General features: G+C 40.4%; 10 protein-coding genes and 2 long non-coding RNA genes across 35 annotated transcripts; 6 read left to right on the top strand and 6 right to left on the bottom strand.

Annotated features, from left to right (window-relative positions):
• Positions 1 to 12,211: 12,211 nt before the first annotated feature.
• MCUR1 (mitochondrial calcium uniporter regulator 1) lies at positions 12,212 to 31,208 on the top strand. Of its 2 annotated transcripts, none has more exons than XM_068931725.1 (9): positions 12,212 to 12,544; positions 13,583 to 13,696; positions 15,263 to 15,366; positions 17,225 to 17,326; positions 18,489 to 18,530; positions 20,782 to 20,853; positions 24,405 to 24,458; positions 25,580 to 25,694; positions 27,064 to 31,208. In XM_068931725.1, exons 1-9 carry the CDS (start codon positions 12,310 to 12,312, stop codon positions 27,117 to 27,119), a joined length of 894 nt encoding a protein of 297 aa, XP_068787826.1. In that variant the 5' UTR covers positions 12,212 to 12,309; the 3' UTR covers positions 27,120 to 31,208. The 2 variants fall into 2 exon arrangements, with proteins under 2 accessions (XP_068787826.1, XP_009687049.1); XM_009688754.2 differs by lacking the exon at positions 12,212 to 12,544 and adding an exon at positions 13,087 to 13,210.
• Positions 31,209 to 36,709: 5,501 nt separating this feature from the next.
• Positions 36,710 to 56,011, top strand: LOC104153076 (uncharacterized). 5 transcript variants are annotated; one of them, XR_011139044.1, is made up of 7 exons: positions 36,710 to 37,093; positions 37,923 to 40,830; positions 42,354 to 42,420; positions 43,447 to 43,619; positions 50,814 to 50,900; positions 53,260 to 55,459; positions 55,664 to 56,011. It is a non-coding gene; the product is annotated as an uncharacterized lncRNA (long non-coding RNA). The 5 variants fall into 5 exon arrangements; XR_011139042.1 differs by having other exon boundaries at positions 42,354 to 42,424; XR_011139043.1 differs by having other exon boundaries at positions 37,923 to 42,424; positions 53,260 to 53,429; positions 53,964 to 55,459.
• An 8,456-nt stretch (positions 56,012 to 64,467) lies between these two features.
• Positions 64,468 to 105,285, top strand: RANBP9 (RAN binding protein 9). The gene is made up of 14 exons (XM_068931719.1): positions 64,468 to 65,050; positions 73,347 to 73,458; positions 85,360 to 85,412; positions 87,498 to 87,665; positions 90,892 to 90,914; positions 92,863 to 93,047; positions 93,854 to 93,966; positions 95,313 to 95,421; positions 96,832 to 97,022; positions 98,557 to 98,704; positions 100,495 to 100,616; positions 102,960 to 103,111; positions 103,815 to 103,926; positions 104,333 to 105,285. The coding sequence occupies exons 1-14, from the start codon at positions 64,606 to 64,608 to the stop codon at positions 104,461 to 104,463; spliced, it is 2,064 nt and encodes a 687-aa protein (XP_068787820.1). The 5' UTR covers positions 64,468 to 64,605; the 3' UTR covers positions 104,464 to 105,285.
• A 449-nt stretch (positions 105,286 to 105,734) lies between these two features.
• On the bottom strand, positions 105,735 to 110,787 carry NOL7 (nucleolar protein 7). The gene is made up of 8 exons (XM_068931724.1): positions 110,468 to 110,787; positions 110,205 to 110,265; positions 110,038 to 110,096; positions 109,763 to 109,794; positions 108,607 to 108,691; positions 107,131 to 107,252; positions 106,980 to 107,057; positions 105,735 to 106,161 (listed from the first exon to the last, which is right to left on the bottom strand). Exons 1-8 carry the CDS (start codon positions 110,644 to 110,646, stop codon positions 106,088 to 106,090), a joined length of 690 nt encoding a protein of 229 aa, XP_068787825.1. The 5' UTR covers positions 110,647 to 110,787; the 3' UTR covers positions 105,735 to 106,087.
• Positions 110,788 to 110,924: 137 nt separating this feature from the next.
• SIRT5 (sirtuin 5) lies at positions 110,925 to 120,563 on the bottom strand. 3 transcript variants are annotated; one of them, XM_068931721.1, is made up of 9 exons: positions 120,453 to 120,563; positions 119,018 to 119,156; positions 117,558 to 117,691; positions 115,754 to 115,979; positions 114,725 to 114,812; positions 113,758 to 113,811; positions 112,704 to 112,827; positions 111,760 to 111,875; positions 110,925 to 111,277 (listed from the first exon to the last, which is right to left on the bottom strand). In XM_068931721.1, the coding sequence occupies exons 2-9, from the start codon at positions 119,136 to 119,138 to the stop codon at positions 111,202 to 111,204; spliced, it is 939 nt and encodes a 312-aa protein (XP_068787822.1). In that variant the 5' UTR covers positions 119,139 to 119,156; positions 120,453 to 120,563; the 3' UTR covers positions 110,925 to 111,201. The 3 variants fall into 3 exon arrangements, with proteins under 3 accessions (XP_068787822.1, XP_068787823.1, XP_068787824.1); XM_068931722.1 differs by having other exon boundaries at positions 120,158 to 120,480; XM_068931723.1 differs by lacking the exon at positions 120,453 to 120,563 and adding an exon at positions 120,146 to 120,406.
• A 1,953-nt stretch (positions 120,564 to 122,516) lies between these two features.
• KIF13A (kinesin family member 13A) lies at positions 122,517 to 242,053 on the bottom strand. 7 transcript variants are annotated; one of them, XM_068931716.1, is made up of 40 exons: positions 241,532 to 241,862; positions 241,073 to 241,163; positions 199,472 to 199,484; positions 189,145 to 189,205; positions 178,807 to 178,899; positions 178,040 to 178,220; positions 176,903 to 176,990; positions 175,503 to 175,637; positions 174,557 to 174,669; positions 169,178 to 169,289; positions 168,605 to 168,817; positions 166,877 to 166,987; positions 165,699 to 165,833; positions 164,179 to 164,309; positions 162,369 to 162,455; positions 162,099 to 162,265; positions 156,427 to 156,637; positions 151,471 to 151,633; positions 150,636 to 150,776; positions 148,839 to 148,988; positions 148,132 to 148,296; positions 147,384 to 147,557; positions 146,670 to 146,821; positions 146,413 to 146,545; positions 146,144 to 146,290; positions 145,032 to 145,070; positions 143,616 to 143,715; positions 143,398 to 143,524; positions 142,269 to 142,324; positions 140,907 to 141,031; positions 139,709 to 139,885; positions 138,365 to 138,457; positions 137,422 to 137,574; positions 136,902 to 136,979; positions 136,292 to 136,339; positions 135,731 to 135,842; positions 134,647 to 134,798; positions 133,993 to 134,097; positions 126,379 to 127,477; positions 122,517 to 125,519 (listed from the first exon to the last, which is right to left on the bottom strand). In XM_068931716.1, the coding sequence occupies exons 1-40, from the start codon at positions 241,584 to 241,586 to the stop codon at positions 125,233 to 125,235; spliced, it is 5,973 nt and encodes a 1,990-aa protein (XP_068787817.1). In that variant the 5' UTR covers positions 241,587 to 241,862; the 3' UTR covers positions 122,517 to 125,232. The 7 variants fall into 7 exon arrangements, with proteins under 7 accessions (XP_068787817.1, XP_068787813.1, XP_068787815.1 ...); XM_068931717.1 differs by lacking the exon at positions 122,517 to 125,519 and having other exon boundaries at positions 127,056 to 127,193; positions 127,289 to 127,477; positions 241,532 to 242,053; XM_068931712.1 differs by lacking the exon at positions 145,032 to 145,070 and having other exon boundaries at positions 122,518 to 125,519; positions 241,532 to 242,053.
• A 403-nt stretch (positions 242,054 to 242,456) lies between these two features.
• Positions 242,457 to 264,106, bottom strand: NHLRC1 (NHL repeat containing E3 ubiquitin protein ligase 1). The gene is made up of 8 exons (XM_068931710.1): positions 262,333 to 264,106; positions 259,688 to 259,791; positions 258,631 to 258,795; positions 253,975 to 254,277; positions 251,742 to 251,888; positions 249,555 to 249,688; positions 246,458 to 248,114; positions 242,457 to 242,590 (listed from the first exon to the last, which is right to left on the bottom strand). Exon 1 carries the CDS (start codon positions 264,061 to 264,063, stop codon positions 262,906 to 262,908), a length of 1,158 nt encoding a protein of 385 aa, XP_068787811.1. The 5' UTR covers positions 264,064 to 264,106; the 3' UTR covers positions 242,457 to 242,590; positions 246,458 to 248,114; positions 249,555 to 249,688; positions 251,742 to 251,888; positions 253,975 to 254,277; positions 258,631 to 258,795; positions 259,688 to 259,791; positions 262,333 to 262,905.
• LOC138065971 (uncharacterized) lies at positions 242,584 to 248,443 on the top strand. Its single transcript, XR_011139039.1, has 2 exons — positions 242,584 to 242,672; positions 246,399 to 248,443. It is a non-coding gene; the product is annotated as an uncharacterized lncRNA (long non-coding RNA).
• Positions 264,107 to 265,958: 1,852 nt separating the features above from the next.
• On the bottom strand, positions 265,959 to 275,992 carry TPMT (thiopurine S-methyltransferase). The gene is made up of 9 exons (XM_068931709.1): positions 275,844 to 275,992; positions 275,337 to 275,498; positions 274,480 to 274,572; positions 273,281 to 273,413; positions 272,978 to 273,030; positions 268,842 to 268,916; positions 267,997 to 268,082; positions 266,911 to 266,955; positions 265,959 to 266,108 (listed from the first exon to the last, which is right to left on the bottom strand). Exons 2-9 carry the CDS (start codon positions 275,474 to 275,476, stop codon positions 265,993 to 265,995), a joined length of 741 nt encoding a protein of 246 aa, XP_068787810.1. The 5' UTR covers positions 275,477 to 275,498; positions 275,844 to 275,992; the 3' UTR covers positions 265,959 to 265,992.
• Positions 275,993 to 276,034: 42 nt separating this feature from the next.
• Positions 276,035 to 305,495, top strand: KDM1B (lysine demethylase 1B). Of its 2 annotated transcripts, XM_068931700.1 has the most exons (22): positions 276,035 to 276,153; positions 276,316 to 276,381; positions 279,161 to 279,263; positions 280,089 to 280,213; positions 282,044 to 282,133; positions 282,979 to 283,090; positions 283,871 to 283,987; positions 284,961 to 284,999; positions 286,074 to 286,278; positions 287,558 to 287,742; positions 288,655 to 288,831; positions 289,716 to 289,790; positions 291,059 to 291,196; positions 292,647 to 292,818; positions 293,843 to 293,970; positions 295,442 to 295,573; positions 296,253 to 296,327; positions 297,174 to 297,290; positions 298,324 to 298,449; positions 299,930 to 300,052; positions 301,970 to 302,122; positions 302,757 to 305,495. In XM_068931700.1, the coding sequence occupies exons 2-22, from the start codon at positions 276,347 to 276,349 to the stop codon at positions 302,838 to 302,840; spliced, it is 2,511 nt and encodes an 836-aa protein (XP_068787801.1). In that variant the 5' UTR covers positions 276,035 to 276,153; positions 276,316 to 276,346; the 3' UTR covers positions 302,841 to 305,495. The 2 variants fall into 2 exon arrangements, with proteins under 2 accessions (XP_068787801.1, XP_009687040.1); XM_009688745.2 differs by lacking the exons at positions 276,035 to 276,153; positions 276,316 to 276,381 and adding an exon at positions 276,531 to 277,007.
• Positions 305,496 to 311,126: 5,631 nt separating this feature from the next.
• DEK (DEK proto-oncogene) lies at positions 311,127 to 331,798 on the bottom strand. 3 transcript variants are annotated; one of them, XM_068931707.1, is made up of 13 exons: positions 331,268 to 331,576; positions 329,282 to 329,428; positions 327,516 to 327,617; positions 326,937 to 327,046; positions 324,610 to 324,697; positions 323,480 to 323,515; positions 323,082 to 323,176; positions 320,202 to 320,322; positions 318,843 to 319,025; positions 316,045 to 316,177; positions 313,687 to 313,835; positions 312,338 to 312,406; positions 311,127 to 311,398 (listed from the first exon to the last, which is right to left on the bottom strand). In XM_068931707.1, exons 4-13 carry the CDS (start codon positions 326,981 to 326,983, stop codon positions 311,387 to 311,389), a joined length of 933 nt encoding a protein of 310 aa, XP_068787808.1. In that variant the 5' UTR covers positions 326,984 to 327,046; positions 327,516 to 327,617; positions 329,282 to 329,428; positions 331,268 to 331,576; the 3' UTR covers positions 311,127 to 311,386. The 3 variants fall into 3 exon arrangements, with proteins under 3 accessions (XP_068787808.1, XP_068787809.1, XP_068787807.1); XM_068931708.1 differs by lacking the exon at positions 323,480 to 323,515; XM_068931706.1 differs by lacking the exons at positions 323,480 to 323,515; positions 324,610 to 324,697 and having other exon boundaries at positions 331,268 to 331,798.
• A 4,655-nt stretch (positions 331,799 to 336,453) lies between these two features.
• On the top strand, positions 336,454 to 435,955 carry RNF144B (ring finger protein 144B). Of its 8 annotated transcripts, none has more exons than XM_068931704.1 (11): positions 336,687 to 336,800; positions 344,350 to 345,355; positions 346,752 to 346,874; positions 347,169 to 347,281; positions 393,661 to 393,849; positions 408,546 to 408,650; positions 417,375 to 417,435; positions 424,663 to 424,867; positions 426,036 to 426,180; positions 427,925 to 428,014; positions 428,217 to 435,955. In XM_068931704.1, exons 5-11 carry the CDS (start codon positions 393,685 to 393,687, stop codon positions 428,355 to 428,357), a joined length of 912 nt encoding a protein of 303 aa, XP_068787805.1. In that variant the 5' UTR covers positions 336,687 to 336,800; positions 344,350 to 345,355; positions 346,752 to 346,874; positions 347,169 to 347,281; positions 393,661 to 393,684; the 3' UTR covers positions 428,358 to 435,955. The 8 variants fall into 8 exon arrangements, 5 of the variants coding, with proteins under 5 accessions (XP_068787802.1, XP_068787805.1, XP_068787803.1 ...); XM_068931702.1 differs by lacking the exon at positions 336,687 to 336,800 and adding an exon at positions 341,415 to 341,446; XR_011139038.1 differs by lacking the exons at positions 344,350 to 345,355; positions 346,752 to 346,874; positions 347,169 to 347,281 and having other exon boundaries at positions 336,454 to 336,800; positions 428,217 to 433,554; positions 434,139 to 434,219; positions 434,954 to 435,955.
• Positions 435,956 to 503,037: the final 67,082 nt, after the last annotated feature.

Below are 503,037 nucleotides of genomic sequence, written 5' to 3'. Positions count from 1 at the left end.
ATATTATATCCTAACAGAAAGACTAGACTTATTTTGGTTATGAAATATTTAGATCACGCTCCCATCAACTGCTCTGTTCAAAAGGGAAGATGCAGCAAAAATTTTTGCTGAGAATTCTCTCTGTGCCTGGTTTTGATCATAGGTTCTGTTCTCTGCTGAGATGGAAATGAGGTGTATCCTCTCCTGTTGCACTCCAAAGTGTTTCATTGAATTATAATAGTAAACAAAATACAAATACTTCATGGAACTAGTGCTGCTAGAGGTTTTTAAATCATCTTCTGGGTAATGTTCTTTGTGAACACAGCACTCTGGAAAGATGCAATGGCTCGGTCATTCAGGCACCATACTTATTGGTTTTGTCAAGCATTACAACTTGAGTGATCGTCCTTAGGCATGCTATCTTGCTTTGTTTTTTTTAAGTATGGAGTAACTTTTTACCTTGCTTTCTAAAAACGTGTCTACATCTCTCTCGCTTAGCGGTGTGATCTCAGCAGATTTCATGAGATGTGCTGGATTGCAGAGGAGATGCTCAGAAAGACAAGCTGGGAAGAGCTGTTACTGATCCTGGAGGCTGCATTGCATCCTCTCAAGGTCAGTACTCGACAGATGTGGACCCCAGCAGTGGCAGGGGGAGCAGGGAGCAGTTCACAGTACAGAAATTCCCACACCTGCAACCTGCTCTGGTACTGAATCAGTGCTCAGAAATGGCATGAGAGCCCATTTAAATGTTAAGTGTGAGTAAAGAATGAGCCCAAAGCTTAAGGAACTGAACTCAGGCTTGCAAGATTTCAGTGCCTGGGTTTGCCTCTTACCACCTTTCCTTTAGGTGAAAAAAATACATAAAGCAAAAAATTTCAGAACTCTTCAGCCTGACTTACATATACATTGAGTGTCCACCTATCCTACTGAACTGTAGGGACCTGTCCTCCTTGAAAAAAACATTAAAAAAACAGTTATTGACTAACTGTGTTTTAGGGGCGCAACATCTGTTATATCGGTATAGTACATAACTTTCTCACAGTAATGGCAAAAAAAGCATTCTTAAATATTTATCAGGGTGAGTACATATCTAGATAATATTTTTTACTAAAAGATATAAAATGGAAGTCTTTTGTGTATATAAACTAATGGAAAACTCTTTTCCAAAAGCCAGAGCATCTCCCTTCATCGGGTGGCCAAGTCACAACTGAATTCATTTCATCGTCTTAAATTGTGCATGTTGATTCAATTACATGCAGCAGCACTTCACAACAATTAGATACTCATGTCAGCAACTGCACCTTACCTAAATATATTTATATGACTGTACAGGCTACTTTTGTCAGTTTTTTACAGAACTGGCTGGCTTGATCCATTTGACAACAACACGGGCATTCTGCATGGTTTCTGCCAGTTCTAGAAAAGAAATTATCTGCTGACAAGCAATTAGCTTTTGCTATTATTAAAATTATTCAACGGCATTTTTGCCATCTGTTATGATGCGTACTTTTCTTAAATGCAGCAGAACTTGACACTTAAAGAAGAGTGCAGGAGATAAAGGTTCCTACATACACAGGACTCACGTGGAATGGAAAAAAAAAAAAAACCGACACCCAAAACTTTTTTTTATATTTTGTCAAACGTGTAATGCCTTTGGGAGATAATTATGTCCTCAACTGACCTTGAAGTGATCTTTTACTGGGCTGCTTTCTTCCATCAGGGAACCGACTTTATGAAATGCTATAAGCTAGGCCATTGTTCGGTAACAAAAGGAAACCTGTTTCTTCTTCCAGCCGCAGTATTCGTCAGTAATAACTTGGAACTGGTGTATGTGTGCATACTGGGGGGAGGTGGCAATTGCATTGTTTAGGAGATGTACATCTTATTTGAAAAGGAATTACAGTTTAGTGAAATCCTAAAGAAACAAAGGTTAGCTCTTACTTGCTAATTCCCGTCGTCTTTCTAAATACTTATGCTGTTATCCATTACAATTTAGAGATGCTTTTTTTCCAGGTCTTTTGGCTTCACAAATATTTATTTTTGGAAAGCTCTAAGTGAGGCTGACACGTTAATCCTTTTCCTATTAAATGGGCATTGTCTTCATGTCATTTTTGTGGTTATAAAGCTAGTCGCACCTCTCTCCTCCTGCAAGTCTCTCCAAGCACACCCAGCAGGGATCACTCTTCCTGTCAGTGGTAGAGGTGAAATTCCCGTTTTTCCGTCAGGCTGCAGTGCTCTGTAGAGCAACCCCGTCTTAGCCCATAAACTCAGTCAGTTTGTGGTACTTCTGTCACCTCCCTGGGGAGTCTACCACCGGATCTCATATTTAAATGGTGATTAGAAGAAACAAAGCATTAGATAACATCTAGGATTTTAAAAGTAGTTGGTGATCATGTCTCTCTTACCTTAACACTGCCCCTTGGAAGGACTGTCCTCTCTGAGCCCTCATGAGGTTCATGTGGCTTTTTGCAGGTAATTAAGACTTCTGAAAATATACCCTGGACTTTCATCAGAGTTTTTCAGTTTGGGGAGTTGTTGGTTATTCATAGACAAATAATGCCTTCAGGCTCAGAAGGAGTTTGATTCAGTGTCCTCAAGGCCATGGGATTGGCAGTGCCTTAGTGACTCTTTAAAGTCACTTAGCAGGCAGCTATCTCTAAGCTAAAGTTTTCTGGATCAAATATGGGGCAGTTGTACAGAAAATATCTCCATAGCCAGGTTGGTTAACCTACAGTTTTTGTGGATTATTGCACAGAAGAAAAACCCTTACCCTCCAGACTACAGAGCTTGCATTATTCCATGCAGGGAAAAAGAGTTACTTATATCAAAGAATAAGTTACATTTAATAATATCCTGGAAGATACAAATAACTGTCAGACATGGGGTCTTTGGTCCAGAGCCAGTCCCTAGTCTAGATGTATTGAAGACATCTGCAACTCTCGGAAGTTGCTAGTAGCAGTGTGGCAGGTCAGAGCTAAGTTCAGGTAAGCCATTTCCTAAAGTGCAGCTGCAAAGTCAAAGATACTGGTCGCTGCCAGTCACTTTTGGAGGAAAAAAACTACGCAGGAGCTATGGGAAAGGAAACAAGGTTGTTCATCCTCACTTGTGTACGTTTGTTATAAATAACATTATAACATGAGCTTTTCTCCTGATTCATGTTGGCAAACTTTTCTCCTTCTCACTGCAGCCTTGCAAGTCTCTGGACAATGATTAATGTTGCCAGAGAACACCAGTGTTATCTACAACGTCAGATGTCCCTACAACTCAGACACCAATGGCAGCTGTGTGGGGCTTTTGCTTCTTTGTCTGGAGATATATATGTTCTTTTCAGTTTTAAGCATCATAAGTCTTGAGGGGAGATAACAAAAAAAGGGGTTTTAACATTAATATGGCATTGAGCCAATAACATGAGATTTAAATCCAGTCAATCACATTCCAGAGATCACAAAGAAGATAATTTGAGGAGGGAGACATCTGGAAAGAAACAGCAATGAAAGAAATAAACCAATGCAATTCCAAGCCTTTTTCTTTGGCTGTTTGGCAAACAGCCAAAGTTTGGGCTATTGTTACAAAAAGATTGTGCCAGGAGGCAGACAAATGATGCTGCACAGCAGATTTACGTATTCGTTACAGTGAGCTGGCTATGGTTTTATCCTACTCCCCAAAACTGAGTTTCTGGCTGAAATTGAAATGTGAATTTTGTGCAGAATAATTAAGTAAGCACGCACTAAAAAATCTTTCTCCCTGTTTCATTAAGAAAACTCCAGTGTCTAGGCCTAGAGCTTTTATTAGGGGATAAACACCTGAGCACTGTCAGATGAGCACCTCTGACATTAAATTAGGCCTCTGCAAGTTCAGACAGAATGCGGTCATCTGCACAGCTGGAGGTCAGGAGATCCTCGCAGTCCCCGCTGGCACCAGAAGTCCCTCTGCCTTGGCTGAGGAAGGAGGACCTATTTGAATCTCTCCCTAGTGAGTGTGGCCATGGGAGGGAGGCTCTACGCACTAGCTTCCTATCAAGTTACCAAGCATCCCCTCTCAAAGCATGTCTTAATTAACTGCACTGCTTTTCCCTTAGCTGGAAGGCAAACAGAAGAAAAAAAAAAAAAAAGAAATAGGACTTAAAAGGTTTCAGGAACATTTAAGAAAATCTAGAGGCTTGATGAACCTGAGGAAAATTATATTTGTGAGTGCAATGAACAACATGAAGTGCCTGGGTGAATGCCTGAATAATACTGTATTCAGGTCTCATTATCTGTGGGGAAGGGGGGGAAGAGGAAATGTCTAGTTATGACTGGCAACTTTGCCCCAACATAGTCCTCTAAAATAAAAAAAGACAAACTGCAGACAAACGCAGCTGAAGTCGTCTCTCTTGCCTCTATATCTGTAGAGGCATCTACAGATCTGTAGGTCTGTATTTTTCCATACAGAAAAGTTTACATTCTTATGTGTATTCCATACCTGCATAATTCCCGCTTGCCAAGTTAGATCCTCATAAAGGCATTTCTAACTCCGGCAGCCCTGAACTTCAACATAAGGACCTTGTTACATTGTCTTAAGAGATTATCTGGTTAGACTGAGCGCGGTTAATACTGGTTGCATGTACTAGGTTTGGTTCTGATAAGTTGCTTTGAAATGATAACAGAAAGCCACAGATATCAGCAAAAATCAAAAGCTGAATGTTCTTTATGGCCAGAATTAGAATAGTGTTTTATACCATTTTTACCATGGCTGAACAGAAATAGGGTGGCATGGTACCCAACCATATCAACCTGCTTCTGCTCCAGAAGACCCTTCTGTCCCTTCAGCTTGCTTTTCTGTAATATTTCTGTTTCACATATTTCTATTCTAAGCATTTTAACAACATCGGCTAATATTTTAAGAAACTGCTGTGACTAGTTGCACAAATGTTGCCAAACACACATCAATACTTATTACCATATTCATGCTATTATAACATCTTAACCTCGCACTTCCTTACTAACCAAAAGCAATTCTAGTAACCCAAGCATTGTATCTTAAGAACATACCATATCAATGTTTTTCTCTCTGCCCAACAAATAAGACCATTATAACCTCATTAGATAAGACAATAATTTCTATATTTGAACATACAGTTCAACTCATTTGTGCAAAGCATATGTTGACCCAAGTTTTCTATGCTTCCATGGCAGCATCAGCCAAAGGGGAGGCTTTAGATTTTGCTGAGGTAAGATAGACTTCTTCAAAACTGCTCTTCTGAGCTGTTGTCGCAAATAGTTCTTTTAACCCATGGAGGGGAGGCTGGGGAGGGAATGGGAACAGCAGGAGTTATACTTTGCCACTGATAATCCAACCAGCGTCCAGACTTGCAACAGATAATACTTAGAAAGCATCTAGTGCAGCATTTATTCTGGGTTGGATCCGGCAGTCAAGCAAGTCTATCACAGAAATAGACGGAAGTGTTGTCTAAGTAAGAGATTTAAGACCTGAGCTGGTAACATTTGTTGTTTTCTCAAGGATGTTACAGATTCCTCTGGCCATTTTTCTTTATTTTATTTTGCAGCATGAAAAACAATGAAACAAAAACGATACAGCATATTGTGTCCACTATGTAAATTAGTATACTTCGTTGTCACTGCAGGATTGAAGACTTGGAAATTTGCTTTCCACCACCTTGTGGTCTGTATTGCATTTTTATCTGTTTAAAGTCAGACAGCTTGCTCTTGAATCTGAGCGCTTACATTTGACACCACCAGTGAGTGTCATGTCTGGAAAGTTCGTTGGTTTTTTTCCCAGTTTTATCAGCAGAGAGAGATGATAGAATGCAAGCATTTCTCTACTGATATTTGGTACCTATTCTGTAGAGGTGCAAATGGATGCAAAGCAGAGGAGAATCAAGCTTTCAGTCTCTTAGGTAGAAAACGAAGAAGTTCAACTACAAGTAACCCTGGGGCCGTGAGGAGCCCTGAGCCTCCCTGTACAGGCTAGATTGCTGCAAAGACCATCCTGGTAGACCTCCATCTTCTAGATCCCACTTGTCAGAGCCACAGAGTCATTTCTAATCTGTTTCTGGTCTCTCCTCCTGCAGAAGGAATGCACAGTGGAGAAACAAGCTTCCTCACCTCTGTTTCTGCAATAGCTTTAGTACTGCAATAAGGGCGAGTCCAGCCCAAAGGAATATGGGAGAGGATGCCACAGAGAAAGTGACTAAGAACTGGCACAGAGCTCGTCTCTTCATCAGTTTTGCATCTGTTTTTGTGATTTGTTTTGGATTTTTTTCCATGCTTGAATCTCCCTTAGATATGCCCCGATCACAAAGGAAGACTCTACATAATTAATTCACAACATAATGGTCCCACTTCATAATTAATTTATTCATTATCTTGCTATATAACTGTTTCTCTACCTAAGTGACTCACTTTGGTAATAGTTCCCTGCATAATTGATTCATATTGCTGTTGATTCTCCCCATTTTTATTTAATACCAGAAATGATTTGCTGTATAACTGCTTCACTGCTTAACTCATTATCTACACAATTGCTTGATATCATAATTGATTCACTGCTTAACTGTCTCTCACGATAATGAACTGTAAGTCATGGTCATCCACTTTTCACCTCCATTCTCTATCCTTCATTAATGCCTTCCTTTCTTTACCTGGTGCCCCATAAGCTTTCCTGACATCTTTTTACCCCCTCAGCTCATTTCAAAACACCACAGCCATTCCTCTGACCCCTTATCCTGATGCCTCCAGACCCCTATACCATCCTTCTCCTTCACTCTCACAGCTGCATCAGTCTTCAGAGCTTTGCCTCTGTATCGCTTCATAAGATGGTCTCACTCCATCTTTCATACCTTAATGCTTGTCCCTTCTGTCTTCCTTTCACACTTACATTCATGTCTGTCATCCCCATGGACAATTTTTGCCTGCTGACTCTTGTGATCTTTCTGTCACACACTTATACATGGTGACATCATCTTGTATATTGACACTGTCCTGCCTGAGATCTCTGGGAACAAATGCAATATGAATAATAAATACATTTCCAGAAAGTTAAATAGCCAATACACATCCATTCCAGCTTCTTTCCTTCCTGTAGAGCTGTCTCCGTGATTCCAATCTACTCCTCTCTTTTTCAGTTGCTTGGAAATTATATTTTGTTCCAAATCTTCCCTCAGGACAAGGCAGATATCCCACAAGCAATTGAAAAGGAGCAAGGACTGGCTAACTATTCTACTTTAAACCAGCAGCTGCAGGACTCCTTTGGGAAACAAGTAAGGCCAGGAAAATTAAACTCTTGCAACTTACATCATTCTCTGCAAGTAAACATCAAAAGAAAGTACGGAACACTTATGGAGAATCTCCTCCCTTACTTTTGCCTTCCTGCATACTGCAACTCAGAGCAGCTGCTGCTGCCCCTCTCTGCCATGAGAATGATTCCTCCTGCCTTTATCCAGTCAAAGGTGGTGAAGACATCAATATTTTTCACAGAAGGTAATTTTTAGGTTGGAGGGAGGGGGTAAGGGCCCAAACTGATCTCCCATGGTTTTGATAGTTTTAAACCCAGAATGTATTTTTCTGTTAACTTCATAGGTAAAAAATATGATTGATGAGAACTTAGCAAGATTAATATTCTAATTCAAATGCTATTTCTTATTGCTGTCAATTAAAATAAATATTATACCTTCTTCTTTCAATAGATGAGAAGTAACAGCGGGGACATCCCTGGCGACTGGAACAACTTCCACAGCATCACACTCTGCTGCTGGTTCCCACAAGGTGCATAGTGCATGATCCCGTTTTACGAACCCTGAAGTGGCTGTTGAGCAACTTACAGGATCAGAGAAACAGTTTTAAACCTTGGCGGAGTCCTAAGACTTTGAATTGAGGTGGCATTGGTTGCCAGCACTATTAGCAGTTACTGCCATCTATGGGTAGAATCATTTTAGCTTTATTTCTCTTGGGAAGTGTGACTGCTTCTTTGTTAAAAGTAATATACCTGTTCTTACATGTAAACAAACATATCAGGAGAAATGACATTGTTATCATTGATTTCTCCACTAAAGAAAATAAGACAACAAACAAAATAATAGTGCATGGACTTTACCTATGCATCCCCCTGAAAAGAGTCAAAAAAGACTTTGAACACTTAAAATGATTATCTGCCATAGACTAGGAAAAAAATGACATTTCTTTATTTTCTTTCCTCAGTGTGTTGGGGGATGTCTTCTCTCTGCAAGTGCTGGGAAAAATTTGTCCCTGACGTAACAGCACAGAAATTACTCTAAATGCATCTTGCAATTTGCATATTAATTTGAATGGTGTTATAGTCTTTTTTTTTAAAATCACTTTAAAGTAGGAAAGTATTCATATACAAGTGGTTCTCATTCTTTTCCAACCCTTTTGGAATTGAGAGTGGTTCAGGGTATTCATCACCCCAACAGCTGTTAATCCCCCTCAACTCTAAATAATCACTGTGTTAAAATATCTAAAGTAAGTTTAAGGACTATTCAATTATATTTTGGCTTGCACCTGTGGTGCTTTTGGCTCATTAGTCTTTCCCTTTCAGCGTCTAGTTCCAGATGCTTGAGGGGAAAAGTGGAAAACATCTACAGTAGGAAATTAATGAAGAGGAATAGGAACCAGTCCCTTGCTATCATAGGTAACTACATCATTAATTCTCCTTCTTAAGCCAATCACACCCATCTAAAAACTGATTTCAGTTTTTGATCCCTCCTGATCCCTGTTGGGAAGCTTTTCACAAAGACTCTTCTGTTAGGTGGAAACCCTTCAATTTTTAATCTACAATTATTCATGGCCACTTTATACCACATGTTCTTTTATCAGTAATATCCTTTTGCATAAACAGTTTTTTTTCTTTCTCTGCCAGACATTTATGCTCTTATTCTATTTACAGATAGAAGCAAGATTCCCTGTCAGCCTTTGTTTTGCTAGTATAAACTAGCCAGACTCCTTTCAATCTTCTATCATAGCAAAGACTCCTTACTCCCCTTAATTATCCTATTGAGACTCAGTTACCAGTTCCACTATGAATTCATCTTTCTTCTATTACAGTGACCAGAACTGTATATTGCATTTGAAATGAAGTTATACTCCAGGATGACTAACACTTTCCATTCTACTGAAAATACCTTACTTGATACACCCTAGGGTTACGTTTGCTTTCTTTGCAGCCGTAGCACATTGGCAGTCAAAGACATAGAGCTCATTTTACCTTCCCCTCTTAATTTTCACATGAACAGCTTAAGAAGTACAGCAGATACTGGGATTAGCCCTTACTTTGCGCTTTGTGTTACCTTGACATTTCTACTACCCCAGTTTTTAAAGTCATCCAGCTCTTCCTAACCCTTCTCTGCCTGCCAATGTCTTTGCCGTCAGCAGATTTCACTGCTGTAACTAAGGGGGTTATAACTCCACATACTAGTCAATGCTGTGTGCTTGCAAGGATCAAATTTTTGAGATACTAAACATGTCACCTTCAGCATGTGTTTCATTTATAGTCTCTGAGTAGGACCCAATGACTTCTATGGAGCAACACATAGATTAAAGCCAAGTATTAAGCAATCTAGAATCATAAGGCAGCAAAAAGCTGTTTATCCTCTCCTCTCCTGGTCTGTGACTTGTTGCTTACACCACAGTACAGAAATTAGTCCCCAATGTCCAGTTAGCGAAACATATAACTCTGAGGCTACTGCAGACTCTTGAGCAGCCTCCAGGGCTCAGTGATTCTAACTGCTAGCTATTATATACTAATCTCCAACACAGAGAAGGTTGAAAAAGGGGATCTGGAAGATTAATTGCCAATGAAAAAAATGAAGAAGTTGATCACCCCCATAACGTCATTTGCACCAGGCCATTTCTGCAGCTAGAGATAGCTGTAAGCAGCTAGACGTAAGTGCAAGCAGCAAAGCATCATCATCAACTTTCCTTAGGTAAGATGTGGTTTTCCTTAGAGAAGATGAAAATGGACACTGCTGTGATAGACAGCAGGTGCTTGTGTACTTGATCGTGAAGGGGCCGACTGTTGCAACTGCAGTCTCCATCTGTATAGCAGTTCTTGTACGCATTTTCTGCCAACATATCCAAGGGCTGAAATCAACTGCAAAATACAAACTGGCAGATGATATAAAAGGAGATACTTCAGTAGTCACAATTTTGCCTTTTAATTGCAGTAGGAAACATACAGTTTTGAAAGAGATCTTTGAAGAATAAGTATCAAAGAAACTATAACACACTAATTTCTGAATCATTGATGAGGAAAAGAAGACTGTCGGCAGATTCACAAATGTCAGGAATTACTCCATATTCATACAACATGCAAGTGGATTTAATACACATTAGCCAAGTTTCTGTTTTCACTTATAACGAAAACAAACATTGCTGTCTGGGTGAGCCCATTGATGTCCCTGAACTTGTAAAGTGCAAGTGAAGCCAGCATTTGTCTGTACTCACCCAGAAATGGCTATTCGCACAGAATTAGTGCGTTAATGTAATAGTGTCTTTCCGCAATATTAAAGTAACACTTGTAGATTATTTTGTAATAATGTCAAGGGTGATGATTTCTATTGTTCTGCTGCAGCAACACACCACCTACAGGGAACCACTGGTTAGATTCTGCTACAGGCCCTGGCTTTTCCTGCACACGCTGTTTCAGCTACGACAACAAGCTATGCAGTTGTGGCAGTGTTATGAGCGAATGTTTATTACTAACAAGTGAATTTGCAGGGAGAACTTTGTATTTTATCTTAGAAACTATATACGTGAGGAAAACATGAAGGAACACGAGGACAAACTTCTTCACTGTGAGGGTGACAGAGCATTGGAACAGGTTGCCCAGAGAGGTAGTGGAGTCTCCTTCCCTGGAGATATTTGAAACCCGCCTGGACGCGATCCTGGGAAATATGCTCTAGAGGACCCTGCTTGACCAAAGGGGCTGGACCAGATGATCTCCAGAGGTCCCTTCCAACCTCAACCCTTCTGTGATTCTATGATACATGCACATCCTTTTTCCATCAGAACAAAATATTCTGTGGTACTCATCGACAGTAAGAAAGGAAAGAGGGACAGAGGATAGCATTGCTCACAATACATCTAGTGGTTCAGCTGAGAGGCAAGTCGCTTGTCCATGAAAGCTATCTCTGTGTTTATATAGGCCCATCTTAATGACTTCACATTGATTATTAATTCTGGTAAGAAACAGGCAAGGCGCTGCATGCCTTTTTGTGAAAGCGTACCCAACAGAAAAAATAAACTTGTTATGGAATAAGTGCTAACTGGAGAAAATGAAATTTTAGAAATTTTTTCTTAAACGAATTCTCTACAAATATTAAATACAGTTATTTTAAAAATAGAAGTACACCCATATTTTCAGCAAAAGCTGAAAGCACAGCAGACTTTACCCATCATCACGTCTATAGCGACTGTATAAGGATTAAGGATCTATGGAGCTGCCTGATTCTGCAAGTGACTTGGTATCTTTGAAACCCCACATCCGTTTCAGCCTCCTCATGGATGGAAAGGCATGCCTGAAATGTGCTTTTCTTCACAAAATGCCTATCCTCATCCAGCGCGGGGCAAGAAAAATACTATTGGAAGCAGGTTTTGGGGCTTGGAAAGGACATGGCAGATTCTACCCTTTCTGAAGCGCTGGGGCAGGTCACGCTCGCCTGGTCCAGAGTTAGGCCGGGACCAACCAGGCCCCTTCGTACCACACCGTCGTGGTAATACCGGGGGGAAGGGGAAAGAGTACAAGAAAAGGAGCTCTGGGCACATTTTCTGGGATAATTAGAGCTACGGCATTCCCCTGCTTGTTTGAGACGTCACCGAAATGGAAATAAAGGGAAAAAAAGTGAGAAAAGAAAGCGTTTGTTGACGAGTTGTGAGCGTTAGCTGCCTCGGCAGCCCTGGCGGGTGAGATCAGCAACCTCAGCCGGCTGGGCCCGACTGGGCGGCAAGTCCTGCCCGGAAGGACGGGGGTTGCCTCTTCAAAAGCGACTCTTTCCCCTGAAATACGTGGTGGGTCCCCGCGGTAACCCGCCACCGCCGCTTGACGCCTCTCAGGCGGCTTCCCGCCCTCACCTCCCCCTTCCTCCCGCCCACCCGCCCGCCCGCGCGGCTCTTCTCGCCGCGGCTGCGCGCGAGCCACAGGATCAACCGCCGCCGCCGTCACGCTGGCGTCACCCGAGTGTTTTCCCACGTGCCGGGCGCGCCGGAGGCGGAAGCGAGGGTCCGCGGCGGCGCGTGCTCAGCGATGTCGTCCCCGTAACGGCGGCGGTTTCCCTTCCCCTCCCGCCTCCTCCCGTCGTCGGCCCCGGGCGGCGCGGCCATGGCCAGGGGCCAGGCCGTTGCGGCTACGGCCGTGAGCGGCGGGAGGCGGGCGCTGCTGCTGCTGCTGCAGCCGCTCGGGGCGGACGGCGCCCGTCCGGCGCCCCCCTGCCCCGCCCGCCGCTGCCTCGGCGACTGGCAGCGCGCGGCCGTTACGGCCGTTGGCGGCGGCGCGCGGTGGGGGAGGCGCGGCGGCGGGCCGGGCCGCGGGCAGTGCGGGCCGCACGGCGAGCGCGGTGAGAGGCGGCGCGGCGCGGGGACCGGGGGGGCGGGGCGGGGCGGGGCAGGGCAGGGGAGGGGAGGGGAGGGGAGGGGAGGGTGGTCAGCAGCTTGGGGAGCGCGTCTCTGAGAGCGGCGGCTGGCGGGGGAGCGCCTCTGCCCTCGGCGGCTTTTTCGGCTGGCGGCGGGGGTCGTTTTTTAGGAGAGTTCCCCTCCCCGCCCCACCAAGAAAAAAACCCCAAACCCGAAATCAGTTACGCTGTAGTGAGCTTTAGGGAGGGCAGCTAGAACACAGCTGTGTTTTGTGGTTAAGAGCTTTAGACAATAAGATGTTTGAGGACACAAACTTCTGCCTCCTGATAACTTATGTCTTGTTCTTTCTTGCATTTTTTCTGCCGACTAGGTTGTGCGCTGGTATTAAGTTTCCCTGAACGCACCGTTTGTGTAATACTGATATTTGAAGAACGTGTTAGTAGTTCTTTTAAAAACAATTTATCTTTCCAGGTGCATCCAAACCAAAAACAGCTTCCCAAGATGTCTAAGTTGGAACTGCACCGTCTTAGTTTTGCAAGCAATATTCCGTATATTTTCTGTAAAATAATGAACACTGAATTGCAAATGGCTGCTTTCTGTCTAAGGAGCAATGAACGAAGACTCACTTCTTTACTAAAGAATGGAAAGAGGTTGTGGATTAAGTCCTCAGACCTATGAAGTGCCCACCACTGATTATGCTAATACATTAAAGGAACAATTTTAAGACCCTGACATGTGGTGACACTCTTCCAGGACATGATATTCCTGGAAAGTATTTTAGAACTGCAGCAGTAGCATTTCATTATATTTTCAAGCTCTTGTCATAGCACTTGGCAATCAGAAACCTTTACAGTTTCAAGAAAGCTGTTGTGATAATCCGAATGCACGTTATGATATTTAGTGAGAAATGAAATAAATTAATTTCTTAGTTATTTGGGGTAGTAAGGAAACTCCTGGGAAACAGTTGCATTGGTTTAGTTTTCTTTCATAAAACCAGATTTATATTTTGTTTATCTTTACAGGTGTAAGCATCTCTGTACCATCATCTCTACAAAGCAAGGGGAATTTTTCCTTATTAGGAAACAGGAAGCTTTTTTTTGACACTCATGCGCTGGTGTGCCTTTTGGAAGAAAATGGTAATTTGCTAGAGATGTGTAACTGTTTCTGATGTCGTTTCATTAGTTATATTTCAGTTTATGAAGTTTGCTTAATTACTTTTCTTTGACACCTAATGTTATAACTTCAGTTTTATGAAATGTTTTCTATAAATATGAGGTGAGAACATGCAGATTTTTTTCTTTTTTGAATGGGATACTTTGAGCTTATATAACTTTGAGCGGAATTATTTATTATTCTATTGCTAATTAAAAATACTAAAGAAAAATTCAATTCTAAAATTTGAGCGTTAATAAAGATTTCAAGGTAACACTTTAAAATGTAGATTACATATTTAGTAGATAGCACCTTGAAAACGTGATAAGATATTATACTGTCTTGAATATTGATCCTTGATTGAATATACATTATTGTATTATATAAAAATACAGCTCTTGGGATAGAATGTAGAATACTGTATAAAATACTGCTCTTCTTATGCCAAAGTGTAAATAAGAGAACAGATTATTTTGGATTCATGCTAATGTTACTGAAGTCAGACTCAGAGTGAAGGTATATACAGCTGAGTTGATTTCTAACAGCTTGCCATCCTTGAAGAGGAGAGGTCCCAATCCCTTTCGCTAGCCATGTGGTTTCATCTCTTTCCTTGTGCCAATTTAGTTCTCAGGAAACCATCCAAATCTTTCTACTTGACTAGTATTCTGAGAAGGTATTTTGATGAGTTCACTGAGCGGTTCGCTGAGCTCCAGAGCCCATACAAAACAGGAGGAGTGGTGAGAAGAGAGGGAGGAGCAGTATCTCTTCCTGTTAGTGGTGGCAAGCTATTAGATCAGCTCAGTTGTTGAAAGTGATTCAGTTGCAGACCCTATCTATATGTTCTAACACTTAACTGCTAGTTAATTTGAAGCAATCATGCTTTTGCAACAGTCTTCATAATGATTAAATCTTGTTTATGACTTCTTAAAAAATTTTTTCCTGCATTTTGAAAAAAAACAAAGGTGATAATATTTCTGGGGGCTATGTTTTACCCTTGGCTACTTGAATGCTGTGATTGTTTACATGATAACATTATTAGATTAGTTCATAATGTATTGAGTCTGAGAGGACTTACAAAGTTTTGTAGGGACTCAGAGGCTTCTAGGCCTAAAACCAGAGCAGTTAGCTCTGTTTTGAATTGTTGGGGTTTGCATATTTTCTGTGGTACTATTTATAGTATACTGAAAGTAGGTTTCTACTCTGAAAGGTCAGAATTACTGCCATAGAAATAACTGCACGTGAAAGACAACATTCCATAATACTTTTAGAAAAATAATTTCCAGCACGTTGTCTTGCTAGCATTGTGATACTGCTATATGTAGAAGCAGCTATGCTATGTCACAGGAAAAATTTTGAGTGGAGGTACTTGGATGCACCGACGGGTTGTGTGGTATTTTTTTTTTTTTTTAGTGCTGCATAGAGAGGAGTATGGTTTATTGTTTTTCATAAATGATTTTTTTTAATCTAGTGATGAGTATTAGCAAGAGGTATCTCTGTAAACTGTCCAGACTTAGGTTTTTCTGACTATTACTGCGTTTTGTTTTGCCTAGGGTTCACTACCCGGCAGTCAGAGGTCATTGTATCTGCCTTAGTGAAAATTATGAACACCAACCTGGAGATGATTTACAAGGACATGGTCACCAAAGTACAACAGGTTAGCTTAAGAAGGTGGTGGATTTAAAACAAATCAAAACCTAGCATGAAAGCCTGCTAATGAAACATACCTTGCTATTTTATTTATTACCATCAGACACTATATTTCAAAAATTTGAAGATGAAGAACAAGCATCCCTGTATATCTCCTCGCTAATGAGTTTTGTCTTGAATTTATCATATACATAAGGAAGTGTTGTGGTGGACCTTGAAATATAGCTATTGTGAGTTGGTACACAAACCACAGGTAGTTTTTTTATTTTCAGTTTTGTTGTAATTTAAAATAGAATTGGTAACAAGACTTTGACAGAAGTATGAGATAGTACTCGATGCATGGACATGAATAGGTACAGCGCCTGTATATGCTCTTCTGTAGAGTGGTGATAAGGAAGTGAAGATTTACCAGTCTGTTATTTGGCCCTTTTTTATTTATTTCTTTTTGTCATCGTGACATTCATATTGTATTAGAATTGGTATGAGCGCTTTTTCTTAAAAGATGCTTCTAAGACATGCTTGAAGTTGTATACATTGGTAACTTACAGGAACATGTATATTTTGGATGCCAAGATTGAAATCTGTCTTTTTCCTTTGATGCTTATGTTGTTCCTGGTACCCTCTACACCTATCCAGTACGTACATCTTGGTGGGAGGAAGTGAATAAAAGTTGGTTGGAAAAAGACTGATAATGCTGGGCATAAACAGAGATCCCTCCTGGCTACCAGGAAACTGCATAGAACTGAACTGAATTGTTAGCTTTGATTTGTGAAGGAATGATTGTTTTAATGAAAATCAGTGTCTGGAAGCAAGGCCTCTTGTTCTAATATTGACTCTGATTTTTGGTGGACCTCTGTCAGATTATAAAAAGCTAGATCCAAATAAGGAATTGAACGTGCAATGTTGAATGTTGCCATGTTGAGCTTTTAGGCAGCTGGCTCCTGAAATGAAGCCGAACTTCAGAGTAAGACACAATTCACCTCGTGTGGAACTTGAGCATCTTCAGATGGGTTTCACGATGTCTAGTATGCTTGAATTTCTTGATACTTAAGCTAGTCAAATAAACAGTGCTGACAAGAAGCATAGCTGAAGGGCTGCTTCCTCTAGGGCTGCTCTGTGAGTCTGGGATTCACAGTCCCAGGTTACCTTCTGAACACAGGCATTTCACTCATTTCTTGGTAACGAGGCCACTCTTAAAACATGAGAAAACAGCAGCTTCTGCCTTCGTTGTGTAATAGTCTTGGCAGTAGGGCATCTCATTAGGAAGTGGAATTTTTGTATCCCCTTATATCTAAGAAAGCTTCAGCCTGTGCTTCCTAGATCTTAGACTTCAGGCAAAGCAGAAGTAGGAGTGCTTCCTTCTGTGTCAAATTTGTTGCACAGTCCATCAAAGAATATAATTTTAAAAGGGATCATTTCTCCCGTGGTTGTTTGTATTTTACAACAAGCAGGTCATTGCATCTCTGCTTCTTTCTCTGCTCAGCTTTTCTGAACAAAAGTAGCCACTTTTCCTCATTTAGCACAGGGACATCTCATCTGTCCCTAATGCCTTTGCTAGCTTAAGAATTTGAATACCTGGAATGAATTGTTTCCTATTAATTGATTAATTGCTATCAATTTAGCCATTCTGGTCTGTGTTAGTACTGCTAATTTTGTCAAGCATTACTAACTTTCGAGCTTAACTTGCTTGTTTTGTCACTTTATCTTAATTTATCTTGTCCTCTGAAACTAAGACAATCATTCTGACATTTTTAATTCAACAATTTTTAGGGTACCAAAATAGGCTCTCATATTTGTATGCACAAATGAGAAAAAGCATTGTAGTTACAATATGACCTGAGTGGTTTTTTGTCCCTCTTTTAAAGGAGATTGCTCTTCAACAAATAATGTCCCATATTGGTGGTGTAAAAAAGGATATGATTATTCTGGAAAAAAGTGAATTTTCAGCACTACGCTCAGAAAATGAGGTAAAAATCAATATTGTAGAAAGTGCTATTCTAGCACTTGTTTTATTTTTTTCTAAGGTGTTAAAAAAAAAAAAAACAACCACAGCCTTGTACCCTAGGCATGGCTACTAGGTCCAGTAGTGTTTAACCTCTTCATTAATAACAGGGACAATGGGATAGAGTGCCCCTTCAGCAAGTTTGGAAATGATACAAAACTGGCAGGAGAGGCTGACACACCAGAGGGCTGTGCTACCATTCACAGGAACCTTGGCAGGCTGGAGAAAGGGGCAGAGAGGAACCTCATGAAGTTCAACCCAGGCAAATGCCAAGCCCTGCCCTTGGGGAGGAATAACCCCCTGCACCAGGACAGGCTGAGGCCCACTGTCTGGAGAACAGCTTGGCAGAGAAGGCCCTGGGGGTCCCGGTGGACACCAAGTTGAGTAGGAGGCAGCAATGATCCCTCACAGCAAAAGCAGCCCACAGCCTCCTGGGCTGCATTAGGCAGAGCATTGCCAGCAGGTGGAGGGAGGTGATCCTTCCCCTCTGCTCAGCCCTGGCGAGACGCATCAGGAGTGTTGGGTCCAGTGCTGGGCTCCCCCGTATGGGAGAGACAGGGACCTACTGGAGTGGGTCCAGTGAAAGGCCACAGAGATGATCAAGTGCTTGGGGTCTCTCTCGTAGGAGGAGAGGCTGAGAGAGCTGGGACCGTTCAGGCTGCAGAAGAGAAGGTTCAAGGGGATCTTACCTATACATACAGAAACCTGACGGAGGGTGGGGGGTGGATAAAGAAGATGGAGCCAGATTCTTCTCAGTGGTGCCCAGTGAAAGGAAATTCCATTTAAACATAAGAAACTTTTTTACTGTAAGGGTGGTCAGATACTGGAACAGGTTGCCCAGGAAGGCTATGGATTCTGTATGCTTGGAGATTAAAGAAAAAGAAAAGTACTAAAAGGTTACCTTTTTCAATGACTATTTCATAAATTCCTACACGTAGTTAAATGAATATATACAAAAGAAGATAGGTTAAAGGGATCTTTATAGAGGATAGGTTGTTAGTTCATGCACAGTCAGATGAAAACAAGTAGATAACCCACTTATTACTAAGGGAAGACTTAGTAGCAGTATTTCTAGACAATGTATTTTTATATAGAATATTGAAGTGTATGTTTTTTCATCCTACCAGAAAATAAAACTTGAACTCCTGCAGATAAAGAAGCAAGTCATGGTAAGATACTGTGCCAGCATGGTTAAGAATTAACCTCTGTCTAGTTTACTTAAAGTAAAATCTTAGAGTAACAATTTTTTAAAAGAGTTGTGCCTGATTATTGTCATGTATAGGATGCTGGAATTGCAAGTGGTGATACACTAGTGGCTGTAGCAAAGACAATTTGATGCATACTTAACTTATGGTGCGAGAGTACTGTAAGCAGTACGAATGGTAAAGAAATTTTAACTGAAGACGTTTATCTGTCTTGCATGTCATTAATTCAGATTCAGAAAGTGGTCAGTTGCCATGTCGTAGTTAAGGCTGAGTGAAGTTCTGCATTTAGGGCTGCTTATTAATATAAAAATGCAAGGTATTTTCAAAATTACAGCACTTACTAATTGGTCATTATATTTTTTTTCTGAAGACTTAGCGGTCCAGAATTTACAAGAGCTTTTAAATGACTTCTTTAAGAGTTTTGGTCCCATTTGTTTGGAAGCAAATGACTTGAGGAAGAAAACAGAGTCTTTGGCAAAAACTTAGTGTGTTAATTGTCTACAGGTTGTTATTAGGCTTAATAACTGATGTTGTGTTTCTGGTCTTTATGGTTTGCTTCTCTGGAATAATAGTTCAAACAGACCTTTCTGCCATCAGAAACAACATTGTCTCAAAACCTACTCCTTCAATGGTGTATAGTCATAAGCAGCCTTTACACAGAAAGAAAAATTATTGCAAAAGCAGTTGATTTAAGATTGGAAACTGGGAAATATCATTACCGCTCTCTAGGAAATATAGTCCTCTTAACTTGAGAAGAGCTGTTTACCACGTCACTCTCGCTTAAAAGGATGGAACACCTTTCCTGCCTTAGGATTTTCCATGAAACTGTCCGTTAGCAGGACAAATCAGTATTTTGACAATCTGATCAAGTTCAGCCTAGCTTCCTCCTTGTCATGTCTTTATTATCCTGAATAATAAAGATGACACTGTGCTGTCGTCTCCAAAAGGAGAATGTAGATTTCTCAGGGCTGATTGTGTTTTGTGCTGTGTTATGAAGTTCTTAATGCATTTGTGCTTTCCGAATCCAGTTTTAAAAAGTTAGGAATCTGATTTTTAAATTATAACTTATTTTATTGTTTTAGTTGCATTTAATTGGAGCTAGAGGAATCTAGTTGTAGAACATCCAGAGATTTGAGTCATCTTTGTGTAAAAGCTAGATGTCTTAAAATTTTACTTTTAACCTTAAATATAAAACGAATATATTGTCCTTGTGATAATTGCATTTACTCATACTTGGTCTTTCTTCTAAAACACAGAATGGCACAATGTTGTGTAAGTTTGTTCACAAAATTTGAAATAATTTTTTTTGATTTCACTAAATTGTAACATATCTGTTGTAATGACATCTAATTATAAAAATGCTAAGAAAGTTCAAAAATGCTAAAACAGAAATTATTTGAATGTAATTATTTTTCATACTGACTTAGTGAACTAGCTAACATTGTCCTACTTGAGAGATGCTCGCTTGTTTTTAATAGTAGAATTTCCTGGAACATTATCAGTCTTTTGCTTCTCCCACACGTTCATCTGATGAGCAGTTTGCCTTATGACAAACTGTCAGCTGCCTGGAATTCCTGCCGGGAGGTTGCATTAAAATGGCAGCTGTCACTGAGAAAAGCAAGAATCACTTACAGCTGTTGATAAACTAAAACATGAATAAAAGGCTTTATGGTAGCTTAAAAATATATATTGAATTTTTAAAAATATAATAAAAATTTTCTGAGGTCTGTGATGTCTCTAGCTTTTTCTAAAAGCCCTAAATGTTTTCTTTATAAACAGATATTTTTTTTAAATTGGAAAGTTTAGAAATGCTTTTTGACATTGTTCTGAGCATCAAGATTGCTTCATAAAGTACAACTTAAACGTGTAGGTAGGCACAGATTTCCAGAAATCTGAGTGAGTCATGGGATATGTAAAGTATTCATAACAGCACATCCTTCCATAGATGCCGATTTAACTTCAGTTCTCAGTGTTCTGGCTTTAAAAGCGATTGCTAGTTTTTGATTCTGAGATCCAATTCGTCCTGTAGAACGTGAATGTTGCCCCGGGGGAAGAATAGGAATACTTCACGCTTTGGAAAAAGACGCACCTTAATTAGAGAGAAGCTTGATTCTCGAGATATGTTATGAAGGGCACAATTATTTGTCTCGTGTGTTTGCGTATGGTTGACTAGAGAGAAATTTTTGCTTGCTGCTTTATCAATTTTTTCCACTAGGATGAAATTACCAAAGTTTGTGCAGATAACAAGTTAAACCTCAACCTAGAGAAGAGTAGAGTAAAAGAACTGGTAAGTTTTGGTGACGTTCTTCTAGAAACATCTAAACATTAGGTAATCTTCAAATTTGGGTAAGAGCATCATTTACTTATTGATCTGTGGTATCATTCATCTTCAAGTTGGTGTCAGTCCAAATTACTTATCCGTATGCTGCTCTAGTATACGGTGGCGTATTTGTTCTTAGTCTGTCTGCATATTTTGATACTGTTTTAATATTGGGATTTACAAGGTACAGTTTAATATATTAAATCTTTATGTTTAAAAATGCTGACTAGTTGCCTGAGGTTTTTTATATTATTAGTATATCTTTGTTTTTCGCACTGAATTAAGTTGAAACACTTCATTGAACTGCTATTATTGAATATATTTCATTTCCCCATAGCAAGAGAATTACAGCATAGCTAGTTTGTGAGGTAATCCTATTGCGAAAATAATTGTAACTGATTTTGTAACTGGTGATGATTCAGATTGTTTTTAACTTTGAAATATCTGGTAGAACTGATTTGATGGGATCTTAAATTAGAACAATGTGGAAGAGGAATTAGAAGATAAACAGATTTTTTGCATTATATGTGGCACACTATTCCCATAGATCTTTCTTGAATAGTTTCTAGGTTCTCAAAGAAAATTGCATTATCTGAATTGAAGAGCCTTTTAATGATATTTTTTATGAATTTTATTTCCTGTTCAATCACTTTTCACAGGTGCATAATGAAGAAACAATATTTATGTCTAATCTAGGCAATGAGAACTATATTCAAGTACAATTCATGAATCTTTTGTGTGTGCCCCTTGAAGTTATTCACAATGATTAGTTTAGGAAACAGCTGTGTCGGTGGTTTAGTATAATGACTAACACTCTCTTACCTATGGGAGATGCTTGAATAAGTATATTTTGAGTAGGTAAAATTCATTTTTAAAGGTTAATATTTTGTGCAAAGATTAAAAAACAAGCAGAAAAACCCTTCACATTAAATGTATTAACTGTTTAGATCAAGCTTTGCAAACCCTGTTTAAACCCATTTTACAGGTGATAAATTTGGGGACGCTTTTACCTTTTTTTTTTTTTTTTTTTTTTGGGGGGGGGGTATATTTATGTAGAATCCAGGAATCTGGACTCAGGCCATTGCTCAGAGCACTACATTATATTGACTGCTTCCCAGGGAAAGCAAACTTTGTGCATGTCAGTTTTCTCTCTGAAGAAAGTTGACCTACTTTGTGGCGTGTCATACAATTATAGTTTCTGTCAAAACTGTCCTTGTTTTTCTTTTTTTCCCTCCTTTTTTCCTGCTTCAGTTGCCAGCTTTGCCATGCATGAACAGGAAAAGTGAAGATGAATGGGGAGCAGGTTATAGTGTGTGTTGAGTTGGAGGAAGAGACCTAACCCAATATTTTATGTAGTGGACAGAGCATTGCTACCATATTTATTTGGACATAAATGAGACTTAGACTGAATTTGTGGCTGTCTGAGAATAAAACTCAGGATAACTGAAGACTCGCTATGCATCTCTTACTAAAATGCTATTCAGAAGAGAAATGACCTGAGTATAAATTAACTTAACTTGAAGCACTAAGTGAAACGTTCTTATCCTTCAGTCCTGTTTGGAATAAGTACCAAAGGAGAATTTCTTAATTGTTCAAGACTAAAGTGGGCGATTTTAAATGTTTTAAGCTGTAAATGTTTTATCTTTTAATTAGTTCATACTTCTATACGTTTGCTGGAGAATCCTTCGTTACTTAATATGCATCTGTGCATGCAGTGATGATCTGCAGTGATACTGATGTGATTTAAAAACTAAGTACAGTACAAAATTCTATATATATATATTCATGTCTTCATGCATCGCAGTGCCTCTAAGTTTGCTATTAAAAATATCAAGATGTATCTGACAATATCGAATTTCTTCTGCACTGTGAAAAACATCTGGACTATAGGGGAGATCTTCCTGTTGAGCATAAGGCTTTTTTTCAACCTTGCCTTTCCACCTTTTTTTTGCATGTTAGTGTTATTACATATGTGTGTTGATACCTTGCAGCAGAAGAGTGTTTTTCACTGTCTTAAAGCTAAGGTTAAAATTCTTGGGTCAGACCTAGTGAATTCTAGACACAAAGCAGAAGTTCAACAAATCTAAACATCAAATTGAAACTTGTGGAATGGAAATTATTCAGAAACTTTATATTTGGCTAACAGCATCTATTTAAAGTAACAGGTAAACTACTTCATGACATTGTTTTAAATGGGTTGCTTATTCTGGTAGTGTTGATCAGTTTATTAATATGTTAAGCGAGGTCCCGTTCTGATGTAAAACTTCATCTCAAACGTAAGAGAATCTAATTTAAAAATTATAAATATTCTACCATCTTATCACCTTCAAAATGTATGTTTTTGTGAAAAGGCTAAATTTCTTCTTTGTCCCTTCCTTCGGTTTGGAGAATTTAGGTACTGGTGTTTCGTTAATTGTGGATATGCTGTTACTTGTCTTTACGATACAAGATTTTCCACGTTTGTAGCCTTCTGCTACCTGTTAACTTGATCTTTAGATCAGTCGGAAGTCCAAATAGAGCTTTAGATCTTTAAGGACGGTTTTTCAATGCTGAGGCATTTATGTTGATTGATCTGAGTTTAATATTAAAGTGGAATAAGCTTCCAGACTGGAGAAAAATAAAGTGACTTTCCAAGCGGGATTGTCAACAGATAAGGTTATTGCTGTTTAACTGAGGATTCTGAGATGGGTGCCCGATGACCTTAATACTCTGCGCTGTAGACTGGCGGTTTAGCAGCTGTCTTATGGGTAATTGAATTGCTCCAGTAGTGGGATAGGAGCCATTACAGATGTCAAGGTAAATCATGCCTGCTCATGAGTCAGAAACGTAACCTGCCTTAAAGGTATGCCTCCTCTTTCATTTAGATTTTACTTGCCTTGACCCCAAATAACCATAACTTACAAATAAGCCACAGCTTCTGTTGTTCCGCAAATGAATGGCTTAACATGAGATGCAAACTTACTGTATTTGATTGATACTTTCTAATGATGTTGCCATGTATTGTTCCGACCGTCATTTCAAATGGTGAACAGATAGGCTGGCTAAATGATTTTTGGTAGCTAAATTTGATACGGTATTTTAAAACCATACTCTCCTTGCTGAAGATGGGATAGTGTGATCTTGGCTTCTTTAAATTGTGTTTGTGTGCTCGATAGATTAGTTAACTGTTTCACAGTTACTGTTTAGAATTATAGCTCTTTGTTTTTCAGAAATGCCGATCTGCCAGCTTTTCCTCCAGCTGCATATAAATGCATGCAATTGTAGTAGATGTCTCTGATGGATTTGTTCCACTTTAAAGCTCAGACGTGTGGTTAAACACCTGTCTGTAAATTCTCCTTTTCCCAAAGGATACCAGTCAGTCTACAGAACTGTCTCTAAGCGTTGTCAGGAAACCACTCTTGTTGGCCAGATTCAGCGTTCTACAGAATTTGGAACCAAAGAATTACACTTTAAAGTATATGGAAAAAGTTAAAAGACAGTATCATGTTTTTATTTTTATCTTTTCCCCCCCCCACCAGTATTCACTTAATGAAAGAAAACTACTCGAAATGAGGACCGAAATAGTGGAATTGGTAAGAACTTGGGAGCTGATTATTAAGTCATGTAACAAGCCTTTTTGTACTTGCATTATAGGTCTGCTACTTTTTTAAAAATTGCTCATATCTTTAGGCACTTAAATGTATTAAATGTAGTCTATTATTTCCATGTGCATTTCCATATCGGTAACCAAAGTGTGATACAAAATAAAAAGAGGTTTTTATATACTTTTAGATCCCTGCATGTATGCATAAACTGTTCAGGGGTCATTTGGTTTTGGAATTTTGTGCATATAATATTTTCTCCCGATTGAGTTCTACTTTTACATTAGTTCTTGAAGTTACTGATTTTTTTTTTTCCATGTTCTATGAGACTAAAACAAATTGCTAGACTGATTTAGCTTCTTTTTACAGGAATTTTTGCCAAATTCTTCTTCCTCCCGTTTCATTTCTTAGCATAGGAATTACTTGTAGGAAGGTGACTAGCAGTAAATCATTAACTGATTCAGTGTTTCAGTAGTGCTGATCTGAAAACATAAGCAACACAGCAGCTGTTGTTCTCAGTTTACGTCTTTGATCTCTGTCTTTTCTGAGTAATAATTCCATCCCGTTTTTTTCAGAAGTCCTGTCTTCTGTCATAATCAGATTCTGTATTTGTTTATCTGTAACTATTTTTGTGGTAGAATTTGTTACAAGATGAGGACGTGCTTCTTAAGTCAGAAGAGCAATTCTCAGTGTTTCTAATGCTCCATAAATCTTCATGTTCCAATATATTTCTGTCACAAGAGGCTCTTGGACTCACTAATCAGCAATAACTGGTATAGTTGAGCAGTGACTCTCATCTGTTATTTGGCCCACCAATGTTCAAGTTAATGATTATGCTGCTAGATTGAGATTAGAAGGCATCCAGTTCTGCCACTTTCTGGATGACGTGTTAGGGAGGGAGTAATCATATAAATTTGCCGAGTTCACCAAATTATCCAGTTTCTTGCATGTAATCAGCCAGGAAGGAACTAGTTAGCTTTGAATGCAAACTAAGTACTTCATTAACATATGTTTAAGGAGGAGCCAAAAATACAGTTTAAAGGGATAGGTTTAATTTCTAAATAAACTGAAAACTGTTCAAATTGTGTCATTTTTTGCTTTGTTTTTTTTAGCATGCACAGCAAGATCGAGCTCTAACTCAGACAGACAGAAAAATAGACACAGAAGTTGCAGGTCTGAAGACAATGCTAGAATCGCACAAACTTGACAATATTAAGTATTTAGCAGGTAAGTAATCTGACAATAGCTTGTGATGATGAAGCTGTTAAGCACAATTTTTGCTTGTCTAATTCTCAATAGACTGCATTTATAAAAATCCTGATTCAAAAAATACTTAAAACAATCTCAATTGACATTAGTAGCGTTATCCATGTACTTAACCCAGAGTAAGGTTCCTATAATTCACAACGTCATTTTGCATGGGCTTTGGCTGTATGCCTTTTCCCTGTTTTATATTGTAATAGTAAACTGTATGAGAACTGTAAAAGACTTACTGACTCTCAGCAAGGGTCGAAAAATTCTCCTATTCCTATCTTAAACGTAGGATAGCTGTTTAAGGACATTGAGCTGAGTTTCAAATGTATAGTTTTTATAAAAGCAGCTTGGTGCATTTCCACAATATTTATCTCCTTAATGGAGATCTATCAACAAACTGGAACATTTTAGCTTTTCTGACTGTTCAGCACCACACATTCTTAAAATCTTTAGTCCTTCAGGCATGTGCATTGGAAAATGCTCTGCATGTTAAGTATCTATATTACTGCTCTAGATAGGTTTTAATTCTTTGACATTTTTTGTGTAGCTCTGACTATTGAGTATGCAGTGCTACTGCATGTTCAGGTCTGCAGTAGAACATTATTCTTCTGATTTAGAATTTTGATTATCCTTTCACAATGGTTTCTTTCACAAGTACAGTGATGTCCATTCACAGCACTCTAGTTCAGGGGTATCCTTTACAGAGAACCATTACTAGAAAATAAAAGGTAGTGTATTAAAATAAGAGGAAGTTCCATTCTCTACCACCCCAACTCAAAAAACATATTAAAGTCTGCATGGAAATTTAAAAAAAGTTTTACATTGTTTTGAAGTGATCCTATTGAAGACAATGGCAAAAAATATTTTGTGTGGATATCTAGAAACAAAGAGTTGAGTTTGTTTCAGTAGAAATTTAAAAATTGCAAACTGATAAGCTTCAGTAAAAGACAATTTACACTTACTTATTTGTTAAATATTTTACTGTGATTTAATAATCCTGTATTCATTTCCTCACTACAACTATAACTTGCCATATTGATCTTGTTTGGAATGGTAAGCAACTGTGAGATTTTTTTTTTTCTTAGTCTTCTGATAGCTTTTCCAGACCAGTTTTCCTGTACTTTTTTCCTTTGTCCTCTTTGTCATTTTTGTGTGCCCCTTCCCCCCCCCCCCCCAATTTTGTTCTGTGAATTAAAAACCTTATTTTTTTACATGGGCAAGGGGTAGTGGTTATGCTCATAGTGTTGTAGCAAGATATATACCTAGCTTTCTGAAGAAATGTTCCAATAGCTAATGATTTATTGTCCCCATTTTCCACCCAATTTCTGTTTTTTTCTTTCAGGTTCAATATTTACATGCCTTACTGTAGCACTGGGATTTTATCGTTTATGGATGTGATGTGATACAGCATCATTTTGGACTTGTACTGTCTTGCTTTCTGAAAACCAAGGAGGTTTTATCTCTGCCCTGACTTTAACCAAGTCTTGACTGTTTTATTTATTTTTTTCTAAAGCAGACTATATTGAGAATGTAACCAAAGATGTGCCTAGAAACAAACTGTACATGTACCTTGTATATTTTGAAATTTACCTCTGATCAAAGCATGGTATATGCATTTCTGCTAATTCCTTCCCCTCTGAACTGCTGTACAGCTTGCTATTGCAAAATGTCATTTAAGTAAAGACTGGCATTCATACCAGTTGTACGGGGCTGCATGATGTAGGGAAGAATCTGCTTACGTTCCAGAGTCTATTCAGACATGGTTGCCATGCGTGTATCAGAGTGGAATCTTGATTCTGAATGTAAAAGCAAAACTACACTTTTTGTGGCTTGGAGGCACCCTTGTGTAAGCAGGATTTGTGTTAATTGAATCATGCTTACCTCCCTCTTTCTAACGCTTGTTCATATGCTTACTATGATCAAATACTTGTTTTGCTATTTTTATAACATTTCAGTCATCAGCTTGTTTTCCAGATGACCGTCCAATCAATCATGTTTCATGAAACAGTACTGTGTAATGATAGCAGTGCTTACTGCTATATTTTGTCTGTAGTATATTTGTAGAGTTCTTGGTAACTTGCCTTTGGTACATATAAGTATCTAAAATTCATTCCATATGCTAATTGTTAACTTTACCACTATAACTAGAAGAGAAGTTTGAAATGCAGTAAAATGCAATAATTGTGTTACATTTTTACATTTAAATGATACAAAGCATCTCTAGTGCTGGTTCTTTGATGGAAGGGAAATGATGCTTCTAGAAAGGAAAGAGATTTTAACTGGTGGTTATGAAGCAGTGTCTCAGACCAGGGAACAGCTATACTGATGGCCTTCTGATTTTTTTTAAAAAAAAAAAAAAAGAGAGAGAAATTCCCCTTGATTCTTCAAATGTGGTACCTCATTAGTGATTATAAAGATGAAAGCAGTAATGGAGACCTGCAAGTATGCTTAACCTGGTTCTGAACAAGGCCATGTGAACTGGTTAAAGTAGCTTACAGCAATGGAGGAAAATGTCTAGTGGGTCCAGAAATCTATCACTTTTCCACTGATGAAATGACTGCTTTGATAACAGAGCTACCATCTATGTTTCTTCAATTAAGGGAAATTGCCCCTTCTTGCCTGCTCTTAGGAGAAGAGAGCAACCTATGCACTGGAAATAAATGCTGTTAGAGCGCAATTCTAGCTTTGCTTAATCAAAGTAAAGCTGTTTGGCTTCTTTGTGACTGTACTGTAATAACGATTTAACTTTTTAATGGTTGGGAGTGCCGTCTTTGATTATGTGCAAGTCAGGAGGAAGTGGTGGATGCCTGTAAGAATTCTAGATCGGCTTGAAATAAAGAATTTTGGATGTTTCTATAAAATATACTGAGTTTTCATTATAAAATGCAACTTTTTAAAAAGCATTTTGACTTTAATCTTTTTAAAGTAAATCACTGCCAATAAGTCTTTTTTAAACTAATAATTAGCAAGGTGAACAACCACTATAGCACACTAAAAAGGAAAGAACTTTCAATAAGCTGTATAAAGAAAAATATTACTGCAAAACATATCTAACCTAACGGCCTCTCTAAAATGAATGTATCTATATTCAGAATCATCAAGGTGTGTGGGTTTTTTTGGTTTGGAAGGAGGTTAGGTTTAAAAATTTCTTTGCACTAGCTTACGGTACTTGACCCTTTTTTCAGATAGAGAAGCTTTGATTTATTGTTTCGAATGGTCTCAGTGTCATTTCCCATCTTCTTGAGACAGATAGTTCTACATATATATATGTGTAATCAGCATATCTTTGCTGTATGCCTGAGTATCTGATAAATACTTGCTAAAATAATTCTTCAGAACTAATTTTAACTATAGGGTGTATTCTGCTAAAAATAGATGTTATACAAATAGATTTATGTGTGTAAATACACATAAATCTTGGTAGAGGGAGGAAGCAGAAGACTATAGAACAGCATTGTCCAGGAAGTAGGAAAGTATCCAAAAAAACTGCACTTTTGGTGATTGCTCTGAACAAGAAATAAAAGTTAATATGTCATTCAGGGAAAGAACAATATAAATAAAAAATAGCTGTAATTTCCAAGCCCACAAAGTTTTGAAGTGTGATGTACTTGTTACTGCTATCTTACATGCATACAATGCAAAATCTTCTCTTGATTTCTTTGGATTTTAAAGGTCAGTATCGGTATTTAGTACTCTTTCCAATATGGTGCACCACATTTATTTGTACTAGCATTCCAAAAAGTAGAAAGTCCCTCTGCATTTCTAAACATCAGATTCTTTCAAAAGGGTATTTAAACCTGAAAGACTCACCCTTTGGTACAGGTGAAAAGCAAAAACAGAACATACTGCTAAATTTCTCTTGAAAAGCAACAGTTGAAAGCGTCAGATGATTACTAAATTCATAACTACAGGAGGTTTAAGTTAGCAGTTTTCCCAGTTTTTCCCCCTTTTAAGACTTTTCTGCGTTATGCTGTATATGTCTTTAGTCTGGTGTAAGCAGCAATTCTAACTGTACAGAAATAGTTTTCAGTTCTCTGACTTCGGATTTTGGCTTTGTATTTACAGAACTTTTTTAAAAGATGTAAGTGAAAAATAGATAGACTGTTTTCCCATAAAACCACTGCAGCTGTGAAAGTCTGTAGTAGCTCCCTCTTAGTTCAGAATGTACCTATTCATTTCCTGCCTGGCAGGTTGGGGGAAAGGTATTAACAAAGAAAAAATTTAATCTAGGAAGTCGGATTTTTCAGACTGTCTTTTTAAGCTAGCATGCAGAGAGTGAGGATGCAGCTAAAGCTGAGCTCCAGCTCTGATTTGCTTTCTAGAAGAGCTCATTCCTCTGCTGAGAGTACCTAAGAGTAGTTGTCTGCCTATGCTAAAACTAGTTTTTTGTGACTATTCCTCTTGAAATTCCAGATTTAGACAGATTCTCAGTGACCACAGCCTAGCAAAGACAGGAGGTTCTTTAAGGATGCCTTTTCTTTTAAGGAAGGAAATTGAGCATCACTCTTTTTGCTGCAAAACATAAGTTGATCCTAAAGCTTCTCTGTTTTGGAGAACAAATAGAGCTCTGGAGCTCTTACAAAACCATATTCCCTTGTAGCATATTAGAGGGAGTATATTGAATTTAGCTGCTTTAGTCTGTCTTGTTTTCCCTCCTGTTTTTAGTTAAAATTTGAAAGGGGGCTATCTTTTCCACTAGCCTATATTAGGTAAATTGTTTACCTGAAGTGATTCAGTATTATTGTTAAATTGCTTGCTGTTTAACTCCCTTGCTATTGGAAGTCTTAACTTCATCATTTATTGATGAAGTTAAGCATACTGTAGGAGTTGTCCTTAAAACCATGAGCTGACAAAATGGAAACATGTTTTTAACATAGATATGAAATCTGCTTCAGTCTCTCTACACACAAATGTGTTTTGCATGTTAATGACCATACTTTTATAAGCCTTATTCTGGTAATTACTATTCACTTAACTGATCTCCTTGTAAATGGTGAAATCCTAGCTCCTTGCAGTTACTAATACAGCTCCTATTGGCTTTGGAGAATACATACTTTTACCTTCTAGAAATTCAAAGTCGTAACACTTCAGTGATATCATGACAGTGTGGTTTTTTTGTTGTTTTTTTTTTCCTCCTCCATACTCTTGCTACCATCTGTAGACCTGGCACAGGAGAACTACTTTTTTAATCAGCAAAGTTAGCTGACATCCTGTGTGACTAGTTCCTTTTAACTACTGCTTGCAAGGTGTGGGCAAGACTGACTTTTGCATCTCCCACTGAGTTTTCAGGGATTGAGTGGATTATCTCTATTTTTTTAAAGGATCAAAACTCTCTCTGTAGAATAATACGATAATGAACAAAACTCCCATGGAAAGTCTCTTTTAAAGGAATAAGTACATTGTAAAATAAGTCAGTAAAAGTGGTATTTGATGTTTGAATGTATTGGTACAAGTTATATTCCAAAATAAATTATTTCTTTATTGCGATTTGACAATGGTGATTTCTTTCTAATTATCTTTTAGTTACGTATCTGTTGAATTTTTAGCGTTTTTATTGTTTAAGACTAAAGCCTTCTGTATGAGCAATGTATTTTTTTTCAGCCCATATTTAGAAAGCTCACTTGCAGTCAGCTATCTGCATAGAATGTTGGGGTTTGCTTTAATCAGACAGAAGTACGTACACTCCTGGGCACGGAGGGCCTGCCATGTCTATGTTAGGAAAGCTTCCTTTGGCTTAAAACACTTTTTTTTACCCTGTTACCAAACATTTCAAAGCAGTAATGTTAATTCTTCATTTTACATTGAATTCTCCATCAAAGTAATTTCTTCCTAACATGTAATTTTGTAAGCATAGGTAAAGATCAAGAGGATAGATATCAGTGTTTGCATAGCATTCCTCTGAATTCTGTCCACTCCAAGAAAGCAGATCTCAGTTTTCTTGGGAGGATGCCCAGCTGGTATCAAAAACAAAATACTGGAAATGAGTAACGAAGTTACTTATTTGCAGCAAATACCAGACTTGGTCCAATGTTTATTCCTGTAGTTAGGGACATTCATGTTATGTAATAATTCAAATACCCTAACTCACTTTGCTGTTCCAAGATGCAGCCTATCAAACTCTTTCAGAAGTCCATTAGGTGCCCATTGTATTCTGAATTCTATCAGCTTGATTCGAGTCATGACTAATACCAATCATGAGCAGTCTCTTCTTGCAGCCTGAGTGAAAACGTAGAGAGATCAAGGGTTTTTTTTAAGGGGTAAGTGTCACGTGTTCTGCAAGAACTTTAAATCGAGATGTATGGTACATGAACATAACGCAATGCTTATAGCAGGCAACTGAATTTGATCAAATCAAGCTTGTATACAGATCTTTGGAGTTTACTTTAGAAGCAATTGGGTGAGTAAGAATTATCTTGGCAGGGGGTGGGGAGGGAGGCAGGTGGGTTTCTAGCAGTGAAAGGTAAAACTCATAGTTTATATTTTAATCTCCAAGCATGTTTTGGGCCTTCTCCATTGTTAAGAGTTTTGTGACTGTTATGTTGGGCTGTCAGCATTGCACGTAACTCCATGAATAAGCAAGTCTATATGTTGCTTTTGATTGTGGTTTTGTCCAAAATAATTCTTGTGTCGCTACTAGTCATTCTTGTGTGTTTACCCAGGATCTATTTTCTTGTGGCAATTGTGTACTAAGTATTAATGTTCTTCTGGTGATGAAAGAAATAGATAAACAGAGGGGCCACTTCAGAAGGCCCTTTTAAAGACTGCTTAGCCCAACCAGATCTGGATAGTGGCTGAAGATCTTGATAGTCTTTCGTATAAGGTTTTCAAAAATGTCAGTTCCGATGCCTCATGAATTATAGTCAAATCTACGTGGCAGAGCTCCTTTGGGTTAGATGTTAGCTAGGCCTAGGCAAAAACCACTTTGTTGCTGAGCTACTTAACTTTTCAGTGAGCTTTTAAGACCGAATAAAGCTAGTGGCATGAGTCTATACTACAAAAAGTAATTGCTGATGATGTACCAGTGAGACTGAGCATGCCTAGTGTGGATGCTATATGTGGGTTGTATATTTTGTTTTCATGCAGTATCGTCTTTGATGTAGTTATCTTGTCCTGAGTATTATCGTGCAGAACCATGTAAAAGTTCTTGAAACAGTGGTTCTGAGAAGCTTTTAAGAAGCAGCTAAGGTTCTATGGAAGTTGGGGGGAAAACTGCGAAATAAGACTTACGCTTCCAGAAGGTCTTGGGAAAGTTCTGGCAGAGCTCATAGTATTTTTGTTTCCTCTAAAAAGGAGCCCTGTTTAAAAATTTGCCTTTTTTTTTTTTTCTCAGAAGCTTCTGAGTTTATTTTTTTTAATAGTTCTAACCATGTTTCAGCCTATACATTGCAACATGCTACTTTTTTTTTTTCTTCAATCTTTTATTTTGGGGATACCTGTGATCACAGTTCTCAAAAAATATGCTAGGCTATTACTCTCTTCTGCTATTGAGGAAAAATGCATCCAAGACTTCAGAAAAGTTTAACAGCTTGTCCACCAAGCTGTTAAGTAGTCAACTTGTCTTATTTGAAACAGGGTCTTGGTTTGCCCTAAGGTATCAGACCACACCTGACAAATAGGTTATAAATTTGATGATTCATAAAGTGCAGTTAACTGGGGGTTGGGAATGCGTAAGGAAGCTAATCCTGTTTGATACAGAAAACTGTGGTAGTCATCACCTAACAAAGCAAGAATATGTTTGCCATGAAAAGTAAATGTTTAATAGAAGCCTCACCTCCATTTTCATACATGCCAATGTATGAAAGGTATTTCTGCTGTTGCTTAATAGTAATAAATGATCTGGTTCTCTATTTATGCACTCCTAGCTTATTTTGTTTTGCAGTTCCTAACTCCAAATATTAAAAATGTGATTAAACAAATCCATTTTGGAATCTTTTATTTGCCATTTGTAATTTCAGCATTGTTTTCAAGCTTATCCCCCTCCCTCCAAGGTTACAGAGAGATTTGGAGGAGGGAAACGTTGGTTTGTTTTTTTTCTCAGTTTGTTCTTAATGAGGGATTTAATGCAACATTATTTAATGCATTAAAATATGACCAAAGGCTCCCTCTTGAAGTCAAAGACATGTTTATATGAAAGTTTCATGATCAGTCTTCTGACTGATGCTTGTTTAAGTTTTCATACAAATTGGCTTTCAAGTAGCAATTTAAATATTTCTGTACGCTCTTAGTACATCAACATCTGCATCAAAACCACAAGACCCCGAGATACTAAAATATCTCTGAATAAAACAAGCCACAGGATCATACATAAACAGATACAAATATAGGGGGAAAACTGCAAGGTGCTAAAAATCTATCAACTGTACAAATATGTAAGATCGTGAATAGATAAGACTAGCAACAGTGGAAGAAAACGTAAGCAAAGCCAGTTATTTCAGTCCATAAATAAAGGCTGAGGCATGCAGTCCCTCTTTGCTCCTAGACAAAACCCAGCAACAGAGATAGTTATTTAACAACTGCATTCGCAGTATATATAACTGCCTATTCCTTGACTGCTGGTTGTGGTGTGTTAATCCAGAAAATGGATGTTTACTTTGTGTGCTTTTCTGTTGCTCTGGAAAGAGAGATATTTTATTGCAAATATATAATGTTTTGTATAAACTACATGATGATTGTTGTGGAAATCAGAACTTTTAGGGCAATTGTATTTGGGAAGAATTGTTTCTTTCAGATCTTTTATCTCTGTCGCTCTAATGTTCTATGTTTGAGCTCTGACTACAAACAACCAGGGGATGAGATTGTTCCTTGCAAATTATGGTTACTGAAGTTACAGATGGAATAGGTAGTAGGGTGATAAGTTTAAATCGGAATGAACTGTACTGATGCTGATGAGATTGAACTACTATAGAGAGATTAGACATACAGCAAAAAGAAGGCACACACATGCACACACACACACAAAGTTGCTTCTTGAAGCACTGCAAACAAAGGGGAAATTACTTGAAATACGCACACCTATTGAAATGGAAAAGCTCCAAAAATGGTAATGTTAGGGAAGGCCTATGAGTGATAGCAGGTAGCAAGTTAGTTGCGAAGTTACGAGGCAATTTTGGACAGCAGCTATGTAGGCAAGGGTGGCTTAACGGGTCTGTGCTGAAGTTCCTGTGCTCAGAGATTATATGGAAGCATTATGTCAATGTCAAATCATCACAGACAAGAGCCCAGAGCAGGGGGACTGTGTTCCTAGGAAAGGTATCTGCACTTTGGGAGGAAGGAGCTGCCCTGCTTTCACCCCTAGACCTGGAGGAGGTGGCAAAGAGAGGAGCTGGCCTTTGTGGCTCGCTCTTTCCCATCCTCAGTTGGATGGATCCTCCAAATTCCAGTTCCTCCCAGGATAATTATTCTGGGATAGCCAGCTTTTAAGGGCAGAGGTGGCTCCTGCCCATTTTTCATAGCTCTTCCTACCAGGATTGCAAGTGCTTAAAAATTCTGCCCTCTCCAACCAGATCACAGGCTGCCCGAGGATGGGAAGCAAGGGGCCTCGCCGTAATCTGTCCTGCGCTGGGGGTCAAACGGGACTGATGAATGATAAAAAGACCCTAATCTCTTGCTGGGACACTGAGGGCTGAAGGGCTTTTCTTCCTAGAAGGGATTCTCGCCTTCCCAAAGACAAAGAACGGTGAATTCAGTAATGAGTCCCTTGCTGGCCAGTGTAATAGATTTAACTCGCTTTAAACCTTGTCCCAAGAGGCCTGTATGTGGGTTGCTTTTTATTTATCTGTGGTCTCTTTACTACCGTAGAGTTTAGATCAATGAAACTGCTCATCAAATATGTAACTAGCGTTTGTGATAGAGATTGATAAATACAGCTAAGTACAGCTAGGTATTACGTGGAGTTTGTTTTTTAAACTGCTGCAGAGGACTAGCGCATGCTATTGCCAGAAGCTTGATTTCTTTCTTTTTTGGTACGTGATCAATGTCAGTGAACCAGACTTCATAGGCCATATTTTGACCTGTGTGACAATTATGATTTTCTGACCTCTTTTCCTAGTACAGCTAATTTAATCTGCCCTGCGTTTCTTGCAATCCTATAGCAGTAGCATGACCTCCAATAATATATAAGGCTTTGAAAATAATGTAAAGGAAAGAATATTTGGAGACACCGAAGGAAAACTGGATGAGAAGCAGTCTGGTTTGACCAAGGGTAGATTGTGCTAGACTTATTTGGCACCTTTCTTCGGTAATAACAGACTTTCTAGGCAAAAGAAATGCAGTAGATCTAATGCATTTTGACTTTTGATCCCACATGACCTAACTTGAGGATATAAAGATACTTCCATAATAGAAGCAATCTTATGATCAGAAGAAAGAAGGCGGTTCTGTTCACTGGTGTTCAAGAAAGATCAATTCAAACTGGAAGTGTTGTGGAGAAAGGCTACTGTGATGTTTGGAAACTGATTTACTTAGAATAGCAAATGAAAACTGAGGTTAAGCTGACTCTGTGAGTGCTCTCAAGGGCACTACGTTAGAAGCAAACATAAGAAAAAGAAAGGAATTAAGAGGAAGGACACAGCCAGACTTCCCATATGCCATTTAGGATGGAAATTAGAGAGATGTTCCTCACTGCTCGAGAAATAAGATTCTGGAGTAGCACGCCAGCAGGAGCAGCTAGAAGAAATCTATTTGGTTGGAAGACTAGCATGAGCAGATGTGGTCAGTCTGTGTTGCGTGGTGCCTAGCTGAGACTCTATAGGAAAGCTCTGTCCATTGTAGGCATATAGAAAAACTGACGGGAATTGTTTAGCATCATAGAAGACACCGTTTGGGTTTTTTTTTTTTTTGTTAGCTATAAATTTTTACCAGAGTTGTAACTACAACATTATGTCCGTTGGTTCAAGTGTCAGGGCTATGTCAGCATTCTTTTCTTTTTTTACACAATTTCAATTGATCAAATATCACGTCATGCCCTAGTGTTCAAGGAGTTCAAAAAAGTGATTTTAAAAAGGAGTTTTGTCAGTCTTATCTTCCTCCAAAGCATCCGAGATAATTTACCGTAAAGTCAAGACAGCACTAATGGGGTACTCCTGTCAATATAGTACAAATTTGAAAAGCGAAACATCTAGATTCTGAAGTGCACTAAGCCTTATTTTCATCCTGAAATGGCATTTTAAAAAAAAAATCTTTAAAGATATTCTTAATATATGTGAACATCTAATTATAGCTAAAGATAATTTGTGCTACAATTATCCTCCCTTCCTGCTAGGTCCTCAGCAGATGAACGATCCCAGGAAAAATCTGTACCCTGAGTCCTCTGTACCTCACTACATCCAGACTGACCTTCTGCCCCGCGCCTGGAAATCTAAGGGCAAGAAAGGGTAAGTGTGTGTGTGTGAATGTATATGTATATGCACACATGCAGCAAGAGCAAGAAAGGCTCAGTCTGTCCTGTTTTCCATTCACTGTGCCCAGATGTAGTGCTTATGCACGCAGCTATGTCTGTACACGCGGCCCTAGTACAAACAAAGGAGTTTTTCACGTTGTTACGAAAGCTCTTCCTTCGAGTGCCAAAATCTTGGACCCATAAGCGATTCAGCTGTTTTACAGCCTTCTCCACCTCCTACTGTGATCTGCACCTTCCCTTCCCCCGGCAGCCCGAAACGGCAAGATCCACCTCATTTCAGCGGGGCTGGAGCACCTTGCTCCCTCTCCTCCTGTGGGTCTCCTGCAGGTCTGGGCTGCCCTCACCGGCCGGGCTCGACCCGCTGAGCGCCTCTCTGGAGGTCTGCAGTCGCATTTCAGCTGCTGGCCTCAACCCAGCTGACGCTAATAGGAGGTTGCAGCCATTTTGAGGGGAAACCAATAAAATGGAAGTCTTTCCCAGAATTTTCATGAGGCCAGTAACCCTCTTTCCATTCACCAGACCCCATTTGCTGCTCAACATCCACTTCTCGGATCTGGCAGCCCTGCATTACAAACCTCTCTTTTTTCATCCTTTGCTCTGTAGTCCCACGCTGCTGGCAACGCCACCTTTTCCTTTGGTGAAATGACCCCTCTCTTGTGTTCCTGACGTGCTGCATCCCGCTCTCCTCAGCCAGTGGGATGGTAACTGAGGTTTTTGAGGTGTGGTGGGGAGAGGAAACAAAGTGATTTGGGAGGCATATACTTTAAGTGAGCCTGTCCTCAATTATTTACTTCTCTGTTTAGGTTTCCGGAGGAGAAACGGACAAAGCCCTTTAAAGAAGGTTCCTCGTTGGCAGCTTGGTAGGGAGGCAGTGGGAGCGTGTATTTGAAGAAACTGGCATAAACAACAAAAACAAAGCATAAGGTCATGATTCAAGCAAATATGCCAGAGGGAGCACTCTGAGCAGATGATGTTTATTGCTCAATGTAGTCTAAAGTCCAAGCAGCCTGTAGATGCAGTCCAGGGGAGCTCTGCTGAAGCTGGGAACGGAGAGGGGCGTAAAGAGCAGAGCACAAAGCGGAGGCAGCGTATTTTCCTTTGGAAAGGGGCGATAACGATTGCGTAGGAGATTAGAAATATTTAGCCCCATGAAAGCTCTCGGGGTTAGGAGCAGCAATAGAAGCTTTTGCATGTCTCTTTGTTTAAAAAAAAAAATAAAATAAATAAATCATACATTAGCTTTTCAGTATGAGATAGCAGGCAAGCTCTGTTGCCGCTGAAAATGACTGAGGGAGAATTTCCCAATTAACCCTGTTTTTTAAGAAGAGAAAAGAAAAGTAGTTGAACTTCTGAATCGAGTTTCCTGTGGAAACAAAACTTACGCAATCACAGTGTTTGTCCTGCACCCAGTAATTTTTGTAAGCCTCTGGCAAATCAGATTTTGACCAAAGTTGAAAGAGAGATAAACATGATAGAGATAATTATTTTTGTAAAACATTTCATAAAATTTGGCAGCAGGTAAGAGGAGGCAGCGAGTCAAATTACTGCCTTGACTGAAGAACAGGCAAGAGGATCTTAGCCATTATATAGCGCTTGACGGTCAGCTGGCCAATCAGCGCATGAAGTGACAGCCAGGGAGTATTTTTATAGCTCCGGACAAGTCACAGAGTATGTTGTCTCTTGGCAGTGACAATGTCATAGAAGACATGAGGAGAGCTGGGATTATTGCGAGGAAGGAGAAAGAGATGTGGGACAAAGGACACAAACCCATAGGAAATTAGGCTTCGTTAGTTCTGCTGCTCAGGAACAACGTGTTTGTCTAACAATAGCTTTGTGGCTGAGCACGAACGTCAGAGCCAGATTAGATTTCTATTTGCATACCTCTTTACCTTTCCCAGGCATGCCTCTGGCATAAAACTCCTCAGTTATTCTTCCTTCCTTAAGGCATGAGGCTCTCCTGAAGAGTAACTGTAAAAATTGCATCTTTCTTCTTAATAGGTTTATCACTTCGTTTATTTAAAGTCAGTTGAGCTGGCTTTAATAACAACACTGAATGTTTGCTGCTTTTTTTTTTTTTTTAATCCTCTTGGTTCTGCAGAAACAGTGTAACAGAGAGAAAGCAAATGAGCTGGATGCAAGTCGGTGCTGTGCGTACAGGCAGAGGGCAGAACCTGCAGACAGCATTGTTGTGCAATGTAAACAAGGCGTAATTCATCCTACAGAGCCCTTGTAAACGGTGATGTGAGGGGGAAGGAATCCAATGGATTTCTGAAGCAGAGGATGAGGCTGCAGCACTGACAGGAAAAACAGGATTTTTTTGTTTTCTTGTGAACTGAACACTTTTTAGACATACTTGTTGAAATAATAGGCATGAAAAAAAAGAAACCACACAAAAAAACTTTTACAGCTGCTGTTCAAAGGACGGCTGTACTATCCAAAAGAGCTTTTAATCTGCAGGGAGAGAGAATAGGAGCTATGTTCTTCTTCCGATCTTATGTAGTCTAGGGTCTGTATTATGCTCGTTACAACGATATCGGTACTTCTAAATTAAAGTAGCAATGCCCCGATTCCGCAGGGATGTGTGTCACAGAAATGCATGCGCTAGTAATTAAAACAGAATTTTCAAATATTGCTTCAGCTTCAGACAAGAACCTTTTCATTCGGTTGTGTAATAAAAAAGGAAGCTAGAGCCAAACTGGAGGGCAGCGTTAATACATGACGCAGCCCCTGGCACCACATGAGACCTTACGCGCTATTGTTGTTGCTAGCCACGCCGAAGAAAAGAAGTGTTTTCAAACACGAGATAGCGTTTCAGAAGCTCGGCTCTAATGAAAGTCCAGCCAAGCCCCAGCTGAACGCTCCCACTGCTAACCACTTTGACAATTCACTCTAGTCACCTAGAAATAAATGAGATACAATGACAGTGGAACAGATATTACTTTATTACATCCCACCACTAGGCCACTCAGTACCCAGGCTTTAGTAGCGTGCCTTTTTCCGGGGCGCGTGTCTGACGCTCAGAGAAAAAGGCACAAAGGAAACTCCGACTGGAGCCAAATAAGCCGCGCTGCACTTCGTCGGGGTGGGGGAGAGTCCTTCCCGATCCCCCGACGGACAACGGGTTTGTGAAGAGACACACAGAGCAATTACTCCAATCGCAGTCCTAGCAAACGCGATTAACGATCAAACAGTTTTCCAACGTTTTGGGAAACCCAGTCCTAGCGTTATTTGCCTTGAATGCCTCCTACAGCAATAAACTGCGGGGGCTGACAAAACGCTGCATAATAAGGCACTACCTTTTACGTCCCCGTGGTGCTAGTACTTGATTATATCCAACCTCTTCTTTAGTAGCTGACCTAATTTCTTCTGCTGTTGTAACTGTAGAAGGAATTTTTTACAAGTTCTTCGCACACCATATGGATCACTACTCCAAGGTATCTTGGGAGGGGGAGAAAAGATAACAAATATGTTTCTGATCCTACTTCCTTCAGTTTGATACCTGGGTGTTTTAATTCAGCTGGGCGTGCCTGGTGGGGAAACAGAAAAGCCTAATTTTAAGCCTGCCTTTCTGATCTTGTTCGCCTTGCGTTTAGGTGCTCTGAGGCTAATATGAAGCTTGTGTTGCACATGTACGGTGGCTAATGAATTAGTTCCAGCCATCAGCTTACCTGCTCGGAAGACATCTTATACTGGGTCAAACCTAACGCACTGGTACGCTTACAATCCAGCAGCTCAGATCTGCTTCCAGACGAACGCCTCCAATGTGTCGTTAAAAGGCTAAAACACCCCCCGCTGACAAGCCCTGCGTCCTGATAAGGTGGCCGTGCGAGTCCGAGGCTGAGCCGAGAGGATTCGGCTAAGAGCGGCGCCTCGCCGAGCGCAGCGCGAAGGGGATGGGGTTCGCCTCCTAGCTTTTGCAGTAGCCTGCTATGGTCTGTCAACGTCTGCTCAGTCACGTCCAGTCAAACTGGTTTACGTTGTTTCCTACCTCATCATTTGTGACCTTTATTTTATTTCATTTTATATTTTGTTTTTTCTTACTAGTGCTCACAGGTACGCTAAAATTGCCATAAGAAAGTCAGAAGGTGGGGAAAAAAAAAAAAAAAAGAGTGGGCTTCAAGAGTCATCATCCGGGGCTCAGGTTTAACTGCTTGAAATCACTTGCTTTAGGTATTTGTTTGTTTAAGCGATTAATATATATCACTGAGCGTACCGCAGTACTTCAAAGCCTCCCTGGCCCTTCCCCATAGGGTTTGAGTAACGCCGCTTCCCTGTCACGGCACGTGCCTAGTGACAAATCAGCACGTGCTCTGGGGGTGAGAATCTTTGAATGGCATGAGCGGAAATATTTGGGCTCGTGCATGAGGCATAAAGGGCTGGTTCACAGGAATTTTTATCCAAGAATGCAAACTCTGGGGAGAGGAAGTCTCTTGACTAGCTGTGACAGCAGTCCTAATTTAGCGTAAAGCACTCTGGGACTGAATACATGGCTCGCTGGAGGGAGAAAGAGATCTGGAAGGAGTCTGCAGAAATTATGGATGAGTAGCCTCGGTCATTGTGTTAATGAGATTATGTTTTGCTTTGAGATTTACTCCTTTAGGAAGAGACTGAGTCACTTTGTCTTGGCCTATGGCAAAGGGAGGGGGAGACCAGGATTATTTTTAACAACCAAAATGACTGTACAGCTGCCAGGGAGTGCCCACAGCTGGCCTTGATTCCCTGGCCCTTCTCTCACAGCTGTTTGGGGAAGTTACAGAGAGATCACGTCTCGGCTGGGGTCCAGTCCCAGCAGTGGCTGGGGTCAGCAGCTCGCCCGGCTTCGCGCCCCGCCGCTCGCTTCCCTCCCCGCAGCTGGCCCAGGGGAGCCCCCTCCTCCGGGAGCGCAGCCCTCCCCTGCCCGCAGGCACTGCAACGCCATCAGCCCCTGCTGAGGCAGTGTTTCACTTCTCTGTTTGATCTTCCAGCGTCAAACGTAGCATGTCGTGGCTATAAAAATACGTGTATTGTAGATGTTGCTACGCTGATATAGTATCTGGTGGGAAGGGGTACACTGGTCTAAGTCCCTTTCATACAGATATCTGTGCCTGGAATTCACGGTGCTTTAATTATATTGATGTAGCTGCAGCAATACACAGTTCTCTGTGTAAAAGCAGGATGAGGAAAAAACCCCTAGCTAAGAGAAATGCTGCTGGCCAGTTCTAGAAAAACCTTCACCCGCGTAACTTTTGTTTCAGGTGTCCTGCTGCTCTCCATGCACGAGAGAAGCCCTTGTTTATAAGGAGCTGATTAGTCATTGGACAAGTAGGTATGCCTACTCATAAAGTAACCTACCTAACTCCATGCGTGACTAAACTGAATAACTGCATAATTATATTTCTGTAATTCAAGCCTTCTCTACTGCGCCCCTTTCCTTGCGTAGGTCTGTTTTATTCCGTCCTGTCTGTCATGTCCATCATTCAGACTCTGTGCTCCGCTGGTAGAAAGCGCGGTGCAAATCCAGGCTGTGTGCGATCACAGATATGTTCTGTATTGCTGCATTTTACAGCTCATTTGTTCTGCTCAGAATTTAGAGGTGGTATTGATTCAAAAACCTGAAGGAGAGAAAACTCATCTTCAAGCATACCCAAACCTGCATTCAGCCTTACTCATTGTTTTTAAGTATGAGGCAGAAATGTCACTACAGTTCTTGTGAGACTGGTTATTCCCCGCAAATATGAGCATTCATACGGATTTTAGTACAGGTGACAGAGCTGCATCTACAGATTATCGAGCTCTGGGGCTCCAAACTTGCAAAGTTACTTTGTTTGTATTGGCATTAACAGAGCTACATACAACAGCACAGTTCAGAGGATGAAGCCCTAAATTAGAAAGTGCTAGGCAGAAATTCAAACAGACTATGGAATTGCTGGACTGGGCAAAAAAGCTGTTTGCCTGGTAAGTCTGGCTCATCCATTTTCCTCCTTTCTAAGTGCAACCATAATTTTCTCTCCCACACACTGTCCTTAAAAATATTCTAATATATGTTTCAGACCACTCAAGGCAGTTGATAGATTCTTTCCTGTAATTGTGATTGTTTGACTGCCATTAACTTCTGTGTATTTGTTTGTTGTACTTTTTATCCCCTCAGAGGAAAAAGATATTTTTTTTCAATTTTATCAAATTGTTCTTTAAGGACTAGTGGGCATTTTTTTCCCGTCTATTAGGGTGCCAAATTAGGCGTTGACTGCAGTTTTCTAGCTACTTTGTTCAGATTTATCTGAAAGGGAGGAAAGAGAAAAAAAGTTGCACAAGTTTTATGATTTGTGGGTTTTTTTTTATGATTTCCAGGCAGAATGAAAAGAAGTAAGAAACAAGGAGTGTCAACAAATTTCACAAGGCTTGATATTTGCATCACTGATGAAGCAGAAGAAGAAAAGCATGGCATGATAAGGAGTAAAAGTGAACAGAAGAGGGTGTGACTGTGAAGAAGGAAGAAAATGAAGACTTGGACATGAATCATGGTAAAAGAGGGAGTCAGTGGAAGGATTTAAAAGGATGATAAAATGGGGCAAGAATAACTTTCTTGACTCTTGGTTTGTATCAGGAGGAGAAGGGGAAATTACTGATATCAGGGAGATCAGAAGGGAGGGGATGTAGATGAGTGCTGGCACTTTATGAGCGAAAAGGTTGCAAAACTTAGACATGGTCTGGATGCCTTGTGAAAGGGTAGGACTAGCTTTGATCGCTCTAGGCAACAGGGTAGCACGAAAGGACGGACGATGTTTCTAAACAGACTAGTAGTAGGGTTGGAGTAGCACATGAGGGGCTAACCAGAAGTTCATCAGCAGCCATGTGTAAAGCTGAACCGGCAAAGACGCTTCCCCAACAAGACACACTGGCTGAAACGTAGCATTGGATGAATTAAGAGATCAGGATAAGCGTACAGAACATTCACACAGTCTGTTGCCAGCGTAACCGGGTACAGATCCGCAGGGAGAGACAGAGAAGAGAGAAAGCCTGTTTAGATTCCCATGGTCAATGACGCTGCAAAATGAAGCCTTGGCTGTCAAAAGGGCAAAGTGAGGATGGAGCTGTGAAAGCCAAGGAGAGAAGGTGTTGAGAAGAAAGACAAAGTTGGCAGAGACAAAAATAAGAGACAGGGATCAGAGAAGGTATAAATAAATCAAAGACAACTTAATTTAAGGATGCAAAAATCATGACAGCAATTTCAGTTGTGAAAAGAGAGTATATACCAGACTGTCAGAAGTGCAAGACAGAATAGAAAAGAGGCTTGGACAATACAAGTCCATACTGCAGTTGAGTTGGGGTATTAGTTATGGAGAGAAATGAGCCATGCCACAGAAATAAGGAAGATGTTATGGGTATTGGGAATAGGAGTGTGCATTCTGGAGGAAAGTTAGTGCAGGCTCATCAGTAGAAGGGGGAAATAAGAGAAACTTAGTGACGAAATAGAGAGGAGTTAAGAGAGAGCATGTGTAAGAGGAGGAGGAGGAAGGACAGTGTGAGTCTTGCTTTCCTTAGGCATTAGCCTATATAGTCTTGCACGTAGAAAGGGAAGGTCAAAGGAGAAAAAGCTTGCCTGTATGGATAGGGAAGAAGGTTTCTGAGACTTTCCTTTCCATTATCTGAAAACCACTGAATGTACATACATCCTTAAGCATCAAAGCTCGTTCTCAGACAAGCAATCAAGATGGAAAGGAAAAATTAATCAGGAGGAGAGGGTTAAAAGAAAGGAAGCAAAGATTTCAGTAGAGGAATATGAACCATCTAATTAGCCTAACTAGCATCATTTATCATTTCCTATGGCATCACCAAATTCTTGGTCTCCACTGTACTGAATATCTGTGTGATGAAATGGAGGATTCAGGTCGCTTGACAGACAGACAGATGTACCTGCTGACCTCTGTGGCTGTCTCACTTTTGTCAAGGATGAACAGCAGGGAAAGAAAAATCAGTTTTCAAAGTTGGGGTCAGAAGAGACAAGAATACCATTTGCATTTCAGTTCATTAATGTGGGTTAGCTCAGCAGGCAAAGCCTAGCATACTGATAAATGATTTCATAAGTGGAAAAATAAGGTCAGCGACTACAAATCATTTTTCCCCCTCAAGTAAATGAGGCACATCCTATTAAGGGGAGGTTATATTTCATTTCAATCAGGAAATACAGATGTAGACTGGGTCAAAATATTCAGACTGGCTCTGAATATTTCACCAAGGAAAAACGGTGATGAAAAAGCGATGGAGCTAGGCCTTACTGCGTCACATAGGCCTGCTACCAGGCCTATAATGTTTAGCTCCTGCTGTATTAGGTCCATGCATTCTTAAATTCTGTTTAATCTGATCAGCTCACATTGCTGGCGCTATCCCTAGTTTATTGCATGGAAACCCTCCGTTACCGCTCTGTGGAAATGAGACCTTTTACAGCTTGGCTCCAGTCAGCTCTTAAAACATATATTGCCCCTCTTTTACCCCGTGTTCCCCATTAGCTCAAGTACAGACCTTTCCTATAAAGTCGGACTCCTACTGAGTTTGCAGTGCACTTCTTCAGGGATGTACAGGAGTGGAAGCGATCGGGGGCATGCATTTGAAGAATCCTAGCAATGGTCACTCACTACCTAGGCAGCTCAAGGAATACACAGATCTGTGCAACATAATCAGTATCTACATGTTTTTTCCTGCCTGAGTCTTCTGAGCTTTCTCGAGCTGGGATGAGGGGAGGGCTTAAGCCTTCTGCTCTCCTCCAAGTCATGAAAAAGTGAGTTGGTTCTCACAGTTTAAACCAACCTGCTGCAAAAGGAGGATTCTCTTTTCCCTTCTCCTGCTCAAGCTTTCTGTGCCTCCAAGTGTGCCCCCAGTCTGTCAGGCCCACAGGGAGATTAGACAGCTCAGCTAAAATGATCCAATAATTACCTGCTGCCAAAAGGGGCAATCCCACTCCACCTCCTTCCTAGCTCTGCACCCCTGAGGCTTCCCTTCCCATGGCACTGGAGCTCAACTTATGTCACAGAAAGCATTGCAGGAACCTAAACTAGCAGAAAACTAACTCTGCCAAAGGAGGCAAATAGTATTTTTCCTGGTTTAGGTGACTGAGCCATCCCACCACAAGGGTAGCCAGAGAGGAGGCAGGACTGCCCCAGTTGGTGTCAGGTAGCTGTTAGATCAGTTTGGGTGTATCACCACACTCTACTCCACAGTACTAAAGAATCTATGCTTAATATTGCTTCATGATTCCCATCTGAGGAAATTCATGTAATCCACACTCCACCCTGTCAGACAAACTCAGCTGGATTGATTCCCTCCACCCTCAGCTATCCCACTTTCCAAAGATGCCCCCATTTTGAATGGGAGCAACTGAGTTTTAACAACTCTCTGCTGTCTCTTCCCTGGAAGGCGTGCGACATAGTCCTGGCAGTTCAGCTCTGCATCCACTGCGACATGCAGTAACTCTGCAATTTCTTATCTTCAATCAGAATACAACAATCAGACATAGACGCGATCCCCAAATTATCACAGCGGGGCACGATGGAACAGCTATAAACTGACCCAAAGTGTGTTTCTTTCTCCTGATTATATTGGCTCTGGTACCAGAACCACAGGACAGAGAAAACTGGGTACTGAATTGAGATTAATTTATGCTGTTCTGTATTGAGACTGACATATGTTTCATTTTCAAGCACTGTTATTAAAATACCAATATATAAGCTATGCCATATTTTGTATTCTGACTTACTGGTGTAAATGAGGTGAGCTTTTTTACCCTTTGAACTTGCAGAAACATGATTGAGAGCAAAGTTCCCTCACAAAAACGTTGGCACTTTCCACTCTAGTTTGCAGTGAACTTGCATTGATTTTTTTTTTTTTAATGTTTCTTCCCTGTTTCGTTTCCTTTATGCTTTATCTGTTGGCATGCGGCTAAATCTGAATTTCAGCAACCTGTTCCCAGAGGCAACATACTGTCTTTAAACTGTTGTTATTTTTTCATTTTGTGGGCTCTGGCTCTGTAATCTCAGACAAGAAAAATTAAGAGCAGGTCAGCATTGCATGCGTTTTGCAATGTATTTATATCCTGCACAAACATAATCATTTTACTTAGATCCAACATGTATCTAAGCTAGAAAATGGAATGCTGAAGAAATGAAAACAGCACTCTTTTGCTTTCAGATATGGCGATTAAAAACTAATCTGTCAAAATAAGGACATTCTATTTTGTTGACTTACACCACAGTGCTGCAATACTTGTAACATACAACACAACTACTGCTACAACCCTTTGATTTGTTTCTGTCTAAACTTTAAACAGTAGAATAAAATTTTATGGGTAAATGTGCATTTAGAAATCTTGTATTGTTACATAGGTTTGTAAACATAGTATTGTACGTTCATTTTGATAGGAAAATGGGCAACTATTAATTACAGCCTTTTAGCTCTGTTTCTTTGTTTACTTATAGAGATTCATACCTCTAAAGAAATGGTGCTCTCCCTCAAGGAAGTTATGCCGTCATTGTGTTCCACAGGAATTCTTGGGCTATGGCTTTTGCAGCACAGCAGAGTGGACATATTTCAGGCTAACAGAGATATTTGTTCAGTGTCTAATTGTACATGATTACACGTTTTTCATAGGACTACAAAAATGTTTAAGTAGCGGTCAGTAGAAATTGCTGCGCACCTCACCGCCTGTGGCCAGCCTAAGTGGGTGCTACGTTGATGTAGTCAAGAAACAAAAATGAAAGGTGGCATAAAGCTACCTGCTTCCTCTCCCTTGCAGGAGAGCCTGTGCTGCAGCCGTGCAGACAGCTTTGGGCGAATCACAGAATTCTAGGAATCAGAGAGCGAACCTCATCATGTGGGCAACGGGCAGAGCAGGAGCTGCCAGAACAATGCCGTGACTAAGGAGGCTAACGTGTCCTTGGACATAGAATACCTTCAGTAGGAGTAAAGAGGGGACATTATGGCACCATTACTGGAATAGTGTGTCTTGTTCTGGTGCCCACGCATGAGAAAAAAGATGTGGACAATTTAGACTTCACAAAGGAGCAATAAGAGTTATGTGATATCTAGACAAACCTAATTTATGGTAAGAGACTTATGATCAGTCTACTTAGTTTATTACAAAAGGATCCCTCTTAGCCGTGAGGGAACCTGATGGCAGACAGGCAGTACTAGGTTGTGCAGGTTCCTGACTGCAAAGGGCTCTGTCATCCTGCAGGCAAAGACATAGCCAGATCTTATGGCAGGAAGCCAAAGCTATAAATTAGGTGGATAGCATAGCTCAGGGTAAAGATCAATTAACTTTGCCAGGGTATTGCGCTTGGATCATGCTCCAGCTTAACAGCCACAGCAGCCCTTTTAATTACTATGGCAAAGGTGTCATGAAATGCACACTATGAATTATTGAGATGAAATGCTACATAAATAGAGCCAAATGCAGCTAGCTGAGCTCAGAGAACCCAAAAGAGCTGACTGGGACATCTGCATTTGAATGGCTCTTGAGGGAGGATTGTACAAACCTGGGAGTCTTGGTGGTATGGGCAGTTCCGAGACACACCAGTTGTGGCCTTCCCAGAAGTACGGTGGTTCTGTAATCCTTCCTATGCTATCTGCTTCACGTTAGCCTGTAAAACATACATCTTTCATCTTCCAATTCTTCCTCAGAAGGAATCTTTAGGCTGGATTCAGGGTCATGTGGGTAATCAGGAAAAATTACTCCTCTGCCTCTCTCCCATTGAAATCAATGGGATTTCAGGCTGTCTAAAGATAAGCATATAGTTCAATCTTCTCTGGATGAGGCTAAGTAGCCTACTGATTGTGTCTAGGTAAAGAGCCAGTAGGGATCTTTTTTTCTCATTTGTTTGGCTTCACACCTGCTTATTTCATGTTGTCTGTTTGGGTGCTAAGTGCTTTAAAGCACAAACTACCATTTCTATGGACATAGTGCTTAGCACAGCTGAAGCCTGTCTTGCCTGGGAGTTCTAGATGCAACTCGAATGCAGATAATAATAGAAAATTATAATAAGACCTGAATTAATGCTTAGTCTCTCATGCCATATAGTTTGACATCAGCACTGCTTTATCACTACAAGTATTTGCAAAAGCTACAGTCATTCTGATAGGACCCATCACATGCTGTTGTTACAGGATTTTGTGCTTTGTCTCATAGCAAGTATTTCCAAATATTTCCAGAACTGGACTGTTTCTTTTCCATGAGGCTAGCACCACAAATTAAGACCACACACATTTTATGTGCTCAAAGAAGAGCAAAAACAATCAACATTTGCTAAGCAGAAATTAATCTGAATCAAGGTAAAGACTAAAATAATGACTTTTAAGACACACACAAAGGCAGTCACTGCATCCTTGGGTAACTGTTTTCCGTGAGTTCTCTGTACATAGCTGTAGTTGGTAGTAGATCTTGGTTGAAATTCAAATCAGTTTTAGCATTACTGTTGTCTCTTCTAATTGACTCTGTCAATACAGTCAGCTAGCGGGAGGGACGGAGGAGCAAAGCAGGCAGAAAGGACCAAATGATTTCTAACATATGCTAGGCTATTCAGTGAAACATTGTGGACCTGAGGGTCTGACACTGCACAAATGTCAGGCATTCCCCAAGCCCAGCAACAGAGTGCTCTATCAGAAAAGCAGAAGGACTATTCTTTTTTTAATGTTGAAAACATTAGCCCCAGACAGTGGTTTTAAACCACAGCTCAGCTGGCAATGAGAGAGCTGTGCAGCAGAGGAAGCTCGCGGAAAAATTCTGGCTGACTCATCCATAATTCAGCTGGCGTCCTGGGGAACGTGCACATTGGAGCGGGATCCCTGGCACTCCTTGCAGGGGTGAAGCCTGCTGCCCAGGCAAGATGTGGACAAGAATTAGCCCACTTCCACACAGGTAACCTCGCAGCTGCAGCCTTGCTGCAGGCCTGTCTCACTACCTCTGATAGGGACTGGTCTCCCTACTGCAGCACAGGGAGGGGAAACCAGGAGACTTCTCATAGTTTGTGTATCCCTGGAAGACTTCGTGACTTGCCTTAGTGACCGCGCTACCTTGAAGGAGGCTCGGGGAGGGAGCTGGGCCTCCGTCCTAGCTGCATAACGCATGTGATGATTTGAGGAATCTGTCTGAGTACAGTTCATGAGCCCCATTTAATGCTGGGATCTTTATACCTGTGTGTGTGTGTGTGTGTGTGTGTGTGTGCGCGCGCGTGCGATGGAAACTCCACTCTGACCCTGCTGTTGGCTTGTATTCTCCCAACTGCACTGAATTTCCAAGGGCTCCTGGCAAAGGCCTGACCAGGTGTTATTAAATTTTACTGATCTGTTCATACAAAATCCAAAAACTAGATGACTGCAACCCAGGACAAACTAGTTTTTAAGCCTGACCTTCAGTTTGGAGGTAGCTAATCCATGTTGAGGGATTCCAATCACCTGATGAGGTTACTTTGAAGGTATTATTGGCCTGAACAGACAAGTCTTATGGGCTTTTTGAAAGAGAAACAGAAAAAAAATAAAAGAAATAGGCCGAGTGTCAGGGACTGTCTATGATTTGCAGACGTGTGCAGTAATCTAGGTGCTGAGGGGTTCACTAGGGAATCTGATGGAAAAGACTGGTGAAAAGTAGTGAGGAAAAAGTGACATAGAGAAATAAAAGTAGATGTGAATTATTTTGTCTTCATCTGTGCATTTCTTTTACCGTCTAGGGTAGCGGAGCTGACTCCTTTGGAACTGACTGCTGCTGCCTTTTTCTGAAAGGATGAATGAAGTCCAGAGTGTTCAAAATATCACAGGTAAGAAATAAGTTTGCAGGAAATCTGTAGGTCAACCAGTTTTCCTGGTATCTAAATCAGCTGAACTGTGGGGTGGGCTGGCTTTCCACAAAAGGGTTACAGGCAGTAAGCCTGTCCCCAAGAAATGGGCCAGCAAGACAAAAGATTAGCCACGCAGCCTAGTCAGATCAAAGGAGAGCTGAAGAGCCCATATATGCTAGTGCCTAAACACAACGACCTAGGAAGTACCCATCTGGACTGCAGATGCCCCAAGACATCTGCAGAGCAAGAGGGCTATGTGCCATGTTTGCTACAGTATACAACTTCCACCTGAATGCTCTATTGATTAGAACATAGAATAATTTGAGAAAAATGAGATTCAGAACTCATTAGCTAGCAAAGAGAAGTTAAAAACAATTGGCCACATTCGCAGTCTGTAAATGTGCATTTATTCTCCTTCTGAAAGGTGTGTTTCAAGAAATAAATCAGCTTTCAGGGCTGCAAGTCATTGCTGGTATCCTAGACCATACAAAGCAGACACAAAGACGTGCTCTCACATTAGTTACTCTAGAAAACGTAGCAAGTTATAAATGCCCTGCTAAAGCAAAGTTTCTTTACTACATGATGATGTTTCATCTCTCATATACTTTCATGTATTTTCTTGACTTAAATCTAATTACTTTCCAATATTTTGGTTTGTTACATCTATTTTCATCTCACGTGCTACCACTCTTCCCAAGAATACACTCCATTGCACAATTCTGTATTATTTGGAGGCAGGCCCTGGGATAAAGAATTAGTTCTGGGATTTATCCACAGCTCTGACACTGGCTGGCTGAGTGATTTCTGGGCAAGTCACTGCACCTCTCTACCACCATTTTGCCAGCAGTAAGAGTGGGTTAATAACCTTTCCCCTTTGAAAGCACCTGGAGTTGTGCGGATGAAGTGCTCTCTAACAGTTAGGTATTGTGGGAATTCCCTGTTTATAACTAGACTTTCAACTGCCTAGTAGATTATGTACCACATTTTCTTTATTAAAGCTTAAAACCCAAAGACCAGTACTTGTCAAAGTGTTTATTGACATAGAACAGGTGAAAACAGACAGTCACTGAACGGTTCTCCTCTCCAGCCTGTTTAAAATAGTCAAAGACACAAGAGTAATAGAAGTGAGCATTTAAACTAGGTGTCTGTGACCTGTTTGGAATATGTACGATCAGTGCAGACTTTGGTCATTGGCTCTGAATTTTATTTTCTTAATGTGGCCTCTGAGGGTCCAAATGCAGCTGGACCCCATTTTCTTATGCCTGCAACTGGGTGCACCCTTGGCCCAGGCAGGCAGGGGAGCTGGCTGAGCTGCCAACAGCCCCACGACATGGTAAGAAGGAAGAGCCTGAATTTGAGAGGAAAGCCAGAACTGCAGGCCTGCCTCACTGTGACACTAGCTTTTAGGCCTTGCCTAAGAGTGCACTGAACTCTACACAAAAAGTCTGTCAAGTTATGGAGGTTTCTTGTAACCTCTGCCTCTTTCAAACATACTCAACAGCTAGATTAAATCTGTTTTGTTAGTGGCTTTCATGTCATCAGAGAGTGGAAATTCTAAACAGGTACAAATAATTGTGCTAAAGATGCATGAGTTCATTTTAAAAGATCCTGTTTCCTGTTTTGCCCTTATGTATGACTGTCTTTTAAAAAGGCATAATTAAAATTAGTATTAAATACATTTTCTTAGTGAGTATGAACTACTGGAGTGGTTCGTTCATGTCGTAACACAAAAATACAGTACACTGGTTACTGTACAAGATCACCACAGTATCGTATCTCTACAGTTCACATTAGTAGTTCAGATATATACCAAAAAATCCAAAATAAACCAGACTACAAGCCTGATGTTTTCGCTAGGTAATTCTTATCCAAATTACTACTGGGGCTTGCTTTTTCTTTATTACCTCTTGTTTATTTCCTTATTTACACACCGCATAATTCAAGCATCACATGCCCCTTAATAGCGAACATCTCCACTCCTGTTCAAATACAGGGCCACAGCCATGATAGGCGAAATGCTATGCACCCACGTAAAGTTTGTACTATCAGTGACAGTGCAAGGGAGCTTAAAATCCTATTAACACAAGTGAGATTGTATGATCAGGACCAGAACTTCTATTTTGCAGCTGCTATTCAAAGTATGATGAATATATATTTTTGCTGCATTAGAGTCAACTCTGTGTCCATCATCCAAGCCCCAGTAAACAGAAGTAAAACTTTGCAGTGCCCAGTATTTGAATGTTTGTTTTAAGGATATCATTTTGCTATGCCAAATTCAAAATTTTTTCCCATGCATTTATTGATTGTGTAAAATTAAAGCACTGTTGCACAATTGCAGGAGGAAAACGTGAGGCCTGGAACGGCACACCACACTGACGAATGCAACTGTCACTTAAGGCACAGGACATTAGATACAGGAATCAAACTAGAGCCAGCTGTCTGGAAAGCTCTTCTTCTGCCAGGCACTCAGGTTCCCCTAGCAGGATTTTAACCCGCCCTGGAAACCTGGTAAGGATATTTCTGCTAGTAGAGCTGCACCTCTGGTGGAGGCAGGGTGCAGACATTTTACCGCAGCCAAACCATATGCAGCTTGATTACACTTTGCTACATTCTTGACAGCAATGAAGGAGCATGAGGTCGTATTTTTTTTTTAGTGTATGTCTTTGTGAAAGGAACAGTACTGAATGTTCAAGATCTCTGAGGATCCAAAAGGAATATATTGTGGCAATGACCTTGAGGACATGGAAAAGCATGTTATGTCACTTCATGATAAAGAAGCAGAATGCCATTTCAGGCTCTGTTAATTTGGCAAGGTCTTTAAATTCAATACAGCTTTAGCTACCAGGCCCCTTCCTACCATGCTTTGACAGTTCTAAACTAACCGTTGAAGGCTAGATATTGTAATGCTATAGCATCTCTTGTTTTATTAGTTGAAATTTAAACAGAAAGGTCACTACTCAGAAATTATGCGGGATTTTGTTCAAATACCGAACTAATTCTAGTTGCACACAACTTTCCTTCCTCCCCTTCCCCGGCTTTTAGGATCCACAGCAAAAGGAAGAAGAGTTGTCTTTCAGGCAGCATTGATGTCCATCTTCAGTATCCTTTGAAAAGGTATTGCTGACTATTTCATCGTTAGCATTCATTTCTTCAAAGAGGTAGAGAACTCCTGGTTGCCAGAGCTAGAAGACATGAACTCTGACAAGCGTTACCTGGCACCTGTTGCTGGCCAGTTTTTAATTATTGCTTTCACATATGTTGTTACCAGCTGTTCATTAACTAGGAATGACTAGTTCCTTGTTACAGCAGAGGGTTCTAAACTTTTCCTGCGTTGTTGCCAAAATAATTACTGGTTTTGTCTTTCAGCTCAAATCAGTCCTGCTTTAGCCAATACCATATACCTGATCAATAAATATTTAAAAGATTTGTATGGCTGTGTCTATATTCTCTGTAGGTAGACCTGGTTATAATACTTCCTTGTCTTAACGTTTTTCAATGTGACTCATTATTCCTTCTAGACAGAAGACTATGCCATTTGAATTATGGAAAGTAAGACTGTTGCAAGATGTATTACAAAAAAGCAGAAGTCATAGTTCAACCTGAACCTTCCTCATTCAAGTTATAAAACATAGGAAGCAAGAGGCACGCTTGCACTTAAATTGTTAGAGAATTTGTATTAGAAGTTTGAAATAGAAGTTGCTGTCTTCTCTGCTATTAATAGTATTACTGCTTTATATAACTGCATGATTCCATACAGTGGGTAAATTATAACACACAAATAAGCATTTCTGCCCAGAAGGAACTTTTACTTCTGCATTAGAAGATATGAAAGGATATAGAGCAGGTAAGCTCAATGCAGAAAACAGACTGCAGTGTGGAGGGCAGAGAGGGAATGCCTGCAAAGAAGTAGTAGGTCTGCAGAAGATCAAAGGTAATCCTAGAAATGAGAGCAATCTACAGAATCAGAGATGACAAAAATGTCTCATGCTACATACAGCAGTTGCTAGAGGTAAAAATTGAGATGTGAGCAACTGAGGTGAAGAGACTATTTCTGCTATGAAGTGCTAAATTTACCAAGTGTATCTTACCCAACTTCTGTCTCCCCCTTCCTATAAGCCAGGGATGACATCCCATTGAGTCACATGTCAGTGCAGCTGCACTGGATCTCCAGTGGCTTTTGGTCCCACCTCTTCTACATTTCAGCGTCTTCCCAGCTCTGCCTCCTGCTCTCCTTGCTCATGGGCTAAGCTCAAGCAGGGAACTGGAATGGAGAGCCAGCCCATACTCACTGTTGCTCTTCCTGCAGGGCCACCTGCGTGCCCAGTTGGGCTGCACAGAAAAGGCTGGCTTTGTGTTCACCAGGTGTGACACAGCAGCACCCGGGCAGTCAGGAGGCTGCTTGACCTTACAGTTCCTGCGTGATCCACAGGGGCCAGGCCCTTGTTCTGAATTGCATCCAATAAAGGAATTTATGCTGCAGACAGAGGCTCCGGAGAACAAAAGCAGACTTTGAACAATATGCTGTCTCTAGGAGCCAAGTAAGTACTAAAATAAGAGATTATTAAAAGCAAACAAACAAACCACAAATTATACTATCTAAAAGGGCACAGATTTAAATTTCCCATATGGTGAGTTTAAAGTAAATATCACATGCCTGTAAAAATATTAAAAGAATATTATAAAGGTTGCAAAGTCAAGCACCCACGATAATACAAAACACATTAATTTGGGTTGTTTTGCAGGTTTAATTCTCTCCTTCTGGGAGCACATGCATCCTGGCAGTCTTTGCTTATATGACCACATATAACTTTTTCCAGAATGTAAAGGGCTCGATTAAGGAGTCTCGCTGCAGACAGAGATGGGTGGCTCCATCTACTTTTGTCAAATGTGCCGGAATGGGAAGCATCTCCTGCAGGTACCTTTCTCTCTTCATTAACTGCTAACAAAACCAAGATAAGTAGCTTAGGTGAGATTCCTAACACGCTACTGGGTGAAGTGATTGCTGCTTCTACGACAGATGCAGAATGATCTTACTGGGCGTACTAGAGTTGTTCCCAGTAAAGCTAACCACCAGCTCATCCGCTACCAGTGCAAGCCTTCTCCAAAAAAAATGACAGGGCATGCAGGCTTCTGCTACTCTTCCATGGTGTATCAGTCACTGGCTGTGTGGCCCAGTGACCTTACATTAGCAGAAATGAAATAGGTCCATTTACACTTACCCTTTCTGCAAACTGGCAACAGCTTTCAGAAATGCTTTCCCTGTTCAGGTTCCTCAGAGCCTCAGAGGACCTTTTTTTAGCATGGACCCTCATGCAAAAATCCAGGCTGGTTAACACTTTACTTGTCCTAACTCAAAACAGGAAAATCTGACTTAACTAAGCTATTTTTATGTGATTTGCATTGCACAGTAGCCTTCATTAATGAACTGATTCTCCAGTACAACTTCATGTTACAGGTTATTGCTAGAGAGAAGTGATGACCTTCTCTACAACAGACGGCTGATATCAGCTTCCTATCGACTGCACTTTTGTAAGGGTTAGTTATGAGCTGGGGATAAATGCTACCTGTCATATTAAATAATATATGGCACTTTAATAAATATGCAAGTTGCTAGAACTGCACTCTCAACAATTCGGGTTGCTAACTGAAAGATGCTATGTAAAGGAGATGTGGGAATTCACAGAGTTTAGTCAAAGTTGCTTGGTTACTTGGTCAATGACAACAGATTCACCAGAACAAATAAGGTGTCTCTGACAAGCAAATTTATCCTAGAACTTCTAACTACAGACAGTTAAATGACTTGTTTATCAAAAACATCCTTTAATTACCAAGAACTAGTCGAGTTGACAAATCCCTGACAAGACTGAACTGTTAGCTTCCTGCTGTTTTTAATTTACAATCCTTAAAAATAAATTCCTCTCTACCATGCGATTTAACAAACTAGGGCCTATGAGTCCAGACAGCATGTTTACCTACTAACAGACGTTATCAAATATTAGTTACTTTAAGAAGCAGAAAAGTGAACTGCAATTAGCAATATACAATGAGTTGCTAGTACAGCTTTTTGAGATGGAAAATAATTGCTTTCCACATTTTCCATAACCTTTCTCATAAAATACCAAGAATATTAAATATAAGGAGACCCTCATAAAATAGATAACCGTTTACTTCTCTACAAAACTTTAGATTTTTTAGATTTTAAATCTGTAGCACTTAGAAGATGTTAAAAGGCTGTCAGGTCAAATTCAAAGTTGCTGGTTTTCATGATTTCACTGCAAATACCTCAATACTTTTTTCAGCTGCCAAAGTCAGGGACTGCAGTAAGAATCACAGTTTTTTTTTAAAAAAACAAGTTTCTAAGTCTCATGGTTATGGTGAAAAGCTTGTAAATATGAAAAGAATGTCTCCTAAAAGCTCAGAAAACAAATGGCAAATAACCAACCACCTACCCACCCTCTCTAAATGTCTTATTTTTAAGAAAATAGGCTTTTAAACCAATTTCATTTGTGGGTGGGCCTGACTCATGAGTTTTGAACACTTAGGGTGGCAATGGTACGAATTTGGATTCAAATTTAAATTTTACATTTCCAAAAGCACTGCTGAAAAATTTTAAAGCAAAAAAAGTTTAGTTTTCAGAATATCCAAATTAAATATGTATTTTTTTCAAACCAATCAAGCACTGCCTCTCAGTATTACTAGTCTAAACAAAACAGAAATCTGTTTTCATATCCGTCTCAGGAGGTTTTTGAGAACAGGATAAACAAGTGCCTGTCAGGAACACTCATGGGATAGCTGGTCCAGTTGTGGAGGGAGAATAGGTTAGATCAGTCTTTCTCAGCATTTTGATTCCAAGAAAGGAGAACTGACTCCGTGTTTTATTCAGGCTGGAAAATGCAGAGCACCCCAAAAAAACCTAAGTAGCAGTTCCCTTAGTCTACTTCAACTTCAGTCTGTGAAGTTATTAGTAACAGAAATACAGAAATGTAATTTCCAACAAAAGCTCGTTTTAACCTAATAATGTCTCCTGTGAAACCAAAATCACATACCTTATTACTAAGACACAAGTGCGGAGGTACAATGTCGCTGTAACAAATCAGTGATAATACTGTGGCTTTTATATATCAAAGATATACATCACACTCCATAAAATCCCCATACAGCTAAGTTCATAAGCTACGTTAAATAAAGGGGCCAAGTAGATAGGATTCAGTCATTTTTAAGATGATTAAACAACATTGCTGATGACAGAGGTTAACATAGGTGTGGTTCGGCAAACAACAACAATTGCTGATCATAATAATAAATATGTGCTAGAACAGGAAGTTACTCTTCCTTCGATCTTCAGAACACTCAGCTAATATGTTTCAATCATGACAGCATGTATAATAGCAAGTAATCTTAAAAATAATCACCTGAAAAATCATGACCTTGTGTGAGATATTTTAATTGGTCTGTCATGCAACTCTACCCCAAGGTCACTGTGACTGAACAAAAATAGAAAAATATTTTGCATTTGGTCAGGTGATCTACTTTGTAGGTGTATGTTTTTATACCTCTAAAATAAAAAGAGGTGACTGTACATCCTAGAGGCTTCTAGTATATTTAATGTTTTCAGAACAGCAAAGCATAAAGAGCAGTCCTATGGAGTAGAATACTACTATTTAACAAGGGCAGCAGAAATATTCAGGATTTCATGCTAATCTGTTTCCTCCAGAACAGATTTGAAAGAGGCAAACTAAAGATTGGCAGTAGGACTGGGAGAAGCTACAATACCTAAAACTTAATTAAATTCAGTATTTTCACCTGCCAGTTTCAAGTTCCTAACATCCATTTAAAATCTACTTCTGCCACTAAGATTAGCATGTGGAACATTTGAATTTGTAGGTGTGTGAAATGCACAGAGAAAAAATAGTTTCTCATATGTAAACATCTATTTTACTAAAGAGCCAAGTGAGCTAAGGAAAAAAGCACGATGAAACCCCATCTGTGTGCAATTCCTGGAGCCTTACTCATCTCACTTCCTGATTCTCCTTTTTGGCCTCCTTTCCCTTAGGGCCCTCCCACCTCTACAAACACCATAACAGTAATTATCCTGCCATTGGAGACTTAAACATTCTTGACATCATAACATCTCTTCTAACAAGTACAGGACATTTCACAAAGGCCTCGCCTGGCTTTCAAGAAGTGGGTCAGCTTGACACATCCCATGTGTTTCTGAAAGCCTGCAGTCTTTGAGCTTGCTCATCTATGGTAATGGGCACCCTACCAATGAACAGACTGGAAACAAAACACTGTCTAACTTGGGACAGGAACTTTAAAATGTTTATCAAATGCAAGTAACTTATAAATTTCCATCTTAATCACCATTTAGGGGATGTCCTAGTGTGCCCTGTTACACAGAAGTTTCCAAACTTTGCAGTTTTGTGACCCACCTGCTCCTTTCTGGTCAAAAGAATACTGGAACTCATCCAGTACCTCACAGGAGTCAAACTGCTGATGCACTGGGTGAGGGTAAGAGGTTTTCTAGCAGAGGAAAAGGAGCGCAGAGTGCTTCAATGCATTAGTTTAAGCAGGCTGGGTGATTACCTCTTTTCTTATTCCTTTCAATTTTTTTTCACCTGTTCTTCAATCTCACTTCATTTGGTTATTTACCACAGAGGTACTTTGTAGTTCAGGCTGACCTGGCCAAAGAAACTCTTTTACTCTAGACATTTTGGCCAGTGTGTTTTTTTTTTTTTCAGTCAATCTTTTAACAGTTTTTCTTATATTTCAACATTTAAAACATGCCAGCTTGCTTGCACCCTCAGTAGAAAATTATGATGACTCAGAAACAGCTCTTGACCTGCTGAGAATAACTTCTCTAATAGCGTGTTACAGTTTGATATCTGTTTTCACAAAAGGAATAAACCAGTGTGTCTCATCATATTTTCTATTTTGCACCCACATAAATTTGTCTTGTGAGTAAAACATATTTTACTCAGCTTGGAGGGCATTTTATTTCTGTGCTCATGTTGACATTTTAATTAGAATACGATGCTTGTACAGTGGCCCAGACAACAAAGACTACAAAATCTTCTATTTATGATCTTTCATAATGAACAGATGTTCAGTTCTCCTCAAACTGTCTTTTGTTACTGGGCAAAAAATGCCCTATGCACCAAAAAATGATCAAAAGTACTTGTTCTTCAGTGTGAAAGTGAATATGGTAAAGAGCTACAAATAACAAAACCTTGGAAGAAAAACATAAAGTAACTATGTATCAACTTTAAACTCATCAACAAAATGCAGCTTATCAAGCTAAATTCCAAACTGAAAATGATCTGACTTTACGATAATAACTTTATGCAGCTGGCCATCAGAAAAGGACAGATAGCTTCAAGGGTAAGAAACTGGATTATAGAGATTAAATGTGGTGAGATTTTGTTCAAAGATTAGATCATACTTCCATAAAACCTGAAATCCCAGTACCTCACAGTGTTCCTCTAGATACTGGAAGGGAAAAGAACAGAATACAGAAAACAAGCCCGTTCCTGCCATGTATACATGCTATTGTTCAAGTATCAAAACTAACTAACTAAATAAAAAACCCACACATGAATCATTGGCAACCAAGAGAGATTTCCAATCACTCTTGGTCTAAGATAAGCGCAGGTGTATTTGACTCATACAGCAAAATTATTTTCATTAGCGGATTGCTCAGTTTTGTAAAAACAGAAGCGCTGTGTTATGTGCGAGCAGCAATATAGTAATGCTGTAAATTGCAACTCGATTACCATTTGATTTAACAAAGTTAATAGCTGATGATGGCCTATAATTCATACGTAACTCATTTTTGCAAGCCTTTCATTTGTCAGTTCATCGGGCCCATACTATATATGAGCAATTAAATCAGCAGGAAAAAATAGTCCAAAATAGCAAAGGGCTCAGCAAAAATCCTCCAGGTGGTTTAAAGAGATCTGTCCTTAGCACTGTCGAAATACCATAGCATACTTCTTAGTGGTTTTCTTTTCTCATTAGGACAGCAATTCAGCACAGTAGGTACAAAGATAAATATCATACCGCTGATTTCCAAGCAGCTTCTTGAAGCATGGAAAATTAATTCTGAAACAGTTACAAAGAAAGTATGCATTGCACTTAAGCAGAAGGAATACTAAACAAAGAACAGCAAACAGTTACCATCACTACAAACGATATTACATTTCAGAGAGAAAGTAGCTGCAAATTTGTCTCTGTAGCAGCTACTAGCATCCACGCTAAATTCACATGTAACTACCATGAGGATCACTCCTAAGGAGGGACAAAGGACATGCACAGAAATAGAATCGCAAGGAGGATCCTGCCTCTGTTTCCTGACGACAGCCAGAATGCTATCGGCATCACTTGCACAGATGGCTATAGCCCACTTATTCACCCTTAATGAAAACACGAAGAGTAGCTAACACAGGATCCAAGAGTTAAATTAACCTCAGCAGTGCTGAAGTCATGCAGAATGCTCTGTTTTGAGAACAGGATGTGCTTACGCAACCAGGAATGTATTATTCTTACCGATACTGTCTAGAGGGTGTCAGTCAGGGGCTGCTCTGGCCTCTGTTCGAGTTCCGGATTCCCCAAGGAGAGGACTGACTGGAGTCCCTAGGGTGAGCTGATGTTCACGCAGTACGTTTGTCAGCAGGACCAGGGTCCTGGAGTGAGAGAGGGAACTAATCACCTGCGCTGATGTTAAAACCTCTGTCGGACATATTGACACCCTGTTGATATGTCCAACGGGAGACCAAAGAAATGCCCTCAATTGCTGCAAGGCTTAGATTGTGTTTTCTTTGGTTGAACGAGTCACTAAAAGTAAATGTAAATAAAAAGCACGCAGAGAGAAGACAATCTCCACATGTAGAATTAGGCCTGATCAGGCTTTCTGCAAAGCAAAGTAATTGCTAGCTGATCTATCCACTAAAATTCTTTGAAACTGTCAACAAACTCCACCCCAAAACCAGTGAGATATTGGTGGACTAGTTCACTTTTTATAGCATTTCAAAAGGCCTTTGATTAAGTCTCTAAGCCAGAAATGACTCAAGCAGCTAAGTAATCACCGGGCAAGAGGAAAAGTACTATCACAACTCAGAAACTGGAGACAGAAGACAAAGAGCAGGATTCAACAGCTAGTTGCTGTGATGGCAGAAGGTCAATGACAGCCTGCTTCAGGGTTGTGTAGCAAGTCTCCTATTGTTGCCGTATTTGCTACTGATCTGGAAAGATGATTGTATTGTGAGACTGTAAAATTTGCAGCTGTCATAATTGTTTCAGTTAAGCAAGACAAGAGGGGAATGTGATGATGAGGAAAACCTAATAAAATGGAATGGATCGTGTAATGGTAAATTAAGTTCAATGCTGAAAATGCAAAATAATGCATGTTAGAGAGGAAAACGTGTACTGCTTCTACATCTGACAAGTTCTAATTTATTTACATCAATTCAAAAGCAGAAACTGGCCATTTATGTAAATATCTACGTGACCTCTCTAATCCAAAAGAAGCTGTAGTCAGAAAACAAATAAGCTGTTAGAACACAGACGGAATAAATAACATACTGATTAACACCAAGTATTAGAATACCTCTATAAAAGAAATTCGTTTTCTCCTCAGGAACAGTGTACAATACATCCCACCTCAGAAAAAGTGATATGGACAAGGAGATTTCCATATCTGCCTCGGGGCATATTTTGAGGAAAAGGCACTTGTAAAAAAAAAAAAAGAGTGTTTTAATGGATTGGGACTATTTACCTTAGAGACTGATAAATGACAGAGGATAAGCAAAAAGAGTAGCAAATAACGTCAAGAGTTCAGCATGGAAACACCTGCTCTCCTGTCTCATTGTACAAGAACAGGAACTCGATGGTGGCAAATTCAGAATGGGTGACTGAAATATTTTTGCGCAAACATAAGTGAGCTTATGACACTTGGCTCAGTCAGGAGCCAAGGCAAAACAGAAAAAAAACCCTGAAATTCAGAAAAGGGTTGGATGTTTACATCTACATTTATGAACATAACAAGATGTCCCAAATCAAAACAGTGAATGCTAACCAAATGCTAAATTTTCTAAATTTAATCTTAAGCTCCTAGGTTTACACTAACCTCTAGATATTACAAATCAAACTTGGACCTACTGGGAGATAGCCTACCAGTGCCAGGATAACCAGGTAGGATCCAGTATGTATTCTGGCCTCCATCCTAGATGTTTCTACTTTCGTACAGTTTGCAGCTCTCTTTGATAGGCTATTTATAGATATCAGATTTTGCCGAGCCATAGATGCTACAAGTCATCATAGAGCTGTCTCATGTGACAGGATATTTTGGTGACTACAGGCACAGAACGATGTTTCGCTTCTTACAAGGCTTTCTGAGTGTCACACTCATATTACCTCATCTGCCATTTCACACAGTGGAAGCATAATTAACCTCCTCTATTTCCTGCTTCTGGACTTGTTCTCCAACAGGCTGGCAGCCGGAAATGGGTTTGTAAAGCGCCTAACATTTCAGGTTCTAGACCCGTCTGTGACATCCCCTTCCTCTTCTGGTGTTTTCAGAGCCAGGCTTTCCTGTTTGTAGGTGTTTCTCTTTCATTGTCACCACGTGAAATCTCAGCGCAGACAACCGCTGACATTAAGTATAGGCAAAAATATTCCTCAAAGCACAAGCCAAAGGAGAAGGGGGGAAGAAGAAGAAAAAAAAAGCCCAACAACACTGCTCTGCTTTTCCCGCCCTCGTCAGTCCAGGAACCCCCAAGCTTTCGAGCGTCTGCTGGGCCATCCCGCTTGGGCCTCGGTTTACTGCCGTCATGGCGACCGCACTCCGGCACGGGGAGCAGGGGCCCGTCCGGCGAGGGTCACCCCTGAGGCGAGGCCAGCCCCTTCGCCATCTCTTTTCTGCATCCGTCTGCGCGGACGGCGGCACAACTAACCCCCGAGGGCGGCGGCGGCGGCGGCGGCGGCGGTGGGAGGGAAGGGGTGTAACCGCCGCCGCCGGCCTCGCGCCCCGGCGCGCGCCCAGCCAACCGCCCCACAACGGCCCGGCCTCGCGCCCGCCGAGGTCCGGAGGCCCCGCCCCTCGCCCCGCCGGGGGAGGGGGAGAGGGAGGGAGGAGGAGGCGGGGGGCAGGGAGCCGAACTCAGCTGACTCGGGGACGCACGGCGGCGGCGGCGTCTCGCGCCGGGGCTGGACAGAGCGCGCGCGCGCGAGGCGCGAGGGGAGGGGAGGGGAGGGGAGGGGAGGGGAGGGGAGGGGGAAGCAGAGGCAGCTCGGCCGCGGCGCCTGGCGCGCGCTCTCCGCCCGCCCTCGCTTCCGCCCGGCGCGCGGCGCCGCTCCCCCTTCCCCCCTCCCCCCCCGCCTCCCCAGCGCTCTCCTCGCGCCGGCAGCTCCCTCCGCTCCGCTCCGCTCCGCCGCGCCGGGGCCTTCCCCCCCGCTCCCATCGCGCACCCCCGGGGGCCGCAACCGTCGTCATCGCCCCTTCCCTCCCTCCCTCCCTCCCTCCCTCCCCCGGACGCTCCGGTTGGGGGTGACCAGCCGTGTAACCCTCCGGCAGCGCCCGGGCCTGCCCGTCGCTCCGCTCCGCCCCGGGCCCGTCCGGTGACAGCCGCGACCGCGGGAGGTGGTGGTGGCGGCGGAGGAGGAGGAGGAGGAGGAGGCCGGAGCCGGGATGTCCGGGCAACAGCAGCAACAACAGCCGCCGCCGCCGCCGCCGCAGCTCCCCTTGGCGGCCGCCGCTCCGCCGGCGGCACCGGCGATCGCCCCGGCCGCCAACGCCGGCCCCGCGCCGGCCGCCGCGCTGCTGCTCCACCCGCCGCCGCCGCCGGCCACCGCCGCGCCGCCGCCGCCCGCCGCCGCCAGCAGCGGGTCGGCGGCGGCGGCGGGGCTGGGCCTGTCGGCGGGCGGCGGCGGCGGGGGCACCAGCAGCGCCCCGGCGCCCTTCCCGCACGGCGACCCGGCCCTCAACGAGCAGGAGAAGGAGCTGAAACGGCGGCTGAAGAGGCTCTACCCGGCCGTGGACGAGCAGGAGACGCCGCTGCCCCGCTCCTGGAGCCCGAAGGACAAATTCAGCTACATCGGCCTCTCGCAGAACAACCTGCGGGTGCACTACAAAGGTGAGGGCCGCCGCCGCCCCCTGCCCGGGCCCGGGGCAGCTGCCCGGCCCGGCCCCGGCGGCGGGCGCAGGAGCAACAATAACAGGAAACAGCACACGCTGCCCTCTCTCTTTCTTCTCTCCATTTTCATGTTGTTTTGTTTCTGGACCCCTAAATGGTGCGCAGTACGGAGCAGGAAGCTCATGCTTTTTCTTCTTCCAGCTTTATTTTCTATCCTTTCCCTTCCCCCCTTTGCTGCCTTGGTGTTTGGGGCGGGCGGGGGGGGGGGGAGCCGAAGGCCGCCCCCGCCTGCTCCTGCTTGTGGAGGGGGCATTATGTAAACTCTCCGACTTCCTCCGAGGATTCAGGTGTCGCCAGAAGGTTTGGGAATAAGGCAGGAGGATAAAGGAGAATCGGAATGACGTGTCCTGTTTATGGTAATGAGCGAGAAAAGAAGTGTGGGGTGGTTGTTTTCTTTTCTTTTTTTTTTTCTTTCTGTCGAGAAGAGTAAGGCTTAAATGGAGTTAAGAGCAGCAAGCGTTAAGCTATTAAACACGGAAATGATGGGGAGGGGAAAGCACAGAGAAAAACAGGTTTTATTTTTAAACTGTGAAAAATGGAATTAAAGTCACTGACTGTAGGCATGCCTGGGCATTGTACAGACTGCAGAGTGATTTCAGGGAAGGAGTGACAATAGGACTTACATGAAACAGGGTGATTTTATAGATTTGTGCTTAACCTGCTTCAGAGTTAAGGTTACGGATCTCCTAAGAAAAGATAAAAATGAAAGTATGTGTTTGTATAAATCAGCAGGAGGTAAGAGTAGAGAAACTTAAGTGCTGATTGTTATGAAATGTCATAGAACCTGGAAACACACGCGTACACGCCGACCTGAAAAAAACACAGGCACATCTGGTGTTCTAGGCCCAAGTCCTAAAGTAGAAGTGTTGGGGATTGAAAACCACTTCTGAGCTGGCTGTGAAGAATTGGATCTTTTGTCAGTCTGTAGTCAAATGAACGTAATGGGAGGGGAAAAAACAACCTTGCAATTACCCTTTCTCAGAGTTTACAGTAGTGAAATTCAAGTGAAATCTCGATAAACATGTTACTGTTTAATCAGAGGAGGAAAACAGCAACACAAACACATGGTAGGATTTGGCTACCATGAAAGGATTAAATGTACTCTATAAGACTTTTTTTTAACAGAGAGGCTTTACTGTTACATGCAAAATACTCTGTTAAAAATGCTAAGTTTAACGCACCACACAAAGCTAATAAATTTGGAGGTTGATGACTAGCTATAGGGCTGGTTTCAGGGAGGCACTGAGTGATTTAAGGACATGTTATTTAGTATTCAACTCCGAATTTCCTGGCTTTTGTTCAGTGTTTTATGACCTTGTATTTTTAGAAGCATTTTGTATTTTCTGGTGCTTAGTGGCTGTGGTGTTTTTCATGGCATGAGCATAGCTCTATGGCCACCAAGTCATTCTGCTTATTTGTTTTGCTTTGACTGACTTTTATTGCTTATGAACTAGAATTTAGAGATGGAACCTCTCTGGTCGGTCAGTGTAATTGTAGAAGTATATTTTCAAGCTTTCTTGGCGCTTTTCCGCTCTTTCCTCTCTTCTGTCTTTTGCCTAAGTGTTAAGAAAATCATACTTCAAAGAAATTACAGCAGGCTGCACGTGCTTCTGAAATACTGGTAATGTTCTGGATGTTCTACCAGAAGTCACGCAGCACGGTTGGTAGGTTATGATAATTAAGCACCTTTACTTAGCTGTTAAATAATAGTGTGAGGTGAAGGCTGAAGAGTTCCTAGATTAGTCCAGAGGAGTGTGAAAAGGAAAGGTGCAAATATAATATGTATGTACTTTTCTGTCTCTTAGCTGCAAATGGGAGTGAGTGGCCCCTTTAGTGGCCCATCTTTTCTTCCTGGTAATTTAATGAAGGTGGCTATTAGAGCAGTGCTATGTATATGTTACCAGCCTGGCACCTGGAGGTGCTAACCGGGCTAAGCAATGAGTGGTATCAGGGCATTCCTACCCATGAGACCTGGGAAAGAAGCAGCACTAAACATCTGCTACCTCTCCTCCCCCCCAGAACCCTCATCCTGAAGAATAAGATAAAAGAGAAGAGAATTAAGAAGGTCAGTGAGGAGAATAGGGAAGACAGAGAGAACATTTCACATGATTTCATGCTACAAATCAATTCCAAGTAGAAGTCTTGAAAGCTTTCAAAGTATCTTCTTGTGGAATACTGGCACTTTGTGTACTTCTGAAGCTATCTAAGCACTGATGAAAGAATGGAAGATGTTTTTCTTAGAAAGGGAATTTGAATCACACATTGAGTATGAATAAAGATCTGTTGTATTCCAGACCAACATAGTCAGGGGGAAGGAGGAAAAAGACAGGTCTGTCCAAAGCTCATAATCAAAAGCAGTTTTCCTGTATTTTCTGTTACCTTAATATATAGGCACCTGTACACTTACCCAAGCTTTCTGTGTTGCCTCCGTAGCTTTCTGACTGTAAAACTCTCTTTCTGGAGTAGTTACTTCCTGTCTGTACCTCACAGGAGGCACTTTTTCTGGTAACAGGTTCTTTTCCCGCACCCCTTGATGTGTTGGGGAAAACTTGCCTCTGAAAAAATCCGGGGGCAGGGGGGCAAAGATTCAGGAAAAACACTTTCAAAGTCGTTTTCTTCCTGTCATTTAATAATTTTAATGTGCTGACTTATTGCCAGCAGTGATACTTTTGTTTCATTGGTCTGTGAACGAAAGAATGGTCCTCTCTTTGCCACTTTGCAGATTCCTTTAGTTTCCTTGCATACCAGTGAACAACTTATATGGAAATGTGAGCTGCATGAAATGTCTCCTTCTACCCGTTGCAGCTGTGATGCTTTGTGCTGCATTTCTGGACCTGAAGCTTTTTGCAGGCGTCTTAGAGAGCGGTTAAAAATTAAAATAACCACAAAAACAGATTGATCAAGAGGTCAAGGTGTAGAGAAGGGAGTGCAGTCAGTATCAGAACTGCAGCTCTTTAAATTTTATTGGGATGAAGAAAACTCAAGGATCACTGTTATATTCTGCCATATTATCTATCAAAAGCATACTGTTATTTAAAAAAGAAAAGGAAAGCATACATGCTGAGGTGGTACTTTAAGGGGAAGGTGCATAGACTGTCATGATGTCTTCCGGAACAGGCACGATTTCTTTGACTGTTACGCTTCTTCTGTTACGCTTTTACAAGTTCCTACTCTTGATTATGAAGCTTTGTCAAAGTCTGCTTGTAGAATACATATACAGTGGCATCAGTGATAACATAGTAAAGACTATACTGAATCATTTTTTTTTGTGGATGAATCTGCATTTCTGTGTTTGCTGCCAGTTACCTATGCAGGCTGAGAGAAAACACTGTTCTAATGACTATTGCTTGTGATTGCTTGTGGTATATTTATGTAAGGGAGAAATGAAAAACAGTATCAAAAAAACCAAATTTGTGTCATTTCACTTAATTGTAACATTAACCATCCTGAGCTGGAGGTAAGTGGTTTAAAAAAAAAAAAAAAAAAAAAAAAGCGTAAAAGTTCAGACCAGTGTATGTTTTATATAAAGCAGTTACCACACAGAATGTGTAACTACTAAGGTAAGACATGTTCAAAGATGTCTTTAAAGACATCTACCTTCAGTAGTTCAGACTTATTTTTTGGACATTCAGAATTAGTGCATGAATCTTGTGGAAAAATGATGAGTACATAAATGTATGTAATGTGAATCTTCCAATAGACACAAGTTACGTTTCCAGCAGGTACTAATCAATGCTATGTTGTATAAGGAAATAACACAGAGTTAACACAGGATTTAACCGTAAAAGAAATCATATGGAATTATGTAAACAGACTAAATCGCTAGTGATAACATCATGGAAAGTCCTGTCCTAGTTTCGCTTAAGTCAGTCTTGTGACAATTGTCCAAAAAAGTTGATAAAAGTTATGCAATTTGGAGTTAGTTGCCATTGCTCGAGCTTTTCTCGTGTGTCACAGGCCAGGAAATCTTGGCCACTCAGAGTACGTTTGTCTTTGAACGGTTTCTAGTGCCAAACTAAGAAACAAAAATTGTTTTGTTTTTTAAGTGTAAGCTATGCCTTCCAATTTCTGTAACAAACGAAAGAGGATTCTATAATAATAATTCTGTAATGTCAGTCAATGATAGAAGGGCAGTGTCAATTCTTCTGGCAGAAAAACACGCTCCAAACAGGTTCAGTACTCACTGTAAGGTACGGTGCAGAACATCTGTTCTGGACACCTTTGTAGCGCTGAGATGTCTTGCTTTGTTAAAATGGGGGGAAAGTTGAAGTAAAATCAGATGCACACCTTTTTTTTCTTGTGTCAGTAAAAGTTTTGCTTATGATTTCAACAGAAGATTAAGCTTTGAGTATGTTATTTCTGTCAATATTAGCAAGTAATTGAACTACTTGTTGGAAATAACTGCAGTTCAGCTTATGTACACTTCGTTTAAGGGTTTAAACTGTACAAACATGCTTACCTTTGTCTAGGTAGACACTCCCGAATTCTGTTGGACTATTCAGTGCCTATGCATAATATGCTTAGCTTTAGGTTCAAAGACTAGATTCTTGAAAGTTGAAATGGCTTCACCAAAGATTCTTTTTTTTTTTTTTTTTTCTGACGTGGCGTTTTCAAGTAGATGGAATTTAAGTTTTGATTATTTTCGATTTAATTTTGCTAAAGGACTGATTATATGTCTTTAGTAAAAACAGCGTGAATGACTAGCTGCTTCAAAACAAAAACAACTTTATTCATGAAGCATGGTAGCCTCGGTGCTGCCGCCCCTAACCTCCCCAGTGCATCTGGCATCTGTCTGCTGAGGTCTGGGTGCTGAAAACAGTTTTTAATGTTAAATAATACATAATTTAAAAATACTCATTTAGGCTTTAACTATAGCTTATGACTATAAAAGATCTCTGTTTTAGGTAACATAGGGGAGGGCAGTGTTCATATAATCTACTTCAGGCGTTTTGGATCCTCCGATTCAGAGGATCAGAGTGGAGTGTCTTGAGTTCCCTTTTAGTCAGAAGCAAAGAAGCGGGGGTTCGGATAACCAAAGAACATGGCAGTGGCATATAAGGTCAAACTAAGGGGCCACCCAGCTCCTGTTGGGGACAGTGGCCCATAAGTGAGTATGAAAGGAAAAATGTAAAAATATGGCAAGCATATATGAGATTTGTGTTTCCCTCTCAGTTTCCAGCCGTTCTAAGCTGAAAAACATCCAGAGCCAAACGCAGTTTCTTAGTTCATTTCTGGCCGAGAAACTTGTCCGTCGTCCACTTAACATCAGCAACCCTAACGTCCTTTGGTAAAAAATTTTGCGGCTCAACTACCTTCTCTGTAAAGAGCCTCTCTCTTGTTTTAAAGCTATCCGATAACTAACTTCTTTTGACGCCTTGTGTAGTCTAACGTAGCTTGGTAATACTGAAGGTCTCAACTAGTGTGTTGAGACAGTTCAGGAGTATTTGGAGTATTTGAAAGTAGCAAACTCCTTGATGCTATTGAATTTGCTGTTAGGAAAAAAAAAACCTGCATGTAGTTAAATAGAAGCTGCATACTGGAGTAGTAAAATGCAACTCATAAGAGACTACGTTACAGGGATAGCAGACTAAATTTATGATTTCTTTTGTTTTAATGGGATGAAAGTAGTTTTGGGCACTGACTTCCCCAAACATGTTGCTTCACCACATGAAATGTTTGGCAATACTGGTAAGGTATCCTGTTACCTCTGCCCCTATGTCGACCTCTTATTTGCAGTGTGACAGCTGTGTGTGGCTGTGCTGTGAACTGGATCAGGGAACTGATCTGCTGCTTAAAAAAAAATCTGGTAGGTTTCTTAAAGCCAGATCACTTAATCAATCTGGTTCATGGTATGTCCTTGCCAATAGCTGCCTGGATTTGGGGAGAGAGGGAGGGAAATGACTTCAGGGAGAGGAAGATGTGCTAAGAATACCTTAGATTGGTATTGCTGCCAGACACTTAGATTGCACTTTCACAAGACAAAGTCCTCTTGGTAATAGCTATACGTTTTCAGTAATATTTGGCTAGTTCCTAATGCCTTGGTATTCTATGTGGAAGACGTGACCAAATAAGGAAACTGACTTGAAGTGAAACTACAGATTGTCAAGTGCATAGAGTAACCAGGGGAACTTCTTTTCAGTCTATTTTAACTGTTCTTAGATTTTTACTTTAAAAATAAAAAATTTTTTTTCCTCCTCTGTTTTTAAACTAAAGTTTCACTTAATTAAAGGGATCTCTCAGAAGTTCAGTGTTCTGCCCATAAAGCTTTGGGTGCTTTATTAGCTGAAGGATTTCTGCATACTTAAGAATGGTAATCTAATTTATGGCAGCTGAATGGTGAGCAGCCAGCACTTGAAAACCTGGCAAACTCGTGGAAGCTCTACTTGGTTATTACCTTGGTTGAGTCAGTCTGAGGAAATAACTTAACAGTGATGAACAATAAAACGTGCGTTCTGTCTTGCGTACGGAGGAATAAATTGCTGGATTTTTCCTCACCTGAGTCTTTTGAAACGAGTATGCAGAAAGTAGTTAATAAGCTTACTGTAGTAAAACCTGTGAGGTGATCGAAGCATCTTTGTAGAAAATAAATGTTTATTAATAACATAGTGAAGTGAGCAGTGCATTTGTACCCAGAAAATTAAGGGTAGTTGGCTAGTTCCCTTAAGATGGTAACACATTGAGGCAAACTAGTTATGTCATAAGAAGTAGATTAAACCTAATCTCAGTGAGTGAAGGATTTATCCTGTGCTAGCAAAGATTTGGATGCAGATGTGGCTACAATGAAAAGGAGAGATTTTCTGGGGCCAGTATATGTCATTTGGTAAGAGGTGGTGGTGCTAGCTCTGCAGGTAGAGAGGCTTTTGTTGTTATTTGCACTACAGGACTCTGTGTCTAGTTATTGTGATAGAGGTATAGCAGTGTAGGTCAGCTATGCCTAATCTTTCTGGCCAACTAGGCCATCTATCCTTTTCCTGCAGTTTCTTCCTTGTCGTGTGACTGGACTTGTTGCACATGTGAGATAAATTTAATTTGTGCATGAGAAATGATTACAGCATTACCTAGAAGAAGTGTTTTTTCTTTGCATGCACAGATCAATTGCTATGCAGGTGCAGTAGACCTCCTGTCCGAATTGGAGACGACAGCTGGAGTGCTGCAACCAGAGCGATTCATTCACTGCACTCAAAACAGTCTTTTCTTCCAGGCGTGCCTCAGCTCCACGCTGAGAGTGGGCATGGGGTCTGTGTGCATTATTCTTAGGACAACAGCAGTCCGTTTGTAGTTACTGTCTTATTGAAATACCTCCTGCCGGAGTCCGATATGCCTTCTCCCTTGGTCTTTTTTCTATGTCCTGTTACCCAGTGTATGCCCTTACCACAACTGTTGAGGGGATTCTGGTATGCCCAAGAAGTACTGGGCTTGTTGAAACAGGTGGCTACTAAAACAAGTCATCTGGCCAGAAGCCTGCTTCAAAGTTGCCTTTGGGACAAAGGGCTGTGAAGAAGACAGCGCATCTGATGTGTTTGTCTTGGTGAAGTATAAGTGGCTTTTGGGTTTAGGTTGAACGTTCCTAGTGTAGACGAAGGCTGAGATTGGGCATTCTTGTAGCAGAGCTGTTATATAATAGGGCTTATAAGAAAAGGGAGTAGGAGCTGCATTAACTTTGTTGCAGGCTGTGATGTTAATACTGCCTTGAAATAGCATTCAAAACATGGAAATGTGTTACCTGTCATACATTCTATATATAGTGACTGATGTTTGTTTACATCGAAGGACATCAATATTAAAGTATCTTTAAATAATTTGGAGATTCAGAAACAGTGAGCATTAGCTAAAACTTGGTTGTATGATGCTTCAGTCTATAAAAAGGAGTAAAACCTGTGTGTTTGAGAAACCATACAGTGCTTTCAAACTCCGGTAGGCTTGTGAATTATGTGACTTATTACTGTGAAGTTTCTTTTCCAGTTTCCCTTCAAATAATAGTAGAACCTTTTAGAGTAACGTATACAGAATTTCTTCTGCCATGCTTGGGTGAATGGCAGTGCTAATGCCTAGGATAGGAACTTAACATTAGAAGAAAATATTCTAGCCTGCAAGTGAGTCTAATTAGAATATTATATATTACTTGCTCATAATGTAAAACTTTGGTTTTGAGTAGTTGGCGTATATACTGTTGAGTTACCTTCTACAGTTGTCTAAAATACATTTTCATTGTGTTTTGAATGTAATTCTCTTTCAGGTCATGGGAAAACTCCAAAAGATGCTGCTTCTGTTCGAGCTACACATCCTATACCTGCGGCCTGTGGAATATACTATTTTGAAGTTAAAATTGTCAGTAAGGGAAGAGATGGGTAAGCATTGAATGCATTATTAATTAATTTCTGCTTGACATACTCTTTCACATAATCTGTCTTTTAATCAGATGTCTTTGGTATCAAAACTTTTTTTTCCCTATCTCACTACTTTTAGTATAGCTTACTTCATTATTCACAAGATGTGGCACTCTGGTGTTTGGTAGCTTTAAATGAATTGCTTGTGGTATTAATTATCCACAAATCAATGCACACATTAAAACTACCACAACGGCGTCATTTCATTTTCTGTTTTGGGTTAGGGTTTTAATGACTATAGTTTGAGCTTGCTCATGCTTTTAAAGGTGTAGTTTTTTGACTATATGGTTTTACAGACATTCAAGTAATTTCTAAAAAGCTTTTATAGTGGGCAAAAAACCAACTTTCCTCCTCAGTCCTATCTTTTCCTGGATGCCATATTAATTTTAAAAAGGAAAATTCTAGCTACTTGCTAGTGAATGGTAATAGGAATAAGGAGGAATGTTAAATGTTCTGATAGGTGCCTGGGAATTAGTGATCCGATGGAAAGAACATGAGCTGATGAGTAAGTACAGCTGCTGCTTCCCAGAATCCATTTGAGTTATGAATCTCTTAAAGTGTAGGTGATGGTCATGTTTAACTTTACTGAGGCAAATAGCTTCCCTGGGAATATCCTGAAGTGGTAATGAAATCTTTTCTAGACCACTTTGCTTTTCATCTTCCTTTTTTTTGTTTTTTGGTAGAGGGTATGTTTTAATACTGAGACATTGATTATATTGCCTGTATAGGACTTATGTAAGCAATACGTCTTTCTAATGTGCTGTAGTATTTACTGTGGTAGTACTTAAAGATTCCGGTCAGAATTGAGTATCATTGTCCTAGGTACCGTACAGTCATGTTGTAGATGCGAATGTCCAATTGTGAAAACAAACCTTGAGAGAAGGAAACTATTCCGGAGCTCTTTGGTTAAAGTTCAGTACGTTTGTCTTTTCTTTGTCTGTCTTGCTGCTGTTTCATTCTTTCATTCTCCCTGTGTTCTGGAAGTCTTTTCTGCTTCAAAAATAATAATCAAACTTTTTGGTTATTGCGTGGTATAGGGATATTTTGAAAGGATAACCTCTCAGTACTTCTGCTGCCTCATAGGGGTACATACGATAGTTTGTTGTTGGTTCTGTTCCCAGAGTTCTCTCTGGGAGAGGTCTTTGCTGTGAAAATCTTACGCCTGTAGCTGCTTTTGTCACACTGTAAAGTTCTAATTACTTATAAGATGAGACGATAGAAGTTAGCATTTCAAGTAATGTTGCGCTATCAATTTTAGGAGTACCTTTGTGTTTTTTACTCCTTAAATCTTCAAAAATTTTTGGCCTGCTATTGCCAGTTAAATAGAGGTTCTTATTGTGATTTGCCTAGTGATGCACATGTCTCTTCCTGAAATATATTTGTCAGCTTGATTTGGAAGTTAGCTTTTTTGAAATTATTTAAAATGGTGCGCATATCTGCGTGGGGAGGAGGCCGTCATTTTACGTAAGTCATCTGACACTTTACCCTTGGAGCTTTTCCTGTTGCTTTTTAGCCATTTCTAAGTCATGGTGGGCAATCCTGCAAAAGTATTCTAATGAGGTTATAAAGTAGAAACTCTTTGAGTAAAATATTTCAAGGTTTTATACTTTAAATATTCATTTGTGAGCTCCACATAGCTAGGACTTGAGAAGATACCTGATGAGATTGTTTAAAAAATACAGGGGTACTTTTTTCATTTAATAATAATAGATACTGCCTTGTCCTTGCTTCAGTCTTGTGACCACCTTTTCAGTGTCACTTTATGGACATATCAGCTCATTATGTAGCCAACGATGTTCTGTTTTCTTCATCGTGTGAGGTAATATGGATGCTGAGGAATGCTGAACATGGAGCCGACGCCGTATCTAGCTTAGCTGGTGAGGAGTGGGAACTGACATATGGACCCTCGCCGGATGCGTGTATCTCTGGACCCTGTTTTCAGGTCCAAGAGGTCTTTGACTAGATACAGTGTGAACCTGTTACAGTTCTATGCTCTGCTGCATCCAAACTAATAAATTCTGCTGAAATAAGTAAACTGGGGAATTTAATGCAGAGACAGCTGTGTAGGTCTGCAAAAGCAAGTTTGTGTCTTGTAGGGCTTGTTCTTTCTCACTGCCTGTTGTGTTTCACTGGGCTGGCTCCATGCACAATCTTTCCGGTTTGTTTTTCTTTACTTAACATCTGGTAATAGGACCACAGTCTAGGAGGAATTAGTTTAAACTCTTTACTTACCTCCCGTAGCAAAAACATCTATTCGCAAAGCGTAAACCTCGCCATGGAAGCGGTACTGTTTAAAATAATAAATCCTATATTACCAAAAGCAACTCAGATATCTGTGTATATGGCTTCAGTACAGCTTGCAACCTTCATAAATGCCAGTGGATAGTTCAGAGCTGTTTATTTGGGGTTCCCTTTGGTAGTGGCTTTTTCTTTTTTAATAAACTTAGCTTGAAGTATTTCATCAGTGAAATATATTATATGGGCAAGTCTAGCAGCGTTTTTATAATTTGTGTGCTCTGTTCGGTGTGACTTGCCTCAAGTCATGGAAAACCTTTTACTAAAAGCCTGGTCTGGGAGACTTATTGTTTGTACTGCTATAGCACTTGGCAACCCTAGTCCTGGAATATGGTCTTGCATACCTTAGGATTGCTGAGCAATCACAAAGATGACTCTCCTTGACCAAAGGGGGTACAGCCTTTCTTGGTAGAGGGCATAAATACAGCATGGCTTCCAGTATGGGCATAAATACAGCATGGCTTCCAGTATGGCTTTTCCTAACTGTGTCTGTATGAGAACAGCATTGGTTTTGTCACACTAATAACCCAAGTCAGTAAATTCTGTATATATTGGGAGTTAAGAGAAGTGTGGAGCCGGAATTTGAATACAGGAATTTTGTGGACGTTTGTGATAAACTCCTAGGCTTTAGGGACACTTTGTAAAAAGCATGAAAACAGGCTTGCTAGAAAATAACAAATGTGTATGGAGGTTGATGTAGATCAGATGAAGACGGAAGTTTTTTTTTTTTTTTGATGCTGAATGCGAGGGCATAGGGCATAAGGCATAAGATACCATGCAACAACTACTTGTGACAAACAAGAAAGAGGGAAGTGAGAATGAAGCTGAAAAGTAGTAAGGTTCAAATATCTTTGACACGGAAACTGTCTTGGTATTTGTATGGTGTTTGGCACAGAGGGCCCTAAGGTCCTTTATGTGCTGCTGCTGCAATACAGATATGTGAAATAATTGTCTTAAGAATTTTTTAAATCTCTTAAAAGTGCTAACTAGCTGTCATGTTGCTCTGTAAATATTTTCTGTTGTGCTGTATTTCTTCAGTTTTTCTTCCTTATTTTTTTGCCTCTTTTTGCAGTCTGAGGACCTCGATCTGCTTACATTTTCCTTTTGTACTATTTTTTTAATTTTTTGTTCTGTTCTGCTTTGTTTTGTTTGGCCTTATGTGGAACATTGCGAGCAGGGATGTGCGTGATGGGAGATGGTAGCAGTAGATGAGTAATGGATGTAGGTATGGGGAAAAGTACAAACATGATGATTAAAAGGCATGATAGGAAGAACGGTAGTAACTGCAAGTTATATCCTGTTCTCTGTTGGTAGCTCCAGTTAATAAAAAAACAAACATGACTACAACAACTACTGTCAAAATACTCTGATACAGCAGGGGAAACTAAACATAGCTGTAGCTTTAAATTACACTTCTTAAAACTCCAAATGACTGGGTTGCAATTGTTTTACCAGAGAACCAGAAGTAACGTACTGACTTTTTGTTCTGTAATTTCTTCATACAGTGCTCAGGGGGATGAGATAAACATTGCATTGTCTTTTGGATACATATCTCTCTCTCTCTCTCTCTCTCTCCCCCCCCCTTTTCTTTTCTTTTCTTTTCTTTTTTTAAGTCTAAATTTCTAGGTTAGGAGCCAGTTAGCTAAGATTGCCAGTGATTAGATTAGTGATCTAGGAGTTGGAATGAATGAGTGTGTGCCAAGTTCTGTAGACATGTTCTTGATGTAAGCCTTAGTCCCTAAATGTGTTATGCTACCAAGTTATTTACTGTCCCCTCAATTTCCCCAAATGATTGTGGTGGCCATTTTCTTAGCTAGGTAGGTAAATATGAATGCGGCTCTTTTTCCAGCATCTTGCAAATTTTGCTTTCAATTTTCTGATGCTGCTTTTTACTGAGTTCAGTTCTACTAATCTTTTACATGTATAGGTCCTCTGACTTTATGGAAAGGGGTAATGCATCTTCTGCCTTACAGCCCCGCAGTGAACATTTTATTTCAGGTACAAGTTAATGTTTCCCTCTTATACAATTTAAAGATACTTGCAGGAGGCTATCATAGTTCCTGTGAAAAATACAAATCTTTAGCTTTGTGCTGCTTGTGTGTGTTAGCTTTATGCTGTTTCTGAGGGCATCCTTCTTTAGTTGTGAATAGCCTTCTATAATTTCTCCCAATTAAGGGTCTGTGAGCTTTACTGGAACCTGTGGTTGCGTTTTTTGGCAGTCTATTCTGTTCCGCTTTCAAAGGGGCTGTCTCAAGGGTATCCAGTGACTACCTGGCTTTTCAGAAGCAAAATACTGTCCCATTGTTTTAAATGATATATAACAAATGTGTGTGTAACTTATTGTGCGGTCATCCGTTTCCACACCAATTTCAGTTTTAGGCTTTTTGGCTCCTGGAACGAATCTGACAATGGCTTTTGAATGTTTACAATTTTTACTTTAAGCTGTAGTTTGAACACTGTAGTGATTTGGCCACGAGAAGTAGTGTTTGAACGTTCATTGGGTTCTTTTTCTTGTGCCAGTTTATAACTGTTGTGCCAGCTACACAGTAAATCGGTAGCTTATTCTCCAGAAGTTGACCTAAGAGTGAGTTATTTTTCAGCCAGATTACTTCTCCAATATGGCAGCTTGTGTGGCTTTGTGAGTAGCTATGGCAACATAAGAGAGAGGAACTTGTGCAAGAGTGAGCATCTGGACTCAGGTAGGGTGGAAATGATAGTTCTGGTCATGGTAGCAGCTTATACCCACTTAATGATAGTTGAAGAACAGCTTTTCTTTTTTATTTTTATTTTTTAACTTTGAGGAGAGACTCACTGCTGTCTGTTTTCTTTACTGGGAAAGTGAACTCTGGGAAAATATATTTATCCTCAATGTCTTGACTTTCTGTCCGTTCTTTACTTCGTTCACTGATTTGTAAATACAATTATTAACAGTGGGCAAATCATAGAAATGTCACTTTATTTCTGGGTGGTCTATACGGCTTTTAGAGCAGGTGAGGAAAATGTGTGGCTAAAATCCAAAGTCCTCTAAGCAGGTGTGCTTTTCTGAAGAGAAGAATGAAAACAAGCATTGTAAGCGGTGAGTTGTCTAGAAAAAAGTGGAAGTTTAGAAAGGGTTTAATCTTTTAGCAAATGGCACTTAGAATAGCTTGCATTTCTGTGAGCATGGTTGTTTAGTCTGTAGTGTGGTAGCACTGGTGCAGATCTTCATGAGCATGCTTTATATTGCATGCGTAAGTTCTACTGAATGTTCTACACTAAAATAATTGTTAGCACCTCATGCAAGTTTTCATCGTGCTTTTTTGCTAAAGCACTGTGAATAAGGCTTTAGATACCTGTTGGATGGCTGTTTGTTATCGCTGACCATACAGTCAATCGTTTGTTGCTTTGGCAGTGCACAGCAGTGTACATCATGTACGTGATGAGGTGGGTGTAGAAATAAAAAAGGACGAACTGTCTTAAAGCATCAAATCCCATGAGCACAAAGTTTAAGTTTTCATGTGACACTCTTGCCTGTGTTCTAGTCCGAGCTGTTCTAGTGTGTTGAGTGATGTTTATGCAAAACCCATGTTTACTGTCTTTTAGAGCATGTATGTGTGTAGCTTTAAACAGAGACCATACTTTCTTATTTTGAATGTTGCTTCTGTTGCAACAAGTTGACTTTTCCTTTAGCATCCAGTATGCCCGTTTTCTTGTTCCCAACAAAGCACGAACTAGTAAACAAAACACGGAACAACTTCAGCTCCTGCTTTTATTTGTTTTTTATGATACTAATCTAACCTGAAAGCTTAGTGCAGTCTTAAGACCTACTTTTATAGTTTTGATATGTCCTCCAAAAGCAGTTGTCAGTCTCTTGGCAAAACAGACTTTTGTTACAGTCCTGTTGCCAGGAAGGTCTGAAGTAGCTTTCTTGCATTAGTACCTTTTTTTTAAATTGCAGCAGGTGCAAGAGGCGATTGGATCTTGAATCGGGACGGGTATATTCTCTTACACTCTACCTATACTTAATTTTTTACCTGAGCGTATAGGACCAGACGTTTGAGAAAGTGGGAAAGAACTGCAACTAAATATGTAAGAGGATTATTTGAGAATTGTGTTTCATTGATCAGAGATGTGAGGAACTGGAACAAAAGAGTGCTATTTCTTTGATGTTTTCTAGAAATAAAGATTCCTAATTTTGAAAAGAAAGACCAAGAGACTGTATTTCACTTCTTGATTCTTGCATAACCTTGTTGTTGTTGTTATTGTTAATCCTTGCTTCTGAGGTTCATTCACACAAATATAGTACATAGATACTAATCTTACTGCAGATCTGACATAAATTACCCTCTCTATGCAGCTATATTTTTCTGGCATTATGTTACCCAAAAAAGGCTTTTGTGCTTAGAAGTGTCACTAGAGAGAAACTGTGCAACCTCAAAAAGTCAGAAAGGCTTCCGAAGGTTAGATCAGTAAAGTAGAATCTTTCTAAGAACACTATAAGAATTACAAGGAAAGCATAATAGGAATAATAGTTTGAAGCACTATAAAGGATGATTGCCTGACTTTTTTTTTTTTTTTCCTTCCCCTTCCCCTCTATGTAGAACTGGATTCATCTGAAACCTGGGCTTATCATGTTCAAAATACTGTTTCCTTGGAAACTTTCCATAAAATTAAACTTGTTTTCCGTTTGAAATGAAAGACTCAAACTGTCTATGGCATATTTTGAAACATTTAAATAGAGAAAAAATTTAACAGCTCACTTCTTATTTTGATTGTGTAGACAATAAGACTCTTGGATTAGCATATTCCCACAAAATTTTAGTGCAGACTAGCTATATTAAACATAGAATTTAGATACCTTGTTAGTGTGCTGTATTTCTGACCTAAAAATCTAGTATCAGTGAAGACAAAGTAGGAAGCTAGAGGAGGACGTTATTTGAACTTTCACATCCTTGCAAGTCCATCAATTGCAAAGCCTCTTAAAATGTAATTTAGTCTTAACGCTTTTACAGATACTGCAGGGTTTTTTTCTACTTCTACCTTTTTAGTTATTTAGCAGTCCAACAAACTGCACCTGCTGTATAACTGACATTTTTCAGAATATGTGTTTTGTTTTTCTTAGTTGTCAGCTCATTTGAAACATCAGGATGTTATCAGTTGCCTTATTTGTGGGTGTAAACGTGTCTTAGTGCTTGGACTCGGTTGCCTTATGTTCCATACAGATATTTTGGTAACTTAGGCTTTACCACTGTATGTGCTGTGTTTTTTTTTTTTTTTTTAATTTGTAGCCTGTAGGTCAAAACAAGATCAGAAACCAGCTTGATTTTTTTTTTTTTTTTTATCATCACAGAAACAACTTGGATTTCAAGGTATGATGTAGCGGTTCCCCCAGATGCACTATCTCTAATGTGACTGGTAGGCACAGTGAAAGTCAGCAGCAAATTGACTCTTTACACAATGAGCTTCCTAATGAAATTAGTAGAGAGGCTCTTGCAGTTTAGTATCGTTATTATAACTTAGGCTTGTCTTTATTTTATTGGCCTTTACAAATAGGATGGAATATTTATGGATTTGCTTAACAAGAGAAGTGATATTTAGCACTTGAATTCATCTTTAGCACTAAGTTTTCCAAGGTACCTGTGATTTGACAGAGTTCTTGTGATTTTTGTATTACTTCTTAAGGAACAAAGTGGACAGTATAGAATTACCTGAATTCTGATTATCATTGACTTCCACACTGAAAGATCTTCCATACGTCTTCCATATGGTGGTAAAAAGAAGCTGTGTAGTTTCAAGTAGAAATCAGAGTTGTTCACCTCTTATATGAACTCTGGTAATTGTTTTTTTTTTTTCCTTTTTCTTTAGCAGTCTCCAGTTCTGTGCTATCTCTTGTTACTGATTTTTCTTTGTTTGTTTCTTCTTATTTTTATAGTTCTCACACTTAGTCTGCTCAGGCATCCACACAGAAGGTTTAATCTCCAGCAAAAATGGGTGAATTCAGTTTTTTGAATGAAAAGATACTTGAAGAGAAAGTTGTTATTGTGAAGTTGCTGCTTCTCATATTTCACTGCAGGGAAGCATAGACTCTTCAGTCTATGATAGTGGAAAAAATAGGTATCATAATGCATGCACGTTTGGCATTTACTTTTTTTTTGTGGCAAAAAGTTGAATCTCAGTCTAATTTTAGACTTCTGTAGATTTGTAGTGTGCTGAAGAATTTGTATATGGCTTGCAGCTGTGAAGTGTAAACTAGAGGATATGCTGAGATTTAAAATGAAAACCTGGAACAAGAGTAAATACAATTGGAAATGGAAAATCAAGAGTACTTAAGATGCTCTTGCTTCCTTGATCCTTAATTCTAATTTGGACACACTTGAAATCAGTTTTCAGCTTTAGTCTTTTATTTAGTCTCTAATCAGTTGACTTCATGTGTCCCGTGACTAGTTTCACACACTGTTATTTATAATCTTTTGAGCTACTGTAAGACTTGAGCAGTCTAATGAGGTGATGAGTAGCAGCAGGAGAGACCAGAATGCTCAGAAAGAGGGACTTTTTAAAGCAGGATCTTAGGCCACCTCCTTCTGTTTGTCTCTATGAGCAATCCTCCTACAGAAGCAGCCAGCGGCGTTTATGCATGGAGTGCTAGGTAGAAGCACCTCAGGTAAGCAGGGAAGAGTCAAAGGAGGCAGCATCTGAAACGCATCATTACTCCGTTCTGTCAAGCCAGCCAGATCGTGCCTATCTTTCGAAGGACCTACAGGTTGGAGTGAGAATGCTGCTTCCTGGTGTTCACACCTCCATTTCCCCGGGGCCGCTGTTTCGACGCGACGTAGCCTAATCAGACCTGCTCTTCCTGTCTGTTCATGGCTGTCTCCTAGGCAGCCCCCATTTCTGTGGCAGTACATCAGGAACTGCTTGAGAGTCTGCATTGCACCTCGGCACTGGTGTGCCTGTTGTGCATTCTTCTGCATTTTTATAGTGGACAAAGGGAGGTAGACTTAAACCCAGAGCTCTGCCACTGAATTTCGCCTGGTCCTGAGACACCTGTTACGTGAACCTTAAGGAAGCATCTATGAGGACAAATTGTACAGTCCATTCAACTGAAGCCAGTCTTTCTACTGGTGATGACTCTGGACCTAAATATGAACTAAGCTTGTATAAAAAGCAAACAAAAGAGAGCTTTATGAAGCTCATAGGTGCCAGAAATATATAAAAGTTTCCCCCCCACACACCGCCCCTTAACAATTGCATGTAGTGTTTTGGCATAAGTACAGTAATTTTAGAGTATCTAAAAACATGTCACAGTACTGTTTCCCTCTTAATTTACTATGTAGTATATCTAGTTGAAAATGAGATGAGCTATTGATCAGCTCTTACTATAGCTAACTATAAATTGCCTATAGATTGTAGATGATCTTTTCTCCTTTTGATGTCTAGAGTAATTATGTTAATTATTTGAAAGGTTTTAATCCAATTTTGCTCAAGTTTCTGTTAAAACCTTATCTCCTTGATGAGATATTGTTAATATTCCAAATACCCTTAAGTGAATCACAGGCGGAAAAAAGGACACTTGAAATCTCAGTCTCTTTACTGGGATAGTGTTAACATTCTGGTCGTTGCCAATGAGTGAGGAATCCTTGTTCCCAGCTGTATTAAATTTGGGTGGGTATCTTGTACAGTGGCTCCATGTTTGCAATGGTTACTGGGTTAAAGAAGAGTCTCAGAAGATATTTACAATATCTGAGGGAAAATCCTCTGTCTTCATGTTAGTGTCAACTGGTACCGTAGTGTTACCTATGGTGATCAATTTCTTATCATTTTATTTTGGTATAACTGTAATCCTACCTCTAGAAGAATACTGAGATGAAACTTTATTAGGAACGTGGCTCACCTTGAGAGACTTCTTGCAGTTGATGGACTTGTTTTTAAGAGTTATCTAAAATTATTTTAAAAAATAAATGTCCTTAAATTTGCTTACAGTAATCAATTTACAGTCTTTACATGAGAGTCCTTCATGCATCAAACTCTAGACTACCCTAGTAACAATTCTGCCTCTATTATTAAAGATGAAATGCTGGATTTTCCACTCATTGCTTTCATTTATAATTGTTTGGTTGACTCTACTGCTGTAATGGTGCCTCAGTAATGTAATTAACAATGCAGTGAAGATTAATCCTTTTGTTTGTTGCCACTTGCTTCAGCTCTCCAGTATCTTAGTATTGCCTATATAAATTTCTGAGGTTTCATTATGTATGCTGGAGGGAGAGGGAGATGTGTGTCCTAAGTCAGAAAATATTGGAGGGGAGCTTTGTAAATACCAAATAGAGGCAGGTAAGGTAACTGCTGGAGGTGATCAATAGAAAAAGCAGAAAGCACTTTACACGATTAAGCATATGACTTCTGTGATTTCCTATTCAGTTTCGTTCCATATATACTTAGTGTGTAGTTAAAATAGCAGATTAACCTGTACTTCCTAGTAGAATAGTTCCTTAAAAATTACGTTTTACGTTGTGAGAATCTGAAGGTCATATTTGTAGTCTTAAACTGTTTTCAAATTGGCATGAGGTGGTATTTTTGTTTCATACAACTTATTTTTTATTTCGTGATAAGTTTATGTTAACTAGTTTGAACTAGTGTCGAAATGAATTGTGTGTTTATTAAATGGGGAAATGTTAGGTGATTTTTTTTGAATGTTTGCTTTAGTTACCAATTTGGATTTTTTTTTTTTAAGTGAAAGTCTAGTCCTTCGTTGTGCTAATTTTCTTTTTTTTTTTTTATCTTGGGCATGTAATGACTTTTGCTTAATAAACAGATGTAAAATAGATTTCTTCGGTAGTGTGATTTGGGGAAAAATGCATTTTGACTTCCCGGTATTTTGTTAAGTTGGTAAAAATTGTATTAAATGCTTTTTTAAAACTAGTTTTCATAAAACTGACTTTTGGACTTTAAACATGTTATTGCTAGTTGTATAGACTTAGGATTATTGGCAAGTACAGTAAAAATATTCATCCTTTTTTGTTTGCCAGTAGATTGAGAACAGCTATATAGTGGTACATTTATACCGGTAAATTTTTCCAGATAACGTTCTGCTCCATGATGCAGGCCTCTGATGGCCTTTTCTGCAAGGATACATTTTGCAGCTGAAGTAATGCAGTTTTGCATGTATTTTGTAAAATAAGAAATTTCACATCGTCTGCAAAACATGATTAAGTATATACAAGATGATGAAACTGTCATGTGTATAGCTTTACCCCTACTTTCAAAATGAGAGATGGCCTTTGGCATTCCTCAGCCCTGCTTTAAATGTTATGACTACCATCAGTATTTTCTGTAGATAACCCAAAGTGCCTGAAGGAGAAAAAAGTTGTCCTTTTCTCCTGCAGAGACAGAATCTATCTATAATAAACCATATAGACCAGAAATGACTTCTCTGTTCAGTTCCATTGCATTTGTGGCAGTTCTAAATGCTCTCTCAGCAGCTTAATTGGGATGTGGTTAATCAGCAGAGTGTTTCTGGGCAATATCCTGCACATACACATGTTTTTGTTAAGAGTCAGATAAATTCCTTTTGTTCTTTCATTTTTACAGATACATGGGAATTGGGCTTTCAGCACAGGGTGTGAACATGAATAGACTACCAGGTACGTTTTAGTATTTATTCTATTTGATAAGTAACTTATATTGCTTAATTGTGTTTCGAAATGTGTTTGACCTTGATGGGGAAAGTTCTGGTAAGCACCAGTGAGCATGGCATGGCACAGCTCTGCGTTACGTCTATTTATCTGCGTTATGTAAAGCGTCTTAGTGTTGTTTGTAATGCTGTGTAGATACTTTATAGCAAACAAATATATTTTAAAAATTTGGTCATAGTTCCTGATAAAAGTGGAGCTATAGAAGATTTCCTTACTCTTCAAACTGAATTTTTAATAATAAGGATGAGCTGCTGTGATAATTTTCTTGTCAAGATTAAAGTGAGATCTACTGTTGTTTTCAGTAGTGTTACCTTTCCAACTTTAATGGTAAGACTGTGTAGTGAACTTCAGTATAGACTGTTCAATTGACTTACGTGATTGGGGACGCTGTCATGACAAATGTCTGCAGTACCTCTATACAGTACTTACAGACGTTTTCTGTGTGTGTGCATCTTTATTTTAATAAATTTCTATATTTTAAAAGGGACTTTTTTTTAGAAAATATTATTATTAACCAAGTATAAAATCATGTCAAAGACCATATAGTATCTGTGTTCTTTCTTTTGCGTTGTTAATTTCTTGCTCGAATGCTCTGCTAGAGACCCTGATAGTAATGGCAGATTCCAGTTACGCTTGTTGGCACGTGTAAAGGTGATAAATTATTAGTGGGCAGTATTATGTTTATTTTGCGTAAGATTTAGGATGCATTGCAAATAATTTATCAAAGGTACTACTAATCAATGTAACTGCAATAATTTGTGGTATTTAATTTACTGAGAGATACTTAATATGGTGCCTAGTGAAGCAATTGTATGTAATCTGTCATGGATCATACTGATTAAGGGCCCACCTAAGTATGGAAATACTTTTCAACCTAGCTGTTTTGCAGCAGCTTGACGGGAGGGGGGGAGGGGGAGAAAAAGAAAAGAAAACACAGCCCTCTACTGTTAAAAGTATGTACATAGTTTTCAGTATAGATTCTCATAGTCAGAATGCATGTTGCCCTTTGAAATTTGGCAAGCTGTGTTAAAGAATGTGCTCTTACTCAGTCTTTAATGTTAGGATAATGTATTCGGTGAAGTCATATCCCTAAATCCAGACCCTTCAGTTGTCTCAATGGAAATAGGACTGGAAGTTCAGTTGTGGTTTCTTTATGCTACTTTGAATAGGCATTTAATAGATCTGTTGGGAAGGTTTTGTGGTGCCTGAAAGTTCACTTCTTTTCTAGGTGTTTTGGCTTAGTATTGAAGTATAGAGAGTGCAGACAGGAAATTTAAATGAACTTAGACTACAATCATTTGCTGACTAATATTCATTGAGGGAAATGTGATTGTATGAAGCTTCTTCAGTGGTTCTGCAGCTTCTTCATCTGCAAAATTAGCACTCTATTTGTATACATCTTGATTTGCCTGCTGGCTGTGACTTTCACCTGTTTTGGGGGATTTTGTTTTGGTTTTTTCCCCTTTTAGCTTTTTAGTTTTTTGGGGTAGCAAAGCTAGTGACACTATAGTCTGGAAACTGAGCTATTATGAAGAGCGCTGCTTGCTGCGGAACAGTCATGAGGGATAATCAGGAGAAGTGCGTTTCCCCAGAGATACACGTTCGGATTTTAGCCAGAAAGAATTTGATTATGACATATGGCTGCAGTAGTTTTGCTAGATGAAAGGGAGAAAAAGAGGAACCTTCACTGCTTTATTGGGACATGTCAGATCTGCAGATAGCTTTTCAAATTTGAATATTGTAGCTGATCATATTTTAAGTGTTGATAATTTTACACGTTCACTTAAAGAGAAAAATGTTTTTTTCTGACTTGTACTATCAGTTAGTTACTACAAACGGAACTACTTGTTCAGTCATTTTGATAAGAGAAGTTGTCTTTTTTTAAATAAAACAGATTTGTTAAGAAATTTTAGAAATCAGATCACTGAGCATAGTAATAAACCTTAGTAACCTAGATTGGAATATACTAACTTTGTGTAGCCTTTTCATTATTTTATATTAAAATGAATAAATTTCAAATGCTTTTTTCTCTAGGTTGGGATAAACATTCATATGGTTACCATGGAGATGATGGACATTCATTCTGTTCCTCTGGAACTGGACAGCCCTATGGCCCAACGTTTACTACGGGTGATGTCATTGGTTGTTGTGTCAACCTTATCAATAATACCTGCTTCTACACAAAGAACGGACACAGCTTGGGTATGGAGAAACGCTATAATTAATGTTAACTTATATCTGTAAATCTGATGCTTTCTGCGCCATTTAGATCGGAAAGTCTCTTCCTGTTAGGAACTAAGTATTTGAATAGTTCTTTTAATGGATTAATTACAGAATTGGGAAGAATAATTTCTTATATGCAATTTTGCACTCATGTTCCTTACAAATTTGGAAGGATTCGCGATGGCACCTCATTCCATAGGATCTGCGTTTATGAACTCAGGACTACTAAAGGGGCATATATTTGATGCTTATAATGTACAGTAAGTCTTGTCCAAAGTTGTATCACTTAAGCCCGAACCTGTTGGTTTGTTGTAATTTGTAATTACATATGCTACCGCTTTAGAGCAAGACTGCCGGTCTATCCTCCTGACCAAAGACAGTGGGGATAATTGTAAAATTTGGTGCAGCTGTGTGGGGGCGCAGAGCCTCCACTAAAACCTTTAAATCAAATGGACATTATTTTGAACATCTGTAGGGGAAGAGTCTTTTGTATTCCCAGTCTGGAACTGCACGTATTTGAGATAAAGCGATGAATTATACAAGTTTTCCTAAAATTAAGTCCCTTAAATCTCTCTGATAAATTCTAGCATTATGCAACATTGCAAGACAATTTTGAGTTTGAAGGTGGGGGGTATAGAGTTTTTGATGCACTCTATGTGATAATGCAGTAACTGCATGCAATTTAATCACCAAAGATACACGTTCTAAGGAACGAAAAATGTCTGTTTCCTGGATTAAGGAGAAGGCAAGGGTTTGGGACTTTGTGAATAGATCTTGGAAGTGCATTGAGAGGAGGAAGAAGTTTCAAAGGATAAGGCTCAGAAAGAAGAAAAAGGCTTTTGTCATGGGTAGTGACATGGGGGATGGGGGAATGTGGTAAGGAAAAGAGTCTAGCTTGAAATTAAGTAAGATGTTATTGAGATATGCAGTCTTAAAGTCAGTGTTCTATTTTCTGCCATTTTCAAATATGAGGGAAGTTTGGAAAACTGTAAGGGAATGATACGGTTTAAATTTTTCTCCTTGTCTCTCAAAACAAGACTCTGTTTGCTCTGGCCCAGAGCAAACGGATCCAACTTTGGAGTTGTGCAGTCTCCTACTTGGAGCAGGGCCTCCAGAGGTCCCTTCCAACTAAATCATTCTGTGATCCTACCATGTAGGTGTAGTGTTCTCGTGAACTGAAGGTCTGTGTTCCTGGACCTACTGTCTTAACACCTAGGGCAGTGAGACACTTTAACCACACACTGTTTTTTCTATGGGCCCTGTTTCAGGGAATATATCAAAATAGAAGATATGGGTTCATGTTGTGTTTACCCAAATCTTTAACTGATGGGTTAAAGCTAAGAATGGTAGTCTGGCTTCTTCCGTTTCTGAAGCTAATAATGTTATACTGCAGGTAAGTTGGATCAAATTGTTGATCAGCCAAAAAGACCTTGGTTTTCTCACAGTTGTTGGGGTCATAGTGACTGGAAGAGCTAAGTGGGAAGGAACAGAGCCTCCTCTCTCACTGGAAGTCTTGAAGCAGACTCGATTAGGCCAACTGTGAAGTAACACATGATTAAAATGGGTTTAAAAGGAGAGCAGAATGGCATAGGTGAGGAGAGGCCAGTAAAATTATATCTGTCATAAATATGACGGTCTGACAGACATTTCAGAATTGCAGAAGGAAACCTGACAGCTATTTTGCTTCGGTTGACTTTGCTAACCTGACTTTCTGAAATGAGCTTTGCCTCTGTATTTAGAGGAGGGGAAAAAAAAGGCCGTCTTACTGAGTTGCTGCTGCTGCTGCTACCAGTTGTCCACGATTCCCATAAAATCATGACTTGGAGGACGTTGAGGTTTCTTCTCTTGGCCATAGATGTAGCCAGAGTATTGGGTATCTCTGATTCAGCCCAGGATTTGACACTACATAATTATTTGGGCAAATGTGAAATCCTGTTTTGAGAGGGAAAAGGGGAAAAAGGAGAGAGGAAAAAAAGAAAAAAAAAAAGCCAAGAGTTGTGGCCCCAAAAACTTAGAATGTACAGTAACTGTTTATTTGAGGTGATGGAAATGGCCACTCGATCGATCATCGTTTATCTGTTTTTCCTACTGCCACAGTCATTTTGGAAAAGAGTGTGTTGGATATCAAATTGTGCCAAGCAGACAAAGGGGTGATAGCTTACAAAAAATCAGGGTGTGAATAGATAATAAGTAAAATGATAGATTTGGGATGAGATTGGAAGAAAAAAAGATTTATACCAAAAATGCTGAATACAGTAAAGGATGCGAGTAAGTAATCCTCTTGAGATTTGAGGTCTTGGTGAAGAGTGGAGATAGAAAGTCGGGGTGGAATTTAGGACAAAAGGTTAAAAGCCTTATTTTAATCTTAAATTTGAAATGGCAATGTTATAAAACAAATACAAGTTTGAAGGGGAGAGTGGATTTGAATCATCACATGCAAGTAAGAAATTGAAAAAATATATGCAATATTGAAGGAAATTATGAAATTCTGTTACTATTTGGATGTTAGAAGTAGACTTCCTCATATTTATTTGTAACTGAAATCTTTTTTCTAAATTGCTTGAAGTTCCTGAAATGTATAGAGGTCAATTTTTTTTTTTTTTTTTTACTTTAATCCTGAGACAGCAAAATCACCCTCCTGGATTATGGGTGGATGGATGCTTGTGATTATATAACGGGATATGAAGCTATCCTGTTCAAAAAAACAAAACGCTCTGGTGCGGACTGGAGTACATCAGTTACCAGACCGGTTTGGAGTGTTACAGATATGGGCTACCTGTGTAAACATAATGACTACTTAGGAAAAAAACTAATAGCAAACAGGAGAAGACACCACTGACCCTTGTCTCAGTATTGAGATATGCAAGTGAAAAAATATCTTCAGATATTTTTACTTACCCTGTAAATGTTAATTTGTAGCCAGAATTTTTAAACATTTTAGTCTGCATATCTGTATGATATTTCTAAATCTTTTGCCTATTTTGAAAATATTTGAGTGTGTTGGAATGAAAATTATTTTTTGCCAAATGTTGCCCTGTTTTACTCGAGAACCTCAGTTATGTTGAAGCATCATGGATGTCACCGTACTTAAATACTTATTCTGGAGTGTTTGGGGGAATTTTCTGGAGAGATAATGATATACATAAGAAAATCAGGCGAGAATCCGGACATATTGAAACTAATCTTAATTTTGTCTTCGTTACAGGCATCGCTTTCACAGATTTACCGGTAAGATAAGTGCATTTTCAAATAGCTGATAATAATGCGTATTATAAACAGGTGTTTCGCATTTACCTTGTGCTTCTTGGAAATACAATGATAATCCATTTAATATCAGATATGTCTCATCATCGTTTCAGTGATGATTTGTTAATAGAAGCAAAAAAAGGAGGGATTTGGTTTTATTTTGTTTTTTTTTTTACGCCAATCCTCTTGGGAGGTGGGGAAGAATATTCCTGTTCATGTTTTTATTCAGGCAATTCTAACTGAAGCTTACTGGAAAATAATATATACAATTAATTATCACAGTTGTTTGGCAGATGCAGGCCTTACGTACAAGGCTAAACCACATTAAACACCAACAATGTACATATATATAAAACTGTATATCATATGCAGAAAGGCTGACTACTTAAGTCATTGGTCAGTTTACTTCATGCTTGATGCCTAGGCTTCAAAATCTTTTTCTATTCTGTTCATTCCACAATAGGAAACATATTAAAGTAATTTTTTTTTTTTTAAGAAAGACACAGATATCTGAAGTCTTTTGTCTTTTCAGTCAATTAAATTGTACTTTCCTTAAAATCATTACAAATGTGTCCCCTATACTACTGGTACAGGCATGATACTGCACTTCTTTGCTTTTTCTCATCCACTTCACTTCGGATTTAATCAGGTTAGGGCACAGTGTGTAGCGCAGGTCCATCTGGGTAGCTACTGTTTGGGAGACAGGGACAGATACTAAGGAAACATGAAGTCTACTGCCCGTGGCACCCCTCTGCCCCGCCGCAGGGCTGGGCGCTTCCTGCTGCTCCTGCACCAGAGGGATGCTGCAAGGTCCTTGCTAGTACCAGTACAGACCAACTTTGACGTTTTAATCTGAAATTTGGAGCTGGACTCCTTCTCATTATCGTTGATTGTTTTCATCTCATTGAAAGATCTGACTCTCATGCTGCATTGCTTAGTCTAGATAACACCATGTGAAAGGAGAGAGAGACACACACATGCACAAAATAGGCTTTAACAACTGGCGTATTCTTTAGCCTCACTGGGATTCTGTGTTCCTAGTGACCTGCGTGTTTGTAACTTCTTATCGATAGCTGTCATTCAGTTAGCATATTATGTGCTAACATGTTATAGTTAAGCAGACTATATGTTAATAGTATGCTTATCTGCAGAACCACCCTTTGATTGCAGAGTAAATCTGTAGATTGGAAAAAAAAAAAAAAAAAAACCCAAAAGATTGCATTGCCATTGCTCAGGTGCTGCTCACATTTAAGGAAGTTACTTTAATCCCACCAAGCAGACTTTACTCTTCTCACATTTGGCATATTTTAAATTTGCACTGAGACCTGATCTCCAAGCAAAAAGTAAAGCTAAGACAACAATAAATGCTTTAAAGTCTTTTTTTAGATACAAGTCCAGGAATTCACGAGAACCTCAATGCACTATTACAGTTCTTTTTAGGCACTACACTTGGACTTTGAGGCTAATGAGTTCTCTATCCTGTCAATTCTTACCACTAAAATTCAGCGATGTTTTAAGTATTTCACCCCAAAAGGAAAATGGCCCACTTTGTAAGTTTCTTTTTTGTTTTCTTTTTAAAAGAAACTTTAATCCTGGTCTTTAAAAATCATTTAAAAATTGATATTTCATATTTTGTAAAATTGAAACCAACAGTTGTAAACTTTAGCACAGTTTAAAAAACGACGTTTTCTGACTAGAACGAGAATCATCATAAGGCTTTTTTTATTTCAAAGAATTTTGACCACTGGGAATAAAATATATGAGTTATTGTATTGCTGCGTTGGTATAAGCTCCTTTAACCACTGGACAGATGATCCAGAGGTATTTGTTTTTTCACAATACTAGTAGCATTGGGGTGGTTATTACAGAGTGGAAGAATATGTGGGGAATTCAGAATAAGAGGAAAAACTAACCAAAAAATTTCTTGCAGCCAAACTTGTACCCTACAGTAGGACTTCAAACGCCAGGAGAGGTTGTGGATGCTAATTTTGGACAGCATCCATTTGTATTTGATATTGAAGACTATATGCGAGAATGGAGAACCAAAATTCAAGCACAGATTGACAGATTTCCGATAGGAGATCGGGAAGGGGAGTGGCAAACAATGATTCAGAAGTAAGAGTTTGTATATTGTTCATATATGTATAAAAACAATATTTTTTATATATCTGCACGCACATATAGAAAAATTCATATTGAATGAGCTCAGAGCTTTTCAAGACATTGTATCTATAGTCTCGATTGTGCAAATAAGTAGATAGTATTAAAAACTAGTGTGAATAAGTTTGCTGGCATGACAGTTTTGGAGTTATCTACAGCATTATTTGTTTAAAAATTTGTAACGGTGAGTGTAAATCTTTCATTCTGATTTGGGCCTGTCTAATTTGGGTTGATGAGTTTAGAAAAATTGCCGTGGTCAAAACTGGCAGTTTTAATACTTTGTGCTCTGGAAATTTCTCTTCCCTTCACATTCTCAACCTTTGGCATGCTAAGTTAGGCTGTGGCACATTGCTGTTTCAGTTGGAAAAATGGTAGGTTTTGCTTTGCGTTTTTTTTATTTCTCCAGTGAAAACAAAATATTGATGTGCAGAAATTTCACTTCAGTGTATGCAATGAGCAGTAAAGAAAATTAGCAGGTAATATTGTAATTGATCCTACTTTTGGGTAATGAATAAATTTATTAAAATTCATCATAATAAAGGTTGGCTTTTTGATTTTTCTGTACTGTATTGTGGAGAAGATACTGGCTCTTGATTAACTGAACTATTTTTGTCTGACTACTTTAGAAGTTTCCTGAATTTCAAATAGAATTTGTTAATTCAGTCACTTTATTCAGAAAAGAGGTCTTGCATTTGAAAAGTCCTCAGCTTCTTACCTGCAGCTAATAAACATTTATGAGTTTTGTTTTTGTTTATTTTTAGAATGGTGTCATCTTACTTAGTTCACCATGGATACTGTGCAACAGCGGAGGCATTCGCCAGGTCCACAGACCAGACTGTACTAGAAGAATTAGCTTCCATTAAAAATAGACAAAGTAAGGCTGGAAAGCACGTTACATTCTTTTCCTTTTTCTTCTTGAACACATTTAACATAAAACTTTCTCTTAAATGTCATTGTAGAATTTCCTTTCAGCACTGTTCTATCGTACAGTTCTTTACTTTCATGTAGAAGTATACCTTTATGAACAAGTGGTTAAGACGAACTTTTGCACTAGTAATTTTGGAATTTGTCCAATATAAAGAAACGTGGGCAATTACCTGTTACCTCTTTCTCGAATGGAAAATTGTGATGTCTTGAACAAATGTGTCTAACGTCTTTAGACTGGTGTTTGCAAGAGCCAATGGTCAATCACAAATAGGAATATAAAATTTAGTCTTCACAAAAGTTTAGACTTTTATCTCAGCTATGAAAAGAGGTAGAGTTTACAGCATGTTTTATATGTTAAACCAAACTTGAATTTTTCAAGCTTACAGTTGTAAGGGGAAAAAGACAAGAGGTGAAACTGACACTAATAGTTTTTAGTTCTAACTGGCTGTGGCTGTGCTGTTTGGCAGCCTAGTTAAAACAGCGCCTTCTCCATCCTCTTAGGTCCCTGCTGTATGAACGCAAGCATTTGTGTGACCGCGTGGCGTACAGTGAAAACTGCTCTAGTTGAAAAATAACCTTTGTTGGGCTATTTTTCATTCGGATCAATTTCTCTGCTAGTGAATAGAGCCATGAGGCTGGCTGAGACTTGAGCCAGGTTACAGCAACAGAAGCATTAACTAAAGGTGGAACTGTTGACGAAAGGCTTAGTAAACTGTAACCTGACTTGAAGGATGTCTTGGAGGTGTGGCAGAGATAAAATTGGGTTTTTCTTAGTCAGATTTGAACGTCTGGGAGTGGGATGCAATATGGATGTTCTTGGGTGACCATAGTATGGTATGCGCTTATTTGTAGCGATGTGAAAACGAGAAATAAATTGCAGAATAGTGTCTCTATTCTTAATCCAGCTCTAAATCAGCTACTTGAGTCCAAAGTAGTTACACAGCAGCAATAAATAACAGTATTTAATGAGCAGTCATTTAGATATTTGTAGGTGAGGTGCAGTTTTTAAAAATTTCCCTGTTGAACATTTTAAGGAAGCATGATCTTTCTTTACGCTGATCTTTTTCTAAAAGGGAAAAAGCCTGTTGATTGATGCTTGCAGTGTCTTTTAATCATTAACTTACATGTATTAATCCTTAAGCTGTCCTTTTAAACTGATGTTGTGTTTGGTGCACAGGAATTCAGAAATTGGTTTTGGCAGGATGAATGGAGAACCCATTGAAACAACGTAACAGCTGTATCCAAGTTTACTAGAAAAAAATCCTAATCTCTTATTTGTTTTTTGGTGAACAGGAATTCAGAAATTGGTTTTAGCAGGAAGAATGGGAGAAGCCATTGAAACAACACAACAGTTGTATCCAAGTTTACTAGAAAGAAATCCTAATCTCTTATTTGCATTAAAGTGAGTCTTCAAATTATACAGATGTGTGTTTATAGATGACACAGTACCTTTGGGACTAGACAGTTTCTCATTTAAAGCTTTCACAGAAACGTAGTTAAGCAGCATTTTTAGAAAATGTATTTAGTTCACTTTTTCTTTATGCTATATTTATTTGCTACATATTTAATTAGGTTTTGTCATCAAGGTTCTGTGTTTTGCAGCATAATTCACGTCTCAATGTAGAGTTGTCCTCTAGGGCTAAGGTGTTTTTTGGTTTTTTTTGTTTTGTTTTTTGTTTTTAAATTTTTAAAATCCCTTTTAATATACATATGATACACTATCACATTCAAGAAGTGTGAGTCTTGTCACATAAGCTGATCTCTTCTTCTGAATTACTGACTTTAAAGACCAGTTTAAATATAACAGTGAGCTATTCCACTCCTTTGTACTTTATCCATAATCCCAAAGAGTTGCCGTGGCCTCCCAGGCACACAACATTCTCCTTCAGTTGATTCTGGCATTTTTACATGCCAGCTGCGCTGATGCTCCAGAATTTTGTATCATGTTGTAAAGTTAGAGGATTTAAAACAAAAACAGAAAGCTGTTATTAAACATAAGGACAAAGTAATATAACTTTTATGTTCAGTTAAGTAAGTAACGTTAACCCTATTTGATCCAGTCTGTCACACTCAAGTGCTGAACAGAATTCATATGATAGTACTGCAAGCTTATCACAGAATTCATAAGCCTCATTATGTGAACGTCTTGGTGAAAGACTTTACTCAATAATGTCAGCTGTTATTTTTTTTTCTCAATAGCCATCTGTCTTTCAAATTTTGCTCATTTTATTAAGAGTATCCAAATCTAAATGTTAAGCAGTATTTCTGAGCTTCATCAAAGTCCATGATAAAACTTCCTTATCTAAAGTAAAGTTACTTGACAAAGAGGAACAGCCTCTAAAGGGAAGGTTTGTATGTGAGCTTGCTTCTGCTCTTGAAACTTTTCTAGTGCAAATGTTTAATGTTAAACTTTATCATTGTAATGCTTACTGTTCCAGACGCTCAAACTATTTATTTGAGAGAAATGACAGACTTAGGGCTAAATAACTTCATATTCTTCTCAAGGAAGAACTTTGCCCCTGCCAGTAAAACAAAACAGTTAAAACAAGTAAATTTAGTTTACTTTTCTGAGGGATTATTGCTGAAATCTGTCCTTGAAGGATAAAATTCCTGTTCTCCTCCCTCACAAATTTTGTAATTTTATATTTTGACCAAGCACTCTTAAGCCCATTGAAGACTGGGGTACTGACATCCAGCATTTTGTTGAGATAAACTCTTTGCATACGTAACACTTAAAAACAAGTAATTGCTTTCATTGGTAAATTAAATGCGTAAGTGATTTATCAGCTGAACTTCTTTGTCTTTTGTTTAGGGTTCGCCAGTTTATAGAGATGGTGAATGGTACTGACAGTGAAGTGCGATGTTTGGGAGGCCACAGTCCAAAATCTCAAGATAGTTACCCTGTTAGCCCACGGTCATTTAATAGTCCTAGCATGAGCCCCAGCCATGGAATGAATATTCACAATTTGGCAACAGGAAAAGGGAGCAGCACACACTTTTCTGGTAAGTTGATTTGGAGAATATTTCACATATGTAAAGCTTTGTCTATAATTTTGGGTATCAGGAAGAGTTACAAATATTGAACTCGTAGACTGATGATTTGTTTTGCTTCAGAGTTGAGACTGAATTTTTTTTCACCAAAAGAATAGTTTTAATGGTTTAAAATATATTTTATTCTCGGTTGTCTGGGAAATGGAAAGTATGTAAATGGAATCAAATCTCTCTTGCATTTGCTTTTGCTTTTACCAAGTAGGTTTGCAAGGTAGGTAGGTTACTACTGGTTTTTAAGAAATGATTGCCTCTGGGAGATGGGTGGTGAGGATTCTGAAGTGGATTTCTGTTGTCCTTTTGATAATAACTTGTGGTTCAGGCAAGGTGGTGTAAATCCAGTAGGTTGTATAGACAGTCTTGCCTCTTAGAGTGTTTGTAGAGAGTGGATGGAACAAGTCTCTAAAGGTCTCTTCTGACCTCAACCGTTCTGTGAACTGCTGAGGTAGAATATTGTACAGAAAATACCAGGAGCTTGGTAGTAGATGAAATGAAAGAAAAGAGCTTTTTCTTGGCAGCCAAATTTCAGTCTGCGCAGTTAAAACTGTTGTGAGAGGATCTAGGTGATCTTAAAGCTTCATTGGAAATCCATGAAATGTTCAAAGCTGCCCTATGCCAACGGAGAAGGTCCCAGTGCCTTCCAAAACACCGCAGCAGAGAAGAGGTTGGGCATGTTAAAGTGGTACTTTAATGTGTCATCTTCGAACTCGAGGCTCTTTTGGTAGCAATTAGTGGACATCAGTTTCCAGTTTTGTTTCACGCTAAAATGCAAACTGATGCTGATATGGGTTTCCCTCTGTACCAGCTGCTGCTGGAAAGGCAGCAGCTTCACTTTTCTCCCTGTTTCTTGCCTGTGTTCTCGTGCGTTTAACTGTTGTCCCGCTCAGATTTTCTCTGGTTTCTCTAACTTTCTAATTTTGAAAACAGAGGCACCACTTAATAACCAAGTTGATGAATGTATTATTAGAAATAAGGTTTGGGATTTCCTAGATGTCAGGAAGTGCTTCTCTAATAAGCACTTCCTGTGACTTGTCTCTATACTAGAAGATACTAGGGAGCTCCTGCTTTGGGGCTTGGTAGAACTGACAATTACATTTTTGCTTCAAATAGTAGTTTCTTGATTATATTTCAGAAGGGTCAGATGACATACTAGCCAGACATAGTAATTTAACAGCATGGTATAATTTTATTTAGCAAAGCACAGTATTAGCAATTAAAGTAAGTTAATGTAAAGCATGTTCAGCGCCGAATTTTAGTGCATATTGATCAAGAAAATTATGTAATTAAGAACTGGTAAGATGAACGTCTGCTTCCATTCTTAATGGTCACACTGGAGTGGGAAAGTTCTTCAGATCTCAGGAGCGATGTATCAATTCTAAAAAATTTGATTGTTTTATATTTTCCTGATAGCTATGTCTATTTCACTTGTACAAATCAGTAGTTACAAATCAATGTGTAGATAATTACAGTTGTAAAAACTTTCTTTCAGGTTTTGAAAGTAGTTGCAGTAATGGAGTTATATCAAATAAAGCACATCAATCTTATTGTCACAGTAAACACACGACCACCAGCTTGAATGTACCAGAACTCAACAACATAAATGTATCAAGATCACAGCAGGTTAACAGCTATTCCAGGTGAATAAGCTCTAGATGCTACTAACTTACAGTAAGGCTTATGTTGTCCACACGTTTTTGTTGCAGAGAAGAGTTTTCAGTGGGATGTGACTTTCTTTTTCAAGGAGAATTGAAACATCTAAAACAAGCAGCCTGGGGGAGATGAGAAGTACTGCTTCTCCCACAACTTTTTATATAATGCACTAGTGTTTTCATGTTTTAGCTTCTCAAGCTCAATTTGTCTCAAGTTGTTGGGTTTTTTTTTGGTTGGTTAAAGAAATACAATGAACAAAAACAAAATTACTTTGCTTATAGCAAGTTATGATCAGTTTTGAAATGCTATAGGGAAGATTAACTAGCTCTTTAGCACTTGGGATTTGAATGTAAACCACTGCCATTAATTTGAGCACCTTCAAAGCACACTTTTTTTTGGAAAGGGGTAGCAAAGAGTGCTATCCTTGGAGGAGTTACCTGTGCTGATTGAATAGGATAGGAAATGGTTTGGGTATTGAAAATTTACCCAGATGTTTTCCATTTGTGGTAATATTTGCACAGTGAACACAATTAAGATGCACACGAAATGTGGACTCTCTTCCATTTCATATGTAATGAGAATTGTTTGCTTACCTCCAATTATTGTCACTTGTGCAAACCCATTCAATTCAGAGAATGAAAATAAATATATTAATGAGGGTATAATTGTCAAGCTGTAGGTTGCACAGATGCCGCAGAACCTAATTTGATGTAAAATCTGTAAGTACTTGGCCGAGTGGTTTCCCAAATTAGCAGTTAGGATTTGGTGATATATTGGTGATAATGGAAAAGTACTTCATTTGGATAGCGATGATGGAGGGGAAGAAAGAAAAAACTTCTGCCAAGAAGCTCTGCAGTGTCCAGGCAACTTTGGGATTTCTCACAAGATGAAGGCAATTCCTTTGCTGCAGTTTTGCCCAGCCAGAGCCCTTTTGGGTTCCTTCTTGAATGGAGACAGAGTATTCTCTAGTAGTGTTAGAAGCAAGCTAGAAACTTCTAAACTGTCTTTTTGGCCTTGGGAGAGATGGTTATCATTTTTCCTGACTTGAGAGAATTGACTAGGACATACTTTAACTGTCAGCAAAGCTCAATCTCCCAAGCCGCTCTAGCATTCTCATCCAGAATGCACCCTTTCCAAAAAGTGCTTTTGTGCTCTGCTGTGAGTAAAGTATGTCGAGGAGCTTTATGCTCTGAAATTGTCTCTTGAACACCTCCTCCATGTCTAGGTGTACTCAGTATTTGCTTTGGGTTTTTTCTTCCTTTTCCCTGTCTTTCCACTGAAAGGGTTATCACGAGATGGAGGCTTTTTGAAAGAGTTATTTACCTAAAGCGTTGTTTACTTAAATATGATATTCTCAAAGTAGTCTTCAAATGTAGTTACCTGTGTGCAAAAAATGAAAGCAGGAATAGCAGATTTTTTTCAGTGCATTTTCTCCAGCTCTTTGTACGGACAGATACGTAAGCAACGTAAGAATTTCTTGGAGTATATGTAGAAAGTAGTATACTACTTATTCTTGGATACTAGTGGACATGTGTTTTATTTCAGCCTCTGAAAATGTTATTTTTCTGAATACTAATGTCGGTTGGGACATCCTTAAAATCCCTGGTGCTCTGGCATTACCAGTTGCAATGAAAAAATCGGTAATCCAACTTGATAATATTTAAAAGCAGTGTTTTGACAGCCAAGATAGGGAAGTACTGTGCTGAGGTTATGAAAAGGATAACCCTAAGTACTTAACAATGAATGAAAATGGTTTTTTGTATTACTGTCTTTTCAGCAATGATGTAGACATGGAAACAGATCACTACTCCAATGGGGTTGCTGAGACTTCGTCCAATGGCTTCCTAAATGGTAGTTCTAAACATGATCACGAAATGGAAGAATGTGACACAGAAATGGGTCTGCAGTGATATTTCTTACATTTTTATTAAGTGATGGCAACAAGGTTATGTTTTTACTTGCAATGCTTCCCAACTTGAAAATTAGGGATATTAGCTGGAATCTTAATTTTGTTTTGCTGTTATTGTGTATAAATCTTACAACGCTGATTGGACTGATGTCAGTGTGAGAACAGGGGAAAGTAGTCACTGATGCTAGTTTAAATATCCATGAGTTTCTAAGAAAATACCTTTGAGTAGAAATCGTCCTACTTGTTCTGGCACACCTAGGTTAGGGCTTTTCCCTCTTTTCCCCCCAACCTTTTATTATTCATGGTTGTCAAGGCATCTTAGCATGCAGGAATGAGAGTTGAAATTCTAAATCACTTGTATTGAAGAATACAAAACATTGTGAAGATGTTGATAGTAAATGCTCAGGAAAAGATTTGGGAATTGAGATGTAAAAAACTTTCCACCAAAGAAATATCCTCTTCTACGTAGTCCTGCTCTAAAAAGTAATTTGGTTTTACTTCACCTGTTTCATGTTTTGTCATCCTTACTGATGTGACAAACGAGTGCCAGCACACCTTAAAAGATACTGACTGCTCTGTGTCAATTACCGTGCTAACCAGCTGTCCCTGTCTGGTGATGCTGAAGGCAGGCAGATTCCTTAAGAGCGCGCAGGCTGAGATTCAGACAACGGTGGTTATTACTGGTGGTGTCTGAAAAATGGAAGAATCTGGTCCAGCCATTTCTGCACTTGCAGAACTGCCTTTTTAAATTGATTTTTAAACTGGCATCAGTTATGTAGCTTAAATGAAATGTGAAACTCAGGACAACATTACTGGTAAACTTTCAGAATACACAGCAGTATTTACAAATATCTGTGAATGTTTCATGGTTCTGAGGGCGTGCGCCCTTGCTGGTTGCGCAGCTTGGCTGGTAAATACTACATAACTGTTCAAAGGCAAGTGTAATTCTGTTACAGCCCTGAAGGGTGGACATTCACATTTCCCTGCCATTTCTCTGCATTACTCTCTGAAACTGGATATTAAAAAGGCCTCGTTTCTGTGACAGAAAAAAACAAAACACTTCTTTACTCTCTTGCAGCCTTTTCCACAGAGGCTTGTTGTGACAGACATGAAGCAGCTGCACAGGGCGCACAGTTGCGCTTTTTTTTATGTAGTTGTTTTCAGCCTTTGGAAAATGATGTCCTAGATTTTGGACTGCAGCTAGCAACAAACACCACTGCTTGAAGACTCATGAGTGCTCCACCTCTGTAAAAACAAATGTGCCTCCTCAAACTAACGTTATTTACACCCCACAGTTTGAGAATTATTTGTATTATGGTTTTGCTTGCTGAAATACTCTCTTTATTGCTGTGTTTGTAATTTGATGTAGGTAGTTTTTTCAGAGGTGATACTCTTACTTGTAAGAAAAAATTGAAAATCACTGTTTTAAGTACCTGTTAAAAATAGTGGTCAATATCTGTCAATATATAGCAAGATTAAAATGGGAAGGAACTGAAGTGTAGATCCAAATTCTGTTTCGACAATTAGTGTCATTGATTTGGGGGGGGGGGGGAAGGCAAGGAATGGATAAACCCTTTTATACAGGTTGCTTTTGTTTTTTAAAAAGGAGGACCTTTCTGAGATGCCAAGGGTTGGTTTATTGTTCATAAACTATTAATATCCTCTGGAAATCACTAATGTTGGGAAATACTGTACTATACAGCAAAGAAAGTACTTCTGATGTTCCCCTAGAGTACAAAGGAAGCCTGAAATAACCAAGTTATTAAGCTAATACATTTTGCAAGGAGTCTGATCAGTGTATTGGATCATTTAGAAAGACTTCAGATATATAAAGAATTTCTGCTGGCCGTTTTGTAGCAGTGTCTGTCTTGGCACTTGGGGAAGTTTAAGAGTTTTTAAAACTAATTTTACCTTATTTTGGCTGTTTGAGGTTTGGTGTACTTTAGAAGTACAATGCCAAACAAGTAAAAAGGAAGCTAGAACTATGTGCACTTCTTGAACTAAAAAGGTGTGTATTTCAGCCAGCCGTTCTTTAAAAACAAAACAAGAACGCTTCTTGCTTAACACTGGGTTTATAGTGTAGTTACTTTAAAATTAACCATGATAAAACCCAGCATCTTTGTTGCTAATGAAATCCCTTAAGATACTACTACTTAAGGAGCGATTCCACAGTGCGCATAATAGCGATACAATATGCCAAGATCTCTGGCCCTACACGTTTCACTTGGAGAAGCCCGCTATCTTTTGAGTGAAATCAATGCAGGTTCTTTAGTTCCACAGGCTTTTATTGCCAGCTCTTATTACTGGTGATGATGACGATATCATTCTTGCAGAAGTAGATTCAAGTCAGCTAAGACGTCAGCTATGTGGTGGCAGTCAAGCAGCTATTGAAAGAATGATCCATTTTGGAAGAGAATTGCAAGCAATGAGTGAGCAACTAAGAAGAGAATGTGGCAAAAACACAGCGAATAAGAAAATGCTAAAGGTACACTTACTCTTGAAGTTCTGTCATTAAGGGGAATAATACCTTGCCAAGCTGAAACTTTTCACAGCATACATTAAAACGTTGTTTGCTTTAATTTGTGTGGGCTCTTTCCAAGAGAGAGGAAGTATTTTAGTCAGTGGTGGAGCAGCACTCTGTCTCCCATCTTGTCTGTGTAGCACATTCATAAAGATAACTTTCATAATATAAACTATAAAAAGCAGAGACAAAGTTAGCATTTCTGGCTCGCTCACTTCTGAATATGTAGCTTGCCCTCCTGTATAAATATAAAAATGCCATTTTCAGTTCTAATGATAAATGATCCCTATGAAAAATAAGAGATTTGGTGATACAGTGCCTGAAACGTGCCGTCTTGTGTGGCGGGGCGATGTTAGATACAGAAACTAGTTTACCTTGACCAGGGGCTACACTAGAAAATAATACCAAAGACTGACTGAATGCAATTTCCAGGTTGTTCTCTCTCTCACCACTTTAACACTGCTAAACTGGACTATGTAATTTCCAGTGAGGCAAAACAGCACTTGCTTGAAATGGAGCAAGTGCTGTAATGTTTTTTTTATCCCATTGTTTCGATGAAGGATACCAACAACAACCTTTATTATTCTGAGTTAAAATGGGTGAAGAAAATTATATTAGTTTTCACTAATAAATACAGCTGAGGGATTTAATGAAATTCTTTCCATAGGATGCATTCAGTTTACTTGCGTATTCAGATCCCTGGAGCAGTCCTGTTGGGAATCAGCTTGACCCAATACAAAGAGAACCTGTGTGCTCTGTACTTAATAGTGCAATACTAGGTAAGGACTCATGGTTTTATGCTTGGTGCAAGTGCTTTTTGGGATAGGTAGCGTTGCTGATTACTATACACTATCTGCTGGGCTGAGTGATTAATGAAGTACAGCGATATATTATGGCAATGTCTGTTAGCAGAGTAAAAGAGTTTTGAGGGAGTTAACAGTGTAACTGATGTAACAGATTCATCCTTTTTTTTTTGTTGTTTTGAAACAAAAAATTGGCTTGCTCACTTCTGGTGCTATGCAGGGAATTTTAAAATGTCACTTCACTGCTCCTGCTCTGCCTTAAGCTTTACAAGTAAAAATAAGAATCCTGAAATTATTTAAGCAAGCTTAAATTTAAATTTGCACTGTATTACTATGAGAATAATCGTGTATTGTAACTCTACCACTGTTAATTCTCTTTCAGAGACTCACAATCTGCCAAAGCAACCACCACTTGCCCTAGCAATGGGCCAAGCTTCACAGTGTCTGGGATTGATGGCTCGATCGGGAATTGGATCCTGTGCATTTGCCACAGTGGAAGACTACCTACACTAGCTATGCAGTTGAAGATCTGAAATGTGTTGTGGCATATTCAATGTGGAAAGTAGACCAGCTCTGCTGACTGGAATTTGGAATTTTAATTATGTACTAAGGACAAGTCTGTCGCTTTATGTTGCTTCCTAGTTTACAGCATGATGCAAATGATTTCTAACTTAGTGTTAGGAGAATTTCCATCTTTAAACCTCTTAGGCAACTAAGAGTTGAAAATATCACTGATAATGTCAGACATCCAAATTGATAATTACAAATCCTTTAAACTATTGTCCAAAACAAACCAAAAAATCCTGCTGCTCTGTGGTGGGACAGAGGAATATAAAAAGTGGATGTATTAGCACGTGGGTGATGTAAACGTCAAGCAGGATGACTTGCCAACCTCCACCCCCATTGTTACATAGTTCAATCAGTGTAATTTGCAAAATGCATAAACACCTGATGGTTTGGATATATAGTGTTGATGGGAAGAAATGATATTTTTTAATGTGTACTGTAAAACTTGAATTACTCAGGAGCTGAGTGAATATGTTTGTTGCTACTTACAATCCCAACCTGTTGATCTTAGTAGTTTTTTGTTTTAACATGGTCTTTCAACTTTGTTTCCTTGTTTAACTACAGACAGCTTCTGTTGTGTAGACTCACCAGTTTAACTGTTGTATTATAACAGTATTACATGTCAACACAGTGTGGTTATGACCTATTTATATAAAAACCAAATATTTAGTCAATTTACAGTCTTAATTTAATCTTTGTACACCTTGCATTTTTAAAAGTGCTTAAATAGTACTATATTGCAATAAAATGTAGTGATATCATAATTAACCAGCCATTAAAAACTTACTTCTACATATATGGTAGCATGGACTTGTATGCTACATTTTCTTTGTTCTAGATTTTTTTTTATCCTAGAATAGTGGTTCTAAAGCAGAGCGGTTCACTGGTCAGACCTGAGACACTGCTTCCCTACATCAGATTACTGCAGTGGCTGAATTGTCAAAACTTAGCAGTTTAAAGAAGCAAGTTTAGCTAGCCTTGCTGAAGGCAAGGCACTGAGCTGAAGTTTCTTCAGTATTGGTAGGCCTCCCCTAAGATGGAGGAAAAAGTCATGTTCCTTGAAAGTAATCTTCAGGCTGGACAGAAATCTCTGCTATATAACTGACTTAAGGATTCTGATAGTAGAATACAGTGTTTTTTTTTTTTTAATGCTGCAAATGACTGAAAAAGCAGGAATCATTTACTGTTGTAAGACATGCACCAATCCAGGTCAGCAGTGTGTACAAAATCATTCATCTTTATTCTCTGCCAGCAGTAGAGGCCAGCTATATCAAACTGGTCTTGTGTAACACCTGCCGCTCAAAAAAATGAGTGTTAAAGCTATGCAGTCACTGCCAAAGCCCAGCTGTTTCTTGACCTATCTATCCCAGCAACTTCTGAAAGTCAAGTTGAGCACAGCTTTGTGAAGGTTAGTCTCTTCCGGTGCCTGTGTTGTCTGCAGCTGAAAGGTAAAGAGCGTTCTGGAGGCTATTATATATATATTCATTCTCTTCTTATATGCACGTGCTGAGACAATAACTTTCAGTACAAGTAAGTAAGTCCTTGATAGCACCTTCTGAAAAAGCTGTTTTCACACCAGACTCTTCATCTTTGTTGCGAGCCAGCATTTCTTAAACTTTGTTGCTTTTTGCTTTTCTTCTAGTCCTTTAAAAAAAAAAAAAAAAAAAGTTGTAGCATTTTCTTGCACCATATATCTGAGAAGCAGCAGAAGCATAGATTACTGTAGCAGTTCGGTTCAAGCCTAAGCAGGAGACATGAGTGGAAAGTTACTCAATTTCCCATTTTATTTATTTCACATACAATAAAAGGCTTCCATGGGACAGTGGTACCATCTTATCCTAACCTCCTTCAGAAGAAGGTACAGTAATGCTGTTCTTTCACTTTTGGAGCCCAATTGAAAAGCATACCCTGACTACCAGGGATTAATAATTACAACTAACTTTTCTTCTCTCAATTTTATGATCCTCACAGACTCTGCTTATGTGCTTGACTAGCAAGATGGCTGTAGTTGATGTATGGGTCTATCTATCTTCATTAATTTTTACAACTTTGCATTTTTATAGGGGGAAAAAGGCCTATTTTGTCCCTTTCCGTGCAAAAGAAGTTGGGGATCTTGGCATCCTTGCAGTACAGTTTTACACCTATTCAAAATAAATTATATCAAATAGCTCAGAGTTTATAGACTGACACAACAATTAGTATGAATGATATTTAACCAGGTAAGTAAACACAGCTCTACGCCCAGATGATGTTTCTTAATGTATGAAAAGTGAGGTAACTTTTTGGAATTGTGTCCTATACACCCTCCCACGCCGAACATTTACTACAATCAGCCTGTAGTGTCCTGCTTCCCCTCCCTTGCTATCACATACTTTCAGTTCGAAGGTAGCAAACTACAATCTAACAGAAAGCTATATAAAGGAGAGAGGGAAAAAAAAAAAAAGTAGCTCAAGTACACTTACCCCAAGATTTGTCCACAAACTGAACTGCAGCTTTTTTAACAGGGTTTTTCTTATTTTCAATGGAAAAAAACTCATTGGCTGAAACAGAGATGAATGTTGTTTACTGAGTTTAATACAGAAGATGCAGCGCTGCGTAAGGAAAACAGCTTACCATTGGTTCGGTTGGTGCCTGGTCCATAGAGATGCGCGTGTAAAAAGTCTTTGGCTGTCTGTTGGTGGAGACCTGTTAAACTCTGATCTTTTAAGTGCATAGCCATATAGTTTCCTTTTGACCTAGTTAAACAAAAAAAAACAGTTAAAGGAAATAAATTCTGGCAGCTTGTTTACAGAAGCCAGAACAATGGACACTCCAATCAATATTTTGCTACTTAAGCACAGCAGATGGTTTCTGATTCTCAGCCAAGGCTTGTACCAGTGTATTTCTGACATGGAAAGCTTAAAAAAAAGTTGGGGGGGGGGGGGGGAAGCTAAGGCCTGCCGCATATGCTGTCATTTTGCTATTACTTAAACAGAGCGAACAGGAGTGCCTGAAGAGTCTTGAACTAGTCCTGCCAAAAGCTAGTGTAACTTTCCCCTAGAGGGATGTCAGGGGAAAAAAGGAAAAAAAAAGAAAAAAGAAAAGAAAAAGAAAAAGGCGTGCTAAAACCAGAGCTAGTGGACTATGTGTAACACAACTTAAACAGCTCTGCTTATAGTTGCCCCAATCTCATCCCAGCTGTAAGAACAGAACCTTAATTTCTCTTTTCCACACCTGAAAGTGAAATCTAGTATTTCTCTGATGAATAAGGCAAGCTCATGCCCAAATACAAATTCCCTTCTTCCTCAGGCAACAGTAGTGGCATAAAAATTCTAGGCATACACGAAGAAGAAAACACAACAAAAAGTAAGTAAGTCCAAAACAAAAAGTAAGAATGAAGTCCAAAAGACATTGCTAGGAGTTCATCTTTGCTCCTGGTATTAAAGCGGTTTTTAATAAGTTTTGAACTTACTTACTTAATCATTAATTGATATTAAACTGATAATAAATAATTAAATGCATATAATATGGCTTTTCAAAAACAAAACAAAAAAAAAAATCCCAAACCCTCCCAAAAATAAACCCTAACAACCCCACCACAATCAAAATAGGGAAAAGAAAAAAAAAAAAAAGCAACCTTCCCCCCTGCTCCCAACAAAAAAACATGTACGGTATTAGCCAAAGACATGATTCATTTAAAACAATAACAAAACCCCAAAACAAAAACAAAACAAAAAAATACACACAAAAAAAGTGCACAGGCAGAGCAAAAGGTCCACCTGCTGTCCAAACCACAAGACTTGCTATGAGGCACTGGATGGGAATGTGCATTGCCATATCCAAGTTCATGTCAGGTAACAGTCTCACACTGCTGTGCAGTCTCTTGAAATACACTTTTTTTTTTTTTTTTTAAACAAACATGCTGTTTCAGAAGCACATTAAAGTGGCCTTTAATTGCACAATATGCTTTCAATTAGCAGACGAGCAGGAATAACATCAAGTGAAAAACAGTACAGAGATCCAGTAATAAAACAGTTGCTGTGATGCCCTCCCCCCAAACAGGGTGAAGCTGTCACCCAGATACCCCTGTGTCTTCTGCTTCCACCATACCTGGTACCCCTTGGCTTGTCTTTCCTGAGCTGTCCCGGACCCTTTCCTTCACTCTGCTTTACAGACCCATCTTCAGGGTGTTCATCTAAAGCAAATTTAATAGACAAAAGAAAAAATTTCCCCATGCTATGAATCAGGAGCCATGCATAAAAGACAGGAATGAAAAAAAATCAGTAAGGTGGAAAAAAAAAAAATAAGATTTTAGTCAACACCAACAGGCCTTTTCAGAAATTCTGACTTGCAAAAGCTACAACACGTTGTCCTCAGAGAAGGGCTGTTAACAGGCAGGGGAAAAGGATGAAGCAAGCCTTAGAGGACACATCTGAAGTACAGCTATCCAGCTTTCCTATTCTTATGCAGCAATGACAAAAAATGGGATTCAACACAGGATAACAAGTCAATGCAACATAACAGCTATGCAATACTCAAAAAGTGGCTTCTAGACTTGGCCTTGTTCTCCCTATTAAATACATGCTGCGGAGACTGAATGTTCAAAGTATCATCCTAAGTTCACCTCTGTTTTGCCAATATGTTTCTTTTTAATAATAAAAGAAAAAGTAAGTGTTACACTGGCCATCCATGTAATTATTGGAGGTTGGAATGAGAGAACTGGGGGGGGGCAAAAAAAACAACAAAACTTTTATTTTTTGTAACATACGTAGAAGTACAGATAAAAAGGGCTAAAGTACTGATGACTATCCAGGAGTCTGTTTTTTCTAGTCGAGGATTTAAATAGTGTTATTTAACTTTTATCGCTACCATGAAATCACAGTACTATGTATGCAGTATCAAGGTAATTATCAGATATATCTACGAATAGCATTTATGACTTAACTGAATGCTAAAGATTGTCTCTTTATAGTAATCCTAGATTTTTTACACTGTAACAGCTGCCCATTACTTCCTTAAACAGTTTGGGCTTAAGTCACTGTACAGTGTAAAAGGCTCTGGAATCAGACACTAAACATGACCACTACCACCTTTATATCGGTATTTCAGTATTTTCTCCTTGCAATAGACAGTCAGTATGATCTATTCAGGTTTCATATTTCCAAAGGAGCTCTGTAACAGATAGCTACCTTACCATAGCTATAGTACAGAAAAGAAAGCCTGACATATAAAAAGCAATGTGCTATTCAGCTAAACAGGAGCTTACCTTGGTCAGCTGCATGAGTCGCCTCATTCTGTCTATGAAGCAACGAAAAAGCAACAGATTACTTTCCAACGCACGCTCCCTTTATTTATTCAAAGCTGCTGAAGCAGTAACCATGGGGCATTTCCGAAGGAGACAGTAAGCAGCATCACGATATCCACTTCCATCACGACCTCCCCACCCAGAACCCGCACCGGGGCCGCACCGAGCTCCCCCCCCCCCCACCCCCCGCCATCAGCCGCTCCGGGCTCACCCGGGGCACCGCCACCGTCGCTTACCGGACAGGCGGCGCAGCGGCCAGCTCCTGCAGCACGGCCTCGGGGAGCAGCTTCTTTCTCTGCGGGGGAGACGGCGGTCAGGCGCGGCGCGGCACGACCCGCCCGGCGGCAGCGGCCGCGGGGGCCCGCACGGGCCGGGGGAAGAGGGGGGGGGGGGTCCACGGCACCTTCTGCTCCTTGAACAGCTCCTCGCGCCGCCGCCGCTTCTCCTTCAGCAGCTCCCGGTGCCTGAGGGGAGGCGGGAGGCGCCGTCAGCGCGGGCGGGGAGGGGGACGGTTGGGGCGCGCGCGAGCGGCCGTTGAGGAGGGACGGTGGGGCGCGCGCGGCGGCCGTTGAGGAGGGACGGTGGGGCGCGCGCGGCGGCCGTTGAGGAGGGACGGTTGGGGCGCGCGCGGCGGCCGTTGGGGGGCGGGGGGAAGGGGAAACGTACCTCCGGGCCGCCTCCCCCGCGAGCTTCCGTTCGGTCTCGGCCGCGGCCCTCGCCGCGCCGAAGGACACCTCCTCGGGGGCCTCGTCCGCCTCCTCCTCGGAGGAGGGCGGGCTGGGGAGAGCGGCGGGGAGCGCGGGCGCGGCGGGGCCGCCCCCGGCCGCCCTCCTCTGCCGAGCCATGGCCGCTCACACCGCGAGCCCGACCCGGAAGCTCTCCGCCGACTTCCGCCACCGCGCTTCCTCTCCTTCCCCCCCCCTCCACGCGCATGCGCCGCCGCCGCCGCTCACCCAGCGCCGCTCCGCACTCGCCAGTCCCAGCATGCCCCGCGCCGGGCGGGGGCGGGGTCGGCCCCCCGAACCCCGCCCCTCGCGCCGCCGTCACCGCCCAACGGTCCGCAACCGCCCAACGGTCCGCAACCGCCCGCCGCACCCCACACACGGACACACGACACCCAACCTGCCGTCTGCGCCGGCGGCGGCGAGCCCGGACTCCCCGCCACCGCCGCTGCGCGTTTATTGCTGTGCCGACCAGGAGAGGGTTAGTCCGACAGGACCGCGGCCCTTCCAGCCCCGCCCCCCCCACCACACACACACGCACACGGTGTCCCCCCCCGCCGCCGCTCGTGGGCAGCGGCAGCACAGCCGGCCTTGTTCCCGAGCGCTCCGTGCCGTGTGGGAGCTGGGCCCCGCCGGGCTGCGGCTGCCCCGGTGCTGCCGTGCCGCCTTCCGCCACGCTCAGGAGATGAGCTCTGTCTCGTGGCGGGCCAGCGCCGGCGGCAGAGTGGTCCCACAGGGGCCCGGGAAGTGAAACCTGGAAGGAAGCAGCCTGGTGAAGGAGCAAGTAATGAGCACACAAGAGTTTTTTTTTTTCCCTGAAAAGTGCCTAAGTGCATGTGACACATGGGTAGCTAGTCCTGTTTCTGGAAGAGTTTTTAGCCACTCTAGGACCTAGGGACAATTTTGTGACACATACCTACGAGGATGAAAACCCTGCTAAATAGCTGTTGGTCTTGTTGAAAACTTTTGCTGTGAAACAGTAAATTGGATTTCAACCCTCTAGACTTCAGCTTCATCTTAAAATACAGTTGTAGCTTCAGTGTAAGTTCACAACAACAAGAGAAAACTGTGATTTTTTCTTCTGTGTTAGAAGAAAATACTACTTAAGCATTGGGGAAGGAAAGATCATGTTTGTTTTTTAAAAATGTTCCAGGCGTTTTAACAATTCAATACAAGAACACATTGAAGGGGGAGGGGAAAACTAAAGCCTGTTAGTTTAAAACTGAACAATTTTACCTGAACCTATTTGTAGCGGGAGTGGCTTCCATATTAAATTCTGCAACTGGCACTCCTCTGGCAGATACCTGAGGGGCAAACATAGCGGCAGGATACACCACAGAGGAGGTTCCAACCTGCAGGAAAAGGAAAAAAAAAAAAATCATGAGTGTAGCAGGCTGGTATTGAAACAAATAAAAATCTCCCCACCCTGAGCCTTCTCAGCCCACTGGATCTGCAAAGCGACTACAGCACAGAAGATCCATACAGAAACAAAATCAAATCCATATATATTTAGTGTCACTGCGTATTTAGCTATATAATATAAGAATGAAGAACTGTTTCTCTAATACACCCAAAGAAGCCTTTTTGTAGACTATAACTGCAAATGAAGGAAAAAAAATCCCAGAAACATAAAAGGACTGACTTTGTTTTCAGTGGTGTTTCAAAACACCTTTCTGTTATTTAGGATTATGTTGTGAAGGGTACATAATATTTTGGTTGGCGGCGTAGAACCTACAGCACATGAGAACAACCTTAAAAAGCAGCAGCACGTGGCAACAGCTAGCTAACTTGTTACAATATTGTGTAACCTTTTTTTTTTTTTTTTTTTTTAGAAAACTCAAGTATTAAAATAATCCAATTTTCCAGTGTTTGAGAAATCCAACAGTAACATTTGTGTACAAAACTTCTAGTTACTGCTAAATACACGCTGCACGTGCCAGCTGATCAAGATGCACACATGCATCTTGAATACACCTTTGTGTATTGTATCTGAGCAGTAGATGTAAATTTGCAAACTTCATGATCTTTTGATGTATTACATTTGACACTAAAGCAGTCCCTTAGGGGTTTTTAGTTCCTTCAGGGGAGTACAGATGCATCTCTTTCAACCAGGAGGTGCAATTTCTTTAACTTGGCTTCCCTGCTGATTTAACAGACTAGGTAATCAAAATGTGACTTACTACCAAGCAGAGGTCACATATGTCAAGTTCTTTCTCAACCTCTGTGAGAACATCAGCATCCAGGGTTTCACCAAACCACACGACGTGGGGGCGAAGGAGGCCACTGCAGCCGTCTTCCTCACACCTGTTTAAAAATTGGAGGTACCTTATGCTTATGACATGAATATTTCAACTTGCAAAAAGGCATTTTTCATTTTTGTTTGGACATGTCTTATATTCCTTCACTCTTCCCTTTTTTCCACCGCACTCTCCACTCCCTCCTGTGTTCCCTTAACTACTTGCTAGGCAAAAGGCAGTCTACGGCATAGCTGTTTCCATGCTATGCATGTGCTGGACTGGTCACAGTCACACAGAACAGGGTGTTGAACAGTTGTTCAACTTGTTGTGTCCTCTGCCTACTCAGCTTCTGAATTTCATGAAACTCATAGGGCTTAGTATGCCACAGATCTCTGCCTCTGTCAACTAGAAACTGGCCAACAGGCTTTTAAGGAGAAAGTGAACTGAAAGAGAGAAGCATCACATGAGTCTCATTTCCATAGGAACCAGATGAAAAATACTATAGCTTCTTGCATTTACAGTTAGCTGAGGTAAAGCCTCAGCCATTCTAAAAAAAGCAGCATGGCATTTTTAAAGCCTGCAAGGGACTATTTGGTGGATATATCCAAATACACTATTGCACACTGAGTAAAAGGAGGAAAGCGCTACCTGCAAAATAAGAAACAGCTCATTGTGTAGCGCTTAGGACTTAATGCAATTGTCTTGCTACCCCACTTAAAACAAAATCCATTAGTTTAGGTATTTTTAACTTGATACTTAAGTGTACAAACATGCCATCCCTTTACCATCACGATAAACCTTCATTGCACACTCCTATTGTCTTGTGTCCCCCATAACATTAGGTTTAGATTTAGACTGAAGTATTTGGGAGAAAATCCCATGCCTTATCCTTCTGTAGAATGTGCCCTTCCAAAACTACGTGAACAGTAATATAAGCCTTTAATATACACAAAGTATGAAGAAGGTAACACCAAAACATAAAGCATTCAATACGTACCGAGGAAGGTCTTCAACTGGAATCGCGGCATCTTCTATTTCAGGATCTGGAGCCCTGAAGTTACAAAATTGAAATATATATTTAGTATACAAAGTGCTCTTTGTATGATTGATAAAAACTTAGTATTCTCTAAAGCACACTCTCCAATCAAGGAATCTTTGTAGTCAACAGAAACACCTACTACAGCCCTAAAATACCACACAGAGGGCACGTAGACAAATACCCAGAATTATCCTAGAGCTAAACAAACTGTAATAAGCTTGTAAAAGTCTGATAACGGCAAAACAAATATTTATGTATCTAGAGATCTGATGAAATGCAAAGAGGAAGAAAACTCAAAAGTCCATGGATATATGCCTGTCCCTTGGATTTTTTGAATGATAAAGAGGAGGGCTAGAAAAAGGAGATGGAATGATTCTTCTACAACATAGAAGAAAGTCTGGGAAACTGATTTTTACCTTCTTATTGTTTCACACATCTATATTCATGGAAATCTTATTGATAAGTTTAAGTATGATAGCTACGTGCTGTGCAAAAGATGCAGAAGAGGTCAATCTATGCATCAGAGTGATGACGGACCAATTTAAGGAAAAAACCATCTGATTAAAAAAAAAAAACTGGAAGGAGGAGGAGATGGGAGCAAACACACATTCTCATAAAGTAAGTTAATGTCCAATATGAGAGTTCCAGACAATCTGAAATTGTTTTAATAAAAAAATATATAATATTGTTCTTATATTATCAGTTATTCATTCACCAGGCTCCTCTCTCATGATATCATTGGCTCTAACTGAAGTTTATAAACAGTATACCCACATTTCAAAACACTCGTGTAAATTTTAAGCATTAGTACTACTACAGGAAAAAGCTCCTGTTGGCTAAAGCTCCTGTGCACTTCCAAAATGGCTCCTTTACTACAGAGTAGCAGACAGAGTGGGAAGTACAGAATTTACAAGGCAGACATTACCCTTTTCCAGCCAGTGCTGGACATATAGGACTCTTGTAATCCGCAGTCACATTTCCACAGTTGGTGCATCGAGTTTTAAATAAACTACCTGAAATGCACAAATTAAAAATGTCAGCTGTTAGGGATCAAACAACCGCTCGGAGGCATGGCTATGCAATCAGAGTTACGTTTATCTCAGGCAGTCTTTATTTGACATTGAAGACTATACTTTCTGGGTAACTTAATACATGAATGTAACAATCAAGTGTTGAAACCTGGCAGCATTATAAGTGAGACATTATTTACAGAGTGCATACACACACTTCTGTTCAGCAACCAAGACGACCAGTCTCATAGTTACGCAGAGACCAGGCAGAGCAAAAACAGCAGCACTGCTTTCAGCTGAAAAGCTGCAGTGAACAATAGCCACAGTCCCTCTAAGCAACGATTTATCATCTTGTTCATCGCATGACTTGAATAATACACAGTCTCATAACAATAATTCAGGGGAAAATTAGAATTATTTGCAATCTGATTGAGGTAGATGATTTCTGTTTATTGTTTCTCCCCTTAAAACCGGAAAATTTACTTAAAATATATGCTAGTTAACACTATTTTATTTTAATGCCAAAAACCCCAAAAAGCTCAGAAGTATACCTCTAAAGCTTTCTAGAGTTAGTAATGTGCCACAGAGATGCTTGGTACTATCAAGAGTTTGAAACTGTTTATATATTTTAAAGAATAAGGATAATCAACTATGCCCATCAGAGTAAGGGAACAAGATACTTTGCATGCTCTGTTCTTGGATCCCCAACTGCAAAATAATTCGCGCTGGTATCCTTTGTGCAGACCACACAGTAGTGATGGGAAATCCCATTTAAACCTTCACAATACTTAAGTTAAAAAGCATCATAGTATTACTAAATCTTCGAATTTCAAGGTCTTTTTTTTTCTTTTTTCTAAAGACAAATCTAATTTTTGCTGCTAGTCCTTTTCCTGCTCCCTTCTCTCCCCTCAAATTCCACAGCAGACAGGTAAACTCATTCTTACCATGAATTTCTAAGAGGTGCTTTGTGCCTGCCTTTCTGTGTAGTTCATCAATGTTCTGTGTAATGACCACAACACTCCTTCCTTGTTTGCTCAGTCGTTTTTCACACTCTGCAATGGCAATATGTGCAGGATTTGGATGTTTACTCAACATCACTTCCCGGCGGTAATGATAAAATTCCCACACTCGAGAAGGGTTTCTGGCAAAAGCCTCTGGGGTAGCCAATTCCTGAAAAAGACATAACCGTTAATTCTAATAACAAAAGTGGAAGGAAATTCCCTTTCCTCCCCCTGATCAAGCCTGATAGCGTATCACTGTTCAGACTGTTACCTGGATAGCAAGACAATCAAAAGCAGATTATTTCTAACCAGATACAATCAACAAGAACACCGATCGACAGCCCTTGCCTTATAAGGATGACAAGTCAAAGTATCTTATTAAATGAGGAAACAGCCTATATCAATGAAGTGATACCTGCTTTTACATGATACACGCAGACTTTATTCTGTGCTACCCTACCAAATTATTAGAGTTTAGTATAGCCCAAAGGAAGATGGGATATTTCAATGCACGGCATTACTGGCATTGAAAATTCTCATTTCCACAGCAGCCACAAAACTCAGCACTGGGTGGATATATCTCCTTTGCCAGCAGTTTCTTTTCTGCCTTACTTTAAATATAACAAAGGCCAAATTATGCCACTGTTGCAACCAAAGTCTAACGTCTTGTGTTTTATGTGCTAGTAAAATCTCAGCCAAACTTTTTACACTAACTTCAACTTTGCCTTTTTCAAAAAATGAGCGGTAGCTCAGTGTAATTTTTAAGTGCACAATTGTACTGACATAGAAGGGCTGAATATTAGCATTCTGGTGCAGAAGGAATATAGCATTTACACACACACATGATTTGAATTGACAGTCACTGAAAGAAAGAGGTGCACCTTTACATTCAAAATATCTAGAAAACCTCACATCTCTGACGCTTTCTAAATTCTTCAAATCTTTCATAAATGCTATTGTAAAAAAAATATAAAAAAGCAAACATGATTGCAGCATTTAGGGTACCAATTACTGATAGTAGAACAATTACTCAAAATGCCTGCAGTACCACACGGTACCAGACTCACAAGGCACCAATACTACTCTGACATTTGACATCTTGTTGCCCTCCTCTGCACCAGCCCGCCCCGTGGGGTCTGCTTCTGCCTCTCTCCTGCCCCAGTGGCTCCCAATGCCAGCAACATCGCTCCAGCAAGAGGGCCAGAGCTTGTGGGGCACGTAAAGGCTGTGAGGAACCCTCCTCCCCCAACCCCCATTAAAGGAAAAACTAAAACATTTTAAAAGAGGATTATGAAAAACAAGATTAAAAGAAAACCAGTCACTATCACTGGTATTGTCTTTTATCAAATCTGCAGAAGTTTCTTAAGAATTCAAAGTAGGAAAGGTCCTAGGAGAACAGCCACGATGCCAAAAGAAGAACAAGCCACGATGCCAAAAGAAGAACAAATAGTGAAGCCACAAAGCAGCAAGAAAACAAGGACAGTAAGAAGGCCCAGAGTTGTTTGCAAAAGCATTAGTTTGCCCAAACAGCTGATAAACCAAACAGCAAAAAGGAAGCTGCAGCTGCACAAAGCAGCCACAACAGGGCATGGGGAAGACACACAAACACGACTGTAGGGAGAGCTCTGTCACTATCAAAACACTGTTGGGAGCACTTCAACACTTTAAGGTACCTAGGTTTTCCTGACTCATTGTACTTACCTACTTGACTGATTAAAAAAAACAGACACGCGCCATGAGTACCTACCTGTGCTGGCCACTTTCTCCAGAAACCTCCAGCCCCTCTGAAGGTAGGAACTCCGCTCTCAGCGCTAACACCAGCTCCCGTAATAATGGCTATGTGCTTTGCTTTGGCAAACACTTCTCGAAAATCAGCCATATCTAAACGTTGAGGAGGGGAAAAAAAAAAAAGGCTGTTCAAACATTTGCACTTTTATTCAAGAGGTCATTTGGGTAGTACTGGCAAACGTATGCATCCAGAAATGGCTACCACATACACCTACCATAACTTTACCTTCAGAATAGTAATTTTTTTCTAAGCTTCTGTATACTGGAACGAGAAGGGCACTTCTTTGAGATGCTCAGAAATACTTACAAACAAACGCAGTGGGGCAATATGCATTGAACTGTGAATATATTCTATATTTGAAAGATAGAAGTCTTAAACTAAAACCTTATGCTAGATGGTGCAATGATGACAACAGCAGCCACCACCACCCAGGAACAGTTTGCTTCCTAACTGTAAGGTAGGATCCTGGGATGAAAGAAATCTAGTCTTCACAAACATTTAGTTACAAAATATCACCTTGAAAATTATGGTAATTTGGGGAAAAAATGTTTCCTTCCAAAACATCTTGCCCACTTCGTAGGTTCGAAATTGTATTTTCTATCTTTAATATATATTCCCTACATTTTTCCCTGTACAGTAAACCAACTTGGGAGAAAGATGGGAGATTTCTTTCCCAGTTTAGTAAGGGCCAAAGCAAGATCAAAAAGGAAAATATAGAGAGACAAAAAGCCCTCTTTCAGTCTTTCTTGGATGTTAGCTTTAAAGCAACACATTCTAGAATCATAGAATCGCTGAGGCTGGCCTCTGGAGATCGTCTAGTTAATGTGATTGCACGTAACCCCCTGCTCAGAGCAGGACCATCTAGGGCAGGTTGCTCAGGACCTTGTCCAGTCAGATTTTAAATGTCTCCAAGGACGGAGACTCCACAGCCTCCCTGGGCTACCCGCTCCACTGTTTGACCAACCCCAGAGTAAAAACAAAAAAGACTTCACGACTAGACTAGACTAAACAAAGCTTCTGGAGTTACCTAACGCCCTGCTCCTGAGTTGTTATAAACGCTTGAGGCCCTCCATAATTCTCCTCCATAAAGAAGCGAGAGAGTGAATTTCAATACCCATTAGGAACATGAAAAGGAAAGTATACACTTACGTGTATAAATTTCAGATACTAAAAACATCAACAGGCAACTACACTGACTGCAACTATGTGAGGGTTTTTGGAACCATACAAGTTTATAGGTATGGTTGACAAATTTCACCCACTAGAAAAAAAATCAACTTCACACTTTCCTAAACCTTAAAAGAACCTACGTTTTTGAATTAAACTATAGACTTTGCCTATTACATGAAACTCTCTGGAGTTTCAAGTCTAGTTTAACACCCGTTTAATATACTAAAAGAAACAAATGTATATCTTACTTGAACTAGGACGAGCCATTTCCAAGCAAAACCGCTGTTTCTTTGAAGAAAAAGGCTTAAGTCCACAGTATGCTTGGGAAACCAGCCTTCTAGTGGTAAACTGAAAGAGACTCATCAGCATCACTTCAAAGTGCTTTATCTGAAGAAAATACAATAAATGAAACACAAGTGAGCCATTTAGTGAGCATATTCCTGTAGGGTCTCTGTATCACAAATAAAGAGGGGAGTATAAACACTATTCATGCTTTTCTCCTGCACTTCATTCAGCCAAGTGAAGTTTTATGTATGAGACGTATTCATGACCACAGTATTTCTTAATTGCAAGATAAAACAAAACACTTGCTGAGATTTAACAGGTCTGCCTTTTCTTTCTTTTGGAGATAAAGGCTATCATAGCATCTTTGAATTCTCCCTCTGTGCTGCAAAACGCAGATGTCACAAACGTGAGATCCAAAATTGGAGTGACCACTTCTGCTTCGTTTTGCTTCCAGTTAGGAATGAGCGGAAGAAAATTGGGTCTGTGCAAAGACTGCTGAGCCCTTAAATACATTCACTACAGCATAAAAACACACTGCTACAATTTTCTGTGCAATATTTAACTTAACGCGATGCTTTTAAATTTGCAGACTTATGCAAGAGTAATTTCCTGGGTGGGACTGTTAATTCCTTTTTTTTTTTTTTTTTAAAGATGAAAAGCAGACAGACATCAACGCGCACATGCTAGAGAGGCTTCAGAACGGGACAAAGCTACTGCAGCTTCTGCCTTGGCTGGGGACTTTGCGGTCCAGGGCTCTTCAGGCAAAGAAAGAGGTGCCTTCGGCCTGAGCCGGCGAGGCAGGGCAAAGCAGCCGGCGTCCGGCAGCGCCGTGCCGACCCCTCGCCAATTCCTGCCTTTGAACTGTAGCAGTTCTGCTCTCAGGACAGGAGGCCGCCACCTCTTTTGCACCCGCAGCGTACAACCCCCTCCGCATCGTGCAACTCTTGCAAGCGATTCAACGTGAAGGAAATCAACGCGCATATATCATCATCTAACGTCCTCTTGGCTGCTAAACGGGGTTCGTCCTATCAGGAACGTACGTGCTCTCAGCTATACAAAAGTAAAAGGGAAGCGCAGAAAAGCGTTTTTACATTTATGCTCACCACAGGCAAAACGCATTCGTCCGGCCCCTCCCTCTCTTTTAATCCTTCCTGGGCATTTAAAAGCCACCGAAATATTCTCCAGTTCTAGAGGACGTGTGCTCGCCGAGGTTTCCGTCGGAGAGGACCTCCCCTCTCCCTTCCGAGGTCGCAGGAGGCAGGAATCCAGCACCCAGGCTCGCAGCGCCGCTTCCCCGACCGCGCGCGGCCCTCACCCCGGCGCCGCGGCGGCAGCCGCCCGCTCCCCGCCCCCGGCGCCGCAGCGAGGCCCAGGACGCCGCTGCCGCCGCGCACCCACCTCTGCGGCGAGCCCGAGCGGAGGCCGCGGCCGGGCGGGGAGGCGGCGGCGGCGGAGGCCGATCCGTGCGGAGCGGCACGTCCCGCCCGCCGGCAGCGGGGCCGCCCCGGGGGCGGCGCTGCCGCAGCTCCCGGCGCAGCGACGTGATCGCCTCTGCGTGCGCGGTGGCTCTGGAAGCGGCGCTTGGGGGAGGAATTTAAAGAAAAAAATAAATAAATAAATTAGAAATGCATGCCGGCAAAGCTAAAGGCCGAGGTTTTGCAATGACGTTGCCATGCAAGTGTATTTGAACAGCGCTATCTCTTGGTTATGTACCACAAAACGTTTAGGCGCTAAGGCCAAAGAGGCAAGCTGGGCCACAGCCTGGCGCCCAAGAGCGGGGAAAGGATAATCCTCCTTCCCCCTTTTTAAAGCCCTGCTCTCAGCAACCTAGCAGAGAGTCTGAGCCAGCGGTCGCGTTTTTCCATTTACCAGATGGCGTTTAATAATGTTACTCCCCTAATCCCGTAGTGGCTCCACCTTGGAGCGAGGGCTGCGTGGGACCGCGCATCCCGGGGCGCCCAGCCGCCAGCAAGGGGAGAGCCCCCGCAGCACAGCCGGCCGGGCAGAGAACCGCCCGCTGCAGCCCCCCGCCTTAGGTTCAGTTCCTGAAGCTTAATACACTCAAACCTTATACACGTTATGGCTAAGCATTTTTCGTACCGCTTCAGTTTGCCTAACAGCATAAATAGGAAGCACACTTTTTCCCTTTTTCTATCTACTAAAAATATTTTATCTTCTTCAAAGCCATGTCTGCGTTTCTCTAATAAGACTATATAATCACACTCTCTCCACGTTCTTAAAAATTACCTATGTAACATGCTGATTCTTGCAGGGCTGCACAAGGAAATGTAACATTCAAGTATTCTGGTAGGGTTGTGTATTCCAAATACACTTCATTAGGGCGACTGACCAGAGTCCACATTTGGTTTTAAGGCAGGGTCTGGGCAGGAGAGGATGGAGGGCAACCAACTTCCGTGGAATCACAGCTTCCCTCTGAACACTGCCATGTACTTTTCCTTTTCTACTTTAGTGGCTTGTGCAATGTCAGAATTAGCACATATTAGATTAAATTATACACAAGTGTATTTGAAAAGCTAGATGCTTCTCCAGAGTCATCAGTTTGAGGTCCAGTCTCAGGCATTAACAGTTTGCATGTTAATCAACAAGACTCCTGTACACTGCTAGACTAACACCACTTAGGCATTCACAACATTAAAAAAAAAAAAAAAAAAAGACAGCTTAATTCACAGTTTCCACAGTCTTTAGGAAGCAAGCTGTTTGTACCTTGTTTTCCTGTAGAAACAAGCCATAGCAATTGCTTTCATCCATCCTCTTTCTTTCCACCCTTCCCAAATTTTCATTCTCTTCAGCTTCTTTTCAATCAATTTGAGATATCATTTCAAAACGTTCAGCTCAACAGATGAGAAGTCCCCTAAAACGTGCACCCCATCATAAGACAGATTGAAATGCAAGTTCTGCCATTACAGCAGAAGTACTGCTCAAGCCTACACCCTGCTAATCAGCCCCCACAACCAGGCAGCAGCTCTTGCCTCTGACCCAGCCGGTACCTGCAGGACATAAAGAGTTATCAGTGGGAAGCAGGAGGGACAGGCAAAACGTCAGAAGCACTTATGCACAGTGTAGGGGAAGAGAACATACAGCTGCTGGTCCCCCTGGTTTACAGCCTACCTTTCATTCGTTACACTTTTCACGGGGCTACTCTTTACTTACGTCACAGCATTTAATATCCTGCCTTCAGTTGCAAATGTCAAGGAAGTCTTTTGCAGGGGAATATTTGAAACAATGAGAAGTACTGATTAAACATTGTGCTTTTGGTTTTTGGGGTGCATCAGCTGTTTCAGTTCTCTGAATGCTTTGGCTGAATCTTCATGAAAGCACCTAGCTTGAAAAAAAAAAATAGTAGCAAATTCAGAAAACAAGATAAAGACCAGTACGATCTGATTTAACACTGTAACCATCTTGATGATTAAAATTACATAATACTATTTGGATTAACCAACTCACTGAGATGACAGGTTTGTTCTGCCAGCTCAGACAAATGACAGGCTGGTTCTACTCTGTATTGTTCAGTATTATATTTGCAGTTGGTTTATTTTTAAACCTAGGGCTTAGCATGGATTGTATATTCTGCTTATTAGACAGTGTCTATTAGATGCTAGTTAAGATAATATTTTATAAAAACCAAAGAAAAACAATACGCAGTTGGACAGTCACCATGGCCAAAATTCACCGCATTCTTCAGTTGATTATGAAGTTCAATACACCAAACTGTTACTCTGACATTACTAATAGAAAAAGTGCTTCTCTATTTAAGCAACAAAGTTTGAGGAGCAAATCAAATAAAATGCCTGCATTTTCACATTATTGCATTGCACTCATTAAGTAAGTTCATCCTAACTTTACATTAACCTCGGGCAGGACATGTCAGCATGGAAGGTTCGCAGAAGTACAGGTCTTTCAATAGTAAGAGAAGCCATGAGAGCATAAGTTATGCCAAATGTGTATAGTACACAAATAGGTTGGCTTGTTTAGGTTTCTCTGGCATTTATAGATTGTATACCAAAAGAAGCACAATTATTCCAGTGTTTCTTGAGCAACCATGTATTCTATGTTCTCAACAGCCTAAAACAATGAACAGCCTGGTGTGTCTGATGCTAACCTGGTAGAAGTACTACATCTTTGCCCTAAGAAAATAACCCCATTAACTTTCAAAATTGTTTATGCTGTCCTAAGAGAAATATATCTGGGTGAGTGAGCGAGTATGTGAGACAGTGAGAGAGACACACACAGAGTGGGTGCATGTGTGGGAGACTATTTTTAGGAAGATTGAAGTGACATCTAAAATTAATTTCAAGATGGTGGGTTGAGTGTAGATACTTGGCAGAGTTGTAGGATCACCTGCTGTCCTTGATAAAATGCTTTTGCATACAGTGGTTCTTTTATTACGGTAATTTCCTCCAACAGCAGTATCATTAATGCAGTGAGAGCAACCCTAGGTGAATATCAGAAATATGAAAGGATCTGCAAAGATGCTTGTCCCACCAAAATCAATTCCATAAGCACATAAGAATCCTCGCTCAGAGTCGCCAAAAGCAGTGTCAAGGGCAAACACACTCAATTTCCCCCACCAGCTGCCAACTGTGTTCTGCTCAGTTGGGGCTTTGACATAGTTAGTAATGAACCTAGCTCCTAGGAACGTGTCCAGGCTCCCCTTGACCCGCGCCACCCGTTGGCAGGAGTTGCACAGCACCGCTCCCCCACCTCTGAAGGGGGGGGAAAACCAGCAGCTGAGGAACAGAGGTGTATCCCCATGAGCTATTCTCATCTTAGGCCGGTCAGTGATAAAACGGATTAATACCATCCGGTCTTCTACTCTGAGCATCTTATCCTTCAGCGTATTTACAAAGTACTTTGAATCTGAGCACCATGAACCAGTAACAGCATCAAGTTTAAACCTAATTGTATCAAATACAAGCAAAACGTTTTCTTTAAAATCCCAAGTAAACAGTCTGTATTCTAACACACAAAAGGTTTGTACCACTTAAATACAGTATGGCAGTATATAAATTACAGTTCTTTACAGCAAATAGTAAAATACTAGAGTCCGCTTACTGTACACAACAATCAAAGAACAAACAGCAGCTTTTCAGTAAGGTCCCAGATATCTCATTCATTCACTTGCTAAGAAACAAAGAACAGATACAGCAGGCCATTCACTTCACTCATTTTTACCATGTTACTTTACAAATAACCAGAACACTTGTACAGGCATCTACAGTATCTACATGTGGAACAACCTTCTTAGGAATTCATGAGCACCATACATAAATCCCTCCATTATTCCCATTATTAAAATAAACTTTACAGGTTAAGATTACTTTAGCAGGCTCTATTTCATCTTGATAATAACCAGCAAGTAACAAGTGCAAAGTTTGCAGTCATGATCCATTTACTGCTTCTTTGTCTCCCTGTTCCCTCCCCCACCAAAAAAAAACACCCAAAACCTCACAGTGTTGTCCTCTCATACCCTTGCAGTAATACTGTTTCTGCAGTCAAACTGCCCAGCTGGCTTATGTTAACTTATGAAATGCCAGACTTACAGCTTCAGGCATTGTTAGTCTTTTCAATGCAATGCCAAGTCAGCACAGTGGCAGGCCTCTAGGAAGACAAAAAAATATGAAGCAGTCAGATATTTCAGTGTGCTTAAACACAGAACATAAGGCAGCATGGTGCCCAGTGACTAAAAGAAACATGGCACCAAGCTATGAGTTAAAACACTTACAATAGAAAGATATAAACAGCAAATGTGTCAGTCTAAAACAAGTTCTTTGGTAATTAAGAACAGCAAACCGTAGTGGTTTTTTTTGTTTTTCAAATACGGATTTACATCCTTGTTTTTCCACAATAAAATATTTTCTTTGTTGTTTAAAATATATCTCCCAAGTTGTTGTGTAACAAACAGTCCAGTACCTCAGTTATCTACAGATCAGCTTTAACTGTATTTTAGTGTGCAGCCATATCTGCTCCGTGGCAGACAAACTATAGATACACATTCATATATATATAATATATATATTATTTATAAAAAATTAGGGAATTAAGTCAAGGACTCTAGAGAGTACACATTCGGTATGGACAGATTAAAATGTACAATAGCTTCAAAAATCCATAGTTTTCTACACAGCGATGTGTGTAGTAAGTGCAAAAATACTGCAGTTTAGTTAATCCAAGATTTCCTGTTTTCCTGCTTCCTAGAAAAAGCAGAAGCCGCCGCATCTCCTGAATGACAGAGGACATCTCCTCCTGTTTTAGAAGCAGATGATGACCCTTGAAGTAGAGAACTTCTCCGTTTCTCTGAAGTGGAAGATGCCTGAGATCGTGAAGTGCTACTTGATTTCTTTGAGGAAGCTGGTGCTTTACTGAGGCGTCCTGGACGAACAAACACACCGTGTCGTGGTTTGCAGCGGAAGTACTCTCTGCCTTTTACAGTTCCATCGTGCTTCCCTTCAATGAAAATAAATGCACAGAATTAATTGTCGGAAATTTCATTAGCACATATAACTGTAGTGTTGATGTGTAAATATCTTTGACTATTATTTGTCGAATAGTCAAGGCTTTAGCTCTAATGATAGAAACAGAAGGACACCACACGCTAGGGAGAGGAAACCTGAAAAGGAGGACTTGAATTGTGATCAAAAAGACAATTCCCTGCAGTATTACTTTGAAAACTAACCTTTTTAAAAGGTCAAACTTTGTTCATTTTATAAAATAAACCTGCCATCCTCAAAATCAATTACTTACAAAGCCCAGAACTCAGCTATCTGAGAAACTTTTGGCATCAGCGTTGAAATTCACTAAGCTGTTAAAAATACCATCTTCTCAAAAGATCAGAAGGCATTTGTTGTAGGAATTTCTTACTCACATGGTACAGTGATTCTTTTTTTAATCCCATCAAACTGGATTGAAGTTAAATCAAATACATTAAAATAAAAATTGTGCTCTGTTACTAAATTTTCCCTCAGTGAGAAAAAAAAAGATAGATCTCTGTGAAAGCTACAGACAGCAAACCAGTTTGACAAGTGATTTCCATTATTGGCACTGTCCATGAATTAATGTTGATTAAAAAAAAAAGTGCTATTTTCAGGCTTCACTTTTTTTTCTTATTTGTAAAAATAGATGGGTAGCAATGGGAACTGCCACTCAACACACAAAACCATTATTCTGCATAACACAAGGAGAACAGGGCTTTCAGATAGGTATTTAAAAATTAACCCTTACCAATCAAAGCATCCCTACAAGCGCAACTTTAAAATAAGTCATGCTAACTGCGTAAATAACCCAGAGCATGTTTAGTTAGTCTTACCCAGCTGAACATTTAGTTCAACTCCAATCCAGATTCCAGCTGAAAAATCCACTGTTCCAATGTATCTCACTGTGCCCATCTTATTACTTCCAACACAGACTTGTTCACCCACCGCCACCCAGCTAGGCAAGACGTGGGCCTGATCTGTAGAAGCACCTTCTTCACCGTCAGAACCATCTAAGTGGTCCTTCCCAGTAAAATAATCTGCAGAAGCTTCAGGATTAGCCTGACGGTCTGAAGTCTCTTTTGCTGATACAGAACGCACAGGACTTTCCACAGCGTCTGCATTGCTGTTGTCTGCTGCTGCAGAGCCCAGCTGCCCTACGCGAGCGCTCTGCTCCTTGTCAGCACCTTGGGGTAACGCTGAGGCACTCGCCTCGTTAGAGGACACAGGGGAACATAACTGTGGAGCTGTCGAATGGTCAAAGTCCTTTCCATCTTCGACGCCCATAAACTCTGTAAATGAATGATCTTCAAGAACATCCATTGTGTGCTCAACTGTTGCTTCACGGGTTGAAAATTCGACTGTACAACAGGTATTTTTGCCGTCCGAGGAATCTAATGCTGAAAATGATCCAGCTGTAGGTAACTGCTGAGAGCCTTTTTTAGTGGCATTGAGGGACAGTGGTGATTGTTCCATTAAGGCACTGCTTTGTTTCAGTGGTGATACACGTAACTTTTCCGTCACTAACTCCTTTTCTGACTCTCGAAACTCCTTGTTCAAAGAAGATCTTAAATCGTGTGCAAGAGATGGTCCTGAAGAGTCGTTAGAGTCCAGCTCCTTCATGTGACTGGCTAGCTGATCTGTGCTATCACTACAGGGAACAAGCATGTCAGACAGAGTAGCATTAGAGGCACTGTGGGAAAAGTAGCCACTAGTGATACTGCTAGTGGTGGGGCTGCGGGATACCTCTTTTTCAAGAACACGTGAATTCATGAAGTCCGATTTAGAAGAATACCATTCCCTGTTTTCGAGGCTAGCATTGTAAATACTGAAGTCAGCAAACTCCTCCGGCACATAAGGCCGGAAACTCTGAAAACCTTGTGGACTTAACTTCTTATTAATGGCCTCCAACTCACTGTCCTCCTCCTCAGAGTCCTGCAAAAGAAGAAAGAGTCGAATGGGATTAGCAATTTACTATTGTAAGTTTTCAAAAACATTAACCCTCCTTGACTTTTTCCCCTTCTGAGGACAGAGGCATACACACACACACACAAGTATAAAAATATTCTCTATTGGGAGGATTGAAGCCACCTCTGAAAAAAGCCACTGAGCTATGTTATCTGAGCTCTTCAATTTTTAGAAAATAAAGATGAATTCTAAATAGTTCAAAATAGGTAAAGCAATAAAGTTTGGCATAAGGAAAGCTCATAACATGAAAAGGTTAGATATGTGCATCTTTTCACTCTACTCTATTTTTGAAAGCCATGTATTATAAAACTTTTCTTTCTATGATTTAGACTAATTAAAATGGCCCTATTGGAGGTATTTTATAGAACTGCCTGACCACCCGCAAGATAAATGAAAATATGAATCGAAGAGGCCTTAAAGGGTCTAAGCTGCAACACTGATTATTAAAAACTAACTTGCACAATGGGATTTTCTCCTAATCTGATAGCAATAAGGCTAAATAGCTTTGCTTACCCCTTGCCACTGTTTAGCTATCACACCTGAACACATTCACAGTATTTGAAAATAAAGGTGGAAGAATAAAATGCTACAGAGTCTTTAAGAAGCGTTTGTGTGCGTACATGTACATGTTTGGAGGAAAACAAATGAGGATTTTGCAAGATTCTAGTTCATATCAGAGAATTTGGAGGTAGTTCCCTGATCTCCTGAATTTTGTTTTGATAAATAGCAGTGATGCAATGTGACAAGACCACAAATACGCTTCCACAGAGCACCATCTCAAGCTGAGAACAAAGGGCTGAGGACTTCAGCTTGCCAAGATGCATCTGGGAAATCTCCCAGCAACATGGTACCCCTTGCCCATACAAAAGACAGCAGGCAAGACTCCACATAAATGCTTTCAAGCATTTCATTTTTCCCCATATGTATTTTTAGAAATGCTTCATTTAAAGTAAATTCCCAATAGAAAGAAAACTATTTTAAGAAAAATAAAAACTATTCAAGAACTTTTAGTCTAGAGGAGCTCAAGTGCCTATCCCCGTATGTGCATCACGGATTTCACATATTGATCAATGCAAGTTCCAGAGGCAGATCTGTATGGTAACTAAAGTAGTTTCATGCTTTCAGAAACCTGCCATGAATCATCACTGAAAAAGGAAAAGCGTAGTATTTAACCCGTTAACAACGTATTTTGAGAACCAACAGATGAAATTTAGGATAAACGTTGTCTTGAAAAAGTTTCATATGCTTCATAATAACCAGGACTCGCATTCTTTCAGTGCATAACACTAACCTGTATAAACTACTATTCTCTTGACCTATACAACATAATGCTTACACAGCATGTACTTTTTCGTACTGCAAGTCACTTAACAGTGTAATGCTAGAGCAGATGCATATGTTGTCTCTACTTACATAAGGGTTTTTTTTGTTTTTTTTGTTTTAAACACAGACTTCAGCTCTTATCTTACACCATTTCAGTCACAGTATTTTGGTATGCCTATGAGGATCTGAGGATATAAGTAGGACAAAGTTTGCAGGTAAAGGCAACACTTCTTTATTAGACCAACTGGCTTAGCTGGAGAAATTAGAAAAGCTTTCAGACCCACAAGCAGAGACATTACCTCTAGCTAGAATTTTGTTTTGAGCATCCAATTAAAGATGAGCCAAAATTAGGTTATTATTTAGCAGATATCCTGGGGGTACTTTGTGAAGTTGTTTCAGTTTGCATTAGGACCGCAACAACTGCTTCCCATTGGCTTGCTGAACTCATCTATCCTTCACCTGAAAGTTTATCAAAGGTGAGAAACTGGACCTTGCCCCTCTGCCTCTTTAAAACGGCATTATTTACCAACTGACTTTTCTCAGTGTTCTTTGTACTTCTGAATCCAAATGCTCCACTGACTGTAATAACTGTTCTCACAGCTCCTTAAGTTAGGTAAACACTTAAAATATTTTACAGATGAAGAAAAAGATGACAGAGACTCCTAAAGTGATTTGCCTTATGACATACAGGAAGAGGATCCACTCTACAGCGCGCTCTTTCAATTAAGGTACCAGCTTCCCTTCAATTTTCACTTCCATCTTTTATGATACTTTATTTTGCAGTATGAAAACTCCAAAAAAAACCTAAATCTTCGTAAGACAACCGTATCTGGATATTTGTATAGGGCTCAGCACTGTTGAGCCTAAAGTCTAAACATTGTAGATGTAGCATATGACATCACCTCTCTTCTTTTCCAGTAGCTTTGTAAAACAAAGCTTGAGATACATACAGAGCAAACAGAAGCTTATTCGGTTTGCTTATGTCATAATCATGCTGTCATCTAAAACATCCTCATAGGGGACTATTAGGAAACACATGCTTATGTGACAAGATTTCTGTCCTAACCAGAAGCCTGTTTTTTTTTTTTTTTAAATAAGAACTGTAAAGACTTTCTAAATGATCTCATTTTGTTTTATCCTTTATTTTTGAAGCGATCACTGCTCACTATGACCTTCTGCTGCAACAAAGGTTTGTTTTCATTCCTAAATTTTTCCTTGTCTGCAGAAAGCTCATAACTAATAAAACTCAATCTCGTTACCCATACAGAACTGCCTCTTAAGCTCAATCAGTGCCGCCAGTCATGTTAAAATTTGTTTTAGCACAGCAACCAGAGTCTGAACAAGAGGCCTCTGCTTGTCCACGTATCTCTGACAAATCCAACCACATTTCAGATTATTAGTATTTGCTCATGTATAGGCTTGGCATCCTTTGCTTACTACTTCTTACAACTCTGTTTCAAGCGGAGTTATTTCTCATACACAAGTTTGGATGAAGGGTTTATTTTGAAGTGATTCATGTCTCTGGAGTGAAGTAATAGTGGTATGAGGTCTCACATAAAGACTATCAAAAATGATTTTTATTATTAACAACCTTGTTCTTTAGATCTGAAAACAATGCCAGTCTCTTTAAAAGTAAAGGGAAAAACTCATGTCCACTTTACTGGATCTATGAATATCCTCTTCTAAGGCACTAAAGCATTATCCAAAGCATCTCTGTTGTGTGCCTTCTGCTCATCTCCTAGGGACCTTTTTTTCAGTTATTCTGCTTATTGCTTCCCTTCCCCCTTTATTAATTTTCTGCATAGAACCAAAACTTTGAAATAAAGGTTATTTTTGAAATGTTACAAAGTCTACTGTTCATTTATCAAATATAATGAGTTTCTTAAGATATTTAGTGAATTCAAAATTGATAAGCATTTTGCAAAGGAAATATTTCTAGTTAAACATCCACTTGAAACTAAAGACATTTTTATAGCAAACAGTTCTTCATTCCTCCTGAGCACACTGCAAGATTCCTCATTTTACTGAAAAGTCTTAGGACACACAGGGGCTCCGTTCAGAGTTAATCTGGGTAAGAGTACCTATAACTGATAAGTTGTTCTCCAGACATGCAGGTCACTGGCAGCTTGGTTAGGACAAGTCTAACAGGTAGACACAGGGACATTTGTGTGTGGTTTTAGCACATCTATCCTCATGAATATGAAAGATGAAGTATAGAAATGCAGCCTTATGAAGAACGCACTAAATGGGAGGTAACGAGAACAAAAAAAGCTGCTACTGTGGGGACAAGCAATATTTCCTTCCAAAGGTCTTCTTGAGCTTCCTGATAGGGAAATTCCAGAAATAAAGCCATTTCAGGGTTCTTCAAAATCATATAGATAAAAAAGGCAGGGGAAAAAAGGAAGGAAGCCCTCCTGAACTGGTCAAGCCAGTGGAAGAACCAAAGAATAAAATCCTTGAAGAACTGGTAAAGAAGCTGCAGCCACTTCCCTAGAAAGTAATGGAAAGACTATAATGAAAAATAAACTTAACGGATGACAGGAAGAATGTGACAGCAAGAACCAAGGATAGAAGATTCAGCAATAACACAAGCAAAGCAAGCAAGAACTACAACACAGAGAGGCTTTTATACAGCTGCTTTGTAACAAACATGTTTTCTTTGTCGTTAACAGGGAAGTTAAAGTATCTGAATCTTCAGATCCTTAAATTATAGCTCTCAAGTAACCTCAAAGATGCTAGTTCCTGTTCTACTCACTTCAAATGAGCAGTACTTATTCAGTGGTTGCACCACAGGTGCTTCCATTTTCACAGCATTAAGCCGTGGGAATTTCTTCTTGGGAAAAAAAAAGTAGATGTGTTAATTACAGGCAGAATTCAAATACACTCCATGTGAAAACATTTACTTTAACCGTAACATATTCCACTGTACTCACGTATTGTAGAGTATGCCACGACGTCAAGCTTCTGTTTTGAAATACTTGTAATATTTAACACATATGGAAGTAATGTCTGAAATTTTAGGTTGAATGCTATATTTCAGGCCAAGCGAAGATAAACATTTTTGTTAACAGCTTCAGCTCTATTATTTTTTATCTTTCACAGACGTATTTTGAACATGTCTGTTTAGATGCAGAACATTAACCTAGTTAAGTTTACTAGCTTTCTGTATGTTTAGCCACTTTGTTATTTCTAATGGATTTTTCACATGCTGTGCAATCTAAAAAAACGCAAGCAAGCATCACCACTTGAAGCTACACCAATCATCCAAAAATTAATTTGGAGTAAGAGGCTCTGTGCCTCGGACTGATCACTTAGAGCACTGATTAACCATGTGAAAACCGCATTGTGAATCCGGCGGGGGGAGCAGACTGCTTAACGTGGAGCCATGACACTGCCCTACCTCAATCTCTGAATTCGTTCTGAGAGCATTATTCAGCCGCACGTGTGCAATACATACTCCTGCCTGGTTAAAATAGACACTTACTCCAGCTCCGAAAAATACAGAGGAGCCTGGCATGCCTGCATCTTACACAGGCTTTCTTTCCAGGCCCTAAAAACAGAAACCATCGTTTCATAAGCCCTATACCATCATAAACTGGCACTGCTACCCAAAGCAGCAGTCTCAATCTCCTCCCCAAAAGGGGCTGCTCGTTCTTGCCTGCCTCCCCTGTACCTGCCTCAAGTGTCTACGAGGTGATCAGACAAGGGAATGGATCCAAGTCAGAAATAACTTGGAAGCAGCATTTTTCAGCTGGACAGAGCAAATCAAACAAAAAACTATGCTGAGGCAAGGGAGAAGTCAGTGCAAGGACAGGAGCAAGCAGCTAAGAATAAGAAGAATGGCTCTTTTCAGAGCCATGTTGGCTACTGTCAACTTAAAGCATTCAGGGCATTAGTCTCAGTCTAACTGGGAAGGCCTGGTGCAGGATACCTGGTGCATACCTTACCCTTTTTCCAGCTCTGAAAGCTTCTGCTCATCTTTGGAAAACAGCACAGGCAAATATCTAGGTTAATTCCAGACATGCATGGGCTGGGACCCTGTTTTCACTCAAGAGAGCAAAATTGCTCTGAAGTTGCTAGGGAAATTTTTGTAACAATTCAGTTTCTACAGGATGTTTTTCAACCAACTAGAAGATTTTGCCTTCTACATCCCTTCAAGTTATCTGTATCAGTGACTCAGTTGACATGCTAAGTCACACTACGGTACGGAAAAGTAACACTATAGAGAATAAAACAGCTGCTACCCAGACAGAAGCCAAGTTTAAACGTAAACACTAGGACATTTGGGATACTTCCTTATAATCTACAAAACGGCATTAGAAAAATAACAAGAACAGTTTTTTTTGATTGTCTGGCTATAAGGCCAGGAAAAAAGCATTGAACATGAAGAATCTATCACTGGCACTCTGTGTGATAAAAGGCCTACAATACTTAAAAGAAATTATTTCAAGGTTCCAAATTTTAAGTCTAAAGCTCTGATTAAAGTAAATATTTACAGCCACATCCCACAGCCCTAAAAATGAGTTTTTCACACAGCAGAAATGATGGCAGACCTTTTTTTGAAGCAGCAGTGATAAAAGAATTTGTCAGGTGAGTAGAAAAATAAAAACCCTCCACCTAAACGCACCGCCTGAATAATGAAGACGACAGGCTGCAGGTTAATAAAAAGCTGCGATCTTATTTTAGTTGTATTACTTCCACATCAGCCAACTAGAAGCTCTTATAGTGTACCCACACCTAAATGCACGGTTACTTACACCAAATGGGATCATTCCATTTACTCTGGGGTATAGTCACAAAATCTGGGTAACATACACAGATATATATTAGAGTGACAGCAAAATGATTCACTAAATCACCCTTTACTTGATCATTTGTGCGCTGTAAAAGCTAAAGCCTCCCCTCTCCCACCCTCCCTACAAGAAAAATCTCACACGAATAATTAAAAAAAAAAAAATCAACTGAGTTATTTCAAATTACAGACTGCGTTCACAAGCCAGGTAAGCAACTGTTCATTATAACCATCAGTTACAATTACAAGTGATTAGGTGCACATAACCCCTTTTGCCTGCTACAGTAGCGTAATTACCTTACACCCACCACCAAATGGCCCTAAGCCCACCACCAGGCCTTATGACAGAAACCAGTACAAAACTTACAATCTTTTCCTCATGAATGCTATTGCTTTCTACTGGCATGCTGCTGGCATTACTTCCTGAAGGCACAACACAGCCAGCGCAATGTACCTGAGATGAAGGCATGCTCTGCAAAGTTTAAGACACACAACACATCACACAGAACACAACACTGACCACAACATTAAATGCGTGCAGGTTAGAAAGCATTAGGACATTTTGAAAGTGAAACACACATGCTAGTTATACAAAAATTCACGTTAATAGCTAGAGAAACTCATGCACTGCTCCCAATAGTGTTTTAGGTTGAGAAATAAAGGTCAGAATTGCAATCATCCTGAAACACGTTTGACAGAATTACTTTTTACCTATGAAAAAAATACACCAGCACCTTGTTGAAGAAAAATGCAAATATATTTTTACTTTAAAATAGAACACAAGTGTTCCCTGTACTGAAAAATACTTACCAAGAAGTGAAAAAAAATCTAATGTTTCAGGTAAAAAAACAAACAAAAAAAGCAAAAACTAACAAAAAAGCCCCAAACTCATATATAAAGTACATCCTGATTAATTTTACAGAATTACAAAATCTTCTTGCAGAAGATGCATGCTGCAAACAGTTTTCCAAGTATACAAAGTAACTATGTTCATAAAAATGAGGTTGTTCACAAAAATTACCTCTTGACTAAGCAGAGGTCGGCTTTCAAGTGGGGTCTTTCTTTTATGTTCCTCTTTCACTGGCATTAAAGGTTTGAAAAACTTTGGTGGCTGAGGAGAAAATGCTTTAAAGGGACTGGCCATTAAAGCATGGGAATTCTCTGATATAACACCTGGGAAGAAAACAAACACAGCCTATGTCAATTCTTCATGTCTTGACTGCAAAAGAATAATCTAAAATGATGGAAAGTCAAGCCATGCATTTGTAAAGTTGATGGCTACAGAAAGCCAGGCAGTATTGTAGTATTCAGCCACTGCCCAAGGATGAGATAGCGCAGAGCTCTACGAGGGGAAGCTATGTCCCTTTGAGGAATCTGGAAATAGAAGGGAAGCAGAGAAGAGCAACATCTGCCTCCTCCATTCTGAGGCTCCATTATTTCTCCTTTTCATCTGAGTCATAAAAACAGCAGGAAGTATCCTTGAAATCAGACCTGACAGCTCTTTTCCTCCTTTGCCCGAGCTTTCCTCTGCTGCAATTCCTGCTGCAGTCCTGCACTGGAGTCAAGCTGGGAATCATGCACAATCAGTGTGATCAAAAATGAAAAAAATAGGCAAGGAAGCAAAGAAAACCTCACTTCGTTTCTCCAGCACTTCTCTACCTATGTCGCCTGCTCAGGAAGACCTTGCTACAATTTGACCTAAACCAAATAGAGCATTTGTGGCACAATGAAAGGGAAGACCAAATATCTTAATCGTGTAAGCGACCCATAAAAAGACCCTTTGATAAAAGTATCTTAATTTTCAAATTCACAAGCTAATAGCAATTCATTTATTTTTATTTCTGCTGCTACGTTTCACACCTAGCTTATTTTTCTGTCTTCCTTTTGTTTTTTGACACCCCTAATTTCCTATCCCTTTCTTGCATTTCTCCTTTTTCATCTATTTCCAGATTAAGTTCAGCTGCTAAAGCAAGAAGCCGGGTAATGCAGTTAATAGGAAAAAAGCACTGATAATTTAATTTTCAGTTTAACGTTGCAGGAATGTACTTTTCTTCCTAACAGCCATCAAAAAAAATTGTCATTACATATGTACTTGACAGTCTCACCACTGCCATCTTTGCTCTTGCGAGGGGACTCCCTGGGTAAAGTACCATAGCATGATACATCTTGATAACTGGAAGAACAGTCAGATATATCTAGGTGACTTTCAGACCAACCCTAAGAAACAACAACAACAAAAAAAATGTATTTTATGTATTATATAATATTATATGCTCTGATACAGGCAAACACGGAGAAATTAACAGGCAAACAAGATAGCTGTCTAAAAAACAAAAAGCTAAGGAATTTCAAGTTATGGACTTCAAGACACTGTTGTCTCACATGGGTAGATTATTTAGAACCTAATATACTTCACTGAAAAAGCTTATTAGGTTTTCCTCTATCTTTAACATTTCCTCTTAATTATCAGTTTCTGCAATGCTAACATGAAGAGCAGAGAAGGACAAAAAGAGGTTTAATCCAAAATATTATATAATCAGTGCAGCATTTAGCAGGAGTATTATGCACACACATAATTTTTTCAAATCTCAAATACATCTTGTTTTAAGAGAAAAAACACTGCAAATGCGTGCTGCTTGTTTTTCTGAATATTGAAATTCACAAACCTTTTCATCTTCATCACAGGCAGAAAGATCTAATCGGCTACAGCATACCTACAAAACACCAGCAGGCAGAATGAGAAAATACCTAGCTTTTTTTCATAAAATAGAATGCCTTTAGGAGACACTAATCGTTCAGTCCTAACAACCATTATGTTCTGTTTTCACATAAGACTGTAAGGACAGCAATATTTGTGCTGTTTGAGTGGGTGATAGGAGGATGCACAAAACGCATACAAAATGAAAACTACCCTTACATTATGCAAAGAGTAAAATAGGACTTTTTAAAACTGAAACAAAAGCTTTCTGGATCAGGGCAATAAGCATCCTAAACTATTTCCAAATCTAATTACTTCCAAGAGGAGAAGAGTTTAGACCACCCTCCCATCCCCTTTGTTATCTTTTAGGATGAAGAGTTGTGGGGAGGTGTTTCTATTAAATGTTATATTAAATGTACCAGCATTTCTATACTTGTTGTATTAGTCCAAGCTCAGAATACTCAAGTGTTGTATAATAACAATTACACATTACATCAGTGCACATGTGTGCATGCACACACACGCACACACAGAAGAAAGCACACTAGCTCTACTTTAAAGAAAAAAATGGTTCTTACGTTGTGGACGTTTGGTGTGCTGACGCTCCTGCGGATGTTTCTTGCCTTGGCGGACAGTGCTTCTTTGACTGTGACTGCCTATATAAAGAAGAGATCATACTGAAAGATGTACTCATTTCAAAGCTGGACAATTTAATGTTATCCTCGTGAGAAGTCATCAAGCAGGGCTGAAGCTTTTTTCACGGTGTGGCTAATTACAGCTACCTGCAAACAGGGTTTAGGTATTTACAAAACCTAATTTACACACACAGCCAACAAATCTTACATCCTTTGGCCCTTGCCTGTTCAGGTTCTCCCTAGTACACTATCACTAGCTAGAGTTACTAGACCCACCAGTGTTGGCACTTCATAGATTTCACAGAAGTAACTTACAATTACATTTACCTGCCCAAAAAAACAAACAAACAAAATAAACTCCAAAAAGCAAACTACATTTAATATTTTTAAAACAAGGACATCAAGCATCTCTACAAATTCTAATGATCCATTTCTGAAGTTGCACTAAGTGCCTTCTCCTTGCCTGTCTTAGTCGTTCCAGGCTCAGAATGTTCTCCACTTGCAGGACGCCTCGGGTGTATTTCTCTATGTAAGTTTCACCATCAGATGTGCCCTCGTTCTCACTCCTTGCCGCCATCAGTGCCAAGGTCTCACGATCCTCAATTTCTTCTGTAGCCTAAATTGCAACTTGCACTATTCAGTTCTTTACATTAAAGCCTATTTTTAACCTTTTTAATGTGTAAATTCATTTAGTCAGACCCCCTCAATCCAGAAATTAGTTTGAATCAATAATCCGTGCACAGAGCAGAGACTTTTCAACACTGGTATAAATGATGCTGAACTAAGAAGAGTTCAAACTAGGGATAAGTTTTGTACAGTTATTGTAGTCCATCTCCTTTAAGGATAATGAGAATATAACTTGAAACCTCCTATGTTATGATTTAACTAATGACTTCCTTCCCAAATCTTAAATTTGTTTTGTGATCTCCCTAGAGTTTAAATGGTAATTATTAACATACAAAGTGACAATTACACAGTGACAAGCTTATTTATGTTTCAATTTGTCCAATTGGTTTACCTTTAAATCAGTTTTATAGTAAGTTTAAAATTTGTACAAGCCTTATATATAAAGCTATTTAGATTGCTGTCAAACTAATTTTTCCAGCTATTCTGTTTTCACCGACCTAAACACGCTTTAAAGTAGCCTCTATATTCCCCCTTTAGACACTCATACGATTTCAAAAATACTTCTACTACAGGAACTCAGTTCACATTAAAAAAGACAAAATTAATAAAATTCCCAGTTTTCCTCTATTTAAAGATAAAAACGATCTCACCGCTTATACTTTGGCAAGTTTCCTCATGTCAGCCACAGTGTATATGCACTTCCCAGGCAGTATCTCCCACTATATTAGGTCATTCTATTCCTTTTAGTGAATTTGCCAGAAAAACGTGGTAAAATTTACCTTTGGTATATTGGATACTATTTCATAGGTCACTCCACAGGCATAATATATATTTTTCAAGGATATTCTCCTTTTCAGGCTCTGAGTAAAACTCTAGAAACAAAGTAATCTTGAATTATTGTATTAACAATGATTATTTATGACATTCTAAGAAAAAGGTGACAACGCAAAATTTTACCACAAAAGCACGTTTTTCAGGATAATAATTTGCTAAGTTGCTTCTCAGCTCAAATGACCATGTATGCTTTACAGTGTTGCTACTTGTGCATTTTCATATGGTCACATTCAGTACAAAACACTACCAAGTCCAATCAGTAACATTTTACTCCTATTTTGCACTGATGCTTGTAACAGAGAAAATGCAGCTGCAGAAGTCTGAAACCCATACTTTTCATTTAGTGAGTAACATGTTAAACAGGAATAAAAATTCCTTTTACAATATCAAAGCACAACTCAGATTTCCAACTATAATTGAAACAGCAACAACAGTTTTCATGTAAACCACGAGTTTAATTTGTTTCATTGTCAGGAGAGTTAGCCCTTACATCACTAACTGTAGACTTAATTTTCATGTAATAAGATATTTTAGACAAATGAACCTAACAAAGAAAACAAACCAAATACAAAAGGGCACAGAATTCATCTGCTTAGTAAATTGCTTAATAATACAATAACTTTTTTTTTTTTTCCTCCTCTCCTGTAAAAAAACTGAAGCAATTCTGAAACATGCTCCTGGTCTTAATCATCTAGGAAAGAGAAAGCAGCATGATTTCAGAGTGCATCTCATTGCCTAAACCCATGAAACTGTAAAAGAAGAACAGAATCCACTCCTGTGGCCAAAGAAAACACTCTACTTGAAATCACTGTGTAGAAGCTAGTGGAAAGTGTATACGTATGAGTAGTGGTGAGGAACAAACTTAATTTGTAATTACTGAGAGTAGCAAAGAGAAAGGAAGAGAATATATTGCATTTACACTGAGCGTTCCAAGGCTCCAAAGATGCTCTCAGGGAGTGGCTACAGTAACCCTACATTAGACAAGCTACTGCAGACTTCTCAGAATCAAAGAACATTTCAGGTTATACAGGTCAGAAGGTAAACCAAGTCTTTGTTGCAAAAGCAGCACCTCCTACACTCTGAATCAAACTGGACTGATAAATGAACAGCTTGAAGTGATATGCCAGAAGTGCCCAGCTTCACTGCAACCTAGGCTAATCTATTTTTTTTGTTTGTCTCTCACAAGCATTGGAGAGACTAAACGTAAGCAAAATGAAGCAAGCACCTAGGAAAACACATTCATAAAATTAAGGATATCAAACAATGCAAATTTAATATAAACTTATTACCTGCTTGTTATAAATATTGGCTGCAATCCTTTTGCGTAATACCAGTTCCATTGCAGCCGGATGACTGAGCTGCACGGTGGTCTTAACTATTAAGTAAATCCTCTCATTTTGAGGAGTTATCCTATTCAGGTGCACTGAATCATGGACGGAGGAGTCCCAGGCAGCAGTGGCTGAGACCTACACAGACAAATCAGTAGACCAGAAAAAGGGAAATTAAAGACTGAACTACTCTAACAACAGGTAGAGTTTACAGTAATCTAACATGAACTAAAATCATTCTTTAATGAAAGAAAAATAAACATCGTTGAACAAAATGGAGCAAATCCGCCCACTCACAGTAAGGCATTTATTAGAAGCATGAGAGAGGTGTTAAAATATGGTGGATGGCAATGGTGAGCATAATCCCTGCAAAGTGCAAACCCTACCCCAAAAAGGAAGTCTTTGCAAGCTGGAGGCAGAGGGGAAACAGAGCAAGACTGGGGAAAGGAATACAAATCCTCTATATTAAAACTATATTAAAAGCTTATCAAATTCAACAGGAAAACTTCCAAATGTGTTGGATTAGGTTAAGACCTATGCAGAATAAATGCTTTCCCATCATGCAGAATATCTTCTTCCTTCCTCTGCCTCCCCCCCAGCCTCAGCATCCTATTTATGCTGGGAATAGTCTCTTAAGTGTTGGTTTAACTGAACTGGTACGAGATGTGGAAAAAAAATGAGAGTTAAGTAATTCCAAAATGCATTCAGAACCGTTCATTTCCAACAATTCTCAAACTTTTTAAATAAAAAGTAATTGTGAGATACAAAGGAAAAGAAATAGATTTGTTTAAACATTAAGCTTTGCCTAGTTTGGGCAGTAAAACAAGTACTTTTCTCTGCAGTATCAAGAGCCTGCAAGAAGAATGATGAACGGGTGAGGGAAGAAGAAAAAGATTTTGAGTCAGGCTGCTGAACTACTCTTTTGTCAGAAAAAGTTAAGACTTGTCATCTTTGAATTAAGGCAGAAGACCTACTAAGTCATATTCTCTCGTATCTTAAACAAATATGCCAGAAAATAAAGGCAGCACTAGATGTAGATGATGTTTCTAAGAGAAAAATAGTAATAAGGGTTAAACACGTACAAGTAGAAAAGAAAACAAAAGAAGAAAGCTTTAACGCAAGTCACAGTTGCCGAGAAGGAGGCTTGCTAACAATTTACCTCATCATCGCTGTGTTTTATGATCGGTAGATAAAAGAACGGGCTCCCATGCTCCTTTGGTAGGATTGAGTTAACTCCTGATGCATGGGGACCTGTAAGTTGTTCACTGGCACTGAGGTCATCAGCTAATGAAAGGAATGTACAAAGAAAAAGAATGAAATAGTTTACACCTAAGGATATAAATATATAGAGGTGAGTTGTAATAAAGTCCTATCCATATTTCATACTACATTTAATCCTGATTAACCTTACTACTACGCAATATTTTGAAGATGATTTCAGCATACAGAAACAAGGGAGGAAACCTAGGCTAAGATTCTCTCCAAACTCATTCTCATACGTGACCTGAACAGAATTCAAAACTATTGCTAGATATTCATGAAATTAAATCACCGAGCGAGAAAATTCCACCTGTCAACCTGACTCCCGCATCTCTTAGTTAAATCACTTCCGATGCATCAGGGAATCTTAAAACAAGAATAATATTTCTGGCTACATTAGGCTTTTAGCAGACAAAAAAAACAAACAAAAACAACCCACAGTTGTGCAATGATCCATGGATCTGTTTAAGTAACCTATTTGGTCTTCTGTCCGCAAGTCAGCAGACAGAAGTTAGTTTATTATCCTCTGATAATAAAAACAAATAAAAACATAAAACAAACAAAAACATCTCTTGTGAGCATCTATGAAGAAAAGAGTGTATATCCTTTTTGAAAAGCAGATTCTAAAGCAGCCATGCGATACCTATCTGAACATGTCTATTGGCCTATAAAAGTGCTGGATATGAGAAAGCCTGTGGATACTCTTCTGCTTCATGTCCAAGCTTATGCTGACAAACCTACAAAACATATAGTCCTAACACCAGTCTCTTGTTGCTTACTGTGCATCTGTGACCTAAGAACATAACCCAGTAGTAAAACTATGTGCCTTCAAAGGGAGAAGGCTTAGACGCTCTAACAAAATATCATACTCTTAATATATTCTTTATTAAACCAGCTGTTTAAATCTCTGCAGATACGTCAGTGGAAGAAGTGCTGTAGCACTTGGGAGATTTTCTATCTGTGCTTTAATGAAATGTGGATTTCATTAAGCTTGCTTTCTCATGCTATTTTCTGTTGTACAGTCTAATGCTCATATATTCCCCAATTCTTTACTCTAAATTTTAAAGTAGTTGAGCTTAATTATTCTAATAAATGGATTCAGAAGAAAAAAACGTTCTAAAAGCCATATCAGCCAGTGCCATTCCCAGACTTGTTTATATTTTCTTGGACACTTAAGATTCACTCTTCCATTCATCAGTTGATTGTTCCAAACAAAATTTAGTTATTTTACTAAGTTTCTTAATCTGCCATTACAACATACCATTCAAATCAAGAAAGAGGACGGGTATATGTGTTTCCATTCCTGCAGGTGGAATCCTGAAACAAATAAACTGCTATCAACAAGGAAGACAAACACATACTTCAGCAAATTTGGGCAAACAGATCTCCATGCAAGCGTCATATAAACTGTAACCAGTGATCAAAGATCTCAGCGTTTTGGCTGGCAGTTTAAATGCATATATTGCATAGACAATGTTTTATACATCCACGTATGCAGCTAAACGTACTGCTTTACTAAACTCATGTCACATGGCACAGTGCATTGCAGTTGCTATGAGGATGACTATTTTCAATGTCCCGTTCAGTTTATTATCAAATTAATTGTTTTTACATAACACAGTGAAATAAGAATATATATTTTAGTCACCTTACATGTCAAGGTTAGCAGCCTTTCAAACCAATGGATATGTAACTACTGGCAAGACAGTCTTTATACCAATATATATACTTTTAGCTATTTGGACAACAGTATTTCAGGTGGATAAGGAAACAAACTCAGAAATTTGAGAGGAAAGAGTATCACTAAACCATTTGACACACTAAAGAGGAGATATTGGATATTATCAAACACACAAGTGTACACACTATTACAGCTGTTTCTTGTCCACACTTTCCCAGATCTAATGTGTTCCATTCTTCATTTTTCATATTTAGTTCTGATGATCTTAGTTAAAACAGAAATTTAAATGAAATTAAAGACAAACGTCTTAGAAATTTAGGTGGAACAAACACATCCTTTCGAGTTAGATTTTTCTTCCCTACTCCACTTCAATGAAATTATCAAGTGTCTTAATTCATTTTTGAGTCGCACTTTCTGTTGAAAGGCCTAAAACACTACAGGATAGCTTTCTCAGAACTGTAGAAAATGGAAAATCTTAAATTTAAAGGTGAAGTTCAAACCTTGAAAGCTTATATAACACGTTAATTAAGCAAACTTTTCTTTACATTCAAATTAGCACCTGATTTTTTAGCCTTCTGCCAGCTTAGTGTAAGTTGTGGTAATACAGGAGAACGTGGAAAGCTGTAAAACGCATCCTCAGACTTTTACTGTGCAGTTTGCAATGTTCACACAAAAAAGCTAGGCACTGCAACGTTTTTCCTGAACGTACCAGTTTGCGGGGGCACCAGGAATTCCACTGCCTGGTGCAGGGACAAACACCGCATTCCTCTCTTCCGTCAGCCCTACCCACTGTTCTACTAGTCGGGCTTCTCGTTCTATGTCATCCTCTGATTTTTCTACAGTAAAAGAGATTAATAATATATGTATGATATCTTTGGTGTGAATAAAGTACTTGCAAGAGAAATTTCAAGCTTTTAAACTTCAAACCTTGTTTATTGCTGATCTTTTGAATCTGCTCATCTAAGTATTCTCTGCGCTTTATTAACGCATCAGACCATCTTTCTCGCACGCAGTTTAAATCTTCTTCCTAATGCCGAAAGAGAAAGGACGGTAAACCGTGACCACGCAGCCTAATAAAGGGTAGTGAATTCTCTGATAGTTTCATCAGAATTGCTATTGAACGGCTTGCACAATACAGGTAAGTTTTCCCCGAATAGCATGCACGCTGATTAAGTAGCTCATCACCCATGAACAGACGCTCATTTGCTTTTGAGATTCAGATTCCAACAGGAGAAAAAGAAAACGTGACTATTTCTCAGTTGCTGTACAGAATTATACACTAGACTAAGCTGATTACTCATAGAAGTGGCAATCACACTTTTTAACAGTAGGAAAAAGGGTATCATGAGTTGATCATTAGTTCTCCTGAAGATTAGACAGATCAGTATTCCCTTAAACCTGCACAAAATTCCATAGCTAGTAGCTGCTATCAGTGCAATTAAAAGATTTCTCATGCAAACAAAACCCATCATGCAGTCATGCTTTGTGGTATCACAGGAAAATCTAGTTTGTTCTTCTCTGTGATTTGTCAGGAAGCGCATCAACAGCCCGCAAGAAGTTAGTACCTAACTGACATTTCTGAGATTGCTGTAAAACCTAGTACACTATCCTGAGGGATGTTAACATTTTTGCCCAACTGGTTTGACTTCTGTAAAGCCCTGTAATTGAAATAAGACTTCCAAATAGAGGTTCTGTAATGTGTTTTCCTTTTTTAGGCATTTCTTTTCCCCTTTGTCATCTTTTAAATGATTCCTCTTTTACGCTTTTTAAATTGCGACTGCCCTATATCTACTCATCACATAAAAAGTCAGGCTCCAAGTTTGTTTTCTTTTAGATGAGCTCAAAATAGAAAAATGCCTCACAGAACTCATGTATCCCACACACTCATAACTTCCACTCTCTCTCACCACTAGCATTTCAGAGAACTGCACAACTTAAAAGGTTAAAACATTTTCTTTAGGAAAAAGAAAACAAAAAAACAAACCCCTGTACTGTGAATTTTGGTTGGCAAAGATTCATGCAGCTGCAGGATTTTTTACTGAGATATTTATTGGAAACTATTTCCATTCTAAACTGAAGTTGCTAAGCTTTCACATAGCAATTCATGTAGCCAGTTAGAAGAGCTGATCGCTGAGTAATAGAGAAAAGAGCACACGGCAAGAGTATAAAGTCACAAGGTAAACTGGAATAGCAATGTTTTATAGCCCAGGTAGCCTCTGAAATGCACAGAATATATTTCAAAGCTGCTTCTGCTTGCTCCAGTATCTTATTCACTTGAAAGTTGCTGGCTATTAGCATTAGCTGTGCCCCATGCCATAGGATTGACAGCAACAGCAGCAATACCTGGTAACTATCCATATCACCACCATCATCATCATCCTTCTGGTAGGAGAAAATAAATGTTGTAAAACACAAAAGAACATGCATTTTTCTCAACAGAAACTCACAGAAATACCCCAGAACTGGTGTACAAACATTTCTGCCACAGAACATGGTAAAATACTAAAGTTACAAAATTCAAATCCCCAGAGTTCTATTTAATAGGTAGAATCAAACTTTTCTTCGTTATAGACTATAGCATCTCAGCTGACTGGAGTGTTCATGAGTATATTTAGCAAAAAAAAAAAAAAAAAAAAAAACAAACCAAAATAAAAAAACCCAACCAACCAAAACCCAAATCAACAACACAGAATATACTGCCAGAAAAGGACTGATCCAGTATATCACCAACCCTTACATTTTACGGTTTCATCTGCATTTAGGCTAATTACTTGTGGTTCTGAATGTAACTTTTGACAAATACACCCAGTCATTTCCTCACCTCCCTGGGTGGTCTGTTTCCACTTGTTCTTTGCCCTTGCTGTTAAAAGGGTGCTTTATTTCCCGTGTGAATTTGCCCAGTATCAGCTTCAAGTCATTTATTCTTAATAAGACCTTGTTCTGCTAGCCTAAATAGCCCTTTGGCACTCAGTGATAACCGTTTCTGATACTGATCAAGTAATAGTTCAGCCCTTTTGAAAAGATAAACAGTATCCTACTATGAGACTTTTCTCCACCCATTGAACTACTTACTTTCTTGTTTTTCCTCTCCTCAACTTTCAACACCCCTTTTAACAGAGGAAAACTAACTGAGCTAGAAATCTACCATTAATTTCACCTCTACACACAAAGGTTAAAAAAAAACACTTCCCTATTCCTACTGTCTTGCGTATATCCAAATATCACACTTGGTTCTTTCTCAGTTATACAATGAGTTATAAGCAAGTTTAAAAAAAAAAAAAGCAGCAGATTCAGCACCATACGCTCACATTATACATAATATCCTCAGACACATGTAAAATCTGCAAGATAACAGTATCAAGTACCAGTGTGCTAACTAAAGTCCCTTTGGGAACTATGCTGAGTAGACTCTAGAACAGTAAAAAAAGCAACGCATGAAGAAGTAACTGTCCTACCTGATAGCTGTCCAAGCCCCTTTGCAATTTAGTTGACCTGGCAGTCACGCCACCTATAGAGACTGAAAGAATTGCTTCTACCATGAGAGGCAACGTTCCTGAATGCTGTACAGGCTTCACTGTCACCTGAACTCTGCGAGAATGACCCTGAACAGGTAATCAAGAGGAGAAAAGAAAAAGAAAAAGAAAAAAGAGAAAGAAAGAGAAAATAAGAATAAAATTATGAATTAATTTAGGCATGAGTAAGATGACAGGGAAAAGATACATACCTGCCTAAGCTGGAAAATCCCCCCTGTGTTTACATCCTTTGCCTGGTGGAGTTCAACTGCAGTATACTCCCCCATCTCATTCAGTTCTTGTATGGAAATCCACATTTCTATTCGTCGAGTTACTTCATTCCACCTAAAAAGACATCCCCACAGAAACTGATGCTTGTCTCACCACAGTATAATTTCTGCTAGCACCATAAGTACTAGAAAGCCTTTGGAAAGCTGATGGAAACATTTTTTGTGTAATTTATTCATACCTGTCTCTCAGTGTTCTAGTTTTAGCATGAAGAGAATCAACTTCCCAAATAGAGCTGCCATTGCCTGTACATCTGTGACCCCACACCTCTATAGCCAGAGCTCCTTCAGAAATGAACTCCAAAAACTCCTCTGTGACATTCACCACATAGTCCTGGAAACAAGGTAAAAAACCTCACATTCAGATGAAATAATCTGATCTCATCAATTAGTTTGACAGGCCAAACAGCAAACTACCAGCAGAGCAAAACCATACAGTTTGGACCATTAAGACTTCACTCTGGTCAGGCTGTGAAAACAAATCATATCAGCAACTCCTGCTTACGCATTTGAAGTTCTTAACAGAAATTTTCAAAGCATGAAAAGTCATAGCTCTCATGCTCTTTTTAGAGTTACCGAACTTACCAAACAAGCATTTAAAAAGACCTCATTACAAAAACTATAGCTTCCATACACATTAAAGATGACATAAACGATGACATGATGAGATGAACTCAAAAGATCACTTATTACAAGAGAATTTTTCCACTTTGCTGCACTTTGTAGAGAGGTGATGAAGTGAAATATTATTGCATCTAAAGTATAGCAAAAAGTCATTATTTATACGACTAGATTCCCTCCTTCTTCCTCCAAGGAAAATAAAGCTCAAACTCTAAATAGTTGTTCTCAAACATACCATCCTCCTGATAAGTGTACTTAATGATAAAAACAATTACCTTACAGTGAGAGAAGGTCACTGCAAAATGAGCTTCCTTGCTCTGAGGTGAAGGCACATCTGGATCTACCACTGGTGCTGCTACTGTTGACTCAAATTGATCCCAAAATGTATACTGACAGAAGACAAAGTTGGAAAGGTTAGGTGGCAGTCCAGTTGCTTCTTTTATTTTTACCTGAGGAGATAAAACAGATGTTCTCAGAAATATGATTATATTATCTTCAACTGTAAAGTGTTTAAAGACTAAATATTAAGGTGTCAATAGCCAAGAAACAACTGTTTCCTAAAGATGTTTCTATTTTGGAGATCTGTATTTTGCATATACAGAAACACAGAGGCAAGGAAAACAGTTATACACCTCTAACCTGCCCAAAAATAAACATGTTTTCTTTACGAAGACTGATAAATTCAAGGTCATGTGGACAGAAGTGGAGAGGAAAGCACCTTTTAATCACAGAAATGACGGAATCCGGACACCAACTATAGATACTACTTTAGATGAACAAATAAACCATCTAACGCAGATATGACGTAGACCTACACATTCTAGAAACTAGAGTGAATTAATTCAGTCAGTGGCAACGACTGCCAGTTAGACTGCACTGGATCCAGTTCAAATCTCTCTTTTCTCCTTAGAGATCTTTGAGCAAACAATATCCTACATAACATAGTATTTTTACATTAGAATGTAACTACATACAGTTTGCGACCTTGGAATCTATTTAACTTCATTCTGTATTCTCACTTACCCTGCAGGAGAGCTTTTTTGCTCTCTGGATAATTTCTCCATTGCTATCCATGACTTCCAGACTCCCACTCTCACTAGAGTTCTCAGATGAGTCATCTCCTTCTACTACACGTTCCGGGACAGACCCAGTGATTCGCATTACTTCAACGTGCAGCCGACCCGCAACCTAGGGTGAGACAAATACTAAATACCAAGATAAAAAGGCTTTAAAAAGGCTTTAAAGGCTTTACATTAAGACAGCAGATATCTAACTGCAGAAGGTGTGCAGAAACAGGCAAATAGCACGGACAGTTAGAACTGTCTGGCTCACAACAACCAAACGATGAAGAAAATAAAGGAAAAAAAGACTAGAATATGAAGAAATTGTTTGCATATAGACCTACTCACCTTTTAAATTCACACATAACAGAAAAAGCACTCAAGGCAACAGCCATATACCAAAACCTTAATATGCTGAATTTTACTCAGTTACTTTAATTGCTATCAGGAATTCTATTTTACACTTTTAGTAGCTGAGCAACTTTAAGCAATTACACAGAAAATATACATATCACTTATAAAACACTGGGAAACAAGACGATAAGCATCATTTTTTTACATTAAAGAGTAGCATATCTTACGTTTCCCAACAAAAAACAGCAGCAGCCACATAGATACAAATCCTTCCCGGTGCAGCATACTATGCGTTAAGGCACTATTTAGTTTTACCTCCCCCTGCTGGCTGATGATGGGCACAGCATACTGAAGCTTAACATCAGAGAAAAGGCACTCCAAAAAAACATTTGCTACTCCAATTAAGTTGTGATTCTCTTGTGCTTCATAAAAAGGATCACCTCTTCTGCCAATGATCTTCCTTATCTGTTTTAAAAAGCACAGAAGTTATTTCAAAAACTGTAAGTTCCGGGGGGGGGGGGGGCATAAATCAAATAACCCCTAAGTATAAGATCACAGTACAAAAATGAGGTCACTAGAAATGTTTTTGTTTGTTTCTGTTACAAGTAGAAAGAGACTGGGAGCATACCACAAATTCAAATCAAAAGCATTGAGATGAGACACTGCACAATCCTTTCTTCACAATGGTAAACAGTAATACCATGACCTACGTTTTGTAATAGTGTCCAGACAAATCAGATTTTACCCTGAGGAAGCACAATGGCCATTGATTTCAAGAAGTTTCACCTTGCTTTGTTTCATTTACTCATTTCAGAAGGAGAGAGCAAAGCTTTCTCAGGATGAATAACTGGTTTGGCTGCTGGGTACCACTGCAAGGGCAAAAGGGTAGGTGCAGGACGAGTCTCATCTAAGCCTACAAGCAGTCCTACAACTCCCATAGAGCCGAGATCACCTCTGCAGCTTTTTCTATGCAAGTACCCCATACACAGCCACAAATAATTCCTTTCAAGTCTTGGTACAATATGCACTCCTCAGTGGAGTGCTTGATTATAATGAGCTCCTTCCCCTCTCGTCCTCTTTCCTCTTCAAATACATGCATTTGACCTACATATTTCTGTGCAGCACACAGAACACATGCATTATGCACTACATGTGTCAAAGAAATGATCGTTCTGGCTCAGGAAGACACATTAATATAACTAAAGGATGTGCTATCATTTTTCACTAAAGCCAGCAGCAAAATCGTCATTGTCTTCCATGGGCACAAACGAGATGTTCTATCTCCCCTGCATAATGATTTTAAACATTCCCAGGCACAAGGGCTGTTCAAAGATATTTGAGAATGATTCTTGATACAAGGAATTTAGATGCTCCATATCAGGCACAACACAGCAAGATGTACTCCTTACGCATTTCTACCTGGATATTTAGAGGGATGCCTTCCAGTAGACCAAATCTCATATCTATCTCCTGCTAGTAAACAAACAAGCTTTTCACACGAGTCTTGGGCATGTTTCTAAGGGCTAACCCGTTATTTAAATTCTCAGGAAATGCCACTTAGTCTACTTCAGTTTCTCTGTTAAAACCATCTCTCTTCAGTTGTTTTCTTCACTGCTTTAACGCTGAGGGATGTACAGACGAAGTTATAGAATATTTCGCACTTTTAACACCAGGTTCTACTCTACCTATGCCTTCTGCACCTTACGTGTGTCTAAAAGGCATGAGCACTCTCCAGCCACCCACCTAGCCTTGATACCGACAGCGATACAATCACTCTATTTCTAATGTAGCTCTCTACTTCCATTCAGAGCTAGTGTGCATCTGCATGGCACCTATATCATGCCAGGTAAATTCATGTTCTTGCTGGTATTCTGAGTCACTACTAGTATCAGCACAATTATGTTTGAGGATACAAGTGGGGAGAAAACGTAGCTGTGTTTTACTCTGCGTGGGCATTCTGCACATTTAGTGCTGTGGTGAAAAAAGAATTATGAACAGTACTGTACCATTTCACATATGAAGTCTTTGCATTTCAGCTGTACAACATATTAAAAGAGATTAGACAAAAACAAAGCTAATCTGTGATATCTTTCAAAAATATGTACTTAATACCTCAGGAACTTTCTCCTTCCATTCTTGATAGAGGTCTCTCATGTCAATCAATTTGTTCTCTAGTTTCTCAATAGTCCACACCTGAGTAGCTTTGCCTTTTCTTCTCACTTGAATAGCAGGCTCACTTACTATTGCACCCCTCTAAAACAGAGGGGGGAAAAAAAGATATCACTAAAGGAAAGGCTCATAAGTAGTTTAACCCTTCACCCAGATGATATTCCTAAAAAGGAATAAAATCCATAAGATACAGCTTCCCTCTGCATGCCATCCATATTACCTTTGCTCTCAAATATAGCATACCTCATACTCTGTGAGGATCCAACAGACACTCTTGTCCTTCTCAGATTTTGTTCACACAGTAGCTTTAACAACAATCTCACTCAAATTGATTATAAGTTTACTATCCTAATTGTTTTTATATTTACAGCAACAGTACAACTAGAGAACTCTCAAGACAAAAATTGTATATATATATGTATGTATAGATATATGTATATCTATAACAAAAATTGATAATTTTTGCAAACATAAGTAGCTAAAATGGAGCATTATACTTAGGTTTTACAGCAATGTAATGCAAATGTCTTCACAAACTGCATGCACATATGGTTATCATACATTTGAAAGAACAGTAAGAGCAATACTTAATGCTACAGTCTTTTTACTCCTAACTATTCACTTTCAAAGTATTAAAACCAGGTGGCATCCAAATTTTGGGTGCTACATAATCTAAACAAAGAGAGCATATTTTACATCCTTAAATTAGATGAGTCTTAAATACTTCTAGATTAGCCGTGAGCCTATTTCATTTTCCAGCAATGATTGTTCTAATTACCTTTTTGTTGGCACTGAGGTTTTCAGCAGGAATCTGAAGTGTTACTTGATAATCAGTTAGCTTACTCATTTCTTCTGCTAAGAAGTTTGCTTCTCTCACCAGTGTATTCGCCTTTACTATCTGCTCTCGAAGTTTAGCCAGGCTCTGTCGAAACAATTCATCCCTGTGGTGCAGTAGGTAACATGAAAAATACACAGAAACCTATTTCTATTATTGGAAAGTTGCAAATAGGGGGGCTAGCAAAGACTTTTCTGAAACAAATTTAAGAAGAAATGCCTACATAGCACTATGTTAGCAAACACAAACGGTGTCAGACAATTCTATCGAAAAGCATTAATCACATTAAACAAACATGTTACTGTTGAGGGAAGTCTAGCATAGTTATGCCCAAATAAAAGGGCACAGTACTATGGGAGCTGCTACAATGATAATTTGCTAAGAGCCCTAGGGATAGTCCTAATTTTCAAGACATGAAATAATTGCAGCTGTCTTTCTCTTTAATCCGGGGTCACGTTCCACAGAAACTACCAGTCCTTACATGTGATACTTCATCTTGATAAAACTGTTTTCCTCGGATCATGATGTTGGCACCTGTGATCACTGTAGGCCACACCTTCACACTACAGCTAGGGCTCTGCGGGCCTTCACTGTGCTAGAGACCTCCAGAACTCTCTGCATATACTCAGCCATTTCAGGTGTACGCATTTTAAAAACCCTTATGTTCTGTATACCAGATGTACTTCGTAATGAATAAATAAATGAGTACAGGCTAATAACTTGCGCACTCTGTGCAGTCAGTCTCTGGACAAATTCCAAAAAGGCTTCCAAAGCTTGTCTGAGCAAATCTGTTCTCATGCAGAGCCTGGCAAACCTGCTGTGACACATACTGTATCACCACCTGTGATACAGAGACATGCTCTCACCTAGGATCCTCGTCTTTAATTTACCTTTAAAGCATCATGCCATTACCCTTTGAGCAAATGGAGAGGAAAATCCCCTTTCTGCCTTTCTTTAGAATGCCAGCTGCATTTACTGTATCTCCTGCATAAGCCTTGTGATCAAATCTCAGATTTTTCAGTGGCTACCCACTTCTGTATACAAATTTTCAGCTTTCCTATGCAAAATCCTACGGAAATACGTTGTACATATATACTTTTCATTTCTACAAAATACACTCCATTAGGCATATGGTTGGGAAGAACGATTAAACTCTAGTAGGCCTTGCTGTGAATATGGGTAAAGTCTGCCAATTTGCCTTTATTCAGATAAGCTCAGACCTTTTGCATGCCTTTATAGCACAAACCATGAAGAACTGTTATTATGCCTTTTACTCCCAGAAAGAATTCTTCTTGAGTGGCTATCTTTTTCAAGATATCCCAAAGAACAGCCTGGGTAGTCACAGTCATGCTCTGATGGTTCCCTGATACGGTATCACCCAGGAAGTGGGAAATGACTAGCAGCATTAGCTAGTAGCTCTGAACTGTACTGCCTACAGCATGCTAAAGCATGCAGCTTTGTATCTCTGCCCTGCTTGGCCTAACCCTGCAATGGCAGGTTTTGTTGGATCTTTAAATGGCTGCTACTATCAGCAGATTTTTAAGTCGGCCTCCTCCATATCTGCTCCTAGAACTATATGGAAAATTCCTTTCCCTGTCCCTCTCGCTTCTGTTATCCAGGCCATCAAGATGAAACAAGCAGTTCTTGACTATGGGAGCGACACATTGCACAGACAGCTATATTTTTTAGTTTGCCTAGAAAATGAAGGTAGAGTCAAGAATTAACTTGTGCTAACTAGTGCTTTACGCTGAGAGTGCATTACATCTGCAACCACTGTTAGTCAGCTGCCTAGCTCGAGAAACAGACAGCTTTGATCTTTAAGAGGCATGGGATTCGGCTATATCCAGTCTCTTCCGTGATCCAGCAAACCTGGGTCTAGTTAGCTTTTTGGGGATGCTTCAGCACCAATTTTTTCTTAGCCAGATTTTGAGAAAGGAATGGTTTAAGACTACCAGAGTGGTTCTGGTTGCTCAGCCAAACTATTATTATAGGCAGTAATCACTACTTGTTGTACGCTATAGTTCTGGTTTTGTGTATATAGCTGTGCCAGTGCACTTCCAGAAACTTAAGCAAGCAAAATATGTTTCAGATGGGACTTTTTAATTCTTATAACAAAATATATGCCAAGCTCCATCAGGACATCAACCAAAGCCACTGAACATGAAATCCTGAAAAAACAGGTTAGGCCAAACATCAGCAAAAACCGCAAATCTTACACGTACGAAGCGTCACTGTAAGTCTCTCAGATTCTTAGTATACGAGTAAAATGCTGAGTCCAAACGAACTAAAGCTTTGCTCTAGTACAAACTCCCTCTGACAGATTAAATTTGTTCAAAGTTACGATGGGTTAACTTTATGCTAACAGATTTTAATAACACATCAGGCAACTTCTGTTCTTCTCCTGTCAGCACAAAGCTTGAATAAACTGTGTAATACGTTCTGGCTGGTCTGACAGACACGACCACGTGCCTACATCTGATATTTAACAAATTCATTCTGCTGGCTGATCTGGAGGAGCTCAGCTCTATTAGCAGTGGCAGCAGAACCACAGCCAAACGGCATGAATCAAATTCTTAGCAATCCTGGCATTTGGCTCTTTTACACGTTTTTCACATAGACTCTTACCACCTTTTGTGCAGTTCTCATCTTCTAGGTTGGTGAACACCCTATTGGCCATGCTCTAACAGCAGAAATTACCTTAAGATTTCTTCTAGTTTCTTATTTAAGATCACTCAGAATTTTCCTCGCTTTTTTCAGAAGCCTGAGCCTCTTCTAGAACTGAAGAATGTAAACCTAAGACGACATTCTGGAGGACAGGAAGCTGATAATTAGTTCTCCCAGAAAACTGCTTACTCAATGGCAGTGCTAGAAAAACATTACCAGACTCCTTATTAACCACTACAAATGACTTTTTCTTTTTTTTAAGCAATACAGCAAGTACAGTCTTCAAATAATTCAACAGATACACAGAGTAAAGTATTTGCCCATGAGACAAAATGCTTGTTTGAAGCACAGCTCCTCCCGAAGCACTTTCTAGCAACCGCTGGGAAAACAAGGGTGGCAGGACACCTATATTTGATATCACTCTGGATTCTCATTTTTTGTGTCAGCCAGTATCTGGCTGTGGTGTTTGGTTAACTTTAAGCTCATCAACTGTAACTTTTTCTTCTTCACGGTCAAGGACAGAAAAAAAGTTTCTACCACTTTCTAGCCCCCCCCCCCCCCCATTGTGTCTTTTTATAGGTATCACTTCCCTTGCCAGTAAGCCCAATTCTCATCTCTGCTACTGCAGAGAGTTGTTAAACACTTCATGATGGCTTCACTGTGCTCAAGGCAGTTCTGAATAGCAACAATGACTCCAACCAGAGTGCATTTTATTTCACTCTGCTGCCATAGCACTAAAACAGTCTGCAAAATCACAACCATGACACTGCTATATTTTACAGTCAGTTCACAATACAAAGATTCTGTTTTTAGCTCTTACAAAGCAAACAATTATTTTAATTAAAGCTAAAACAGAGCAACACTTCTCCCTATGCTTGCCATGGAAAACATTCTAGTTATCACTGGTGAGTGGGTGAGCAGATTGGTTTTTGGTTTTTTTCCAGGCCAAACTTGGCAGAAATTATAAAACAAGACCTTGCACAAACACTAAACCAAGCAGAGTACAGGACTAGATCTGTTCTATTTCTAACATTCTGAATTTGAAAGCTGAAACACAATCTTTGCTTGCTTTGTTTAGATTTTTCTTGCACAAGGATTTCTTATAGCAGAGAATAAAGGAAAAGTAACCAAGACGGAGCATTTGAAGTCACTATGTACAGAAAAGAAGTTGAAGGAATAATTAAGCTTCTGTTTTAAAAGGCAAACATTCACAGGAAATAGAGCTAGAGGGAAACCCATGAGAAACCTACTATTACATCTGGTTATTCTTCCTCCTGAATGAACCCAATGACAAAATATTTGTTTGTTTACCAAAATATGGCAGCTGAAACCTGAATCATCTCACATTGCCGACCCTAGAACTCCTCTCCAGGAAGCTAACATCTTTGTCTCCCCACTGATACCAAGAACAAGTTTCTCTCATTTTCAGGATGCAAATGTCAGCACACCACTTGCATCTTCCAAGCCCACTTTTTAAATTCTTCCTAAAAATCATGTGACCTTCTTTCACTAAGGCTGCTTTCAGGTGCCAGGCTGTCCCTCTGCAAAGGGGCTACTGCCTTTTCATGTCACAGCAAGCTGCCCCTTTTCATTTCTTCTCAAGTAGCTCAAACATACTCTATTTGACTATTAAGCAATACTCAAGCATACAACAATCCTCTTCTGAAGCTGGGCTTACTTTTAGAAATGCATACACACAAAACTTAAGGCCTTCATTTTTCTATATTTTTGTGGTTTGGGATTGCAAAATACTCCTTTCATTGTATATTCTCAGCATAGAAAATGCTTGAGTAGACTCCTTAGCCCGAGTGGACAAGCTTGTCCCTGTGCCATCTTTTCCTTTCTTCCCAGAACTTACTTAATCTAATTGCTAAAACAAACATTTCAGAAGCATTTTTTTATTTTAAGAATTAATAAAGAATGCCGTAACACTGATCAATAAAAGCTAAATCCTTATTTCAATTTCTTATTTCAATTCAATTTCGACTTTCAATTTCAATTTCTTATTTCCTTATTAAATCAAACAAACTGGAAGAGCCTGTACACACTTCACAGGTCAGAACTTCATCCCGAATGAAACGCTTACACTCTGGAGAAGGCAGATCTTCTGCTGCTGTTTAATGCCACAAAAAAATATTGACAGTTTCTGACAGATGGTTCGACCTGCACCTTTCACTTACATCCCACCCTTTGCAGCTCTTACTCATTCATTTGTTTTAACTCCAGTATTCTCACCTCTCTTCTGTCCAGAGGTTTACTTTCTGCTGTGCAGTCTGAGCAGTGTAGGAGAGTCTATCACTACCATGCTGATGCTGCCTTTCTGGAGAGAGTTGCTGCCGTAGCTGCTCCAACTCCCGTTCATACATCAGCCGCTGCTCTTCAAGAGCACTCCGCTTCTCTTCCAAGTACTGTTTCTCCAAGATCTGGACCACATTTTGAACTGGGTCTAAAAAACATGAAAAAGTGAGAAAACACCATTCCAGCATTACAGAGCAAACGTTGTCATTATCTATATGGCAACAGCAATCAAGAAATCCCAGGCTCTTTCCAAACACAGGATGGCCACTTCCTTTAAAAACTCACAATCCAAAAGCCAAAAATAAATAAATCCAAACAAGAAAGAATAAGGCATGCAGAAAGGATAGAGCAATAGCTGACACCTACTCCAGCTGCAGTCTCCAGTATTGTGAATTCACAGTATGTTCCAAAATCCCAGTCGAAAAGAAAGAATAGATGGAAAAGGGGATAAATTAATAAGAAGAGAAAAAGGAAACAAAGCAAAACACAAGGGAAGATGATCTTAACCAGTGAAGGAAATGATTTAAGGAAGGAAAAAGTGATTTACTGTCTCCATTTTGGCAGAGAATGAAACACGATGGAGCACAGCAGAAGAAAACTGAGACAAACAAATTGTCTAAATCTGGTCGTGCCAAGGCATTGAGCCACTGCACTTCACAACACAGAAGCAAAGTACATCCTGGAGGGAACTTCTGCATTTAGTATTACAAATCACATTTCTACCTACCATGCACAGCAACTATCCACTTGGATCCTAAACCCTGAAATACAAACTGCTTGTGTCAAGCAGCTACAGTTAACCTAAATTGCTTTCAAATTAAAGAAACTTTACTTGGTATATTTCTGGTTTAGGTACAATATCAGACCGTGCCTTTGAAAGAGCAATTCCATGCCTAAACACAGCAAGGAAGAATAGGCTTGTTAAGAGCACAGACCTAGAGAGGTACTTCTGAATGACCGAATGGTGTTCTGACTGAATGACAGCACATCCCCTAATAGATTGCTGAGTACGTGCATCAGGAGGGGAAAGGAGAGGAGCCAGTCCCATAGCTGGAGAGGTAGAATATGAAAGTAACAAGGCAGCTCTGAGTCCGTTCAGGATTTTCAAATGTAAAACTTCAGATTTAAAAACGATGAAATGTCTGTGATACCTCTTCCATTTTGCAAATAGACAAAAAAAACCAAATAAACAAAAAAAAGCAGCACTGTTATGACTGTGAAGGATGCTGGTCCATCACAAGGAGGAGGGGCAGGGGAGGAAAGGAGAAACCACAATCTATATTCATTTGCATTGTCCTATTTCAGAAATGGAGGCTTGTTTCTCAAGCAAATAAGCCCCTAAAACAAGAAAATCCAGCATGGTTTAGTTATGAATCATCTTGCCTTGACTATCAAAAGCCACTCCTAGTAAGATTTTACGCGAGTTTTCCTGCTACTACAACGCTGCATGAAACAGAAGTTGGGTTACTACAGCATTAAACAGAGGATTCACATGAAAGGCTCTACAGGGTATTCATCCATGGTAGTGTATGCTGATCACCATAACATACATGCACACACACACGCACTCTCTCCCCCTAAAAAGATTCCTTGTGTCTTCACAGGCAAATGTAGCATTACGGTATTCAGTAACGGACTTAACAACTTAGTACTACTAAAACTACTCAGATCGATTTTGCTAAAGGTAATTTAATCCACTATTTGTGATTTTAACATACATAGATATTTAGGTAAGTGACTTCATAAAACAAACCCTTCCTATTACAAATGACAGAGAAGGAAATAAGGTCTTCAGGGTTCTGTTGTTACAGTGGATTTATATTTGCCTTCCAGCTTCCTTTTTTTGAAGTATTAAGATTAATGTAAAGTACATCTTTATTTTTAGCAGAAAATAAACGCTACTGCAGGATGCTAGTGTGGCCCTATCCCTGTCAGTGGAAAAAAAAAATCACTGGCTTCACAAAAAGGCACTGTAAAATACCATCATTATGGCAATTATGAAGTGCAAAGTTAAAAATTGGTCAGTATAAATAGCAACCAAATTGCAAAACACTACATGATCCAAAAAAAAAAGTCTTAAAATAACCACAAATGCTACTTTTTAGTACACGACATTCTCAGAAAGATGGTTAGCTATTTTTAGCTCCTAAACATGCAGTACAACAAAAACAATTGACTAAACTGAGTTCTAATACTCTAGTGTACAAACAAGGTATTAATGTTGATCTGTAGAATCACCATCATCCTAACTTATCCAGATAACACTGGAATTATCTGCACAGGTATATATTTTACTACATCACCCCCTACAGTTTTAATTATACATAAGAATGGTTAAGAAATCAGATAAGACGACAACAGAGAACAGACATGGAAGAAATTAAAGCTCTCTAATGTGTTTGGAAACACAGGAAATGAATCTAAGGCTGAGTCACTGAAACAAAAGTTTCCTAAACTGCTCAAAGACCAACCCCAATGGCAGGGAGCAGTTGAATGTCTTCATTAATGACCTGAGTGACGGGGCAGAGCGTACCTTCAGCAAGTTTGGAAATGATACAAAACTGGCAGGAGAGGCTGACACACCAGAGGGCTGTGCTACCATTCACAGGAACCTTGGCAGGCTGGAGAAAGGGGCAGAGAGGAACCTCATGAAGTTCAACCCAGGCAAATGCCAAGCCCTGCCCTTGGGGAGGAATAACCCCCTGCACCAGGACAGGCTGAGGCCCACTGTCTGGAGAACAGCTTGGCAGAGAAGGCCCTGGGGGTCCCGGTGGACACCACGTTGAGTAGGAGGCAGCAATGATCCCTCACAGCAAAAGCTGCCCACAGCCTCCTGGGCTGCATTAGGCAGAGCATTGCCAGCAGGTGGAGGGAGGTGATCCTTCCCCTCTGCTCAGCCCTGGAGAGACACAATGGGAGTTTCGGGTCCAGTGCTGGGTTCCCCAGTACAATGGGGATGTGGACCTCCTGGAGTGGGTCCAGCAAAGGGCCACAAGGGAGATGTGGACCTCCTGGAGTGGGTCCAGCAAAGGGCCACAGAGATGATTTAAAGACTGGAGCACCTGTGATAAAAGAAAAAGCCAAGAGAGCTGAGACTGCTCAACCTGGGGAACAGAAAGTTCAGGGGGATCTTATCAGTGTGTATAGATACCTGATGGACAGAATAAAACACAAACACACACAACAAAAATAAACAGAGCCAGACTCAGCGGTGCCCAGCGACAGGACAAGAGGCAATGGGCCTCAGATGGAGATACAGGAAATTCCACCTAAATACAAGAAACTTAAAAAAAACAAAAGCAAAACCCAAAAGTGGATGTCTTGAATGGACGGAGGGGGAAATCTGGGTGGTTTGTTAATAGATGTCCTCAAAGTTCAACATTTTCCTGGGAGCTTCTCTAGAGACAGATGTAATACATGACATCGTTATAGTGTTTACATGCTATAAATTTTAGTGTGTTTGGGTTATGGAGAAGCCAGGCTGCCTGTCTGAAGAGAGTTACTGTTCTCAACTACATCAAAGAAAAAACAAAACAAAACAACCCTTGCCTCAGGCTACGTGAAACCACTGATGCAAAAAACCTCAAAACCCACACATCACTACAAATAATTATCTATCCAATTTTAAAGATACTTTCTTTTTTTCCCTAGGGTTTCTCTGGAGAAGACAGATGATAGAACTGTCTTCAAATACTTATAGCAAGGGTTCTTGTGTATTATTTCTTCTCCCTTCCCCTCATTTATTTTTCATTTTAACGAAGTATAAATAAATGGCATTGAGACAGACCTGCTTTATTTTAAATGAAGAAGAGACTAAGTTACACTCATGTCACTTCTACAAACTGAGAGTATCTCAGAAAAACTGTATTTTAGATTAGCATTGAGAACACCACAACCTGTGTTATCTAGCTATGTAAGAAACCTTGGAATCAAAGATCATAGTTATTTGTTTTGTCAGGGTTTTATTATTGTTCATTACTCCAACTCGGTTAAACGATATCTGTGCAGGAGGGAGGGGAAGAGAGAAGCAGCAGAAACTGCGTTACAACTCCTTTGGAACGGTACACATGTATGACAGCAAACATCTGCTGTGCATTAGGGAGGAAACAGATCTAATGAAAAAAGCAAGGTCCACACACACAAATGGCCCTGGATCACAATCAAAAAAGCCTACTGAACTAAAATGTAAAGATGTTTAAAATGTTTTTTGAAGCATGACTTCCAGCAGCTAGATAATAACACATGAAAATCAAGAAACGTGCCCTCCGTTTACACAACACTGACTCATTGTAGACTACTACAGTTTGTTCAAATCTCTGGTTAGTGACAAGCAGATCAAGCATCAGTTAATGCTTTCAAACTACTCCAGCAGTCTCATGCGTGAGCCAATTAAGTTCAAAACCTTTGTCCCAGCTTTGGCACAGATACGAGATGGTTTGAGGCCTTAAGACAGGCAACAGAATCTTCATGAGAGATGACAACACTGACGACCACCAGGATGGCAGATTCATCTGAAATTCGTCTCCTAGTATGAGTGAACCATAATGAGAATATTTCTATTACCAAATAGTCATTCACGTTAACTTAAATGGACTGACCCTGCAACTCTCTCTCATACAAGTAACCTCCACTAAAATCAAAATCAGACTCTAAAAACAGCAGACTATTGCTAAAGAATCAAACATGCATAAAATCATCATGCTATACTCCACAGCAAAACAGAGAAAGTAGAAGAGTAAGAGCAGATCATGAAAACAGTAAATACCGTATTTCAACAACTAAAACACAGAAAACAATGAAAATGCTGGGGAGATGTGAAAAAAGGAGATCAGAAAGCAATGAAACGTTATCCACTGTGTTTTCTTGAACAGTGACAAAAACTAAGATATTTTCCTCTCAAATTCTGTGTGTTTAAAAAATCTGTACAAAGCATTCAGTACTCCACTAGATTTTTCATTATATCTTCACACTATATTATAACATATGAACTATGATTTGCCTTCTGGAAACCATGAAATCATATCATATTATTTTGTTGTCTAGTATAATTGTCCAAAAAAGACATCACAATAGATTTTAACATATAAAGATTAAATAAAATATTGAAAGTTATCACAAGTTAAAAATCACACTTGCTGACATTTTTGACTGTAGGCTTGCTTTGGTTACAGACCCTTTCTAACAAGGTTAAAGTGGGGTCAGTAATATTGATACAAGAGGGAGGATGAAACTAACAGTCATATCTGGAGTGTTCTTTTGTCTGCAGTAATTTGCAAAAGCAAGAGGTTAGCAGGACTTAGACAATAATTAGACATGCATATGGTTACAACCCAGCTCTGCTATAAAGGACAGTGGATGTTCAAATATGAACTTATGCATTAGTGCACAAAGTTACTATTAATTGCCTAAGTGAATTTTCTTCTTACTTCTTGGACAGCTTATTTTATATTCACACATAGTATTGTTTCTGTAACACATCTTTTTCTGAAAACACATCAGAGGGCACTGGAGTAAGTGGACCACTTGCTGTGCCTAGAAATTAAGTTCCATACAGGATTTGTAAGATGACCCAAAAGAGCCTATGAACTCTGATCTGGCAGACCCCTTACCATTACTATTCAGTGTCTTCATAATAACTTCCATTTGTGCAAACTCATAATTGTAGTCTGGTTCTGAAGAAGCTTCACTAGCTGCATCCAGATCGTGCTCCCCTAATGGAGTGTCTTTCTCAAAGTCTTTCAGCCAGTCTCTTCGTTTCCTCTTCGGTAAATTGATTCTGTTTAAGAATTAAAATTTAGTTTCTAGAAAGTTTTTGCAGAACAGTGGAAGGGAAAATGGTCTGTAAGTAAAGAGCCTGGGAAATAAATACAAACCGTTACCTAAAGAAGTGGTTGTTTCCCCATAATATTCTATCTCCATGCCACAACTGAGTGACAGAACATACTAGCGCACCATTTACACAGGATCTAAAAGAAGAAAATAGAACTTTGGTGAAATCCTGAAAATAAAAGGCTGAAAAGTAAGCATCAGATCTTATCTGCTTCCCTCATCTACACACAGTGATTTTTTCCTACCATGCACAAATCAGCTAGATTCTCATTAAAGAATAAATGGGAAAGTTACCAGTGTGATTTCTCCTGTCGTAACTAAACACAGAAAGCCTTTGCCCTCCAGCTTTGGCTATTCCAACTCTTCATTAAACAACAGACAAAGTTGCCATATTAGCTGCCTATTTTTTTTTTTCAAATGTCCATTTGACAAACTGGGCCACAGCCTGTTTCTTTTAAACAGTCTGTAAACTTGGTTGCATGCAAATCCCACTGAAAAAGATCTCCAAGATACAGGTTAATCAGCATACATTTGTAAAACATACCATTAACATATAGCGTATTTAAGCATAAGAGAAGACCCTTACATTGAAGTTTCATTCTTTCAGCAAACTCAGGCTCTATTAGCAAAGCTCTACTTTTGTCAACATCTAGGATACAGTATTAGCATCTAGGTCTCTTTGTATCTAAGTTGCATTCGTAAAATGGGAAAAATTGAGCTGTTTGACTTATGCATGTGTGAGTCATATGGCAGGACACTGTATTTTAAAGGTAAAACCACCCTTAACTAAAATTAAATTAAATTAAATTAATTTGATTAATTAAATAAATTAATATTTTTCAGTTACCATGTTCTGAATTTAGCACTCAGGTCAACATAAGCACGTAAGCATTTGATTTAAAACCAGATATTTTTGCACTGAAATTCTGATAACTGAATTTCTGTTGACCCTAATATCTTAAGAACACCTACTGAAGCACTGCAGAACAGGCACGAGTAAAACAAAATATATTTTATACATTTTTTCCATTGACTTGTGCCTTTGTTCTTGCCAGTCAAAATGACTAATCTCCAGTACTGTAACTCTGTCACCGCAAGGCTGAACCCCATCTGTTTGAAATTTTGCACTGTAGGCTGCAGAAGACAGACACAAACTCTAAGAGGTAATTTACTGAAGGCAGAGTAGAAGAGTTTTAAAAAAATTAAAAGGCATCCCTGAAAGCTTTGTTTCTCATACTTATATAGATCAGTTCACTCAAGTGGTAAGACCATTAGTTAGGACAAAAGTACTGCTTCTCACATGCCTTTGGAGATGAAATGACAAAGATATTTTAAAAACTCCACCCAAGAAGCCACAACACCCCCAAAATGAGAAGTCATTAAAATGAAGAAACAAAACAAAAAACTTGGATTCATACCTCATATTTGCTAGACACAGCAATAATTGTAGCATTTAGATCTTCAAACTGCCTCTTTTCTCACAAAGCATTGAGCTTTGCAATAGAAACTACTCAGAGGCAGAAATTATCCTCTCCCATCAAAATGCAGCTTATTATCCCACCACAGAGGTTGGGATAGCAGCAGCATCTTAATCATCCTGTTTACTACCCAAGATACACACAGTCATCCCTCACTCCTGTTGCATACCTTTTTACGATGGCTTATTCTAAGCGAAGGCATTGACAGTCCTTTATGATACAGACAGGTGTGTGCGTGTGTATGTTTAAGTCACCTATCTTGAAGCTACTAATTGATCAGAACATAAGATATTTCTGACTTTGTAAAATAAAAATGCACACAAGTTATTTGGTAATGCAAAGCAAACCCTTCACAGGATAAGTGCCTGCTGATCTTTCTTACCTTGCATTTTCTTTTGGTGTCAGTGTAACTTCTCCATCTAAAGCAATATCAATCTCACAGTGTTCTGGTTGGATTCCTATACCAAAGAGCTGTATATCCTGAGAGGTATCTGCACCAACTCTTGTGTGATCCTAGAAAAGAAGCTGTTACTAAGAGACAAGCAAACTACCTCTGTTTATATAACTAAGACAATATTAGCTGAAGCACTGAGACCACACAATCCACATGCTACGATCCTTTGCTAGGCACTTCTACACAGCAGAAACAGTGCCACAGCAGATATGAAGACTATAAAAGTCACACAGACTGTTCTTCTGCACTCTATTTCATCTCAGTATAGTTTTAGATAAAGCAAAAATAAAGGGGCTGATGCACAAATTCTGATTTTCAAATAGTCCCAAACTACGGTTGCGTGTGTACACATATACATACATTTATATATGTGTGTGTGTAAATACACACACACACACAATATATAAATATACTTACATATAAGAAATATTTAAAGGTATACATACATTATATATAATATAGATTTTATATACGCGTGTGTGTGTGCGTGCAGACAGTTATGCATGAGGTAACGCATGCAGTGAAGAAAACCAGCCATGTCTTAACAGCCATATCTGACAGAGAACAACACGGATAGTGAAACGAGGTGCATAGAGTTGGCTGCTTTTTCAGAACACAGCTATATAGAAACTCAACTGAGTTGAGCTGAGTTGATCTCCATATAATTTGAAGCCACACTGCAAGTCCTGCTGAAACGCTTTACCTTACTGTTACTACAGAAGCTGTGCTTTGTTTGCTACTGTTCAGAAGCAAAAAAACCCCTAGCTCTGTCACTAAAACAGAAAACTAACTATAAAATGCACAGGATAGTCTTTCCCGTCTTGTTGACAAGGAGCATACATTTCCAAAATATTGCCTACTCAGCCTGCTTTGTTAGGTTCGTATGTGACACTGTCACTCTGAAATGAAGACTGTGCTAAACTGAATGGTATGGAAGCTAGTGGCACTGGAAAAATTTATGTCTGCACGTTTTTAACAGTTTTTTTTTTTAAACTTACTTTTCTATCGTTACAGACTATATTTATTCTTACTGATTACTGCTAAACATATTCCCCTTAACTTAACTGATTGAATATTTAAGGCATTCCTCAGCTCACTAACAGAAAGCAGCATTCTACACAAGGCTCTTAAATTAAGAGGCAATGCTGTTTATCCCCGAAGGGAGTCCTGTTCAGTTCCTGGCTGGAAGAGCTGGAATGTATCTGAACTCTGGTACACCTTGAGCACTACTTCTCCCACGGTAATCAGGAGATCAATTAGGAAACCAGCAAAGCTTAATTGCAAGAGAGAATACAAGTTCAAACAGTAGAAGCAGGCCTATTTTATTTGGCTGCAAATAGTCTTAAAAAATCTAAATATGCTCTGAACGATGAAACTAGCCACAAACTCAAATCAACACACACAAGTGTTTTCTGGTTCTACGTCAACATCCTGTTTACAATTCTTACCTTTAAATAATAAACCAAAAGCTCATTTAGTGCAGGGTCTGCATTCAGGTTTACCAGATAACACTTGTCATCCCCAACCTTGATACCTGAAGACTCCAGCGATATTCCCATGCTCTCTAGCTGTCTTTGTCTCTCCTGCCAGCATAAAAACAGGTTAGTCTTGCTTGCTGTAATATGTAGGCACAAGCACACCAAGTAAACAAAAGCAGAGTAACTAAAGTTGAAGATTAACATGCATTTTGTACGTTGCTACCAGAAATAGCATCACACATTAGACAGAAGAAAAGAACCTAAGATAATAGTCAATGGCCAAGTGTTATAGACTTTATTTTTATACACTGAAAATAAATGTAATCCTCAAACTCCTCAAACACCTACTTACCCAAAATGGTGCTTACTTATGCAAGTAGCCCTACCTATCAATTTTATTAGGGCTATTCATAAGTAACAGAATGTGGCTTTGAACCTGCAGGCCAATTAAAAGTCGGTCCAAGTACGTGCAACGATTACAAAGATAATCATATTAATAGATAATTTTGGGAAGAGCATGCCACAGAACAGTGGGGTGGGGAGGGGGTGGCTTTGGTTTGTTTATTTGTTTGGTTTTTTTAGAGTGGTTACACAAAAGCACGTTTCTGGAACATTAGGACTAGAAAGGGAAACTAATAATACTCATTTTCCAAGCTATAGATAGTGTAAACAAAAAAATAAACTGAAATCCTAAAATCTTATTTTAAGAAGATAATATCAAGCTACCACTAGTGAATGCACGTATACATTTTGCTCCTCTGGTTAAGCGGCCACTAAAAGCAACAGAAAGTGTAAACAACTGCCCCAAATTCTGATGCTTTTAAAATTGTTGATTTTGTAGTGACTTCACGGAAAATACATTCAAGGCCACATTATGGTCTTGTAAACAAAAAAGTAGCCCAAATATATTTTGATGTTTTGTTTTAAAATTAAATATTAGTTTTCATCAATTATATTCATGACACAACCACATTTATTCTAATGAAACTCAAGACTGAAAAAACGGAAAGTATGAGGAAGAGACAAAAATTCAGCGGAATTTAAAACAGTAGGTGGAAAAGACAACACAGTCCACTGAAGCTCATGGTATTCAATTAGCTTACTTTAAATGAGCACCTGGCCTTTCCTACTTAAGATTTCTGAACTACCTGTGCAATTTCTTCTGTTTTCCGTAACTTTTCTTCCCAGGTGACTGTTAACTCTTTTATTAGTTTTTCTGATTCTTCCAATTTTTCCTTCAGTTCTGGAGCTTTCATGGCCTAAAAGACAGAATTAGTAAAACAGTTAAGATGCTCTTCATCTTCATTTTGCCACAGCTGCTTGTACAGCAATAGAATATCAAACACAGCAAATACAGATTTCAACTTTTTCTCCATGCTTTCATGGTATAAGATGAAAAAACAGGTCAATTGCAAAGGACGAGGACAAAAATCAACCTATAATTGGCCCAGATCTGAAACAGCTGAAGATCTGCACCGCTCCATTGAAGCTACTGGAACTATATAGACTAAGAAAATCTCAGGGCATGGTCACTCAAACTTCAGTGTCTGTATAAAATATCTAACAGCTCTTGAGCCTTAGCTGTCTAAAAAGTTGCTTGTCTTCTTACACTTATTTCAAACACTACTCCTCCTGATATTTAGCCTTCCATTCTACCTCAGTTTTGTAAGCGTCCTTAAAGTTTCATTAAAGCTTTCAGACTGATGATGTTGATTACATCCAAAGGCAGGCATGCATTGGAGCTAACACAGGCTTCATACTTCATTCACAATAAGAAGCAAAAGCTTAAGATTGAAGATTTCCAGTGATTAGGAACAATTCAACAGCCTGGCCTATAACTCACATAACTATTTTGACCAGAAGGGGTAAGGGATGAGAGAAGAAAAGAAAAATCTGGCAAAAATTTGGGCAACTTCCTACCTGTGTTCAGTTACAAACTGCCAACTTACCAGTTGCCAATAACTAAGGATAGTTTACAAAAATATGCTGCGATTTAAAATATGGATTAGAGTACAAATATAGATTTTTAATGAGGAAAAAAGTGCATGGGTCCTTTCTAAGGCAGATGTTCCCATTTCAGCCTTAAATAAACTGTTTATATAAGAAACACTCTTCCTTACATGAATGACAGGTTTAAGCATCACATATTTATGCTGAGATGTACTTAAAGGTTGCTTTTTCCCCCCCCCCCCCCCCTGTGTTTTCCCTGAAAATATCAAAAATATTGCTCTACAGTGCAGTGCCTAATTTCCTCAATCATCATCAAAAGTATTCCTACCCTGATATGTTACCCTCCAACTAGGGTAAACCTAAGGTTAGCAGCAATCACTGTGTTAACTGTCTAGCCAGCAAGGTAGATTGCTAATGGTTTCAGTGTTGCAGTTCTGTCCGTTCTTAACTGATTTTCACAAACATAAAACACAGAAGTGTTCCACATATTTTTAGGTCCAATACCAAACTTAGTTTTTCATACTTTTCCATTTGACATCATACAGTTATATACTCCATCAATTCAAAACAAAACAAAAAAACCACACACACCCCCAAACCCCACACTTTTGCTAATAACTCTATATTATGAGGTTGTATGACAAGTCTTATCTGTGCTGCATCATTTATTGATTGACATGAAATTCTTCAGAAACAGTCTATTCTATATACCATCTGTACAATGTTGTCCTCATTTAAAAGGTATTAAAAATGAGGAAATAGTATGTTGGATCTATTTCAGGAAACAAAGTTAATTATTTAAAATTGAATATAACACTCTTCCTTTCCTTATTTTGTAAGACTTCAATATCAAACCAATCTCCCTGTCAAAGTCTGTGACATTTCCTCAAATAACTCACTTCATACCATACTGTAAGTAAAGTTACCTCGGCTTGTGAGAGCTGTTCTTTCAGTTTTTCAACTTCTTCACGTAATTCTCTGATGACCCTAGCATTAGGATCTTCATTCACCACAGCATGATTAACTATCCTTTTGGCTCTGTCTGCATATCTTAGAGTAGAGAGCGTTTCTTCGTAATTGTCTGCTGCTGGACTAATTGTGGCTATCATAGCAGTTTGACTGTTTCCTCCTAAGTTGTCCTGTAGGGCACATTCACAGAAAGTTGAAGGATTAAAAATTGTTCTGTAACTATAAAATGTCTTTATAAAAGACATTTAAAATACAAAGCTTACTATTTAGACACTGAAATACACTGATTAATTTACATCCAAATATGATCCATAAACATTTCCAACCATCTCCATCAGCTTTGATTCCGCTATAACTTAATATAGGCCAAATAAGACTGTACACGGAATTACCACTGTTTACACTAATCTCTCCAAATTACTTGGAATAACTTGTAGATGTGAGAGCTCCTTAGTTCACTTCTTACCAAAAAATAAGTCTATATTCCACAAACTCTTAAGCTGACAGATTGTGAACAGAGTATTAATTACCTTGAGAAGCCAAGTGAGTACCGAGTCTCTGTAAGGCACAAACTTGTTTTTCCCCTTCCCCGCTGCTTGGTCAGCGAGTGATGATATAACCAACCCCAGTGTCGAAAGCGATCTATAAAGACAACACAGTAGAATAGCTTTGAATACATATTCCAAATGTGGATTTAATAAAACACAGAGGAGGGGGTTTGCTAGAATTCAATTTGTGCTCTCCAGAAATTCACATCCAGTTTTTAAAATACCATAGAACAATTTAAGTTGAAAGTGACCGCAGGAGACCAGCTAGTCCACAATCCTGCTCAAAATACGACGGGATATCTATTAAAGTTAGATATTTAGATCAAAACCAAATATCTAAAATGTTTCTTCTCATCTCATAATAAGACCAAATCCCAGGAAAACTAAGTTAAAGTATTCAGGTATTTTTAAAAGTTTGAAAAGATGACTGTTTGCACACATGACTGCTTCAGTACATGGAGAGTTACTGCCTTAGATTAGACACATACTGTTTCTCAGAGACTAAAAATCTTTCCGTCCTGGACACTCTGCCTCAGGATATTATTAAGAGTCAGTGTTGGCAGCACAACAAAAATACCTTGTCGCTATGAAAAACGTTTTAAGAGCACTAGCTTAACAACAGACTAAAACTAAACATTCATAAGGAGATGACCTCAAGACAAAACTAGCTATGGCCCAGTAGAACTAGTCTGCCTTGGTGGAGTGCTAACTAACCTGCCATCACATGATAGCGGAGGACTGCTTATCAGAAGAGCTTCATTTGGAAGTCCCCCGACAAACAGATTGACTTATAACTGAGATGGTGCCTCACTAGCTTTTTGGAAAAAAGCAAAGACCAAACAGTGCTCAAGTTACCAAAATGCTGCATGAAAACAAGCACGAGAAGAAAGTCTATAGTTGCTTAGCAGGCAGCCACATCCCAAATGACACTCTAGAAGAGCAAAGAGAATAAGAACTTGTTCATCTTATAACTTGTACCGCTTCTACCTAAAAAGAAGTTGTAAGTGTATCAGCAATCTTTGCAAAGCATCTGTGTATACAACTGTTATACAACGCTGTGTGAACTATAAAACAACAGTGAGGATCTTGAGGTGAGTATGTTTAATGAGCTGGTCCAGGATCCTGAGAACATTTGTATCAGATGCCTAAAGAGTCCTAAAAGAGACAGTGCCAGAGCCCAACAGCAATATTGGTCCCTCATACTAAGGTCCAATTATCCAGCAACTTCTCATAACTATCAAGGAAACCTTTAGCAGAGTTGTGATTAGAAAGTCAAATAAATCTTTGATGGTGGTACTTCTCCACTCCATTCTTTTGAGCTTTTCTTTCGAAGATGTAGTACTCCTTTAGCAGACAGGCAGCGTATGCACACTAACAGGGGTCTTAAAGCTGTTTGAGACTACTGGTGGTTCATGAAATAAAGTTTAATAATCTTTTGCAACACTTGTAATGAAGGAAGATAGGTTATGGCACACAACCATTACACGTCAGAAAAGATGTCCCGTATTGCATAGCAGAAGGAAACAAAGTGGCATGAAGATAGCTTAGACCTGAAAGGAGAGCTAAAAGGAAAAGAAATGTAAGGAGAGGCTAGTCAGCATGATCACTTGAGCAAGCACTCTTATTTTGTAAATTTGTCTATCAGATACATTCCCAATGTATGCCTGAAGAATTCACACAGCAAAAAGGACAGCTAGGTATCTGCAGAAACAAAAGCCTAACAGCTTCGGAAAGGCTGAGGGACAGGGCAGAGAATTAGTTGCTGACTCCAATCTCCCCTTTCCACAGACCAAAATGACAGCAGGCTAAACATGGAGGAACAAACAGGAGGGTGCTATACGCTGCTCTGTAGCAACCTCCCACCACACAGCTCATGAGCACCAACAGCATAGGCCCAGTGGAGTCCACCTTCAAGAAGCATCAGGTCGGAAGACCACCCTAACCTATTTTCCTCTTTGATTCCTCTTTCTCTCTTAAAATGAGGAGAAATGTGAAAATAGAAGCCAAAAACTGGGGGAAGGGGAAGAACAAGGACATTTTCTCACTCGGGGTGGGGGATGGAAAAAACAGGGATTAGAAAAGGTCTGTCCTTGAAAACTGTTTCACAACAGGGCGGTTAACACCGGTTCCAGCTATAGACACAGTATTTTAATAAGTGAGCAATTATCAGTTTATTAACACAGGATTAAAAGATGTGATAATATTTTTGCTTCTTATAAACATTGATTTTATTTTAAGAGTAAGTGCTAACATACACAATAAAAACGAGACTGCAGTCCTTTAGAGTACTCTGCTTGAGACTGCATAAGACAAAGCTGTTGTTTAAGGACTATAAGAAAAGCACGAAAAGAAATAGCTGCAACAAAATAATTACAGGACTCAGCGGCTGCTTTGCTTCATGCTAAATGATGCAGAGACCTGTCATTACGTTGATCCTATCCCATAACGCTTACATAATCAATCAACCAAAAGGCCTCAGCTAAGAGCACCCAACAGACTGAGGCAGTTGGGAAACCAGAGTGAGTTTACACAGTGCAGACCATGCACCCATTCCTTTCCTGTAAAATTCCCATTTTCCATGTCTCTTAAGCGCAGCCAGGCTCCCTGCTACGGTGTGGCTGGAGGCTTGCACCCTCCCAGCGCGGGCCTGAGTCAGCAGCGTTTGAGGTGAGGCAGCCATTCCTCACTACAGCGAAGGACTCCTGTCCCTAAATGACACACATTCAAGCTACTTTCATATCATCTCCATCCTCCTTCTTTAATAAACAGAACTTTTATTTTTAACACTAAATACAAAAATTTTCCCTAAAATCAGTTTGAAGCCAAGTTCTCCCCTATCTTTAAAGGCTTCTTTTCTCATTAAAATGAGAGTGACTATGATTTTACTAATCAGAATTAAAATTACAGACTGTTTACAGAAAATATCCTCCGAGCCACTAATTGACAGCTTTTATATTCTGCCTCCTCCTACTCCAGTACTCTAGAAATTCTTGGATTACACTGCAAAGAGCTGTTAAGCACCTGTGTTTCTAGGCTCAGCGCAGGAACTAGCACATCCTGGGGGAGCAATGGGCACATCCAGCTTTCTTATGAGTTATGGTAAGCCCCTTAGGAACCGCAAAAATAAAGAAGGCAGACACCCAGCACCTTCCTCATGACCCAAGGGAATCCTGCAGCAGCTCAAAGGCAAAACAGAAGTAATCTTTGTTACAACTTTAAGGAGCCATTGATACAAGTCACATAACTCAGTTGTTTCAGTAAGTAAGCAATCCATCACTTCCCATCTGCAACACCCTGTCCCAAGATAGCTGAAGCTGTGGGACTGAAAAGAAGGCTAACATACTTCTAGCCTGCTTTCATACAGAAACAAAAGGCAAAAGAAACCTGCAGAGACTGGTTGAACATCACACTATACAGCTTTGGTATGCACAGCTGAAGTGCATGTTTTCCCTTTCTTATAAATACAGAAACAGGTATGTTATTTCCACATTCTTCTTCAAGGCAATAAAACATAGCGCAAGCAGCAAATTTATTTGTCAGGTAATTTCAGCCACTCCATTTTTGATCTCATAAAACATCTAGCACGTGCTAACACAACCCAAGATGCTGCTTATTTATTAAAACAAAAAAAATCACTTGTCAGGGAGCTGACATAGCAAGGTATACAGCTTAAGCATTCTGTATTACTCCAGAAATGATTATTACCTTTTCCTCATAAGTAAGGTGCATCTTACACATTACCCAAAATAAGATTTTACTCAGTGCTATGCGAGGAGCAACTCTGACAAAAGACGTAACTGCTGGAAATACACCTTCGTTACTGACTGAAGTGCATTTTCAGAACAAAAGAGAGGGGGGAAAAGAAAAATCTCTTTCCTCGTGCAAAAACATCACTTTTCTTCCAGAAAGTAAAACAAACACCAGTTCTGAGGCGTCTAGTAAAAGCCAGCCTTCATTAAAGCTCCAAGGAATAACAAAGATGTAATGAAGGACACTAAAGCACAGCACTGTAAGAATTCTCTTTTCCTTACCAGTTCAAAGAACTATTTCAAATAGAGAATGCTTAAAAATGGTTGAAGCAATACAGACTTATACCATCTAAGAATTTAACTGAGGGGAAAAGTATAGACTGTCTACTTTTCTTTCTAAAATATGTTTACTAGAAAAATTAAGTGCTTTCAATCACAAGTCCAGCATCATTGAATGCATTGAATCAGCATGGGCAGACCAACGCTCCTAATACCGTTACTGCATTAATGCCCTAAAGTTTCAACACAGAGAAAGCACCCTATTAGAAAACGTTAAGTCTTTCTGTATCTATAGCTATACTTTGACTTTGTTAGTATCTGTTGTAAGAGTTGGTATTTGAATTCTTCCCCAAGGATCAAGAAGAAATATTTAGTTTCACCTTTGCTTATGCATAAGACAAATACAGTTCCTTGTCTAACTGATGTGAATTTAACTACTAACCTGGACGGTAAAGGTTCAATGCCCGCTATTAGCAAACCAGAATCATGTCATTTCATAGTAATATGCCAGCCTGGCTACCAGTATGACATAATAAACACTTAATAAATTAGAAGTTACGCTATAAAGAACATGTTCAAACTCCAAAATCAGGTAACTTAAAATCATTTTTAGCACGAATGCTGTTCAAACACACTTTTTGTTGTCTCATTAATTTAGAATAACAAAACCAAAAATGTTTATTTTGCAACATTTTAAAATAAAACTACTACTTTTTCAATTTAAATGTATAGTTTAACTAATTTTTCCCAGGAAAATTAGTATGCTTAAGACAGTGGTAATATTGTGCTAAATTCTTGCTTTTGGGAATAACACAGTAATCACGTTAAAAAAGCACCTTGAAACTTGCCATTGCTTGAGTGCAAATGCCCAAGGCAATGTTAAACTTACACAGCTTCATTCTAGCCTGTTTTTTTTTTTTAGCTGTGAATTATACTCTTACATATTTTAATACAGGTTGGAACAAAGCCATTCAACTCTGCAACTTCACATTCTTCCTTGGGCATACGATGAGACAAACACATGAGCCTGGGGACAGGGTGTATAAATGAATCACAAAAGGTATACGCTTAATTAAAGAGTATTGCTGCCACTTTTCCAGATAAAATTCACGTAGCCCTCATCTGAGTCAAGTATGAATCAGGGTCCCTATGCCAATGAAAAGAAAACACATGGTATTTAGCACAGAGCACTGAAAAAGATATATTTAACTGGTTTGGACTAGGTACACTGTTTGAACTGACTTGTGACAACCACACCAGGATAAGAGACCAATGAAACAACAGTCACCCTTACAAGATTAAGTTCTGCAATCCGCATACGTCGATGCCTTACTTGTTTATGTTGCTGCCTTCCTTTAGACGTTCTCCTGCAGCTCCCGTTTTGGACACTCTCTCGCTACCAGCCAAATCCACCAGGCTGACCTTACTGACCTTCTCTCCAGAATTCTGCAGAGATGAAACATGGGAGGAAAACAGCAAAGAATATGAGAACAGAGAAACACTAACAGATATGCTATTAGCACCATTAAACACTGCTGTTCATAATACTGTAGGTTAAAGTACCACATTAAACACCTAAGAGGCAGGAAATCTTTAATAGTCACACATATTTTTTATTCTACACTAATGAAACAGAATCAGCTATGTTGTAACTTTAATAACTTTACCGGAATAGCAGGCCATTAAAACATACTAGCTTCAACACAACAGTTAACACCTAAGATAGGTTTCACAGGACAATCTTAAAAAGTGATCCAACTTTTTGCTTTATCTGGTTTGCCTCCTCATTCTTCCAGTGTTCTCTCAATCTTATGTTCTTGCCAGTACCACTTTTATTGCTGGGCCCTACGGCATTAAAGTGTAGCAGCGCTGCTAAACAAAGCATGTACATATACCAAGAAAAACAGTGAGTTATGTTAAAGACTTGAGAGAAAGCAAGAACAAGTCAAAACAGCAAACATTTTCCCTTCAACTACAAATCAAATTAAAGATATTGTAATATCATATGGCAAATTATCCCTGCAAAAATACGTTCAAGGGTCTTGGAAGTTGAGGTAGCTTCAGTTTTAAAATGGTAGATGTTTGTGTCTTTAGAGCTTTATCCTAAATTAAGTGATACCACCGATACATCTACCAGAGCACCCACTGGAGTAGCAATGCTAAAGGTGCTTCTTTTAACTTATCGTTGCTCAAAACAAACTGCAAGCATTCAGTGGCCGAATGGAGGAAAAAGAAAAAATTCACTGCAACTTTATAAATGAGCCAACAGAAATACATACACCAGACTGCAGGTCATACAGCGTCTGAGTCACTATAATATTGAATACAGCATGAGAGCGGCTGCTTTCTTCATTCATGTTGGTTGCAGCAACTGTTCGAGATTTGTTTCCCTCTGACATCAGTGACTCAATATCCTAAAGCAAAAAGAGTAAAAGGTAATGCCAGGATAAGAGTAAATGTTGTGCTTGCTGAACAGAAATCCCATCTAGACGGAAGGGTGTGTACGCGTGGGAGAGAAGAAGAAGAGAAGGCAGAAGTAACAAAAGACGCCTTTGTACGTTTTGAGGTGTATAGGTACAAAAAGCATGCAGTTCCACTGAATGAGGTTAAGTTACACAATGTGTTGAATGCTGCACTTAGAAGCCCAGGAACAACATGCAATGCACGTTCTCCTGATCTGCCGCTGAAATATGCCGGCAACATCCACATTACAAATCATAGTTGTTTAATGATTGTAATCAAGCCAGCACAGATCCACTTACATAAATGGACGCAGTGAGCCTCTTCAGTGACCTGCGCTAATACTTTCTTCATTTAATTGGTTCACTTGGAAACTGTACCTTTCTACACACATAAGTGCAAAGATGATTATGCCAAGTCTGATATATGCACTTGCTGAGTTTTTCAAGACAGTTTACATAAGTCATCAGCCAGAAGCCAGGCATTAACAACATTCCCTAAATCTGAACAAATCAGACACGCTTTCAAAGCACGTAATTCACCATCAGAGGTGTGAAAGCAGTTTATGCTTTATAGTAAGCCTATAGATGTCTCAGAAAATAAAATTCCTACAAAGAAAATAATTGGTCCGCATATGATACCACATGAACCATTTAACATAGCATTTTTAGACCAACATTTCCTAAATTAGCTTCCTCAAAAAGAAAGGTCTATGCAATTCACATAACAGCACTGCTTTATTTCCAATGTAGCTATCATTGGCTTCTACAATATCAACATACATTTGAATAAATTAGCAATAAATAAATTATGAATGATACAAGCTATATTGGACATCCTCATACAATTAATATCTGTAAAAAATAGGTTGCATTAAACGGACAAAAAATAATTATCCTTGCCAGAATACTTAATATTTTTGTTTTGTTTTGAAAGCCTCAGCTTTCCTGTGCATTTTATGCTTTGTATCTAGCCTATAAATTGAAAACTCCAAAATAAAGACATGCCACTGCCATTATATTTTTAACCAATGTAAAGTAGAACCTAATGCTTTTAGATGAAATACTCCTAACCATTAAAGGAGATCTTTGTGATTGTCAGAGACTACATATACTCTTAAGAACCAAAACAGCTGCATATGGATACTAGTTTGTCACAAGATTTCCATTGCTCATGTACACAGATGTCATTTATTCACTTGTCAACAGTTTCAATTTACCTCAAAGTTTGTAACAGCCAGCTGAGACAAGCCATCTACATATGGTCCCAACACCTTGTGCTCTCGAACCTTAAGGGACTGCCGACTCCTATGGAATAAAATAGATCTTATGCACCATCCACTAGAGTGAACATTATTTATTCAAATATAAAAATAGTAATTTAAAATGACAAAAAGCATCTATAAGCTGAAACTAACCTGCTGCATCTTTTAATCGAAATAACAGGAGGAAAAAGGCTTCCAGAAAAAAATCTCAAAACTGACAATAAAGAAACAAATTAATCTAGTAGACTTCAATCAATGTACATGAATTATTTTTTTTAAATGCCTCACACTGCCACCACTCCCCAACTTGTGACTAGAACAAAATCTGAAGTGCTTCATTTGGCAAGTAGACTTATTGACAAAAACGGAAACCAAAATGCCCCCAGAAATTTGCTCAAGCTTCAATTCTTCATGTGTTTCCCACATCTTATTGAAATATATCAATGCAAGTCTAAAATCCACCTGTAAACTAACTTGCACAGTTATGCACCTGGCAAAATCAGGCTCAAGAATCAACATTTATACCACATATATCAATACTCAGACTGAAAAAAAAACTATGAAGATCTCTTATCCAGACTTCTCCAAGCCAGAAAACCAAAGCAGTATTTTTGTACAGACAAAACAGAAGGAAGAAAGTGTCGCATGTACATTCTGAGGTGTTAGCCTTCCCCATTTGGAAAGATCAACTCCTAAACCAGGAAAATCAAGTTGGAAACAAGCTTCAAACTCTTTTTAGTTTATGAATATTCTCATTTGAATGGAGTCTTGGTCATATGGCAAAAGACAAAAAAAAAAAAAGCACTTATTTGTACATAGTCTTGTTTTCTGGTGGGGAACTGCTGCACGTGGTATTTATTCACATCATGATGTGGTTATCCTAATATTTAACATGATCCACAGCAGTTACTATCTAACATGCAAGCTTTATAAGAACATTCTCTTCTTTCTGATGTTTAGAATAAGATCCTTTCTAAAGGAGCCATAGAAATAAATTCTGAAAAACCTTCTCAAAAACTTCCAAAAGTGATTTCTACTTCGTAGTTTCAACTACGAATGAGGAAGATGTTGGGAGCGGGTGAAGCTACTCACCCTTTCGGATCAAGTAGATCTCTAACCTTCTCATTGTAGATTTCCATATAGGATACTTCAACTTTAAAAGTATGAGATTCATTTTCTTCCACAGAGATTCTCTGAAATAAAGCACAACAGAGCCGTGGGATCAGACCCAGCTGCTCTGCATTGCCCATCATTGAAAAGGATTTTCCTGAACCTAAGGGAAAAAGGGAAAGAAAATGCTTGAGAATGCAGTTCGAGTTACTCATTTGTTCACGAAGTACATATTTTTAATTCTCTCTATATTTCTCCAGAAACACATATCAGAACTTGACATGCTATTCCAGACAGGTAACTTGCTCCTTGGACTTCTAAATGCAGGTAAACAAATAGATTTTTTTTCCAAGATTCCCTTCAGCAGGGTCATTATTTGGCACCCTTTTTAACACTTAAACATACAAAATGAGCCTTGGGTGTGAACTACTTTCAGACTTTGAAAGTGGCTCCAAGAGGTAACAAATATGAATATATTTACAGAGGTGCGTTAAGTGCATTACATTGTCACTGGCTTCGCTGAGCTCATTGTGTTTACGCAGGACATCAATTTCCAAAGCAGTGAAGCAAATACAAACCAGGATACAACAGAAAACAGAATCCTAATAAACAGTGAAGTTTAACTTTGTAATGTTTCTAAAAAAATAATTTTTTGATATTACCTAGTTTAGTTTTTATGTTCTATTCCCCCCACCTCATACACGTACACAAAAAACTTTCCCCTCATTTACCAGGGGAGACTCTCTCACCTGTCTGTCCATAGGCAAAAATACAAGCATTATATCCCTGAAAGGCCTTTTCAAGAATTCCTTCTCCAAGGCACTTGAACACCACTTCTTGACCTACAAAATAATAATTTTAAAAATTCATTAAAAAAAAAAAAAGGTTACATTTTACTGAAAGCAAGAAAAAGAATTCAGAAATTAATTTTGCTGTTGAGCACATAGGCAAGGAACAAGCAAATGATTTCACATGCAACTGAATGGCTAAGTTCAAATCTGGCTGCTTAAAACTAGTGTAATAACTATCCACGTGTTTAAGTATATTGCTTACTTTCTTGTGAAGCAGTGGTTTAAGTTGAATGCTTAGAAAATAACGTAGATTTTGTATTATTTAAGAGTAAGTTTTGCAATAAACGTGTTCTTTAACCACAAACTAAACTGAAGAGTTCTGTAACAATTACAGAAAAAAATATTAGTGAACTATGATATTGTATCTACAACAAATATTATACTAGAAATAGTACTAGCTTTTCTCTTAGGAACTGGACTTACGTCCAGTTACGTTTATTTTCCTTTAATTTCTCCTTTGCCATAAATGAAAAACTATTGTAGCAATGCTGTATATAATGGTCCTTGTATATCTTCCAAAAGGTTACTGTTTCTTGAACTAGCCGAGTTCAAATTAACAGTTCAGACACACTGAATACAAGAACTAAAAGCAGAGGAGAATCTGCTGTACTCTCAAACACTTCCATCTCCACCCTAGCATCTTTTTGTTCAGTTTATGATTATTCAGTCATTTTATAATATGTTGCGTGATGCATCATCCAACAATAATTATCCTGTCCAGCTCAAAACAAATCATGTTCTAGCATATCAGTAGTTAGTAGCTTGAAATAATCAACAACTTCCTTGTTACAAGCAAGAAATTTTTCACAAATTTGTCACAAGAAATGCTTTTAGTCACAAAGACAATCTTTTCCTATAATATTGCTGAAATTCATGCTTTTTTCTTTTTTTTTTGCTACCAAAATATCAACAAAACCAGACTCTTCATGGCTGTAATGCTTGCTCCTTTTTAAAGCTTATTTCGTGCTTGATATATCTTCGACAATTATGCAGTTCCCTCTACAATAAAATAAGTTGTTCTATCTTTCTCGGATACTAAGAAAATAGATATAGAAAACATTAACAAACTACCAAAGATTGAAGAAATATATCAGTGAAAAGGTTTAATAAGCGTGTACAGTGCATAAACCTGCTTTCCAACCTACTGCCAAGGGCATATTTTGAAGTTACCAAAGCAGCAGGGAGCCACTTATTGTCCTGCTGAGCAAGAATCCAAAAATCAAACAAAGATTGAAGCTGAGTATCATTATTAAGAGAGGAAAAATTAGAATTCTTCAGATTGTGAGAGGAGAATAAAATCATTTGTCAGAAGAGGAAAAAAACCTGTACTACTCATTTTTGACCAGTAACACAACAGAACCTCCTCCCTGTTTCACGAGGGCAGGGGAAGAGACCAAGAAGTTATAAAATAGTACATGGCCACGATAACAATAAAGTGACCTACAGAATCTCTTAAGAATAAATACAGGAGAACGAGCCCAGTCTAAATCTCAAAGGCCAAGCTGGATTTTTTTTATAGAAAAGATTTAATCTTCAAACAATCATCTCTAAAACTGAAAGCCATTCAGACAGTGACATAGAATTTTAAAATGATATTTTTAAAGAATTTTATGAGCAGAGCTATACAAACACAGATGAATAGGTCCTTAAAGAATAACATTTAGCCTAAACAGTTGAATTATCATGGGATAAAATAAAATGTGTTTTTAAGTGCACTCATAAAAGAACAGAAGAATTCAATTTTCAAATCACGGGTTTTTTATTCTTTTGCTAATGCAGTGCACTGTTGAAGTTAAGAGCATATAATCCAGGAAATTTGGAAATATTTTTCATGAAGAAACCTGCCTTCTTCCTCCAGGCATTTCACTAGTGGGTTTTGTAAATTGATTACGAAATTTGTAAGAATTTGTATAGAACTATATTTATGTGCACTTATGGTCAAAGGAAATAATGCAGTTCCCTTATCTATATTACTACATTTTGGTTTTGGCTAAATAATCTTACCCTACCACAGTCAATATTCTTGCTTATTTATAGGAGCTTTCTCCCACTGATACCTAGCTTTTCTTTTAAAAGAGGTGAGCAAGAAAAATTAACTCATTTCTAACTTAACTTACCAATACAGAAAAATATCTACTTTCCCCTATATCTACCTGTACTCTCTTCAAAACAGGGACTGACAATCCTCCAGCTGGGTAAGACCATATATCCTCTTGCAGACGCAACTAAAGGCTGAACATCAAAACATCTGGTTCCCTTGCCCATCTTCTGACTAAAGCATGGGCAAGTCTTAGATGACTGACACATCTGCAGTCAGGCTGGGGAAAGCACACCCAAGGCCTCCAGAAAGCCCAGAGTGAGCATGTGAGCTGCCAGCTCTCACAACCCAGCATCTCCTGTCTGCCCACCCCTTAGAGGAAAGGGGAGAAAAGTCTGGTGAATTTTTCTTTGCAGACCAAAGGCTAAATAACCCGATTTCAGGACCAAACACTTTCTCTCTCAAGGAATAAGGCTTAACCTGGAACCATTTTCAGACAATGTTGCTGTATGCTCTAGAACTCTAGTTCCTGCACACCTAACAGTTCAGCTAACAGGGCAAGGTGAGAAATCCTTCTGATAACGTGCTTTTAGCGATGCACTTGTAATGAAAACCCGATAAAACACTGGTGGATGACCACTCAATTCTGAAGACATACTAGAAATCAAAGTCAGGACAATATGGAAGCCTTTTCCACTTTTACTAGACAACTGTAACTATCTTCATACCTTTAAGCCGTTACCTGTGCCTTTTGGCAAGTACAACTACAAGCCTGTTGCCAGCTGTAGAAAAATCTAAGAAAGATCAAATAATTAACTCTCAATATGCTAGAAGGCCACTTCCAGTATGAGACCAACCCAAGAATCTTTTCATCAGCACTTTGGACTATATTTCTAACATATTTAGTTCTCTGCCATGCTATGACATTCTTCCATAAAAACAGACAAAAAATATTTCTTCTTTAGCAATAACCATACTTAAGCTATTGAAGGTTTCAGCATTCTAAATAGTTACAGTGATTTGTTATCTGAATTTTAAAGAAAACTAATCCTCTCCTCAGAACTACATCCTAATACACGGGAATTTCTGGAACTCTCAGATACCACCCTTGTGATCCCACGCATCATGGCAATGTTTCTTAGCTTCCCGGTGACGCACTACTTTTTCACATGTTCTCTAGCTACTGAAATAGCTGGGTATTTTAAAGGTAAAATTATAAGATAAAGTAAAAATAGTGACGTCAGCAGTGTACATGCTAACAATGGCTAATAAATTACTAATAAATCTAAAATAAAACTTTCACATTGTCAAACTGCAGAGCTGCACATGTAAATCTCTTAGCTGAAACGTCTAAGTCAGGACCAACTTTTAGAACATTCTATTATCTTACATATTTTCCTGCTTTAAAAGTCCTGGAAAAAATTAAGATAGAACAATACCCCTACATGCAAAAACACTACAATACACACCATTTTCAGAATGAGACGTTTAAGTATTTGATTTATCAACATATTTTGCCATATTTTGCTCTATGCTCTTTCCCCTTTGCATCCTCCAAACCGTTCCCATACAGATTCCGAAGCCCTGATTTTGCATGGAGATCCAATTTGGACACACCTCTGTTCCCCTAGGAAAATCTACACATTGCAGAGGAACCCTAGGATCTGTTCTCACAACCTGTAAGATGAAGCCAATCATATTTACACATAAATTGTATATATTCTCAGATCACTGGACCAGTGACAGGTACTAGAAGGAAAAGAGAGGAGAGAGAAGAAAAGGGATTGGAGGAATAAAGGGACACTTTCCAGCAAAATACCATTTTTAAAAAGGCAGTTGATATTTGCAACCTTTCATAAGCTATACTCATTTAGTGACAAACCCACATTTATTCAAGTTTTCAGGAACAAAAAAATAATTTTAGTGTGGTTTTCAGAGGCCTAGTGTTTCTATATCACAAGAACTTGTCAATCGGAAATAACAACAATTGTTTAAGGCCTCCCATCATATTAGTACAGATTTCCTCAGCCAGGTTATAACTACAGCATTATGACATCTCACTGCAGTTCCTGGAATTTCTCAAAATAAATGACAAAAATCGGTAGAGCCAAATGACAGCTTGTTACATACAGCACTGAAAATTCAATCTGGTCAAAGTCGCTTTATTTATGGGTAAATCTCTAGCCCAGTTGATGTTTAGGGCTAAAAATAAATAAATAAATAAAAATAAAAGAAACAAAGCAAACATTTTAGCAAATCATGGCACGGAGAATTATGCTTAGTACTGCAGCCCTAAGTATTTCCAGCCTTACTCCTGCAGTCCAACAAGAAACTTCTTCACAAAGTAGTCGCAATGCCATATATCAGAATACTTGTGGTTCTGACTGTTAATCCAGATTTGAGGTTCCCATTCATGGCCCTTGCTTCCTATCGGGATTTACTGCTCCCTCTGACCTGCTGGGATCGCTGCATAACATGGTTAGTTACTACCTGCTTCTGTTCAAAAGCTCCAGATCAGTTAGTTTCTATTGTTTTTCTAAACCAAGTAATATGTATAGAATCAGACTGGGGATCAACTACAGATGCAGTTACTCTGGCAGATCTGAGGAGAGATAAGCTTTAGCTGGAGTAAGGAAGGATAGCAACGAGTATCTGAACCAGATGATTTCTCAAGCCAAAACATCAGCCAGAACGCATCCGAGTATGGCACATAAATCTGAATGAAACAGCTATATAGTTTATGCATACTACACCATAAAATAAATTGGAGGGCTAATAGGAACCGCTATGTTGCTTCTGGGTTAGGGTTTTTTTTTTTTTTTTTTTTTTTTTACAAACACGCTAGCTCACGTTTTAATAAGCAAATGCCAACAGCAACAAATTGCAGTTAGTTCAATGAACTAATGGTTAAAGGTTAAAATAAAACTTGATCTGCTGAGATCAGAATTACTGAAAGCTCTGCTAGATAACAATTTTAAAAGAATATCTCTAAAATTGGAACAAAGATGTCTATGGTACATCTTAACAAGAACCTAAAAGCACAACAGCTAATATGTTCTAACTACTGCAGTCTAACACTACAATATTGACAGGGCACTGGAGTCTCTAACGTGTCAAAGTCTTAGATCCAATAAAGGGTCTTGAGCATTTCAAGTTGTGTGTCACAACATCTACGTTTGAAGTGCCTGACCCACACAGTGCTAAACTCATACCAGGTTAACTAAGTTTCCTATAAAATGCACAGGACAGTTAAATGCCAGCTGTGTGACACCCCGTCCCCCTCCCGCAAAAAAAAATCAAGCTCAACCTGCTATGTAGTCTTCCCTAAAAAAGTCAAGGAAACAATAACCAGTGTATAGTTTTCAAATACATTCTCCCATGTATAGGAAATACTCCCATTTATAGGACTATACATGGACAAGTCTGGACTACAAACACGTAGACTGTCCTGCCTGCTCAGAATCCACAACTTAAAATCTCTCATGAGGGTAGAAGTCTACAATTCTTTAAATAAATTGCGTGGTTAGTTTCCTTTTGAAACAGCTGATGGCAGAGCAGTAGTCAGCATATACCTTTTATATAAAATTAAAGCTTAGCCTGAAGTCAGGTGTTTGGCCTCTCAGGACAGTGCAACCCACAGAAACAGATCTGGGAGTTTTCAGGCCAAATTTGATGCAGCTTAAGGAGCTGTAAGACAAATCCAAGGATAAAGGGCTGCTGAATGAGGTCCTTAGAAGGGATTTAAACACTTCAAACCCGCCTAGCAGCTCCTGTAGTTACTTATACCATCTCTTGAATTTGACCCAAACTGAAGGGGCTTTCTTCCTTCCTTTTACAAATCCATCTCATTCCAGACTAACAGGCTCTCACTGTAGTCTGTGCCTGTAAAAGGAATTCTTTGTTCTCATCTCTGAAAATTTCTCCATGTCCTCCCCTTCACCAAAATGTCACGCTGTTATTTGTCTTTGTGAGCTTTTCAAGGCAGGCAGGTGTGTCCTTATCCACAAACCTACTGCTGACCCATTCAAGTCCATGAAGAAATAAAAGGTAGTAAGAAGCTGTTTTACTTAGTCTCAAAACCCCTTCCCTGTAGTCTATCAGCCAACACTCATCCCTTCTCCCGATCAAGTCAAGGCACAGTGAGGAACATGTGATGATCAGCACGAACCAAGACTTTTATAACAATTTCAGGCTTGGAGTGAGGCAGCCACAAACTATTCAGAAACACATATTCTCAGTATTAAGAGTAACCCTCCCTCTATTTAATAATTCGGGGGTAGGGGGGAAATCTCACTTAAATTTACATTGTAAACATTTCATTTTCAATCTTGAGGAAAAGTCAGAGGGGAGTCATAAGGCAGTATCAGTGAGAAGAGAAACTTCCAGACATGAAGTTGCAACAAGAGACAAAAAAAGAAGTTTGAGTGAAAGGTGGGCTTTTGCATCTTGCATTCTCTAAATGAGGAAATCAAGTTGTTAAGATCCTTTATTTCCTGCAATTTCTGAAAGCAAAGTACTGCCCACAAAGAAGTCTTGTAAAAGGGCTTACTCCTCTTCTGTGCTTCAGGCTCCTCACTGTCCTTATGAGCAATTCAGTCCTGCAAGGACAGATGCAAAAATGCCCTCTAAAGATGGTTTTTTTTTTCCACAAAGGTATTCTTCACTATTTACGTTAGTGATACTGCTGAATCACTTTAGAATCGCAATGTACCCACTTTCCACTTCAGTGTTAAATAAAGTAATCCTGTGTTTACTCTTCTACCAGTAGCCAGTACGGTGCTTGTCTACACATGGACTTACTGGAATATAAGCTAGGACCTAAGTACACACCATTAGGTCTTCATACCAACAATCCCCATGTCTTCAAATGCTGGATATGGAAGGTAATTTTCAATTTGAAATAAACTCCTTTGTACTTCTTGAATATGAGTCCACAAGATAAAATTATTGCAATAAAATAAGCCTTTGACTTAACAAAAAAGATGAAGATATCTCAGAATAATTTTGGCTTAAGAGAAAGAGATAACTAGTTCTATTTCAGGGTCTCCTGAGTCCATGCTCCTCCAGAGTCTGAGAATTGCTATTAAATATCCACAGGATTAAGTATTTCCAAACAGGAATCTTCCTCTTGCTCAAATAAGTGCTGGTAATATTTTAAGACCAATCAGCAATTGAAGTGAAAAATAAAAACAGTATGTAACTATGTGATAGCTTTACAGATCCCATAAGAGAGGTGCATTTCCAGGAAAGCACAAACTTTGCTTTTGTTGACAGAAAAAAAAGGACAGAAGTATCCACATATGTCAACATACACTAGAATTCAATGCATGTTGTCTGCAGTGCACAGTTTGGGGGGTTTTTGATTTCTCCCATGTCGCTCAATCAAGTCTTTAATATAATAGGATATACACAACAGTAGATTTGTTCAGTTTATGCAAGATGAGTACATTTTGGTTTTGCACAGCAAGTGATGACTAATAGGGAATTCGTACTAGTACATGAGAATCCCTTGCAGAATCTTCCACTGTTTCCGTGATGTACATCAAGTTTGTGCCTCAACCCCCGTTCGTAAAAGTAACTACTTTTATCACTCATCTTTGTCCTAGAATAATAATGACCACTGAAGTACATCAAATTTCACAGAAACACTTTTCAAATTTCAGAAACTGTAATCTCTAACAAAAGGGTTTCTGAAGTGATTAAATATGTCTTGCATACTTTTTTTTTAATTTCAAAAATTTTACTTAAACTTGAAGCTCATATATTTCGTTTACAAGCACTCTGGACTTAGCTATTTCAAGTTTTATACATGCTTCTTAAACTGTGTAGTAATCATTACTGCACAGTAATTGTAAAGTAATCATTGCTCTTGCCAGCAACAGTAAACTTGCGCATCTACATTCAGCTATTTTGGGTAGGGGATGTCTAATGCATTTGTCTAGCTTCTTGATAAGCATCTCTTCCATAACCCAGTGTCCAACCAAGAGATTACAGTTTAGGTTAAGTCAGACCTGCTGGTGACTTGCTTAGTGTCTTGAACTTCTTGTCTATGATCTCTTGACATAGACAACGTGTATATTTGTGAGGAGCCTAGAACAATGAATGGGGTTTTGTTCCATTAGAACAGGAAGAACAATTATCATAAAAAAAGAAAGAAACTGACCAAAAACAATTACTGTACTTTGTTTAGTACAGCAATTTAGGCCCAGCTGTGAAAAGAGTTAAGGCAGCTTAACACTACAGATACCTATAAACTGAAATCTTATCACTTCTGTGTTCACTTTTTTGGCTCTAAAACAAGGAGCACTCACGTACTAGAGTATCAGATCATGCAAAAGCAAGCAGACAAGCCAACTACCCAGTAACTTAGGGCTGGAACACAATTTTCCTTATTTTGTTTTGCTCTTCTGCCAAATTCATCATGTTCTAAAGCATGAAGGCTCCAAGTCACAAGGTAACTCCAAGACCATACCAAAAAAAAAAAATCAGTGAAAACATTGGGTTTTTTTTATATGCAAGTCTTGAAACCCACATTTTTACCATATTTCTGGAAAGAAAGCAGGAAAACAAGTTTCTTTTTCAGACTGGAATATTATTTGAATGGGCTAAATAAAAACATTAGGGTTTTTCAGGACAGTGAGAAAACACAAGAGATGCGACAGCATTCTAGAGTCTGATCAGACAGAAGGTCCATCTGCTTACAGATAAAAAACAGTTCTCAAGCTAAGAAGAATTCAATGACAACCTCTGAAAGAGGTTAGACAAATCTAGTTTTGACTCAAATTCAAAATGGTTAGACCTGCATCCCCACTGAATTCACCTGCAGGTAGGTTAAATTGAAACAAAAACAAGTTGAACTGGTTCAAGGTGTTTCTCTGGTCTATCTCTTTACTGAGGGATAGGTTAGCCCCATGGTGCACCCAACAGGTGCAGCACCCACCCGCACACTTGAGGCACAGCAGGGCAAGATCTGGGTGTGTACCATCACCTCTTTCCTTTAAAAGGAATTCTAGATGTGCAGACACAAAAGGAGCTGTCATGTGCTCCAGTGGGTCTGCCAGTCTGGACGATGAGCATTGTGCAGCGCACCTGTTCTTCAGTGCAAATACAGTCACTAAAAGATAGACTAAAGCAGAGCTGTTTTCCTGAAGAAACCTGACTCAGCTTAAGCAAGCAAGGAATACAGAGAAATCTATAATCAAATGTAACTTTTGAGATTTAGGATTTGATATCAGGTGCTATAGAAGAGAGATATTCTAACAACATAAGGACATAGCAATTAATTTATGAGACCAGCGATCTCAAACTTTGAGCTAATTAATACTGTCAAACTTCAGGAATTCTTACAAGCCATAAAACTTCATAATATAAGTACCTTAACTGGATACTTTTTTTCTCCTTTCCATGGACCACAGCCTTGAAATATAGTGTTTAAAGCTGTTTCTATCAAAGTAAGTTTCCTTACAGAATATTAATATGTTATAATACCTAAATGACATTATATGAGTAAAGTAACCACTAGGATGACAATCTGATCTGGAATAATCAGCTTTTGGTAAGAAGTCGTCAAAGTTGATCACTCAATCATATTATGATTAGGGATTGTTCAGATATTTTACATTTAATAACTTTATATTTAAATAAAATTTAATTTTCAATATTTTAATTTTTAATATGATCCTTTCTATGACCTTTTATATTATTTCATCATGCTTTAGTATTTACATGACCTAAATGTTCTGAAAGACCTGAAACGTTCACACTTTGAGATTTTTTTTTGCTCTTTCATTCACAGAAATGAAGGGCATTGAAAACATGCTTTTATCTCTAGTATTATTTAGAAGTAATTTCCAACAGAACACTGAAATTTCATCTTAAGGGACAGAAACGCTTCTCACAATAGGTTCTTGCATGTGACGAAAAGAGAACAGTAGCTTAAATGTAAAAGCATCCCTCTTTAACAGTGTATTGGGCACCTTAAAGCTTGCATTCAAACAGAAGAGCTACCACGCACATGACTAAAGGCCTATAAAAGTGAGAAGTCTGCTTCTGTGAAAAAGTCATTTGGAGACCACATCACAAAATGCTGAAAAAAACACAAACAAACAGAAAAAAAACAAAAAAAAAACCCCACCAATCCCAGATTCTCATCTATCTGCAAATTATTTACAGTATCAAATGTAAAGAAAATAGTTTACCTGCATATTTCGTGGTGTTTGATTCATCCATGGACCAGAAGCAGTGATCAAAGGCAAATACCTGTAGAAGCATATAAAGAGATGTATAAGGAACTCAGCTACAAGACACTTCTAAAGCAGTACAAATCCACAACTCTTCAATTGCAGATAGGCTCTATCATTTTTATAGATCCTAAATTTAAAAAGGGCTTAAATCAGCAGGCACACATTTATAAGTCTTACGAATTACACAGAGCTGCAATATTTCTTAGCTATATGCATCATCCACAATGCAAAACACTGCTTAAAAAAGCATATATTATAATAGTACCAAAGCACATGAGATGGCTAATAAGTGCACGTTTTAGTCATGTTTTAACAATTTTCCCGTCGTTCATGAACCCAGTCTGCTCCTTGGAAAAGAGGGAAGGCGGTCCCTATTAAGTCAGTGATCCTTCTCTCACTCCGGTTTTCATTGCTAAAAATCTCTTAGGACTCCACATGCACTGGGTATATGCCAGCCCTGCACGGCTCCTCTACATGGCCAGGCAGCACGCGGCCATGCCCTAAAAAAAAAAAAGTAAGCTTCTAGCACAGAGCTCTAGAGTAAAGCCAAATTCTCCAGTTGCTACTCCCAGTTGTTCTGGATGCAGAAAGAGACAAGTGGAGCAAAAAAACCAAGGTCGTTGCCAGGTGTTTTCAACAGCTAACCTGCTTGCATTCAGACAGTGTAAAGACACCATCACCTGACCTGAATGCAGAGGACAGCAAGTGAGGGAATAAAGAGAAGTAGTAGATTCCAGAACAAAACAATGAGAATTATCTGAGGCATGAGAATCATGGACAGAGGTTGGGATCAGTTGGGAAAACGTGCTGACAGACTAGGTGTGAGGGACAAACAAGAAGTATCTTATTCAATAAAGGTGGTAGCAGCAAGCTTGTGACCTGTAAACAACCCACTGCTCCTGAGTGCCTGTAGTGTGGAACTCAGCATTTAATGTCATTTGTCAGGAAAGCACGCATTACAAGCACAACGGTGAAGCCTGCCTCCATTCTGCTGCTGTGCTTGTCCATATAGAATGGATATTTAACAGGCATTTCATTAGCTGTAACAGTACAGATGAATCCAAAGAGTCAGCTAACTATAAATCATGAGTTCCTGTTTACACACATTTTGAGCTTCTCCTCCCTCTTATTTGCTGTTTTAAAAACAAAGAAAAGTATCCAAACAATCCCAGTCTAGAAATTATCTCCCTTTCAAGGAGCTTCAGGAGATGAAACATCCTTTGCTGCCAGTTGACTGACATCAAGTTCTGCTGTCAAAATAAGAATAACACGAGAAACCTATTGCAAATCACCTATGGACTACATCTCTTAAAATAGAGAAGTTCATGTTATTGAATCATGCCAACTTTGGTTCATCTTTTGTACATGCACTTGGGTACCATAAAAATTAACACCACCACCTTTTAGAAGTAAAAGGAAGCACATCCTCTCTTGCCCAGTACTGTACAGCTAACTTCAGCTCTAGCCTACTTTGAAAGAGTAAGGTTGCAAAAAATTAACCACATACCCTGATAATAACGTTAAATTCTTTAAAAAAAAAAACCCACCAACAACAAAACTCCACAACCTTTAAATTATAGATTTTATAATTCACATTATAAGAACTATGTCTAAAGATAGAACATGTTAAATTGTATCTAGCACTCTCATATCACTCAATGTTAAGTTTTATTCTGGATAATCTACTTGACTTCTGGGGAATATTACTGAAGAAAAGACATTTTCAAGCAAAAAAATCCTTTTGTGGGGGGAAAAAAAATCAAGTCAAAGTCTACAGGTTTGTAACAAGGAGATTTTCACAGCAGTAGGTTTTCACTGTTGGAAGAAGAATGCCTTACTACAGCCTTCAGAACACATCCAATAACAAATAACTATCTCCATCCTTCTCCAGATACCAAGGCTGAAAAAAAAGTTTCTGCCAACGGTAATGAAATAGCACTGAAAGGATTCAGTGTACACATCTTGTTGAAATAATTATTTAGCAGATTTCTGTTCAAGAGACATGAGAGTTTTACCACGAGCTGGACTTCTGATGCTCAAAGAAAAGAGTACTTAAGAGCCTTACAGAATAAATAAATAGTATCAGATTACCTGCCTAAACTAAGAGTACAATACTAGATCTCAGTAGAGGAAGCTCAAAAACTACAAATAGAAAATGTAATTCTATTGGACAAACAAGCTGTCAGGAAGCCTGCTCTAATGAAAAGATTTAATATCACTTCAAGTCAAGGGCTGCAGCTGGCTAGGAACAGAATAAGATTCCATATGGTGCTCAGTGGATTTGTGGAGCTGTAACAGTGTCCTTCCTGTAAAGCCACTTCAAATACCAGCATGTGAACAAAGTTACTTTTTCTGTACACGTAAGCACACTACACTACAGACGACCTGACGTCGTTTTGACACACGTTAAGCTGCAGTGCATTTTCCATGTTTTACCGTGGTAAACTGACTGGATTTCTCAGGTATGACCTGGGGGAATAAATTCAATGCATTTTTCTTTTGGGATCCCAAGAGGGAAAAAAACCCCACAAAAACAAAAAAAAAAATTTGTTATTTAAAATTTGCCTAAGCCCAGATTCTGAGTTTGCCTGGTCTTCCAATAGCAGATCTCCTTAGCAAGATCAACAGTGCAGGTCTACCTAGAGTAAGAGTCACAGGCTGTACTAGCTCAAAGGCCAAATCCTCTATAAGACAAACCCTGAACTGAGGAAAACGATGATGGATCATTTTGGCTTTTGGGAGTGCAGAACTTCATGGATTCACTGCTATTGCAGAATTAGTACACACTCTTATCTACAAATATTTTGCAACTTCACTCTTTCTGAATTGTCAGTTACCACAAATATTTCAGAAGCATAAGACCAGGTAGCTCAATACTCCTGTCTCCTTCCCCCAATAAATGCAAAACACATCAAGTGCAAGGTCTGAAGGAAGACTAGCATGTAGACAATGCTTATTCCACACAAGTGAAATGAGTTCTGAAATTTCCTCAGGGAAGAGCGGGACAACAGCAATCTACCAGGGAGGTCCGAGTCACTTACTGCAGTACAGATAGAAAGAGACAACTCCATGAGTCAGGACATTCCCAGCTGTCACCGACTGAAAGACATAGCTTTGCCACTGAACTGCAAGCAAAACGCAGCAGTTGCTTCACTTTATCTTCAGACCTTCACATAAATACGATGCGTTTTTAATTGCTGTTGCACATTCGTCATCTTGCTTCAAACCTAAGCAAAAGGCATTCTCAATCACTAATAACAATGTTCTAATTTTTACAGCCCAGGAAATAGTGTTCCTGTGAGAACACCTTCTACTTCTCCTATCAGCATTTTCCTCACAGGACTTGGTAACGCTACCTAATCTGTCTATGATCAAACTGCAAGCAGATAAGATCCAAAAGAAAATCCAGTTGTAAGGGCTGGATTTAAGTTTGCATCCCAATCTCCCGGATGCCTAATCTTCCCACATTGAAACAAAATATTGTCTGCAGTGGATCAAACAACCCGGTTCAAAAACATTACCCAGCTACACATGCTCATGTGTAATGACAAAGAGTCCACACAGAAGTACTGCATGTCAATTTAATTTATTGTTCAATGCATTTTTCCCTCAGGTAAGACAGAAAATCATGACATGATTATTCAATAACTCATAAGAATTTAAACACTGATCTTTTAAAGAGACAGTACAAACTTAAATACGTGCTTGCAGTCAAACATTTATATCATAGGAAAATAACTATTTGGATTCTGAAAAGGTAAAAATAAAGTTTATTTTTAAAGTTCCAAAATGATTATGCAATAGGAAGAGGATAATTGCGCTGTCTTAAGATTTAAAAAATGTAAATACGGGATTTTAGAATGTGTTTCATATTGAACATAAAAAGCCACAACAAGGATTTGGTCTATTTATAATATCCTTTCTGGAAAATTTCCAAATCCTTCTACAGAAGAAAGTAACAAGATTACTTTCAAAAAACATCAGCTAGGTAAACAAGTGGAAACTGCTGGGACATGTACTACCTGCATAACATATACAGTAACAGCAGCAAAACTCCCTTTCCCATTAAAAAGGGCAGGCACAAATTAAAAAATTACTTCGATCAAAGATATCAAAAGAGCAACTTTGCAAAATCCCAGCAACAATACCATAAGAAAGTGCCCAACTGAAGCAATTTTCAGCACAACTCAGACCTTTTGAAGAACAGATTCCAAATGCAAAGATTGACAGAGTAAGAAATAAAGCATACAAAAGTAAGGAACTTGGTCCCAGTCAGTAAGGCTCTTCAGCGTGCACATTACCTTCAGCTGTTCTGTGGGAAATGCTTGTAGGACAGAGTACCAACTGACTAGTGACCATTTTAATCATCTTCTGTGTAGAAAGATGATGAACTAGTTCAGATTTTCCAGACCTGCAGCACAGGAAACCTCAGGACGGGCAGTCCTTAGAACAGCACACAAGTATACTCTCATCGCCACCGTGCAGAACCGATGCTATGACACAGATGAAGAAAAGCTTGTAATTCTTAGCTAACCAGAACTGAAGGTACTCCCTTCCTCCCCCCATCTTTACTGATTGCTTCTTCTTGAAAAAGAAAGCAGTAGATAGTAATTCTTCTTTTGATAGGAGTATGCAGAATAATCATTTTCCCCCCTCATTAAAATTTCCCCAAAGATATGATATGATATTCCCTCTCAATGTAAGTATCAAAGATACCAGAAGTTCCCTTAATGCTGTCTCAGACTCAAGGGCTAATACTTCAATTGGGAATTGCCTTGGAAATGTCTGGAGAATACTCAACAGCAAAGCCAAAATCTTCACCAACTTATCTCAAAGCTATTACTGAAACGTACTGGAAGAAAGAGGTGCAGATCTGTGACTCTCAAACAGAACTTTTTACACTTCAAGCACCCTCTGTGAATCCATTTCTAACTGCACTTTGAAAAATCTACTCTGTGTACATGTTTTAACATTACAAGAGGGGAAAAAGAAAAGACAAAATGGAGTTTTTGTTGGAACTGAAAATTTTTAATTATAACACTGCATCTCCACTAAAGTTTCCTTCATTTTCAGTTAGTCTTGTAAGTATTTCAGCTAAGTCTCTGTGACTATATGGACTAGTATTTTTACTTTACTATTACTCTGGTTTTGATTTCATGGCCACTGCATCAGGAAGCTTAGCATATTTTAAAAGGGGTAAATAAAACGGAAAAAATGAAAGACAGGTATACATCTACTTCAAGTTTGTGTATTGCTTGGCTTTCAACCACAAGCGCACAAGTTCACACAGGAGTTTGTCAGTTCTCACAACTGGCCTCAAAATTATTCTGGGATTTTAACGGAAATCACCAACAAACAAGCCTTAAATTATCCTATTTTTGCAAGATTCTGTAGTTGATACTTCATCTTCACATCTAAAAGGAACATCTACTCAAAAGAACACGCCAAGAACATGCCACACTAGGGTAATAATTTCCAGATCAGGAATTACGAGGGGAGTTAAGAGATTGAGAGGTACTTTTTCCAGATGTCTTATACTAGTTTTTGACATTGCACAGTATTTTCAGTCTAAATGGTGCTACAGTCGTAATAAAAAGCTCAGAAGCTGCATAGTATGCATCTAGAAATAGTCAAGTAACAGATAGAGCTACAAATAATAGTAACAGAAAATGCTCACCATGGCAGCTCTTTCACAGTTGTAAATTAGTGCCCATAGTAAAAATAAATACATAAACTTGAGTTATGCACTCACTGTATATTCATTATAAGCACTTCAGTTCACAAACATTACAGCACAAAAATATAAAAATGTGAGGTTATGAGAAAGAATTTGACCACTTCGGAATTCAGGATATTAAAAGTTACAATTCCTAAACAATCGTAATATAATATTCATGAGCGTAAGCAGTAGTTTGGAGGTAGGGGCGCACGGGCGAGGGTGTGTGCTAGTTAATGTGGAGGACTTATTTGTGCTTTACATAGCTGAAAGGCTGCTCACTTCTGCACATATAAGATTTTCTGAATACTCTCAGTATTCAGAACATGCAAGGTTAGATGGAGTTTCTTTAATATTCACTAAAATCAAGATGTCAAAGTGTCATCATTACCCATTCTGATATTTCTAGATAGATATACTAGACAGCTCCACCTCCTAGGCAGAAATGCTATTAGGAAAAATTATTAAAGCCACAGCAAATACAAACTTTTCCTTTTGTCTTGTCATTGTACGCCATACAAATCAATTTTTGCTTAAGAACTTTTAAACTGTTTCAAATAAGTAGGAATTATAACTATTGTCGAGAGACTGCTTTTGTGATAACACATTCAAGCAAAATTAAATACACTATCCAATGTACTTAAGTACTACTTAATAATACTTGACTTAATGTAGTCAAGTACGCTATCCAGTGCTTTATGATTCCAGCTCAGACTTGCTCAGTGTTTGAAGTTCCTCCCTCTTCTTGATACCCAAAGGAGTGATTGCCACCAGTAACACGCCAAATCATACTAGTCACCATCACATGCAAACCTATTCAAGTCATACATTCCCTCTAACCAGATGCAAAGCAAAGGCAAAGTGATTATGGTATTGGAGTAAGTTGTTTTTAAGATGCCACCTACAACATCAACAAAATTGATTAACAGACCCAAATATTCTCTCCAGCTATTCAGCTTCCTCTTACAAAATAGAAAGAGTCTCGCTCAAGTGTGCTAGGAGGCACAAGATTTACCTTCTCTCTCAATTTGCCCAGACCACCCAACTCCTGCACTTCACTTGACAATATTAGGCTGTAGTTTAAGGTAACAATTTTCCCCTCCCCTAGCCCTTGCAATAACTCTACAGTCAAATTACCTTTTCAGCATCTCTTAAATTGGATTGTTGTTAAGCACACCAGCCATTTCCTACTATGCAGTGAAACAACAGCCTCTCAGCAGGTGCTGCATAAAACCACCAGCGAAAGTTAATCAAGCTGAGTCCAACTGCTTAGCCAGGAAGTGTTAGGTCCTGGTACTACTGTATTTAGAGCCATCCTAGAGTGTACACATCACCCTAGGTAACAGGCATACACAGGTCATTTCTAGGTTATAAAGAGGATCAGATTGTTAATAACTGTTAAGAAATTAAGCAAAAGACTTACTCAGGTAAGCACAAAGTAAAGAAAAGGTTGAGGGCTTTGATTCATATTCCTCCAGCAAGCATCGACAGCAGTTTAAGACAACTGTTTGTTACTATTTTACTAACGAGAGGTTATGGCTTCCACAGCAAAACAATGGTGCAGGCTTGTGCATTCACCATATTGGTGAAAAATCTGTGAAGTTTTGCCTCAAGTCCACTTGCATCTGTGGCTTAAAATGAGACACTAGATTTTAAACTAGAAGAGACAGCGCAACTGACTGCTACAGAGCAATAATTTCTCATATAGAGTCAGAAAAGACAGCCAAGAAGCATTAATATTTTAAACAGCCAAAACAATATTCCACATAACTCATTTTTGTTAAAGCCCCTAATCAATGCCTTGAGGAGTTAATAATATTAAGGACTTACACATACCCACGTGAACTACTCAAAGGTAATGAGTACCATATCCAGTATGAAGTACTTGCCTGATTAAGCCCTATGACATAATTAGTTTAAAAAGGAGTCTAATTTCACATTCATAATTTGTTGTTTTGAAGCCTAATCCTCAATATAGACTAGGCAGAGTCTGGGGATTTCAGCATTTAGCAACGTCTTAACCCAGACTGAACATAATCCTTAACATAAACTGTGCGCGAAGCAATGCAATATTATAAAGGAATGGTTCACTTGTTTAATAGCTGTTTCCACCTGACCAATGAGTGGCCAATTAATCAAATTTTATTTTTACAGAAGAAAGTTGCATTGCAGAGGTGAAGATATCGTTAGCATGAATCGGAGCAAAGTCTGACACGTAGGCTTACAGGAGGTGAGACTTACAGAACTACCTGGCTGCTAAGAAGAAAAGGAAGGGAGAATTGAGGAAAGGAAGTTTTCATTCATCAGACAGCTTTTGCTACATCTCTATTACAACTGCTAAAGGAAGTAAGCGTGCATTAGGAAACAGCAAACAATCTACAATGGTAAGCCTGATGAAGATGGAAGCTCTTAAAGAAAGTGATGTAGAAAGTTTGTCACTGTTTGCCAGGTATCCACTGTATGAAAAGCACAAAGACTATGACAGACAAAAAGAGTTATGAACAGAAAATCTGAAGGTGGCCCAGGCCACAGCTCACAAATCTGAGCTCAGAACAGCTGTTTTACCTTTGCCATAAAATTAGAACAAAAGGCCAAGGTTAGTAATACACTGAATATCGACCGAAAAAATGACGCCTGTAGAAACAATAAAAAACCCTTAATATTCTTCTATAAATTTTCCTACCGCAGCTTCAGAGCCACCACTGAGCTGAACTGTGATCACAGTTCATATATGGCTGATGACCAAATTAAAGTAAAAATAAAGCAAAAAAAACTTCCAATGCTTCTGAAATTCCTTTTTTTTTTTTTTTTAAAGTCTTCATTTGAAGTAGATTACCTATGCACAGTACCTAACAGCTGCATAAATCAAGAAATATCGAAGTCTCAAATCATGTAGTGATACACTCACAGAGCATATTTCTACTGATGGTAAGAACTTTCTCCTGTCTCAAACTGATTAACATTTTACACAGTACCTTAAGTGTCTGCATTACAGCTGAAGGATATTAATGATCATCTAACTATACCTAGTAATTATGTGGCATACACGCACAAGTATGCAGCTGTTATTTTTGTGGAAGAAATGCAAGACCATAATTAAGCTTTTGAATAATATGAAGAATAACTTTATCTGCCTACAAGGAAACATGAATGGGATGGTACAGAAAGGCAAGGCTCTTGTAAAAATATTTCTGTGAAATTACAACCAAAAAAGGGGGGTGGGGGTGTTGGGTGGATTATTTTGTTGTTTGGGTGTGTGGGTTTTTTTTATTTTTGAACAATCATACTCCTTTGCATTAGATATATCAGCTGAGATTAACCAAAAAATTAACTGTTTTGAAAAAAAAAAAAAAAAAAAAAAAAGAGAAGCTAAGAACTTATTCAATCACTTTAACAGATTCAGTCATCTGGAAAAAGATATTAGTACAGCATAGTACTCTGAATTGATTTACCAGTGGTATTTATCTTCACCTGCTTAACTTCAAATTACATATTTTTTCAAATATGATTATTTCAATTTAAGTAAAAAAGTATTTTGTTCCATTCCTTTCTGCTTACTAGGAATAAGGCACATTACTTACTGAGAAGATTTTTTTCTTCTGACACTAACTGAAGCAAATTGAAATACTTTATCTTACGATTCAGACAGACGATTCACACACACGCCCACAGAAGTTTGAAATTGGGAGAGGTGTGTGCACATATGTGTGCATGTGTGTAGATATATACATATGCACACATACCCTTCCCAATTTCTGTTCCCAGAAGGCCTGCGATAAAATGCTCTGCTACACCTGCAGAAGCTACAATTCAAATAAAATAACGTAAAGTAAAAATTCATTCATGGCAAATCACAGCTCTGTGCTATAAAAAGTGACATCCAACACCAACAGAAAGGACTTGGCTACCATTAAATTGCTGAAGCAAAATACCAGTAGACTGTTCTGCATATGTTGACAGAAGTAGCTTACACAGTCGTTTTACCTCATCATTGCTACCAGCCTTGTACTGATTGTGCATTTTTCGGCATGGCTCCTTCTCTGTCCTAATAGATGTAAAATGCACATTTTCCTTCCTTTCCCCTGCATTGCACACAACACAGGGAATCTTCTCCAGGAGATTTCTGGTGCGCTTTAGCCACTTACACACGTGACTTATTAATTCTTGAAGGTCATCAATTACAAAGAACCACCGTTTGTTTTTTTACTAGATGTATGTTATCGTCTTTTTAAGATGATATTCCTTCTAAGCAGAATTAGACGCAACGTGTTTTATACACAATACTTGCTTGCTCTTTCAAAGATTTTTCTGAATGTATTAAAATCATGGCTTGTCCTGGTCTCAGCTTTAACGAGTCACATGCATTGAATCGCACGTCAGTTGGATTAAAATGTAGTCTTCTGGAATTATGAAGTCTTTAAGTTAGACATATGAGAAATAGATTTTCTTAATGTATGCTTCTTTATCAAAGCTGTATTTGTCACCCACTAATGGAACACTCCAGACATTTCTGCAGTGTTCAACATTTTTAAAGCATGTACAAGCAAAAGACGACAAAATACTTACCTTAGGTGGTTTTCTAGATGATGGAAAGATTTGGCAGTGATGATGATGAGAAGTACAAATACATCAGCCACATTAAGAGAAGGCAGCAAAGAAAAAGAAATAAAAACAAGGTCAGTGTACTTCATTACTAGACTTCTGAATCTTTTCTGTAATTTACACTGTATTTAAAAATTTAATCAAATTAGAATATATTTATATGATACACTGGAGATTTTCAGCAAATATCAGTAATTATTTCATTAGCAGTATAGCCACAATTTAAAGAGAAAGGAAAAAATGCAAGATTCCTTATAGCTATAATATGCAATGACATTGGGTTCCAGAAGGAAAACAAGCATCCATTTTCTTTACCACCCCACCTTTTGAGGCAAACTAAAACTGAGCCTGCAAACCTGGTAGACCAATGCGCCTGGGTGAAGCCTCACTGACTTCAGTAGTGCCACGCTTTCAAGACCAAGGGAAGTGTCAAACAACAATTGTTTTGTAGAGATTATGAAACTGTTAAGAAAACTAAACCCGCAGTTTTTCCCTAGCCACAGAAGGCATATGAAGCCACTCCAAAAATACTGTTACCCTTCACATGCTACTCCAACTAATACAGTCAGAAATAATAAAACAGAGGACAAAAAAAAAGTTCAAACCAAAGACACCAGTTCAGAGCGCTTCACCTTGTCCTTAAACACTTCTATGTTTATGCTGGCAGCCATATGGCTACATGGTATATCAGATTAGCTCTGGTTTCTTTTTGGTAGGATTGGTTTTCAGTCAGACTAGTGAGCCGATCTCTCTCCCTGGGCAGCCTTGTGCTTGCTAATGACAATGCAAGAGAGGAAGTGAAAACACACTGCAGAATTAGATCATAAAAACTACAGCCTTAGGCATATGTTTAAATTATGTACTCAAATAGGCCTTAAGTGATACAGAGAAAACAGTTATACTTGTTTTCCCCATCAGGAAAAGGTGTGCAAATGTGAATGAAGAGAAAAACAGCCACAAAAAAGGGCTATAGACAAAACCTTTCAAGCAGAGCACAGGGTAAGGTTTTAAAATTAAGGATATAGATGAAAGGTTTCTACCTATCTACCCAACAGAGGGCCGACACTCCACACAGTGTTCAGAGATACTTGGCTGCTACAGTTTCTGTGCAGGAGCACATGGTTTTCATCCACAAGATCACCTATACTAAATCAACAACAGTCAGAGGAAAACACACACTGTGAACAACTAGCATAGTACAGAGGCTCAGCAGAGAGAGCTAAAGAGAAGCAAAACCACAAGTACATCTTGGACACTCTTTTCAGCCCGTGCTCAGATGGTGCTTTAGATGCCACCTCTGTCTAAACCAGAATGGTATGTAGCTGGTCCATGGTACTGGCATAATGCAAAAATACTTCGCATCTAGGCAGAACCACGTATCACAGTCTTGCCCTTCCATTAAGTTTGGCTACATAGGCTCAGTTCACTGCTAGCTCATGTCCAGGTGGCTCAGAACTTGTGCAGAAGACATCCTTCCCTAGTAGGAAAATACTGTTTTCATCACTATGTGATGAAACTCCAACAATATCAGCTTACCTAGCCAATGTCTAGCCACCAACTCTAAACTTCCTAATCCTACCTGGAGGAAGAATTCCTATAGAAGGAAATTATCAAAGGTTCCTTGGAAAGTTTTTCACTTCTTTTTTTAGTGCATATACTTGTATCTTGGCAGCCAGAGGGGGGAGGCATAAAAATAACTCAAGAATTTATAAACTTTCCTAGCAAATTTCTAATAGACTGATGAATAAAGCTCTATAGGTTCACCAGAATCCCTAAATAGCTGAAAAAAGTAAATGCTAGTAGAACTGCTTCTGAGTACGTGAACATTTCTTAAGCTATTTCCCTAAGCAACGCAGGATATTGCGCTTGAAGATCTTTTCTCTCACTTTCCTCTGATGTCCATTTTAAGAAAAGCACCGCAACTGTGACTTTTTAAATTAGTGGTAGATAACATAGCTTCCCAACTGAAAGCAAGATGTTTATTGCTCTGGATTTCCTGGGTTTCAGAGCACAGCGAGCTGTCTCTTCCTCCTGCTCCAAGCTCTCCTACTACTAAGAACAAAACTAGAAACTGCCCGGGAACACCTGCTACTCCCACCAGCAGCAACATGAACAGGGGCCTCTGGAATAAGTTATCTATCTTGGCTTACAATATGTATTTTTTCTTCATAGTTATTTGGAGTTTCTGGCTAACCAACCCACTGTAACCATTATCCTGGCAATAATTCAGATGGAATCACTCCAAAATACTTTCTTCAGTCAAAGGACGCAGACTGACATAAAACTGTTTACAGTTTAACTGAAATCACATCTGGAACAGTCTAAAGATGTATTATAAAACCTGCATTAGTCTTAATCAATTTTCCCATATTAGGACTTTTTTTTTTTTAACCTTAAAAAAATAAAAATGCTTTATGGCTTCTCTTCTGCCCCAGAACTAATGTTCTTAAGTCCCATATATAATTGGATTTGACTCCGTTTTTACCAGTCACTGACCATACAAATCTTCAATGTCTCAAGTCTAGGAGGAAAAACAGCAGATTGGCAGATTGCAAGGCTACAGTAATTAGAATTTTTACTTCCTAGACTTATTCAATGATTAATAATTGTCCAGTTGCCCATGGTGACAATCACAATGTGTAGACTTACCTTTTGAATGACAATAAAATATCCTCTAAAATGAACAGTCACTTACACTTCAGGAAATACCACAAAGTTACCTAACCTTATAATGTCCAATAGTGGATTTTGGTTTAATCTGACAGCGGGCAATATATACATTGAAATAGAAGACTTATCTTTCTGGCATGCCTAGATCTGAAAACCCAAATAAATATCACTAAGAGTCTTAACAATATTTTCACAGATTAGAGGGGGGAAAAAAGCGTGAATTATGATGACTGCAAAGCCCACTGCACTCCTAAACCTCATCCTGCCTTTGTCTTTAAGCCATCATGACTTCAGCAAAATATCACTAGAATGATTTTTACAATATTCTGAAAAGTATGTCTACTGAGGCATTATTTTTCGTAACAGTATTAAGACTCTCCTGTTCTTCTTGGCTAACATATGTTAAGTTCTCAGAATGCAGAGCTGTTTTCTCAAATTTTATTTCAGGCAGAGAAAGCCAATTTGTAAAAAGCTTTATGCTAGTGTAAAATATTTTTCCTGCTGTTTCTTGATAAAAACCTCATGATGCTCCTCACTTTCGCTAAGAACAGTAATTCACAAAACGTACATCAATTCTGCTATAATGTCATACGATAGTACCTGGATGAGCAGGAGCCTTGACTACACCCCCATTTTCTCTTTAGCAGCTACCTACTGCTTGTGACAGCACATGAGATGAGTGCATTTTCCTAGTAATTTAACAGCAGCAAAGATTTCCTTTTTAAAAACAAAAGGGAACTATCTATGTTATTGCACAGTAGTTTGTCTGCCATGTAAAAGTTGATACAAGGTGGTATTACATACTCTGACTAAAGAATCTGTTCTGTGTAATAGGAAGCAATAAAAAACACACTTGCTCTGTGAGCATTCAAAAGAACGATACTGTCATCTTAAAGGCCTAATCATATTCACCACTATACTAATGAGAAAACATTTTGTCTCATAGTGAGCATTGTGTCAGTATTCCCAAATGCCACTTTTACAGGGAAAACAACTGTTTTATACACCAAAAAAAATGGAGAGAATTGGGTAATGTTTTTCTCCTCCTATATAATTGGATTTCAACTCCTCTCCACCTCAGTCTCGTCTTCAGTAGGAGTGAGATGCCTTTGAAAATGAGAGAGTATGTGTAAAACCAAGTACTCCAAATTGGAGGAGACAGTGGAGCAAGGCACCTTTGAAAAACAGGACTTGGGATTCTTCAGAATTACACCCACAGAGCTCAATTCATCTCCACTTCAACTCTGCTAAAAAGCCAAGTATGTCACAATTGTACTATAATTATTTTACATTTTAGAAAGTATTCTTCTTTCTATTTAGAACATATTCTTTTCCTTTCTCAGAATTAGTTAATGACTAAGCAATCATAACCAGCTACACTAAGTAGTCACATATAGTATATAGAGTAGATGATGAATGAAACAAATGGTTACGCTTGCTCTCCTAAGCTGACTCCACCAAAAATCATCATCTAAGATGATGAGTCTGAAATACCTTTTTGCTCTCGTCACATGTGCATCCACAGCAAACTCATGGTACTCAGTTTTCCCAAATATATAATCAAGTAGAGAGTGTTTACATGTAGTGGCTACTCATTGATGTATTTTTCAGGATCCCTCATCAAAACAATCATTACAGGCAATTGACACTATACTAGAAAAAAAAAAAAAGGAGAAAAGCCTTTTGTATTTTAATATGAGTTGGGGAAGAAAAAAAAAAAAAAACCCTTCCTTCTTTCCTTCCTAGGCATAAAGATCAGCAAGTTGAAAAGATCATCCTGACAGATAAATAGAATGATTTAATATTTTTTTTTTGTAGCATGCATTGCATTTTCTCCCCTAATACATGACTTAACTTTAAGCTGTCCATGACAGTATTTGATAGTTACAGTTTCTAAAACTTGGGTTTCTGTATTCCTCAGATGCAGTTTATTCCATTAAGAGTTTGGCAGTACTAGAAAGGGAATGGCTTCTTTCTATGAGTCTGCAGCCTGACTGTTCCCAATTATGTCAAGTTAGAACAAGTTATCAAACTGGTTATGCCTTTATGTGTATGGGAAGATGTAGCTTTGCACTCCTCCCCTCTAATTTAGGTGTGATTTCTTTTCTCATAATCTCTCCAGTATCTCTGAAATCTACAGACTAGCTATTTAAACAAATAATGGCTTGGGGGTTTTGTTTTGTTTTTTTAATCAGGCTGCCTTATAGCTCAAGCTGAGAATATTCTATCAGCTATGCATGCTTGCATCACTCAAAGGTACGGTGCAGGGCAACAAACCAGTGACAGGACCATCTGAACACCCCTCGCTTTACTCCATGAAAATAACTGCATTGCTTATCCAGGTAAACACAGGCTTTCTGAGTGGCTGCAGCAGAGAGCGGCATTCAGCACTCCTAACTACAAACAATATAAATTATGTAGAGAACAAAGGGATGAAGATGCTCCTATCCTTCATAAGGAGATCACACCAGCTCTAAGACCCTTCACTGTTTCTTGGTTTATCACTACAGGCTGCTACTTGCAGGCCTGACACCATCTTTAAATGCACGCCTATATGTTGTTAACAATCACTATATTTCTTAACAAAAGCATACATCTGCAAAAGGACCACAGTCTGCCACAGTAACAGATTCAGCTGATCATGTATTACCAACTACTAGCAGCACACAATTTTCTCCAAAAAGAATAAGGACATTTGTTTGCTAATCTTCCCTTCCGTTCCCTCAATGAAGATGATGCAGGAAAACGGTAACTGCAATGCCTTGAAAGGGAACAGTGTCCCACCTTTGTGCTTGGCTGGGGTGCCTCTAGGAGAGCTGACTAATGATGAGGTCAGCATCATAATTTGACACTAGCATTCCTAGAACAATTAAATTATTTTACATACTCTGTGAGCACACATACATATATAAAGTTACTTTATATACCTACATAAGATGGGACAGCACATGCCTTGTGTCAGTATAATTCTCCCACCAACAAGTCTGTCCTATAGACAAAATAATCCTTTGAAGAATAGCACAAGACAAACATTTTAACAAGTAAAGCAATTTGATGAACTGCCTGCATAATATAGTATCAGCTGAACATAATGAGAAACAGCAAAAAGATGTATACTATAAATATACGTTGCTCTCTCATGCTTTATGTAAACACTGTATCTAGAAGCTATCTAGAAGCTGTGCTACTCACTGCAAACCCATCACATGCCAAGAGATAAAGTCAAACACTAAAATCAGACTGACAAACATTGCAAAGTAAGTTAATCACCACAAGCGTTACAATAGCAGTGACTTCCATCGGAAAAGGAGAAACTCTCAGAAAATTACTTTTCAGTCACTTGTTTTAGCTACTGACAGCTGACTCTTAACTACCTCTTAAGTCTCCAGTGTCAATGGAAAACGTTGCATTTCTGCACCACAATTCCTTATAAATTCCTTCTCAAATGCTTTCTATGATAACCATCAAAACATGAGACTCTAGTGAAAGATAGCCCTTCTGTATGCAGCACTCACAGCTACTTGAAAAATAACTGCTGTTTATCACTATACACAGTATTTATCACAAGACAGACCACCTTCAAAGGCAAGTGAAGAAAATTTGCTAAGCAATAGTAACACGCCATAGATTAAATCCCACTTTTTTAGTAATAGCCCTTTTAAAACTCAAGCATTATAATATGCTATGAAGACATAAAGAGCAACTAGCAGCATGGCTGATGAAGACCAAGACAAGACCTCTACTTCCTGAAAAGTACTATGTACTGCGAAGAACTAGACTGTAGGCACTAACTGAGTAACTGGAACTGAACTGTGGCTGCAACACTTAATTTTCCTGAGCAAATGAAAAAAATCACTACCTTTGTTGGGAGGTAAGCATATACATCCTTAGTCAAATAGGACAAGGACATAATTGAGAAGTTTCTGAAGATATGCAGTCATGACTGTTTGTTCAGATCAGATAACAGACAAGAACCCCAGTTTGACTATTACATTCCATTACCATACCAGAGAAAAATCATCATTCAAATTTCATTAATTTATGTTACTAATGGAATTTGAAGAGAGTCCTTAACTGGGAATGACACTACAGACACATAGCTGTGCAACCATGTTAGCAAACTTAAATGTAACCGTAGTATGAAAAATAATTTTAAAAAGGGTCTTTGAGACTTGCAGCAAAATTCACAAATTACTATTTTCATTTTATACTAGCATGCTTTTTATGTGTGAATATTAAAAGAACTGATCAGAAAAAACACACTGTTCAATTACTATATGATATTTAAAATTTCCAGTTTTGATGATGGTAAACATTAGCATAACAATTTCCATCACTTCACTAGAAAGAATTTTATGGAAGAAGCAGGCTGTAACACCAGCTGTTTTTGGCTATTTTGACATAATATTTTTTGGTTTAACAGATAGCGTGAACAACTGCTACCGTTTGTCAGAAAGCCGACACTACACAGAGAAAGAATAAGAGGATTCATGGGATAAAAAGGTTTAATGTGGAAGAATACACCAAGAATGTAAACTCGAACCAACTCTACATAAATAGACAAACTGAATAAGGTCTTCTAGGGTTGTTGTAGTACCAACAGCTAACTTAATCCATGGATGTATTATAAAAGAAATAAAAGCAACAAGGAGATTTTATTCTTGTTTAGTACATGCACCAGTATATACTTTTATTTAATGTTCTCTTTAAAGCTTGGGTAGTATTTTTTCTAGCAACAAAGAATGTGATGAAATGAATCATAAAAGTTATCCAAAGGCTAGAAAAAGTCTTTGCAGTATGTGCTCCAAGTTAACAAAATAATCAGTTAACAAAAATAGAACAATTATCATGACAGCTAGTAATCTTCACAAGAGAAGAACAACAACACTATTCTTTAACTCAGCAAAGAAAGGCACAGCCTGAACTCGTCTCTAGAATATGAAAATAGATAATTTCCAGTCGAGAAAGAGTGGTAGTGGGAACGTAACCTATAGATTTTCCATCTCCTGAAGCCTTCAGACAGAGTTTAGATGCCTTTATGGTAAACATCAGATAGCCGAAAGTTACTGGGCTCAGTATGTTGTTGCAGAATGCAACCTAATATTTTATAGAACAGAAAAGGTCACACCAAAAAATTTCAAAGGTTCCCTGGTAAACTGTGAATTTGGTAAAGTTTGTATAAATGTTATGTTACTTTGAGCCACAAATAAGTTTAGTTCTAAGTAGGGGGTCACAGTCACTACTAGGGAAGTGATGGTTCTTTACAGCTCCAGTGCAAATGAAACGTTTGAAGACGACAAACTCGGAAATAAAAAACAGTAAGGACGAGAAGGCAAAAAACACATTTGTATATGCAGGTCAAAAGGATCACACAAAGGTTAAACATGGACAAAAAAAGTGATTTACTGCTGACTTTACCTAGAGACACTGCCTATAAAGTTAAGGGAGCAGAGATACGGTTTTGATGCGCCCTACTCTGGAGGGCAAGTCCACAGCTAAGTGCTCACAACTGAAGGGAGCCACTCAAACTCAACAGGGGCATAACAATTTATATTTGCTTTGCTCCAAAGGACTTCATTCTGAAAATGCACAGAAACCAGGTGGCTTCTGTCCCACAAGACTTGCAATTAATTTGAGAACAACAACGCCAACGTGTAATGTAACTTAAAAGTAACATTCCAGATAAAATATGACAAGCAATTTCCATAACTAATATAAGAAATGCTGATCTCTAAAGAGTTAACATGGACACGTGAATTGTATTATGATTACAAGCCTATATTAGAACAAAGTTTTAGTAAGTATTACAAGATAGCATACCGGAAACAGAAGTCATCCCAGATTTTTTAGACATTGAAGGTTTTCTGGAAAATCTAGAAATAGTCACAATATTATGGTTCACAAGTCATTAAAGCAATCAAAGAACTACCTTGGAAAAAAAGTTTTAAAATTTTCAGTATTTACTGAAAGGACAAAAAGAATGAGTTATGGCCATTCCTATAGCTGAAAGAGGAAATCAAGTCTGTCTACATATTAACTAAACTGGTTAAATAAAGCAATAAAACAATTTAATTGCTTAAATAAAGTAGTAATACAGTCAGGATTTCCAGATCATTCCATTTATGACTGTCACAGGTAACCGTGCCATAAAAATGTCTCAGTCAGTTGTGTTTTTCTGCTGCATGGAAGGTTATTCACTCTACCACTCTCCAGAAGCTTTTACTGATTTCTGAACATAAAGAAATTTAATCTATTTGTTCTTATGTCAACGCTGTCCTGTGATTCCACAGTTCAATTTTTTCCCTACTAACTCAGCTTTCTATATATGCTCTCATGTGTTATGCTTCCTTCTTATCTCTTTAAGTCCCCTCTTAAGTAGGTTCTTTACACATCAGATACCTACATTCTCAGAAGCAAAGATATTTCTACATATAAAGCATAACACCCCTCTTGGCCTTCATTATATTTCTATGGTGCTTTTGAGGCATCATTATCTAGGTCTTCCACGGATTGCAAAGTGAAGAATTATGACAAACTAGTTTGCATTAGATATCAGAAAGTAAGAGGAAGGCATGAATAACAGAAATCACTTAATTTTTAAAAGCCACAAACAACTAGCTAACAAGTTCCTCCCGACAATGTCTGAAAAACAGAAAGGAAAAGTTTGAAAGTAGAGATGACATCTTTAATTAGGCCACAGGTGAAATAGTTATATCTCTGCAGTGGGAGGTGGCAGAGGAAAAACAAGTAAGGTTTCGTTTCGTGTATGAGACTGAACCGGTAAGCTTCAGACTAACACTCATTGCCCTAAGAATATAGTTCTTCATTATAATTGTTCAAGAGGCAAAGCTCTGTAAGAAGTTTCCCCTTTTCTCCAGCTTCTTGTTCCTAGCTTTTGTGGCACGATTTGTCACATGCAGCTGTGCCTCTGCCAAATACAGAGGGGAGAGGGGTTTGCTTTGCCTTTTTTTTTTTTTTTAATAAAGGACCTTTACTGATTTTTTTACAGCACCACAAAACAGCTGTATCAATGCAGCAAATGTGCACAGTTAACTGCAACATCCGTCTGGGATCATGAAGCCAAGACGACAGACAGGGAAAGCTGCATATCACAGCTAAGCCACTCTGGCCTATCATTGTCACCAAAAGGGGGAGATCCTGCCTTTGACAGTCACCAGGTCATTTATCAAGCCAACTCTCTCACAGAACAGAAAATTTATCAGCAATCCAGCGTAGTTTCAGAACACAAGAATGACACACTCGCACTTCCCTAGTGCTCTCACCCGAGATCAGGAGGGGGAAATTTCAGGAAGAACTGGACTTGTGTCTTTGTGCTCAACGGTCTTTGCTTCAATTTTTTTTTCTCATGAATTTGCCTAACCATTTTTTAATTATATACACTTTTAACAATCACAAAACATCCCGAGACAAAGTCCACGGTTTAATTATGTCCATGCCCTTTTATTTCTTCAGAACCTGTCTCCTGATAATTTAAGCCAAAGTCCCACATTTAAGCCGAAGTCCACAGTCCCTGTAACATAACAGACTGTAAATCATTCTTCCTGTTGTTCATGAACGTACAAATCTAACCATATCTTTTTCCTCTCCCCAGTTGTCTTTCTAGACTGAAACGTTTGCATCTATTTATCCATTTGTCATGAAAGAGTCGTTTGCAACTTCATCACCCTTGCTGCTATCCTCTACTTTTTTCTAGTTCTGCCATGCCATTTTGAGACAGAAAGGCCAGAACAAAACACAATATTCAAGATCAGTTTGCAACTACACAGAGACAGGAAGCCTCCTCTCCTGTTCCCTACTCTTTCCCTACCTGCTTCCTGAGCAAGTAACAGCATTGCCATTCCTTGTTGACCCATTGCTGAGCGCCGAGTCGATGCTTTCATTGAACAATCATAAATCCAGGATCATTTTCCTGAGAAGTATCAGGTAGCTCAGAAAGTATCATTGAGTACCTAAGGTCAGAATAGCTTTGCATGTAAGATTGAGTTTCACCTGCCCTTTTATCACACAGCCAAAGCCCGTTGTGAGGTCCTTCCACAACTCTTTGTGGCTGGCTTGTCCTAACAACATCAGCTACAGCAGCGTAGTGTTGTTGTATATATTGTCATACCAGTATTCAGCCTTTTTCCAGTTACAGTTAATTTATAAAATGAGAAATACCAGATTCAGCTGAGATCTCTTTGGGACTCCTCCCATGCGCAGAGGTGGTGGAGAGGGTTTTTATGGAGCATATGGCTCATCTCCAATCAGTATTATTTTTAACAGCCAAGATGAATCAAAAGTCAATTTTGATTCTTACCCTCCAAAAGACCCAGAGTATAAATATGGATGTACTGTTTAAGCTGCTTGCTTAAAATAATTCACTGGAACACCACCAATACTTTTGTGAGGTACTATTTTTTAAAATAAATTAATTTTGTGGATAAATTAATTGCAGAACCCCTTGATCAGCTTCTCCAGTTATCTGAAATGATTAAGCCATTGCTAACACACCATTAACCACTGCTTCATAAGAAAGAGTTACAGATTTTAAAAAAATCTACCAACTTGAAAAAGGATGATACAAAACTCCAAGACCAAAATGACAGTATTAAGATGTGAACAGCACATATATCCTTCTATCTTAGGTATCCTTCTATCTTCAGGTCTGTAAAATTACATCTTCGGGACATGAAGAAATATTCAGTATTTTTATATGCTGTAAAGAGACTCATGACATCACCCAATTCAAAAGCTGCATCCAAGAAATAAGGAAAAAAGCAAGGCCAGAGACAGTATTTCTGCCTCATCAGCTAAAGAGCTGAAAATATTTGCTTTATTCTCAGCTCTCTTCTCAATAGGTTGCAATGGAAAATTTTACAGGCGGCTCAGCATTTCTAGCTCTCACATAAATACTGAGGATCCAAGCTACCACATGAAAGCTCCTCTCAAATACACACATAGTTTTCCATCTTCATTACAATACCATAAACTGAGTGAGTACACTGTGGGACATGCATGTTTGTGGCATGTAACAGTAATCAAGTAGAAACAGAACTGCATGTTCTCTGTACGTCATATTAAATATAATTGTACCTACTCCTCTGCAACAACTTCAGCTAATTAGTCAACAGGAAAGCAAAATAGCAATTATTTCATATTTAATGAAAATCCAAACCTCCTCCTTTTAGGTGATGAAACCTGCCCCTAATAGTTACAGCTGAAGCTCAAAAGCTCAATATAACATTTCCTTTAGTTAAGGTAAACTTGACATATGGAAGTTACGTGAAAATTTAATGTCATGCAAAGCCCAAAAAAAGCTAATAGCATATGATAATGATACATAAAAATAGTAAAACTTAAATAGAAACACTAGTTTTCACAAATTGTACTTAGACTAATTGGTATCAAGATATTTAGAGTAAGCACCTCAGGTACTATGCGAACAGTAACTCTTGACTTTTGAGCAGTTACAAATTAAGCTCATTTTTGTACAGAGCACTGCAGGAAGCATCACGAGTTTTATAAATCCTCTCTCATTCAGATACTTCTCTGGAAGATATTACTGCATACATCAATCAAATGCAACTCCAGTTTGTCAAACTGGACAGGAGGGGGGAAAAAAAAAAGTACCATTCCTCCTTTAGGGCGAGCACAATCCTCCTTTACATGCTGAAATCTCATCAAATTCTGACAGTTTAGTGGCTATCTCCCCCCCACACCCTCTTTTAAAATGAGCTCACTCATCATTTCAAGCATAGCAAATACATTCTTCAGCTGTTTTTTCTGGGAGGGAAGCAGGGAGGTGATGGAGAAGAATAGGAGAGGAAGTGGAAGACTTCCCCCCCCCCCTTAGAAGAAAATGACAGGCGTGGTTACCTATTTATAATTGCAGATTTTTGACAGGCAGCATGCAGATATCTATCCCTTCAAGATTTTACATCACAGGCTCTAATTGGAGCAGTGTGGTGCACGGGTGAACAAAGGCCTGTATCCTTTCAGCTGAAAGTAGAAAGGGCCACAGCTACATCAGCAACCCCTCAGCTGAAATCGTGCTACAGGACTCCTCAGTGGCAGGACTGTACATAAACATTCTCCATATGCACAGTTACCACTTTTACTATTATGCACGTGGGCAACTGCAGAAGATTAATAACTAATACTTTCTTTTTGTTAACAGATGAGATTTGCAAAGACCAACCAGAAAATAGTCTCTTCAAAGTCTGTATCGACAGTCTTCATCCCCAGCCTAAATTAAGCTGGTGAAATAATACTAGAGCAGAAAATTGAAGGTTAGTAAACATCCAGGACACAAAATTCAGGCATGAAGACTTTACAAGACAAACAGGGAACTCTTGCTTTAGTTAACCAAAGTCCAACATCCTAAAGTAGAAAGTAAGCAATATAAATCATTTCAGAAAGGGGGGAGAAAATGACAGGATAAGTAGGAGAGAGATAGAAAAGGAGTCAGTTAAGCTGTCCGATACCACAAAAAGAATTTGGTTTTCACCTTGTAGCCTTGACATTTTTTACTACATCTTCACATAATCAAGCTGGCAGGAGAAGAGTACCATTTATTTTCTGCTCCTCCTTTCCTGCTTTCCTCAAAGGAACTTTTTTTTTTTTTTTTTAATTGCTGTGCTGAAGAGTTGAAGGTAAACTAAGCTAATAAAACTAAACTTAAATTTCATTTTTATGGCTATGTCCTGTTCATTTTTCAATGGGTACTTCTTAGACTCTGCTTTAACTTCCATTTGTTTTAATATTTGTTGTAGCAATATGATAATGGAACATCATACAAACAATTCGTTACAATCACCTAATTCTCTCAAAAACGTGAAGACAACCTTTACTACATTTGCAGAAGAAACACGTCCTCAGTTTGCATGTCAAGCTTCATATTAGGCACTAGGTACACTGCTTGGAAATAGAACTGTATAATGGAATTGCTGAGAGACTCTTCGCCATGGCATCACTGGCACTATAAATAACTAAGGTTACAAACAATACCATCATGTGAGCGTTCCAGGCCAGCCTATAAATAGCAATTCAGAAAGAACCAGCTGCTGGCACCACGACACTACCTCACTACACCACGTATTTGCTAAAGGTACCAATTTATATATGTTCACTAAGAGCACATAAGAAAAAAGTCGGGCTGTCTGAATTTTGTAATTAAATAGCTATTTACATAACCCCTCATTTTTTAAGCTGTTGATAATTCACAAAACTGCCATGATGATTTCAGATTCAACATAACTGAACACTCTGCACATGAGCAAAGTGTTAGCATTTGCAGGAATATATATATTCGCAATACTTTCCTTGATAATGAAGCCCTACTCCACAACTTCTTCAGAAAGAGCGTACTGATATGACTAAGTGGCTGTCTTTGTATTGTGATAAGAATTTTGATTTAAAAATTAACTTAGGATTTCAGCAACAAAAGCAATGGGATAAACATGATGTTATGCAAGGATACTCTAGGGATAAGATGCTCATCTACACCTACCTATACAGATTTTAAAAACACGTTTTCACAGAAAAAAAAGATTGCTTTGAAAAAAGAACATATACTATTTTGATATTGTTAGTTATTTTTCCAGAAATAACAACTTAACAACAGAGTTTCATATTAACGGTAACATCACGTACTTATACAATGAAGGGAGTGGACACATTCCTTGGTAACAGATCAGTTGTACACAAGGCCTCAGAAACAATCAGAACTTCCTGAGAGATAACGGAAAAGATAATTCATGCTTTACTCGGGATGGGCTTATTCATTTTACTTTGCCATAAAAGGGAGACAATAGACACTGTCAGGGAAGAAAATGACAACAAATCACTTGTAAATACTTACGAGTCCAAAGTTTATCAATGGCTGTAAAGGTCAGATTTTTAACAATTAATATAGATACAGCCAAAGAAAAAACAACTACTACTGTATCTCTGCAGCATGCCTCACCCTGCTCACTTTCTCTACTCCAGCCACTTCTGCTCCGCTATCCCACAAATCAAATAGTTTATTCACTCCTTAACAGCACCACAACAAACTGGCAATCATAAAAATAAGGGGAAAAAGGATGGATTAAACATGTGTCCTAAACTCATTTGCTTTATTTGTGATGGAGCCTATCAAGCTGCTCCTGGGAATAACATGACTGAACTCAGTTCTCCTTATATATCTGTCCCTCAGCCTTGTTACTGATCTTTAAAATCTTCCTGGAAAAGCATTTGTCAAGCTTTTTCAAACTTTTACAAGCCTATTACTGATTTCATCTCTGCACAGAAGGAGGAGCAGCAAGGAGACTCCAGCTGATGACACAGATGAATTCTCATCCTCCAGTGCCCTCAGCAAGCCGTAGGCAACCCTCTTCATTGCAACACCCAGCATACGGACAAGCTACCACAACTCAGAACTAGTCTTGGAGAGATTTTCAGCAAAGCGGCAACATGCCATCAGCAGCACAAAGCACCAGTACAGAAACCAGTAACTCGCACCCCTGGCTTAAAACAAGTGAGATGGTCCGGGTTAAAAAGGTGAATATCCAGCCAGCAACGTACACACACCATCTTGCCATGGAGTGGTAGGACCCCCACAGAAACTGATTTTGCCATATTTTCCTCCCTCTTTCATCTCCAAGCAAGCATCACTGATCTGACTTCCAACCAGACAGATTTTTGGAACGTGGCCTGTAAAGATAGAGAGATTTGCTATTAGTAAACCAGAGACTGGGTAACTTTCAGCAAGCAGCTTCTAAAGAGTTATAGGAAAGAAAACAGGGGGACAATGCTAGGACACCATAACTCTGTATTTAACTTTTTAGTCATAAATAAGTTACCATACAGTGTTAAAGATTTAAACTTTTACCACACAAGCTCACTATTAAGTGTGAACAAAGAAAAACAAGTAAGTAACCATACAAGACACAGAAAACCCTTTAGATCAGTAATAATGTCTAGCTACTGCCAAATAGTTTTCCAGCATCCTGGCCTATTTTTATAACCTTCCATTTAACTGCAGTTATGAATCTGCTTCAGAGACTCAAATATTATGTAGACATTACAGATAAATGGAAAGTAATTCCTGGCGTAACTGGAAATTAAAGTATTATCTGTGTTTGAAACTAATTAGGTGTCTGTGAGGGAGGAATATATTAGCATAAATACTAACCAGTTCTTTTTTTGACAGATCCATGCATAGTTTTTAATAGAGTTCTAAAACATCTCTCCTTGTAACTATATCAGTTGACTAGAGATTCTATTTAAAATAAGTAATAGCAATTTCAAATTACAGCTTTTATTCTTAACTAGCAGGAAAGAAACTGTGCATTGTTACCTTGAAGAGCTCTGAAACATAGAAAAGGTATATGTGAGTTTCAGTTTCCAAGTTGCATGTTTAAATAGGAATGTGCTCTTTTGGTTTTGGTTGCTTTTCTCCCCTCATTTAATCATAATGAAGTCACTTGTAACATTACAGCGGTTTCCAGAGCAACAGTCAGATGCGAGGAACAGAAGATAAGGGTGTGTGCGCAAGAGCTCTGTTACCCAGCAGTGATCTTGCTAGAGAATTCAGGAGAAATCTGTCAGGTCAGTGGACCAACTGGATCTTTCTTCTTCCATCGGAGAGGACAGAGTTTCATGTAATGGGGCCAGATTTTAAAGTGAGATTAAAAAAAAAATACTAAATGAGAAATATCTTTTTTTTCCCCCCCAAATATCTGAAAAGCATTTATAGAGCACCTAAGTCTGTTGCACCGGGAAATTACGTAATGCTACGTATAAACATAAAGCAGGAAAAGCTACCGTAACACAGCACTTACAGTTACAGTAACATGAATGTTAATCCAATGGCTAGCTAGAGTCACCATCCTTCATAGTTAACTATCAGATTTCCCAAGCATTTAAAAAAAAAAATACATTTATGAATCCAGAGCAGAAAGGATAAGGCCTAGGTAATAAACCTAGAGCAAGTAAGGTGTGTATACAAACAAGAGACTGTCTGTAAATATGAGAAACACAACGGACTGTAGATTAAAAGGCAGCCACTTCAGCACAAGAAATGCAGCCATAATCCAACCAGAGTAGTCCCATATCAATAGATAAAGCACCTTTAGGGGTTTCATGGGGTATCTGCAATTTTTCAAAACAGAGAACTTGAAATGTCACGGGTTAACTGGTTCATGTGTCTGCGTTCTAGGGCATGTCAAGTATATATACTGCACATTAATGATTAAGCCACGGCACACAACGCACACTGCACAGTCAGTTTGGCTTAAATACGTGAGAGGCACAGAAGAGCTTTATAGGAAACTTTCATCTTACTACAGTTTAAGAAATACCTCATAGATAATCAAAATGTTTCCGGAAGATTTTTCTCAGAAAAACAGTGACAGAAAAACGCTGTAATGATCTCCTAAAGAAACAGCCCCAAACCAACATTTGAAAGAAAAGAGGAGGAAAAAAAACACATGAGAAAAAGAATATTTACTCTGTACTCTGACTACGCTTCAGCAATTTGCCAGTCTCAATTGTATCGTCGTGGTCGGGTCCAATTTGTCCCCCAGGAAGCCATAGGGAAAAATATACACAAGTGTTCCCTGAATAAAAGATGACTGTTCTCACACAGCTTACCTTAATACCAAGACCTGGCACAACCTGGAACATAAGATCAAAGTTAGAACTTAATCCTTTCATTTTACTCTCTGTCAGAAGGGAAGGACAACACAGCAACATCAGACAGAGCTTTAGGCCTCTCTACTGCTGCTGAGCTGTACCATATTTGTTGCAGTAGTGGCAGGCACACCTGCACCCAGCCTACTGTAGCACTTCTTTCACTGCTAACAGCAACTTTAGATAAACAGTGGGAGAATTGCTAACAATTCTCAAACACCTCAAAATTATAAATGTTCTTCCAAGATGCCATCTGAACAACTTATAGCTGATGGGAACAACTATAATTCCAGCCAATTCAAAACACATCGTTGCTCTCCATTTTACCTATAGTGCTGTATGAGGTGCTAGAGCTGCTGAACGCAGAGGACAATCCACAGTAAAGAAAGGCCTTGTGATTCTTTCATTGAGAGCAGTGAAAAAGTACATCTTGGCTCTGGAAGCCTTGCTCAGTTGTTTCCCTCGCTCACATCCTGCAGCAAAGAGCTCCACGTTTCCTCCTCCATGCAGTAACTGTGGAATATATCATCTGTTTTTTTTTAAATGAGTTACTACTGTTTCTATGCTAGCTACTTTTGCACATCTTTATCATTATCCACTTCGTTAGTCACTTTTCAAAAATAACAGAGAAAGCAATATTTTCTACACAACTGTTTCATCATCAAGTATGGAAAGGTATTTGAATTGATGGGAATATCTGTGGACCTAAAACAATGCTGAAGAACACCACCACGAAGGTGATAAACAGGACAAAGATGCAAGATGTAGAATACAAAGGAACCAGTATTTAGCAAGACCACAGAACATGTAACTGTAAAAAGACTTACTTTCTCATGTCTTAGGGGGGAAAAAAGCAATGGAATAGACTAAAAAAACAACCAAACAAAAAAAAAACAAAAAACCCACACAAGCAGATGCATTTCCTCAGAGAGTACATTTCAATTGCTCAGGCATTCAAGTAAAGACTTGCCAGACAAGTTCTTTTCATGAATACTTTTTGCAAACCAATTCCTGAAGAGCTTTCAAAAGCTGTCCGTTCTTCATTACTCTGAATTGCTTCCATAATCACACTAAATTGTAATAAGGGATTTACAACAAATTTCCCTTTCCCAATAGAGACCAATGTTTTCTGACCCAGTTCCAACTAAATCACCTCATTTCAGATTCAGTTAGGATCAGTTTCCCCCCACCCCTTCCAATGCTAAACACTGAAACACATGTCCTCTCTTCTCCAACTCTATCACAAGTTGTCTGAGGAAAAACAAAATATTTCCCAACAACTTAGTCCCCACTTTTCCCCTAGATGTGAGCTACAGATGATTCTAATATACTCTTGACGTAATAGCATATAGACACTCATCTGATCCATTTCCTCTCTTCCCTTTAGAAGACACTTCCATGTATTCTGAAAGTAAGATTACTGTATATTATAAAGGTGCCTTATTTAACATTAAGGCTGTCCATAATAAAGTTTACAGAAGCTTAACATTGCTAGCTTCAGAACTTGGTCTTACAGATACTCAAACACGTTCTTAGTAAGATGTAGCAAAACTGTTGCTTGCGATTTCTATCTAACTTTTCTTGTTATATTTACAACAGAACAGCCATCTATCTTTGACAAGTGATGGAAACTATTACTGCCATCTGTGCTGACTTCAGCTGGTATAAGACCAGCTGAAGACAAGATTCCTTCAGCTACTCTGAGCTGCTTACTCAGCTGACAATAATAAAAGTCAAACTCGTTCACAGCAGTCTTGCACAGCAAAGTCTCTGCTTATCTCAGAGATACTCAGTCACTTCTCTGAGATACTTTTTACCATTTAAGAATAAAACTATTTACTTACTATCTGCTTTTAATAACAGACTTCTCAGAAAGCTTTACAATTACTTTCTCTTAAAACATGTCTATCAACTGGGCTAAAATTATTAAAAAAGAAAAAAAGAAAAGCTGCTACATGAAGACAATATGTTGTTTCCTATATATAAACTAAATTAAATTTCTAAGGCCAGAAACATCCCTAATACTTCAGAGGTGCTCATTGTCTGACTCTCTCTAGAAGTAAGCATTCAGGAAACAGTTTTTGAACATATCAATGTTTAATTATATATTGATAATGTTACACATGTCCTTTAATTTTTTTTTTTTAACAGATATGAAACATGGACTATTTAAAAAGCATAGATAATTAAAGAATACTCATAGAATCACAAAACGGTTGAGGTTGGAAGAGACCTCTGGAGATCATCTAGTCCAACCCACTCTGCTCATGCAGGGTCATCTAGAGCACATTGCCCAGGATCACATCCAAGCAGGTTTTGAATATCTCCAGGGAAGGAGACTCTACTACCTCTCTGGGCAACCTGTTCCAATGCTCTGTCACCCTCACAGGAAAGAAGTTTTTCCTCGTGTTCAGATGGAGCTGCCTGTGTTTCGGTTTGTGTCCATTGCCTCTGGTCCTGTCACTGGGCACCACGGAGAAGAGCCTCATCCTCTTGACACCCCCCCTTCAGATACTTGCACACATTGATGAGATCACCTCTCAGTCTGCTCTTCTCCAGGCTGAACAGGCCCAGCTCTCGCAGCCTTCCTTCAGAGGAGAGATGCTCCAGTCCCCTCATCATCTTTGTAGCCCTCCGCTGGACTCTCTCCAGTAGTGCCATGCCTCTCTTGTACTGGGGAGGCCAGAACTGGACACAGTACTCCAGGGGAGGCCTCACCAGGGCTGAGGAGAGGGGCAGGATCACCTCCCTCGACCTGCTGCCAACACTCTGCCTCATGCACCCCAGGATCCCATTGGCCTTCTTGGCCACAAGGGCACACTGCTGGCTCATGCTTAACTTGTTGTCCACCAGGACTCCCAGGTCCTTCTCGGCAGAGCTACTTTCCAGCAGGTCAGCCCTCAGCACGGGGTTATTCCTCCCGAGGTGCAGGACCCTGAACTTCCCTTTGTTGAACTTGATGAGGTTCCTCTCTGCCCAGCTCTCCAGCCCGTTGAGGTCTTTCTGAATGGCAGTACAGCCCTCTGGTGTGTCAGCCACTCCTCCCAGTTTTGTATCATCAGCAAACTTGCTGAGGGTGCACTCTGTCCCTTCCTCCAGGTCACTGATGAATAAGTTGAACAAGACTGGACCCAGGACTGACCCCTGGGGGACACCACTAGCTACAGGCCTCCAACTAGACTCTGCACCACAATTTATCATCCTAGATGCATCAGGCAATTTTATGTTCCCCTACTTGCAAATTGCAGAATTCTAGGTGCACAACTGAGATACTAAAAATGGAATTTACCCACACTTCAGAGGGCTTTCATCCCCTCTTCTCCCTGAAGTTACAGCAATCATACTGTAGGTATCAGTAGATATCAAAACTAAGGAAACAATTTTAATAACTTAGTATGTGCAACTTTTTGATAATTTATTAAATATACATTTGTGATAATTTCTTGATTTCTTTAACCATTGCTTTGAACAAATATATATATACATATATTTGTATAATATATTTGGATTTAAAGTAGCTCAATATCCTGACCAGCTGACCAAACTGATAAGTTAATTTGAACCAGAATTCAGAGACTCATTATCTGGCTAAAAAATGAATGTAAAAATCTATTTTCATTCCATTTCTAAATATTAATAGTAGCATTATTATGTGCTACAAAGCTTGATTTAAATCTCTTCAACGTTCAGGCACACAAAGAAACCATACAGATTATACCTGCCTGCATGTAAGTAGTACAATGAAGTTAGAAAGGCCTTAAAAAATGAAGACTAGCCTACCACAAGAGACCTCCATCAAAAGAAGACAGATTCCTTAATAGCATCTAAAAACTGAATCAGCTTTCCATGAATCTTCACATCATGTGTCAGCATGTAATCTGCTGCCAGAGAACACCAAACACCACTTTTCATTGATTACAGAAGGCCAAGTAGCTCAATAAGAAGTGTAAAAAAAAAAAATCTTACCACCAATGTGTGAGGTTTTTTTTTTTTTTTTGAGTGGCATACAGTTAATTCATAACAATATAAATGGTTTCCATCTTGATTTACATACATTATGCAGTATACCTAGAAGATTTTTTTTTTTTTAAATAAGCTACTCTTTCAAAATGATTTTAACATACAGAATTTTATGAGAACACATTAGGCTCCTCATGCTGCAGGTCAGTCTGCCTCTTCTCAAAGGTTTAAAAAAAACGTTACTAATTAAAATTGCTCTGAACTTACAGTAGAAGTTTTTAGAAACTTTACTGCTTTCGTTCCCATTACGCTGCCTAGGGGTTTTTCCCTCTTTTATGAGCTGCCATGAACTCCAATTCTATTGTGCTCCCTCAGAAGAACAAACACTGCTCTCCCCTACACTTTTCCTAACAAATCCTCTTGAGATAGAGCATTATGGATTATGAGCTATCTGCCATCTTCCTATAGCTACCATCCAGCGTAGTACTTCTGAGTGGTCAGCCCTCTTCCATTTGTAAAATGTTTCGATTTTCTATATTTCAAAGTCATTTCTGATTCTTATCTTTCAATAAACTGCTGAGCCCAAATACACAGGGATACCAAAGAAAAAGCTAGTGTAGAAGGGGGTGGTCCTAGCTAATAGACATGCACACGAAAAAAAAGGAAAGGTTAATTAACCATCTTACACTTTACAAGGGCAACTCAGAATATTGTTTTGTATATATTTGAATTTACCACTTCAGCTCAGCAAATGAGTTGTCTTCTTGTACTGAAACTCTACCTAGTTTCACATTTAAACTAAAATGCACATCAAAATTTCAACATGCTATTGAAATTCACTAATATTCTGAGTAAGGGAGCAGCGACCTAAGGATATGAAAGGTAAAATTCTTTTTTTTAAATTTAATTTAAACTTGCTAACCAATCTGGGAATATATACAGAATAGTTTACGAGAAAAAAAGGAGGGCATCAGTATTAACATTTTCCTTCTAGTTGTTCTGGTAAATAGCCAAGTATTCAAAGAAACTCATTCACCGACCTTTAAGATCTAGGAACCCTATGGTACACTACTCTACTCCAAAGCTCAAGGAACTTTGACCTGGCAAGGAAGGGAAATGGAGAAATAAAAGTGATAATATCCCCTTTGGAGAAGTGACTGACTAGTTAAATCTGCTATTTAATCATTCACTTAAGAAGCACTATCAAATTAACTGAGATTAGAGCAGGTTCCTGAAAAAGACAAGTAAAACCTAAGAGCAAAGATAAAAACAGAAGTCAGAAAGGTTAAGATCCCCAATAAATTAAACGTTACTTTGCCCTGAAGGGACTTGCCAATTACAGCATACCTGCTCTGGAAAACAAACCAACCAACTTGTTGCCCATACAGAGAAGAGCATGTTAAGAGAACTGATTACAGAGCTCCTCCAAAGAACACCACGAATTATTGTAGAAAACAAATTCTGAACAAAATAGGAGTGAAAACTTCAAAAGCTGCCAAAAAAAGAGAAAGCCAGAAGTATGTTAAATATTCTACAAACGGTTACTGAAATGGATTATCACATACTTCTCAAACCTCTGAAATTCCATTCTTTGACTCAGATGAAACTACTTATTTTTTAACTGTTCATACTACACTTCTCCCAATTTGCTAATATCCACCCCACTAACACCCTGAGGCACAGGCTTGAGGAAAGAAAAGATAAGAGGTGTAGTTCTTAGTGCAGGCCTTGAAGACAAAAGACGTTTTCCATTTGGCACAGTTCCTCACACCAAAGGCCCAGAGGCCATCAAAGGCAACCACTGTCTCAGTTTTGTCCAAGGCAATTGATCTTGGACTCTGCCGAAGGCGAAAAAAACCTTCTGCATTGCAGAAAGGAGGCTAAGTTATCTCACCAGACAATCCAGTAAGAGGAGAAGCACGGGACAGTCAAAGGCAAAAGAAAAAGCCTATCTGGTTTCCTCAAGTCTGCAAGGCTGTTTTACTTAACACTGAAATTTACTCTCGGGACACAGTAATAAACAGCTGAAGCGTAGTAGCTTCTGAAGTCACTTCAGGTGATGTGCAAAGCAACATCTGATCACACTTTTGAGCTCAAGGTCATTCAATCTAACCCCTAAGTTTGATTTCTACAACTCAGTTCAACTTCCTGTAGATAAAGCCTGTAACCTCCATTCCTTGGTGAGTTGTGCTGTAGAAGAGAAAGCGGCAGAACTGACTACCAGTTTATGCAAAATGAAAAGGATCACAACCAGTTTAGACTATTTCTGTCTGCAAGCCCCACCTACTGCAACGAGAAATATCACCAACTACTGAGACTCAGAAAACAGATTTCTATATTGTATACCTTGAATCTAGAATGCCACCACAATTTGACTTTTTTCCCCATATACTAGTAGACCCCAGTCCAATAAACAAACAGTGTTAGTATAAGAACAGTACAGCTTCATTTTTTTGGTAATTTTTCCATGTCTGGAGAGCAGGAGTAAGGTTGGCCTGCTGGGCAGAAAAAATTCCACTCACATGGCAGGTAAGGGGCAACAGGATACTTGGAAAAAGGCAACCAGGTGTATGCTGATAGAACAATTCACCCAGTCATCCTCTGTCTGGACCTGCAGACATCCAGGGAACAGGCTGCAGAAGAACAGACTGTCCCGGTGAGCCAGCTCTTGCCCCTTCAGGCATAAGGCATAAAGCTTAGAGGACTGTTTCAAAATAAGAGATTAATGAGTTGATAAATACACTCCAGATTAATCTGATCTCACTTTTTTAACTTCAATTATCTCAAAAAATATTTACTTTTTAAGCTATTATATGGTATTGTCTGACAAATCTGCACTGAGACCAAGAACTGATTGACCTCTTACATGGGGTTCCCTTGCGTTGTCTTTTAAAAATTCATCTTTCTTTCTATTAAAAAATGCTACCAACACTAGAAACAAATGTCAATTAAAATTTGTTATGCGATAAAAAATTCTGTTTATATGCCTCACAAACAGGTGCAGTGCAGTCTGAAAAATAGTCTCTTTTGTAGGTATGGAAACTGAAGAAAAATAGCACCACTGTCAGAGGACCAATCAACTTTGTCAGCTTTCATTCATACATTTCTCAACTCTCATCTTAATGAACACATTCCCCTAAGAGAGTAATATCCAATTACCTAAGCAACTCTAAGAAAGAAGGAGAAGCTTTGATCCAACATTAACACATCAACTAAAGCAGATGTAACATCAAAATACAGGATGCAATCAGTCAATAAAAGACCAATTCTGGGATTTTAACAATTAAGAACTCTAATATAGTAAAAATGAGTATTAATTCTCCGTATTATGTTTTGGGGAGCTATGATGATCATATTAATATATGAAGCCACAGTAACTACAGGCATCCAAAACCAGCCAATAACATTTAGGGGGGCGGTGGAGGAAATTAGAGGCTCTACAAGTGAAAAGCTTTAACATTAATTTAACACTATGTAAACCTAGTGATCACTGCATAAAGTGCCTGCAAAGAATATTTCCTTTGCAGATATTATCTCTGCATAATTTATCATATGCTGTATAGTAATGGTTGTAAAAGCCATTAATTTTCTGTAGCAGTATTTTTAATAAGCTCAGACCCATAATCAATTTACCAAGAATCAAGTGAGCCACAGTAGCTGCCTGCACAAAGCAACTGCAAGGTAGTTAACTTTGCCTGGCCTACAGAGGTTTAACATAACTCGCATTACTTGCACAGAAGAAATGCCATCCTAAAGCAACAATTTCATGTAATTTGTACATTGCTATTTGCTCCTTTTTGCAGCTTTAGACTTCAAATTAACATTGATACGCAAAAACAGCTTGAAGGCCCAAGCTTCTCTTTAGTAATACGTAAATTAAAAAGCTACACCCAAATAATTAAAATTAGTTGGTATCTATTCTTAAAAAAAAAAAAAGAAGTATTAGTGTTATTTTATACTGATGACTATTAGCATGCTACAATGAGAAGAAAGTCAGAAAAAAATCTTGATACCATACGTGTGCCTACCAGACAAGTCTCCTGAAGCAACCTGTGAACTGAATATATACTTTAGAGATATAGTGTTTTACCTCCACAGGTGCTTGAAAAAGAATTAAGTAGATGGCATAGGTTCTTCCTCATACTCTTGCAATGCACTAAGAGGAGCTGCATGATGAAAGGACTGTAAATCTTTGCTGCTTTGACCAATTATTTTAAGCTCTTTGCAGTTCCATATTTTGTATTTCAAGGTTATGTGAAAGATATTCCAATATGTAAGCTATAAATGAATAAGACAATTTTGCACGTTTCTCATTGAATTCCAGCACTCATTCATACCTTGATCTTCTGAATTCTAATGCTCAGCATGAAAAGAGATGCACAATACACTTACCTTCCTCAGAAGCAGAACTTCAAGTCAGATCTACCACGTACAGAATTATTAGATTACAATACACATGATGATAACCTTAACTTTCAAAAAGAAAATCCAGCCAAACTCTAATTTGCCACAATAATTACTTGTAATTGATGGCATATAGAAAACTGGAATGCTTTGTTCAAGGATGTTGGAAACACAATGAGAAGTGTCCTACTGACAGCAAGGACATTCTCAGAACCGATCATTTTGATCTCCCTTTGAGTTTGAGAGTAGAGCGCTCAGAAACTCTGAAAAGATGTCTCCATTTCAAAAACATTATGTCAAATATTAAAAAAAAAAAGACACAGAAAAGAATGCCCATTGTTTCAATCTTTTGAAACTAAAACTTGTATACAATTGTGGCGCAACCTACAGAGACCTCTAACTTGTTACATTTACTTACTAAAATCTCTAGATTCTTTTTTTCTGCCTGTAAACTTAGCAACTCTGAAAAGAGGGATTTAAATTTTTGAAGCCTTTGATACCAAAACCAATTTAAAATGTAATCATAAAAGCATTAAAAATCTATTTTAATTTTCAGCTGAGCCTATCCCATTCCCTAGAAGATCAGTATTTCACACAAGCATGCCCAGTTCAACTACTTCCCTAAAGTCTTTCATATTTCACCTGCCACACCAAACCTCTGCTCGTCAGTTTATTCCACATACTGCTCTCCCTAAAAACATGGTAATCTACTCGAAATAGTCATTTATCAGATTAACTTAAAGATAAACTTTTCTTTGAAAAATGACCAGCTGAGATAATTGTCTTTTCACTACAAAGAACTCGCCCTACGAATCTGCAGTGACATTCTGACTTTGGCAGCAAAAAATCAGGATTCTATTCTCAGACTCAAAGCCGCTAAGGAAAGGTTGAGTCTCCTTTCCAACTCATCAGCAAGGGTTAAGCTGCACAGAACACGGTGATTGACAATACACACACGGTTAAGGACGACATTAGACAATAGGAAGTAAGGAGATTTAGAATCTAGCCTCTATATTCCACGTAACTATTATTAACAAAAATCTGGCTTTCCATCCTTTTGGATGTTATAATTGTTTATAGGCAAAGGAGAAAATAAAATTTTTATACAGATGAGCCAAGTAATTTTGATACCAAATTCTTGAGACAGCGTGGTCAAAATTAATCAGTGATCATAATCACCTTTCCAAACAGATTTCCTAGATTATGCAACTCTTCTGTTTCTTAATGACAGACAACATCACACATGAACCTTTACAAAATACATAAGCAGAGTTGTCCTGAACTCTGACTAGCAGCCTTACAGCTGTTGGTAAAGTGATTCACTTAAAAATTCTGTTTTTCTACAGACGCACTTTTACATTTAAACATAACATGCCCAATCAACATGCAGTGTTCTCAGTGGAATCTTACTAGAATAGCCCAAAGTTTATCTACAGTTCAAATATTTTTTAAAAGATATGCTAATGATTCTTTATTTCAAATTGTTCATTCTTATTCAACTCTTCCCTGGTTCTTTTTCCTTCTTGATTTGCAGCCAATGGCATTATCCCCTCAAAATGTTTTTTGAGCTGTGATGCTCAAAAATGCTCAGATTGAACAGCTATTCATTTTATGAACATTTGTTTACAGACCATGGAACACTACAGTATTATTATACTGAAACTTATAAATTGTTTGAAGTATGTTCCCACTACCATTGCCTGGGATAATTGTATCCATGCTGCAGGGTTATTGTGTAGCAGACAAAAGCAGACACAAAGTCCAGCCAGATTTATTAGCTCAGGTGCAAAACAAAGCCAAAAACTGGTGATAAAACCAGCTAATGTCTAGAAACAGAGCATGCACGGACACTTTCAAATGGTGGAGAGCACCTGGTCAGGTACCAAATGAAGGCACAGTCACAGCCTGGATACAGTGCTGCAGGATACCGTGAGCAAAGCAGCGCTCCAAGCTAAGGAAGGAAGAGTTTGAGAAAAAGGGGAGCCTGCGTCACCGTGCAGAAATCCGCTGGGGTTTTACACCAGCGAGCTAGGCTTTCTAGCTCAAACTCAGCGGTAGCATGCTGAAATGCTGAACACAGTTGCATATGGAAAAGAGAAAAAAAAAATAATTCCTTTATAGGATTTGTCTTTACATAGCAGAAAAACAAAACAAGGAACTGTAAATTAGAAAGCAGGGTCATCCTACAATTAAACTATGGGGTAAGTTACTAGTAGAACAGTGAGGCTCAGAAAGCAGACAGAGGAGCTGAGACACAAGCAACGTGCACACGTTACACTATTAACTGCAAAAGAGATTACATTTAAACAAAGCTTCCAATTTAGAATAAGTAGCAGAGCACTGCTGGGAGTTGCCAACAGCACTCAATCTCTTCATTCTAATATGCTGTCATTTCTAGAGATAACATTTTAAGTAACATCTTATAGAGCATAGAAGAATGCAGTATAAGGTCAGGGGGAAGAAAGGTAGAAGAAGAAGAAAGGATGAAATCAAACAATAACAGAGAAAGGCATAAGCTTTTATCTGTGGATCTGCTTGCACAGAAACCATGAGGTTTAGTATAAAGACTAGTTGTATATATTTAAACAGCCTGAATGTTGGTAAGTCAAGCTTGGCAACTGGGCCCAGCCATCTGCATACTAACCCAGACACTGAAGTACATTTCATAGCCCATGCTGGCATCTGCTCAGAGCCAATTGAAGTAGTGAGGTCTAGGTTTCTGTAATAGAATATGAAGCGTGTGGAAACGATCCTGTACTGCAGTAACGGAATGGAGATTCTCTCTCTCATAGATTGGAACGAACAGTGAAAAATGTATTCTTTTCTACTGAACACTTTTCCTGGTGCTGCAAATACCCAAGCTTTAAATTTAACATTCAACTCAAACAATAAGGTCAATAAGCTTATATAAGAAAAATGGGAGTCTAACCCAGTTTTGCAGTAAAGTTTCTAAGAGTTAATGAAGGAGTTTAAATTCTACTTAAAATGTTAATACATAGCTTTAGTTCCATTTAGAACCTTCTGTGATGTAATTTACAGTCAACTCTATTACTCATGATAACTGTAGGCTGAAACTCTTGATAATGGAAAACATCAGATAACATGGTGTACACTAGGGAGCGTGTTGCAGACATACCCAGTCACAGAATCAACACTACAGAGCCATCTGGGTGTCTCTGGACAGTAAGTCCCTGCACTCTGAGTTTTAGGAGTCCCATTAGCTTGGTGCCATTACTTGAACATGTGGCTCAGTCTGTACTGCATCTGAACTAGTAGAACTGAGCAGCGAAAGCCCATGCCTACCTACTTTTTGCCCCTTCCTATCCCTAGCACTGCTAGGGATCACCATCATTGCCACCTCTTCCCATTTCCAAGTTCACAGGGACAGCCACAAACAAGCACGGAGCACAAGCTAACAAAGTCTTGCTAGACGCATGCTTGTCATCCACAGCTGCCCAATATTTGCACTATGCATCCTGGTTGTAAGAGTCCAGCATTGAGACTTCTGATCTGACCCTGCATGGGAGGCAGAGAGGCCTTGCTAAAGAAACGCAATTCCTCTGTTTCAGGAGCTGTGACTCAGTTAATTATCTCTGCCATAAATAACCCACAGCCTAGAGCCTCTACCTAAAGATTTGCCTGCATACTGAATACAGTTATGCAAATACAAGCTAGAAGAGATAAAACAGAATTACATGTGGCATCTCAAAACGTTGAAAAAAATTCTTACAAGACTATAAGAAGTCATATGTTAAGGAAGAAAGGCTCAGAATAAGTAGGTCAATTGGCAACACTGTGGAAAGTCATAGCAAAGTTTCTGAACTCTGACAGGCATTATATTAATTAGTCATCTGAGAAGTAGTACTGAGGTCAGCAGGTTTTTGTTAGAAAAGTTAAACTAAGAATGTGAAGGAATAAAATAGGCTAATAGCAAAATAGCAAACAAAATTCAGATTTGGCAAATGCAGAATTAAATTCAAAATTATTTTCAAATGAAATTTATCACATGAACTTTCCAGTATAGCTTTCCTACTCCGGACATTATCACTAATAATTTTACTAAATTTACAGCAGCAGCAGTTCTCAGCAAATTTTAATACAATAAGGACTCAGCTATCTCCTTTCTGCTCAAATAGCAGTTCTACTCCAAAAAAATGGCTGAAAGTCACATTTTCTGGTTAGTAACTCCAGACCAGTTCACAATTTATTTTCAACTACTACATCTGCAAACTTAGACCTGAGAGTAAAAGAGCATGAGCAGAAAGATAAGCTACAAGGGAAGCTGCAGCTAAGGCAAGCATTCTTTATCAAATGCTCTTAGACCAACAGTACCGAAGCAAAGAAGCAACCTGCTTCACATGGAAAAGTAAAGTTAAAAAAAAAAACAAAAAACAGTAAAATGATTCTGAAAAGAATCACAAATTGCCCAATACAGATTTCTAAGAGAAAAACAAACAAAAAGCACACAGCACACACTCTTTCCATTTATAGCAAGAGTTCTTTAGGGAATCGTAAATTTACCTCATATTTTGGATGCAAAGTAGAATGATAATTGTACTTCAAATACGCAGCTTTTCCACTACTATTTGAAAAAACTAAAAGTTTCCTAGGCTAACCAAACACTCATCTTACGCTTTACCAAATTCTGACATTGCTCATTATAGCTACCAGCCAACAGATTGTCAGACTCTTAAGTTATTGATCTTAAGCAATGGCATGAATGTTTCTTAAAAATAAGAAAATGAAGTCTAATTTAGTTTGAGTTTTCTTCCTTTTCCTACATAACACAACTGCATATCATTAACATTTCTGCTATCTTTCATTTCCATCACTGCTGATGAAAAAAATCTTCTTTCAAAAGCTAATTGTGCAATATCTTTTAGGATAATAGCTCATTTCAAAGTACAAAGAGAAAGACTTTGCATTTATTTTCCTCTTTTTTAATCACAACCAAGGCAAATAGACAAGAGGTCACTTAGGTCATTAGCTTACTTGCCTATGTATTCTCTGAACTATGACAAAGATGCAGAAAAACTGAGAAAAGAGTAAGCATTTAAAATTCCACTTTCAAAACTGTGAGAACCTCCAGAAATCCCATAACACCCTTTTTAACAAAGGTTGAAAGATTAAGATGAATTGATTTGGAGTGATTTTCATAAAACACATTTACACTTTGGTCATGTGAGCGCAAGAGCATTTTCAAAGTCTACCCTAGTCAGTCTTGCAGACAAGCCATGAATTTCTTTCTTACTCAGGTAACTTAAATTCTAAAATAAAAACTGATAACATGGGTAAAAATCACACAGCAGAAGATACCTCAGAAACCCATTAAAATTGCAAAATGCTGAGAGCCTTCAGTCACTTCAACATTGGGGACCTGCATTTCTGTGTTTAAACTAGCACTAAGTTGCAAGACATCATTCTGCAACGAGCAGTCGCTGCTGAAATTTCAGCAAGGTAGACTGCGTTCCTTGAAACATATGTGAAGCTTCTGTCTGTGAATTATCTGAGGGATAGAACATCTGTTGCATTCATAAAAGCAGTAAATAAAAACATCAAGATACTGTTTGGCTGAACAAAACCTTAAGAGAGCACTTAAGTGCTATATCTTCAAAAACCTTTTCATCATCTTTTTGACTGACATACAAGCATTTCTTTTGAGTGAATTATTTCACAGACAGTTTAAAAACTGATTCCCAATCATGACAGATGTTTCATACAACAAATAGGAGATATTCAGTGTTAAAAATACATTACAACCATGCAAACAAATTTAGGAACATAACACGTGAACTTAACTGCAAGGTTAGGAACACCTCAAACAGCAAAAACACTGGGTATTTCGAAGTTCTTGACAAAGAAAGTACATGGCAAGCTATCCAGTGTTCACTGATCTGTGTACCCGAACTTATTTTCCTTTTTGTTCTCAACTTGGATCTTGACCAGGGCACATATGAAGAATGCAGTATTGCCTCAAAGACTGCCAGTTTCTCACACACAACATTTTCAACAGGACAGGAGAAAAATTTACAGGACACCTTTTTTTTCTCCCCAGCACCTGCATTGTTTGATGAGTTTCATCATAGTGTTGAGCATCCATTTCTATATCTCCCTTCCTTTCAATTCTAGTCCCTAAGTATCCTTTCCCTATATTCTACCATGTCAGCAGCAAATCCATTAACGAGCCACCTTCAGAATTTTCTTACGTGTCAGCTTCTCCATAGATGCTGAAGCAGCATTTCTCAAGGATGTTCCAATCAAGAACGCAGACAGGACAGAGACAAGGATTAGATTTACACCAGAAGGAAGAGAACTATCAAAAACTTTCCCCTTTTAAATTTAATGAGAACTATGAGAAATGTCAGATTGTTTTCTGTGTAGTTTATTCCAGAATAGCTTATCAGCTGTGGTCATGGTAAGAAGCTCCAAAATGGCAAAATCAAAAGGGTCCAAGTTCTGCGATACGCTTCTAACTACGTCTTCAGAACCATCTCTTTATCTCAATGCAATGCAATAGCAAACTGCTGGAGACTGCGAGTGGTTTCCGCTCTTACTCCATTACATAACCTCCAAGTTCTCTTTATAGAAGTATTGAAATCTATCTACTCACTGAGCGTCCCGAGGATACATAACTAATGCATTAACCTCCTCAGCTGCATACACAAAGTATAAGAACATTTATTTTATTGCACCAAATGGCTCTTTTCTGTTTCAGTCTGGTTACAAAATGACAACATGGCATGACAGGAAGGGAAAATATCAAAACATTTAGGACTTGCATCATTCAGGGAGGTGATACTACTCAGTCAACAGAAGTCCGGAGTGCTGCAAGCTTACATCACATTGCATACGTTAAAAAAAAGTTACATCAGCACATGCTGACAAAGAGACTTTCAAAAGTAAACCAGAATGCTTCTCATTTAGGGAAGTAAATCGTCTTGGTCAGCAAAAAAATTCTGCCAGCATGCTCTGCACCTCCACTGGAAAGCTCTGTTGCCTTATCTTTAGCTAAAAGTCATCTTGGCTTTTGACTCACAAAGTAAAATTGAGTTTGAAGTAAAATTCAACAAAATAAAAATTCAGATGTATTAAAACCCACATTATAACCACTGCAAGTCACTGTACAAATCCATTAATTTCACAGATAAGAAACTTTGCCTTCCATCACACTCAATCCATGAAAGGCCTTCTCAGCTACACTGCACATGACTTAATTTTAACCATGAAGGTAGAGGAAAAGCAGAACCCATGTAGGAAGAAGTGCCAGCTACTGCAGTTTCTTATTCAAGATCTGCTTTTCCTTGTCATCATACAACAAATATTAGGCAAAACAGACACCTCCGCATACTTACACATAATGCTTGGAATATTATTCTAGTAGCTCAGGAAATAGATTCAGAATTTTGAAGCCTTACAGGAGAAAAAGTTTAATCTCAACAATAACTGTACCCTCAATAAAAGGGATATCGCATATGTTCTTTCATGTTACTTGCAAATCTAAAATATCCTCTAGTACAATATATTTTAAGGAAACAAGCTTTTAAGCGTTGACATCTTCAGTAATGTGTTTTTTAAAACAAAATATCACATTATTTGGACAACATCATACGATGGCTTTCTATAAAGCTTACAATTAACAATGCATCCTGGTAGTTTTTAGTATATTAAACACTATCTTCATAAATACATGTACGGGTAAGCACGCCATTCCAGCCACAGCAGGTGACTTGACTCACATTTACAAAATGCTTTAAAATTCTCGGGATATACATATAGCGCAAAAAGAAGATGCAATAACATCATGTATCTCAAGTAAGCCAGTACAAGCATACGACCTGTGCTGTTACCAAATGCGAAGAGACAGCAGCATAGGTTTGGTGTGGGCCATCATCTAGAAAACAGACCCTAGGCATGTCTCTCCGTTGAGAGCGCACAATAAGCCTGTTTGCTATGTCTTCATTATTATTATCTATGTTAGCTACCATTCACTAACATAAGTACGCCAGCAGTGTTTCAAACACACCCTTCCACTGCTGTGCAGATATGCCCCAAAATAAGTACAGTACCATTACTGAGTACGAAAATCTATTCATAGCTTAATCTGTCAGAAGAGTAACTGAGGTATAAATCTTTGTCCTGAGCTATTCCTGTAATACTCAAGTAGCAAATAAGTAACTAGAGAATGATAATTACTTAAAAATTATTAACGACTAGGGTTTGTTACCGTATGATAGCCATATGGTGATTTACATGAGAAGAGATGGTACATTCAGATTAGCTCCTACTGAAAAAGTTTACACCTCGCAAGTCACTAACATAACACTATCTGAGGAAGATGCAGGTATATCTAGTAAGGATATTTATGCTTAGAATGTCTCTGTTCAGGCTGTACCAAAATGACAAATAAAGGGTGAGGTTGATGACGAGGGAATTTATTTGTTCAGGACATGGTTATGAATTTCATTAATTTAAAAAGCCTCAGTTATCCAAACTTCACACTTTAGATTAAAAGGTAACTATCAAAAATAAAGGTCAGAACTCCACTAATCAATTAGTGATAACTACTAATAACTAATTAACACTAACCAAGCACAACAGCTTTAGAAAGCCACTCACTCCCCTTTCCCAAAAAGGGAGAAACGAAGTAAAGGTACACGTTCCATGGCACTGAAAACAGATTATGCAACTCCTCCCGCTCTTCACCAGCACAGAGATCTTGAGCTCGTATAATTGATTTTTAACTTCTGTCAGCAACGCATTTTTCTGACTGATCCTCATATACTAAACTTTTAATCTGCTTGTTGTTAACTCATCAAGCTCCTCCCTCAATTCCCATGCAATATCCATCACACACCACAGAAAGATCATACAGACATGCACCAGGAGCTCAAGTTCCAAAAGACCTCAAGCTCTGATGACCAATTTCATATCACAGTCATATAGCAACGACTGAACACATTTAAATCCCTTCCACATCTCTCATAAGAGATAGCAAAATTACTTCCAACTAAAAGCATGGCCGTTTTTGTTAACGTGGTGCTTCAGGTCTCCAGTTAACTTGATACTGAGTTCCTGTGGTGCAAATTATTGCACAGTAGGGGTCTTCTCTTTGTCTATGCAGTTCTGAACAAGTACAACTCTCCCTGTCTCCAGCAGACACTTTCACACTTTCTTTAACAGCCTTCTAGACCTTTTGCAGCTGGTAACAGGGATCCTAACACAAAGTACAAGGAATTGAGCAATCACAGAAGCCATTCAGTTAAACAACAGAATCTGTTCAGCACTGCTGCAGCAGCTGGCATTTCGCTATAGTAGACAGTAACTGTTTCCTTTAATAGCTTCAAACTGCGTGGGCCAAATAAGCAAAGAACTAGTTTCCCACCATTAAGGACAGTCTTTCCACGCAAGGCACACTGGCAACACAGCCAGTGAGGTGACTACTACCACTGCTACTCGATTTGCACCCAACTTTAGAGGAATAAATGACTTCAAAGCTAAGAACGTCTCATAAACACAATGGCAACAAAGTACATTTGTCAGTTTAAAGATTTAGCTCTAATCTTATTACTAGAACTATCACCACAGTGACACACCGAATAACGTATGCTAGTCTGTGCATACTGCATTGCAGAACTGAGACCAAGCAGGAATTCACATTATCACCAAAAATCTACACCAAGATTTGCATCCCAATTCTATGGAATTTGTAGACCTCACTGAATGGAAGCTTGTGTGTACTGCTTCTTTTCTAAGCGTAAGTTTTGTGGAAGGAGGATTTTTTTAAGTACATGCTGAAGAATTCTGAATGTAAGCCACACCAGGGTAACTACAATATTTTACAAAATGACATTTGTAAAACTGTTAAATTATAGTGACTCTAATTAGAAATCTGAAATCTTACTACATGCACATTCAATAAACCTACTAGAGGAACAATATGGCAAAGGCAATTATTTGTTTTGAAACAAGAAAACTGTCTTTATTAATTATATCAAAGCGGCAATGGAGGTGAAAGAATAAAATTTTTCCTTTAGTCCTGATATCCCCAACCAAAAAGACAAAAATTTTGAAAGAGCTGCACATTTTTAAAATTCATATCAGTAAACAAGGTGGATTCAAGGTGGATTAAACAGTAATCCAGCTCTCAAAAAACATCTCTGGATTCCATAATAAGCAAATGCATGCATACATGCCCCTACTAAATACAGAGGCAAAGCATGTCTAATGGCCTGTTAATCTTTTCAAAAAATCTTTTCAAGTTCCATTGTGTGAGCATTTCTAACATCATACAACAGAAAAATTGGATAGGTTCAAAGCTGAAAAACTCTCATTTCACCGTGTCCTACATAGTAATATTTTAACCCAATGATCAGTAATCCAAAAGTACAGAATGGCTACAAAGCAATGACTGCCTAATCAACATAATACCAAGAACGGTTTTCCTTTGTTTCAAATACTTGATCTATTTTTGTTCTGAAATACTGCCAGCTAAGTACTCCTAGCCGGTCACTCACAACCCCAACAGCCTCCAATGGTAGTTTCCTCTAGCTATACCATTTAAAGACCAAAGCACAAGGTCCTAACAGCTGCCTGGATTTTATAAATACGATAAAAGAACGGCTGTTCTTTTTACCACGCTGCAGGCCACCTTAGAAAGAACATGCCAGAAACCTATAATCCAAAATACTGTGTTTCATTTTGTTTCAAATGACATGGAATTTAAGAACAGCAGTTTTATGGAACTACATCTAGTGTCCCACCTGAGCCACAGTGGAAGCAAAGCATTGCAGAAATAATTCTCAAATGCCGTTTTCCAACAACACATTTCATAGTTTAGGCACACCTTTTCCATAAAGGTTCAAAGCTAACAGTTCACATCCTGAACATTGACACCTAACAGGAATACTAACGGAGGAGGTCAAAGTCAGATTGCTTTTACAGTTTCCTGTAGACAAAGGTAACGGTTGCTGCCTGCTGTTATTTTATCATCTACTTCAAACAGATGATAACATGGAGAATATGCAAAGACATTATCTCTTTGAGCACTCCTTCAGATACATAAATAATTTGCAGCTGTCCTACTTCAGCTGTCTTCTTCCACAAGGTTCAGTTTAAAACAGGGACCGTTACCACAAATGCACATCCCTTCCCTACAACAGTAACCTCCTCATCTCTGATGCTGTTTAAAGCAATAAATCAAAAACAAACCGTATGAATGACTACCTACTAAAGACCATTCAGAATCATGCTTTCCCCAGTCAGAGCAGAAGGGGGGAAGGGAGGTGAGACAGAGCTGTTAGATTCTCCTTAAAGTCTTGTTTCCAGGGTTGATAAAAATCTTTGGAAGTATCATGGTCTACAAAAACTGGATAAATAACTGGGAATAAGTCAGAGGTGTTTTATTTTACTAAAGAACTCAAAAGAAAATACATATACTACACAATCTTTAGTGATTTAATGATATTAAAAAAAAAGTTCTACCTAAGTAGCATTTGGTCTTTGCACTATTCATCCACTACCTAAAAGCAGAAGGAAGAAGGCAGAGCAAAAAAGTCTTAAAATACGTTTCTAGGCAAGGAAGATGCTCTCTGAAAAAAAATGGCAATTTTATATTCAGCTCCACACTCTGCTGACTTCTTATTTTCTGACCCAAGATCTTTAATAATACCGGGTTTGCACATGACTACTGTGCCTTAATGGAATAAGTTGCCCAAGAGATGATTTTTTTTATTTCAGTCAGACTACACAGTTGAAGTAGTATTTCAGTTTTACTGTCTCCATAGTTCCTTGTTTATTTCAGTTGAGATAAATATTTTGTTTATTATAGAAAGAAAGATCATGCCATGAAGAACTGTTGTCAGGGAACCAAAACAAAACTTTTCTTTTCAGATCCTATGTTCCTAAGTGGTGAAGCTGAAAAGCAAGGATGGGGGAAAGCATATCTTAACAATCAAATGCAGAAGAGGCACCTGGCAAAATCCTTCTAGTTTTTTTAATACTAAAAAATAACATCTGTAATGCAAAGATTTTAATACTGTATCTTATTGCAGACAACCAGATACAAATATTTATAGAAAGACAGTAGGACATATACTGCTGGCTTTGAAAGGTAATACCTGTTTATAAAAGACTATTAGTTGGAATAATTACTTCAGAAATAATTCAGTACAAGAAAGGAAATTCAGATCCATAGATGAAGACAGACAAAAAAAATCACAGTGTTCCCAGAAAGACGAGATGTTGTCCATTCCTTTCTGAGGGGGAAAGGGAAACTCATACCAGTTTGGAAGAAGAAGGGGATAGAAGACAGGAGAGGGAACTAAAACAACACACAAATACACATATACATTGGCATATGTGTATTGGCATACACAAAAGGAATTACTGCTACCGATAATAGTAAAACAAGCATATGTGTATTCGCATACACACAGGGAATTACTGCTACCGATAATAGTAAAACAAGTGTTAACGTTATTAAGCCCAACAATCAACTTACAGAAACTTTGCCAGCACCAGCATAGATATACCTGATACTAGCTAATGAAGACTGTTCCTTTCTAAACTGTCCAATATTACTTCAATTGATGAAGATTTTCCAGTGCCTTTCAGATTCAGGTTGTTAGGTTTTTCTAAGTTCTGTTCCTTCTTGGTTAGTTTCGAACCCTAAAAATCGTTGGCCTACGGGAAATGACAGGGCTACTGCTTACAAAAACAAATGTATCAAATTGTAACAAATTGTATTAACTACTATTTTGTAGCTTTCTTTGTTAAGGTAAGAATGCAGCGTGATCTAGTTGTTAGAAGAGGGAGTTAGAAACCCTGCTCTAACTTCGCGTTATAATGTGCTGCTTTATCACCAGTACAGCAGATTAATTTGGACAAATGATAGCACTGTCTGGATTTTACTTTTTTTCCACCACTTGTAAAACTGTCACTACTTGCTCATGTAAAAATCATTTAGAAGCTTAAAGTTAGAACATATACAATTAGAGATTGATCAACAGCATGTATCTGAACTTAGATTCAACTAAAAAACAAATCCATACTTGTAAAATAGACAAAGCTAGTAAAACTCATTTTCCTAATCTTGGGTATTCTTCCAAAAACAGTTCTTATAACGTTATGATTATGAGTGCGCTATCTAATTTTACTTTAGAAAAATCTGTTATTACATTTAAAATTATAACTGTGAGTACAAAGCAAATAGAGAGCATGGTCCTGAAATCTTTCCCCCCCCCCCTCCTTTCTCCTTCCTGAACTACAGCTTCTTGGCTTCAGCTCAATTAAGAAAGCAGTCATGAAAACAAAACTTGCTTTAGAAAGCAACTTATTCTTATTCCAAAGTGCAGTACAAACTTGTACTTTCATTCAGCTAAAAAAAGGAAAGTCCATATAAAGGAAAGTTCCATATAAAAAGATAAAAGGTTAAAAAGGGAAAGGTAATTCTAAACAAAATATTAAACAATGCAATATGGTAGCAAAAGACCAACTAATCACCTTAACAAGTGAAATCATTTTTGCGATGACATGGTTGCTCTGAAAGAAAAATCCAGTTGAGCTATGTAAAACCAAGCTACACAAAGAAAACCAACAAACCATTTGACATCTCTAACCCTGCTGAGGCATTAATCCAAGTACAAACAGCAACTACTCAGCAATTCTGAGTCTGTTTATATAGACATTTTATTTGGGTACACATAGAAGAACAGCAGAATTCATCCTTCATCATGAGAAATTAAACTATCTTAGGTAAAAATGTAGAAATCAACAGTTTAACGGTAAATAAAATTTAAGATTCTTTACAAAGCACTAGAAAGTCCATGAGGCATCTCAGTAGACTGTACACAACCACCACATATGGCAGGTATCCAAATTGTATTTCTGCATCAGTAGGAGTTACTTCTGATCAGTATTTTTGACTGAGTATTTCCAATCCATTCATGTCAGACAGTTGTTTCCTTCAACATACAAGTTAAACGTTTAACAGGCAGCCAAATTCCAACCTCACAGTGCACTGCAAGCAGGGCAGCTATCACCTGCCAACACAGCTCTCGGCTGTGGGGTTGCACATAAGTGTCAGAACTCGCTCATGAGACTCTTGGCACAGAGCCAGAAGCCAATTCAAACTAAGAGAACGTATACACGTTATAGGTATTAAAGCCAGATAAAAGGCAGAGAATCAGTGTATAGCCTCCCTAAACATCTGCAGACCAATTTGCACAATAGGCAAAATTCACACATTACAGGCTCTTTATTTTAATAATCTATTAGCCTTTTTCTCAAAATAATAATAATTATAATATTAATTTTTAAATCTTGATTCTGTTCTTCCTTTGTAAACTCTCTATGCATTTTATGTTTTACACCTGCCAAATCCACTCACTTTAAAGAAAGTTAAAGTTACTCATATTATAGTAGTGTTGGGATGGACACCATATACACACTTCAATAAACGGAGGAATATTCAAGAAAAACAGCATTTTCCATTATACCGATGGGATGCTAAGCCACACAGAGGCAGTAAGACTTGTAGAAGACCACACAAAGATCTGTGCAAGAAGCAGGAAGCAAGTACAGATCTTTCAAGTCTCAGGCCAGTACAGTAGCCATTCAGAAGACAACGCAAGCTGGATTTAAGTTAAAGTGATTTGATTATAGATACAATCCAGCATTTGGATTAACGTGAGAAGGTCTTCATGTAAAATCTTGGACCTTTTCTGTTGGAAAACAATGAAAACATGACATATTGCCTCTGAGAAAACCCAAATCCTCACGCTGCAGTTTCTTCATAACTCTTACCAACTCAATCAAAAATACCCTTAAAAACCCTTAAACAGTTGGAACACGTTCAGATGAAGACGGCTACAACCATGCAAATAATTTCACCCTCCTTGAAAGTAAATATATTCAGCAGATCAAGCAAGTTGAATGGTCAACAGGTAACTGAAGAGATAAGCATACAATGTAACTTTTCCTCTCACACCTCCCTGTCTTTCCCCACGCTCCCTCAAAGGAAAGAAATCTTTTCCTGTTCTGATCTATTTTTTCAGTCTAGTGCATTGGTATTTTGGAATATTTCCAACAGTGTTCTTTACTGGGGCATCATAACTGAATGCCAGATTTCAAAATTATTTTAGCATATTCTCATAGGCTACTTCAGAGAATAACGCTGAGTTAATACAGGATCTAGCAATTACAGCCTTTTAAAATGCAAATATGTTAAAACCTAGTAAACAAACTTTAAAAAAAAAAAATACCATCACTAGCAGAAAATCCAAATTCTGCTTCTTATTTCCATAAATCAAAACCCAGGTTACATCAGCTCATTAGCAGTCTGCACTTAAGGAAAATTTCTGAAAACACTGTAGGCCAAACCTATTGATTACCTAATCAATAGCTTATTTTTTGATAAGTTAATCAAGAACCAGCTTTTAAACTTAAGAGGTCAATAGCGATCTTATGCCTCCACAGGTCCATTTGTTTACCTCCAGTTCCACTCAGGAAGCAAAGAAAGAACGAAAGGTCTAATTCTCATTTCCCAATAACGCAAGCCCACTGAAGCAATTCCTCCTGGTGGTCACTTTCGCTCGCCCTTGCAGCCCGAGGCCAGGACATGCTTCCCGCAGCCCATTCCCCCCATCGCAGCCTTTGAAAGGCACCGAGTAAAAACTTTACAACATTGCTGCTCCTTTAACGAAACCACACGAGCCATCTGCCGTCTAATCCAACGCTGGAGAGGGTGGGGCAGGAATTCGGGAATTCGGACCAGGGCTTTTTTTTTTTTTTTTAAATGAGAAACACGATTAACTTTGATATTTTTGTGTTTGTTTTTTTTTCTTTTTTTTTTTTTTTTACCTTTCTGCCTGCTTGGTGTTGGAAGGCGGAGGGTGAAGCACAGTCTGGTTCCCTTCCATCTCCACGATACACTTGGTATTCAGGTCCAGCTCTGCGAGGCGACACGACAGGGGGCTGCACCGGCGGCGAGAGCACCCCTGCCCTCCTCACCGCCCGCCGCGCCGCGCCGCGCCGCGCCGCCCGGGGCTCCCCCGGCTCGGGGGCCGCCGCCGCCTCCCTACGTGCGCGCCGGAGGGCCGGCGGCATCGTCCCCACGGCCCCGGGACGGAGCTGGCTGCGAAGGGGGATGCTCCGCCTGCCTCGGCCTCCCCCCCCTCCACCCCACCCCACCCCGGCTGCCGGAGGCAGGGGGGGCGCCGGGGCACAAACGTTATTCTCCCGGGCTCGTTCCCGGCCGCCGCCGCCACCCCCCCACCGCGGCATCGGGAGGGGGCCGGGGCCGCGGCGCTCGCCTGTTACCTCTCCTGTTCATGGGCCGGACCCTGACGGCAACTTTCACCTTGGTGTCCGACATCTTTCCCCCCCCCTCCCGGGAGCGGCGGGCGGCCCCGCTCAGCGGCAGCGGCGGCTGGCAGCCTCGCAGCGCCGCGCACAGCGACACGGCGGAGCACCAACGGCCATGCCGGGCCGCGGCGAGGGCGGGGGGCCGGGAAAGCGCAGGGGCGGCGAGGGAGGCACAGGAGGAGGGTCCGGCGGCGGCGGCGCAGCCCCAGTCGCCTCCCTTCTCAGCCGCGGTCCGCGCCGGCTGCCGGCAGCCTCGTTTGCATAACCGCTCCCGCCGCCGCCGCCGCCGCTGCTCCCGCCGCCGCCGCCCCGCCAATCCCCAGCGCCATCTTCCGCCGCCGGGACGGCGGGGCGCGGGCAGGGGGCGGGCAACGGCCGCGGAAACGCCCAAGCGCCTTCGGCAAGAAGGAAGGGGATGGGGTGTGTTTGGGGGGGGGGGGAAGAACAGCCCCCCCGCCCCTCCCCGCGACAGCCGCTTCGCCCGAGTGAGCACGCGCGAGGGTCTCCTTGCGGTGGCGAAGGGGGCAGCGAGGTGGCGCTGCTGCGCCGGCCCGCGCATGCGTAAAGGGGGCTGTGAAGGCGGGGGGGGGGGGTGGGATGCGCTTATGCCCGGACGTCGCCCCCCCCCCCAACCGTCACGTAACGGGGAGGGGGCAGCGGGCTGACGGGCGGGGACAGGGGGTTGAGCGTAGCGCGGCGCAAGGCGGCGCGGCCCGTTTGAGGGGCTGCGGGCACGGGGGGGGGATGTTTTCTGCCGCCTCACGTAAGGCTTGCTCCCCCCCCCCCCCCCCGCTCCGTGGGTCTGCCTCAACGGCCTCCCCCGCCGGGGCGGTTTCCGTTGGGCGCCCCCCGCCCCGGGCCTGCCTCGCCCCGCCGCACCGCGCTGCCGCCGCGATGTCCCTCCTGCTTCCCTCGGCCTTTCCTGAAGCCTAGGGCCCAGGTGCAGGGGCGAATTCGCAGCACGATTGTAAGGCGGTGAAGTTTCTCTCTGGAAATAAAGTTTGCGTGCTTGCCCTGCAAAAGATGAGATGGGTCCAAAACGTGAAAAACGGTGTGAGAAACAAGAACAAAAAAAAAAAAAAGCATTTAAAGCCAGGTAAAGTATTGGGAAGGGGCTTGGGTACTGTCCACGGGGCAGGTCGTTAGGCAGGATAGGATGGAAAGGTGGAGGATGCCAGTGAAGGAGCAGGTCGTTGTACGGAGGCATGCAGAGAAGACATGTTGTCCAAAAAGGCTGGGATAGGGGTAAGGGCATTGACAGTTCCAGATAAGTTGGCTATAAATTTATATGATTCACTTATCATTTTAAAGTTGACCAGATACACATGAAAACCTTCTGGTTTGATGTTTGGAAAGGAAGGGAGCTTGCTCCTACCAGCTCTTGACAAGTGGAGACCTCTGAGGATGCAGGAAGCTGGGAGCAGATGCCTGCCCCGTCTGGGGTCAGGCGGGGAGAAAAAGACAGCATGTACTCCACCTTCCCCCTTCCTCTCTGTTTGGACTTGTGCAAGCACCTGCCAGGCTCCAGCATCTCAAAGTAAAAATTATGGGAAGTACATGCATAATCATTTTTTCTGAGTGAGATGACGGTGTTTAGAAACCAGAAGAAGGATTTTTCAAAGTTTTAGGCTGAATGGAAATGGACTTGCTGCAGGTATCAGCTGATAAACAACAGATAAACACTAAATTGAGCATCACACACTGATTATCTAGGTGAACTGTGTATTTTGCATGTGTTTGGAAGGCTTGGATGCAGAGGCTACGGTCAGATAAAACTGCCCCATTCTCAGGCTGGAATTTTTTTGTCCTTAGAAAAGGGCTGTCTGTGAAATATTGAGAATGCTCATATGGTGCTTCTCTTCCAGACAACAACTGGCAATTGTTAAGAAGTGCCTGCCCAAATACCACAGGAAAGAGTTGAGTCCGTTCACTAGCAGTGAGTTCAGCATCAGGGAAAAACATTATAAACACTAATTATCTTAGCAACCAGGAGCTCCAAGGACAGCTGAGCATTCAATGGATAAGCCAAGAAGATTTTTACTAAAACTGCAGTAGGTTTATGATCCCAGGATAGCTGCCTTTTTGAAGTGTCTTGTTAAAACTTTGTTTTTTCCCCAAAGGTGTTTCCTTGGCTTCAGGGAAATATATTCCATAGAATCAGTTCTTACCATCTAATGCAACTAACTGGCAGGAAATCCAGACACAAACTAGTGATATCTGTAGCATTTTGCTTACTGAAAAGACAGGTTAAAACCCAACTGTGATTATTCTGTCTACTCTGAGGCTAAACTATTCTAAGGAAAATGGGCTAAATCAAAAAATGATTAAGGGGTGGCTGCACTGAGAAACAACAGACATTTCAAAAAGAGGTAAAAACAACTGACAGTACTGAGAAGGTACAGAGTCGTGTCATTTCTCCCCCAGTTTCCCCTCCCTCCTGGCCAGCCTGAAGAGTTTTGGGTAGCGAATGAGAAGAACTGAGAGCAGAGAGGAGCGTGGAACATATCTGGAGTAGGTCCAGTTGCCCCTGAATGGCCAGTGGTTGCAGGAATGCTAAAGGGAAATGTGAGATATGCACTTAGTGTGGTGAAAGAGAAACTTTACCAAGTAAAGTTGGGTATCTGGAGAATGTCACTAGCAATAAGCCTCTGGAGCTGGTACATGTTGATTTCTTGCCTCTGGAAGTAGGCATAAGGAATGAAGTTTGCTGTGAAATGCAGAAGTATACGGTTCAGCCATGAAAGAAAAGGAGAGACGTTGAAATGAGACATCCCACCTATGACTGTATGACTGTAGACTGTAAGAACCCAGATCAAAGTAAGCATGGGCTCGAGATAAGGCATGATATCTGCAGTGACCGTGCAAAAATGAGTTCTGCAAAACTTGAGTATTATTGGGAATGGTGGCCAAGATATTTTGGGAAGATCTCTATTTTCCACCTCTTAGTGGAAAAAATGTATCAATGCAAGATTATATAAAAACAATGAAATTTGAGGAAGGGAAACTAAAGGGTGTCTTAATGAGATGGTCTATGATTTTGGCTGTGGGAAAGGTCTTGAAAACAATTTCTTGCCGATGTCTGGAATAAGCCTCTGAAAGACATTCAGCCATTTGCAGATGCAGAAAGCCAGCCATGGAAAGGAGTCTGAAAAGGGAGATGCAACCTAATTTGTCCTAATATAGACTGTAGCTGTTCTCTTCTTGTGAAAACCTGATTTCTTCTGATGCAAGCTAAATGGGAAAAGGATTTTTGTTCTTTCATTCGCATCAGCATGTCCTGAAAAACAACTACCAAGAATGACATGCTTTTCTGTCCCCCAAGGAAGGGTTTTTGGCAACACCTGTATCAATACCTGACAACATCTGTTAGGCAGCATGCATGTAGCAGACTGTATTTTTGGTTTCCTCTGAACTTTTGGCACTACAGCAGAACAGCAAGGAACTTATGTTAGAGGGGTCCCATTAGATCTCTCATTGTACCTAGCCCGAAGAGCAATCTGGACTTCAGTACACCAGTATCGTCTTAATACGCTTGACAGAATCATCAGGCCTGAAAAAATTATTAGTTTCTCATGGACTTGAATATCAGAACTGGTGTATATATATATAACTTGCAGTATTGGGAAGCAGTTTTTAAGATCCCTTAAGAGGGAGAAAGAAGAAATGGACTTGATGTAAGAGCCAGAGTGTATGTGCCAGGAAAGCAAATTCTTGACTGTGTGAGTAGGGGGATATTAACTTTGGTCAAAAGATCAGTGGAAAAGAATTTACCGCTACCATCTTACAAGCAAAGAATAGCCAAGACCTGTTTCAAAACCTCACTGGGCAGAAGCTCCACAGGGTCAGAAAGTTGTTGCCACCATCCAGAAATGAAACAGAAGCCAAATAATCAAGTCTTCACTTGCATGTGTGCAACTGGTTTGACTTTCATTTACGTTTTGGTACAGAACTAACAAATTCTATTATCTGATGGTGTGACTAATGGAATCTGTGGTTTCCGTGAAAGGACTTAATCTGCTAGTGTTTCTTTAGTTTTAAGAGGATTCCAAAGGCATTTAGAGTTGATTAGTCACATACACCAAAGCCCAATTCTGCAAGATGCTCTGTGATGTGCCTACCTCTGAGGTACAGATCACTTTGTCACATCACGTTTGGAATCTTTATTTAACATTTAAATAAAAAGTGAAGGTAATATCACTTTTATTATGACTATTGTTAAGCATCAAGCTTACCAGCACAAGACTCTCAAATGTTTTCAAAGGCTTGTTTTTACACTAAGGTGCCTCAAGATAAATCCCTGTTTGCACATAGACACCATCATAGCGAAGATAGTTATCTACAGTGTAGGTGGTAAAACTGCACGACGTGCTGAGAGATAAGAGAGTTCCTAAGTGCTGAGTATGTGGAGAAGAAGGCAAGCACAGGTTGCTGGCTGCACTTGTAGCCCTAATTTCTCTCTTTGCCCAGATTGGGGGGATGCTGAAGATCAGACCTCTCCGTCTGCAATACCCTGAAAAATCAACTAATTTAATCAGGCATCAAAATCTTTATTGAGATGTGTCTTGTGTACCCCTTTGTGAAAAACAAGGTTATCAAAATTTTATAAAGTAATATACTGATCGCAAGTAAATTCCTGTTTCCTTAAGTAATGGAGGAAAATAGTGGCAAATGAAAACTAAGAAAACATTTCCAGGCTTACTTAGTGTTTTCTGAGCAATTATTGTCTTTATTTAAGGTATTGTAAAATTTAGAATCATCCAGGCTTTTCTCTCCCAATCTCGTTTTTTTAAAGCCTTTCCTTTTATTCTTTTCTTTTTAATAGCTGTCTGTGTCTGAACAACATGGAGTATCATGACTTTACAACAGCAGTGTAAAACTTACCACATAACTACAAGATCTGAATCAGGAAGACAGTCTCTTTAGATTCACAGCAGAAGGAATGGTCTTCCAGACATAGCACCTGTAAATGAAAAGATAGGGCAGGAAGAGCTAGAAGGTAGGTGGAGCTCTCAGAGCTCTGTGTCTCCACAGAGCATCATCACGGAACATAGATGCGACATGCTAAAATCCAACTATTCTAGCATTCGCTTATTAACTGTTTAAGAAAAATGCTTAAAATTGGCTCTGCGAGTCAGAGTCCATAGAGAAGTATATACATATGTGAGATTTCAGACACCTACACATATCTATGTCAGAAAAGCAAGAGTATGCCAGGTATCTATAACAACATTTTATTTGGAAAAAAGTTTCGGACACTTTGTCCTTATTTGAAACATTCTCTAATTCACTTAAAATACAAGAACGCCAAAGGACAATATCAGCTATTCTAGGGCAAAATAGTGTACTGCAAGTCTCCAAACTGAGCAGAAATTGAATAAGAAGGGGAGGCAAAAAGCAAGATGGAAAAGACGAGAAAGAAGAGGTAAAACCTCAGTGAGGCTTTTTCAATCTTTGTAAGTTTCAAAGTACAAATATTGAATTGCTTTTTATCCTTATGTTATGTCTTTGTATTTTTTTTTTCTGATAAGTAATAGTTTTTACATATTTGGAATAAGACTTCAGTGATAGTGCTTGTTCCTACATGTAACTATGTTTTTGCACTGACAAGGAAAGAGGATGCTTGGAATATGCTGGAGAATGAGAAAGAAAATGGCAGAAGGAAGTGAGTGCAATTCAGGCCACTAGGATGCTTATCTTCTGGCATTACATCAACACAGCTACCATATGGAACCCTTTATATCTCTGTCTTCACTACCAGTAGCAACTTTGGGTGAATGTCTCTCACCTGTCAACATTTGTTAGCCTGATCAATTCACGCCCCATTGCGACTGGCAAGGGATCTTCATGTGTCATTCACCCATCAGAATTAGCTGCCAGCTATCCCAGACATGCTGATGGATGGAAGATACCAGATGAGAAATGACAGCTTAGTGCTTCAGCAAGGAGTAAAGATGAGAGCCAAGGAAAGTGAATGCGGAGGGCAGGTGAGGGGAACAAGGGTGTGAACACAGGGGCAAAATCAATTGAAGCCACGCTTCCCTGATTTTCTTTTCCAGTCCCTGCTTTCCTTCACCCCCATATTTTGTTCCGGTTCCGCATCACTGCAGTCAAAGGAAATTTTGCAGCTTCAGTGAGGGCAGGATCGAGCCTTTGTCCAGCTCTTGCTTTCCATCTGTTTCATTTTTATTTCTTCCCTTTCAGCATTTCCATGGATTTGTCCATCAATCCACAGTTCAACAAGGAGGGGAAAGAAAATATCACACTCCCTACTAAATTCTGCTGGGATCCTCCATCTGCGCCTGATGTTCCCAAGGCATAACAGAGATAATGTGAATTGACATTAAGTCATGTCCATGTCTTTCCAGTGTAACAAAAAATGTATATTCTAAGCTGGAGGACCGACTGCAATACTTGTTGACATAGAAACTGGGGAGTAATACTTGGCCTCCGGAGTTAATCCCTGAAGTCCTGCTCGCAGGGCACAGTGTTCCATTGACCTCGTTTCTTCCACTCAAGGCGGGGAGAAAGGTCATTATGCCTGCCAAGAATATCCATCTTGTCAGCAATGTCCCCAGCAAATATCTTGCTGTGTCTGACTGGGGCACGCTGTCACCAGCACGTCTAACTTCATTTTGTGTCACAGGAGCCAGAGAAAAGGAGGAGGTGGCAGCAGTGAGAGGTTGGAAAGCTGAGTAATGTTTTCCTTCTTTCAATATTGAAAGTGTCAAAAGAAAACCAGTGTTTGATTTTGCAGCACCCAAAGTCTACAAGATACTTACACTGAAGCAAATTTTTAAGAGCAAATTTAACCCAAGTCACAGATGTTGTAAGATTGACCAAAATTAAAGTTTTCTTTGTGTTTCCTAATTTTTGCTGAGCATTTTTTTAAATTATGATCTACAAGAAAAACAAAACTTGTTTTCAACCCAGAACCCCTTATAGCGTTGTCCGGTCTGGGAGAAAGAGGTGAAATGAACAAATACGATATAATGACACTAACAGATGTTTTTAAGGCTAATAATCCATTGTATTATTTTTAAATTAGGAAGAAGCATAGGAAGAAATCCTAGTACAAAATAATTGATAAGTCTTCCACTGATATTGATGAAAATGGAAGGATGGATAGTTATTTATTTTTTAGGATAATATTTACCATATAGGAGGCAGACCTGGCTATTATAAAGGGGAGAAATATTTCATATTGGAGAGGTAAGATAAAATATGACCTTATATGCATAAACTAAGGTTCCAGTTTGCACACAAACTTGTCTTTTTCACTGCATAAAAATGTGAACTTTTAGAGAGGACGTAGGGAGGCAAGTGCCCTGCCCATAACTGTACACTCGGAACCAAATTTCTCTCTCATATTCATCAGTGGGCTTCGGGGATAACTCCACTGAAGAAGTACTTTGAATTTACAACACATTACATGAGAGCAGGATTTTACCCAGCGCTCTCAGTTAGATTTTCAGACTGCTTGTCCACTTCCTTTCTGCTCCAAATTCAAGCTGGATGTTAGTCAGCCTGGATGTTTGCCACCTCTGCCTTATCACAGATCCATTTTGACTGCGTCTCTGAAACTGCGCTGGAGGCAAGAAAATCATAATCTATCTCCAACATATTTATGGCAACACTCTGGGCCTAGAAAGGGGCTGTGGTGACAGATGCTGTTCTGACACCCCAGAAGAAAAGAAGTTCTAATTGTCAATGTTAGGAATAAATGCAGAATACATGCACCAAAACTTTACCCTGTCTGAGAGCTGCTGCTCACAACTATATACGGTGGTTGTCGATTGTGTATTTAGATTCCTATGTACTATATTGCTTTTAACAGGCACTACTGTTTAAAGCTATCTGAGTTCGGAACAGAGTTGGCCTATAGACTCTTTCAGTGGTGAACAGACTAAACCTGTTCTTACGGCCTAATTTACATCTATTTTGAATGATCTGTTTTGCTTTACCTAGGTGAGGTCCTTACCTGTTCCCCACCTCTGCCTCCATTCCTGACCTAGATAAGCGAGAGTAGATTGCACCCTGGAATTGAAGGTTAACAATTACACTGAACGTCTCCAAGGCAGAATGAGTCATGTCTCCAAGCTGAAATGTTCCTTCCTGTGAGGGAAAATAATATCAAATGTAATTCACCTGATCAGATCAGACATTTTGTTTCTGCCTCTGACACAATATTGCAAGAGTCTTTTAGAAACTTCAGTGCTATATGCAGCGCAGTGGAGATGGCTAACCTATTTGTGAAAGTAGCTGCTTAATTTTAGCTACATTTACCTATATTAATATTCTGCAGAGGATTATCCCTTTGCTCAACTCACTTAAGAACGGGGGGCAGGGAGCTTTATTCCCTATCTCCTATCACTTAATAGGAAGACAAAGTTTCAAGTTATTGTGGGAATTTTAATGGTCATTGCCACCTAGAGATGAAAAGTCTTATCAATAGAAATAAATTAGGTTAGACTCAGACTAGTGCAGCTATAGCCTGGAAACTGATGGGAGACAAAGAAGGAAACAAAAGTAGAAAAATTTATCTTTATAAAATAAAATTATAATACATATACTAATTCATTAGCTTTAAACTGCAGTCAGCAAAGATGCACAGATATTTTAGCTCAGATGCATTTTCCTGCACTGTGGGAGTCTGACTGGAATTTTTACTCACTCCAAAGTGAACTCTTCTGTCATTTCAAGAGGGATTTGGTTTCTGGCAGGGAACTTAACATCCCTGTAATCTTAACTTTATAACCAGGTAACCGTTCTATTCTACTGTAACAGCTATTCATGAACTATACAGCTCACCTTCCTTAGCTGTCAAGGAAAGAAATGATATACTACTGATTGGTTTCTTTACATTTGTGTTGCTACTGATGACAATTAACTGTATGACATCCCTTTTTGGCCATAGGGGACCCCACCGCCACCCCCCCAAGACTCACATAGCTTTCTTCATTAGTTTATAGCAAGGAAAATAAGTCTATGGGTATTCAAACTGGATTCACAACAAAGAGATACCATGACAAAAGCATATGTGGTTTGGGTTGTATCACTTCCCTTATTTCCTATGTGAGAGAGGAGGTATTGATGACATTGTGAAAAGCACTGGTGAAAGTTCACCTGGTACAGGTCTTATGGGAGCGTTTAGGAAAGAGGAGTTCAAACTGGAACAGACCCAGAAAAGGGTTACTGGGAGGACTGGAGAGCAACAAATCTTAAGAAACAAGAACAGACTAGAAGAGTTTGGTTTGTTTAGTCTAGCAAAATGAAGACTGAGAGGGGATACGGCTATTTATGCTTCCTTTAAGGCCAGTCAAAAAGCAGGGTGCTACTTAAGCTAATGGAAAACGTTAGCACAAGAACAAAAGGATATAAGCTATCTGGAAATACATTTGGGTTGGAAATTGGATGATTTATAGCTCCCAGAGGAATGAATTACCTCTTAATCAGAAGACTAAGCAATAAACCTAGTTAGTTTTATGAAAGAGTTTGATGCTATTAAGAAAGGTGAGGCGCCTGTGACAGCAGGGAACGTGTCCTGCTGACCCTCTTGGACATATACCAGGTACCTTCCTGGTATCACTTCAAACGTGATAGTGATGAGAATAGTTTATGATAGTGGAAAGGGAAGAGAAAAGAAAAAGAAGATTTGTACTTATAAAAAAGTAAGATCATAGGGCTCCAAAGGAAATATAGTGATATTGCCTACCTGTTATTAACATAACTAATAACTTTTAAAAAGGAACTGATGTAAGAAAATGAGTTTAAAAGACATTCATTTTAACCATATCAATTTCCTTTTTTTCCCACTTTATATATATAACATAAGTTAGACATTCATCCTAAGAAAAAAACTAACTGCCACAGCTAGTTTCTAACATTATTTACAATTTAAATCAGGAGGCAGGCCCCAGGGAATTGAAGGAAAGGACAACCCTTCCATTATTCCCCCTACCCTAGAAAGCCCTCACCCTTCTTCATCATTATTATAAGGAATGTCTGGTATGCAAGTATGAGTCAAGCAGATCCCTGCAGTTCTATTGTGACTGTGAATCCTGAATTGAGACTAAGCACACTTGTGAGCAGGAAGCCAGTTTCCGAACACTGTCCAGAGCATTACAGTAAGTATTATGCATTTGCTAAGTGCAGGTCTACATCTTACCACAGAGCAGATCACGATAGGTAGAAACATTCAATCTGCAGTCTCCAAGTCTCCTCTGTTAGCGCATGCAGTCTATCTAACCTTCAGCAACACTCGGGTTCTTTTTCCAGAGACATAATTTCTGCTCAGTGGATATAGATAGGAAAGCTGTAAACAAAGACAGTCTGATATGTGGCAGCAGTCTCTTAAAATGAAAGTGCAGAATTTTTATTAACCCATCAGCCTCAGTTACAGTCTCCTTGGGGGTTTCCTTTCTGCTCTCAGAAATAAGATAAACCGTGCTGGCCGCTCCCCCACGACACTTGGAACCTGGGCTCTGCCCCTCTTGGCTGCCCATGGGAAGAGGGTGGGCAGGGAGCAGGGACTCCACCAAGCTTGCTTACTAAGTAAGCATGCTGGCCAAGCCAGAATTTTACCTTACGCAATTACTTCTTAGTGATGCCTGCAAATATGTGCTCTAGCCAAACACGCGTATCATCCCAAAGCGCGGAGGAGAAAAGAAGCTATTGCTCGAAAGAGACTAGAAAGGAGAACGGTAAACCTTTGGAGGTCTGCATCTAAGGAAGCCGAGCGAGTTAAAGCCTTGAGAGAGGAGGTGGAATTGCCTTTGTTAAAACATAAGGAAGTTAGTTCACCACAGATCTTGGATCCCCTGTAATGTCTATTGAAGTCAACAGGAAGATTCCTATTAAGTTTAACAGGTTTCATCAGTTCCTGTATAAGGTGAAAACAAGAGCTGCAGGTGCTAATTAAAGTGCGTAACAAGACTCAAGACCTTTTATTTAAAAAACAAAGCACCCAATCATGCAGCCACACACACAGTTCTCCCTAGCCTGAAGAAAACTTTTCAAATATGATCATCTAATAATCAACAGAAGAATAATCAGCAACAGATCACACTCTCCTTTTTAGCTTGAATACTGGTCAAATACTGGAACCGCTGGGAGAACTTTATTGTCATTTCACTTCAAATCTTATCCTATTTGATTCATAGCTAATGGAACGGTAACAAGTACTCTCTCTTTACAGGAGAAAAAAATTAGAGGAAAAGACTGCCTATGGAGGCTTCCAAGCTCCTAGTATTGAGTCTATACCAGCATTTGACAGTGAAACTCAGAGGAGTCAGAGAAGTCATCTTCAAAATCCAGTACAGGAAGGCCTCTGTACTGGATCATTAGGACTAGTCTGCTACTCTTGCAGACAACTGCAAAAATGCCAGTGACTTGCTGCCTAATTTAGATTTTCCCTGCAAAATCACTACTACAAATGGAGTTGCTCAGGGTGATCTGGTGTAGAAGGGTTCCTAAAACTGTTAGTCTGCACAAGTTTCAATTCTACAGTCCTTCGCCGCATTTTGTCTTGTAATAAAACTTGCACGCCTTTCTCCAAAATGCATTTCATGAATTGTTCAAGTGCTTTCTCACCATTCATATTGTGATCTGAGGTTTCCTCCCTTTAATCTGACAGTAAAGATGAAAGGCTGTTTTAGAAAAGAAACACAGCAAAACCAAAACATGGACTGAAGCTCTGGGTGGATTGTTCCTTCTGAAATCAAAACGGTGTGAACACACACGTGTGCGTGTGTGTGCGCACACACACAGACACACACACCTCCCCCCCCGCCCCCCACAATTTGACTAAGCAATGCCTAATAAGAAACGTATTTCTGAAAACCCCTTTAAGGGACTAAACAACAAACTAGGAAGAAGGGGTGAGGTCCCTGCAAAAGTCAAAAATAGGAATAACGGAATGAGTTTAAAAAATAAAAAATGTAGGCTTATTATCAAGAAAAAGACTTGAGATTCAAGTTCCACAAAAGTGAAAGGGTGAAAGTCCATTGCTAGATATAAATGTCTGAAAAGAATGTGGTCAAATGACTCTCATTTCTCTGATGAAAGAGATTTAAGAAAGGGAATTTTTTCTTCTGCCTTCAAGGTACATTTTTTCTAAATGGGTATTTTGGGTTTTCATCTCAGAAATACTGACATAGTAGAAATATGAGAAAATAGTATCAGTTGCATTGTAATGATAATACCATCCATAAACAGCTTTATGAACATCACAAAACAACTGATCTTACATGGGATCTAAAGGTCTAATCCTGCGTCTGGGTTAACCTCAATTTTGCTTTACTGTAATAGGAAAAAGCAGTTAGGTTATCATCTGTTTTTTAAAGAAAGACCTGTGTTGCTCAATCTGAACTGAAACAAAAGGAAGTTAACTACCCCACAACCTTAGAAATCCTTGCACATAGTCTTCTTGGGGACTAGAACCTCTTTACCATGTCCTCTTTACCACGTCCTCTTTACCAGTATGAAAACTTCATTCCATAACTGTCTTAAATTGTTGGCTAAGACCAATTACGTCCTCTTCAGGATCTGCAAGAGCAGTTCATGTTTAAGTCCTCCACTGATGACGGCTTAGAGTGAGTCTCGTCCCAGATTGCTGGTTACTGAGCAACTGCACGTCTCCAAACGGAGGTGTTGTACTAATCCACTTCGGTCAGATGGACTGTTAGGAACCACACAAGTATTCACTATGTTACAGAAATAAGAAAAAATAAAGAATTACATGAAATTTGTTTGGCAAAAGATTTCTGGTGCTGAAAGAAAGTCATAATTAGTTTTAATACATTATAAACATGCATAGGACTTCTGGCATGTAAAAAAAACCAACTAGCATTCCCAGAAGTTGTCATAATGAAGTCTGCTGCAGAGACTTCTCCGAGGCAAATCTCCGTACTAGTCTGGATCTCCCTGACTTCAAGCCCAGTCCTGCAGGGTTTATTTATGTGGTCAATTCCATTTGCAGTATTCATGCCCGTACAGATAGATAAACTATTTATGAAAGACCGAGCCTTAACTCAAACAAGTCACTGTAAGGAATAATAAAAATAGAAGAAGAACATACATATTTGAAATACTTCAGGCTCCATAATATCATGCTGTAAAATAAAATTGATGTAGAAATTGAATTGGAAATTGGAAATTGATGTAGACTAATAGAAGGGCCCTACTTCCTACCTAATTAAATACTATGACAAAGGGAGACAGTCATATCCTTTTCATATGAAGACTATTTTAAATCTTTAATATTTAATCTGTCAAATATTTTTTGGTAGATCTCTTATAGAGCTATGTCTGATGAGATTGTATTTCATCTGAGGTTACCTTCTTGGACCATCTTAGTAAAGGACACACTTTTATTTCTTACTTTTAACAGAAGTCACTATTTATTAAATACTGGTTAATATTGGTTACGTTCCATAGTCCATATCATTCAGGAAATCATGCTGGATGAGCATAATAGTTTAACGTGTTTTTTCATCTTTTGACTATTTACATTTGGAACAAATGACAGTAGATGGATTACCTTTTGAGATTATGTAGATGTGACAGTTCTTTTGAGATCATCTTCTCTGTACTATAAGTTTTTAAGGCAAGTTTTAATGGATTTTTTTTTTTTACATTTTTACAGTTTCCTCAAATAAACTGTTTAATTTTCCAAGCTGTAATTTTATCTCCCTAATCCTATATCCTGTTTAAAATTGCTTACCTTTTATTAATTACAGAGCATATAGCTATATTTAGACTAGATACTTAAAATGCTTTACGGAATCTTCTGACTAGCGATATTTTCATGATTTAAAAAACTAACATATTCAATGAAAATGAGTTTCATTCTCACCTCAATACACTGTCCCATACAGTACTCACCTAAGACAAAATTTACCTACAATAACAGGGGTCTTTTGAAAAATGTTATATGTGCCTTTATTCATCTATAGGGAGTACACTTCTGTGAAATGCTTAGTTTGCTCCAAACATTTAGTTCCCACACATTTGTGGGAGTAGAGAGTTGAAAGTGACTGATAGTTCTAAGTACTACCATCTGAAAAGTGCCTAACTGTGGCTGTGAAAATCTATTTAAAAGTCGGTTATTCCCTTGCTGGAGTTCAATACTAATCAAGAGGCAAATATTGTCTTATCTTCTTGCCCATTTTCCAGACTGAAATGCTTCATGTCTTAAGAATGCGTGCCCTTTACTGGGACTGTGGATGTGCTCTGTGCTCCGATTTTGTGGGAGTTTCCCTTCTACTGAAGCCACACACACCCTTCATTATTTTCTTCTCCTTTTCAGACTCAATCTCTTGTCTTCCTTTCCATCCTCAAAATGAAATAAGAAACTCGATCACTGCAATGTGGCTTCACAGCAGTACACCTCCTCTTGGAGTGTTTCCAAACTTTGTAACTACACAGCTTTGTGGAGTACCCTGGAAGCAATCATCTAAGAATACTCTGTGAAACTCGTGATAGATTTGCATGATTTATAGGGAACACCAAAGGAATTAATAGTAACAAGATCATCAACAAAATGTCAAAACTCCTTACAAAATCAAGAAGGCAAATCATAGACTAAAGGATAATTAAACACAGACTCTCCTTTCTTTATTAAGGCACTAACCTTGTAATGGGAAGTCTGAGATCTAGTCTCAAATCTGCCAAAGGCTTCCCTGGATTTGCAGCTCTCGTGTGCAACTGCAGAGCCAAAACATTTATACTGTTTGGTTTGTTATCCACGAAGATCTCACAGAGGTTGCATTAAGGAAACACTCTGGAGAATATCTGTATGTTTATGTAACACAGTATCAAATATAAACACATTACTAGCACATTGAGTTGAACTATTGACGTGTAAAATGTAATACGGAGAGGAGGCATGGTCAATGCCCCCTTTAATGGAGAAACATAGAACTAGTACATATTCCTTCTGACTGATGTCTAACTCAAATCAGTATATTGCAGAGGGGGAGAAAAAGATGGGTTTAACATATTTCAAGCTTAAAGATTTTCAGTTGTGTAATTGTCTGTTTGGGATTTTCACATGCAATTAAGGGTAATAATTCCCTACTGCAATCATTACCATAATGGGTCTGCTGAAGAACAGTCAGGCAAAATATAAATGTTCTCAGCTCATCTCCAATGAGATCGAGATGGTTGGGGCACCACATAGCAGGCAGACTGATGCCTTATTTCAGGTCTACTGGACCTGCTCCTCTTCACAGTCAGTGGATATTTATGTGACATGGCAATTTTTGAATTCTTCTTGAAATACTGAACTCTGTACGTATCTGTACAATGGCAATCTCTGTTTTCTTTTCAGTGCCTCATTTGTGCCTTTGTGTTGGCTCTGCAGGCTTCACATACAGTTAAAACATGTAGGCAGGGTCAGGAAAAAGCTCCTCACACTGCTGGGGGCTCTGTGTTCAACCTGGAAGATCCTCTGTTCAGATGGAAGCACTTTTGGGCACAACTGGTCAAACCAAGAGAACCCCTTGGGTCAAGTGAGCTGGCAACTGAAACAACAGTTGTTGGGACTGGAAATGGACAGAGCTCACCAAGACATTGCACAATAAAAAAAGAACAAGTTACAAAAGAACCCATCTCTTATCAGTCATTTTACCCCCAGACTTTTCTAGAGTCGGGAAGTGGATACAATGTGAAGGTCTCTGGTCTACTTATAGGGGAACTGAAGGTAATGAGGGAAGAAAAGCCTATTATCAGTAAACTTAGACTGTCTTATGTGGAGGCTAGGCCTTCGGCTTCTGTCGCTTCCTGAATGATCTGTCACTTCTTCTGAGTTGCCTGAATGAAGCGTGAGTTTTAGAACTCCTTTTGCAAAATCTGTATCTTGCTGCTTCCGTTGTATCATGCTTCTGCATAGACAAGCTCTGATCCAAAGGTGAGTTGCAGGCCATACGGCTGAGCCTCTGAGAAGAGACATGCATGAGCTACTGACGTGATTTCTAGGAAGCCCACGGTAAGTAAAAGTCTAGTCATGGAGAACATGGCATTGCACATCTCTGCAGAACCTGCGGACAATCATCTTCCTGAACACCAGGAGGCAGCACCCATAATCTGATCACAATCAGAATGTCAAAAAAGTATACAGACCCCAAAATCCAGGGTCTGAATGTCCAGCCAGGATACTGGACCCAAACTGCAGCACAGAGTGTGCTCTTCCTTTCCTCTTTCAGCAACTAAAGATCATAAACCAAACTTCAGGAAGCAGAGGTCAGGGTGGACCTATACACTTCATAGCCATCCTGAAGCTACAAACTCATTGTCAGAGATCAGCAAAGACACAACAAGCTATGGAGGTAAGTTTTTGTTCTCTTCCAAAAGCAGTGCCTCTTGATGGTACTGAAAATAAAGTTGCAAAGGTTTTCGGAATTCAAGAGCAAAGCTAGCATTTTCATTTTAACTGGTATGTGGTCCCTAGAGAATTAAAGTATAAGTGGGCCTTGCCAATGACAGTGACAGAGGGACACCTGCCCCATAGGTCTCATCAGTACCAAGCAACAAGAATCCAGAGTGAAGTTTCCACTTCTAGGGTCCTGGTCCAAACTCACTGCTTTGTTGAAGCTAGTCAGACCGTGCTGAAGCAAGGACGTGCTTTTCTCCTTCGTTTCAGTCATCCAACTCCAGCCTTCCCCCCGTTCCAGGGGAGCTGGACAGCACTTTGATATAGGTAGCCACAGAGGGGTCAGACAAGGGATACCAGGACTGGGACCATCTCTTAAAAAAGAGGATTGATGCTGCACAAATCCAGCAGCCTTAGAAGCATGCAAATTCAACAGTAAAGCCTAGGTGCTGTACCAGCTACTGACCATCCACCAGAAAAACTCCATTGCATTTGAAACACGATGCACAATGCCTCTAAGAGAACACTACCCTCTGTGCCCCTTTTTATTACTGCTCTAAATCCATTTATTTAAACTATGTATTTGTTTGATATATAGAATAAGCAATGTCAGAGAGAACCTAATTCAAAAATGTATTGGGTTTTAATTTGGTAAATATCTTTGAGAAGATACTATTTTTCTTACGTAATTCTTCATCTGACATAACTCCATCTTCTTCAGTGCACTTGAAACAACCTTTCCCAGATGAAACATAGATGGTGGTGCTGTCTGTACAGCTGCCCAAAATGGGCACATCTCCATCTCCTAGAGAAAATGCCTAGCCGAGTCCGAAATGTAGCATCAGCACACCTGCAAAGAAAGAATCTCTTCATATCTTTCTCTTCAACTTTTTTTTCCTCTGTCACATAGGAGAAAGTTGCTTTATATCTCTGTCAACCCTTAAAAGATGGAAAGATTTTCTGTATTCAAGGCCATCATTTAGACGGACCCTGCTCTGTAAAATGCTTAGTAGTTTAGGGGCTGGACATTAGAGGAGGTCTCCTCTTCACCTGAAATTGGCATATGTTTAAAAATGCTATGGTGGCATTACGGCACATTTCCTGAAAATATAAACATCAAACTGGTGTGCACAGCAACAATTGCTGGCTAGAGGGAACTGGCAGCCAGTGGCCAAAATAAAGGAGATTATACCTTGTTTGGTATCTTTTCTTTACAAAATAATTTTAGATAGAGAATAACAAAAAATAGTTATGTTATAGGACACAATTTAGATTCACATTTCTGAAACTCCTCTGATCTCTTTATTGCTAGACACTGTAAAATTACCCTGGTATATTTTTATGCAGTGATAGCAACCTGAGATCAGGACTTAAAAATAAATCAAATAGGAACTTCTGTGTGTGTACAACAGACATATCAATCTATAGCGGAGGCTGAAGAAATTACATTAGGGAAACATTGTCCATGATACGTTTGTTTTTAATGCAGATTGAGAAAGCATGTAGTATACGGAGGATTACTCAAAGCTTCGTTTAGGTTCTTTGCTTTTTTAAAATAAATGCAATGGTAATTATAACGGAAGTGAGGAGACACAGTCCCACGTTATACAGTCTAGACGAAAACCTTAGCTTTCCTTTCTGAGGGTAAGGACCTATCTAGCTATCCGTGTTTTGAACATGCCCTGTAAGAACCCAAAAGCATCACTGACCTAGTGATATCTGTTCAAGTATGGGTTCCTCACCTTTTGCAATCCCTCTCAGAGCCAAAGTTTTGTTCTGTTGAAAACTGTGACTACATTCTGACTGACTTCCAGTTGGACAGGAGCAGTGTTCATCCCTTTGATGCCTTTGAAAAACAGATGGCATAACGGTATCATCCTGAAGGCAATATATAGCTATAGGGGAGATGTGCACATATGCATAAAGACAAGTAAGGAAAAAAGTCAGCTTTTTGGTTTGTTATCCACGCTCTGGCGGATCTCTGTCCCCCATTATCTCACAAATTCTCTTGTGTGACAAAAGAAAGACTTCAGGTTTACTGCTGCCTTTTCCCTTACATGCTGAACAATTCTAAATTAAAGTGCCTTATACAGTTCTTTATGGCTCTTTGACACCCAAGTCAAATGAATTAGGATAGAATTCAATGCTTTCCTTAATGCAGTGTTGTACAAGGCTACGCACTGAGCTTTATAGCAAAAGGAAAACAGCTGCATAATTCACAGAAGAAGCATACATCTGCCTGCACTAGGTAAAGCACAGATTGCTGGAGACGGCATAGGGCAGACTATGTGGAACAAAGGCACAACATTTATTTTGCTTATGAACCCAAAGGTCAAGTGATTTCTAGTCATACACCAAAGGAGACAGGAGCAGAATGGGCAACAATGAGAACTGCTGTGGACTTTAAAACAGCATGAGTCAAATATTTGAAAATCAGCATTTCAGCCACTGGAAAGTTGCCCATATGGCAGCAGGCACTAGAAGTTTGCCCATCCATGAGATCAGGAACAAAAACAAACTCCTGCTCTCCATTATCCTGGTGCACAGGAAAGTTTGAGGAGATGAACGCTCACAGCCTACAGTTCAGAGGAAGTGTTCAGGTTCCCAACTTCTATCGCCATAAACTATTAACTATGTATGAATAAAGCATCCATGGTATTACATGCATTTGGAAACAAGGCAGTTCCTCAAAGGAAGTGCTATTCAGTTGTTTTTATACATCTCAGTTAGATGTCTTCTCGGCATCTAGAAAGGAATATAACCCAGGTAGGGCTGCTTCTCTGAGTCAGTTTCCTTCCTGACTCCTCAAGAGGTATTCTACTCGGGGCAGTACAACCCCTGTTGCAGAATATCCAAGAAGTATTTCTGGTCCCACCAAAGGCCCTTCCTGCGTAGCTTGGCAGTAGACAAGGCTAAAAAGACCAAGCGTGCAGGTTCATATACTTTGCAATAGCAACAATACGATACACCCTACAATAACTTTAGGAGGATATCATCAAATTTAAAAAAAAAATCTATAGAGCAATTAAAAGGGATAAATCGGATGGTAACAGAAACCCATGATAAAAAAAATGAGTTTTCACTAAACTGTTCAGTATAGGAGTAAACAAATCTCACTTTATTGGCACGCCACCATTGAATTAACCTTTACAAACAGCTGCACTTAATGGCTAGTTTGTTTTGTTTTTACACGTGTCAACATAAGATAAATTAATACATCGTTTGAATTAGAGGGCTAAAAATGCTCCCGTTTAAAATAAGAATCTGGTTAATCGCTGGTGCAACAAGATTTGTAGTTATTATATGCCCTGGAAGGAAGACCAAAAGCCAGATTAAAAAATAACGGATAGAAAGATCACCTGTTGATTTCAGGTGGCTTTCAGAAAGCATCTCATTCATAATTTCTGTGAATAAATAAGTGACCCATTAAAGTTGAATGCAGCTTTAACCTACTTGTCTCTATCTCACACAGCATTCACATCTACATCAAACTGCCTTTTAGTGCTGAACGATCTAAGTAATTATTCTAGCAGCAGATAAATGCCTAAACATGCATCAGTGACTTCCTAGTGGGGGTGTTAACAATTTTTAAAAATAATTCAGATATACTTTAATTTCGACTGTTCAATAAGGCAACAGAACTAATGTCTACAGTGAAACTCCTTCAAAGAAAACATAAACAGATCTAAATCTGCTTGGCAAAAAATAGGTTCACATCCCTCTTTCTCTTCCACTGCTCATCAACACTCCAGTTTTCAACTGGATCCCAAAGCTGTGGACACAGAAGTAACGTATTAATGAAAAGAGAGATGCAGACTGTACTGGCAATACTGCAAGAGCACCTGCGTTAGCAAGACGGGCAACTTACTTTTGTATACGCAGAAGCGTTTCCGGTCTAAACATCTTCAAGCGTTTAGAGAAAGCTTACCAGCCTGTGCTGGTAACTACACACAAGTTTATCTCTGCAGGCAGACAAAGACTTACACATTATAGAAGAAGTGCAAGCGCTTCAGTACAACTCTAGTAAAGGTCGTAGTAAAGTAGTGCAGAAAACAAATATTCACCTATCATGGTATTTTCAAATCTTAAGACTGCGCCTTTTTAGCATGTTTTAAAATTTCACTCTTCATATTTAACGTATAGCCCGTGAGTGAAAGCTGCCACAGGGGAAAAATGTGGTTATTTTTTTCCCTTGAAGCACAGTGATGAAAACGCACCTTCCAAACATTGCGTCACTGACGCATTTCATCTTTCTGAAGGACTACCTCCAACACTGGAACAGGAGGGCAAATGACCACACTTATTCAGTAATAGCTTACTGTCTTTCATGGTATCCATAAGTGATTTCCCTACTACGGAAAAAATAGGCTTTGAGTCTATAACTCACTAATAACTCACTAAAGAGTGATAGCTGCTCTATTACAGTTGACCTCGGGTGGATTCAAATGACCTCGAACGGAAACTTCTATTTCTCCTGTCAGAGAGATCCTGGAGAAATCAAGCTAGTCTCCTTTCTCCTGCAGAAATCCTGGAAAGAGAAATCACTCTGTCACTTGCGAGCGTCTCTCTGCTTCAGAAAGAAAGCTAATGAAAACTAAATCCTTACAAAGGTAAAACAAAAGATATATCATTCTCTCTCTCAGCTGCAGGCCTTTGGTTACTCCATTCCAAAAGTTGTTACTATTTGCCAAAATGTCATAAAAACGTTTGGCTGTCAAAGTATGAAATAGTTTTAAAATGCCAAGTTATTTGTTTGGTTGATTCATTGTCGAGTACCGCCTGCAATGGTCAGGTTTTCTCACACAGACAGGCAAGCGCTTTGATGAGCGTTGGTCAAGGAGGGCAATTTCACTCAAAGGCTGGAAATTACCTCCCACCTACTTGTCTACTAGAACAGAAATTTTGCTTGCTTCCTGGCCTAAAACAGAGTGAATCTATAGCAGTCAAAATCTAAACCCATTCAGGTAGAGCTATAGATTTTCACTGAATGATCACCACCGTCTAGAACGACGAGGGAATTATTGGCCAGGTAAGTCAGTCCTACTGGATAAGAAAGCCCATGGCTGATTATAGGCTTAAAAACAGGAAACTCCTCAGGTTTCCCCAAACATAGCACAGCCTGGTTACAGACATCCGTTACTATAATATGATCTTCTTTGTCAAAGGCCACAGCCGAAGCGTATATTCTGGAGGGGAAGATGAGGTTCAGACCAAAACTATCCATCTGGCCGATGAGTTTCATGTCCGCACTGAATATCTTCACGCGGGTGCTGCTGTTGTTCGGCCCTTTGGCTTTCAGGTGCTCTACGACTGCAATAGCGCCCGAGGCCTGAGAGACGGCGACGCCTCTCGGGCTGGTTAGTTTAGACTGGATCACCTGCGACTTCTTCAGCTTCCCCTTCCCGAAGTCAGCCGTCAAGAGGTACAGGGCTCCGGCCTCCGAATCGGTCACGACCACTTCGTTCTCCCGGGTGGTGTCCAAGCCCCACGGCAGGCAGAAGCCCTCCCGGAGGGCCAGCGTCCCCCTCCCGTCAAAATCAAACGCCTTCACCGCCCGGTCTCCGCCGTCGGTGACCACCACGTGGCCGTCCAGCGTGACCGTCACGTCCAGCGGGTACTTGACGTCGCCGCCCGCGTCCCCCCGCTCCCCGAACTGCTGCACGCAGGCCCCGCTCGCCCCGAACACCTTGATCCTCTTCTTGCCGTCGTGGGCCACGGCCAGCCGGCCGGAGCGCGGGCAGGCCGCCACGCCGGTGGGGTTCACCAACGCGCCCCAGCCCCCCAAGGCCAGGCGGAGCGCCGGGCCCGCCGGGCCCCCGCCGGCCGCCCCCGCCGCGGCCGGGGGGAGGCTGGTGGCGGCGGCGCCCACGGCCTCCAGCAGCTGCAGCAGGGGCAGGCAGTCGCTGGTGTCGGCGGAGCCGCAGGTGCGGCGGCAGAAGGGGCACTCCAGCCCGCGCCGCCCCGCGCCGCCCAGCGCCGCCGCGCAGCCCAGGCACAGGACGTGGCCGCAGGGCAGGTTGCGGGGCCGCCGCTGCCCGCCGGGCCCGTACGGCTCGAAGCACACCTTGCACTCCAGCAAGCCCAGCTCCTCCGCCGCCGCCATCATCATCATCATCATCCGCCCTGCGTCGCGGCGGCGGCGGCCGCCTGGGGGCGGGCGGGGACACGGCTGGGAGCGGGCGGGGCGGGACGCGGCCGAGGCGGCGACATGGCTGCGGCGGCCGAGGCGGGGAGGACGCGGCGGGGCGAGGCGGGGCCCGGCGGGGAAATGGCGGCGGGTGGAAGGGCGCCGGGCGGGGCGAGGCGAAGGGCGCCCGGCGGCGACATGGCTGCCGCGGGGCGGCGGCGGCGGAGGGCTGCTGCCCCCCTGCGGGTTGTCGGTTCCCGCTCGGTAAAACCCGGTTTCTGTCGAAATTGCACCACCGACGAGGAAAAATAATTATATGCAACGTATTCTTATAGGCACCCAGCTACCGACTGAGCTGCTGGTGCTCGTTATATAGGGGTAAGGGCGCAGTCGCACTTTCACACGAATTTCCCCTTCCCGATGAGGGGAAAGCTTTCGAAAATGTGCCGAAAATACATAGGCTCGTCGCTAACAGCTGCTCTTCCCGGAGGGCTGCGCGTGCAATGTGCTGCGAGGCCCGCGGAGAGCCAGCCCGCTCCCTCCTACCGGTAGCTGCTCTACTGGCCAGGAGTAAAAATACTGTAAAATAGCCGTTCCCAGCTTGCGCTGGCCCGTTGGCTACAAGCGAGCAACGCGCGGTAAGCAACGCTGTCTTTTTCTCCCTCTCTCTCTCAACCTGGCCTCAAGTGGCAGCAGCTCCGGGTGCCTATGAGCAACAGTAAGAGCTGCAACGGGCCACCGGTTGGGGACTATTGTGCTAAAAGCCTCGGACCCCCTTGCAGCTCTAGGACTGCAACACCTGCAATGAAGAGCAAAGGCCAGACAAAAGAAGATCAGTCGGATAAAGCTCTGAACCGGGTATTTTTGGAGTTCAAACGTGACACTCACTCTTATTTTCATTCTAGCCTTAGTAAATGACAGTATACGTACGACCTTGTAATCATACCTTTCCATCTGTTTTGAAACGAACTGGCAAGGGGAGAAGGCTAGGGCAAGAAAGAGTTTTGAGACCCCTCATAAGGAATGTTTCTGTATTGTGGTAAATAACTGACCAGAAACTCAAAATGAGCCCCCCCAAGTTCTGCAATTTTGAAAATTGCAAAAGCATCCGTAAGGCAACAATAGAAGACCCTCAAAGAAGGGGTTTTGTTCAGGCAAACATGCAAAAGCTCTGCAGGCTTTCCTGGAAACCTGCAGGTTTTCCTTGGAACGTACAACCCCTGTGCCAGTTGCCTGCTTGCAACTGCATTCTTGCAGGGGAGAGCAGCATATTTAGAAGCAACTGCAGGACCATTTTCTCCCCATGCTCTCTGCTCTGTTGTCAGCTGCTTCACTTCTCTCACCTATTTCCCACTTGATTATAGTTCCCCCTCGGTGGCTGCTGCCAAGCTTTCTTGTCTGCTCATTGCCGGTTAGTCTCTTGGCTTATAATCATGACTAACAGGGATGGGCAGAAACAACTTGTGCCAGCTTCCCGCTTCTCTTGCCCAGCTGCCGTTACTGGCGCAAGGCCAGCATTATAGGAACGGGTATTTGAAGAGCCGCTGCTGTTATTCCCTGGCCTGCGAACGCCTGAGGTAGACCTGCATGACGCCAGACAGACAGCATCTATCGGCAACCGCAGAAAAGGGCCATTTTCTGTAGTTCTGATTATTTGAATGAATCGTTTGAAGAAAAAGATCCATTTTTAAAAAGCTTATTTATGCACGGAGTTTACGAAAAGCTACGCACAAAGACAGTCAAGGCAGTTACGTAGTAGAGTTCACTTTGAAAGCAAAATCATCAGAAGATCAGTTCCACAGACATTTTTCCATATGCGGAAGCCTGCTTTAAGAGTGCCCAAAAATGTGTCTGATTTTAAAAAGAAATGAGATAAAAAATAAAAGAAAGGTGAGAAGTAAGTTATTTTAATTAATTTCATCAGGCTACAAACTTGAGAATATACAGCACCTCCAGAAAATAATCTAGTCCCCATTCTCTGTGTCTGTCTGAAAAGTCGTTGGCTTTTTCAAGACACTTAATTTCACACAGTTTGCCTGAAAAGGAAGAAAGAATAGTGAATTACTGTATGCTAAGTCATTGAAAAAATGTAAACTATCAGAAAAAAAAAATCTTATTCATGTATCTCATCACAGTGCCTAAGTAACACAAACAAGCTGAGCAGAACTTAGCCGTCTCTCTTGCAGTGGGATGCAGCTGTCAGTGCCAACGACGCACTGTGCATGGACACTAAGGAGGTCTCGGAAAGGCAAACTTAAAAAAACAACTGAGTGCAATATCAAAGCATATTGGGAAGTGCATTTAAAATGAAATTCCTGCCAGAATTCTGACTTTCCTTACTTGGGTGGATTTCAGTTATACGCTTAATGTTTCCTTTAGCAGAGCATTTTATTCTTCCTCTTCAGCTCCAAAACTACAGCAAAAACTGTAGCGCTAATAAGCTACCCCTTGTATTAAAACTGGGGTAGATGGTGGTGAGGTGCAGAAAAAGCTAAAATCGTTAAAAAGGACTAAGACTGAAGCTGCAAGACCACTGAGTGTGGTCTGAATCCTGGGAGAATGAAAAGCTGCCACAGGCAGGGAAGAGGCCATGTCTGTCTTGTGAGTGACACATTTTCCTCATATCTTTTGAAGAGCTGAGAATTTTCCGTAACAACAACAAAATCCTTCTGGCAAAACGATATTTATTTTCCCCCATTTATTTTTCCACTACTCCGCCTCTTACATAAGAAGCAAATAGATGACTCGGTATCACTCGCCACAGGGTGAGATAGAAGCACATAAACACATTTGTGTGTTCTGGAAAAAATCATAACGGTTAGCCAAAAGATAACTTACCAAACAAGCTTTTAATTTCAGTTTCAGGAACATAAAATGGTGGGCCTGGAAAGAAAATGGGTAAAGCTAATCAGAGAGAAGGGAGAGGGAAGAGACAAGCGTGTTTATACTGCAGCTGGCGCGCTAGCCCCACCACACACAGCACCCAGCCTGCAGTCTGGCCCTGGGGATACCGCCCTCTGCAGCAACCAGAAAACAACGTCTCCATGAGCGCAAGGCAGCTTGGTGCACCACCAGACAGCTTCAGGTGTCACAGCTGGACTAGTTTCAGATTTCTGCCACTGCGGCATGTTGTCAGAAGAGAGGAAGGTCATGACCATGCTGTGGATGTGACCACTCTCAGTGCTGTGTGTGAATCGAGCCAATAATCCCTTTACACTATAATGGCTTAATTAAAGTAAAAAGCTGAATAACAGGAGGGAGAGCAATGAATTAAACTATTGTGGTTAACAACAGCAAGACCTATTCTTTGAAGGGTAATTACTCTGAGGAACCCAAAAGCAACAAGAAATTTGTTTCTTTTGAGAGTTAATAGTTAACCAAAACAATCTTGACACCCCCTCCCCTCCCCAACTTTGGCATACAATAAAAGTTATGAAATGGAAAAGTACTTTATGGCTTTACAGAACTTCGCCGTTTCCAGGCATATTCAGACCTGACCCATGGTTGGAGTTGGAAGGGAGGCACGAGATGGGCAACACATTTGGTTGCAAGTATTGAGTAAACCAAAGATCTATCATAGTTACAGAGTCTTGGAAATGCCTCAAGGGCCCTAGGATGGTCAGGACATACAGTGCGTTACTCTAAACTTATACCCTTGCAATTTAATTGCTCTTTGTGTTAATATGCCATGTCTGTCCTCCACTTGCTCTTAGCACATCTGGATGCCACATAAAAAGCAAATTTAGTCTAAAGCTTGGTCAACATCTAAAAAAACTTTCCGCTACAACAACTGTATTGGCGTGATCTGCTAACACAGCCACGCTGATAAAAGCACTGAGGAAGATACCAATATATCAATCACATCTGCAAACAAAATATATTAAGACATGCAAAATCAAAACACAAACAGTGCAAAGTTCTTACCTTTGTGTTTGTTTGGATCATATGAAACAGTAACGAGGAGATAAGAAGAGCTTTTCTCCATTAGGGAGATCATCAAACTGGCATAGCTGAAAGAAGATAGTTACATTCTATTATTTTGCAACTGTACAAACATTTACACATAGCATTCAAAATATTCAACAAAAAAGGTAATATGATGTATCCCTATGCAGAGGCAAGTTCAACTGAACTGCATGGAAAATAAGCAAAGATATATAAGCATAAAATTCATGCAACACATGAAAAACCTCAAATAAATGTTACTGTATGCTTCTCATAAACAAGCATTTTTCTTTTTTTTCCCCACGCTAATCTCACAACTAACAGACCAAACATAATTTGTTCGCCACAGTCTAGAATTACTGCACAACGCAGCACGGAGCTTTTAAAATTATTGTGAATTCAAGACTGCATATCCACTTAAAAAGTCCTGCTGGTGGGACCAAACTAAGTTTGGGTTGGCTATAGGCAAGAACGAAGTACTGAAATAAAGAGAAGTGAGGGTAAGAAGAACAAAGACAGGGAGGAGAAGCAGATGAAGTGGAAAGGAAATAATAAAATTCAGAAGAGACTTGCAGCTCTGCTTCTGCTGGGCTGCAAGAAACCACACATTTTCCCACCAAGAGGCAGGACAGCTTCCTGAAGGAAGCTCACAAATCTAGAGTACAGTGCTCTGCGACTGCAGCTGACACCTGCGGTAGGGAGGAACTTGTTTAGGTTACTCTGCAAAATGAAAGAGGAGTCATTGACAAGTAGCAGGAGGAGAAGACACATAATCACCGGATATGTTAGAAGAAAGAAAATAAAAACAAAGCCAGATTACTAACCGTTGTCTGTCGCATGGATTGACAGCTACTAGAGCTCCTCTGTCCCAAACCCCATCAAATTTGCCAACAATTGCACTACAAGGAGATGAAGAAAGGTTTAAAACATATTTAAAAGGTACGTTCATCATTATTCAGATACTTCTATAGAGTCACAAGGAATCTCCAGCTAGCTGTGCAGATACCCCAGTAGCTGATTTGTTGTTAAGGTTCAGCATCTTCACGATCCAAACCATTATGAACCGGGTCTCAAAAAGCCCACCTGGCATGTGATCCTGCTGGGAGGACACAGAGATGCTAGAACTGCTCAGCATTTCCCCATCACTAAATGGTGCCGAGACAAGGTGGGAAGGAAGAAATCCAGTCTGCACATTTCTCTTCTGGGCTACAAGTTTAGGTTTTTGGTGATTGAACCCTGCTGTGACTCTTGAGACAGCACTAACACACTGGGGACATCCTACACGCAGGATGTCCCCAGTTCTCGGCCACTTTCTAACGCCACGTGCAATCTCAAATGCAGCTTACGGAAGGCACCTTGTTGCTTTGCTATCACTGAACTCAACGCACCCAGCATCTTAAGACACATCTCTTCCCAGGTGCATGCTCAGGACACTTAGTTTCATTTCTTTAACTTAAGAAGGGCTAAGCTACGCTGCTGCTTGCCTCAGTCAAACGTAGTTATAAGCATTATTTTTGCTCCTGGACATGCTGGCAGGTGGCTTCAGTGACCACACGAAGCCTGCAAACAGCTAAGGCTATTGCGAACTGCCTTTGCTAATGGCTGGTAAGAGCAGCCAGGGTGACTCTAGATGGGGATGTTGCGGGAGGGGGGGGAGGGAAGAGTCTCGTTTCTGGTAATTATTAAAACAGGAGTTTAGAGAGAGTAGTGTAGCAATCAAGTAAATTGCATCATTTTAAAGCAAGTTAGAAAGAAGTAAGTTTCCTTAGAGAGGAAAATCTGGTGTGAAATTGCGCAATACCTTTCTGGTTATTGGGAGAGTCTGTTGGCGTCCGGTTGCATCACCTCTTCCCTTACCGCTCCTCCTTACCCGCTGCTCATCTCATTGCAACAGCGTCACTAAATTTCTGGCATCTAACCTGTACACTGATCCTGTATTTCCCACTCTAATTTGATGAGACATGATAACGCTTTAAAGTCCTGACTTCTGTTGAAGCTTGCCAAGACTGAGGATCTAATTTAAATACCCAGTCTTAACTGAAAGGAGGTTTTTTAAAGAGATGGTGAAACGTGCAGCGAGGGGGAAGCATCAAAGTCTGGCAGGGCAGGTGCAAACCTGGCCAAGGTTTGGATGCCGTTCTCCTCTCTGCGTGGCGGAGGCCAGCTGCGCAACCTTAGGGAAGCCCCTGCAGTTTTCTGCTCCTAGGTTTTCTCCCCAACTTTAATCTGGTCTAACTGGAAGGGCGGTGCTGGCTCTGCACAGGCATTTCAGGTACTTCACTCTCCTCTGCTTTCGCCAAGGGCCTGCAGACACGGCAAGCTGCGGGCAGATTTGTGCTGCAGCCTTGCCCCAGTCCCGGGCTCCTGTGCATCCTAATTTCCTTCTGACAAAAGGCAAGCTGTGAGGAAGGAAAAGGAATTGGTACACGGCTGTCTTGTATCCTGACCTGGAGGCAGGATGAGGGCAGGGTGTGGAAGGTGTGGTAGGAAGTGCTCTGGTGGGTGTACCTCTTTTTGGATCCCTACCCAATCTTTTAGCCCCCTACATTATATCCTGTTGCACATTTATATGGTGCTTAGTGCAATAGATGCCAGCCTATGTACTATAAGGATTAGTAAAAATTAACATGTATCAGCAGAAACCCCATTGGACTTAGGCAGTAAAGCTGTGAATTGCTATCTCTTCATCTGTTTAGGAGTTTCAGTTAATACAATTTTTTGTTGGTTTGGGGTTGAGGTTTTTTTTTTTTTTAAAAGACTGGCAACCATAATTGTATTAGGAGCTACAATGGTTGTGCAATGTAACTGTTTTACATACTTCCCAGAGTTCCTACAAAGAGCAGTAATTCCTGTTACTCATTAACTAACGAAAGAGTCTTTGAAACGTCTCATTCTGACAAAGGTCACGAGCACATCTGAGTTCTCCTGTCTAACGAATGCTCAGCACCGAGATCAAAAGCATTTGTTTGCAGACTAGCCTCAGCAAGAGCGAAATAAGTTTAATTTCCATAATTACTAGGTAATTAATCAAATTGTCTGTATATAGAAACTAGAAAAGTGTGTGCATTTTTGTAGTCACAGGTATCTGCCGACTGCTGAACAAGGTTCATATTTTCACCTTCAAATTCTTTATAAGAATGCCCAGTCCCAGAACCTGTATCTGCCAATTTATTTTGTGGATGACAAACTATGTACCAGGTCCAGCAATATACACTGACAACTTTTTTAATTACAGATTTTCGGTTTATTTCAAAATGTCATTCCACCGTGTTATGATGGGAGCCATGGATTTTTACCGTGTTACTTGCTACTAAATCCAGAACTGAATTTTTCAAAAGTTGCTAACAAGAAGCTCGAGCATTCCCTGGGCAACTTGTCAACTTGCAGCCAGAAGGATTTAAACGAAATCTACACAGCAAGGCCAAGGAAGGAACCAGGCAGTATCTACAAAGCTACTTTCACATACCGCCCATCTGTTCCAAAAGATCCCTTTTTGCAGGACTAGTTGTACATGCACTATTCAAGCCAGCTACACGAGCAAAAGTTTTAGCAACAATCTACTGTATAAATGAATTTGGACTCTAGTAGTGAATACTCTTCTTTTTTTCCAGTTTATCCAGACTAAAATGAGTATCATAAAGTAAGCACCATATTCTGGTTTCCTAAACTGCCTATTACACCTATATTGGTAGTAGCTCGGAAAGGGCTATCCAAGCAAAGATTAAGACTTGACCTCCTCCTTATTGAAGAACTGTGGGTTGATATTAGCAACTTGTTCCTGACTGTTGCTTTCTATGAAAAGCAAGCAAACACAGAAAACCTCACCAAACCCTTAGACTCCAGAGGAAATTGCGTCCAAGTAAGAACTGCAGGATGGGGGAACCACAGTGCAGGACTCGGCACCTTCAGCTCCGTAAGAGACATGTTGTCCCCTTACAGCACTGGGCACAGCCCTCTTGCATGCCCCCCAATCCCCAGCTGCCTCTGCGCTGGCCTAGGTCTGAGGATGTTTTAGGAGAGACTTAAACATGCCCATTGCCAACACCACAAGAAACCTCCTGGGGAACAGGAAACGGGCCAGATGCATTAATGTCTACAGCACAGTCCTCTGTGCTAGAGGCTGAAGAGAGTCGTACGCCCTGCTTTGGTCTCTGTACAACTTGATGATTTTCAAAATTCCCCAGCAGGTAAAAAATTAGGTACAAAACCAGCAAAGAATATTGGGGCTACAGAGAGCAACAGATTGAAACACTTTTCAGGAGCTGAAAGTGCTGACTGTACTAAGTATACGGCATTTTATGTTGTGCCTTTTAACTAGGTTAATAAGGACATCTGAGCACCAAGGATCCCTTAGAAGACATCACTAAGTCAGGCCATATTTGCCAAGATACTTGTGGAGTCCTTGTTTGACAATACAGTATGCATAGTGACATAATACTGCAGTGATGTAATATACTTTTAGCCAAATAAGTAAAGCAGTAATCAATGGGTACTGCCTACCTACGTGTACATTAATGAGATAGTTTAGGAATAAAAATGTATTTAGGACTTAGCTAAAGGAGCAGCTCTGCAAGAAGACACCTCTGGTTTATCCTCGTCACTTTTACTGAGCTACTCTGAGTACGGGACTGTGTTAGGATTTTGCTTGTTAGCATTCCTTCATAACATTAAACATAATATGTTTTTACTGTAAAAGCAGACAGGTTTTTCTATAACTTTCATATGACACCTTAGAACAACAAGCCCATGTAAAGATAAATAGTTGACATCTTTATCTAATGGTTAACAACAGAGTTAATTTTTGAGGAAGACTGCCTATTCACACTCATCATACAAGTCAATAGGCGTTTTCTCGAAGGGCCTTGCTCCAGACGTTTATGGCTGGTTCAACTTAACAGTATTAATATATGTTTGACATGTATTTTGATAGGAAACTGCAGAACACACTGTGTATTCCTACCTGGACAAATCATAAATACTGCAGCAGTACAGAGAAATGTTCCCGGACATGCTCTACAACAAAAAGCAAGGGAAACATTGTTTAGGGAACGACATCTCTAAATACACACCTAGGTCTAATGGGGAGAAACCGTGAGAACCATTTTTAGCTTTTCTTTTCCGCAGCACCTCTCCCAACCCCCTCCCCAGAGGTTCTGCTCCATCAAGGCATGCAGCTACCCAGTTTTGCAGTACACAGCGCTGCAGCCTTGAAATTTAGGTGCAGGCTTTCAATGCGGACCGTTCAACAACGCAAGAGACATACCTGCAACATCTTCGCGCCCGAAATCCCCGGCACGGGCTCCTCACGATAAGGCACGCCGCGTTCGGTGAAAAATTCCTTCAGCGCTTGCTCGCTGATCTCCGCACCGACGACGCGGTGCCCCATGTCCGCCAGCCTGCACACACCACAGAAAGCGCTCAGGGTCACCTGAAGCCCCGAAGTCAGGCCACCAGCCTGCCCGCATCTCCCAAACAGCACGTATGCATTAGAGAAACGCTTTCCGCTTCCTGGTTTTAGGGGGTATTGGCAAGCCTAAGCTTGACTTTCTGGAGTTTTCACATTTTATTGAAAACCTCCCTCACGTGGCACGAGTTTAAATTCGCACCGCTCAGATTGGGGCGTACAGGCTTTATTCAGACTCAACCCCATAATTCATGTATTTTTTACGGACTTGATGACAACAGAAAGCTGGTTCCTCAGAGATCTCTCCGTTCCAGTCGACGTTCGCGTGTTCGGCTCCGAACGGCGGCGCCCGAGCGAGCGCGCGCCCTCCACCCCGCTGCCTCTGCCGCCTGGCAGCGACCGCCAGCCGGGGCGCAGGCAGCGGGGTGCGGTAACCTGCTCACCGCTGCCGCGAAACGCCACAGCGGCATGCGTCAGAGCCTGCCGTCCGGCTTATCTGCAAGATAACGCGTGATAACCGCGGGTAAGCTGATTCTCTGAGGGTGCCGCTTAACCAGGTGTTTTCGGTTTGTCCCCACCTCCGAGAAGCAGCGCTGGCTTACGCAGCCCCTTGTTATAAATATGAGTCAAAAAAGTAAGAAAACAAAATTATATTTAATTCAGACCGCTTTCCCAGTGTGATACGCCCCACGGTCCCACAAGCAGTTGCTCTGGCACAACTGACCTTGGCGTGGGCAATTTAAGCTGGCATTGGCATCAAAAGAAGTGGTCATCGGGGCACAGCTTCAGCCACGCCATCGGTTGCAAACGCAGCACTCCCCAAGGTGGAGCCGGGGCAACGAGGAGGACTTTCACGTTAGTCCTTAACCGTCCCATTTATGCTACTATACAGAAAGTCGGTAAACAAAACCGAATTTCTTCCTCCCTTCGGCGCCCCGTAATGCTGCTTTGCTGCCAGCGGAGATGCAGCATGTTCCCGTTGGCCGTGACAGGGTTGGGATTTCCCCCTCTCCCTTCCTCCTCCCCCACAACAACGTGGATTTTTTTCTGCGTTTTACCATTTCATTTCTACTGCTTTACCACAAAGTGGGAAAAATATCCTCAGTCCACTCCGGCCATTTAAAAGAACATCCAGATACTTCTGTAGGAGCCTGCAGAAGACAAGATATTTGTTACTTGACATTGGGTCTGTGTGTGTTGGCCAGTTCAAAGCCAAGTGCTACGTGATACGCCAGCTAACACACAAACTCCATGACAGATTGCGCTTCTTATTTCAAGCTGCTCAATAAAACTAGGAATAAAAACAAGAAATAAAACCTGTCACCTTCCATTTACCTAGAAACAAAGTAAATTTAATTTCTGTTAGGAAAGAGGGCAGCTGACTCTTGAGGTAAACAAACAAACCAAGCCACCTCTAAAAGGGCCACATTACATTACTTAAACAGAATAATAATTAAACCTCTGCATTGACCAAATTGCCTATATATGTCTGAAAGGTAATTTTCATTGGTTGCAAGAGGGTGTAATTGGCTTTGCTCTTGCGCCCTAGCCTTCCAGTGCTTCAATGCCCTCTACATGTTGTTTTAGGCCCCCGTTTCACAACTCACGGACAGTAACGCAGAGCTTTTGCATCAGAAGATTTAAGATTTTCAGTCAAGTTCTTAAGCTCTGTAGTTTAAAATCTGATTAAAGGAGCAAAAGTTGGAAAAGCGATGCAATCCTGTCTTTTCTCTGCTTTTTGACAAATGTGGGTCACAAAAATATTTTTATTTGTTTTAGCTTCAAGCTGTGTCTGTACGAATAATTTCTCCTTCTGTACATGCTGCATTTTTACTATGAGTTTTATGAACCAGTCAAGTCATCCATCTCGTGGCATTTGTTTAAACAGCTTAGGCAGAAGACCCAAGTCACGTACGGATGCCCTTGCTCCTTGTGAAATCCAGTTTTGCCCGTTTCCCATTTTTGCAGCCATTCCTCTTCCGTCACCACTCTCTCTTTCTGCAGCCCAACGTCAGCGCTTTCCACGACTCCAGGTGCATCTGCCGACCCGTCCATTATTCCCAAGGAGCCGGAGCACCTGTGCAAAAAAGAGAGGCGCACACTCACCCAGCCCCCAGCGAGTAGCCTGGGTCAGGCTCTGGAGCCAAATAAAAACCTAGCGCAGCTGGCGCGGTCACATCGCGTGGGCCATAAAAGCCACCGAAGAGCCTGCTCGTGCTTTTGCCAGCCCCGGCTTGCCGCCCACCCGAGCGGATCCAGCCGCTTGGAAGCATCCGTCCGTCCGTCCGTCTGTCTGTCCGTCCGGGCAGCCGCCCGCCCCGGAGGGCAGCTTGGCGCCCACCACACGCCGCGGCGGGAGCCCCGCGCCGCTGCCGCAGCCGGGGAAAAGAAAATATACGCTATATATTTGTATAGCTCTTACGTGAAGCCGAAAGGCAGAAGCGGGGGGAGCAGCGGCTCGGAGCAGGGGGTCCGCGGCGTCCCAGCGCGGGCTGCCCCGGCCCGGCCCGGCGGCGGTGGGTCCCGGTGGGCGGGCGGTGGGTCCCGGCGGCGGTGGGTCCCGGTGGGCGGGCGGTGCCGCCCGGCGCTGCCCGCCCCCTCGCTACGCACCGCGGAGAGCGGAAGCGGCGGCAGGAGGAGGCGGGCTGAGGGTGCTCGGCACCGGGGGGAGGAGGAGGAGGAGGAGGAGGAGGATGGCGGCAGGAGCAGCGGCAGGAGCAGCGGGGATGGCGGTGAGTGACCCCCCCCCCCCCGCCGCTGCCCCTCTCCCCCCACCCCGGGGTTGCGGGCAGGGGCGGGCGCGGCCCCCGGGGCGCCGCCGCGCGGGGATCGGCGCGGCCGCCCTCACCCCGCGCCTTCGCCCCCTTCTCTCTCTCCCTTCTCCCCCGCTGCAGCTCTAGCAGGAGGCGTCGCGGACACGCGTGGATGTGGTCTCCGGCCCCCGACTCAGCCGGCCCGAGGTGAGCGCCCGCCGGGCGGCTCCCCCGCCGCTGCCCTCTACCCTCGGGTCACCCAGACGCCAGCCCTCCCCCCCCACCCCACCGGGACACCCCACCTGCGGGACACCCCCCACGCGAGACCCCCGGGGACATTGTCACGGGAGACCGCCCCCCGGGACACCCCACCCGCGGGACACCCCGCCCTGTGTCACCCCCACGCGTGAGACTCCCCAGGACATACCACCCCACGCGAGACCTACCCCTCCCCCGGCCGCGGTCTGTCACGGCGCGGGCGGACTGGGAATATGGGCAGGGGCACGGACCGCCGCCCCCGGCCAGGGCCTGCCTGTTTTGGGCAGGGGGCGCTGTCAGGCTGTGCTGAGTCCAGCGTTTTTTGCTCCTACTCCAGGGTGAGTTTTAAAGGTGCGGGCGGCAGCGCTTGGTGCCCCGCACCCTTGTTTGTCGAGCTTGCCTCGTTTCCTCCGTGTGCCTCTTTTTCTTTCTCTTTTCTTTTTTGTCTATTTTTTATTTTTATTTTTAAAGACAAACTTGCTGTCAGCTGTACATGTAAGCCCCGTCACGCGTTCGCACGCAGGCCGTGCGTTACAGATGGATGAAACGTTACCGAATGTGACGCACTGTGTTATGTATGTGTCTCTCTGTCGCTCTCTCTCTCTCCCCCCTCTTCGTTTAAAGGGCTTAATTTCTCAGCCAGAAAGATTATATTTATAGGACGCGGAGTCATATAAAGCTTGCTAAAGTAAGCAGTGTTTGCTTGTTGTTTAAAAAGCTGTGGCTTTTGGTTTTCTGTTTGTTTTTGGGAGGGGAAACGGGGACAAAGTTGTGTACACCTAGAAACGAGGGCCCTCCTGACAGTCGAACCTACCAACTCGCTCTCCCCTCCCAGTGCTTTCTATAGCAAAAATATGCACGTGACCCCATAAGAATGGGCTTTGCCCTTCAAAAAAGAAAGCCTGTCTAAATCTTAAATGTTTTTACTGAACTTCTCCGTGGATGTTAGCTGCCATGTCTTCTTTTCCTTAGCCGCCCTGTAGGCGATGAAGCAGCTGCGTTGCCCTTTACCTTCTCGGGTCCGCGGGCCTGCAGCGGCTGCGGGCTGTGATCAGCCGGGAGTCACCCGAGCGCCTGCTTGTTGGGACCTGGCTCCGTGCTGAGATAGTGCAGAGCCCTGGGCTCAGACCGCCAAGGCAGCGGTGTTTAGGGCCTCTTATCTAGTGGTAGAAAACAGAGCGATACGAAGAGATATAGTGTTGTGCCTCTGGTCCAGGAGGAAGGCTGCAGGGGAAAAAGTTACCGTTTCCTCCTGTGTTACGTAGTAGTTCAAGAAAATCTCCTGTAAACGAAGCTGGCCGGTTTTCCTTTCTCTTCTCTCCAAAGTCGTCCACCCCTATACAGTGGCAACCTGTGGCGGAGTGATGTTGGGCGTTTTGATCACTGTAATTCACTTCCCTTCAACCTGCAATTAGCCTATAATTGGTTTTGCATACAGAAAAGGAAGTTAATTCTTGTATTGGCTTGTCTGAACTCCTTTCTCTTCTCAGGTGTGTGGATAACATGGCGTGATTTTTCCCTTCCCCTCCCAAATCGTTTTCTTCCCTCTTGAGACAAGAGGGGAATAGTGCACCCCTTTACTTGGTTCACACCAGCTTCACATGAAACTTTGTAAAAATATCACTCTCTCTTCCTGTTACCTTTGCCTTTAGCAAAGCCACCAAGGTTGCTCCCGCTAACGCGTCAGCTCCTGTCAGCTGGGACGAGGAAGATGCAGCCTGGTAGCAAGAGAGAGACTTGAAACGTCTCTAATACAGAAATTAAGAACTGACAGCTACTACAACAAGATCACATTCATGATTCAGTGCTGTAGCATAAGCCCAGATCGGTGAACTAGTACAGGGCTGGGTTTTCTTTCCACTTCCTTTCTATGTGGGGGAGTGCTTTTAGATTTAATTCTTCTTCTAGGCTCTCTATGTTTGTATTTTATTCCCTGCAAAAAGAATGCCTTTGATAATAATATTTTAAATATGCTTTCATATTTCTGTGGCGTGCTTTCTCACACTCCACGCTTTCCAGCTCCCATGCTAAACTGCGATCTTTTGCTTGTTCCCACCCACTTAGTCAGAGAGAACGGTAGAGCTATCCTGTGGTGTAAAACCTTGCTTTTCTACTACGGTATGTTTAATAACTAAGTTTGTAATATTCTGATTACCTGTAATTGCAATGCAACTACAGTTGTTTAGAAGTTAAATTCAGATACGCTTTCATCAGAGGAGGTGCAAGTCTTGGAACTGGTTATTCACCTGGTCTTAAATCTCTCTTCAGTACATAGTTTGCAAAGGTGCTTTACACTGCAAATCTCCTGCTACCAATAAATCAGTAGTTAGGAGGAGGAGTGTTGCTAAGAGTGGTATTTAAAAGCTTCCATTATGAGCTGATGCTTATTCTCTTTGCCAATGGTAATTGTAGTCCAGGCCTTCATGTAACGCAAATCAGATTATTGAAATCCAGCGTATGCTGATCTGGGACAGTCGGTCAAGTTGTGCTCAAGGATCTAATCTTAACTCTGAATTTAGTTTAAAATAATATTATTGCTGCTCTCCCCACAGATGCCTCATTCTCATTTTTCTCTTGGATTAACAGTCAAGCTAAACAGGTTATTATCTAGGCAACTCTGACAAAAATGGTATTGTGAAAGTGGCTGTACTGTCCAGGTAATTAAATAGCTCTGCAAAGTCAGCCAATTTTTTTTTTTCTTCTTAACTACTGCTTACCTTTTTTTCAGATCTAACAATACAATGTCAACTGGAAGGGTGCGAACAAAAAAAAAGGCATGTTCTTCAGACCAGTCCCCAGACAACCTGCCTTTGAGGAGTTCTGGAAGACAGGTATTTATAATAAGTTAAAAATACATAGTTTTGTACTTTTGTAATTTTTTTGGTTAATCTTTATTTAAAAAAAAAAAGAGGGCTTCATTGTGGAGTCTTCGGATTGTAGAGCAGTTATGCAAAGAGAGGGAGAATTAGTTAATTCTTTGCATAAGTATCTTATTTATAAATGATATTTTGAAAAGACAGATCTTTAGTATAACCTGTGGATACTGGACGTGTTCCCAATAGTATCACAGATCTCTGCATAGCTAAAAAAGGCCATTTGCTCATCTAGACTGAGGCCTAAAACAATGCAATACACAGACTTTTGAGGCTCGGAAGAGTGTTTTGGTACACAACTTTGTATCTGGAGTCAACAAAGCAAAACAAAAACCAAACCAACAACTGATATTTATATTTATTTTAGGAGCAGATAACATATCTTTACCACCACCAATTAGTACCAATATGTATGCAAAGAAGAGATTTCCTTTCTCTGAAGGAGAAAGAGGATGAGTGCATGAGGCTTGACTCGTTCACACGTGATGTAGTTTAAGACATGATTTAAACTAGAAGCTTTGCTTATGATTTCTTTAGTAACATCAGCTAGACTAAGGCAAGACATTTTTAGCTTTAAATGATATTTCTAGCCTTACTTTTTTTTTTGTAAAAAAATGACCTACTTTGGCAGCTGTTTCATGCTGCAGCTATTTCACAATGGATTGAAAAAGTTTGATTTGTGTCTTTTTAACCATTTAAAGCTATGCCACCAAATACAGAACTGTTTGAAAGCCACAGTGTAGCAAATGCATTTGTGGTCAGATTTCAGCTCTTCTTTGTTAGGTAAAGAAGAAGGCAGCTGAAGCAGCAGATGATGATGATGAAGCATCAGAGAAGAAGTATAGGAAGTGTGAAAAAGCTGGATGCACTGCAACATGTCCCGTTTGCTTTGCCAGTGCAGCTGAAAGGTTTGCTTCTTTTTATTTGCACACCTATATTTGTCATGGACTTTCCCAAACCTACATTTGAGGTTTAGATTTTTAAATACATTCTGAAAAAGCTTTCATTGCGAAGTGTGCAGGGACGACTGAAAGGTACTAAATGTCTCCTTGCAGGCTTAAGATGCCAGGAAAGTGTCACAAGTTATTCCTGTTGCTGGTAATTTTTGTTCTGTGAAATTGCTAATTCTGATATAGAATTTCTTTAGAGTAAGCTTATTTAGGTTATTAATGCTGTCTTTTGGCACACACCTTGCCTCAGTGAAACTGAGAGCGCTTTTGTGAAATCAGAGGAAGCTAAACTTGCCATTAAGATGGAAAACAAAACCATCATTTACTGCAGAAATTCTTTATCACACCTTTGTTGAAATGGTTTGCAATCCTCGGTGAGATTCTGAGCTTGAAATTTTAGGTCTTGGAAGACAACGATACTTATCTGAACTCCTTGTCTCAAGTAGCTCATGGTTTTGTGTACCTTATGCAAGTACTTTTGCATTCTGAAGCTGGAGGTACTGAATGCCTTATGACAGAGACAAGATCTATCCATAATAAACAACATGTTCAACCTAATTATGCAGTGGGCAGACTGTATTTATATGGTATTGTTCCCTCCCTCATTACTCAAGACAAACTTTCCCTTTTTAATTATTTTGCAATGATATAAAGTGATCTAGTGCTTCATTTCATTGCCTTACGTGAATTGTTCTTTGGCATCAGGAGTTCAGTGCATTAATGACTGTCATAGGAAAGGCAACTGTTCTGGCAGGTGTAAGAGACTTGTGGGGGAAAATGAGCAGCTAGTTGTCAGTAATACTACTTTTTTATTTAGGAAACGATGGACATTGCATATTCATCTTTGCAAAGTCTTATTTTAACATCTTGATTATTTTTACAAAATATATACTTTCAACATGGTCTATTTGAGATGAGATCCTTTTGTAGCTAACTCTTTCTGTTAGTAGCTTAGGTCGCTGCTTTTTACCACTCATACGTTTATCTTTAGAGAAACATTTCATTGAGTTTAGCGTGAGTTTTCTCTGAATGAAGAGTGCTGGACTGATTGTGTTGTCTGATGAATATAATCATTGCTAATATATATTTCTTTCTGAGGGTAATACATGTGCAACTATTTACTCTGGATTTTGTCTCATCAGGTTAAAATTAGAGTCAACTCAGTCACGTGAAAAAATAGACAACATCTGTTTTGTGTTCATATTTGTATTTGTAGTTTTGTCAGTTATCCTGGGGAATAGGTGTTGTAATAATTTATGAATCAATTAATCAGAGTCAGGAAGAATACTTTCTTAAGTGATCTTTCTGATGGCCCTGCACTAATAATGGAAAAAAATTGAACAAATGGAGGGAACTGTAAGTTCCTATGGAGAGAGACTTTGCCTTCGTGTACATTTGGAAAATGCTTAGTGTGCCACAGCATGGATTATAAGAGCAGCACACTTCATGTTCGGGAACTGTCCACTTAAAGGGCGCTATAGACTGGCTCAGCTGGCCGTTGCGGGACTCCAGACCATCTACGCAACTGCACTTGGTGTGTGTTTTGCCTCCTGTGGACCTGGTGTTGCTCCATTTGGAAACTGGAAATCTTTGAAACAACTGAAATGATCCTCTCATTAGTTGTTATTTGTATGACTAATGCCTTGTGCGAGGCAAAGTTCACGAATATAACAGAAGGCCCTGTCCTGTCCTCGGCGTTTTTCTTTTCACGTTTTAGAAGGTGCTGTTGTCAATAGGAAGATTTTTGAAATGCATCATAATGCTATTTCTACGTCTCTTGCATTACAGATGTGCTAAAAATGGCTATACGTCTAGATGGTATCATCTTTCCTGTGGGGAGCACTTCTGCAATGAATGTTTTGACCACTATTATCGAAGGTAGGTTTGCTACTTAAGGTTACGCCTTTTCAGGGCTTATTAAAAATTTGGCAGACATCACAACCGTTGAAATGTCTCATATATATATATATGTATATATTTATTTATTTATTTACATACACACACGCGTACACACATGCACAAAGGATTGTCTTCTGGCTTGCTTTATTTGAAGTGGAGCTTAGATGCTGGTGGGAAAACTGCAGGCGTTGTATGGACAAACCATCAAGCTATACATAGTAGCATGAACAAAACTAGTTGCTTTTAAGCAGGCTGTTTTATCTGTACACTTATTCTAAAGCTTTCCTCTTTTTTTAAAGCAGTATCATAGAATTTTAATTAAGAAGAATAGTTTAAGTAAATCTATTTCCTTCATATAGCAGTTTCACTTTACAATAGGAATTCAGGAGACCTGGCATCTTTGTAAAACCATATCAGTGAGCAGATTTAACTCTTGCAGTTCAGTGGCTGTGAAGACACTGGTCAGGCTCACAGAGTGCTCTAGAAACCAAAATGCTTCCCACGTGAGTGGGAGCTGAGTCCAGCTCTGTTAAGACTTTTAGGTGCTGATGTGCGCAGCGCTACCTGTAACTCAGCCTGGACCTTAGATACTCAAATATGTGCTCATTATCAGGAAGACATAGTGGCCAGGATGCTCTTTTATCACTCTCATAAGATCCATGACTGTCTCCCTTTTTTATTAGGAAAAATATAGGACTATCTTCAGTCTCACTTCTCTGTCCTTATATAAAATGTTTAATTTTAGAATAACAGCTGTTGCTTAAAATGAGCTAGATCATTCAGTTTTCTAACTGCTTGCTGTTCTCTTTTCTCCGTCTTCTTAGCCATAAAGATGGTTATGAGAAATATACTGCCTGGAAAAGGATTTGGACAAGTAATGGTAAAAGTGAGCCCAGTCCAAAAGCCTTCATGGCTGATCAACAGCTTCCTTACTGGGTAAGACAGAGCAATTTGTGGATTAGGGTGTATTTCAATGTCATGGTAGCTTGAGAAAGTATACAGTTTTGTTTTGGTATTTAAATTACCTTATTCTGTTCCATCCTTTCCATCTTTTCCTTCTTTCTTGCTCTGAAAGAGTTTATAATATTGTAATCAGGTAGCAGGTCTGCTGAGTTTTTCCCAGGGGCTTTCTGGTGTTAGAGCACTGGGGAAAGGCTCAAGATAATAATTCTGATCAGCTTTTCTGTTGCAGGAGATCTTCTCCAAATCCCAAAGAGAAGACAACCTTCTCTTGTTTCTCAGAGAAGTAGCAGCTCAGATGTGCAGCATTCAGATAGAATAAGACATGGTAGGGAAAAGAGAGCATGCCTAATGAAAGTGTGAGTCCGTAAGATTTCAAAAACATAGATTTTATATTTCCGTGATAAAGGGACTAGAAGAAAAGAAAATGGCAGGAAGTGTTCTTTTAGTGGTGAACAATACCAGTTTGAAGTAATGCTTTCAAAACTCATTAAAGACAGTAGTAATCAGGTGTAGGATTAATTTTCGAGTTAACTTCTATGCTGAAATTTACTCTCTTATGGGAGGTAAAAGATTTATACATACCAAATGTCTTGCTTGTGACACATGGATAGTAATCAATTTAACAATTGTATTTAACATGTATTTAACGCTTTCCTCACACCTATCTTCTTTCTTATTGGTTAGCGTGCTTCATTTACCTTATCTATGATCAGATTGTAACAAGTAAAAACATGTTTGTTTTTTAACTTGTAGGTACAGTGCACAAAGCCAGAATGTGGTAAATGGCGTCAGCTGACAAAGGAAATCCAGCTGACACCACAAATAGCAAAAACGTACAGATGTGGTATGAAACTGAACAATTCTACTAAGGTAACGCAGACTTTTCTACTCATATTGAAAGTAACTGCAAATTGATTTTCTTGTTTGCAGACATTGATTTTTTTTTTTTTTCTTGTTTTGCATCTTAATATTCTTCATGTCCAAACAATTTCTGATGGGCTGGAGAATTGCATGGTTAGAGTCCTACAGGCTGTTTGGACTCTTTGTTTCTGAGGGAAAATGTCAAAACAGAAGTATCCAGAATACTGTTTATCTGCACAGTTGGTTGTAAAATCATTAATTTTGAAGCTGTTGAAAGATATCAGTATGTACAAAATAAACCTACATTAAAATGTTTTATTTTGTTCAGCATACTTTACTATTGAGGAAAACATCTGAAAGGTTCTATGAGCTTTTATTAATTTTTTTCAAGTTTGTCTTGGGGCTTAAAAAATGAAAATTTTGGGCTTTAGCATGAAGATAAGTCCTGAAATTTCAGAGAGTCCGTATATTATCATAGAATCTGTATAGTAAGAAACATGAGATGAAAATGCTGACCATTGAACAGTGGAATGGTCAACATTTCATCTTGAAATTCTGTAATAAAGATACTGTTAAAAAATTCTCATGTTTATTTTTACTCTGAGAGAATCTGTCTGGAAAATGTGGAATCTTTCCAGAATTTTACTATAAAATTCCACTCTTTTTTTTTGTTTCAGTGTTCCACTACACTTCTTGGAACAGGACGTATATTTTAATATCTAATGAGTAGATTGATCAGTAGAGACTGTTTAATGTAATTAAATGAGAAACATTTGCTGGAATGTTTTGGCTTTATTGTGTGCTGTGTTTTTAACTATGCATTTCTCCTTTTATTACTCTACATTAGTAAAAATAAATAATCATCTGTGCTACACAAAGCTAACAATAATACATTTTTTTGTTTGCATAGAAAAATTACTTTTTTAATTTTTTTTTTTTTATAGCTTAAGAATAGTACTGATATAATTCACTTTTCTTTCAGACTGAGGGCTCGGATCAGTGTTCTATGCCTGAGGACTTGGTGAGTAGTGGTTGTTCCTCCTCATTTGTCCTAGAGAATAAAAGCAACCTTAAAGCATGGCATATGTCTTTCCTTTTCTTAGTCTTTTGGCTAATTATGGCGGTATTTATGCATTTTGCTCAGGAAACCGTCAGACACTATTTGCAACAGAGCCTAGGGCTGCCTTCTACTTTCTCTTCTTTTTCCTCTCTTTGCTTCCTGTAAGAAATAGTTTTCAGGGGGTTCTTGGTGTCTTTCTGTGATTCAAATCTTACTCCTAATTCTGCTTTTTCAGCAGGCAAGACAGCATTCAATTGCCAGGTTTCAAATAAAAATCCATTCCTGAAATTTCCAGGTCTTTCAGGTGGTTTCTGTCCTAGTTAAGCTAGTCATCTCTTTTTGAAACTGCAAAAGAACATCAAAACGTGTTTTCTCTCTGTTCCCCCTCCTAACACAAAACTATACTTGGTGTACCTTGCTGTTGCAAAGCTTTTATAATAATGTAGCCCTGCATTTCAGATTTTGTATGATCAGTGTCAGTGCTGGCGAGTGTACCTCTATCCCAGGAAACATGTTCAAGTGGATTATTGTTGACTCTTGTGGAAGTTTTGTGTTTTCGTTTCCTTAAAGCATTTTTGATTTGTAAATCAAGGCTGAATCTTAGTGTTTGCTAGGGATTTAGAAAGTCTGTGATGGGGATAGTGGAATCTAAATAAAATTGATCAGTTTGGACTTTTCTAAATTCAGATTTCTGGATGCGTAAACAACTGTAAACATTTTGTTGAGGGCCTCATAAGGCATAGATTTCTCGTTATGGCATGTCTTGTCTGTTGGCTTTCCACAAGGGTGTGGAGTTTGTGAAGTTTCGGCTCCATTTCTGAGGAGCAGGTTAATGCTATAAGTTTTCTGTGTCAGGCTGAGGAAGGGGAAAGAGGGAGAGAAAATGTCTTCATGACTTGCAATTCTGATTGGTACTTACAGTGCTTTTTAATCTGAGTTTTGGAGGGAGGGGGGGAATTGGTTCATTTTCCAACGTTTTCCAAGTACTGACGTGTTCTCTTCTCCCCTCTTTCCTTCACTTCTCCGCTTGGCCAGAGAGTGGCTGAAGTTTCAGACCATTGGTGGTACTCCATGCTCATACTCCCTCCTTTGCTGAAAGACAGTGTGGCAGCTCCCTTTCTAGCTGCATATTATCCAGACTGCGTGGGCATGAGTCCATCCTGTACCAGCACTAATCGATTGCCTGGTGAATCCAACATTGTGAAGTTAGAGCACTTAAAGAGCGTGCCTAATTTGACTGGTAAGGGCCGTCTGCAGGGCTCTGTTGCTTAAATAGGTGTGATAAATTTTGTCTTGTGGCTGAGTTTATAAGGCATATAATGCTCCTGCCTCAGAAACACTGGTTCTTTTCTTGCACTAATACACACTCTCTGTGAGACTGCCTCTGTACTTCTGTGTCATAATTTAACTTGTCTGTAAACTAAAGGTAATACATTTCTCATGGCACTTCTTTTAGGTGTAAGCACAGACTGCAAAGGCTTTTTGATTACCGCCTGTCATTTGTTGATAGAAATGGGAAATGAACATGTGGGTACTTAAATGTTGCTTGCATTCTTAAGGCAATGAAGATTTATTTAAAAAAAAAAAAAAAACCCAAACCAAAAAACATGATTTTGCTAGTTTTGATATTGTGGATCTTTGGAGCTTTGGAGAAAAGAACTAGATTCCTTAAGGCACTCAAATTCTCTTAAGCTTAACTCTTTACTAATGACAGCTTTGAGATTGAGAGCCTGGGAGTGCAATCTTCTACTGAACTGCAAAACTGTGATCCTGGGCAATATGCTCTAGAGGAGCCTGCTTGAGCAGGGAGGTTGGACTAGATGATCTCCAGAGGTCCCTTCCAACCTCAACCATTCTGTGATTCTGTGAAAACAGGTCAGGTAGGAAAAATGGTAATTTGGGATTTCCATGCTTGTTGATACACCTCAATTCTAGCTCAGAGAGGGTGATATGAGGAAAGTTCAGTTTCCACATCCTAGCAGGCTTTTTTGTTCTTAGGTGCTGACAATAAATCTGCTTATCTATTCAATAGATACCTGTCTGCTTAACAGAGAGAAAACTAGCTGCATTACACAGAGCTACCAGTACTGCATATGGAGGATGATTACTTTTAGTTTCTATCAGTTCTGGGCAGTATTGGGAGTTGAAGATGACAGGGGTTCAGAGGACTGCAAGAGCCTGTACTGTGTGCAACCGCAGTGGTAGTCCTCAGATTTTGAATTTAGATCTTGTCCCTTGTTAGACTCGCCATGGTACCTGAGGACACAGACCGTTTTTCTTACAAACGGTAAGCTCTGATAGTGCCAGGACGTGTTATGTAGAAGAATAATAATCAGTATTTCACAAGCCTGGAGAGTAAAAGAGGGAGAATAACATAAATGAAATGAAATCATTCTAAAGGCGGCTGGAGATTCAAATACTTCAGTATTTGTTTATCTATGTGAGGTCAGTGGGCCACCGTAGAGAGACAAGGGAAGAAACAGTAGGGTATGACTAATTCTCATTGTGTCTTTATTCAGTTGCAGGAATGAACAAATATTTTCAGCCCTTTTACCAGCCCAATGAATGTGGTAAAGCACTTTGTGTGAGGCCAGATGTCATGGAACTGGATGAGCTCTATGAGTTCCCAGAATATTCACGAGACCCTACCATGTACTTGGCTTTGAGAAACCTCATTTTGGCTCTGTGGTACACAAACTGCAAGGTAAGAGATTTTAATATTTAATTGTTTTGTTTACAAATAATAGATACTTTTGGGGGGTGGGGAGCTTTTCTGGGGAAGGGGGCAAAGGGAGTGGACTCTCTTCTCAGACGTCCCTTTTATACAGCACAAAAATTGCTCCCATCCTTTTGAAAATCCACTCAGAATAAAAATAAAAAAAGCTTTAAATTTGTTTAATGCCAGGGAGGTGGTCTTGCAGTAAAATGCAGAATTTTTAAAGCTATTAAAACTTTATTGCATCTACCCAGCTATTAACTTTTAAAGTGATGCTTGAACATTTCTAAACAGTGCTAGTGGGCGCTTTAGGTTCCCCCCCCCCCCCCCCCCACGTGAATGTTGGATAGGCAAGTGATTGTCTTTTTGCTTCTGGTAGCTCTATGACATTGCCTTCAATGGAATTGCTTCTATTTGCACTTAATATAAATGAAAGCAAGAGCCCGCTGAAATTTCACATACGCAGGCTTGCAGATACAGATGTCTGTATTAATGTGTGGAGGTTTTGGATATTAATCTATTTTTATTTCAGTTTTGCTGAAGTGCCTGTGAGCATTGCTAGCAGTTAGATTCGTTTTGCAAGGAATTCATTTTCATTTGATGTGTTTCAATACCGTTCCTGTAGTGATAGAGCATACCATGGAGTTCGCAGGAGTATCTTGTAGACTCGTGCATTTATGCTGTGATAATCTAGCTTTTTGTTTATAGGAAAGTTGGAAGAGAGAAACTGTTGACTTGCGCTGTAAAACTGGCTGGCAAAAAACTTCCACAAATCTAACTTTTTAAATGTTCTCAGAAACCTGTATGATTCATGATTAACCCTAAACATCTGACTTACAGTTTAAATATGTTGTGCATGTATGAAAATATTGACTTTCTCTTTTTGTTTCCCTTCTTCAGGAGGCTCTTACTCCTCAAAAATGTATTCATCATATCATTGTTCGGGGGCTTGTACGTATTCGTTGTGTACAGGAAATGGAGAGGATACTTTATTTTATGACAAGGAAAGGGCTAATTAATACAGGGATTTTATCAGTCAGTCCTGACCAGTATCTCCTTCCTAAAGAATACCATAACGTAAGTAGCTGTAATAATCCCTATGCTATTTGTGCTATAAAACTAAATGGCAGATTCTATATTTTTTTGGTTGTGGATTTTTTGCTCATGATCTGTCATTCAAACCACGTCAGAATTGCATCTAAAAGCAGACATATTACATATTTTTCACACAGTTCTCATCTACCTTTAATGGCTATTGAAACTGTAGACAACAGACTCTTGCTAGCAAGGTATTTGTTCCCACTAAAATCTGTGTAAGCCAATTGCTGTGCTTCCTGTAAGCTCTTCAGACAGATGGGAACTGTGTGAAAAACATGCAGTACGTTTAGGTTCTTCTCATGGCTTAACATTGTAATACACCTGTGCTTCCATAGGGGAGGAAACTCCTATTTCATACTGGTTTGCAAGAACAGTGATTAAAGGGTACATATTTATGACTAGCATTTTGTGTAACATCTCACAGAAACTTATCAAATGAATATATTCTGTAATGGAAAATCTAGAAATAGTAAGTTGATTTATATATGGAAAGTGTATTTGTTTGTCTGTTTAATTTATAAACTGTTTTTTACTGGTCGACTAAATTTGTGATTGAAGTCATTGCAAGGTAAGTGTTATGCTCCAGATTGTGTTACTTGTTTGATAACTTCAGCAGTTTTAGATAAAATGAGTAGAGACATCTGCTTTTAAAGTGCTTAAATTGTAACTATTCTCAAAGCTATAATTGGCCTTTTCTGTATACTAAATGTACTATCACCTCTAAAGCTTGTCGCTGATTACTTTAGAGGACAAGATAGCCTAAACTTTTGAAACCCGTGGATATTTTAACTTTAGCAAGAAAAATGTGTGTAATGATCATTTCTTTTAGCTCAAACTATTATTTATTTATTTATTATTATTAGAAATCTGTCATTATCGTTGGGGCTGGGGCAGCAGGATTAGCAGCAGCCCGACAACTGCACAACTTTGGAATTAAGGTAAGAAACTTAAGAATATATAACTTAAAAAATCAGACTTCTCCTACTCTAGAGGTGTTCTTCATCACAATGAAAAAAAGACAATCCTGTTACAAATATCTATGTATAGAGTATCCTAATTCATTTGTAAATTTGGGGGTTTTATTGAGTAAATCTAAATACAACTAAACGCTGGTTTTAACGATAAAGTTTAACAAAGCAAGCAATGAATATTTTACATAGCCTTGGGTTGAGGGTCGCAGAGACATGGATATTCACATCCAAATAATGGGACTCTAGACTATCATGGCTTAATCATGATAGTGATAGTAATAGACTCTAGACTATCATGGTTTAAATAAGAGGAAATTTTACTGTATTTATTTGTTTTATGATTTGTTTTATAATCTGTTTATTCAAAACAAGTATATCTACAATTGCACATATTTCCCTTCTCCTTCCTATTTATCATTGCCAGTTTGACCTCACAATGTTTACATGTTGACATAATTTTATACACTTGGAGTATTTTGCAAATCTATGGGACTCGTTACACATGTAAATGTTTGTGGGGCTGCTCATTTAAGGAAATGCTTTTTTTGTACATCATGTCCCGTAGAAAGCTCTCCTGAAGTTAAATATGTAAAAATCAACTGGCAGAATATTTTTTATATATGAAATATGCCGTAAATTAATTATATACTTTTTAAACCATTGTTTTCTACTGTTTTGGAGAGATGGAACATTCTTCTCTAAAAATAAAAAGATAATACAAGTAAGTAAGAGTAACCTTATTAAGTGAGAGGAAAAGTCTATCCAGCCCAGTATCCCGTGTTTGACTACGACCAATAGTGGATGCTGAAGAGGCATGTAAGAATGGTGGAAATACCTGAGAACAGGGTATTCTTAGAATATCCCAGGAATAAACTTCTCCAAAAGGTTAATGGATTTCCTCAGATGGAAGATGCACCTGGATCATTGTATTTAATAAGCCTGTAGCATGTCTTAACCTCCAGTTCTGAAATGTCATAAATGATGAGTCTTTAGCTTTTTTAAAAGTAGGGTTGTTCTTTAAGTTATTTTATGTGTATATGTCTCAAAGGGTAATCTTTAAAAGACGATTTAAATTCATAAATAAAAGGGAACTACATTCACAAACCAAAAATAAAGTGTTAAGATTGTTAGCACTGCTGAATTACTTGATTTTGGTTTTTTTTTCCTTCACTCTGGAGTTGAAGAGGTATGTTTAAAATAAACATAGTAAATTGTAAAATTTGATCGTGTCCTAGGTCGTTGTCTTGGAAGCGAAAGACAGAATTGGTGGCCGAGTGTGGGATGATAAGACGTTCAAAGGAGTCACTGTTGGAAGAGGTGCACAAATTGTCAATGGATGTGTCAACAACCCAATGGCACTAATGTGTGAGCAAGTGGGTTCCCTGCAGTGGTCATGCATTGTTATTAGTGACAAAGTTGTCATTAAAAGCCAGGCTTGGGTGGGTGCGTAAGGGTGGGAGTCCTTATCTATGACATGATCAAAACCCAGTTTTAAGTAAACTTCATGTTGTTATCATAGCTTTGGTAACAGCTGAGGACACAGAAGGGCTGTAGAATGGTTTCAAGGACATTGTGTAAAGCAAAACCATGCAACTCCAACTTCAGAACAAGAAGAAACCATGTTTTTGCCCTTGTCTGGAGACAGCGATGTAACAGGTCCCTAGCAGGCTGATGACTCTAGTATAGGCAAATCTTTGGAGTTGAGAAGGGTTTTACTGTGGGTTGCTATTGTTATATTGTCTTAATACATAGTTCTGAAGCAGACTTGCCCTTTTTTGGCCTCTATTTCTAGTTCAGCTCCACACAAGTTACAATTAAGAAGTATAGCAACTACCATTGCAAAACGCAATGCATTAGACTTTTGGTCAGGAAGCTGAATTTCTCCAAATGGAACCCGAGTAAGGAGTTCGCTCAGACGAGGCATGTAGTTGTAACTGTTTAGCGTTCTATAGTGTCATGAAGAATAAAAATGTATTTTTTTTTAAATCATGTTTTAGTTATGAGGTGAGGAGCAATGACTTCTGAATACACATTGGGAGCCCATCCCTATGTGGTCATTGATGTCATCTTTCATTCAAAGTACAACTGTATCTTGAAGAGATCTGCAGTGGTGAGCAGCAGCCTAGAGATATGTGAGGATATGTGAAAAACTTTGGAGTGTGCTCTAAGTAACAAGGCACTAGGAAGAAGTTAGTGCTACATTTTTGCTATTTTCTCCAGACTGACTCTGTAGAACATTAAAACGTCTTTATTCTAACTTAGTTTTTTGTGTGTTTCACGTGAGTTGAACAAGCAGAGTAAGATACTAGCTTTAATTCAAAATCATTTCTTTCTTTGCTTGCTTGCTTAAGCAATTGGCAGTAACTGGCAATTTCTGAATTGCAGGGAACTGGGCTTCAGTCACCAGGAGGTTGTGCAAAATAACTGGTATTAATGACAACTAGAAAATAAGGGTGAGAGATAAATGAAGAACATGTTGGTTCATCACATGTGACTGCGAGACCCAACATCGACATACTAGCCCCTGGCTTGATAGGAAAGTTGGAGACAAGTTTTCAGGAAATCCCTGATATAGGAAAGGATAGAAGAGTGGGAAAAAAAGGAATTTGTGGAGAATGGAGAGATAGAAGGGAAAGGGACTTTGGTTATCCTCTTTTTAAGAGGATGAAAATCTAAGTTAATTTGACATGATTTAAAGTCCTGGATGGATGTCTTTAAGTGATGTTGCTTAAATCTGAGGGATTCATCTTTAAATAACTTTGAGCAGTCTAGACACTCCAGCTTTTCCATGCTTAAATAGCAATAAAATGTCTTTCTCTTAAGCTTGGCATTAAAATGCACAAACTAGGGGAGAGATGTGACTTGATCCAGGAAGGCGGAAGGATAACAGATCCCACTATTGATAAACGCATGGACTTTCATTTCAATGCCATCCTGGATGTTGTCTCTGAGTGGAGAAAAGATAAAACCCAACATCACGATGTCCCTCTTGGTGGTAAGCGAGATGTAATTTTAACAGTGAACATGTGTCTGAGTTCATAATCATTAGAATTAGAGTTTTATATCAACTTGCCTTTTACCTCGTATGTCTTTAGAAGTGTATGGTTTTATGTCTGGCCTTAAATCCAACAGTGAAAAGTTGGCTCTATTAATGACAAAGGGAGCTTGGTGGTCGTATACACCTGGACCAAAATGTCACTTGTAACTTTTAAAGAAGTCTAATTTGAATGTTTTTATAAAAATGTATTACTTTTGATGTAGTATCTTATTTTCATGATTTAGCTTTTTTCAGTACAACCAGTGACAATAGCAGTTCAAAAGATTTGCTTCTAAATTGTTGAAGCATGCCACAGCTAGCTATAACTCTGTTCTTTTTGACTAATCTGTCTAACAACTTGATCAAAGCCTTCTGCTGGCAAAAGTGCCATCCACCACACTTAGAGCATGCCAGTATATTCCACAAGAAAATATAAGAAATGATTACCTCCCAAATTTTTCAGCATAGGTGCAAGAAGACAAAGTTAGTAAATTCTTATGTTCTTCAGTGACCTTTGGACCTAACTTCTCAGCTCTGTCTGTTTTGTAAAAATTAAACAGAATTTATTTGCAAGGATTCTCTGTTATCCTGAGAAGGATGTTTTCCTTGAAATATCATCAAGTGTATGTTGATGGTAGGTAAATAATGATTTTTGTCTCCTGTCTCAGTTGGTATCTCAACTATGCTGTTGTCCTCTTTTTTTTTTTTTTAGAAATCATTTTTACCATTTTTTTTCCTCAAGGTACATGTTTCCTTTCTGAAGAAAAGGCTTTTACTAGGGAAACCTATGTTTAAACAAGAAAGTTGAGTTTTAACACCAGAGAAATCTTGTATTTTTTTTCTATGAGAAGAAAAAGTTCTTAGTGCTTTGATATTGGTAATAAGCTTGAAAATCTTGTGATCCACAGAACAGCATATTGTGATGTGATAGGAATTGTGATGAATCACACTACATTCTTATTTTAAACATGTTCTTTCACAGAGAAAATACAAGAGATCTATAAAGCCTTTATTCAGGAGTCTGGTATCCAGTTCAGTGAGCTGGAAGAAAAAGTACTACAGTTCCATCTCAGTAATTTGGAGTATGCCTGTGGCAGCAATCTCTCTCAGGTGAGTTTTATGACAGCTATGTTTTGAAATAGTGGAGTTTCACAGAAAATAGGGTTGGAAGTGACCTTGAAGTCTCACGATCCATCCCATGGCCCCAAGGGAGAATCAGTGATCCCTAAACTGTTCCTATTTCCCTGACCTGTTCTTCAAAAACATCCAGTGACATGGACTCCAACACCTCCTTAGGCAACCTAGTGGGATTTCTTGACATGTTTCCACTGAGATCCTCTTTTAAATTAAAAGTTGAGAGTAGCTGGTGCAGTGGAAAAGGGCGTTCTGCAGAGATTCTGGGTGATAGGATTCATAGGAGAACTGATCTTTCTCAGACATTGTGTGTGACTTCTGTGCTTCTCAGTCCTGTGTTTAAAAACTGAGGTATTTCTCTACCTTGCTAGGTATCTTGAGAATAAATGCATTTAACTTCTGAAGTGTTCCAACAGCATGACGGTGGGCCCCAGTTCACTACTCTTAGGTATTCTGTTGACTATGTGATACTTGGCTTTCCTCATGACTTCACTTTTAATTTTGATTCCAGGCAGGTTTAGGAAATATCCAAGTTTGATGTTGTTCGCAGTGTTACTTCCTCAGTCCTGTTGCTTGGGTTAAAGATGTTCAGGGACAAATATATTGCGGTAGTGGAATGACTGACTGCTCTGGGCAGATGCACAAATGTGATCTGAACTGAGAAGCATGTAACAACATAACAAGAATCTGCAAGACAGTGCTATACCAGCTCAGTCAATGTGGAATGTTTTGATCTGTTAAGCTTTCATAGCTCATGAGTACCCAAGGGGTAATAAGAAGGATGTTAAAATCTGTCTTACTTTACCTTCAGCTTAAAAATTAAAAATATGAGGTAAATGCATCTGCAATGATAGGAATTGGCATTTGAATAGCAGTCTGAGATCTGCTTCTCATTTTTTTGACTGTCAAGGTGTGATTGCTTAGAGGAAATACCTCTATTGTACCAGTTATGACTGGGGGATGAAGGTCAATGAAACGTGTCTTGGAAGAACCTACAAAGTGCCAGAAAAATTTGATGGAGACCTTTTTGTATCTCCTTTTCCCCTTAATGTTGGGAAGTAAAATATTTCAGTTTTTATTTGATATCTTAAGGCTGTAAAATCTGATTTCTTTGCTACAGATGGAAAACAGAAATAAATACACTGCAAAACCACCTGTTTTTTTTTTTCCTCTTACTTCCCTTGTTTTCTGTACCAAGCAGAATTATAAATTATCTGCTGGTGACCAACCTGTATTATGACGTTTCTTAATCCAGCAATTTACATGGCATATAGTGCCTTAGATAAATGAGCTGTTTATTTTTGTTGGTGTTGCCATATATTGTGGTAACATAATCTTTTTGCCAGTTGAGAGGGCAAATAAGGTGGCTTCTTTTAAATTGTAGGACTTTTGTAAAGTGCCAATACTGTCTTAGCAGTAGAGACAGCTTGTTATGTTTTATCCACAGGTATCTGCACGTTCATGGGACCACAATGAATTTTTTGCTCAGTTTGCTGGAGATCACACTCTTCTAACTGTGGGGTATTCTACTGTGATTGATACGTTGGCAGAAGGACTGGACATCCGGCTAAATTTTCCAGTAAGTCTGGAAAATGTTGATGCAGTGCCTGGCTTGGCTTGCATTGAAGCATCAAATCCTATTCTTTGTACTTTTTTTTTTTTTTTTTTGACGTGGCAAATCTCATCCTATGAGTGTTCTAACTTGTCTTTAGGAAAAGAGAAGACAATTTCAATATTTTTTGTTTTAAATCTCTGACTAATCATAAATTAAAGAATTGTCATTGCCATTAGCATTGAGTGATATTATTTATATTAAATCTGATACCAAAAACAGCTATGTTTCTGCACTGTAGGGGTACAGTCTAAAGTTCATGACAGATTGAATCAATTTGATGAACACTGTTCACAGGTATATACTAATGAAAAACCTATTTCTGTAATTAACTTAAATTTTAAAGAATACCATTATTTTCCTTCTTTTGTGTTGGCAGCTTATCGGTAGTAACGAACACTATACTATTCCTGGAAATCCTGTTTAAGGACTTTGAGAACCAACACATTATAATATGATGAGCTGATATGTTAGAATCATGATTTTTTTTTTTTAATCTGCTTCTATAAAGGCTTTTTTTTTCCTTAATATTTCTCTGGAAATTTGTATCCTTCAGTATCTAGTGCTAAATTAGCTATTCTTGTCTGAATTTGCATTTTACATATAGATTTTGTTTTATAATCTTTTTGCATTTATGTTTCAATAGGTACACAGTATAGACTATTCTGGTGAAGAAGTTCAGGTTACTACTGCAGAAGGAACAGTGTGGACAGCCCAAAAGGTACTCATGATGCTTCAAGTATATGGATTTTTATAGGGAACACGAACAATATTGATCATAGTACATGTCCTTTATTTTTCCCCCTCTCGGGAAACTATTTAGCTCAATTTCTTCCCTCAAAAGGTGAAAAATCATATATTCTAATGGCCCACATTTGGATGACTTAGTGACTGTTTTTCACTGAACATGTTTTGAGTTTTGAGTACTTGTTGAGTGAAAGAACTCAGTAGCTTCTCCAGGCATCCAAAAAATGGAGGGGGAGGGGAGCAGCAAATGGATTTTTATCTGGTGTCTGAAGTGACGGTTACAATTTTGGGTTACATTCCCTACTCAGCTTTACCTCGTATGACGTGTGAATCTGTAATTATTCCCTTTGGGATGTTGCATTTGACACCCCATATTTTTCAGTTTCCCTTATTTCCTGATTTTCCGCACTGCTTCGTGCTGCTTAAGTTAGCTTTAGTCCGTTTTTTTGAATGATACATAAGCTCAATTAAGATTGGATTGACAAGGACCATCTTCTGTCCTTTCAAAGACAGGTTTGTTAATTTGATAGTCATTGACTGTAATTTACAGGAGATATTAAAATCAGTAGCATGTTTAGCCACTCTGATGGAAGCAATTCAACAGACTACAACTTAGAAGCCAGTGACCTGAGACTTTATACTTTATTGTAATGAATGTGCTTTCCCTTAATGTGCAGTAAAATCAGATGCTAATCTTGAGTTGCCTGGTAAGTACTAGACTGCATCCTACAAGACTAAGCCAAGATAGTTAAGAGGAGGCTATTAGTGTTCAGCTATGTTGTGTTCAGCTTTTGCTACCGTTGTGATTATTTTTCTTCAGGTATTAGTCACTGTACCACTGGCCCTTCTTCAGAAAAACACCATTCAGTTTAATCCACCACTGTCAGAAAAAAAAATTAAAGCCATTAATAGTTTGGGAGCAGGAGTCATTGAGAAGGTATGTAATTTAAAATTATATTTCAGTTTCTGTGAAAAGAAACATTAGCTGTTTTGGCCCTGTTGCTTTTGCTGCATATTTCTCGTGATTTACGTATTTGTTTTCACTTGTATTCTCTAGCCAAAATCTTCTGTGATGTGCCTGGTATGTGCATTTTGGGAGGCTGGGGCAGAGAAGTAAGGAGTATGAGAGGAGATATCTTGCTCAGATGCTACTTTTTTTCTGTTATTTTTCTACTATTAGAGATATTCAACAGAACTGATTTTATTCATTTGTTTTTAACCTTCACAACATACATTAATAAAAAGGGTAGAAGAGCAAAATGGTATCTGGGATAACATGTTTTTCTTTTGCTTAGAATTCTCAACTTAAGCGTTGCTTTTAAAGAAAATTGTATGCAAAAAATCACTTCACAACTTTAGCTCTTTGTACCTAATTTTGAACAAGCCTTTATAATGGTCTTAAGATTTTTCCAGAATTCTCAGAATATACTTATTCCAGCTCCTTTAGACCTCATAAATTAACTATTCTCAAGAATACTGAAAGCTGTGAATTTGACTGAAGTCAAATGTATTTCCTCAGTGCAAAAAGACAGTCTCTCCTGAAAAGATCCCTAGTTATTTGGAACAAAACAGCAAGAGAAGTAATGCTAGAAACAGTACTATGTCAATGTGGAAGTTTAAGGGCAAGATCCAGTGATTTCCATATACCTCCCCCCACGCAGGGGATTTCTGAGTTCCACGCTGGGTTTGTAAAAGTTCTCTGCCAAATTTCCCGAATGTTTTTTCACAGCTAATGACTTGTAAATTTGATTCTGTCTGTGCCTTTTCAATCTGTGAGACTTCAGCAGTTTTATTTCCCTTCTTGTCCCCCTGGTGAACGGGCCCAAATAGTCTCTGTTGAGACCCTCTGGTAGAACTGGGTGTCTGTAATTGAGGGGGAAAAAGGGAAGAAGAACGTGTACCATATGCAGTTGTGAGTTGTGTGGTCTGAAAATCTTCGATCCTCTCTCTCTCTCTCTTTCTCTCTCCAGATTGCCTTGCAGTTTCCTTACAGATTTTGGGACAGCAAAATTCAAGGAGCTGATTTTTTTGGTCATGTTCCACCCAATTCCAGCCAGCGTGGGCTCTTCAGCGTTTTCTATGACATGGATCCAGAGGTATCACATGCTATGTGTACTTTTTGTTGGCCTTTCAGAAGTTCAGTCTGAAATCTAGGTGCAGTAATTACTGAACAATGAAAGACTTCTTTTTTTCTGCTAAAGAGAAGTGGAAGCAGTATTATTCATCAAGAAAAAGCTGAATGATAACTCTTTGTAATAAATGGGAATATTTTTCCAGGTTTGGACACAAAATAATACAGAAGTAAGTTAATGCCTTTTTTTTTTTTTCCAAATAAGTCAAAGCTATTCTGAAAACAAGTCTGTAATACCTGATTACAGATATACTAATATGGGAAAGAGACTACCTGTCTCTACCAGTCACTTCTGTTCAAGCCTTTTGTTGCCTGATTTAAACTAGTTAAAATTTTTGTAAAAATGAACATGCTGGCTTATTGATGGTTAATGTTTGATATTCTGTTGCCCTGGCCTGAATGACTGAGATGCAAAGTGGCAGAAGAAAAGACAAGATACTAGGTTCTGAATGAAACTGAGGTCTGTGGGGACAGTTCCAAATCCATGAATTTGGAAGGCAATTCAAACCGGCGTATTGATAGCATGTTTCTCTTCCCCTCCTGTGTCTACCAGACACATTTAAATCTTACCTTTTCATGCTTTTACAACTACTGCAACTTATTACTTGACAACAATTAAAAGGCCTGTTTATAACTTTATGGCTTATCCCCAAAAGAAACCATCCTGTGAAGACTGTGCTCTGTTATTACAGTATCTGTACTCACTTATAACTTAAAGAAGCTTCCTCTTCAGTAGTGGTGAGCTCACGTTACATGAAGTTCAGTATGCTGGTGCTTTCCAAAGACACTAGATATAATTCTTAATTTGCTGATAATTATCAAGTTTTAGTAACAGAAGTGGAATTGCTTTATAAATAAGAGAGGGAGAATTCTTTAAAGGAGATGAGAACTTCTGTGCTATTCTGTAGACACCACTTCATCTTTGAAACTCCTGAGTGGTAGTGGAGACTTCATCTCTTGGTCCAAAATCTGCTGCTAAGAACTTAGCATTGGCCTAATCCAAAACATGTTTAACTAGCTGGTAAATAGCTTCTCTTTGTTAACATCTTTTGAAATTGGAGAGGAACTGAAGCAGAGTTTTGGCACAGAACTAGAGCTTGAGAGGTCTGTCACAAAGAATAAAACTCTAAATGCCAAGTCTTTTGGTATAGCCTTTAAATAGGTAAATATGATTTTTTCAAACAATTCAGCAAGTTGTAAAAGGTCTGACTTTCACATGATAAAGATCTGTCTTGAACTAGGTATCAGAGGATATTTGTAATTTGAATATGAAAACTGCAGAATATGAACTTTCTATTGCAAGGTATCGTAACTGATTTCCTCCAAAGCACAAGTTACTTCCCAGCTGAGAAATCTTTTGGGTAATCAAAAGTGACTTTTCAAGAAATTCTTAAGCATATGCGATCACTTCAAAAAAATATTTGGTTTTTATGTCTTGTTTCTAGGGCAAACAAAGCATTTTAATGTCAGTGGTCACTGGAGATGCTGTAACAACCATTAAGAATTTAGATGATAAACAAGTACTGCAACAGTGTATGACTGTACTTCGAGAGCTGTTTAAGGAGCAGGTAAGAGAAAACTATTCCATGAAAAGGGAGGAATTAACTTGCCAACAGACTTAAATGAAGACGTATAAAAAGTTGTATGAGCTTTCTGTGATATTGCTTCGTGATGTATAGGAAAATCCTGGAAATATTAGACTTATTTTTCTTCTTATGTGTGTTTGAGGGGATCTGCTTCCTTTGAGATACAAGAAAAACGCCAAGTCTGGTTTCTTGTTGTGTGGAAGAATGTGAATTGAGAACTGTCCTTGCTCTGAGCTGAAAGAAAAGGGTATTGAATGGAAAAGGAGAAAAAAATTTTTTTGTTTTAAAGCCCTTTTAGAAAGGGCAGTTAATTTAAATCAGTACTTTAGGCAGGTAATACAAATATACCTTTTTCTTAGCTGTGACTTTTTTTTTTGGTAGCTCTGCTTCTAATCTATTATGAAGCCTTCAAGTTAGACGAATTTGATTTTTTCCTCCCATGTAAGAAGCAGCTAAAAATCCCCCCAAAACAAAACCAGAACTCGCTCCTGTAACGAGAAGCAGCCCTGCTTGAGCTGCCTGGGGGTGCAGGTATGGGCAAGATGATCTACCAAGGGCCTTACGTTCTTGATAAAATAATATTGGGAGGAAAAACCTTTCACTCTCCCTCTCCCGTCCCCCTTTTCCCACCATCAGGACAACAACTGATGTGCCAATTAGTCTTCTGCTTGCCCCAGATTTAACTATCACTTAGCAATGTTATTTGCACTCCACTTTATGGAATACCTTACAGTTAGAATTATTTATAGAAGTTAGGTCCCAAGGAATACTTAGCTGATCTCTCAGGTTTTAATGATAGGATGTTAAGGCTGATGATCTCAGAAAGGCTTTGGCGTCTGAAAGCATGAATTTTCCTAGAGAACATACTTTAGTCAATCGCTCTACAGCTACCAGAATCATGTACAAGGTAACTCCACATACCTGCTATTTTGATCTCCTGAGAATGTACAGGTAAGCAAACAGGTCTGTGGTTTTAGTCATCTGTCCACAATGCAGCAGGGTTTTCCAAGACAAGGTAGCTTTCACGGGTATAGTAGGATTTCTTTCCTGGATGTCCATGTAACTTGCCATATGTAGCTGTTTGGCTAGCTGTTGTTTTGATGCTTGAACATTAGTCTCTTAGGTGCTACCTAAATGGAAAAATCTGTCTGTTTGTCGATAGCAGATGTTGTGTAAAAGACAGGCGGGGGTGCTAGTATCTATATGTCACAAGCCTTTCAAGAGTAAGATACAGCTGTAGTTGACTAAGCCTTCATACAGTTGTTATCCAGGCTCTAACTGGTAGAATTGGGTGAGATTTATATGCTGACATGCTGTCATGGCTTCGAGTTACAGACACTGACCTCTTCTGTATTCTCCCTAAAACTAATTTTCAAACCAGCTTATTGTCTGACCTTAGACAAGTAATGTTACTTCTCCATCAGAATGTAATCATCTGCAAAATGTAGATCATATTTTGAGATTTAAAACAAGCTAGAATTTGCAACACAAGTGCATATATTACACACACGCAACCATGTTTAGTAATGTTGATCCTGGTATTTTCTTTGGGAAACTGATTCCTCTTTTATCTATTTGGAAGAATACGCATGTATTTTGAGGGGCGAGGTTTTTTTTTTTTTTCCCCTCATGTGCAGTTCTAGGTATATTACAACATCCAGATGTGCTGCACTCAACAGTGTAACTGCTGTTTCAGACATCAGGCAAGTGCAGCAAACAAAATTATTTTTGGTGGTTAGTAGCATAAGTAAAATAGGATCAAATCCCAGATTTAGATTCCAATCTGTATTGTAGTAATACTGTGTACTCTCAAAAGATTACAAGCTGCTGCTTCTAACAGAATACTATGCAAATATAAGCTGTTCTTTGTACTGCATAACTTTTATTTTGATTATGCAGGAGGTTCCTGATCCAGTGAAGTTTTTTGTTACTCGATGGAGCAAAGACCCTTGGCTCCAAATGGCATATAGTTTTGTAAAAACAGGAGGCAGTGGTGAGGCTTATGACATTATAGCTGAAGACATACAAGGCACAATTTTTTTTGCTGGTGAGGTAAGTACCTTAGTTATTGTTTATTAAGGTTACTGGGAAATTATTTCTTATGAAAGATTCTCTTTTGCAACCAACACTATTAATACAGAGGTAGCATATAAGTATTATTACACAAATATGCTAATATTTCCTGATTTTGACATAGGTAACTTAAGACACATTAGTGTTGGGCATGGAAAATCTACCAAATGTTGTCAGGTCAGGAGTGGCTTGTGCAACCACTTGGTGCAGAATAATGACAAGACCACACAATCCACTTATATTTTTGGTCAAATTAATTTCCTGCTACTTCATTTGTGGCTAGCATAGCTATAACAAATGCATTCTGCTGATGAGACGTGTGCATTCTATATTGAAACAGTACTTACAGGCCTCACTGAGGAACAGATAGAATAGTCTACTCGTTTTGCTAGCTGACTTGCTTGCAAATTTTGAAGTTGCCAAAAATCAAAAATCTTTCCTCCTAAATTCTACAGTATGTGCCTAAGTTTCTTTCTACTAAGAAACTTTCCATAGCTTTTAACAACACTTAGTGATTGGTATATGCTTTAGAAAAATATAAATGAACATATAAACTAAAACTCTATCTGTTCTGTTTCAGAAACAATTCAAAACTCTTTTTTTTTTAATACAGGCCACAAATAGACACTTTCCTCAGACTGTTACAGGAGCTTACTTGAGTGGGGTTCGAGAAGCAAGCAAAATAGCAGCATTTTAAGTATTGAAATTTTGTGTTTATAGATATATTTTTCATTGTTTTCTGTGGGCAAGACTATCTTCTAGTTTCCTATTTGCTCCTTCTTCCTAAGTGGTACTTAAACAGTACATGGTACCTGAAGATGATAATCTTCCTTTTCCTGTTTGTTTTGTTTGTTTTACCCTTTTAAGCCGTGATGATCCATATTGCTTTGTGGTCCCCTGCCCTCCCCCTCCAGCTTAAGGCATTACTAGTGAGAGTGACATTGGAGTCAAATTTACTGTATGCAAATTTACTGTATGCAGCTTTACTAATGGAACTTTTGTTGGGAGTCCTTTTCTGTATGGCTTAAGCCATACTATTATAGACCTTCATTTCAGAAGGTCAGATTAAAACGAGACTAAATTAATGTACAGCATTAAAAAAAATGCTGGCAGTTAGTAACAATGATGGGGCTTTTCCACTAACTGTGCTTCTCAGGTTGATTATGTTCATAGGAGTTCAAACTTGTTTCCAAAAGCTGGAATAACCTAGCCAAATTCTAGAATTACCGTAAGAAGCAACACAACTATCATTCTTTCCACTTGCAATCAGTAACCTCTTCTATAATATTTCTTATGCTTACCCTCCACAAGGTGGGCTTTGGAATATCATGTTTATTCCTTTAAATTAGACTGCTGGAACAGTTTACAGTGCAATCATAGAAGGGTTATTGGAGCCAATAAACATCTCAAAGGAAAAACTGAACTTTTGCATTACTGTAAGAACTTCACTGAAATACTCTCTGCTACTTATTCAGAGACTTCCTCATTACAATAATAGGGTAAGTTTAGATTTGCATAAGTGCTTCTGATCATGTAGGACAGCTTAAAAATATTGTTTCTATGACTTTATTTGAAAGTGAACTTCCAAATTAGTTTGGGCTGAGTAGATGAACTATCTACAATTATGAGGGCACAGTGAGGGATGAAGAACTAAGTTCTTAACGGCTCATTCAGCTTTCATATTTAAAAAATAAGTGAAGATGAATGAGGAAAAATATTAACACTTTTATGAAGGGCTGAAACCAGGTAGTTTGCACTTTGACTTGAAGTTTTTTTTTTTTAAAGTATTATTAAAAATGACATGAGGGAGTAATTCAATAAGGGCTAAGCATCTCTCTAGTAACTTTTCCATGGGACATGGGAAGTAAGTGTCTTTCAGTAGAAATAAGACAGGCACAATGAGAGCATCAGTTGTCATACTGTTCTGTTAAAAAGGTTATTAATAGAAAAAAATTAAAACCAACTTTTACTTCTCTTCCCCCACACCTTCTCTGTAACTAACTTTACTGCATAGCCCTCGTGTTTCCTGGAAGGACAGTAAGCACTTGCTCTTTTTCTCTTCATTGTCGCGCATAGGCTCTTTCCTTTTTTTAAATCTGTTCATGCAACAATGACACAGCAAGCTTTTTTTGAGTTACAGTGCTTATTTCCATGAAGCTGTATTTTGGGGAGAAAAACAAGCAACCTTAAGAAAGAAATCCTACTGAATAGAAGCCTTTCTTCTACTTTTTTAAAATACCTAATAATTTGGTTTTAGAGTAGCTATGATATTTGTTGAATATCTTTATTTAATCTCTAATTTACAAGGTGAAGATGTTTATATAACTAGATGTTTTTCAGATATATATCCTGTTCTGCTTCTTAAAGCTGAATTATATGGGTTAATTGGAAAAGTGTAACTTCATAATTTTTCTCTACATAAATGTTAATATGTACAGTTTTAAAACATTTTCAAGTATTAAAGTGTAATTTAAAGTTATAAGAAGCAAGACAGAATCCTCTGACAAAAGATAGATAATCAAATCCAGATTTTGCTTTTGGTAATCATTTGCACTTTGTTACTTTCACATATTACAGGTGAATTTGTAAAATAACTAGAAAAGATTATGGGAGCTGCACATGTTTGAGTTCCCTGTTTCTTTCCAAGTTTACCATGACAAAATTAACAGGAGTGCAGCTTGTGAAGGTGGTAAAAAGCTTATTATTACAAGCCCAAAAACATTAATTATAATTAATGGCTAATTCAGCTGACCTTGGTCAGAACTTAAGTCAACTTCTTAACATATAGACACATTCAACTTTAAGTAAGATCTGTCTGGAAAGTCAAGCTCAGCTTCCATTTCAGCAATTCATCAACATTTGTATGCACGTGCTTAATTTTAGGCATATGCTTTCATCCTGTTAATTTGTACTTTGGGATTTATATTTGTCTGCAACTTACCAGGTAGATAAATGCTATACTCTAAAGAATAGAGATGGACATGAACAAATATTCTGTCATATTTGGCTTTAGCTGCTGCATACTTCTTATAGCACTAAAAAAAAAAGATAATAAATGATAAATTTACCAATGATCTAGTCTATTAAATATTTGTATATTATTTTGGTGCGAAGGCACTTAAACTGTATTGTGCTGCACTTAAGTTTGGGGAGTAAATAAAACAAGTATGTTCCATTTTAATATACATTCATTTAAAATGTGTAAGAACATCAGGCTGGTTCTGAGACTTCATTCTTAATTAATATTCCGAAATTTTTTTAAGTACCTATGTCAAATTTTATTTCAAGCATGTATGTGTTTTTACTTTTGTGTATAATTTATTCCCTGAAAATAAAGAACTGGGGAATGTTTTCTTTGAGTAGATTTGTTTAAATGTTATCAAAAATACTTGAATGCAGAGCATGATCTGTTACACTTCAACTCTTTTTTGTGACTATGCTATTGCAGCAGAATAAAACTGGAAAGTATCCACAGGATCCTCATGGTATTATTATTATTATTGAAATCTAACTAATGGCTAAACCTACACCTTTGTGTAGTAGTAAGGAGCTGTAAGTATCAACTTTGCTATTACTTGGCCAATACCATAATACAGAGTCAGTCTCTTCTGTCTCAAAGGTTTACAAAGCATTTGTAAGATTGTATCAGATTGTTTTCCTTACCAATTGGAAAGGCAAGGTAAAATGATAACTCCCTAGAGGCACTGCCCATAATCTTAAAATAGCTGGATAATCACTAGAGACAGACCATTAATGCTTTTCACTGAATAACTCTAGCATGAACACTTTTTAAGGTCATGATCCTGGAAGATTCCTACTAGCTCTGATCACTGTGAGCATACAGTCAGGCTTGCACAGGTGTATGTATACCCCAAACCTCTAAAACCTCAGAGGGTTGTGGTGAATGGTGCAGAGTCAAGTTGGAGGCCTGTAGCTAGTGGTGTCCCCCAGGGGTCAGTACTAGAGCCAGTCTTATTCAGTGTATGTACATTGATGACCTGGATGAAGGCACAGTGTGCTGATACTAAACTGGGGGGAGTGGCTGACACCCCAGAAGGCTGTGCTGCCATTCAGAGGGACCTGGACAGGCTGGAGAAATGGACAGAGAGGAACCTCCTGAAGTTCAACTAAGGCAAGTGCAGGGTCCTGCACCTCGGGAGGAAGAACCCCATGCACCAGTACAGGCTGGGGGTTGACCTGCTGGAAAGCAGCTCTGCACAGAAGGACCTGGGAGTCCTGGTGGACAAGTTAAGCATGAGCCAGCAATGTGCCCTTGTTGCCAAGAAGGCCAATGGGATCCTGGGCTGCATTAGGCAGAGTGTTGCCAGCAGGTCGAGGGAGGTGATCCTGCCCCTCTCCTCAGCCCTGGTGAGGCCTCACCTGGAGTACTGTGTCCAGTTCTGGCCTCCCCAGTACAAGAGAGACATGGATCTCCCAGAGTAAGTCCAGCGGAGGGCTACAAAGATGATGAGGGGACTGGAGCATCTCTCCTCTGAAGAAAGGCTGCGAGAGCTGGGCCTGTTCAGCCTGGAGAAGAGCAGACTGAGAGAGGATCTCATCAATGCATACAAGTATCTGAAGGGAGGGTGTCAAGAGGATGGGGCCAGTCTCTTCTCTGTGGTGCCCAGTGACAGGACAAGAGGCAACGGGCAGAAACTGAAACACAGGCAGCTCCATCTAAACCTGAGGAAAAACTTCTTCACTGTGAGGGTGACAGAGCATTGGAACAGGTTGCCCAGAGAGGTAGTGGAGTCTCCTTCCCTGGAGATATTCAGAACCCGTCTGGACGTGATCCTGGGCAATATGCTCTAGAGGAGCCTGCTTGAGCAGGGGGGTTGGACTAGATGATCTCCAGAGGTTCCTTCCAACCTCAACCATTCTGTGATTCTGTAAAATACAAACAGAGCAGTTCTGATAATACTGCAGCCTACCCTGTTCTTGCCAAATGATGATTACACATTTGGTGTATACTTGACTACAGGCAACTAAAAATATCCTTTCCCTTTCCAAAATTTGTTTCAAATGAGCAACACTTGCAGCTCCAAAACAGTGAAAGCATTTCTACACAGCAGGAAGATTCACTACTTTCCCCTTGTCCTGGCACACTTCCTTAGGAATTTAAAAAGTATATATTCTAGAGACCTGTTTTTTTTTTCCTAATATTAACTCCCTAGAGGAAATGATTTTAATTACACTGACACTGGTCTTGAAAAATGGTAACATTTAATTCTAACAATGACACAGTCTTTAAGATGGAAGTGAAAGAATAACCTTAATACTGCTAATTAAAATAAGGTACGGATTAGTAGACCTCTCTGCACTACCCTAAAAAAAAAAAGTTAGTACAATGGAATTTTTTTCCTGTTAGCTCAGCTGTCTAAAACTTAGTTCAGAAAGGAACATGAAGCAGTAAGTCCAGAAATGACTGCAGTCCAGTGAGAAAATCCTACTAGAAGGGCAAGGCAAGTGTGGGAAGACTGCCATCTTAATACCTGCAAGAAGGGTAGATTTTTTTTACAAAGTTTGCTTCTTGAGATAAGGCTTTTTTTGATAAGGTGGCTCTTCATAAATTAGTCAAAGATCATTATGCTCGCTGAGACTGGTTTGGCCTAACATGAACCTCTGAATTTCACCAGGCACTACCCTTATGAGCCTATTGCTCTGACTCCACTATCCTGCAGCCATTAAAAGTTTCAAAGCAATGCATAAATTACACTTTTATTGGTAAGCTGTTGAAATAGTGAATTTATCAATATTAAATGGGAAAGTTTCTACCAATTCTTTGGGAATCAGTCTTAATTTAGGTTGGAAGGGACCTCTGTAGATCAGGTGGTCCAAGTCACTGCCCACAGAAAGGGCCAGTGGAGAGCAGGCAGCTGTCTTCTAGCCTTTCCACTGTTCTCCCTAAAAGATGAAAACTGAAACTTTTTTTTTTTTTTAAATAAAAAGTCATTCCAGGAATGCTTTCATTTAGCTCAGCATAAGGTACTTGATTACAGTCAACATTCTTATTTGGAAACAAGAAAAAAATAGACCTACCCAAACAGTCATGAGATACCCAGTCTCTAAAATGGCAACAGAGCCAGTAAGCCTTATAGGATTCACAGTGCTGACTGCCAGGGACATTATTTGACCAGAAGAGCACTGAGCCCCCCAAAGGTTTATTTTTAAGTCAAGCTTAGTGCTGGATAATCCAAACCCAACCATTCATAGGTCTCGCTTTGTCATGTGCCTTGTAACAGGATAATGCAGAAAGAAGCTGGATGCTACCAAGAGCCAGTTCAGGTCCAAGCAGGCTATTAGTATAAAACTTAAATAGTACTTACAGATGTATCTTCCAAACTTACCAAACTAACCAAGACATACCTGAGCAATATACCATGAGTTAATGTATGACTCCAGTTTTCAGCTGCTAGCTTGAAGACATCTAACTTCTCTTTACTCCAAATTTCTACTCTTCCCTTTCCCCATCTAGCCCTCCATGTTCCCAGGGCCCATATACTCAAGAGCTGAGCTCACTGATTTAAAAAAAGAAAACAAAAAACACACAAAAAAATTGTTATATATAAGTCATTCAGGTTTTTTTGCATACGTGTTTTTTGCATACGTGTTTTTGCAGGTCACTGTCCAGAATACTGAATAACAAGGTCTTAACTGAACAGAAGAACAAACATACTGAACCATAGGAATAATTCTGTAAGAGTGTTTAAGGAATCAAGATATTAGAATGATTTCTCCAGAATATTATGGTCAGAACATGAGCTTTTTTAAGGTGTACAGCTTAAGACTTCATTCAGTTACCTTTTATATAATTAGATAGTTTCCATTTCTATGAGTATCTCTGTATAGGACTTAAGAGTACTGATCAGCTGTTTTTTAAAAATCCAGTAGCATCAGGATAAACCATTTTATTTACCTTCAAGTATTGTCTTGCAACCTTCCCCCGAGTTGTAGAAAGAACTGGAATGTATCAGCTGTGGCCAGAGTGGCATACATTAGCAGAGCAACAGCTTACTTTCGATGTTTCTTCTCAGTTGAGGACTATACTTAGTTATAGTTAAGAGATTTAAACAAAGTATTTGAAAGACGCTAAGTTAATTTATATTCCATCAGGGAAATTCAAAGTTGCAAGTAATACATACATACAATGAATAGATAGATGCACATTATCCCACTGTAACAGTTCTCATAAACATTTTTTTGTAGTGAAAATTCTAATGTGTGAAAACCACTAATCTTAAAAGCAGTTCCTGACTCACATAGTTAAAACTGAATGATGTATTTACATTTAAAAAAAAAAAAAAAACAAAACACAAGGCAGTTACATTTTTTGTAGAAGATCCAACTGAAAATCCAACAAGACTTGACACAAGAAACTTGCTGCTTTTAAGCAGGACGTGGGACCTTTCAATGTTTTTAAATGCCATTTATGAAGTTATTCTCTGAACTATTTTAGTATTAAAAAAAGAGAAAAAAAGGCAGAGAAGACACAAATCATACCTTGGTGCAAGGACATGCATTTCAGCAAAAACTCAGAGGTAGAGAAGCCTGATGAATTAGACTTGAATAGCTTCCTCCAGACGAGATAAAGACACAATCCTTGTTTCTGAATAATTTTTTACTATGCATGTAAGCAAATGTTAAATCATCAAAACTGATTTACATTTTTGTGAAAGACATTTATTGAATACAAAAAAAATCTTGTTACATCCAGCCTCATTATAAATGATTATACTCAAAGAAATTAGAAAAATGTGTGAAGAATAATAGTCTGGCTGAACATTTTCAGAATTTAGATCACTTATGAACTCTGGTTTTTCAAATGTACAATAATAAGATTTAAAAAAATATGCTTTGTTTTTCTAGCAATACTACAGAGGGATTCATTGCTCATGGCATTAATGGCAGCCCACACTTTGGCATCTGTTAGCAGTTCATAATTTAAGTGTAGGATGTCCCATGCTAGCAACCAGGTGAATGGAGAACAGAAACCTAAACAAGAACAAAACTTTATACAAAGTGTTTCTTTTGATCCAAAACGCTGTGGGCCAAAGTTCAAAACTACAGGCTTAAAGTACCATTGCCCATGTTGAGGCACCATGGTTCAAAAGAGCATTCCCATACAAAGTAGAGCCTAGCCACAGCCTTCAGTGCTGCCTGATTTGGAGGCCCCAGTATGGACTTCCAAAGCTATCAAGCCTCCTAGATGTACATCTTGGACACCCTCTTCTAAGAAATTTGGCCATCAAGTCAAGACACTGAAATACAAGATTTTTTTCAAAGTAAAATTTGAAAATTTTCCTATAGCCTTTAGAGGAGTTTTATTTGCTAGGTCAAGCCATTGAAACAAATGCATCTGCAGTCTTTTGTACAAAGTTTAACACTGAAAAGTTTAAGTATAAAACTACAGTTTAGTTTCTGTACAAGGTAAGATGGGACAAACAAGTAGTAAAACCTCAACTCTTGTATAGTCTTCATGAAACTTCTGTATTCCACTTTTCACAGCCTCACTGCTGAACACTGACATTTCATGTCATAAATCCTCTAAGATAACAAGATTAAAAAACTGATTTGCACAAAAGAAATCTGAAAGAACTTTATATACACAACAGAAAGCCTTTTAAAAGTACAAAAATAACATCTATATGCCAATTAGCTACCATGCTTTGACAGTTCTCACAGGGCCTACACATGCAAGACAGTAATCTAGATTTAGAATAATTCTGCATCTGTAGAATGTATCCGAATATAAAAGACATTAACGTGTGACTAACTCCCGTTATTTCTAGAATGAATATGTATTCAAAATAGTTTTCATAACCAATACGGCAATATTCCAGTCTCTGCATGTATATGTGCAGATAAGCAGTTTTCATCCTACTTGATTTTAAAATCTCCTTCTGCAAGCTAGTAATACACACTAAAAAGCTATGATGTGTCTAGTGAATCTAGTTATACAAAGCAATTCAAAATGTACAAAAACTATAAAAAAGGGAACATTTATTGCCATGCACAAAACTTAAGTAGGTTTAACTAAAAACTGCATCAAATGCAGTTTTTATTATTATTTTTTAAAAGATACACAAAGCAATTTACATCAACACTCTTGAAGTTTTATCAGCAGAACCAGTTCTGACTAAATACCACAAGGGTAAGAAACATTCCTTTTGCTGGTGCCTATCAAATCTTCAAATCCATGGGAACATAAAATCAGGAATCTTCATTTCCCACAGTCAAATCAGGTCATGAAATCAACTGAAATGAGAATTGTATTAGTTTTCTCCTTTCTGTCAGTTCAATTACTTATTGCCTCTCTTTTAGCGTCAGACTATCAAGAACACGCATACTACTTTTTGCTATCACAAAACAACAAAAACATCCCTGTAGCAGACAGACTGTACTCTTATTCCTTTGCTGATAATGACACGTGTATGTACAGCACAAACAGACATATAACTGTTTCCAGATAACCATGCATCATTTCAATGCCTGCAAATGAAACTACAAGTAAGAAAGAAAAGTTACTTTAACTTTACTAAATCAACTTCAGTTCTTCAGTTCAATTTCTAGTCTTGGGGCAAACAAATAGTCGTACTTGAGTTTTTGCTTCTAAGTTACCAACCACAGACTGGACAATACACCCTTTGTCATGAGTACATCGGGTAAGGCTTAATCTTCAGTGCAGCAAACTCACAGGCAGCATCATAACTGTGGTATCAGGAGCGAGATGATAGAGGCTTTTCTCTGTATGTGCTCCTATCTCTAGCCTCTTAGGCGTTCTCCCACTGCTAGAGGTTGCAGCTCTGCCGAGCTTACATAAACTCCTGCATTGTTACCTACGTACGTATGCGGTCAGTGCATGGATTTCAGGGCAACTTGCAGCCAAGGCTGTCGTTAAAAAAAGCATAGCTTTCAGAAATAAAAATGTTAAATTCATCAAAATTATGATAGCTTTCTAGTTCTTCTTACTAAAGAAGCTCAGAAATAGCACTCTTGGAAAAAAAAAGAGGTCTGGACCAGTTGTTTTAGGAAGGGGAACACAAAAAAACAGAGGTAGAATTGAACTTTATCAGAAGACTAAAGTTTAGGATACAACCATGACTACAAAGCAGGCTTTTAAAACTAATGTAACAGTATGCCAATTTTCAATAGGCTGAGAAAAAATACAGAAATTATAAATGATAAAGTCTTTACCTCTTTGACTGTTTTTTTAATGAAGTCTTTCCTGTCAGATAAATCATAACTAGGATAGCTTTCATACACCTAAAAGCCAAGAATAAAAGATATAACCTCAAGTTACTTTGATTCAATACACTGCGTGAATAGAAGGAGCTTAAATGAAATTAGGGCAGAAAGTGTGGTGGTGCTTCTAGTATTACCAGTTGCATACAGCTGTTAATTATGGAAAGCGACAAACATTTCCCTCCACTTATTTTGACCACATAAGTATTAAAACACACAGATTTTTTTGTTTGTTCACATACTAAACTGGTGCTATCTGGTTTTCACATCCAAAAAAAGGAATGCCTAGTTTGCCATGTCAGCCAAATAAGAGTTTTCCAATGTTTGCTTTACATGCTTTCTAAGGAGTCAGGCACCCTCTGCATTCATGTGGGAAGCTAAACAAATATCAAGCCCCAGAGCCTATTTATTTTTTGGTAATAAGTAAAATTGTAATTCTCCAGGTCAGTAATGTAAAAGTCAACTTATTTGAGTACTATTATACAACTACTACTTGGATAACTGGGGAAAAAGAAACCAGATGCTAACACTGACAACCAATGTAAAAAATTTTATTTCAGTATACCAAATTTCAGGATTCCTAAAAGGACTGTGGACATGACAGGTAGAATTTATACAGATTATAAACATAGTTTTCTCATAAGAATAACTTTCACTGTTATTTTTGCAAGACAACTTATTGGAAATACCAGGAAAATAAACATATGAGTTAACTGACTGTAAAAAAGGTCAAGGTAACAGTATCATTGTGTTTTGATCTGGCCACACGGTTCTGATCCCTTCCTGGGCTTGTCCTGGCACTCAATGGATTCTTTGCTGAACTGATTCAACTCACTAACTTAACTGAGAACTATTCATTTTTTGCTAGTAGATGAGAGTTGAAAGGATTTGTGAAGAGGCTATATGAAGACCGACAGCAAGGCCAGCAGGAGAAATGTGCCTCAGAGAGCAGGACACACACCTCCCCTTTTGGTAGTAGCAAGCTGCTGCACTGGCTCAATGTCTCTCATATTTTCCACTTTAATACATGGCTGTTGTTTTGGAGGTAATACTGCCACTTTCCATTTAACTCATTTTTCTGATTCCCCTTCCAATGCTGAGCAGATTCAGTGTTCTATACATTAAGATTAGAGCTCTCCTTCTTACCACTGTTGGCAAGCAAATAAATCAACGCAAAACTGCTTTGGTTTCTGAAACATTGTGCAGAATGCAAGCTTTAATTTATGAAACAAGGTGACAAGAGTCAGTTCATAAGCAACCAACTGCCTAAAAAGAGATACTACAAAGTTACATTTGCTTACCTCCTTGCAGATTTGTTTCATTGTGACCTCCTCCAAGTTTGCATTGGCCAACAACTTCTTGACAGTTTCCTTAAGCTCTTCATCTGTAGGTGGTTTCTTCAACTTTTTAATTAAAGGTTCATCATCTGAACTATCCTCAGACTCGCTCTCTAAATATGATGAATAATTTGAATTGTAATAAATAAAATTTGCCTTTCTTCCTCCAGAACAGAAGCCACCAGAATTTTCCCCAAATATCTGATTCAGTATCCCTTAAAATGGGTATTTTGCCAGACCATCGATTTATAAACAAATCTAATGCTCTCAGTATAGCATTTATTTACAAAGCGATATAGTTGCTGACAATCTATCAGGTTACAAATCAACATGTACTCTAGAAAGTATGGGACAGATTCAATTCATCAGACTAAAGAAAGGCTTATTACAGCAACTCTAAATTGAAGCATTATGGCCCTAAAAAGACGCATGTTTGTGCTTTTATAAAGGAGTTTGGCTGTATTTTTTTTTTCCCCCCTAGCAGTGCTTCGCATTAAGGTCTTGTAATTTCGTAATGCCATATCACAGAACATGCCATCAGAGACACCGTGACAACAAATGAAGAGTATCATAGAAGAAGTAACGTGGAAAGGCACAGCAGTGAGGAGACACTCACTCCTACATTCTTTTTCAGCAGGAAAAAAAAAAAAACCTCACTACAGAATGACTCAAACATCCACTCAGTTCCTTCCCTCCGAACAAAAAAGAGACTCATAGCAGAAACACAGTAATTTAGATAATGAGCCTACAGAAAGATCAACTTAACATTTTGATTTTTGTACCACAAACACATATGCATTACAGAAATGCAGTAGCACTGAAAAAGAAACATCTATGCTGCGATGACAGAATAAGGCGCACACGTACAGAGTCAGCCACATTAGTACTGCCAGCAGCCGAACTGAAGATACACCGAGTTCAGCACAAGACTAGTTTATTCTGCTTAGAATAAGACTAGGAGAGAAGTTTGGCATAATCCTATGACTCAAGAGTTTAACTGTTCCTTTTGTTAATACCTTGCATTGATGTCTCTGCTATGGTACATATATGCTGGTGTTGACATTAAATCAACTACGACTGCAGTGAGGATAATGTTGCATAAATAACTCCTACCACAGTTGTGACAGCAACATTCCTGTTATCTCACACTGTCACAGCATTTAGGTTGGAAAGGACCTCTGTAGATCAGGTGGTCCAAGCCTCTACTCAGAGGTGGGCCAATGGAGAGCAGGCAGCTCTAAGTTCTGAACATCCCCAAGGCGAGGATGCCACAACCACCCTGGGCCCCTCTTCCAGTGCGATTGCCCTCATGGCGGAACTTTTTTTTGTCTAATACTGAGTTGGAATTTTCCTTGCTGCGACTTGTCTGTGTTGCCTCCCATCCTATCTATCCCTGTGCACCTCCAAGACAAGCCTGGCTCTCTCTGCCCCATGCTCTCTCACTAGGTTGCTGCAGACAGCAGTAAGAGCTTCTGTTGCCATCTCTTCCTAAGGCTGAACAAACCCAGCTCTCTCAGCCTCAGCCCCTGACCATCCTGGTGGCCCCTCAACTGGACTTGCTCCAGTGTGTCAGTGTCTGTCTTGCACTGGGGAGCACAAAGCTGGAGACAGCACTGGCCCTGCAGTCTCACCAGTGCTGATAGAGGGTGCAAACAATCACTTGCCTCAGCCTGCTGGCTACACACTTGCTAAAACAGCCCAGAGTGCTGTTGGCATTCCTTGCCACAAAGGTACACTGCTTGCTGACTTGGGTTCAACTTACTGTCCATGAGAATCCCCCTCCACCCAGGGGGAGCAAAGCTGCTTTGGAATCAGTCTGTCCCTGCCTGCACTGCCATGTTCCACAGAGGTATTAAGGGACTGAATGTCCTGCCTTCTGCATCCTCACATATGCATCCTGTTGCTCTTTTGTTTCCTCATGTAAAACCCATTTCTATGCTAACAAAAACACATCAAGCTCCTGTACATACACACACACGTTGGATTAAGATTCATAAAAATAAAGTCACTACTGAGGTACCACCATACATTTACTAACATTCTTCCAGCAGAAGGAAGTACCAAGCTGATATTGTGTGTTTGTGTACACATATATATGTATACCAAAAAAAAAGTGTACACACACACACACACTGTTTCTTTTTGGTTTTGTGTATTCTTTATGTTGTTTATCACTGTTGCAAGGAAAGAAACCACGAGTAGCAAGCCAGCAATTCAGCAGATTGTGTTTTACTTCACAGTTAAGTGCAAAAGCTTGCTTTCTAATAAGCATCCAGGTTAAGCTACAAGACAGTGCATGGTAAAAAAATTTAAAGCATTTACCTTTTCTAGAACTGTTCTGACTCTTTTTAGTAGTGCTGCTATCTGCCTTCTTAACATTAGCACCCTTCGCAGCTTTCTTGGTTTTAGAAGGCATCTTTTTAGATTTTTCTCTTTTAGATGCTTTCCTAGGGGGCTGTAAAGAAAAATGGAATATTAAAATGCTGTTTTCAACTTGAACAATCCATACACCTCTTTTCAAGAATGAAAACCATCTTTACTGTCAACACAAACTGAATCAACAAATTTAACTACAATGTTTTACTGACAATTTCAAGTTTTACACCATACGTAGAATATGACTGCCAAGATTATTTCTATATTATTTTAAATTTTGTATTGTCCTGCTATAGAGACTCTTAAGCTCCAACAGCTAATTGCTAATATCATCAAGAAGTTCTAGACTGTGCTACAACTTCCCATTCATAATTAGTTCTGAACCTCTTAAGATTACTCCAAAGAAGTTCCTCTTGGGGGAAAAAAAAAAAAAAAAAAAAGAACACAACATGTTGGGGTCGGTTACTTATCTTAATTTCTAGATGCTGTAGCTCTCAAAGACCACATACAGCTAATTCTTCTCGCACTAACTGAGAATAACTACATAGACCAAACCATAATTTAGCCAATTATTGTGGCTAATAAACCCAAAGGTCATTGCGTTAAGTTAACATCAACGGAAGGAACTGGGAACATTAATACATATGGCATATACGTATCACCATAATGCATTTTTTTTGCAAATTAAATTTACAGTTAACACACAGAGTCTGAAAACTTCCCTCAGAGAAACAGACACAAAACTTTTATATTGACCAGGAGTAAATCATACTTGGAAGAACAAACAATATGAAAGGAAACAAATTAACTATCAGTAGTTACTAAATCAATAATCTAATTTGTATTTGAAATAGCAGCGTGGTCAACTAAGCAAACAATAAGACATCTAAACATATTAAGATTAGCTCATGTTAGCCTTAACTGCTTCTCTCAGCTGCACCTGCTGCGACACATGAAATTAGAACTTAATAAACTAGAGTACATTTGCCTAAATAGCACTGCAGAGCAAGTGCAGCTAATTGAAGGATTGAGATCCTCACTGTTGAAAATCAGAGAACATATCCAAGGATCATCCCATTTTTAAATAGACATATTTAGCTATAAAGTTAGAAATTTAACCTGGCATTTCCCTTTGAGCTTTTACAAAATTATGTTCTCTCAGTACATAAAACTAAATTAGATATTTTTTGCTTCCAGATAAGCAAACAATCAAGTTTTTAAAAATTCTTTTTTAAAAAAAAAAACAAGAACTTCAATCAAGAGAGGCATATAACTCTGAGGACAATCTATTCCAGCCACTCCATACCCAAGGTTCCAATGGGCCTGGGACAACAAGGCAGATGCACTTCCTTCCACCCGCATTATGCTAAGGGTATTAGAAACCTGATTTTTTTTTTTTAATGCTGCCATTTCAGAGCTGTACAAAGGTAAAAACTTTCCCACTCACCATTTCCTGTATTTGAACTAATTTGACATATTAATGTTTTATTAATAATAAAACCTTTACTCTATGTAAGCCAGTTTCAATTTCCAAGAATTTCAGTGTATTCAGCTATTGCCTGACAGACCGATATAACTCCTACTTTTTGCAAGAAGGAAAAAAAAAGCCACATCTCACACACACACAGAACAGTTCGGTAAATGGGGATTCTCCCCCCCCCCCCTTTTTTTTTTTTTTTTTTTTTTTTTTAAACAGACAGCTTGAATTCTTGAAAAACTTTTCTAAAGATGACTCCTGCCTCTGAAAGCCAATCTCTCCTTACAGAAGAAACATTGTACCAGTGAAGGGATAAACAAAATTTAGTATTTCAGCCCTCTTTCAATTTGCCATTGGGGGAGGGGGGGGAGAGAATGTGGGAAGCAAACTGAGAATTAAGTTTGTTTCGTGGAGGCTTGGGGAATTTCCTTGCATTCACCTTTTACATTAAAATCAACACCTGTCAAAAATGACAGTGTTTCCATAAACAGTGAAGTTTACATAAATTTGCTTTCCCACAGAAATTTGTTACTACTAGCTCAGACTATTTACTTACTAGCCTGTCACACTTCCACTGCAACAGATGGAATATAACCCAAGTAAATAATGGTCAGTTTACAGTCAAAATTTCTGTAGCTTACATAAAGCACTTCCTTTGATACCAGTTCACTAATTGCTTTTTGTCACAGGGCTTCAATTAAGGCAGCCCTATCTAAATCAAAATATGGGGTAAGATGCAGCCTGTAGCTCTTTCTCATTTCTTTTTTTCAGGACTCAAGATATACAGACATACCAGTGTTGCCTGTACAGTTGTACTGGCACTCCATGTTTTGTGTACCTTCTATGAATAAGTACAGTATTGTAGAGGAATGCACAAGGAAAGGTATTTTGGATTTAAAAAACAAAGGTCATTTCATCTCTCTCTTACTATGCAAGAAATACAATGGGTTACTTTTGAAATCTTGGCTGTCAGTGACATACATTAAGTGGTTTTATAAGGTTCATATACAAATTGAAAATCAGAACCTTTGCCTCTTACCTTATTGATTCTCTAATTTCAATATACTAAGAGCCTAAGATAATCTCTCAGAAGTTGAAGATGCCCTCTCTTTTCAACATTTTTCTTTCAAATCATCCATTCAGTTAAATATCATTTATCTCCCAACTTTGTGCGTTCCAAGAACTACCAATCAATAATTATCACATAGTTACAAACTACAGACAAACGTTTTTAGCCGTATGATGAAAACAAACAAAAAATGCTTACCTCCTCTTCACTTTCCTTTTCTTCTGAAGAGTCATCCTTTTCCTTCTTTTCATCTTCCTCACTGCTAGATTCATCTGACAAGATCTCAGGACATTTGGTGCGTTTTGCTTTTCTTGTTGCTCCGGTGCTACTACGCTCTTTTTTGCCACCTTTGCTTGGTGTTTTTTTGGACTTCGGCAATGGCTGAGAGACAGGGATGTATGTTTTCAAATAAGAATACAACAGTGAATTTAGAAAACATAAAACAAATCTTGTGAAATAATAATAAAAAAGATGAATGCCTCCAAGTATCAGAATAATTGTATCTACTACTGTTAGGCCACAACATATTGTGGTAAGCAGAAATTTATAGCACAGACAAGGAAGAGACTAAACTGAAATCTAAATTCAATTCTAAGCTAAGCACCTCTCTAGCTTCCATAACCCAACAAATCTTCCAAGGCTGGGGGTTAGGGTAGGGAGGTAAGAAAGAACCAGCCAGAAAGAACTACCTATCTACCTCCATCTTCTCAACCCATGAAAGCAAGCTTTCCATCCTGGCAACAAATTAGCTGACAAGTCTTCAGAAGTTTTACAGGCAGAAATTCTGCTATTTATTATGCAAAATTGCATTCTGTTATTGCTCATTACCAGTGTCCTAAAGGCAGCATGCAGACCTTTCGTTCATATTACTTACCAAAATTTCCTGGAAATACATTTCATCTGCTGAACAGCAGTCTGACTATTTAAGTATTGCTTTTATATTGAAAAGTTGACAGTCCCAGGAGATTATTAATATAGTTATGTAATCTTTGCATCTGGACCTAGTGCACTAGCATACACTAAAGATAAAGCAAATTTTTGCAGCCTTGTAACAAATTTCATTCTGTAATGACCACATGCAATCACATACGCTTGTTAACTTATAGCATGCCCGTATATATTTGAAAGCTTTTTTCTGTACTTTCGTGTTTTATTCCCTTGCTCTGACACCTTACTTCTTTCCTGTCCACATATTATGCCTAGCCTCCTCTATTCACCCACAAAGTAGAAGATACTTACACCTCCAATCAGCTTCATGAATTGACTACATATGTTTTTGTGTACCAACAGCGTACCATGGGTGCTCTTACATGTAAACATACAGTTTCTATCAAAGTCCTCACCCTTAAGAGATATAGCAAGCTACAGCAGATTCCACCAACAATGCCTGCTGCTCTCTTTCAAGAGCTGCTCTTTTTGAAGAGGCCACTGCTAATTTGGTAGGTTATAAGAGTAATTGTATCATCACTGGTAACAAACAAAAGAGTAAGAAGGAATATAGACAGCTGCATTTCCACCAGAACAGAGATATAAAAATGAATGTAGCTTGCATCTCACCTTGCCTGAAGACTTTGGGTGCATTAAAAAGTTTAAGATTCTGGTTACCAGCTCACTGTTAACTCCTGACCTCTCCAAATCAAGAACTTCACAGATACTTTTCAACATTGCATTTCTAAACCTGGAGAAAAAAGGAAGAAAAAGTTTCAGTATCACGTCATGAACAAATCTGCCAGACATTTGAACACTGGAAGCTGCTGATGCCTGATTTGTGTTTGAATCCTGACAATAAATGCGCACATATACACTTAACTACGTTCCCAGTCATATGTATACTTAAGCACAGAAGAAGAACATGACATAAACTGAAATGAAGAAAAGAAAAAGAAAAGAAAAAGTCAAAATCCACATCGTCTAAGGTACGATACTAAAAAAAGGCCTTATTATAAAAATTTTCCCTAGAGGCACTCTCTTCAGTTATCACATTGGAAAGGATCAATCTTGGAAAATAAATCCAGGGAATACAAGACTTGAACTCGAGGGGGAAGGGAGGGAAAGGGGAAGGGGAAGGTCTCCCTTTATTTTCTCTGGCTCTTTCCCCCTTTATGCAAGTCAGCTCAAGATAGAGGGTTAAGAGAGAACCTCAAACATCCAGCCCCTCTATTCCAACCAAATCTTGAATCAGTTATCCCACTTTATCACCCATATTGAATAAAGCGGAAATAAAGAAGCAAGTGCTATAAAATTATGATATCGGAATGTAAGTTAGTGAGCTTTTCAAAAAGCTACTTAGTCTACCTTTTTCTCATTTTAAATGTCTACACCTTCTTTTTCATTTATTTTATACAATGCTGCCTGAAAGGTAGATTCCATTTTCTAACTAGGTTTGATTAGTTTCATTGCTATCTCTGGCACTCAAAGCTGAAGGGAACCTATTTTTGATTGTCTATTTGAAAATCAGTGCAACTATTTTGTGGTGGTCTACAACTTTTCTAAAGCAGGATTTAATTTCACTATCCCTTTAAAGTAATAGATCTTCTAATGAGACAGAACAACTTCTCATGTTTTAGGGCATGGAACAGGAGATTTTAAGTGGTTTGGTGCCTCTCTCCCCTTCAAAATATAGTTCACCTATCATCTTCGCAACAGAGTCAAATCCTTCACTTTTTCTAGACAAGGTGATAAAGAAAAAAAAAAAAGACGCATAACATATCAATGCTAAGAACATTCTTGCTTAGCTTCTGCAGATACAGTGAATGCTCGTAAGGTATTCCTATAGAATCCACAAAGCCACTCTCACATTTTAAGCATAACAGACTATAGACTTAATACCACTTAAAATGTTAACAGATTTAAAGATTGCATAGCATCAAAATTTGTGTTTTAGACTTGTAAGAAGTTATATATTGAATTTAGAGTTCTATGGGCCTATCTCTGCTTTTACTAGAATTCCTCATGACTTGCGTTACAGATGGCATTTGTCCATGATTGCACTTGTCCTTGTATTTTAATTCAGGTTAGAAATAATATTGGCTAAGAATCCTCTCAAACCCTTTCATATTTTTAATGCTTTGAAGACACGTCTCTGGATAACAGCAAACATAACATACAGCTAAGTATTAAAATGCAGTTAAAGTGAGGAATAAACAAGTGCTCACACAGTTTTTGGCATAAGTAACTACCATACCAAGTAGGTTTGACTTATAAAACAATAACTCCTTTAATCCATACAGCAACCTCAACATTCACTTTTTAAAAATTTGTAGACTGAACAGTAAGATTCTGCAAATGAAATTTTTTCCGTAGTTCATCTTGTTCAATTCTGTGAAAACAGGGTGACATACAGTTGTACAGTGAGCAGCTTTCAACCAGTCAGAAAACATTAATCATCCAATCAGTAGTGTTTCATATATAGCTATAAACAGCAGCAAAGCTTACAATAACACAAGCAGACAGGACTCAGTAACTTGATCAAAAACACTGCAACCAGTTTTGAGAATACAGAAGTTTTGCTGAAGATAAAAGGGTAACAAACCTAACTAGCTGTTCTTTCATACAGGTTGTATGACAAAACATGCAAAAATACTTTATTCTGTGATACTGCATGACCTGTTTTAGAAAAGACAAAAGATTATACAACCAAAAACCAATGGGAAACATTCAAAACTGCCATCCTATCACAGAGTTTGTCTTGGAGGCTCATGGATATTTGGTAAGTACTAATACTAGAAACCTGCACATTCAAGGAAGCAAGATTTACAAATTCCAGATTCTGAAAGCCTTCCCACTGTCAATCAGGTAAAGTCTATTAACTTTTTCATTTGTGACAACTAACTACACTGGCTTATGTTTTTAACCCTTCAGTCCACTCACAACCAAGTTGCAGCAATTTCTTTTTACAGTGAAGCAGCCTATTTGGTGAAACAATAAAGAAAATATGTTACAATAGTTCCTATATTCAGTATATTTACCTGAAAGCAATTTCAGAAATAAGACTATATATTTAAAATACAATAAACAAAATTGGTTTTGATTCTGAAAGAGGGAGTTTTTGAGGCACAGAAGGGTGAAGATGCTGCACTAAGAACTGACTGACGCATTCACAACACTATGCTTCCCCTGAGGGAATAAGGTTGTGTCTCACTTGGCAGAAGAATCTGCTAGTCCTCATGCAATAACTGAGACCAGACAGGAGGGCACTGGAGGCCAACAATACCTAAAATCTGTAGGACTTTTGAAGAAAATGTTCAGAATGTAACTATTTTTAATACATTTCAAATCATTTTAAAAATTAGTTTATGTGGTTAAACTGAGGTCAGGAACAGATCATAGAGCTCTAGGAAACAGCCACTTAGCCAAAAGTTTAGATTTGTCTGAAGAAAACTTTCGAAAGCATACAGTATGAGTCAAAAATTATTAAGTAGTAATAGAGGCCATTACTTTTTTAACATTTCTTCCTTTTTTTTATATTGGTCACTTCCTTTTTCAAATGGGAACCCGCTGAACTGACCCACGTTCTTCTTTAGCGAAGCAACCTGGAACAGAGCACACAAATTACTTTCCATTGCAAGTAGCTGAAAAGATGTCATTGAATTAGTTTAAAAGATTTCATCCAATTCAAACAATTATGTTCGTTCACCTTATTTGCTCATACAAGAAAATCCAATCTAACATCTAGCTTTCCGTTGACCAGAAGTTGTATCATTTAAAAAAAAAAAAAAAAAGAAAAAAGGAAAAAAAAAACCCTTACATGGGTTATGCCTCTGTCTCAGGACAGCTAGACTGTAACAATTAAGTTCTTGTGATCTTGATTATTTTAAGGAATTAAAATAACTTACCAGGTAAACTCTCCTGCCGTTTATAGCTTGTTTCACCTGCCATTTAGAGCTTGTTTAGAACATAATCACATAATTATTTATAGATTTGAACTACTGTGATCACATGAATCCTGCTGCATACTTTACATAATATAACTTGCTGTAGAATAGCATACTTTATTTTTACTAAATAATCTGTTAGAGTACATTTCCTTTATCTGCTTTTTGAAGTCTTACATAGGATCATGGTTGTACTTTTGAAACTTGTCTTTAGTGTGACCAATTTTCACATTTACACACCACCTAATTTATGAGTTCTAACATTATACCTGCAATCAGAACAGGACTTCCATTGCAACAGCCCTTACTAATGGGAAAAATGCTTCAATCAAGATCCTAAATAATTAGAATTCTTTGTTTTCTTTCTACCTCCTCTTACTAAAAAGTTAAAAACACAAAATCATTTATTCCTCGGATATTTTTTTCAAACAATTCCTTGTAATATTAAAATCACTTCCAATAGTTTCACAAATTTTGTTTCTGATGTTACTTTATAAATTTACCAAAGCTACGCTCCTTTTCCCAAGAGAACTGTTTTTGTTCAGCACCTAAAGAAAATTTACAGATGGTATTGATACATTTTACTAAAAGTGTTAATAATGTTCCAAAGCACACACAGAACGTGCATACAAGACAACAATAGACCTTCACTGCATTACAAGCATTCTGAAATATCCACAGTTCTGATTAAATATAACATAAGATCAAACCATCTTAATATATTTCCAAACAGAACATATTTTGAGTAAATAAATACACATTCTTTTTTTTTTGGATCAGAAGTATGGTTTTCAAAAAAAATAATGAAAATACATTCAACACTCAACATGTCCAATTATTAGAGGGTTTTTTTTTTTTTTAAGGACTAGGAACATTCTTATGAATATTACTAAAAGCAGAGATAAATAACTCCAAGGTTAAAAGGAGGTCTGTGAAATACTGACTCTGGTCTACCAATGACAGGGCGTATCATATTTGAGGTCAGAACACAGGTGCTACTGTAAAATGAATTTAGAAACAGAACACGATATTAAAACGAGAAACTTTCCATGATACAAAAACTGAAGAAGCTGCATAGCTGGAAAAAATACCTTTAAGTGAGAGAATTCTATCTCAGTCACTTCAAGAGATGATGCTACTTGGTATCTGAGCAAGAGGTCCTGCAGGTATACCAGGCCTCTGGAGGAAACAAGGAGATTGTCCAAAGAACATATCAAGGGCAATGATTTGTATTCAAGCACTTAAGACAGCAGGATGACGTGAAAGCCCCAAAAAAAGCATGAAAAACGTTGCTCTGATACATGAACTGTCTGTATATAGGACAGGAAAGTACTTGTAGTTCACTGGCACTAGGTACAGGAATCAATGCTAACATAGACTGATCTGTCTTAAGTAAGGTAAGCAATATGTAACCAGCACAAACCAGATAACTGAAGGGGAGTTTGGTGGACCTTCAAGGAAACAGAACCTTGCAAGGCCACCTGTACCCAGGAAACCACATCAGTAATGCCATATAAGGCAGAGATTGTCCAGGTAATGCTATCAGAAACACCAAATTTTGAACAGTAGGAGCATGGACGCCTGTGGAAGGTAGCAAAGCTGACCTGAGGATTCAAATCCACTAGGATACAGAAGTGATCCCCCTGAACAACTGGCTAGACTCTCCAACAAGTTTACTTCCAGACAACTAAGCGTAGGAGAATAAAACAGAGACATGGAATTGCACCCAAATACTATCTGATGCAGGAGGGAAGGGTGACAAGTTGCATGTTGATAGCAATTACGTGTAATTAATAAGATTTAAAAGTGATAAATAGTAGTTTCATAATTATGTGCAAAATGATATAACTGTAAATTGGTAATAGCGTGTCTATTAGTTGATTTGGTTATTGTTAGTAATTGATTTAGTAATCAATAATAACATTAATAATCGAGATATTAGTTTCTTAGCAGTGTGTTGCTTAGTCAAACATTATAGTCTCTTAAATCAGTCATGTCTCAGGTCTGCAGTCGAAAGAGGGAGAGGCAGACCCTGAGACAACAGTATCCAAGTACCTCCAACTGAAGAAGGTACCACCAAAGGAAAAAAAACCCCATCAATAAACATGGAAGAAGCCACTGAAAGAAATCACACATTCAGTATCTTACCTTTAAAATTGATACTGAAAGTATTCCCCATGAAGCATTTCAACCAAAAGTGTTACTGGTCTTAAAGGGCAAATGGAGGCAGTTTGATGTTTTCCACTATAAAGCTAGTTTAACTAGAAAGTGAAATGGTTCTGTCATTCTACCTGTCTCAACAAAAAAATTCCACTGTAGAATACCCAGAAATTTGCAAACCTCTGTACGCATTGAGTCAGAAATTCTCTAGTCTGGTTTGTTGCTACACTGACTAGACATCATAATTCACAAAAATAAGTTTTAATTGGTATATGCAGTTCTCCCTTTTTCTGACTACTTGAGACAGCAAATCTTTGCTTTGCCATTTAAACAATGATTGCATTTTTGATAGCGGTTTGAGACATTGTAACCAGCATGCATCTGTACTAGTACTCTTCAATCCCTGGTTTCTGTGCCAGCTGATTTTAAGCTTCAAAAATATACAGAGAGCTTCAAGAAGAAATCCTGCAAGTATGGTAAGTTTATTGAAAGGGTAAACTTTAATCTATCTTAGTTTCTCTATATCTACTTCACCCTTATTAGCAAGGAAAGCGGGTCATATTTATTTTGAAATCTAAGGCATGATCACTGGAATATAGAAGGTTCCAAGAAAAGTTTACTATCATATTTTCTTTAAGGTTCATCCCTGGATATAAAAGAGATCATACAAGTTTTAAACTAATATTTCAATTCAGTCTGATTTTAGATAAATATGAGGAAATCACTATTCAAGTTTCGCATATAGTTTTACTTTCTACTGCTCTGTGCAAAGGGAAGAGGAAAATGACTTGGTAAACAGCCATCTAGTAAAACCCGCTAATACAGCTATCAAACAAAGAAAATTGAAGAATTTAGAAGAAGTTATGTTGAACAAAAATAACTGTACTTCAACTATTTTAACTACAATCTGCATATAAGCAATTTTTAGCATGTGGCCCATAAATTATTTCCAACTGGTCCTCATAAAGTAAAGCAATCTTGAGGGGGAAAAAAAAAAATCTATATTCAAACAAGCGTATAATTCAGTCCACCTTTCCACAGCATTTTTAGAGAGGGACTAGTGTGCAGGAGTTAGAAAAATTATGGGCTTAACTACCTGTTCCTGTAATATTCATTCATTTCCTATATAGCCTGCAATAAATGATGCTTTTAAGAAGTAGATCTACACGTGCAGTTGTAAAAAAAAAAAAAAAACTATACTAGAAACATTTTCACTAACAGAACTAATAGAAATATAGGATTGAGTTTAAGTTCTTACTGTGCCTGGCCTGTTGTAGAGGAGTTTGTGTAGGTTCCTAAGTTCATCTGTCTTCTTTTTACTCAGAAAGAACTGTATCCTTTCAATTTCACAGAGTTTTTGTCCTTTTCCTGAAAGAGTTAAAATCAGTTCTGTGATTCATCACAATCATATTTACCTACGTGTTTATGACTTCAAGTATCCATATATTTTTTTTTAAAGCAAATAAATTGTTTTAACATAGCATCAGACATTATAATATGTCAAACATTAAGCAGGACTTTTCTTATCAATTAGGCATCTGATAACGACTTTTTTTCCTACCTGACGCTACCTATTGGCATTTCTTTCTATTCTAGCTTCCTCTGCCTTTTTAAGTAGTGGCTATACACTGAAGTTCCTACTCAAAGTAGTGTTTAAATATTCTGTAATTTCTATGGTTAAAAGGGTTTTGGTGTAATTATAATAGCCTTATATTTTAAAATGTCCTATTACTCCATTAAGTTCAGTCTCACCTACAAAAATTAATAGTTTGATCACTTAAGAGGTTTCATTACCATTCACAACATTTAAAATTCCCATACAACAGGACAAGCTTACCTGGTGTAATTGTAAAAGGTTCCTTTTGTAATGAGGACACCTGCATGGTCAGTCGGTCTACTTTCTTTTTCTCTCTTTTTCCTTCAACAATGAGACTCTTTTCTGCAAAAAGACAGCTTCTGTAAACATCGTATTTTTCATGAGAAGAACCGATTGCATCACAGCGATGGGTAATATAACTCAGAATCTTTGCAAAGGCAAGCCAAAAAAAGGGATAACAATATAACCAAGTACTATGATACTTTTAAACTTTCGGCTAAGAGGTCAATGGGACTTCAAGGAGCTGCGTACTGGAATTTAAATCCTGACGACAGCTCTGTATCCAACCTAACCTTGAAGAGAAGCCTGGGCCCTTCCCAAAGGGAACTCTATCCCATTATGGAGATTGCAAAGGGAACTCTATCCCATTATGGAGATTGCAGCACTACACATTTTTAGAAACCCAACACAGTAGGACTGTACTAAACCACACAGGGCTGTGCAGTGCAGCACTTCACAGGGCACAACAAGACTGGCATCACAAATACCACAAGTATATTATTCCCAGTGATTCTGTTATCATTTAGTACTGCACACTTTTTGATTTTGTTTTCTATACACTGCACATCACTGGACCACAACGATACCACATGCCAAGAGGAAAACTTCAAAGCTTCATAAAGCTAAACATTTCACAGTGAAATACTTGACCCCAAATCACACTTCACGCTATCTTTAGCGCTAAACTACTGGGCTATTCTGGCCTCAACAGCTTAAAGTAGAGTCACAATGTGTATGAATGTAACTAAAACTGGACACATATCTGCTGAAAATGGAGCAAAACATATTTGTGCATACACAGTAAACAGTTTAATTACAATTATAAGCCCATTGGTCAAAACCTAATTCTAGTTACTCTATTGTCTCCCAAACTACACTGTCTTTTTCTACTGCTTTCTTGAAGACAAAACTCAGTTCCTTTAAGAAACCAAGGCCACCAGTGACTCAGTTTTCACTCTGCCATGCTGTAGCTCTATTTATACATGGGCGTTCATTTGCAAAATAGGTGCCTAGAAACTTCACTATGGAAAGAAACATTTTTGCACAGGAGTTTCTTATCATATCTTGCATTCCTCGACTACCCTCTTCAATTACATGCTGTAGCATAAAATCTTCCTTGCTTACTCCTCCTATGATATCAGCATTAACAACTCTGATTGTTTCATGCAGAGATATGCCATGATTTTTATAGATAAAATTAGTTACTTGGAAATACTTTTTCTATAATTAAGTAGTGCAGCCCAGTAAAATAACTTACAGTAGTTAAGCAAATAAAGACATCTGTATTGCTTCCTAAACTACTTCACAGCTTTTTAAAATTTCTCTCTTCTGCAAACATGGATCATTTCAATGTGCTACTAGAAAAAAAAAAAGGATTCTTTTTGGATATGCATGTTTCTACAGCTAATTCAATATAAGACTCTGCCTCTTACAATTATCTACGAGTTTATCCAAAAAAAAAAAAAAAAAAACAACACACTCCAGTGCAGGAACCCAGGATGCTGGCAATTCCTTCAGTCTTTTCTGAGGAACATCAGCATTATGGTTTCTAGGGCTAAGTCTGTTCTGTTAAGAGTCTACTAGGAAGTGATTTATGATCCATGAGACAGCTGTCCTGTGGACTCTCCTAAACAACAATTGTACAATTTTTTGTGATCACAGAGACTGCACTCAATAAGCCTGGCATTTTTTTAAAATGATAAATCATTCTGAAGAAACAGAGGTACCTTTTTCTTCTTCCTCCTCCTCTTCCTCCTCTTCCTCCTCATCACTTTCCTCAGCTTTGTTCTCAGTTTCAGGTTCTTTCTCATCTGCTTTTTCAGATGACATTGTATCTTCTTTTGATGAAGCAACAGACGACATGGTGTCTGGTTCTATAAAAAGCAGTCAGTAAAACCATCAACAATACAATATAATATGTAAGCAGCACAGGAATTTTCCTTTTTAAAAAATCCCTTTGTATGGTAGAAGTCATGTCATAGTACTCCTGTTGTGATTGCTCACATTCTTTAAGCCACAGATGAGTATCCTGCATACACAAAATTTCTTCAACAGTTTTGTCATCCATTCTGCAACTAATCTGCTTGAGAACAATTTAAGAGGTTATCAGTTCTTTCCACACGCAATAGTCTTAAAGCTTGCTTTGTGAAGTATTCAGGAACACCCAACCCTAAAAGCAACTGATATTGTATCTATTAAGAACTGTAACGTATTAAAATATTACAATCTTAGTGCAGCACATTACAAACCGAAGTTATTTCTGATCACAGTTAACTGTACATGCAAGTTTCCTAATCAATTTAACAGACTATACATTTACACAGGAAATAGGAACTGAAAAAAAAAAAAAAAAAAGAGCAACTCATGGAAAAGTTAACACTGCTTTCTGAGTACAAATAGCTGCATGGCATCCTAGGGGTTGAAAACGCTTTTTAGTTTTAATCTGCAAGTCTACAAAAAAAAAACGCAAAACAAAACCACACTTCATACTTAGCAAATTTAAGAGGAGTCTTTTAATATTCGAAGTGGCTTAAAGGTTAGGTTAAACATCTCATTTAGGTGAGGGCCATTTCCCCTACTTTCCCTAATGACAGAGGGAATGCCTATCTAACAAAGGAAAATAAGCCTATCTATTTATATTAAGATGACTCCAGCTTTTAAAATCTTTCACTATTTACATGTCTGGAACAAAACACAGCATGGGTTGTATAAGCCAGGGGAAGGGAATGTGTGTGTGAAATCACATGATTAACCACCTTGTTCCAGCATTAAAACCAATACATGTTCAGGAGTTCAGACTCAATAAACAATAATCAAATCAACTGCACAGGAGCAAGATTAGCAGGTGTCAGAGAAGAGCAACACACCAAATGACAGAAAACATGAGCTACAATACCAATAGTAAGGGCAAAAAGAAAGTTTACTCTCCTTTGTTAAACGACTTGAAAAAAACCCTCTCCTTCGGGGAGGGGGGGTGCCGGTATGTCAGTTTGACACAGGAAGAGTAATTCAACTTCTTCACGATTCTGCTCTGTGAATTTTACCCTTTTACACGAGTGAAAAAGTAAGCAAAGTACTACAAACTGCCTTCCCCCCCTCTTTCAGTGGGGGCGGGGAAGGAAAACAGGAGAGTAAGAGACTTTTGCCTTTTCAGCATCCAGGTCACTGAAGGCCTGTTTGCTCAGGGAAAAAACGCACAGGGATCCACCCTTAAAGAGAGTCAAACCAGGGATACTTTCAGCCACACGAGAAGGAGAAATAAGGACAGGGTATCCCGCAAGGGGAGAAAGTGACTTGTGCACAGCCACACCTCCCACCCTCCCCGGGACTGTTCAGACATGGACTTGCCTCCACCCCTCGCCTTCCCGACCGGCGAGCCGAAGGCCGGGGAAAGCGATCTCCGTAGCTATTACCCGGAGGAGCTGACGCTCAAGGCTAACGGGGGCGGCTGCCCTCCCGCCTCCGGGCCGCGCAGCAGGGCCGGGCCGGGCCCTCAGAACTAACACCTCGGGGGTGAAACCCAGCCCGCCACCCCGAGGCGGACTGGGGAAGCAGGCGGCCCGGGTAGGTGACAAGCGCCCCCGGCCCGGGGCGGTCCCGTTTCTCGTCCACCCCCCTCCCCGCCTGCCGGGCCGCCCGCCCGGGCCGCGGCCCGCCGCGAGGGGCGGGAGCGCCCCCTCTGGCGCCGTTATCGCCACGGCGGCGGGACCCACCTCAGCTCAAGCCCCGGCTTCTGGCTCCTTCTTCGGGCGCGGCCGCGGCAGTAACGGCAGCCAGAGGCGACAGTTACCGGAGGAGGGAAGCGGCGGCGGCGGCGTTGGGGGGGGGGGGTTGGAGAAGGAGGGGCGGGGCGGGCGCTGGCTCGCGCCCTCGCACGCGGCACACAGCCCCGAGCGGGCGCGCGCGCTCCGCGTCCCGCGGCCACTCTCTTTCTCTCTCTCTCTTTCTCTCTCTCTCTCTCTCCCGGAATCAACAAGGTTTTCAAAATGGCGGGTTCTCGAAAGGGGAGAAGGAAGCGGGAAGGCGGCGGCCAATCAGCGCCCGCAGCCCCCGGCGGCGTGGGGGCGGGGGGGGGGCAGCGCGCGAGGGAAGGGTGCGCGCGCAGGGAACGGGGAGGGGTGTGCGCGCGCGCGCGCGCGGATGTGCGTGACCTGCGGCTGCCTGTGCGGGCCTCCGGGGTGACGTCAGAGAGAGCGCGCGCGCCCCGCCGCGCGCCTGCCCCGCCACGGGGCCATTGGCTCGGCGGCGGGGAGGGCGGGGCCTGTGGTGCAACCGCCACCTCCCGCCCCGCCCCGCCCCGCCCCGCCCCGCCCCGCCCCGCCCCGCCCCGCCGGGGTTGTGTCCGCAGGCGGTAGGGGGGCTGCCGCCCTGCCCCTGTCTTGTCCTTGTCCCTGTCCCTGTCCTCGCTCGCATGTGTACGCGAAGGCCTTGGCGGTCCCGCCCTGCTGTGGCGAGCTCGTTTGCCTGCGGCTCGCCGGGCGCCTGTGGGGCGCAGGGCAACGACGGCGGTGCTGGGGCGCGGGGCGGGCGGCCAACGGGAGAAAGCGGCCGTTGGTAGGCGGCTGGCTGCGGAGCAGAGGCCCGGGGGCAGAAGAAGGAGGTCTCCTCCTTGCCCGTTTAAAATTACGGGGTGGGCAGCCGGGCCGTGTGCCCTATGGTGCTGAGGGGCAGAGGGCTGGTCCCGCTCCCCGCACTGTGGCCTGCCAGAGCTGAGGACAGGCAGTTCAGACCAGAGAAGAGGCCTGACTGAGGTTAACGTGCCTTCAGCAGGAGTTAGCAGCGCTCAGAAAACATGCTGGAGAAAGAAGTAGCCTGAAGTAGTCAGTGCTGATGACTGTCTTGAGGCCACGTTGTACTGACAGGAGCTTTTTGTCTAGTAGGTGGGTGGCTGTTACCTTGGGGGTGGGACAGCAGTTAAGGGTAAGAAGTGAAAGGATTTAAAAAAAAACCCACATGATTCTGTTTTTTAACTGAACATTGACCTTTTAGATGTGCATACAACATAGCACTCAATGTAGAGTTGGCAGCAGAACTGGGAAATCTAATGTACTACGAAATAATAATAAGTACTACGAAATAATAGACTCTGGAATGGGGAAAATTTTCCATAAAAAAAGAAGGTCCAGGGAATGTATGTTAATTACCCCTACTTTAAGCAATGGAAGTGCAGATTCTTTTTTTGAAGTTAGCTGGTAAAATCACAGATGGCAGTGGTCTTAAAGAGGAAAATGTGAATTATTTACTACAATACATAATCAGAAAAGCTTGAAGTTAGTATACAATAAGGAGGCAGAAGTATCTCATCATTAAGCCATAGGCTACACAAATGGCACAAGACAGATGTTTGAAGACAACAGACTACTTTCTACAAGATGGATAGGTTTGGATTAGTTTGGAATTAAGACGGAAGACATCTGAAGGGTGTGCTTTAGGTTGTGGTGATAAATTAGACCCTATCTTGTAAACAAGGACATGTTTACTCAATGGAGATGATTTACCTAGTTAAACTAGCTATATTAATGTCCTACCAATATGACACTAGGGCTGCTTTTGGGGGAGAAGTAGAAGATAATGTTTTCATGGATTCCTTTAGAGAAGACATGTCATTGCAGTAGGGAGTACACCCTCAAACATCCAATTAATTCAATATTTTAGGAATTGATAAATTCTTAGTGCAGGTGAGCTATATATTGACTCAGGTTTCTTTTCGTGGAACTTCAGCAAGAATGACAACTAACCTTTCTTGATTCTGTTTTTGGAACCTTCTCTATCTGTTCTTAATGGTACTTTTTCAAATTTGTGGAACGGTTTCAATTAAAATTGTTAAAAATTTTGATAATCAGTTGTTCCATTTCCGAAACAAAACTGAGACAATATGGAGGCTTTTAGAAAAAATTCACAATGCTAGGGGTTGAGAGAAGGAGGGGGCAAATTCAGAATTAAAAAAAAATCAGATATGTATTAAAGGGAAATTACTGGATTCAAGAAAAGAGACTGAATCTGGTTTATCTTATCATTTCTACTATTACTAGGAATGCACATTAACAATACACTGTTTTGGGATCTTGCCCTGTATTGATGCTTCTGTCTTGCTGTCTTCTCTCTACACACCCTGATGCAGTTAACTTCATTTCTCAGCTTCAGCTGAGATTTGAAAGACCTAAATAAGATAATTAGATTATTGTAAAATGTTTGTATAATCTAAGGTGTTTACATCTTAGATTAGTCTAGTGAGTGGTACTAAATGCAACTTAAAATAAAAACGTTGATTCTGGAGGAAGGCTCAATTAGAAAGGGATGAATGGTTCAAAGAGGGCCTCGGAATTAATGCGGGAGCTGCTCACTGTAGCCTGCTCTTCTTATTCCACCAGGGAGAGTCTGCTCTTTTACTACCATAGACCCTATATTCAGACAGGATGCTCGCTTACTTATTTTTGATAGCTATCTCTATTTCGATGAAACAGTTATCTTGGAGGTACCCTAGGGTCGCTCTGAAATATCAAAGGGTGTGTTCTTAGGCGTTTTAACTCGACAGAATTAAATAGTGAAAAGTGCTCTGAAGGAGCTGTAAAAGACAGAAGCTGGCATGTTTCAGGATGCATTATATGCTGGTATTCTGTGCTACAGTGCACCAGCCAAAGCTACCTCAAACACGATCACCACCATCTGTTAATTAATGCAAACATATTTTCAGTCATTTCGGAGTTGTGGTTTAGCTAACACTGTGTGTTGGCTTTCGGCATGAAGCATACAGTGGTTTTTGAGAAGCCTTTAGGAATAGAATTGTAGGCTTCACAGAGTGTACAAAGTCCCCCAGGACTGCATTTATTTTGTTTTCAAACTGACTGATTACTGCAGGATCCTGCCACCAGTGCAGAGTCTAGCAGATCTGCTGTGAGTAAGATTATAGAAGATTGTCTGTAGATAGCAGAGAAAGTGGCCGGCATCAAAATAAGTACCTAGTAACTCATATTAGGAGTTTTATTCACAAAGTGAAAAGCCACAGCAACAAATTATGTGATGCTGCTTTTTAATAATATAGGTAATGTTGCTTTGTGCCCTCATGAGAGTCATGCATGTGTATGTATATATGTACACATATATACATACACTTTAGCTTCTCTGTCTATAAAACAGTAATGTGGTTGCATATTTCCTGGAAATGTCAAAATGGCTTGTCTGCGAAATGCTGAGAAAAGTCCTGTATAAATGCTAAGTACATCTTTATTAACATTAGAAGCATTATATGGCTTTTGAATCTAAATTTGATATAATCACTAGCAGAAAGCAGAAATCAAGAGATGAACTGATAATTGAGCTAATTAACACAACTTGCAGAACAGGAGAAAATTGAAAACTATTTGAGCACTGTGTAGTTAATTTATAGTATGATTAGTAACAATTATACTTAATGTCTCCAAATACTCACTGCATACTTGTACCAGATAATTTACATCTGTTTTGAATGACAAAGACAGTTGATTTGCAAAGTGTTTCCGAAGCGGGTACTGCTCAGTTCAGACAACATCCTTTGTCCCCCTTTTTGTTTCATATCTAGGTGTTTGTGGACTAGCAGACTGTTGCATCATCTGAACTCGTCATCTGTTTCTTGCCCTTAAGAAGCCCTTAAGAGTTAGTTGTTGTTGTAAATAGGAATTCTCACAAACATGAAATGAGTTGTTGATATGAATTGATGTGAGCAATTTCACCCAGTATTAGAAATCTTTTATGGGTCATATTTCAAGATAAGTATATGGAAAGATTCAGCTCAATTCTTACGTAATAAGAAACATCAGATATAGATAATGAGTCAAAATAGTACATGAAGGCACATCTTCCATGTATGTGTGAATGACAACACTGAACTTTGTCAAACTTGATCTGTGTTGGGATATCTGCTAACGTGCCAGCTACTATGAAGTTAAGTTGCATCACATTCTGCAGGGTTTGGAAATGACTGCTTTGTGTGTTTAAAAACATCTACGCTTGTATGTTGTACAGTCAAAGCTTAAGCAGCTGTTGCATTGTATATGAAGTATTCAGAGCTACCACCTCGGAACTCTGGACTGATGAAACTTAGCTCTCACAAGTAGTAGCACTGGAAACTCTTCTGCATTTCTCTACTGACATTTGAGCTTTGAAGAGGCAGGCACTAAAAGGGTTTTCATCTCAAGGCTCCACGTGCGGCTCTGTTCAAGAACATTTAGCAGGATGGTTTCCTTAGTGTAGCTACTACAAGGACAGAATTTGACCTAGGATGAATGCTCACACAGTTACTAGCCTCCTGGTACTTCTGACTTAGTTTTGCAATGAATAGTGCGTGTATGTGCCAGTTAACTATGTACATGTTATGTAACTTGCACTTAAGAAAAAGAAACACTGTCTATTCATCCACACTTTAAGGCTTGAGGCTATACATTTCTATTTCTCAGGTCTATAGGTTTTGTTACATGTTTACAGTTACACGTTTTAAAAAACATTTCCAAGGGTATTGTTACTTTGTGAGGAGACAATTTTGCACTTAGAGCTCTTCACTGAGTTATGCTAGAATGTGAAACTCGTGGGTTGCCAGCTGCTGAGCTGGGAGAAATAGATTGCAATGTAATGAGTGCAACCTGCGTTTAAGAAAAAAAACCAAAAAAGAAAAATCTGAAAAAACTTAGTAGCAGTCTGATAAGTTAAGGTGGTCTTAATAATAAAAATTTGTCGACACGAAGTGATGCAAACTGACAATTTTCCAGGAGACAAGAAGCTTTTCTTTTCAGAGTGCGATTTTTTTCCCCCTTCTCTTTCTCCACCCCCGCAGCCATCCAGTAGCTGTGGGACTCACGAGGCAGCGAGCCCTTCCACCGCTGCGCTCGTGCAGTGTAAAATGAATTTGCCCTTTGTAAGCAGAGGAGGCGGCGGCAGCGCCTCCTTGAGTTGCAGGCGCCCGGGTGCGCCGCCGGCAGCGGCCTCGGCAGGGACCCCCCCCGGCTCTGCCCGGGGCCGCCGGTTGCTCCGCTCTCCGCCCGGGCTCGCCGGGGGCTGGCCTCCTCCCCGGCCTGGAGGCAGATGCCCGAGGAGGGAGGAGAAAGGCGAGGGAAGGAAGGAAGGAAGGAGCGAGCGCGCACGGGGGATTCCCAGCAGCTTCCCCGGCCACCTCGGTCCCAGCGGAGCCCTGGGCGCCGCGTCCAGGAGGAAGCCGCCGCCAGGCTTAAAACCCCGCGGCTCCGCCCGCCCCAGCCCTGCGAGGCGAGGGCAAAGGTAAGGACGGAGATGCGTGTGCCGAAGCGCGGCGTGCCGCCCCCCGCCCGGGCCGCCGCGGCAGCGGGAGGCGCTGCCCGGCGCGGTGCCGCCGCCGCCGCCGCCGGGCGCGGTGCCGCGGCGCGACCGCCCCGCGCGGCCCGGGCTCGTCCGCGGGCACCTGCGGAAACCTGCGGCAGGCGAGGAGCCTGGCCGGCCGGCTCCTCCAGCCCTGCTTCTCTGCTCACCCAGCCGGTGATTGCTGGCTGGGGGCACGTGCGCTAATTGCGTTGTCTCGTGCAAAAGAGGGGAACTTTTCTCAGCTTCGGTAGCTTCGAGCAAAGCCTTCCGGCTCCTGGAACTTCGCAGATGAAGTGGCTTGTGAGTGCAGGCTTGCTGGAGGGCTTGCTCTGCTTTCTTAAGAAGTATAGTGGCGCGGCAGCTTTGTTCACAGTGGGGTTTTCATTTTACATGCTTTAAAAAAAAAAGTAATATTTTAAAGCCTAGCTTAGCTTTTAATTTCTTTGTCTAGCATTTATTTAAGCATATACTCTATGTAATAGGCGTCTTAAAGTGTTTTCTGCATACTTTTTCTCTAGCCGTGCTTTGCCACGTGCGAGGTGTGCGTGCAGCCCTACAACAGCTTCTAAGCCATGGAGAGCTTACTACTGTGAATAACCTCCTGACTTTTCAGATTTGGGGCCTTAATATGTATTCTGAAATACATAAACCAGATATAGGAACAGATATTAAAGTCTATAAGTGGTCACAGCCCAAAGGTGAAACACATTTAATATATTGAAAATTAAATCCTAACTGAAATCGTTTAAAGGTTAAGCATGCACGTTGTATTCAGGCTTCTTAAAAACGCCAGGGCCTGCCACATGAATTCTCTATGAATCATGTCTTGTTTTTAAATGAATGGAATTTCACACTGAAAATATTGTGGCATATTGAAGTAATATCCATGGCTTGGCTTAGACTGACAAAATCCAGAAAATTCAGCATGGAAGCAAATAACTTATCCTTGTTTCACCTCCCTATAATAGATTTCTAAACTTTTTCCTTTAGAAGTTATTCATTGTTTGACCCTTCCAGGACTTCAGAGAAGTGAGCAAATGAAGTGAGAAGTGAAGTAAATAAATGCCAGGCAGCCAGGTTTTGCTCTTAGTTGCTTTAGACTTTACACCATTGCAACTCCATTTGCTCCAGTGCTGTTATTCTAGATTTACATGACTGTCGTTTACATGACTGTGACTGGATTCTGAATTTGTTCAATAGCTTTTGTCATATGTAATGAGTTTTGTCAGTCCAAGCCTGACGTTCAGTACAGGATTTGTATGTAAGTTGGAGAATGCACGATTTGACTGATTCTCCTCTTCAACAGGACTTGCAGGATTGGAAGTATGGATGTAACACATGTTTTTAGTAGAGGCAAGAAACCACAGTGCTGTTCTGTGCGGCTAAAAGGTACAAGCATTTAGTTCAGATGACCTTTTTAGTGGAAATTCTGGTATGACGGAACTAAAAGCTTTAGGGAAACTATTGTATGTGCACGCACATAAATAGCCTTGTAAAGTCAAGATGAGAAGGACTTTTAAAGTAAAAAAAAGTTCTTAAAGAATTCTAGTAATGACATTCTGAAATAGAGACAACTTTAAATATAGAGGAAACTCATATTTTCCTCCCTGGTGGCTGGACCTCAGGCAGATTTCTGTATCTCGCTTCCCCACAGTGTGAGAGCGGGCTCTACCGTGATCTAGGACCCCCAGGGAAGTTACAGGAGGCCTGTAGAGAGCTGTCAGGGTTTAGCATGGGCCAGAGGTTTTACTGTTTTGTAAGTCAATTTTTGGATTGATCCTGTTCTGTATTAATGGATCTGTAGGGGGCACAGTGCGTGTGCGGCATAGTAAGAACCTAGAAAGACATATTTTAAATTATTGAGGTCTGTGGAGGGAAAATGCCTCACTTTTATTATGTACAGAAATTTGACATCTGAGTGGTTAGAAATGGACTGACAGAAACTTGCTTATGTATTGTCACACCAACTTAAGTGGAAGCAAATGGGATAAACTTTATCTGAGGTATTGCTTTTGCTAGCAATATTTTTATTTTGGAGAAGAAATATGTTTTAAGGCTTAATTATGAATGTGAGACTCAAAGCAATATTTGTCCTATGAAGGGGAAAGGTATGGTAAATATTCTGAAGTCTCTGCTGAGCTGCAGCCCTCATTTAGTTTCTAAATGTTATGCAAAGGTAAAAAGTCTGCGATCATCCCTTCTGTCACTGTATTTCTTCACCATATTTCTTCTTCATTTATCACTTTTCCAGCTAAATTTCAACTGATTTTTCGCCTTTAAGGTTTGAAACATGATAGAATTGCTTTGGTGTGCTAGAAAGCATCGATTACGTAATTGTAAGACACATCATATACAATAATGATTAAGAACGAGAGTAAAAGGAAGGGTCCGTTTAGGCTAACAGAGAGAACCAAAGCAGTTTCTGCTTCCTCCAGTGGCTGAACAACCCATCATTTTGAAATGTGCTGTTATATAGGGCATTCAGACAAGGTCCTGAGGTGGAAAAATTTGAAAGCTATGAAATTAAGCATTCCTGACTAGCAGCTGTGGAGACTGATGCAAAGATTTTTTCCTTAATAGAGGTAAAATGAAGACTTCGTCTCAGTAATTACCAGTTAAAGCAGTCTGGTTTACAGGAACATTAGGAGGTAAGATAAGAGTCCACCTCATGTCTTACATTGAGGAAGATTTCTCTCATAACAAACAAATGAAATTTGAGGTTATTGAGTGTTTTGACATGATACAAAGACGTGAAGATGCTGGCAGGGGAGTGGTTAGGGCTACTGTGCTATGCTAGAGGGAGGAAGGTTAAGACTGGCTGTCTGGTGGAAAATCTGCAGTCTGTCCTGCAGAATTTGAGTTATCCCTAATTTTATTCCTAGGACTTCAGCCATGCCTTGTGGAGCAATATGCTGATTTAAATTCACTGAACTGGAGCAGCTGTCCTACCTTTTTTAGTTTTCTGTGCAGAAGAGAAGGTTGTAGCCTGTGCCAATATTGTGGCTCCTTTAAACAAAAAGGCATTTTTATAGCTCTAGTCTGTTTTTCTCATGACCATAACAGAAATAGATTCTGAAATCTTATTTCCTTTTAATACAAAGTAGTATATTTACTTCTTTTGGTGGATTTTAGAAAACACTTGTTCAAGAGTTAAATGTGCTATACCGAATTGTAGTTTACTACTTCAGTATGCTTCTTTCAAAAAAAAAAAAAAAAAAAAAGTGGAAAGAGATTTTGAGAAAGGAACTGGAAGACAAATTTATTGTCATGTGTTGACAATACATTGTCATGTATTGTCATCTGATAGTCACTTCTTTGTTCATCAAAGACAAAGTGGTAAAGACTTCTTTCTCTTGGTTTTGTATGTATGATATGGAGATAATAGTTATGGAGATATTCTGAAGCTTAGTCAAAAAAAGGAAATGCTATGTGATGCCTAATGAGCGGAAGCTATGTAAGTTCTTAAAATGCTTAGTGGAATCCTATATATTTTTTTAATTACTTCCTGCGGAGATGGGCTGACCTTCTGTGGTCCAAATACCTGAACAAGGAAGTATCCACCTACTTTTATGCAAATCAGTACTATCAGACTATTTGCCTTGCAGACAGTATCAAGACAGCATTTTACTCAATTCCAAAAGCTAGACTGCTGTGTAAAACATGGTGGTTACTGCAACCTCAATACAAGTCAAAATTATGGCATGGATGTCACAGAAGGCAGAATTTGAGCACCTGATTGCATGAGGATGAGTGATACCATTGCTGAATGTGGACATTACAAATAGACTTTCCAGGAATACGTCACATAAAAAGGTACATTGGTGTATAGTAGTTTGAACCTTTTTCAGAAAATTTACAAGCCAGCTAGTCAATATTAATCTCTCTATTTATAATGTATACAAAAAAAAAAAAGATATATATAAAAATAAAAACCGGTTTAAATACTGATTGACAGAATAGGTCATTAACTACTTGGGAAATGTTTTCTTTTTTAATTTCTTTTGTCTTCCCTTTTTTACTAGCCCATCCTCTTCAGCCCCATGTACATTTATTATAAATAAATACATTTCTATTAATGGAATACTGGACTTTCCCACAAGTTTATATATCTAAGTGAAACAACCTCCAAGACCACAAATTTAGGATAGCTACTCGTGTAAAGTTGAGAGATTCCCCCCCCCCACACACACCTTTTTTCATTTTATAGTTTAGGAAAATGAGGAATAGTGTGATTTGATTGTCACTTAATACCAGAACTGAGGACAGACTGCAAGTCTGCTGGCTTCTGTCCACTACCTAGAGAAGGGAAAATGGAAATTCACAACATCTTTCGTACGAGTCAGTAGAAAAGAGCAAAGCAAACTGGTCAAACTATGCAATGCCACAGGACTCCTCGTCACGAACAGGGTTGGTTTATCTGTAGATGATTGCAGTGATACCTGCTTCTGCTCCCAGCGTGGTTCTGCTGTTTACGAAGTAGCAGCCCCACTATACTTTACAGCTTGACGTGTTAAAATGAAACAACACCAATTTTTGTTTTCCTTGCTATACCAGGTTATGAGCTGTGGCAGAAAGCTGAAGGACAGGTAACCATACGTATATTATATGTACATATATCCAATGAAAGCTACCGCACTGGACGACTTTTCACTTCCAGATATTGCTTCCTATGTATGTGAACCTGTATGTATTTTATTGTGAATGTTTTGCTGGCAAAAATGTGACAAAACTATTTGTTTCAATCTCTGAGAGTGACTGAAGAGCATATATCAATTGTGCTTTTAAGGATTTTCAACAAAAAACAACCAAACAACTGTTACTGTTGGTGTCCTATCGTTTAAGGCAAAGAGTTGTCAGTGCTAGTAAAATATTCACAAGTCTAATGTCTCCTATGTCCCCCTTCCATACTTTTAGGTACACTGTAAGCAGATCTTAAGAAAGATCTTGAAATGCAAAATTAACCTGAAAACTGTTATGTGTTCAAAGTGTCTGTTAAGCTGAATTTTTTAAGCCCTGTATTGAACAACTGTCCTGTAAATCTTGTGAATGATTCGGTATCTGAGGTGTATATCACTCTCAATCATTTTTAAAGGATTTAAAAATTCATAAAATGGGTCTTGTTTTTGATGATATTCTACAAAGGTTTTTCCAGTGCTTCAGATATCACTCACTTCATTTGAAAAATCATTTGAAAAGACACTTCAAGCTCTTTTTTTTTTCCTGCTTGCAGAACTTTTGCTATTGCAGGTGTTTGTTATATTGCTGCAGCTTTTAAGAAATGTAGCCTATGAAACTGCATAACAAATATTGTAGATTCCTCAAGTAGTTATCTTATACTAAAATCTTCTAATTTTGGCAAAAATGTAAACTGTGACCTTTAGCTAAATCTTACTGTGCTTCTTAGAAACTATCTAGAGCTTTTTTGGAAAAAAGAAAGTGTGTCATTGTATGGACAGAAGTGTCTTTGTGGTTTTGAACATGTTCCAACTGTTTTTGAGTGTTTGTTCTTAATATTAAAGTTTAATATAGAAAAAAGGTCTACAAAAGTAGATAGCACGCAATATGATAGCCTGCATAATGCCTGTACCCTGAATTCAGTTGGGTTTATTTGAAATACATGGCACGGTAGTAGTCTGTAGCGAGTCACTAAATTTAAAGTTACGTAAGAATTTTCAGCATGGTTTTGCCTCTGAATGTGATCTTTGCGTGCTTGTAACTTAATGAAGTAGTCTCCTTTCCTGCTGAAATTTTTTGTTTGGCTTTAGTCCAGAGGTTGACTTTCCTGGAAAGCTTGTGGGAAAATCCTTTGCCTGGTTTTGATTATTAAAATCTAAAATCATATACTTTTCCAAATTTTAAATAAAGCTAGGGAAAGAGTTTGCTTTATATAAAAATAACGAGAAATTTGACATTTTTAGCTTGGCTAATTCTGATGGATTTTATTTTTGGAAATACAAGATTGAACAAATATTTCAAAAAATTTGATGTCTGTTTCTAATTTACTCTTATTTTTTCTTTGACATTTGGTTCTTAAAAGACTCGTACTGTGGTTGTTGCCAAGTAGCAAGGCTTGCGTTGCTTTGTTTTTAAACTGCTTTAAGTTAGCACGAGTACATTAACACGTTACGCTTGCCGCTTCCTTTTGTCAGATAAGGCTCCTTGGAAACTCAGTCCTTGAAGGAGATCCTTATACCCACTATGTAAAGTAGTTTTTATTATTGATGAGAATTAGCCTTTTTGGTGATGGACTGCAGCATTATTACAGGATCCTTGATCACACGTGGGCTCTGTAACATGAATGTTCTGTTTGAAGTGACAAGAATAGTTGCCTATCATCTCTCAGAAATGGATCCTGAAATCCCAGTGCTATAAATAACTATGAAAATAGTTACCTGATTTGTCTACCCAAGTTCAGAGGGAATATTCACATACCTAAAGCTATGTGCAGATGTATACAGGAGCGTAGACTTAACTAGTAGTGTAACATAGCTGGTATCTCTGTAAGAAATGTTAAAACTTTATAGATAATTACTATATAGTGTTGTCAGATCTGCTTGCTTTGTAAAAACTTCATACTTTGGTGTTGAAAAGTAAATGCATACTTAAGATTAAAAATTTCCTCAATTTTAATTTAAAACTGGATGCAAGAACCATCCTAAAGCCTGCTAAAAGTCTTCTCATGGGGTTAAATGAGCTTTCAGTGAAGCTCTTCTGGTAAGGCCTTTTGCCCATAGCATAAACTAGAAGCCAGTGTATCCCGTGATTGAAGTCAGCTAGGGGAGTATGCAGGTTGAGCGATTTAATTGCCTAGAGGTTTATAGCTATCACTTCTGACATGTATACATGCCACTTCTCTTTGTAACTTTAAGCCTATATAGCTGTGTCTCATCTGCTCTGAGCTTTGCTGGGAGGGAATGCAGATACTGAAAAATAAGGCAGGATCTAGCATTAACTATAAAGTAGTGACTCATTAAGAACAAATGTCACGGTTCTCCTTGAAACAACGATTTAGCTATGTCATTTTTTTTTCCTTTAAAATGTTTAGATATCTAATTATTTGTGTGTATGTGTGTATAACTGACAGTAGAATTACCAAAGAAGACGACTTTGGTGTGCAGGGTACACTTTCAGCAATAGAATGCTCAAATAATTTCAGGGTGGTATAATGTCCTTTTTTTCCCAGAAATCTGACCGCTGTTAGAGTAAGTGTTGTGTGTGCATAACTTCCTTTGTAATTATCCTTTAGTAAATGTGTTCACCGTGAGTTCTTACCAAGAGTTTTTCTTTTCAGAGTAGTGTCTCACTTTCACACTCTCTATAAAAAGATGCGTGACCTTACTTGGCACAGCAGGTCACATATCTTGGCTTTCCATCTGTTTAAGTAATTTAGCTGAAAAATGAGCTAAGGAGCATAATAATTTTTGTCATTTTTGTAAGTGCCTTACAAAAATACCAGCTTGGAATGCATTCACTTCGCTCTTCTTCCCAGCTACCTTCTTGTCCAGTGTTAAACACAGTCCTCTCTTCACTGCGTTTTCAAGCCTCAGAGGGAATGAATAGAAATCTTCGGGCTTGCGTACACGGGAACGTTCAGAAATATTATTCCAAATGAACTGCATGGACACTCTGCAAGATGAATTTGAGCTAAGTTCTAACACATACTAATTAAATGACATTCAAATCTGTTATGGATACTTTTATTGAGAAGTGACGTTTGTTTGTTTAGTTGACTTCTAACATAAGTTAAACAAAAGCATCTTAGAGACACTTTTTAATTCTAATTATGGTTTAATAATCCATTTTAAAAGCTTATTCAAATTAATCTTCCTGAAGGCTCTGGCTAATAAGCCCTGCTAAATCTTGGTAGCGTGATTGGCAAGGTTATAATACCCAGTTCTCTGTTCTGCGCCTCTCCCAGAAATGTCTGGCTGCTGGACAAAGAGTGGCGGAGCAACATATATACTTGCTGTGCAGCTGAGGTGTTTCACAGATGGGGTATAACATGGGCTTTTATATTTGGAGAAAGCGAATGTGGTGGACTGTGAACTGGAGTGGCTGAGGCGTGAACGTTGCTTACTGTGCTGCTGCGGCAGTGGCCACCTTTGGCAGAAAGCGAGGCGGTCAGCAGTAAGGGGTAACGTCTCCAGTGTTCCCAGCAGGATTTGGCAAGATTTAAGTCAGTGGCTTAACGGTCCCTGTGTAAATGAGCTTTCTGTCTACAAACTGTGGAGTAGGAGTGTGTTCTCTCCCAGAAACCTGCAAAAATGTAGACTATAAGTTAAATTGTTTAGATCTATAGACACCTTGAGGTTTCTCTTTTCCTAATACTGAGTTTGTCTTCACAGAGAAATTACCGTGGAATAAGATAGGGTGTACATGACACCCATCACTCCCCACTGGCTCCTGGTTTGGATATTCCTGACTTGTGCCAAATGTGAAGTAGTTCACTGTCCCGGAGTAGTCAACTCATTGTATGCCAAAGGAGCTAGTATGCTGTAAGTTCGTACCCTCAACTAACGCAGAGTTGCTTCTTTGCGTAGAAAAGCCCTGGGAGTCCTTTTTCATTTGTGCAGGGACGCATATACTTGATTATCTTACCACGTTCTCAAAGCAGTCTGAAAGTCCGTTTCTCGTGTTGTGGACCTCCCTGATGCCAAAGATACGCAGCGAGGCCATCCTGCAGAAGTTGTTTGTGTGCAAGAGGAAATTCTGAATGCAGTTAGCAGTGAGATAAGATGGTCTCTTCCTTCTCTGGAATTCTGATTAAATTCTGTATAAGTTGATGTGGATGAACATCTGGAATCTTTCTAGTTTATGTGCTTCTGGTTGGAACACTGAGTGCTCTTCAAAATTAATGTGTGATAATACATGTTAAACTTCTTTATAATCTTGAGGTACTTGCACATCACTTTCTTCTCTTGTAATTTAGTCTCAGTAATCTGGAACTTGTCCTGGTATTAACCTGCAAAAAGCCAAAAAACATTCCCTCCTTAAACTTTTCTGATGCTTACCAAACTAAATATTACCTTTTGAGTAGCCAAAGAGATCATATTCTTTGGCACAGATCCCACTCCTGACCTCAGAAAAACAGTCTTGAAAATAAATTCAAACAGCTCAGGGCAGTTGGAAACAGCTTTTTTGGAAGTGCTACTAGATATCGACTTCTCTTTTCTTCTGAGACTACCTGGTTTTGTACTTCGTGTTCCTCTGTCAAGGCTAGTATGAGTATTGTTTATAGATGTTTAATCAATTTTATTCAGTCTTTTACTTACGTAACTGTTTCGCCATTATAGTTTTTTAGGACTTAAGCTGCATTCAGAAAGATTTGTTCATTTTCATACTTAGAAGTATTCTGTTAGCTGGCTCTGCCTTTGTTTACACCCTGTGAAAACAGAGCTGAGGACTGGTGCATTTTGCCTTTCTACGTTACATGTTATTCTGGAAAATAGTCTATAGTATATATGCTATTATATATTTGTGTATGCCAGCTGAAGTTTTCACATACATTTGAAAAAATCCTGCAGAACTTGTGTGTTTCAAGTCATTTAAAAATGCAAATGTCTGGGGTATGTAGTGTATGTAATAGGTTTAGTTTTGAAATCAATTATCTGATGTTTATTTATAATGGATGAGGAGAGGGGTTAGGGGACAAATGTTGCATGTGCAGGTATTGTACATTCATATGGCAATAGCTTTCCAGATGCTTTCAGTGTAAGATGAGGGAAGAGAAAAACATACAGTGAAATAAAATGATTTGATCCTGATTACATCATAGTATACCTAAAAAGAGAGCTTGGCTTCCATGACTGCAAAAGTGGTGCTGCAAAAAACAAAACAAAACAAAACAACCTAACACAGCATGGTTCCTTTTTTTATCCCTTGAACTGTTAGAAGAAAAAAGAATGATATGAAATGATCTCCTCAGAGTGGATGGATGCTGGAAACATAAACCCCAGCAAAACACAGCAAAGTATCACATCTGCCTGGATGCTCATGCATTGCAGTAGGACATGGGTAAGTTTTTGAGCGCAAGTATGTGTATCTGTCCCTGTTAATCTCACTAGATGGAGCTCCTCTCCCAGCTTACCTCAGCTCCCAGGCAGTTGGATAAATCAGGTCCTCAACTCTGCACTGAAACCAGTTTAGGTTTGTGCTGCTGCTGGAAGGGGTATACCCCTCCTCCCCTTGCCCGCTCAACACGTTATCACCCTCTTTTATGCTATTAGTGGAATTCATTACCTCGATGGTTAGCTGGCTAACAGACCTGATCCAGCTGAAAAAGAGTTGTTTATTTTTTTGTCACTGTAGGATTAGGGTTCTGATCAGCTCCTAGACCTAGCAGCTCATCTGACTGCAGCAGTGCTGGTCTGGCACAAGGGAGAAGCTGGGACCATCCTTTTCAGGGGCAAGATCAAGTTAAGGTCAGTTTTAGCTGAGCATGTGACTGGACACTCTCTGGTGTAACTGCAGCTTCCACGAAAAGGAGTGGGTTTCCATTTTGTTTCTATACCCATTCATATGTTTCCTCTGTTTCTTTCACCTGAGATCTAGTAATTGTTGGGGGGGGAGGGGGGCAAAAGAAGGTCGGTAAACTGGTCTGATTGAAACTGTTCTTTCTTTTTTTGGAGGTTGGGGGAGATTGACTAAGTTTTCTGCCAGATGAGCTTGCTGGAATTTCTTCCTTTGTGGCTATGCAATTATTAGATCTGGAAGAGGAAGCTAAAGGAATGAAGGGTATGGGGAGGGAGGCAGACTGGAGTGCTTACTTCGGGGGGGGGGGAAGCCTGCAGTTACACCAGATGGGAAGATGCTGGAGGCGTTACATCCCATCTAACAATGTGAAAAACAAATAACAGGGTAAGTTTCGATTCAGCAGTGCTTTTCTTTCTTTCCTCACAGTTGAATAACTTCTTGCGGCTCCACAGGTTGTCTTGTGCATCAAGGGAAAATATAGTAAAGATCAGAAGTATTTTGTCATTAATTAATTTAAAAATACTGTGTTTGGATTTTTTCATTCTTTTGAATTCTTCAGGTTTTTAATTCTGTTACAAAATATTTCTTTTTTATTGTCTATAAAATCAATCTTAATCATAGGAATTTACAATATCCACATAGATTACCTGATTTGAGAGTTTATTATGCCACTTTGCATTTGGGCTTTATTAATTCTACATTTTACTTATTGAATAAAATGTTACGTTTTGATATATTCAAGAATGGACATATTAGGATTGTGATTTCTTCTGTTTTGTCATTAAAAATGACTCTTAAAAATTGGAACTCATACTTAGTTGTTTGACATTTGAATGCATTTTATATTATGCCTGAGATGACTCAGAATCCCACCAGCCTGCCAAGTGTTAATTTGCAAAAGCTATAAAATGCAAGCATTAAAAAAGTCATAGACTGCACAATGTGTCCTTCAGCACTGATTACATGCTCATTAGCTCATAGTTCTCATTTGCTTTGTAGTCTGGTTCCTTGTCCTGAGAAGACACGTGCATGTAATACTTCATTCCAAGTAGCTCCCTCGGCATTAATGGAGTTCTGGTGTTCCTCTTGTTTTCCATGAGCTCCTGAGATCCCTCTTGTATAAGAGGGCGCACGGGAGTGTATTCAAACGTAGTGAAGGGGGAAGCTGGGGTGGTGCGATGTGTGTGGTGACTAGGAGCGTGCCTGTGGCCCTGAGTGCCCTCTACATCCAGAATATTGATGCCTGTGGATGTAGTGAACTGCTGCCTTTCTGTGCCCATCCCCTGGGTAAGTGCAGGCCACTGAGTAATGACTTATTGTTGCCAATTTATTGTCCGTTCTCCCGCCTTGGCCCTCTGGCTGAAGAGCTTGGATATGAAGCAGTTAGTTCAAGCTCAACTCAGATAACCTGATAACATAATAGCTAGGAGAAGCGAAGAGAACTAGTGAATGGTTTGTTCAGTAAAGTATTTTGGGTTTAAGACTACTACTTGTACAATAGATTGGTATCAGTACAGAAAGAGCCACTAACCTTTTTTTTTTTTTTTGTATCACTTTTTAAAATGGCATTTCTGTGCTGCTGAATTTTAAAGAAGCACTAGTTTCCTCAGTGTGTTGTTGCTATCAGAAGCTGAGGGGGTTCAGACAGGATACAGTGTAAGAGAACTGCTAGAAGGAAGGAGAGACCCATGCCATGTCAGATGGAGATGTTAAGGTGTGCAGTGAAGCAGCTGTGGAACTGCACAACTCTCCAGAGCAGTTGTTGCTTTTTTCCTCTTTTTTTAATTGAACTTTGTTAAATGTCTATCATGAGTGCTATTAAAAAAACTATTAAATGTTCCCAAATAGCAGCTATTGCTTTCCCATTTATGTTTATTTTAAAACAGAAAACTTAATGTTTTAATCTACTGAGCTTTGAGTTCTAGCATTTTTTTCTTTTTGATTATGTCAGTGCTGATAAATGTCTGCTTTGAAGACATGAACATAAACGTTTGTAAGTATATTTTTGTAAAAAGCGTAAGTATAGATACAAGACTGTGATTAATAACTTAATAGAATCAGGCTTAATAATATCATTTAAAGATTAGAGACTTCTAATGCTTATCATGTTGTACATTGCTATCAAGGACAGCACTCTAACTGCAAGGAATTAAAATTGCCCGTGTTTGAAGTCTTTGAATGGTTGCAGTCAGCCCCTGGACTGGTGCTCGGAAAAGCACTGCTAGACCAGGACAGGAGCGACTCTTTTATAGGTGGACGTTGTATCCATCTCTGGAGACCCAAGACTTCGGCTGCTAGGTTTCTACTGGTTTAGTATTATTACCTGCTCTGAAGCACTGAATTTTAGTATCATGTATACCGTTCTAATTCTATATAATCCTGGTGGTCTCCTCTGAGAGGTATGTGAAGAACTAGCGGCCGCTACTTTTAAAGCTTCCGTAACTAGAAATGAACGTTGCGTATCAGATTGGCAAACTGTTTTTTTGCCAGGTAGTATGATGGTAACAGCATGAATTGCCGCTGGGCAGCAAACTGCCTGCTCAGTTCTGGGCTGCACGTGATTCGAAGTAGCTTTCCATCCAGCCTCCGTGTTTGCTGTGACCTGGGAGTCTGTTCACAACTCTTATGCTGCTATGGAGAGGCTCGACTTTAAGGGAAATAAAATTTTTGCTGTCAGACTTTTCTTTCACCTGAAGTGGGTTGAAAGAACCCTTGGCAAGTATTTAAAAAAACAAAACAAAACAAAAACCTCTTGTGGTATAAAAGGTTTATGGACATTTGAAGAGCTCAATGTAGAATCTTACAGGATCAGCAGGCCTTTTTGATTTGCAGTGGGAAAGTGTGTTGATTTCTGAAATCACTCTTGAGCACTGGCAGAGAAAAACATTGTTAATCAGAGGATTGGTGTAGAAATTGGTGTAGAAAACATGAATTTATATCTTGCCAATGATGTCTATTCAAGTTATTTTGAAAAAAATAAAGGTAGGAGTACTTGTAGTCTTTCTAACTACAGAATTACAGTCTTTCTCTTTGTAGTCTTTGCAGAAGACGCCCGTTCATGTTACATTTTTTGCTTTTCAGAGGAAGGCAATCATCTTGCTCACTTAAGTTGCCCTCTGCAGACACCTCTCAGTAGAGTTCTGTAATGCAGATATTTGTCCTTACCTTGACCTTTTTTCGGGGGGCATATAGAATAAATTGGCTATATAATATTGTGTCTTTCTCAGGGGATGGACTAGCTGATAGTTGTGGGCTATGTCAGGGTGATAATGAAACCAGCATTTATGACAGCAGCTTGACTTGACAGCAGCTATCAAACATGATTTCAAGTCACGGGAACTCTATGAAAATGTTCCTGTCAAATAATGCCATGCTTAGTTCATTCCTGACCTTGGAAATAATTTCTCCTTTTAACGGAATATTATTCTTGCTTCTGTAGCCTCCATGAAGTAGCACCAGTTGGATTCTTTAAAATGAATCTATATTATCATTAATATAATAAAACAATCCGATCCCCCATGTCAGAGCATCATAATTAATTTGTTCTAGTGTCAGTCTGCTTTCTTTCATGCTGCCTTTTCATTTTCTAACAGAGGTTACAGGAAGAGGGAAATCACAGCTTTGACTTTGATAATATAACTCTAATTTACATGGAAAAATATAATAGTAAAGTAGAACTGAATTTCCTCTGGGAAGCAAGGTTCTCCTCTTCGGTGCTGCCATTCTTCATAAAATTGTATGTGCTCTGACCTTGTGGGTAATGACCTCAGCAGACTCATATTATAAGACTTGAAATAACTACAGGTTTTTATGTATTTTCCTTTTGTGTATTATGCCTTGATAATTTTATTGATACTGATGGGAAGCAAAATTTTATTTACACTTAGATAACAAACTTCTGCTAATGCTAGGAAGCGATAAACAGTTTTAAAGCTTTTGTACAAATGTTGTATAACAGATCATTGGATTGACGTTTTCATTCCACATTAAGAAAATTCACACTTTTTGTACTTACAGTACCTGCTCACAAAAATATCCACTCAAATCCCTTAAGTAAGAACCCTTTAAATAAGTGTGCCTGTGGGATTAAGATAGTTTCACATATTCCATACTGTTCCTGATGGAAGAGTGGTCAAGCAGTTACTAATGTGACTTTTCATATATCTAGCTTGTTGAACAGAGCTCGGACGAAGGCTGATGTTATGCTTGCTAATTCCTTTATTTTAGCAGCGTTTGTGGTTGTACATGGCATATCATTAGGCTATAGCAAATTCAGGATTCTGGAATGGCAGTCTTATTCATCCCCGAGATGCTCATCAGTCTTGTCAGAGGGGGTGTCTTTGCCCTCAAACTTTATTCTCCAGATCGCTGCACGTGCTTTCTAAAAATCAAAAAAGTTTTTATAGAAACGTAATGTCATTCTTTCTATGATTATTTGATACATATGCTTTTATTTCACTGCAACGTTACAATTCTTGGTCTTTTTCAATTGCAACCATGCAATGGATGTAGAAGGTTACTATGAATTATGAAAGAAGCAGGAATAAAAAGTCAAAATACTTTCTTTGTCATTTCTTGCATTATGTCCCTAAAGAGAAAACTTTGGTATAGATGGAGAAATCCCTTTCTTACTGACAACAACTATCCTGCAGGAAAAGAAATGGTTGAGAATCTTGGTTAAATGCACCTCAAAGAGCTACATCAAAGCTAATTAAATTGATGCAGAATACCAGTGTAACCATGCTGTCTATGCAAGTTACACTTTTGCAGCTTAAAGGGCGTGAACGTCTTGTCTTTGCTGTTGCATTATCCTCTAGACACACACATTCCATGTTCCTGGAGTAGCTGTGAGAGGTGTTAGCTCCTGGACAATTTTAAATTCTCCTAGGCCCCACCGTACATTCAAGAGATGAAGTAGGCTCATATTCTCAGGAAAAGTTCCATAACTCCAATAGAGGCAGTGCAATTTCAAACCTTTTGCTTATAATCAGGTCTAAAGGCTCAGTCCGTGTTTCTGTCAACACAAGATATGTAGATCTTCAGATAAACCATATTGAGGCTTTTTTTCTGAAAGGTGCCTGAGGAGTCTCAGCATGGAATTTCACATGATACCAGCAGTGGACAAAGCAAAAAAGAATTCTCTGGCACCTGTTTGCAAGTACACAAGTAGTTTCCTAAATTTCAAGTGCAGAGAACATATTTTAATTTCAGGTCTAGATCATGGTGGCAGAGGGTGAAATAGAGTTGTTAAGGGTTACCAGCAGTGGCTTACTGACCTTAGGATAAGAAAAGGAAAATTCTGTGCTAACTTCATTCTAAAATGTTAGAGCCTCTTGGGTAACAACCAGTTTCTTTTTGGGGAAAACTTTCATAGGATGATTACTGTTCTCTGGCAGCCACCATTTATTGAGAAATCCATAGTGCTTGTTACTGGTGTGAGGCAGAAGATTCAATGACGAGTACTGTACTGATAGATGTTTCCAGGAATATGAAGTCAAGGTGTTGGAGATTACGGAATGGATCACATGAGACTGCTTTATCTGTGGAAAGCTGTACTCACCCTGTGTTGTCTAATTTATAAGTTGGGTTGCTAATCCACGCAAATGAAATGAAGAGGCAATTACCTTGCATTTACGTTACGGAGGCTACATCTGTGTAGAGGTGTGGACTGTTTCACTTTCATAAAAGCACTGTACTGTTCTTTAGTTCAGACAGGGCCGGCTGGAGACTTCCATCGTAAGATGCAAGGCTGTTCCAGAGAGAAAAGTAAGCATAGAGCCGGAGGGACAGGTCTTGTTCAGAGAGCTAAAAACTTTAGGTCAAAGTCTTCAGATAACTCGGTTCTTATTTAGGTGTCCAAATAAATTGTTTCCTGGGCCTGTCAGTTTACGTGAGAAACAGTGCTTCTGAAAAACTGGTTTACCTTTTCTTCCTGAGTGGTCCTTGCATGGCATATGACACCAGCCATCCTTCAGGGCTTGCTCTGCCAGAGCACAGGAGAGCTGAAACACCTCTACCAGGTGTGTCCACAGTGCCCTACCAGGGTGCCCCCTAGAGCTACCCTTGCAATCAGCTTCTCTGACAGTTCACACTGTAATGACTGCAGAATGCCCTTGAAAGCATCAACTGGAAAGCTGTTAGATCTAGCTTATGTACTAGTTCTGTATAGCAGTGTCCAGGATAAGCTCCTACACAGCACAACTGATTTCACTTTCAGAGGGTCCAGTTGGCTCACATGAGACAACATTACTGAACGTGAATCACTGTGTTCTCAGATTGTCATCTTCAAGCATGCTGTGGCCCAGGAAGTGGTCCAGGCCTTTTGTTAACTAGACTGACATGCTGTTAGCTGATGAGTGGACATGCCAACAGCAGGATGTCTGCCAGGGAGAAAGTTAGGGAAGCATGTCACAACCAGTCTCCCCCTGAGCCAGCACTTCTCTTGTGCCCTCCCTGGTGAGCAGAGGTTCACTCAGGTAAGCCAGCATAACTCCACTGCCTCCAGCCTTGGCTTTCATGGACTGCATGCTATCCTATTTGAGGTCTGCTTCAAGAGCGTCAGCAAAATAGTGAGAACAAGGTTGTTGGGAGATCTGGCTCTGTTCAGCTGAATGACACTGGTCTAATGGCAGTGCACCTTAAGGGCTTGTGTTGTGCATGCGGATGAATTCGTGTCACTTGTTTTTTGGCAGCTACTGTATGTAGCTGTGGATGGTCGCTGTTTGGGCATACCTCTCCTATGCTTTTGCACCTGCCAGCGGAGGCCATGCTGGCCATTTTTGAACAGACAACGGTAGCCTCTAGGCACTGTGCGCAAACACCCATGGAGAGTGAAGTCAAACAGGTGTGGTCTTCATTCATCAGAAACACATTGCCTGTGATCTGCAGACCTTGCTATATTCCTGCAGAAATGCGGCTGTACTGCAGAGAGGCAGAATGGTTTTCTGTACATCAAAAACACAGTTCAAGTTGCTATATGTCATCCTGAGATGATATGACTGTTCCCTGCCAATGTCAGCAGTCACTTCCTATTCCTCTTTCCTTTACCTTTAAGCTGTCGCATGCCCGCGTACCCTTAGCCCATTCTCTTTGGGTACATCCATCCCAATTCTTTTCAATTTCAACATCTTTAACCTGCTAGGTTAAAGTCTTGTCTCAGCTGGCAGACAGGGAATCTAAAGGCATAACCCCCCTACGTTCATTTTCTGCAGTCTCTGGCAGCTCAGTCACATGCCCACGTTGCGCCATGTTGCCCTCCCAGTTGTGCCAACGCGCTTGGTCTTTGGGGCGTGTTGTGGTGTGGTAGATAGCTTATCTCCAAAGCCAGTTTTGTTGTCCCAGCTGAGGGAAGAGGACGTGAATGAGTTGGAAATCTTAAGCTGGTATTGCTTTTTCTTCTGCAGCATGGTCTGAAGGTTTCTAACCATTCATTATTTAAATTGGAATTGGATGGCCCTTGAAGAACTGTACTGAACAGAACCTCTAATGGAAAAATACCTCTTCAGAGACAACAGCAGTGATACTCATTAGTCACTGACTTTCAATAGTGATGAGTGAATGATGGAATTATTTTGAGAACTGAAGGCTCTCTTTCTGTATATAAACAAATATGTGTCATTGATCATTGTTGTTAATAATTAGCTGAAAATTTTTTGAACCCATTAATCCTTTATACAGAAAGCAACATAGAAATATTCTCCTGACAAGCTGTTAAACAATTTAAACTCTGGAATTTAAAACGAAATTGTTTTCTTCATACAGATGTATCACCTAGTGCCTAAAATTTACTTGCTTTCTGCTAACTAGAGCTATTTGGTAGAGCTAATAAGTAGAAATTTGCTAGAACGGTAGGTAGTCATTGGAAATAGCTTATTACGCCTGCTGTAGGTGAACACTAGAGGGCTCTTTAGACTAATGCAAAGTAATAGGATGTCATGTTTTTAAGGGAGGAAAAGTCTGAGGCGCTGGTGTATGCTATCTTCGATTAAATAACCAAAAATGTTATTTTCATAAGAATAAAGTAAGGTTTTCTTTTTCAAGAAAAAAATGAAATTATTATCTTTCAAAGAAGAATTCAGCCTACTTTTATCTAAAAAACATCTGAATTTTTGAGAAGTAGGGCCTTTATATGTCCTAGTCTGACTGGTTTAGATTTTTATGCATTTTTTCCAGTTGGTTTCTCTTCAAGATATTTTCATGTTACCATTCCAAATGGTTTGTTTTAAGATAACTTTCTGGTTTATATTCCTTTTTGCTTGCTTATCCTCCTCACCTTCACGTTTTTTTTCTTTTCATAGTAGTTAATTTATAGTTACTCTTGCATTATGAAGCCCAAATCTGCATTTCTTTTCACTGTAGAAAATCACCATCTGAAGGTGTGAGTGTAAAGTGTAGGTGTACTTGTTGGGAAGTGTTCTTCAGTAGCTTAATACTTGCTTTTCAAAACGGGTCAGACATTATTCATTTCATTGATGTCAAGAATGATTGTTAGCTGGTGTGAATTTCTGGTGCCATCCAGAAAGGCACTGTCATCTTACAGTGACTGCAGTTCTGACCCAGTGTGTTTATTCCACTGTTAACTGATACTGTTTGAGGAGAAAAAAAAAAGTTGAAAAACCTGCTCTATTTAGATGGGAAAAGCCATAAAATTACTCTAGAAGCTCTAGAGGAACAGTGATCTCAGTGCCTCAGTTTACATAGTCTTTGTAATCCGACATATTTTTTCATATATCTTCTTGATTTTTGTTTTCCTTGCAAAGTGGTTCTTGTGCATAGTTTATTCTAGTGCTTTTTTCAGTGACGCTGTGGTGTTGTAGAAAATAATTGCTATTAGAAGAAAGGGAGAGACATTACAAATTGAATTAGTTATTATGGTACCCAATTTATATCACTCTAGGCAGCATAATTTTAAATTGTCGGGGGAAGCCTGAAATTATGAACCAAAATTAATATGACTGTGATTTGAAATTCAAAGCTTTTAGGTACACGCAAATGTACACACTCATTTCAAGAAGAACTTGTGGAGAATAATGTGTAGGTTGCTTGTTTAGGAAAATGAAGGGCATTTTTTCCCTATGGCAAGTCAATCGTTAGAGAAGTAAATGAGACTTGAAAGATAAGTTGATAGTTGTTCTGTGGGACCAATGTCCTAGAAACCTGTGAAAAATTTTTCTGTGTTAAAATATATTGGCAGTAGCAGAGTAATTCTGCATGAGAAACTTCCTCTGGCTGCCAGACATGCCCCATTTTCTTGGATTTTCATGATCCTGCTGTACTGTTTCCAGTTATAGGTGTATATGTCTCATTACTAGCCTTTGGTGCAGTTGTTCTCGATGAAGCATTTAGCCTTCAAGCAGAATTTTTGGGAGCGAAGAAATCTAATGGCATATTGGGCATAAGATTAGGAGATCTATTTGAACTGTTTTGAGATCAGAGAGATAGATTTCCATTTGGCCTTTCTTCTGGATTCTGGAGACTTGATGCCTCAAAATATCCATTATCCGAAAGGAGGCTATGAATTTACAAGAAGGATAAACAGGTCAGGGAAAATTCTGGCTGATGGTGAGCAAAGTGTTAAGTGACCAAACAGCCCACAAAGAAAGCTGGGAAAGGAAACTGTTGGTCTGTTTTATAATTCTCTCTCCTCCAAGTCGCAGCAAGCTCACCTTATTGTTCTTACGTGCCAGAAGCTCCTGAGGAAAGTGGGAGAAGAGGGGTGTATGGAGAAAGTTGCCTCAGGGTGAGGGGAGGGGAATTAGGGTGCTTTGCCTGCCAGGGGTGTCAGGATGGGCTGAATGCAGGAGCCCTGAACCCTAGAGAGGTGGGGAAAGAGGATACAGTGCAGAAAAGCAATAGGCAGAGGAATCCAGTTTACCAAGGTCATACTGGGAGGAGGAGGGTGGGAGGTAAGGGGTGAAGGAGGAGAAGGAAATATCCTACAGCCCGAAATCCTCCCTGACTGCACCGAAACCACCTTCCCCACACAGAACCCTCTAACTGCTTGCTGGCCCCCACTGCCCAGGAATATTTGGGAATCCCTCCCTTCCTCCTCTGGAGTCCAATGACTTCACCATACACCCTAAACCCCCTCCCAGCATCCTGCTGTGCCTTTGCTCATGCTTTGCCGCTGCTACCAAGTTGCATGTTTCTAGCCCAGGGATAAGGACAGAATTACTTAATTTGTTCTCATTCTCAGAGCAGTGACGTTCGGTTTTTGCCTGTCTTGCTGAGAAGCCTTGAAGTGATTCTACAGGGGATATCATGGCTTCCTTCCCTATGCACTGCTGATGTTATGGCTGACAATTACCAGAATCAAAGTACTTTCAGTTTTCTTTGAGGATGAATGCATCGTCTGTGTTGAGTGCGTGCGTGTAGTGCAGTATGCTACATGTAAAAAGAATTAAGGATACTGACATTAGATGTTATTAAAATGTCTTTTGGAAGATGTATGGCCAAAGACATCATTCAGCCTAAGACACCAGCGGCTGTTATATTTCTGCTTTTCATCACTGATGAAGCATGGTGCATGTGGTGACTTAGATTAGAAAATGACAGGTTTGGATCTGTCTCAGCTGCCACTTCTAGCTATCGTAGGACCAAAATAGCATAGGCTGCAGCACAGATCATAAAGCTTGCAAAACACACTTGGCTAGTCAAAATGCCAGCCAGGTATCAGATAATTTGGCAAGTAGAAGATTCCTTTGATATAATCTGCAGTTAACCCCATGAATGCAGTGTAGGGTTTAAGGAGAGCCCCTGCTAGTACTAAGCTGAGCAGACCGAATGCACAGTGAAAAGAACAAGACAATTATATTTTAAAATAACTTCATTTTTTTCTGTGTCCTGGTTAGTTCTATTTGATTAGGCCTTGTTTGAATGCAAAATAGAGTGCTTTTGGAAGGCTTGAGCTCAGTCAGGTTAACTCTATTCCTTCCTTGCTGGAGTAAATTAAGATCTATACTTTTATGCCATAAAAACTGGAGGTAACAGACCAAAACCCAATTCCCATTACTTTCCTATCCCAGTAGAGATAGAAAGGCTGAAGAAGTCTGTGTTTTTAATGAAGTTTATCAAGTCCACTGATATCTACTCGGCCATACAAACACCAGTAATTAGTGCTAATGCCTTTTCACAGAAATGCAGTGGTGGCTGCAGTAATCACAGCTAGATACTTTTTCTATGCTAGATATATAGATATGATTATCTTTTATCTAAAGCTGATAGCTCCCTGTTTGCAGCCTATTCAGCTAGGAGTGAGAAATTTTTGTGGGCTGAGGTAAAAAATAACCTTTACTCCAGTGCAAAACATACAGGCACACTCTCCAAGCCTAGCTGGGGAGTATATCTAGGACTGTGTCCCGATTTTTCCTCCCCTGCCTTTTATTTTATCTTCAAGGGACAGTTTGTCCAAAGATTCACAAGTAATGCAGGATCCTTCAGGCTCGTCCCAGCTATCCATGTAGGCCGTGCCAAGAGTCCATACTTATTTATTTTGGCTTGCGTATTTCCTCCACAGACCAATGTTTGCTTTCGGCTACATGACACAGTTTAAAAATACAACTGTAAAAAGCATTTGACTGATACTTAGGTATCTCATATGACACAGCAGCCAAAACCATGTTAAATCTCTTGCTGACATCCTCCTGATCTCTCACAGCTAGAGGAAACCAAGCAACTTGCCACAAGCCTTTACTTTTTTTGAGGAATTTTATAGCGCGTCCTGGAGCTACAGCTGTTCTGTCATGCTGAGGCCTTTCGGTAGGCGTAAGATAGGTCTGAAGGCATAAGTCTGAGGCAGAAATACTAATACTTCTAGATGGCTTCTTAAAGGCTCCTATAAAATCCACAAAACTCAGCAACACACTGGCTATTTCCGTTTTCTTAACTATCTGAATAAGCTTTGAAAAGCAGAAGTGGCCCAATGGAAAGTAATTATACCAGGACATTTTTGAAAAGTGGACTTGCTGAGAACTCTCTAATATGTTTCCTGAAAATGAACAGCAAGTGGCGTGCCAATATCTTTCAGAAAAGAGAAAATTTTTAGTTTCTAAAGAAGACACAGCATGGGCAATCACCCTATCCATCTGCCCCTTTGTCCGTCAGTCTTCCCTCTAATAACATTGGGACCCACTGGCCAATTTAGAGCAATTGTTCCCAGACTAGAAGAGGCAGAGCTCAGATCTAATTCATTCTGTTTGGCTGCAGCCAGTCATTCGTCAGTATAAATGCAGCACTAAGCCAGCAAGAGCAGGGAGGAGAAGGGTGGTGACTCTAGGAAGGGAGAAGACGTGGAGAGGAGGTGGCAGAGAATGCTGTGGGAGGGCACTGGGAAGAAGAGAGCTGTGTGTACGATGGAGAAGTTTAGGTATTGTATGGATACTGATGGCTGTTAGGGAGCTTGGGGGATAGGGTGGGATAGTAGCTGTATTGCCCTGCAGGGCTCAGGGACTGTGTGTGTTGTACTGTGAATGCTGAATGTAGGACATAATTCCATAGGAAACTGGACTTTCTGCTGGTCCCGAAGCAACTTAGATAATTGGAGGCAAGCTGCTTGGTTCTAGTATGGTTGTATTCTTGAGATACTAATAAAACTTTCAGTGAATAGCTCAATAACTGAATGCTTTGTCTTATTCCATAGATACATTTTCATCTCCGCAGAAAATAGAATTATTGAGGGACTGATGGATAGAAGGCCTGCAATTTATTGGGGAAGTGTGCTGGTAGGCATATCTACTCTGCTGAATCCATTGGCATCAGCACTGAATAGACAAAATGTTGAAAGAGTACCTAAGACCAGTGGTGATTTAAAAGCACCTACAGCTAAATAGATTTTTTTGTTTCCTAAGATTTATTGCTTATATATGTTTAGTATGAAACAAACTAAATTCAACTGAATAATATGACTGTAACTTTGTTAAGGGTTTCTATTGACAGTATAAATCATAAAGTAAATCTGCGTTGTTTTTATGTGCCTCTAGAATATCAGAATAAAAGTATAGCTTTCTGTGTTCGCGTTTCTTCACGATAGTTAAAGAGAAAGCTCAGGCAGTAGTTCTGCCAAGAAGGAACTTCAAAATCGAGCCTGTGAAGAGCTACAGTTTCAGAACGAATGAAAAGAGTTGTCTTTCGTTCCAGTATGCATCTCCCCTGCTGCTTCATGTAGAATGAATAGAAAAGGATACTTTTCTCTTACATTCACAAATGCAGTTGTTTAATGACTTTATACTGCACAGTGCAATATAGAAGAAGAGAAGTAAACAAAAGGAAGGTAGAAAGAAGGATGAGTAAGATTTAAAGAGCAAGCTGCAATGAACGTGGGAAAAAGAGGTAAACTACTTTGGTGCACTGTTTGGTAGTCTGAATCTCAGAGGCGCTTATCTTGAAAGTGAACAGTTGGGAACACCAGTAACTTCCTCCTTCGACAGTGTCTCTCTAGTTTCAGTAAAAAAGCTCCTCCTAAACCTGCTTGGTGGAGACTGCAGAGGGAACGAATATGTTAAACCCTGAGATGACTCGTTCTAATTACACGTCTTTTCAGTCATTATACCCTCTTTACACAGCAGCGTGTTTTTCTTTCTTTCTTTCCAGTCTCCTGATGCAAGATATTACAGGTATTACAACAGCTCTTGATTTTCCTCATCCCTTTAATATTTTCTGTTTCTTTAGCTACTCTGACTAAGTATTCTCCTATTTTTTTGACTACTCCCCTTTCAAGTTAGGGTAATATTAAATATAAAACCGTGCTTTAAAGTATTCAGTATTTGCTGCTGCTTCTTGAAGAGCCATTGAATAACTGGTCAGAGCTGGTTTTCAGGTAAACTTAGTGTGTTAATTAACCACTTGGTTCAGCAGCTTTAAGAAGAAGGTGGAGTACAGGAGGAGAGGTCTCCTTATCGGGCTTTTTTTTCCTGTGGAAAGCCTGGCAAAACTTGTCGGAGTGCCTGTGTGCTGGAGTTGCCTTGACAGAGGTTCAAAAGCTCACTAGAAACGGTCAGATTTATTTACTCATGATATTAAGAAGATAACTAATGCAGTTGTATGATTGCACTATATAGCAGTTTATGCTTTACTAAATAAAGGCTGTCTAATGCTCTGAGTGTTGATAACACACCATGTCATCAGTTAGACTTTCAGGTTAGGCTTTGCTTTCAGCTGTTGCTGGCTTTAATAAAGTTTTATCCAACAAGAGGGAATTTTCCTGTAAGGATGTCTGCAAATATAGCACAGTCCAGAAAAGGCTGAAGAACAGGGAGGTACACAAGAGGGCAGACTCCGTGTTCCTGTAGGGGGTGTCAGTATGATGGGAAGGGGTTGAAAAAAGGAGTTACTTGCGTGGTTGGGGCTGGCTGGGAAAAAGACAGATTAATTGTCCTCACTCAGAAAGAGGAGTCAGAAATGGAGGAGGACCTTTAGAGCCCGTGACACTTTGTGAAGGCAGAAAGATTCCCCGAGTCAACAAGCATGGCGAGGCAATGCTCAAGAGGAGATCTGAGCTTGCGGTGAGCAGAATAAGCCCTCTGTGCATGTTACGCCTAGTTTGCTCTGTCTGGTGGTGTTGAGAATCTACTATTTGAGTAAAAGCAGGCTTTGATAAAGGCAGTGCTGATGATTATCACATGGCTCAATTGGACTTTGAAAAGGAGAAACGTGTCTAGCTGAAGACTGGAGTAGCTGATCCCTTGCCATTGTTTGTGTTAGTGTGGTTTGGGACTTTGTATCTGAGGAGAGGTGGAGCTGTGTGTGCGCGTCTGCAGAGGGGCTGAGTCACTGTGTCACTCACCCACCTGCTGGCAGCTGCCAACCCTACTGATGGGCAGAGGGCTCCCTAGAGCCAGATCTCTGCATCCTTCTGTGTCCATGTTTTAGGAAGCTTATCAGCCAAGAGCTGTTATCCCAAAGTGGTCTGTGAAGCTCAGGTTGATTTCACGTTATTTAGAATCTCTGGTTTGTTTCTAGCTACGAGCTAGCATTAAAAGAGAGCTAATCCCTCCAAAAATATTTTCTTCGTATCATTTTTCAGGACAATCGCGTACCAAAGCTCTAATTACAGATGCCAGGGAAAGTTCTTCTCATTTGTGAATGTCAGTAAAATGGCTTCTTTGTTAAGAGTGGCTCACATTATGGAGGAAGGCTACAAAGCAAAATATAAACCCTGCCAAAAACACCTCCACTGTCAGGTGTTGACAGTATCTGTATCACGATTAAGCAAGTGGAGCACCCTTCTGATTACTAAAACAGGTTCTTCACAGACCTGTCTGTATAGTGAGGATTCGGGGCAGAGGAAGGGCAGGAGGAGAAGGGGCTCATGGCTGAACTGATAAAAGATGAGAAGGAGAAAAAAAAATCTCACAACCATTTTGCTTTAGTTAATCCCGTGCAGGAACCTTTGGCTTTGTGATGAAATCAGGTGACTGAGAAATGTTTGAGATCAGCTAATGTTGAAGTGTTTCATGTGGCTCTCAGGTCCGGAAAAGCGTTCTGCCCTACTTCATAAAATCTGTCCAAAAGCACATTTTTATGTTTTAAAATGACTAAATGAACAATTCTGGAAATAGTGAAAGGAAGTGTGTGGTCTCAGCTGTTAGTGTTTCTCAGGCATTAGATGTTACCAGGAACCATCCTGTGGTGGTGGCTGTGGCTATTCAGCTGTGTATATTCAGTTCTTACGGTGGGCCACATGCCAAGTGCCCTCTCTCCTGTAGCCCTCCAGCTTGAAGTGTTGCTGCTTCTTGTCCATGGTTTTCAGGTCCTTCACAACTCCTTGCTGCTCCCTTGTCTTCTCTTCTGCCAACAGTGTCAACCTGGAGCTTGTTCTCATGCTCTTTTATGCAGCTCCTTATATAAAAGCACCTTCTCTTATTACTCATAAGAGAAATATCCTCTGTTCCTTCAGATTCTTCACTTCCTCTATGACATCTATGTGTGGTCAGTCAACAGTGATGACTAATTATGGATCAGTCAAGAATTGCAGCTATTTATTTTCTTGATGGGGAGGAAAGGAGGCTGACAGAGAAATGCCAAATGTCCTGAATGATCTCACTGTATACAAAGGTAGCTTATATCATAGTGCAGTTACACTTTTCCTCCCTTACTTTTACTTCTTTTTTGTTTTACAACTCTTCCTGTTGCCTTTGATTGCAACTCAGGCTATGAGCTCTTTGTGACAGCACAGCTTCCTGCGTCTTTGGATGATGCCTAGCAGGAGGACCACAGTTTGGAGCAGGCTACAGGAAACCCGTAAGATAAAACCGAATGAGACCAAGCTACCTAATTAATTTAACTTACAGTCTTACAAAATACAACTGTTATCACTACTCCCATTCTGACAGTAGAAGTGGTAGCAGTCAGGAATTGTCAAGCAGGCACTAACGAAAGGAGTTACCTTCTGATAATCCTATGCACGCATTAATGACAAGCATAAAAATGTAACAGTCATGCATATTATCTTTCCAATAAAAGAACCCGGAATTTTATTCTTCAGTAAAGAATCCAGGAACCCGGAAGTATATACTAAAACAAAAACTGTTGGTTGGATACATTTCATACAGAAAGCCTGTAATGCAAAAACAAAATCAAACACCCTGGAGTGTGTTATATATTTCTATAGACAAAAAGATCATACGCTACTGCCATATTTGCAGTGGATATTTGGATTTTTATTGACTGAGGGGGAAAAAAACTATTCTAAACAAAAGATGTAAAGGTTTAGAATTTTTAAGAGTAGTTTTAGGCAGATTTTAGACAGGTACTGCAGGAGTGATTGGTCAGGAGGTTTTAGGAACTGCCCCCCGAAGTCTTTGAGCGGCAGAGATCATAAGATGCACACCTCATACATTGAAGAGTCAAAGGGAAGAAGGTGACAAGTCAGAGGAAAGAACTCAGGAGATGATTTGGAGATGAGATGTATCAGTGGGCTCCCATGAGCCCATGACTTCTCTGTAGGTGGGAACTGCAGCCAGGTTTCAGACCAGTGGTCCTAGCAGTCCTTATTGGCTTATTTTCTTCTCCTGCCATTGGTTTGGATTCCCCAGCATCCTCTGCAGGGGAGGCATTTGCTTCCCTCACAGCCAGAGGTGCAGCTTGCTCACCGTCCCAGGTAGAAGTGAGTGCGGTGGTCAACGATATAGGCCACATGCAGGTTACTCAGGGTTATTCTATATGTATTCGCAGCAAGTGATGTTAGAGATGAAATGAGGAAAAAAAAGGCAGATGTTAAGGTCCTGAAGTGGAGACGCTGGATGGAACTGCTAAGTCTGTAGACAGAAAAGTTAAAGTTTGTTTTCTGGAGGAGAAAGGAGTAGGGTTTAAGCACAAGCAAGATAATTGCAGAAGAAGGAGTAGGAAGAACTGAAGGTGATTTCTCATTGCAATTCTTCCTGAGCATGGTTATGGTCAGCGTTATCAAGGATATATGAACTGGGTGTAGTTAAATGTGGAAAAATGAGCTGTTCAAATTAGCACTTTGAATTCAAGCAGTTAGTTTATGGTATTTGTTTATTGCTTCTACTGATCTTCTTTAGATAAGGCAAGATTGATTGAAATATGCCGCACAGACACTTTGAAAGCTCTGCTTCTTACTGTGTGTAGTGAAACACAAAGATAACCATAAAACATATTAGCTGTGTACATAGTCACAGATCTTAAGAGTACCCCTGCAGAGTGCAGTGACTTATGCTACTTTTTTTTATGAAATCATCGGTCTAATCCTTGAAGCTTGGGAACTGAGTTAAGTGTTGTACTTAGCCTGATTTCTTAGGGAAGTAAAGCTCATGTGGATTACACTATTTGTCTGTCAGTCCCCTTGACAACTTTTCAAGCCATTGATGAAAAAAGGCAGGCAATGCTCCACGGTTTTACGTTTTTCTGGTAACATCCAGTCAGCAAATCTGCCTCATACAGTAGGCTGGCTAATCAGTGTGTATATGAGTCAACACAAGTCATAACTTGCATTGCCCCTGGTCCAGGGGAGCATTGTAAGGGCTTTCAGGGAGCTGGGGTTATTCTTTTGGTGGTAAAATTCAACAGAGTTTGAGAGACACAAATCCTTAGTAACCAGGCTTCGTTAACTGTGCCGATCACCAGTCAGTTTCCTTACATACGAGTTTAGAGCATAACATCTACTTAATTAATAAATCTTCATTCCTGAGGAAAACCGTGGCTTACAATACCTTCTGAATGAGGAAAGGCATTTTCTCATTGACTTTTTTCCCAACAATTTTTCTTTTTTTTCCTGAAAACACTTTCACAACAATCGAGCCCTTTAGTATTTTAATTTTATCAGCACCGTGTAATATTCTTACAGAATTTTCATTTGGAAAGATAAAATTTTGGGGCAAGGTTTTCTAGCCCACTCCAAAGATGGTAAAGAGGCGGTGGAGATCTTAGTCATCACTTTGGGGATGCTCTAACAGGCAGAAATCTTAAACATTGGTACAATTCAAGTAACACAGTTTGGGTGGTCTGGACCAGGACAGAGTGATGGATGGACCTCTTGGTCCACGTGGTGTCCAAACTCAAAACTTCATAGTATTTGCAGTGCTACACATTCTGGTTATCACTAAGTAACAAAGGATTTCTTAGGTGCTTGCTGCCAGTTGAAGCAAGCTAAAACAACCATCATGCTTTCTGGACACATGATCAAAGAGCTGAAGCTGACCCTTGGAATTTTTCCTGCACCATCACCATCTCCAGTCACTCTGTACTCTGCTGTGTTTAGTGGAAATGAACTGTAGCAGAATGTCTGTCTATTTTCCTGTAAAACATCCAATTTATTTATTCTTCCTACAGTGTTTTTCAATTCCATTCTCTCCCTCCTAATCCCATTCACAACAGAAGAAATGACATAATAGATCAACTGTTGGCTTTATGTAAAATATTGAATCAAAAGTGGTGAGTCACTGGAAAGAGATTTCCTACAGTGAACACACACACAAATATTCACTCAGGTCACAAAAACAAAAATGTTATCAATAAGGACAAAGGAAGTTGTTATGCTAGTTTTTAAACAGTCTTGATTCATGCTTCCTGTCACTTTGCTTGAAGGCAGACAAATTACTGTTCCCAAAAGAGCAGTAAAACAAAACTGCTAGAAACTCTTCAAATTGCTAAAACAATATAATCAAGAATGAAATCATAGTAGAAATAAGTTACCTCCTCCTGCTTTTCAAAATCTGTTTTCATGCACGAAGTTTGGATGCTACCTGCTACATACCACATTGTGATACGATTTTTTTTTAACCCAAAGACAAGCATCCATCATCATAAACGCTGTTTCTTTGACGTATTCTGATGATATCCATATTTCAAAAGGATCTCAGATGGGACTTCTCAGTCTTTACCAAGTAGTGCTAAATAATTTCTCTGAGGTTTGCTCAGTAGGAAGCAGCATATTTGTTCTAGTTCTGTCAACCCAGTGAGGTGCTTCCTGCTGCTTTCACAGTCGAAGCCTGCAGCAGCTGCTCCCTGGGACACCAGGAGGGTGGTGAGACATTTGTGATCACCAGTGAGAGATGCTGGGATGCTACATGTCTGTAGTCCACCACTGAGCTTGCTCTGCGCGAGGATACTGGGGAAAGCGATGGAATGCTCTATGTCAGCTTTTTGGTTTTTGCCGCTCAAAAACCCATGAAGTTAGACTATAACTTGAAAGGCTATTTTAAGAGCTGGTCATAGAAAGGAAAAAATCAGTTAGCAAAATATGTTATGTTGAAATAGCTTTTTCTTTTTTGTGTGGTTTTCATGCAATGTTAAAGATACTCTGAAATTGTGTATGATTTTTCCTCCCTTTCTCTTGCTTCTTTTCCATATAGTAAATGGAATCTGCGAGTGAATCAAAAGTTAGGAGAGAGACAAGAGATTGTTATGCTCAGTCTTTTCATGCACTTCATTTCATATTCAAGGGAGTCAAATAGTTTCCCTACCGTTGGCCCCTGATTCTCCTTTACCTTCAGGTTCTTTCATACTTCCTTGGTGGACTGCAAGATCCTGGAAACTTCTTACTATCTGCTTCCCTTAGAGAAAGTGGGAGCTGACCTAACTAGCTTAAGTCATGTGAGGAGTGAGAGAAGTCATAACTTTTTTTCATGCAAGTGGGTCAGTTGTTTCTTCTCTCTAAGTCCTTCTTTTCATCTTCCACAATGCAGCATCTCTGCTCCTATGACTGCACTGTAACTTGGGAGAGTGCCTTTTCTCCAGATTTGCAAAATGCAAGTGTGTAGACAATTATCCTAAGGATATAATGAGGGAGAAGAGTTAGTTATTTACAAGCAGGCGGAGTTCACTGTATGTATTTTCTTCATAATGCATCCTTGAATTCGTGTACCTTGGTCACAGAAAGATAAAACTTATGCAGTATACATGGATTCAGAGCTCACATTTCAAAGCTTTTTTTATAGCATATGATACAAAGTGATTCTTTATGGGAACAAATTTATTGATAAATTTTGCCCTTGACTTGTTTGTTTTGTCATACCACCGGAAATGCATACGTACATATAAAATGAAAAGGTGGAGGATATACCAAAATCTATTTAAATTTCTTCCTGATAAGTGTAAGGGAGTTAAACAGAGCCAGTAAATTTTCAAAAATGAAGTCATGCTTAACAAAAAGATGAGTTCCCTTGTCATTTCTTCAGTGACTGTAGATAGTAATGAAGCAGAAAACACTATTTACTTGGACTTCAGCAGTGTTTGGAAAAGCAAAGGTTTTTGTATGCTTCTTGCCCTTCTGCCCCTGCTAGGTCTTGTAAAACTTGTCTTCCTTTACCTAGAGATTGTCTTTGCCAAAAATGATATATATAGTTTCATAAGAGATTTTTAAAAAATTACTAGGTAAAAAGTATATATTTTTAATAAACTTATTTGGCACTTGAGTGTAAAAAACTCAAAAATAAACAGCACGGAGTTAAAAAACAAAACAAAACAAAACAAATCTTTTCAGGGCACCTGGAAAAATCCATATGTGATTTGCACGCAGCAAGCAATCTGCTTATTTTTGAGCTCCTGCTGTGCTAATTTGGGGATTGTTGAATTTAACAACCACTTGCTAGGTGGTGTGCGTTAAACATCTCCTTTCAAGGATATTGCTGTAATTCCTCTCTTCTCTGCTCTGAGTAGAGGAGGGAAAAATTTTTTGTCACTAGCTTAACAAGGGATCTGAGTACGGAACAATCCTGGATTTTGTTACTACAGCTGTGGTATGATCAGATAACTGCCAGCGAACAAGTGAGCGTATTTTAAGAAATTGCTGCTCCACATCTGGGAAATGCTAATATGTCCTTATAGGATGCTGCAGTTACGTAGGAGGCCAGCCTAAAACAGCAGGGTGAAGACAGGCCTACTCAAACAGCTCTACGGTGGTGTGCTGAAAGACTGGAAATCCTTAAAATGGGCTAACTCAATGAGATGAGATTATGTAGCCACATAATTAAAATCCTTAGGGAGTAAAGGATCTCTGGGCAAACCTTTTCTCGTCTGGTCTCAGCATAAATAGATGAGATGTAAATTAAGGTAAAGAAAGGCGGCTAAAATGATGAGGGGAACAGAGAAAGAGAGGGTGAAAAAACCCTCAAAGAATCAAGTAAGGGGAGGAATGTTGGAAGAAAGGGACAAATTCTCAATTTTCCCAGGTGGGTGTGTTTTGGTTCCAGAACTTCCAGGCGCAATCAGTGCGCTGGAGGAGCTCCTCACAACTTGGATGCTGTTCCTCACCCTGAGTTAATCAAAGAGGTAAGTCCTTATTGTGCCTAAATACTAAAGAAAAGGGGTAATGTCATATGTGAATGAGATATGTTTTAGCCCCACACCTCGGTCCTGTCTGTTGGGTGGCTGTGGAAGCCCCTGCCACTGACTTTAATTGCGGTAGAATTAGGTGCCTCATCTCTGTCTCATCTCTGACCTGTCCATCCCCCATGCTGGCAGATATAGTTAAAACAAGGTCTGGGCTGAAGTGCATCATTAAGCTGCACTCCCCCCCGGCTGTTTTTTAAGCCTTTTAATAGAGACACACCAGGCTAGGGCAATGCCATCACTTAGGAGACTGACTTAGGTTGGAATAAAGCTGTCTTCTAATATTTCCAAAAAAGGGCAGTGGAGAGTTTGAGGCAGGACAGAAGAAGCAGTGGAAATGGAGGAGTGAAAAGTATGTGCACATTTTTTTGTCATTACAAGGACAGGTTAGTGACCTCCTCTGTTACAGAGGAAGTTTCCTGTCCTGGCTGCCAGTACGGTTTTGCCCTCTCAGTTTTTAAATTGATTATGATTCTGATGTCTGGAGTCACTGCAATTCTAGGTACGTTACCAAAGCACTTGGTTAAAAGTCAACAGATTGTGTCATTTTGGGCACATAGCCAAAAAAGAAAAAAAAAAAAAATCTGTTCCTAATTTAAAGCCTGTGCCATGCTCTGGAGCTGGTTGTGAGCATGTTTAATAGAAGATAAGTTTATTTAACTAAGCCTTAAGTTTTTCCCCTGCAATCTTTATACACTCTTGTTAAAAATGTGTGCTTACTTTAAGAGACAGCAGAAAAAGAGGAAAGCTTCAGTGTCTCCTCTTTGTGCGTATGCAACATGGTCCTGCGAATGCTCGTTTATAAATTGCTCTTTTGACAGTTATAAATTCTCACCTTTTATCTGATCCACAGGAGACCTCAGCAGCTTGATATCAGTATGTATTACATATGAGTGTGAGAGCAAGGCAAGCTGGTTTTTTTTTTTTTTCCTGGCAATTCATGGTGGGGTGCTGGTTTAGGGGAAAGAATTGTTTTCAACAGCGTAACTACTTCCCTTAGCCAGGGAGTTGAACCCATTTGGGTAGAGCGATCTCCGAGTCCCTGAGAAGTGTCCTGCATGCTCTGCTGCCAGGGGACTGGAAGCAGAGCCATCATGTCCCATGACTGCTGTCTCTGATTGATTGGCATGTCACTAGCACAGGAGAAGGTGAGAGAAGGGATGACAGTAACCTCTCCTCTCCTGGGGTCTGAGGGACCTCTGTAAAGAGGTGGCCGAGCACAGGCTTTGTGTTGGGGGGTTGCGCTGCTGGCTCCTGGGCCGGATGTTGGTCATTCAGTGGCAACTTCCCAGCATTTTAGTTATGGCAGAGTCTTGTCAACTCACCTCATTTTCTTTTCCCTTACCGTTTCTTCATGTAACTGAGCAGCCCTAGTGATCAGCCAGGAGCCAGAGGAATTTAACAATTTCTGTAGAGCTTTTGCAGAGCTGTTTGATTGCTGGTGACAAAGAGCCCGCTCCTGACAGCGCTACCAGTGTAGCTCTGCTATGAACAGGGTTTCCAGGGGAGGTAAATATACTTGCTCTTAAGACTTGCAGGATCCAGGAAGCTGTCAAAGCCATTGACATAGGTCTTTCAGCCAAGATCTCTAAGCAGCCCAAGTACAGAGGTCCCCCTGGGGTAACGGACTGTCTTCTTACTGTTTTCTGGTGAGACTATTTTTCTTTCATCTGGCACTGTGCTGTATGGGACAAATACCAATAGCTAGTTTCCAGTAGGTCAGGAAGTACTTCAGATTATAAGCACAGGAAAAAATATCTGTAGAGAAGAAAGAGAGTTTTGTGGAAGCCATATGATTGTGTTTTGGAGATGGTCTGCTGTGTCAGCAAATTTTAATGAATATTGCATTTTGCTTTATTTATAGAGCAGGGTGACTACAAGTCACTTTTCCACTTTTCTTTGTATCTGCCTGAGACAAAGCCAAATGTTTTGAGGTAATAAGTATTATACATGTTCAGTAGACAGTGTGCCATCCCACTCACTTTTTTACTGTAAAAAAAAAAAGCTCTTTAGGCTCGTGCCCACTACTCTTCCAAAATAATTTAACTTGATTTATTTCACTTCAAAACACCTTACAATAAAGTTTTCGTATGTTTTAGCTAAAGCGAATAATTAAGATTTCAAGCCTGGTTTGTCAGAGAGTGACTTGCATACTAAGTCAGAATATTGGAACAATAGCGTTATTTAAACAGGAAAAGACGTGGTCTTGATTTTCTTGTAGCTATTCTGACTAAAGTTTGTATGCACGCAAAATACTACATAGCTCTGTATTTTTACACTGACATCTACTTTCTAGCATTCTCTGTGTGATTATATAAATATATATATAGATAGTGAATAGAGATTCTTTTTTAAGGCATTAGTCTCGTGAAGCTAGTGCAAACGACTTCTGGTGGTGGAATCCCCCTTTAAAATAGTTTCCCATTGAAGAAAACTATTCTTAGCCCATGACAGTAGGGGCCCTGTACTTGCAGCTTCAAATAGTAAAAGTATATTGACTGCACGAAACAATTTCTTTTTTTTGTTTTTAACATTAGCTATGTTGCACATCAAGATGTGTTCTGCTTGTGGTGTGTTATCTCTTACATATGCAAATACATTTTTATGTAGGCAAATCGGTAATTTTCATGTACAGTGAGTGAAGTGGGTATAGACAAGTTTTTCTCTGAGTAGGACTCGGGCCCTGGGTTTAGAAAGTTTGTCACAAAACCTGTTTTTGTTTACACCTATAGATAGCAATTTTGGGGGGCTATTTCCCTCTTATCAGTTGAATAGTTGTGAATCAGGGTAGTGACAATTTCTTTTTTTCCCTCAGAGGCTATTCCTAGTTCTTTGTCTAGAATAATAATGAAGCTGTTTGTTAGTTTTATACCAACTCAGTGTATTCATTTGCTGTTAATAGTATTCAGTTTGTGGGATGTGAGAGAGCTTTTCAGTGGTCATGCTATTACCTTTTTACCCAACTACCTCATAAATTAATTAGTAATTTTAGTTAATGCCAGGGTGGCTTAGTCATTTTGTAAGTATTTTGAATAGCTGCAGGGATGACACAGTAACTTTAGTAACCAACCTTTACTCTTATTCAGGCTATTAACTCAAGTGAAAATGCACTGTGATGTTGCATTTTGGTATGCATTATCTCAGGTCAGAGATTCCCCGACACCCAACTTCATAAGAGTGTCAGTTACTAAGTGTCCAAAAAATGAATTGTGTTTTGTATCACCGTGATTGAAGAAAATATTAAATGGGGAGGAATTAGTTTGTGACATGACTGGCATTGTGTGACATTCTCCACTAGTATTTTTTATTTATTTTATCTCTTGGCTAGAAAGGGAAATCAATCATTTCGGGTTGAGAGATTCACAGATTTCAGGTGGGTAGCAGTTTGATCATGACTCATAACACTTCACAAAAGTAGCTTGCCAAGAAGATATATTCCGTAAAATTATGAGGTAACTGAGTTTGAGGTATAGCTGGTAAGGAAAGAGTTTGAGGTATAGCTGGTAAGGAAATCATTTTGACAGAAGAGCTCATAATAGTCCAGCTCAGGACTTTTGGTGATGGCAATGGAAAGAATCATCAATGTCAATCATCTCAAGTGCTTATGGCCTGACCTCTGGTACAGCACCACATCAGCAGGGACTGCTCTTTGCTGTGAAGATCCTGGGTAAGCAGAGAGGTGAAGACAGAAGCAGAGGAATAGCCAGCTGTCCGCAGAGTATCAGTGAGTGATTGCCCTGTATGTAAAGCTATGGACCACAGGTTAGGACTTGCTGGTCTAGAAGTGAAATGCTTTAAACTTGAACATGTCGGCATTTTCCAGAAAATTAAATGCCTGAGAAACGTTTGCAGTGTTTCTCACCAATTCTGTGATGCTTAAGGGAAATCGGTGCTGCTGTGAACATGCAGCAGTTTTGCATGCTCGTGCAGTCAAATTATAACTCTCCTGCACAGAGATACATAGTAGGATGCTGAATAAAATAGCATGTGCTGTTTGCGGCTGAAGTTTCCAGAATTTATCAGCATTTTAATGGACTAATCTGGTTTTCATGATTCAAAAGAGCAGGCCCCCCTGGTAGCAAGCAGGACTGGTCATGCAACTGAGGGAAGGATGACTTAGCTTTTATCTGCAGTAGTTTCTCCTGACTGCTGGAGGCTACTGCAGTGAAGCTTCTGTTTTTGTTTTATTGGGCCAGCAAGGAGAAAGTATCAAACCAGATATCATTGCTGCCTTTGCTACTAGCTGAGAATCCCTGTTCAATTTCTGGACCATCCTCCCATTTTCCCTACACCTGTACGAGTGACTTGACTTCTTTCATCCTTCTCTCACCACTCTCTTTTTTAAGAGAATTGTGCTTTTGCTGTTGAAGTGCTGTGGTGCTGGACACAGGAGGAGAGAGCAGCTTTCTTGCTGTGTTTCCTCCGATGCGTAACACGAACCTGTGTGATGGAGGCATAGTAGCAAAGGCAGAAGTCACAGGAAGAAGAGCTGGTACAGAAGGAGGAAAAAGGGGAGTTAGTGAAAAAGACAGTGATAGAGGCTGAAGCTGGCTGGCACTTGGAAAAGAGATGGAAGATAAAAATCTAGCCATTGAAGGATATTCCTTTTCTGTTGTGGATTTGAACACAGCATTCCACATTTTCGCTAGTGCTCTTCAGTCTAACCAATAGGTCTGAAATCAAGCATTTCTTGTCTTCTGTCTAGGGCTGATCCCTACTGAGGATGAAAGTCTCCTTCTGCTAGGTAATTGCTCTACTAGCTCAAGTGGCAATGTCTGCGACATGGCTGTAGATGACCTAATCCGACTGATGAATAGTTTAGGGATAAAGATGATTCCACATGTTAGAATAGCTGTATTTTTTCTGGGTGCTATGCCCTCCTTCCTCAGATAAAGAATTATACAAAGCACACGATGTTAAGTAGATTGATAAAGTCTGTACTTCTTCTAAGGGGGGAAAAAGTATGTGATCATATTATTCAAACAAAGCTGTAATGCATAGGTAGCAAGGAAGCTGAATTCAACTTGCACAAGCTTTCTGGCATTTTCTTAAATTCTTCTGGTGCAATATAATTGAAAAAAAACCTAGAAGTTCAGTTATGAGCTTCCTTGTACCCCCAAAGAAATGCCTATACATCAGTCTCTACAGTAAAGTACTGAAGGCAAAATGCCAGAAATAATTACATGAAGTACAAAGTAAACTTATTTTATCATAAAAAGAAAATTATAGATTAGCATCTGTACTTGTTTCTCCCTCTGTTTTTCTACACCCACTGCACCTTGATATATCTGTTCTTCTTATCTGTGGGTGTGTACCTTTTCTACAGCAGGAAGAGAGAAGTTCTCAAGGGTTTGGTGTCATGCAGCATAATACCTGCTCCTGCAGATCACACCATCTCTCCCCGAGTATGGAGTACAGAACTGCAAAATTTCTAACTTCTCTACAGCTTTAGGAGTCAATATTTAGTATTGACAAAATAAGCTGAGCACAGTCAAGCACTCAGATCTGAAATTACACTGATACTCTATTTATGTGAGTTTAGATTTTCACTCCGCTCTAGCATGAAGAAATCACTTTGCTTTTAGATCACGTTTTGCACGTGTGCAGATAAGCAGAAGTCAACAATATTTCAGGCATCAGCTGCCAACAGGTCAGCTGCTGCACAAATTGCTATCCTAAAACAGGTTAAACGGCAGTTGAGAGGTTTTTTTTATGAGTGTCACATCTAATGCTTTCTCTCTTTCAGTTTTATCTTGTCAGGGGTCAGATGGGAGTTATAATTAAAAGCAGGACGGATATCCAAAATAGGAAGGTTAGGGTATGTGTTGGCTGGAATCTCTGACCCGGTTTAAGTAATCACCTGCAGTTGAATTGAGACTCGGATGGGAAGTAGGAAGTGCTGTACTGAAGCTTCCTGTATAAATAAATGCAGCTTTCCCACAGCTACTGCATACAAGCTGTGACGTGCTTTTAAGATATAATGGCAGCATGCTCTTAATAGCAGGGAGGGGATTATTTATCCGAGTGGCAAAAGGGGAGGGAGACAAGTCCTGTTACAGTCCTGAAAAGTGTACAACTGTCAGATACACAGAGGAGAGGAAAAGGGTATGCAAGAGAAATCTGCCTCTGCCTCTGATTGTAAGCTACAGTGGTTGTGACAGTATGGTCCTTGGGAGCACTGAAGTGTGAGTGAAGCTATTGAAAAGTCAAACAGCTGGGAGTGAATGCTACTCTCCTTTCAAGGTATGTTGGAATATAGCTTTTTGTCTATTTTTTCCTTAAAAGCAAAAAATAACAAAAGCAATGGAAAGCCAACATTTGCTTATAGTGGAAGAAAACAGAAAATGCTTAGTTAACAGCAAAGGTAAGAAACAGTATGATTAAAGAGCTAAAATAAATGTTATATGTGATTTGGCTAAAATCTTTAACTGGGTGGTGCTTAGAGCTCAGACGAAAAGGAAATATTGGAGTCTAGACTGTTAAAGACACAGAAAATTACATAGTCATCAAGTACTTTCCAAAAGGGTGAAAATAGTTTTGTTGGTGTAACTTTTAAAGGAATATCTGCATGAAGTGTTTGAAAATGCTGCAGTATTAAGACATATCTCTGTGAAAAGCAGTTGCTAAGATGGCATACTATCAGTCATATATCTGCTCTAGCTTAAATATAAGAAGTCACTTCATACTGAAAACATATTTGATTAAGCTACAGGGAGTCTGAGTTTGAAATGCACAGATTTCTTCCTGGTTTAAAAGCATTTCTTATTTCTCTATATTGTGAAGGGAAAATATACTGATCTGTATGAGAAGTGTTAATGTACACTTCTAATCTGTTCAGGGTTTAGGGTTATGGAGTTTAAGTAAGCACGTACTAAATGTGCAATACATTTGTTTCCTAGTGTGCTTTTTTTTTTTTTTTAATACTAAATAGAACAGAAAATTGCATGTTTACTGGTACGTTCGTACCGCTTTCTCTTTTCTCAGTAAGAGGCTTTCTCAGTACCAGCTGCTTCAGTAATAAAGATGTTTCACTCTGGCTTGTTATAAGGTTATTTTCTGTAGTACGAAGGTATTCTGCTTCCTACGTTTACATCAAATGTCCTCCTCCTTCATGGAGCAGTTTAAGTACTAAAATCCTTAAAAGGAGTATAGCTAAGGAAACAGCGTAATGTGACTTCCCATCCTCTTTATGAATAGACATTGAGTGCTTTTGAAGTGAATTTTAATGCAGATATAGGCCATGACTGAGATACTGCTGTGCAGCTTTACAGCTGACTGTGAGTAGGCACAGTAACGTGATATGCTTGGCTACTCTCAGACTGAAGGGCAAGTGCTCTCGGTTAAGGGCGAGCTTTGGGTTTGGAATACCAGTGTTTCTGGAAACAGAAGTTTCAAATTCATATCCTTAATGTATTTGTTTTGGAAAATATTTGGCCTGGTTCTCCTCCTGCTTAGGACTTGTCTGTGCCTGAAAATGTGAGTGGGTGTATGGGTTGTTGTCATAGTATGAAAGTGGCTTAAACTCTTCTCTCAGTGAGCGTGAGCTATGTTGCGGGGGAAAAATAGTACATTGAAAAGGGGATTGCTGTAGTTATGCTGTTGGAAACAATTCTTAAGGTTAATATGTTAAGAAGAACGTGTTTGCAGAGTGTCTAAAGCTGTGGTAAAGTGGGAGGTATTCCTTTTCAAAATAAACTGGAGGTGTTCCAGGGCCAAGCCAGTATGACGAGAATCAGACTCCCTTTGTCCCATGCATCTTACTGTATGATGCGGGTATTTAACACAAAGTGCTGTCTGCTCTTACAAGGGCATGGAAACCTCCCTGAGCTTCATGTAGGAATTGTATTTGGCTGTATGGTTTCTGTTCTCCACTTTGAACTGTACGCTGTATGCTCCGCATTGCCAGTCACTGTCCTCTTTCCTACAGATGGTGACATTTTAGTGATTTTGTTTGTGTGGAGCTGTTTCTCTCCAGTTAGGTTCTTGGATTGCACTGTATTGCCTCATGCTTCCTAAGCTTGGTAAAAATAAATAAATAAATAACCTGGAAGCGGTTACCTGACCTTTCCCTTCTGTTGGAGGAGGAAAATAGCTTGTCCTTACTACAGTCTTAGTAAGTTTAAAATGCAGCTGTGGAAAGAAGCAAGTCACTGTACAGGAAAACAAGCGGTGCTAATACTTAACCTAGTTCCCAGTTCATCAGTACGCTTCTGATAATATATATGGCCTAAGTTTGAGGCCTATGCCTGTAATATGCCCTGTTCAGACCTTGCGGGGACTTTTAGTGGTGAGTCCCAGTGGAGTATGTAGCTTGAACTTCTAAAGACTTGCTGTCCCTCTTCTAGGCCAGGGAGCTTTCTTAGATATGTCTGAAACTACGCAATGCCTATAGATCCCGCATATCAGATCCATAAATATCTCCTGGGCTGGTAGTATTGTGAAACATGAGACCATAATTACAGCTTTAGGCCTGTGGATGTCACAAGCGCATGTGAACAAAATACTGTGGCAGGCTGCCAGTGTTACCACAAACTGAGTCCACTGGACCTCCTTGCATATATCAAAGCAGACATTACCTTTATTTTCAGGAGGCTGAGGAGGATTCCAAATCTGTTCTCTTCCCCTGAGTGCTCCCCGGGAGGTGGGTATGGTTCCCCCCTCTCCGGCCAGCCTCCCCCTGCCAAAGCCAGGCCTTGTGTAATGCACTTCACAAACTTTCTTCATTACCCAGAACAGCCAAGAACAGTCTTATATTCATTCCATCTCTTAAAAATACTAATCTTCTTGTTTGTGAAGGGGAACAAAACAAAAAAGAACAGATCCCAAGAGAGAAATGATACTAAGCTTGACCTCCATCATTTTGTATTTCTGCTGAAGCAAAGCTGAGCTCCAGTGCTAGACTATGATCCTCTTCACTCATCAGAGAAGTACAGGTCTGAGGGCCATCCTACACTGCAAATTTACCCAGTCTTGGACAAATATTTACAGAGGTGCTTGTGCCAAATAACTTTGTGCTGATCAGTAAGAAAATAGTGTTCAGTAAACTTTCTCTGTGTCTCTTGTAAATGGTTTCAGTTCAGTGGGAACTGAGTGGGCATGTTACAGTCATAAAATAGATCATTGCTAGCAGATATTAAGACACTCTTTAAAAAAAAAAAAAAAGATAAGTGCTCAAATTACAGAGGACCTCATCCTGCACTTCCTACTGAAGTGAGACTTCTCCAACTCCTTGTTTTTCTGTGAGGAGCAGACCTGACTGCAGCAGTGCTGAATGGAAACTTGAAAGCATGAGAGCATGACTAGGTTAAATGAGTTGCAAGCACACTTTCAAAGAGAAAATGTAGCTATATATGAAATATTTTACTGATGCAATTTCTTGGATCTCTTTGCATATATAGATGCTTGCCAGCAATGACATAACTGTTCCCCATTTCTGGTCCCCCTTGTTCTGTTTTATTAAAGGGAAAAGGTTATGGTTTGCTCAAGGTCCAGGTGGTTTTTTACTGTATTTCTAGGGGAATCTGCTTAGCCTTTAAAGGGGAAAATCCCTTGGTTAATCACAGGAGTCAGACAAGTGCTATAAGTAGAAATGGCATCAGCTTACCTGATTCTTTGAATGTTTTTGATGCCTGCAAGCACAGTTTTAACTTGAGTGAAATTTGGGTCACTTGACAGTGGAACCTAAAAGTGTCCTTGCGCCCCGTGTTTCCATCAGAGTCAATGTTGCCTGAGTCCCAAAGACAACCAGCAGTAGCTACAATGATTTAAGCCAAGTGAATCTGGCTCAATCTACAGAACTGTTAACCTCCCTCAAGTAAGGCAGTTTCAGGGATGCTGTATTCAAGGGACTCTTTTTTTTTTTTTTTTTAAGTTCTGTTTTATATAAAACTTGGAGAAATGCTGTACCCTTCTGACAGACTTCGAAGACCATAAATAGGGGTAATAGAGTGAGTCAGAGTGGGACTAGGTATGAGGCTCCAGAACTCGGATAAGTCTTCTTTTGATGTTGACCTGGAGTTGATGTCACTAAGGATGGTGGAGTCAAGAGGTGCAATTTCTGGAAACGATAGCCAGCGCGTTACCTTGGAAAAGTCCACCTTGTGTGTGAGGGCTTATGCATGCTAGAACGCATCAGCATGGTGCTGTAACTGCTCATTTTAGACACACCAGGAATGGGGAGTTGTTCTATGCGCTGTCTTTTTGTCTGGAGGAGAGATGAGAGATGCTGATTAGGAGACATAAGCAGAGTACAGAATTACATTTTACCAGAAGGAGAAAAATACCATTGTACTGTCAGGGTCACATTCCTCCCCTTTAATTGAAAAGGTCTGTGCCTGTTGCAAGCTTTTCTACCTTTTCCTTTGCTGTAATAATGAGGAGAGGAGGGAAAGTGTAAGATGTGAGTCATTGCTCAAAGAGTGGATTCTGTCTGGGTGTCTGACAGATGCTTTGATATTCATGTTTGGTTGTACAAGATCTTCAGACTGCCAGTGAGCAAATATGCAGATCTGAAAACCTTATGTGCACTGTGTATTTGCAAAAAGGAGAAGGCATTGCAGTAGGAGAGCTGTACCCATATATTCAGGGGCTAAAATGGGTCCTCTGGGGCTGCCTTTACTTATGCCTTTATTTAGCCTATATTGCTGTGGCTTAGGGATGAATTCCTTGGTCTTGTGTATATGTAGCTGCAAATCATTGAAAACTACTTATTCTAAAACCCTACATACATGGAAACAAAAACACATTTAATAACAGCTGCTATATAGGCTAATCATTTACATGTGAAGAAAATTCCAAGATTAAGCAGCAACTGTGAAGCACAGGTTGACACTGGTTACTTCTGGCTACTTCTGAGTAGTGGATGGGAAGGTTCATGTGTTATGCCTGCATTCAATTTTGGAAGTGCTCTGGTGGGTGGAGGTGGGGAGAAGGTGAAGGAAAATGAGGTCGTCTTTTCCCCCCCTTTCCTTACCCCTGCCAAAAGAAGGTTACAAAGATGTAGTCACTACAGTTTTGGGGAAAAGGTAGTCTTTTTTTCTTTTAGGGAAAACTGTCAGATCCTGTGGGCTATTTACTGTTGCGCTCAGTTGAGGCTCTTTGAGAGCGAAGGACTCTCAGCTAGCCACTGACCCTGGAACCCCTCCCAGTGGTGTTCCCACAGTACAGGGCTAAGGTAAAACTCCCGGGGCCGACAGGAACTTACTGAAGTTTTGCACAACTGAGAGGATGCAGTGTTGCATTTTCTTGGCCTCTCCACAGCACCACAGCTCGGTGGTGAGGAGTCTCCATCTACACTTTACAGAGAGAATTTGGAGGAAGGAGGGTCATGACCTTTACCTAGAGTGAAGTCAAAGCCATATATATTAAATTTAGCTGATACTACTTTGAGGGCATGGGTTTTTTTGGATTGGTCTATGTTTTTATTGCAAATACTCAAGTAGTGTACATGGCTTGACCAGTTGCAACCCCCTTGGTGACAGCTTCCCACATCTTGGCATGATGGGCCAACAAATGGTGGAAACATATGGTTCTGGGGAGAGGAGTAGAGGGGAAATTAAGAACTCTTGCCATAACTGCTTTCCCTAATTATTTAACAAAGGAGACAAAATGCCTATTTCAGGGTCATTAGTTGTCATGGTCATAATTAAAGGATCAGCTACCAGAAAGCTAGGATTTCTGTAAGATTTTCTCTTTACAGCGTAGCAAGGCTATGAGTTTTTTCAGTGCAATGTTCTAGATGCTCATTTTTCCGAGTGCCTGGAGGTAGGGCAGCTTCCTGCAACTATTCCTAGTTGCTTATCTTCCCATTGGCAGGCCTTAAACTTTGTTGGCTAAGATCCTGTAGGGACCAGCCAATTGTTAAAGATATTAAGGTTCTCAAGGCTGCAATCGTGCATGTTTATAACTTTCTGTTCTCTTCTGAAATTATTTCTATAGTAAAGGTTGAAATTTGGAGCTGGAGAGAGGGAATGATGAATGCAAACCTCTAAATGCATTTGATGCACGTTTTATTATTTGTTCTGTAGTGGCATCTGGATTTCTAAGTGGTTGCATAGCGTCCTTAGAAACATACTGTGTCCCCTGTTCTTGACACTGTTCAGCCAAAAGCCTTTTTGTGAGTGTTTACAGACAAACACAGGGACAGAAGGTGGATGCAGAAAGTCAGGTGGGAGAGGACAAGACAGCGATGAGACGACATTGCATTGCAGTATAGGCAGTGTTGTCAGCCCACCCCTGCTGAGCTACTGTCAAGCTTTTTGACTAAAGTTTAAGAAAATGTCAGGTTTCTCTTACATAGTTAATAAGATGCAGAGTAAAAAAGATCATGCTCTTTTAAAGATGTTTATTTATATAAAAAGGGAACATATGGGCAATTTAAAAATATGTAGCTGTTAAACTTAGGCAGGAGTATAAGGCTAGTTGCAACTGAAGCTATTAATGTTATTCTAGCATAGTTTGCAGCTTCTGCTGGTAGGGTCTGTGCGAAACCTATCAGAGGCCGGAAGTGCTCAATACTCACAGCATCCTGTTACTGAGGTGGGTACCTTGAGTGCTGCTCCTTGGAGTTGGTGGGGACAACCTGGGGCAACAGGCAGTGTAAAAGGAGGCGCGTGTGCCAGCCTCTTCCAAGGACATGTGCCCTGGCATGCCATTTGCCATGGGTGGCAAAGAGGGGGAGCAAACTTGGATGTTGAGAGGATGAACAGAGAGAAACTTAGGGGATTGTTACTAGAGTTTATTTCCCGTTTTTGCCTCTGCAGATTTGGCCACAGCACTCGTTTAGTGCTCTGTCCTTTCTTTATTCCCTTTCACAGCTAACTTTGGTAGGTCTCCTGTCTCTCAAGAAACTAGCAGAAGAATGGTCTAGGGATACACTTGGAGTAGTTTAGTAAGTGGTTGTGAGGAGCAGTGTCAGTTGTTTCAGTAGGTAGAAGTGTTTAGTAGTTTCAAAGCAATCTACTCATATTAGGGTGCAAGCCTATGCTATTGCTTCTTAATGACCCTATATTGCTTCTCATCAAACTCCAGCACAGTTAGTAGTTAAACATGTTGTTTTCTTAATGGAAAATGCTTGTATTGGCCATAGTGACTTCCCCATGGTCTAATCTTCAAACTTGACTCCTAATCTTTGATTCACTGAATGTCATTGTAGCTAAGACCTGAAAGTGACCACTGAGCAAGGGCCCCCTTTCTCCTTTCTTCCGCTCAACTTTCTAAGTCATTGCGATGTGTTTGGATCACAGACAGTTTTCCATGTTTCAGTATTTTCACTTTTTTATTTTAGTTACCTTGAAGAGCATGTTCATCTATAACGTCAGATTAGAGAGGGTCAAACTAAAACATTGTACCTGATAGTTCTAATCTCTAAGCAGTCATGCAAAAACTATTATAAAAGGAAAACTAACTTATTTTTAATTTATATTCATGTAAATCTAAAGTTGCATAAAAGTGCTTTTCTGATGCTTGTAATAAACAAAATCCTAAGAGGATAATCTTATAAGCTTGCAGTTTTCTTGGCCTGACAGAATGAAATTACAGAGATTTTAAAGGTATCATCGTATGGTAGGCTGTAGAAAAACAGTCCTCAAGCAACGCCTCCTAAAGATAAATATCCAGATATGTTATTTTTTCAATATATGGTTTTACATTAAATATTTCTAATATATGCTGTTATTCCATGATTCCACGGGGGGGATCTCTTTCATTGATTTGGTCAGCTCAGTGGTTCTTTGGGTTCTGGCAAATTCTGCACACTTTTTGGCCCTGAGAAGTTTCTTGCTGTCACCTTTGAGGCCTGGCTTTGGCTGTGGTCTCTGCTTTCTTGGACTGTAGGAACTGGGGTCCCTGTAGCAGCACTCTCCTGCCTGGCCTGCCTTGCAGTCAGGGCACTGCTCTCTCCAAATGCAGCCTTGGCAGCTCCTAAAAAAGGACCCATCTCCAGCCAGAGGAACCTGCTTGCCCAGCTGATTCTGCCTTAGAGGAAGAGAACATACTACAGGCAAACAGATAAAAGAGATCTCTCTGTCACATGCAGTTACAATGCTTTCACTTAAACAATATGAGTGTCAAATATCATAAAAATCATTGATGTTAGAGGAGGCCATTGTCACAAATATCTTCGGAAAGCACCCTGTTGTGGACTGTAAACATTCCAGCCCAAGGAGTTAACTTATCCCAAGGTTTCCTTACCCGGTGAACAAAAATAAATGTTTCTTTTTCTGTATCAAAGGTAAATTGTTACATTAAACTTCCTATCCCTGTTTCTGCTAGGACATCTAGCCAAGTTACCAGCACACTTGACTTCTCAAGGGCTCAATTCCTTTTATTATGCTACAATTACCAAAAACCTTCATGTGATCAACGAACAAGACCTACCATTTGCTTTTGTCGTTATTGTCATGAAGAATGTGTTTTCTTAGTAGTGGTATGTCACCTTTTATCAACAGGAAGTCATGAATAGTACACCGTAGTAGTTTGGATGGAAATTCCTTGCAGCTCAGCATTAACAGATGTTGCATAGTATCACTAGGAATGGGGGTATTGTTTTAGATAAGCTTGAGAGTCTACTCTTACTCAGGTAACTAATGCTTGGAATTACGCTTGGTAAAATTTTTTGTTTCTTTGTGTTTTGAAAATATTTGGAAATTTTTGATGCCAAAATACACAGGGTCTGTTGTATAGCTGCAGTTTGCCTGTTTCACTGCTTTTTATGGTGATCAACCTTCCATAGCTCTGTGACTGTCCGGGTGAATATAAGACTTTAAGGGAACTTTGCTACTGATTGTCTGTGAGACCAGGCATACTATGATAGCCTGCTGTAAGCGGGCTGCACCATCAAGCTGCTCAGGCATATTAAGTTTGATTCATCTGGGTTGTGCCGAACTCGATGCTCATGAGCATGCCAAGGGCTCACGTGCAGTAGGTCTGATGCAGGGAGTATTTGGTCTGTTGCTTTCAGGCCTGAAAGCAATGTCAGCTGTGCTGCATCCTGAATTTAGATATGTCCTAGTTTACGCACAGCTCTGGGAGAGCCAGGTGAAGTTAGTGGCTGCTGTGATACGATTATCTGACCTCGTCACCAGCAGAAGGGCTTACTTCTGTCCTCACAGACTCAGTGAATATTGCCTTTGTGTTTCATGTTAGGATTGAGAAGATATGAATACCGTGCTTTGTTTATGTATTTTGGTTTGCTAGCAGACTGCAGTATTTCTTTTTCAGACTTTATGAGAAAGTAATTGGAAAGTGCTTCTCCTAGCTGTCTGTCCGCTGAGAGTAACAGCATTTATTTTACCATTAGCACTTGAATTCCCTTTCCTTCGACTCCTCTGCTTTTTAGGAATAGAGGGGAAAAATGGCCCACATTTTTTTTTTCTCTCTCACTTATTCCAAAGTAGTGTTGCAAGGAAACACGTAAAGGATTCCCACAATTGCAATGAGTTGCATCTGTTTAGGGAAAGAAAGAAAAAATAAGGTTTGTTACACTCAGTTAATATCCATGGTCCTCATGGACCTCTCCTTCCAAGGAGAAACTGGCACAAGGTTGCTAGAAGTTGCAGTGAAGGACCTGTGCTCTAAAGTCTTCAAGTCGTTTCTATCTTGCAGTAGTACAGTACAGTGGAGAGGCATGGTTGCCCTACAAGTGTGCCTCACAGAGTTGTGGGATGTCGCGATTTACATGTGCCCTAACAACCTTTTGATTATTAGAATATTTTGGAATTCTTGGATACATATGAGACTTGGGAAGCTGTTCAATAAGTGCTTTAGGCACCCGAAAATGTTACTATAAAAATACCTGTCAGGAAGCTGGATAATATCCTTAATTAGTGCAGTCTAAGTCCCTTACATTTATTTGTGCAAGAGCCTCCTCATTAACTACGTTCCTTTCAAAATATTTGATATATTTATTTTTTGGTGGCTAGCATGATATGAAAATACTCCATAAGGCCAGTGCTTCTTGAACAGCAGCTCAAGGGCTCGTGCTTTTTCCAGGCATTCCAATGAAAACAAGTGAGAGAAACTGCCTTTGGTGTAGCAGACAGCGTGTTTACTTAAGCTGCTTGTTCTTAAAACAATTTTTCTGAAAATAAAAATTTTATAGTGCAGAAGGCTGTCATGAAAAGTTAGATATCTGACTTTTTAAAGCCCTACTCAAAGAGAACACATATTGACTGACTTTTATTCTCTAATACTTCAACTTAGCAACATTTTATGGTAATCCAAAATTGGGTTTCTTTTATACATACTTGTAGTCAAGTCATTGGCTTGCTTGCTATATTAAGGCATAGGTATAAAATAGTAATTCTGAATCTGTGAAAAATCTATTTAAAATTAGACTTCTATCCATGGGTCTCATTGCTTTTTCTAAGACCGCAGCACTTGTTTAACTTGGTCATGATCCCATTGCAATATAGAAAAACATTCAGACTGATACACAGGATCACTTAAACACATGATTAAATGTCCTTTTTGAATATGAGGGGTTTCCTGAATTGGAGCTTTAATTGTATATTCTATAGCCTTACTGAATCAGTGCTTGATAAGTAATGCTCTATGGATTAGATAGGTGCCTCTGTGTAGGCAGCGCCTGTCACAGGAAGGAGAAATTAATGTACTGTGGTTTAGGGTCCAATTGATTAGCCCACAAAAGTACTAGTACGCTTGATTTGGGTCAATCCTTTGTGCGGAACTAATGAATTTAGACAAGCTGCCTTAAAAGTGAATTTTGAAAACGTTGTCTTGAGAGACGGGACAGCCAAGGACTTGTAACTAAAACTGGTAAAGATGATACAATTTTTTTGAAATTGCGAGTACCACGTGGGTTTTTATCAGCTCTCTTCTCATGTCCTAATTTCAGTAGCTTATTTTATATCTTCTGTGATCTGACCCCATAATCTTAATACCATTCTGTTTTATTTTTTAAATCTTTCTATAATTATTCCTTTTCCCCAAAGGCCTAATCTTTAGCATTGATTTTGAACTTATATTTTTTAGGTAGTTTTCTTATATATTTTTTCTTTTTTTTAAGAGGGTAACCTTAGTTGCAGGAAACAAAATATAGTGCTGAGTTAAGCTATGTCAAAGCAGGCTTTCACATTATATTGAGGCCATTTCATAATGGATGGAATAATCCAAAAATCTCTTAAGGCATGAGAAACTGCAGTGTTTGCAAATGTTTCTCAGGGAAGTTGAGTGAATCCTAGTACATCACATAGGAACCTAAACACAGGTGCTGTAAGTACTTTTATTTTGATACTAAACTGGTTTTTGTGAAGTAGCGCTATGTCATATGTTAGGCCCTACATGACCTTAAATCCAACCCCAAACCTCTTTATGACCCCAAGTCCATGCCTGCCGCTGGTTTATGGCAAGCGCAGGAGGGTTCTGGGGCAGAGAGGACTGTCAGAGCCCACCCTGCCCCACAGGATGGGCTCAGGGGCACGCCAGCACACAGGGTAGCTGGGTTAGGCGTGGCACACCCCTCTTCTTGGGGTACATCCCTGCAGATTTCTTCCCTGTCTTTGCAGTAATGTGAAGTTGTCATGTGGATCCCTTCTGTGAAAGCTGCCTGTATGAGGGTAACCAGGGCCTGGCTGGTCTCAGAGCTATGAAGATGCGTTACAGGTGTCTGCTGGGTGATGGCATGAGGGCTGGGCCAGAGAGCTGTGCGCTTTCCCCTGCTCACTTCTCCACGCTTCTGCTGAAGTGTCTAAGTAACCTGAGCTCCCCTTAGTATCACAGAGCTGTGTATTCTGCCACGCTAATGCCAGCTCTGAGTGCTCCCATGACAAATAACCTTGCTTTGGTTCATCTGTTGTATACTGTCGATGGTTTTGTTACAAGGGTAAAACTCATACAGCAACCTTTTCATCCAATTAGTATTTTCCGGAGCAATGTGACTCATGTTTGTGCCTTTCCTGACTTCTTTTAAACTCAGCATAGAGCTAAAAGCATAGAACTCAACTAATTTCAGCAGAATTGTTTGCAAACACAAGGCTTGAATTAGCTTCACTAAGAATGCTGTTGTTGTTATTGGAAGCAGTATGTGAAAAACAAAAGGATGACTTATGATGCTGAATATAATCCATTCATCCATTCATTCTCTTCCAGCAGCAGTGCAGAAGGCTTTCATGACTTTTTGTTATGTTTCTAAGTGGTGAAGGTCGCATTCGTGCTTTTCTTTCTTTCTATTTTTTTTTTTTAAAGCTAAGTACAGTGACTTGATTGCAGGCACAACAGACAATGTCCTCCTGATGTTGCATTTTAGGATACTTGTGGCATGTTTGCTCCGTCACACATACAGAGGAACTTTTGTTCTTTGAGCCTGGTCATCTTGGTTTGAGGCACCTGGGCAGACTTATGTGAGCTTTAAGTTTGTTTGTATGATTGTGACAAGGGTGTTACCTTACAGTACATGTTCGCAGGGAAAACTTCAGCCCTAGGTTGCATTAATTTTTAACATCTGTCCATGGAGTGCTTTGAGGATGCCGTTGGAAACGTCTGTCCTTTACATGTGTATGGTGAGTACCTTGAAGGGATTTCAATGGTGTAGGCGCTGAAAGCCTTCCCAAGGGGGATGCGTGTGTCTCTGCCTCATCTCTTGATGTGGATTGGCCACAAAAATTACTAATGCTATAACCTGTTCTGGCCTATATCTGCAGGAATAAATGTAGCCCATTCAGCCTATTTGTGGTGATTAGTAGTCTCCACTTTGGGACACTAGTATCAACATTTGTCACTGGTAACTCCCTGGAAGCGAGCACAGTAGATATTTGCCGTCAGGCAGTGTTTTCCACAGCAAGACACTGGACCTGGTGTAAGGAACCCATTAAGGTGAACAAATTCTGTACCCCTCCAGTGCTTTCGTTCTGTTTTTTGTTTTTGTTTTTTTTTTTAAACTCTCAAAAGCTCCACTCTTTTCCTGTTAGTGTTTCTACCTGTATTTATCCTCCCATCCCCCTGGCCTTTTTCATTCTGCTTTGACTATACTTTTATGTTTTCTTGCATATGGGTGGTGTTGAGGCATTTCAGTGCTATGTGAAAGCATGAAGCTTTGTCATCTCCCAGCGACAAAGCAAAAGTGTCTGCAGGCAGTTGAACAAAACAGAAACGTTAACAGTATTGAGCACTCAGCAGATTGCATTCCTGGTGACTATGCAGTTGACACTCCCCTAGGATGAACTCCATCTAGTTCACCCACATCCATTCAAATTTCTGCTCTTGCCTTATCCTATAGCACCAGTACTGTTAATGTCAGAGACACAGAAAGAGTGTTCTTATAGAACTTTTCCTTATAAGGTGGGAGGCATACGATTTGAGGATATATGTCCCATGTCCTGGAAGAAAATTTGGATCTTTGGTCTTTACAAGTCACAAATGTTTACACACGCAGTGGGACCAGTTTGACCCTTCTTTGCTACTGTTTTTCATTGGTGCAGAGCTAAGTCTAGTATCTTACTCCAGGTTAGAGTGTCCCTGAGATGTGTTTATCCTTATTCCATAATATCTCATGAGCCTTTATTGTTGTTCAGTGGAGCTTTTTGTGAAGAGCTTTTTGTGCTGTATTCCAGTTTGCTCAACTTTCAATGATACATTTTTTGCTTTATTGGGGATCCTGTTCTAAATGGGCTATTTTTGTGTGTGAAAAATGAGCAAGAAAGAGAAGATATTAGTAATCACAGAATGGTTGAGGTTGGAAGGAACCTCTGGAGATCATCTAGTCCAAACCCCCTGCTCAGGCAGAGTCACCTAGAGCACATTGCACAGGATCACGACCAGGTGAGTTTTGAATATCTCCAGAGAAGGAGACTCCACAACCTCTCTGGGCAACCTGTTCCAATGCTCTGTCACTCTCACAGTGAAGAAGTTTTTCCTCATGTTCAGACGGAGCTGCCTGTGTTTCGGTTTGTGCCCATTGCCTCTTGTCCTGTCACTGGGCACCACGGAGAAGAGTCTGGCCCCGTCCTCTTGACACCCTCCCTTCAGATACTTGTACACACTGATGAGATCCCCCCTTAATCTTCTCTTCTCCAGGCTGAACAGGCCCAGCTCTCGCAGCCTTCCTTCATAGGAGAAATGCTCCAGTCGCCTCATCATCTTTGTTAGCCCTCCGCTGGACTCTCTCCAGGAGTTCCATGTCTCTCTTGTACTGGGGAGGCCAGAACTGGACACGGTACTCCAGGGGCGGCCTCCCCAGGGCTGGAGTAGAGGCGCAGGATCACCTGCCTCGACCTGCTGGCAACACTCTGCCTGATGCAGCCCAGGATCCCATTGGCCTTCTTGGCCACAAGGGCACACTGCTGGCTCATGCTTAACTTGTTGTCCACCAGCACTCCCGGGTCCTTCTCAGCAGAGCTGCTTTCCAGCAGGTCAACCCCCACCCTGTACTGGTGCATGGGGTTCTTCCTCCCGAGGTGCAGGACCCTGCACTTGCCTTAGTTGAACTTCAGGAGGTTCCTCTCTGCCCACCTCTCCAGCCTGTCCAGGTCCCTCTGGATGGCAGCACAGCCTTCTGGGGTGTCAGCCACTCCCCCCAGTTTAGTATCATCAGCAAACTTGCTGAGGGTGCACTCTGTGCCTTCCTCCAGGTCATCAATGTACATACATTGAACAAGACTGGACCCAGGACTGACCCCTGGGGGACACCACTAGCCACAGGCGCCCAACTAGACTCTGCGCCACTGATTACAACCCTCTGAGCTCCGCCACTCAGCCAGTGATTAGAAATGTATTTCATATATGTGAAAGTACTTTTTTTTTTGCAGAGACTTTCCATTTACTTTTATTTCAGATAATTTTTATTAATATAACCTGAATATGGGATACTCCTTTCCTGTCTGTCCCCAACTGATTCTTCAATGTCTCCCTCTTCCCCTCCGCAACGCATATATCCAGGGTGTTTTGTTTTCAACTTAAACACTTGGCAACTCATCTGTAATTACAGTAGGAATTTTAATCCACCATAAAGCCAGATAATAGATGTATAATTAACTAATGACAGTCTATGGGACTAGACCTAGCAAAGTGAAAGCCATAATTGCGGCAACTAGAACTTCACAGCTTCTCTGCAGTGTATGGAAAATGCAGTTTTACCTGGGTGGGGAAGTTAGAGAGGATTTGAGAGCCTGGCACAGAGCAAAGTATCTTGAAGTGCTAGGAAGGATTAGGAGAAGGAGTAGTGGGTCAGAACTGGAGGGAAGACTAGCGTCTTCCTCTTCCCATCGTTTCCATCATCTGATCTGATCACAGGGTATGAACCTCCTCTCTAGGTCTGATTTCTCTTCAGAGTGCTGCTGTTGGAAGGAGCTGTTCTTATTCATAAGCTTTAACTCCTTCCCCTCCATGCTTCCCGTGGCAGTAGCAGGAGTAGCAATTCTGGTGGGCTGAAGCAGAGACCAATTGGTTGGGCTGCTCTGGGAAAAGGAGTAGGCCAAGTAGGCCATGCATCTGCTATCTCTTTGACAGACAGGTTTTCATTTGCAAACGGAAAGGCTTTGCCTGTGCCAATTTGACCTAGAGAACTGTTTATGAACAAGCTGGCTCCTTACGGAGCATGAAGGGGATGCTGTTGGTGGTGGCCACGGTGTGTCCTTCGGGTGTTCTGCAGGCAGGTGGCATGGTTGTTTCAGTGGCTCTAACCCTGTTAAACTTCACTGGGGTAAATAAGTCTGTGGTGAGGTGAGCCAGCCTGGGTCTTTTTGGGGGCTGGATTCTTTAATCTACCACATTTGCTTTGTGTTATCTGCTGGAGATTTCCACAGGGTGCTTGTTTTAGGGAGAACCTCTGCCTCACTCTTGCATCCTGGAGCAAGAGAAGGAAGGGTGAGGGTGGGAAAGGGAGCAAAGCTGAACTTAATCTACAAACACTCTTCGGGGATTGGGCTGCCAGAGGTATCATAATAAGTTCTCATAGCCATTGCACCATAGCATCTGGTCGCTACTTGGGCATAGTGGCCTATCAGGAGCCTGCTCTTTGCGCTGGTGAACTCTCTTGCTGTCACGTTGAATGCCACATTTAGGCCATCTTAAATTAGCCTCACACCCAAACCTCAGTCATACACCTGAATCTTTCTACTGCTCCTTAAAAGAAGTGTGCAGAGTTGTGACTCTTTCAGTTCTTCAAATAAGGGAATTGGGAATTTGGGAATTGTTAACAGCTATATCTATTTTACAGTCCCAAATCCTGAAATATTCCCACTTGTTCTGTTTTATATCCCTCCATACCTTCCCTCCATCCCATCCATCCTTACCTCTTACCATATAAATGAAGAAGTGGCAAATCGGTGTAGCATGGTGGTGAGTAGCTGTATGGATATAGCTGCTGTAGAAAAGCATACCTGAGTAAATGTGCTATAATTCTCCTAAATATTAAGAGAACGTCTAGCACGTAGTTCAAAATAACAGGTAGTTCTTGATCTGCCATAGCATTTCCACTGACTCACTGATTTTTTTCCCCCCCCGTTGCAGTAATTACAGAACAGTATTGCAGTTTCTGACTCAGAGAGAGGCTTCATTCCAAGGGCTTTCGGCAATGCTGTAATTCCAGCTCTACAGTTGCATGGAACGAATCATGGGGACATTATGGTAGCAGGCGGGAACTGAGCCAAGAATAATGTGGGTGTGGTGTGTGTTTTGAACTAGTGATAGCAAACTAGTAAAGGGAGAACTTGCTTTGGGTAAGCAGCCAGAGATTTGGTTGCCAGAATCTTGCTATGGCTCTTGGGTCTCTAAAACTGGGTGCTTACAGGAGAGACGTCTCAAAGGAGACATCTGAAGGCTTCTCTGTCAGGCTAAGCTAGGAGACTACCAAGTGTCGAAATGGAAAACAGGCAAGCCCAGGTTTGGTATCATTTCACAGCTTTTGAAGAAAGGTAGTCTTCAGACCTGTGGGGAATGAGACTCCCAGGCAGCCCTGGGGAAGGGGATCTGTTGTGTGTCAGGTTGTGGGGTAGGTGCTGTGGGGCACGACTTTGTGTGTGTTGTCCCCTCCAGCTCCATCATCCCTTGTTCCTCTGGCTCCCAGGGCTGTTGCTGCAGGCACAGGCAACGTATTGCGTGGGTGCTGTCGGGCTGCAGCTCGCAGGGCAGCTCCCCGAGCAGCAGGAAGGCAGCAGTCACGTGCTGCCAAATATGACCTGACAGCACTGCTACGAAGGCACTTAGGACTGCGGGGAGGGAGGTAGAGGTGGACCAAAGGGCTCAGCTCTCCTGTTTGTCTCATAAGACGTCAGATCTGACGGGCACATGAATGGGTTTTTATCCTTTCCTTTCGTGGTCAGGCAGCCTCCATTCATGATGCAGCTTTTTAGACTAAGTCGAGCTGCGCTCCTACTTTGCGCTGGTTGAAAGAGCTGTGCGCAGCAGGCCACCTCTGCTTTTAAGAAATGTGCGAGAAGGTCTTCTTGCCCTCAGCTAAGTGTATTCAGAAACAAGTCTCTGGAAGTCAGGCCAAGTGTCTTGCAGATAGGAATAGCTTCTCCTGTGTTTTCCGTGTTGTACCCACCTCACTGTCTATTCTGAAGTGAATAGAATCTGTAAATTTCCTTTTTGTTGTTTCAGCTTAAGCATGAGAATGTTCTCTTTTAATTTCTATTTCAGTGTTACTGGGTGAGAATGAGGATCTTGAAACTTTTTATGGTTATGGTGCAGTGTTTTTGAATGCTTCAGTCAGAAAACAACAACAACAAAAAAGAGAATTAGAAGAGAGGAATATATGTGAAATATGCTTACTCTTCTGGATTTAAGTTCCTACCCCACACAGAAGTAGGATGGGCAATCTCCTGTGTTTAGGTACCTTTGCTTCCATTCTCTCAAGATGAACTGCTAACTCACTGTCTCAATCACAACTAATAGAGAAGATGTAGCTAGTGGTACCTACTACTTATGTATAACAGGTTAAATGTTTGGAGTACTTGCTTAGGGACTGGGAGGCCCACAGTCTGTGCTTGCCATGGCCTTGCACTGCCCAGGAGAGCTCCTTAGCTGCAGGCTGAATGTGAAGTGAGGGTGAAGACACCCATTGAAACTGTGCAGGTGCAGCAAAGACCAAAGGATTTATAGAGGTGGGAGAGGTATGACTCTAAGTCAGTGCAGAGGGGAGAGTGATGCTCATTTGGGAAGAGGATGACTTCAATCTTATCCTAGGTCACGCACATAGATATAGCTATGCAATTTTTTTTCACTAATAGTTCGTTAGCTCAAGTAATATCCCTGCTCCGAGGACTTTGATGTTGCATATAACACTGTTGCATACAACACTGGTAGCGTGTCATCTGTGTGAATTCTGTTTTCTGTATTATTATTATTATTCTTAATTTGAGAAATGGTCTGACTGATGTGCTTTGTGCCAGTGAGTTAAATATTCTCTGAGAATTGACCTAGGTTGGCATCTTGGTGCCAGTCTCACGCTTCAAACCATTTAAAATTTACCAAGAAAGCCCAAAGTAGTACATTTGGGTGTGCAGGTGCTGAGCTGGAAGCTCTCAGATCAATGAAATCACTATACGGCTCAGGAGAAGTTTCAGCTGTTGATTTCTTTTTTCAGGTTGAGTGGACCATTAATGAGCAGATGGGCTCTGCTGGGAAGGCTTACCCTCACACCATGACAGCTGACGAGTCAAAAGCTGGCGAGTTAGCTCTGGAGCCCCTGCTCACTTGCAAGCTGTGTCTCTGTGAATATTCTCTGGATAAGATGACCACTCTTCAAGAATGCAGCTGCATCTTTTGCACATCGGTAAGATCCAACAGTGCCTTTAGGTTATAGGAACAGAGTGAAAGGAGAGAGACCTGTGAGATGGTGTTGCTCATCCCCTGCTAGAATTGTGTGTTATCCATGCTGATAGAGGATGCTTTTCTAAAGAACATTTAGTGCTAATCTGTCTTGTCTTATTTAAAAGAATTCTGTCACTCTGCTTTCAGCAATTTGTAAGTCTAACAGAAGTTCCCGTAACAAATAATAATAAATCCCAGTGGTAAATGTCTGAGGGAAAAAGATGCATTTTAAGACTGCCAGAGAACATACATAGCCCATAAGCAATCACAATATTTATTTTTTCTAAAGCGAAATTGTGTAACGTCATAGGATGACTGTGGGATTTTGTTTCCCTATTAGCATTTTCTGAGTGGTCAGAGACCTTTTTTTTTTTTTTTCTTTTAACTCTTCTATATAATTCTAAACAAAAATGAACCTTGACCTATTTAAACACAGTCTATGCTGCAGAGACATTGTCAAGGTCATGCATTGCCTGTAGATAACAGTGATGACTTTTCTCCTTGCAAATTCAGATCAAATAAAGCTGGTAGGAATGAGGAAGTGAGTGAGTGAACTGATAAAAGACATTAATACTCTATTGGCTTCTTTGTCAACATGGACCCAGTTTACTTGGCCATAGTGACTTGGCATCCCTGAGTAATGGATATTGGAAGCAGGTTAGAAGCCTTGGAGGGAGGTAGGATTTTTTTTATCCCATAATAAATGTATTTGGCTTTATTTAAAAAAAAAAAAGTGGATAAGCTTCAAACAAGTATTTTTAAGTTCTGTGCTTGATTGTTTGAATTTTTGGAAGAAATCTGGTGTTTGTTAAGCTGGCTTGTGTCAAACTTCACTTACTCTGAATTTAGTGCAGTTTAAATGTGATAGGAATCTAGCAATGTTTTTCAAAAAACTAGGATAAGATTGATTAGTATGGATTTTTTATTTGAACTTCATGAAGTGTCTTTTCCATGCCAGCTTCCACAAAACATTTTCACCTCGTTAGTTTGTAACGTGCTTAATTTTTAAGAGAACATGCCTAAAAGGTGTGTATAAGATTAACAGCTTTAATTTGATAATGTTAATACATTTAAAGTAGTCTCACTGTTATCCAAGAGTTCGGTGACTCTCGTTTAGTGTCATTAATAGCGCGTTACTTTAATCTCAGTGTTAGCTGGGCAGAGGAATCCTTTTCCCTCTGGGGAAGGGAGGAGGACTGCTGAAGACTGTGCCACGCAGAGCTGGCCTCTCTGCTCTTCCTGGGCAGCAGCTAAAGGGAGACAGCAGTGATGGCTAGGCAGGATTGCTGTCCCTACCTGTCCCGTGTTGGTGCTGTAGCTGCTACCCCATATGTACACACTGGCCCTGTGCAGTGTCGGGAAGACCATCAGCTGCACGCTTGGCTTTCTAGTGCTGTGACGTTGGTGATGTGGAAAGTACAGCCACAGTTGTTTTCTCTCTGATCTTTGCTGGCTTTGTCCATGCCTAGAGCCAGCCATAGGCAATTGCTGAATGCAGCTGGGAGATGTGTTTAGACATGCTCCACTTATGTTAGTGAGCTTACTATATCCTGGCTGTGCTTATGCTCAGCGTCCACCCTTTATGTGGCTATTGTTGCCTGCTCACTTCTCTTTCACAAACGCTTCCAGCTTGTTCTGCAAGTGCCTTGCCTGGGCATGATCTCAGGGACGGGTAGGAAAGAAACACTTCCTTCTTCGTCAGGCTTTTGGCGTCAAGAAGCCTCTGTCTCCTTGTTTCTGAGACTGCTGGTGCCTGAGGTTGGCCGGAGGGCTGAGTCACTGCCTGCACCGTGCACTCTGTCCTTTTCCTGCTTCCTTTCCTGTAGCTTGCCACGTATGCTGAGATGGATGTGAATACCGGTGGGCTGGCAGCTGCACAGCTTCTAGCCCGTCTCGGCTCCCTGCAGTTCCTCAGCGCCCACGAAAAAGCGCTGTACTGTGTGACACCAAGGCTCAGTGAGCTTCTCTGCAGGTTGTGGGCCTCGAAAAGCACCAAGACGTTTTGTGGCAGTCTTTTGAAGAGAAAGAGGAATACGAGGCACTCTTAAAAACAAGATAGAGAAGAGAGGAAGGTCAGCTGGCACCTGTAGCACATGTCTGGTTGACGATCTGCATCTGAACATCCTCCCAGTGCATGTGTCTGTGCTAATGTGAGAGAGATAGGAAGTTCTCACATCCTGTAATGAGGGAAGCTCTGGAAACTTTTAATCTGCATGTATGCCTTTCCATCTTGAACGCAGAGCAACTTCTGGGAGGCACTGTGAGTTGCACTAGCCTGTCACTGGTAGCTTTGGGCAGTGTCCAAAGAGCTGCATGTTGCAGCACAGTGGTGGAAGCATCTAGCTGCAGAGTCCCTCTGCGCCAGAGCTTGCACGGGGGACGGCTCGGGGCACAGCCCGCAGTAGCTGTGCTGGTATGCAGTGCTGTGACTTCCCGGATCCTACTCGTTCCAGGGCTTTTAGTTACCTTCACACTGCCCTTAAGATGGTTACTGGGGCGATAGCTCAATCCTGAGCTACAGGATGAAGTGCATGTTAGTTTTTGAGCTAGCACTGCTTTCAGCTTGAGTAGCTGATCTTTATTTTTTTATCATTAAGGCTAATTATATAGCGCCAAGAGCAGTATTAAATTTGAAATAGTAAGGGGCCTGACGTGGACATTGTGTGTTCTGCTCTGCTAAGGTGAAACCATTAATTTTGTTTAAGTTTTGTTCTGCCACAGACATGTGAGGTCTGTTTTTGTATGCTAACCATTAACAGTGGATTCTGCACCTATGATTGGTTTTCACTACAGCGTTTCTGACTGTGGGGATAATTGGAAATTGGTACTATTTGGGTATACTGTGGGGAATATCTCCTCTTCACTTGTAGCTTATAAAATCAAGGAATTTAAATGAGTTAGAATTGTGTACAGATATTTTTTCAGCTTAGAAACTCTTGTAATAAACATTATACCTCATAAAAGCTGTATTCTAGCCAAAGTAAGTAAACTGCATTTAAGTTTGTATATATTTGCCTTTTGGTGGAATGTTGATATTAATGCAAGATTTTTTTCAGCTAGCTATAAACATCTTTACTCTCTTTGTTGAGAGAAGAAAAATCAGGTGGCTTTGCAGAACACGCTTGCCATCTCATTTGGTAGCCCGATTAAGTCTGAAGAGATATCAGCCTGGCATTTCTGCAGCATTTGTTGCTGTTGGCATAAGGCTCCACAGAATGTGAGATAAAGCACATATTTGCACATCCGAAGAATCTGGAAATGACTCTAATGCTTTCACTGAGTTTGGATTATGTTAGGTTCAAAGGGAAGTACAACTGAATCTAGTGTTTCTGAAGAGGACGGTACAGGGATGCTGTGAGGTATACTTTGTCTGCAGAAATTTTGGATAACTGCACTTCATATTATTCAGGCATTTCCTGTACCCGTAAAACCTTTCTGGAGTGCCACGAGGTGGTGCACATTGCTGTAACTGAACACCTACCTATGCTTCAGTTACGGGGCTCAAGATTGCTGTGATGGGCATGTTTGGAAGACTGACAGATCATGCCAGTTTCAAACTTTAAAACCAAGCTACTGAATTCATTCATTAGCAGCACACTTTGTGCTAGTGATTAGTTCTTGCACAATATTAATCATTGCCACTACATATGCAAAACTGGTAGTCTTTAACCCTTACATTGTAGATTAGCAGTGAGCATAGAGCACTGATGGTTGCAGCCCGTGGTGGTTTTTGGTTGCGGAAGCTGAGGCCAAGGCCATTGGTCCTGCAGGCTCCTCTATGAGAGAAGGGGGAGCAAAGCCAGCTTGCCATCTTTTTTCTCCAATTGCTGCTTATGGCTCATGTTTTTATGCTACTTGCCTCATTCCCGGAAAGGGGGTCTCATCTGTTCCTGATACAGCTTATCTTGTTTTTTCTGCTTGTCTCGCCAGTCATGCTTCTTGCGTATTTGGCAGGATGTCCTTCCTATTTGCAATCCCCTGTGCTTATCTTGTCTTGAAACTTTTTGTTCCTTGGGTGCCTCCGATGTTCAGCAACACAAGTCTTTACCCTTTGGTTGTCACGTTGCTCACATACATGTGTAAAATGATCATACACTGTGTTTAGCTATGTCCTGACAGTGTTACAAGATACGGTATTTTAGAACACTTGTGTCTATATCCAACGCAAATTAATAGGAATTATATTCTGATTAATACACTTATAATTTCTAGGTGTCAGAGGCCTCTGCTTTGGCTATGGCAGGCTAATTGAACCATATATAGTAAGCAGACCTACTCTTAGATAGTTTTTAGATGTCTTGGAAAAATGTGATTGGGAGGTTGTTTGCCTCCCAAACAAGCAAACTCTTAATTACCAAATATCCAAATACATTGAGCCCAGAGGAGTAATTTAATACAAATGAGCAGTTCTGCGTCTAAAACTATTTGTCCTCAAGTATAGGGACAAGTTGGCAGTTTGTTCTTCCCAGTGCTATAAAGGTCCCATCTGTAGCCCTGTGGGGATACTCAGTATTGGACCTGAAAGTGGCCTTTCCTCTGTCTGATGTAGAGAAGCTGCTTGTGGATAAGCATCAGTAAAACTCTGCAACACCTCATGTATTTATATGTGGGCCAAGTGCTTGTGCAGGGAAAGAGTATTATGGAATTGTCACATTAAACTGCGTAAAACTCAGAGGTACAGAAAGTTATTCTGTCATGGTAAAAAGACTGAAGAAAACAGATGCTTGCCCAGTCTAGCTTCTCATGGTGGAACTATGTCAGATTTCCCATATATTTGTGTCCTTTGTTCCTATACTCCCTCTCTAGTCTCCCAGACATCGCTTGCTGCCCCTTCCTTGGGCAAAAGCCAGGAACGAGGAGTGAGGCGCTGCTGCTGGGAGTGGACCCACCGGCTCCTCCCTGCCTTGCGTTGGTGGGGGCACTGCTTGGAGTCTCTCTTCTTTGCCTGGGCTTTAGTGCTCTTGAACTGGTAGGAAAGCATGCATCTTGGAGACTCCTGCCTTTCCAAAACCTGGCTGAAACTGGAAAGCAGCTGGGAGACCTGATGAGCGGTATGATCACATAAACCTCCCTTCCTCATGCTAGAAAAGTCCTGGTAGCTGGAACACTATAAAATACCTTATGGAAGCAGTAGTGAGGAGTACAGGATTCGCTGTAAACAACGTCTGGGGCCATTGAGGGCCTTACAGAAAACACAGGGAGAGTCTGTAGCCTGTAAGCACAAAGCAAGGTGCAGTTTTTCCAGGTCCGGTAGGATTGTCCTGGTGGAAGAGCTGACAGGATGAAACGGGTGCAGTGCTGTTACGGAGAACGTGGTTTTGTGGGTCAATAAATGTGACAGCATGCCAGCGTCAGCCTCTCCCTCACATGCCAGTTCTGTTCTGTTTTGTCTTTGCTCTTTTTTCCCCCTCTCTTCCTAGGTATTTCAGGTTCCTGACGTGAGCCAGATGAACAATAAATGGTATTGCTGCTATTAGTGTCAAGCAACAGCTTATATGCATATTGTGTGTTATTTACTGGAACGTGGTTTGAGCTGCCTAAGACAACGTATAACAAACAATGAAAAAAAAAAGATGATTTTATGTATTTGCTTCTGCGTTGTTGGTGCATGTTCGTGCAGCATTAGCATGATTCATTTTTTTTTTCTTTCTCCAAGCTCATTCTTTGTCAGGTCTTGTATTTCTGAGAAGTGTATGTGGTAACTGAGTTACAAAATGTGCAAAACAAATTTAATGATGATCCACCTGTTTGTCGTTACTGGTGCGCACAATCTAGTCTAAATGAGATTAAACTTCATGCAACCTTAAAAGGAAAAGCCAATGTTTAAATCTGAATAGAAGCACAGGTAGCTTCTGTGCTGTTCTAAATATTCTGAAAGTAGAGTTTTATGACCAAATTTTATTTTTTAATGACTTTTTTTTTGTTTGCTGGCAGTTCTAAAAAATTCAGAGAGAGGGAATCAATCAAGAGAAGATGAAATGATTTTTTTTTTTCCTTCAACTCATTGCAGCCAGGAAGTTTTAAAAAGTGGTTTTTGAACTAAAATGTCTGGTTCAGAGCTTTTCTAGATTTTTTTGTTTTAAAAAAATCAATGCATCAAACAATTTCAAACTGAAAAGTTTTTTTCTTTAAATGGGAGCTGGATTTAAACATTTTATGAGAGACTCCTTGAGGCAGAGGCCTAGAAGAATTCTGCTTTGTCTTCCTTCAGACCTTGGTTTCTTCCCTCGTTCTGAATGCCACTGAAGTGTGCAATAATTAGTGATCTTTCCATTTCTGACAAAGGTGTTTTAGTTATTCTCTTCACTAGGATGCAAGACTCTGCTCAAAGCAGCTGAAATACCTCTGGTTTATAAAACGCTGTATGCATTGCTGCTAGTTTCAAAGGTCTGGGAGAACAAGATTTTCTGCTGTAGCTATGTGTGTGACAGCAGGGCCAGGGCTGGACATCAGTGAAGAAGACTCTTGCTGCTCTTGACAGCCTGCTGCCCCCAGCAGCCACCTGCTTGGCTAGGCCAGGGCCCTGGGACAGCTACTTTTGCAGGAGGGGAAGGGAAAACCCTCCTAGCCATAGTAATTTCCATGTTGCACTTCTCCAGCAGGACCTTCCAAAGCTCCTTTTCTTTCTTTATTCCTTTTAGAGCAGCTGTGTCCTGCCCTCCCTCCTTCTTTGGATGGCAAAACATTGTTCATATTTTGTCCATAGTTCACAGATGTTCACATATTGTCCATAGCGCTGTGAAGCCTCAGACTGCTTTTGCAGAAAAGCACTGGCTGAACCGGAGACAGTGATGTGAAAGATCAGCATCATCGGCAAAAAGTATGGAAAGAAAAGCCTCAGAGCAGAGGAGATCAAAGACAAGGGGGAGGTGGATCACACAGAGTGTGGGATGTCTGCTAAATGGAACAAATGTGTATGCATACTCCAATAAAACTTATGAGTAAGGGAAAATTTGGATTTGCTCTCATCTGTGGAACACTTGCTTTTGGCAGCTCTTTTTATTTTTTTTTATTTGTGCTCTTTTTCAAGAAATAATTCGGTCTCCTCTTCCTCTCCCGCCTCTTTTCCCCATCTGAGCAGACACCTGCATGTGTTTGCGGCTGAACACTGCCTTCTCCTATTCCGAAATCGCCGTTGTGCTGCAATGCCCCACTTACTTTATATAAAGCTCACCTCAGATTGTTTTCCATTTCCACCCACAGGTACCAAGCTGTCAAGTTCTGACATTCTGGATTTTTTTTTCCCAGCTTGACTTTTGAAATATCTCAGAATAGCTTTATTTTAAAGTCATAAGAAAGAAAATGCCCACCTCTGCTAATATTGGCACCGAACCCATAGCAGTTTTATAGTATTTTACACGGTTTAAGAACTTCTTGCGTGCATTTCTGGACAGAGTCACACCACGGGCAGAGTCGGCAGGGGTACCAAAAGGGCACCGCTGTACCCGCTGCCTTTTGTTGCCTGCTCCTCCTCAGGAAGAAGGGCTGCATGCCTTTGAAGTGAGCAGAGGTGGCAGCATGGGGGTGGTGGCTGAAGGAGGGAACCATGGGGAAGACAGGTGAGGAAGAGGCTACCAAGATGTCTCATGACAGCACTGCCTCTGTGAAGCAGACGTCATCTGCGTTTTACTCATGAAGAAGCAGATGTGAAATAGCTGTCAATGCCTCAGAGTACAGCAGTTGCGGAGCCAGCCCAGTGACAGGCCTCATGGCCGTATATTCATAGCTGGTTTGCTTTTGGAGTAGTGAGTTTCCATGGTCTTAATGGCTGTGGTACTACTTCATGGCATAGATTACAAGGCCATGTGTAAATTAGTTTTAGGGCGTGTATCTGAGCAGAGTCTAGCGGCACGAGAGCTAGATCTGATGAGACAAAGCTGATCACAGTGTATTTTTCTGACATACTTGAAAGCTTCCCTTAAAAAAAATTTTTTTTTAAAGGTTTGTAGAGGAACAGGAGGGAACTATGTTCTGGTCCATTGTCATGTTGCCTTGCTGATGCTGTCACTTGGTCAGGACAAAATAAAATGCTTGTCACTCATGTGTCTCCTCCCCTTCTACTTAGCTAAAAAATGCCAATATCGCATTTGGGGCTAAAAGGGCATTTTTTCACTTTCTTCTAAGCATCTCTCTCAGTAAGACTCTTATGCGGCCTGATATACTATGCTTTTGAAGGTGACTTCATTTATCACTACGTCTTGTCCTTAACAGTTGAAAATGTAGATTAAGCGATACAAATATGTGCTTTATTGGATTTTTAGTTTTTGCTTTAAACCATGCCTATCCTAAGTTTATCGCTAACAAATTCATAAATGGTTATTTCTGTGGTGCATTTTTTTTAACTTCTTCAATTGGCAAAGCGCACAATTTTTTCTCAAGTGATATGCATATGCCTCCAAGACAACTTAAGCCAACTGAAAATAGGCTTGATTTCTCTCTTTTTAAGACCTGTTGAGAAATACTTGGGAGATTTTAGGAGTTCATATGCCACACATTGAAAGTGACTGGTCTTTATAGATTGCACATACAAGAGCACAGATGTCACGACTGTGTGAATATTTAAAGTTCTGACAATAACAGTCCCATGAAGTCACTAATACCACATAATAAAGTGTGTATTGTCATGTGTGTGCGCTGAAGAATAGGTGACATTTGTAAATGGTAAGAAAGAAACGAGAGCTATTTCTTGTTAAATGAAAAATACATGAATGCTGCACAAACAGAGGACCCAAATGAAAACTAAAGGTCTACATGTTGATCTTTTCTGAATCCTAAGATGAGATATACACATGGCCTCTGAAGTGCCAATAGAAAAATTGTCTTTTCTCTCTATATAGTCTTCCCCTACCCCTCAAATTTTGAGATTGCGAAAAGGCCAAGGCTAAAATACTCAAAACTCAAAACCTATAAAATGTTGAAGGCCTAAATATTGAAGAGAAATATGTTTTAAACATTTAACGTTTTAAATCAGTCTTGCAGATATTAAAATGGAAATGTGAGATTTTCGTAAATCTTCTGAAATTGAAAATTTCTTCAAGTTATACATTAATTGGAAAATCTTTTTTCTTTTGGCAGGGTACCATCATTCATTTCTTGCTTTTTCTAGTTTAATGTGGATCATGCTCTAAGATTGCTTAGGGAATATTGTAAATTCTTTTTTCACCTTTTTCACAGTAATCATGATGTTTAATTAAAGGAAAAAAGTGTTACGATTTCTGTATCAACTGCTGCACGGAGGTCAGCTGCAATATTTGTAGCATTTGACAGGAAAGCAGGCCAGACCTTTCAATTTCTTTCGTCTTAGCCATCCCTGCATCTCTCTTAAGCTACCTGTTCAATTTTGTCATGTCACATATGTGGTTTCCTTTTACGCTTTTATATTCAAACCAGTGAGGTTGCATTTAGAAAGCTGAACAGCTGCCTACAGATGGGAGAAGAGCAAGGTAATGGAACATGTCAACATAACTGGAAAAAGCAGTATATAGGCATGATTGAGATTTGTCTTTTGTCTCTAGTACAGAGGCGGTTATCTGAAAATGGTTTTGAATAAAAACATAAGACTTTGCAGTTTTGCAGTGAGAGGGATATAGCGCGTTTGTCACATCATTACCGAGCAACATAATGCTTAAGTTATACTTTGAACTAATTCCTAAGTTAAAATGCAGAAGTGTTATGGTCACTTTGCAGATTAAATACGTTGCCAAACAGACTTCTGTTTTCTGGTCAGTACTTTAGAAATCCCTTCCATACAATATGCTTTGGGAGAAAAAAAAAAAAAAGTAAAGCTACAACAGCCTGTGGGAGAAGTGTTGAAATGAAGAATCTATAAGTAGCCTAAACAGAATTTTATATTCCTAGAGTTTACAGGTGACCAGAGCAAACACTCTTGAAGCTTACGGAAAGTGTTTTATTACTGAAAAAGGAATTCTTATTATTACTTTGTATATTGCTGGACTGGGCTTTTCAGTGTTTTTTTTTTTTTTTCCAAGGTTATTTTCTCTTGTTATGATGTATACTTTCTACAGTTTTTTAGTTCCAGGAGGGGAATGTGTACTTGGGGCATATAGAAATACTTGGCTAAAATTTAATCTCTTGTACAAGTCCTGTAAGGTAAAAATACTTGCAGATATGTTGCATGTGCTGTAATAATTTCATCCAAGTACTTTACAGGCCTTAATTTCCTAACTGTTCCAGAGTAGCATTTTGTGAAGTAGGTAAATGGATATTAATCTTATTTCTTTAAACTGGGGAAGGTGATGGACTGAAAGACAAAAACACAGCGAGGGGGGAAAAAAGAAATTCTTGCCAAAATTATTCTTAGAGAGCAAACTATTTGAAAGAGGTCTCATTATGCATTCTGAATCTCAGATGAGGTGGTCAAATTATTCATAGTACTGTTTCCACTGAAGCGGACAGTAGTCCTACAGGAGCAAAACTTGCTTGATGAAGTTAAATTAGCCTCAAGACCTTCTGTTTGATACGTTGGCTTTTTCTGGTGAAATTATATTGTCCATTTAAATCGATCCTTCTTCCATAATTGCATCAGGATTTTATTTTGTGTCATACATAGAATACAAACAAATATGTACATGGTATAGTTGCTTGGTGGGTAAAATCTGAATCAAGAAGAACGCAAATTGATTAAAGTGCATTTGCAGGTTTGGGAGTTAAAATTCCTTTGGTTTATCTGTGGTCAGCAGGATCCAAACCTGTTTAGTGAGGCCTCAGTGTATTTTTAGCCTTATGCCTCAACCACTCTGCCACAACTAATGAAGCTTTCCTGGAAACCTTGCTTTTCTAGTAGAAAGGTAGCTACAGGTGACTTGCTCTGGCCGTGGACAGCGCAGCAGCAGTACAGCTCTCTGTCAGCCACAGGTCCTGTGCTGCAGCTGCCCCAGCCACCGACTGCTCCCTGTGCTTGTGAATCCATAATCCACTGCCAGAAGGTGCTTGCGGGTAGGGGTGTGGATCGCACGGATGCTGAGAACTGGTGACTTCTTGGGTGCTCAGAATAAGATCCGTTAAAGGAACTCTAATGTTGCAGAGGGTTGACTTCCTTGATCTTACCTTCATTTTGTAGACCAAGTAAATAGCAAATGTAGTATGCGCGTAGCTCTTCTAACTAGGATATTGTTAAATTTTGCATACAAAAAGCACTAAAAATCTTACCGTTTTATATCTATATAATGTATTCTTCTCCATAGTGTAGGAGAACATACTGCTGAGAAAATGTATCATGTATTCATCATCACTGAATCCTCATTACTTCACATTTACAGCTTGTATATCTCTTCAGCTACTTTTCTTTGCCACTTTTCAAGTAAGATGCTAAATTAGCAGCTGAGCTGTAAATAATAATGATAAAACCTCTCTAAAAACAGTCTTGTTGTTTAAAGTGAAGATGTATTTTAAAATTTTAGTAGTTTTCAACCATCTCTTCTTTGCTACTAACTTGGGGGGGGGCAAGAAGTTCAATTCTTACTTCATGTACAAACTTAGATGAGGACCTAGGTAAAAAGCTTAATCCTTCAGTGATAAATGCTAAATGCTTCCTTCAGGGTTCCCAGCACCTTTAAATCCTTTCACCGCCTTCTTGAATTGCACCCAAAATCCTCTTTTCCAAGGCCAGAAAATCAAGGCAAAATATTTAATATCTATAGAAACTATTTAATGTGGATATTTTCTGTGAAACATTTGAAGATCCATGGAGCTGCAGAGGCCTGTTATGAAATCTCTCCAACTCATCCCCTAAAAGCGCAGCACCCTCTAAAACTATAGCAGAAGCCTCTTTTTGCTAGCTTCCCCTACAGCTAAGCGATGGGCTTGAAGACGAAGAGAATCCAGATTCATTAGCAACGCTCAGAAACCTCTGCTCTTCTGGCTTGGTAACCCTAATGGTTTAGATAGTGTATATAGAAATTAAATTCAAAATCTATACTGTGGATAGAAGCTACTTGAAAGCTTCATGCCCGTCCTTCCGTGGAAGGATAATTGTCAGTGCTCTGAGCTTCTGTCCTAGGAGTCTAAATTAAGAACAAGCCTTTGGGCTGCTGCTGGGCCTGCAGTAACTTCTCAGGCTTTGTCCTCGCTCGGTGACGGGTTGACCTGAGCTGCCCCCAGAATACGAGTCCGCTGCATCATCCTGTCAGAACAAATTACTAAATATCAGCCAGCGCCCCAGAAGAGATGGAAGCCAGGATCTTACTAAGAGTAAAAGATTGTTCTCCTATGCTTGCTGACAAATTAAGGCAAGCCAAATGCTTTAGAGGGGAACATTCCTCTTCCCTAAATGCCGCTGTGAGACTTGACCCAGAAAATAACCAGGTCTCCCCTGAGTGGCAGGAGCGAGATGCAAGGAGCGTGTGCTGTAGCATCACCCACGTACCTAAGAAACGTATCCAGCATGCCACAATGCACGTGGGCTTTGGGGACAGGAACTGGAGGGCAGCATTTTCAGTTGGTGTCAGTCCTGGTGGCTGCTGGCACAAACCAGGGAGCAAATTTGAGCAGGGGCTCAGCACTTGATGCAGACATTGCAGGGCCCTGGTAGCTTCGGTGTCTCTAGGATATCTTCTGGTCACTGCCAGGGTGTTGTCCCTGTTTGTGCATACTGCTCTGCACAGGAACTGTGTACCGTAGTGGGGTGATCTGATCCAGTGATCGAACCGGCTTTTTATAGTGCCCTGCCTGGATGCCTTAGGGGGGGAGGTTGGCAAGGGAATGGACAGGGTATTGAATTCTTTTGGATAATAAAGGAATAGCTCCTGGTTAAACCCGGGCTGACTTTCCCTGGGTAGCTAATAGCACCTTCAGTTAATGACAGGCTTGTTTTTGGCTCTTTGCTTGTGGATACCTTCCCCTACCTCCCACATACTACTTGCAGCATCTCTTTACAGCCTGCTCTGCTGCTTTCTTACAGGGGCATGTGTTGGATCAGAATCCATAAGTGCTTAATGATCTAAATGTTTAAAGCTTACCATTAAGGTTATACAAAATTCTAAATAATTATGCTACAGATATTTACAAATCAAAAGTAAATTCATTTAAAATGCCAATGTTAAACAGGTTCTACTTGCTTTGAAGTAATTTCTCTACATAGTTCATCAGAATCAACCAAAAAGGTGTGAACTTTGACATTTCAATGGAAAGGCAGACAGAATAATAAGGAAATCTCATTTCCTTTTGGAAAACTCCTAAGTAGGCTGACATTTAAGAGGCCAACAGCTTTCCAATAAAAATACAAATGAGGACTAATGTAGGCTTGAATGTTACATATCTATGAATATTGGAAAAACTGTGAAGTGTCCCGGGGCTTTACCAGGGCTGACGCTCCAGGCAGGCAGACAGGCAGAGGTCTCAAAGACCTTACACTTTTACATATTTCTAGAAAATTGACAGATGACTAGCAAGGGAAACCTAAATTAGCCGCCCTAACGAGGGATGGTCAGGTAGTGCTCAACCCACTAGCTGTCCTCAGAGATGGAAGGTGGATGATGGAAAGGGTGCGAGGGTGGTAGGGGGAGAGGCTTGCAGTGCTGAGGAGGAGAGGTATACCACATGGATGTGCTATACAAGTCTGCAGGGAACAAAGCTTCATTAGTTTTGCTGCTCATAAAATATGTTGTTTTTCATTTAAGATAAACTATGCAAGCTGATACCAAAATCTGCCGGAAATCCGTGTCTTGTTATTTTGTTAGCAGTGATTTGCAGTTTGCTGTATGTTTTCTCATTTTTTTGGACCAGGCTATTGGTTATTTTTTAATTGGAAGTCAGCTTGCTTACTTACCTGTGTAGTTTTGAGATGAAAACTTAAGAGTACTGTTCTGTAGTCTGTTACAGCAGTTTTCTGCCAGTTTGGTTTTATTGAAGACTGTATGAAGTGTGTGAAATAGGCAGGAGTTATGGCTCCCTGAAATCCAAATTGAAGATATTTGAAACCGCAGGCCAAGTAAAATATAAGGGGAGGAGGAAAGGCCTGCCATTCTTGTGTAATGAAACAACCTGGAAACATTCATAAGCAGGTCTCCACGCTGCAAACGGACTTTGAACTGTCACTCAGTAGACCAGAGGGTGATGGTAAATCGTGGAAATTACCTGATCTCTTTGGGAGGACTTGCAAGGGGAGGGGGGAACTGATCGTTTCACACCTTCTAGAGCAGGTTAACCTTCTAGCCAGAGTATAAGCCCCCTCCCCCTTCTATGCAGCTGAGAACAGTAGTCTTCTCCTTGTAACTGAGGTCTCCTATAACAGAGACTACTACTAGCTGAGGGTCTTAAAATTAAGAACACGGAAGGAAAAACAAAACAGACGAAGGAGCAAAGCCTGTTTAATTAGGATGAAAGCCCCACCCCATCCCCCAACCCTGGTTTAGTGGAGTCTAGATGTTAGCGCTAATGGATCTGACTTGCTGACTTGGGTAAACGCAATGCTTGGCAGATGAAGTCATACATAATTAATTATCCTTTGTTGCATTCTTTCCAGTGTAATGGTTTGTAGCGTTCATACTTGTAATAATTGATGTTTTCTGTGTGCTGGAGCTTCAGGACAGCCAATTAAGGAAGCAGAGGTGGTAGCTGTGCAGTATCTCTAGCATCTGTGTGTTACCAACATGTGGGCCGTAACTTTCCATCATTTTTTTTTTCTTTCCTTCTTTCTAGTGCCTAAAACAGTACATGCAGCTGGCAATTCAAGAAGGTTGTGGCTCTCCTATTACCTGTCCGGACGTGGTGTGCTTGAACCATGGGACCCTACAAGAAGCAGAGGTATCAAGACTTCTCTCTCTTTTTTTAACATAAAACCCCCAGTCCTTCTTTCTTCATCTACATAATAAATATGATCATGTACTTTTTCCTCCCCTTAATTACCTTAATGAGCTTCTGGCAAGAAGCCTGACTGACAAGAGAAACCAGAAACAAACAGATGTTTTCAAGGGTTTTACTCTTTTTTCTTTCCCCCTGTGCCTTGAGGAAAGTCTTACTTGGCATCCAGGCAACCCCTGAATTACCCATGCAGGTGACTTAACCAGAATACCCTGTATCCCAGAACTGCTGAGTCTCCATTACTGCTGTCAATTAAGTCCGATTTGATTTGATTACAAACACTGACATTCTAGCACCTCGCTAAAGCCAGGGGCAAGATCTCATACTGATTGTAAGCAGGGCCAGGATTTCTTCCTTCACGTTTATGTTGGGCTTCCACAGGAAAACATTAAGACTGTGTGTATTTGTATTGAAAGAAAGGTCGTTGCACACCACTGGATGGAAGTTGGTCTTAAGAGGTGAAAAGTGGGTCTTAAGTCCCAAAGCAGAGATGGGAGAGGGCTCAGAAGTGAAATGGGATTTATGCGCAGCTGCTGCACTGGCATGTGCACCATCCCCTAGAACAACATGAAGGCTCAATTTGAAGGGTGGATTTAGAGAAGATCAAGAAGAAATGTAGTTTTCAGACTTTCCTACACCATTCAGGCTGAAGGGATTTAAGGGGCCTGTAAATGCCCCTACCCTGCTGTCTGAAGGCCTCTCAGCAATGCTCAGACAACATTGTGGCTGATTTAGAGATGGTATAAAGTTTCTAAATTGGGCTTAGCACGAAACCCATGACATGGGGAGGAGCTGTTGGCAGTGTGGCTGGAACCCTTATAGGTGCCAGCTATTCTGTGCATCTAGAAAGCAATGGAAAACTGAGGGCAACTCTGATGTAGTCCTGCAGCTATTCTTGATTGCTCTGTGAGCCAGGTAGGCCCCTGCTGGGCCTGGGAGGACAGGCAGAGAAAAGGTGGCTAAAAGATTTTAACTGGCTTTGTGCGTTCTGCCTGTATCTGTGCAGGCAGAAAATCAAGGAGATTCAGACCTCTATCCCTGAACTACAGAAAAACAATTCATTATCTTCTGGATATCCTTGAGCCCTATATATACAACTGGCATAATTGTGCTACATGTATCTAATCCTATTCAAATGCAATTGTTGGCAGTGGAATTCCCTGGTAAATGTGAACTGTGCTCGTTTCCTTCAAAAATCTTTGTGCTTTGCAGTAAAAGCCGTGGGAGTGGGCCCTAATAGCTAAGTTATTTCTCACAAGTGTTTTAGGAGTGGTTATTTTCTACTGGGGATGTGGCATTAAGGGACAAACTCAATTCCATCCATTTTGGAATGGGATTTTCCCTCCAAGCAGGCATGCCAGTGATAGACCCATAGAGAGGCAAAAGCTTTGGCTTCAGGTTAGAGTCTCTTCCTCTCTGTTCTGCCACAGAGCCAGGAAGATCTCAACGATGACAGATGTAGGGAATGACTAGGGAATCACTTCTGGCCGGGGAAGGAGTGCAGAGAAGCTATGCTGAAGACAACCCCAGCCGCTGTGGCTCTACTCAAATAAGGGGCTAGGGATAATACCTTCTCACACTGAGCTGGAGAGAGTTACCAAGAATATTTTTTCTCCAGAGAAGAACATGGCTTCTTCTCCAGCATGCGTTTGAAGTGGAGCGCTTAGCTGAATCAGGGCCTAGGAGTCATAGCTACATTTGGTACAGCATGCAGGCATATGGTGGAGCTTTTCTTTGGCTGAGCCCAGCTATCATGGAAAGCAGTCAGCTATTTCCCTTCCTCCTTTCTTCTGTCCAGACGCAGAAAGGACATAGCAATATCCCACCTGTTGCACCAGATTGAAGACAACTAGCCTTAATTGAAAATACTGTTTTCAAAAACACTTACCAAATGGTAGGAAGAATTCTACTCTGTTAAGCTAGGGTTGTGAAGATATAAGAATTATAAAGACATATTTCCCGTTAGTAAGCAGGAGCACATTCCAGGGCATGTGTTAATAGACCATTAGCTTATTCCTCGAGTGCTTTGGGGGGCTAAAGGCTGAATGACTGAACAACCCCAGATGTACACTAATGGCTCGTGAATGAATGAATGTTCTGAAGCTCCCTTTTGGCAATGTACCTGTAGTGTAAGCCTTCTGCTAAAAAGCAAGCAAAGAAACAAGCCCCCAACCTGGTTAAAATTAACTGCTTATGTATTTTACTAAATATATATTTCTTTAATGAAGAATACCTAGAAAACCCAAGCAAATGTCTCTATTGATTTGAAAGTTTAGTATAGCTATAGATCACATGAGCTCTCTGCATTCTTTTTTTAGTCTCTGTATGTTCCATGTGAAAATGTGGCCTTTAAAAGCTATTACTTAAAGAATAGAACCTCATTCAGATGGTAAAAAATAAGATTAAATATGACTATTGTTTGGCATGGAAGTACTGCTTAGAATTACAGATTATTCATGACATAGTCTGAAACTCTAGGCATAAGAGTATCAGCCTTCTTGCCTCCGTAGGGTCTGGATTTTTGGTCTCCAGCCTTTGGGAGGAAAAGATTCCTCACCAGAGCAGTGCCATGAAGAATAACATACCTGCTAGCCATTTTCTCTACCATTCGATTGGATACACCTTAGTGTTGTTTATATCTGTGTAGTTAAAAGTTCCTTTTTGAGCTCAATAAAATATATTAATACAGGCACGTAGGCTTTATTTTTCTTCTGAAAATTCTGTAACTGTTGCCTCTACAGGGGGTAAAAATAATTGTGTCTCCCCCCATCTCCCCCTGTTAGCATGAGGGTTTTGAAAAGGTGTATTTTCCATGTCGTGTCCATTTCAGAGTCTGCTGTGATTGAAGTTGATCAGGTATGGTTCCAGTTTGAAAAAAAAAAAAAAGAGCAGTTCAAATCATTTTTCTCCTGGGAACAGTGTTAAATTGGTTTCTATACTTTGGGCTAAATTGTGTCTAATTATGTAGGCTAATGCAATTGTCGTGTTTGCTTTTTAAATGCCTTTTGCCCTGGCCTGCATGAGGGAGATAAGGTGAACTTAGGCATAATTTAAAGTGAAGAAAGGCCTATTGACTCAAATGCATTTTTGATTGAGCCCTTTTCACTGAGGAAACTGAACGGTTAATAATACAGTTTATAATACATGTTATGAAAGTTCCTCTGCTTCCCTCTGTGAATGTCCTTATTCAAGGTGTGCAACATTTCTTCAGTGCTTTTCAGTGACCTGCTTGTCTTGATTGTAACCAGAGTATATCATAGCTTCTCAGTAAAATTAATTAGTTTGTTATTCAGCACTAAATTATCTTCTCTGTACTTGACTTGATTCTGACATACATGTAGCCTCGTGTGGCCTTTTGTTTGGGCAAAACATTAAATTTTAAACACGTAATAAAATTTGTTCTCGTATGTGTCACCAAAAAATGAACAACTATGAGAAGCAGAAAAGTATCTCTACAGGAGGAGTAGTACTGTTTATTTTCAGCATAAAGGACATTTTAGGAGTTAAGGCTTTACTTTTTGTGAGCTAGAACATTGTGTCTTTCTGGAACGCAGAAGAAAATGTTTCAGGTTTTTAATTCTTAAAAAAAAATAAAATGAAGAATCATTTGAACAAAAAAATTGTATCTTTCAGTATTTTCGAAGTATGTGTTGTAAAACTCCTTTTTTTTTTTTTTTGGTAATAAAATCTAGTTGAAACTAGTATGTTCCTTGGCAGTTTTTGTTTTGGACAAATAGTACATTCAAACAGAAGGAATTGTTCCACTGGAGCACTTGAAATCAAGTGTAATCCTAGGTCATATCTTGACCTGTTATGTTAAGATAGCAGCTGCTGCTTATATTATAGCTTGTTTTAAAGTAGAATTAATGGGTGTTAGTCGTGGAGAGGCATTGGCTTTGGCTACAGGCTCTATTTCAAATAGCGTGTTATGCAAAGAAGGAAGGTTTAAAAGCAATCTCATTAAACAAGCTGTTTGTCCTTTCAAGATCTAATAGTACAATAAACAAAACTGATTTGGAGTCATTCCTGGAAGCAAGAGGTGGAAGGAACATCTTGGGCTCTGCAGTTCTCTTTAATAGCGCAGGCTTCTTCCATCTAGAATATTCCTGTCTCTGCTGGGAATTGGCTCCATTGATTTAATTGGACCAAATCTAAATAAGGGGTAATTTATCATGATTTGAAATGGTTCTAGTTGGTGCAAATCCAATCACCAGTGTAAGCCATGAAGCAGGAGAAGTCTCTAGTGTACCCTGGGCCTTCTAATGCAGTACCCGCTCAGGTAACGTCTAGGGGCTTGTGCTTCTTTGCTCTTTCTGACTCCTGTCTTGTTCTGAAGCTTGCAGAGCTGATGCCTGTGACCCATGTAAGCTGATTTGGGTTAAAACTGTGCAGCAGGCCCTAAGACAGAGCCCGGTTTGGGCTCTCCTTTTGCCTCTGATTTTAGCCTGCAGCTTTGCCCCTTTGCATTCAGGGCCGTTTCTGCAGAGCTTCCCTCTGCCTGTGAAAGTGCCTGATCTGCACCAGCACTAACCTCGCCCAGGGCTGTCAGCTCCTTGTAAAGAGCTGCTGAAATGGGACAGTGACCCAGATCTTAAAATTCTTAATTGTGTTATATTCCCTATTTAGCTGAGCAAAAAAAAAAAAAAACAAACATTGGGAGTCAGTTTAAAATATTGGTTTTATTTTTAAATTGAAAATTGGTTTGCATTTTGCCAGGGGCGAGTGAAATGGTAAAATGGAGAGGCAAGTGAGAAAATGTTGCAGGCAGACCTCTCTTTTTCAGAGTCAAAATTAAAACTTTTATTCTTGCTATTTACCAGTTCTTAAATAAATCCAAAGGCAGGAAATAAGAGACCCATAGATTGCTTTTCCTTGTTCACTAAATGAGAGAGGCGCTTCGTCATGAAACTAGTTAACGTGGTATCTAGTAAAGAAAGGAGAGGACATAATTCCTAACAAGGAGGGGATTAATACCTGCCCCCCTAAAAAGAAACCCACAGCCCCTGTTCTGCATTCCTTGCAAAATTAGACACTGCCACTTTTTTAGCAGAGACTGGCAATGCAACCCTTTGGGGCAGTCTAATTGATGCTGCCAGTGCCAGATCTGCCCTTGCTGTGCATCTCCTGAAGAGAGAAGTATTTGTCCTGATGAACTTCTCTCTCTAGGCCAGAGCGAGGCTTGATTCATATGGGTGTGAAAGGAAGTAAGATCTATTCAATTTTCTTGATGGCCTCCTTGCATCTCCCTTGAAAGCCTGAGGATGGGTGGAGTAATGATTTTCCCTTTCCACTATGGTAGCCAGTGTTTGAAAACAGGGGAGTTGTTCTTCCTTGGCTCCTGGTTGCTGCACAACTTCTGTTATAAGGAGCAATCTGGCTCTGTGTAAACTGAACCCAATTATTTCAAATCCTTTCATTTTCCTTTCTTTGCTCTTTTGTCTCGTGGAGTAACAACATCCCCAGTTATTGTAGCGTATTGGGCAGCCTTTCTGGATGCTTGGCAAGGGTCCAGTTGGCACCTTTTGTGGGTAGTGAGCCTTCAAAATTTTGCTTTTTTTCCATTGACATATTTGCTGCAGGTGACAGCTGCTATTCTTAAGTACAACTGTGGTCTGTAACAGCAGTACTGTATAACTGCAGAAGTTGCTTAAGATACATAGAAAAACTGAAAGTTTATTTCAACTCTCAAAAGTCTGGTAAGTCTCAAATCAACATCTTTTCAGGAGAGAAGAGCCCTAATCTCTCATTTTCTTCAGAGGTGTTTATTGTAGCCTTAACCTAGTATTAAACAAATAGCCCTAAAACTTCTCCTGTGACATTCCGCAGATGGCCTCGTTACATTGAGTAATTTCTTAACCTAGAGCGAGAGTAAGGAGTGTCTTGCTTTGTGATGTGCTCAAGTTTTTTCTCTTTTGGTCCTTTGCCACCAGCTGTGTTGCTGGTTTGATTCCTGCCCCAGATCTCCATCGTCTGTTGAACCCATAGGTGTGTACAGCTGTGCAGGAGAGGAGGTGTTTGGGATAGACTCCCAGGTGGGGCTGGAGAAATGTTATGAACATGAGCATCAAGAATCTGATGCTGAGTAGGAGGAGAAAAACATTTAATCTCCATGCTGTGCTTAGTGCTGTCCTTCACTATTAAGTATAGATGAGATTAAAAGTTCCCTGAGGAAAGTATTTGCTGCTTTTTTGATAACCAGGGACCTGGTACTAACACATTTCATTTTTTTTAAATTGAGGTTGCGCATACAGGTTTGCTATGGCACTGAATTCAGGCAGTGGCAGACTGTGCCTTCCCTACCTCAGGCATAAAGATACTAAACCTGTGAGTGGCTTCAGCTCCGTGTCTTTCAGATTGATCTCCCTGCAGATAATATCAGGAGTTGGTCTTTCAAAGCTTGGGAGAGTCCATGGCAGAAGAGATGGGTTGTGTTTGTTTGGCGCCTGGAGCTGTGTGTGCAGGGAAGGGGGCCTGGGCTGTGGCGAGGCTACGTAGGAAGAAGTGTGAGGCTGGATGAAACCAGTGGGAAAGGCTGGCATGGTAAGTTCAGGTTTTAAATAGATGAAAAGGAAGCTCTCTGCATGGACTCTACAGCCTATTGCAAACCACATTAAAACTCTGCTCCCACTGAAATCAAAAAGGCTGATTTTTAATGGGGAAATTCTAGGCGTGACAAAACTGCTCTTGAAAAACTATTTGTAAAAACAAGAGCAAGCACAAAAAGACCCCAGTCAGCTAAACTATCCACTCAAGTGGCTGTTAAGCTTAAAGTATTGAGACTCTCTGTTTTAATTTAGTCATAATGGAGTAAAATTTTAGTAGTTGCCAGTGCTCACCAAGCTGCAGAAAAACAGAAGACTGTTTTTTGTTTTTTCAAACTCTGTTTAGATTTCCAGCTGCCTTGGGGATAGTGGGCAATACTGAAATTATGGGTTTTGTGTATTTTATATAATTTTATTGGTTGACCTTGTTCTTTGCTGAAGCTGTTAAGCTTCACTCTTTTTTTTTCTTGTTTGATTAAGTTTTCATTTTTTTTTTTCCAAGAACGTTTTAGCTAACTTCTGATGAACAGGTGAAGAAAAATTCCCAGAAAGTTCACTGTGTCCTAGGTCATATTGAAGGAATATGGTTTATCCCATAAAAATACTTTAATATTAAAAATATTTTGTACTCTACTTAGAATTCAGAATGAAAGCAGTATTTTGAGCCCTAGGACTCACTCACTAAACTAAAAACATATTCTTTAAAGATTTATTAAAGTTTCACACTTTGCTATCAAGTCCTCTGATTCCTTCAATTATAAATCTTTTAAGCACCTTTGAACACTTAAATGTTGACGTCGGTGGCATTATTTTTTTGTATGATATTGCTTTAGGTCAAATAAATGATCCCAATATCTGCCTTTGACCGGCAATTTTAATTCCAACTTATTCGAGATCTTAAAGTGATTTCAGTTCTTATAATATACAAATGAATATATTCTTTACTTTTCTTTTTCCATCTATAGAAGCAAAATGTATTCACAGCATGATAGCAGCTTTTTTTTTTTGGTGATCTTTGTATTCCTTCTCACGTGAATGTGTTGCAGCACAACCCAGGAGGATAGCAATGGCCAGTTTTCACTTCACTGAGGACAACATTTTGCCTTTTACAGTAATCTGAAGGACTATAGGGGAGTACTGGATATGAGGATTGAGAGTCCTTCACTTTGAGCTACTGTCTCACAGGGCTTCAAAAGACCAGGTCTTATATTGGCATCAGTCTAGCTTTATTCTTAGTAGAAGAGAAGGGTGCTGAGATAGCTGAAGATAAATTTTCAGTGTTGGTATAAAATGTACAATATTATGAATGGATTAAATAGAATGAAGTCAGATTTTGAATCTGATCAGCTCAGCTCCTGAGTGACCAGGAAGTTTTATTTGAACCTCTCCTTACACCATATACAGGTGTATTAGTCATAAATTGCGTGCTCTTACAGAGGCTCTTAATTGGAAATAGAGCCTTTAGCCTTTTAGCTGCTAGCTATATTATGGTAATGCATAAAATGTATTGGCAAAGCCTATTTGTCTATGCCAACTCAATCTCTTAGCTTCAGTCCAGTTCCCAGTGGGCTGGTGTGTGTCTAAGGTAAATTCCAACAGCAATAGCATTAACTATCTTAGCCAAAAAGCCATGAAACGGGTGAAAAATGGAAACCAGACTAGCTTCTTCGTTCCTAAGAGGTAACTGACCCATGCCATTAAGGTGGGGAGACAATGAGGAACCTTCCATTTTGGCTGAATTCTTGTATATAAACAACAGACTTCAATCTCCAGGGCTGGCAGTCTGTCACTGTTCGTTACATTACACCTGCATGAAACAAAATTGGGAAGTTGAGATAAATAGAGAATCCACAAAGAAGACTTTCCTATGCTTGGTAAAAAACATATGGCTGAACTACTGGGCTGTGTGACTTAAATAAGAGAGGTCAAGAATGACTTTACACTTTGGAGAAGGAAGTCCAGGTTACAGAGGAATGTGGTGGTGAAAAACGGGCAGAAAAAGAAGGTGGATTTGAGATCCAGCTCAGGAGAGTATGCGTGTAGAGCATGGTGTTTGCTAATTTTTTTTTTTTTTTAAGTCTTTCTATTTCTAACATTTTTCCTGTCTGTTTGTTTCTCATTTTAGATTGCCTGTTTGGTACCTGTTGACCAGTTTCAGTTATACAAGAGACTGAAATTTGAACGAGGTGTGAACCTTTTGTTTTCTATTACCTTGATTTTTAAAGTTTCAGCGGAGGCAGCAATATTAAATAATGCAAAGCTCTCTGCCTTAAGACAAAGCCTGTTGGGTGAGTAAGGGAAGAGATGGATGAGAAGTATTTGTACGGAGAACTCTGCTCCGTAGCCAAATCTGAAATGATTTCAGTGGAACAGAATCAACAGCACCTTCCAAAAGATAACACTTTTAGAAAAGCCTGTGGGAAACGCCCTCAGGCTGTGTGTGAGGCTACCTCATCCTTCCTGCAGCATGCTTATCCTGGATCCCTGAGGTGGTGATTGTGCAGGAAGAATTAGAGAAGGTACCAGAGGCTCGCACTGGGGTGTAGGGCTCATCTTCAAAACTTCTGAGGGAGACAGACCGTGTTGTCTGATGGGGATTTTTGCAAGCATCTCTACAAGAGAGTTTCTCTTGCAGAAGCCTCATATGTGTTCTTCTAGTATATTTAAAATTTTCATGAGAGGATCATTTGGCTCCTCACTACTAGCTAAGGCCTATTAGTAAAGAGATTTCAAAGCGAGGGCCTTACTAGGGCTAAACTTTGGTATGGCAGAAGTCTGCATTCCTTGTAAAGGCTGAACAAGAAATGTAGCTTGCTAGTCAGAAAGTTGAGGTCCCACTCTGATTTTAAAGACTGAAACCAACTTGAAAGTCCTGTTGTAGCATTTTTCCAAAGAAGTCACGCTGCAGTAGCTTGCCGGGCAGTGTGTCTGGGACAGATCTGCCCCAACTGTCCCTTTTTCCAAGCTTTCCTCTAAAGACTTTGTTTGCACTCTTGCTTTACATGCATGCTTAGATGCAGATGAATTATGAACATACCTGAAAATGCAGAGGTTCATAAAAGTTGGGCACAGTAATGCATTTTAAAAGATGGTCAAATAGAAGAATATATGGGCTTGAACAGCACCTCATTTGTCATGAAGTGCAGTGGAATGACCACGAAGTACCAAAACAGCAAAATGAGTGTACTCAAATATACCCTGGGCAGATGCAGATTGTAGCAATGGTTCACACGCACATAGACCAAAAGAAAAAATTGCATACCTCACTTTTAGTCTTGATTTCTCTCTCATTTTACCTTCTTCTAGTTTGCCCTTAATTCCTTAGGAAGTTTTTCCAGTTTATAAGCCAAGCAAGCAGTGGATTGTCTACAGGAATAGGAAGTGGAAATCAGAGCTTGTTAAATTAACATATTAAAGGGTTAAGAAAGAGAGGCATTCTTGTAACACATTAATCTGTTTTAAGAACTTTTTTCAACTGAAGACTGGGAAGCTGATGATTTCCTGGTATCTCCTCCTCTGTAACTAGCTGAAGCTGAACTTATGATCTTTTGTTCAATTCCCTGTTGTATCAGGTTTTTTTTTTACTGCCTCCCACTCACAGAAGCCTGTAACTTGTCTATTTTTTAAATCCTTCCCTTTCCGTTTATGCTTTAAACATCCAAGTCTGACAAATCCTCTTCCACCTCCACTACCTCTCTTCATGATGTTTCTAAGATCTATCCTTTGTCCTTTATTATGGGTATAACTGGCACCCAAGTAGCAGCCTTAAACCAAGCCTTTTGGCCTTGCTTGTCCCCAGCAATAAACTTAGCTTACTGTTGCCTGGGAACAAGGCTTCCTGCTAACTCAAGTTCAGACCTGGACAACAGCACTAATCCCAAACCCAGGAAGAGCTTTTGCCTATCTCAGATTTAGCACTGTCCCTCAGCCTAACCTTTTTGGACTCATCAGTTGAGCCTGGCTTGTTAGTTTCTGCTGGTCTGAAATGCTGTTCTCAGCCCTGACCCTCGCCCAGTGATGCCTGCCTGCCCTCGCCAGTGCCTGCTTTGGCCTAACAGAGAGTCCAAAAAAGCAGCCATAAACCTAGCTGATGGCCTCTGCTGGGATTGAATTCTCCCGGGTGTCTGCCCTGGGACTCCCAGCAGCTGAGGCCTGACACGTCCTCATGTGTGGGTCAGCCCTGCCCTTTTCAAAGCAGCACTATGTGAAGCGCGGGTCACTACTGCCTGCTGTAACCTCTGTCAAGGGCAATCACAGCCAACATGTAGCCTCCTCATCCATTCTCACACCAGCCCTAAACCAAACTCAGCCATGGCTCCTGGACCTAGCAGCAAAAGCAGTTTGCCTGTCTCTGCGCTGAACCGTAGCCTAAAGGCATGGGAGCTCTAGTCAGGATGGAATCAGATGGCCGAAGCTGGTCAGCCAGAAGCCTCGCCGAGTGGCACCTTCTAAGGACCGTGAATTCATTTCAATTTACAGATGACATTTCAAGGAAATGAAATACAGCATAATAGTAACATTTCAGGATTTATTTGAAAAATGAAGGAAAAACTATGTATGAAATATTTTGATCTCCCTTTTCTTCTTAGTTTTGAGATTTTTCTCCAGGCCAGGCACTGGGGGAGAGCACCAGAGTTTTGGGTTAGCTCCTTTGTTTGTTTGTTTGTTTGTTGTCGTTGAGGAGAGGGATTAAGCATGGTGAAGGAGAAGAGATGGAGAGCGGTGAGGTTTTCAGATCTTTGGCTATAGACCAAATTCTGATTTTTAAAGTAGGCAGGTACTAGGGAATCCTTTGCTACTTTTCCTCTGATCACCAAAACCCTATATTCAAACCCTTCCACTTCCTATATTCTAGTCCATTGCTCTCTCAGTTTTATCCAGTTGAGATATAGGTGCATTTCCTTATTTTCTTTCCCAATTTTACTTTTTTCCTATCAGTCTGTTTTAAAACTTAATTCTGTACTCTGTCTTGCTTCATCATCCCCTTTGCTTTCCTAGAAATGCTAGTCACCAACTTCAGAGCTTCACAGAATCACAGAATCACAGAATGGTTGAGGTTGGAAGGGACCTCTGGAGATCATCTAGTCCAACCTCCCTGCTCAAGCAGGGTCCTCTAGAGCATATTTCCCAGGATCACATCCAGGTGGGTTTTGAATATCTCCAGCGAAGGAGACTCCACAACCTCTCTGGGCAACCTACTCTAGTGCTCAGTCACCCTCACAGGAAAGAGTTCTCATCCAGCGCTTCTCATCCGTACAGAAAATTTCTATCCAAAGATGAATTTTTAGGAAAATTCTAAAGACTTGAAGAAGGTCTTGTACACCCAAAAACTCATCTGTTTTCCCCAGCCCCTCTGTTTAGCTAGTTTCATAAACTATTCTTCTCTATATCCTTGTTTTTAAGATATTGAACAGTTAATATTGGGTTAAAAGGTTATAAGAATGAATTGGCATACACTTTCATCTATATATACACTTGCTTGGTTTAATTAGGAATACACTGAAAATATTCTATCGTCTTGTGTTTCCTGCTTTCTGAGAACATAAACATTTTCAGACTTGAAGCAAGCTTTCTTATCTGTAACATATCTGTGTCCAGTCAGGACCTAGCCACAAGGCTGTCATGCAGTATATTTTAATAGCAGAAGCAGGAACTGCTATGTGTCTGTTCAGGACAAGGATGATGTGGCCATCTGAAACAACCAAAGAAAGCAAGAGGAATAGGATGTGGTTAGGATGTATGTGTTATACTTCTGTTCTAGTGACAATTGTGTAATAGGCCTACTGAAGAATGATGAGCACCTCCATTTTATGCCTGACCCAAAAGCATGTAAAAGAGAGGTGTTCCCTAATATTTTGCAGAAAGCATGGGCTTCTTATCTTTCCAGTGGGTACCTCTCTTGAGCCGTAAATTATCCTTCCTTCGGGATGCTGCGTTTCCCCGGTCTGTCTCCCACGTCTCACCTACTCACTTGTTGTTTTGTGAAAGTGGGCCAGATCCCTGCCTGAGGGGCTCTGGTTACTTGGCACTGGTTGGGAAGACTTTCCTCCTTAGAGTTAGAGTGGCGTGAGCGTGGCTGAACCGGCTGGAGAAAGGCTGGAGAAATGGCCCTAACCAAAAGATTGAACAACTTGTCAAATTGATATGATATCTTCCTTTCATTTTTTGGCTGCTCCTTTTGAGGTTTTTCTGGTTTCAGTTGTGCTCCATGGTAAAGCAAACAGTATGAGACAGCATGGATTGCAAAACACCATCTGCAGGTTCTTTGTAAAATGGAGGAAGTGGGAGAGGAAGGAGTTTCATCTCATGCATCACTTTTAATCTTGCTGCAACAAATTTGTAAAAATCAGTATGATTTACCACCCTGCTCCCCTCCTCCCAGTGAATGTCAAAACCAGACATCTTGTCTTTCATCCAAAAACAGGATAGGAGAATTTAGGTTTCCAAAGCTGAGTATGTTAAACAGCTATCTGCAGGAACTGCACTTTGACTTGCTTTAAATGCTGTTTATGAACAGAAAATACCTTTTCTGTTTGCATTTCAGTACACTGTGTGATGACTTTAATGCAGTACCCTTAATAGTGGGGCATGGTCCTACCTGGTTCAGTGAATCTTTGGAGAGACACTGAGGAAGGCTGCAGAAATAATGATTTCTTAGAACAATGCTTTTAAAAAGAGTTTGGGTGGGCTATATAGCCCATCCTTTTCTCCCTTCTTTCCATACCCATGAAATTGTGAGCTGTTTTGTTCTGTCTTTCATTCAGTCTTGAGTGAAATGGCTGGTTTTTTTTTTTTTTTTGGTTGGAGAACAGGGAGGGGAAGCACATGTAAGAGGATGAGGGAAATGAGGGGATTAGATTCCTAAAGTGGCCAGAGGAGGAGGTAGATGGTACAAATGTTTTGCTGGCACTGCCGAAATTACGGAATAAAGCCTTTGCCGTAGATGTGGAAGCTCTCTCTGTATCTGTCAGTGCACTCTAACACAGAATTAAATATTACCTGAAGTCATGGTGAGTTGCCTGCATGTCCTACAGCCACCAGAGCAGACAGTTGTCTTCACTTGGTTCCTCACTGTAAGCATCCCAGACAAAAAGGAAGGAGGAGAAATAAGTGAGCTCAGCAGAGCCCCTGGCGTAGCCCTCCATACCACAGTGGCCAATGCGTTAACCTTAAATACGGGAGACTGGTTGCTAATCTTTGTTGATGGAGATTCCAACTTCGCTCTCCGTCCTCTCATGTGAAAGTCCAAGCTTTTAGAATAATCGGAAGGGGGTCTTTCTGAATCCTTTCTGCAGTGCCCTTTTGGAAATATTTCATAGTCTGAATAAAAGAATGAAGTAGGTGTTAAGATAGGAACTGAAAGTGACTGCCTAACCTAGTAGTCACCTGATCTCCCAGGTGATCATCACTCCCCACCACCTCTGTACATTCAGATTGGAATAGCATCAATGGAAGCTGAAAACCAAGCCCAGGAATTTGTGGTATCCCAGCCCAAAGGACACTTTCTGACGAGAATGGGGTTCAGATTGCCTCAAGCAGGGGAGTAGATTGAATCTCTCTCCTACATATCTACTCTGACAGCTGTTAAATACAAGGGTGTTGCCAGTCACTCCTTCTCTGGTGGCTTTGTTGATATGGTCATTAAAAAGTGGCTTTTTGCTCCAAATGTCTGTCAAAAATCATTCTGAATAGTTTCAGGATGAACTAAACTATTTCAGTGTACTGATCACCGAAAGACTCTCAGAATGCAAAGATGCCTCCAAAACCAGCAGAATGCTCTGAGCGTTCTGGATGGATGATGCTGAAATACGTTTGTGTCGACTGGAGATGGATATTAACTCTACAGTGTTTTTCTCAATTTTAAAGAACCTTGAAGTTTTCAGGCAGGATTGTTTTCAGTGGTTTGGCTTATTAGAAAGGAGTTGAGATTCTAATGCACATTGGGTTATGAGGTTTTGGGGGCTATCCTTCTCCCCGAATACTTATTCATGGGTATGTATATATTTGAGGGCTTGGGGAGAGTTTTCTTTCTCTGAGCACATTTCTATTTGTACGTTTTCTAATTTCTGGATGCCTGGGTGCTGAACTGATTTCACTGGTTACCCAGCTGACTGGAGCATCTGCTAGACATCGCTCCAGCAGCCCCCTACCAGCAATCTCCTGCAGTGGAGCAGTGCAGGCAGGGAGGTGCATGTAGGAGGAAACACCTTTAACTAATTCAGTGGAATTTGCCAGAGGACCTTTGTGAGGGGCCCTTTTATGCTCTTTGTTGCAGATAGGGTGATATTTTATCTGCTGGAAATAGAAGAGAAGCCTGTCCCTGTTGCAGTCAGGGTTTTCCACCCATTTCTGAGACATACCCGCCATCTATTTTTAGTGGTGGTACCAGAGGGCTCCTAGGGAAGGAGGAGATGCAGGTAGGTCCTACAGCAGTGACAGCCCTTTTCTAGGCAAGATCTGCAGGTGTGGGGTTTTCTGACTGCAGCTCATGGAAATGAGCAGAATAACGTTCACAAGCAGTGGAAGCTCTTAGAACAAGTCTATTTCAGCTGGGTTTCTGTTGCAAGTCCACATTTCTTGAACAAGTGCTGGAGAGCAAGAGAAAGAATCAACATTTACCATTCTGTGCAATAACATCTGTAACTCAGTGTCTACACCCATAATTTTATCTTGGTTGTTGTTGTAATCTGATGTCTGACAAATAATGATCATTTAATGAGGCGAATGTAAATCTGAGTTTGTAGATAGAGGGTGAGGAGAAATAAGGCTCAAAAACTGACTTGACGTTAATGTAATGACTGTCCTTCTGCTGTTTACATGAAAAACATGGAATAGTTTTCATTGCCCTCACTTTGTAAAGGGAACATGCTTTTCAGCAAGCAGTGGTTACGTTCATCTTTTATACAACTTTCTGAGGTCACAGACAAGTGGATGTGGAGTAAACCATTATTCTCATCCTTCAGAGCTTCAGATGATTTAAGTGACACCTTGAATGAGTAAGCAAACTGTATCAGTGGGTGTCTACTAGCTGTGCTTTTGGATTCAGATGGTGGAGGCTCTCTGATGTGTCCTGTTTGACTAACATTGCTTAAACTTCTGATGAAAAAAGATGAAGAATGTGTCCGATGTAGTGTACTGCCATTCTTGAGATGCTTCCAGTGCAGCTGCCTTTGCAGAGCAGAATTCCAGGCTTGCATAAAGAAGAGGAATAGGCTCAGACACCCACAGAAGTAGGCATAGAGGGCTTCTGCTTTCCTACGCAAGCACCAAATTGGGTCTTGTGTGCCTAAGCGAAATGCCACTGGAATGAAAAAGGGACTGTATAAACAGTTTTATTTCTCACTTTGTTATGTTTCAAAAGTCCATTTGAGAAGGGGATTGCATAAATAGTTTTTTTCTCACTTACATTTCAGAAGTTCATTTGGACCCTCAGAGAACGTGGTGCCCCGCTGTTGACTGCCAAGCAGTGTGCTGTATTGAACTGAGTGACTCGGGACAGCCAGTGCCGGCTGAATGCCAGGCTTGCCACCTGAAGTTCTGCTCATCTTGCAAGGAGGCGTGGCACCCAGAGCACCTGTGCCAGGACAACCAGACTACTGTAGTACCAACTGAGCAGGGGTAAGAGGAAAACCCACGGAGGCCTCGTGATCTTCCAGTTCTTTCTGGCACTGGGTGCTAATTCAGTACCCTACGTCAGTTACATGGAGTGACCTTCTTCTGGCTTCTTAGGAGCATCCCCAATGCTGTCCATCTCTGCTAGTGTTTCCTAGATACAATTCCAGTGTGATTCTTACTGGTTTTAATTATGTATTTCAATTTTTTACTATTTATTTTTATTATTATTTGGGTAGTTACCAAATCTGAGGTTTCACGAACACTTCAGAAAGGTCACGTCCACCAGACTTGGTTTGCACGTTAGAATTATGACTTTTACCAGTACAGAATACCCGATATACTAATATAACTGGGTCCACACAGTGCTCTCCCTGTGATTAAGAATTCACTCCTGCTAGATGTTTACGGAATCTCTGCATAGACGAAGCTCAACTCTTGTGCAAAGTGGGCATGAAATGTCTCATTTGGTGTGAGTGAGAATTTTGATTTATGCTTATTTGTTGTAAGTGTAAACAACCTGCATTTAAGGATGCATAAGCCTTTAATCTTCAGAAATAAAGCACTTTTGTGTTTATATTATGTAATGTCTGTGACCATCCATCTTTGTTTTCAGAATCAGATTGAGTTCAGTCATGTGTGTTAGAAGGTTTCTGTCATTGTTTTGCAGCAAATAAAAGACTTAAAATCTAAGCATTCTGTTTGCTGCAAGCCTTATCAAACAGGAGTTACCGAAGAGCTCTCCCCATAATTTTTCTTCTCCAGGTTTGATCTTTGGCTTTAGTGGAGTTTAAGTTTATTCTGTTTGGGTAAGGACAGGGCTATGAGTCTCATAATCCAGTCCTGTTAATGAATTGTGCAAGCTCCCTTAAAAAGTGTTATTTTTAATGCTATATGTGATATATTCATGGCTATAGTGAGTGTTGATTTTATGTAGCTTAAAAGACCAAAACAATTGCATTTCTCCTGCTTCTACATGATCTAAATAGTCTTACACCTCACCTTATAGTGAGTATACTTCAGCATGGTCTACTGCCAAGCTTCACACTTTAAGCACATTAAGACTACAATATTCATCACTCTGGAAAGTAAGTACTGTGCGTACTAGGCAGTGGAGCTGAGCAATAGCAGTAATTACATTCACATTTCACGTTATGTTTCCTTACTCTTCCAGATCACTTATTGGGATGGAGATAGAGGCACCGATTAAGCAGTGCCCAGTTTGTCGGATCTACATTGAGCGAAATGAAGGCTGCGCTCAGATGATGTGCAAGAACTGCAAGCACACATTTTGCTGGTACTGTCTGCAGAACTTGGATGTAAGTGCACAGGAAAACACTCCTAGATAAAGGGTAGCAGGGGTTTGGGGTTAGAGCCTCAGGCCCTGTACAAGCTCTCCACAACTTGTCGATATCCTAGTGAATGTTCTGGCTTGTTTCAGCCTCTAACTGTATTTCTTTCCTCTCGTTCATCCAGTGCTTTTATCTGTATCAGCATCCTTTTCCATAAAGGATTATAGCCATGTCCCTGTGTCCAACGATAGTTCTTTGAAAGACGTGGGAAAGACAGGTTGCTTTCTGGAAGTCCATTCCAGCATTACATTTTTCTGAGTCCTTCTTTCAGTGCAGTAGATGAAAACAGTTTGGTTGAGAGTCAAAGAGGTAAATGTCTTCCACCTGTTCCAACCCTAAGAATCACAGCATGTCCAAAAAGGGTATGGTACTGGATGAAGGGGCTTGTTTCAAATGAGGGTACATTAAGAGCTTGTGTAAACTAAGTTTCCTTTCCTAGTACTACTGTAGTGCTGTGTTTGCTGAAGAGAATGATTAGTTAGTAGGCTTGAGGATAAAAATGGTGCATTATGAACATGGGTTGTGAAGTACAGGTTGCTAGGCATTTCTCAAATAACACTAAATAGCCTGAACTCTTTTGGACTTTGAGTTTCCTAACAGGATTAAGACAAAAAAATGTAATGTACTTGTGTATATGACAGCTTCCCTTTTTTGGTACGGTCATCAGTAACAATTGTGGGAGTGTGAAAAGAACTTTACCAGCACTTGACATAAAATAATGTTAAATGCTGCATGGATTTTTTTTTCTTTTTTTACTCCACAGCTAGCAAATGTCGAGACTTCCTCATTCTTCATCCTTCCTTTTCTCAGCATGCTAAGCAGGTTTTGCGTAGCATTGTGTCCCATTTCTGTATGTGTGAGCATGTGTTTTCAACATCAGTCTTAAGGCTTGCTTCAGAGTACATACTGTACACAATGATTACTCAACACTGCACTGAACTGGAAGACTGTCAAATTTTCGCAGACTCTGTAGACGTGCCTTTATCAAGTTTTAATCAGTTCAAGACGGAAAAAAGAGACTGTAGTTGTGTGATTCAAACATAGCTTTTCCAAATGAGCAGGGTTAGAGGGACTGCAGGCTGAACTAAAGGTAACGCTCGCAGAATGGAAGAGTAAAGTTGAAGAATGAAGGAGAAAGCAGTGCTCATGCTACAGCACAACTGTCTAGGGAAGGGTAATGCAAAGCATAGGTCACCTTTTTGGGATAAATTGTATAGTTTAATAAATATCACTGGGAAAAGGAAGAAGAAACAGAGATTTCCTACTTTTTTAAATCTTCCAATTATGTCCAGGAAGAAAATGACCAGAAAGTATAGGGATAGCAGGAGAACAGAATGTAGAAGTACATCCGGAAGATAATCTCTCAGGTTTATAGCTTTCAGAAATGCCTGATGTTTAGAGGCCTCTTTATCATCAACAAATCACAGTGCAGGGTCAAATTAGGTATTTGTGCAACGCGTACGTGTATGCTTATGCCTTTTAAAAGAGAGAAAAAGAAGACAGTATACAGTAGCTGGGGTCCCCAAAACAGTACACCTTTTGAAACTGCAAGAAGTTTGTTTAGAAAATTATTTGAAAGATGGGTGAACCTATCTTGGCAGCAGCTTGCAATTTTACAGCAGCGTCAGGAAAGTTGTTTTTCCAGTCCGGTTTTGAATACCTCCCCAAGTTAATGTAACCTGCTCTTACAGCTTCTCTTTTTGTTTTTCAGAACGATATCTTCTTAAGACATTATGACAAAGGCCCCTGCAGAAACAAGCTAGGCCACTCGCGAGCTTCAGTGATGTGGAACAGGACGCAGGTGGGTTCAGAGCCGGCCGAGCAGAGCCATCACGCATGCCTGAAGCAAAGGGATTTTACCCTTCAGTAAAAGACTATGATGATTATTTCTAGGCTTTTAACTATTTTGTTGTGACCTACGCAGTGCTTATACATGCACGCATATATTTTGTATGTATTAGCACATTAGCTAAATAGGTATTTCCCCCCTCTCTGTCTTTCAGGTTGTGGGGATCCTCGTTGGGTTAGGTATCATAGCATTGGTGACCTCTCCCCTGCTGCTCGTGGCGTCTCCATGCATCATTTGCTGCATTTGCAAATCTTGCCGAAGCAAAAAGAAAAAACATAGCCCACCAACAACCTAAAACTCTGTGTCTCTTTGAGCCTTCATCTGTACAGCATATGTATGTGAGAAAGCACAACGGTTGGATTTTGGTGCCATACCTACCAAATAATATTCCCTTTTTTTTTGTTTTTTTGCCAATTCTTGGGATAAGTGCCTATTCATGACAGGCTACTCTATCACTAACAAGTCCCTTTGTGGGAAAAGCCAATGTATTTGTGCAGGGCATACGGTATATGTTTATGCTTTTTAGAAAGAAAACAGGACATCGTTCAGTAGTTCATACTTCAAATATGAGCCACCTTCTGAGCCTGCTAGAAGTTTTAGATCTTCCATTAGCTGCACATGAGTTGATCCTGCAGTATTACTCTGCCTTTGCAGACTCAGTCATTACTGCCATGCTTTCTTTTGGTTCTTGGTGACACTCTGATCTGTCAGAAAGTTTTGGGTATTTTATAAAAGGAGAGAGAGAGAGAGAGAGAAAGGTTCTGTTGATGTCTTCTGCCTGCTAGCTTGTGTCCTGTTAAAGGTGACAAACTGTTAAGAAAATGTATTTGATAGTTTCCTGTCAGCTGTCTGCCATGGCTTTCCTTTCACCTGAAGAACTGGAGAGTATTCTAGAAATTTTGAAGGGAACATACAACCGAGAGAAGAATTCTGGTAACTTACAGTTCATAACTAAATGTATTATATGGAATGGTTTGAACTGATTTTCTATGAAAACATATACGTGCACACAGGTACTGAACTATATTTTTAAAAAATCCATGGTATAAATATAATGTCACGTACAAATACAATACAATGTCATTTGCATAGTGTTCTGTGTCACTACCAATAGTGCAAACTGCAACACGAACTTTGTTTAATTGCGTTAGTTAGGTGGTTTAATTAACAGCAGTGAAAGCATTTTCATCTCGCTGTTGGTAGTATCAAAAAGCTATTGTTATTAGAAGAAATTTCTAACAGTATTCTGTGCTTACAGCATTGAAATGAATGGGATTTATACTATTCATCTCAAATACAGAAGTAAAAACCAACAAAACTATTTCTAAGATGAGGCTTTCTTTTCGAAGACAGGGCTACCTGGGGAAAGCTGATTTTTTTCAGATCAAACATGACATGTCTTCCTTGAAATATTAGGTGTATGCATATTGCCTTGTCCTTGAGCATAACTTGTATCAGTAATGTGGGTGGAGTGAACTCACTATGAAACTAATATTTTAGGAAAGACCATGGTACATCTCCTATTTTATACACTGTATATGAGATCTTGTTTGTGTGCATATAGAGTGACTGTATGTGTGTAGAAACAGACACAGAGTGAATAATGCACAATTTATTTTCTGTGTAGTCAGTATATTATTAAGAGTTTACATAGGGTAGCAGGAAGAACCCTGAAAAATGTTTCTCAGAACAGGCTCAGCACCCCCCTTCTTTTAAACCCCGTGGACTTGCTGAAGTGGTCACTTAAGAAATGCTGTGTAAATGTAAGCTCCATCCATTGGTAGATATTTTTTCTGTCCCACTCAAGGCTAACAATCTCTGTTGCCAATGATCTTTAGTTACTGAAAGGCTGTCCTTCAGTGCACCCTTCATTTTATTTTGGTGCCTCGCCACCGATCCGGCTCAGACCCTGGTGTCGGTTACACCTGTGCAGATTCAGACTAAAGCCTCAGTGAAGAGCTGGAGTTGCTCCAGGCTTACTCGGGAGTAGCTGAGATCGGGCTCTGCCCTGTGGAGTTTATTTCCCTAATAGCCAGTGCTCCTTATAACCCTGGCCCGTGGCGGCTTTTGTTCAGGACTCCTGTCTGTGCGTTTGATGTCTGTGGGAACTGATGCGCTATAACCAGCTGTAATTCCAAACCCCTTTCCATAAGGGCTGCGAGGAGATGTGAAAGAGATGCTCAGCCCGAAAGTTGTCTCGGGCTAGCCACGCGCTGCTCTGCCCTCGTGGGCGCGGGCAGTGCCAGGCAGCAGGAGCATGCTGAGGGGAACGGCTTCTCTGTTTCGTTTGGCCGAGCCTCAGGAGCTGCGCCTTCTTGGCAGCCGTAAATGCGACCTTTCTTTGGTCAACCCCGCTCTCTGGTTACTCTACCAGAAGCGGTAAATGTTCTTGTTTTAAGAAAGCGTGGTCTGTTGAGCAGACTGTCGAGCAGGGACAAAGGCCTTAAATGATATTGTCTGTTTTACTTTTTAGTTGATTTCTTTTGTAAATGCTGTCCGTCTTGGTTACCAGTCATGACTGGAGGGCAGGCAGCGCTCGCTAGTTTGAAAGGTGGTGTTTATTCTCCATCCGTGGCTTCGAAGGGAAGCAGAAAGCCAATCAGTACGTTCTGAAAATAGAGTGCAATGCAGGCAACTGCGATTTGTAATAAGTAGAGAATATTTTCTGTATACGTTTTGTTTAAGAGCGGTAATAGAAGTGCTTGGGGTTACTTGTGACAGATTAAAGTGTCCAGCCCTTGGCTTTGCACTATTTTTCTACCTATGGTTTTATGGCACTACTGTCATTTTCTGTTTATTTATGAAGTTGTAGTAGAGAATCCTACTTTAAGGAAGCCTCAAGGACAAAGATATAGGAGCTGTACAGTCTCTTTTAACCATAACCAGCTTTGTGATGTACCAGTATCCTTTGCTAGTTAAATTTCATGGGTTTTTCAAATTTTGTAGTCTTACCTGTGCCCAATACAGACTATGCTACCTTGGTTTCTTTCTTTGTCCTCTTCCTCTTTCCTTGTCCTGTTTTTTACTAAAATGCCTAATGGATTGGAGGTGTCTCATGTTTTTTCATTAATACTGCTGTTACGTACAAGTGCCAAGTTCTTCCCTCCATTAAAGAAATGTAACTGAAGGCAGTATCTTGCCCAGAATACACTAATAGACATGAGATCATCGTTTTTATTGTAATACAAATCCTGCCCTTTTCAATACTTTAAAGGTTGTCTAACTTTAATGCAAAACTCTCCACAGAGTGGGAGTTTTTTTAATGGTTTGAAGGGTAATATTTTATGAAAGCATTGCACATGTGTGTAGCTTGTTAAGTCTGGGTAAGTAAAGCTATTCGGTTTATTTTTATTAATTTCTCAGTTTGAATGCAGGTAGCTTCTTTCAGAAGCTACTACTTACAGAGCAGAAGGACAGTGTGCCTTTTCCATTTGCCTGTTTCGCTGATGGTGCCAGTTTAGCTTGGCTGGTGGGTGTACCAAAAGCAATAAAAATACCATATCCAGGTGTTAGCACAGCCTAACAGCCAGAGCGCTAATCCAGGCAGCTAAAGAGCCTGCGTGCTGACTGCTAGCCGTGGTCCGGGCTTTAGCTGGAGGTCTTTACATGAAAACTGGATTTGGATATCACGAGCTACAAGCACACCTTCCTTTGGCTGTGTAAACACAACAAATTGTCCAAGAAAGCAGCTCTAAAAATCCTCTAGAGCTTAAACCAGAAATCTTACTAAGATTGTTTTCTTTAAAAGGCTGTGTCCGCTGCACCGTGTATCCTGTTTTTTCAGCGCAGGGGGACACCTGAGCGTGTGCCCTCGGTTGGCCCCGACCCGGCCAGTTCCTAGGGACACGCTAGCTTTGCTGAGGGGAGCCGAACGCACGCGGCAGCGCGGGCAGCGGTGTGGCCCGCTCGTCTCGTTTCCCAGAAAGCAGCTATTCTGCCCCAAATGCTCGCGCTCACTGAGTTTTCAAAGAACTGCTTTAGCAAGGAGCTTTTTACAGTGTTTTTTTTTTTTTTAAATTACTTTATGAGACAAATGATCATTATAAGAAACATTGCAAGCATGACAAATAATGCTAACGGAAATGTAGGGAGAAAAAAACCCCAAATGTCTGGGAATCCAGCCGCTTGTGACTCTTCTAAATCAAGGTAACTGTAAATCCACCCTCTCAAAGTCCTTCTGCGTGATGTGTGGTGCATGTTAGCCCTAGGCTTCATCCTCACTGCTCTCCCCATCTATTTTCTTTGCCCTGTGGCAGGTGGCTGGTGCGCAGGTAGCACATAGGGAAGAGTTCGTGCCTGCTTTAGGGCAGGCAGCTCCAGGCGCTGGGGACTATGGCACGCTGGCACCCTGGCTCCGTCACCCATTTGCCGTGTGGCCTTAAACTGCTGAGACAGACCTTGGGCTTTTACGTAGGAAACTTTACTTTGATCATGTCTACAAACATAGTCCTTGGAGAACGAAGGTGACAACTGGTCTATTCCCTCTGAACAGGGGACATTCAGCCCTTCTGTAAGTTAGGCTCTAGATGTCAAAAGATCAGATCCTAAAATTAGAGGGCTGTATAGGAAAATTGCATCTGCGCTGCAGCTGGCCATGTATCTCAGTGCCCACATACCTCACTGTAATTCCCCTGCAGTCACTGGAGCTGTGTCGAATACAGCTGAGGATCCAGCTCTTTGCTCCTCAGGTCCTCCTGTTAAAATGGAGGTGATAATACCTGTTGGCAAACCACCTGCTAATGAAAAGTTCTTAGCCTAAGTAGTTCTCTGCAATATTTATTCAAGAACTGTAGGAGACAGTCAATGCTGCAGCTCAGTACCTGATTATTTATCAATGGTGCATGGGGTTACTTACCTCATAGAAGGGCATGAGGGGTAACAGTAATCAATGTTACTACAGTGCTTTAAGGATGTTAACTGCTATGAACTGTTATCTGTCCAGTAACATAGCATAAGATAAAGAAGTCCAAAGATAAGTTTAACATGTACATAGTTTTTACTCAAACAAATAAGGAGAAACTGGATATTGTCTTCAGATTTGCTTGAAGATATGCAAGTGACCAAAATCAACTCCATTTCCACAAATGAACAGTGAAATCACTGTTGTGTTGTAGTGCCTGCTACTTTAAAAATTTGAAATCTGTTTTGCACTGTAAGCTCCTTCTCCCAGTCTCTCTTACCTTTCTCAGACAAATTCCCTTTTAAAATGGTATTTTCATCCCCTATCTCAGGCCAAATATTTTTAGAGTGAAATTAGTGTATTTCTTCATGTGAGGATAAAAACCTTGCAACAATTTTCTCATAGGTTTTAATAAGAAATTTGATGCTGAGATAATGACCATAAGATAAAAATGTCAGACTTGGCTTATTCTGAAAACCTTATTCAGACTTAAGATGCTGTCTTGGAATACCTAAATAAGGACTGCTTTGTTGGAGCTCTCAGGTGAAGGACCCCTACAGCTTTGAGCTTCACATGAGAGATGCTTCTATTGGTGAGTAGACTTTCTGGAAACATGCTAGAAAAAAAAATCTACATCCTACATACTTAGTTTTAGTATATACCTCAAAAAAGATTCTGCTGCACAGTTTCACATTTTAGAGATTCAATTCCCCTGAAACTTGCTAGGATATACTATCCAATAAGATAATTTTAGAAGTACAATAAAACAGTTTAACAGAGCGTGTTAGTTATAGCATATTTGTGAGCCATCTCGCTCATGTGTAAATATGTAGGATCAGACCCTAATTTATGTGGCTTACAATAAAGATGAGAAAATTTACCTCTCACACAACAGGGAGAGTTCATTTATCTGCACTGTGCAGGAAGGTGAGCTTATTTCTAAGATTCCAGAAAACTTCAGTCTAATTTGTATTTGTCCTCCAGTTAGTAAAGTAATGAGGTGAATGCTTAATGTTTTTGTTAAACAGGAAACCCAAAGATCTATTTTGTGGCCCTAAACTCAGTTATTCAAACCAATGCATTTTTATAATTTATAATTTATATAATTCATCTGTAATTTATAATTCGTAATTATGAAGTACTACTTTTGAAGTATATTTTCCTTTTATCATATAGTATGTTTACTTCAATTACAATCAGAATGGAAACCTTTCCTCTTTTGCTTCCTGTGGAGATGGTCCTTGTGTACCTTTCAAGGTAAATTCCTAAGATTTGCTGCAGTCCACAGTAAATGTTTACGACTACATTCTTTAGTTAGATCAGAGTGTTTTGTTATGATCCCCCAAGTTGGTTTTTTGAACCAGGCAAATTTCTATTGTTAGGAAAAATTAATTTCCTTAGCAATGAATTCTATTGACCATCATAGTTTGGGCTATACAAGATGATGCTGGCTGACATGGTCCCTCAGCTTTAAAGAGGACAGGACCTCATTTTTCCCCCTTCCCTTTCCTTATCTGCCCAAGAGGTATTTTTTTTCCTCCTAGCTGAGAGTTAAGGAGTTCGGTCATTTGTGTCTGTGCCTTCTGCATGTCCAAAGAGAAGCAGCAGCCTCTTGTGGCCGCATGCCAGGAGATCCCAAAGAGGCTGAATGTGCGATGCTACAGCAAATGTGCAGTGAATTGCCTAAATTTCAGAAAGCTACCTGTGCTATATGGCTAGCTGGGGTCCGTGCAAGAGATGTGGGGCCCATCGGACTCCTCGAAATGGCTTCCTGAGTGCCATCAGCTGTGTGGCACAAACTGAGCTGGGCCAGCACTTCGGCACGCTGCACCACGGTGCCGTCTTGCTGTGCCCATGCTTCGCCCAGGGTCTCGCCAGGGAAATCCCAGGCACAAACGTGGCAAGTCCTTTCTCTAGCCAGTCCTTTCTATATACCTGCCTTCAAAACTCTCTGACTTCCACAGCAAGTCTCTGTTCCTTTCATTTTCCAGTCTGCTCTGCTGGCCTGTTTCAGTTTCCAAGAAACCTCAGTTCAAACCAGTTACTTGCAACTCAGCCAATTTAAACATGGTTTCGCCTAGGAGGAAAAACAGGACTATTAGATACCACGTGGTTATTAGCATCATGGGTGCCAAGCGTGTCGCTTACCTTGGGAAGACTCCTACTGCTACAGCGTTATGTATTCCTGACAAAAGTGTTTATTTAAAAAAAAAAAAGTATAATTTCAATTGTCTGGGTTTGACACCAAAGTGCAGTCCGAAACACAAACGCGAATAGGCGCCAGTCCTGGACCCTTGTCCCGCACCGTCTGAAGCAGGTACCTGACGGCTCGTTGCAAACGGTGCTGAATTTGCAGTGCTAATGCTCCCAGCTCTTGTTGGTTTAAGGGCTCCTACTTAGACATGATATGTTACTTCCCAGTGCAACAGCCCTTGACATAAAGCTGTGGTTTGGTAACAGCAGGAAACAGGGCACTTCAGTATTGTGCTGGGTGAATGCCACGGTAAAGGAGAAGTTGTCTCAATGGAAGGAATAAAACTCTTCAGAGGACCAGCCCTTATGGCTCAGGAGGGTTTGACCCCTGCGTTGCCATGTACAGCGCGAAACTCCTCCTCAGCGTCTAAATGTTGCTCTGTTGGTATCTGTTCAGGCTTACGTTTTGTTTATCTGGGTTTTTTCTTTTCCTCCAGGTAATACATTTTCTTCACCACTTTTATCCTGGTGAAGGGCAAAAGGGTTTGATCTTTGTAAGATTCGTTAAAATATTTTTGTGTTTTAAAAGCAAGCTGACATGTATAAAGAAATAAGTGCTTTTGTAAATTTTTGTTGTATGATTCAGCATTTAAACGTTTTACAGATGCAATTTTTTGCACACTCTCTGCATATATTCATAAAAATATATATTTATTTTCTGTCTTTGAGGTTTACTTTGGGTTTTTTCTTCTGATGTTATAAAATGCAGTATGTGCAACATTAAAAATTTTATGTAAAGACGTTTGCCTCATTTTCTTGTAGTTCTCAATTTACTGCCTTTAAACAGATTCTGTGAACATCTGGTAGAAGATGTTATGGAAATAACTTAAACACCTCTGGGATGCTTAACAGGAATTTTGAGGACCAAAGAGGATAGAAGAGGTAGAATCAGAATATTGAACCGTAAATGCTTTCTTAAAAAATAAATGAAATCAAACTATATGCAGCAACTCCTCTGGGTTACATAAGAACCCCTGAGATTCATGAAGACCCATATAAAGACAGCGGGACAAATTCTGGTTTAGTTGCCATATACGGCTTCAGTGGCGTGCAGAAACCATAGCAATGTTGCTGTTTTCTCTCTGGAGGTAGGGTGCAGGATTATTACCATATTCTCTGGCCTCTCGCAGAGGGAGGCCACCTCTCACAGAGGTGGAGAGCGTAGCCGGGAAGTAGGGCAAACCGAGAGCAACATGGAGGAGCCTGAGTTACTCCAGGCTGTGGGGGATCACCGTTAAGGCCGAACTGAGAAAAAATCTGGCTGGTTCAAAGCCCCCTTTCTCTTGTTTTGCTCCTCCAGCCTTGCCTGTCCTCGTAGCAGAATTAGGCCTTGTGTTCTGCATTTTCAAGAGACATAATGAAGCCCAGCCATGTAATATCAGGTATATACGCTCTGTTGTTCTCCCCCACACCCGTATCCTAAAGTGCTTATGAGAGACAATCACAGCTGTGTTTTTGAATATCAAATATTATATATAGCCATATTTATTATTAAATATTTCTAACTTAGCTACAATTAACTCAGCATCAGAAGATGTTCCACCTGGGTGATTCAGCTTTTGAAAATGCAGTGTGTCACCTATGGATCTTTTCACCTCAATGTATTATCTGAAAGATCTTGAGAGTTTTGGCTTTGAGGGCCCATTTTTGGGGTGCGGGCTGAGGAAAAGAACTAAGAGGGCTGTTTTCATCTGCACGTTGCCATTGGAAAAATGTCACTATACTCTTGGTATGCCTCCTACTATTTATCTATGTCAGTAGTAGCATCTTTTGCTTAGAGACTAGCTAGAAATTGGAGGTTTCCCTCGATTCAAATGTCCAATTTCGGCTGCATGCTGAGTTTCTCACAGGATGCAGCAGGTGGTGTTTATCTTACCCCAAGATTTCACGTCAGGTCTGTACATTTTTCTCTACCAGTTTGTCCAGAAAAAAATCAGCACTGATGCTATTTTGTTTATACACAGTGATTTTATTAATTTACTTTTTTTACAGCCAGTGTTCTGTTTTTGTTCTTTGAATGTGCATCAAAGCAGTTGCAACACATCAGTCCTTAGAGTAACATACATGACATATTGCAGCGGACTGAATGTTTCCAGCAGAGCAGTTTTCCATCAGAGGATCTTGCTGATTTGGAGGAACCAACGCTGTGGTGGGAATGTGTCTATTCTGTCACACTTGTGATGAAAAACAGCTGTTAGCAACCAACATGCCTGTCTACCAGCTGCTGAGTCAGGGGCAAAATGGTGTGGCTTCCCACTAGGTAGACGAGTGAATGGCTGGATCCTCACCTGGAAACTGAAAAAAAACCCAAAACAGAAAACCAAAACTGTTCCAACAAAAAATTGACATTTTGGAGCAGAAATGGAGTGGGGTAGAAATTTCAGATGCCCCACAACTCCTGTGTAGTCATACCCCTGTCCATGCACACTTGTTCTTCAGTAGAAATGGGAACGAATTAACACATTCAATTCACATACTTAACGTGTATGGGGGTACTGGTATTCACAATTACTCCTACCAATCCAGGCAACTTCTGGCAAACTTTGAAAAAACAGCTAATGGCTTCAAATTTGATTTGATCACAGCTTCAACATGCAATTTTTTCTAGTTCCTGTCCTTGTTTTTTTCAACCAAACAACCTTTTATATCAGGGTTATTTCTGATTGTAACTCTGGATTTTAAACACCTCCCACCTCTGGAGGTTACAAAAGATATCATTCACCTTCCTAGGTTGTGCTTTTATAACAGCCACCCACCCGTAACACCCACACCCACAACACGCAACTTAAACATTATTTTCAGCGCACTGCATCCCTGTGGTTTGACAAGCATCACCCATGTCATTCTGGTAAAACACCTCCTTGGTCTCTCAATGATTGGGTTGGTGTTCTGAGCCAGTGTGACCCTGTGGGTGATGCCTGTCTACCCTGTAATTGCTCTGTCACATTTCCTGGTGCTCGTGGCTCCTTGTCAGGGTGTTCACTCCCCTGCAGCCCTCTCTGCCGACATCCTCGGAGAGCGCTCTCGTGGCAGGCAGCTTCGTCTATGCTAGAACTGGGCATTAATGTCCTATGTACAGGACACCTAATATACCTGTGCTCCCATCTCTGATGTCTCAGTTACGTGGCAAAGTTAGTTGTGGTTAATATGATTTATGGTGTTGAGCAACTATGTTGTTATTCCCTAGTGATGGAGTATGTGATTCCTCAGGCAGACGAGCCCTTGCAATTACATTTTCGAGTGGCCTTTGAGCCTGATGCCTGTCAGGGGACTTCTTTCTCCTTCAAGCTCTACAACCCTTCCAATCTCAAAACATTTTAGTTTTTGGAAACCGGAAAGCACTGAAAATAACAATGAAAGTCCTTGTATTTCCCAGGGATGTTCCAGAATTGAAAACAAAAAACACCAAAAAACCCAGCAAGCTAAAGTCACACTTTTTATAGCAAATATTTTCCATTTGTTACCAGCTTTACTTCTCACACAGGACCACTCTGACTAAGCTTCTCACCCTGGAGCTTGACGTGATGTTTGTTAGCACCTATGCAGTGAGCTTCATCTCCAGCCACTGATACACTGAGTTTCACGGGTGTCCAGCCTGCACACTCAAGGCTGCAAATCTTTACTGCGATATGCAACAACAACAACAACAAAGAGCCCTTCTTGTCATTCCTTTCCCTAAACCGAGCTTTAACAGGTCTAGCAATTAAAATTGATGCATTTTAAAGTAAGTGCCTGTGCTAGAATACCCACTAAGTACCAAAACTTGTGTGTGATACTCCAGTGTTTACATCTACCCAAAGATATAACTATATTTTATCCAAAAAGTGAAAATTGCAGGAACTATGACTTTTCAAACTAAGGTTGCAGAAGGTTTCCCCAGCAAGGGTATAGTGAAGCCTCTGAGCAATAGAATCCCTGATCTTTCTCAGGTTGCAAAAGTTACTTGATTTGTTCTTAGCACTATTATGCAGTAAAGAAAACAAAAATCATTCTTAATGCTCTTATTAGCACAGCCCATTACCAGGCACAGTTTGTAGTTTGGCAGCCTCACTTTTGTGAGATCCATGTCCATGTCAAAACATCAGACTTTGAGAAAACCTTGAAGATTGGTCAATTGGTCACTAATTGAATTTTTATGGGTCTTAGCTCACATAGTGAATTTAAACCAGGTGAGTGTAAGGTGCTGTAATGCTCTGCTGCAGCTCATCCTGGAAGCAAGTGTGCAGGGCAGTTGTCTTGGGAGTTGTTGGCTTTCTCTTTGTGAGTGTATCTAAGTATCCCATTGCTTGGCTGGGTGTGAGGCTGGGACTAGCAGCTGAGGTAATTTAGGAAGGGCTCTGTCTTGTAAAGGTGTCCAAGAGTAGCTATCCAGGTATTAGAGAAAGTAGTTTGGGACTTTGAGGGTAGTTTGGGTGACTGTCTTCTGGGAAATCTTTGTTTTTCCTTAACTGTATCTGCTCTCATTTGGAGGTCTTTTTTGTGTAGTCTCCTTGGAAACCCCAGGTGAAAGGGTAAATATGCTGCAGTGAGATATTTGACTGGAAAGAACAAGGGACTGTTTGTATCTGTGTCTGCTTCCTTGGGAGGCTGAGGTGGGACCTTCCAGCAGAGGCTTGATTGAGCTCTATTGCTTTGCCCTCACCATGCCAGGGTGAGGGGAATTTGTTTGGATTTTGGTGGTGTTGGCTCAGCTTTACTGGCTTAATATTTTGCATGTTTAGTTGTTGCCTGGAAGGGAGGGTGTTCCTGGTGGTTTTTCAGCTGCAGAAAATTGACAGTGCTTTCACTACCAAATTGAATTAAGAATTTAGTTTTATAGGGCCATTTTCATAGTGCCTGTGGCACTATAGTGTTATAGTCTGTGTGTGTGTTTTGTTTTTTTTTTTTAAAGCATAATCAGAATGGAAACTTCTGGCTTTGCTCAGGTCAAAAATCTGAACCTCTAAAATTTAGGAGAGCTGGGGCCTCCTGTGGTGTTGCCTGTAAGTTTGGATACAGCCAGGGAGGCAGCAGCCTGTGGCTCCTCAGGGACATTGTCATTATAAGTGATAATAGGGATGCTCTGGGATGCTGTGTGGCTTGAATTCCTTCCTAGCTGCGTGAAGAAGCACAACAGGGGCTGCTGTGGCTGCAGTGGCCTGACAAACACCTGAGCACTTCTGAGAGCTGTGGGCTGGCCCTGGTTTACACTGACCAGCCCTGTCTCTGGGCTGTGTTCCCCTCACCCTGGTCCCTATGGTGGATGTGGCCTGGGGCTCTTGGCTGTGGGAAGAGGCTGGTATGAAGTGCAGAGGGTCGGGTGGCTGCAAGAAAGTCTTTACCTTTCTCTCCTAGAGATTGTATAGTGGGGTTTCCTATGGTAAATTGTTTTCTATAGTAATGGTCTCCTGTGATAAAGTTACTCTTTTTGGAATCAGCTTTGAAATATCTAAACAAATAGTTCATGTGGCTGTAGTGCTACATGTAGCCATTGTCCTTGTAAATTAATGGATTGGGTGCCCAGGATTCCCAGGGCAGGAGAGAGAAGCTGGGAGTGCGGGGCTGGGAAATAAGGCCTTTTTATTTATTTATTTTTTTCATTTATTTAAAGTGGAAAGTTCAGTTATTCCCTTGGTGTTGCCAAATTGACCTCCTTCTCTGCCCTCCCCTTCCCCCCCCCCCCCCCCCAAAAAAAAAAATCTGCCCCTCTTGACTCTTCTCACTCATTTCTGACTCCCTTCTGAGTTTCCACACTGAGGGCCCCAAACTGTTGCACTTGTAACAGGCATCTCCCATGACCCAAAAGAGCAGAACTGAATAGATGTGATACAGATTGAAACCCCAGATTAGAGAACTCAGAAAACACATGTGGCTTTTGAAAACAAAATTCTCTGCCCACTGGTTAGCTACAGAATTTCTGTTTAAGGTCCACCTGATAAATAAAACTGTCTTACTAATTCCAACCATAAAGATGAGTCTGATATCTCATAAGTCATCTCCTTTTCGACTGAGATAAGTCAGTACCTTCTTCACTGGAGTCAACTCCCTCACCTAGGCTTCAGTGCCATATAGTTTTTCTTTTTTGTTTCTTCTCCCTAGACAAGAGGTAGAGCTGTTTGCGCAGTTGTAGATAAAAAGTGCCTGTTCTGTGGTTGGGCTGTTTGAGTGCAGGTGCACTGCATAGTGCTGAGCTGGCCTGCCAGGGGTGGCTGCAAGGTGCCCAGCTGAGGCACCTTCAAAGAGCAAGATGTCTAACTTGCACCACGCTCTGGTGACCCCATCATTTTTATCCAGGCTTTTCTCCTGATATTTTACTTTATCTCCTCCTTCCATGCTTCCACTTCAGCTCTTAAAAATCTAATCACTGCTTTTTGGCAGCAGGTTTAACATTAACACTTGACCTGAATGGATGGGGTGCTCTTATTTGTACCTGCCAGAGTCAATCTGCTCAGCTTGCAGTCTTGATGCATTTATGCAGGCCCCAAAAATGAAGGTCGATGTTATGGTTCAGAAGGTTAAACTTGTGGAGGAGAAAAGAAATGCACCTCCCTCTGCCACCTCCCAAGTGGGTACTGAGCTCTGTGTGTACTGCTGTGCCCTCAGACATAGCGGGAGGCCAGTCAAGGACAGGGGAGCACTGAGCTCCAGCATGAGCAGGACTGGCAAAATGCCAGCTGGGGGAGAGATTACAATTTGCAGTAGTTCAAGATTATTTAAATTTGGCACCCAGCCCAGCTACTTTAGAGGGCTAATCTGCCTGAGCACTGTGAGAGGTCATAAATTTGCCTTTCTCGCACAACCGTGCTGTTGCTCAGGAGCTCAGCTGGGGCTCATTCATCACTTGTACAGCAATGGGACAGGGGCCTCCCACAGCAAACTGAAAGAAGAACTTTGTTACGCGGTTGCTCCTTTCACTTCTTCCCCTGCATACAAGCAACTCCTTTCAGCCAAGCACTAATCGCATCTAGATTACCTGGTTAAACTAGCCATGTGCTTAAAACAAGAGCAATGTGGAAATAAGCTCTCTGAGGGCTGCCTCCTTAGCCACAGGGATGGAGGCTCAGTAGATGACCTGGCCCCTAATCCTCACGTGGGTTGCGTGTGCTCCTGCTGTTGCACTGATGCTTTTGTGGGGTACTGTGCCTGGCCTCCTGTGTGCTGTGGCTTTTGCAAGGAGTGACTGCTGGGCAGGCAGCCTGATGGTGGTCAAGGAAAAGGGTGGGAAGGGCTGAGCTTACAGAAGACACCTGGGAAGATGCACAACCCCCTTGGTACCAGGGTGGTCATGGTTAGCTTTTCCTGGTGTCCTGGGCTCCAGGAAGCTCAGCTCTGGGAAACTCGGTTCCCTTTGCACACGGGAAAGGTGGCCCAGCACCCAGTTAGGCTCCAGGGGCTGCCCCATGCACCGCTGCTCATGGGGTGTTGCATGGCATGGGGATCACTTGCAGACTTGGCTCCTGATGGGCTGCCTGACAGCAGCCGAACCCGCACGGTGGCACAAAGGAAATGGATGGCCACCTTGCAGTGGAGAGCTGGAGCATCCCTGCCTTGGGAGCTGCCTTCTGGTGTTGTCCTGCTTGGCTCTTGAAATTAGGGCTATTAAAGAGCAGGGTGAGAGGGAGCCCAAATGGATTGGGTAGGGTTGTCCTTCACAGGCCACATACAGAGCAGGGTGCTGGGTGAGGAGCGGGGGCCTGGGTACTGTGAGGGCACCCGGTTGCTGCTGTTTCTGGAGACCTATCGGGCCCATAAAAGGCTCTGCTAAAAGCTATTTCCTAGCAGTTTCTGGTAGGACTCCAGGGCATATTCCTTTTCTTTGAGCCCTTCCGAAGCCTCACAGGAACCATCAAAGAACAAAAGTTACAGGGAAAACCTGCTCAGTTAACACAGCTGAAAACCAAATCAGGCTCAGAGTGATTTATTAATGACACATAACCCCTTCCTGTGCAGGCTCAGAGGGGGGGATACAGTCCTGTGCTCCCTCTTCTGCGAGCGCAGGTCCTCCTGTTTGCCTGCCCCTCCCGAGGAGACGTGGGTGCTCCAGCTCCACGTGTGCCCGTGCTGCTCCCTAGCACTTGCTAATGCACGTGCAGCTGGCTAGTTACTGTTTAATTTGGCTGATGGTTGTCTTTCACTTCAGCATTATCAATTTTGGGCAACCACCCTCTTGGGCGGTTTTGGTGTCCCATTTGCACCCTCTGTTACACCCATGTACTTGTCTTAGCAGCTCGTGTTATCCAGGCCACTTTGCCAAGGCTGGGCTGTGTGAGCCCCCTCTGCAGGAGGATACTTGAGGACTGTCCCTGCTGGGCTGTGCACCTTGCCTGTCCCACAGCCCCCAGATAAGGAAGCACAGGCTCATTCACTCTCTTCTGGCCAGGCTTGATGCCAAGGGAAGTTCAGTGGTTACCAAATTTCGCCTGGGTCATTTCTTTGTCCTGCAGAAATCGATAACCTGAAGCTAGAGCACTTATTAACAATTCTCCATAAAGGAGCGCCATTAGTAGAGTGAAATAAAGATTTTCAAGCTGAGGAAGTATGTCAATGCCTTGGAAAATACTTCTGATTTAGGTGGCTGGGCTTATGCTATTCTTGTATTATGTATCAGGCAGCAGGATGTTATATGGAAAACAGTGTTCCCCAGGCTGTGGTCCAGTGGGTGTCTGTAAGATGTTAGAAAGTGGCTTGTGCAATGAGTACAGCTAAAAAACAATCAAAAAACCCCCAAACAACCACTGCCACCCCCCCCCACCACCACCCACACACACTGGAGGGGGGCAGATGAGCCCACAAAGCCAGTTGCACGCATACAGCTAAGGAAATAGAGTAAGTGGGGAAGGCAAAACTGAAGTATGACTTCATACGTAGTCAGCAGGATGTGAAAGCATGATACAAGACAGCCATGGGATGCTTTTCAGAGAGCTTCAGTAGCCTTGAGGTTGTTCAAAAATAAAACAAAAAATTGTGAAACGCTGCTCTGAAATGTGACTCCATGGTGTTCTCTGAGCATTCTCATAGCTGTGGCTGATCACGGTCCCAGTGAAGTCCGTGATGACCCCCATTTGCATCATGGGGCCTGGCCCGCTTCCTCCAAGTAGAACTGGTCCCCAGATGGGAAGTGCAGAGGCACCATGGGGAGCAGGATGTGTGCCGGGAGCCCCAGGCCTTCTGACCGCTCCAGGTTGTGAAAGCCGCTTAAAGGGTGCAGCCACAATGATTTCATCTTTTGGGTTATCCTTTTAATATTTTTATTTTTGCTCTCATTTCCTGCCAACATGTATTAGAGACTGAAAGCCATGGACAGCTCCAGAAAATGTGTAGTCTCCTTTCTAAATACTCTTGTTAAATGGGAACAAATCAAAGGCTTTCTCGCTAGATATGAGCGCATGAAAAATTTGCATAGGGCAACGGGTTAAAGAGGAACACAAACCTGAGTGCGGAGAGAGGAAAAAGGCATTAAACGTGCTTGCAGTAGAGGAAGGCAAATACATATGTGGAAATCATTGTGGAAATAACAGTTAATGATAATTTTTTTACACTGATTTTGATAGGTTGACTCAGTTCAGCTGCCAGAGCTGAAGCATATGGGATCAATAATAATAATTCAAAGGGAGAGAGAATGTGTGTAAACAACAGGGGGTAAATCAGCAAAAAACGAGCATATGTTTTGGTTAATTAAAAGCAAAATCCTAAGTCTAAAATTCTGGTGGTGCTCGTGATCGCTTGAAGCGTTTTGGTCACGCTTCCCTGTTGCGGCCTGGGTTTGGGCTGCCTCAGGCCTAGGTCTGGGGTTGTGCTTCACGTTGTGCGTTTGCGTATTTCCCAGTGCCGCCACTATGGAGTGTGCCAGGCTTATGCCCGTGCGCCAACTTTTGAAGGAGAGTGAGCCTAAAGGACAAAAACACGGTGCGGTGGCAGGCACGGCTGCCAAGGGCCGTGGCTGCGTACGGTCCCTCCAACACCCTTGTCCGTGCTGATGCTGTCTGCAGCAGTGGTGTGCTACCCTCCCTGCCCCGTTGTGCCGCAGCTGTATCTGGGCGGCGCCGACACGTTTTGGACGCTGCTGAAGGCTGGCTGGATCTCACCTTCTGGTTAAAATCAAAAGAAAGTCTAATGGTGACTTTGCTATATAGACAATAATGATTGATTTCACTGTTTTAACAATGCATAAGGATTGATTTGCTCTGCTCCCTGCCTTTGTGCTGGGTGGCTCCAGCAGGCCCTGACACTGGGCAGGTGGGAGGACGAAGAGAAGAGCAGTGAGAAGCCACATGAACGTCTTGGATGCACTGTGGTGGTACTCAGTAGTGAGGTTGCTCCCATCCCTACAGCAGACATCTAGGCACAGGCTGCTGCTAGTGGGGGACATCTGCAGCCCACCTCCAGCACCAGCAAAATACTCCATGATCCCACTTCTCCCATAGGGAAGGCAAGTCCTTGTTAGACTAAGGGTTTTGTATCAAATATGCCCTGAGGACTTCCACAAGATGTTAAGCAGAAGCTGATAGTCTGCCTTGGCTGATGGAAAATGGTTTTATTTCCCCTCCCACACACATCTATATAGAGAAACAGGGAGAGAACAATATATGCTTGTAATTTTCATTAAGTTGATGTTGTAAGTGAAGTACTAGTGCAGGTGATAGCCAGGAGTACTTGCAGCCTTGGCAGCTGAGGCACTGTTACAAAGATTATTATTTATATATTATCATTTTACAGTCACATACATTTATCATTAATACAATTGTCATTATCTATTTATTTATTTGTGTACGTGTTGTGATCTCAACAACTGAGATGACTCGTTCTTTCCCAAAAGTTGTTATGCTTCAATGTATGCAAGACTGAAACATAGCAACTGTTCAAGGGCTAGAGAGGCGAAGCGAAGGTAAGGCACTGGGACTACAAAGTACATTACTTTGCTTGGGGAATATGAAGGCTGCAATTTCAGTTGCTTTGCCAGGAAATGCCAGGATTGGGGTGCTTCCCTGGGGCTTTCTTCCCTGGGTTGTGAGGGGACCTGTATGACGGTGCAAGCAGCTCTATGGGGGGGCGGGGTCTGGCGTGTGGTCCAGCAGCACGTCTCAACCCACTGCTGTCATCCCTAGCTTGAAGGAGTTAAAAGTTTTTCAGTAAGTGTCACCAAATACTTTTTTCATCTCTGCAAATCATGCTTTTCCCCAGGACTCGTTCTCAGAAATGACTGAACCGTTTTGTCTGAAGTTCTGCCCTCCCTCCTTCTCCTACCTCTTTTTACTGGATTATGCATATTCAAAGTACCAAGTTCCTGTAAACCTGGCACTAAACTGTGGGTCTAACAGTAGTGTCATTAGATTGCAGTATTCCCAGAGCCTGGGAGGACAGAAATGAGAAGAAAGGTGCCTTTATATCCTGTGCACCGCATAATACAGCATATATTACAGCTTCTTTCCCAAGATTGGTTTCAGAAAGTGGGTGCTGCTGTACTAAAAGGAAACAGACTATTTATTTTTAAACAGGATTTTACTTAAAAGCATTTGCTCTGTTTCTTGCTGCATTTTTTTTTAATCTTATTTACACCACATACTTCAAGAAAGCAATCAGGGAAAGATGTACAAGTCCAAGCTAGGAAAGAAAAAGAAAAGCCAATCGCTGTATCTGATGAGGCAGTCTGCCATGTTTTTGTTGCTGTATATCGGATGCAAGTGCAATGCAGTAAATCCGTGGGCACCATTGGATGCACAGTGTGCATTTCCGGTATTAGCTGGTAACACTGGGAATCAAATGTAGATACTTCTGGGATGAAACCCACAACCCACCATGTTACTTGTACAAAAGGAGAATCAGTATCCTTTGGGAGCACGGGGCATAAGATGCATGAGAGAGCGCAGCAGCTGTGTTGGATCAGCTTCTGCACACCAGCAACTAGATGCAGAAGAAAAAGTGAACATAGGAAGGAGAAGAGGAGCAAAAAAGAAACAGTGATGAGCATCAGAGCTTTGACTTATATCTCTAAAAATTCTCCAACTCTGTCATACTCAGCCATTACAGTTTATTGCAGGTCAGACTAAATCATCTTAGTTCCCAGGAAGTGATGGAGTCAGCAGAAATATTGCAAAGTGAGTGTTATTGATTGTTGGCTGTGCTTGTTACCCTAAAACTTCTTCCTGTTTAACGGCATGAAAGCAACTTTTGCAGGAATGATTACGTGGATGGACAGATAAAAAAGGGACTGGGAAATGAAAGGCAAGCTATAATAATCATTGGATTCATAAAGGCAAAAGACGATGTGAAGTTGTGGCAAGTTAATTTCACAAGGTGATTTAGTTGTTCTTCCGTGGATGTTGCTCAGTCTGCTGAGAAATAGTTGCTATGTGGATGTTTGTAGACTTGTTCCTGCTCCTGGAGGAAACGGAAGCGTTTCTGGGCATCGGAGGTGGAAGAGACAGGAGTAAAGTGGCGGGAGAGGCAGGTATTGCAGAGCAGTACCTTGGGGACAGGTGGGTGATAAAGGTCATAGCATGCATTCCCAACAGAGACCTGCAAATGTCACTGAGTTGGGTGCCAGAAGGTGACACACAATCATAGCCTGCCCCTTGGAGGGGTGGCATGTGTGGTGGCTGCTGCCTGTGATCGAGGGAGGTCTCTGGGGCATGCACTGCATAGGCCTTTCCCTTTTGCCCTGTGGATCCAGTACAATGATGGGATGAAAAGCCTTGTGCTGACGCAGCAGCGTGATTTGGGGGTTTTGGAAATCGGTGTCTAAACTTTTTCCCCTTCTCTAACCTTTTGAGGTGAATTTTTAGAGTCCATATTGAGGCTTCAGTGGGATGCAGTTTCCTGGAGCTGATACCTTGCCACTGAACTTTTTCCACAAAACAAGATTTGCTGGCCCCTGGCTTGAATATCATTTGTTTTGAATCCTTTATGTATTTCAGGGAGCTCGATTAACATCCCTGTCCCACCCTGCTCTCCTCCTCTGCTCCTCCCTGCTCCCAAAAATGCCATGTGCATGGCCAGGAGGGAGGGTGGAGCCGAGACATTGGTTGGAGCCAAGTTCCTGCTTCAAAAAGTAGGACAACCCTTCCTGGAAGGTGCAGTCCTACCACAGTCACACATTTTAACACCTCTAAAGATTATCTGTGCTGAGCCTGTAGGTCTTCATGTGGGTTTGAAGGGTATTCGAGGCCTGCCTGTGCTGGGGCACTCTCCAGCCGGCCCGCACACCAGAAGGTGGTGGTGCTGGCGCTCGCTGCCTGGCCAATGGGGCTCGACAAATGTCAGCTCTTCACTGCAGGTAGGTGAGGAGAGAGGTGCAGGAGGGGATGGGGGCTATGTGAGCCACCGGCGAGCAACAGTGTGTCGGTTGCCAGGCCTTCAGTGAGTGTGGAAATGGAAAAGGCACAAACTTGTGAGGTTTGGCCATACGTCAATTCAGTCACAGCGAGCTCCTGAGCTCCCCTTTGAACTGATGGGGAAAACATCGATGTGGAAATTGGCTAACTTAAACCTTAACTCCCCTCACTGCCTGTGTTACAGTTCTTGGGAGATGAGGAGTAAATTCAGCCAATGCAAATAGGTTACAGTCTCCAAATCCTTCAATATCTGGTAGTTTAAACATGGTTTCAGTTATTGCTGGGCAGCCACACATCACTTTGGCTGCACTGTGTGAGGCTCTGCAGAAGCAAAGCAAAGCAGAGTTAATTCCCTTCAACTGAAATTAAGCCCCTTTTCTGAGGGGAGGGGGACTTTCACCATTGCTTGCAGGAACAGAGCCGTTACAAGTTTGGAAATAACCTTGCTTCACATGCTGCATTCAGTGGCTCTTTTGGGGACTTTTCTTTGCTTCTTTCTCCTTTTGCAGCCACAGTTCATGGCAATAGCCAGGAGCAGGATTAAGGGGCTCGCTAATGAGCTTGCCCCTCTGCTTGCAGTTGTCCTCTATGAAGGGCAGAGTACAGTTAACCTGGTGGTTTCAGGCAAGCACCATTTTACAGCGAAATCCACCTGTGTGGCCTGTAATTGGAGGAACAGCTGCCACAGCGAGGGCTGGGGCCTGACCTCTCCAGCAGTTGCTAAATGAAGCTGATGAAGGTAGCCGGTATTCTGCCTTTAGAAAACTAATTTATCTCTGGATGGGCACTAAAAAAAGGAGGTCACCCCTTTCCTGCCAAAGACATGAATAACTTTCTTATTGGAGAAGGCTCTGATGGGTCTGGAAATGCTGATGACTCCCCTCTCCCATCCATGAGAGCTTCCTAGGCCTGCTGTCAGATTGGAAAGCAAGGCTTGCGGTAGCTGAGGTTTACTTTTTGCCAGCAAACTCAATGCAAATATCAGTGGGTATGGGCTGCAGCAGGCTAGGTTAACTGTTAGGAAGAAACTGGATGGGTGAAATCAGAGTCACAGAATCACAGAATGGCTGAGGTTGGAAGAGACCTCTGGAGATCATCTGGTCCAACCCCTCTGCTCACGCAGGGTCACCTAGAGCACATTGCACGGGATCACGTCCAGACGGGTTTTGAATATCTCCAGGGAAGGAGACTCCACTACCTCTCTGGGCAACCTGTTCCAGTGCTCTGTCACCCTCACAGTGAAGAAGTTTTTTCTCAGGTTTAGGTGGAACTTCCTGTGGTTCAGTTGGTGCCCTTTGTCTCTTGTCCTGTCACTGGGCACCACAGAGAAGAGTCTGGCCCCGTCCTCTTGACACCCTCTCTTTAGATATTTATACACAGTGATCCCCTCTCAGTCTTCTCTTCTCCAGGCTGAACAGGCCCAGCTCTCGCAGCCTTCCTTCATAGGAGAAATGCTCCAGTCGCCTCATCATCTTTGTAGCCCTCCGCTGGACTCTCTCCAGGAGTTCCATATCTCTCTTGTACTGGGGAGGCCAGAACTGGACACGGTACTCCAGGGGCGGCCTCACCAGGGCTGGAGTAGAGGCGCAGGATCACCTCCCTCGACCTGCTGGCAACACTCTGCCTCATGCAGCCCAGGATCCCATTGGCCTTCTTGGCCACAAGGGCACACTGCTGGCTCATGCTTAACTTGTTGTCCACCAGGACTCCCAGGTCCTTCTGTGCAGAGCTGCTTTCCAGTAGGTCAACCCCCGGCCTGTACTGGTGCATGGGGTTCTTCCTCCCGAGGTGCAGGACCCTGCCCTTCCCTTTGTTGAACCTGATGAGGTTCCTCTCTGCCCAGCTCTCCAGCCTGTCCAGGTCCCTCTGAATGGCGGCACAGCCCTTTAGTGTATCACACACACAATCCTGGCTTGCAATTTCCAGACAACTGAGAGTTTGTTTTGCAATCCTGGTGTAGCTTATGCAGGAGAGTTAATACTGCTCTTGGGATAGTAATGAAGTTGTGCTAGTTTGCATGTGGGAGGGTGCAGGACCTGAGCTGGAGAGCCCGTGTGCCAGTGACAGGCTGTGTGCCACAGGTACAGGTGTTAAATGGAAGGTCAAGTGAGCTGCTGGGAATGAGGTTATGTTTTGGTATGGCTGAGTCTAGCAATGTTTGTGTTGCAACATATGATGATTAGGTTTTTTGAAGCCTCAGCTCTGGAGGCATGTTATTACTTAAGACTCTAACCATCATAAAAATAAAATTTTTTTTAAAGTCCTTACTATGCAGTAGGTTAGTCTGAGTCTATGTGAAAGGCTCAAAAAACATAAAAGTGAGAAAGAAGAGCTAACACTGACCTGCTGAAAACCTCAGGAATGTAAAGCCAGTCTCCTTCCTCAGGGAAGCCTGGCTTGGTCATTTACAGGCTTGGAGATGGCACTGGCGCTCTGCGTACGGCATCTTGCAGGCACATTCTTCTGCATGAGTGCTTGTCTTCCCTCCCCTATACATTGACAAAACTGCCCCATATGTTTGCCTCTCCTTCTCTGCCACCTTCAATATTCACTTTATCCAACCATACCTCATCCAAATCCCTGCTGGTTATCTAGCTCCTCCTGCCTGCCTTTCTCTTCCCACTGAGGTGCTCCATGCAGGCTGTCACCCAGCTTGGCACCACTCTTCTCATGACCAACGTCCTTGGCCGTGTTTGTGCTCTTTTCTCACTTGCTTTTCCTGCTCTAGTTTTTATGAGAACAAAGAAATTGCAAAGAGGAGGCAGGCGGCTTGCCAAAGTGAATATAGATGATGTATGTTTTATATTGCATGGCATAAACGTAAGTACTGCTGTAGGCCACAGGTTCACCTTGCTTTTGTCCTGATTACTTTACGGACAGCATACAAAAACGGGGTATGGCATGAACTTTCATGCACCAAGATACCGCTTTGGCTTCTGTCAGGCAGAGGTTGAAGCCCTTAAAATAAGCTCTCAAGCTGGGCAGTAAATTGTTGTTACCTTGAGAGGCTTGCAAAGGGTGCAGCGGTTGTTGGTGCCCCTAGCAAAGCCTGGTGCTTGTATATAGAAAACAGAGCTTGGGAAATGGGCCCACGAGCAGCCTTGCTGTCCTGAACTCTTGCACCATGGGAAAGTTTATATCTAGCTCGTTGTCATTAATTCTAAATAGCCTAGCCCTTGTTCCTATTTATGCCCCTGGATAGGATGTACAGAGCATGTTAGCACAGGCTGGATGTATGGGGAGGCTTGCTGTACTGAGGTAACCTTCATGCCTCTTTGGAAGAGAACTGTAATGGGATATCATATGGGAAAACGTTGCATAATACATGGTCTTTCAGATCACAAGAGACATCTGCTGTGTCTAAACAAATACTGAAAACAGAGCGCAACAAAACAAGCGGCTTATGCCAATTCCACGCTGTCCTCTGGCCTCCCCCAGTGCAGCAGAACAGCTCAGGCAGGGCCCCCTTGGAAAGGGCCTCTCCCGAGGTGTGTCTGGATGAAGGGTTGACCTCAAGCAAGTGAGCAGGGGGAAATTCTGTGATGCAAATCAGGAGAAGGACATAAGAGGAAAAAGGTGGCTGTAATAGAGGGAGGATAAGGTGAAAGAAAGGCTGGTAAGAAAAAAAAAAGTCCTATGAGCTGATCAAGAAGAGTAAAACCTTGTGGGCCAGTGAGTGCATGGGGAAAGCTCTCCAAAAGTAGTGCTAGGAGAAAATAGCTCTGTCAGGGGGGGAAGTGGGGGAAGGCTGGGACTGAGGACAGAGGGGAGGGCAGAAGACCCCTTGGGAAGGGGTCTGGGTTGGGGAGGCAACACAAAGCTTAGCTGCAAACATGCAGCCTGCCAAGGAGAGATGGCTAGAGACTGAGGGGAAAGTCACCGACAGTGCAGAGCAAAGCAGCCTGCGGCCATTTTACGCTGGGCGCATATGACCCTTGCTGTTTCTGCACACAGCCTAGAAAAAACAGCTACTAAAAACCCCCACGTGTTCATGGCAGAAAGGCGATCCGAGGTGGTATTTCCTGCAGGAGGTGATAGGGTGGAGATCTGGGATGGGGTGGAGATGCAGGCGACTAAAGAGCCCTTCCAGGAGACACCTTCCCTGCTGGCCGCGTGCACGCTTCTCACCAACGCTAGGAAGGTGAGACGGAACGGGGGAAGGCAGAAAGAGAAATGTGGAAAGGGAGCTGTGCCTCTGACTAGTTGCCACAGCCACCCTTGCCTGGGTTATGAGGTTTTGGGGGCTGATCTACCTGATCTCAGTGGACACGAAGGATGCCATTTAGCTTGTAAGGCTGCTGGGCTGGAGCATGTAGCAACCGTGTCCCAAAGGACGGGTCTCTGCAGTAAAAGCGATTAGCTCCCAGGTGAAGTAGCTCCCAGGGCTGGGGCCTGGCCTTGCCCATCATGATGAGTCCCAGGGGGCTTTGGGGACCCAGGCTGCAGCCAGCCTCTTGGGCTTCAAAGTGTGGTTTCTTGCTGCCATCTAGTGACTTCCGGGGGTAAGCAAAAAATGACAAAAAGCCCCCACTGGTTGTAGTGTCCAGCTGCAAACAGGGCTACAAAACTTCTAGAATTAAACAGCAAGGAAATAATGCTAAAATATTGTCAACTCTCTGCTTTTCTTATCTTCTGCAAAATAACTATGGGGAGTTTGGGCGTTATAAGAAAGATTTAAGCAGGTAATGGGTCATGAAGTGTATTTGTCATTGAATAAGGTTATTCCCGAGGTAGAGACAAAATTAGAACTACTTTTTTTTTTCTCTGTAGTATTATTGCTCCAGGTCAGAGTGGGTTTGCTTCGACTTTTTTCTGTGTTTCTTTGTAATTATGCCCTTGCGATGTCCGTACTGACACTGCAAAAAGCTCCTGATAAAAACTTTGCTGCATGAGTACTGTTTAAACAGCAGTGATCCCATTAAAAAAGGAGAAAGATCTTTTCATTTTAGAGCTTGCAATAGTCTAAGCTTGCCTAGCAATGACTGTCTATAAGTCATATGCTTATTTCTATCTATATAAAATGTAGAGAAGACTAAAGATATGGACAAATAGAGCATTGATCAATTGTGTCAGTATATGTCTTTGTGATCAGAGCTTTTTCAGCCCTTACAACTCTGTAAGAAATTAATAGGGTTCTAGTTCATCTTAGTTTTTAAAATTGGACTCTTTCCAAACTTCCAGTTGGTAATGTATGAAGTTTTCTAGAAATCAAAAAGATAAAGTCCTGTGAGTTTTGATTAGGCCAAGATTTTACCATAAACTTTTGCAATCCATTTATTAATTCTGAAATAATAACACAATGAAGAGTGGTTTTTTTTTGTTTGTTTGTTTTTTTACCTTGGGAACATTTCTGGAAAGTTTACTGGAGCTTCAGGTGTGCTGCTGCTATGGCCTGTTCATCTCAGAACAGACATGATACAGGTGAGCAAAGAATGGGCTTGTATCTCTGAATATCCTCAGTAAAACTATCATCTTGGCATCCTATTAGCACCTAGCAGTCTTCTCCCCTACCGCCAAATGGTGGCTTTCAACAGCAAGGAGGGTAATGGTCTGTTACAAAATTACTTTCTTTCAGTGCCCCTTTTCTTTGTCCTTTCTTAGCCTGAAGCTTCCCAGGGAGCCCCACTATGAGAACTGTAGCTGCTGAGAGCAAGAGACCTAGAAATACTGCAGGTATCCTGTTACTGCTGCTTCGGTCTCTCTCATTCCCTGGCACCTGTGGGAGCAGTGGTGCCAATGGTGATAAATCATTTCTGCTTCTTATGTCCTTGGGGGCAGCAGCAGTAATTACTTGGAGTGACCCCTTGCTTTCAACCATCATGAAAACCTTGCCATAATCCCAGAAGAGCTTAAATCCTTGATAGGATGTAAACTGCTGGTGCCAAGGGCAGCATGTGGAGCCAAACAGGACTATAATGCTTAAACTACTGCACTCCAACCCTGTGTATTTTTAAAGCAAGGTTAATGATCCCTTGTTAAAAAGAGAACAAATGCACCATGGTCTTAAAAAGGTGGTGGTGATTGTCTGTTTATTCATGTTTTAAATCCAATGTCTGTTTGTCAGTTTATCCAATGTTGTAAAGACTATTACCTGGGAATCAGTGATGATGGTCCCCTTCATTGGAGTTTGGAGGTTTGTTTTAATGCACACTAGTGATGTGTGTCTGACCTGAGGGAACTGGCAGCGTGCTTTGGTGGAAATGGGAGTCGGGAGTCAGGGCTGCTCAGGGATCAGGCAGCCTAACAAGGCAGCAGTGGCATAAGGCTTCCTCTCTCTGAAGGTGAATCTGTCTTTGCCATGACAGGTTTGTTGTGTGTTTTGAACGCTAGGGAGGTGCAAAATTAGAGAGGTGCAAAGTCAAAAAGCTCCTGGAGGTTTGCAGACTCCTCTCGGATGGTGAAAGTCACGTTAAAACTGGTGGTGTTGGTGGACTTTCTCCAAAGAGCAGTGCTCTTCCACAAGGTGAATGGCTGCCCTGCTTTGCTGCGCTGCACGGCAGTTTGCGTTTTTATCCTGGCTGCCTGCACGCAGGCTGATCTTTCCCTTCCTTGGCACACATCAAGGTACCACACAACTAATAAAGACCTTTCTAGTTTGATAAATTCTCATTTTGCCATGATTTTTCCCCTGCGGGAAGCACGGGAGCTTCTCCTGGGAGCTTTTGGATCTGTGCCCGCTCAGCAGGGCCAGCCTCAACGCGCCACGGCGTGCGGGGAGGCAGAGCGGGGCTGGCCCCCTTCCCCCACAGGCAGCATGGGTGCTCCTGGGCAGCTCCTTTGGGAGTGCTTGCACCAATCTGCCAGCTTTAGTGTCAGTCTGGAGCAGCTTGATGAAAGGTCCACGTCCAGTGTTTACTTCTGGAGCCTTGTATGTCTTTGGGTGCTATAGGCCAGAGGCTGTATCATCTGCACCGGTGGAGCTATGACTGGCCATGATTGATGACTGATTCACTGAGCAGGGAGGATTTTACCCTTTGGATGCTCCCAACGGGATAGTCTAAAGAAATCTGTCCCATAGATACCAAATTCTGGGCATACACCACCTAGAGGGTTTAGTAATGGCAAGTTATATGTGGAAAAGACTATTTCTCATGAAGCGCTACCCAAATACCACACATGCTATTGCATGCCCATGCTGCATGTCTGAATGAGAAGGAAGGTGCAATTTGTAACAGGGAGGGTATTTAACTACTGGAACGGTTCACCAGGGAACATTGCGAATCCTCTGTCATTTGGAGTCACCAAATCGAGATGAAATGCCTTAACTAAAGTGCTGGTGTAGGTAAACCATAAGTAACTGGGCTCAGAGCATGATGATCCATAGCCTGTGTGATATAGGAGGTCAGAGTGAGCTATCCTGAATGCCTGGAAAAGCTATACCTGAATTTTGACAAAAAGCAGTAGCATCTAACCAAAGCTTATTAGCTGATGGGTCACAAGTCTCAAAAGCTGATGATGACAAACATTCAGATTTGACACATCTTCCTAGCAATTACCAAAGCACCCCAATGCTTTAAATTTCCAGAGCTATTCCATGTTACTTTTTGCCCTTTGTTTAAAATAAGGGCTTGGTGAACAGACCCTGACAGAGGTTACGCTTGGCAAGTGCCTGCCCTCTACCTCCTATGCTATGGGTGAAGATAGCAAAATGAGCAACTGCCCTTTAATGATTCTCTCTTCCCCCTACCCCCCTCAAAAAAAAAAAAAAATCAAATGCTGGCCTTAGTGAAGTCCTACTTGGGATAGAGAAGGATGGGAGGGAAAAAAAATAAAAAAGAGAATAATGATTACCTTAAATAGGAACTTCCATTAACAGCTTTTCCTCATGTTGGGAACCAAGTGAATGGCAAACTTTCACAACAGCTTCACAACCAGTGGGGTTAGGAGTGAATAAAATCTACAAAATTCCATGTAAGACTAACCAAAAACACTCAAGAAAATGCTTTGTTACTTGCATGGCATGCAGAAAATTCTGTGTGCAAGTTTTTTGCCTGTGTGTGTACGTGTAAACTATAATCCACTGAAACTGCTTGAATTAACAAGGGTAAAACACTAAATACCCTAGCTTTGTCTTGAGAGGATGGCAGAAGATGCAAGTTGGATAAGAAGCCCAAGCTAGATTGCTAATGGGAGCATCATTGTGTGTAAAACCTAAACTCTTCATGCAGAGAGTTGGATGCTCAGAAAGGAAAATCACACACTGCAAGTTTCTGACAGTCACTTATTTTCATTTGAGTTGGAACTCCCCAAGCAGAAAGTTTGATTTAAAAGTATGCAAATTTTTGTCACGTGCGGTACCGATGGAATAACTGAGGGCAACCTTCTCTAGAGAGAGAGGTACGCTATGACCTCTAGTGGTGGGTAGATGCAGAAAGAGACTAAACCTGATTGTGCAGGTTGTTATTGCTGCACTGGACTTAATTCACGCTAGGGCATTCCCACAATGCAAAGACCACCCAGCGGCATCTGTGGTGACTCATGCACACTGATTCACTTTTCTGCTTGGTGGTAAGGGGCCAGATTCTCTCTGTCTACTGGATCACGGTGCCTTGCAGGTGCTTTTAAACATCAGCATTTCTGTATTGACAATGATATTTTGTCAAGGCTTTGTGACTTCTTCCCTGAGGCTTTATAGGTCTGAACGAACACTCGCTTTCATACACACAAGAATGATTTTGCCCTTATAATCCTCCTTTTCTTCCAGTGCCCTTGAGGTAGAAGGTAATAGTTGTCTACCATCAGGTTTATCTCTGATCCAATAGTTCTTGTGGCAGGGAAAGGGGGACAAATTCCTAAAGCAGTACTCCTGACTCCCTTGGTGGTATTTGCTGGATTCTCCACTTTATGTCCTAAAATAGGACTGCTATCATAGCTATACATTATATATATTTATGTTAAGTATATAGACATTATTACTTTATGTTTACTTTATTACTGAGATGCTTCATAAATGCCACCCTCAACTTCAGGCGCATGAGCATTCTTTTGGCTCCCTTTTGGAGCCTTGTAAGATCTTTGCCTGATTCACAGTTAAATGAGAGTCCCAAGGTGTCCCGAGTGCCTTGTGCTGTATAACTGTAGCACTAGAAATCACTGCAGTGCTGTCTTTGCTACCCAGAATGAAGCTTCCTCCATGGACCCAAACTTCTTTTTCTTCCATTTTTGGAAGCCTTCCTGCCATTTGCTCTCCAGCACTTTCCGTTGCATGCTAGGGATAACATGAACAAATGTCATGACTTTTACATAGATCTGCTTGTCTGCAGCAGTGGTTGGTAGAGGTGCAGGGCTGTAGTGGTGCATTGTGCCCCACTGCCTGCTAGGGCATCATACATGCTTAGACTGTCATAGCGTTGTGTCTCCCTTCCCTTCACATACATTTTGCTTCCTCAGGAGACCAGCCACAAAGACTCTTCCTTTTCCTACCCATCAGCATTTCTCTTCTGCATGGAGCAGATGAGGCACAGCTTGTCCTGGAGCACCGCAAACTGAGGCTGTATTCCTAAAATACAGTTTGAGAGGGGACTGTAAGTTAATGCAGGCATCTCCCGTTGCTCTTCGCTGTGCTGCTGCCTGCTGGCCATATGATCTGACAAGTAATTTTAGGCTACCTGTCCTGGCTGTCTGACTGAAAGCAAAGCAAGTCAGAAGTTTTATTTCAGCTTGATCATACATTTTGCTACTGCTGCTGGCATGGTGAGTGGCTGCTAGCACGAAATGAAGTTAAGGAATGCTTGGTACACCGAAGGTGACAAATATAGGTCATTATATTATTGGCAAAGCTACCCATATTTTGCATGGGTCCATGAATCTGTAGAAAACCAATTCTGCTGCGGTAGTCACTGACAATGAGCAAATGTGAGCAGCTTTTCAAAGGAGCAGAGTAGCTGTGAAGCACTGGGCAGAGAATATAAATCTTCCACTTTAAATGACCGTCCCTGTATATTGGTTACAACGTAAAAGAGGAGGCCTGGAAAAGACCTCACAAGGTCACCTGCTGCACGCTGCTTGCCCCAAAGAAGGGTCAGCTTCTCCAAAGCCTTTTCTGCCACAGGCTTGTCTAACCACTCTTAAAAGGGATGAAGAGCCCATCGTTTTCCCCAGGCAGTCTGTTCCTGGGCTAACCGCCCTCACTAGGAAGTTCCTCCAGTGGTGGGTTTTGTCTCGGCCAACTTCTCACTCGTTCCTCTGCACTAGCTGTCCAGGCTCCTGTGATAGTCAGTGGATACCTAGTCTCCGCATTCAGTGGAGCTGGGAATTAAATTCATCTGTAGTCATCTATGAAGGTTAAAACAAACCTTCACCCTAATCTTCACTGACTGTACTGATATTGACTTGCTCAGCTGAAGATGCCTTACACTGTAGACACCGGTGTTTAATCAGACTAATCCCATCCCTATTGTTTAACCTGAATTTTTTTTCACTGGCATGGTGCTGCGGTACCGTTGCTCCTTTTCCTGGACACAAAAAACAGTTTATTTCTTTGACAAAAATCTTCTCATTTTTGAGAACTCTCTTCACTACTTTCAACCTTCTCTCCTCTAAAAACCGGGCATTTAATCTGTTTTTTCTCATAAGCAATGACTTCTAGACCTCTGATTGTTTCTATAGTTCTCTGCTAAATGCTCCCCTATTTGTTCTTATCTTCCCTGAAGTGTGATGTGCAAAACTGGAGATTGAACTCCAGCTGAGGCCTTACTCACACTCAGCAGAAGGAACAGATCACTATGGTCAGAAGCAACAAATTTTCTCTCCATTTCCTCTGCTTCTTTCTGAAATTGGTCCTGTCAAATTTTCCAGAAAATAAACAGTGCTCTTTCATACAGTCCTTCCTCCAAAAACTGCTTGGAAGCTTCAGTATATCTGACTTCTGTGTGCATTAAATCATTATTGAACCCTCCATTCTGCCCATTCCAGGATATGCACTGGAGCAGTAGATGCACACGCAGAGTTACACGTACCTCAAGAACTACATTTGCGCACATAATGACTGTATATGCTGGAATAATGCGCTGAAATAGTTCACTGGAACCTGTTTTGCCTAGCAGCTGCGCTGAAGCCCTTCCATTTCCTCTCCTCCGAGCCAGAATACGTCTTTGCGTTCTGCCACCTCATGCCATACACAATTAGTGCTGCGTAAAGCCCTAAATAGTCTGGGCCCAGGCACCCTTAGAAACTATTTGGTCATCTATACTCTTGTGATCATTTGTTGAGATTCTTGAATAACAGGAGAGGGCTAGTTACTAACAGGGCATATTTCCTGGGTTTGGACTTCTGCGCTGTTGTTGTTGTTGTTGTTTCTCCATTTTCCTTCTGTGCAGCCTCAGCCAATGAATGTTCAAGAATAATTTATTTTCCTAAGTTTTCAAAGGTTTTTAATAGAGTTGAAGAGGGTAGAATTTTGTTTGATGTGGGCGAGGACCAGTTTCGTATGATTATTGATTGATAAAATCTGTTGTTGTGTAAAATATGTGTTTCCAGGCCTTTTAAACTGAATAATTGACACACTTAAGAATTATTAAAGAATTCTAGGATTTGGATTTCTCCTTACCACAAACTGACATGTGTTTCTTTTTTTGGATGGAGGGTAACAAATGCCCCTGAGAGTGACGCCTTGGTGCCTGAACACCAGAGCAAGATTATCCTTCCATGCTGCCTGCTCATCTTCCCTGTTTCTCCAAGTACAGGAGTCACAGTATTAAAAAATCTCAAAGCAGTATCTGTTTTAAGATTTGCCTCTGCAAGGGAGAAATGGATGGAGTTAAAGTGAAAGTAGAAGGTAATTTGAGCGAAAGCAACCATGGAACAACAGAATCACTGTTTTGAGAAAAGAAAGGAGTGAAAGCAGCAGAAAAAGGGTAATGAACTTCAAAAAGCAGATGTCAACAAGCTTGGGAAGCAGGTAAATGTGAGTCTTCTGGGAAGATAATCCTGAAGATAAATGAACTGTCTGTTATTGAAACTGCCGTTAACAAAGGCAGAACGGTAAGCTATCCTGATGTGAAAGAAAGATAGGAAACTGAGCAGGAGAGCAGAATGTAGCAGCATTAGGAGCCAAGCCCTAGAAATCAAAGGGAATTATGTGATACGTGTAACTGACAGTGACTACAACAAAACATGTTGGGGTACAATGAGAAAAAAATAACATGCAAAACCAATTAGGAAGAGACCTAGGATGCAACTTTTCTGTAAATACACTGAGGAAAATATCCATCTGTAACTTAATGAAAAAAGTACAAATAGCAGGTGATGCATAAGGGCTGAAAAATTCAGTACTTTGCTTTAGTTATTAGAAGAAAGTATCTGGTCAAAATCAAGTAAAACCTACAGAAATTGTATCTGTTCAGATCTGCAGAATAAGTTGAAATGGAAATTCACTTCCGTGATCTCAGAGGTCTGATGATAAATCAGCATGATTCCTGTCTCTCAAAAAGTGGAGGAAGTAGACCCTGGGAATGTTTAACCAGCTTGCCTAACATCAATGTCCGGAAAAATACTTGAGCAAATTATTTAACAGTCCTTCTTGTAAGTACCAAGAGGATTTAAAAAGTAGTTGAAATACTGGCCAACATGAGTTTGTCACAAACAAATCATACTGAAGCAGTTTAATTCCCTTCTGTAATGGGATAATCATTCAAATGGTCAAGGGGAAAGCAGTGAATGTGTATAAACTGGCTTGAGTAATAGGCTGGGAACTGTCTTATAAGCAGCTAGCAATTGTTGTCCAGGTGAAATCACCACTGGCTGGGGCTGGAAGTAGCTGTATTCGGAGTGACCTATATTTCGTTATCGCACCGGAGGACTCGTATTGGGCTCCTTCAGATGTTTCTTCTCCATCCATATCTCCAGTTATTTCATTAATTCACTCAGTGTTTGAACAAACAGGATGATAAACTGAAAAGAATGGTATGACCTAGCAAGAATGATGTGACCTCAGGCAATGCAGGGCTCGCTTTGCTCTGGGCTCAGGCTAAATCAGAAACATGGTTACTGCCCTAAAAGAGGCACTTCTCACTCTGGTAGGACATGAGAGAAGTATTTCATTCCACCCTGCACTGCTAAGTCTTTGCTGATGGGAGAGTGCAATTATGGAAACAAAATTTTAAGAAAGATGGAGACAAAAGACAGCAAAATAAGAACAGAGTGAGACAAGGTTTAGAACGCTATGCAAAGCTCGGAAACACTGATCCAGAGGAGGAAGTCTTTTTACCCTGGAGAAGTGAAGAGGAGGAAACACAGCACTAATAGATCTTTCTGTGCATGACAATTTTTATAAATGCAGTGAAGGTCAGCTGATTTCTGTGTGCCCTGGAGACAGAATGGGGAGAAGTCCACTGCATTAGCAGCAAAGAAGACCTTGAAGAGAGACCATTTTTTTCTGCAGTTGCTGTTCACCTTTAAGCATTCAAAATTTCTTCTCCCCTTAGGGGGAGCTTTGCAATTCTGACCCTACATGCCAGGAACCAAGTCAGCAGGATGGAGAATGATATGGCGTTACTGCTCAACTGAGTCAGTGCAAATTAAATATAAAAATTAGAGAACTAGTATGTATGAAATGACTCCTGCCACATTTGTGGTCAGCTTTACAGCTCTTACTACTGGGCTTTTTCAAAGAGTGAGAGCATGTTTCCTTCATCTCGTGCAGGAAGGAGCTCATTATTCCTTATTAATTAGGTCTTCAGTCACTAATCTGTAATGTACCTTTCCAGCAACTGTTTACAGATAAGTGTTGTAGGATCTAATTGATGGAGGATAATTAGCTCCTCCCTAATTAGAGTGAAGTGTGCTTCTTTTCACTCTGTGGATGATCGCTTATGAATGAAAGGCCACAAATGGAAAGCTCAAGATGTGCAGCGTGTCAGGAACTAATTTGCTTAAACTGCTTTTGAAAGCTTATTTAATACCCAAATAGTAGGTTTATATACAAGTGTGTGTAACTGCTTTCAGTTGTCAGCAGACACGCAGTTGTCACAGGCTCGAGGTTAACTTCACGACTCGTTACCAAAGGCTGCACAAACATTGGAAGCAGCATGTCCATGAGCATCAGCAAAAATGATACATGTAGCATTTGGAAATAAAAACTTTTGGATTTTTTTTCTCCACAGTTTCACCATCTCAGACAGTTTCTTCAGGGCTAAAAAAGAACACGCTTATGGCAGCCTGCAGCCAAGCAATTGGTAAATTTTGGGGTGCCTGTTTAGTTTTTTTGATGTCTAGCCCTTGAAAGTGAGGAAGGATGTTGCTGCTGGAGAAAAGCTATTCAGCCACTTTTGGAAACTGGACACTTTTCTGCAACTCGGCACCAACATTATTAGCTATTTTTCAAAAAGCTTATCTGCAAAGAGTCTAGATTGCTCTTTCTGTAACATAGCTACCCATTATTCTCATAGTAAGCATCAGCTATGCAGCTTTTACTGCTCTGTTAAAAAGGTGCCTGCTTCTTGCATGTGACTGACTATGGTCTCCTGTCTGTTTAAAAAAAAAAAAAAATCTGTCTTAGACATGGCTGAAGAGTAGCTGGGTCGCTTTCTCCAAGGTGGATATTCACTGCAAAATAGAAGAGTTGTCTCTTGGAGCTGTTAGACGACTTTTAACCAAACCTTTTACAGTTGGCTCATTGCTAGCGTTGATATGTTACCTGAAAACTTGTTGGAGAAGGCAGGGAGTCCATGTAATTAAAAATGAAGTGGACTCTTAACACAGTCTGTATGCAGCTACAGCCTTATAGGTAGATTCACTTTTGTATGGACGACAGAGATGTTAGGTGTTCTAGCAGAAGGCTAGCGAGCTGATCAAAAGCCCGTTGAAGTTAATAGAAAGACTCTCATTGACTTTTCATGTGCTTTGGATCACGAGCTGAGAAGGCATTCCTCTCCTGGTGACATAAAGGTAGAGCTAGGAAAACTGAGGGAGCGTAAGTATGCCACGACTCCTCAGCCTGTGCCCGACTGCCCAGCGAGGACGAGTCCCCAAGGAGCTCTCAGCAGCTTCGTGCAGGAAACTCTCCCTATCCTGGCTTGCCAGGTCTATTTTTGAGGATGGCTGTGATCAGTGGTCCTGCTTCATATAGGGAACATTCAGACAAGGGGAAAGCGTTAACCACAGAGCATTTCAGGAATTGGCCAAGCGGCACAGGAGCGATGCAAAAAGGCAGAGCCTTCAGTGTAAGCCCGGCTCCGTGAGGGAGGGCAACACAGAGCTGCTCTTACAGATTCAGCTTGCAGCTTCAGGGGAAAAAAGTACTGACGGTGTTACTTGCTCACGTGATTTTACCATTGGTCTTGGCAATATGTGGCAATATTCTGCCAGGCTTCGTTCCTGAAATCATGTGATTACATGAAAATCTCAGCTTCCATCTGAAAAAGAAGTTTAAAAAAAAAAAAAACCTCTCCTAGTTGTGAAGAAAGTCTTCAAGCTGTGACCCTTCAGGATCTGAAACCCTGGGAAACAACAACACAAATCTCAAACTTATTCTTTTCAAGTTCTTACGAGGTTTAAAGACTGAGGAAGTTATGTTCTCCTGCAGTGCTATTAGCCTAAAGAGTATTGAGTGAGACAGCCCCTGGGGAGAGAGCAAGGGCACAGATGAGCTTAGAATTACCCGTAAATTTCCAGTGTTTCTCGAGGCTGGAACATCACTTTGGTGGCAGTGGCCACGTTCCCTAGAAGCCTCATACTGTTAATCAATGAAGAAAGATTTCACTGTTTCATCACGCGCTGCAGCTGAAACTCAAGGAAACTGCTTGAGTCTCATTATCAGATAAAGTTAAGATGCCAGTATGAAAGAACTCTTTTTCACATTCAGGTTGAGAGTAATTTATTTTTCCTAGCTTAGGTTTTAAAAATAGAGAGCAAGCACAGGAATACAACAGAGCTGCACAAAATCTGGGTACAACAGATCTGCTTTGATACAGTAACAGTTCCCAGCCTGCCTTTTATCTTTATAACTATCCCTAGGTATGGTGGGAAGAGATCAGAGTGGCAAGCCAACGAGTGCATCTGTCCGGCATGCTGCACTCACAGGCTCTGCGGGATAATGGAGCGTGGCAGCCTTAAAAGGAGTTGTTAGTGTCACCAGGACCCGATGTGCTGGCCAGCTCTGCTGCGCGCCTTGCCCCGCATGCCTGCTAGATGAAGCAATACTCAAGGGGCAGACTGTAATCATGCAAATCCGTTTAGAAAGCGGGAACAGACTGAGTCATGGGCTGGTCCCATCTTGTTTCTTGCGGTGATGAAGAGGAGGGAGAGAGACGCTCTGCAAGCCTTTCCCCCAGTGCAGGTTGTCTCCCTCGGTCGTCAGCACCAGGCACGCTGGGCAGGAGGCTGGAGCCTTGGCTCGGCCCGTCCTCAGCCCTGCAGGCTCCTGTGCGTCCAGCTGCTGGCATGGAAGGGGGTGGCTGGGGAGCCTGCTCTCCTCCTCCAGGGTCTGGCTGGTCCTTTGGCACCCTCTTACCCTACTGCTTGGACGTGGGGCTGGGAACAGAGACGTGGCCTCAGTAAAGAAGGTGTCAGGCTGCAAATAGGATGCAAGCAGGAAGGGTGGTGTGCGCATGTTCCAGTGCTGCAGAAACCTGGTCTCTGAAACTGAAAATCATAAGCTCCCAATCCCCTGAACGTTTTCCTCTGGGAGATCTCGCTGTGGTGAAAGCCAGGCTCAACGGTTCGGTTACGTTCTAGGCAATGGCTAGTTTCCAGTGGGTTTTTGAAGCCAAAGTTCAAATGTTTTTCTTTCCCTTGAAAAACACGGCCCTGACTAATTCAGCCTAGTTACAAGATGTGAGTTTACTGAAACAGGATATGCCAGCAGGGATGGCAGCATCAGTGTCCCTACTCCCTCACGCCATTAAAGAGAAATGCAGCTGCCAGCTCAGGTGCCCGAGCCCAGAGCAGGACCTAAACAAAAGAGAAGCCCAGGTGGGGTTCTTGTTTTCCTTCTAAATAACTTACTAAGTACTTGGCAAAGCCTCTGGGAGTCTCAGCAGTGAAATGTAAAACCTTCCTGCCCCCTTTAGTCCCCAGCCACATCTGAGCAAGGGTATGCGACTTTCTGAAGTGAACTGAAACATGCTAATTGGGAAGTGCCATGAACTGCGCTCTGCTGTTCTTTCCAAATGTCCTTTTTTTCCCCAAGTTGAGTGTGCAGGGACTTGCTTTATAGCCCAGAAGAGGACTGGAGTTCCAGCGTTAATTAAAAGGAAAGGGGCACGATGTATTCCTTGGCTGAGGTTTTGAGGCTCTATATTTGGTGTTTTTTCACTGTGTTATTGCCATGAGTGGTGCTGATGCATGAAGGTGCCACGTCAGCAGCAGCCTACTGACACTGGAATGGAAACACTAAAGAGAGTGGAAATGGCGAACATCGAGAGGGACTTCTGTGATGATCCATCGCCTGTAGGTTGATATACAATCCAGTATTATAGTACCCAAGTCTCAGCTCCGAGTGTTCAGATGCAGAATGGTGCAATGGAAGGTGCAACGGAAGATGCACGTGGCTGGAGGAGAAAGGTGTGAGGGGTACACGATGGGCACGCGGTGCTGTGCACAGCCTGTGACTTGCACAACAACGAGCTTAAAAGGGGAGAGAGAAAATTGACATGTTTCACTTCTAAAGCACCAAAATGAGATGTTTCTGCAGCTTCGGGACACTGCCATTTTCAAAATCGGTCAGAGTCAGCCTTGCTCCCAGACCAGTTCCAATTTTAAGGAATCCGGAAGTTTTGGCATGAAAATGCCTTGTAAAGTCTTTTTCCAAATTGTTCTCCCCATCCCACCTCCAGCACAGGTTGCCCAAGCACCTATCCTTCAAACTATAGAAAGCTCTGTGGATGTTTATCAGAGTCATAACGGGACTTTTTACCTTCTCTAATCCAATGACAATTACCAAAATTAGCCTGGCAGGTAGGCTAAATGCAATGTAATGACCCAAACCAAAAGCTGAGGTCTTTAAAATTATTTCAGTAAGAAAAGAAGACCGGTATCAGATTGTACCTTCCATGTATAATATTCTGTTTCCTGATCTCAATAGCAATCAAACATTCAGGAGATGGTATCTTCATTCAAAATCCCTATCTCCTGTAGCTTGTACCCTAGCTCAAAAACCCTGTTCTCCATACTCCTCATAAAGGCTGCATATTAGGGTACTTCACACAATACATTTGTGTATCCCTCGGCACCTGAATCAACTTGTCTCCAACTCCTTCTGTCAACTTTGCACTTTGAAACAGAGCCCAGCTTTTCCCCTTTTACCTGAGGGCAGTTTAATTGCTAAGGTATGTTATATTTGCCTCATTTTAGGAAGATGGGTATGCTTAGCTTTATTCTTGCAGCAATTTGAAAAGAAGTTAGATCTGCCAAAAGTTCACATTAATTCAAATGATAATATTGTAGAAGTTCCCTAAAGCAACCAGGAAAAAAAAAAGTCTATAGGAAGTGTACCTGCATATTTGGATACCTGGCTTAAATTGTCAGCATTCTTTTCTTCATGGTGGGAAGGAGATCTCAAATGTTAACACACAACTGTAACTGTAACTCCACAGAACGTAGCTGTCACAGTCATGTACCTTGTAGCTTTTCAATTGCAACCTCACTGGCCTCTCCGAAGTTGAGCACCTCCTATTTTCTAATAGGGATTAGACCAAGCCTAATCCATATTTAGTGCAAGTAAAATCTTTTGGCTACCTGTGATTCTCCTTCAGCATTACTACGAGCAGGGGGCCTATGTCCTTTACTGTGCTCCAGGTTTTTTCTTTCCTCCCAGGCCTGGGGCAACTTGTACTATATAGGAAAGCAAGCTAAGAAGATAGGGATGCAAGATAGGTGAGTGCTGTGAGCTTATTAAAACATGCTCACTACTGCCCCTTAAACACCACCTGACATATAAATGAATAATAACCCACACAAACTGAGAAAAACCAACTGCAAAAGCAGCCTTTGGAGTAGGCAGATTGCTCCTTTCTTTGGCAGTAGCATATGACCAGCTCATCTCTAAGGCTTTGCTTTATGTATTTATTTCTGGTGCAGAAGGTGTAAATGAAAGGCAAACAATGTGGGTCAGGTGTGATAGTCTTGGATAATTAACAGCTGGAAATAATTACCTGCTACCAGGAAGAAGGATGATGGATGGAAGTGAGGAGCAGCTGTGTGGCATCTTCAGCTGGCTGCGATGATGTGGGATGAGAAATGCCCACAGAAAATGCTTGGAGGGGCTCTGGGGCTGAAGCACAGTGTGAGCTCTTAACAGCGAGTGCTGGTAGCAGGTCATGCTGCAGAGGCCTACTGGGGAAAGTCTTTTAGGGACATTTCTCCTCTTATTGTGAGTCCTTATGCTTCCTTGCAGAAAATCTAATATTAGCCTTGGCTTCCAGCAAGACAGATATTTTTCTAATGGACTGTGGGAAGCTGCTGCTGCTTCACTCTTTTTATACAGGGATTGTGAGTGGAGGTGCTCTGTGCCCAGAATAAAACTGGGCGCTCCTGGCAGCAGGCTCCACTTGTGGGGGTGGGGGGGCAGAGAAAGTGGCTCCATCGTGCTGTGCCTCAGGGGACAGGTTGCCTCAAAGAGCCCTTGCTCCCGTGGAAAGCAGAGCTGAACTCGTGTCACTAAAACAGTGCCTGTCACGGGACGGTACACGGCTGGGACATTCCCCTTAGCTGCCAACTTCTCCCTGTAACTCTTCCCTCACAGATGGGGCTCCGAAGAGGGAACAGGGGAATTGCAGTCACCAAAATGCACAACAATCTCCTCCATAGCCAGGAGGCCAGCAAAGAGCCCAGCAAACCATTCCCCTTAAATAGTTAAATGGCTGCCTCTCGACAAGCACAATGTCACATTGAATTTGAAACAGGGAACTTTTTATATTTTCCCCCTGATTGTGCTGGCACCTGGCAGATGCCTATTTACCACAGGCATCAATACACATAGTAATCAAAGGAAATCAGAGGCACAGATTAGCAACAGCTGCAAGTCATTAGTGGCAGCCATGGGAAAGCACAGCTCTGCACCCAACTTCGAAATAACCAATATGAGTATTTCAGAGCACGAGGGTTACCGCAGGGCACTCTGCGAACATGAGAGAAAGCAAACAATTGCCTTGCTTGTCTCTCAAGATAGCTTCTTCCCTTCCCAAAGGCAGTGCCGCACGCTCTGTGTTATCAATGAATCAATCACACTTTATTGGTCAATTGAACATTAACTCTTTGGGAGGCACATGTGTCCCGATTGGAAATGGCTGGGGTTGGAAGAGAGAGTCTCTACCTGTTTTTCTAGTGTTTCTTTATTTTCTCTGTGCTGTGTGCTACTCTGATTGCTGGTATCTTTGCCGTAGTCTTGAAATAAGTAAGAGCCTGGGATCTCTGAGAATCGGTGCTAATTTTACTGTAATCGTATGTTTCCACTGGAGCTAGCTAGTAGGGTAGCTGACCAAAAAACCTATTTGTAAATCAGATTTCTTTAAACAGTTCATTCTGGACCAGAATAGAGTTCAAATTTTACATAAAAACTTGACGTTGATTGAAATTTCCATTGCAGATTTAGGCAGCTTGGATTTCTATTTTGATCAGTCTCCGGAAAAGCTGATTTTATTACACAGCATCTCCGAGTCTTGCAGGAGCAGGAAGCTGCTGCCCTATTAATAGAGAGAGCAGCATCTAGCAGCATTAGTGCTCAGTAGCTGGCTGGCAGTGCTGCTATGCCTGCCTGTACCTGCCCTCCTCCCTTGCTGGGCAGCACTGCTGCTATTGCAGTAGCAGCACCCAGGCTCGATTTATGGTGTTTGTGGCTGGTGGTCCTCACCACCCACTTCTCAGATGCAGGAAGAAGTGTGGCATGCCTTATAGGGCTCACAGTACCTTTCTATTTCCAAATCCAGGAAATCCAGCCTTTTAGTCTTAAGCCACTTCTCCCCTCTTCTCCATAATGAACTAAACTCCAAAACCTGTAAGAAAATCTTACTAAAAGAAACCAGCTTTTTGCAGCTGCCAGCTCATGCCAGACGAGAAGCCCCTTTGCCTTGCCTTTGCCCACCTCTTGGCCAGGGCGAGGAGCTGGGAATGTGTCAAGGCCATGGCACCACTAAGAGGGACAAATGCTGATCTTCAGGACTTCAGGCTACCCCTGGAGGTTTTCCTCTTTTCTCAGCAATCTAGAGGGCACAAGGAGGGAACTGAGAGGAAAAGAAATGGGAGAAAGGAGACTAGTTGCAAAGGGGCCAGGTGGCTTGGTCCTCTTAGAAACTAGGCAAACAGCTGGGAAGGATCTCCAACTGGGGCAGAATGGGAGAAGACAGAAAGGCTGCCCTTTCTGGTCCCCCACAGTAAGCCTGGCCCCCTGGCTTTCATTCCACCCTCTGAAACCTTCACTTATTCTCTGCTTTCCACCTTCCCCTCCTACAAAAGATACAGACTGCATTTCCTATCTACAATCCCAAACCTCACTCATCAGTCCCAGCTTCCTCCAAGCTCCTAAGGCTTCTCTGCTAACGTTAGAAGAGTTTGATTTTGCGTCCCCAGGTACAATAGATAACATGGTGACACAAAAGTGAAATTTAGCTTTCTCTCCTAATAACTCTTCAGCTGGCTCTGTAAACAACATGGAATATGTAAACGGAGCATTAAAGGTAACAAAAAGAAGTAGAGCTTTAAGATGAAGTAAAACAGAATAGTCTCAAAAGATAAAGCACACTGCAAGTGTTCACGTCTCTTGGTGGTGAGATGAAAGCAAGGGGGAAAAGAGAGGTGGAGGAATATTAGTTCTACCATGCCCTCACAGGCACAGCTGTTATCCGTCCAAAAACTAATGATTTTATGACCACAAAAGTCTGTAGTGAGGAAGACAGGTACTCATAATGGGAGTTTCATTCCTGTTGGCTGCATAAAGTAGGATACCTCTGTGTGTAGCGAGCAGGTGAAGCAGAATGTTTCTGGGAGAAGCTTTAGGTAAGTGATTGATTTTAAAAGAGCTTTTGTTTTGCTCTTCGGTTTAGGAAAGGCAATAGTAGATTGCCTTGTTCTCTTCTTGCTTTATGCTTTCTCTATCTCTAGTATCTTCTTCTGCTAAAAATTAAGAATAAATGAAGTCATAGTCTTGTGAGAAATTATCCCTATTTTTTTTTAATAGGGAGATTTGTTTTGTTTGCATGTTTCTGTCTTCCATTTTCAACTCAAGTGTTTTTTTAGTTGCTTTACTCAAAGAGGTGCAAACTGCACTGACTTTGTTCTAATGCTTTTGAGCAAGCTTTTCCTCCCCTGGTTCGATTCACCATTGTCTTGCTGACAGGCATTCAAATTATGCTCTGCTTACTGGGGCTGCAGGCTGCCCAGGTGATTTGTGCTTTGTAAACTCTGCTATTCCTTCTGCCTCCTATTCCAATTTCAGATGTTTAATCTAGCCAAATGCAATCTAATAACCTGAGAAAGCAGATGACAATCTATGCTTACAACATAACAGTTTTTGTTTTAGAAAGTGGCAGATAGTCTTATACGTACTATAGCTGCAGGAAAAATAACTTCTCTCCTCTTGATGTTTCCTTTTTTTTTTTTTTTTTTTTGTACTTAAGATCGCTATCCAAGTGCACACTGGAGAGAGTATAGTCCGTCTCTGAGCTATTAGGAGAATCAGTTCTGGTGTTCAAAGAAAGCCTTAAAGAGAGGCTAGAAAATGATGAGCGTGTAAGAAAATGTGCTTATGAGGTGAGATGTGAGGTGCTTAATACATTTAGTATGTCAAAAACAGGTGGAGGAATGACTTGATCACTTTGTATAGATACCTGTATCTGGAAAACGTAGGTACTTTTTCCAGAGCTGTGAAAGAACTAATGGCAGGGACTAGAAGTTAAATGAGCTTATACTTAATAAGAGACAGAGGCAGTTTTCTGCACGTGTGAATAAGGCTAATACACAAATACAGAAGCAGCTCAGTAGAAAAGAGCTTCACTTGCAACTTTTAAAAATAAAGCATACTTCTTTCTCTCCCCTCGCTTTCTTTTGTGAGGTTGCACGTGGACACAGTGATTGCTGCTGGGTATAAGGATCCCTTTGTTCATCCAGATCTCTGTGGGCCTTCAGGAAATAAGGGTTTCCCCAGACGTGATGGCAGTGGATTCCTTTCAGGACACCAGGCTGCAGAACAACTCTCATGCTTAGCTCCATCTGCTTGCCAGGAAGGATTTTTCCCTTCTTACGTAGTTTGTAGGACATGTTTTCTTTCTTGGCTTTTTTGGACCTGTGAAAGTCCTTGTGAGCTGTCCTTAGTGGCAGAGCTCTGGCTGGGGGATCTGTGCTCTGATGGTGTGACTGGTGATGTACTGCTCGCTGCTCAGTCAAAATGATACGTGGGGTCAGGCTGGTGAAGACCTTAAAGGCTTTGTTTGCCTTCCTTCGCAGTATGGGACATGCAGTGCATCTGGATGACTGAAAAAAGGCAGTTCAGCAGAATAACTTCCTGCCATCACAGGGGCTGTCACACTTGGTAGTGCTATGAGTCCTTCCAGCTCTCTGCTTGGGACACATAAGTGGCAGCGTAGGCTCTTCAATCAGTCTTTACAATTTTCAAAAACAGCACTGTGTGAGTAAAATGGAACTGCCTGATACTTAGGAGAAGTATGACCATCTTTTGCAATGAGGTGCTATGAGTACCTGTTACATTTTTGTTTGCCCTCAGGGGGAAAAAAAGGCAGTTCCTGTGGGTTATATAAATATATATGTACAACCTATAAAGAAATGAGGTTGTGTACAGAGCAGTGGAAAAGACTACATGTTATCTCTCTTTTGTGATTAATTTTGTTTTTTTTTAATCACTTGCATGTGAAAAGAGAGAAGAGAATCTAAAGATGAGATTTGGAAAAAGGCAGCATGCTGTCCTGTGTTTTCAGTACCTAGGTTTTCAGCACCTGAGTCTGCACCACTGTAAAGCAAAGAGCTGTGCGTACAGGCCTGATAAGCCTTAGAAGGAAAATGAGACCTGGATTAGCGCTAAGACATTTTGGTCAATTCCTCTTTTAAAGTTAAAATCCGCACTTTGTCATTGCAATTGCTATTCTTTCTTCACTGAAGCCTCAGGTGAAAAGGTACGCAACACTTCTGTCATTTTAGCCCCTGTTGTGCTTTTAAGGTTATGCTAAGCACTTAATCGTGCTCGTGTTAGCTAGGAACTGAAACCCACGGTAAAGCATGAGGGTAGGTTTACCTACCCTTGTATGAGGTCAGTCTCACAGGAGTCACTAACTCATTTCCCAAAAGGTGCTTGATAGGGAGCAGTGGTCCTCATCCAGCCTAACCTGGTGAAGGCAGCCAGAGCTGGCCTTAGTCACTCTCCCTTGCTCCAGAGACTGAAGAGTAAACTTAGGTTTTTGAGTTTAAGTGCAGTGAATAATGTCTAAGTTGGATGGCTAAAATTTCTCTAAGAAGATGCTGTGAATACCCTCCTTTATGTAATGTTGGCATCTCTGTTCAGGAGTGCCTTGAATGGAGCATCTATACTAACTTAACTGCTTTTCACTTCTGTCAGAGAGTGTATGTATGTACCCTTTCAGGTCAAGAAAAAATGATTTTTGAAAGAATCTCGCCGTTAATCCTGAACAGTTAGTCATTTAAAAAAAAAAAAAAATTCATTTTCCATTCCTGACAAGAATCTTCAAGTCTCCCCAAACACAAATATTCAGAAAAGACTATCTTTTTCCTCCCAGAGAGCTGTAGCGTCTTTGACAAATCACAGTTTTTCCTTTAGATAAAGCCCTGGGGTGCTTTGCAAGATGCTCTCAGTTCTGATTCACTGTGCGAGTGTGCATGTATGTGCAGGGGGAATGAGGCTGTGTTGCACGTAGCCCTAGAGGCCTCATTAAATTGTGATGTGTGGTGTCACATTTCAAACTAGCGTTTTTTTGCTGTCCCTAGTTTAAAACTTGATGCAAATGATGAGTAACTATGGTCCAGAAGTTGTCTTGACAAATAACACATATAATGGCTGAAATTATGTGAAACGCCCACTTGTTTTATGTCCTCTGGCTTTTTCAGTTGCGTGGCTCCAAGACCAGTGCATTGAACTTTCTGATGTGTGAAGCACCCCTTGCGCCATGCTCTCCCACCCCAAATATGAAGCATCAGAGGCTAGCAAACACTTCTGAAAAATGCTTTTGATGACTACTGTGTAACTGGCTGGGATATGTTTGGTCATATCTTTATGCTCCCACTTGCGTTTCCTCAGGAAATAGATCAGCGCTCCTCTGAAGGTCGGCATCTGTTTGTACTCGTTTAACTGAAAGAAATGTATTAAGAAGGGCAGCATCTCTCTTAGACCTGAGAGAATAATTAGCAATGAATTGGTATAGTTGCAATTGTATTTCCCCCTATTTTTTAATTGACATATTTTATAAGTTGTCTGCAGACAACACTGAAAGGCTTATTCATAAATAACGACTCAGCAAGTAGTTTGAAAGGGCATTGACAGGTGGTACGGAGGTGGCACATCCTGACCAAGGCACAGTGGAGGACAGGCAGGACTTGGCCAGCCTGGGTGCAGATGCTGGCTCCTCTTGGCATCCCACAGCTGTGTGGAGCTACTTCCCTTTCTGCTCTGAGGCGTGCAGCAGACACCATCACAAGCCCCCAGGCTGGCAGCCAAACAGCAGCAGATTAAACCCAGAGTTTAGAGGAATAGGTTTTTTTGCTCATTCGTTCACAAGAAATTTAAGTGAGGCATGTTAATATCAAGCTAAAATGACCAGCAAAGCATAACAAAATGAACCACCCCTGTATCAGGAAGAAGTGGTTCTTCATAGCACCATGGGCCTGCGAAATAAAATGGATCAGCACTGCTGCGCTGGGCAAACCCGGTGCAAGTCCACAGTTACAATAACTTATATTTTGAAACTTAGTGAAAACTATACATGATGCTTTCAGTTTGCTGACCTGGCGAGGTCGCTCCCCTTCTTTGGAAGCTAGAGACTCAAATAAAAGATCTGAACTGTCCAAATAGTGACTCTTCGGTACGGTTGCAGGGTTGGTGTGGTTTGTTGTTGTGCATGGTGTGATTCGTTTGTTTTCTTTTTTTGACAAATGTGTTCTGTATGAGCTTCTGCTTTAGTCCCTTCAGTGTTGAACCAAAGAGTATGCATGAAATAAATGAACGGACAATGTGCTAGGTGATGTTTTGATGAACGGGTGGATCATGGAGGGCTGAGTCCAGAAGAAGTTAAATCCTTTGTGAGGCAAATTCTGTCTGCTTCGCTTTGAGCACATAAGTGTTTCTTCTTCTGAAAGAAGTATCTCCCTACATCAGGTTCAGGTGCAAGTCCATTCTCACATGAAATGTTAATGTAGAACAAGAATGTTACACTTGTCTGCTGATCTGTATGTTCAATAGTATACTACTCTTAAGAAATAATGACAAGCAAGCTGTTTTTACAGTGAATGAACAGATAGATTTAACTGGTGCAGTTTCTCACTTAACATCACATAGGAGATAAATAAGCTTATATCAAAACTATTTTTTTTAGAAGGAATAAAACACTTCTCTACATCAGGATTATGATCATTATTGTGAAACAGATTTCTAGTCGATGAGAATTTTATATAGGCAATGTCTTTGTGGAATCTATGTCATTATTTAAGTGCCTGAGTTTTGCAAGTGATTAGATGTAGTAATTTGTTAACTTTTGCTCTTCTTGTGTGTCCTTCCCTCCGCGGCCCCTAAAGCCTGCCCCTATCTAGATTAGACTTTAAATGTCTGGGACAATAGGGTTCTGGCATAATTCAAGAGGGACAAGGATGTAACGCTAATGAAATGAGCTCAAGTATTGGCAATCAAGTTAATTTATCAGGATACGTTTGATCAGGTATTATGCTGGCTAGTAAATAACCCTCCACCTGCTCTTTTGTGTCTGAAAATTTGTTTGCGTAGTTTATGCTTAAGTGGATTTAAGATATCTTCAGAATAATCTTGATGAGATGAAGCTGCCAGAGAATAAGAACAGTCTTTCCTCATTGGTTTACTCTTCCCCAGCTCAGAGAATCACAGCTAATTGAGACTGTTTCTGTTTTAATTACATGTAATTTTTCTGTTTTGCTACCCAGGGAGTCAGGAGAAGAAAACAATACTCCGTCTACATGCAAATCTTGCAATCAACAATTTAAAACCTTTATACTCCCAAATTTGTTCTTTTTATTTCAAAATGAAAACGTAAGTGCTTGGGCAGGTCCTTACAAGTTTCCAGGGTATGGGGATACCGTCACTGAAGTTTAGATCTGTGCGTTAGTGCAAGAAGCCTTTTATCCTTCCCTTTCCCTTTGCTCGCTGAGTGTGGGTTTGGGTAGATGTTCAGGGCTGATGCTGGTGTCCCCGGTTCTCACATTTTTTTGGAAACGGGATCACCACAGACAAAAGCAGTTGTGATCCCTGTGCCTCTTACCTGTTTCAGCTGATTGCTCTTTTGTGCTTTCCTGCTCTGCTCTCAACCCTGTGCAGGAAGGCCTGTATTTATACTCTGGTAAATGCTGTGATACAGGTATGTGGGAATGGTGTGTTGCTTGTGCTGGCTGCATGAAGGACGTGGGGCTTGCAGGGGAAGAGTGAATATAGGCATAGAAGGTGGGAGGGAGAAATAGATGGTGGCTTGAGAGGAGGGATGTGGGAATTGGTATGCCAAGGTGGAAGCCAACAGGAGTTTTCCTGTTGGCTTGGAGGGAGGTCTTTGGCGAACACGTTATTTTAGTGGGGTTGCTGGTGCCAGGTACTTACACAGGAGAGGTGTCTTGCCCTTTTGGCAGTAGATCAAGTAGAGACCTATGCAAAAAGGTGGTGTTTGGAGGGAAAGTGTGAGGCACAATAGGAGGAGGAAATAAAAGTGAGGGGCTAAGAAATGTTTTAAATGAGAATTTTCCATGTATGATGGCAGTAAAGCCTGCCCACTGCAATTTGGGAAAGTAAATATTGGCTGTGGGAAGTAGGGTGGGAATGACATTCCCAAGGTAACTTTCTGAGCCCCCTTTTCTAAGGGTGAGCTTAGTCCTGTGCATCTGGGGCTCATGTTTGGCATATCTGGAGACTTCAGAGGGTAGGAAAGGGAGACTGCTTTGATGCCTTCCAATGCCTTTTCTGATCAGCCAGGCACCACATGTGCCCTCTGAACAAAAAGCAGCAGTATGCGCTCCAAGCAGGCCTTACTGATTGGACTGCAGGTTCATGATGAAACCTGGGGGCTCTGATACTATAATGTAAAATAATGATTTCTTTAAAAAATTCAGCACTTTTGTCACATCACCTGTGCTTTTCCTTCCTAAGAGAAGCTTTTTCAGCACAAGTGGAGCAATTAATTCTGGTTGTTTAAAAGAAGGACATGGTCTCCTGGTTTGATGTGCCCAGCACCTTAGTGCATGGAGGTAGAAAACCACCAGTCAGAACAACTATGATGTGCTGCAAGTCTGAAATGTGCCCTTGGATGCTGCATGCAGTGTGGATGTGCCGCAGGGCTCCAGGCCCCTTTCACGGGATCACCCTACCTCTGACAGAAGGGACATTCTTTTGCTCTAGGGTCTGTAGTATGTCTCATCACTTTTTTTTTTCCCCTTTCTTTTTTCATCTGCTTTAAATTCTTGCAAGTCCATCTGTTCGTACCAAGACTGGTGACTAATGTAGTAACTCTTATTAGGTCAAAATAGCTGAAATCATACAGCAATTACACATATACACTCACATGCACACAGAAGGGTTGTTTCCCCCCACCCCCCCCTTTTCCCATCTTTGGAACAAAACATTCCCTTACTGTTCACATGGCCAGAGCAGCTGCCCAGCTGGCAGGAGCAGAGATGTGAATGTTGTCAGTGAAAGGATGAGTCACTTTGTAAAAGTTATTTAGGACGGTCACCCTTCTCGTCCCCTTTCCCCTCCAGCCACCCATCCTGTAGGGTTCATCAGATGCTGGAATTTTGCATGGGCTGCTGCCTGGAAAGAGCACAATGAAGGCTTTTCAGGGCAAGAAGGCTGTTAATGGGAGTCACAAAAATGACTAGTTCTGTGCTCAACTGATCTGTTGGTCTGTGGCAAAAAGCTTCTGTCAGACTTAGAAATGTGATAGTAGCTCTAAGGCTTAACCCCCCCCCCCCATATATATATATATGGGGTTTATATATTTTTTATATATATATATAAATATATATTTTATATAATAATATTTTATATATATAATGGGAGTTGTTGGGAAATGAGAAGCAAAAGGTGTAAGTAGAATAGAAAATGATGACTTCAGGACACCACTTAACTTTGATGTTTACTGTTTTGGAAATAGGTCACCAAAAAAAAAAAAAAAGCTGCCTGCTTCCATCCCCAGAACCTCCTCTTCCTGAAGGAGCAAACTGAAGTTTGCTGCCTCTCCGAGCTCCTGTCGGACTAGAGGGCCACGGGAGCCAAACTTGGCACCAGCGCTGCCTCATCCCCTTGGCAAGAGCTTGGCAACGTGCTCCCGAGTCAGCTGTCAGCACCTGGTTTGTCACAGGCCAGATGTGACTGGTTCCAGCTCTCAACTGGCAAAAGCTCAGTCTCCTTCTTTGCTAGATAAAATAACTGGTTCCCCTCTGCCCTCTCCAGCATGTTCAGGTGCCTTGGGAGTTCATGCATCAGATGTACAGCTGTATATGGTAACAGTGGGCACCTCACTCTCATAAATCTGCTTAGGTTATAGTCAAAAAAGGCATCCTAAAGGAGAAGGCAGAAAATTAGCTCTTCAGTTTACAAGACAGCTGGGTTTTTTCTTTTCCTTTCTTTTTTTATTTTTTTTTCTTCCTTCCCCCTTTGAATTCTAGCTAGTTGTCTTAAAATCAGGATTTTGTAACCCTGGTGCTAGCAGTAGGTTTCTTACTCATTCTTTTTTATGTGGTGAATTCACTGGGGAAAAAGGATGATCTCCTATTGTGTCAGTTGTGTAGCCCCTAGCGCAGCTGGAGGGTGGGTCAGATAAGATGGCAAGGTGGATCTGGAATACGGACCACCAGATCATAATGTCCCACAAACTACAAAATGAATAGACTTGGCTGCCAGTTGTCAGCACATCTGTCCCTTGTCATTAATCTAACCTTCTAGTGCTATGGAAGTTGGTGTCTGGATGTGCTGCTCATGTAACAGTGTGATCCTTGCCACAGCCTAAGCAGTTGCTAGGTGTCCTTTAGCAGTGCCCTGGTTGCTCTTTGATCACATGGAGGGAAAGCTGGAGCTTATCTGCTGAGAAGGCTGGGTATTGGTGCAGGCTTGGCTATTTGGCTTATTAAACAGCTCCTGATCCAGGTAGTATTGTGACCTGCCCATCCTGACCACTTATTATGCTTCTAAACTATCCTTCTGAATCTAGGGTTGCTGAAAGGCATTAGCGCGTGGGTGCGTTGCGATGGAGATTGAGTACCGCAGTGCCCAGCTGGGTTAGGAGCTGGGCTGGGAGGCGTTGTCCTCCCTGTACAGCCTGAACACAGGGACTTTCGCTTCAGCGTTTAGTTCCTTCATGTCAAAGCTAAGTCATGGCTGAATTTCCCCTTCCCCAGTCTCTCAATAGGAACTTAAATTTTTTTAGTTTTGAAAAGTCATGGAGCTGGTTTTATTTGAGGGGAAATGGAAGCACAAACAAGGAGGTTTCATAGAAAAAACCTGAAACCTCCAAAAGAAAGATCATGTGCAAAAAAGAAAATTTTCTCCTTAGCAGTTTGTTTTCCTTTTAAGCTGACCAATTCTAAATGAAACCAACAAGGGAGAAGAAACTGAGATCTTCCACTGTACCTCCAGTTTGCCCAGGAGCTTCAACTGTGGCCTCCGTTCTTGTGGCTGTGGGTGCTATGTAGCTTTTTTGGGTGGTGGTGTTTTGTTGATTTTTTTTTTCTTTTTTTTTCCCCCTCGCCCCAATTTTGGCATGGTGTTACTTGTTTGTAAGTCTATTGATTGAAAAAGTAGAAGCATGTTAAAATACTTGAGATGCCATTTTAATTTGTCACTGGAAAACGTTACTGCTCTGCTCCATGCCAGGCACGCACATGCAGGTGTCCGCACAGGTGATAGAGAGGAGGTCCTGGCTTGGGGAGCTTTTATATTTCTCCACTGGGGCCACACAGTGCCCTTCCCTAGTGTTTCTCCAAACTTTACAGCAGCCTCTTCTCAATTCTCCTTTTCTGTGGTTTATGGTCCATAAAATGACCACCTGCACAAATCATCTTGTGAATCCCTCTTTTCCCCAGGCCTATTGCATTCCTGAGAGGCTACTGAAAACTTTCCACTACTTCTTAATGTCCATATCTCCTAACGTATGTCAGGAACCCTGCTGGAAGCTGCTTAGACTCCTAGGAGGGCTGGGTTTCCTTGACAGTTATATTATAGGTACAGGGATTATAAGGTGTGTGGGGGTGTGGTGTTTTTTTTTTTTTTTTTTTTCTTCCCCTTACTTAGGTAAAAAGGGTGAGAGAATCACCATGTGAAATTTCTGGCATCCTTGATGTCAGTAATCCTGGCTGGATAGAAGAGGAAAATTCAAAATTAATTTTTCTGTTGCTTTAAACTCTTAAAAATGTTTTGACTCTTTTATCATTCTTTAAAAATGCTTCTTATCACCTTTTTAAAAAAAAAAAAAAAAAAAAAAAAAGACCCAAAAGCTCCTGACGGATGGAAATGCAGGCCCTTCCTGTTTGTGCCACCAGCAGAGAAGCGTTGGCTCATGGTACAGTTGTGGCAGAGGCTTGCACTGACACCAATTACCAGCTCTTTTCTGAGCACCCTATGCCCTTGTTGAACAAATAAAATTGACTGTGGGATTAACTCATTACATTTATTAGTATTTTTCTTTCACTCGAAGATCCGATGATAATATAAGCAAAAAAAATCCTTATTTTTAAAATCTAGGAAAGTCTTTTCCTCCCTAGTTATACAAAGGTAACTGTTTTGATTGCAGTAGACAATTTGGAATTCAGCTGTTTGAAAACAGCAAGTAACCTGGTTGAGCAATTCTAGGTGCTATATCAGAGTCTCTTGATGGTGTTTTAATTAATTTATCGTTCAGATAGTACTCCCTAACCCTTTCTCTCTCCCCATCCCTCCCCCCCCCCCCAAAAAAAATTATCCATTAGTTGACAATGAAAAACAAATGACTAACAGTACTAATGGAAAAATTACGAACCCTAAACACTCATTGACGGCAAACCAGTCTTGTGTCATTTTTGTGGGTGTCTAATTGGCCTGATGTAAAATACCAAATTAAGCCTGAATGTTCAGATTAGAACACTTAAATAGCCTCTCCCAGAAGTTTATTCTGTTCTTTGATATTTTTGTCCTATTTTCAACCTTTATAGAGGTGACACATCCCCACTCAGTGTTACTGGCTGCGTACTGTCAGTCTGGAGCACTGGCACTCCATCTGTGAGCTCTAGCTAGCAGCAGGTACTGTAAATCATAGAGATTCATGACAAGGCTGTGAAGTTTTCTGAAGGACAAATCACAGTATCTGTGTAGAAAATTACCGTATCTAGTAACCAGGAAGGCTCTTGGTTTCTCAAACACTGCTGTAATAAAATAACATTGTTAAGTAATGCTTTAACCTTTACAAAGTAAATATATAGAAATCCACAGGCATGTTGGTATATTTTTCCAGCTCTTATCTGCCCCATGCATTTACCTTCATGCTTGTATGTGTGCTTGTTACCACAAGAATAGCTGAGCCAAAATGAGGCTTCTATTTGGGAATAGAAAGGGAGGTCAAGTCACTAAAAAGCACGTGGACCGCCCTGTCTTCTGCTGCCTATGGCCCAGACTGCAGCACAGTGGGGAAGGGGAGGGGCACCGTGCTTCCATATGCATGGCCAGGAGTGCGTAGGGTTTCCAGTCCCTAATGTGGGCAGCTGCTTGGCTTTACGATGGTACCTTTGGGGCTTCCTTGGAAACTTGGTTTGGTCAGTGCAGAGGCAGATGCAATGGGCAGGCAGGTGTGTCACTTATTGCACAGATGGCAGGCAGGCCTTTTGGTTTTGTTCCCTCTAAGACCTAAGGTCTTGAGGGGTCTGTGTGGCTGAGCAATTGCAGACAACAGGAGCCACCAGCAGAAGTTTTGGGAGTCACAGCTGTAAGGTGAGGTTAAGGTTGGCTTGACGAAAAAGGTTAAGCAAAAGGACCTGCTCTTTGGGACAGGAGGTGAACAGCCTGAAGTAAGGAGTTATCATAGGATATAATGGGAGAGGGCTTATATCACATGCGAATTAAATCCACCAAACCCAGCTCGGCTGACTAGAGCACTACAGCGCTGATGGCCAGAGCTGTCCTGTGTTGTGTGGGGCTGCCAGTGCTGGTCTGGGTGGGCAGGAAGGTCGGGGTAGTGGGGATGGGGCAAGACTTGGAGCCTCCTTGGGTGATCTTTGCTCATGCAACCCTACATCATCAATTGAATTAAGACAGTGTGCAGAGATATCACTGGGCTAGTATGGATGTATATGGATGTAACCTAGACCCATCTGAGGTGATCTGCAATTGGGAAAAAAAACTGGCAATGTTCTTGAGAACATCCTGGAAACATCCACATGTGCCTAGGGTCATCCTCTGTATGTTTTCTGTTCTTCAAATGCATTTTTGAGGTATTCATAAAATTAAGCTATTCCTAGAAATCCCAGTATAGTTGCAATACTTTTTCCTTTAATTGGCAAGTGCATCTTGGCTTCTTCTTGCTGCCAATGTTACATGTCTTTTGGCTGCTAAAGGAACTTTTTAGACTCGTTTGGAAGGATCCCACTTTCCCTTTGTGCTATTTGCCGTGCCCTAAGGAAGGGCATTAACCCATGGCTAGTGTGGATTTCACTTTAGAGACTTTTTGGCAGGCATCTCCATCCCAAAGAACCCTGGCCTCAACTTGGGACAGGGCTGTAATGCAGGGGATAACATATAATATGAAGGGTTTCTGGGCAGTTTCTGAAGCCTGTCCTACATGGGGGATCCTAGGTAATGAAGCATCATTTTTATTTTCATGGACTGCCAAAGGAATACCTGTTCACAGCCTGGGATGAAGGCAGTGTAAAAAGTAGTGAGAGAAGGGCACGTGTGTGCGCCCACATGTACTGAATCTCCTTGCTGTTGTGATCCCATGCAAGACTTTTGTGCAAAGTAAATTTGTATCCCTGGAATCAGTGCTGTGGCGCTCTTGAAAATCAGAGACATAATTCCTCTGGGGCTGGCCCCAGTTCAAATTTCCTAGAGTCCTAGATGTCTCTCTAGATGCCCTATAGAACTCCCCCACCACTGCTGAGCACTGCTGTTAATATTTCTGGTACCAATATACAGTGGTGCCTCCTGCCTCTCCCTTCTTCCCTCTCCCCAAAAGCACACGCACGGGACAAGCAACGTTCTCCTCCCAACTCGTGCTGAGGCCTACCTGTTTGCCATAGCGCTGCACTGGAGGGCAGGGTTTTGGCAGTGGTGCCTTCAGCACCATACCTGACTACAACAGTTCTCTTCAGCTTGCTGCTCCTACAATGTACTTTAGGAAAACTGCAGTTTGGAGCCCAACTGAGAAGAGCGTTTCCACTTAGGACAGCATTTAATTGAACCTGGAGTCAAACTGAGATTGAGTGGGACTGAATGATGCTTAAAGAGAGGGAGTGTACAGCCCCAGACTCGGATCTCATTTGTAAGGGTAACTACTTCAAGCAAGGCCCAGAGCTGATGGCCCCACAACTGGAGCATGCTTGACCCACTGCTGACTTTAACCCATAGCACTGAGGAGTGAAAACAAGGCAGATGAGCCCTGTTGGAGTTTTGATTTTGTTGATTCTGTGCATCAGGGTGCGTTTGGAGGTTGCAGCAAGCTCTGGAGCACTGAGAATGCCAGTGTAACGCAGGCAGCAATGACTGTCCCCATTTGGCAGTGCTGGGGCCAGAACCTGTCCCGGAGCTGCTCCCAGCAGGGCCTGGTGCTGTGCAGAGGTGCTGGCATATCACGAGGAGCTACAGAGGAGCTGAAAATGGGCCTCAGCTGTGGCTTTTGGGTGATGTTAGGTAGGCTGGGAGCCCCATACGAGGACTGCATTTGGTACAAAGTGGAACCCTTTTCCTTATCCCTCTTCCCGTGGGGATTTCATAGAGGGTGTACGCTGTTGAATTCCTTTCCCTAGAGCAGCAAGGACTTCATGGCCCCAAAAGACTGATGTGTGACAAGGACCAAAGGGTGTGGGAAACCCAATCTCTCCTATGGATCCCTTCTGGGAAACAGTCCCCACAAGGTCTGCTTGGCTCTGCTGTCAGCCCAGAGCATGAGAAACAGATAGGTCTTTGCTCTCCTCCATTTGAGTAGCCCCACGAAGTTTAGGGTTGACTTGTGGCTATGGGTGAGGGTTTGGTTTTGCCTATTGTCTAGGTGGACATTAGTCATATAGCTCATCCCCAAGAACAGGGGTGTTCAAATCTGATTTTTGGCATCTGGTGTCAGAAATGCAGGATAGTCAAAGCTGCAGTATTTTTCTCTACAGAAGGGCAAGCCCAAGAAAGATTTCCAGCTAGCTTATTTTGCTTTTAATTTTTTTTATTCTTAGTTTTAACAAGTAAGCTGAACAAAAAGTAAGTAAGGATCAGAGACCTCACACAACTTTGGTTTGGGGAAAGTATTCAGTTTCACGACTGAAGCAGTGTTTCCTAAAATAACAGCCTCGGGAACCTCTGCAATCTGTTTCTTCGTCGTCTTTTACCCTTTTACAAGAACTGAGAAGTCTTTCAGCATTGTGAAGCAAGGCTGCAAAATAACAGCGAGAACAGGAGTGCCTCAGTCTGTAGCACTCTATCTGGGGACCTATTGGGCTATTATTAGCATGGGATACCAAATACATTTTGTAAATATTTGAAAAGCCTTGCCAAGTGGTGTCGCAAAGACACATGCTCTTTTATGAGTTCTGCAATCATTAAAACCAGACAAAATGCAATGAAAGAGCCAGTGCGATTCGCTCATATCATCCTGTTTTGTTCTTGTCTGTGTAACGAGACATGCTTTTGGGTCAAAGCTGAAAATCCTGCCCCTAACTCTTGGCAAAGGAGATTCCTTTGGAAGAGCAAATGGGATAACTGGGCTTCTGAGTTGTCAGTCTCCAGACGTAGTGGTCCCCCAGCACGCACTTTGTGTGCTTGTGTCTGGAAGTTGATCTGAAAAGTCAGCCGCCTCCTCTAGTGTAATGTGGGATGCAGTAACTTTTTTCCTGCACAGGGTTTCCCTATTGCCTACTCTTGTCTTCTTCAAACACATGTAAAGTGAACTGCAATCTCCGTTTCCATCACTAGAGGGAGGGAAACTACATGGAATTATAACCCCATTGTGCTGCTTTTTATCAGCTCCCAGTTCAAACATCCACTTCAGGCAAGAAAGCAAAATGGTCTTTTGATATTTTTATGAGGAAATGCTAAAAACGTGGTAGATGTTCGTGTTTGTTTGCTTTTTCTTTGATAGTACCAAACATCCATTTGTATGTGTCTTTGTAGTTTGCTAGGATCAGTTTGAGAGCTGTACTTTGGGAAGCTCTGTATTTCCTCCCGTATCTATTGAAGCAGGTGGACTGTAAAGGCAAGGCAGACTTTGGATGTCTTCGAGGCCATCATCAAGTTCTAGCCAGGTTCTCTTGCATAGTTTTTGTGGGAAGTGAAATTACAATGTAGTGGTTAAAAAGTCCCATCCCATCATTGTGGTAACTAAATTGGCAGGTAAAAGTCAGAGAATTTAATGCATACTGAAGGCACATGTTAAATTCCATGCTTGGTATGTTTGCATCCTTCTACACTGAGAGGAAATATGTGCATTATTTCCCCAAATATGTTCTCCTTCAAAATACCTATCAGCTCTTATATCTCATGTAGCTTCATAATCTGTAATGTGGCCAGTTTAGTCTGGCGAAATAAATGAAATCATTCTAAAATTAAGAATTTCTGGTATAATCTAAGGAAGAACTGTTTTGACTCTCTCTAACTTATACAAAAAAAATGGAAATTTAACGAAAACAAATGGAGATGGAAATTTTAACTTATGGATATTGCTGGAGCAGTGTACCATAGATGCTTTTTCTCTTTTAAAGCATGATAATTTTGCAATTAATTTAGGAGAAAGGTAATAATTTTAACTTAGGAACTGGAATATAAAGATAACGCTGACCAGCTTCTATGGGAAGTACTGAAGAAGAACTTTCACACCTTCAGAACCTCCTTTGCTTTCACTAAACCTTGTAGCTATTTACCAGCCACCCTTAAACTTGGCTTTATGAAGCTAGTTAAGCTCAGCTTTCTTCACCAGAAAGGCACAAACTAGCCATGGTGTCTTTTGCTTAGTCTGCTCAGTCATCTCCTTTATAGAATATGGAAGGGCAAACCAGGTATCTCAGAATGAGCGACTGGCTCTCTAGGAAAACCAAGGGCATATCTCTGTTCTAGGTTCTCTTATGATGGTCGTGGTCATGCAGCACAATGGCCTCACAGCACTCCTGGCACAGATGTTGCCATCTCTTGGGAGTCTGTCGCTTTTCAGGGACAACAGCGGATTTTTGTTTTTCTTTTAAGAATGTTTAAAGAAAAAACAGTTTATTACAACGTGTAAATAACTCAAAAGGAAGTAAAACTGACCAGGAGTACACGTGACTATGGCTTGCCTATTGCTCAAGTCTGAACAGAGTGGGAAGGGGAAAGAAATGGCCACAAATCACAAGTGAAAAGGGATATGTAATTTTAAAAAAAAATGTATATTGTTGATAACAGTGGGAATGGAAAAAAAAATCTGTGTATTGTCTGTTCTTTTTAATGAAATAAAGCAACAATGCTGCAGCACATCAAATCTGAAAAACTAAAAAGATGAAACCACAGTGAGAGTTTCTCAAGGTGTAATCTGGAGATGTAGTCACACTCGTAGTTGTCTGCTCATATCAGGAAAATGGTAAGAATACAGTGATATAGAAGACACTGCTGCTCCTTTTTCTTGACGCTAAAAGAAATGTGCATATCCACTGTATGCAAAATGTGGCTTCTTACGACAACGGGGACCAAGAGGAAGGGCAGCAGCATTAGGAGGCTGCTGCAGAAGTGGGCCATTACAGTAGCTAGCAGCATTGGGTAGCACTCGGGTGTTTCAGCTCTCCTCAGGGAAGCCACAGACATCTGCAGCATTCAACCAGGGGCAGGCAGCAAAGGGGACTGAGGACAAGGAGATCTGCTTCTCACTCAGCTTTGTTTTCGAGCATCAGTGCCAAGCATAGGTGGTGCCTTTTAAAGATTTGAGCAAGCAACTTAGGTTCTGCAGCAAAAAAGAGGCAATTTTCTCCGACGAAAGCCAAACTGAGGATTGCCAGTGGTCTGGAAGAGCGGATGGATTCTAGGAGGGGAAGACTTCCGAAGAGGAAGGTGTGCCAAAAAGATCTTGCTGGCAGTGGAGCAGCTGGCCTCCACCGCTAATTCAGATTGGCTGGCCCATGAGGATCCTAATTACAGCACAACTGCTGTCTCCATAATCATTGCGACAGGAGCAGTGCAGGCCATAAGGCACTGAAAGGGACCTGGATGTGGCAGTGGAAGATATTAGTTTCTGTGCTCTCTCCTAGCCACTGAGTAGCACAAAACCTACCAGATGTCAGGGAGGAAGAAATGGGTCATCCTCAGAGTAGGCTTGTACAAATAATGTCATTGACTGCTTTTATGAACAAGGGCTTAGCAATGTGATTGCACAACTAGGCTCAGTTATATCCTACTGAGGGTGTTTATAGAGAAAGTGTTGGAAATGTGGTGAGCTCTGCTCAGGCATGAGGGTCTGATTTGCAAAGCAGCAGCTACTTGTGTGGCTGCTGCCTGATGTAGGTAGCAAAAGCTATTCAGACAGGCTCCCAGTGAAAGGATGTAGCTGCACTGGATGTTCCCAGGTACCAGTAGTGATGGCCACTTGCCCTCCTGCACCAGCTTTTGACAAATGAAATCATCCTCAACAACAAAAAAAAAAAAAAAAAAGGAGGTGAGGAGAATTTTGACCCAGCATTATCCAGAAAGACTGTGATGACCAATGAGAAAACAACATTTTAGGATGTGAACGCTATTTTTTGGCTTACTGGTGCATTCCTAAGGTCAGCTTTTTTCAGATAAAATTTGAAATCAAAATAGTAAGCTCAGACAGCAAGCATTCAGAGGGGACACATCAAAGCAGATGGGATCTTTGTAGTATCGGCAGTTTGTTGGCCGTATAAAGTTACTGTTGATGCCCTCTGCATTTAGGTTTTAGGGAAGAAGATGATCCTCGTATTATCTGTAAGAGGAGACCTTTGCATGGCAGAAGTATCAAAGATTTTAGAATGGTCTTCTCAGGAGATTCCCCCCCTGGAAAGGACTGTAAAATGCTTAACCGTATCTTTGATGTGGTGCCCAAGTGGCTCCCAAGCAAAACGCCTGGCACTTTGCCCCCAGGTATAAATAAAGGAAGTGTGGTCCAGGTAGAGTGTTATTCCTCCCCCTTGCCTTTATTCTGAGAGAGCACCCATCCACTTCCCCACAGGCTGTGCTGGAAGCACGCATTTCTATCTTGGGTGAGATGTTAATCATATGCAATCACCTTATTGGTAGCCAGGGCAATAATTGTGATCTCGAACATTGCTGGATGACTCACATTTGCTTTATCTAGGCCTGTTCACACTGTTGTGACTTTTCTTGCTGGTGACAACGTGGCAGAGAAGGATAGAGTGAGAGAATGAGATAGCGTGGAAGTGGGAGGCCATGCCAAGGTGACGAGCTATTTTGCATTGGCATCTGATGGTGCTAATGAGTAACGATATACTTTAGAAGGTGTCTTTGATAACATGGTTTAATAGTTTAACCCTCCTCACGTTTTTGGATATATAATTTGTGTAGGGATTACAACCTGAATCTGCTTAGGTGCCTCTGGTTTCTGACACAGCAGCAGCCTTTGAATCGGCAAGTGTCTGCTCTTGCTGCTTAATCTCTCAGGCAGCCAATTTGGGGACAGAAGGAGTTTTTACTTTATCTGCTCCGAACACACTTGTACTTTATTCCTTTGTATTTGAGGAGGGGGGAGGCAGCTATGTGTGAGCACGTGTGTGTGTGTTTATATAGTATGGGAGACAGAGACAAAACTGAACGAGTGTGGGAGGGTGAGAACCTTTATTGTGCAACAAACTGATGGCACCAAATATGCTGCGTTTGTTGCGAGTTAAAAGGTTTATACAAAGATTTTCTTAGTAGTGTCTAAGATCTTAATAGGGTAATTAATCTTTCTAAGTGTTCGTGCCAGATTATGGGATCAGCTATTACCCCTGGCTACAGAGTACTCCTTTGTGTGTTGCTATGAACAGGACTAAGTGATGAGACTACTCCATTTGCCAAACAAAGATATGGTTGCTGCTAGCTTGTTTATGTTTGAAATGCATTTTCTAGTGCAGTAAGAGAAGGCGGCACCATTTCCTTGGGAATATTGGTGCCCTTTAAAATGAGCCATATTAAGAGAAGAAGGGGATGAAGCTTTGTAGAATTTGCAGAGCTTTAAGGAAAAGTGTATATACGCTTTAAGAGGCATGATGGTGAGTTCCTTGGTTTGACTATCTTCCCCCCGCCCCCTTCTTCCAAGCAGGAAAATAAACAGATAGCTAATGTAATTGCAAGAAGCAGCTGTAGGAATAGATAAAAAGAGGTCTCTACTTAAGAACTTTTGTGTGAAATGCAGAAGCTGAGCACTTCAGTTGAGGAATTAAAATCCAAGTTGCATTGCAGTAGGGTAGGGTAGGAAATAGAGGATGTGGGAGATTTGTTTTTTCTTTCCTCCCCTAAGAAAAATAGCCTTTGTTCATGCTTTTTTATTCAAAAGGGCTAGTCAAATCTATCAATTGTCTTGTTTAATAGATCAAGAAATTTTCCTAGTGAGATTTAAAAAAGAAATAATTAGAAATACACATACTCAATGGTACAAGAAATAACTGAATCATCCTGGAGAAATGGCAGCTTGGCCCAATTGTGACCTGCTGCCATACTGCTGAATGAGCAACCTCTGATCAAGGTCAATATGAACTACTCTGAACACATCATTTGGCCTCTGGTATAATGAAGGCTGTCGTGTTCTTAAGTTAATATACACGAAAACTGAGTTCGAACTTTAATATATGATAAAGGTGACTTCAATCTGAGATTGCCTTTAACTGTGCCCACAAGCAGTCACCTTAGAGTTACTGTACGTGTGTGGGTGAGTGTGCTTGACATATAATAGCTCTGGTGAGGCTTGGATACGTTGAGATCAAACACTCCAGTCTGGTCAAACTGCTGCCACGTCAGGTTAGCCTTTCCTCTAGGTGTTGGGTGGGAGGATATTTATGTAGGGTTACATGGGAAAAAATTTCATTACGTGGCTGGAGAGTTACCGAGCTAGCAGAACAGTGAGGAAAAGGGCAGCGGGGGAGGCTGGGGGATCGGGGTGTCTCGCTGTCTCTCACATGGCAGGCCCGTGCTGGTGCTGGTAATGGCATGCTGCAAGCTTTCCAGCGGGCTTGTTCCCTTTATCGTGGCTGGAAGCTGTTGCAGGGTTAGCTGGGGCATCTGGCAGTCTATACTCATCTCTGTAAGAACAACGGGGCTTTATACTCTATTATGCCTGTTATATAATGATTTACAGCCAAACAAAGATGAAAAGGAAAGGCTGCAGGACCTGGTTCACTGCCCTCTTGGTCTTGAGGGGGTTTGCATTTATACAATGCTTGGAGCAGTGAGGGAGAACTTTAAATTATGCCAAACTACATATGACAGGATGAAAAGCAGCAACACTGTCCATTAGGTAGGGCTTATACAGCATTGAGCAACTTGTTTGGGTTTGACTTGAGTGACTGAGTCCTGTGCAATCCTGGCAAACAGTGGGGCCGGGGCTGGTGGTGGCCAGCGGCCCACGGGAGGTGCCTAGTCTCCTCGGCTCTGAGCGGCTTCTTGGGGAAGGTGCTGCCAAGCTGAGGTGGATTTCACTATCCTATCCCATCAAGTCATGTCTGAGGGCTGCCCCTGAGGGCAGAGAGGAGGGTGACACTTGTTCTGGACACAGAGCGAGTTGTTTTTGTGGGGGTATTTGTGGAGGAGGAACAACACTGAGGTGCTTTAGAGCACAAGCCCTAATGAGACTTTCAAACATGCTGCACTGTCATCTGGTTTGCCCATAAACAACGATGAGCTTGTGACTCTCCTGCTGTCCAGGGAGCTACAGAACCTCCTCCTCTGTCCCACTAAAGGGACGCCGCATCCTGTGGCACTGAGGAGTTGTGTTTGGTTGTAAAGAGATATTTTCATCGGTCAGATCACATCTATAGCTTTTTGTATTAGGTTAGACTATTGCCAGTGCTTGGACTTTGTAATTTGCTTTACAGATCTCAGTTTGGTCCTAGAGAGAGGACCTAGAGATGTTATGTAACATGAGAAGCTAAAAACACTGACATAAAATCTTGAAAGATTATTATAACTATCTGAATACAAAGAAGCTCTAAGAGTTTCGACAAAAAAATCCCTATTAATGTAGAGTTAACCCAGTTGTAGCAGAGACCTTTCCAAGTGAAAAATTCAAATCTAGGAAGTACAGAATCAAGGTACATGCCAATACCAGCTCTAGAGTAACAGAGGAGGTTTTAATGTTCACTGGGAGTTATCTGCAACCACTACAGCTGCAGTCACTGTATTAGCTGGAGCAATATTGAACAGTGGGAGGATTAATTGGAGTTTGGCAGAGCTTGGAGCACAATATGAAAAAAATTTGGGGGTGGGAGAGAAGAGATGCTGAATACGCATACCTGTACATCTCTGTGTACAGAGGAAAATGGTATGTATGTCCCAGGCAGAATTCGGGAACTTTACCTCAGCACTGGGTTATAACAAAGACACAACAGGGATTTGATGGCAGCAAGGCATAAGATAATATCGGCTTATGAGTTTCCTGATGGGCTGAGATGCTGCCATAGGCTATGTAATCTGAGTGAGCAGTAGGTATGTGCAGCTTCTGTGCAGTACAGTACACCTACAGCCCAGCTGGCATTAGCAAAAGAAAGGTGTTAGATGCTGTCCCACAGTGGTCCTAAGCCTTTCCCTTTCCTTATCATCTACGAAGGAAGTATGTTATAGGCGAACTGAGGTCAAGGAAAGGTTGTATTTGGGTGTACCACACAGCTGAATCTTCTTATTTCCAAAGGATCGCTTATCCAGGGCGTTAAGTATTACTAGGCAACCCAGACTTTCGGATAACAAAGATATCTCTCAGTGAGTTTCCTAGGTTTGTTCAACAGTAATAGAATTTTTTGTAGTGATGACTTAAGCAGTTGAAGTTAACGTGTAGTTTTTTTACTTGAGACGTATTTCACTAAAGATGAGAACAGTGTTCTATGATTAAGTGGCTGTGTTCTTTCTTTGTGTAAAAAATAAATGTGTTACAGCAGAATGGAAGTTATAGCCTTGTTTCGAAATATTTGTAGGCTAGCAGAAGAAGGAGAGAATTCAATTATGTGGTCGTGTCTCTAAGTCTTTAGTATTTTCTCTTGCGGTGGCTGTGAGAGCTTGGAGCTTATGGCAGTCTGCTGATGTGTCTTCCATTTTTTCTCTATGTTTTGGGCAACATGTAATCCTTGCCCTTATCTTTGGCCTGGTACCTTTCCCACGCCATTAGGCCTTTAATACCCCAGAAGCCCCTGTGTTTTTTCTTTTATAAGTCTAGCTCCTGGAACGGACCCAGGACTTGAATTCTGGTTCCTGTGTCAACGCAGCAGAAGGTGAAGAGCTGAGGCTCTGGGTCTGCGCGAGGATCTGAAAGCCCTCTGGGGCTGGAGCCCTACTGGAGTTCAGGTTTTGAGTGAGCTAGAGGCACTCGCAGGTGGATGCAAGATCTGTTAAATCACTTTTTGGCAGGTGAGAGGGGGCTGGACTGTCCTGGCTCCATGCAGGGTCCATGATGCCCAGCTTGCTCCAGGACCTGGAGGCCATGCTGCTCAGTCTTTATACAGGCAAGGACCGCAAGCCGCTCGGTACTCAATGGCTTGGCCTGGTGTAAGCTTTTGATAGCAATCACAGCACTGCTTCCTTGGAGAGGTAGGGGTAGGGCATCTTGCAGAGACATCTTGAGCTGGCTTTTCTCAAAAGGCCCTGACTTTGGATGACAAACAAGCTCTTTTGAGGCACAGCAAATTCATAAGTAGTCTGAAGAGGTGGAGATTTTAGACTGCTCTGAAGGATCTGCCTCTTAACAGAAAAGGTTTCTCAACCTTAGTGAGAACTAAACTGGCACTCCACTACAATAAATACACCCAATATACTACTTTGTATTCTTAGTTCTCAGCATACCCATAATATTAGGAAATTGCTGCAATGAACCACTAACGTTATTTCAAGAAACAGCTAAAAAAAGCCCCTGGGAGAGAAATGACTTATTAACAAGTCACGGAACTTTGGTACGCCTCAGGCAACATTTTCAAACTATTGCTCTAGAAATCAGTCGCTATAATTATACCACTTCCCAAACAGAAAAGAACAACGTGGGAAATTCATCTAATGTAATATCGCAGGTCTGAGCCTTAGAGCAGAACAAAATAGGTTATTGAAACATAATAGTAAAATAGGTGTGACTGCAGAATAGCAGGTCAAAGCAAACTCTCAGATGAGTAATTAATTCTTACTATCCTACTTGTTCTATTTCATCCTTAGGTATTTAATTATATAGTTTTTCTTTCCTCCTGTCCTAACATATTCCACAAGGCAATTTTTCCTTTGAGCCTTGGAAGCAGTAAAACTTGAATGCTTTATTGGAGCTACTCTCCTAAAAATAAAACTTTGAAAGGGCTGAGCAGTGGCAGGACCAGACTTTGTAATTATGGTAAAGTCTGGAGGATATAACACGGATGAGGATCTTCTTGTTTTAGGTGCTGTACCCTATGTGTTAAGGCAAGAACTTAAAAACGGCAGAACACTGAAGAAAATCAGTCTTCTGTGCAAATTATGGCATTTGTTTGAAGCCAAATCTATCATTTGAAATGGACTGGGTGCAAGCCAGCAGAGCATTGCCTGGACTCCTTTAGTGGACATGGTCTATATCTGGGGATGAAAGACTAACTTTTTTGCAAGGATATATACTAGATAAAGAGTAGATGTATATTTGCAGTACTGTTCCTGTGTTACAAGCCTGGCAAAATAAGACCCAAGTGTATTCTTCGAAAAACATTCCCTGCCTGTTTAGGTGCTTACAATGTTCCTGTCATTTTAGTCTTCAAACGCCTACTCTTCCAGCAACTCAGCTGATAGCACTATGGAGAGTAAATCTCTCTTAAGCATTTTCTTCCCTCTGGCTAATAGCTAATCTAATAATAGTTTGACTCCTACCACCACAATAGCTCTTTTTCTAAGATGTGTAGTGGGAGGAGGCTAAAGATTTCATCTGCTCAGCAGTCATCCAAAGCTCCTTGAAAGTAGTGTAATGACACTGGATCAGGGCCCTGCGCTGCTTATGTATCACCCTATGGACCTTAATAGGTTTAAATGTTTCTCAGTATTGATTTAAAAAAAGGGGGGTGGGGGGAAAGAGGGGCATAGATAATTAACCTTGTCATCACCTCTTAGTTTTTGTTAATTTTCTCCCCTTTGTGTTAATGCTTCCCTTGATACTCTTTCTGTATGAGATTTATTTATTTATTTAATGCTCTTATATCAGCCCTAAATGATCTTCCTATTAGTACAGGAAGCTGGCAGCAGCCAATCTGCAGCCTCTGGATAGCCAGCTAATTAAGGGAAAAGCAGGTGTGGATGGATCTATTCAGCCTATAAATAAGTGCCAAAAATTTAAGTTATTGGTCTGTGAGTGTTAGCAGGTGGAGCACTGTTTTATACCTTCAATGGAGATAAAAAGAAGGGTTAGCGAGGAAATGATTTTTTTCATGATTTAAAAGCTCTTCAGAAATACAATATGTCTGTTCTCAAAAAAAAAAAATCATTGTCTTTTATGGGATTAGTCTTGAAGACAAATAATGGCAGTGTGGGGGAGGACGGGGTGCTCTTACTTTCATTGACCTGGACTTGGTGATGAACTAGATGGTCTGCACAGAAATAATTCATATTCTTAGGCTGACACTTAGGAACATAACTCACAAGTGACTACAGATGTTAGTGCCTATTGTTCCTTTGCAGTTCTGTTTACAAATAAACTTTCCCTGCCTTCCATCAAATGCTCAGAATGTTCTAATCTGCAAAAACCCTCTTTCCTCAGTACTAAAGAAAAATGCGATCTATTGAACAAAGTATTATGCAAGGGAGTTTGTGTCTAAGAATATATTCTCTCCTCACACTGATTTCTCCTCCTCCCCAATTTCTGTACTTGCTTGCTTCCTTTGTGCTGGATTTAGTAATTTATTCAAACACTTTTAACCAGGGGGCGTTTTTCACCAGGGTGCAGTGGCAAGAGACCACAAAAGCATTTCACAACACATTCAAAATATATTAAAACACGCGCAGAAGAGCATAAAGTATGATAGGATAACGTTAGAATAAAAGCATGTGGAACAGCCACCTAGATACTCAATCAGTTTTATTAATTTTGATCTGACTGATATAAAAGTCATCTTCATGGATATTTATTAATCATTTATGTGCTGTGGAGAAATTTAAACGCAAGCAGTAAATGAATACATATACTGAAGCTCATGTGTGTAAATCTGAGAAAGGCATGACGAGAGGAAAAACCCAGCATTCAAAACATACACACACATTGTTTTTATTTTAAAACTCTTGGGACATCGGACCAAGCCAAGAGATGTTGTTCTGGAATAGTAAGAGGACTGTTGGGAGGGACTGCTTGTTTTAGGGGCTTTCATTTCTGAATATTCATCCTGAGATCAGAGCTGGGCTTTTTGTCTTTCCCCTTCTCTCACCTCCCTTAAACAATTTCAGCTGGAAAAAATATATTTTTTCCAGGTTAGGCTGATCACCTTTTACTGCCTAGTTCACTTCTCAGGGCACTCCGCCAGGATGTGGCAATGCACGTGAAACCTCTTGATGCTGTAGCCTACCTGATGGTTATAATGGTCTCCTGCTGGTCTGAGACCTCAGCTTAATTTCTTGCCTTCTCAGGTAGAAGGAAGAAAAGAGCTTTTGTCTCTAGGTTGAATAGTCTGGCCACTGAACTACTGGGTGAGAGGGGAACAGTCTCCTTTCCAGAGGGTTTTTGACCTTTATCTTCTGTCTTACAAAAGCCTTAAAGAAAAATATTTTTAATTGGAGTTGAAGAAAATATTGGTTTGCATTTGTTTACTAAGCAAAGTAAACCTAACTCTTAAAGTTGTTTTGAATCAAAGGGGAAATATTTCCCTTCCTCCTCTCACTCCATCAATGTTTTCTGGTTTGATAGAGGAGCAAAAAGTTAACTATCAGCATCATTCTATTGAGATGCTTCTGAAAGCACACGGAACCTATGCGCATTCCCATTCCCTCCTGAGGAACACTTGCATTTGATCACATGAAAAATTGTCACTAGAATAATTCAATAAATTTTTAAGAAAAGGTCTAGAGATCGGTGAGGCAGCATTGTCTGAGAATCCCAGCAGAACACATCCTGCTGGAGAAAGCTAGCTGTAAAATGGAGCTAAAAATAAACCTCAACTTTAAAAGTCAGTTCTGACAGACCTGGGTCCTGCTTCTCTGTGTAACACAATTTACTACAGTCTGTGGGCTGATGTTGCAGTAAATTAGGTTCTTGATACTTACTGTTAATGAGTCACTGAATAAATACATCTGTATAAATTAGCCCACAATTTGCCTGTTACAAAAATAAACAATTTTGACTTCCTGTGTGAACAGTATGGCAAGCATTGTATGTGCGTAGTTTTGCTAAATACTCGAGATATTTACCTGTGGGAAAGGAAAGTGGCTGTGAGTAGGTGTGTGAGTGGTGGCTGGTGGAACTGAGAGGTTCAGCCTTCGCCTTGCATCCTTGTAAATGGGAACGATGCGGTGCAAGGCAGCACAGTGGGGCCAGTACAAGTGGCTGGAGAATCAAAAGCTCCAAATTTTTAGAGTTGTCATCTTCTTTTTGTCTGGATGTCCCCTGCTTCAGACTGAACAAGAACAGTAGCAATAAAACAGGTATTCAACAGAAATGTTCAAGATGTTATTTGTATTTTGGTAGCACTGAGGCTTGGGCCTTATGGTGCTAGATGCTGTGTAAGACCAAAGTAGGAAATGCTCCCCCCTCAGAATATTTTACAGTTTAATTCTGAGAAGACATAATAACATCTGGAAGGACAGCAACAAAACAGCAATGACAACGTGGGTTTATGGTGGGCCAGATATTTGCACAGTCACAGTAGATGAATCCTATGCTTCTTTCATATTTTTAATCTGCAAGTATGGTAGTCTAAGCACCTTGCGAGTTACCTGTGCTTTCTTCCACCCACGTGTTCTCTCTGAATAAGACTTGGCTCACTGTTTTTCAGTGGAAGCGCCTACACTCCCATGCAATGACTTCAAGCAGAAGATACATGGAAACAGAAATGAGTTCAATTCTCAGTGCTCTTGAGTTGGGGAAGCTGTGTTTTAATACTAGGCGTAATCATATCACGTCAGTCTCCCTGAAATGGCTGTCTGGTTTAGGTGCTGCGTCATTTCCAAGAGTTGCAAGGAGTTGCATGCCTTCTGGTGCTAGGTACGTGACCTTACTGAAATCTCTCTCTCAATATCTAGAGGCTGTGATGTGTCACACTGATATACCTTTTCACCTTAACACTCACTCAGCAGCAGCTCTCTGATGTGACAGTGCTTTTCTAATGCATATAGATCCAAGGAGATGGATGCCTACGTAATATTGCTTCTGTTCATCTTGCTGGTCTGATAAAATGAAAAGCCTCCCACAAAGTAAGTATGTGAGTGGTTTATGATGGCATGCAACAATTTGAACTTCAGTGCTTGTTCCACCCTCTGTACATGGATTCAGTGGACATCCTGTTGCAGGCATGTATTTGGGAGATGTCTGAGAGTAAATAATGCAAAATGGTGAGTCATTTGGTAATAAACAAAGGAGTCTGTGGCAGGCAGGGAGAGCGCAGGATGAGAGTGAGAGAAGGAGCACAGGCAGGGGAAATTTAAATGCAATAAGCTTAGAGAACGCTTAGCGATTTGTAGAATCATTGTGGTGGCTTCTTTGGGCTGGAGATGCCATCAAAAGCACCCAGCAGGTCCTTCTGTCTGGTCCGTACTGTTCCATATGGGTGGCATTTCCTAGGCAAACAGATGGGATTTACGCAGCTGGCTTCTCTCTCTCCTGCCATGAGGCATGACCCTCACTCATTGGCACCCAACACTGTGGTTCCTCCGCTACTTTGTGTCTCAGTATGCTAGATGCAGCCGGTCAGCCTGATTTGGGATTTACTGACCAGCTGCCAGCCGAGGGAGTGCACGAGCCCTGCTGGAGGGTGCACTTGCCAGGATCTGCCAAGGACAGAGGACTGACCACATCGTGTTACTCTCTGTGAACATCTCACTTCTGTGTGAGGGGGCCTCATGTTGTGGGAGAAGAAAGTCAAAGGATGTGGGAAAACCACAGAATTATTTTGTGAGCCAGCTATGCAATGACAAATCACAGTTAGAGAGGAGGAGGAGGGGTGTTTAACCTTCTAATTTTAAAATGATATGTTTCTCTGAAAGGCTATCTTATAATAAAACATTCAGTAATGAAGTTATTTAATGTACGCTTGTGGGTGTACATATGCACAAATGAATGCATATGTTCCTAGGCACCTGCTCTACTCAATGGGAAGAGAGAGGCGCTCCTTCCAGGCACCATCTAGGGTAGTAAAGGTAGATTTTTCCTGAGAATTTCCCATGGGAGAGCTTCTTTCTCCAGCAGCTATAGAGAGGGCCAAGACCAGTGTGAGCCTTTGTGCCTATCTTTCACAGAGAAACATGAACAAGGAGGGGCTAAGATTTTTTTTTTTTTTAAAGATAAATTTTTGTTTTGTTTTGTTTAAGTCAAGCTTTTAAATCCTTGTTTCAGCACCAAAACCAGAGGCCTGGCTCCTAGAAACAGCAAACCGCTTGCAGTTCTCCCCCAGACCATGAGCACCATGACCCTGCACTGCCTTGCTTGCTGCAGCATGAGCCGGGGGCCTGGGGCTGCTTGGTGTTTGCGTCCATGTTTATCTGCTCTAAGCTTTGGCTCCATTTCATGGCTCTTCATGGAAATGACTACCCACTCTGGGAGGAGTTTAGGCTCTTTCTCAAATGATAATGCAATCCAGATATGAATTGGCAGAAAAAACATGAGACTTCTTATTCTTGCGTATTTCCAGTGTGAATGTACTCTAAATATCCTGAGAAAGGCAGCCTTGGCATTTTTTCTGATGAACTAACACTGACCTGATAGTTTATTGTGGTTTCTTCCACAAAAGATGGTTATATAGGAAAGGATAGAAAGAACCCTTTCCCATCCTCAGCTTGTTTTCTAGCAGTATGAACATTAAAAACTATCGGTATTTGTGATTTATTTTAATAATCATCCTCCATCAAAATACCTACAATTAAACATCATCTTTAAATGTCTTTAAATGTCTTTAAACTTAAAACCTATTTACCCTTGAACTCTGTAACATAGGTGTTTTAGGAAATCTGGTATGCCAGGTAGGACAGGACAAACAGAAGTTTAATACACATGCTCTGAAAACAAAGTAAAAGGGGTACCTTCCTCTCTTAATACAACAGCAACAGAAGATATCTTCTCCTTCAGTGACAGCACCTAAACTTACTGCATGGAGTTGGGTAGTGGGAATAGCCACCATTATTATGCTTGTTCTTTGATATAACAAGACCATCCTTTCTTTCTGCCTTCCTGTTTCTTTGAGCTGCAATTAGGGATTTCTGATGTATTCTGAATGATGGAGGGAGAGAAGGTGTTTTGCAGGTTTTCTCCAGTGTTGTTTCCTCATGTGAACAGGAGCACTGATCCAGTGCAAAGAAGACTTGGAGGAAGGACTGGGATCATGTACCATGTTTTCTGAATCCTTAAACATTTGAGCAACAGGAGCACCTGATTTAGTGAGCACTTCTTGTTGTGGCTGTTATAGTGATAGAGTGGGATCTTAACAGAGAGCCTGGCCTCCACCATGTATAGTTTGGCCATCTGGGGGGAAAACAGCTAATCTTGACTTCTCTGCCTAACCTAGACAAACTGAAATAAGAAAGAGATCCTCTCTTGTGTAAAGCTTATAAACTGAGTAGAAGATTCAGGTAAAAAAAGACAAGAAGACATTATTTTTTCATGCATCTTTCCAGTACATGTGATGAACAGATACAGTAAGTCAGATGCAAGTGATTGAGCTGAGCAGAGTCAGGAGTAAACACAGTTCTTCAGCCCCACGGCACCGACCTCATTGTGGGTTTGTTGGTTTTGATCCCCAATTGGAATGGCAGCATTTTGCACTGTTTCTATTTATCGCTTTTTTGGAAGATGTAAGGCTTGAGGCACTGGACGGCTGGATCTACAGTTTTTTTCCAGGTGGCTGTTGTTGGGTCACCGTATTTTTTGGTTGTTTGTTCTATTCTTTGTCTAACCCCTCCTCTCTGGGGCAGCGCACCTCCCATGGTTCCTGGAAGTTGGTCCTCTGCATCTGACAACCGAGGTAGCAGAACAGATGGGATCATACATGCTGCTCAGAAAGAAAGAGCTTCTGCCAGCTCTACCTCTTCCAAATGCTTCTCAAAGGCAGTGGCAGTGCCACATGCACAACCTATGGGTAGCTGGGCCTCTCTTCCCACAGAGGAAAGTGTGGGAGAGAAGCAGGTGAGCCTCGCACCAGCTTTGGGCTAGTGACTGGGTTAAGCTGCTAGTTGGTATATGTCTGATGCTGAGTGACAAATTTAACTTTGTACAGCTCATCACTTTATTTTTCAAATAAGCCCAGCTCAGATGTTGTTATAAAGGCTGGGCATTATCCGACAACTGCTCTTCATAAAGAGTTGAACCCTGAATGCTTGTTAGAAAGGCAAAAAACTCCTGCAGTCAATACCAAGGTTGCAAAAGTACCTGGAAAAATATCATGGCATGACGGGTACAACACAAATCAATACCACTGAAGAGGCAGCGAATAGAAATACGACGAATAGAAATATTTACAGACCATGCAGATTCAGAAATATTGCTGATGTGGTTATGAGAAGCAATATATGAGGCTGATTATGGGATACCTTCTTCCAGAACAAAAATTATAGGTCCCTAGCCTACCTTAGTAGCAGTTAACGTAGCAGGACCTTTGTGAAGTTTTACTGAAATCAATGAAAAGCTGAAGAGTTTGCTGCTCCTGAACCGTGTTATCAATCTGGAGCATTAATTAGGTTATAGAAATGGGTCCCTTATTCTAACTATTAAAAAAAAATCCTTGAGAGCAGGAAAACTCTGAAATGATAACAGGAGGTATAAATAAGTGTTTAAAATGCAGAAAATGTAAGATAGAAATTTTAAAAGCAGTTTTCCAGGTTTTCATCTAGCTCCAGGTTTAATTTTGGAAATTTAGGAATCTTTAGGATTGTTCAGATTGCTATAGATTTGATTTGGTTTTCCTTGTGCTAAAGCTGATGTAGGGAGAATAAGGCTTCTCAAGTTGTTTCACATAGCCTCTGCTTTTACTGGGCAAGTGAATTTTCTCTGCATTATTATTGAGGTGTGAGTTCATGTGCAGCCTGTCAAAGGTGTTAGAAAGACCTTATTTAACCCTTAGGAAGGAAAAGGTACCTCATCTCTGTACTAAGGAGCAGGGTGGAGCTAGAGGCAGACTGATCTTGGCAACTCCCATTGCTAAAATTCTTCCAGACCATAGAGTTAACATAGTAACCTGGTCTGCGGTCATTGCCTGGTGAGGTATTGCCTGCAGAGGTCAGGATTAACTATGCCGGCTCTCCTCCTGCTGACACAAAAGAGCACAATGAAGAGCAAATCTGTGCATCTTTCTCTGATCTGAATTTTCTGAAGAGAAGTGGGGAGAAGATGGCCTTGATACCTTCATTGAGCTAAGCAAAGGTGGGTTTTAGCTAGCACACATCAGAAAGTAATATAGCTTAATGAGAAAACTAGCCTGAGCTTAATGAAGGTTTCCTGGCATCTCCAGCCTCAACTGCCCGGTGCTCTTGCGATGAAGCTGTGTTATTAAGCTTAAAGAGAAATTTGGTATCCATTTCTACATGTACTACTGACAAAGTGCTGGAGAAACATAGCACTGCTCTGTGTGCTCTGGGCCTATGCTGTGCAGCACTGGGAGAGGTCTCCAAGCACTTCTGGGAGAGGAGGTGGCAGTGTTTCCCATGGTGACAGTGTGTCCAAAGTATCTTCTTGCAGCAGAGCTGTCACTCTGGGGCTTGATCCAGCCAGGCAGAAGTTGTGGTGATACACACATACTAGTTAGTGCTGTGATGCTGCCCAGGCAAGATGGCTTGGTAGCCTGGTCCAAATGATGTCTCATCAGAGTTTTGAAGGGAAACCATCCCCAGAAGGTGGAGAAGTCAAAGCTACAAGGTGGTACAGAGCCTTAGAAGAGAGAAACTGAAAAGGAAACCTGTTGAATCTCATCTCTTTAGGTGCTAGTTGAACAAAGAGAAGTTACAACAGAAGCTCTAGGTTTGGAAGCAGCCAAGGAAGAAGAGCCAAAAAATCTGGAGTCAGCAGAAGCTGAGCTTCTGCTAGCACTAGAGACCGGTCGACCCAGCCCAAGTATATTGTTACTGTTTTATTAAAAGGGTTGATCTGGAGAATGTTGTATTTGCAATTCAGCATCATGCCTTGGAGCCTTGATTTCAAGTCTTTATTTATATGCTTAATTGTTGCTATGGAAATTCAATATTTAAAGAGGTAATTATTGCTGATCTTGTTGCATGTGTCCGTTTCTGATGTCCAGCTGTTAGCTCTTTAGCTCCAGTCTAGCAGATTAATTACTACTATTGATTACTTTGAGCTTCTCTCTTCACACCTGCAGTCTATGTAATTAGCCAGTGGCCTCCTCCGAAAATTAGGAGCAGTTTCATTCTGGCACCTTGCCATTTCTCAGCCATGCGCATTGCACTGAACAAAAGCAAATCTATTTTAAATAGAGATATCTGGGCAATGAACTCCTTATATTTTAGAACTATCTGTCAATAATTCAAATTACTTTATGTTAGCAAATATTACAGCCTGTTGGAAGACCACTGACAGAAACAAACTCCTCAACATTTGCATTTGTTCCCACTGCCCACCAGTTAATACTGTTCTGTCCCCCCACCCTGCCCGAACGATTTTGCATCAAATGGGACCCAACCATCTGAGCACAACCTCTTCTCCTCTCTACCTGCTCTCCTGAGGTGGAGATGTCCTTTCTCTGTTGCTCCTGTGAGAGGTTTCCTACCTTTCTGACTAGATGCTACCAAGGCACATCAGAGGAACATTAAACAGGAGCGTGTAAGAGCATGCCTGTACCCAGGACACCCTCTTCTGTCCTTACCCTTTCCAAGCACGGTAACTGCTTCTGGCCATTTACTGTCCTCCAATGGTCAC

Source organism: Struthio camelus, chromosome 2 (genome assembly GCF_040807025.1).
Source record: "Struthio camelus isolate bStrCam1 chromosome 2, bStrCam1.hap1, whole genome shotgun sequence".
Lineage (NCBI taxonomy): Eukaryota > Metazoa > Chordata > Aves > Struthioniformes > Struthionidae > Struthio > Struthio camelus.
This window is presented reverse-complemented; position numbering and strand designations above follow the sequence as displayed.

What these genes read in the sequence shown, in the direction of transcription:
- MCUR1 (XM_068931725.1), top strand. Translation starts at nt 12,310, where the DNA reads ATGGCCAGGGGCCAGGCCGTTGCGGCTACGGCCGTGAGCGGCGGGAGG. An exon ending in CACTACGCTCAGAAAATGAG is followed by an intron (nt 17,327 to 18,488) that starts GTAAAAATCAAT and finishes TCATCCTACCAG; the next exon opens with AAAATAAAACTTGAACTCCT. An exon ending in GGACCGAAATAGTGGAATTG is followed by an intron (nt 24,459 to 25,579) that starts GTAAGAACTTGG and finishes TGTTTTTTTTAG; the next exon opens with CATGCACAGCAAGATCGAGC.
- RANBP9 (XM_068931719.1), top strand. Translation starts at nt 64,606, where the DNA reads ATGTCCGGGCAACAGCAGCAACAACAGCCGCCGCCGCCGCCGCCGCAG. An exon ending in GAACATGAATAGACTACCAG is followed by an intron (nt 85,413 to 87,497) that starts GTACGTTTTAGT and finishes TTTTTTCTCTAG; the next exon opens with GTTGGGATAAACATTCATAT. An exon ending in CGAATAAGAAAATGCTAAAG is followed by an intron (nt 103,112 to 103,814) that starts GTACACTTACTC and finishes TTCTTTCCATAG; the next exon opens with GATGCATTCAGTTTACTTGC.
- NOL7 (XM_068931724.1), bottom strand. Translation starts at nt 110,646, where the DNA reads ATGGCTCGGCAGAGGAGGGCGGCCGGGGGCGGCCCCGCCGCGCCCGCG. An exon ending in AGGCACCAACCGAACCAATG is followed by an intron (nt 107,058 to 107,130) that starts GTAAGCTGTTTT and finishes TCTCTGTTTCAG; the next exon opens with CCAATGAGTTTTTTTCCATT. An exon ending in GTTTGTGGACAAATCTTGGG is followed by an intron (nt 106,162 to 106,979) that starts GTAAGTGTACTT and finishes TTTTTTTTAAAG; the next exon opens with GACTAGAAGAAAAGCAAAAA.
- SIRT5 (XM_068931721.1), bottom strand. Translation starts at nt 119,138, where the DNA reads ATGCTGATGAGTCTCTTTCAGTTTACCACTAGAAGGCTGGTTTCCCAA. An exon ending in GGAGAAAGTGGCCAGCACAG is followed by an intron (nt 115,980 to 117,557) that starts GTAGGTACTCAT and finishes TGTCTTTTTCAG; the next exon opens with GAATTGGCTACCCCAGAGGC. An exon ending in TATGTGACCTCTGCTTGGTA is followed by an intron (nt 111,876 to 112,703) that starts GTAAGTCACATT and finishes CTTTTCCTGCAG; the next exon opens with GTTGGAACCTCCTCTGTGGT.
- KIF13A (XM_068931716.1), bottom strand. Translation starts at nt 241,586, where the DNA reads ATGTCGGACACCAAGGTGAAAGTTGCCGTCAGGGTCCGGCCCATGAAC. An exon ending in GATCTACTTGATCCGAAAGG is followed by an intron (nt 176,991 to 178,039) that starts GTGAGTAGCTTC and finishes TTTATTCCATAG; the next exon opens with GAGTCGGCAGTCCCTTAAGG. An exon ending in GACCTCTGCTTAGTCAAGAG is followed by an intron (nt 134,098 to 134,646) that starts GTAATTTTTGTG and finishes TAAACTTTGCAG; the next exon opens with AGCATGCCTTCATCTCAGGT.
- NHLRC1 (XM_068931710.1), bottom strand. Translation starts at nt 264,063, where the DNA reads ATGATGATGATGATGATGGCGGCGGCGGAGGAGCTGGGCTTGCTGGAG.
- TPMT (XM_068931709.1), bottom strand. Translation starts at nt 275,476, where the DNA reads ATGGACGGGTCGGCAGATGCACCTGGAGTCGTGGAAAGCGCTGACGTT. An exon ending in AAAGCAGTAGAAATGAAATG is followed by an intron (nt 273,414 to 274,479) that starts GTAAAACGCAGA and finishes TGGTGTGTGCAG; the next exon opens with GCTGGCGGACATGGGGCACC. An exon ending in CGGGCGCGAAGATGTTGCAG is followed by an intron (nt 273,031 to 273,280) that starts GTATGTCTCTTG and finishes TTTTTGTTGTAG; the next exon opens with AGCATGTCCGGGAACATTTC.
- KDM1B (XM_009688745.2), top strand. Translation starts at nt 276,970, where the DNA reads ATGGATGAAACGTTACCGAATGTGACGCACTGTGTTAT. An exon ending in TCACGATGTCCCTCTTGGTG is followed by an intron (nt 292,819 to 293,842) that starts GTAAGCGAGATG and finishes GTTCTTTCACAG; the next exon opens with AGAAAATACAAGAGATCTAT. An exon ending in ACATCCGGCTAAATTTTCCA is followed by an intron (nt 295,574 to 296,252) that starts GTAAGTCTGGAA and finishes ATGTTTCAATAG; the next exon opens with GTACACAGTATAGACTATTC.
- DEK (XM_068931706.1), bottom strand. Translation starts at nt 329,417, where the DNA reads ATGTCGTCTGTTGCTTCATCAAAAGAAGATACAATGTCATCTGAAAAA. An exon ending in AAGGAAGAAATGTTAAAAAA is followed by an intron (nt 320,323 to 323,081) that starts GTAATGGCCTCT and finishes TTTTTTCTCCAG; the next exon opens with GTTTAGAAATGCAATGTTGA. An exon ending in ACCCAAAGTCTTCAGGCAAG is followed by an intron (nt 319,026 to 320,201) that starts GTGAGATGCAAG and finishes CCTGTCTCTCAG; the next exon opens with CCATTGCCGAAGTCCAAAAA.
- RNF144B (XM_068931701.1), top strand. Translation starts at nt 336,609, where the DNA reads ATGCCCGAGGAGGGAGGAGAAAGGCGAGGGAAGGAAGGAAGGAAGGAG. An exon ending in GGACCCTACAAGAAGCAGAG is followed by an intron (nt 408,651 to 417,374) that starts GTATCAAGACTT and finishes TTCTCATTTTAG; the next exon opens with ATTGCCTGTTTGGTACCTGT. An exon ending in ACTGTCTGCAGAACTTGGAT is followed by an intron (nt 426,181 to 427,924) that starts GTAAGTGCACAG and finishes TTTGTTTTTCAG; the next exon opens with AACGATATCTTCTTAAGACA.